Below are 476,807 nucleotides of genomic sequence, written 5' to 3'. Positions count from 1 at the left end.
TTCTGAGTCCACAGGCTACAGCTGTAGCTGCTGTGCAAATGGTGCTGCACATGATGCATGTCACAGGTAAACTGCGTCAATATAGATGCTGCGAGTTCACAGATGGAGCTGGCTCAACAGCACTCAAAAAACAAATTTTGCTGCCCTTAGGATGAGAGGCCTGGCTGCTCCTGCCAAGGAGAAGGAGGCATAGAAAGAAGGTGGTGGAGCTGTGACAAGGTGCTGGAAGGAATCAGGAAGAGCCCAGGAGAGTTGGACCTGCTGCTCTGGCAGCCCCAGTGCTGTGAGACAGGGCCACATCTGCTGCTGCAAGGGACAGTCCACACCCCTCAGACCTTCCTTGAATGGCAGAAACAGGTCTTTCCTCCTAGACGGAGGGAAGCTCAGGCAAAGTAGGCAACAAACTATGGTAATTTTCCTTCCTGAGGTACCCTGTGAAATGCCAGGAAAATACCTATTTACAAAGCTGTCTCTGGAAGCACAATGCAAAAAGCTGCACTGGAGAAAGAGAGCTAAACAACATGGGGAGCAGTGTACTAATTCATTTATAGATTACTGGTTTGAATTCAAGCCAAGTAAAAGAAATAACCATTGGTCAGCTGCTCTCTGACCAGCAGCAGTGACAGCTGTATGGACAGACTGGTCATCTCAGCCCATTCTTTACCATCATCTGTCTGAGGGGCATGTTTATTAGGGGTGAGTGCTCAGGAGGCAATAATGTGTGCTGCAGGTAGGCAGAGGAGCTCCATGGAACACAGACCCCTATTACTGCTGTTCATTACAGTTCTGCACTCACCTACCACTGAAAATAGCTTCTCAGCATAAAACTCAGACCACAAGAGTTCATGGGGAGAGAAGCCATGTCTGATCATCACTAGACTTATGAAAGGAGTTGCTGGATTGGAGAAATTTGGGTAGGCTAGGAGAAGGTGTTATCCATAGCAGAGCTGTGGGAAAATGCTATTTCCAGACCTGTTACATCAATACTTCTAGTAAAGACCCTCTGTTCAGGTGCTGATCTAAGAACTTTGTAACGGGAACCTGGGGCAGCTGTGTGGTCAGAGGCAGGGGAAGCTGCACAAGACAGCCTTCAATGGAGAATCCCTGCCCTTCCACAACCAGTAGGATGGTCTGTACTGGCTGGTAGTGGGGGAGAGAAGACACTAGTAAGAGATGGGGCTAGCCTGGGGAAGGGTTTTGGCTGTCTTCCCAGTCTTGCACTGAAGTTATGCCTACAGCTGCCAGATGTCAGGATGGGGTGTGGGAGAAGAACACAGTTCCCTGCCATAGGACTCCTCCTTGCAGAGCTTTTGTTGAAACCAATGTGCAGGCTGTCCTCCATAAGAGTGAAGGAGGGGTTAGCTGGAGAGGTTTTTGGCTCTGTTCCTGGTCTCACATGAGACCCAGGCACACAGTTCCCAGGCATTTGTGATCTTTGCTCTGGGATCTTTCAGACTTGTCAAGACATTGTGTAAAGGGAGGAATTATTTCACTTCCATATGGAGGGTGGAAATGTTGAGAGCTCCTGCAGAGATCCCTCTGCCTTCTTTCAGGAGGGGTCATCCCCAGGTGAGCAGCGTTGGAGAGATCTCCATCTCTACACAGATGAGATCCCCAGACAACACACTCTTAGAACAGTGGTTGTTGAGCTTCCCTGGCATGATTGTTTCTGGCAGTTTCCACAGTGATCCACAAAACCAGCACAGAACTCTTTGGGAAGGCAAATAGAAGATGAACATGATAGTGCATATACCTGGGGAAGAGGTAAGAACCCCACTTTTATACTGTCAACTGAGTTCTAGGGTCAGTCCTGGGGCTTGCCCCTCTCCCTTCCTGAGCTGGTAAAGAAAGCATATTGGTACACTTCCCCAGAGGGCTCAAAGGAGTAGCTCCCACTTATAGGTGTTACAAACTGCCATAAGCACATTCAAATGGTATTGTAAATTGGTCTTTGTGGACAACACTGGCAAGTGATGTCAGCAGGCAGCCCAAACAAGCAGTGTCTGATAGTACTTTGACCGCTTGGGAATAGTGGGAAGAGCTGATGAGGAGCCCAGGATGTATCACAGTATGGTCCAGCATGCAAGCACATACACAGGTATCACATACCTGAAAACTTCAGGAGAAAATCTGCAATCTGCCCTTTCTCCTGCTATGTCTGAAAGCACATGCACAAAATCTCAACCTTTTATCCTTGGGCATAGATGAAAACTATTCATGGGAAAGGAACAAATTCAATCTTACTATCACAGTACCTTGCCACCAAGACTTCACCCTCTGCTCTCAAAATCTGACCCTGCCCTCTTCTTCATTACAGAAGCAGCAAGTGTTACTGAGCACACTCTTCCCCAAGCATTGGAGGTGCCTGCCTGATACCCACCTATTCCTTTGCATGCAGCAACAATTGCCAAACAGCACAGCTGCCAGGATGAAACAACATAGAGGGAATGGGTTGAAGGGTATTTTTCTGATCTGCATAATTTTTGTGATTCAGCTTAAGATTCCAGAAAATTCTGGAGGCGAGGGGTAAAAATTGTAAAGGATAATATGGCTTTCACACACAGCCAACATGCATCTTAAAAAGGAAACATAATTTTGTGTGCCTCCACCTCTGGGCAAAATGTTCTTGGCTTGGTTTCAAAGGTGCTGGGAAATTCATGGGTTGGGTTTCTCTGAAAAGCAGCCCCAGGGTTGCTTGCACTACCCTGCAACAGGGTGACCTGGAAAAGGTGCCAATTTTGAAAATGTTATCTTACTTTATTTTTTTTTAATTTTGTAATTTCCTATCAATGCGCTCTCCCTGGGAGGCTCAAAGATTGATTTAGAACTTGCCTTTCACTCTATGCACTGCCTGAAGCAGGAATCCTTGTAAAGAGAAATGGCACCTTAGCTGTAGATTTAAATGGTGCTTGGCTTTCCTTGTGCTGACTACTGCAATGTAAGAGACTCCCACCCATTTCCTCATGCTGTGCTCCCTTGCCCAGAGTCCTGTGGGTCAACAGGGCAGCTTCTGAAGCCAAGGTCACTGCCCAGCCTCTCCCTCTGTCCGTGATTGCCTCCCCTGCTCTGGGGCAGCCCTGTAACCTCAGTCTCAGTGTAGAGGTGTAACTTCAGCGCTGGTGTAGAGGTGTTCTGTGTCTGTTTGCACCCTCCGAAGCCCATGCCAGGATTAAGCACTAGACACACAGCTAATTAAAACAGCTCCAGCAGCTACAACACAAAACTGAGTTAGGGCCTTCTGCAAAGGATGTCATGAGTAATTTTTACTTATTTGTTTAATTAGTGTTAATTGCACACAGTAGGAGGTCAGAACTCTGTCTGCAAATGCTCAGTTGGCTGTGAAGTGTTAGTTCTCCAGCCATTCTAGAAACTCCAGTCAAGGGGCAGGAGAAAGAGGGGGGGTTGCATTTGTGTCACAGCGTCAGTTTCATTCATAGCAGATGAATGAAATTCTGGGATTATTTTTCTGGACCAGGAGGAGGAAGAGGACAAGAAGTATAGGAAGTTAATCCAGAGAGCCACCATGAGTGTTAACAGGCACTGTGGGCCCCCTATGCACCAGAGACCTTGGCACATCTTCTTGGCTGCACAGGAGGTACCTCCCGAGGCAGGTATGGGCACTCCACCGCTGCCCCGCATACAAAGGCTTGCTGTGGGTATCGAAACTGGGTGAGCTGGGGGTGTCCAGCTTCTCCCTTTTGGGGTTTTCTTTTTGTCAGGAGTGTCTTTCCGTGTGCAGCAGTTATGGAATATACTGCCGCTGTGCCGTCTGTGTTTGCGCTCCCAGGCCCGCCGCTGCCGCTGTGCTCCGGCGCCGCCTGCTGGCGGGAGGCGGCGCGGCGCTCCGCACGGCGGGTGGGGCTGCAGGATTCGGGCTCGCGAGGGGACCCCCGAAACAGCGTCCTGAGAGTGGGCGGCGCTTTCGGCTGGTTTCTGCCTTACCAGGGACACAAACCTCCCAGCGGGAAAGTCTTGCATCGCCCTCTCATAGACATAAACGCAACTCCTGCTAATTAAAACTGATAGAGGTCTTTCTTCACCTGGAGTAAGTAGAAACCTTGGATCAGGCAAGCACCCAGGCCGTTTCTAGGGACCATTATGGGGGTACAGGTCTGTGGAGAAAGGGAGTATGAACTGCCATAATTTCTTAAGGGCACCTGTTGGAGGGGTTCTAAGACTTAACCTAAACCATGTCTCCGAGACATTAGATGCACATGCTAATATACAACATATGTTGGTATATAATCCTGACTCAGCGGGCACTTGGGTGATTATTCGTAAAAAGCACGTAAGCCCTGGATTTTTTTGCCAGATAAACATAGGGGACTATATAAGGGAGAAGGGAAAAGTGTTCCTAAGTCATTGATTACATTGTTTAGTTCAGCCATTAATTCAATGAACTATTTTCTCTTTTCTCTATTTTCCCAAATCCACAAAGCCCTTAAGACTTTTTTTCCCTAACACTCATTAAGGTTGGACCCACTTCCACTCTTAAAACAGGTCAAACTACAGAAACCTGATGTTTCTGTAGAAACCACTTGTCTCCTCTCAGCCTTGATTTTTTCCTCATAAGAGCAAATTGACATGAGTCATTACCATTTATATTTGCCCAAAGATTATTTTGTTTCTTTGAAGACATCACAGAAATATAATATCATATATTAAACCTTTCATAAATTAAGAATTTAAACAAAATATTTTTGTGCTGGATCAAAATTACAGTGTCATTCTTCTAATGAGCCAAAGTAATGCCACCATTACCACAGGGAGGGGTTGCTTTTGCTTTTAAATCTAGGAGAGCTTCAGAGCCTGAACTGCTAGCTTTTCATTCCCTCTGCAAAGCAGTGTGTGGCCATACAGAAATGCAGGATACTGACTCCAGATTTGTACAATTTTGTCTGAAATCAGTGTCCACAGTGCTCTGTCTGGGCTTAGATTTATGTTTAAGGTAAGCCTGCTGCTATAAAACGTATTTTGTGAACTGCAGCCATGTAGGCATAAAAGAAGAGAGGATTCAGGACATCTACCAGCAATTTTCCTGCACAGGTTCAGGCAACATATCCCTGCTTGCAAGAGGTGATGCTCACATGGCCTTGTGACTGGGTCACATCTCTCTGCAGAACAGACAGCACGTTTTGGATAGCAGCAGTTGTGTCACTCCTGAAAACTCATATTTGGTTCTCACAAGGACCAAAATCTCTGGCATGTGTCCTGAATTTCCAGTAGCTGATTGCACCATTATGACAAAGTCGATCACAGATGATGCTTTTGGTGCTGGCAGGTTGGGGAAAAAATCTCTTGTCTTATTTCCTGAGCACATTTGGTCTGGACTGACTGTATGGAATAATGACAGCTGATGGATCATCTTGTCATTAGAACAGAAACACTTTCATGACTGCAACAAACATTTGGGCAAGGATGAACAGTTTCCTTTAAATAGCAAACTTCAGCCTTAAATAGTTACACTTTGCCCTTGCTGTTTGGCTCTGCATACCAAAGACTTAGCTCTTAGCAACACGAAATCCCATCCTAATTAGCTACTGTTTAACAATACCAAGCTCCTTCTGTTCTGGAGCTACAGAGGAGGGGAACATTTCATATCAAGCCCAATGCAGTTCAAGAGTCTTTCTGTGGATTTTTTTTTTTTTTTCCCAGTAGAAAGTAGCTCTTTATGTTAAACCTGAGCCACTTTGTATGAGTAAAAGTGACACTCAAGAAATTAAACCAAACACAGCCTGGAGAATCACTTGCACAAAGCATCAAGACTCATGTACCTCACTAGAATAAAAAAAATACCAGATGACACATGCAGCTCTGCCCACCATAAATGCCATTAACTAATGATGATCATTCAAACATGTGAGTTTGCACTTGGTCCCTTTTTATACTATTACAAATACTTTCCTCATTTTACAGCATAGTCCCTGGATTCAAGTTTCTTTCCTGGAGCAGTCTCAGGATACATAGAATGACAAGGTGTTCCTACAACAAGGCAATGTTTTTTTTTTCCCAGCCTTTCAAGAAAGCTTGTTACAATCTGTTTCACTTACTATCCTTGAAACTTTGACCTAATTTCCATCTCAAAAATCTACTCCCAATGACAATATTTTTCACAATAATGAAGACTGTATGATGACCCAAAAATAGGTCTATTTGCTTTGAATTCTGATTTTTTGTAGTTATACAGAATTCTATAATTTTCTGTACATTGAGAAGTTGCACAACCCATGTGTTGACATTTAAAGGAGGTCTTTTTGTCTTTTGAATTTAACAAAAGGACCCCTACCTGAAATGGTTTTTGTGTCTACTTTATAGAAAAAACTCCACTGTCATATGACACACTCCAAGAACTGCAGGTGAGTATAAAGCAACCTGGGAAAAAAACCTTTCCTCCAAAAGTTCTGTTGAGATAAACCTAAGGCAGCAAGTCTGAGTCACTGTAAATTGGACTGGGCTTGATTCTGTAACATAATATCCAGCAAAGCTTCATTTTTCAGATCCCAGTGCCCCTAAAGCCCTGGTGTCAGGGATTGAAATTTGATGAGGTAATTCCAACATGTTTTGGATTTTCAAAATCAGTGGGTGCCCCTATGAAATATACATCTTGACCTCCCACTCCATGGAGATGCAGACAGCTCTGCAGAACTATTCTGTTTGCCTCAGATGACAGAGCTAAAATCCCACATGCTTAGCCAGCTATGGAGTCTGAATAAGGGCTAGATGGTAGAGGTTGCTTCCAGATAAGATTGTTGGAAATTATTATGTGTCATGGAGAAATCTGTATTAGTTCCTGTCAGTGACAGAGTTTGTATTTGTTACTCTGGCTGGTAACACATACTTTTTAAAATTATTACCTTTAGATAGCCAGGTATAAGCATGGACAATAACCACAGAAAACTGCTCAGACACAAAAAAAAAATTCTGCATATAATTTTCTCTCCTGTCATCCAGCAGGTGGGAGAAGAGCAACACAAACAGTGAACTTTAGGGTTAATGTAGTGTTCCCTGGGAATGCCTAATTTGCTTGTGCACAGCACAGGGTGTATCTAGTTGCTCTAATTTTCATATGACTGTCTGCCAGCATCGGCAGCCCCATTTTTAACTCTCTCGGAAAGGAAAGAAAGGAGTTGGATATCACAGTGTTAGATATTCATGGGTCACTACAAAGGGACACAGGAAACCCAGCAGTGCCTGCTGCACCTTGGGGTTGCCAGCTGGGGTTACAGGCCTGCTGTCAGCAGGTGGGGGCAGCTTGGACACTGACTTGTTTACCTGCATGTTTTCACTCGTGTGCACATCAGATTTAGATGCTTCTAAGGTTAAGTCTAAATACAGTTTCTTGGGAATTCCTGAAAATAATGTTCTGCTATGCCAAAAATACCCTAAAAAAGACAATCAGCACAAGTCTAGTGAGGTTGCTCTGCCAGAAAGTGTTAATTTAACTGCTGAGATGCCCACCTGGTAATGAGCTTTGGTCTTTTTTCCTTATCCTGATCATGGAGCACAGGCAGTGAGAATACAGGAACTGCAAAAAATGGGGTAAAGTTGTAGAGACCTGTTGAAGTGTAAGGGAAAGGCAAGGAACATCACAGTCTGACTATGGAAGTGGGGTTTGGGATTTCCTAGTTTATCCAATTTTTACTCACGGTATAATGATGTTTGCAAATAAATAACAGCTAATTTTTCACATAATTATGAGTATATATATGTTTTGTAGTCAGTGCAATACACTTAGTAGTGTTGGATCATGCATGGGATTATGCTAGAGAAATAATACATCATCTCTTATTTGGAGATGATGTACTATTTCTTTGTCCTCTGGTCTCATTCGGGGAGTTGAGAAGAACATCAATTGTTGGTGAAGTCTGTACTTCGGAGATGGGCTAATAAAGAACCCTTAATTGCTTGTATTAGGCTAGACATCCCTTAAGAAAAAAGCCTACTGAAAATGTAGCTGACTCCAAATGGATTTTATAAACTGATATCATTTTTGGCTGTGTTAAAGTATAATAGAATATTTCTCCTTAATAGCATGCCCAATGTTACAACAAATTTTAAAATGGCTTTGAACCAAAAAGCAACTATGGATTTTTTTTCTGAAGAAGTGCAATTCAGTCCTGGCACTTTTATTCTCAAATTCCTCTTCTATGAGCTTGTAGTTTTCATTTGAAAGGCTATAAAAGAGGTAATTTAGTTCCCATTTGCAAAGACAACTACAAAAAAAAAACCAAAAAACTTTTGAAAGCATTTGGTGGCACAGGTGTGATACAGGTCAAACTATGAAAGAGAGATTTACTTACGAATCAGAGACTAATCTGGGCTTCCTTCTGACTCTCATTTGACCAGTTTAGGATCTGTCTCATGTAGTTTGTCAGGATGTTATGAAACAGAATGTATCTAGTTTGACTGTCAGTCTGGGATTATTTTGCCTGACTTCAGCTACCCAGGAGTCAGGAAATGAGCCTGAACTATTCATCTGGCTCCATCATCAGTGAGAATAGGGAAACTTGATTAGTCTCCTTAGGATGGAGTGCATCATCATGCAGAAGTGTCCAGTTCTCACGACTGAAAAAGCAGCGAATTGCAGCTGCGCTGTTAAGACCTGGATCAGTCCATAGATAAAAGAGTCACAACTAATCGTGCAGATGACTTTTGCAGCTAACCTTAAAGGTGTAGCAGGACCCTTGCTCACGTTCAGCTCACTTGATCTGGTTCTGTGCTTGTATTTCTGAGGTTGATTTCTAATGACTAGCATCAGTTTTACTAATTATAACTGAGAGCCTTGCAGGAATGACTGGAATTATTTGGTATCTGGAACATAATTTCTGGTCTCTTCTGGAACAGAAAATTCTACAGATCTCTGGACTGAATATTGTTAAGCAGGCATTCACAGTCAGTGTAAAATATTCAATAATTGTAAGTTTACAATATAACAGAAAATCTAATTTTTTTTGACATATCATGAACTAAACATTCACCAGGATTATGCATTTACTTAATCTCATTAAATTCTTTATGAAAAAAATATTTTAAATAACTTTCCAAAATGAAGACTTACTCTTTAGACAATATTATGGCAATCCCTACACTGGGGCAATACCTATTGATGGGGAACTTTGCTGTGTAAGATATAGATTAATATTTAATGAAGTAGTTATTTATTTAGCATATCTATAGAGAGACAGCCTTTTTCATCTGACTCTTCTTAGTCATCAGAAAGATTTGGGATCATTTGGGTCCCACCCTACCTGACCACTGACATTTGATGGGCTCGTGTTTACTGTGGGACTCCTACCAGGACAGTGACAAGATCTGAAAACAGAGGAAGGAAAGAGTTACTTTTTGAAATAGTGCACTAACCACCCTGTGCATCACTTTAATGTGTTCTTCATTATATGCTTGTTTATGGCAGGTGAAATACGCAATGAGATTAGGTGGCTGCTTGTTCAGGCTTCTGGATATTCTTCAGTCCTCTATGATTAACTTCACACTTCTTTAGGCCTGAGGCTATCTGGTTAAATGGGAAAAATATTCCTATGTAATTCATTATGAAAGTGACATAACAAAAATAAGGTAACAGTGAAATATCAGCTACCATATTCAGTGGAGACTGCAACAGAACTCTTTTGCTAGTGAAACTGTTGTATAACTCATATATCAATTGTTAAGAATAATATTAATTGATGTTAATTCTAAAGAAAGTCATTCCTGTATTCATTGCTATGAAGAAAATTAATTGAACCAGTGTTCTGAAAATGGCTGCAATAATTTATACAGTAAAATTACTTGGTTTAGCTTGTCTCTAATGAAAGAGTAAAGAAGTAGTATGAGAAGGAGAGGGTATGCTCTCAGGTACAACCTCCCAGAATTTTAGAACAAAAATAAAAGATACCATTGTAGAAGAGTCTCTCAGAGACCACTGAATCACACCAGAGAACAGGACAAAACACATTAAAGCTGATGAACAGAAACTCAGACAGAAAAATATGGCAGATAACTGAAAGCTGTGTAAGAGTCACAGGGTTTTTAAAAAGTCCCAATTTTGTAAGCATAATAGAGAACAATATTTTTTAAAATGCCATCCTGGATCAATGTATAAAGTGAAGGCATAGTTAGAAAATAAAAAGGCTACAAAGCAAATAGATAAAATGGGAAATATTTGGGAATCAATATAAATTGGAAGTTATATAATATAAAAATAGATTAAAAAGACAATAAAGAAAAATCATTGGCTGGCTGGCCTTAAGAAAATAAAATTATTTTAGAGTATATTAAGAACTATAGAAGTCTTAACAAGGGTACATGCTGTTGCTCAATGCAATGAGGAAATGATAAAGCTGCAGAAAAGGCAAATATTCAAGACATATTTCTGTTCTGCATTTGGAAAGAAAAAAGATGATGCACTTGTATCACATGGGCTGATGAAAAATTTTCCACTCTGTTAGTGACCAGAAGGAATGTAAAGTATGTACTGGAGGTAAATATTTTAAAATCAGCAGGTGTGGATGGCTTACATGGGCATACTAATAGAGCTTATTTAACTGATTTCTAGCCTGCTGATACTGATATTTCATAAATCTTCTAACAGCAAGGAAGTAGCAGAATACTAAAGGAGTGTCTGTTCTATGGCAATTAAAATAAAATGGCAAAGTCAATAATCACAGTAGATGTGCACTAGCAAGGCTAACAGCAGTTCACGGAAAAAATATTACCTGATAGAGAATTCTTTGACAAAGAATAAGAAAATAAAGAGATGCGTTTTCCAGCATGACAATAATCTTGATTAAAAAGTAACTTTAAACAAAAGGCAAGAATAATTTAAGTACCCCTGCCATGAGCAAGAAGATGACTAGAGATGCTCTCAAAGTTCTTTCTAGCCCTACCTTCTGCGGTTCTATGAAGACATAACATGGTAACCAACTGAAACTCCTGACAAGAATGAATACATGTACGGGTTTTGAATCCTGCTTGTTTTTATTTCTTAAATTGTTTTGTCACTGAATCAGGATCTGGAACAACACTCGATCACTCTCATTCTCTGAGAAGTACATGGGACACAGGATGGTTGAAGCACAAGGAAAATAGTCCAGCCAAGTTTGTGTGCCGGACATAGTAAAAAATTTTGTGCTTTGCAAAAGCCATGGAGGTAGTATTAGGATGAGTTTTAAATTCTGTGCTATTCAGTATTTCCATCATTGCCCTAGAATTAAATAGAAACTCACTGCTGATAAAATGTGCACATATTGGGAAGCCTGGTGGAATGGCAATGATGAGGGGAAAGCAAAGAAGGGCAAGAAGGATCATCTTCATGTTCAAGCAAAAAGCCTTTTACTACAGCCAAATGCAAAATTATGCATGTGGGAACCAGATAGGAGATTAGGAGATGTGTAATCAGAAACTTTACTCTGGAAAAACCAGCACTCTGAAAAGGATCAGGATCATCAGAGTATGGAGCACTTTCACTCCAATGAGATACTGTGGCAAAAAGTGTGAAATCAATCCTCGAATGCATAAACATGGGAATAGTGAGTACCAGTACCAGGTTGCTGTTTTTCCCTTTGTGGCACTCATTAGACTAACCATATGCAGGATATTTATTTTCAAAGGTTGCTGAAAAGGTGGGGAAAGTGCAAGGGGAGCTTGGTAATTATTCAGGATATAAAGAAAATGCCTTATAGTAGAAACTTTTCACTGCTCAGCCTGTGTGACTTACTGAAAAGGAGATTACTTGATTTATAGCTTGATTAATGAGTTGATAGCGTTGGAGGCATAAAATACTAGCAGGAAAGGGCTCTGAGCAGACTAAGTTGTACTGAGGACTGAGTGGAGAAGCTATTAAGCCAGACAAATTCAAGTGACGAATGAGACACAGAAAATGATTAAGCAGTAGAACAAGCTAATGTGGTGCATTCTTCATCTCCTTACGTCTTCATCAAAATTACACATTTTTTATTGGCCTAAAGCCAACTGCAAATTGTCAAGAATGAGTTGTAGCTTTTAATACTGGAATATATCCATGAAAATTAATGGTCTTTGATAGTTAAGAGGTTATTCTAGGTGATGTAATCCCTGAGATCCATTACAGTGTAGAAGAAATATATATTTATTTATTATTATGTTTATGTCAAGAAGCAGTAGATAAAAATGCAACTTCCTCTCTGTTTGGACCTTTAAGTGCTACAATTTAATGATAACAAGATGAATTTAGGTTGCCAAGATAACTGATGATAGAAACTGGAGGACTGTAAAAGTCCATTACTGATTTTCTCTCTTTAGATACTCCAGTATAGTGTCCCTTCATCAGGTGGATTAGCATAATACAAAGGAAATACAATTTGCTGGGTGACTTCCTTTCTCTTTCTTTGTTCCTCTGTTTAGAAGTGTCCTTGGCTGTGACATGCATCTATAATAACTAAGTAACCTGACCTTATTTCAGAAGTTTTTGTTATTCTGGCCTGTGAAATGTTCTTGGGCAGATCATTGTGGATATTTGAAACATGAAAGTAGAGAGTCAAACCATGATTTTTATGTCTGAATCATTTTATACATTCATTTGACACATCCACTCTCCACATAATTTCAAAACTCAGAGGAACATTTTTTCAATTTCATTCCTATTATGTAATTTCTCTCAACCATCTTCATTTATCTTTGTTTTTAAACTGTAACCCTTGTCTTTCCCATCACTTCAATTTATCCATTCCCCTCTAACCCCTTGTTTATTATCACTACTTGACTGATGTTTGAGAAATGTATTGTAAGTGACTTGGAGCAGACACTTGTCATTTTACTGTTGATCAGAGCACTTTGCACATGTCATGTCGTATAAATAAAAATTGTTGTTCCAAAAATATTTAGTGTCTTGGTTATATTTTGCAGTATAATATGTAACAGAGACACTTTATAAAAAATAATTATTTATTATAATTATCCCATCTCTGGCACTGACATTCAAAAGCATTTTCAGTAAATCATGTGCAATGTCTCTTCTCTGTCTCCGTTCCTTAGCTAGCTCAGACTTACAAGATGTGTCAATGAAGTGCTAGCATAAGTTGTTTGTCATTCTAGAAACTTTTCAAATGTAACATCTCTTCGCTTACCCTGTTTTCCATTGGCTTGTTTCAAAGCCTTCTAGCAAAGGAAATGTGTTCCTCTTTTACAGCTGGGGAAAAACAGAGAGGTGAATCTGAGGGCATTGCAAAGGCCTGAAGCACATCTGTGAGTAAAACCCAAACCTCCAAGCCTCCAATCTCCTGCCATTTTTAATGGAAGACACATCTCCCCAAACAGATTATTGAATTAAGTTGGACTGGACATGTGCAAGTTTATAAAGTCGTTTGCCTTTCCCTAAACCTATGTCTGCATTTTGCTGAACCTGGCAAAATAAGAGAAAACAGGGTTGCTGCTGAACCCTCAGGTTCTGTAATTTCCATGTATATAATATTTGTTTTTCTTCTGCCCTTGAATCTAGAATAGAAACCACGAAGGATTCTTTTTACTTATTGTCATTAAAAATTCAAGCAAACACAGACCAACTTAGACATCAGTCACACCTCTGGTAAATCTTATCTGCTGTTTGTTCTAGAGATCTCAGGTTGCTCTGTTCCAAAGGACCTGTCTGGCATCTTAACCCTCATGAAGGCAAAGGTGGCAGAAAGTGGTGGCGGACACTAGTTGTCTGCTGAGAAATTTTTCTGTCAGTCCAAAGAGATGATCCGTGAACATCCCAGAGGAAACTCACAAGCTTTGACAGGCTCTATGAAATAATGTCTTACTAACATCTTTTCCCATGGATACCTTGAATAGGAACACCCATGAAGAGAGCTTTCCTAAACAGGGAAATGCTTTGCTGCATGGCACTTTGGTTACATCTCTTAGAAGTAAAAATTTCCTATTTGCAGTGTTTCATTTCAGAGCCAAGCTCTTACCAGGTGAAAAGGCATGGCAGGTATCTGTTAGAGAAAAATGCTTTGAAGGAAAGAAAAGCTAAATAATAATGTAAGCTTTACTATTATGATCTACATGTAAAGGAAAGGAAAATGTTCTGAATAAGGAAATTATTTCAGAAGTCACACAGAGAAAGCCTAGAGTTTTCAAAACCAGTTCTGGCTTCCTTGGGGATTGCTGTCTAGCCTTCAACATTTTGAAGCTGACCCCAAGGACTGCACCATAATACAGAGACTGGCAGAGGCACCATTAGAGGAACAAAAGTTTAAGTGGCTTCAATTTTGTGCAGAGATAAGTTAAGAACCTTCATGGACTCAACTTCTGCCTCTATCCCTTTATGAATCAACTACTTTCTCAGGAGTGATGACTATGGGGCTAGTGTCAGAACCATAGAAAAAAAACAAGCAGAAGAAACAGAGGAGCCATCATTCCAGGGAGTCTCCTCCAGCATGGAAGAACCAGGTTTGAAAATTCCCTTAATGTTTTCTTCAAAGAACTCAGCAAATCCATGGCTTGTATTTTTCCTACCTGCACCATAAGGAAAAAGAGACAAAGAAAGCAATCTCTATGGTATTGCATGAAGACCTATGAAAACTGATCTGAGGCAGTACATGACTTGTAGTATTCTTCAAAATCCATTTCCTATTTCAAGTATTTGAATAACATTTGTCACCACAGTGGCTGGGGCCCTTCAGGCAAAAAAAAAAAAAAAAAATCCTTATTTAATATCCTTGCAAGTGTAAATGTTACTCTTTGTTCCTCAGTTTCCTGTCAGAGAAGCCCATGTTTTGGATGTACATCCATTGGGGGGTTATTAAATAAACACAGAGCATCTACTTTTTATTCTATACACACAGGGAGATGAAATTCCTGATTTCCAATTGTGGGACCTCCTCAGGAAAACAGGACAGAAAAAGCCAAACTTCCCCAGGGAGGCAAAAACCCTGACTGCACCTTGACAGGTTTTAAACAATTGTGATGAAGTTTTTCATGACAGATGTTTCCTTCAAAGCACTGGCTGGACTGTGTAGAGAATGGGGAGTGTTATAAGGTGAGATTCTCATTTCATTTGCTGCAGAACCCGTTAGCATGTTTAAAGTGAATCAAGAAATTAGGCCAAGCATGACTTAATAATCCTGGCCTTAAACCCTGCTCTGGAAATATGGATCCCATTCTTCAGTAGCTCCTAAGCAATATCAGACAACCCACTTTGACTAAACCAGTAAGACTAATTTCCAGGTGGTTCTTTTTCAAGACCAGGACTGGATACACAGAAGGGATGAGCATCCACTCGATTAAACTGTAATTTAAATATAAGGAGACATATAAAACCAAATTCTCTGGGGAAAGAGAGATGCTAGGAATCTCAAATTTAGGATTCTTTTAAACTGAAACATGTCTGAACTTCAAAGCCCAGTCTGCAGAGTAAGATCTTACCTCAGTGGGAATGACTACAGTGACAGTAATAATTGTGATGTACTCAGATACCAGTGTAATGACCACAATAAAATGTTCCTGAAGACATAAATAAATTTTTTGTCTTCAGTGTAACAATGTGCCACAAATAAAACACACAAAATTTAAGTGAGGGATTAAGTTCTGCCTGTCACAGAGTGAGGAACACAAATGAGTAGGAACCAGCTTGGATATTGCTGCACTGCACTCCTTATCATGTCCAGATACAGGAGTATAGCAGCCAACAAATATGATTATGCCACTTTCCAAGATGTTTCCATATAGTCACATGTTATGCTAGACCCAAATAAAGAAACCCTTCCTGAACCAGACACACTGGTGCAGAAACATCTGAACTGGTTTTGGCCAAGATCAGGTATTATATATGATATATGCTATTTCAGAAAAAGGCAACACACACATGAAGATCAGCAGCATTCCCTGTGCCTGTTTACAAGTGGCTGCAGAGAGACTAGAGAACTGTTATGCCACCACAAACTCTTTTCATCTTGGACCCAGCTTCCTGTGCACCCAGAGCATTCCAGCCTGGATGCTCTGCAGAGAATGGTGTGCCCACCACGAGGCCTTGGGCACACTTGGAGCTCAAGCTTCCTTGTGAATGCCTGACAAAAGGGCAGTTAGAGAAATTCTTGCCTTTTTCCCCAGTCTTCACCCCACTTTCACTGTATTATAATCTCAACTTCATTCTTTTTCTCTCCTCCTTTACTAGCTCAAGTAAAGAAACAAGGCTGAATAGAATAATAACAGCTCTTCTGGACCAGCTAATACAGCTAGGGAGAGCTGAACAAGCTCTCAGGTGTACAGCACCACCATCAGGTGCTCACTCTGACATTTCTCCCTCCTGTCTATCCCCTCAACACAGTACAGTGTCTTCATTCTCCTCATCCTGCTTCACTGCCTCCTCCTTCCTTTCTCCTCATTCTGGGAGCCTTCTCCTTCATCCTTACCTCCTCTTTCCTCTCTCTGCATGATGTGACTAGACAGGAAAATAGAGATTTATGTATTCCCTACACGTGCTTCTCATTTTTTCCGATCCATCCTTGGCTGTTGATTTCTCCTTCTTGTAGGTGAGTGTCTCTCAGCTCTCTTCTTCCACTCTCTTTGACCTTTCCTCTGCTTTTTGTAAGGCATTCTCTCCTCTCATGCTGTGAAACATTCATGCTGTCTCATACTGTGAAATTATCTCTCTCATGCTCTCTTGACTATATTTCTAGCATGGTCCTCAGTGCTTTCTAAACGATGTTATTTCACAATAAATACATAAGCACTGTTTCAGGCTGCTGTCTTCTCCAACTGCCTAATTGGATATTGTATTTTAAGGTGCTCTTTAGTATATCAAAAATGTCTTAGCTATTTTACCATTTTCCTTCTCAGCTCTGCTGAAATTTATACAAAGCAATTGTGGGGGTTTTTTTATCCAGCTTGAGGTCACCAGCACAAGCAGTGCTGCTGTTCTAGCTTGCACAGCTCGGTTGCTGAGGCAGGGCTAGCTGTGCCTTATTCTCCATTTCCCCTTTAAAACGCTCCATCTTTCTGCATCTCCGGCTCTCATAGTGAGATTGTGCAATCAGGTGACTCGGTGACAGGCTGGTTTGCTGCATTGTGGCATCCTCGGAGCAGCTACAGAGGTTTGTACACACACAGCTCCCCGGGCGAGCGCAGAGGGAGCGCCGGGCAGCAGCCCGGGCTCTCCCCGGTTACGCAGAGCTATCTCTGCACGGCCTTTGGTGTGTGCAGCGGCTGCTGGCCCCGCAGCTCCGGGGCTGAAGGAGCAGCCTCTCCAGAGAGTACCTGCCTTTAACAGAGCCACTGCTGCCAGACATCTTGAGAAACGATGATTATAACTGCTTCGGGGCCTCCACAGAGCTGATGTTGCCTCTTTATTGGGACTATTTATTACTGAAAGCAGAAATGCTGAGTCATTAAACAGAGGTCATAAAAACATCCTTATTCTGCTAAAAGCATTAGCTCATCATTTCTGGTACTACAGAAGATAGGAAAGACCAGGAATCCTTTTGCTTGTGAGAAAGAAAATGTGGACTGCATTAGAGGCCTGGGAAGATCAGACAAGAGCCACAAGTCAGTAACCCATTAGGAAAACCAGGATGCTGCTCACAGACAGATATCTAGGCTCAAGATCAATTGCCATTTCTGCATTTGTGTCACTTCAGGTTATCATTTTATCCCAGAATATGTTAATGTCTCTCTCTGGAAATGGACAGAACTAAAAACCTTGCTCACTTTTGTCTGAAGAGACCATAAGGCACTTCAGAGGCACTAGCCAGCTCACCTAACCACAGAGAGCTGCTGTTACCTCCACCCACATTATTTCAGACGGAAGCCAGAAGTACGGAGGGGGCATTTGTTTGCTTGCAAGCCCTGGTTGCAAGCAGAACTGCACTCTCCTGATTTCTCATGCCATAGAAAAGCATTTTTTTTCCTGTGTTCTTGTGCTGCCGAAGAGTTAATGTAGTCAGAGAAAGGATTTTAATTAATTTTTGCTACCTATGCTTGAAATTTATTTTCTTACTATTCTTCCTCGGGCAGTTTTCTGAATCTGAAGAGATCCTTCTGGGTGGAAAACTACAATTTTCAGAGATTATGTTTCCCTATTTTAATACTGAAGCTGCAGACAAATACTTCCTTTGATAGCTGTGTTTGATTTCCTGCACCGCAGGGATGTCCTGTCAGCGTCCAGATCCAACAACAGGCGCATGGGGGTTACATCCCTCTGCTGATGGGGTGTGTGTGTGTGTTTATTTGTTTTTGTTATGGATTTCTTTGGAGGAGTAAATATGAAGGACTCGTACTGCAGGTTCACTAGCCAAGGCGAACTGTGCCACATCGTGCTCCCGGCCGGAGCCAACACTCCAGCGTTCGGGTAGGGCAGGCTGCTCCCGACGTTCACCTGCGCGCCCACCGGCCCGCGCCGGCAGGGTCCGGTCCTCCGGGGACGCAGGTCCCTCCCTTGGGGCTCCCTGCGGCGCTCAGGCTCTGTGCCCCGCCGTGGCCCCGGGAGGGCCGGCCGCCCGCCCGCGGGCCGAGAGAAGCGGCTGCAGGCGGCGGGAGGACGCGGGGCCGGCGCCGCGGGGCGGGGGAGGCAGTGCGAGGGAGGGCGGAAAGAGTTAAGAGCGGCGGGGCAGGCTGGCTGTCGGGAGCGAGCATGTGCAGATTGAAACCGCATCCATACTACGGGCGAGTGTCACTGGCACACTTCACCTCCCGCCGGCCGCGGGGCACCCATGGACACCGGTGAGGACACGAGCCGCGGCCGGGCGGGGGGGCCGAGCGGCGGCCCCGGGAGCTGCCCGCGGCCGCTGCCCTCACGGCCGCCCCGCCGGGGCTGCGCGCGGCCCGCGGCGGCCTCCCCGCAGCCCAGCGGCGCGGGGGATGCGCTGCCCGGGGCGGAGGGCGGGGATGGCGCCCGCAGCCGCTGGTTTCGCTTTCTGGCGGCGGGAGGCCCGCGCCGCCCCCGCCGGGCGTGTGCCGGCCGCGGCGAGACAAAGGCGGGCGGCCGAGCGGCGGCTTCCCCGCCTGCGGCGGGCCCCGCGGGCGCACCGGGCACCGTGTGTCGCCCCCTCCCGGGGAGCGGCGCAGCCCCCGCAGGCCGGGCCCCGCCGCCATCCGCAGCTCCTCGGGGCGGCAGCGCGGTGCGTGTCGAGGGGGTTTTGCTCGGCAGCTCCCGACCCCGGCTGCGAAGTTTTCGGGGCTCAGGGAAAGCAGGGTGGAAGGGTTGCTGAAATCGGAGCTGCTTTTCACTGAACAGTGCCTTTTTAATTTTTTTTTCTTCCCCCCAAAAAGAGAGAAATGTCTCGAATCATCTTTTTGTATTGATTTCTGTAAAACTTTATTCCAGTCAAGGGGAAATAGCTCTGAATGAGCCCGGCGTTTGCAGACCTGAACTGGGAGGTGGGAACTGGCTCTGGTCCGTTCAGTGACTTTTCTGCAACCTTGTGAATTACTCCTGTGTGTAAAGCCAGAGGTCAGGGATACAGATACTATAGTCAGCTGAAAATTAGAGTTTTTTCTTTTCTGTGTTTTTTTTTTTTTTTTTTTAATATTTAAATTAGTCTCAAGATGTTTGCTCTTGTTCCATCTTTGGTATGGAAAAATATTCAGAATAGCTGAATTTTTGCAAAATGGAAAATCTGTTTCCTTCTGTTCCCCATTCACTTATTTACTCTAGGGTTTTGCAAATTGCTTCTAGGACGCTTAGGAGCAGGGATGCTGGGGAGGCTGCTCTGTCCTGTTCATCTTAAGTTGGATTGTTACACTGGGACTTCTTAGAGATCGTTTCTACTGGGGATGTACATACTTTTTAAGCCTTATAACTGCACAGCAGATGCAGAAAAACTCTGTAACATGAAATACCTTGTATTGTTTTCTGGCATTGTTTATTTGGCATGTTTTTCCTGTTTTCTCTTATTTCTGAGAAAAAAAAGCAGTCCCTGCGGGAGCTGGTTTTTTTCACAGGCAGAGTGGTAACATCTCTGTGACTGTCAGAGCTGTGTGCATTGGGGAGTTGCAAGAAGAACAGATTGCCCAAAGAGCTCCATTCTGTGTTTTCCAGGAGCACGAATGCATTAATATATGTACAACATCAGTTAGAGATGGGCTAGCTACTGTTTGGTGGTAAGTAGGAAGTAGTGAAAACAAAAATTACCATAAGTTACTGGAAAACAGAAAAGAAATACTTACTGACATGGAGTCCATAATACCTGTAGGCACTTTCAGCCAGTGCTGGGGAAGACTGTGTAGGAAATCTGTAAGATGTTCTTGTGCCCATGACACATCCTGAAGGTCCTTCTTGAATCCCAGCAACTTGTCCCACTGAGAAGGTTCTGTACAGAAATGTCAATTTTCCTGTGTTAGGTGACAGCAGCTTGCTACTATGGATAAGTTAAGATTTTTCACTAAATGTGCAAGTAGATATTTTCTCCTTGAGGAATATATGCTCTCAGTGTGTATGTCTGAGAATTTCATACTTTTCTGTTGAGGTTGCCACTGAAGAATATGGGTGTCTCCGTTTGTAGAAAGGGAAGCTGAGGTGCAGGAAAATGACATTTCAGAGGTCGTTGTCAGATTGAAACAAGATTGAACTCCTAATCTTTTGGTTTAACTAGTAGCTATAGTAGCTTTCTAAACAAAGCTCAGCAAAAGTGCTAGAAGCAGCTGATTCAAACTGAAACATTCTGATATCCTCTGATCACAAGAATATTGAAAAAACATGTAGTATAGTCTGGTGGAAAGGAAATGGAGGGACAAGCAGAAGTTGAGGCAGTATTGCTTGTTACTGCATAATTTCTTGCTGAGGCTCTGGCAGCACATTTGTAGCCTTGGTCAGTATTGCTGTGCCCACTCTACTGAAAGCTGATGTGGAGGCAGAAAACAAGCTGCTTCCTTGGAGAGTTCAAACCTTGGAATTCTTATGGCAAGATCCCATGGCAGTTTACAGAAGTTGTAAAGGGGTGTAAAACAAGAGGTATGGATAGCACAGGTGTGTAGTTGAGGGTAACCTAGATCTCTGCATCCGTATAGAAATGGTACCTGGTAGTGGGGACTGCAGTTTTGCTGACAGTGTGATAATATTATGTGGTGCCAAACAGTGAAAGCCAAATTTAACCTTGAAGGGAGATACAGGTTTCTGGATTAGAGTGTAAGGCAGGAAGAGGTTTTTGGATAAGGTGATAAACTCGATGTGGAGTCTTTTAAGATATCTTTTTACAATATATACTTTATTCAGCATCTGGGAGATGTTCTAGGGAGTGAAGATGTGCATAGGGATCCCTTTGGTCTTGTAATTTGTGGATCTACTTACTCCTGCACGTCAAGAAATGGGGAGAGGAGTTGTTTTCCAGCATTGTAAATGTGCTTTTAATACCTGTCCACTTGGTTAAGATAGTAACTGTCCTCAGATCCGATATTTCAGGGGTGCTGACAGGCACTGCATTGTGTCCAGGAAGGGTGTTTCTTCTCATGGCATAATTAGTCAGATTAATTTAAGCATAACCTTCCTTCAAAGCATTAGAAATAAATTGCAGCTGGGGACTGATCATGCCAGGAAGAAGGTGTGGAGGGGGAATGAGGGGAAGGAGAGGAGACTGTGCACCCTTCCTATGGAGGGTGGGGAGGGAGGAGGTGGGGAATCCCCAACTTTTTTCTATCAGCACATGCTTTGATGGCAAGTCTTGTTTTTATCCTCAGAATCGTACTTATCACAGAGTCTGGGGTCAGGCTTTGTAGGTTTCTTTTTTTTCTGCAGCATGGGATTGGTCACTAAGTGTCAACTCTCTGAGACTTGTTTGAAGAGTCCTTTGCAAGTTTTGGAGTTGTCTCACTGGCTGTGGTGTGCTTTCTTGTGCTCCTTGCTCATCATATGCACATCTAGTCTCAGACTGAAGAACTTCTGTCCTTATCCAACTTACTCTTGTGTTGCAAGAAACTCCATGAAATTTTAATAAAATTATCTGCAGGAGATTTGACTAGGTTTTAGGCAAAATAGTCCTTTCTGTTAAGCTGTCTGACAACAGAAAGAAGTTTTTTCTCATGGAAGATGATTGGAAAGCATCATGAAAAAGCTTTTAAAAAGGAGAAAATATATTGAGGAGGCTTTTAATGAGTGGTGGTGTGGAGGAGACCTTGTTCTGGTGGTGAAATCATAGAAGTAATGGAAAATTTTATGTTGCAAATTGTACCTTAGGATTCTTTGTTTCTGGATTGCCTTCAACAAATACCATGTTTAAGAAAATGAAATTAAGTTGTTGTGTGTTTTGTTTCTTTTTTCAGTCTCAGACAGCCTGCAATTATATGGTAAGAGGAGAGGTAACAACATGGCTAATTAAAGGGCAGCAGTGCTTCATTCCCTAGGGCTAATTATTCTCTAGAAAATGGGTCAATTGCTTAAAGAAATTGTTTGCCAGCAGGAGCTAGGAAAAGCCTTCATTCTCATTCCTCACCATCCTTTTGTAGGAAGCACTTCCTACCTCCACAGCAGTTGCAGTATCTTGTTAAACTTTCAGGTGCCAGAGCCATGCCCTGCAGATGGGGAAGTGGCACCTGAGCACACTTACATGTGGTCACTTCTGTCCTACATGTTCCTGTGTAGCTGCAGATAAGGCAGTGTCCAGTGGTGTTCCTGGGTTGTTTCTGGAGTGAAAGAAATGAAATTGAACAATACAAATGGGACTTCTGTTTCAAAACAAAATTTGCTGTATCTGAAAGGTAAAGTATGGTATATATACTTAGTTCTTTTGAAAGTTTGATCATCTAGTTAGCTAATGTCTTCCACTTGGAAGTGGCTTGCTTGGTACAGGTTTATAAATTATCCCTTTTCAGATCTGTTTCCTGTATGTATTTCAGTATTCTCTGGTGGCTTTCTCACCTGACCATGCTGCTTGCTTTAGCTCTGCAGGCTGAGTAGACTGGGTGAGGGAGCAGAGGGCTGGTTAGCCATGTACGTTAGAATGAACTGGTCTGCTTTTCACATTTCTGTTACGATATGTGAGGCAGGAGTATCCAGATGGTTCCTGGGCTCCTCGGTAAGGTGGCTGTGCAGGCAACTACAAGAAGTCTTGAAAGAAAGCCAGACTGGGCAAAGGCTTTGGCTCTGCAGGAGCAGATACCAACATCTGTGCCAATTCAGAACAACGCTCTCTTTTTGGTTAGTCAGAGCACTACATTCCTGGGTGTAAATGATACACCCAATAATGTCTGCTGTGAGCCAGAGTTTATGCACCTTACAGTCCAACTGAAATGAGTGTAAAAGGCTTTGCAGGTGCATGCTGCTCGTTAACACGTCCTCAGAGGTGAAATAAAAGCTAGACTGCTTTAGAGATTTGTTCGTAGGCATATCTGAATGAGAGTACCTATCAGTTACTAGGTCAGAGATGTCTAATCATTGCATAGAAGAGGGAAGTGTTTTATGTTACCCTTTCTTTTGTTCTGGATTTTTGTTGGTGTCTGCACCAGAGCTCACTACAACCTTATTTTGAAACTCCCCCGCCCTCACATGCTTCTGTCAAAGCTGGATTAAATGACTTCCCTGCCACAAATGCAGTCTTGCTTTCATTGCATAGGATCCAAGCATTAGTAGTCACTAGGTGAGTGTTGATAGCATAGTGTGGTGAAGCTGCTGTTTGACTTTTTCCTTGCTGGATCTTTTCTCTCAGGTGTGCCATTTATAGGATGCAGCCTATATGAAGAACTTCTGTGGAGCACCTCTCTGTCCTGCTTTCATGATTCTACTGGGAGCATGATGAAGTACTTCTGAAGGGGGGAGCTGGGTCTTTAGTACGGGTAGCTCTAGCATAGTCTTTAGTATGGGTAGCTCTAGCATAGTGCTGTGTGTACTGCCAAGTGCCTTCTGGGGATGGGGAGTCTGTTTTGTTTTTATTTATTTCATCCAGAATGCATGCACAGATCATGATCCAGTTCATTTGGTTCCACCAGCCTAATCTGGACTGAGAAATCTTGGCTAGGGCTGTGTCTGTGCAGAGCTCTAGGTAGTCATTCCTCTCTGCTTGCAGCAGAGTGTTCCTGATGCTAGTGGTGTATTTGGCTGTTTCCTCTCCTGATAACTAACCTAGCAAAGCTGGACTTGCTTAACCCATGGGACACTCTGAGCCCTGTGTTTTCTTTGTATTTTGTGTCAGCAGAGGCTTATGGTAAGAATGCTTCTAGTAAGTTCTAGAAGAGTTATTTATTTTTGTAATTTCTATTGTTTTCATTATAGTTTTCCCTAGTGGTATGATAGATACCATGTGATTTAATTTATTTTGATCCAGCAATTCTTTCCAAGGCATACCTCACAATTAAGCTTTTAATTGGAAGTGAGCTTGTACAGGAGCTTCAGGATGTAGGACACAGTTTATAAAAATGCTTGAATGTCTTGCTAGGGAGAGAAAAGCTGCTGTGAAGGTAATGTAATGATTCCTTAGTTGTATTGAGCTTGGCTGCTGTTGCTTTTAGTTTTCCTTTGCTGCTTAATACTTTACCATGGAGATGAGATACTTTCCAAACCATCAGCCTCAGCCATTTGAGCTGACAGAGGGTAGCATGTTATTAGGAGTGCCCTGGGCAGCTAAGCCATTTCCTGTGGAGTGGAGTACTAAGGTGCATGTAGAAAGAAGGCAATTCATTATGTTCTATTATGTTGCCTTATAAATTGTGGATGTACGAAAGGTCAACTATTAGAATCCATGTTCTTCTCTTAGATAGTTACTCCAAGTTGGGGTTTGCTGCCTTGTGTGTGGGGCAATGGGAATAGGTTTTTTGTTCTATTTTTTCTTTTCCCCAGCTACATATCAGGCATAGAAAGTGGGAAAGTGACCCATTGTGATGCAAGAAATATAGTTTCCTTGGTTTGAGAAACAAAGACCGGACAATGTCATGACAGTGATGAACATTTGCTATGCTTAAGGACCATGGCTTAGCAACGTTTGGAGTACTAAAAAGCTGTAAGTGCAAACACCAGCACTTCCACTGCATCTTTCATTTGAGAATCTCTCAGTTCTTAATGAATTTTCAGTGTGTCTCTGTGAGGCTGGTATTATTAGTGTCATTTTGCAGACAAGTAGATAAAGTAAAATGCTTGTATAAGCACTTCAGCAAGCCAGAAAAAGCAGGAATAAAATTCAGGAATACTAATGTTTCAACCTGGTTTTGAGCTTCTATCTTGTACTTTTTTTTCCGGAAAAGAAAGACATTAATTTTTGTAGCTTTCCTGCCCTCATCCTCTTCTTTTTTTCCCCATTGGGTTAGGCTGCATAAAAGCGAGACATTATTATGCAACATATCTAAGTGTGCATGTGATGCTTGAAAAAATGGTAATCAGATAAGTTGCCAGGCAACAGTACCCTGCCTTCAATTACCAAAACGCCAGTGAGTGTGCTTTCATGATATAACACGGGTGCTGTACTTCTTCATAAAGAAAGTGTAGGTGGAGTTTTGTAAGAGTTGCTCCTTTTTAACTCATCTCTTACTTAATCTGCCATATTGTGAGGTTAGATTTGACCCCAGTTTTAGAGAAAAGTATTCACCAAATCTGAAATAAACAACAACAAAGTTAGATGAGCTCTCGGAGAGAATGAATGGTATGTAAGCATATATGAGTAAATAACCATTTCCTGTGATGGGTCTGTAAGTGTTTGATGGTTCAACAGCTTACAACAAGTAGGTCAGAGCTCATCCTTGGGACTGTAAAAATTAAGAAAATGGGTGAGAGATTTATGTTAAAAGGTAGATGACAGGAATATATGGCAAGCTGTGAGAAGTATCAAAACATCCACAGTGGCCCCTTGGACCAAAAATATTGAGAGCCATGGTAATTAATCAAAATATGAATGTAAATCCAGTTGGTTCATTTTCATTGCCTTAATAGAAGCAGAATGGAAGGAATATAAGAAGGGACGAGTGTACACAGAGGAAAAAGTGATAGTCTAATAATGGAAGACAGCACAAGGGAGTTTGTTTGTATATGTGTTCAAAACCTGAGTTTAATTTATTTTTCAAAGATATTGCAGGATAGCAACAGCAAAAAATAAAAGCTTGTGGAAGTTATTTAAATGCATTTTTGGTTTTGGCAGTAAATAGCCACAGAAGCATTTGCAGAGATTGCAGTTTTGTGGGGATGCAGGCATCTGGCCAAGCCTCTTCAGCTGTTGGGTGGTGGCATGGCTTTTAGAAGAAATCTGAAACTCCAGAAGTCTAATGTGCTTCTCAGGGCTTTGACAGAAGTTTTCAGTTGAGACAGGGGACTCACCTAGATATATCTGGGAAAAAATGCCCATAACCTTGAATTCACTTGTTTTCTTCGGGTAAATGCAAGTTGTTGCTTTACAGAGTTGGTTTTCCAATTATTTTTTTGTTGTTCCAAAAGGAGCAAAAGGCATTTGAATTTTAGGAGATGGGGGACTGTGTCCTACATGTCCCTCTGCAGGGTTTCAGTCCAGTGTAGGAAGAGGTTCAGAAGTCCTCATCAAGAGACATGGTGGGACTTCAGTTAAAAGGGAAATCTGCATCATCCTCTGTGTAAGTCTTGCCAAAACAGGGGGAGTTTCTGAGAAGACATAGACTCACTTTCTGTTTCCAAATTTGGCACTTTCTTCCCAGGAGAATCCCAGATAAGTCACGGAACAATGTTATGACTTGATTTTTCTGTTGCACAATTTATCACCCGTTAGTTGCATGGACCTGAGCTCTCTTTGTGGAGAACTGTAGAAATAATGAAGGGATTTAAATACTGAAAGAGACACTTCAAGGAATGCTCAACTAACATACTTCCAGTTAGGAATTTACTTTCTTTTTTGTTTGCTTTTCTTTGTATTCTCATTTGATGAGCAGTACTGCTACATTATGCTCATTTGTAGTCCCCAACCTGCTGACACCATGAATGTTTGTGTCAGAGGAACAGTCAGAGCAGGAAGTACTGTTTTGGGAAGTCTGCAATTTTAGTTTTTAACTATTTTTGTATATGCAAGTGAATGTTCACACTACTCTAACTGGTTTTTGTTTGATTTTCCCTTATTACAAACACTACACATTTTGAATCATAAGTATTTTGACACAGAAAGTCCATTTATATACCGAACAAAAAACAAATCCCCTTTTCTGAACAGTTTAAGCTTTGTATTAATCATGTGAGCCTTAAGGTCAAATCTTTCTCTTCAGCTCTACTGCTCTGCTCACGTGTATTATGACATAGTCTTTACTAATGAAGATTTTCTTCAATGAGTATTTTCTTTCAAGTATAGATACATTTGTAACCAAAGGTATGGTTTCTTCAGTACTCTGAGTTCAAAGTGATGCAGTATTTTGTGAAAAGGGAACTTCTTCCTGCTGGGCAGTATGCTGTGAGTCAAATCTGAGAGATGATGATACAGCTGAAAACTAGCAGGATTTATGGTAGCATGGGGTAGCATTCAGAGGGCTGATGAGTTCCTTGGTCTGGCTCCAGGTGAAGCCCCATGGGTGGCCTGGGTACTGTTTCTGGGGAAAGGGATGGACTGAGCATGACTGTATTGTCCTTACATTGGCTTGAAGCCTTTTGTAATGCTCATGTTTCTGCATTTAAGGAGTTGGGAGTGTTGCTGTTGCTTATTTTGTATGATTTTGTTCCTCAGTCTTTTACGTATCAAATTATAGACAAGTGCATCTGACTATGTAAAAAGCATTCTCAGTGGTTTTATGATTCTAAGGAATTACTTTTGAAATTTTGTTTGCATATGTTTGATAAATAGTTCAGTAGGAATCTGTGGCAAATAACATATAAGGAAGATGGATTATGTGCAAATAATTTTTAGGAATATTGATGTGACAACAATTTATACCAAAGCTAGACAACAAATAAGTTCTTTCCCAGTCTGATGTACAAATATGTAGCTAGTAAAATAGCAACTATTTCTCATGATAAGAGAGACTCCAAAGTAGATGCAAGCTTCAGTGCATAGGCAGAAGGTGCTAGCTCTGTCTCAATAATACCCATATTACATTGATTTAATTAGTGGGTTTATGCTATTAATTGCTCCATTAATCTCATTGGGAAGATTTTTGGGGGGAGGATTAGTTATTTAATCTGCATTTTTAATTGGAGTGGTTTTGTAGTTCAGTGTCATCTAAATAAAAACAGTGTAGGTTTGTTTTGCTTTGTTTATTAAGGAAAACGTATCTCAAATTCCTCTTGGATTTTGGTGCTCAAAAATGCTGAGATTCATTAGGATAATGTGAAGAACTCATTTGTTACACAGTCTGACACATAAATGTCCCTGCTTTAACTTCTTCATATGCAATTAATTCAGAAAAATGCTATATGTAGACAAGCCCTTGGGTTGTGAGATCTGTGAGGCTGATGTAAATAAGGTGTTGGATACTTGTGTATTGAAGCTGTCATCTCAAGGCATGATTTCTGTGAAAATCAGGAAAGTGGCATCCCAAATGTCAGCATTTGAAGCGAAGAAGAGCCCCAGCTCATGGATTCCACTTGCTTGGATCATGCAGCCCTGCTGCCTGAGCCCAATATGGAGGTGAAAGGCAGTCAGATCACTGGAGCAGAGAGGACAGTGATAGTGCCCCCAAGAACAGCTTGGACTGCTGGGTGGGTAGCACTGGGAAAGGCCTGCTTACATGAAGTCCACACTCTGTCCTGGAATGGGGAAGAGAGAAGTGTGATGATTGGAGAAGTAAGGATGAGAGGAGATCGGAGGAGATAAGGAAGCAATGTTAGGAGATATAGGATGGGAGTGGGAAAGTGTCATCAGTGAAGCCTACTTTAAAAATTGAGATACTGATGGGGAAAATAGAAGTAACGCAATTTCTGGCAGACCCTCCAAGGGTTAACTGAGACCTTGGCTGAGATGGTAGCAGTGAACCTTTGGTCACTGCCTCCAGTGAAGTTGCTCTGTGTGGTTCCTGGGGCTGAGATCCAGAAGGACAGTGGAGAGCAGAAAGGCTCAGCCTCACCCAAGGAGAAGCAGTGGTCAGGGTGCCGCTCTGGCAAGGGGCAGGTACAGGTGCTCTGAGAGGGCTCTGAAGAAGTCAGGTCTTCCAGGGCCCAATGTACTGGAGCTAAGCTATCTATACACATAGCTTGTTCTGTGTTTAAAACCTCTCTTGCATTGTGCTATATTAAGATTAAAATGTACTTCTTTGGTTTAGGAAGTCTGTCTGGTTGCTGTATTAACTGTTGGTCACACACACCTGGGCGGAAAACGACTGGCATCTGAAACCCCTTGGACTTGCTGGAGGCAGCCTAGTCTACCTGCGGATGTTGTGAATTAAGAGCTGGCCAAAGAGTGGGAGAGCTCCAGGATCCCTCCCTGGAAAAGGTAAGGTCTGAAGGCTAAAACTGGTGGGGCTGCACTTGTAGACCGGAAAAACAGAGCAGTTGTCTGAGTGCAGAGCTGACTGGATCATAGATGGGACCTTGGAAATTTAAATATGTAGAGTGCAAAGTTATTTCTATTGGTTTAAACATCAAGTTGTTTTCTGGAGGCGTAAGATTGCCATTTGCACACATCACCCTTGATTTCTGTCTGCTGTGAGTCACATCATTCTGATTGCTTGTAACTTATACAGACAAACTTTTCAGTGTTATTTTCTCTTTAAAACCTCACACTCTGATAGCCTGAGGCAGTTAAAACAATCAGCACAGTGGAGCAGTATCTCTGAGCTAAACCAGAGCAGTAGGTAAAAAGCAGAGGGTTGCTCTCTTCTGTGAAAACACAGGTGTGAGTTGGATGATGAGGAATCTATTTCTGGCCCTTACAAGCAGTGCAGTCTCTGCACCTGATTCACCAGTGTGTTACTCTACTAATCTTCTTAGCCTCATCTTGCCACTCTCCTGTATGCTGTGGCAATCACACTGCACAGAGTGCATGTAGAATGCTATCAATTTGGAAGGGTGATTTATATCCCAGAGCAAAAGTTTATATTGATTCTGGTTAGTGGGGTGGACATTGTGGGACCAGAACAATTTCCAAACCCTACAGCATTTGTGACAGGCTCGTTGTGTCTGCAGTGTGTGGCATGGTTCAGGCTACAATATTGTTTTGCCTATTGTGGATCAGGTTTCCTGGGCAGGCTGTGTGCACTACTTTACTGCTAGCTGGGAACTCACTTTGAATATGTACATGCTACATGTATAAACTTCAGATACATGTAGCACAGTCACCCTTCGTCTGTCCTGTCTCAGATGTTTCATTACCCTCTTCTAGTTGTAGTGCCCAGGAGATCTTCTGTTGGGCTATTCTGTTGTCCCACTCCTCTGGTGTTCTTGCTGATAGACCCCTGATCCTCTCTGAGGCTGGGGTACAGACCCAGTCAGCTACTGAAGGAAAGTAGTAGACTTAATTGTGGCAGTGTTAACAGTGTGGATAAGCAGGGTCAGCTCCTGCCTAGAGCTCCAGCTGTGATTGTGCTGCCCATTGTGTAGCTGATTACAGGGCTTCAGTTGGTCACCAAGTGTCGTCTTTTGAGTGGCTGCAATGTTTCAACAAAGCAAGTGTCAGCAGCTTCCTGAGAAGGCAGCTGGTGATGGACTGAGCTTTGTGTGAGTCCAGCTGTTATGTCAGTGATGCAGCCATGAGTATTTCTGAAGAAAGCTGTGTCTGGCAAGTGCTTTGGTGTGTGATACTGTTGCTGCGAGTAGAGCAAATGCGGCTTCTTGCCTGTCCTCAAGAACCATCAAATGTAGCGCAGAAGTCTCCTATTACTGTTAAAAACTGAGCACTGTATGGGTACAAAAAAAACAAAGATCCATTGGCAGCAGAACAAGACTATGAATTATTCATTCCTCCTATGCCTCCTGTAGGTTCCATCCACTCAGGCTGGTCAGGATGCTGTCTGTTGGACATAAAGACAGATCTGCTTTCAAAGCTGTGGGGACAAGACCCTGCAGACTGTCATCACCTGTCTTGAGCTTGTCCTTCATTAAAATGGCTCGGGCATTGTTGTGACATCCTTGAGGACATAGAAGTAACCTCTTAGCATCCCATGGGCAGGAAGGAACCCAAGGGTTGGAAGGAATATTTGTAACATCAATGAACTTGGGACACATCTGGTAAGGCCAGCCTGGAATTGTCTGTGAGGTGAGGACAGTGAGGTAGGAGCAAGATGGAAGCCCTGGCTGCTCTGGCCCATTTTACAAAAGAGAGGTGGGAGAGCTGCATCTTTTGTGTAGCACTGCCTTGGTTTTTTTAAGAGAACTTAGACTATGTCAGTTTGTTCCTAGATCCGTCATGCTGAGAAGCCAAAGTGTCCTCTGTTAAAGCATCCTCTGCTTGAGCACAGGCAGGATTTCTGTTCATGCAGAGTGGAGATGACTGTATTTAAATGGCTGTTTGGGAACATCTGTAACACATAGTTTTCTCAACTCATTTAGTAGTAGGCATTTGTCTTTGCAATGGCTGTCAGCTGGCAGTTGAATTCGAGAGTCACTGAAGATTTACAGATCTGTAGAGGCTCAATTCTCCTTCAACTCTTCCTTTAACTGTTGTGGGCACAGGTAAGAGGTGCCCACTGTTAGAGAAGGTGTTGCTGAAGCTTTGTTCAGAGGCTGTTTATCAGCATAAAATGCATATACTTAGATGAAGAGGGGTTTTAACTATTTTTTTTTCCTTTTTCTTCTTACTGGTTGGTATGAATATTCCTTCAGCCATTTCATGTACCTAGGCTGCACTGTCCATGCCATATTACAGATTCTTGAGCATTTTCCCCCATTTTCCTTCTGTATCTCTCAGAGTTGCTCTTTGCTATTAGGCTTTTGCTGAGATATATTCTGATTTTTAGTGTGAGAAAAGCTACCTGGAACTAGCAACATCTGTAGAAATCATGGTCTTTAAAAGCAGAAGTTCAATCTTTGTATTTACAGCTGTCTTGTAATGTGCCCTACTGTGTTTTGAGAGCACTTCACATGTTCCTAGAGAGCTTCTCAGAAAGGAAGGAAATGTTAATTTTGTCAAAACAAGACACTGTAGCTTGTATTCAGAACAGTTTTCATCTTCTAGTTATGTCAGCCAGCTGGAAATGGCCTAGAGTGAGTCACCTTTGGAGTTGTTCTAGTCCAGATGCTGAGGGGAACTGTGGAAGCTAAGATAAAATCCCAGACTGTGTTTGAAGAGTCCTCACTAAAAAAATGTGGTGGAAGCATGCTGAGGGGAATAACTGCTCTGCTGGGTTGAGAAGTTGAGTAGGTTTCACAAAGAGAGCTGTCAGAGAAGAAAGGGTTCCTTCTGAAGAAGGTAAAATGTGTTTGTCATCCTATGGTCTTGACCAAAGTAAAAAGGCAATAAACTGGAAGCATACCTTTCCTTTGTTTGTTTTTCATCAGTGAAAGAAATAGACAAACAGAGCTCCAAATGGATTTGTGGTTTCCATAGTGATGTAGCTATGGAAGCTTTTGTGTGGCTGAGCTTTGCCCTTGCTGCAGTCACACTTGAAAGCTATGAGTGTTCATTCAGCTTTCCTGACAGGGAAATGTAAGTATGTAGAAAACATGGAACTGGTTGAAAATGAAGCTGCATTTTCATGAATTGTTATGTTTGCTGTGCTACCTGAATCTGTGGATGTTTAGAAGCTCAGCTCATTTCTCCTTTATCTGTTGTTCTGCACTGAAACAGTGCATCCTTCTAAATTGATATCACAGTTCTTGCTGCACCAGGAAGGGATATATTGACCTCTGTCCTTTGCTTTCTGTCGTCTGTATATATACACACATCCCACAACACTGGTGCGTGTGATTCTCCAGCCACACTGATGCACTGGTCAGAAAATATATGCATAACTCTTTTGGGGCATGCTAACTGGTCAAACATCACCCTGTGAAACTTTAGAGGTGAATTGCATGCTGTTCATAGACATCAACTCACTTTTCCCTGTATCTGACATTGCATCATGCTTTATTTTAATAGGCATTTTTAGAGTGTTTTAATAGTGAAAATATATGATCCTTGGGGAATTTTTGCATGTGGAGAGAACTGTTTCTGACTGTGAATGGTTGATTAATTCTGGCTTTCAAAACAAGTTGGAGGTGGAATTTTTCAGCATCTCAGTGATGAGATTACCAGTAGGTCCTAGAGGCAGGGGAAGGAAAATGCTCTGTGTGAATGTTGCATGCACACATCAGGCAGTTATGCACATACTAGTGCTGCACACACACTTGCATTATCCAGTCTTCGTGGTTCACAGGCATTTGTGTCTCATCTTTTTCTTTTTTACTTGTATTGCTGCTGGATGCTTTCTTGCTGTCTCCCTGAACAAATCTTCCTTACCTTCAGCATTTGTTTTGCTTGTCTAATAGATGTAATGGGTCATCTGTTCCCTTTATAGAAAGGAATGTTAATTATTTTCAGAAGGCTAATTAGGTTGCTAATGAGAATGTCTACTGCAGAAATATTTCCTTTAATTACTCACTCTAAAGTGCTGTACAGAGAAGCTTATTGATTATGCTGTTAAATACCAATGCTTGTATCTGGCTTAAAGATTCACCTTCAGGCTCCCTGAAAGAAATATTTTGGTAAACTTGGGAATCGATGTGACACAGATGACTTAGCAAATGAGACTGGTTCTAAGAGCTGCCTAGTTGTGCCGCTTTTTTGACTGCACTTTAATTTGGTGCTTCTGCAAGTGACTGGATGCAGTTGCTCTTTGTATTTCAGTTTTCCTGATGACTTTTGTCAGTATAGGTAACTATTTGTGCTACCTGTCAGCCCAATTAGATGCAACCCTCACACCAAATAGTTTAGCCTAATCAGCCAGATGGCAGTCAGAGGCACTGAGAGGTGGAGTGACATGTCACATTGCAGATCATGGCAAGCCTAATAATAAAGCAGAGGTTTAATCAGTCTTGTGTTAGTTCACTGTACTATTTGCCCCTTGCGCCTCTCTTAGGGCCAGCATAACTCATTGCAAGACTTGCATCAGTTTGCGTATTTCTTCATGAGGCAGCTCAGCTCCTCAACAACCCCATTTATGCAGCCACCTTGGCACTGACTTAGGAAAGTCCTTTTGCTTTTCCATCTGAGTCCTGTCTTCTACTTGCTTCACTTCCTTGTTGTAGTGATACCAAAATCAGACAGAAAATAAGCTTTCTAACACAATTTGAAATATTAGAAAGCAGGTATTCTTTACTGCAGTGCTGGACACTTTCAGGGGATATCTCCTCTAATTGAATGTGTGTTGTGAAACTTTACAGGGTATTTATTCCATCATGATTATACACACTCATTACAATATACTTCCTAACTAATACATAAACATCACCTTCCCTACAAGTAATTTGCATTCATCTGCCTCCTACTAGAAGGCCTTTTATGATCCTGGAGGGTCATGTAAAGGGATCTCTGGTTGTAGTTACTGAGTGCCCCCATATGACCATTGCTTGAACTTTTCTTTCAGCATACATGTTGCTTCTTGTTACATAACTTGCCAAAACCCCAAGTATATTCCTAATTTTCTGTTAATCCACTGGTTCCACTTACACTTGTTATCCTATGTGCATAGTTTTGCATTCTTTTATCTTTTCTTGTTAGTTAGTCTTTAAGTTCCATCTAGCAACTTTAGGGGAACTGAAAATTTTTATTCTTTGTATTATCTATCAGTCTCAATGCCTTTTAGAATTGCTTTGGGAGAGCTACTGTACTCTAGTCGATATTTTAGTTTTAGTACTCCCAAGATGAAATTTGGAGTGGATCTCTAACATTCCCTGCTTTTTGACTGCTGAGCCTTCATGCAGCTCTGTAGAAGAGCTTCACTTTTTTTCAGCATTCTCATTGTCCAGTCTGCTCTTAGCCAGACTCTTGGAACTTTTTACATGCCATGGCTGTACTAGGGAAAATGTGAGAGAAGGCTGCTGAATGGGGGCTTCTTCCATGCATAAGAAGACGGTCCTTATTCTTTTATCTACTGGTCATTGTAAACTCAGCAGGAGAAGGAAGTATGATATGTCAATGTTGTGGATGCAGTGCAAAACTTTTCACCTTGTACTCTGCTCCCAGAGTATCCAAGTGCAAGTGACTCAGGAGAGTGACTTAAACCTAGGAAATACCCAAAAAAACTACTATCAGCATGGGATGTCAAAAGACACCCTCCATTTCTTTTTAGGCACATATATACACTGCTAAAACTTTCATCTGTGTGCCACACATGCAGCACTGCCTTGGCTGAGGCACATTTATTTTAAAATTCACTTTGAATATGTAATATTTAAGTTAACTTTGCATATCTTTACAGATGTGGGAATTCTCAGAGACAGTGAAGATACAGTGAGGCAAGTTGCTTAGCTGAAGTGTAATCTGGTTTCTAAGTTAGTATAAGCCTATGCAAAACAAGCATACTTGAAAATGTTAACACATTTGAACACCTTGGCATTGCTATGAACTGTTGTGCAGATAGTGATGTTTGGTCTGTGTGTAATGTGATGGGTTTGTTGTTGCATGTATCAAGACTACTTATATTATGGAATGATATGTAGATTGTTTTAGCAGGAGACAAAAACTTACATTCTTTCTCATTCTACCAATAGTGTATTATTTAATATCACTACCTATATTATATTGACCTCTGCCCTTTACTTTCTGTCATCTCTATATATACACACATCCCAAACACTGGTGCTTGTGATTGTCATAGAAGTTCTGGTATGCTGTAGGTTTCTGTACATCTAAAAAAGAACGGATAGCTGACTAGAGTGTGTGTCTCCAGGACTGCTAATCGTAGATGCACAATACAGGCATGAAAATGACAACTCCTAAGCATCTTACATAAGCATGGACAAGAAAACATATGGTGCCGCTCTGGTTCTATTTGCTATAGGTCACCTGATGCTCTGTTTGTTGAGCAGATTTTAAAGATGGTTTAAAGAGAATTTCAGATTTGATGCTTTTGAAGAGGGTTATTTTTGATGCCCAGTGTGAGCAGTATCAAACCATTTTACTTAAAATTGAGGAATTCTTTTCTGGTCTTAATACAAGTCAGCTCCTAACACACACATGCAAACTGGCATCTTTGTTAAACTGGCATTTTGCCCAGAGGCATGGCATACCTATTGTTGTCCAGAAAAAAAAACAAAATAAAGAAAAAAAAATCTTTTTTGATAAGACCTGAAATTACCCTATGTAACCTGGAGTATTTCACAGAGGTGAATAAATCAGTGTTGTATATGCTTTAAGCACCTCTAAGTAGGTACTGGAAAGATTCAGGAAATATAGCATCAGAAATTATCAAATTCCACTTTTGTCTTCAGAATGTGCTTATTTTTAGCTGCCTTCACAGGCTCTAGTAACTACAAATGGAAACCTGTGGGGAAACAATGCTTGTAACGTCCCTTTGTTATTGTTATTGAATTGTCCCTGAAATTCATTCATTAATTTGGACCTCTATAGGCATGTGTGTATGAAATGTTTATGCAAAATCCAAAATTTAGTAAAACTATGTCATGCAAATAATTAATTAGTTAGAATGGTATCATGGTGCAGTAATGGTGTAAATTAACACAGATTACTGGAGGTGAACAAACAAGGAGGGATTAGTTCCTCACTGCTTAAATGACAACTGCTAAATAACAGTGCCTCCTAAAATAACAACCAGTTGTTTAGGGTGTATCTTTAAACTTTTCTTGAGATAGTAGAATGAAAGCTGAAAACATAAGGGCACCACAAATTAAGATCTGGGCAGAAAATAGTGTGACCCTGGGAAAGCCTTGCCAGGGCTTTTGGGAACTCTGTGGCCAGTCATTAATGGGGCAAGACACACTCATGTGATTCAAGGCAGCCAGCTGAGCTTCACCAAGGGCAAGTTCTGACCAGTGGCCTTCTGTGATGGAGTGACTCCATCAGTGGAAAGGTGCAAGCTTCATTTATCTGGACTTCTGTAAAGCCTTTGAAATGGTCTCCCCACAACATCCTTCTCTCTAAATTGGCAAGACATGCATTTGTTCAGTGGATAAGGAATTGTTTGGACTGTTGCATCCAAGGGTGGTGGTCAAATAGCTCAGGATCCCAATGGATGTCAGGGAACAAATGGTGTTCCTCAGGGGTCTGTGCTGGGACCCTCTGCCCTCATAAGACTCTGCTTGGAGTGCTGCATCCAGCTCTGGGGTCCCCAGCACAGGAAGGACATCAACCTGTTGGAATGAGTCCAGGGAAGATGACCAAGTTGATAAGAGGGATGGAGCACCTATCCTCTGAAGACAAAGACAGCTGGGGTGTTCAGCTTGGGCAACAGAAGGTTCTGAGAGGGAAGCCTTACAGCACCTTCTAGCACCTAAAGAGGGCTACAAGAGAGTGCCCTTACAAGGGCATTTAGTGGTAGGTCAAGGAGTGATAGCTTTAAACTGAAAGAGAGTAAGTTTAGACTGGATATTAGGAAAAACCTTTTTACTTTGAGGGCTGGTGAGGGACTGGAACAGGGTTCCCAGAGAATTTGTGGATGCTCCATCCCTGGAAGTGTTCAATGCCAGGTTGGATGGGGCCCTGACCAACCTGGTCCAGAGGAAGGGGTCCCTGCCCATGGCAGGCTGGTTGGAACTGGATTGATCTTTGGGGTCCCTCCCAACCCAAACTATTCTGAGACTCTCTTATTCTTGTCTTGCCTGTCTAAATACTAAAGCACAATTACATGGTAGCTAGGTAAAGTCTTAGGTTACAGTGCAGTGGAAGAAAGACAGTTGAATTATCCATCCATTGAAAAGCCTCTGCTGCCTATGGATGAGACTCCAGGATGGCAGGTTTGCCTCCATGCTGCAGAGAATGACACAGCCATAGTTGTTTTCTTGTTGTTCTTGCCAGGCCCCATGGGGAAAGTGAGTCTTTCCAACCAGATGCAGAGTGAAATAAATGTCCTCTGACAAGCTGACAGAAATTGTTGGAAGCTCGGTACTTGGCAAAAAGAGAAACTATAAGTATAGGAGGTGTTAAGAACTAACTGAACCTCATGGCTGGGAAGTTGTGGTCTTACCATTTCCTCTTACATGCTCCTGTCTGGTGTAAATGTCTCTCTCAGTATTCAGCTGAGGGTGTCCTGTGTTTCAGAGCATTCAGATACTAGGCTGCAGTGAGACTTCAAAAATAAGTCTCTTCTGGAAACCAAGTGAAGTCTGTTCAACTCAATCTTCCCTTTTCTAAGGAGAGGTGATAGGTTTTACTGAGTCAGCTGATATTGAGAGGGAGGTGGAAGTGGGCCAGTAAATTACAGATACTCAGGCCATTTTTGGGCTTGAAGCTGTTTGGAGTTGAGTATCATGTTTCTGTTTCTGATCTGACCAAAGCAGTAAGATCAAAGTTACTGAAAACATAGTCTGGATCTTCAGTAGCTAATCCTTCCTGGCATGAGCATTTTCTTGTGGAGTCTGCAATAGGGAAAGACTGTGCATCACAGCCCCAGCTATCCAGCTGGGGAGACACTGGGCCACCAACTCCTTCTTCATGCTTGTGTCTTCACATGTTCCTAAGTCACCTGCATGACCATCACAAATACTTTTGTAAAGGAAATTCATGTTCAGTGAAAGGAACTGTCTGGATTGTCCAGAGAAACATCAGCGCTTTTGTAAAGGAAAGAGAAGCTCTGATAGTGAGAACATAAACTTTCTGCATTATGCATCAATATGAGTTATCTATTCTGGAAAGAGCATCTTCCAGAGGCAAGTAAAAGAATACATTGTTATCTTGTCTCTCTTTTGGGATGGCAAAGAATCTTGGCCAATTAGTGCATGTGTTTCAATTATGACAATGTTTTGTCAGTCACTGGGAATTAAACTAATATGTGCAAGAAAAAAGCTGTGTGTGTTTTGGAAAATTTTCTTTTCTGAAGCATGTAAAATAGAATAAATGCAAATACTCAAGCAAGAAAATTGCTCTGTCTTCTACTGCAGTAGTTGTATGTATGGACTCAAAGTCAAGTCCCCTGTTATCATTGTGCTTTGACATTTTGCACCTGTACCATCTTTCTGCAGCTGAGAGTGGAAAATGTCTTCTGTGCAGACTGACAGTTGAGTGAAGAGGTGAGTATTATTTTTACATCCTTGCTGAGTTTAGGATTAGAGTTAGCAGTTCACAAGATTTTCTTTTCTAAGGTGGACACTTAATTCCTTTTTCAGGTGTTAAGAAGTAGGTGGTAGTAACACAATGCAGTTACATTCCATGAGTCCTGAAGGAGATGCATGTTAGCTGCTATTCACAAGAAATGGCTTAGAATTTTTCAGAACACTGGATCTCAAAAAGGGAGATGTGAGTTGGGTCTTAACCATAAACAGATACATCTGTAAAGCAGTCCGAAGCTGTGGTGTTGCTTTATTCCATGATCTGGGCTTGCTGTACTATGAAAGGTAGATTCCTAGACTTCAGGCATTTAGACTTTTCTGAAGCAGCCCTGTGCACATACATACAGACTTTTCTGTCTTAAGGAACCCAAAGTGTTACACTTAGGTTGACTAATAAATATAGATTGAAAATTCTTTCCAGTATGGGAGCAATGAATCTGTTGGTTTTATTAGAGGGACTATTCAGTAGGACGTGGTCATGTGGACACACTGCAGTCACAAAAGGAAATGTGGAAGAAGGGTATAAACATATTATTAAATGGATCTATTTTCAGAGGGGCTCTGTGATGCTGTGATAAATGATTGGCAGGTTGAAGGTATGATAAATCCAATAGTAGTGTTTGTATTGTTTGTAAAAACTCAGCACAAAAGTGCACACAGTCAGAAGAGGCAGTTATAAGGAAAAAGATCCGTTCCCTTCAAGTAGAGGGGAAAAGAGGACTAATCAGCAAATGAAATATATGCTGGTGTCTCTATATCTTTATATATCTATACAGCTGTAGATAGAATTAAAATTTATGTAGATATAGCAGGTTGATTTGTCTTTTTTAAAAGGGCTATCTATGGTCCAGTTCAAACTAGAGAACAGTCCAGCGTTCTGTGATTTGGGAGAGAGGCAATAAGAAACTCAGAAACAGTAGGAAAAGGACAAGGTGGCATCAGGTCCAGTCTGAGGATTCACAAGACATCCTTCTGACCCAGCTCCCTGGCACTGTACTTGAATGCATGGTTTGGTATGAAGGGGTCCAGCTTGCAGGAGCTTATGAGTGAGGCAGTTGCCCAACAGGGAACTCCAAGTGCTCAGACTTAGGCCTGAAGTCATGGTGTGTGAACCTGTGTCACTTTTTGAAAACTGGGTTCTAGGAACTCAGGTCTGCTCTCGCTGCAAAGAAAGAAGTCAACTGTTCAGGTTAAGATAATGGTGAATCCACCAACTAAGCACCCAAAAGTGGAATATCGGTGATACAGATTTTCAGAGCAGATTGTGCCCCTGGACATGCCATCTCTTTGTTATGTTCAGGGGGCCAGACCTTCCATAATGCTGACTCTGTCCTTCTCAGTGTTAATGGGAAGCTCTGCCTGCTCCTATAGGAGAGTCCTGGCATCCAAGCCTCTGCTTTGTATTAGGGCCACATCAGGGTCACTTAGGTTCTTGCTGGACATTTGCTTTGTTGAGAACTGTAGTATCAGCAAATGTTGGGAACTCAGGGCAGCTTTTCCAAACAGGGAAGGGCAGCAGGTAAGGCACAAGAGCCTTGCAGCAACAGATTTGGAGAAGAATGTGACCTTACCTGAAGGTGATGCTGGGGAGATTTGGGCTCAATGCTTGTAGAAGTCAGATTTGGATTCAGTAATTTTTCATAGTGTCTTTCAAGTCTGCTACTTGCATGACTCTTGAGGGTCTTAAGTTCTGTCAGGTACAAAGGAAGCATTCTGTTGGTCTCTGTAAGTAAAGAGCTATTGCCTTAATCTGTTCTCAAGTTGGAGTGATCGCTGTGGGCTTAGGTGTGTTCACGTAATGTAACATTTCCTGCTATGTGTGCAGCAGGATATGGAAAGTCTCCACTTTCTACACTTCTGCACAAATTCACAAGATCACCTTAGTCAGAAAGCTATTCTTTAAACAATAGCTTCATATTGTCTGTTTGTCCTCTGAGAAGACAACCTCCCTCTACACTCCTTCCCAAGAAATCCCTACCTTTCTACTTTCCATTGTGAAATGGTACCTTCTGGGCAGCCCACACACGCGCATTACTGCTAAGAACTACAGTTCCCCATCCCTCTGGGTTAGGCTGGTAATTGGATTCATTTAATCTCCCTTTGGCGTCATGCTTTTTTACTGTATCCCAATTCTCTTTGGACCAGATTTGAAAGATAGACAGGGATCAGAGGCTGCCAGCAGGTACAGAGTGAACTGGGCAAGGGAACAAGAAAACAAGGAGTGGCAGGGAAATGATGTACCTTCTATGGGAAAGGAGCTAGAGACAAAAATGAGAGGAAAACGCAGATAAGAAATAGACTGCTTTCTTACCCCACCGTGTGTGGAAGGGCGACAGTATGCATCCTGATGGAAAAAAACAGCAAAAGCAGATGACTCAGAACTGACCAAAATCCAAAGGCTCCTGATATTTTCTGAAAACACTGAGAGTCTGTATTTGGAGACATCTGTGGCATGCTTTTAGCTTCATTGCAGGGCTTGATTAATTGATCTGCTGGAGCTCTTCCACACTTCAGTGCAGTTGAAATTCTATTTTCTGAGCCACAGTTAATTGAGGCTCTCAGTTACCTGAAGGATGAATATCTCCTCAGAGTTATGACTTCAGCACATAAGTACCACTAAGACTTAACTGTATAAATCTTTAAACACTGATGAACTAATGTCTTGGGGCCAAATTTAGTACATAGTGTTCTGTGCACATCTAGTGTTCTGTAAATCTACTTCTAATGATGTGTGATACCTCTGTGAAAATGTTGAAGCCAGATTTGCAGCATATTCATTCAGTGTTGTCCATGGTTGCAAAGCTATGCTTGTTAGGTGTTTACTCACAGGGAAAATGCAAAATAAGAATTACACTTAAACAGGTATTGTCCAAAAATGCATGTCAATTTTCACCAGCACATTCTCATATCTACTGTAATCCTTGCTAAAGCAGAAAAGCAGATATACATCTGATTCTCCCAGTCTGAAGAAAGAAAAGAGTAGCTACAATGATGTGCCAATGAAAGTAATTTAAAATTAACAGTTATTTTTACATAAGTGCTGTTTGGGTAATAAGGATCTGAGGAAGGAGTACAACTCATGGGTAGGGAGAGGTAAGTACCCTTTACTTCAGCTTGATCCGCTACTCATGGTCCTGTCCTTTGGAGAGACTAAAGTATCCTCCTGTGTATATGTCTCCTTTGCACTTTTCAAATTTAATAGTAATTCTGATATATAACACAGGGTTATAGATCCCTAAGGCATTTCTTAGAAATATGAACATGCATGTTATAGAACTAAATATTAGTAAATAGGAATTTGTAAAATAATACTGTGCCGTAAGTTTTTAACTTGCAGAAATAACTGGGCACTATGAGTATGAAACATGCTGCCATAGTTCAAGTTCACCTGCAGTGGATCAATTAGCTGACAGAATTCATAGACTCAGAATTCATTAGGGGAATTGTTTCTTGGGGGTTTTTGTTTGTGTTTTTCTTTAGCACTTCTGAGTTAATTCAGAGTTTTTTGAGGAGGTCTCATTACACTCATCCAGAGCATCTTTAAATAATTCTGCTAGATTAAAGGGAATAAAGACAATCTGTAAGAGACATTTTTTAATGTTGTACAGTTTGGCCTGGTAGCAGGGAGATGGGCAGAAAGCCACTGCAAAGGAGATATTTGAAAAAAAATGAGCCAGGAAGTGCTCAAGAACTTAATCAGGCATGAATATGACATCCACTGAGGTCTCTCCCCTGCAGTTCTTGTGTGAGACAAATATACCATTATTTCTTGGTCTGCCATCAGTCCATCTTCTGATCACTTCCCTCTTGCCTGCCAAGGCTGCCTCACTTGCAAAACTGAATGTGAGTATGGGAGTGCTCCTCTTGCACAGAGGGGTCTCATGTGAAGTGGGGCAGTCTATAAGTCCTTTCTCCTTACTTGGCCTGGTGCATCAGTTTTATTTGTATCTTAACCTAGGGGATTATTGATATCCATTTCAGAGCTGAAATTATAAAATATTAAAGTGTGATCTTGATGCTTTCTTGCAGCCATAAGTCAAAGTCCTGCCCTGATCACAGAATGGGACAGGTTGGTAGGGACCATAGTGGGTTATCTGGTCCAGCCTCCCTGCACAAGCAGGGTCATCCTAAAGCACATGGCACAGCATTACATCCAGACAGTTCTTAAGTGTCACCCTGTTCTTTTAAAAGTCTAAGTTCTTTTAAAATTTTTCTATGTCTTCTGATGTTTACATATTTCTACTGGAGTTCTCATGCACTGTTCATGTAAATAATGAGTGTTTTGCATTCTTCTTTGTGGGAAGAAAAATTGGTAGACTGTTAGTTTGACCAGTGTGGTTGGAGAGGTGGCAATTTCTTCCTCCAATCCACTGTCACTTTTAGAATTCTATATATTGCAAGGTCAGAAATAAAACTTCCTTCATTTTGCTCTTTTGATCTTAGTGTGAGTGCATGAGTTATCTCGTGTCATAGTGCAGCACTTGGGTATCTCCAGTGAGGGAGATTCCACAACCTCTCTAGGAAATTTGTCTAATGCTTGACCACCCACAGAGTAAAGAAATTCTTCCTTATATTCAGGTGAAACTTTGTGCCTCAGTTTCTGCCCATTGCCTCTTGTTCTTGCATGGAGTTACTCTTCCCCAGGTGCAGGACCCTGCATTTGTCTTGAATTTCAGGCAGTTCTTCTCTGCTCATCTCACCAACCTGTTGAGATCCTTCTGAAGGGCTGCGCAACACTAGGGGGTATCGGCCTCTCCTCTAGGCTTTGTGTCCTCAGTGAACTTGTTGCTGCAACCAGATTTCTGTAGAGAAACTCAGTCCTTCAGATACTTAACCCTTTTAGGTCTGTGCTTGTTTCCAGTAGGTGGAGTGTGTTCATGGACCCTTCGTTGCCAGGAGAGTTATGCACACAGGCAGGGCAGTCAGGGAAAGGACTGAGTGTTCCTTGGAGGTCCATGATGTGTGGTTTCCACACAGACTTGCTTTTTTTTTTTTTTTTTTTTTTTCCCTCAGCAAGCTGGAAAAGAATGTCCTACTAGAGAAAGAAGGAAAAATTTTGTGCTGGCCTAGCTCAGGCTTCCTAATAACTTTGTAATAGTAGAACTATTTCTGTTTTAACTATTTGAAATATAACTTGCTGATGATGGAAAGCATTTTCAAAACTTTGAATGTAGAAGCTCCATATTTTCCCCAAAACAATGCAGTGCGAGCAGTCTCAGTGCAAGCATGGTCATCTATGAGCAGTCTCCATGCATTGTTTGCTCTCTGCTGAGACAATTGCATAGCTGGCAGCTGTGTTTCTGATTTTCAGGAAGCTGCTGCCTATCCCATTTAGTAGTGGCTCAGTGATGAATGTCATTTGTTTTCCTGAGGAGACTGAATAGCTCCCATATGTTCAGAGCCTTTTGGTCAGTCACTGCATCGAAAGTTTTGCATCACCAAGTTCAATTATCTACTTAGGGCTTTTCACAAATCTGCATTTCGTACTGAATCCAGTCTTGGATGCTTCTCCCACTGATCTCATGCTCTTCAGCTTGATTCTTTGATCATGAATCGCTGCAGAATAAAACAACACTTTTCTCTTTTATGTCCCTCTTGAGACCTCTCTGTGCAGTATTGCTTACCAGACACCAAATAATTTGGTGTGGCTGGGAAATACAATTCTTAGGAAAAGCTGCAGTTTTAATTGTTCTGTAAATGCTCAAGCGACTTGCAACCATTAAATTGTATAGTCCCCAGCTTGTGCAGTGGTGTGCTGTGGTTTGTGATAACCCCTCTAAATGGATCCTCCATTCCCTTTATGTCTCACTATATACTTTTTGTTTTATTTTGGATGAAATATTTTACAGGAGGAGCTGTGATTTGTGGATTTGCTTAGTGCCTAGGACAAACAGTATAAAAGAAACAGAAAGTAAGTAGGTTTCATTTCTTGGTGTAGAACCAGGAAACAGAAATCACCATTGCACAGAGGATATAGTGTGGGGCAGAACAGGACATGGCTATGAGTCTTTGGATTTTGCAGGGAGGTATAAGGCAATGGAAATAACTGGTGAGGGGATCCTTGGTATGAAAATGGAGAGGGAAGGACCCTCTGTACATTTGATCCATCTTTGTGAATAGATTTGCAAAATTAGAAGGGTGCTCCCAGCTAACAGTTCAAATACATTTCATGTAAAGCTACAGAGAGAAGTGTGAGGACTAAGGATCACAAGTAAAAAAATTAGGCTCAGAAAAGAGAGGAAAACCATACAATCCATTGGCAACTTAGTAAAAATCTTTACAATAATTTTCTTCTCTGGATAATGACATTAAATATTACAGAAACATCACAGAATATTCTGAGGTGGAAGAGTGAAGTCCAACTCTCAAGTGAATGGCCGACACAGGGATCAAACCCACAACCTTGGCGTTATTAGCATCATACTCTAATCAATGAAGCTAATTATATTATTATTACATTTTTCTTTGTTTCAATTATTAAACTCATCTTAACTCATGAGTTGTACTTTTTCCCACCCCTCTCCCCCCACCCTCAATTCTTATTGCCATCCCACTGGAGAGCAGTGAGCAAGTGGCTGTATGACACTTAGTTGCTAGCTGGGTTTAAATCATGATGCCTTCTTACTGCTTTCCCTGACTTCTGTACATCTGATTTTTGATTTCTTCTTGAAATTATGTCAGAATGGAATAATGATAGGAGGATTCAGAGTCCTAAGCTTATCAACTGTGATGGCAAACTAACCAAGTGACATTGCATTGACAAACTCTCCTTGGTTTGCAGTGCCCTTCTGCATCAGCTTCTTATGGACTGTGTGGATATACACCTCCTGCATATTTCTCATGTGCCACCTCCTCTGCTGTCTTGCAGGGTTTCTTGGGATTGAATTTAAGAGACATGTGGCAATCTCTACTGATTCTTTATTCTCTCACCTACAAGCTCACTATGTGCTGTTGAGCTTTCTCTGTAGCATGTAAAGTGGATTCTGCCATTAGAAAATGGGTCTTTGTTCAAGCACCCAAATCATATGAACTGTCAAGGATTTGGTTATTTGTGTGTCTGGTTAAGAGAAATGTGAACGGATCATGGATACAGCTCTGTCCTTTTCACTTTCAATATTCCCCTGTGCATATCTTCTTCATGTTTACTATTATATTTCTATTTTTCCTTATAGAAGTTTCCCTTACCTCCTATCAGAATGTCAGTTGCATGCTAGTACTTTGTTCAGAGAGGCACTGTGTTTACAGGACAGGGCAGGAACAGCCTCTTTCCAGCATGGAATGATTGTACATAAAGTTAGTGTGGTCCTTTCCCTAGCACATTGTGCCATGGAACTGACAAGTGCAGAACAAGTTAAATAGTGCTTGGTAAAGAGTCCAGAGAAACTCAACTTGAAAGAGTAAGTTTCCAAGAATGAAAGAGGTCAAATTCATCCTGTGGTGTAAATCTGCAAGGCTTCAGTAAAATTATGCTTATAATCATCTCGTGTAATTGACTGTAGCATGGCAGACTTGTGAATCTCTACAGAATGTGTAAAAGCTAATTGTGATGAAACAGCTCAGTGATAAGCAAATTGTGCCTTTTCAAAAACTCTTCACCAATTTCTTCCTGTATAGACAATAAGAGTTTGTTCTCATTTTCTATTGATCATGAGTAACTACCTCTCTCTAGGCTCAGCTGTTCCTTTTTATTCTCCTCCTTTGTGCTTTGCTGTCCTGAAGCCAAATCTGAATGGATTTCAGTGGCTCTCTTGTGCTTTTTGACTTGGTATCAGGAAGTCTGGCACCATAAGAAAATTATTTTATAAATGCTAGCCATACAACGCATGAGTTCTTGAACAGGCAAAATAAAAGTTCAGCTGAATAATGAGTGCAAGGTATGGTGTCTGCAAGTGTAAAACCTCTGAATTTTCTCCTCCAGTTCCCTTGCTGTAACTCCCATCAAAGCTCAGTTTTGGACTACAGAAAACATTTTGGGTATAGAGACTGTAGGCAAGAGTTGGAAAGGCTCAATTTTACAATGCTGTGTTCAATTAATTTATTCCACAGTAGAATCAGAAAAGTAAGTTTTTTGGAAAGAGTAAATAGGTGATGTGTACTCCTGGTGGGATGACTATATTTTTCTGCTGACTTGCAACCAGTAAATTCTTTGGCAACATTGCTCCTGGCAAAGCCCTTGTACTTATCAATTCCCTCCTTATTGCCAGTGTAATACCAGCAGCGTCCCATTTTTCAGGCAGATCAGTATATGTTGTTCAGGCCCATCCTGAGTCATGGAGCCCTGTAAGGTGCCACCTTTCTCTAAGACTTAAAATCTGCTGTGGTGAAAACGAGAGTAACTTCTTTCTCAGATTTATCCATTGTTACAAGTTTGTGTGTTGCCATCTGGGGGACAAGGACTTGTGACATCCTCGTTGACTCCTTTCTCCTTCTCTCTCCTTCTTCCTTTCAGAGTGCTGCTGGGGTGAGTGCAGAAGAATGGCTGCGGCAGAACCTCTGACCGCTTTCTCACGATGGTACCTCTATGCCATCCACGGCTATTTCTGTGAGGTGATGTTCACAGCTGCCTGGGAGTTTGTGGTCAACTTCAACTGGAAGTTTCCCGGTGTTACCAGTGTGTGGGCACTCTTCATCTATGGCACCTCCATCCTTATTGTGGAGAAGATGTATCTGTATCTCAAAGACAAGTGTAACATTTTAGTGCGCTGCTTCATTTACACACTGTGGACATACCTCTGGGAGTTCACCACTGGCCTCATCCTACGCCAGTTCAATGCCTGCCCGTGGGACTATTCCCAGTTTGATTTTGACTTCATGGGCCTCATCACCCTGGAGTATGCCATCCCATGGTTTTGTGCTTCTTTCATCATGGAGCAGCTGGTGATTAGAAACACCCTGCGCTTACGATTTGATGAGACTGCTGAGCCTGGGGCCCCCACTGCACCCGTTGCCTTGGCCAATGGCCACGTGAAGACGAATTGAGCAGAGACTTAGAGCTGTACTTAGCAATCTGAGAGAGCCCAGATCTCTACCACTGACCGTCGGCTCTGGCTCTGAGGTACTGCTCCTTGCTGTATAAGATTCATAACCCCATTTTTCTAATGGGGATGTGCATGGGATATACCAGAAAAAATGGAACCAATAGATTTTCTATGGATTTTATTGTTTGGGCTCCAAGGACCAATATCAGTTACTTGTTAGTTAGGTTGTTTCTGATTTTAACTTATTACTGATGAAAGCAGTCCTTTTGCTTACACTTTAAAGTGGAGAAAGAAGAAAAAAGAAATGCTACGGTGGAAATGCATCCTAAAAAACCCCACCTAATCAGTGGATGGGCATGGACACGCCAGCTGAGTTAGTGATTGGCTTACTCCATTAGGCAATATTCAGGTGCTTGCTTGCAACCAATACCTCCCGTGGGACCTGAGATGCTGCAGGAACAAGCAAAATCCATCTGCTGTTGAGAAGACTGGCAGTCTGCTGGGGACGTAGATGGTGTTCCCCTCACCAGGTCCCACTGGCCTCTCCCCAGGTTCTTTGTTGCACCATGAAATAATGTGGTGCTGGACATCTTGCTGAACTTATACAGATATTATACTTTTTGAAATCTCAGTCCTGATACTTCTGATACTCAATAGAAATATTTTCTTTTTTTCCTTGTTTTTTTTTTTTCCATTCCTTTTTTTTCTAAAAAGGCCTTTTTTGCCAAGTGATTTTTACCATAATCTGTGCTATCTGAATCTTGGCAAAAGGCACAAGAAATAGTGCAAGTCTTCCCATCTCCTTTGTCCCCCCAAAGCAGATCTTGCTGCAGATTCCAACTCCCATCTCAGCCGTGCAAACCTTGTAGAGACTATATAGCCCACAAGACTTTTCTGCTTTCCTTTCCAGGGATTCCTCTGTTTCTGGTGATGTCGATGACTTTGTCTGGTTGCAACCCATTGTATTTGAAGGTCAGAACCTTCATGTGGCTAACTCAGAATTTGGTCCTCTGGCACTGACTCCCATGTTCCTTCAGCACTGGCAAACAACAACAAAAACAACAAAAAACTAAATACCTGTGTCTGAAAATCATGCACTTCTTCATGCTCTGCCTGAATGAGGCTTTGCGTTATGGTGTGAGAGCAGCAGGAGAGAGGTGGAGCAGGAGGGACTGCTGTGGCTTCACTGTAGACCTACCTGCACCAGGGACAGTTTGAAATTTAACCTGTTGGGACACTTATGGAGAATAAGGACAGCTGTGGTGCAGGGAAAGTGTTTGATAGTGGCAGCCACAAGTTTGTAATTCACTCTGTCAAGTCATGGCCTTTGAAGTTAGCAAGAAACAGAGAGCTTCCAGTTGTCAGATGTCTCACTCCTGAACTGATTTATGGGGAAAGTTTGCGAGAGTTGTCCCAAAAGGCCAGATTATTTTTTGTTGTTTTTCCACCACAGTCAACAGAGCTGTACCAGGGATACAGCAGAGCTGTACCAGGCCAGATTATTTTTTCTTATTCTTCCACCACAGTCAGCAGAGCTGTACCAGGGATAATTTGGCTTGAAATGCAAATCTGTTGTAGGATTCCACTCTTATTTTGAAAATAGTTGGGCCATTTCTTTGTATGTCACTTGTCTCTGGCAGGGGGTGCTCAGCTATGAACCTGCTCTTGCTCTGGTACAGCCATTCCTGAGAGGAAAAGCACTGCTGGTCCTGTGAGTAGAATTGTTTCTTGGTTCTGCTCTTACAGGGCAGTGTTAATAATTTTTTTGTATTACACAGGGAGCAATTATTTTATTCCTTCCCTTACCCGTTTCACATGGCATCCATTGCTGGCAATGGACACATGAAAACAGTGGTGGCAAGGATCTAATCAAATCTGCCCTGGGTATGCAATGTATCCCAAATCACTGAGAATACTTAGGTGGGTATTTAGAGTTCCCGTTTTGCAGTTCATTAAATCAAAAGAGAACAAACACTGAACAGGTAGTTCTTTTGATGCTGTGATGCCAGTGTTATGAAATCAGAGGAACAGTATGTAGATTATCAGCCTTGTTGGTCTCAGGAGTATAGATCCAGGCAAAACAGTCACCTGAAACTGTACATGGAGGGGAAAAAAAGAGCTTTGTGTGTGGGATAATGTAGATGAGCTCTACTGGAGCAGAACAAGAATTGCAAGGTGCAGATGAGAGCTGGGATCCCACTATTTTGGCCCTGGTTATGTCATGATCATCAAATGCAGTGTCTAAATCTGGGTTGTCCTCTCACAGCATAGCTTAAATGTGGTGTTGTGCTGCCTCCTACACCACCCCCACATTGTGTAAAACCCTAAGCTTTAGAAAGAACCTTAGGATCCGTGCTTTCTCCTTGGCTGTTACAAAATTCTTTGTAAAGGTTAAAAGGAGTTAGCAGTGTGGTGTGGAAGACTGGCTGTCTGCAGAGCTAACGTGGTGTGCAATAGCAGTTTTGTCTGTTATTGTCTGTACTTAAGAAGGTCCCATATAAACGACACTTTGTGTTTTGCTGAGTGATGTAATATTTAACTGCTCAAAATATAGAAGGGTTTCCCAGCAGCGTCTAGTATCCTAGGGCATTGTTCTTATTGCCTGTGTCATTGAAACAGCTGTTGTAGTCTGCTTTCCACTGGTGTCTGACGTGTACCACCCAGCTATTGCATCTTCATAGAGTGGTAATTTATACCCAGAAGTGCACTTTACTTGCAGCTTGCACACCAGAAACAGAAAAGAACCTGGCAAATTCTTAAGTAATGTAATTGTGTATAATACCACATACTTAATGCAGCAGGATTAGCCAGACTTCTCCTTACTCAGCAACATGGCTGCTGTCAAAGCTTTGTCTTTTCTGCAAAATCTCCCTTTTTAATACATGTGATGCTTCTTATAACATCTTGCAGAACTGCCCAGAGCACGTTGCCAGGATCTCAGTGAGAGCTCGGGAGCTGAAGTTGAAGAGACATTTACATTAAGAAGAAAACAAACGCACAAGGCCTAACATTTGTTTGTATGTGTATCTTCCTCAGTAGATTAAAGTTGCCTGTTTTGAGTTCACCAGCAATAAAAAAACCTTGTGATTTATCTACTTTGTCCTAACTGCAGCAAAGAGAAAGTGATCCTGATCTCTGCCTTTCTTTTCCAGGGGGGTTGTGGGATATGGGCTCCCCAGTGTTCCAGTTTTGCATCTATTCTCTCACTTGTTTCATGTGTACAAGTGTACAGTCCACCCTAAAGGATCTCAAAGTGTGTGATAAATAAATACGGAGTCTGGTGTCTGTCACACAAGAGGCAGTTCAAGCATTAGTGTGGTATCTGTTCATACTCCAAAGATCTTGCTAGAGAGTAATGTTTGATCTACAGCAGGACCAGATGACATTTTGGTCTTTTGTGTTATAATTGAGAGAAATGTGTACATACGTACCACGTATTATTGCGCCTTTGGTCTGAGTGCATTTTGTAATTAAAGCAGAGTAATACAATCAAGATTTTGCTTGACTAGTCCTGTGACTATAAAAGGTAAAAAAAGACTGCAGGGCTTTAGCTGCTTTGAGAATTAGGAAGCAGGTAACTGAAGTCCTGAGTTTAGCATAGTTCTGCTACAGACTGGTTCTCTAAAACCTGCAGAAAAAGAAAGGGGATTTCTTCACTCATGGGAACTTCTGCCTTTTCTGTAAATAAAACATGAGCCACAACCAAGATGTGAACTGAAAACAAATGTTTTTCTATTTTAATTTATCCTAAGCCCTGAATAGATGCAATATGCCCTTTATTCAAGGGGGAGGCTTGCAGACCTAAACTCTTTTCCTCCACTTCTGCCTGCAAAATGCAGCTGAACCACCTGAGGGGGAGAATACTCTCTTCCCCTTCCTTCCTGCACACTGGCAGCTACCAAATCCCTCTGTGGTCCATCCCCTGTTGTAAAAAGAAATTTTTCTTCTTACATGGCCTCTTACCAAACCAGAAGCTGTTAGTAATGTGTGTCACCTTACCCAGCTGCTTTGGCACCTAAAAACCACTTTGGGTCACAGAGCTGGTGAGAACAGATGAGCATGTTCCTTGTTTGGCAAATGGCCTCCCTTTGAACCTTTCTTCTCTTACACCTCCTGGAGTGTCCTGAGCTAACTGCTGGGGAAGGGACATTCCCTTCCTTCCACCTGCTGTCCCAGAGAATGGAGCAAGCTCTGCAGCTGCTCAGGGGCCTTGGCAGCACTCAAGGTTTTATGCTAACACAGGTCTGTTTCTGCTTGGGCACGGCAACTTTGATTTTAAGAGCTGTAAGGCTCTGAACTTCAGCCTCATCACAAGCAAGGCTTCCACATACCTCATAGTGAATTTGTATAATGTGGAGTAGCTTATATCTTCTAGGATGGCAAGCTTTTGCTCCATCAAGGGTTTGACCACTACTCAAACTGCTTTGTGAATGAGAGGGGAAGTTACAGACGCAGATGGTGCCCCCAGCACCTGTTCTGCTTTTGGCCCCTGGGCAGCTAGCACAGATGTGGAAGGAAAAGGTGCTGTTTTGACAGAAGTCCTAGGCAGGGGCTGGGGATACACTGGTTAGTTTGTGTCCAAAGGCACCACATCTTCAAATATAAATTTGTGCTTTCCCACTGAAATCTTTGCTACCTGTGGAAACACAAATTTTGCTTGCCCCAAAATGTATGTTTGCTTGAACTTACTCTGAACTAGAAGGAGTGTTCAAAATCTCCAGTCCTCTTTCTAGGCGATTCCCAGCTTACAACTTTGTGGAAAGTATGTCACCTTGGGATGTACAAGCTAAAGCTCATTAAGCCAGTATAGGTCCTAAAAGCCATATAGCGCTGTTCTCCATCCTGCTGAGTTAATCATGCTGAGAAGCAGAATAGACACACCTCAGAGTGTGCTGCCATTTGGCTATACCACTTCAGGATCTGAAATAGTAGCAACTCCTACTCAGGAATTCATTTTGCCTTATAAAATGTACTCTTAACTCCAGGCTTAAGAGGAAGAAATATATCCTACATAAGCTTCATCACTGCTTCTTATCTTATTTGTGCTCCTACTTGTTTAAGATTTCAGCTCTTAAATTGAGACCCTGAAGACCAAATGTGGAAGGTGACTTTTGACAGCTCTGGAGCAGGTCAGTATCATCACACAGTTGCACTCTGCATTGCATGGAGTGTGCTGTGCAGCTCCAGTCCACAGCTAGGATGGGCTTCTACCGTACAAGGATGAGTAGAGGGGGTGATAAAAACACTGCTGGTAAGGGTGGGAGAGCATGGACTGGTGGTGACACTCTCAAATCTTCAAGAGTTAGATTGAAAGAATCTCTTCATAGTCTCTGTATCTGGCACTTCTCATAGGTCTAAAGCAAATTGGCAGTTTTTATTCTAAGAGATGCAGACCATTTCTTTGACTCCTTACTCTGGAGTTTGAGTAGCTCACTCCTATTGTAGGCACTAAATTTTCTGATATGAATGGCCTTCATTAGTGTCTCAGAAAATAGCAGTTTTTAAATGGTAATTCCAAATGTTTGACGTCAGTTTGTATTTATGCTTTAGTCAATTTAGGAGCTAAAGACCCTTAAGTATCTGGTGATGCTATTTGTGTATACTGTTGTTTGGCATGTGATCCTACTTTAATACTGTAATGCAGAAGAAAGAGGAGCAAGTACAAGCAATTTTCTCTTTATTAAAAATACATAAATGTGAAGTTGAGACAGTATTTTTTAAATGGGTGAGATATGCATATGCTTAGAGATGTCTGGCCTTTCAAATAGGGGACACTTTCCAGTGAAGAATGTTGCTTTCCACTGTAGTTAATCACCTTTGCAACATTTCTATATTGATATATCAGTGTGGTTCTTTACCTTAGTATTTTGAGAATGAGAATAAAAGTATTTTCACATTACACTGAAGGATCTTTGAAGTGCTTTTCACAAACTAATGAAATAATTTTTGCTTCTGAAGAATTACTGAAATGGGTTAGAATTAACCCCAAATAGCACTGATCGAGAGGTGATGAAAGTTCCCAAAAAGTCATTTCAGAAAGAGAAAAGGGTATTTAACACTTTGCCTCTTAAACAAGTTTCCAGATTTGTGGAGTGAGTTAATGATGTTCTGATGATGGGAAACTGAGGAAGTGCTGCCTGGTTTCCACCATGTGAAGCTGTCCCAGAAATGGTTGTGCATATCATGGCATTGCTCTGTCTGCCCAAGTCAAAGCCATCACATGAAGGGACTGTCCGAGCCAATAGGCAGCCCAGTATCTTGTATAAAATAGGACTGATTCCCTCTGCTACGTAATCCCATCTCCATCAATAGAGTACTTTTGGGTAAATATTGCTAGGGGCAACAAGCTATGTTAAAGGCTGAACTGAGGTGACCATCTGCTCTATCAGCTCGTGTTGCAGTTACTGCAGAGCTTATCTGTGATGCTGTTTCTGTTGTCAGACCACTCATCTGATATCACAGCTCTTCCTACTGCTTCTTTTTCTCCAGCATCTTCTTTGGAGTATCCTGTCCTTTTCTATGCTTTATCTCCACTGTAATCCCATGCTGCAGTGACAGGTACCCAAGCTCCCCTACCCCAAGTCTGAGCCTCACCTTTGGCAATTGAATAAAAATGCTATGTTAAATATTTGCTGATGAGCTGTACCTTGTATTGAAGCCCCCAACAGCTGCAGTTGTCAGTACTTTGAAAAGCAGAAAATATTTTACACACTTGCCTTCAGGCACAAGTACAGCAGGAAGTATGAAATTACCGTTCAGTGTGTTTGTTCTACCTTCCACACAATGGTACACAATAGGTTTTCATGGCTAAATTCAGCAAAAAGCTTCTCTGGTCAATCTCTATGAGTTTTGGTGAATGTAGACTAATACATAATTTCACCTTATCCTTCACATAAATGTGTATACATATAGTGAGTGTGTTTAGAAGCACAAACATAGCTGATGGCATACATGCATTGTAACTTCTACCAGCAAAGAAGAGCCATCCCCTGTTTAGCTCCCTACTCACTGCCTCTTTCTTGAGCAGATGAAATCCAGAGAATATCAGAAATAAAGCCCACATACATATTAAGAAGGTTAAGATCTAAGTTTGATGTTCTTGACATTGCAAGCTGCATGTCTGTGTGCTCTGGTATGGCCTCAGTTGGATGTATAAGGGGATGAAGGACTCTTAATTGATGAGCAGTCAGCTCAGAGAGGGAAATTAGGCCTAGGTTTTTCAAACATGTTTTACATATGGTGTTTAAATCAGATTAAGGCAAACATACCATAATATCCTACTTCATCTTTATAAAAGGGGAGTTATCACTTGGGGACCTTCTGGTTCCTTTGATAGGGTTTGGCTTCCAGTCTGTAGGCACTCTATAATTGCTCAGGAGAGCAGTGTGTACCCTGCTGAGCCAAACCCATCCCGTCCACTCCTGTTTCTCAGCTAAGGCAATCAACCAAAAGTACTCGCAGCCAGGCTGCAATGTTGATCCTAGACATCCTGTTCTTCTGCTGTTCCATCTTTTGGCCACTGGATTTGTCTCCAATCTCAGTCACTTTGCAAATTGTCCAGTCCAGGCCTTGTGTTTCTATTGTCACATTGATGTAAGCCTGTCCCTAGCCGGATCTGTAAGTGCTAAGTTATCAGAGAGAGTAAGCATTAAAAAAAGTTTCTTGAAGTTTTCAAGGATAAGAATAAACATCCCAGCTCTGTTCCACCAATGAAAGAGCTTGACCAAAATGTCCAAGAGGTACTTCTGTTCCTCTGTTGACTCTTTCCATCCAGGAAAGGGGATTTCCATCCAGGAAGGCAAATCCCTGACAATGATTTGAGCAAGCCAGCAACACCAGGGTGGAGCATGGCTTGTGGCACACACAAGAAGCCTCCTCTGTGCAACTCTTCTTCAGGTGACACACAGGTGTCCACCTTAGTCAGGTGCTGGCATTCTGTAGGAAAGCAGCTTTTTAATGTCACTAGATGGTGAACTGGCTCTTCAGCAGGGCCTGATTGGATCAGCATGGCAATGATAATGATACTTTGGTTCACAAGTGTGATGACAAAGCACAGGTGTCCTTTGATCTTCCAGTAAGGGCAGCATGGCTCCCAGCAGTTTGCTTATAGAAGGGCTTTGTGCTGCATGACTGCTGAAAGTAGCACAAACATCTCCAAACAACACCACAGGCTCCAGTTGTCCTGGCCACTGACCTCTGGGCATGCACCCAGCATGAAGCTTGTGGTGTTACACTGTCCCAGCAAGGCTGTCTGCAACCTTATGGCTGCTGGCAAAGACAGCAGTAAGCCTGGCTTTGACTGCTGTCATGTATGGTTCATTAAACCTTATTTCTCTGCTTTATCTTCCATTGCCCATCCTGTCCTTCCTCTCTGCCTCACTAGCTGCCTCCTGGCAAGGTCTTATTGCCTGTTAGGGCTAGAGTGTTCATCTCTATTTCCTGTTTTCTATCTGGTGACTTAATCCTTGCCACTTGACAATTTTTTCTTGGCTGGGGCCACTCTCCCCCTCCTCAGGAATCCCTGTTCAGATCAGCTGTGTCCCCAGTCTGGGCACCCCCACCCATCCAGTTACACAGTTTTTACTGCCAACTCCTCCCCGTGTCCCAGACCTCTGCCTCCCTCCTAGCTTGCCACCATCTCACTAGACCAGCATTATTCTTGGCTTCTCTGGCATCTCTTCCTGAATGAGTTACCAACAACTCAAACCACTGCAGTCAGGATGGATTTCTGGTCTCATTTTTCTTCTCATGTATCCCATTTTTCTCATTTCTCCCTGGAAGATACATAACAAATGGGAGAAGCAGAGACATCTTTGACTTTGTCTTCTGCTCTTCCATATTTGCCAAGCCTTTATGTTTTACTACCTTCTCTCTGCCCCCTGAGGTCTCCCTCCTGGACTGGTGCTGGTGTTTCACATCACTCGTCCTGCTCCCAGGATGTTTTCTTCAGCTGACCTTCTAGAAAATACCCTTCTCCGCATGCCAATCTGTCTCACTAGCCCTACAAAACCCAGCAAATTAAATCAGCTATGTATCTATTTCACATATTTATGAGTGAGATACTAATCCCTGCATAGTGAAAGGGTCATATGTACAAAAGGGGAAATGAGGACACCAGCATTAAAGGGAGAAGTGGGGGAAGGGAAGACCAAGACTGAGAGCAAGGGCAGGGCAGATGTCAAGGAGATGAGTTTACAGTGTTGAAAAAAAATACAGAAAACTGAAACAAGAGCAGATATGACTATTATTGGCAAGCCATATTGATTATTCTTTCCTTGCTAGTTCTATATATAAAGCACCCTACAACTATGTCTTCAGGGCAGAGATCAACTCCTCAACTGGCTCAGAAAAATACATAAAGAAATCTAAAAAACAGGAGACACCCCTTTTCTCTGTGTCTTCTATGAAAAGAAACATCTCTCCTTCCCTTTCAGGCCCAGCGGGAAAGCTGATCTGTCAGACTGATCCATTTGCCAAGACTGTCCTCCCAGGCCTCCTTGCCAATTGTCACTGTGCAAGCAGGAAAGCTCTTCCCCAGCACAGCTTCCCAGCACAGCTCATGCTCCACGAGGTCCCAGTGGGCAAAGGATTTGCACGTGATGCCCACCACCGTGACCTCGCGAAACGGCTCCGTTTCCCATCTGCTGTGTGCCATTTCCTTCCCAGGACACAAATGCATGTGAAATGTCTGCTGGATACAGAAACCTCTCAGGTTGCAGCCACGATAAAATACCCCTCCTTAAAGCAATAGAGAGAGATTGCATTTTTTATTGCCCTGTAAAGGATTCTGCAATGAGTGAGCTGGAGACTTGACAGTTGCATCCCAGTCATATTTTAACACAATACAGACAGCAGATGCTTCAAGAAAATTATGTTTCTTCATGTGCATTGAGTCTCCAGGGAGATTATACACTCAGGGTCAAAGGCTTTAGGGGCCTGGTTCTACAGCCCTGCAGGAGGATTTTTTTGTTACCAGAAAAAAATATCTGAAAAGCACAGGGCATTCTGCCAAGCCTTCTGTATGGAGTCAGCAGGAAATGCTGCTCCCAAGAGATATTTTACCTACAGCTCTATCAGGGATAGTTTTTAGTATAACAATAGCACTGATCAAATATCCCTATTGCTGTTCCACCTTGCAGCCCAAGTATTTGGGCTGAGCCTGAGCAGAGGAGCAGCAGTTACTCATTCAACTGTCAAAAGTTTATTTCTGTGTGGGAAAACTGTCTGCTTCCATAATGGCAGGCAGAAATGGGTATTTTGTCACAGTATGGTGTTTTTGAAATGCAGATATCTTGGCCAAGGAAATCATTAGCTGGCCAGCTCAGAAGACCATGCAAGGGAGACAATTATGTCCAAAGATGCAATGAAAGCTCTCATGGGGTTCTCACTGTACAGACTGAGACAGAGATGTTTTAATGAGGTTTTACAAAGAAGCTCCCTCCTCCTACTCCCAATCCTGCACAACTGTTACTTTATCTGATTTGTATATTGAAGGATTAAGACTGAGCAAACCCTATGAGAATAAGTGACATGCGATTTAGCAATCCAAACCTTGACACAGCCCCTCTAAAACCCAGTCCTGAAATACCTGTAACTTGTATCTACAACTGAGCTGTAGATACAAGCAGTCCAGGGTGCAAGCTCATAGCCAGAGTTCTCAGTAGTCTCTGGGACCAGCCTGGCCCAGCACAGACAGGTGGTACTTACCCAGGTTCTGGCAGGTGCTGGAGCTGGACACTCCCAACAGGGAATGCCTGTGCAGCCCAGCCGCTTGCAAGACAAAAGCATGCACCAGCACAGACATGGGCCTTACTACAACTGGTTTCTGAGAAAAAGGAAAAGGTAGTATCCTTAGTTTGGACTAATTTCTTTGTTATTCTGTGTCTCATGCTTGCAGGTGTGTAAAATGCTACTAAATCACAGAGGGAATGTTTTATGCTCACTGAATGGTGAAATCATTAACATTAGATAAGAACCAAAGGGAACATGGATCTCACTTATTACTAAATCCTGCCTCAGACAAAGCTGCTTCAAATTTCCATGTTTTAGTAAGGAAAGGCTACTAACCAAGGAAACCAGGATTTACCTCAAGTGCTAAAATCTGCACAAGAGAAAGGAACTAGTTTTAGCAATTGCCCTCCAAAACCTGCAGAGCCATGTAAGGCATCAGTTTGGCTTTGCAGTGCTACTGGCCTAAAAGCATTAATTGCCCCACTATGTTCCCCCCAACCTCATGCACAGAGGTTAATAGTGCTAGAAATAGTAAATGTCAGGAAGTGTTTCTGAGGTGGAATGTAAATAATAAATTTCATTTTACCAAGTCATGGGTCTTCCCACCTTGGTGTATAAGAAGAAAGCCTTTCTCTTCTTGCATTGACTCAATTTCCACACTTTTCATGGCTGAATTGGTGTCAGCAATTTTCTTTTTTTCTTCAAGTTTTAAACAGGCAGAAGGAGGAATGGAGGCACTTGTAAGCAGAAGAAATTAGCAGTGGGGAGGAAAAACTGTGAGAATTCCTGCCCATGCCAACCTATTTTTTTTTTTCATTTCATTTAAAATACATAGTTTTTATATTATGTGTTTATTTCAATTGTTGACATACTGCACAAAAAAAGCCAGTGTGTTACTCAAGGCATTTCTGGCAGATAGAAAGGCAAACTATCCAGTAAGGATCAGCAGCTAACCCACAGCAAAGCTTAATCTCCAGCCAAAAGCTTAATCTAACAGAAACCAAACATCTGCCCTTCTCGGGTATGCTGGGATGAAGTCTTGGTTTCTGGATGGTTCCAGAATTATTCTTCATCTTCTGACTCTTCCCAAAGCAGGGCCTGGGCACTCACTCTGGGGTTTAGGTAAAAGATTGTGGTGTATGATGGCAGAATTACAGCTACAAAGCCTCAGAGTGAACCATACATAGGTCTAGTACAATTAAAAGTATCCCTCTCTTGCCCTGTAAAACATTCTGCTTTTTCTGGATTTTCTCTCCCAGTATCTCTTTTCATACACAGCATATTGAAACCATTATCCCTGGAATAAGAGGGTGAATGCTGCTTTATTTCCCCCACTCTATCTCATTTCTGACCTCTGCTGCTTTTTACTATTCTAGTCCTGGTTTATAATTGGAAATTGAAAGCTCAAAGATTTTCTTCACATCTGACATTCATTCATCCTCCCAGCTTCTTTGGTCCCAGTGAGATTAATAGCAGAGAAATAAACAATCAAAACTGTGTGTTTATGGTCCGTGTTTTTAATACCCAAACTTCTGTTTTTAGCCTGATTTACTGTAACTTTATTCACTTCACTGACCTCATTCTGAATCCTCACAAATGTAAGAAGGAAGTCGGGTAATATATTTCAATGCGGACATATTTTAAGCATAACACTGAGAGTTAAGACAAACAAGTCATCTTGCTCATCTTACCATTCCCCAGCTGTGATGACTTGTCTATATTCCTGATCTTATCATTCAAGCCTAGATATTTGAAAAGTGACCATAGATTTAGAGTGACTCAAGTTTTGCCAGTCTGGGACATTTCTCCCCCAATTCTCTTCAGCTGGCTCCAGTTAGAAGTATGTCAGCTGTACACCCCTGGGGAGGAAAGTATTTCAAGCTGGAAGCCCTAAAATGAAGCCAGCTCAAATCAGAGGGTTTAAAAGTAATTTGGCCTTTGTATGTGACTTGGTGAGTTCCCACTGTGAGGTCAGGGAAACACGCAGCTCCCAGTGGGACCTGAATGAGAGCCAGTTCAATCAAATGTTTGGTACCATACGGCTGTTGAGTCACACAGCCCAGGATACACCTGTCCCTACTGATGCCATGACAGCACAGCTGATGAAAGTCAGTGATGAATGCAGGATATCTCCCATCTTCTGTAAGCTCAGTGGCACCTTTCCTTATGGTGTATTTTATTTTGCAAGGCTGGGAGTGTTCTCATTTCATACCCTTTCCCTCTTTGGTGTGAAAACTGGGGTCCAGGAAAATATTCCTTCAATGGCTGAACTGGATTGGACTCTGATGCTTCATGCAGATTTATAAGCCTCTATCCTAAAGACCACTGAAATAAAAGTTCAGTTATTAGACAACTAATAGGACCCTGGCTCAGCAAAACAGTTTCAGCTGTTCAGCTGAAAAAGATGCATTCAGCTTCTTGCTGTACAAATGTCCTATTTTACTTCAATTAAGTATAGGCTTAATTTGCTGCATAGTTAATTTAATACAATTTGCTGCAGTGATTTATTTAAAAAATAGCTATGGCTCTATAAAATCAATTTGTCATGGGCAGTCATTGTAGGGTGAGGATGATGTGATCATAGCTATAGCATTATACCCAAACACTGAGTGACAAACATGCTTGCCTGGATAGTCTCTATAGTAATTGAGTTTGCACTGCTGGAGTACTGGGGTGATATTTGCATATATTATTGCTCTGTGCTCATCCCAGTAAAATGGATAAGAAGTGCCATGCTTCAAGGTAAAAAAATAATCACCACAGAATTAACCTGATCTCTTCTTTCCTCTGTGGTTAAATCTTCTGTAATTATCCACTATGAGATGGTTAAATCTTCTGTAATTATCCACTATGAGATGTCTTCCATCTGTTCTCCAACAGTGCTAAGACACAGGACACTGGGTCTTTGTTTTGATCTTCTTTGAGACTGCTGAGTTCCTTGTAGGTGTGTGTGAGCATGAGTAACATCCAATTACAGGGCATGAAGATGTCTCATTTTTTCACAGGCAAGCAGAAAACTAAAGCACAAATACTGCAGCAGTGGAGACATTCTTCTGCTTTCTCTGCTCAGGTTCTATCTTCCAGGCCACTCAGCCACCTTTGGAAACACTTAAAAAACATCTTCTAGAGGAGAATGATGAGAATGTCTGAAGTAGTTTCCTTTGTAGTTCCAGCCATAGGGATCTCATTCAGAATGGCTTTAAAAATAAGTAAAATGAAATCCATGCAAAAGCCAAACATCCCAGACCAAAACAATTAAAGGAATGATATGTTCCAGGCTTTGTTTGCTTTCTGGTTTCTGTGTTTGTTGTTTGAAATAAGAACTACTGGGTTGACATCAGCTGATGGGTTATCAGAGCAATCAATCTGTAACATCACAAGTGAAGACTCCTTTTCCCCCATTTCTGGCAACTGCACAGAGATGAGTGTCTGAGATCTGTTCTTCTCTCCTGGTGTTGTCCAAGCAGAAAAGCTCATCTCTCAGTCGAGTCCACTGGTTTCTGTTGTCTCTTTTCTCCACTAAAGAACTCTACAGATGGAGTGAGGGCTGCACCTGAAAGCAACAGATATCCTACCCTAATTGCTAAAACCAGGCACCATCGGTGCTAATTTCATGGTGTCTGAGTATGATGACAAGGGGTACACAGTGCACTTTCACTACTGGTCACTGTGAAAAATCACTACTTTGATTTTTCTAGTCTAATTGCAGCTTCTCAATAGAGGCTGGATGCTGTGAAGGGCTAAAGGCCCCCTGCTGTGATATTTGTCACTTTTTTTTCTATCTCAGCATCTCGAGGAAAGCTGCAGGAAAATCTGTGTTGAGAGTGGCAAGGCCTGGTTATTGCAGACATCACTACTGGGACAACCACGGCAGCTACGTAAACAGACGGTAAAGACAAAGCAGTAAAAAAGGAGTGCTGGTAAGGGACAGGTGAAAGGCAGGAGCATGTCAGGTTTGTTTTATGTAGGGTAAATTTAGTTTAGCATGTACAGGCAAAGATCTGCTCTGTAACATCAACTTCACATGGATTATTATGCTGTTGCTGTATCAGTTCATGGCCTTCTCATCTAACAGAAACTTAACAGGGAAATAGGAAAGCTCCAAAGACTTGAATGGCTCTTCCTGTCCCTTTAACCAGGAAAAACTAAATGAAGTAGGAAGCTGATCTTGGTGGGTAATCTTCTTAGATGTGTCCAGGCTAAAAGTGGAATAATCCCTGAAGTCTCTGAATTTGTTTGTTGTAGTTTGGGCAGAAAGCAAATGCAAATGAGTTTTTCAAAGCTGTAATATGTGGGGCTGCCCTTCTGCCTGCAGTGGCCAGTCTGCTTTGTTGTAAAAAGGGTAGGAGGTACAGACACTCCCTTTCAAAAAAACTCCACACTTGTATTTAATATTTCTGAAATAGTTCTGGAGGTTGTGGATAATTCTGGATTCACAGCAGCATGCATGAATAGGCAGAAAACAGAGAGATACCTTCTGCCTGTTCTGAGAAAAAAATCTTACTTTTCCTGGGTGTAAAGGTGTGTGGTCAGACAGGTCTTCACAAATATCTGAGGAGGATTCATTATTAATTTGGTTTAATCCTTCCTGAGGAGGAGGAAAAAAAGTTAATTGCTTGGGGAGAAGCACTTATCCAATCCACAGATGGTTCAGATGACTCAGGTGTAGTGGGAAGAGTAAGTCAAAATTAAAAGATGGGTTACTTTTTCACAGGTTTGTTGTTCTTAAATTTTTATAGCCAATGGCAACAGAGCTGAGCAGCTTCTAGAAAAAATAGAATAGTGTTTTCCTTTTCCCCACCCCATCCCTGGAGCAGATGCATCTGGCAAAATATCAAATTGAAGTAGCTTTCCTAAAGCTGTGCTAGTGTGGACAGCATGAAAAATAAAGTGTTTTCAACCAAAGTGCAGGCCTCCTAAGAGATATTTTGAATTTCTTTTTTTTTTGTGATGGGGAAACCTCAAAGGATTGGAAGTAAATCTCCAACTCCTTTGGGGAGACAGACACAGGCAGAATAATTCATTGGAGGTTCCTCTGTGTACTGTTATTAGCAACCTCTTGGGACCTTAATCCCAGGAAAGCATGCAAACCAGCACAACTGGTTTCAGTCTCCAGAGCTCACAGGTAATTTCTTTCTATTAAAGAATGTGGTAAGCATCAAGTAGGTAACCCCAAGGAATAGGAATATATTAGACTAATTAGACACTAGTCAGCAAGCATAAGGTGGGGAATTGCTCTGAATATCTGGATTACCCTTGTGAGTCTGAATTGTTGCTGTATTCTGCTGGAATAGAATCTTTTGGGGAGATATTTTCACAGGAATAGGGGAACACTGCTAATTTTAAAGCAAGAATTGATAGTTGGAAAATAGTAATAAACCTGAGGATTGTAGTCAGTATCAGTGAGCTGTCACTGTGTTAGCAATTATGTGAATCATCTGAAATGTTCCAGAATGCAAACTATTATCTGAAAATTCTCACAAAAGACTGTATTGAGCTTGAGAAAGAAACTTTTCTGTGGAATCTGTTCCAGAAAGGAAACATTTTACCATTATCTTTTCAATTCTAAGGACTTGCAGAATTATTAACTACTGAGTATTTATTTGGGTAAGAACTGACAAGTCTTTCATAACATGCCCTTCAAATCAGACTTTATCCCTTTCTGCTTGCCCCTTAGACAGCTAATCACCATTCCCTTTTTAATTTTAATTGGTGTGCTTGATGTTACATCCTTTTGATTCTATGAGAATTTGTTTGTCATTTGTCATTGCTGTTATACTTCTGCCTTTCTGTGACTTTTCCTCCAGTGTTGCCAGTTTAAATGACCTTCTTATGTTAATGCGGTGAAACTCAGTTCTTATAAAGTAATAATCTCTTATCTTTATTTATCCTTTCTTATTTTAAGTTTCAGAAGCAGCGAAAGGCTTAGCCTAGCACAGTTCTCTGCTGTATCATGCCTGACACGAGTCTATTGGACTGGCACTACTTCCTCTGTTTGCAGACTAATGGGGAAAAACAAAACCAAGATGGAAAACAGACACCGTGTTGTCAAGGGGCTTGACCAAGGTCACAGAGCAGAGCAGTTTGCAGAGTGTCCTCATTCCCTAGTGACTACTGCCCTAGTCAAACATATGGAAGCTGTGATGCTGCCTGTTGTGTTGCTGCTTGAGAATGTTGACAGTGACTAAGCTGGTTATCCTCTGAATGTTCTCTCCATTGAGTTACATGAAGAAGATGATGCACAATTATTTGACAGCAGGTTTAAAGGTGTATCTGCATATTTGAGAAGCAGACTGGGGAACAGTCATGGCACTTCTGAGAAACAGGATTCAAAGAACTTGCAGGAGAGGAACCTGGCTATATTGATTTTACTCACCAATTTTCTAAAGTACTTGACTGGTAAGATTTTCTTCCCTTGCTCAATGTTCCAAAAGAGTTCTCTGGTTTAATACAGGTATTTTGTTTGTATAGAAAGTGGAAAGGAAGCCTGTTGGCCTGCAGGTGAAGGGAAAGCCCTGATACGTTTGTGGGAGGGAAAAAAAGTCATCGAGGCAATGCTCCCCTTTCCTCTGCTGCGAAGGCAGGGTTTCTGCTACCCCTGTGCTGAGGAGGAAACTGTAGTTCATGACAAGTTATAGTATGGTCATGTCCTTCTTTTTGCGTTGAAACTAAGCTGCAGCCACATATTTTCGCTTTCCTTAGACAACTCTTCTCAGATGTGACTCACATTTTTCAAGTCAACTTTTAAAGGCCGACTACACTAGGAGGAGCTCTTCCTCCGTGCCATCTGTCCCTGTTCAGCTACCTTTTCACTAAGCTCTCAGTTGCTTTTGTATGGGCTGCTTACTCCTTGCCCAGCTTCTTAAATCCTCTGGACTTCTCTGAGCATGTAAACTCCCTTCAAGGTATGAAAGAAACATTAATTCCCTGACCCGTTTTGACATTATGGTTGTTGGGCATTTTATCATATCTTCTTGCTATTTCTTTTGTTTCCAAATGTTCTGTTCATTTGGAAGAGTGGCTGAAGTGTTCTGTAGTTTGCAGCTTCAATATGGCATTTGTTTTTCAGAACAGACAAAAGCCCAGCCATGCAGCAGCTCCCTGTGCTCAGTTTCTCAGTTAGATGTCCAAGGTAGTTTGGCCCATTTTTTTCTTCAGTTTGGTTATTTTTTAGTACTGTAAGGATTATGCAGATAACTTATATATAGTAAAAAGTTCAACACTTTGTAGTATAACCTAGAGTGAGTTGGAAAACTCACCTCATAGACTTAATGTCAGTCATGTTTGATGACTGCTTCTCCCTGTTATATTCAGAAATTCCCTATATCAGGAACAGTGTGGTCAACAGGACTAGGGAAACTATTCTTCTCCACTGTTTGGCGTTGGTGAAACCACATCTCAAGTACTAGGTCCGGTTCTGAACCCCTCAATTCAGGAAGTACTGGTGAGTGTCCAGAGAAGGGCAACAAAGCTGGTGAAGGTTTTTGGGTTCAGTGAGGAGCAGCTGAGGGAGCTGGGGTTGTTTAGCCTGGCAAAAAGGATGGTGGGGCCTTATCACTCTCCACAACTACCTGAAAAGAGGCTGTAGCCAGTTGGGGTGTGGCACCCCCTCCCAGGTAACCAACAGGCCAAGAGGATATAGAGAAGAGGTTTAGGTTGGATGTTAGGAGGAAATTCTTCACAGCAAGAGTGATTGGCTATTGTCATGGGCTGCCCAGGGAGGTGGTGCAGTCACTGCCCCTGCAGCTGTTTAAGGTAAGACTGGATGTGGCACTCAGAGCCAGGGTGTGACAAGGTCATGTTCCTTCATAGATTGTACTCAATAACCACAGAGCTCTTTTCCAACCTGATTCCGTGATTCACATTATGGGGCATTTCTCTCACAGCTGGCAGCAGACCAGATGTCTGTGACCCCTAAATATGAAGCCAAGGACGTCATTCCAGTATTCTTTACTGACACTCTCCACGCTAAAGACGTTCGGGTTTTGTAGACGCTGTTGTGCAGAAGACAGAAAGAATTCCTACATTACAACACAAAAGCGCCGTACGAGGCTCCCGCCTCCGGAGGGACGCTCACGTTCAGGGACGGAAAGAACACTGAGCAACCCCTGGGCCCTCAGTTTCCGCAAAGGAGAGCAGTATCCTGCCTGAGCCAGTGCCCGGCCAGCGCCGCCGCCATCATCACCGCCGCACATCCCCGGAACTACCGCTCCCGGCATGCCTCGCGCCGCCGGCCGCCGGCGCTGCGCGATGATTTGCGGCAGCGCGGGCAGCCTTTGAAAAGTGGCCGGGTGCGCGTTCCGCTGCCGCGGCCGGCCCGGCTGGCGCCCCGCTCCGGGGCGGCTTTGCGGCGCGACGGGGACGCCCCGCCGCGGGTGAGGGACACCCCGCCGCGGGTGAGGGACGCCCCGCCGCGGGTGAGGGACGCCCCGCCGCGGGTGAGGGACGCCCCGCCGCGGGTGAGGGACGCCCCGCCGCGGGTGAGGGACGCCCCGCCGCGGGTGAGGCTGGCTCGCGGCCGGGGCGGGTTTCGTGGCGCCCGCGGCTCTCGCTGCCAGGGGCCGGAGGGGCCGGGCTGCGTCTCCGGCTGCGGGCGCATCCACCGCTCCCAGGCTGGTGCGGCGGGGAGAGCCTGGGACTTTGGGGTTCCTTCCTGTTTAAGGAGAATTTTGTAGATGGGGCAATAAAGTTTCCATCTTGTAAAGATGTGGAGGGTTGTGCGTCTGCAAAGTTGTAGCGGTTTTCTGTTATGGCAAACATTTGCGATATTTGCGCTTACTACGTTATAAAAACCTTTGTTCTGCCCGAATATCTGTATGAATTAATACCGGGAATGTTGCCTAAATAATACGTGTGAAGCAGCGACATGGTCAAGCGTCTGTATGTGTGTGGTTTGGATTGTACTGGGCTGGACAGCGTTTTGTGCAGTAGAATTCAATGTCATTGGTCACCAAAACTGAGTGTTGTATTCCAGCAGTGTATATTCTAGGGTTGAATGCTTACTGTGATTGCTCTACAGTTCATATTCAGGCATCCAAAGATAATTGCTTGCTGCTGCAGTATAGCATGAGGAGTTCTTGTTCAGCTCATCACTGTGTAATTTCTAGATTTCTTATGTCCCAGAAACCTCTGCCCTATAGACATTGCTGACACTTCCGGTCTTACTGGTATGTTCTTGTACACGGTCAAATATGAGATGTAATTTAACAAAACTGCATTCAGACTGGTAATATAGTTTAATGTGACACAGACTTACATGGGAAATCTATATCACATTACATCTTGTGTTCATTAGCAGGGGGTTAGTGGAACTGTCCACACGGTCACATTCAAATCATCTTTGTGATGTTTTTTTGTCTGCCCTGTAGATTGGGAAGCATGGCTGCTAAGAAACTAAGAAGAGCACACTTGTCTCAGGAAATGTGTGAAAGGCTGAGTCGCTATCAGATCACCACTTGTCAGGTGAGAGTTATTTTGTTTGTGGATTGATGGGGTTTTTTTTTTGGGTGTGGGTTTGGGTTTTTTTTTTGTGGGTTGGTTTTTCCTTTTTTTTTTTTTTTATGTAACTGTTATTTTAATGTATGTTGAGTTCACTTTTTGTTAGTTTAATTAAACTGGGATCTTCACTTTCTATAAAGTAGGGAGCATTTCAGACTCTATCTGGTCTGCTGCCTTGTAAAAATAGAGCTTTAAAATGATGGATGCCTAACTAAAGCATTTAAACTTTTATGTACTTACTGTCCCTGTGGAGGTAGGGAAGTTGCTGAAGTAGCTCTGTGGAGAAGGGCCTGGGGGTGCTGGTGGACACCAAACTGTCCCTGAGCCAGCAGTGTGTCCTTGTGCCAGGAGGGCCCATGGGATCCTGAGCTGCATTGGGAAGAGCATGGCCAGCAGGGCAGGGGAGGGGATCCTGCCCCTCTGCTCAGCCCTGGTGAGCCTCACCTGCAGTGCTGTGTCCAGTTCTGGGCTGCTCAGGACAAGAGAGACAGGGAGCTCCTGGAGCAGGTCCGGTGAAGGGGCAGCAAGACAACATCTCCTACGAGAAAAGGCTGAGGGAGTTGGACGTGTTCAGCTTCAAGAAGAGATGACTGAGAGGGGACCACAGTAATGTGTAAAAGTATCTGAAGGGAGAGTTGCTTAATCTGTGGAATATGTATTAATTTTGGACAGGTTGCATCAGTTTAGTTCCCAGCCTGGATTTCTAGGTTGAGCTCTCTGAATTGCTCTGAATCTTTCAGGACTTCTTATGTCTTTCCCTCTTGGAGCTAATGAAAGTCACGGGACAGAGCTACTATGAGGTACAGAAGCTTCTCTGTAAAGTCAGCCGAGCTTGTGCTCCCAAAATGCAGACAGTAAGTGTGCTTGTGTTGATACTGATTTTGATACAATATCTGGAAAAAAGCTGAACATTGTTGCTCATCTTTTTAGCTGGGAGGCTTGTGGCATCTTAGTTTTACTGCACAATGGCATAATGTTTTTATCTTTAAATGTAGGTATTTGATGCACTTTAGGTTGATACAGGTACATTTATTAGGTATTATAGCCCCATGAGATTGTTCAGAATTGCAGTTCTGAGTGCAGATTCTCTTTTGAGTTAATGTGAAAAGATGTCTTTTAGAACAGGGAGGATACAGACAGTTCTGACTTCAGTCAATGCAGCTCCCTTTTTATTCTTTACAAAAATAATCCATGTCCAAATGTGTAGTAGGCTTAGTAATTATGGGAGTAATTCTGTGAAACTTTAAATTCACTAATATGCTGCAATAAAGTTAGTAATAGAAAAATTAGTATGACTTTTACTGCATGTATTTGAAGCTAGCAAATTGGTAATGAACATTGATAATGGAATTTTCCAGGCTGAAAACAAACCTTGTTGAATAGGAACAGAGACAACTTTTGTCACGTCATGATTAGGGCTTATTATTTAATTCTGTGGTAAGAGAGAGAAAAATAAGACTTAAATTTACTCTGTGAGCTATAAATGGAATATAAATACAAGGAAAGGTGATGAGCTAAGGGCAGACTATAGCTGAATATAACAGTACTTTTCTCATTGTCAAGTGTTAAGTCAGACCAGGCTGTTGAAAGCAAATACCGTTTTCCTATTTCCATTTTAGAAAGAGCCTTTTCTGCTTTGCTCGTTTTCTTTTGATATTTTCCCTCCTTTTGTAGGCTTATGAAATGAAACTAAAGAAGTCTGTCAATCCTTCTTCAGCATTTTTATCCACCACGCTTCATGGTTTGGATAGAGTCCTGCATGGTGGAGTGCCTTGTGGATCCCTCACAGAGGTAACTTGTTCAATATATTTTACTTTAGTTCAGCATTCTGCATAGAAATCAAAAGTCACAGATAGGTTGGGCTGTCTTGTGTCCGGTGCTTGAAACACAAAATACACAAAAATGTTTGGATGAGAACGGGCCTTGCCGAGTGCTTTTCTTTGTCTGCTGTGGCAGATTGTCACAGTAGAGGAATAAAAATGAGAAGTTAAGAAAATCTTACTGTGAAGAAAATACCTTTTTTTTGCATTCTGTAATCAAGGTAGATTGAATTTGATCTCTGATAGAAGCGACTTATGAAATCTAACAGTGATTTAAAACATACTAGAGTTTAAGCAAGATTCAGCTGAGACTAGTTACTGCTCTAGGAACTCTTATATAATGAGGGACTATTAGCTTTTAAAGATTCTGAGTATTTCTTTTTGTAGACAATGGAATATGCACCATGTAGGTTACCATAAAAATGTTTAAGAATGCATCCATGAACATAAATTGATCTGTCAGAATTAATATTTTCTTCATTTCTAGCCGCAGCTTTGTTACCAGTTTACTATAAGAAACTTATGTCAGAAGAACTTAAGGTAAATACTGCAAGTGTTTAAATTCTGGGAGGAACAACTTGCTGAGTTCTGTTTTTTTGAAGAAGAGCTGCTCCTATATAGCAGGAAGTCTGTGTAGTCATGATACATGTAATACTGAGATTGTAACTGTGCTGCTGTTGAGCATAGTGCCTTCAGCAGGAGATGAGCTTTTGGTTCCTAAAAATATTTTTTTCATCAGCAGATCAGTGGCTTGTCTTTTCTTATGCATTATGATTCATGTGGTCACCTGATGAAATAGCACAGTCCATGTTTGAAAAGAAATGGTGCTTGCTTGCAGCTGCAATGTAGCTTTCCAGGAGTTCTGTGTGGTCCATTAACCATTCCTCTCTGGGGTCAGGGAATGGCTTGTTCATATGCTTACATTGCTTAAACTTCTGAATTGTGCTTCTTTAGTTGAAATGCAGAGCCACTGCTGCAGAGACAGAAGCAAGAAATAGGACAGAAATGTGTCTTTTCAGTGATATGATGATTTGTCCTTGAGCTTGTGACTGGCTCAGGAGTGATGCCCAAATATTTGGAATATGAACTTTTTTTTCTGTTAAAAAGCATAAGTGGATGTGGGTCCTAAGAGCCACATGGTTAATTTACAAGGCTGCTGATAAATGTCTTTGTTCTGAATCCTAAATGGAGCTGTCATTCAGCAATCAGTGCATTCTGGCTGATGTGTTCTCACCCTAAGACCATGTAGAATGGCTCTAGGGCAGTAATAGAATTCAGGCTTGCTGATTGCCATGTTCTTGGCATTGCTCTACAGGGAGATCTGGGGAAAACAGTGGTTAACATGGTGGGAATTTTAGGGGAGTTTAGCTGACCTTTAAGTTTTATGTTGGTTTTGTTTTAAATTTAATTAAAAAGTAAGCTCTGCAAGCAATTGATCTCAAAGTATGGATGTCAAATACAATTTTCCTGAGATTATATAAAATAATGCTCTTCAGGAAGTTAATGCAAGTGCCTAATTGTCCAGAGCTATATATTTTGTACACTTCTTAGCCTGGTTAATTGTCACAATACTTGATTTTAATATCCCCCCCTGCCAGTGTTTTCTTAGAATATTTAGCCTTTAAATATAAGAAAACTTGAGCAACTGTTGATAAACTCTATTTTAAGAGTAGTCATAGTTCCTATGTATTATTGTATTTAAAGTTAGTTGAGGGGAAATGAATATATTCAAAGATTTTATCTGAATGTAAATGAAAAACATAGCACCAGGAAAGGCAATATTGCACTTTTAAGTTTTCTTCTGGAAAAAAGCTTCTGAATGTGAATTTTTTATTCTAATATATTTTGGTTAAAAGTGAAAGGACTTGCCTGGTGCAGTTCTCTACAGTGGGAGATCTCACCAAGGGAGGGAGATGTTGACATCTGTACAAGACATGTAGTGGATGAAACCAGAATTGCAAGCCCTTCCACCTGTGCCTTGGTCTTGGTTGATGACTGATACATAACTATTTAGTCAAAAATAATATAGGGATAACTAGGTAGGATCCAGAAATGTGATGAATAACTCAAAAGATTAGATGGGTCCAAAAAAAAAAAAATAGAGCAGTGTATTGCTTTTTATTTGCCTTTTATGTACTAAGTGTGGAAAGCAAGTAAGGCATTTATTAGGTGTTTCTCAGCAAATGAAAAGGCAGATAACCATTAACTATACAGAAACTGATCTTATTTTCTTTTAAAGTCCAGTTCTAGAGATTTTAAAAAGGTTTTTTTGCAAGAGTCTTGAGATCTAAAGTAGTTTAAAAGGTTGGCAGCACTCTGAGTGTTCATCAGGATTGCTAGATGAAATTTTAGTAGAAAGCTATCAATTTGTTGCTGCTGGTTTAATGCTCTTTCAGATATTTTTATTTTTTTTTATTTTTGGATTGGAATGATTTTTGGGTTTAACAATTTTAAATTGCTTTTTTTACAATTCACTGGAGCATAACTGGCAAGTAGGTTGTCTTTTGGCATTTTTGAATTAGCCAGATATTTCAAGTCTGAGAGAAGTTTTCTTCAAAAATATGCTGGATTCAGCATTTACTTCCTGACTGCTAGGGCTAAATTACCGTCTTTTTGTTACTTTACCCAGCAGTGAGGGTGGCTGGAAACTTGGAATTTGAGTGCCTGATCAGAAGGATTAAGACTTGTGGTGGTATCTTCTGTAGCCAAATCTCCTTCCTTTTGGAGTGCCAGAGGGATTTGATTTGCATTACACTGTCTCGGACCATTTTTTTTTTTCCAAGCCACTATTAGGTTTTAAAGTGGAGACTAAATCATAGCTGAAATTCTGTGGTCAGAGCTTTTAGCCAAGTTTTATGAGGAAAAAATTAAAATAGTTCCTTTTTTGAATATTGAAGAGTTTAATATTCTGGTAGGTGAAGAATTAGCTCCTTGTGATTTCATTCAAACGCTACAGATATGCCAGAGAAAATAGTATGTAACTTATTGAAAAATAATTTATCTCTGCCTAATAAAATATATTTTTTAAAACTATTGTGGTCTTCATATTTCTGAGTGATTTTTTTTTCAGAGCAAATTTAGAGTAAAATAAACCAAACAATTTTTTGCAGATGTTCAATTTAAATTTATTAGAGGAATTTCCAGTAGGTTTCTGTTGTTCTAAACACTTGCTGAACCAGCGGTAACTGCAATAAAATGTTGTAGTTTTGTGAAATTTTTCACTGTGATTATTTAAAAGCCTGTTTTCAGGCCCTTTAAGGGAATGCAGATTAAACATTAAGTATTGTTTTTGGGAATACAAATGCTTTCTTGCTCCATTGGCTTGCATCCTTGTACTGCGAAGTTTCTCTGATACGATGCTCATATCCTCAGATGTTTTTATAGCATCTCTGCTGAATTGGCTTCTGTGGCAGCCACTGAAATGGATATTGGTTCCAATGCACCTCTCGGGCAAGGCTGAAACTACAAATGTTTTTATGAAGTATCCTCACAATTGTCTAAACAATTTAACAAATTGGATTGATGCCCTCCTCTCATTAATTTCAAGTTCTCTTTTTAACAAGAAACAACTGGTGAGATTCATTGACAATCACAATCTAAGGAATGTGTATTGCCTCTGTACTTTTTATATATGCTTTGGATTCACATTGAATTGTAGCAGATATTGCTGATATGATTGTTTGTAATTTAAGTACACTGGCTGGGGAACAGATAATTGCATAAATATGACTGATTCCCAATCTGTAATACACCAAATGCAGTGTGTACTTCTAAACAAAAATTATTTGATGCTTCTCTTGCATTAAAGCTTCAAGTAGATTGAGTGATATAGCTTGACTTTCAGGCCTTGTTTAAAAACAAAGGTGATTAAAGGGATTTTAACCAACTGCTAACTGTAGTTACTGTGATCCTTCAGTGTTTCCCAGTAAATTTTCTGTGCTTCAAGTCTTGCTGCTACTGCGTAAAACCATAGCAATACTGTAATATCTTGTGGTGAAAGTATTTGTGCTTGCAAGCAAACTATTGTGCATGTGGTCTCAAAAATCAGTTTGATTTTTGAGTGTCTGCTTATTGTAGAGTTTGGATTTTAAATTTAAAACAACAGCTCTGTATTTAGGTCTTTTTTCTGGCAGAACTAGGTGTTTTGAGACAGCGTGCTCTGTTTTACAGTTCAACTTACCTGAGAGACTTGCTTTTACATCTTGTATTAATGGTTTGTTGGTATTAGCATAAGAATGAATCTATCACTGTTTTCACTGCCTAAAGTCACTTTGTTTTTGCTGTTTTTTGGCCCTCCTAGTATTTACTATTTCATCATCTCCCTTCCCAGAAGCAGTGACAACCAGATATTGTATTTAAAAACCCCCTGGAGTAGTAATGAACTTGGAATTATCTGAACACAGAGCCCAGCATTCAGACACAATCTCTGTAAGATCCACAGTGGATAAAGAGCATCAGACTGGCATCTCTAGTAGAAAAATACTGCTCTCAGGAACTGATGATCTCATCAAACAATGTGTTCTTTGGATTCTTTTTCTCCTTAAAATCATACTGGAACCTTTTAATACAAGCTCTCTTTGAGTGCTGCTTCGCCACAGGGGCTTTCAGTGAGCACAGGTGGAAGCTAAGAAGCAGGGAACTGGTCTGGATCATTGAATGGTGTTGACAGTGTTGAAATATGGTAATAGAGAGCTAACAGTTTTTCATTTAAAAAAATACACACTGCATAGTGCAGAGTGTAGTCTCTGGGGCAGATAAAATCTGTCGTATGTATATATGTGGTTCATATTGAACATTCAGCCTTTATAAGATTTAAGCAATTATCCTTGTGATTTCTAGGAGAGAAATTGTTTAACCAAGGTAATGATGGTTTATAAGGAGATGTTTATGTCTGTGAGCTCAATAGCTTTGGACTTAGTTTTCAGCTCTAAAAGCCATTGATGACATGTGAATGATTCAACTGTGAATCTTTTAATTCTGCTCTGTTTTAGAAGGTAACACAGGGATGGATGGAAGAGAGCTAGGTGTCTCTAGGGAAGATCTTGTAAGGTGAGGGGAAGAGTAGGTGACCTCAAATTTTAAAGATAGTAATGATGTTAATATAATGCTCTGTCTGAAAAGCTTTTTTTATTCTTCAGGGGATGAATTTGTCTGCAAGGTACAGATCCAAGACTAACTGCAAACTGATCTTTATGGGCTATGTTCTGTCTCTTCATGGCTGTTGTCTCCTTTGGTAACTGAAAGAGCAGAACTGGCGGAACACTGACTGATGTGACTTAGATAAAAGTAGAACAATGGTGAAATTAATGTTATGTTGCTAATCTTTTTCCTTCCAGATAACTGGCCCACCAGGTTGTGGCAAAACTCAATTTTGTATTATGTTGAGCGTTCTGGCTACGCTGCCTGTAAGCATGGGAGGACTAGATGGGGCTGTTATATACATTGACACAGAGTCTGCATTCAGTGCTGAAAGGTAAGATGTAAAATTCTACAATACACACAACTTCTTAACATCTCTTCTTGGAACCTTCAAATGTTTTCTGAGCAATAATTGTGCATTTTTAAATACTGATGGTAATTATTAAACATTTCTCTAGTATATGCAGTTATTCTGCAGACAATGAAATTAATTTATTAAAATGGTTTGCTTACGTTCCTAATTTTTATGAGGTTGCAGATTCCAGTTCTGGTATGATAAGGTGGATGGCATGATCTTTAATATTTAAATGGTCTTATGAGTCCTGTACCTGAAGTCTTACTTTGCAGTTTGGTTTGTGGAGTTTTCAGGATGTTAACTGGAGGATGTAATGGCAGAGCATTCTGGTTACAAAGTCAGTGGAGGTTTTCCCCAGTGAACAGTGGGACTGACACTGCCAGTTTTCCTTCAGATTTCTGTCCTATTTCTGTTGAACAGGGCCTTGTGTCCTTCTGCATTTGATTCCCTTCTGCAGTAACCTTGCATCTTCTGTATTCTTAAGCAGCTATGCAGTACTGTACTATACCACCTTATTTCTGTAACATCTCTGGTTCTTCTAACATCTGCTTGGCCCATGCAACCCAAATGGCTCGGCTGTGCACTTCAGTGTGCTCGAGTGCTGAATGGACATGCTGTGCTGGATTGCTTCAGAGTTACACATCTTGGTCACCACTCTTCCCATATTAACTGTTGCAATAATCCTGTGCTGTTTCGTTAAATGTAGCTCTAATTTATTTTACTTAGTTACCAGCTTTGCTAAACTCTGAGGCTTTGATGTTTTTGAGATTTCAATTCCTTTGTCCCTGTTGTTTGGAATGAGCAAGTTCAAAAGTTATTAAAGGGCTGGGGAAGGACAAGAAATACAGTAGTCTCATCCTTGTTTGTGAAGAAAAATAGGCAGGAACAGGTTCAGTGAAATTTATATGTTTCAGATGATTTAGTAGCTATAGTCATGGAATGATTTTGGAGTATCAAGGTAAATGTATTTCCATTGATTATTCATTGCAAGTTATTGTGGATGAGGTGGTATTTCTAACCCTGCTTTTTGTCAAGTTAATATCACAAAAGTTTGAAGTATAGTATATCAAAGAAAAAAGCTTCAAGAAATGGTTCTGTAAAGTATCATGCTTTCTCCTTACACACAATTTAAATTTTGTTTCAGGTCCCTGAAATGTAAATAGTAAAAAAAAGGTAGGACCTAAAGAATGAGTTAAGACTTGTCACTTAGAAATGAGTGCTAAAGAAAGGGAAAGCAGATGCAGATGAAACTGAAACTACTGAAAATAGAATAGGATATAGAAAAGAAACATGGCAAAAATAATATTATTAAGGATGAGAATATTTATGTATTAAATCATATATAGTATTGCTCAGTTGCAAATGATAAGTACAATTTCAGCAGACTGACTATATCTTATACCTTCTGTACTTTCTTATACTTTCTCCTCTAAGGAGCTGAACTATCAGGGCCATGGAGGTGCATATCCCCTTTTCCCAAGGTGGTTGGGAGCTGGAGCTTTTGCCATTTGTGGAGAGACCAAGGATTTACTCAGTGGAGTGTAGAGAAGGCATTAAGGCAATCTAGCAGTAGCCTTCCCTGGTCAGTGAGGAGGCCTGAAGGAGATGGCACAGGGGTGTGTGCTGGGACACAGCAGGCATACATTTAGCTTCATTTCTGGGCTGATATATGGAGGAGCTTTACAGTTCCTAACTGCCTTTGTGGTGAAAAAGCTTTGCCCAGAGAGGTTGTGCTGCCTCCATCCTTCTGAAATAAAGACTCAAGTAACTTGTTCTGACTTCATAGCTGGCACTATGTCGAACAGGATGCTGCCTCAAAATCTCCTGAGCTCTCTTTCTAAACTGATTTTTAATTTGTTTTCCCTAAAATCTCTTTAACTTTGTGTTTTTATGAAAGGAGCCTAAGTTTAAAGAGAGATAACAAGTAAGTTGTGCCCACAAGTATAATCCACTAGATGCCACTCTTCTCAAGCTATAGGTGGTGGGATATGTCTCCTTAAAATATAAACAATTAAATATTTTTTGTTAATAAAAATTAAAATCTTTATTGTGGAAAAAATTTTCTGTCTAATGGATCTTCTGTTTCTTACCAGCTTGTTAGATTTCTGTGGTGACACAAAGCCCACTCCATGATTTCACTGCAAAGTAAAGGTGAAAAGGAAGATGGTTAGAATTGGAGAGTAGTTTTATTTAAATGAAATTAATATTTATATTAAATAATTAGAATAGGAAAATGCTTAGTCATTGAGTGGAATCTCTGTTACAAAACTTGAAGAACTTACTAAGTAAGTAAACTTTCCTTCTAGAGGAGATATGCCCTTTCTTTGCATACAGGCACATGATGTCTTTCTCTAGTGTACCACTGACAGAATCACTGGAAACAGAACCTAACTGTTCTGACTTCTGCTGTTTCACTCTGGCTGATACAGTATGCTTTTCCTTTTAAAAAGATTTCCAGTCTTAGTTGGCATCTGCTTATCAGAGCTTTGCTATGTTTGCTTTCTGAATACTTGATGCCTTATTATCTTTTATTATTCTTTTTGCAGTATTATGCCTTCTGTTTTTTTGTTGTGTTTTTTTTTTAATAGGTTGATTGAGATAGCAGCAAACAGATTCCCTGCTTATTTTGACTCAGATGAAAAGCTGCTCTGCATGACTCGTAGCATACACCTGTACCGAGAGCTGACCTGTTGCAGTGTTCTGAAGAGGTATTCTCTTCCAGAGCTTAAGAAAAGACAAGACAATTCTGACTGGATTGTCTATAACAGTATTTTTTTTTAATCAAAGTTTTATGAAGAATAATTAATTTGAGACCTTTTCATGTGGAAACCAGCATGGTCTTCAACAAAGTAATGCTGTTCCAGAAAAATTGACATTGCTCTTTTCATTTCATAGCATATGACTAATCCACTTGATGCTTTTTAATTTGTGAGAGACAATTTCTATGTGATCTGATTCTTGTAAGCCTTTTGAGGGGAATGTTCATGAAACAGGTGTTCTCTTGGATTGTGGAGAGATCATAGTATAAGAGTTACATTTTCCATGAAATTGAAGTTTGCTCCTCCAAAAAAGTTTACTTCCAGAAAGATGGGGTTTCCTCCAGCAGTGGGAGAGAGAAGTTGTTTAGCAGTCACCAGCATGAGTGGAGTGTTGTATTTTCATACTGTTAACCTTATATTAATTTTTGAGCATAGTTTGCAATGAAAATTAAGTAAGTTATATTTTAGCATCATGTTATATGTTTTATGTTAGTGGGAGAATTATTTTCAGAATGTTTTTTTTCTTCTGATACAGTTTTATCAGAGAACAGCTAGTAGCATATTGAAGAAAAATGGAATGGCTTGAGTTGGAAGAGAGCTTAAAGGTCATCTAGTTCCAAACCTCCTATCATAGGCAGGGATAGCACCCACTTAGTCAGGCTGTTCAGGGCCCCATCCAACTTGGCATTGAACATTTTCAGGAATGGGACATACACAGCTTCTCTGGGCATCTGTGCCAGTGCCTCACTACCCACTGAGAATTCAGGAAGAAATACTTTACTAATCTAAATCTATCTTCTTTTATTTTCAAGCCATTTCCCCATGTCCTATCACTATTTGCCCGTGTAAAAAATCACTCTCCCTCTTACCTATGAATCCCCTTGAAGTGCTGGAAGACTACAGTGAGGCACAGTTTCAGTGCCCACTTTACTTGCTGTCTGCCATTCAGGGGTTGTACAGCATATTGTTGCTAGCTAGAGGTCTTCCGAAACTCTCTTGTGGAGAGGTCCTGCCTTGGGCCGGCTGAGCCTTAGATTCCTTTCCAAATCTCCTTAATATGTGGATGTGGTGTGTAAGGAGGGAAAAAGAGGGTCTGACTTCAAGTTTATTAAAGTAATCTTGATTTTAAAAATTTCAGTGTTATAAGATGGTTCTTTTGTGTAAATGATGCTATCAGTGGCTTTTTTTTTTTTTTTTAGGATTACGTCTTTGGAAGAAGAAGTTATTTTGAAGAAGGTTAAACTTATAATAATTGACTCTGTTGCTTCAGTTGTCAGAAAGGAGTTTGACACAAAACTCCAGGGCAATCTGGCAGAGAGAAGTAACTTTTTGACTAGAGGAGCATCAGTGTTGAAGTATTTGGCAGAGGAGTTCTCAATACCAGTAAGTTCTTCCTCCTTTCTGAGTTTTTGCCTTACAGTATCAAGTAATAGAGAAGAAGGAGAATGACAGCAAGACAGAGACCAGCCAATGATTCTAGCAGGAATCTTTAAGCAGGTACCAGTTGGAATATAGTTGGGAAATAGAAGAACAGTAATGGTTCTTCTGTGGGTTTTTGTTTGTTTTCTGAGATTTCTTAAAAATTATTTTTATTTTTTGTTAATTTGGGACTTCAACTAAGAAAATATTGATAGTCTCCAGCTGTCTGTTCTTTTGGTTTATTTTGGGGGGCTTTTTTTTTTTTTTTCTTCTTAAATCCTACATTTTCTTGTCATGAAATATTGTTTATCCTGATGGTTCCTTTGTAGTGTGTTGTCATTCTGCCTAATGCATGCTCTAGGTAGGTGAAGATTTTTTCTGCCTCTTTCTCTTACTTAAGTTAATAGAATCTCAGAAAGGCTTGTGCTCTGGAACAGTGTGAATTCCTTTTGTAGTTCATAAGGTATGCTAATTCCTGCAGAAGGGAAGGCAGCAGCTCAGCAAATCCTTGTCTGTAGACTTGCCCATAAAATACAAAGGAAGACATGGACACTCAGTGCAAAGACTGGGTAGACCTGATTGAAAAGTGCTTTAAAAGATGTGAACTGTGTATATGTGTTTGTGTGGTGTTTATTTTGTTGAACCACAAAGAGTTATTTCAAAAGATATCATTGAAACTCAACTCTTTCAAGTATTTCCTGGTATGTGTAACCTACTCATCACTCTGGTGTAAGAGAGAAACTGAGGTAAGAATGTGGGTAAGACTGGTCACTCGGATGCTCCTGAGGTCACAGAAACTATAGCATCAGAAATAGGAAATGTGGAACTGGCTGATGTAACCTTGGAGGAATGGATTTCCTTCTGCCATATGACTTCTGAAGACTTCTGATGGAGAAGATTAAACGCTGCCTAAGTGCCTTTAAAGTTCATGTACAAAAGATAGCATCCCATTCAGTGCACTCAGTAAAGTTTATAGTGACTGTTTATAAAGCCAGGAAAGAATTGTGTGTAATAATGTACACTCTGATATTTTGAGAAAATAGTATGCAGTTGTTTGAGAAAGGGGAGAAGTTTTATGAGATGATACTGTTATTCTCTATTTCTTAATTTTCTTCCCCTTTAGGTAGCCCCTGCCCTGCTTTACACCTTCACTGAAATGGTGAAGTTGAGCTGAATTTGTATCTCTGATATTTCAGGCTAGAGTGTGTTGTGCATCTGCAAGTGTTGGTGCATACTGCAAAATCAGTCTGCTGTTCCATGTGCTGCGATAACTTCCCTTACAGAGTTTCTGAGGTTCTCACTGTAAATAACTGTAACATTATTTCAAATGTTTTTACTTACTTAGAAAATAATAAATATAAATTTTGAACTAAGGACCTTAGTAAGGTTGCAAAGTGATTTAGAGCACTAATAAATTGGACACATGAATGTAACTCTTCATGGCACAATTGATGCCACTAAATAATAAATTGGGCAACACTTGGGGAGATTGAATCTGAGGCTGATAGGATTTGATTTTAAAGTCAATCCTTTTGGCTGTAGCTAAAGGTTTGGTGAAAAACTGTGAGTTGTTGAACAAGGGAATTGAAAAGTAGGGGATATCAGCTAGAACTCTGATTGGAGCTGTATATCTGATGTTGACAGTCCAGAGAGGGTGGTGAAAAAGCAGCTTCCAGAGAACAGCCTTGAAAATAAATGGGGGAGAGCAGTCTTAGTGAAGAAGACATAAGGTGCTTACTTTGTTTAGCTTAGCTAAGGAAATGTTAAGGGCTTCTTCATTAGTCAATATGCACGTACTCAGTGAAGAGGTATTTGATAAAAGCTCTTTTTGGCTGACACAGATGTACCACAGTTCTGTGGTTGGAAGCTGAATTAAGCAAGGTCAGACTTCAAAAAGGGGGTGTGTTCTTACTGGACTAATTAATCATTGCAGTGCATTACTAAACATAAACAGCTGCTTATCAAGAGTATGCTTAAGTGGGCATTCCTCCCCCATTTCCTAATGGGTTCAAATAGGGTTAAGTTTGTAGAAACCCTGTGCTACCATGTTATACTAGAGGTTAAAGGATTTTAATGCAGTTACTTTTGTTGGCATTATAAACTCTCTAACTGTTTATAATTATGTGTTTGTAGTGTTTGGTTATTGAGTTTGATGTGCAAAAGTGGCTAGTGGTCAGTTTTTACCAAACTCAAGGGGAGCTTTTTCAAACCCAGGTAGCTCTATATGTTATGAAGTATTTGGAAAAAAAGTTGGCCTTGATTATACCAAAACTGATGGTGGTTGTTCAGTAGCCTCTCTACACCTCTATTTTCAGGTTGTAAAATGGGGCAGAACTTCAGTGAGAGAATGTTGTAAGGCTAGGGTCGTTACTAATAACGAGGAGCTTGTACTGAGTCCAGGACAATATATAGATGCTCCTTGGAAAGTAGCAGTTGCCATCCTTAGTGTAAAATTTAAAACAGTTGTAGTAAATGAAAACTTAATCCCTGTCCTGAGATGAGAAAATAATAATAAGCATATTAATTGCATGATATCATCTTAGCCACTGAATGAAGGTAGTGAATGTGGTTTGTGATTGTCATTTTTTGCTTGACCTAATTTTTTGTTGTCGAGGTTTTTTGTGTTTTTTTGTTTTTTTTTTGTAAAGTACAAAGAAGAGCAAAGTTATTTTTTTTTTTAATTTATGGACATTAGTAAAGCTTAAATTGTTTCTCAAAAAGTGAAGTATGATGCCTGATTGCCTTTTTAGATATTTTCTTCCTTGTAACTTAGCAGTAAGCCCAGGTTCATTCTAGGCATTTGCAGTGATGTTGGAGCAAGAGGCAGCAAAAGGTTTAGATCACTTTTGGCCGACTGACAGGTGACCTGGCAGCCATACTGATGCCTGAACAGTCTCTGAAGCTTCTGCTTCCATGGGGCACTACATAGCAGTGCCCCTTTTTCCCTTTCCTGCACTGAGTTATAACCAAAACGTATTTTTTATTCCCTCAGGTTTGGTTTTGATCTGACTGGTTGACTACCCAGTCAGATCAAAAGCAATTCCTGGAAGCTGAGAAGGACAGCTTGATTATCAATGAAACAAAATCCCCTTTATTTTTGAAATCCAGTGAATATGCAAATCTGTATGAAAAATTGGTCACCTTCATATGTTAATAGAGCACCTTGTAGTTGAGAGCATTTTGATCTGAATGTCTTCTTTTACAATGTGGGTTGATGCTCTCTACCAGACTTCATATTTAAGCAACAGTAATCAGTCCTATATGCTTCCTCTGTAGCTTCCTCTATTCCTTAGCCTTCTGAAAAAGAAAGAAACTAAAACATTTGGACTTTCTTTCTTCCATATCCACCAGAAACTGTATATTATTAGTAGATGGTACTTGGTGGAAGTTATTCAGTGTTTGTGCTAGTTGAGAGATGTCTCCTTTTCAGTAAAGAGCTAAAAGTAAAACCCAATATGACAAGAATTATTGTTGAGATTTAAATATTTATAAAATTTGTTGTTCACAGACTTGGATTAATATTCAGAAAATAAGTGAAGCTGGCTCGACATCTCTGTGAAAAAGTACTCCAGAAGTGGCAGTTGTGAAACAAAACTGCTTTAAGCATTCTTTTAAATGTCAAATTGAGGCTGCTGATGAAATTTGCTTTGTAAAACCCCAAGGCTAATCAAATTACAACATTTGCTGTCCTTTAGGCTTTTGTCTGGATTATGTTCTTAGATCACTGAAGTGAACCTTTGTTATTTATGATGAATATGTTGATTATTGTTACCATACTATATAATAGTATGGTCTGTTCTTTTTTTATTTGTTCTGTCTGAAAATATGAAGTAACTTAGGATGAGAGACTTTAATCTCTCATGTGTGCTTTTTTAGAGCAAATGAAAGACAAACCTTATGTAATTATTCTCCAATGCTTTTATTTTCTATGCTAAGTAAATTAACAGTAGTTTAAGAAGCCCACAAGTTCCACAGGTAATATTTTTCCCCATTTAGAATCAACATGCTCCATTTAAAAACTAAAACTACAATTGGTATTTATGAAAACAGATCTGTCACAGTCAATTTTCTTTTCACACTGATCTCATAGATGTTGGTTTCAGTGCTTTGCAATCACTATGCTCCTTAAACTTATACCAAACATTTTCATTTACTTTAGAAAGCCAAATGTTTACCTAAATGTATATTTGCTTTTAGGGTGAGCAAGTTTTTTTTGTCTCAAAATCACTTCATATAGAGAAATTACTTGACAGCTTCTGTGTCTTTTCTGCTGTCTTTTGTTAAATGTGTTTACTTGTATTGTCTCATCTTCCTGCAGTAAAGTGCCTCAAAACTCAAATGCTTCTGTTGGCATAGAGGGAATATTCAAGCTGTTAGTTTTCTTTTTGTTTATAATCAAGTATTCCCATTTGGCTTCATTCTTGCTTCTTTTTATTCTCTTTCTATGTAGGTGGTTGCTTGTCACCTCTCTGTACTTTAGCTATTGCTGTTCTGATATTTGAAAATATTAATTTATGGAACGCAAAACAAATTCCAAAATAAAAGATTCCTGAAGAAAAGGTGTTTAGATGGCAGTTCCCTTTGAATTAAATATGTATAGAGTTTGGTTAAAATACATAGTTGATTTGTTATTACATTGTGTAGCAACACTGTATGATGACTTTTCCAAAGTTATCTGGATTCGTTAGACTTTCAGGTTATTTTGTCTATATTGGGACTGTAAAACTGCTGAAATGCAAGCTTTGTTTTTATTCTTAGCTATTAGAAATTGTTTAATACCAGTGTTACAGAAACCGTAATTGAATTATCTTTACAGGTTGTTTAAAACTAGAATAAAAGAAACTTTACTTGCAAAACTTAGAGAATTGGTTCTACTTTGAAGTTTTCTAGAAAGAGAAATCTCTTACAAGTTACACCACATTGAATCATGTGTTTCTTTAATAAAGAGTTAATGTTATCAGAAGGAAACATTTTGGAACTGAGTTTCCAGAATTTAACGAGCCATATTTAGGCCAGATGTGGTTCAGACTGTTTCTAGTGGTGAGAATTTCAGTGTAAAGTATGGGTCCTTTTCTGTTAAACTGCTGGTATTTATGTATAGTGTTGTCTCACTCAAGTTTTAAGCATATTTTGGGTTTATGTATATAGGTGAACTTTAATACCCTTTCCAGCTCCTAATAGAAGCATCTTCCTATTTTTACATAATCACACTGAACTCCTGGCTATCTGCTTGCTCAGGTTTTAACTAATAATGTGGTTCTGCTTTCAGTCTAGGGCTGCTACTTGTTGTTCCTCTCCCTTCATATGATTATCTTTCATACATTTTTCCAGAAGTTGGTGTATTTCTCTAGGTAGCAGCATGAAAGCTAAAACAATGTGACTGATTAGAAGACACAGTAGAGCCTTTGAACTTGCGCAATTTTATTAAGATAATTCATCAGGTTCTTGGAGAAACAGAGTAGTCCTCTGATCAAATCAATAGGATGAAGCGATCCCAGTGTTTTATGCTAATCGTACTGTGAACATTATCCACAGAAGCATAAATATTTAGAATAATGTAGATGTCTTGCAATTTGCTGACTTTATTCTTCTGTATGAAAGAAAGAATCTTTAAGTGGACTGGCCTTTGTTTTGAGCTATGGAAAACAGTAATGAATTTTTTTCTTAAGTCAGGAAGATTACTTTCAAAACTAACTTTCTTCTAAAAAAACCAATTCTTGTTCTCTTCAAGATGATTCAGTTCCCATGTACCAAAATTCACGTTGCTTTTCTTATCTGCTATCAGAACTTGTGGTTTCAAACATACTATTTTTTGCTATAAAGAGGAGCCCCTAACCTTGTTCAGTGCACTTCATCTGTTTAAGTAACAAATAGTTTATGAAATTAGTGTGGTGAGGCACTGGAACAGGTTGCTTAGAGAAGTTGCAATGTACCATCCCTGGAAGTTTTCAAGGCCAGGTTAGATGAGCAGAACATTATGTAGCAGAAGGTTCCCTGCCCATGGCAGAGGAGTTGGAATGAGGTGATCTTTAAGGTCCCTTCTAACCCAAACCATTGTATGATGTTAAAATTTCCTACCATGTTATACTTAGCAATACTTAGCATGCCCACAACTGAGTCCAAAACTTTGGATTTTTAAATTAAATATTTCAATGTTAGCCTTTAACTTTTTGAGCAGGTATTTGTAAAAAAATAATGTCAGAATTTCACATTTATATGAACAGTGCTATTTGTAAAGTGTGAATTGGCATGAATTTTAATTTTTGTTGTTGTTTACTTGGGAAAACAAGATTGTTAAAGGGGACTTAGGAACCAGCATTCTTTCTTTGCCCTTGCTGAAACTTCATAAACTCAGTTTTTATTGGCAACTGTTTATGTTTCAATTATTCCTCTACTCGACAGTATTGAACAAAAACCGATTTTGATAAAAAGGGGATAAATTCAGCTGTTAAGTGCTGTTGAAGTAGTGAAGGTAGATGCTTTGTCTTCTTGTGTGGTTGTTAAAAATTATCCTCAGAAAGTGCACAGCTTTGTTTTAGTTTAAAATGGCTGGTTAAAATATAATTATGACTATCTTCAGTACTGCTTTTTTAAATGTGTCTGGAGAATATATGTTTATGAAGTTTATGGCCTGACCCTGTTCCTTTTGGACCATCTATACCATAAAATGTTTATTACTGCTGAGGAAAAGGAATGAGCAATGCTAGAGCAATATTTCCTGTTTTCATGTGGTGGTGAAGTTTAGCAAAGGAGGTAGTTTAAAGTTATATGATACTTGAATTCAGTTTGGTTTTTCTTTTAAAGTATTCCCTTCATTGCTTTTTCCATTTTACAGTGCAAGTGACTTTGCCAAAGGCTATCATTCTGCACATATGAAATAATGTAGAAGGAACACACCAGGATTAACATATAGGAGAGGGAGTTGAAAGGAATCAGATTTTATTGCCGGGTTTATTTTTGATCTGCTATATGATTATGCACAATATTTGCTATACAGTATGGTGGGCACTTTCTCTGATATCTGCCTTGACTTGAATTTCTGAAAGACTTTTTCCAAAGTAAAGAAACAGTTTTTTGTATTTTCTAACCCTCACGGTTGTTTCACTCCTGGGTTGCCTTCAGCTGATTGACATAATTTTGAAAGTGAGGTGCACAAAAATGGACAATATTCCAGATGAAAAGTTTAGGTACAGAGAAGGATTTCTTCTCATGCCTTGCAGGACATCCTTGTGTTTATGCATCATAACACAGTTTGCTTTCTTTGCAACAGCCTGATGCTGTTTACTTACCAATTATTAAATTCTTGGATCTGCATCTGCTGACTTTGTTGCTTAGCTAGTTGCTCCTTGTAATATTATTTTTCCTGACTTGCCAAGATGATTTTGAATTCTAATCTCATGGTTTACTTGCAGTCTCCTCCCTGCTTACCTGTTTTTGCAAGAAAAGTGATCATTCATTCTGTTAACAGATCTTTTGTGTAACTATTGGATAGAACCAGACTTCATGTAGACTGTACAATTTTATTCAATGAGAGACCTTTAAACACTGACAACTACTATGTGTCATTTTACAATAAACTTTGAATTTTAGTAATATACCTATATGTGATGTTCTACTGCTAAAATAAAAATACAGTATTTCTGCATTTGCATAATTTATATCTGAAATGGATTCTTGTCTTTAGACAGGCTAGCAATGCAAAGAAGAATTGACCAGATTGCAAGCTGTTAGGAAAATCTTGATGGGTCTTGAACTCCTTGTTGAATCTTGAGCTCTTGTATGAGCTCAGTATACACAAATTAGTGATTTGATTTCCAGATTCTCTAGTGTTAGTTTGCTTTTTGGTTACTCAGCCCCAGGACTCTGGGAATAATGAGGACCAGCTCTGCAATTGTTCTTCTAAGTAATATTGTACCAGCCCCCCTGAGGCATAAAGAGATGAGGGTAAAACAAAATTAAGATTGGGCAATGCATATGTCTCTTATAATACAAATGTGCCCAGAGATCAAAAGTAAAATTTTACTGTCTTGGATAGTAATAGAAATGATGGTACCACTTCCCTCTTTGTGTCTACAGGACTGCTTTGTGAGAACATTGCAGTCATGTGGAACCAGGTGTGCTGCTGGGGCTGCTTTTTGATCAAGTTTGGTCTGCAAGCTCCATGATGCAGTCTGCTTGCTGCTGTTAACTGCAGAACCTGCCTTTTGCAGTCTGCAAAATTTCCTGCTTTCCACCTGTAATGACAGACAACTAGACTAAACTATTGCAGCCAGATGGTTGATGATCCTGTGCTGCCTTGAAAATAGAAGTATCTAGATTTGCAGGGCAAGCTTTTCAGTCTGCACTTTTTCTTCTGCTGTTGAAGCTCTTGTGCATTAGAAGAGTTCTTTGTATTGTTCTGGTTTCCTTACTCGGTTTTCTTTGGAATTGGAATCTATAAGCTATAATGTAAGATCTCCTGAGAAAATTAATTCTGACTTTTATACAAGAAGACTCCATCTTCTTTATTGAGAACAAGTCTGTTTTATATATTTTTTCTCTGAAATTTCAGCTATATGTGTTGATCTTTTTCACCTCGGTTTTCTATTTAAAGTAGACAACCCATAATTTTAATGGCCTTTTAATAATTTGGCAGAAATTCAGTATAAAACAGAGGGAGAGCTACTTCTAATACAGATTCCTTTGAGAGACTACATGATCTCAGCACCCTCATCAAAACTGTCATGTTACCTCTCTCTAAAATGCATAGCTATATTTCATTTGAGAATATAGTATTTCTGCTGTAATATAGTAAGTAAACAAAATGAGATTTCAGAGTTTTTATTAAATAGGGCTGAACAGTTTTCTGCAAAACTTTGATTAGACAGGAATGAATGAGCTGCTGATTTTTCTTGAGACTACATCTGAATTTTAATAATGACAGTATGTCTTTCCAACTCAATCGTCCTAACATATGATACTCTAATTTGGATAAGCTGTATTGCCCACCCCAACATTAAAGTAACTTTCTTTGTCTCCAGATTCCAGTATTTTCCATATGTTACTTTTGTATTTATCGTATTTCCTACTTTTGACCTAGGCAAAGAGTGCTTTTCTCTTCAACAGTATCAGAGGTCGTGACTGGATTCTTGGAAGTCCATGGTATTACATTTTTCATTATATCCTGATCAGCAAGATTAGTTCTAATACATGAACTGGTTTTCCTTTGTGCAACTGAAACTTAGTTCATGAGAGAAAAATTGCTTTAGAAGTGTTTACTGCTTAGATGCTTTTTGTAACTTCATAAAGAGGAGGAAGGGGGCTTGCTTAAGGCTGCTGGTGCTCTAGGTATTTACTTCTCAAGAACATTCATTTATGCAAAATGGCTTCAGATATTGCCAGTCTTTGAAATACCAAACTGAGGGTATTTTCCTGTAAAGCTTATGAACAATACTAGCGGGCTACAGCTGAGTAACTGGAAGTTCAGTATAGGGTGATCCGTCTTTCTCTGCAAGTCTTAAATTTTTGTGTCATCTAAGGTTGGCATGTTTTGGGCTTGTATAATTTCCTGTGGTTGCATGGAAGACCTCTGTGTCACAGCCCTTTCTGGAACTGTAATGGAAACAGTCATACCTGGGCAGTGAGTACTAAGTTTCTGAGGAGGCCTTGGGTACACAACATATGCATAGAACTAGAGTACTGTGTGTTAGAGCAGATGTGTTCTATGCTGCTTCAGTGATATCCCTGACATGGAGCTGCTAGAAACTAAGAGAGGCTGCTGAAACATTTGTGAAGCTTGCTCCTGCTTGTCATATTTTCAAGGAGCAGATTGACAACAGGAAAGGAAACAGCTACTGTAGAGATCCTGTTTGGGGGTCAACAGAAGAGCCACCACTAGCAATGTGGAAATCCACTGATTTGCAGCTGCCATTCTGAAGTTGTCCTTAGGAAAGAAGACCCCAGATACAAGCTGCAAGCAGAAAAAATTACCTGTGTAAATCACAAGTGACACATGGGTAGTAGGTTAATTGCCTGCTTACAGAAAGTATGAATAATCCAAAATCAAGTGGTGGTCAACAAGTGGCAGAGATTCTTTTTTTCATACCTGCCTTGTAATTCATTTCACTGTCACATATGCAGCTGGTTTGTGCTTGCTTATGAGCCTGGACAAGGATGTAAACCAGCTGAAAAAGCAAACCGGGGAAAAAATGTAGTGGGCAATTGTGCAGCTGAACAGGCACTAATGTAGGCAGAAAGGAGGGGCAGGAGTGTGTGGTTTCTGGCAGCAGCACAGGTTTTGAATGAAAAACTGCATCTTCAGTAAAAAGGATACCACGAGAAGAAATACTAGAGGGATTTTTGCTCAGAATGAGCAATGAAAAAGCTTGAAACTTCTTTAAACTTGGAACTGTTCTAGGAAGGCCTGTATAACTTACCAGTATTACGATGATTTGTACTTTGACTAAAGGTGAACCAATGCCTGGTTGTATATAACCTATCCTTACACTGCTTAAGGCTTTTGTGCACTATTAGGTCAGTGTCCTTGTTTTAATCTGTGCATTCTGATTTTAAAATGCATCATAATATGCTCTATTTGGACTTGTAATATATCCATGCATAATGAATTATAGCTGAGGTCAGAAATTATGCTGAATAGTAGATTCTCAAACTGCAGTATTTCTTCCTGTACTAAAATTCAGAGTGATATGTATAACAATCCATAAAATAGCTGGTACGGTTCATAACATGCTTGTGTTCCTTCATTATTAATAGTTACATATCCATCTGTCAGTGTGCTATGGCTGAACTATTACCCAAGTTTTTGCAGCTGCTGCTTTAAGAGTCTGTATAATGTAGCTATCTCCAGCTCCTGTTCTTTGTCTGCTAGTAAGAGGAAATTTTACTGAGAACTTATTAAATTGTCCAAGACTGTAAGTTCAAGTTCAGGTGAAAGTCTGTGATCTTGATTTAACTTACTTGGTGTGTGGTACTTTTCTTGTTCTTTTGTTTGGTTGCAGCAGTTATTTCAAGTAATAGTGGTTTGTTTCATCTCATTAGAGGTTCTGTACATAGTTGTTGTAGTCCTGTATCTTATCATTCTATTTTTAGAATATTTTGTGCAAATTTTAGCTGCTGAAGATAGACCCTGTAGTGAGGTCTGATTTGAAAATAATGGCGCTATGGGTAGTATGTGTGGGGCTTTTTGACAGCTTCTCTTAAAAGGTGGATGAAGATGAATTTGTTTGCAGCAAAGATAGCTATTGATGTAGAAAGTAGTGTGTATGTAGATTGCCAAAGTATTTTGTGTTTGACACTGAACAGTTACTGGAGAATAACAATTCAAATTATTGCTAAAGCAAAATAGTTTCATACTAGTTACTTGGAGATGCAAACTTCCAGAAGTACTTGTGTGGTCCTCTCTGTGCATGTGCTTTTTAAAAATTTCAGTGCAGTTGAATTCAAGTACCACAATTTGAAATCATAATAGATATACACTTTTTTCATTTTTTAGTGCCAGGTAAAAATCTGTCAGCATAAATATTTCTCAATTTTAATGTAATAATACTTTTGTATATTTAAAAGTATTTTATTTTTGTCTCCTAGAATAACATAATTTTTGCTGAGAGGATATAATGAAATATTTGTCATCTTTTCAAAAACAGTGTTAAGGAAAAAATTGTGTTGTACATATGTGACTGCGCCACCTGCATTCGGTCCAGTCATTGACCTGTGACTGGATCTCTTGCCAGTCTAAGATGCTGGCTGTTAAAATACAACCCAACAATGTTGTATTGGGTGTGCATTAATTCCCAAAGCCTTAAAGTTACTTTCCTGTCAAAGGCCACTTATTACCAGTCATTAAGTGCTAGTAGGCTGGTCTGTTATTAGAATTGTATTTCAGTGCTTCTTTTCTGGTTTTGGAGTGTTCATCAATAGGATTACTTTGAAAGACTGTCTTCTTTTCAGTTATTTTAAAACTCATTTTTATTTTGAGCTCTATTTGCTCTAAAGCACTGCTGTTTTGCTGTTGGCTTTGCAATCATTCTTTCTGAAGGAATAATTACCTAAGATTAATAGTTATGTGTTCTTCCTCTCAAGACCAAATAATCTATGCAGAAGCCTGCACTCTTTCTTCTGAGTCACTGCAGCTGGATCTTTGGATGGTAGAGGTAAAGTCTGCATACTGGTGATTGCGTCATGGATTATTGGTACAATGACTTGGCTGCTGCCTTTTTTTCATTGAACCCTCCAAGTATAAGGAGCTACTAAGCACAGGACATCTGTGAATAGCCAGGAAATGAGAGCCTGTGTAGCAATCACACAATTTAATTTGCTGGTACTGCAGTGCAGTAAACTACTGGAACTCTGTACATTTCACCAACTTGTTTGGAATCAACAAGGCAGCCTGGGTGGTTGATGCTGCTTAAAATTGTGAACCTAGCCCTGGTATGCTTGTAGAGCCTTCTGGAGTTTGGAGCAGAAAACCTAAGAACTTGTAGCCAGGACAAAGCCCCTATCCATGTCATCCAAACACTGCAACTGATTCTATTAAACATAACTGAATTATTTATATAAGTTTGGATTTTTGTAACTGATGTTCCTCAAATATTGATCATGTCCAAAGAAATTCTGATAATTGTGAATGATCAGTCGCTTTACCCCAGTTCATCTGAAGGATAGACAACATTGACTCTTGTGGCATAGCCAGCTGCCTTCTTTCTAGCAGCTCAATAACTCTGTTGTTTAAAGAATCAAATAAGTAATTGGCTTTTTTTTTTTTTGAAGCAAAACATAATTTAGATTTGGTCCCTACATTTTACTAAATGTGGAGAGAAACTCAAGGAAAATGAAGTTTCTGTGGTACCAGACAAAGAAGCCTGGTTCATGATACTGTGGTATCACTGATAAATCATATAGGTTGTGTTCTTGAAATCTAAATACACACAAACTTAATTATTGTCATGTGCTTCTGTTAGAAACTATAGATGGAGTTATAGCATTAAAATATTTTTATCAATGCTAGAAGTTTTTCAATAGTCCATGTACTAACACAATTTTTGACCTCAGAGTATTCCTACGGATCCAGTTTTTTTCTCAGGTTCAATAAATCTCCTTCCCAATTCAGTGTTTTAACTGATGAGTAAAGCAAAGATAGGTATGAAAGTTTGGAGTTTTTTTTAATTAGCTCAATTGATGCAGTCAGGAAAAGGGAGAGCTCCCTAGAAGAGGAGTTTGGGGAAACCTGCCTGTCAGCTGGTCTGGTAAAGAAGAGTATTTCTGCCTGTAGACATTGCTTTGTCTAGTTTAGACTCTGTGGAGTTACTGATGAGCAGAGACATTAAGCTTTCCTACTTTTGCTGTGACATTTGATCTGGAGATTGCATTTATGTTTAAATTGCAGGTTTTTACACTGTAAGACCAAATGCTTATAGTCATTTATATCCCTTTGAATGTGAGTGATCTAATAAAATTCACACTACTGATATGCTTAATTGTTTGGTATTAATAAACTCCTTTTTGGTTCCACTCTCCCAGTTGTAGGCATGTGGGAGTTTTACCAGAAGAATGAAGATAGCAGAGTTTTTGTTAAATATGAGTACTTTTAAGTTATTTTGTAGAGCAAGCAGCTTAAAGTTTTTGATCAGACTGAAATGGAAGCAGAAAGCCGACTCTCCTCCACTTTGCTGCAACAAATTTTAAAGCAATTGGAAGTGAAAGCTGACATTGAGACTTCTCTTGAATTTTTTGCTGTCATCACCATAGCTTCATCTATTGTATATAGCAGCTGAGAGCATCTGTCCTTCTCCGAAAGGTTTTCTTTTTCCTTTCCTTCAGTATGTACCTCTCCTGTTTTGCAGATGAATGTCTTTTACTGTTTATCCTTCGTCTTATCCCCTCTAGGTGTCTAAAGACACGTTTAAATCTACCACCTTGTTACACAAGTCTCACAATTCAATCTAATTTCAATCAAGAGTAAGTTTTTCTTGGAAATGAAGAAGAAAGTGGCAGCCTAAATTCAAGTTAAACCCCTTTTGTGTGATTTTCTTGTTAGTCTTCTGTTTTCCACTCCCTTCTTTACATTCTTCATTTTATTTGTGCAAGGCTGAAGGGATGTTTCCCACATGCTTTGTAACAGCTGTTGGTTTACAGTGCCTGTTTAGTCATGGTTGAAAATCTTGGATTTTTTAGTTTTCTGAGCACAACCACATTGTCCTGGCTAGTTAGGATGAAAATGTATGTGGCTGAAAAATTCAGGCTATACTCATCAGATTTAGACTCGCTAATATTTTATATATGTGGTTGAAGGTGAAATAACACTCACAATTTTCTGATAATGCTGTGGACTTTTGTATATGCATCAATATCTAATCATAACCAAATAAATATATACCTTATCTTAGGAGGTATTTAATTTTTTTCCTGAATAACTTTTTCATCATGATCACAGGATACAATATCCTTTCTTTTTGACTTGTTCACTTGTATTCTGCTATAGTTCCTAAATGCTTTTGAAAGGAACAGCTGTGTGCTAAGTTGTCTTTTTTTTTTTTTTTTTTGTCTTAGTTATCCATGTATCAACTTCTGCTTTCTTGAATCCATCTTTCTCCTGCCCTTTTTCTATTTTTGCAAGTGTTTCTCCAATCTTTTGGGACTTTATTCAATGCTAAACCTGACCTATTTAGTTTCCTTCCATTTGTGGTGCTGATGCACAAGCATTTTGCAGGAACAGTACAGGGGATTTTTGGTCCTATTACATGTTGCACTGTGGTTTATTTGTTTCTCTCGCTTCAGTTAGGGCACTAATTAGGCAACGAATGTGTTTTTCAGCTGTGTGGGTTAAGACTAAACTTAAATGTGCGTGCTATTTTCAGGTGGGTGTTCTCTATTGATAAAATATAGGTATGGCAGATAATTTATAAGAAATAATTTCAGCAAGGTTATTTAATTATACTGAAATAGAGATAGAAGTTCAGATACTGAGGCTTTTGAGTTACTAAAACTTAGAAATAATTCCCTGTTCTAGAAGTCATTGCAATCAGTTTTTTCTTCAAATTTTTGGCCATTGATATATTAGCATTGACATTAAATACTAATCATAGAAGCATTTTCAAGAACTGCAAGCAGATTTTTAATTTTTTAAATATTTTGGTTGCTCATTCTGTGTAAATCGTATAAATGCTCTAGCAATGTTTGTAGGATAGAGATAATGTAGAAAGGAGCCAACAACCTTTTAAAAGATGAATCACAGGCATTTTTTGTTTTCTGCTTTTTCAGAATACCAAATATAGAGGTATTCTGAATTGTATTCTGATAGTAATTTTGTATTCCACCAGCCCATTATCTTTAGTTTTGTGTAGTATCGATCGCTTTTCAGATGTTTATGGCCTTTTGATAGGAAACCATATATTCTAGTAACTAAAAGTTGTTTGCATTATATTCTTAGCTGTGTCTGGTATCTCCCCTGGCTCAAGTTTGATATGAACAGGAAAAAGAACCTTTAATGAATAGGCCTGTGGATGAAGAATTCTTTGTGGCAAATCTTGTTTGCTCAGTGACTAAAATAAGTACGACATTCCTACTAGGATGTCCAATGTACTTTTGGGTGGTTTATTTCAGACTGAGGGATTGAATGTGAAGTTTGCACAGGGTCTGATTAAAATTTGCTTTTGACTGTGACTCCTGTTTGTCTATTGCTTATGGAAAACTGGTACTATTTCTACAATCAAATAAATTGTTAATTTGGGTTCTTGCAATAAGTGTCTAATAAGTGTTTGCTGGAGAATAATAAATACAGGTGGGCTGGTAGAGAAACTTATTTTTATACATTGCAAGTAAATTCCTTCTCTTGTTAAGATTTTACATAGTTGATTTAGCTGAAGACCTTCAGTACTTACTTCAAGATTGAACACAACTATGCTTTAATTACCAACTTGAGTTAGGCAGAGTGTTTTGTTAACTGAAACACGCTCTGGTATTTGTTATTCAGCAGCGATTTTTTCCATTATACATATCTTTGATGGTCCCATTGATAGAATTGGGGATTGGCTATACTGGCAGAATCTTTTCTGCCAGTTGGTGAAGCCTTTCACACAGAGGAACATCCACAAGGTGGTGCCTTTTCATCACCCAAAAGGGAGAGGGACTTCTCTTTACAAAGTTGTTTTGGCTTTCTGCCTGTTGCTTGGCAGAAATGAAAAGTTCAGATACTGATACTGTATCCTTTTCTCCCTGAGTATAGGGTGAACTCTACCATTCTCTGTTCTTTCCAGCCTTTGTAGTCACAAACTGACTGTGATGCTCAGAAGTTTAGAGAAGAGAAAGGTAATGGCTTGGAAATCAAAGTTGAGCCATGTTGGCTGAATCATGAAAAAATTCTCCCTGAAATACAGATCAGGGAGGATATATGCTGTCAGGTTAAAATCACACCTAGAACTGCAACAATTTTATCATCAGGCTCAGGTCACCTTGTTGGAGCTATGCAGGAACCTGAAAATGGAAGAATATGCAGTGCTTTAGGCAAGTGCTCTGCAGCTTGGGGAGTGGGCCAAGGGGAACCAACGTAAACTCTGTACAAGAGAACAGCCAAAGCTATCTTTGTAAGGTGAATCCAGTTGAAGATGAGGCAGCTGGATTATGTTCTCAGATATTGTCCTCTACTGGAGGATAAGACTTGAGAACAGAACTGTTTTAAAGAAAGAGTTTTTCACATGACCTGTATGTAATTCCCAGCTGTGAACCCTCTGGCAATGAGCATGAAATCCAAAACACAGCTGATAGGGAAAAGGGCTGTTGTCAGCTCAGACTGAACACTTGAGTATTCATAGCATGGTGCTTTGACAAACAGACATTGGAGTGCATCAGAATAATTTGGTTTTGAGATCTGTACAGGGCCCTCCTTCTAGCTGTGTGTGCTTCCAGTTACAGTGGTAATCAGGGCTGAAGGAGAACCAGGTGTGCACCATATTGTACTTCTTTTCTTGCAGAACATCAAGCCTTCAACCCCCTCCCCCCAACCACTCCCTTTGTACCTCTTTGCCAAATTTCCTGCTGCAAAATGGTCTTATATTTGCCTTTCTGTACCTTGTGACCCCTTCAGAATATTTGTGGTATTTTAAACCCTGAATTGTGTGCATGACACAGTATTTAGTTTGGAAGCAAAGTTTAATCACACATGCTGATTGTTGTGTTTATTTTGGAACCAATAAGTAGGAGGCAGCCTTTCATATTTTATTAGTCTGGATGAATTTTCCCTGTTACTTGATAACCATGTATATGTTTGAACTTAAAAAGTCGATATTTAAATGAATGCTGAAACATGGATGACATTTGAATGCAGCCTCTGATCCATTCTGAGGTTGGATTCCATTGGACACCTAAACTTGGGTGTTTGTGGTTCACTGTGGTGACAGTGATAGAGTGGCTATTTTGTTTTTAAAGGATTGTGTATCATTTCTCTCTATGTGCCAGTGAAGCTGGAGTGGGAGCTCTTCTGGAAAGAGCAACATTAGAGGAAAGTCTTTTTATATTTTTCTTCCATCTACTACAAATGAAGGGAGCTGTGTTTGCAGAAGGAGGTTATAGCTCTGAAGCCCTGACCTTATTTTGTTTGCTTCCCACACGTCTGCAATTACAGCAGAATAAGCAAGTATAAGATCAGGATTTGCTACTCCTCCCAACCTGCCATCTACCCCTAACATCCCAGCAGAGCTACTCCCATGGTCTGCAGTTGATAATACACATGGGTGTAATTCTAGCCCCAAATCTTAACTTTTTTTACATGCTGAGGGACTTGGGGAGAAAAAGAGGGCTGTGTTTCCACGAGCCCTCTTTTAATAGAATGTGATGAAAAAGGATGCACCTGAAAGCTGAGAGGAATCCACTAGCAAATTTTATTGCAGCGTTGCAAGGACACCTGCCTTGAGTATTGCTTTTGCTGAAACAAAGCAATTTTGATGCACAGTTCTGTACATCGTGAAATAGAGGACATTGTATGAGATTGTTAAAGCTGTGTGCTGTGTGAATAACTCCAAGCTGTATTTTTTCCTGTAATATTTTATTTGTATTTTCCTTCTATAGAGTAAGCTTTTTGTCAAGAGAAGTGTTGGAATTCTCCCCTAATAAAGCAGTACACTTAAAATAAAAGATTTAATAATCCAGGGATTTTTGAGATACCATGTGTTTTCTGTTCAAAGCCCTTGTGTAGCAAAATGCAGTGTTGTTTTCATGACAGTTATCTGGGGAATCTGGACAAATGCTGTTTTTCTGGTGTTTTTTCTCCCCCATATCTGAGTTCCTCGATCTTATGAAAGAAAACAAAGTTTTAAGAGCATAATCAAGATGAGAGGAAAACCAGGCTAATTCTTTGTGGTTTTTTTTCTTTGTTCTTTTTTAAATTTAATTAAAAATATGAAGATCTGCTTTAGACCATTATATTATCTTGAATTTCATACTACAAAAGAGACTGTCTAGTCTTCTGAGCATAGTGTAAATTTTAATCTGCATGGAAGACAATGCTTGAAGATATGAAATTTGGCATAAAATTGATGAGTTATTTCTGTATGATGTTTTTGGCATTGTTACATTTCACTTGAGTGCAGACACAGTAGATGGCACTTGAGTCACTAATTATGATGTAGGAAAGAAAGCCAAACTCAGTTACAGAGTTAGCTGTTTGTAGTAATAGGCACATTTAATGAAAGAACAGTTTCAAAGATTTTTCTGTCAGTTAAATACTCATTGGAAAAAAAGGAAACCATGCACAAATTCTTTTTCAGTACAAGCAGGCCATCTCCAAGTCCTTGAGTTTGTTGAAGTTTTATAAAAAAAAACTGGACAGGAATCAAAATCAATCTGAATCATAAATATCTAGTGCCAGGTTCCCTTCAAACATGTTGCCAGTGTTTGGTTTCATAATCTGTTGTTTACAGCTTATTCTCTAATAGAAGTTCTTTCTTTATTTCTAGTCTTGCTTACTCCCACAGAACATTTGTGATGTGACCTCTGACAGCAAGTGAGAGATAAAAATCTGCTAACAAAGTGGATGTCTAACAATATTGTCTTATTATTGGGACAGTTTTAATACCATGGTCCTTACTGTGGCTAAGTTTGATAACCAAATCCAAGAATATGCTGGTAGTTCTGCTCATCAAAATGTAAACATTTGATTTAGGGTATTCCAAAGTAGTTACCTTATGCTATGTTTTGTGATGTACTCTGAGACAGTACTGTTTGGTCATTTGTTGATTCTCAACATTTTCAGTAGTAGCTTTAGGTAATGGACTGATAGTCTTCAGAATTGGAGTGTCAGTTATTCTCCAATAATATCCTGTCACTATGATTCAGCACTAAGGCTTATTGCTGAGTTAAGAAGGTTTAGTCAGACTTAGTCCCTTATTTGTTCTTTGGCCCTTCTGCTGATGCTCTTATAATACTTATTTTAATGAAAATGCTGTCAGACTTGACCTAGAAATGAGCTTCATTTGTGTTGTATTTCTGTGTTGTTTTATCACTCTGCCAATCCCAGGTTTTAGGGTTCATAAAACTGTTTGAAAGCCAAAAATGGTGTTTATTTACTAGAGGTCAGAGTTGTAACTTTGTTTTATTTTATTTAACTGATGTTTTTAAAATACGTAGAGATCCCAGTGGTGCTTCCAAGGCTTCCAGAAGCTGCACCATGCCATGTCTCTGTCAACCCAGTGCCAAATCCCTGTCCTGTGGTGGGGCATGGGACATGTGGTGTGCAGAATCACCCCTCCCTGGTGATGCTCTCCTGGGACCCAGGTCCTTGTGATCAAGGTTGCAGCCCATGGCTGGTGTGTGGCTTGTAGCAGCCCCTGGTGCTCCAGCCCTGTGGCTTCTTGGAGTTGGGTTGCTTGGGAATGTAGGCCAAGTGGGTGAAGCCTCTCTGGTTTTACAATGGCTGAAATGTAAGTATGGGGATGTCTGGAAGATTGATTTTACCACACTCTCCCAAACCTGTCATGACAAGTGCCATGTGCTGACAATGGTGGAAGCAACCACAGGATGGCTAGGAGGATATAATGTGTCCCATGTCACCACATGGGACACTATCCTGAGCCTTGAAAAGCAAGTGTTAGGTCAACGTGGTACTCCAGAAAGAATAGAATCAGACAGTGAGCTTCAAAACCACTTCACAGACACTTGGGTCGAAGAACATAGCTGTGAGTGGGTATAACACACTCCCTGTCATGCACCATGCTCTGAAAGATGCAATGATGTAATGGACTGTAAAAGACTACACTAAGAGCAGCGGGTGGCGTGACCTTCAAATGCTGGGATACACATTTAGCCAAGGCTGGCCCTGCCCAGTCAAAATTTTTATGTACTGTATAAGCAGAGAAAGCTCCTGAAATGAATGTTAAAAACATGCTGGGGAAAACAGTCTGGGTTATTCCTGCCTCTGTGGAATTGCTTTAGGGCAGGGACCTGAATGCACTTGATATAGATATTTATATATGCTCTACCAATGTTTGTGCTTGTTACTACATTTGGAAAAAAACTGCTGTGTGTTAAGCAGATGTTACCTGGCACTGAGTTTGAACAGAGACTTTGCAAGGAGCTTACATCTTGGTTTATTTTGCCTGGAGTATTTGCCAGTGGGTTTCATCTCTACTGCTCTTTCTGACAGGTTTTGTAGATGTGTGCTGGACAGAAATATAAAAAAAAATAGAAAAGCATTGGGAATTTTGAGGGTCTAAATTATTATAGCTGTCTACTAGCATGATATCTTTGTTTCATGACTAGGACAAGTCCTCTAATGTAGCTGCATCTGTCCCTAATGCAGGATGCTCCATTAAGGTTAGAAAGTAAAATCCTTTTAGCAGCTAGTCATGGTTTTTTTCCTTCCAAGAACCCAGCTTTTTCCTTTTTGATTGAGTCTTTCCCAGCAGGAGGTGTCTTTTTGCTTTGCCAGCTGGAGAAAACCCACATCCATTTACCAAGACTATACTGGAACTTAGAGGCATTTCATTTTAATTCCAGGCAACCATCCCTTTGCTGCCTTTGGAACAGCTCATCTGTGGAAGAAGTGAGCTAATGTGAAGTACTTAGTGAAGCCCTGAGGTTTATGGTTGGAGTAATTAAGGAGAGGAATTGCACACCCCGTACTTGATTTTTCTTTTAATTAGTCTTCCTTTGATCTAGTAACTCGATTTAAATTTTAATATTTGAATCAACCTGCCACAATATATTGCTTAATTCCTCCTCCTCAGCCTGTAGACCAATGTGGAATATGGTTTATGCTTTCTGTTATTTATTTTGTTGGAAAATGTTTTGTCTGTCACTCCTACTTCCGATTTTCTACTGGGAGTCTTTCCATCTCTCTCATCCTCGCTTTTCCTCCACGCTTCCCTCTTCTTTCCCAATCACTTTCTTTGTCCTCAAGTATCTTTGCTAACTTCATGTTCGTTTTAGGATGTAGTTGAGAATTGTTTTAGAAATCTGCCTCGGGTATCTTCATAGATTATCTCCTTCACTGTGAATTAGTCCCACTCTTTCCATGTGACTTCTGATTTATTGGAAGAGCTGTCTTTGTTGCTGTTGCCAGCAGCTTCCTGCACTTCTCTGCCTTGCTGGATGAGCTAGCCAATTTTAGTACTTACTTGAAACATATTTTTTTTTACTCCTACCTTGGCATATGAATTCCCCTTTCCTATATGAATATGTTCTATGCCTCAGTTTATCATCATGTTTTTGTGATTAAGCACAAGAGAATTTGCATGTACATTTTTCATATATTCACAGTTGTATCTGCAACTTGGATGTTGAAGCATGCTGGAAATATACTTTGTATTACTGATGAATAATCTTTATTTTTCTAGAAGGTTTTGATTAGTATAGTCTATGGTTGTTGTGCAGGTCTTCTTTGGAAAGAAACTACAAGCTTTAGAAAGAGAATGGCAATTTAAGTCAGAGGCATCAGGCATCATTTCTTGAAGAAAAGTCATGAAAACATTAATATTAACATAAACCAAATAAGACACTAAGTTTTTGAAGTCTTATCCAAAAACTTTCCTGCCAAAAAGCTGATGGGCAAATATGGAAAATGGTATAAGAACCTGGTCTATCTGCTTTAGAAAAATAAAACTTTATATTGACATTACCAAGACTTGAACTTTGCTTCTAGAAGTGGGATATTTTAGAATCCATCTAAGCTATGCTGCTATTAAGCTTTTCTTGTCTCTGAGTGGATATGTGCTCTTTTATATTTTATAAACAAGCAACAAACTTCTGGAGCTTCTGATACAGTTCAGTGCACAAAAATGCTAATGCATACATGCTGTACTTGTGATCTCTACTTGGCAACCAATCATTATTTTCTTTTTTTTTCTTCAAGTGAAGGAGACTGTTCTTCTGATTTTTCCATTATAATTTGCTTAATCAATGATACAGCTGCCTATTTTTAAAATTCCTACCATGATATGTATTCCTGCTAGCTTTTCATTTTGCCTGTTTTGTGTTTCCTGTTTTGTTCCCATCCTTGAAAATCCCCAATGCGGCTGCCTTGTGACCACTGGAATTGGTAGTAGGTGAATGGAAGGAGACCTCTTTTAGTGCTTTGCCTTAATGCTGAATTTTAGCTGGCTGCTGTTTATTTTACTAGCAGCATTACAAAAATACCTTTTGTGAGTTTTTCTTTAGTTTGGTTATCTAGTTGCATCTGTTGCATTTTGCATTAATGAACTAGATAGGAATTGTGTAGGATTTCTTCTCATATGTGGTGGAATCTAGCTTTTATAATCCTGTATTTACTCTGTGATCTGAGCTTTGATAATGACAATGAAAAGCCAAACCAATTCAAGTCGTAGGTGATTCCAGCATAATATGTTGAAATATATCAGGTAAATTTTTCTCATTTAAACAATGAAACTGCAAGTCTTTATAGCCTTTAAGCAATCAAACAGAACCTAAGGAACAAGTGGAGACAACCAGATACTCAGTATTTTTAAAATCTGAGTGTGCACCTTAAATATTACAACCTTTATATCCTCCTTGTCTTTCATTTAGGTGGTGGGAACTTCCTCTGAGAGATATACTTTGTTGTAGTTAGGACAATTCCCTGTAAAACTGATATTTCTTGAAATTTTGAAGAGCAGCAATGAAATAGGTGATAACTAGCAAGAATACTGTCTTGGCTTTCTTTAGATTGCATAGCCTATTGTATTTTTCACAAATGCTAGGCCGCATTGGATATGCCACTAAACTGTTGTGATGTAACAAATACATTTATTACAACAGTTCTGATTACTCCTAACTCCTTGAAGTGGGGTTTGTCATTCATGTTGAAGCTATTCTTATGTGCTAGTGGCTCCCAACAGCTGACAGCGAGGTGGAATTCTTGAATGTGGTTCCAAATAAAATAAAATCATATTTGAAAAGCTCCAAGAAAAGTGTAAAATTGTATCTTTATCCATCCTGCGTATGGAAATAACTGTTTATCATAGACTATTTTAGACTGCTTGCTAAAGGAATCTCATAATCCCTACACAGCACTACAAGTGATGCTTTGCTGTTGCTTTTAAAGAATTTCAGTCCTGTAGGTTGTAGGATGGCTTGGAAGGAAGTCAATCTTATTTGGCTCAGGCTTTTTCAGTGTCTCTGGTGATTTGAAATACAAATGATAGTGTGGGTGTTGAGTATATGGTCATATGTGAATGCCCAGGAATTGAAAGGGATATGGTTTAATACATTATGAAGACTGGGAGTCCTCCCAGTTTGTCATGGTGCAAGAAGTTTCTACTATGCCTTGCCTTATATCTTATCATTCAAATAAAAGCTGTTTATAGGAGTGCCAGCCTTTCTCAGAGAACTGCATAAAAATGCATCCCCTTAGGCCAGAGATCTTTGAAAACAGCACTAAAGAAGAGGATAAAGTATGCTTGGCTTTTATTCACTCTATTATGACTTGAAATCAAAAGTAAAAATCATAGTCTTATGACCAGGTTCAGCCTTGATAAAGGAGTAAATGTTTTGTACTATTGTCTATTCCATCACAGTGGGAGCTTTAAAAAAAGCCTCCATCCAGAAGGCTGTTCCAGATATTCACCAATCTATTGATTCTGTTCTTGCTTACTGCAGGGATGGGTGAGTGTAATAGTGTGAATTTTTTTGGCATATAACCACAAAACTTTGCAATCTATAAGATTTCTATTCACTGTTTCTCTTTCGATCTTGCAGTTGACCACAGGTTTGACCTCAGGTACTTGAGGGACCTACAGTTTCTCTGAGTATGGTTTTGACTGTCTCACAAGCTTTCTAGAAGAAAGCACTGAGAGAAGATGCTTGCAAGCAGAATACTGGGACTTATACAAGAGCTTTACCAAAGGCTTTCATTTCTGGGAGAAATAAGAATGGTTAAACAATTATTTCACAAAGATAGAAATGCAAAATTGCTTTTGACTGCTTGGCTTTTGTGAAGTCTTTATTACATGTACAGTTCTATATGCTAAGCATTAAAAGTGAAACAAAAAAGCACACAACCTTGTAAATGAAATTAATTCTGTTGCCACATTGAAAATAAGAAAAGCAAGAAAACACTGCCACTGTTTTACATCTGAGGAGGTTGATGAAGCACTGCATTATAATTTACACATCATTATCTTGATTACTGTATTTTTTTCATTTTTACCTGCAGAACAATATTTTTATGTTAATCTTTAAGTTAAAAGTTTATTGTATTGCAACTGAGTGATTCTATTTCATTCTGGGTTTTGAAAAAAGCAAGACTAAGAAATGGTTGCATTGTTTTTTTCCTATGCCTTGACCAGAAATTGCTTTAATGTAACCCAAAGTCTGGATTGAATTCAGACTGATTATGGAGACTCAAAAAATGGATGATTTTTCCAAATACATGGGAAATTTAGATTGTTTGGATAACGTGATTGATCTCTCTCTTGCATGGCATATATAAAGTTCTGTTGCCTCTGTTGGGTCTATTGTGGAAAAAATTGTAAATACAAAAGAAAATGTAAACTAATTTAAGGAATGACCTGTTTCCCCAGTAATTTGTCTATTTTTGCCCAGTCTTGAAAACCTATTAACTTGTTTCATTAATATGGTACAGTGTAGAATTCCATGGGCAAGAACACCTCAAAAAAAGGGAGTTTTTTAATAATGTGACACAGAATTTTGAAAATTGTGTCAGCAAAACATGGTTTAAAATAATTTGAAGACATTTCATATGAGATCAACAACTTTTAAAACATTCTGTTTTGGAACCAATGCTCAGCTTAATTTAGCTTACATAGCTTCTCTTAGCACCATGCAAATTAAGTACAAAGCTTGTTTAATGTAGGTAACTGCAGTGGGTTTGGGGGAATGGGGGAGGACATATTCCGAATTAAGATGAACAAAATCTTAAACAGCTTTAAACCCATATGGATGGTATAATTTTAAGATTGGGTAGATGGAAAAGAGAACCTCTTTTGCAGGAATGTTGTGAGAATTGATGTGAAGAACCAGGAATTACTCAGTGTTTCCCTTTTCATGGCATAAAGATGTGGTGGTGTTGTGGGTTTTGGTGTGTTTTTATGGAAGGACTGTTTTTTGCCTTGACCTTGTGCTCTTTCCCAGCTGAGGTTCTGTTGGATAGCCATGCTGTTAACATGTTTTCCCTTTCCTTGCTTTTGCTTGGTCTGGTCACTGGAATGAATCCTGTGTCATTCAACAAAATGTGTTAGCTTAGGTCCTGCAATACATTTTCGCTTTGTAAGGTGGTATTTATCACTAGTGATGTTATTTTGGTGGGGAGCTAATTGTCTGTGTGATTTTTTTTTTTAATTAATGGAAAAAGAGTCCTGTTTTTTTACTTTAAGAAGTGTGTAGTGTCCTTGGATACATTTGCACTGAGCTGCAACTACTCTCTAGTAGCTACACTGAGCTCTAACTACTGTCTGTGTCAAACAGGTGATGCTTGTTCCTGTTGTGCTGCTTTGTCAGGCCTGGTGTGTGTGCCTCAGTGTCACTAAAGGAGCATCTTTTCTGCTAATGAAAGATGCAGTTGAATAGGTGCTTGTCTTCAGTACGAGTACTGAAGTGCTACTTGTACGGTACTATTTGTACAGTACTACTTGTCTCCAGTAGGTTATGAATTCTAGCAACTTGTGTTGAACCTAAGTGGTAAAAGTAAGTGGATTTTCTGCACCCATTTGATCTTAGCTGCACATGTATGGGCCAGCTTATGCACATACTGCCCAGTTACAGTAGTGCAGTCAGATGTCTAAAGTGAGAAGGCAGTCAAATAGTGCACACAAAAATACAACCGATGATTTGGGCACATCTGCTGATTTCATTAGAAATGCTTAGAGAAGTTTTTCAAGCCCCATCTGAAAGATCTTCATATGGTAAACTCTACTGGTTTCATTTGCATCCTGACCCAGATTGAAACTGTGGCTCCACAGAGTCTAAGTATTTGAAACTTGAGGCAGAGAGATGCAGGTCATTCCTCTGTAGCATTTAATGGAATAACATTTTGCTTGTAGATCTAGTTAGATGTCAGCTGGTAAATGGAGAAGAGTGAAAGACAATGGGAATGCTTTTAAAAATTTTTAGTATCATATATTCTTGTTTTGAAATGCAAACACTAATGGGATATTTAAGAACAATAACAAAATAGCATTACATATTCCCCCTCACCCTGCACTTTTTTCATTGCAGAGCAGATCTTTTAGTATTTTGTCAAGTGCCCTTAGTCTTTCATATTCAAGACGGACTGGCTGAGTTGAAGGTTTGAGAAGAATAAATAAAGGAGTGGGAAACAAAAGGGGTGTGTGTATTTACTTGTCAAAGATGTGGAATTTGCAGATATCAAAGCAGAATCAGCCTAGGTTCAAAGCCTAAAGGAATGGCTAAAATGTTGTGCTGTTTAAGGTAGATGCTCTTTTTCCTGTAGGCATTTGAATCTGAGTGAGGTTTTTTTTTGTACAGCCAAACATGATTTATCATTTCAACATGCCCAGTGGGCTAAACCTGAAAATGTTTCATAACAAAGATAAACAGTAGAAATGGTATATGGATTCTTTATTCATTTGAAGGTGAACCTCAAAGTAAACATCACTGGTTTCCTGAATGCTTAAGTGGTACTTTGCTATGTTTGACTAATGGGTGTTGTGAGTTTGGGAATTTCAAGCAGCAGGATGTATTTCACAGAGAATAATACTGGAGTGAAACAGCGGCCTGTCCTGCAAGATTTCCTTCAACATAGCTTTCTTGGCTGTGTAAATTGCAAAAAGGTTGTAAGTGCAAGGAGACCGAGTCTCTTTAAAATGTATTTGGATGCTTACCATTAACGTTTAATCTCTTAAAAATATTGTTCTGTTTGAGAGATGGCCCTAATAAACAACTGTTGTTTCTTTTATTAAATACAAAATAATCAGAAGATTGTAGGAATTGGGGAGGAAAAGTGTGTACAAGACAAATGTATGATTATTACTTTATTTAAAGATAGGTTATTCAGAAATAAAATTGCTGCTGTGCTGTTGTTTAAGTATAGTGACCTGCCCTGGAGTTACAGGGCAATGTAATTTCATTTTAGCAACAAAGCAAAAGGGCAAGATTAAGGTTTTACTGTAGATTATACGAGAGCCTTTAGCTATTCATCTAACTGTTGAAAATTATTCATCTTCCTTTGCTAAAATGGCACCACCTGATAACTTGGCCCTAAAGCACAGTTTGTAGTGATTGTTCTTTTAATTTCAATACTTGCTTGGTCATTATCTGATTGTTGCAATGAATATAAAGCCTCAAACATATGTTTAGCTGTCATTGCTATATTTTATAAATGCTCAAGTAATGGAAGGCTATTTATAAACTCTAAAATCTATTGTGGTTAGTCTGGTTACAAGGTGCATATCAGTCTTGAGACTGTAAAAATAACAAGTGTATTGTTGACCTCTCAGCATCTTAGGTTCAAGTCTGACATTACTTACTGTGAGTAAGTTCCAAGTGTTACTTCTTCTCCATCTGTTCTAAATATGGGTGTGAATATTTTTTTCAAAGTGTTTCTCTTTCCTTTAAAAAAACCAAAGCCTGTCAGCTAGAACAGCAGTATCACAGAGAACCCTTAAGGGATTGTGCTGAGTTTTGCCACTTCAAACCTCTCTTTGTTTTAAACTCCACTGGTGATGAATGGCTGTTTCTTTTCATCCTTCTGTACATTCTGCATATATTCTATGAAAGATGTTAAGGTAATGCTTTCCTGTCAGTGCCTAAGTAAAACTAGAATAAGGTACCTAGTGGAGAATTAGAAATGTAAATTTGTTTTAGTTTTTTTGGTAATGTGGAAATATTAAAGTAGACCAGGAAACTGATAAAGTAGGATGGGAAGACTAGAAGAATTGTGTCAGTAGTTTACCACATACTTAGTTTGCTAGAATTTACTTTTAAAGCAAGTTTTGCCTGTCCAGATGCACACACACACTTCTCCTGCAATGGAGAATTTACCAACTGCACAGAACCTGTTGGGCTTGTTTAGGACTTGAAGCAACAAAATTGTGTGGTGCTGTGCAGCACTGTTGGCTCTTGGGCATTTATTGTCTACACCATGCATGTAAGGTGTGATGTGCAATATGTAACAGAAGTTATATGTACCTCTAGTGAAGGAAGGGTGTTTCCTTGACTCTGAATTTTGTCTTATTTTTACTTGGAGATACCATTGGCCTGCTGTGTTAATGAAACAGGTATATAAGTGTTAATAGGAACTGTACCTTAGTATTTGATGACTAGGGATAACAAATCTCTACAATATACACTGCCTCACTGTGGTGATAAGGTTTTCCTCATGACTCTTGCATGCAAAATACTGCAGACAATTACAGACAGAATCTGAGCTATCTTGACAAACTATGAATTTTGCTTCAAGTTCCCACCTCAGCAGACTGTTTTCATCTTGTTTCATACAGATGAAAACTGCATATAGTGTTAAATATATTTCAGAGGATTTATAGAGATGTTGGTTAAGCAGGAAATCTGTCTGATTTTGATTTATCTGTGCTCAGTATGCATAGACGTGTGAACTAAAGTAAATTGGTGAATGACTTGGATTAAATTAGAGGGATGAAAATGAATGCAGAGTAAATGCATCTATAAACATAGTTAGATAGATGGAGGATCCTGGCAGGTATCCCAGTTATAATTAAGAAGCTGAGCATAGTTCTCCAGTTTGTAATCTATTTGCAGCCTGTAGAGCAAAAAAACAGAAGTAAAGAGTTATGTCATTGTCAAGTAGTGCTAGGGAAAAATGAACATGTAGCATCAAGTCCATCTGGCAGGGAAAGACTGACTTCTCTTTCTTACCAGAATCCTGTCCTCTGAGTTCCCATCAAATGAGGGAAGTCTTTCTATGTCTGGTATGTTATTTGCTGTCCTTATTTCTTTATTGTGCATTAAGGTAGTCTAAGATATTACTGGACTACTTTGTTATGTTGAACATGTGTATTCCTATAAAAGAGCCTGAAATAGTACTCCAAATAAATACCAGTAGTTTTATTTCTCAGAATAATGTCATTAGAATAGCTGGAAAGTAATATAATTTGAGAAAGTACTTAATTTTCAAATGTTAATAGCAGCTCACTTACTTAGCTATACTTCTGTGTAAGGTATTTATATTAAAGATATAATGAAGGAGCAAAATACACACTTGCTGAAAGGTGTATAGGGCAGAATCTCACTTCTTAAATGCAACAATGTTAAAGAAGCTTGTAAGTCCATCTCTTATACCAAGTTATTATCTTTTAAGTGAAATTTTGAATACTTAGATCTCCTGTGTGGAATTTTGTTGTTCCAAATGTCTCTTTAAATTCTACTTAACTATTATGTCTCTAACTTATTATTCAGTATTAAGAAGTTAGGAACTACTATAAGATTTGTATTTGTTTCTTCAAGTATACTTTTATCTTAACTGTCTTGCTTTCACTCACAATTCTTAAATTTTGTTTTTCCAAATTGTTTTCTCCTATAAAACCTTTTCACTTTTGTCTTGAGGCTTTCAGCATCATGTTTGCAACTAGCTTTTCTTTTCTTTAATTTGTTTTCACAGAAGGAAAATTAAAGTTCTGGTAGCAAATGTATTCAAGGGACCTGAGATGCTTATGTTCTTTCATCCTGCAAGATGAAAGAACACTAAAAGAAATCTTTTACTGTTACTTTTCCCCACCTCTCGCTCTACTCCATTCTGCCCCCCATCCCCCAGTTCAGTTGTAACATACTTCTGGATAGTTATCTTTTGTCTGTAAGACGGGCTTAAGCCTTTCACTGAGAAGAATGAGGGAGAATGTATGTAGTGTGGACGGAGTTGAAATGGTCATGATGCCATATCAACAGTCATGATATACAAAAATAAATATCTGAAATGAAGTCTGTCTGCAGTTCTTAAGGATAACTCCTAAACTTTAAAAAAAAACTTCTCATAAGGAATCAATTTATAACCAACTTAATGTTATGTATGGAAGATGAGTACTTGATTTTGTCAAGTATTCTGTTGAAAAAAGAGCTGCATCTTGCTTGGGCTGTTACTGCACTGTGGTTTAGCGTGTTCTGATTGTGGTGTACATGAACTAGTTTGGCTGCTATTTTTTCCCTAAGTTACCAGCTTCATGTCCATCAAGAGGGAGCTATTTCTTAACACTCTTTGTTTTGACAGAAAAGTTGCCTACCTTAATTTTGTGTTTTCTGGAAAACTTGCTTTGTTTTGTTTTGGTAGATCACAGGCATGTCGAATGTTATGTTTTTATTAAACGAATACCTATAACTGGGTATTTGTAAAGAAGCAGGTTTCCAGTTTCTTTGGTAAGAAATGTAATATGTTTCTATTTGTTACATTCTATTTGTTTGGTGTAGGAGTGTAAATACTTTCGTTTTTTGGCCTTACTAACCCATAGTACATCAAATTAATGGTTCTGAAGTTGCTGTTGTTCTTTTTCATTGCTATAAAACTTCACCCATGCTAGAACTGTATTTTTTGTAGTTAATCAACAATATTTATAGATAACTAGATGATAGTGACCTGGTAAAAGAAAAATATTAAAGTCCAGTACATGAAGCACTTAAAAGCATCTCTGTTAAAAAATCTTCATGTAAATGAAGTGCATGTAATATTAAACCCTTACAGATGTGCACTTTTTCCATGATCACAAAGAAGTCCCCAGAGAAAATCTGGGAGCTGTATTTTATTGTCTCAGGGAATAATATTGTCATATGAAATGATTTAGTCCAGAAATTTCCCCTCTAGTGGGTTTGCAGGACTGTCTCTAAGCCTGTAGCTTAGAAAGCAGAAAGTGTCAAGAGTCTCAGAGCAATACAGGTATTTAATAATGAGCAGTTCATTTGGTGTGATCCCTACAGTACTGCAGATTTAAACTTGTAGCCAGTTTGGCACAACCAGAAGGACATGGGAGGTATGTCTCTATTTTCTATAGACAAAGAGTTTAGCAGACTTCCTATCGTCGCAGGCTTCAACATCTCAGTATATGTAAAGGAACAAGTACTTTAATTAACTGCTGTTTTGGAAATTAACACAGGAAATACATTTGTTTATTGAGTTCTCACAGCTCACAGTTTTGATTAACTTTTAATAGTTATGTAATTTTATATTTTTGAGCTGCATATCATACTAAGCTGGGATTTTCCCCTGGAAAATCACACATGCATGCAAAATATATGGCCAGAGTATTATTTCTGTTGTTCTAATCATAGAATCATGAGGCTGGAAATGACCCTTCCTGTCACTGAGACCAACCATTAACACAGCACTGCCAAGTCCGCCACTAAACCAAGTCCTTGAGCACAACATCTACATCTTTCCAATTCCTTCAGGGATGGTGACTCAAGAGGTTCCCTAAGCAGCCTGTTCCAGTGCTCGATAGCTGCAAGCTTTTGGTTGTGATGTAGTCTTTAGTCCCCTCCTTTAGGCAATAAGTAGTAGTGCTTCTGAATATTCTCTACTAATAATGTTATTATTTCATTAGTGAATATGAGGTTCCTTTCAGTTGTTTAGAATAGATATATAAAAATTCATGGTATTTTCTTACATAAGCTCTTCTGAGAAAAATAAGGACAACTGTCAAAATCTTTACCAAAGAGAAAGAGCTCCAGGAAAGGAATGCTTGTATTATTTGATACACTTAAAACTAAACTGTTGAATGGACAAATGTCTGGGTTTTGTGGCCCATATGGGCCTCTCAGGTGTTACTTTCCAAAAATTACACTGCAATTGTAATAAATACAAATGTAAAATATATTCTGTTGTTCTTTCCATCAGAAACTGTTTCTCTGAGGTAAATGCATTTTGGTCACCTCTTCACCTCTTGTTAAAAAGGTGCAGTCAAAATGATTACAGCTGTTGATCTCTAGTCTAGCTGAATTTTGGAACTGCTCAGGTAGATGCACCTCACTGGTGAGGCATGATACAGAATTTGTACACATTGCAAAAAATGCATAAGATCACAGAACATGGCAATGGACATTTATATGAGATGCAATTGTAAGTAATGACTTTTCATGTTTATTTTACTTTTAAAGTTGGAGAAAAACTGAGTCAATGCAAACATTTTATATTAAAAATCCATATTAGTTTTTTTATCTGAAATATAGCATTTTACATACCACAAAAGAATCATTCACTTTCAACTGAAATAGAAACTAAAAGGTGAGCAAATATTTGGAAATAATGAGATGTGAGTACAAAAAATATATGTCAGTTTTTAAGTGACCCCAACACCTTTGTCAGACCATGTCAGCGTCATCTGACCATGTTTTGTCATTATGGTGCTATTTTTTATGCTTAAGTGTGCTGACAATTTACTGGAGATTTTTGTTGATTTGAAAATTCTGGTCATGTTCTGCAAGAGAATCTACTAATCTAAGTGCAATGCCAAACAAGTAAGAAACACAGTTTTTTTTAATCAAAAGATATTCAAACATTTCAGACTTCCTGGTTAGTATAAATGTTGATAAATCTGGTAGGTTTTGGAACTTGGGTAGCCTTGGTTGTCATATTTTCTTTTATTACTGAGAATCTCAGAAATTATAGATTATTTTCAAGAATGATTTTGATCTTGAGTATTTAAATGTAAGTCAGAAAGGTTAACAAAAATGTAGAATGTGGTGTCTGCCTACATTTTCTGAAAAATGCTTGACATTTACATTTACAATTTAGCCCTGAGATAGAAGTTTCCTGTTCTAGAAGTTACTAAAACAAAAAGATATCTTAGATAGTTGTTTACTTTTTTTAGAGGCTATAGAAGCAACTCTGAAAGAATTTCTAGAGATCAATGAGGGTCTAATGAGAGAAAAATAATGGGTAAATTTAACAAACAGGTTAATAAAAATTTTATTTTATAGGTGTTCCTTTACCCAGCCTACTATGTTGAGCAAAATATGGTTATTTTTAGCTTAGTCCAAAGTTAAAACACTCTATTGGTCTTACTTATTTAAACTTAAATAAAAAAAGTTAAATATATTCAATATATTTGAATAGACTTATTGCATTTCCTTGGGGAAAAAAATTGGTTATTTGGCAAAAATGCAGCACAGTTAGGCCTGTAAGAAAATAACATTTGGTACTTCTAGTGCTTTGGGTGCTCTCCTAGCTGCTTTCCTTGCTAGGAAGCAATTTTGATGCATTTGTCTTTCAAGTAACTTAGGAGCATTTGTTAGCTTGGATGTGGTGCTGTGTTGTGATCAGCTTACGGTGGCTGGCAGAACAAGGCTCTGTTAAGGGCACATCCTTGTCATCTGCCTGCAAGAGGTTATATGGACATAAGCTGACTTAGTCCAATACTCTGTTTCATGCTAGCAGCCTGCCTGAAAGATATTCTTTGTCCTAAAACTATGTTTCAAGTTCATTGGGATTCAAGTATTACCTCACAAGTATAAGGCTGTTTCAGGAAATGATGAGACTCTTGGATCCCTTAACATGTTGGATAACTTAACATCCAAGGAAGAAGTCTGCAAGTTCTTAATCCATGAAATGGCCCTGCTTAATAAATTTCCTAATTTCCCAAGAAGAAAGTGAGTGCCTTCTCTCAGATGTTTAGTGCCAACAAAATCATGGAATAAAATACTATTCACAGTAAAAGCCAGGAGTAAATTTAGGGCCAGGGCTTCCCGTTAAAGTCCTCTGCAATATCCACTGTGTCTTACCCTGCTGATCTTTATGGCTTTGAGGAATAAATCCAGTGATAATATATTTATGTAGATGGGATAGCTGCCTAGGGTCTTACTGCCTGGTAGCTCATGGTTATCTTCCTGAGTAAATGTTACTGTATGTTGTTTTCTGCAGGCATCAGTGAGTATGCTCTTCACTACTGTCACCACAGGTAAGGTGGATGGGAAAGATCCCAGCTCTGATAGCAGACTTCCCTTCAGGCATTTTCCTCCTTGAATATATCCTTAATGATATGCTCCAGGTGTCTCAGATACAGAAATGGAATTTCTGTGAAGCAAATCTCGTCTTAAGCAAGACTTCACTCACCTGGAGCTTTATGTCTTTGCTGAAGGCATGTTCTGTTTTTCTTGTAAATGGCTGAATAATTAACATCCCAATCTTGGCTTGTAACAGGTACAGTGAGTGAAGAGAAGAAGGCTCTGGTAATCACTCAGCAAAGGCATTTTGAACCAGGCTGCAGTGGCATGGGTGTGAATTAAGACAGCCACATTTTACTGTGTTGTGTATACCTGTTCCTTTCAAGGTGCCTTCCCCAGTACCCCCTCCCCTGCCCACACATGAAGTTCAAACACTGACAATATCCCAAACTTCTGAAACACGGCTGCCTGGAACTCCTTGCATCCTCCCAAGGTTACATTATGCAATTTTGAGGGCTTCCAGAAAATTATTTCAGTTCATTTAAAAAAAAAATCTTTAATGTCTAATTTCAAATTAGGGGGTGTCTATCTTAGAGCTTCTCATATAGGTGTGTGTGACATGGACAATAATTTGGAGTAGAAAAAAACATAGAACCTATTGGGTTGTGGTGCCAAATATCCAGATCTGAGCGTAGTCTCTCTCTTTTCTGCCTGATTGTGTGCAGAGGGTGGTGGCTGAGCAGAATGATAGAAATATGACTTTAAAAGGTCATCTTGTTCCAACCACCCTGCCATGAGCAGGAACACTTTCCACTAGATCAGGTTGCTCAAAGCCCCATCCAACCTGGCCTTGATCACTTCAGAGATGAGGCATCCACAACCTATGCGGACAACCTGTTCAAGTATCTTACCAACCTCACAGTAAAGAATTTCTTCCTAATACCTAACTAGGAAACCTACTTCTTTTCCCTTGTAATGCATATTATTTGGATATATTGGTCTGAAACCAATATAGCACTCCAGTGAATAAATTGCTTGTTTGTGAATGACATTGTGATAGCTTTCTTACACTTCAAAACAACACTTCAGAAACCTTTTTGATCAACAGAAAGTTTACCTAATATTACCTAATGTTACAAATGCATCACATGGCCAGGGGGAGCATTAAGTATGTATTGAAATACCTGTAGCTGGTTAAGTTAAAACCACCTTACAGCTAAGTTCTGGTCTTCCTCCTTTGAAGAATACAGTGCAGTGTGGTGTATTATTCCCCTCTGTCTTCTTGGCCACTTCTTGTTTTTAGTGGACAGTTTAGAGTTGTGTACTTAAGTGTGTTTATTTCTTTTTTTTTTTTAATGATGCAAATGAAGAGGGAAATGGAACCACTGGCACAACTTATTCCTGTGTCTTGAAAGGAAAATTAGGTTCCAAAAATAGTGACTTGGGGTGAAACTGCATCATTATGACTGTATTTCCTGGACCATTGTCAGCTTGTTTCACAGCCTTATTGTAAATTAAATGGTGCTTGTTTGATACATACTATATTTTTAACAGAGGGGGAGTTAAAATACTTTAAAATACTACTTCGTACTCAGGAACTATTTTGGCTTCTTAATTAAATGCAATGTTTGGTTATTTATCTAATAAAAAGATGGCACCTGCAAAGTTGACTTCCTATGGGCATCTGAGTTATGGTCGTGGGCCACCTGAAGTATGTTTTTTGTTCTTGTAAAACATAATTTAGGAATGTCAATAGTTAATGCCACTGATCAAATTAAGAGACTGAGTGCATGACTTGAACATGTTTGATCTCTGCTTAAAAATCAAGATTTATATATCTTGACCTTTACATTTATGTATCTTGTATCTTTACATTTCTGTATCTACTCCCATAGGGTTTTTTTGGTAATCTGACTTTTAAGATGGATATTTGAAAATACTTGCCAGTTTTCAGAGGCTTTGAGAGAGTAGGGTACTCTATTTTTATTAAACTGTTCTTTTGCTGTGTAAAATAATTTGCAAAGTAAATTAACGCACAGTAATTTCCGCTTTGCTAAAATATTTTATCTTGGGATCTCAAAATGCTTTATAAATGCTGATGAGTAAATCCTCCTTTCACTACTGCAAAGCACATGGTGTTATTCACATTTAATGTATGGAATGGAACCCAGATGTATTAACCTACAGTCCTGTGTCATAAGCAGCAAATTATCTCCTCCCCTCTGTTTTTATGTAAATTGTCTCTGCTTTCCAGCTCTTCACTTTGAAACTTTTAAGTGCACAGTGTAGTGATTTACTGTTGATCTCTTTTCTAACACTTTATTCTAAATGGAACAGCCCTGCGGGCTATGAGTTGTGAAATGACAGAAAACAGGAGCTTCCCAAGTTCAAGCTGTTTTAAAGTTAAGAGAATTGCAATAAAGGAAATAATTAAATCTATGGTGTCAGAGAGGCCTGGTTTTACTGTTAAGCTGTCACTGGCTCAACTCTTAACATCTTTGTATTGACAAATTTGTGGTTGCTCCTTTAAAAATTAAAACAAAAGTTAAACACAACTGTACTGCAACTTGCAGCTGGTGAACTTGCAGCTAACATGAAGATCTGTCCTTTCTGGTGTTCTGTAATGTCTCTTTTTTCAGTTGTGACACCTAATAGTGTGGTCATTGTGTGTCTAGTACCATTGTAGCTTTGTTTTAAAACTGCTGGCTCCATAGGTTTGAATGAGCTCAGCACATCTGTGATGTCCTTTAAAGGAAAAGGCAAATATCTATTACTACAATTGTTATTCTTACTGTGTGCTAAAGACATTTACAAAAAAATGTAGCAGAGATTAGTGTTATTTCTGTACTCCAGGAGATCATCTTGTCGGAAGGTCTTTTATTGTTGATGCTGTGCTGAGTGTCTATTTGTCTAAAGTTGGGAGCAGTGCAGATATTTTGGGAGATTGATCCTTGATCTGTAGAAAAAAAACAAGTGTATACACAGCTGTAATTTAATTATTTGATCTCTGTGTAGTGCCTCACTTCTTTAATGAAATCGTTTAGCATAGGTTTTTAAATGGTAGCTTGGAAGCCCTCAGCACTGGGGTTTTGGTAGAAGTGCATCAAGCCCCAATCTTGTAACATCTTGCTAGTGTACTCTAGAGATACTCAGCTAGCTTAAACTGACACCAAAAGGGAAATAAGGGCTTTCTGTCTCAGATACTCAGACCTGTTTCTTCTTCCAAGGAATGGAATTTAAAAGTAATTGTTTTGTTAAATGAGCATATGCAAACCTGGAGGGAAGAATTACCTCTGCAAAGCATTAGTTAAATGTAATAGTACTGTAACAATTTAGTTGTTCCATCACTACGAAGCAACCGTGCTTGATTCAGAATAAAATATTAGGTAGAATGAGGAAAACACATGCCTTTTTTTTGTTGTTGGTTTTTTTTTCCATCTTTACCTAATCTCCACACAACTGAATGACTGCAAGTTCTGGTCTGGAAGTTTTTGTGCAGTAAGGGTGAGAAAAGGGCCAAAGGGCAAGGAAGGAGCTGAAAACCAAAACTTTTCTGTAAGGACAGCACTGGATAAGAGAGAGGGCACTTATTAATGAATTTGTTCTAGAAATCAGTCTGTAAGCCAAGATTATCTTCAAGGTTTTCAAACTTCATTGCTCTAAGAACAGCAGCTCCATGGTACTAAAATTGACATGTTTCAGGAGTTTCGTGCATCCCCAAGTCTCGCTGGTGTGAATAGAAGCCTGGAAGGTTAGGACTCTTACCTGAATACTCATGTGAGAATGGTGTGGTATCAATATGACTGCTATAGAACATTGCTCTGTGTGTGCCAGTATAAGAGGATAATTTTGAAATAAGGGGGAGGGAGTGAGTGTTTGTTTACTAACTTTTAGTTTCTAACAGAAAAACGTCTATAATTTTTATTTCTCAAGAAGAGAAATGATGTATCAGAGATACTGGTAGTTTTCTGATGGAAACTATTTTAGCTTTATCTGCACAAGCTCAGTTGATGGATCATTCTGTCTGAAGTTTCCTCACAGTTTATTGACATATTTAAAGATAAACTATGCTGCTCATGTTGCATAAACAATCCTCTTGATTTTTGCTGATGTCTTTTTTGAAAAAAAAAAAGCACCAAAATTACTTGGTGATGGAAATACTTTAAAAATGTTAGTTGTATTTAAAGGAAGACCTTGCATTTTAGTGGACTCTAACTACTTCTTTCCTTTCATTGATAATACAGTGTGATGGTGACAGCACTGACACTCTTCTGTAAATTATGAATTATGTAGCTGATTTTGTGTGTATATTGTCTGGTTCCAGTAAACCTGTCCATCAACAATTTAAGCATGGAGATTTTTCTCATCCAGACAGTGTTCATGGTCCTTATCTTTTATTTGCATAAGTGACCTAAGGGCAGCCAGTACTTCACACTCCCTAGCTTATCTTAACCTTCTTAATTAAAGATTCAAATGCTAATTCATTACTTTCTGCAGTGTGTTCTAATTTGCTTGGTTGACAATCACTAACAATCTAAAACCTGTTCTATTTCTCCCCTTTGTTTTTAAGATCTCTAGTTGTTTCTTATACAAATCTCCTTATCTTCTTGAGGATTCATTTTGGTTGTGTCATAAGAAGATTTTAGATTTCTTTGTCTTGGGCCATGTGACTGTTCAAAGCCAACAGAGGCTTCATTTTCACTGCAGGTCATTTTGGTACAGGCTTTTTTTGATATCAAGGTTTGTCCCTCCTGTTATGAACTATGTCAATCAAGCATGGGAAAAGCATGAGGCTACTTCTCCTGGGGATCTTAAGTTGCTGGGATATGTTGTGTTAGTAAATTGCTGAGTTTGTGATGAGGAAAGGCTATTATAAACTAATAGTCTACAGCCTTTCACTTCTTTTATCCTAATGGGCATAAGGCACTAGAAAATCTGAAGTAAAGAGGATTAGATTGGAACAGTTCTGATGCTTACAGCCAAGCTATGAATGCAGGTTTGGACTTAGCTCCAAGGATATTGTGTCCTTACAGAAATAAAAATGTACCAAATTGTCAGTAAGCTTAAGTAAGATAGAGCACAGCCAAGGAAGAATGGCCAATGTGCAAAATTCTCAGTGGTGGGGCATTTGAAATCTGAGTATGTCTGACGAACAACTTAATTTTGCTTTAAAATAAGCAATGGACAGTAAATTTAATAATGAATGCAACGTAGAAAGCAAACAGTAACCCAAAGTACTCCCAGGCACACACCCTCTAATTAGTCTGAAACAACGAGATGGAGCTAATTGGACGAGTGATTCAGGCCTCAAACAAATGTACCTTCCTAAGAAGTTAAGAAATTCTTAAAGGCAAATTTGTTTTGCAAGCAATGAGAAATTCAAATAACAAATTTTAACCTCTAAAATAATCAGTAGCAACTTGCTGAAATAACAGCCTTTATGAAGATATTTTATATACTATGACTATGCAGTGTACTCCAGTAATATTACAGTAATGACCTCAAGTTATGAAAGTATCATAACTGTGCTCCATCCACAATAGGCACAATTGGTTGGTACTAAATGAGGGTAACTATTTCCCCTGAGATCAGGAAGTCTAAACTGCAGTTGTTGTCTATGTTGTGTATGTGAGCAAAGGTAAATAGCCTGCACTGCCCTTGTGCTTACACATTCGTAAGTCAGAGGAAAGCAGTTTTCCTGTAACCTACTCTTGATTGTACTTTTTTTGATGGTTAGCTTTATTATTTACACTTTTTTTTTTTTTTTTTTTGGTACCAAGTCCAGTTAAAACAGTTGGATTCTAAACAGGTTTCTGTCTTAAGAAATGTACTTATAATGGGCAGCATATGGAAACACAAGCTGTTAACAGCTGCAAATTTTGTTGATTAAACTAGGTGCAGAAAAATTTACAAGAGCAATTGGAAAAATTCCAGTTCACTTACATACAAAGGTATCTTGACTATTTGCTTACCAGTTTCCACAGCTTCTTGCCAAGAATAATATGAAGTTTCTTGCAATGTGTTGACACGGAAGGTTCTGAAAGCTAAACGTTTTAGCAATTGTTTTGAGTAGTCTTGATTCTCTGTAAACAAACATGTCTGTCTATGCAGACACCTGGGGATACTCTTAGCTGTTGCACACCAGGTTCTTTTCAAGTGAGCTTTCAGTTCCTTGTGTGGCCACAGCAAAGTTTGTTTGCAACATCTGCTGAGATAGCACTAAAAGGTAATGCAAATTACAGAGCTCTGGTACCTAACTTCTGTTCCTCACAGAGTTTAGTGAAGTTTAGGGATTATATTTGTAACTCATTTTGACAGGAATACCATGCAAGTCCTTACCAAGCAATACTTAAATTTTGAAAGTTGAAGGTGTTCTTACAGTCTCTAAGCACATGGCAAATGAATGTTCTTTTAAAAATCTGTTTGACGTATTTGAAAATTATTATACAGCTAAGTAAGTAAAGCATGGAAAGCATAAAGTACTGATTCAAAGTTTACTTAAGTGAGTCAGTGGCAGAACCAGTACTGATGAAATAGTTGGGAATGTCAGAAGATTTTGATCTCAGGTTCTCAGCGAGACCAAATGCAATATGAAGTGATGGTGTCATATGCAATGTTTAAAATAAGACCAACTTTTTCACTCCTGCATAAGTGTCTGTAATCATCTGTTATTTTTTGGTTTTTGGTAAAATACAAATACATAATACTTGCTTGAATTGCTGTAGGAGCTTTAATCTGCTTCAATGTCCTGAAGTGTGTTTGCAATGCTCATAAGTGAGTACATTCAACTATAGTAATTGCTGCTTTGAACTTGTAAATCAGCCTGCAGGAAGAATTTCTGCTGAAGTACAGTGGTACAAATGGAAACAGGAATTTATATTGATTGCAGTTTCTAACTCTTGGGTTGGGATTATATACATAGAAGCTGAAAAAATTTCATACTTTCAAGAATTTACTGAAGTATGTTGTACTAATTAACTATGTCCATACATATAAGGAACAAGCCTATGGTGGAGCCAAGGTAATAAAATTCAGAGTTAAATGTCAAACAAACATAGTTCTTACATAAATATTCTTTCTTGTGAATTATAGATAGAATTTTTGTTATTTGGTGTCTATTACATGAAGTGTGCTTTGCAAAGAACACATTTCTTCTTCTACTTGTGTTTTTATCTAATATATTTCAGTAGAGATCTATACACACACGTACACATATTTTCCTTTTTTCCAAGATAGTTACTTCAGATAGCAAAAAGGCTGATTTTGTTTTTTGCTTGCTTGTTTAAGTGGAGAATAATCTAGCTGTTGCAAATTGTGTGTGTTGCATAACAAATTTTTAACAGACAAAAAATGAATATTAGCACTGTGGATAAACCATGAAAAGAGCTTCCAGACTTAAAGGTATTCTGTCTGCTGGTTAATAAATACTGAGTTTTTCACCTGAAAGTCAGCTATTTGTATCTAGACCATGAGCTCAAATGAATCAGAATAACACATGAATATTAGTCATCTCTATTATAACCCATGCAAAAACAAATATAGAACTGTGTTTTAAAATATCAAGACAATATGGAGGACTGAAAGTCAAGAATTAGAAAATTGAGGATTAAATTTTTCTATACAATCTTTTCTCTTTTGGTATTATGAGAAAATCTGATCTCAGTTTGTATTTTATACAATATCTCTTCCTCAGCCTGTTCAGGGAATGTCTGTTTGCAGCAAAGGAAACTGTTTTCAGATTATTGCATCACTGGCATTGCAAAGGTTGATTTTCCCCAAGTGAAGAAGACCTAATCAAGACAGCTGAACTCTTCCTTGAGGAATCAGATATGCCTTTGGTATTATGAAAATATATAAGTATACTTAGGGATGACTAAACCATTATAAGCAGGCCTTTAATGGCTGAACATTAATTGCAAATCTCATTTTGTGGGTACATGGTTTGTGATATAAAAAGTGAAATACTTACTTCAACTACATTCAGCAGAGGATGCTCTTTTAATAAGTGTTGCAGCATGCTATATTTGATGCACGTAGTCAAAACTCTTCACGTCAGTCTGTTGTGGCTCCATTCCCTATGTGTAAATCAATGAATCTGTCTCTCAGGATGGAAGTATTGTGAAGGCAAAGCAGCTGTGAAGTGCTCAATGTAGGTTGTTGCTAAAGAAAATAGTAATTTGGTGTTCAGAACTGAATTTTATTGGTGTGCAGTAAGTGAGGGCTTGGATGGCAGGCTTCAGAATGGGGAGAAAGAAAAATGAATATGTGTTTGTTGAGAGCCATCCTCCACACTCATAGTTGTCTTTTTGTAGCATAGTTTTAGGTCTCATGCTGGAAAGTTAAAACAAAATATGTAAAGTGCAATAAAGTTCCATGAGACTCAAAGTGAATTAGAATGGAAAGTGCTAGTTAGCAAAGGGGGCTGATAGCTACCTCTGCAATATTGTCATATTGTCACTGAGATGGAATTTTCCTAAGCAGAAATGTTGTGGCATAAAGTGGTCTTGCAATTCTGGCATATTGCTTGAGTGTCAAAAAAAAAGGAAAGCAAGCTTTCCCCTTTCTAAAAATTTTATACATTTAGTGAACTTTGTGACTGAAATTGGCTAGAACTCCTTTTTTAGCAGCCTCCCATTGCATCAAGTGTTATGCAGTGGTAATGGTTAGTAATTCTAGTAATGGTTACTGCTAGGATGAGATTGTAGGTAGAGTTATCAACTTGTATTAAGCCATCTAAGATGGATAAACACTGTAATGTTAGAGACAGGAGAACTTGATTTAGATTGAAATGCAGCTTGAATTACTGTGTCTCTGCCTTCTGCAGCACATAGGGCAAACTGGATTTAGGACTGCAGAAGAAATTAATATGCTACTTAACATCTTTTCTGATTAGTCTTGTATTTTTCAGTTCTGTGCTGTGGTGCTTGTGAAAGCTGGTGTCAAGACAAATTTGATTCTCTTGTTCTTGAATCCTTAAAAGATTTTTAAAAATGCTCATGATTTCCCAAAGCTTGTGATTCTCTTTTATTTAGGAGGTAGAGGGAGATGTCATAAGGTGAATGGAAATTGGGAACAAGAAAGATGGAACAATTGTTCTTGCCTCTAGAAAGTATGACTTGGAATTTTGCATGATCCTAGGCAAGAATTTTTCCTTTTGCAGGTTTAAAAACACTGTTTTGGGGAGAATGCCTCAAGTTTTTAGCTCTGATTTTTTTTTGCAGTCTAAAAGGGGACACATGTACACATTTTAGATAATTCTGAGCCTTATCTAGAACTTCATCAATCTGCCAAGTTTGAAAATAAAAATATATTGAGTCGGGTGTATGCTGACATCTGCCTGTGCTTGCTCTTCTGGTTAGCACTGCAGATCTTACATACTATGGCATGTACACATAAACTTCAGAGCAATTACTTACATTCTCTCTTCTTTCCTTTTTCTCTGAAAAGCTGAGGATCTAGGATAGGAGACATGATAGAGTATTTTGTAGTGGTTTGTTGTCTTGAGATGCCAGTGGCATGCAGACTGTATATACATGTTTTAGTGTAGTGACAGATTTGACTTTCAATAGTGATGATAGTCCTGTAGGGATGGATACACATACTGGATGACTGGAAATGTGCTCTATTTGGAAATGTCATCTATCACAGTGTTGCCTGAACAGCTTGCTCTGATGTTTTTTCTTTCCATAGTAGGTTGGTACAAATAAGACAAGGACCATACAAAAGCAGCTTTCTAGGACCATCTGGAATCTAGCTACTCCCAGCTGCTGCAGGTCAGAGACTAACTGGTCTGGTGTTGGCAGGTTTAGTGTAATGTAGTGGTCTAAGAGGAAATCATTGCTTTTGTTTGATCTTCCTGTACTTGTTTCACAAGCTTTCATATACCACTTGTCAATCAAGAATGCAGCTAAGTGCTAAGAGAAAGGAAGTAGTCCAGCTGCTATTGCATTAATCAAAGCACACTAGGAATTTATAATCAGCTGTATAAATAGACTTCACAATAAAACCAATCAGTGCAGTGTCACAGGAAGTGGAATTGTGTACCATCTGTATTCTTCTTTACCTCTGAGTGCATAGTGTAGCACTATGTTGTTAGATCTGTTTGATCATCCTTGCACTGCAGAAGTGTGAGCTGCATAGAGAGAAATCCACCCAAGACTGCAGATGCTGGGATGTGCTGCCTTTTGTCCATCAATCTTAAGTACTTGCTGGAGTAGTTAATTTTGATCTTGCTGATCTAATAGTCTGTTTCTGCAGAACACCCAGCAATTAATCTACTCCTCCAGTCTGCTTTATCACATCAGGAGGTCACTTGTACATAGTCTTTTTCTGTGCCCTTTAATAAGTAGCATGTCTTGGCCCTTCCCTATCTCATTGGTCCAGAGAAGAAATGCCAAGCAATGGAAGATCGTTTTTTGCTCAGATTGAGGAGAAACTTTATGTTCTGTATTACAGCAAAAGGGAAATCTGCATATTTTTCCTCTTTATGCACCTGTGTTCTGTTTCTATAGTGTCTGTCCTGACCAAGTCTGAAATTAGCAGGCCGCCAAAGGGAGTTTTAATTACTTTGTTTATGACATTCTAATTATTATGTTTGTTATCATTTTAGATCCTTGGGGTGTAATAGGGTTAGGTAGAACAATATATGTGGCTCTTTTAATTTGGTGATCTTGTTGTATTAGGCAGTCAGGGAATTGAAAGATTTTAACTTTACAAACTGGAAGAGGTTGAAATGTGTGTTAGTCCTGTGACAGAAGGCACTTCTGTTTGTCACTGACTTGTTAATAAAACTAAGGTTTGGAATTTTGCTAGCTGGGAAAATGTCATTAATTTGATGACAATACTTAAGCTTGGGTTTAGGTTTTCATTTTTTGGTTTGGTTTTTTGTTTGTTTACTTTTGGGGGGTGTTTGGTTTCACTGATATTGGTTTTTTGCTTCTAGCTGTCTCTTATACTTTAAGATTCTACAGCTTATTGCTAAACTGGGTCTATTCCTTAATATCTCCTTTTTATAATTTGGAATATGAGTGAGGTGATACTACTTATGATCATGAGCATTTTACCCTGTAGTAGAGGCTTTATCAAAGTTCACAGCTTTTAGTTTTTCTACTTGAAAATAACTATGGTCTTAATACCAGTTAATAATTTCAGATACCATTCATGACTTCTTTTACTGTTAATTTTCATCTCGCTCTTAATTCTTCTTGTGCTCATGGAGCTATTGTATTTGATAATTTATAACATAATTTTTTTTTATTTTGAACAGTTGCAGTTTTAAAACCAACCAATCTCATTTTTAGGAAGGTTAATTATACAACTGTACTCTGTGTCATCCATCAATCTGTAGGGTTTTGAATTCACTAGATGTGCTTCTTGATACAGCTACTTGTTTCCTTGGGGACAGTGTTCAAGACTCTGCTCAGGTCCTTGATGGTGTTTTTGGTCTGTTTGTGCTTTGAAGTTAGCTTAGAGAAAATTAAGAAAAAAACATTTGTGTATTTTGAGCCTCATTTACAATGTTGTATTGTTTACTTAGGTGTGTTTTTTTCCAGCCAGTCTAATTGCTCTTCTAAGAAACATTTCAGATTGTAACTCAGTCTTGTAACCTTGTGTCAAAACAGCTTTTGGTTCTTCCTTTGAAGCCTGTAGAGAAAACCTTGTGTTTCTGGGTGAATGTTAATACTCTGCACGTTAGTAAAAGCTTCAAATCTTTCAACTTTTATTCTCCATGCCCTTCATCAGTCTTCATAAGTTTGCTACGTGGTAGAGTTTTTCACTTGAAGAATTGTCATTTGGGTTGTTGAGACTTCTAAGAGAAGGTAAAGCAGAGATTTTATACTGCTTCAGAGCCTCCATATGTATTTGCATTTACTCAATTCTTGCAAGTGATCTAGCTTAATTTTGGTAGGTTTTGAAGGGACTATCCTGTTGCAGTCACCTTGCCTATGTCCTCAAGAAAAAACTCTTTCATAACTGTATCTGAAAAAAAGGCAGTGAATCAGTTGGTGCCCATTTGTGTATCCCTGCTTGAGACGAGTATTATATGTGTAAAGTGAAGGCTAAAGTTTTCGGATTTTTTATGGCAAAAGCTTTTCTTTGGTACTTTCTATAGCTCAGTCTCAAAATCAATTATCTAGAGGTTTTTTGATCTCATCTGTGTCCTTCCATGCTCTGTATTTTCCTGCTTCATTTTCTTTCAGTTCTATTTTTCACTTAAATATGTGCTTATTTTTCATTTGCATATAGGCCATTCATAAATATTTGATACTCTTAATTGTGAAGTGTATGCATGAAAAGGGTTTCTTTTTTTCTCATTTTTAAATGAAATATGTATATAATGACGTATAATTCTGCTTTTTATAATGTAAATGTGAAATATGTTGTTTTTTATGGTGTCCTGTATTTTTGCTCGATTTGTAGATGCTTTCTGTATTTATATTGGGTATGCCTTAGTGAGGTTTTTTTGTCCTTGCTTTTTAAATTTACCTCTTTATTCCTTCTGTCTTTATTCTTTCCATGTTTATTAACTCTTCTAGTATTCAATGTTTGCTCTCTTCTTGGAGCTTTTTGTGTTTGCGTTTACCTGTGCCCTGCTGGTGCATTGCTGAATATTTGTTCACATATCTTTTTCTTAGTATTCAAGTTAATAGTATAATCAGATTCACTGGCATCTGATTTGTAACTAGAATGTACTTCTAGGAATTTAATATAACCAGGTTCTTCTTTTTGAAATCAAAGTTCTCCTCTCAGCCCAGTAAGATGAAATACACTGTACTTGCATTGGATTTATGCAGCACCTGGCACTAACTGCAGGGCAAATTTTCTATTTACCCTGGTTTTAGTTGTATCTGTGCCACCTACTTAAAGTTTAAATTGTCTTTGTTACAATGATTACTTAAGCTGCCCTAAAATTATCAGTAATTGTGGAAAATTATGCAAAATGCAGTGCTAATTTTTTTATAATCTGTAAACCAGACTAGGCTATAATCTTGTTTTTTCTTCTCCTAGCAAGTTCTTGTTGTTTTCAACTTTTCTACTATAAACCATGCCTTCGATACAAAACTTTGTGCCAATATCATTAGTTAATAATTGGCATAACTGCATTAATGCTGAAGATAAAATGTTTTTTTCTTATAACAGTTAAAAATTTAATCCCAATAGGCAGAGTAAGAAAGAAATTTGTACTCCTAGGAGAACAAGGTTGAATGGTAGTGTTTGGCGTATCTTGAGAAGATGGCTTAAGTAGACTTTGGCTGGTTTCTTACACCACTGCCACTTATCTAAGGATATAATTTAGAGTGCAAATATAAGTTATTGTATTACAAATTTTTTTACTCTCACAATCTTGGCTATAATGACTGGCAGATATCTAGGTTCTAGGCTGATGTGCAGAGTGTTTTTTCTTAATTTGTAAATGAGACAACACACACAGCTGTGCAAATTCAATTTCTTAAAAATTTATTTTTCAGACATTCACCAGAGAAGTGATTTGATTGTACATAATCGTTTAACATTACCTTGTCTGATGGAAACAGTTTTCCATTTTGAAGTGCTTGTGAATGTGCCATATACCTTTTAAAAGCACTTAATTTATAAGTGTCAAAAAATGTTTTGGTTTTCAAATAGAACAGCTGAAAGCTAGGCTGACACAATCAACCATCTTGACACCTCCCTTGGAAAACAGCATAATGAGCACAACTTGAAATAATCTATGGCTGACTGCTTTTGTTTCTCTTTTCAAAATAATTAGTAGTCAGTAGTGTGTAGGTATTAGAATCTTCTCCCCCATTCCTTTTGTATTATGCTCTTTTATTCCTGTGGCTGAAACAAGCTATTGTACTGAGAATAAAATAAATTGGTGTGGCAAGGTAAAAGGTATTGTAGAACTCACGCATGCTTTTATATTCTTAAATCTGATAAACATATCCATGTCTAAGTTACTTGGACATGTTTTTGTTGTTTGAACCCATGGCTAGTGAATTATACACTAGGGTAAAAATGATAGCTGTGAGTTAAATTTTATTCAGTCTTGTTACTCTCTTTCATTAGTATGCATAAGCAGGTGATATTCTTTAGAGGTCAGTGTTCCATAAAACCTTAAAGGCATTATAGTCTAATCTGTTTTTAAAGAATGAGAGTCATTCAAATTCCAGTTTAATTTTTTATCATCTATGATTGCATACATGGGCCTGTAGAGGTTTACTTTGACATACCTATTTTCACGAGAGCACTGCTCTACTTTTATGAATTCAGTAAGCATTTTAATAAGCATGACTTCGTTCTGCGCTTGGGGAAACTCAGACTTATCAGTGTCGGTCTATTGAGGAAGGTGAGCAAAAGTCCTCTGGGTGTGCCAACTCAGCAGTCTGTGCATGTTGGGGCCAAGAAATGCTTTAGAGGGACTGCAAGTTTAGCAAGTCAGAACATTTTCACTATTTCTATATTTATCAAACATGTCAAGGAATGTGATCACAAAGCCTTCCAGGGATTAACTGCTCTACTATTTTTTTTTTAACTGTGATAATAGCCAAGTTGGAGATACGCAGCAGTGCTTTAGTATCTATGAATGTGACGAATGCCTGACTGAGCTTTGAGATCTGTTCTGAATGGCAGGCAGAGGTCTCTGGATGTGTGTTCATATGGGGACTTAGGCTTTTGGAAGTGTGTAGTCTTTTGGCACATTTCCCATGACCAAAAGCCTAGAATTAATTTTCTGTAGTCTGCAAATCAATACCTGCAAACACACGTGGGCTTTGAGCAGTGAAGTCAATCTCTTCAGGCTTGCAAATGTTTTCAAACCATTTTGAATATACTGACTTAGTGATGAACACAAAATTTTGAAAATTGGAATGGACATGCTCTCTTCCTATCAGTACTGAGCTAACTGAGCAGAAAAAGAGAATGAGACATGAAGGAACTCAAACACGTAAGAGAGACACCTGTAGAGAGAGGTCTGTCTGCAAAATGGGTTTGATTTCATGACTAGCTTGCTGACTCTAGGAATTATTCAGCAGACTGATCTATCCCATTTAGTGGTGCTGTGTACTTTTTTTGTATGAACAGAATGATGGTAAGTGAATTGAAAATTGTATGCTGATTGTCTGAGGGAAAAAAATATAGGAAAGCATTGTAATGAGTAGAAAAGCTTTTGGTATTTTTGATAATTTTTTCATTTCCAAAAGTTACATTTGCCAAACTTCACAGTTTATTCCTATAGCCAAAGATACCAGATCATATGTATGTGTGTGCCTGTGCTCCTGAATAGACATGCAAAATTACCTTTGAACTTTTGGCCAGTTTAAGCCAGATTTGTCAGAAGATTTGAAAAAAAAGTTCCTACAAATATGGTGAAACTAGATGACCAGTGTAAGAAGGTGAAGAAAAACTGTATGTGTCTGTAACCATGAGAGAACATTCAACAGTCCTCAAAAATCTTAAGCTATTGCAAATGAATGAGAAAAAATAGTCTGAGTGTAGTAATAGCATGTTCTAGCTCTAGAACCTTGGGGAAAAATGAGTTCTGTTCAAAGACCTGATTTTTATGCTTTAGGAAAAAAAACTGTGGAATAACTGGAGCCTTTGTAATTAGTGTAGGAACACTGATCAAATGTAGAAAGACTCCTTTTGATGTTAGTGAGTATAGAATATGATTACATCCTGTTTTTATTCACAGTGGTTAAATACTCAGTCATGTTTTTTACCATAGGCTTATTATTATGAAATATTTAACTTTTTTCCCTATGATCTTTTTCTTGTTATTTTGGCATTTTGAAGGGCATGTTTTTTTTCTTCAAACATTTGCATTAATACATTTATTTGTTCCAGCTGGTAGTTCATGGGCTAAATTCATGAGAAACTTTGTATCCTGTCTTTTTCTTGAGGAGGAAAGTACCACACATGAAGGCTGTACTTGCAGCCCATGCTAATTCCTGCATGTGGGCAGCAGTTGCAGCCTGAGTCACTTGAATGTCAGAGTGCAAGAATAAGGTGGAGATGGACCTTCTGGTAGTGCATTTGGCTTTGCTCTTTCAGCTGCTTGCTTTGCAGCAAGGTTGGGCAAACATAACTTGAGAAAGAAGTATTTTGTGCTTAAATCTTTGTCTAGAAAACTGAATCAAATGTATGAATGTTGAGTGTTAAAATACTGCTTGGATGCTTGGTAAAAAACAGTTGTATGGGGTTTTTTGTTTTTAGCAATTTTAAAATAAAACAAATTTGGTCAACATTGGCCATCATTCAGACTATTAATGAAATCATCAAATATTATTTGATATTTCATAATGTCAAGAAGGTGCTAATATAACTTTCCAAATTAAGGTATGGAAGAGAATTTACTCATGTTATAGATTGTTCTAGCTTAGCACATCTGCCAATAACATTGATTTTTAAAAGATAAAAACAGCTCTTATGCAGTGAAATCTGTCTGTACTGGCTAAATATTTTAGCATCTCCAGAGCCCAACGTGTAGCTATATATGGTCCTTGCTGAGACATCTCTAGTATATACAGGGCATGAGGATGAAAGAAATATTTGCTACTAATGTCTGCTAGAGAAATGAAAACAGCAATAATGCTATTTCTCTCTTATGTAGCATCCTTTGAATCTGAAGAATTCAAAACACCCTACAACTTAATTAAGTGCCATTAAAGCATACCTCTATTACAGATTGATTGTATTCCCTTGTTTACAGATGGGAGAAGTAAAACTCAGTCCAGTATGAACATTGCAAGGTGAGCTCTTGAGAATAGCCAAAAATAAAACCCCACTTTTCTCTTTTAGACTTAGATCCAGCAAATGCTTCTGCAGGCATTTAAATTTCTGCACTGCTGTCATGTGTAATCCTAAATACATGAATGAATACTGGTACATGTGTGAACAACGGTTAGGAGTCTTGCATGTTTCAGTCTGGGAAATGTAAAATCCCAAACATATTTGAGACTGGTCTTGGGCTTTGCATTCTTAAATATATTAATAACTCTATTTGTCCAGAGTAGTGATTTTTACATGTCCTTTGATTAGCCAGAGGAAAGTACTGTATTTTGTTGCAGCTCTGAGACTTAGATATTAGACATGATGTCTTGGTAAGTGTTCTTGTGCATTAATTTTATAAGTATGATACAGATGTTTCATAAATACTGAAGGATATTTGGAAACTGTGGAGTACTATGAGGCAAATTTCTCTAACTGCATTGCTGCTTATTTTAATACAGCCCCTCCAGTAATTTCTGCCATTTACCTTGCCTCAGTAGCCTTTACATGCATTTTCAGGCAGCTGAGCAGCACGAGCAGTGGGACTATGTGAGTCTTTCAGCCCTTCCTAGGTTACTGCTGAGCTGCTGCCTGGTGTGTTTGGGAGCCATAGGAAGGCTGTTGTCACACGCTTGCATTTGCTCTGTGAGTTTGTTTTAACATCTGACTTTGCCATTCTGTGTTGCAGTGTAGAAATGCCATTGTGAAGAAACAGACAAGGGACTGCTGATATTCCAAAATGTTTTGCTAAGACAGGGTACCCTGCTAGAGACAGGGCAGCTTGAAATCACAACAGAGGAACAAGCTGTTGAAAAAATATTTTTAAAAATGAGAAAACCTTATTGGTCATCTTCCATTCAGTCCACTTGTCACAACAATGCCACCTGTTTTGAATGCAGTGAGCTGTTAATATTTTAACTGTAGCTGATGTTAAATTAGTGAAGTAATAACTAAAGTGTAGTTTATATGCCAGGGAAGTGCTCTGCAGGGAATTACCTTTTAAATGCCTGAATATAAATGCAGAAACACATACATAATGATATTTTCCCTTCTTTTTTTTTTTTTTTCAGCTGCAGAGAAATATACTCTTAAAAACCAGCTACATTGTAGTATGAGAAAGGGAGGAAAAACTTTTTTGAAAACTATTTTAAAGTTTGCAAAATTATATGGTGTAATTAGTTAACCATTATCTATTTGGTAATTGTAATATATGTAATTTATTCCCAGTTGAGCTAGTAATTAAAAATGCAGCAATGCAGAATACTTTTGGTATTGCAGCAGAGAAGAATGATATGTTCTCATGCATTTGGTATGTTCTCATGTATTTGACCCAGGCAAAAGGGTGCTATAATCACAAAGGAAATAATGCAGAATGACCAGCAACTTTCACGATTGTTCACGTACTGTCTTACTCATGTGTCATGCACATCATGTAAAAGTACTGTATTCTATTTTTGCCCTTTGGCTAGGATCTCAAGTGCCTGATAGGATGGCAAGACAGAAATTTTTCCTTGAAAATACTCTTTGATAGTAGATATTGTTAAGGGAGCAGATACAAAAGCATCCAGATATCTTTGTATGTCTCTATTAGTTTGTAACCTTGAGGCGTATGCTACAGCATGAAAGAAGTAAAAAGTGCACCTACTCCTAGTAGGGTTGTTTAGCAATAAGGGGTATGAAATAATCTGATGGCCTCATTATTTCCCATGACCACTTGGGTAGCTGAGCATCGTGTTAGTTTGACAGTAGAGCTGGTAGCACCTAATGGCCAGTGAGATGTAAGAATGAGCTGTATACTCTGTGTTATGTACTGTGCTCCTGGCTCCTGAAGATAAGAGGCACCAAGTGTCCTCTTGTCTCCTCTGCCCAGGGACTCACACACCATTTATTCATAACTTTATTACATAACTTGAAAGACTTAAGTATAGTCACTATTGAAATGTCAGATATATTTTCAACTCCTTATTTCTTCTATTTGTGGTCAGTTCAAAAGTGGGAGTATATTGAATTTACATCACTTCGGTAAGTTTGGGATATGCTGCTCATATTTGGAGGTTGTGATGAGTTGGGGGCAGAAGCTGAATCTTGTGGACAGGACAGAAGGAGAATGCAGCTAGCTCATAGTGTGCAGACACAGCAAGTAGGGTCCTAGAAGTGCACCAAAGTTTGCAATTCACTTTAGCACCCCTGTCCACATTCTGCATCCCTTCTGTACAGAACATTTCATGCAGATAACTGTATTTAATTTTAATTTTCTTTGTTCACTGATTTCTATCATATCTTATGAGAAAGTCAGAGAACAAAGTCTACCTAATACCTGTGTTTCAAATAAATACTGATCACCCATCACTGGTGAGCAATACATCAAGAAGAGCTATTCTGTAGTGGTCAGGTGTGTGTGCTGTGTTCTTTAGATAAGCTGTTCGTAGGATTTTTTTGTTGTTGCTGCTTTGTTGAAACGGAGCAATAATACTCATCTTGCCATACATTTTCTGAGCCAAAATTGACTTTATTATGCTCTAAGAGGCCAAGCAATTTAAATAGCAGCAGCATTTTCCCTACCCTGTGACTTGGTGAGAAAACAGGGATGTAGCTGAAATGAGGGAATGAGAAACATGGAGTCCAGGGGGGGAGGAGAAAATTATGTAGTTTCCACTTGGGTTGTAGCCAACAACAAAAAATTATCTAATTTCCTTTTTCATCTCTGTGTAATGTGGTGGGAATCCTAAGTAACAGAAGTATGGACAAGTACAGGGAGGAAAGATCCAAAGAGCTGGTTTGACTGTGTGTGTGGTCACTTGTGCAATCAAGTCAGTCACAGGTTCCCCTGCCTCACCTGCTTCACGTGCTGATAGAGCCAAATTTCTCTGTTACTTTGGAGTCCTGTTAGCAGCAGCCACCTCCCTGATTCTATGGGAGATCATTTGCCAGGAAGCTGACAGCAGATATGTTTACCACCAGCAACAAGGGACTTAGAGTAAATTCAAGGAAGATTTTTTTTTTCATTTGCCTGAAGGAGTGAATGAAGTACTGAAATAGGACCTCCTATAGAGGAAACTGTAAACTGTGATTTTGTCTTGGTTATGATATATTAAAAGTTGCACCATTTTCTTACTTAAAATAGTGTGGTTTGTGTTGTTTAAAATGATGTATGTGTTTGAAAATAATTTGGCTTTAAATAAAAAAGTCCTGCCAAGTACACTGACCCTACATAGCTTTGTATTTAAATTTCTTTACTCCAGTGTTATGTAGAATGGTAGAATAAGGCTGATTTTTAATTAACATTAAGTTAATGTGTATATACATGCACAAGATGAGGTGCCTGGGCTACAGAATGCTTACATTCAAAATGAACATTGAAATTTGGGCTTGTTTGGAAATCCCAGATCATACAGAGAATGAAAAATTTTTGATTAAAAATAGTCAGGATTAGAATGCAAAAAACCTTAACAGATGGGTATATGTGTTTTAGGACACGTGTTCTTTGATTTCTTTAACCAGAGATTCACATGCTGAATTGATAACTCCATAACTGTTTCCAATGTAATTTCTTAGTGTTTTGGCTGAAACATCCCATGCCAGCTATTGTAGAGACAGGACATTAGACTTGGTTGGAAAGAGCAGTAGAATTTAGTGAGCCTCGCTCCTGTTTGTGGGCTGTTGGGATCCCTCCTTGGGCCTGGAGCATGGGAGGTGTAACTCCCAAAGTGCTTCAGACTGCCTACTCTGCCCCCATTTTACTTCAGCCCATCTCACCCTGCCCCAAGGTTAAGCTTTTTGTCTGTTCTGAGGGTCCTATTAATGCTTCAAAATAAATTTTCCAAAAGTGAATGTAGGGCTTCTACATGAAACAATAAGACACATTTACTAAAGTTTTCTAGAACATTTTAATCAATCTTAAGATTAGATTTAGTTTCCTAGGCTGGTCTGGTTTTTTTAAGACAGACACTGGCCTGTGCTGGAAGTACTTATGCGATACAGATGAGAGTTTAAAAATAAATCTCTTGGTTTTCATTTGAGGGAAACCCAGCTGGGAAGAGAGTTTTGTTGCATGCCGAGTGATTGCAAAAAGGCCCTTAGACTATTAACCTTATCTATAGAAGTTTCACATACACTTTGTTAGCATTGCATCCCAATGAGTCTTTCTATTTGTGACTTCCAGAGCTGGAATTTCTAGGGATGAGGCAGTAGCTATCAAAAATACAGTTAGAGCAAATTATTGTGAAATAAGTATTTTTTTGGCACAGATGACAAGGGTTGAGAAATACTCACTATCTTTCATCTGTGTATTTCAAATTACTTTTCAGATGAGCTAATTAGGCTTCCTAGATAATTAGAAGTAACTTATAAATAAAAAATAGGAAGTGTGTTGCCTAGTACCACATAGTACATCAAAAGGTACCTAAAATGAAACCTGAGACCTAGTTCCACATTTCCTGCCATCAGCATGCAGTTGGGCTGTACTGGTGTTGCATCTAATTTGCAGAAGACCATGAAAAGTTGAGGACTTGAATTTTCAGATCTTGTTGCAGCTTGTACTTCATTGTACAGTATTTCACAGGGTTGCTGCAGAAGAGGAGCTGAGCTCTTTTGCTGAATCAAGTAATGCTTATTTAAGAAGACAGGCTGTAGTGGAAGTTTATGGAAACTAAGAGAAGGTTTTGACATTGTTGATTTGAGTCTTGCTTTGAGAACAGTTTCTAGATTAAATAAACAGTAGTTTGATATTCCCCTCACTCAAAGGATTGCTTTACTTGAGGCACTGCATGTGCGTGAATGTTTTTTGTTGGTTCTTTGTTTGGGTGTTTTTGTGTGGTGGTGATGTTTTCTTTGTTTATAATAACTGAAGATCCCGTTGATCCTGAAATTTTAGTATTTGTTTTTCCTGATAATTTCTTTATCTTTGTGGAAGAATGGACTGGCATTTTGTCTGTAGATTACCTCATCTTAGTTGCTTTGAATTGTCTTAAGAACTCAAATCTGTTTTTCTTGGAGTACTGATGTTACTGATAATGCTGTCTCTACTGAAGAATGGCATACTCTTTTCAAACTATATGCATGTAATTTATGAACTATGGAGGGCTCAAGTGCTTTATATGTAATGAATTACTGTGCTCTTACCTCTGAACTTCCAGTGTGAAAAGTGTGCTTCTGACTGTGCAAAGCTCACTGTGGCACTGGAGTGTGTAATGACACTCAAAAGCAGTAGGTGTTACTTTGAATGTCTTTGCTTGTGTTTGAAATGAACCTTTTAGAGGCTTAAACCAAAAGTTGTTTTCATGACTGCTTAGTAATTTGCTTTGATGCATGTGCTTGCAAAACTCTCTGGTGGCACCTTGTACAGTGAGCAGGGCTAAGATGCTGTGTTGAACCCCCAGGTGGGAGGAGCAATATGTGGACTTCAGAAAGACACTCCTAGCTTGTAAAATTCAATACACTTTCTTTGAAGTTTTGGGGAGACCATTTGTACACTTCTGTTCATTAATCTGCCTTAAGGAAAGGCAGAATTAATGTTTCTAAGTTATGTGGATCACAAAAAAAAAAAAAATTCTAGGTGGCATTTTTTATATAAGGAAACTAAGAAAAGATAATTATATTAGTGAGGTAAATATTTTTGCATAGTCCAAGTTCATTATGGTGGGAATAATTATACAAATTCTCTCTCTAAATAACAGCACACCTTTTTTTAAGTTCCCCTGATATTAAATAAGAACATGCAAAAGACTCAAATCTTACTACATCATTGATAACTTTTTTTTTTAATTAATGGGAGTTATGTGTTTGCATACATAAGCATAAGCATTACTTGGCAAGAATTACTTCTTACCACATTGTGTAGAGAGGCAAATAAATTTCTCATGGGAAAAGTAGTGTTGGTGAACGTATGCAGCAAATCAGGGAATTAATTTAAATAATATGTGTTGTTAACCAAACTGAGTGGTAAGGCAACATGAGCCATGATGAACAATGATTAATTTATCTTGAAGACAAATTCATCACAATTGAATTATATACACTGCAAGAAAAATGGCACTCAACAGATAGACTTTTGCCAATAGATTACCAAGCAGCTCTTTTGTGTCCTATGCATTCTCTATATGACAGCATTATGACTTTACAGTTCTGTCTTATGTAGAAAAGACTAAATAGCAGTTGTATTGGCAAGAGATCATTATTGAATTGACATTTTGTAATGTGACCAGTTCTAATACATTTCTGTAAAATTATACCATGTTCTGAAAAGTTCTACCATCTTCACTGGTGCTACTTGTAGGAAAAGAAATGACTGCTTAACATGTGCAAGAATAGCAGCTTGTTAATATGTGGGATTCTTCTAACACTGATGAACTAAATAGCTGCAAGACTCTAGCTGAGTTCCAGTTTAGGATGGGACCCTTATAGGCAGCAAAATACATTGATAACTCATTATGAAAGTTCCATTTTGCTCTCTGGTATTCATGAGAGATTAAAGATCAAGTTTGAGGACAGCCAAGCCAACTTAGCATTTTGTTGCTGCTGGGAACACTCCATCTTTTTCCTCCCTTGCTTGTTCTGATGTTCATCTGATGCTTTGGTAAGTTGATTGAGGTTACCAACTTGCAGAAGGCTTGTTCTGGATAAGTTAGCTTCTGCCAGTGAATTGGCTTACTGAAGGGATTACATGAATCATAGCTCGTACAAAGAAGCATCAGGAATGTGTGGCTGGAACGGGGAATGCTAGGAGGAGTAGGGAGTATGGGACCTTTTTCCTGCAGCAGTTGATCTCTCACATCAACTCAGCTGGGTTTCTCTTACTGCACCATATCATCTCACTGCATTAAATTGGTCAGCTTTCAGAATGACAGCCTCTAAAATAATCAGTATTTTCAGAGAGGTGGGGCTACCTGAGAAAAATGATGACTAGAGAATATGTCGGTCTTACTAACAATTAATTACTTTTTACACTGGGAATACAAACTTTCTGCTGGTATGGTGAATGACTTTGACTTTTTGGAAGTTGTGATGGTAAACAGGAAAAACCTTTTAATTTCAAAGTATATGCTTTATGTATTTACATACATATATATATAAATTTTATATTTCTCATTTAGTAGTAATCATTTTATGTGATTTATTCAGTTGTTTCAGCTAGAGATACTGTGGGTGTTGTGTTGCAACAGAAACACAATGTATGTGTAGGGGCACTGACCCTAGCAGAGTCATTAGTGCCCCAGTTCTTCCTGGACTGGGATCAATAGCAGAGTTATGTCTGACTTCCAGCAAAAGCTTTTTTTAAAGACCTCACAGAAGGAGCGGGTTTGTTCAAGTGCCATAGAACATGATCAAAAATGAGCACTGCAGTGTTAATTGTGTGTGTCAGCAGTGCAATGTTACCTCTTCCTGCAGTGGCTATCTTGTTGATACCCAGTTAGGCATGATTCTTCCTTGCTTTTTATTGGAGTAGCTGTGGATTGTAGCTTGCTAATGCTTCTATTTAGGACTGTTCATGTTTTCTGCCTCTACATGTCCCACAAGCAAACACCCTGTGAAATCTGTCTCAGTTTCTAGAATCTTTGATAAGAGGCAGGTTCAGATATTGTCTCAGAACAAAAGTTTTGTGAGAATTTCACAGGTAATAGCAGTATTGACAAAAAGTAGAGGTAGCTTTGTGGTGACAGTCTAAGAGTAGAAATCACAAGGTCAGAAATCTATTCCTGCCTTTGTCCTAGACTTAGTACAGACAAATCACAGCACGTCCTTGCTGTGAAATAGAGATTATACCTGTCTACTTAAAAACTGTAAGTTTGCTACCCTCTCTAAAGAAAGAAGGTTGTAAAAGAACTGCAAAGTGTCATTTCAACTCTGCGTTTCATTTGAACTCTGGGTTTTCACTGTGAAAGAAAATGAGTATTTGTTTTATTGTCTCAGACCCCTTTGGATCCAAAGTACTACAGCTGGGAAAAGACTTTTCCATACCCAAAGTTTCCAATTTTCTTTTTTCTTTCTCATATCTTTTGAGAGTGTTCGGATGTTGCTGCATCTGTGTCTATCAGTTATTTCTTATTAAAATATGAAAATGGGAGAGAGAGATGTTAGTGTCACTTTTGCCTTTGTATTTATCTTCAGTGATGACCTTTGAACTTTACAGATTGGAATATATTAGTTGCTTTATATAATTTTTACTGTTGGTATAAAAATTTTGAAGCCACTGGGTATTTTTTCCTTTTTATTGTTATATTCCTTGGTTTGGCTTTTCTAAACTTGCCAACCCAACCTCTGTTTTAATTTGCTTCAGTGCTGCTTTGCTTCTCTCTCTGTAGCAGGAAAGTCTGAAAGTGAGGATAAGTCCTCAAGTGTTCACTGTATGGAAGTGTTGCTTGTACCTTTGAAGTCTCTCAAAACATGCTCTTCACATCATGCTCATCTTTTATAACTCATTAGCACCTTTCTGGAAAAGGTTGCTCTCCCTAGGTTAGGGGGAGGGTGAGGGAGGAGGAGGACCCCTGTTTAGTCTTTTCATGTGTTTTGTTTTAGCCTTCTGTGTTTATAATGGCTGGCTTGAATGTGAGCACCTTCCTGTGGGTGCCACTACCTATTTTTACCAGACGTCCTTCCTTGCATTGAAGACTTAAAACGTCATACTTGGAGATTAACAGATAAAGCAATTAACAAGGCTTCAAACAGCCTCTTGGTGGAACAAATATGTTTAAGCACCTTTACACTGTGTTAGTAAATTGCTGGAAGTTTGCTCCTTATGCTTTATTTTTTCTTCTTTATTTGGACTCTCTTGGTAAGTTACCTGTTTCTGGAGTAACAGAAAGATTAGCAAATTACATAAATATAAAAAATACCAATTGTTCCTTTTTTGTTGCATGGGGTGTCTGGTAGGAGTTTAAAATAACAAACATCCATCCAGGATAGTTTTTCTGGTTCAAATGGCAACTGTTTGAAACATCTGCTGACTAGTAATGTGTGTGTAACACGCTGTATTAGAAGCCACATTTGTGTGGCTGAGTTGTATCTGAGCCAATGTGTTTTAGTGACTGTTTTTTTTACAACAGGCCATGCTGCTAGTATTGTCTCAAAAACTACACTTCTGACTGATGCTTCGCAACCTGAAAGTTTGTCATTTGGCTAAAGGAGATAATATTTTCTTCAAAATATGTGTAGCATATTTTGTAGTAGGTATGGGAAAGGCAATGAACTGTTCTGTAAGTTCTGTTATGTATTCAGTTTTGAGCTAAGCATGTTGCTGTTGATCTTGCTAAGCATTCCTAGATCTTGGCTGTGTCTAGGTTTAGAAATGAGGGTCAGCATGAGTTTAAAAACAGGTTTTAAACATGCTTCTAACAGTCTTGTTTATCCTTGTTGTTTCCTACCTCCTTTGTTGGTATATTAGTATAAATCTCTCTAACTTGCTTGAAGGAAATGGAGCAATGCTGAGTAACAACTGCTAAGGAGTGACAAATCTAATGAAATTTCAGAAATCTTTTCGATGTGAAGAGACAAATATAAATACTGGCAGTTGTACACATCAGAAAGGTAAAATGAAATAATACAGAATAATGAAACAATACTTTTGTTTCCCTCTTTCAGTGGTTTTGAAGAATTCATCATAACTTGATAAAAGACAATATCTGTTTTCCATCTATCTTACAGCCAAACTGGGTTGAATTCAGAGGAAGGATTCCTGGGGAGGGTGGTTTCAGTTGCCCTTATGTTGACAAGGCCTGTTTTAGGTTGTGGTTTTTTTTTTTTTTTTTTTTTTTTTTTTTTTTCTTTGTTCATTTCCTCAGTGTGTGATACTGCTGCAGCTTTCTTAGGCCTTTAGCCAGAAGATGATTGTGATGCTCAGAAATCATCTTTCCATGTCACTGACACTATGCTTCTCCTCCCTTCACCTTCCTCTTGGGCATCAGAAGACAAGAACACCATGCAGTGGTTGATGTGTTCCAGGTCCCTAGAACAGTCTATGCAGTGGCAAGGGTCTGAAAACTGAGATTCTCAAGTTGTGCCTTCCTTGTAGTTTAGTCATTATTCAAATGTCACTGAAGTTTATTGCCTTTTAGTTTTTGTATCCTCAACTATGAAATGGTACTGTTGATAACACTCAATATTTATGTGTGTAGTGGTAGAAAGATAGTAATTCTAAAGGTAGGAGTGTTTGTAATAGTCCTTTATTTCTTAGGAGTAACAAAAATTGTACCCCCCTTGTTATTATTCTTGGAATAATTTTTTTTTTTCTGAATGGGAAAACATTTTTGGGAGATCTTCATGAATTTGCATGTTTGTCTTCATCTTGAGACATTTGACAGCAATGCCAAATAACACTGGAGCTATTGTTAGAAGGTAACCTGATACTGTTATTGTTCCACTTAAGTGGAGTTGTGTGAGTCGATGCCAGCTCTCCTATTGAGGGAACTCAATCAACTGGAAGAGTTTTTGGTTTCCTGCATTATTAGCTGCCAAGTGAATGAGAAGAACTCTTTTAATCCAAGTATGACAGCTTACTCAACAAGCACCTGAAGGAATGAAATATAAATGAATTGCCCTTTGCAGGGGAGATACCTGGACTGTAAGTCACAAGTGAGAAACACAGTTTTTGAGCTTGTAGATTTCATATACATAGAGTAAATATACGTTTCTTTTAAAAGATTATTAAATTAATGTAGAGTGAGGCACAACAACATTTCACTTAGAATATTAATAGAGAGGAAGAGCAGTTAGTTTGGATCAACTGCATTTCATGGAGTTCAAAAGAAATTTTATTCTGTTTCAGAAACTTTTCACTGGTTGTTTTACCAGATCTTTTACACATGTGCATGCCAGATGGATACCAAATGACTTAATTCACTCACAAAATCAGGAGAATAATCTGCTTCAATTGACTTGAGTGACAAAATACCTTGACATTGAACTGCTTTTCAAAGTCTGGATTTCTTAGAACAAATTGGAACTGTTAGCTGGACTTGTGTCATTCAGTTACTTTAATTGAGTTTAATTTTTGAACCAGAGGCTTAAAGCAAAATGAAAAAGGAAGTGGTGTTAAGTAAAACTTGGAGATGAGAGGATCACTATTTTACATTTATATTGTAGAAATTGACACAGAGAGACCAGTTTGTAGCTTTTGAAGATTCATTGCCACTGTGTAGCATTAAGTAGTTCTCTCTAAGTCATACAAGCACAATTTTTAGGCATGTTTCTGTTTACTTCTATGGCACGTGAGACATATCATATTTACCATTTAAGAGGAAATGAAGGAATAATAATAAAGGAAATACTGGCAATATCTATGTAGAATCAAGTATTTAAAACCTTGGTGCTTTGTACAGGATTTTCTTTTCAGCCTAATTACATGTAATATTAAACTTTTTATCTTGAAGTATAGGGCAGAGCTCCTTGTAAACAAACAGCTTTGTAAATTAACAAAGAACTTTGTATATATTGGCATGAAAAATACTATGGAATTGAAGGTAGTGTTGTTTGGTTTAAACTGCTGAAAAACAAGTGCTTGGCTGATGTTGACTACAGCTATAAGTAAATTTCACTATTTTTCATGAATGCTAACTAGATACAGTGTAGAAAATGCAACAAAGCATATGAATTTTACAGTCTAAGTTTATTCTTAATTTTGTAACAGCATTCACTTGACTAGGAAATTTCCTGAGGATTAAGGACCAGATAAAGTTACTTGACTGCTCTCAGTCACTAATCTTCAGGGACTTGTTTTTGGTGCTTAGGCCTAATTTCACAGGATGCAGTGAATTTGTATTCACTGTATTTATTGTAGGTATTTTATTTATTAGATATATTACAGAATCACAAAATAAGCTGAGTTGGAAGGGACCCACAAGGATCGAGTCCAACTCCTGGCCTGGCACAGGACACCCCACAAGTCACACCCTGTGCCTGAGAGCAATGCCCAAACACTGCTTTCACTCTGTCACATTGAGTGCAGTGACCTCTTCCCTAGGGAGCCTCTTCAGTGCCCAACCACCCCCTGGGTGAAAAGCCTATTTCTAATATCCAACCTAACCCTCCCCTGACTCGGCTTCATGCCACTCCCTGGGGTCCTGTTGCTGGTCACCACAACGAAGAGGTCGCTGTTTTTATAGGCACTGTAGAGGAGGAGGATGAACGCAATCTTGGCAAAGTTGCAGTGAATGGTTGTCTCTAAACATCTGTGCTTCAATATCAGCAACTAATTAAACAAAATCTTTGTGTACCTGGCCCCCATAATAATTGGGAATTGTGTGTTGTGGTTGGCTGTATTTCTCTGCAGATGCAGCGTGGCTTACATAGGGAAAATGTTTTCTGCTCGTGGCTATTGTAATTGATCATATAAAATAGTAAAAATTTATCACGTATTTCTGAAAATGTTATATGCAGATTTTACTGGGTGCTGTTTCATGCTGTTGGCACTTACCCAACCTGTGTCAATCAGAATGAGCTGGGCAAAGCTTTCAGACTATCTGGTCCACCATATGCTCATTGGACAACCTGTTCATTAAAACTGGGATATGTATTCCCTTAAAATTGAGACAAGTCTCAGAAATACAAGCCAATGATGTCAGCTGAATGAGTTCACTCAATTTTTAGTTGGTATTTTTAAGATCAGAAAGTGTAGAAATTCCAGTATTTCTTGCCAGGTCCTATTTTAAGGGCAGCTTCTATTTCTGTATGAATGGAAGTTCTGGTAGATCAGCCATCTTTATTAGTAGACAGTGGGAGCTTTGAACCATATTCCTTTGATAAACTGGTTGGAAGGAAGGATTTCACTCAAGGGAAACTTAGTTTTATGGTGTCTTTATAATCCTGACTACAGTCATCCTTAAAACCCATAATTACATCATGGTGTTCTCAAGTGTGCTAGGTGTTTTGAAGCCTGTACTGTGAAAAATAACTCAGACATGTGAAAGGAAGAGGAAATATGTAGCAAGTGTGGTTATAGTAGTTAAGTAGGTAATGGCATGAGGTGAAGTGACTTTATGGTTTCCTTAGGTTTGGTTTTGGTTTTTTTTTTTTTTTTTTTTTTTTATAAGAGAATAGCCAGATTTGGGAGAAACTTCAGGCTTGCTAGAGAAAAAGGGTTTTTTAATGAGGCTAAGAGTGATAAAGGCGAAGAAGGGAGTTTGAGGGAAGAGGTGTGTGAATGGCTGAATCTGTAAGGAGGTCTGGCAGAGGAAATGTGCTTGGCTGGCTTTTCATTGCTTTCCATCCCTTTTCCTCTTCCTTTTCTAGTCAGCAGTTATTATCCTTCTGTCTTGCTGAACCCTCACAGCACCTGAAAAGATGCTGCTAAATAGGTAGAGAGCTGTCTACTTTTTCTCTGGCAGTTGTCTTCAGCAATGAGTTTTTCTGGGCTCCCAATAAAGCTGCTGTGGTTTTCTGAGTAAGAACCATGGCATGTCAGCTCCAGAGCTGTCATGGAAGATTCCTAGCAGAGGGGGGAGTGCAGGGGAGGGTGTGAATCTCTTCAAGATTTCCTGCTCCAGAAACTCAATATTTTATGGAATTAGGACTTCCAAATTTTTTCCTCTTTCCTTTATGGGCAGTATTTGCAAGTGACTTGACATGTTTGGAAGTATTTAATTCTTCAGACAAAACAGGAACTGTTTTACCTCTAGATACTATCTCTGTTGTCATCAGAGATAAGCTTCATTGCTGGTCTGAGCAGGTGCAACTGTATTGACTTGAGAGAAGTTGCACACATATTTGCCAGAGGTGAATGTCTCCTGTTTCCACCCACATAACAGTTGGGTAAATAATGATGCACACAGTTCTCATAAGGGGATTATAGCAAAGCCACAATGGAGTTTATTCAGTTTTGATAGAATCAAGTGACTTCACTTTATAGGCTGATAATATGATTTACTACCATACTAAGGATTCAGGTCTGAACCAGATACAACTCATTTCACTTGTGCACACAAAATATTTGACTGCCTTTGAGATACTTGTTTTCTGTTGGCTCATTTTTGAGTTATTTGGTGCAGGCATGTTTAGGATCAACCATCCAAGTTCCTCGTATGTCTAAAAGGGCCTAAATTAAGAGCTTGTGATGCAGCAGTTGTTATTGGCATGGGATATATACAGAGGTGAAAATAAAATAATAAACTTTTCTGCAAGCATGTCTTAAGTTGTATTGGTGTGTTTATTTGGGACTCAGTATGAGGGGGTAGGCAGGGGGGCTTGTCTTTCCCAGACTCTCTATACACTTCATTAAGGTTACTTTATTTATATTACAAGGTCAAATGTGATCTTGGTGCATAGGCCCCTGACTTAAACAGAAATTCCCTTGATTGTTAGTGAGGCTTTTTCCTGCACCGCCCCCCCCACCCCCCTCAAGTTACTCTCTGACGTCTGGCCTGATTGAAAACAGGCAGAAACTGGCACAGACCAATATTATGTCATCCTATGCTTATATTTCCTACCCACTCATTCTTTATTTTAATGTTATATGAGGTCTTCAGCAGAGTGTGACATATTGTTATAATTACATCATTTGGAAATGTGTTTATCCCCAAGAGTTGTAATTTGATTTAGGAACTGTTTTTCCTGCTTTCAGTCTGTTATTCATAGCATAGCATGACCATCAGGCTTCTGCAGCAGGACTTGACACACCACTTTAAATATTTGCAAACCGTAACACAAGAGTCCATTGATGCATGTGGGGAGGAAAGAAGGAAGGGAACATGATTTAAGATTTGATAAAATTCTTGCAGGTTGAATAAACTCTAATAATATTATGGTAGTTTCTGTGACAAGCATTCTTTCTTTCATATCTCTTTGCCATATAAACAAATGCATTTTTGAGAGTGTTTTTATATGTTTCTGTAGGGTGCTTGTAATGGAGCTACATGTCTGGCCCCTAGCCTTGTGTAATGGGAAGCAATAGCTCTTGGACTATATTTGTTAAGAAAATTGCTGCAACTTTTAACCATGTGTTCTGATGCCTGTAGAAAAACTTATTTAGTTAGAACATAGAAGTCAGGAAAACTTCAGAATAGTGTTCAAAACAGTGTCAGATCTGCTCTAGGAGTTAAACAGCTGTGTAAATGTGGGAAACCGCCATTTTTATGATGGTAAGAAGTGGAGTTCTGTGATGCTCATCTGGCATGGAAGAGCTGCCCTCAGAGATGTGAATTTTAAACTTGGTCCATGTTTGTGAATCCTGCCATTGCACAAAACGTATGTGTCATAACAATATATCATAAGGCCCTGAAAAAAGTGTGAGTTCTGCATTTAGAATGAGTAAACTAGAGCTCTTCCTGCAGCATTGTTTTACTATCTCTGGTGATCCTGTTTGTTTTTCAGCTCCCTGCTTAATGAATATTGTTGGGTTTTATATTGATTCATATTAATTGAGAGAGAGAACATCAAAACAAATGCATTAAGGCCCACTAATTTCATCTTTTGTAACTATTATGGGATTACTCATGTGAAAGGAACTTGGTAGGGCTGTACCTGGGACTGTGTGGTTTTGTACTGTATTATTCAGGCATCGCATATGTATTTCACTTATGTTTTCCTTCAAGGAAGAAACATTTACCACATATTGATTAAGACTTAAAGTTCAGTCATGGAAAAAGAGTAGGGCTTAACTTTTCCCACACTTGATTCTAAACTGAATCAGAATACATTTGTCTCAGTACTGAGCCCAGACAGATCAGATGGTGACTCCTGATTTTCAGATATACATAGCCTGATGTAAAGGTGTGCTCTGCAGAGTGTTCATAAAGAACATACATCTCCTAGGGGAACTTCTGGCTTCTCTGCTGGCCTGACTCTGCTATCAGCCTGTGCAACTATCGGTGACAGTTTGTGTCTTATACAAAAATGTCTTCCTCTTTAAGTGTAAGAAGAAAAGTTCTTGCTTTATGCAAAATGTAATATTATGACCGTTTGCTGCTTTTGTCAGGTAATCCTCAAAGAACAATAGTGTTTATTTGGGTCCAAAAATGGGCCTCTCAGAGCAAAGTGAAGGTCTCATTCAGGATTAGATCTGTGTTTCCTTTGCTGAGTGCTAATTTTAGTTGTGGACTTGGGGTGCTGAAGGGAATGCAGCTGGTTTGGCATACTGACACCATCCTTTCTAGCTCCCTTGCTGCCTTGTGTTCAGGGTTGGGAAGATTCAGCAGATGTTGCTCTTGTAGTCTAGCTGAATCTCATGAGCATGAAAGCATACACCTTGCAGAGCTTCAGGTCAATAATCTTAGTTTCTGACATCTTCCTGTCTTTTAAGCTATTAAAAACTGTATAAAGCTATGGGGTTTTTTTGTTATTCTGCTTAGCAGACACTTAAATTTGCCTGGTCATCTGAGTTGCCAAGTTCTTAATCAATTCAGGCAGACATTTAAATTCCTCTTACACTCTATCAAACTCCTTTTAACTGGGTATGGTTTTGCCACTTGGGTTTGTGTTTTTTTCTAAGCATAGGAAACAAATTCAGGGACTCTTCCTATTCAATTTTTTGGTTTTACTCTTGCTTGCACTGCTTTTGGTGGACTTCAGACTTTTGCTGGAGTTGCTTGTTAATGTGATTTCCAAGTCATAAACCTGTTCATTGAAGAACTTCATGCCATATATGCATAGAGATACCTCACACAAAATCCTCTTTTAGTTCTGCCAGAGCCTTGGAGTCCAGGTCCATGTTTATGAATGGGCTTTGCTTTTGTATTTCTTGGCAAGTGTATGAAAGGTTTAGGGTAATAATTTTCTCATTGTTGTGCTGTTTGCTTCTAGATGCTTCTTGCTTTCTGCAAAAAATTCTTTTTGCCCTATACTCTTAAGTTTCTCCTCTGGCCTTTGTTCTTCATTGTCAGTTTAAATTGCTGCTGTAAATTACCTCTCTTTTTTAAACTTGCTTTTTTAGTTTTCACTTGGAAGATTGGTGTGAAAAAGGTGTCTGGTTTCAGACATACTCTTGCATTAAATCTTCACTCTAAAACCAGAGAAAATTAGTTCTTCACAATCATTATCACAGGGAAAACTTGGAATTATTTTCAGTGATTCATAACAGTGAAGTGCAGCACAGCTGTTGGAGAAGAGCTGGCTGGAGGCTGGCTTTAAGTCTGGTATTATGTTGGGCAGGAACAAGTGTGATGCTTAATCAAGAAATCTGTTTTGACACTGTAGAGTAACATCAGTGGATATGAATGTTAAAGAAAAACCGTTGAAGTTAGATGTAGATATTTGAAATAATTTATTTTTACAATGGCAAATAATTACATTGAAAACAGCAGTGTCATTGAAATGAACAGAACCGGAATATATTTGATTTTTTATGTTAAAAAAACCTTTTTGTAATGCATCCTTTAAACTCCTAAACAATTTTTTTTCCTCTCTTTGTAACCTCATGTGTTTTAAAAGAAGGCATATTCAGGATTAGTGTAATGATCTTTTAAGTATTTTGATGTTTAAAAAATTTATTGGTTATTTGAATAAGGGCTGACTGCCACATGAAAACTATAGTAGCTCATGGTTTTGAGCTTACACTTTGCCCCAAAAGTTTTGTTTACATTCTAAGGGACCATGTGCAAAATGTTTTATTTGAGTTTGTTTTTAATCTTGGGAAAAATGAGACACTGGTGTCCTCTTAAAAAAACCTACTATATTAAATAGCTATTATATAAATAGCTGAGTATAGTTTGTAATACAATAATGCATTTGCTATGAAGTCATCAAACTTCTATTTCTTTTTTGCATATGAATGGGAAATTAATTCTGATGAAATCTTATATCTGCCAAAAATGTGGTTTATTTTAATCTATTATTTCAAAAATATTTTTGTAAATTATTTATGAAGTGATGATTTATATTAATGTGTAGAACTTGTTATTGTTACCTCATTTCTGCTGTGCTTCATTATATTTAAAATTAAAAATTACTTGCTGAGGATGTTTAGTGGATGTCATGGTTAGAGTGTGTCAGCAAACAGTGTATTTTTTGGCGTGTTTTTTTTTTCTTGCCACTGATTTCTGGAGTTAGTAATGTTTATGTGTTGTAAAGTAGTGGCAAGTAATGCTGGATGACATGGTTACAGGAAAAGATTACAAAGAATGGGAAGAAATGTTTAAGTCAGAGTGAGTTGCAGATCTTGCTTCCTCCTTTTGTGGAAAGTGCAGGTACACTTTTGCAATAGTCAGCTTGTATGTATTGACCAAATTAATCTTCTGTGAAACAGTCCACTTAAATAAATTTTTTGATCTCCTGAGTCTAGTTGATAAATCCCTATCTCTGAGTAGAAAGACCACATAAAATTAATAATAATAATCTGTGTTATTTCTTGAAGTATTTCAAAGTAAGTCTTTATATTTGTCTGGCTCAAACATATTTATTATGTTTTGCATCAAGGCAGTTTATTAGGTAGAAAAATGGAGGGCAGTTAGCTGCTTTCTGTTCATAAATTACTTGAAAAAAACTAGTTTCTAAAGATGAAACAACCAGCCACTAGAAACTGAATTTCACTGCCTTTCAATATGAACCCTAAGATTCCCTTCAGCTTCAGATGATCACTTTTATGTATATACCTGCTTCACATTGAAGTGTTCTGGTATTTGTAGAGGAGTTTTTTTGAGGACAGTATTTAAAAAACACTGAGGAAGAGCAAAGCATTACTGTTGTTCCTCAGATGTTTACCTAATAGAAGAATGCACTGAACTAACAAATATTGAAGAGGAGTATGTCCAAAACCCCAAGCTTTTCAGCCCTTGTGTTTATTGTCATCCTCAGGCTCTTGGCTAATTTCTAGTTGTGTGTAATGTCTCAAACCCAGGGCACTAATTCAGAGGTAATTATCATATGATCAAGCTGTAGTTGTTATTTTAGTGCAGATTTGGGAAATTAAAGCTGACAGCTATTTTCCAGCTGCATTTCAGCTGCACTCCATTAAAAGGAAACAGAACAGAGAAGCAGCAGCAGCTTTACAGTTTTTTCCATCATTGCTGAGCTTGATGTGGTTGCCATATCTGGTTGCCCTGTGAAATATTTACCATGTGTCTTTGGAGCCTAAGTAAATAAAACAGGAAAAGAAGGTTCAGTAAATAGATGAAAAGATTGAAAGTAGTAGACTGAACACAGAAACATATGTATGTGCACTTGGCTCTGCTGAATATTTAAGAGCTCAGCTATTAATTCCTGCCAGACTTTTGTGTAGGATAGATTAGAAGTTTCTAGAGAGGTCAGTTCCCCGAAGTAAACGAAGTTCAGGATACATTCAGTAACTTCCCTGTCACTACTTATTAAAAGCTCTCATATATCTGATAAATAGAAAACAATTAAAAGAATTTTAATAGGCTGTGATTTTTGTAAAAGAGCTGTATAGCCTAGGTTGTTAATTGCTAAAGCCAGAAACCTTGGGTCAAAACAAAATTAGAACTATCAGTGATTGCTCTGTAGAAATGCAAAATGTACAATCTCTACAGATGAAAGCTGAGGTACACTGACAATCTGGGCTTCCATTCTAAAACTAAACTTTACCTTCCATTTAGAAGTAGTTGATATCATAGGGGTGATATCTTTCAAAAGCTGCCAACCAGTTCAAGAGCTACTGATGCTAAGGCAATATCCTGTAGTATGTTATTATTTTGATGCAAAGTTTTCTAATATTCTGATTTGTTTCGCTGAATTGTTATTTAGACTCTCAGCATTTGGGTTTAACTGAAAAGAACACCCAGTGTTTGTGTTCTCTCAGTCTGCCACTCTAGTCTGAATTCATGCACTTGGTAGAGTTGAAATCTGTTTCTTTGATACCTGGATGAAAACTTTGTTGTTTGGATATTTGAGAGGAAAGTATCAGATATTTGTTTTCAGTGTTACAAGTTGAAGTACTTGTGAGATGATGCTAAAGACTGCTGCTACTCAATTTTCTCTCCAACCTCTCCAGTGCAAAAAGAATCTGTTTTCTAGAAAAAATAAAGATGCCATTCCTTTGGGCAGCAAGCAGTTCAGAAAAGGAAAAAGCACTGTGGATCAGCTTTGAAAAAAAATGGCTGATGAATAATTGTGTGTCTCTTTTTCTTCTTGGTCTCCTGTAATTTATCTTCATAATTGCAGAATATTGATGAATGAATCAATTAAAGAGATAATAAATCTTCTAGTCATCTTCTAGTGCCATCTTTAAGTGCTGTGTTGCTGCATGGTGTGAATGCAGAACTTTAAAGAAAGTCAGGAGTAATGGCATGAGGATAGGAAACACATGGACCACATTGATAGGAAGCATGTAATTGATACTTGAGCAGCTTTGAGTGAGGTTGATGAATAATGACCATAAGTGGGATGTACATTAATAATATGACTGGGGCTCTTGGCAACTGAATGGCTGCCTCTGTGTCTTTCTTTGCTGGAGCTTGCAAGATGCATATACAGTGATAGTAATGAGTGGGGAAAAACAGGGGTATAGCTTGAGTTAGCCCTTTCATTACCTTGTTAAGCAATCCTAACTTATGCCTGTTAACATGAAAAAATGTGGCTTGTTTGAATGTTTAAATGAAAAAAATTAATAAAGCAAAACCACTTTTCACAGAATTTAAGCTGACTGGTTCCACAGTACACAAAGCCCTCTTTTTTAGGAATTGCTGCATTTTTTTCATATTTTGTAGATGGAATTGCTGAAATGACTCTTAAAGGACTCACAATTGTCTTTACTTAAGTCCTAGAATTCTTCTGTAATGTGTTTCATATTAAATCTATTGTAACTATTTCTCTGATCGATATCTCCAGTTAAGTAAGAAGTAGCCGCATCTTCTGAGTTAGACAAATCAATTGCAAATCTTTCTCATGCTTATCCTTTCCTGCTTAAAAGTCTAATTATCTATTGCAGACATAATAATTCTGAAATCTAGTTTATTTCAACAAGAACAGTTTTAATTCTGTGTTGACAAATATTTCACTTGGGGGTTTATTTATTTATATGTTGTAGTAACAGCTGTTGTACTGCAAGAGAACAGCAGCGGTTTGTGTCTGGAAGCAATGCCATGCCTGTTCTTCTTTACAAACTGTCTTTTGAACATTATTCAGGGAAGGGATGGAGAGTTAATGATTAGAAAAATGATAGAGGGGGTTGTGCCCATCAAATTGAGGAACTGAAGAGCATGCACATGGCTTCCTATGCTGAGTGTACATATACCAACAGAATAAAGTTTGCACTTCCATAAAAACATCTGAACTTTGGTGGTGGGAAAAGGCTATAAGACTTCAATAATTTGAAAAGGCTATAAGACTTCAATCACACTTCTACATTTTACCTTTCCAATCCTAGTCAGATCAAGACAACTCCCAATGTACTGCAAATCAAAATATGAAGATTATAATGGGCTCTAATGTAACTTTGTAGCCATTTTTGGAAGATTTCAGCAAAGGACATTGCAGAAGTGAGACAAAATGGTTGTAGTTGAAAGGTTAGAGCCAGGGCAATTGGGTGGAAGCAGAATGCATATTTGGTTGGAAGACTCTCTACATGCTATAGAAAAATATCAAAAGGGATAGCTGCAGATTTCATGAAGTAATTGGATGTTTGTGGCCTAGATACAATTTTCAAAAATTATTCAGGTCAAAACCCCCAAATCTTTTAAGTCAGTGACATGTTGCTAATTAAATACTTCGGCCACTTCTTAAGAAAGTTGAATTCTTCAGCCATTTATGGCCTGGTGTGGCTCAGCAGAGCAACGTCAATTTGTAACCTCCATGAAGTCTGTACAGAAAAACCTGGTAATTTAGGCTCAGTCTTTCAAGTACAGAACCCAGTCTTATGGCCGTCCATTAGTGGCAAGCTAATACTGGAGTTTTCAACCTTCTGACTGAAGTTTATAGTCAATGGATGTTTGTTTGAACCTTTCGTCATCTACACCGGTTTCTCCTTTTGAAGGCTTATGCATATTTCATGGTAGGTTAGCTGAAAAGCAGGAGCAGCCTGTCTGACCTGAAAGAACACTAGTTGTGTTGGGATTTTAATGAATGCATTGCAGAACATTCTGCAGCTGTTGCCCTGAAGAGGAAAATTACCAGGGGCTGTTGAGCAGGCAGAATTATTTTTTAAAACCACTAAACTGTGTGCTCTAATACCAAGTAGATAAGCTTCACAGATAAAACTTAATAGAAAGAATTGCTTTATGACAAAGGTGGAAAATTGATTAAGTTTGTTTAGATGAGATGTGACAGGACAGCTCCTGTGGAGGAGGATAGAGTTTCTTGTGACTTAATGCAGTTCATCAGGATTTTGCTGCTGGGAGAAGTATGTGATGATCAAGTCAGTCAATAAAAATGCTGACAATATTTTTGTCAGCTCATTGGCTACTATGGCACCTCTGTGAGTAAAATCTCTGATGCACAATTGAAGGAAATATACATGTAATCTTGTTAACATACTTTATCCTATGTTTTTGTCTTGCTGCATAGTCTGTTATGCTCATTTTTTATGCTTTATTTCTGATTAGACTGTAAACTCAGTGTAGATGACTCCTTGTTTGTATAAATTTTTGTATAACAGAATAAAGCAGTCTTGCTCCTTGTCAAATCCTTTTACTCAGGTGCAGTGAGAATACTGTATTCTGCTTTTCAGATCAACTAAGTTCCAATAGAGTTTTCAATTTTATCTGAACATAGACCAAGGCCTCCAAAACTGTTCTTTGGTATCAGCATATGTAACAAATGGAGTGTGAGATTTTACCTTTAAATATCAAAACGTCAGCCAGGAGAACAGTTCTTTAAAGGATTGGTCCTTCTTTTCACATGACAAGATAGTTCTTATATTTGTGCCATGAAATAGAAGCCTGAAGATTGGGATAGTTTTACATTTTCAATGAATGAGCCCTCACCGCAAACAAAAATACAGTGGAAGTGGTCAGGATAGACAATGTGTAAAAATGGGAGGACCATGTGTACTATTGTAGCTGCCTAATAGAGCTAAAGTGGCTGATTTTGCTCATAAAAGGCTTTGTCACACTGGAGATTTTACTAGCATATGGCTGATGTTGCTGCTGTTGTTTGAGACTTGAGATGATGTCTCAGCTCTCTGTATAGATTAATTCTTCAGTGTAGATTCAATTTAAAAGATAATTAAAATACTTCTTTGTGGGTGAGTGGACACTGGTTGCTAATGAAGATTATTTATGGTTGGCAGTGTTAGGCAATTTTAAAGTTGATACTGCCTAACTTCCCAAAGTTGTCAAAGAAGTTGGTGGTGGGCTGGAGTGATTACAGTACAGTGCTGTGAGGACTGAGTCTAGAGCTTAGGAATATTTCAGCCTTGTGTTCAGAGCTGGCATATTCTATAGAAAATATTTATATGAACACAGGGCTTAATAGCATGAGATGATCCATGACTGGACTTAAAAGCAGACATGGGCTTAATAAACTTTCGAAGCCAGAAAACAAGAAAGCAAGCTGGGGTATGGATGGGCACTGGAATATTTTTTCAGGCCATGAATTCAGAAAAAGGGATTCTTGATTCCAGTTTAACAGGGGATAAAAAGGTTCAGAAGACAGAAATAGGCATAGATACTCGTCTGTCTGCTGTAGTCTTTTTCAGACCTTCAATATTAAATTATATTATTATATATATTGAATTTATATATTCAATTTTTTCTGCTGCTGTTTAAAAAAGAAGTTCCTAGATAACTATTTGTGAATGTTTTAGGCAGTAGATGAGACAAAATGAGTTGCTTTTTAAATTTGTTATGAAACTTTGAAAAATCATGGGACAAACAACTAAAGAAGAGCATTTTAAGCTCTGAATCTTCCTTACCTTAATCTGAAGTAATAGTACATTTGTGGGAGATATACACTACCACCCCCTAGGGTGAGGAAAAAGATAGTTTTGTCATATAACATTCAGGTTTGTTCAAGTTGCAGATTGCACAATGTCAACTCAACTTTTTGTCCTGCTGAGAAGGGAAATTGGATTGGTTTCACTAGAGGTCTTTAGTCATCTTTTTACTTTAAAGCACTCAGGACACTGTACAAGAATGGATACTGAAATTTGATTAACTGAATTCCAGAAACACTTCATAGAAGCAGATTGGATTTCTACATGGTTGGAGCAGTTGTGCATCAGTGCTTTGAGGTGATTCAGAGCAACAGATTCCCTTGGCTGCTGCTCCTTGACATAGTCCATAAAGAGCTCTCCATTTTCTTGCTTTTCTGAGGCATTGAATTGGAAAGGACTCTAGATCTCCTACTTTTATGCTTTTTGAAAGTGTTATTGCAAAGGTTTGTAAGTAAGCTGCTGTTACTCAGATCACATCCAGTGAAGAATTTTACCTTTCCTCAGTCACTGTGTTTCCCTTATTGTCCATTTATTTGTGTGAGATCTTTATGCCATGGACAGGCTTGCTGCATGTTTAGTTGTACCAATGCAAGAAATTACCCCACTGTTGCTTGTTATTATCACCAAGTTGGCAAAAAGATTGCATATTCTTTGGACCATTAATCAGAAAGTCATCTGGGCTGGCTTACATGGGGGCTGCCCTGAAGCAAATGGAGCACTTGTGTCACCTGATCTGTTAAATCAGCACTGAGGTGTAACAGCCCCTGACAGGGGTTAAACTACTTCCCTCTTTCCAAAAGACAGCATTTGTCTTTGTTCTAATCCAACACTGACCTATGCTTCCTCAGCTATATCTGACTTATGAACAGTGTAGAGCACCACTATGAAAGCTAATTCTGCTCATTCATTGCTCTGTACCCTGCTGGAGTGGGCCCATCCTATAAAGGAGATATTTTCCCAATTGTGGACAACTCATTTTATTATCAAATAGCTTAGAAATAATTGCCATCTTAAGAGTTTAGCCTGAGTACTGAAAACCACATTATATTTCTAATTACTGACAGTACTTTTATGGATCACTAATACTTAAAAGGCACAGTTTATTTGTTTTTAGGTTATTTGGAAGAAGGACTATTGTTTATGCAGCTGAAGTTAAGCTGTGATGTTCCCTGGGGAGAATTTGGGTACAAACCAAAGATTTCATGGGATTTTGTAAAAAGATATAGGAGTGACCTCAGTTTGTTTCTCAGAACAAGCAATACTGTGCTGAGTTAATGTTAGTGATTTCTGCTCTGTTTGTTGGGAGACAATGTCTTCTAACCCATTTAATAGAAAGATTTGACAACCTGTAAGGAAATAGGGTTTTTTTTTTAATTGGCATTTGCTTGTTCTTTGATTGTGTAGTGTAGTGTCCTTTCTAAAGCTAATAAAGACTCTGTATGTTACTTTATAATTTAGTAATAAGCGTTTTTCCTTTGACTATTTCTCCTGAAGTGTAAAATGAAAATAAAATTGCATTTAAAGAATCCAAATTATTTCCTACTCGTCTGTGTTTAGCACTTGCTTGGCAATAATAGCAGTCTATTACTGTCTTGCCTCTTTTAATCTAATTTTATTTTTCTCCTCCTTACCATGCTGAAAGGATAGCCAACTGTGATATGAGCTTGCAAAATTTGTTTCAGTTGGAAGGAAGGATGCAATGGAAAATAGTTGTCATTTCTTAGCTGGTAAAAAGAAAGTATTTTAGAGCTTATAATACAAGGAAGTTACAATTTGAGGAATTTTAAGTATTCAGTCTTTGTGTTAACTTAAAAATAGATTTCCTTCAATAGATATAAATGACACATGGATTAAATGTTACTGTTACGGACCATCTGCATGAGGTTTTGGGTTTTTTTCCTTTTTTTATTTTTTTATGGGGCTTGTTCTAGCTTCTTTTATTATATACTTATATCCTTCAAGGCTCTAGTCTTTCCACTGTCCTTTTGTACTCCTTTGGAATATTCTGTTTTGAATTTAACTGCTCTCTCCTGGTTGAAAGCTTTTATGTCTGTCTATCCTGTTCTGTTTCATCTCAAATCTGAAACACTTCCTGGACCTTGTAGCACAGCTCAGACTCAGTTCAGTCTTGAAATCCTTGACCTGGCTCATCCCTGGCATTACAGATGTGCTGATGTGACGTCTCCAAAAGATCTGAATGACTCTGGGGAATCAAACAGCTAGAAAAGAGTTGATCTCTGTAATTCTTGATCTGAAGTGCAGGGCTGCAGAGCTGATCTGATGTCAGGAGAATCCTCTGCTCCTCAATGTGGTGTAGCTCTTGTTTGCCTTCAGATGCTTCTTCCCATATGAGATCCTATAATATCTTTTATTCCTAAAGGAAGCATGTGTTTCTGGAAGATTTAAGACACACTACCACAAAATATAGTTCAGATCAATACTCAGACTTATGTATAACTCCTGAAAGGACCCATGTTGTTGTCCAGTTTGACTGCAACAGTGAAATGACTTATGTTTCAGAAAGTGATTTGCAAGTATTTTGTCTGCCAGGGAACCTTCAAAAAGTGTTTTCTTTGTATCTTTTCTTTCAGCTGTCAGGGAAAAATGGATATAATAAGTAATTACCTGGTGGCTATGTCTAGGCTTCATGTGCTCTTTTCTGTAAGCTTGCCCTTGAGAGTATTGTAGTTTTGGCTTTTAATAGCAGAACAGGATAACAGTTTTTCCTTGTCAACTGTTAGAGTTGTTTATGCTACACAATATATGACAGGTTTTGGTGTGATTTTTAGGCCCTTCTTGTAGCTGGGTGTGTGATCTTCCAGTAATTTTATATCTGGAATTCAGCTACTATTTGGTCTGTTCTTTTCCTACTTCCATGCATGTTCACTTCAAAAATTATACTCAGTACATCAGTAATGTGTGTTTTGCTATAACTCTTCTGAATTCACTCTTTTCTTGCCTGATTTTCCTTAATTCTTTGTTTTATTTATTCTTGTGACCCATTTCTGCTTTGTTTAGTATTGTTCTAAACCACTGCAAAGCTTGTATTGCTCCAGCACTGAGATTTATGACTTCTGGCAGGATTTAAGAATGGGATTTTCCTAACATCTAGGTCAGAAGTAAGTCAGAAGCAAAGCAATGAATGGGGAAAAACAGCCAGAGGCTGAACCTTGAATTACCATAACTATAGGATGGAGTAAGAAGTTGCATACAGCTATATTAATATACTTTTTACCCAGTCTGTTGTATGCTGTTACTGTGAGCTGCAGAAGAGCTGCTGTGTTCAATTCCAGATACTTGTGTGTTTTCAGATCATTGGATGTGAAAGGCATGGCAGAAACAAAAATTGCTCTTCTTACTTTTACCCTCTGTATAATTAATTTCTCTTTAGGGAAGTAAAATAAGATAAGAGCACAGTTTCAGTTCAGCAGGATTTGAGGCACTGGAACATATATCCCACTGGTCAATGTTACCCCAAACACAAATATTTGAAGGTGGAGGGAGCAGAGCAAAAGCAAATGAACTGTGTGCCATTCTATCCTTCTGTGCTTGAGAGCAAGCTGTGTGTTTGTTGAAGGAAATGGTTCTGCTGAACTGGTCTTGGTGCTGTTTCAAGCCAATTGGTGATTACTTTTTCCATGGGGATTGAAATGAATGTGCTATACTTCAAAATAAGCTGCTGCTGCTGCTATTCAGAATTTCTGTCTGTTAGTTGTTTGTTCAGCTGGGCTTGACAGCTTCTGTCGTAACTGCATGGAGAGGCACTAGCTCAGCTTTAGTTTGGCTTAGGTCCCCTCTACTTTTCCCTCTCACATTAGTGTGCTTATTTTCTTTCTGATTTTGAGACCAGTAATGTACAATGAAGGATGTCTATAAATATTAAATTCAAAGTGAATTGACATTTATTCTGTATGGCTGCAAAAGAAATAATGCCTGGATTTATTGTGGTCTGGGAAGTTCTTCTGAATCTGAGTACTTAGCCCAATCCTCAAAAAATGTTGTTGGTTTGGAGCCAGTTAGTGTGCAACCTGGAATGGAGAGGAAGGGAGGAAAAGGGAGAAGATCAAAAAGGTGAAGTCACATTTTTTGAGTGTTAGTTCATCTACAAGGCTGAATTTGTCCAAATTGGATCTGGAATCTGATTCAAATCGGAGTTTCCTCAGACTAAGAGGAAAGGATGATCTAAGATTGCCTTTTAAGTGAACAGGCTTGGACATTTGGAGAGTTGAAATCTGAAATCAGAAATACTCATATATTCATAAACCAATTTCTAAGTTTTGGTTCATGTGTGTCTTATTTCATTATCAATTAGTGCAACAAGACAGTGGTAACCAATACTAAGATCTACTCTGTAATCCAGATTGTTGGAGTTGTGCTGAGAGTGGGCTGTGAGTACAGGTAATTTTATCAAAGAACTGCATGTAAAGTATATGGCTTTTGCTTCTGCTCCATGGAGGAAAAATTGCTGTCCATAATGATGAATAAACTGCTGTCAGTGGTCTAATTGAACTGGTCTCTGTGAACCCAAGATTATTTTCTTTGCTTTCCCTGCATGGTTATTTATAATTATTTCTAAAAGAATGGACAACCTTTGTGGAAATTTTTGGTTAGATGATAGATCTTTTCATTTATCTGATGTCAGCAATTCATCCTTGTTGAAGCTTAAACATAAGTGTTGTTTCTCATTATCTAGGCAACAGAATGGAGCTCTGTCTGTGTGTGTACAGTAATGCTTAAAAGGTAATGCAGTGGTTAATGTTATTTTGTCAGGTTAAGTATTTTTGGTTTCAGCATTCTGGTAGCTGAGACACCAAACCCAGTAATGAATAATGCAGTAGGTAGGGATTTAGGTATTCAGACAGTATTTTTCTTTTAGCTTCCTGTCACTCTCCTCTGTTTCAGACAAAGGATAGAATTCTTTAGTGAGTATATATGGTGAATAAATAATCTGGTGGAAGGTCTGAAGTACATGCAAAATAGTTCCAGTTTAAAACAAATTTGTAACTCTCTAAATACATACAGTAAGCAAAATAAAGTAGATACAGTCTGAACTGTTGGTTTCTGAACATACAGCAGAGGAGATGACCAGCTAGTCAAAATTCTCATTGAAGAAATACTACAGTATAAGTGTAGTTATTAATATAGTCTTAGATACTGTGTGGAGGATATGTTTCTGGAAGAAATCATGAATAAGAATCTCATTGCTGCTAGACTCTCAGCAGATGATCATGGTCATGTTTGTTTTCCAGACCTAAAGATCTGTGCTTTCAAGAAATGTACATATTTTATCCCTCTACATAAATTGGTAGTATGAGGAACAATGGAAGAGTAAGAGATGCTTCATTTTACAAGGTTTACATTAGATTCCTTAAATAATTACTTTCTCAGGTACAGTTGCATTTCAGAGGTGAAGCAGAGTTGATGGAGCTTACATACTGAAGTGTGAAAAAACATAGGGAAGTAACTAATTATATACCTTATGGCTCCTACAGTAGTTTCTTTGTGTACTGTGATAGGGTCTGAGAGTCCTAAGCACTAAGATCTGAATATTGCTAGGTTGTTATAGCCCAGAATTTTTCCCTGTTTAATTAAAAAATGACAACATTGTCTGTGCAAACTCATATTGGCTTCTTTAAACTTAGTAATAGACATACAGACCTTCATGTATATTATCTGTCATTTTTCTGCCAGAAAATTTTTGCTTACCTGACATATAAAATAGTGACTGAATTAACATCACAGTTCACTGTATAAGTATACTTTCTAAATGTATGACTTACCATAGGATATTATCCATCAATGCTCAGGAGTTCCTCTGAGTTTTAAATTGTATCCTATCCTAATTATAGAATGACTTGTTCAAAAAGCCTTAGGTCTTATTTTCTCTCTCAGTAGTCCATGTCTGCCTCATCTTGTGACTGACGTGTTACTCTGCACCCCTGCTTTATGTATATATAAACTGATTCTTCTCTGCCTTTTCCTGTGTATCAGACCTGAGCCCTGTGAGTGCAGGAAGAGGCCAGCCTGGGATCTGCCTTGGGTCTTGCAGGACATTTTAGGTCATTGGCCTTTGGATTTGTGGCAAAAGTAATTTTTTAAAATGTGCTATGCAGCCAGTTGCTGCAGGCAGTAAAGCTGCCATTTGAGCGAGGAGAGCAGCATTGCATAAGCCTGTGGGATGTCTTAACATCAAATATCCCCTGCACAGTTAAATCTTCACAATACTTTGAGATAAGCTGAGGTCAAATATCCCTGGCATTTAACACTAATGGTGACTGCATTTTTGTTTCTGCCAGATGTTTGTGAAGCCTTTATACACAATGATACTGGTTTTTCATTTGTGTCCCACACGCAGTCTTGCAAAAGGCTGTGTGTTTAATCATTGGCGCTATTTCCTTCAGCAGCGCAAATCTAAATTTGCTGGCAACTCATGGCCACAAATAGCTTTTGTCATCCCTGATGGCTGGGGTGCAGAGATGTGTAGAGTGGTCTGGGATCTTGGAGCACACCTTTGTAGGGGGTGGTTTGTGATTTTTAGTTCCCTCAGAGGCACCTGCCCTGCAGAGATTGGGTAAATTTTGGGCAGAGGAAGGGTGGAACTGGCCAAAAGGCAATGGATTGCTGACACCTCCAAGCCTCCTGTTTATGCAGTTAAAGCAGCTTTTATCCTTATATGTTAAAGTAGTTAAGGTGAAGACAAAGTCAGTCCCTTTAAGATTTGTCACAAATTCTTTCTGAACTACTAGAGTACAATTTGCTTTCTATTAACATGGGCCTGGCAGACCTTAAGTACAAGGGCAAAATGATAGCTCTTAAATGTAATTGTTCTTCTCTCTGATGTGTTAACTGGCAAAATTGGAACCATTTAGTTTCCACATTCATAGTATTTTGGTTGGAGTGAGCATACTTCCTTCAGGAAATAAGTACAGCTCCACCTAAGGTTTTGCAAACACAACTATATGCAATAGTATAAAATTAGGATGATGGGAATTTTCAGTAGTAAAGACTGGACTTCTTCAAAAAAACACTTAAGGAAACCAGGATGGAAAGAACAATCTTTGTTTAAAGCATATGCTGACTGAAAACCAAAATCAGAGAAACATAACAGGTGAATGTGTTGTCAGTGACAGAATAATTTCTGATTGGAGAACACTGGCTTATATTAAATACATAGCAATTTTTGGCACAATTCTTTAGCCTACAAGTGTCTGTTATAAATAATTTTGTCAATTGGGTGTTTTCCCCCTCAAAATTAACATTAAGGTCTGCAGAGAATATAGTATGGGCCTTTGAGATTCTCGTACTGTGTTTTGTGTGTCATTAATTTTAGTAGGCTTCTATCAGCAAAGAAAATTCAGTAAAGGAAACCAGTCTAAAATATGAACAGAGCTGAACTGATTGATTTCAAATTCTTTCCCTATTGATAACAAAATCATGAATTTTTAAGTTACCTTGTAAAACAGTTTTCTCTTTTGTGGTGGTGCTTAATAAGAACTTGAAATGGCTCTGTGTGAAGTGATGTCAGGAACTGGTACATGTTATAATGCTAACACTCCCACACCTTTTATTCTGATACTAGCTCTTCCTTGCACTAGGAATTGCCTGCCCTATTAATGTGATAACATGATATTAATGAAAATGTGAGTCTGAATCCTTAGTTCTGTTTTGTTGTCTTCAATCTTCTATCATTATGATGTTTTTTATTTTGGGCCTCAGGTTCAATAAACCCACTTGGATAGTGCTGGTTGTATAACAGTTGTGTGCCTGTATTGGGTTTTCACACCAAGGTTTTGGTATCTGGGTGAGCTGCAGGGGCAGGCTCTCTTGAGTAGGTACTGGGGACTGCCCACTTGTCAGACAGCTAATTGTTAGCTCTGTAGCATACACAGGACTTGAAAGAGTTCAAAACTACTTTGCTGTTGGTCGACACACTTTGCTCAATGTAGCTATGGTTGTCATTTACATGTTCAATGCTGCCCATAGAGAGGATGATCTCTACCACTGCTGTGGTGTTCTGCCTTGTCCTCAGTGTTCAGAGTGTAGCTCTGTACTTGTTTTCATTCAGTGTGTTGCCTGCTCTTGAGGTCTTCCTGTCTTCATGGGATTTTACCCAAGACTAGAGGATCTGTATGTTTCATGAATAGTTGGCTTTTCATGGTATTGCAATGGCATATCAGCAGCATTTTAGAAAAAGAAGCAGATGAAAAAGAAGGCAGATAAGACATAGTAATTCTGAAAAATTTGAGCACCCTGATTTGTATTCCCTTTGTCCTGTTAGATTTGGCATGGATATGTTACACTTCTGACAGACTGAGTTGAGGCCTCAAGCCAAGAAATTAATTGAACCAGCAACAACAACTAGCAGGTACTCAAAATTTGGTCCAAACATCTTTCAAAAACAGATTTGAGGAACAAAAATAATAATTTCTCTTTACTAGGAGCTAAGTCAGAAAAATTCCAGTTAAATTCTTTGTGTGGTTTTTTTTTTAAATTATTTTTTTATATGTTTTTTAATTTTTTTTATTTTATTTTACTCAGCTGGTGTGCAGGTGTAGAGGATTTTGGCCAAGGTTTCAGCTGTTGGAGACTAGAGGCATTACTAAAACTCCTGGGCACACATTTCTGTTGGAATGCAGCTGATGTCATGGAAAACCAGGACCTTTTTGGTAACCCCTAACAACCAGAAGTACAGTAAACAGTAAATATTACCTCCACTGAGATACTTGCTTTTAAAGAGACTTGTTAGGTCAGTGCCTGTGTGCCAAGAAATATAAACTTTTAGTGATTTAACAACGTTTTTCCTAAAAGCGCAAGCCTACTGCTGAGGTTTAGCCATGATTTTGATATGCCTAATAAAACCAGAAATAGTTCTGTTTAAATCCTAAAAAACCCAGAATTTACTGTTCTTTCCACCATCTAACAGTTTTACAGTCTTTCACATCAGAAATCAGTGATGGTATGTTAGTTGCAAGGGAAATAACACTGTAATTTTCATGATTTGCAAAATATAGGGTTTTTCCGAGGTATATTTTCCATCTAATTAAATGAGTGAACTGATTTTTTTTCTTGTAGAGTTTTACAGAAATGTAGAACTGTTCAAATATTTTTTCAATCTAGTTTGTTTTTTAAAAGTTCATTCTCAGCTTCAAGCTGTGATTTCATGGGGTTACTTGTGACTTCCACAATAATTTGGATGTTTGTTGTCCAAGGGTAATTCATTCCTTTACATGATTTGTATGTTTTCTTTTTTCCCCCCCTCTGTTAATAGAAATACTGACACCACACCTGTGAAAGCCCCACCACTGCCACCTTGCTATATAAATCTTCAACTTCCTATATAAGCAGGCAGTAAAATGGGGAAAAGTCTGAGCAGCCTAACATACAGTGATAGATTGTTTTTAGAGAACACCAGAATAGCTTCTAGTACACTTTTTGTGACCAAGCTGACCACTAGATACTGGATACATTTCATTCTTCAGCTTAGGTGTTAAGGTTGCTGTCAGTTTCTTTCTTCTAATAGGGGAGATAGCTATCCATAAATTACAGTTGCCCACTAAATTGCTCCTAGGAAGGATGATACAGATGGTAAAGCGCCATCTGCGACTGCCATTTCCTTTGCCCTGTATTAAATAAGCCAAGTAATGAACTTAATGGTTGTAGGATTTTTCTTGGCAATACATTTACATTCCCCTTTACTGTAAATCATCTCAGATCTTTGCTGTACTTTTAAACAGCAAGAGATTGCAAGTCTTAAGCATGTAAAAATTGAGGGAGGGGCCTTAAAAATAGTAGTTGCTTAAAAACTATTGAAAAAAACTATTCTCAGTTTTTTATATTGCCACCTTTTTGTAGGTTTCTAGACATTTGTATTTTCCACATTTTACTTGTGCATTTAAGGTAAAAAAAACTATATTATGAGTGTTAGGATTCAAACAGGATCCACATAGCAAGAAAAGTGCCAAGCATTAAATGTTCAACATTAAATGAGAAGAACTATCATGATGATATATAAGTTAATTATTTATTTACTTAATGAAACCATGTTTCAGTTTCTTACATGTGTTTATATATGACCATACTTTGTTAATATTTTCTAATAAATGTTTAGCATTTTTATTCTCTCTAGTTCTTTCATAGTTTTTACCACTCCTTTCAGAAATATTTACTTCCCCCCCACCCTGACTTAGTGTTTGACATTCTTACTAAACAAAAAAATTTCTATTTTAATGCTGCTGGTTATTACTTTCTTGCTCTGTGGTCTTGCTGCCTAGATACTAGCAAGTTGTATTGACCTTATCTTTTCCAGTTGCACTTTCTAAAAAAAGAAGTAATAGATTCTGTAAATCATGGGAGAATAGTGATTAAAACATGGAACTCTTTGATTTGATGTTTTCAGTTACTTTCCAGCCAGAGAATGTGGTGCTGCTGTGTCTGTTTTGCCCCAGCATCCCTGAGTGTGAGTGCGTGTGTGTGGGTGGTGTTGGGGGCCTGCTGTAAAGCACACTGCAAATAGAGTACTTCACCCTGGTCTGAGTTTTTCTGGCTCTTGAAGGTGCCATCCACATACTCCTTTAAAGTCTTTGGTGTTTATCACTAGAAGGCTTCTCTAAAATTTGTGTTAGGTCAGACAGAGGTCAATGTGCCCAGTCTGAAGCCTAGGTTTACACCCCTTTGGCAGTTTTAATAAAAAACTCCCATCTTTTGCCATATGTTGGTTTGGTCTTGCAAACTAGGTAAGACTGAAATACACACTTGTTTTGTCACTTGAATTATCTTCTCTGCACAATAGCTCTGAGTAGTTGTGTCATCTTCCCCTGTTCCAGGGGCAATTTCTGTTTTGCTTACTAGCAGTCCATGTACTGCTAATGACAGTTGTGAACGTGACTACAGGCAGAAGTGCTGCTTCAGTGCCTCATAAACCTGAGTAACTGATAGGAGATTGCTTTGGACTTCCAACCCTGTACATTGTCCAAATAATGTTTTCTGAGTTTAGAATGCATGAGCGAGTGTTCCCTTATCTGGCTTAAATATCTAGTGGGATTTTATCTGAAGACTATTGGGTGGTTCTGGAAACGCACAAAGATATATCACTGATTGCTCCTGGTGAGAGGGAATTATGTCTCAAATCTCAAGCAGGGAAGACAGTGATCAAGATATGTACCAGTGTCTTCTGAAAAGTTTTTACCAGAACAGTGTGAAATCTCCTAAATAAAGAATTATTGTAGGAAACTGCTGCTTAAAATGCCTGATTTACATTGGCTAACTGTAGCAGACTGGTTTAAATGAGGATATTGTGTTGTGCTAGTTGGGCAAGATGTGGGAAAAGAGGAAGTGGCCTCCTTCTTCATTTGAGTTTGAGTCCTAAGAAAGGAAAGAAGGTAACTGTGTGACAACTCTCACATCACCCATTAGGTTGCAAAGTACTGAGCGTGAGACTTCCAAACTCAATGTCTGTGCATACAGAGCTACATAAGAGGTCATAGGTTACTGTGAACTTTCTGTCCTACCAGTGAAAGTTCAGGTGCTGGTCATTGCTAGAAGCAAGATCACAGATTAGGTGGTCAGTGGCCTGGGTTATCCTGTTTCTGTGGCGCCAGGGGTCATGAAGAAATATCAGTCAAGAAAACCAAGAGTTGTCACTACTTTACAGGTCAGATTTTGGTATGCAGCTGTATTTGTTTGTCTTCTTGAGCGTCAGTCCCGCCTTCTGTATGCCATTTGAAATCTGGAATTTAGATGATGCAAGGTAGCAGGTTTTAATTTCTCAAGGGTTTTGCTTCCTTTTAAAACCCAGAGCAAGTATGTTTCAAGCTTAGTTTCCTTTTCCTTGTTGTTTGCTGGGGTCGGAATGGAACATTGCTACCTGGCAGTAGAGGAATTCACATTAAACAGCATTCATTTTTACGCAATTATTTAGGCTGGAAAGGACTTCTTGAGATCATCTAGTCCAATGCCAAACTTCCTGCATCATCCAAACATTAAGCAGTTACTAGACTGATGTGGGCCAAATTTATTATCAGTCAGTGTTTCATGCTTTTTAAAGTCAGTCTTTATGCCAGGCTTTCCAACAAGCACACAGTAAAAGAAGCTATAATAGTAATAATTGCAAAAAATTTTTAGAAATTAATTTTGAACTGTCACACCCACTTGAGCAGTCTTTGATATACTTGCTCAAATGTACTTAGATTGATGAAACAAAAGCAAGATATGCAGTGTATCAGTGACAACTGGCCAGTACAATGTATTTTTTATAGGAATTTGATGTTAACAAGGAAAAATTTTCTGGCTGAATTATGACAGCATATCAGAGTTTATATGTGCAAAACCTCTCCATGTGTCATTCCTGGATTCTTTGCTCTGTTGGTGAGCCTCAGTTTATTTCTGCTTTGTTAAATACCTTCCTCTCGCAATATTGGTCCAATATATGCTTTAGGAGATCAATGTAGTAACTTGGATAGAAATTTGATATGAGTATTGACATTTCCAGCTCCCATTTATCCTTGCTTGTGGATTTGAAATTTTCAGTACTGGTCTTAGGATAGTCTAGTCTTCCCAGTCAAGTATATACATCATGAATGCTTTTTCTGCAGTGTGATTTTGGATTAGAGGCATCACTTCTGGCTTGTGTGCTGTCTTTGGTTATCAGGTGAAGTAGAGATCTTACTAGTTTTTGGATTTGAAGTCTCTTACTGGAGAGGATTTTTCAGTCTGCCGTTTGTTGCAAATCTCTTTTCTTATTTGTCATCCTCATCAGTGGTCAGCTACTGACACAGAGGAGGACATGGTAATGCAAATGGCAGAGGCAGTAAGGAGCTGCTCCTTTTGGCCCTTGTGAGGCCTAATCAGTTGAAGCCAACCTAAAGAGCACAGGCAAACTGAAACTCTTGATGTCAAACACAGAGCAGCTTCTACAAAAATACTAGTAAAAGTCATGGATGTCACTTAAGCACTAGTCTCATTCCCATTCTCTTTTTAGATAATTTGTTACTGCTGAAGGATACAGCCTTTTAGTTTGAGCTATACACTTATTTCTTCAGTACCTTTCAGTAGGTAGACACAAGTCTATACAATGTACGATTGCGTATTTCACCCTTTACACTCACTGGAAGAATCTGCTGGAGGTTTGCTGCATTGTTGCAGATAGCACCTAAGACTACAGACATGATTCCAGATCAGCTGGGAAAAGAGTAAGTTAGAGAATATTTGGTCTACATGTGAGGACTGACACCTCTAGCTGCAGTGTTGTTGGGAGTCAGTATAGGCAATGTCATTGCAATAGAGCATGTAAAAGAAGTCTGCTTTGTAGTTAGATATCTTTTAAGACAGCCTTACAGCTAATGTACAAAGACTAACCACAAATATTGTGGTTAGTCTGGAAGTTGCTCACTTCCTGTGATAGTTTGTTTTAATGTGTATTAAACAATAGCAGAAGCAGTGGTTTCTACCACAAGAACTCTGTGAGCTTTCAGACTTTCTTACAGGCTGTCCAAAAGAAACAAATTTGGTATTTGCTCTTCATGCTGGTTCCTGATGCTGTTTGCCAAATGCTGCCCGATTCTAGACCATGGTTTGGGAATCAGTGCAACAGAGAGTCATTGAGAAAATGTTAGGAAGATAGTGAGCCTAAGTCTGTAGGATGCATTTGACCTAGAGTGGGATTTTGTGTCATCAAAGACCATGGGAGTTCCTGGAGGGCCAGATGCATCAGCCCCAGCTTCTCTGCTGATTTGGATTCAGCCTGTTTTGCAAATTTGACAGCTATAAGACTATGCTATATATTTAGTAACTTTCCTATACACAGGTGAGCTGATCTGCTTCTTGGAGCCCAAGGATGGCTCTGAAACACGATTCCTTTTGTTCTCTTTTGGAACAAAGTTGAATCCTTTGGTAGAGACCGAATGGGAGTGTCCAAGATGGTCACTTCCTGCACTGCCATTGGTTAATGCTGCTAGGGATTTATTTCCTGGAAGTCATTATTTCAGAATCAGAGATAAGAAACTTTTTCTTTCTTCCTGCCTTGCCTGCTTCTCTCTCAGCCTCTTCTAAAAAATGCCTGGCACATTGCAAGTTGGGCTGGCTTTGTACATTAAACCTTCCAATTTGTAGCTATCTGCTCTCAAAAAGGTGGGTGAGAAGGAGGGATGGTGAGCATAATTAAAATACACCTACCCTTTCGTAGAGGTGGCCTCAGGCTAAGACAAAAGGCTTGTGAGATTTGAGATCTGGATGCCTCCTGGATTCTTTTCCTATTGTATCATTTCCTTTTCAGCAGTGTTTGAACCTTTTAGCTCACCTGGGTGTGTTCACGGGCAGCCAGACGAGTATTGTGAAAGAGAAATTAGGCACTTAGCCTTGGCAAAAATTAACTCCCATGGCTTGTTTGTACCTTTTTGTCTTGTATTTATTGTCCCTTGTTTGCTCACTCTTCAGGAAATTATTTTTGGCTTTCTCCTCTCTCTTTCTCCTCTCTCTTTTCTTTCTCCTCTCTCTTTTCTCCTCTTTAGCTGGTGGCTTAGAAACATAATAAACAGATTTTGTGTAGTGTTTCTTGCTAAAAGCCTGCTTGAGGAACCCCTAATCCTGTTTTCCAGACTGATAACCTTCTTACCCTCAGTGGGGTGAGGAGGACTGGGTGAATTGCTCTGCTCTTTGTTTAATGTGTGCTGAGCCCCACAGAAAGGTAACTGGTATCTCCCCTTGCCAATACCGACATGTCAGGGCAAATAACCCCAAGAACAACAAGCCTGGCTATTTAAGTGTTGTACTCCCTGACAGAAAATGGTGAAAGTCATCATATTGAATGCACAAATTCTCTCAATTATTTTAAACCTGATTAAAAACAGAGTCTTTTCCAAAGTGATTTAAAACTAGGGCCTGCTTAACAAACAAACATACACGGATGCCTGCTTAACAAAGCAATGCTTGGGAACTAATAAAAAGAAGCAACTCACAGCTGTTGAGGGATACTTAATCATATGGGAGTGAGGCTTAATCTTTATGATTTAAAAATATTTTGAAGAGGAATATTATATATATGTATGTATTTTTGGTGCCTGTTTTGCCTTGGAGATTATATTGGAAGCAGGATTTAGGTCTGTGTTGAAGCAGTCTACATTGACTTGACTTTACAGTCAAGTTCTTATTATCTACTGCTGCATGTGCAGTGAAATTCTTCTCTTAAGTTTCCCATAAAAATGTTTCAAGAGAACTCAGTTGTACCTAGGCTGCAATTCCAAGGAGCAAAGGGGGATAATGTACTAGTCCTTTCACCCAGTGCTCTGCTCCTCTGACATACCTTTGTGTAGTTTCTGTGTTTACTGTACTTAGGAAATAAAAAAATTCTGGACAGTTTTGTCAACATCTCCCTTTTGCACTGCCTTCAGTACTTATCTGGTCTTCTGCTGAGCCATTGTATGCACTAGCACAAGAAGAAAGTACATGTAGAAAAACAAGTGGTTAATTTTCTGTAGGTTTAGCATGCTGAAATTACTTAGTGCTGTGCTTCACAGTCCCTTCAATGCCAGCCTAAGGGTTTGTGGTGTCATGCAGTAAAATAGTGAAGTGCTGAAGTAATCAAGGCTAAAAATAACCTGAAAGAACTTGGCATGAGACAATAAAAGAGTAGCTGAAGGTAAGTAAGGCTGGCAATTTTTTAAAGCCTGTTTTGCTGCTGAAACAGAAGCATTATGTAACTTCCCTGACAGTGATCATTCCCATCCAAAAATGCCAAAAGGACTGTGGCAATCTTTGTTGTGTCTTCACCCCGTGCTTATTGGTGTAATCTAAAAGGCCACTTCTGTGATGCACTTCTCCCTTGTACATTCAGTTTGGTTGGTGCAGCTCTCTCAGGGCCCATCTGTGAGCTGGGTCAAGAAACACAAATAAATCTTAAAAGGCTGTGTAGAAAGGAGAAGAAATGGGGTTAGTTTAAATTCTTACCACTGTCCCAGCTCAACATGTGGTGCTGCAGAAGCAGTACTGATGTAAGCTGCTCAGACTCAGTGCTGTCCAGGGAAGCATCTGTGGAAGCATTGCCTGAGCCTCTGGGGGTCTTTGATGAAAGAGAAGGTCCTAAATTGCTGGAAGCATATGTTAAAACTTGGAAGTATTAAAAACATACATGTAAAACTGGTATGTTTGACTGTATTTTTGCCACATACTGCCTATAATATATATAAAAAAATTATGGCAGAAAAAATGCTGTACACCCCGTTTTACTTAGATCTACTATAAGCTTTCTGTTAAAGAATGTTTTAGCATGATGATGTGGACACAGAGGGGAACTGCAAAGTGTTGAACAAGCCACATCTTAATCTGTAATGTACAGCTCTCGTGTTCTCTGTCCCTACTTGATAAGGACAATCATTTGACATCAGACTTTGGCCGTACTGGACATGGGAAAAGGAGCAGTGAACTTTGCAGATGTGGGTTGCAAGGGACCTTAAAGATTATCTTGTTCCAGCACCCCTGCCATGGGCAGGGACACCTTCTACCTGGCTTTGAATGTTTTCAGGGATGGGGCTTGCACAGCTTCTCTGGGCAACCTGTTCCAGTGCCTCACCACCCTCATAGTAAGAGTTTCTTCGTTACATCCAGTCTAAACCTACCTTCTCCCAGTTTACAACTATTCCCCTTTGTCCTGTCACTAGATGCTCTCATAAAAAGTCTCTTTCCAGCTCTCTTGTAGTCCCCCTTTAGGTACTGGAAGGTGCTACAAAGTTTCCCTGGAGTCTTCTCTAGGCTGAACAACTCCCAACTCTCTCAGCCTGTCTTGAGAGGTGATCCAGCTCTCTTATCCTTGTGGCCTACCCCTGTTTTGCTCCAGCAGATCAGAAATTAAAAGACAGCTAACAGAAATCCAGTATTTCAGTTGTTAGGGTGGAAAAACAGACTTTCACTAAAACTCTTCTTTCACATCTGAAAAGTAATTTCTTTAATTACTTTTTAAATTAAAAACTTGTGGTTTTTTAAGTGCTGTAATTATTGTGTCCAAATTCTGCACTTGGCAAAAGTAGCATTTCCCATGAGTGTAGGTGTTAATTGTGTTTTATCCACATCTCAGTGACATTGCTGCTACATTTTCTCAGAATTTCATGTGATTTCTGCCCCAAACTGTGCTGTGATGTTTGTGGCTGTAAATATGTGCATTGGTTTCAGCTTTGTTTCATGACCGTTTCTATGGATTTGTGTTTGTTTAAAATAGCAAAGATTGACTTAACATATTACTCTGAAAATTATTAACAGTCTATAGGCCATTACATCATGAGGAAACCAAAGCACACTTGGAGAGCACTTTTTCTCTCTTATGATTGCTGAAATACAAAATACAGCTGTTCAGCAGTGCACATAATATTTGCTAGCAGTACTAGAAGGAAAAAAAATACAGGGGAAATGCAATGCTGAGAAAATATTAATTTTTTTTTACTAGAAAATATTGTATCTCTGAATATAGATTTTGATAAAAATGAGTAGTGTTAAAATGGGATAAAGCTGTGCATCAGAATTTTGTGAACTGTTCATAACCTTTCAGTACTGCTGTTTTATTTTCTGTGTAAGAATTATTAATATTTTGTGTCTATCTGATTCTGGAGTCAGTGTGTGTCACTGGATGCCTGTACTTAATATTTCATTTGTATAGGTTAATGTGCAGTGCTCATCTGATATTAATAGAATACATGAAATGGAAACATTGATTTAATAATAATTGCAAATTATATTGCTTTTCCTATTTCTCTCCACTCCCATATCTAACTTAGATAAGCACGTGTTGGGATGGTCAATGTAGGACCATCTCTTAAAGTTAAGTGTCTTGCATGTCTCTTAGAACCCAAAATTGCTTTTATGCAGATCAATTTTTAGAGACATCTGTGAATAAATAAATGGTAAATGATGTCCTTTAATTGAAATAGTAAGTAAAAATACCTCAAGTGTACAGAAGTTGAGCTTTTTTGATAGTATTGCCTTTATTACTTTTCCAGGTTCAATTGAATCAGCTGTGATATGCATTTGTTCTGAGTAATCTCTTGAAGGAAAAGGTCTGTTAAGGTTAGAAATCAAATTATTTTCTATTACGCTAAATGAATTGCTGCATTCTGCTTGCCAGAGGCACTGCTTCAAAACAAAAGCAACCCAGCCCACAGGGAGTTAAAATATTTTAGTCCTAAGTCATCATGTCTGGCTGTGGAGTGACCTCAGGCTTCTCCTGCTCTGAATCATTGTTGAGAACTCATGTGGTCTAAATAGACTGAGGTAGGTTTCAGGTCCCAGAAACTGTCTTTTCATGTGTTGTGGCTAAATCAGTACAACATCACCTTGACATCATTAGAAAGGGCACAGCTACACCCAGTTGCTGTGGATGTAGTAGCAGATTAACCACTCTAACTACTTTCATGTGTGTAATCTGTCTAATCTTGATCAGGTGAACATGTTGCTTTTCTCCTGTGGCACGTAGACAGAGCTTGATTATGGCTTTAATCCTTAAACTGTTTTTATGATGGTAGACAGATGAAAAAAAAGGAAAAAGATATTGCATATAATGTTGAGAAGGTTAGGCTGCAGAAATGGGAAAAAACACAAATAATGTATTTGAATTAAAGGAAGTTATTAAAGTGATCGTTCAAGAAATGTCCGAGAGCAGTACTTTTCATACTTACTCAAATTAATGTGAGCATGATGCAGTCTGTCTGAGAAAACCAGCACAGTTTCTGGCAGTAATATGTCCGAGATTTTGGAAGCAAAGAAGTTTTCCTGACTGATGTTTCTTGCATTTAGAACCAAAACCATAAGTTGTGCAATTACAAAGCTTACTGTGAAAAAGTTGTTAACACCTTCCCTTACTGTTACCCATTAGAGTATGAAGAGGCACTTGTTTCCTTTTAAAAGCAGAAAGGAGAGAGAGTTGGTTTCTCCTGGTACTTGTGAGTTGCAGTAATCCTAGTAAGGCTTTCAAATTTGCAAAGTGTGTGTATTTTGATTTTATTAGTTTTGCTTTCTGTTTTTCCAGCAAAGAAGAGCTTAATAATAGTATCTCCTTAGTTGCTTCCATCTCTTTGTTTTCTTCTATGGGTTTTGTTGTCTCTGAAAGGGAGTAACAGTTTCTTGAACAGGTTGTTTTTTGTTGGGTTTTTTTTATTTTAGGTAGCTTTCCTGAGCTTATGTTTTCTTGTAATGGGGGTGTCCTCTGTTCTTCCTTACTTACACTGTTGCTCACTCTGTGACCTCAATACAAAACATATTCAAGATGTCTAAGATATAGTCTAACAAGCAGCATTAAGGTCTAGTGAAAGAGTACGTTATAGTGTATCATGAATATATTAGCTGAGTAGCTCTGTATTGTATTAAGTATGGCAATAAAACTATGGTTTTATCATGCTTGTAGTTTAGAAGAATGAAGCCTTGAGTTAAAGTTGAAAAGTAGAAGCCTTTACTTGAATGAAGCCTTCAAGTTAGAAAATAACGGAGATCAAATACAGTAGCAGTTGCCATTGGAGCTGCCACAAGTTGCTTGTCATGTAGAGCAGCTACCTTATTGTGCTCTCCTGCTCTATACTTACACTTTTTTATCTTGTGATATCTGAACATTAAATGAAGTTAATGTCAGTAAGCTACTGAATGCTGTTACCCATGCCTGTTTCATGTGACTTACTCTGTTCTGTATGTAAGATGAGGGTTTTTTTTAGACATAATCTATTTGGAAACAATACTATTTGTATTAGCAGATGTCTAGGAGATACTCTTTATACATACTTCTGTGTAAGACAGTGTCATGGTTTAACCCCAGCCAGCAGCTAAGGCCCAAGCAGCCTCTTGCTCACTCCCCCCCAGTGGGATCAGGGAGAGAATCAGAAGAGTAAAAGCCAGAAAACCCCTGGATTGATACAAAGTTTAATAGGGAAAACAAAAGTTGTGCACACCAGCAAAGCAAAACAAGGAATGAATTCAGTGCTGCCCATGGGCAGGAAGGTGTTCAGCCATCCCCAGGAGAGCAGGGCCCCATCACCTGTAATGGTGAATGGGAAGACAAACACCATCACTCCAAATGTCCCCCCTTCTTCTTCCTTGCCCCAACTTTATATACTGACAATGACATCATATGTTCTAGAATGTCCCTGTGATCAGCCGGGGTCACCTGCCCTGGCTGTGTCACCTCACAGCCTCCAATGCACCCCCAACTTCCCCATCAGTGTGGCTGTACCAAAAGCAGAAAAGGCTTTGGCTCTGTGTAAGCCCTGCTTGGCAATAACAAAAACATGTCTGTGTTATTAACTCTCTGTTCAGCACAAATCCACAACATAGTTGTGTACTAGCCACTGTGAAGAAAATAAACTCTAATCCAACTGAAATCAGCACAAGCATTCCTAAGCCTGCAATTGTAAAACAAATTGCCGCAAGAGCTGTAACCATACCGTGGCTCTCATGGCCCTGCCACTTCCACAATAAATGGACAGTAAAGAGCAATAGAGAGAAGTGGAAACACATCAGGATAGAAGTTATCACTGTATAAACATACTTTTTCACTCAGCAGGGCCCAAAGAGACCACAGTGTCAGCCAGGCAAGAGACTGTTGTACAGTGCTGGTGCAGAATTGCCTAGTGCCCTCTGTCCCAGTCCATTAGCATAATATATTTGCAGTGTTGAGTGGGTATTTCTGGGAAGGAAATCTGCATTGAAGTGCAGTAACACAGATTATAAGTTTTCACTGAGCTTTCCATAACCAAATCAAACACAGTCTTCAGTGTTGGAGAGAGTAAAGATAAAAGCTTTATGTTTATAAATGAAAGATCTGTCTTGTGCTTTTTGGAAGGTATTCATTGTCATTAACATTTAAGGACATTGTCCTGTATGTTTAGTCTGTTAAATAAGAGAGCACTGGGTGCAGTGAGGTGGAGCAGGCCAACAAGTGAAATTCTGTCTGCTTGGCTTCTCAAATAGCAGATCTCTTTAATACAGTCCATATGTTCAGTTTTTCTTGCCTTTAAGGGGTAGAGTTTTCATACTGGGGGAAGTAATGATTTGCAAATAACTATTATTTTGCAATTCAGTACTAAGATGTATGTGTAGAGTTAGCTAGAAAGAGCTCATTGCCTTTGCACAGGGAACAGAAACTGTAATATTGGGGATTTTTAGTTTTGGTTTGATTTCAGAGCTTATTTACTCAATGACACAATAACCCTCTTTGTACATACACTTCATGCATGAATGGAAGTGTGAACAGAACCAAAAGCAGGTGTTGTATTACAGAGGGGAAAGTTAAAAACAATATTTATAGGCTATTTATTTATTATTTGAGTTATTTGAAGTTTTTCTATAAGATAGAAGTTGAAGTAGAAAACAACAAAGTCCCGCCTCTATCTAGAGGATTGGTCTCAGTATTGCTTCAAACTGCACAATTAAACAGATGTTCACAGGAGATTAATTGTTTCTTCTATTAATTTTTAGCTTATTTAGAGTCTGATTCTGCCCCTATTGTAGTGCCTTATTCAAGCATTAAAACTAACTGGCTATTCTCCATAAGCTTCTTTGTCTTGTAACTATTTGGCATGCAAAGTACTCCTCAGGACTGTGAAATTGGGTCCATTGGTGTTGGAGAAGAATGACAGCTCACAGACTTGGGCCTGTAAATGTTAGTCATGGATAAGCATGACAAGCCAGTAAATGGATTTGATGTCTTTGCTTGTCCACTACTAACTGTTCTGTATGGAAATACATGAGGTGGGTGGTGCTTCAGTTTGTTTTTTCTTGTTTGTCTCAGCCTTTCAACTTGTTCAGTGAATGTATGTGCCAGAGTGAGCCTCTTCAGCCAATGACAATGTGGGAAATAGACAAGTAAAATTTAACCTGATACATATGACTGCAACATGGATATGAACTTCATTAGAACAAATTAACTCAACTAACAACATCAATTCCTTTTTTCTTCCTCCCCTCCCCCTTTTCTTTTTATGGAAGGGTATGTGTATAAAGTGTTGGTTTGACCAGAAGTTCAACTAAAAATTATATAAGTTTACATACCATTTTGGAAATCAGATATGCAGAATTAAGATTTTCTGTAAGTTAGTTCAGGAGGACAAGGACACCTTTAAGAAAACAATAAGTTCCGACTATTTCTCTTTAATGAATTAGTGTTTCATTTTCAAGTGAAAAATTGTTTCATTACTGGTATGATGTCAGAGATGTGACTCCATGTAAAATTTACAGCCTGATAGTGGTAAAAAGGCTGCCTGACACATGGATTTGTAAATTGTGTATGTTAGGCAGTAATCATAAAGGAAAAAAAACAATGGAACCTTCTCTTGTCAGTTACCCCTTTGGCTTTCTGGTAGAAACAGTTGTTTTAAGACGCAGCAAGGCTCAAGAGGGGACAAGCCATCTTTTCCAAGAAGTAGCTTTTAGATTCTGAGTACACCTACTTTACTTAACGATGTGAAGAGAGGAATAATTCTCTACATTTTATAGGACTTCCCAGTATAACATTACATTTAAGGGATTGTTTGGAAAGCTGGTTAGGACTGTAGAACATTATTTTTTTAAATCCTGTTTCTATGTGCTCTGATTTCCATGACACTATTCTTTAGGGACAGCACATTTGTTATAGGAGGCTAAATTGTTTCCTTTTGCAAAGCCTTACAGGCTCTGAAACTCCCACTGGCTGCTGTCCAGAAAGAAAGATTTGTGGGTTCTGCCCAGTGTCTGCAAATGTGTGATGATATTTATATCCATTGAGTTGTTTTCACTGTAGCTAGATCTGGTAAAATGCTTGTGGCTTTACTGCAACTGGGAGACTTGTGGTAAAGACTGAGAACTTTGAAATTAAGTTTTGTGCTTGAAGAGATGTTCTGACTTCCACTGCATCCATGATTTCTGGGTGGGAAGGAGGATCAGCCTAGGTACACATCAGTCTTTGCAGAGAGGGGCAAAATCAGCAAACCTTTAAAGAAAGAAGTAAAACTTATTTTTCTTTTTTTTAAAACACTAAGATTGTTTAAGTGTGGACAAAAGCAGAATATTGCCTCAACTGTGACTTCAAAAGTGATTCACAGTTTTTTTATTGGTAGAGTCCTTAAAATCCAGTTCATTCTGCACAGCTGTAAGTTGTGTTGATTCAAAAGTCTTCCACATTAGGACTTATGAGAGAAAAAGATGCCTTTTTTTCTTGTATTTTTCTAAACTGGTGAGAACAAAAAGAAGGGCAGATGTTTCACTTCTGTGTGTACTTTCATGTCTTCTTTCTCTTTTCCTCTTCAAGAAGCTTCCACTAAGAAGGGAAAAAAGACCAGTGACAAAATCTCTTTGTTCTGGGAAGCATTTCCAAGCATAAAAACAATACCAATGTAATGCTTTTATTGAAAAGGTTTTGCTTAAATTGTTGATGATTCACTTGATCTTTTTCATGCTATTTACCACTTCCTCCAGATACAGCTTAATTGAAGGTTCTTTCAGACTTTTCCATATGGTGTTCCCTTTCCCTTTCCTTCCTTTCCCACTTGATAAATCATAAAGAAAGGGATAGTCATGGCCCCTTGAAACTTTGCTACCTTTGAGTTTGAAGATCCCCAGTATAATTCGTAGATAAGGGTACTGTGCAGGCTCGACCTTGTTCCTGGCTTTGGCCTATGTTTTCTGTGTAGTCTTAAATAGTAGCAGTGGGCAGTCCATCTGCAGGTTTCCTACTTTCTGAAACAAGACATATGGCTACCTTAATATCTTCTGATTTCCATTTTTATTTGAAGTTAATGGAGACTGACACTGAGATCCTTAGAAAGATGTTTGTATATGGAAATAATTTTCTTCTAATATTTTCTTCTAGCTTAGCACTTTTCAAATGGATTTATGGCATTAGGTCTAGAAATAAGTTGTACTGGATGAAGCATATTTAGCATAAGTCTTTACTGGCTTGGTTCAATATGTGTGACTGTAACTGGCTGAAGATCCAAGTACTAGTGAAAGGATGTGGTAAATTTTCCTTGGAGCTGGCAAAAGTTCCTGTATTTGGAACTTCTAAAAACATCTAGGTTGGTATACTGGAAAACATACTGCAGAGAAGACCATGCTTTATTGGTAGAAAAATAGGCTGGTTTTTCCTGTAGGCCTCTCTGTGTACAGCTGGTGAAGTTATTTTTATTTGCCTTCATTTTGTCTGTTTTGTTGGATGTAGCCTACAGTATGACTGAAGCCTTCAATCTCACACCGGTGAGAATGGTGACTGACATTTCCTTGTTTAGTTTATCTTGTTAGATGCAGACTGAGACTTCCAAGGGTGTAGCTAAGAAAATACTGACTTTTTTTTTTCTTTTCCCCAGATGAAAAGTTGCAAGCATCTGATAGTAGGGTGGAATAGAAAAGTTATCTTGATTGTGTAACTCCAGCCTTTGGCTGTGCAACCCTGAGAACACTGGAGCAACGATGAATGCTGTGTGCTGTTGACTAGATAATATTGATTTTAGGCTGTGGACTGTAGACTGATTTTCACACAAGGCAATGGTATGGGGTTTCCCACACTATCACTGGTTTTCCAGCCATGCAGCTGTGTTGTGTGCAGAAGGTAAATTCCAGTGGGAATGGCCCCTGCTGAGGGTGGCCATGGCCTCTGCTGAGGGTGGCCGTCAGCTGGGCAGAGGCACAACTGCCCCGGCAGCGGTGACTGTCACCACGAGCACACACAGAGCCGCGACTGCCCCGGCAGCGGTGACTGTCACCACAAGCACACACAGAGCCACGACTGCCCCGGCAGTGGTGACTGTCACCATGAGCACACACAGAGCCACGACTGCCCCGGCAGTGGTGACTTCACCACGAGCACACACAGAGCCGCGACTGCCCCGGCAGTGGTGACTGTCACCACGAGCACACACAGAGCCACGACTGCCCCGGCAGTGGTGACTGTCACCACGAGCACACACAGAGCCACAACTGCCCTGGCAGCGGTGACTTCACCACGAGCACACACAGAGCCACGCAGCCACTTTGAAACATGCACCAAAGGCTTACAGCTGGGACTTTCTTTTAGCTGCAGATTTGTACCCTGCTCCTCTCCAGCCTGAGCTGCCTGCAGCAAGTGTGGCTGAGAGGGCATCTAGAGGAACTGGGAGCCTGACCTCATCTCACAAGGGGTTTCAGGTGGGCTTGGGTCAGATGTGTGGGTGTATATGGCGTGATTAACTCAGAGTGGTACTGCAACACCTGGGTATTTGTGCTGTAGGGCCTCAGGCTGAGAGCTTGCTGAGGGGCTTGCTCCAGAGCTCTGTGTGAGGCCTTTGGAACTGCTGGTTTTGTTCAACTCTGGAGGTAGAAGGGTTCTTTCTTCATTTACATTTTTCTTCATTCAGCCTTAGAAATAACAGATACAAGTTGTGAAACTTTGATGTAAAAATTGATTTAATTGAATTAAATCTACTAGGAAGTTTGTCCTGCAGTTAAAGCTACTTTCTTTTGCTTGATAGCATTGAATTAAGTGTTCTGGAAGGAAAGGAATTAAAGGTCAGACTGTTGACCACTGGAGTTCTCTATTGTGCTGGCCTAGGAAAACATTTCCAAGACAATAGCTGAGATTTCAAGTCTTGGTATAGTATTGTGTTTTTGGGGGGTTTAATGTCAGAATAAATGCTCAAAAAAGTGTTTCTACTTTTGTCCATCTTGTGTAAGCCAGGACCAGTTCATATTAATGATTAAGACATGTTATCAGTTTTGACCAGAGAGGAAGTAAAATGAGTAGCAGAACAGTTCACAACTATTTTTGTGGCAGAACTTGCTGGTATTTGTTTTTAGGAAACTGCAAGTCTCAATGCAGTCTATACTATACCAAAAATAAGGGTGAAGCATCGTTATTGTTAGAAGTAGCATGGATTAATACTGACTTGAGTGAATCTATGATACATGTGCCTGTGTAGGTAGGGTTTCAAAGGGCTAGAAAATAAGGAAAAAATATTATGAGGTGATGTTTTCACCACTGTAGCAGGAGCAGAGCTGTACTCCCATGAAAGGTGGTGTGAATGTGTGGTACTTCTCTCCTGCTGTTGTTGTTGTGCTGTGTCACTGAGCCCCAGCTTCCCAAAACTCATCACGTCTATGTAATACCTTTTAGGAAGCTAGTGCATGACATTGTTTTGTATCCTCATCCTGCCAAAGGATCACAAAGTTCACTGGTCATTTTTTACCTGGCGCTTTGGAAAATACCCTGGTGTCACACAATGCAATAATGCCACTCCTTGGTGTTTATACTTTATGCTTTTCCTTTTTAATATTGAGAGCCGGAGGAAATGTATTAAATCAGTTGCATGGCAGAAAGAATTCATTAAAGCGAATAAATTGAATTCTGCTCAAATTTCAGGCTTCTGGGTTGGAGTCACAATGCAGTACTCATCTTCTATCTGTTTTAAATTATTTATTTTGTGGCAGTTTCCTTGTCCATGAAACTGGTATTTACTGTGGGCTAGCCTAAGAAAATGAGCAATGCTGTTGCAGCTTTGAGCAGTGTAAACATCAAGAAGTACCTTTTTGTTGTAGGCTTTGGTGTGTTTGTCAAGTCCAAAGGGGGAGAGAGTGAATGAATCAGGATGCTATATTGGGTCTGTGTGGCACTTTTTTTTTTTTTTTTGGCTTCACATGGCTATGCAGTAGCCCCAGATATCTCTGTTTCCTCCAAGAAATAATGTTCACTTGCATCTCTTTCCCTGTAACTCTAAAAGAATACTGGGAAGAGACAGATCCCAAGCCCATGCAGTTTACTGAGCTACTTAGCTGAGGTGAATTTGAGCTTTACCTTCCATATATTTTGGTCCTTATCTACAAGGAAGTGGTCTTTTTTTTTTTTTTTTAACTTAAGATGGGTTGCATTTATGTAGTTTTTGTTTAACATAATATGTGTACCTAAGGCTGATGAGTAAAACGTGTGGCTTAAAAAAGCAGATGTAAGGCTTGTGTTACTGATGACTGAAAAGTGTGTTTATACTGATTACAGAAGCAAGTGTCAGAAAAACTTTTAAAATAAGATTTTTCTGTTCATTATTGAAAATGAAAAAAAAAAAACTAAAGAAAATGCTATCCAGAAATCAGTTGGTGCCAGTGAGATCAGGCATATTCAGAAACACATGCCATTAACAGATTCTAAAGGGAATAGCTAGAGATGCCCTCCAACATCCCTAGGTTCATGACTGTAGCTGGCAAGGAAGTTTAAGAGGAATAGCTCAGCCATCTTCTAAAGGATCACATGCTCTCCTACTGCCACTATCAGGGACAGGGTGCTGGATTAGATAAACCATTGCTCTGACCAACTGTGATGAGAAACAACTTGCTTGTGCACAGCATGCAGTAGGCAGAATTGCATTGGAGCTCTCTGCATGAGTGTTCATGAAGGCCTTTTGAAGCAGGACAGGCGTGTTGTCCATCTGTTCCTTTGGGTTGTATAGTGTAGGATGTGCAGCACAGTCTTGATTTGTGAATAGAATTTATGGGCATGAACATAACACAAATTATATTGATAGTGTATAGATCTGGGTAATGGGCTGCTGTAAAGGGTCAGTGCAGTGGGAACAAGACCTACTGCAGACATAAGTGGACTTGAGAGGGAAGAATGAAGAGTCTGGTTTTAATCATTAGAGTAATGTTTTGAAATAAGAGTCCTAGATCCTACTCAGACTGGAATTTTGTGCAAATGGACATTTTTGTAATTAACATCTATATATAAACTGGTGTGTGTTCAAGAGGAGAAGAGGCCAGAGATGGGTAGAAGGGCATAGAGAGTCTGGATTATATCTCTAAGTCATATTTTGACTTTGAAGCAGGAAATGTAGGTTTGAATCCACCTAATGTAGGCACATTGTTGTGATCAGCTTCTGGGATAGACATCTGATTTCTGGGCTGTGCACAGGGATCAGTACCTGCTGCTGGAATGGGATTACTTGGTTGACATCTACAGGGGATTAGCAGCCATTTGAACAATCTGCAAACCACATTGTCTCAGTCTGGTTTTGTGTTAGATTTGAACACAGTGTTTGATTTAGCATAGTGTTCTTGCTACATTTATATATTACACAAGCAGATATTTAAAAATTGTATCTAATACAAGGTGATATTTTCAAAATTTTTCCAGGTTGTTTCAGTGATTTTTTTGGATTTGGCAGTTCTGATAGTTGGTTTTGAGAGTTTCTGTAGCTGTACCAGGAAAATGCAGACACTTCCTAGGAAATAGGCCCACCTGAGGGTTGGTGTTGAGCTACAGTCTTAATACGTTAAGTAGATATGATGTCATCATTTATGTGAAGTAGATGCCTAGAAAATTTTCCTCTTCAAAATAGGAAGATCTGAAATCTAGAAGTGAACATAATTTTTTTTTTTTCGTGCCTCACTGAAAGTGTGATTAAATAGTGACAAGGAAAACATTTCAATTGCTACTAAGTATTTCTTCTCCTTATTGGTCTCCAAAATTCCAATCAAACATTTTTATAATGTGATATGATTAGCTTTGAGAAGCTGTTGAGAAGAGTATGTCAGTATGCCCAGTATAGCTCTATATGCATAACATTTTAAATCCTGTTTCTCTAGAAGCACTCGCATTGCTCAAAACCACTTTCTAGACTCAAATTCTGGCAGAGTTAACTTAATCCTCTGTCCTTCCACAGTAGATAAGCATTGTCCAGTGTCCTAATTATCTGCTGGTCTCTCCACTGTTTATTTTTTGTCAATGCTTTTCTTCAACTTGATGCTCTGTTACCGTGAGGCATTTGTTGTTTTGTTGTTTATCTTTTTTCATAAAAACCATCTGGTAAGCTTTACTCAGTTGCTTTTGGGCAGTTTTTTCTGAGGTAAATATAAATCAAAGTACAGTTTTTGTAGAAGAATAAATATTTTCTCTGTTGATAATTTTGGTTTTTTCATTCTTTTACTGCCTATTATCCCTCCTTCTCAGCTTTGTTATTTAAAGAAGCTCTGTAATTACTTATTTAAATCTTTAATCAATCTCTCCGGTCATTAAAACTTTTTTCTTTCTTTTAGAACTTTTTCCTGATGAGTTGTCACTATCCTTTTTGGAATATCCAGGGGCTGGGTGTGCTCTCTGTTTGAAGGCAGCTCCCTTTGTGCTACAGCCATTCTGAAGTGCCAGCATTTCTGGGTATCAGGTTATGAATTTGCCAAATAATCCGGGAGAGAGTGAATGAGGCTGGGATACTGTTTGGAAGAGCAGTCAAGCAGTCTCTGAACTACTCTTCCTCCTAGTTGGTAGGAAATTATGTTGGGACAATAGATCTTGGAATAGAGTTTTAAAGAGTACTACATGGTTTAAAGTTGGTTTTTATGAAGAAGGGTGAAGCCAAGGCCCAGACTAGTTGTTATGGTTAGTTTTTATTTTAGGCTTTTTTTTACACAGATTATTGTTAAAGTTGCTGAATTTTCTTTATTTATATTGTCCTTGCTGTAAAAGATATGGCTTTTGGAGTTTTGTGATAAGCAGTTGGGAAATAGGCATGCTCTTGAAAAGCAGCTTTCTTCTTACATCATGTGTTGCTATATTTCAGTGACATTATAGAACTTATGTTTATTCTCAAGAGTAAAGATCTTTTAACATCCAGGTGTTAAAAAATACAAAATGTCTATTTATTTTAGATTGTAATTCCATAATTTTTTTGCACAATTTTACTGGAAAAATCAGTGCCATTCTCTCTCTTCACAGGGTGCTCATATTTTCTTTGCCTTCAAGAGAATAGTGCTGTTGATCTTCTATTTGACATCAGCATCACATTACACTCATGTAAAATATTAGTGGAACTCCAACCTACAGGAAGCCTATAGAACTAGTTTGTATAATTTTCTTTTTCTTTTTTTTTTTTTTAATGAGAGACTTTTAGAAATTAAGATACCAGTATAACAGGTCTTGGCATGCTCTGTGTTTTAATCCAAAGAAGTTTCCTTAACTACTACTTGAGCAATTTCAGATACTAAAATAGTTTTTGAAAGTTTTTTCTTTCCATCTGGTGACAATGATTACCCTGGACTTACCCTGTTTATAAGAACTACAGATAACATGTGTGGTTTGTTAAAATTGAGAAATACCCATCCTTAATTCATGCACATATGCTTTAAGGGATATATACAAGCCCCACAGAATGGGGCAGACAGCAGAGAACAGTTCAGTGACCTGCCTCTACCTTTCTTTGATAGAGCACTGCTGGATGTGTGTATTGGCAGGGATTCAACAGCTTGGTCTTGCTGAGGTTGTGTTTTTAGTGAGGTTTTCTGGGTTGTTTTGGTGGGTTTTTTCTCCCCTGTTCTTCAGAACCCTGCCAAGTTTTATGATATTGATGTTGCTTTGTCCACTGGTTTAAAATTGTATAACAGCTAAGTCTGATGACTTCAGAAAAGCTGCACGTGTCATAACAAACTAAGGTGTGTAGCATTCCTGTATAAGTTGCTTTTTAAAATGTTTAGGCTCATGGCTGACTGATCAGTCATTAAATCTTCTAATCTTGCCCAGTGAGATTTGGAGAAACTAGAAGCTATTTTTGCAAGCAGAAAAAGAAAAAACAAAACAAAGCCCCTGCAGATGTGAATGCTATTTTATCTCTCAGGACATTAGCAATATATTTTTCACCTGTCCTTTGGAATTAATAGCTTCAAAAGAAAAGCTACTGCTTTTGAAGCACGTGACCTTAACAGACTGATTCTCTGATAGATTTATTAAGGTTAGTATTCTTTTCTGGACACTTAGTATTCCAGTGGTTTTGATTTGTGAAAGGAAAGCTATGCAGAATTCACAAAATTATTTGTCTAAATTCTTTTTTGCAAAATTTTAAGATACTGAGCAAGTTCTTAAAACTAAGTAAATAAATGTTATTTTAATATACATTCCCTGAAATGGGAAACAGAGTATTATCCAGCTTGCATTTGTGTAATTGCTTTGATGCTATTTTGCAAACAAGAGTTAGGTTTGCTTTTGTTGTTCAGATACAACTGAAATATTATTTAAAATTGCTCGGTAAGTTGGTATATTGAATTAAAAATATCAAGTGGTGTCATTTCACAATATGACTCTATGCTAAATGTGTAATCCTTGAAATAAAAGGAATATAGAGTGGTACCATGAAAATGTACCTGGGGGTCCTGCTTGGTGACAAAATGAGTCAGCAGTGCCCTGGCAGCCAGGAGGGCCACCTGTGTCCTGAGGGGCATCAGGCACAGCAACACAGCCGGGCAAGGGAGGGGACTGTCCCCTCTGCTCTGAGCTGGGGCAGCCTCACCTCTAGTCCTGTGTGCAGTTTTGGGCACCACAATGTAAAAAAGGCATTAAGCAATTACAGAGTGTCCAAAGAGGGGCCACGAGGATCCTGAAGGGTCTGGAGGGGAGCCACATGAAGAGCAACTGAGGTCACTTGGTCTGTTCAGTCTGGAGGAGACTGAGAGGAGACCTCATTGTCTCACTGTGGTCATCAGCATCCTCATGAGGGGAAGCATCAGAACAGGTGCTGATCTCTCCTTTCTGCTGACCAGTGACAGTACCTGAGGAAATGACCCGAAGCTGTGTCAGGAGAGGCTTAGGAAAAGGTTCTTCACCCAGAGGGTGTTTGGGCACTGGAACAGGCTCCCCAGGGAAGTGGTCACAGCACCATGCCTGACAGAGTTCAGGAAGTGTTTGGAAAATGCTCTCAGGCACAGGGTGTGATTGTTGGGGTGTCCTGTGTAGTTCCAAGAATTGGACTTTGATGATCCTTATGGGTTCCTTACAGCTCAGGATATTCTATGACTCTGATATCTAGTTCTGAACCCCTTTTTAACTTTGAGTTCAGAATGAAAACATTCTGGGTTGTTAGAGAAAAGCAAGTCTGCCTTCATCTTATGTCTTCCTTTGAAGGTATTTCTGCTAGAAAATCTGCATGTATTAAATGTGAAACAATTGTATGCTGTAGCATTTGGCTCTTTTTCAGTAGGGTAACCTTCGAAACATTCCTCAATGCAGCAAGCCTGCTGTTAAGCATTGTTGTTCATCTGTTAATAAAGTTTTATTATAAAAAATCTTTCACTTTTCACAGCTCTTATTAGAACTAATTTAAGGCTTGAAGCAGTGTCCTTGTTTGCATCCTGCATGTAGTTGTTCACTCACCCCTCTGTTGAGCCTGTTATGCTAAGATGATTTTTTTTTTCTGCTGATAACTATATATAATGTCAGATTAAGATTTTAGTATCAGATCTACTGAGAAAAAGAAATCAATGCTATAAATTTCATGTGCCCTTTGAGGCTTTAGAGCTGATATTCACAGGAGGGTGAATTATCAGAATGGGGATGGTAAAGTCACTGGTTGTCCCAAGGGCTGAAATCTCTGCTTTCTTTACGTATGACAGAATGACAGACCCAGAGGCATTGCAAACTTTCCCTCTCCCTTTTACAAACTTGCTTTTATCAACTTTTGAAATTGTGACCAGTTCTGAAGGAGGGTGAGGTTTAGTCTTCAGTTTTGTTTGGTTCTTCGCCTGCTGAAAGCCGCTAACAAGAGCAGTGGCTGATGCCAATTGCAGTGTTTTGTTTTCTTTTTCTGTGGTCCCAAGAAATGTCTAGTACAAACCAGACCATGACCACCCACTCATTTCACATGAGCTATGGATCACTTGCCAGATGGCAAAGGCTAAGGAAACTAAGATTTAATACAGCAGATCTGTCTGTCTTATTTATTCTGTTTAGCTCAGAATAAGGCACCACCTCCTCTTTGCCTTACTCACCCTGTCCTTGCAGTCAAGGGGCGAGTAGACAAATACTCCCATGACAACTTGACAACTGTTTATATTCTGAGGTATGAGATTTTGTTGTCCTTATCTGAGTTTGCATAAATATGGTGTTAGTTCTGGTTAATCATCTCTTTCCTAAAGGAACACTGTATTATAATGTTACATTATAATGTTGTCTCAGGCTGAGTTATAGCAAATAAAAATCCCCCCACAAAGCTTTTCAGACCTCCAGTAAGGCGCATATTTCTGTTGCTGTATTAAAAAATCAATTGAAAAAGGACAGTTTGAGTAATGCATTTTGAAAGTTTGCTCACTTTGTGTCACTTTGTTAGTGATAATATATGAATGCAAATTGTATACAAATACATACAAATTCATTGAAGTACAACTTCTATCCAAGGTGAACAGAATGCCTAAGGTAGGGCTGAAATCTTGCTGGATAAAATCATTTCAGTAGATAACAGTGATTCAGGAAGACTCACATTTTGAATTCAGTTACTCTTAACATATGGTTACAGTCCATACTTTGTCTCTTTATATGATGCTCTCTGGCAAGACCTTTGTATTTTTGCTTTGCATCTAGAAAAAATAGAGAAGCAGAGTTAACACAAGCCTGGTGCATTATGAACCTTACACATTTCTGTCACCCTGATTCTTGCAGTTCACATTTCTTAGGAGAGGGTTGAGTATGTCTTTCTAATCTCCTGATGCTTGCAAAAATACATGAAAAGAAGGGAAATTCTGAAATTATTTTAAATAATCATTTCTTCTACAATTATGGTTGTCTTAACTCCTGCAAATGAAGGATTTTAATTTGTTGGAAGAAAGGAAGGATAATGTAGGGTGTTATGAACTTGGAAGGAAAGCTCTGACATGCTCCCCAAAGGAGGAGGTGGAGTGTGTGGTACATTCACATGGGAGTTTTCGCTGGTCTGACTTGCCTTACAAAAAAGTAGTTTGATAATTATAGTTGCTGTGCTAGTCTCATCATCACTTCTACACAGAACGAACTTGAGTGATGTTCTCTGCAACTGTTTAAAATACAGATAAAATTTGAAATATCTTTGCCTGGTAGGAATAGTTACAATAGAAGTTACCTTTAATTAGTTGAGAGCACTGTTGCAGTTAATAAACCCGCAATTGCTGTTGAATCCAGCCAAGCTTGGAAGCAATCCCCTACTTTGCTTTGGGGGAAGGAACCCCCCCAGTAAAAGGTGATGTCAGACTGTTGGTGAGCTGCTGCTTCTTTAAGTGTTGCCTTTGCTAAAATCATTTAACATGATCTAAAGCTGGATTCCATTTGTGTCAGGAAAGATGGCATGAAACTCAACAGAGGTTGCCAGATACACAGGATACCTTGCAACTTCTCCTATATGTCTTGTGTGTGTTTGTAGAGAAAAATTTGAAAGGGACTACAGGGACTCATATCACCCTGCTCTCTCAAATACAGAATATAAGTCATGTATGTGTGTACTTGGATCCAAGCATTAATGAGGAGAGGAGAGGAGATGGGATTGTGCACTGCTGAATTTAAGATCACCTTGGAAGAAGGGAATTTTTTCACTGTTGATTCTATGTCAGGAGCTTGTGAGGGAAATCAGAGTCAATAAAACAGGGCAGAATTCATCCTTCTAAGTCATCTGCACTGCTTGAAATCACTGCATAATTTGAGGTGATGAAAAGTGCCAGAAGGTCCTACATTATAAATTCAGCCTTTCTTGAAGTCTCTAAGCAGACTCTTTCATCAAGATCAACTGTTAAAGAGAAAGATTTAAGGCCTGGTTTAAGTAAAATGATCACCACTGATTTTTTTCTGTTTGTAGGTGACCTCATAAAGTCACCAAGCATCTCTTTCTTTAGGTGTGATCACAGTGTCCAGTGTTATGGGTGGTAGGTTCCATACTTCAGAACATACACTGATATTCCCAATCTGCTTTTGAGTCTGGGTTTCTCCACCTTTTATGAGGCTGTGAAGGGTGATCTTTAATGTCTTTAGGAGGTACTATTTTGGATTTCGTTAAGCTGATGATCCCTGGCCATTTCAAATGTAATTGTAAGGAGATTTGCTAAGTAAACAGGACTACTGTAACTCTCGCTTAATTGGAAGGATGCAAGGAGAAAACAAAGAGTGTGCAAGAAAAACATTTCGTTTTCCCAAGCTTAAATTAAGAGTCTTATCAGTGACTGTTCACTCAGCCAAAGCATAGTAAACTATACTCCTCTGGTTATTGCCAAGTGACAGGTGCCCAGAAATTGTAGTCATGTAGTTGTTCTTTCATGTGTGTGAAATTTGTTGCACATAGAACTTACAAACACCATCATTTATTCAACAACTGAGGATTTAATCTTTACAGAGGAAGAATTTGGCCAGAGGTAGTTTAGCAGCCCTGTGATAAAGTAGCACAGAAAAAAAAAAATTTGGGCCTGTCCCTGCTGTAAATAATCTCTGTGAAGCTCTTGTTGTCTAAGACTATAATGGCAGCATTTGGAAACAATACATTTTGTCTAAAAGTGGAAGAAATTCCCTGTATAAATTATAGATGTGCTTATACATATAAAAATGGTTAAATTTAAAAATAGATAAATATGCAAAAGATAGAATGAGGGGAATTTTAATTAAGCGTTCTGAGCACTGCAAGCTTATTATTGTAGCAAAGAGAATGTTTTTTTGAGGGAAACAAATTATTTTGAGTTTTATTTACTTGTGCCTAAGTGTGCTTTTTTGTTTCACACATGTTTTCACAGACGAGCAGCTGAGTGCCAGCCCTCAAAACTGTTGACTTTGTCTCTTTCTCTTCCCTTTAAATAATGCAATGCTTCCTAGCACCTTTGCAGTTTAAGACACAGAAACTAAATGTAAAATCTGTCATCATTTGAGTGCCACATCTCTCTTAGAGCATTCATACTTTGAATACTGGCATGTAATTTGCATGGATGAGCACTAGAATGATGACTAGCATCTTTTTTTTTTCTGATACTCGCTGTGTCTGTGCTTTAATTACCTTGAGGCTCCAGCAGGCACAGGAGTCAAGTACCAGCACCTTCCCCAGCTGCTTATATTGTCTTTATAGCTGGGCAGTATAGTCTGGTGCCTCTATAGGTGTAAATGTAAACGTGTCTCATTTATAGCATTTTCCTCCACACCATGTCAGTAACTCGGGCTGCAGGTAGATGTGGATTCGCTTTGAAGCCTGATGAGATGTGCTGGGTGTTAGCTTGGTCTTGGCATTGCACTAATATGTTTTCTATTCAGCTTGGACTGGAGGCACCAGCAGGGATTGTGTTCACCTACAAAAGGTCATAGAGCTTTGCTTTACAGAGGCTTTACTTATAGCAATTGTCTTGCAACTTTTAAACCTCTTCATTTTGGTTAATCATTTTCATGTCTTGACTTATTCAATCTCAAGGAAATAGCTTGAGGTCCTGTCTGCATTGCACTATGTATCAGGTAAGCTGGAGAAGCTGGCTTGCTGTTGATGTGTAGAGGAATGGAAGCATTGTCAGAAGTACCTAAGCATGCTGGGCTGAGATGTGGGCAAACTGTTATCAGGGGCTACTGTGGATCAGCCACTATTCAAAACAGAATGTTAATTGGAAAGCCTTTTTATATGTATTATGAAATGTTTGTTTTCACATTTTTCAGGCCCTGCAACATATATTTATTAATAAGTTACTGCATTTACACTTTCTTTAATGAAAGGTGCATAATGTAGAGGTTATGTAGCTACACCACCTCAAGCTGTGATTTTTGTCACAATTTGCAAATGAAACAAGGTTGAATCTGGACAGTATTTGGATGGGCAACTGCTGCCCTGTGAAGGGTGGGTGTGTGGGTAACAAACCTATACTCGGGGGCTGTTGCTCGCAGTTTTTGGTCAGAGGTGTTCTTCCCACTGAGCCAGGTCTGAGCCCGTGTCCTGGTAAGAAATTGCTGCTGGAAAGGGCACGTGATGGATGACGTGCAAACCCGTGGTTTCAACATGTTGTGCTCACCAAGGTACCCAGTGTTCTTTGCATAGAGACCTAGGTGTTCCAAATAAATCCTGAAAGAGCATCCCTGTTTTCTTCCCTAGAATAATCTTCAGTTTATACATGACAGAAGAAGGTCTTTTGCTTTTCCTTTCAAATGTGTTATACTGTATTGTAGTTTAATGATTCAGTCACAGCAATGCATGAAATTCAGCAGCAGTAGAAATAATTTCTTGACAGTATATGATAGTTGATACAGCATAATGCAATTTTTCCGTGTATGAGAAATTATTCAGTAACTTCTATATGGTCTTTGGATAGTTTTTAATGCACTGGATGATAGCACTTCTGCTTCAATCTTCATTAGGATCTCTTGGTATATATATGAAAGAATTAATGAACTAATGGGCAAGAGATCTTGAGAGAAGCATTTCTTCTGGAGTTTGAAGCTAAATCAAAGGGAAGGTGTGAGAATCATGATATTGTTCCTGCTGCGTCTGTGTTATGGATTATTTTATTTAACTCAGTAATGGACAGTTGGATTGGATTTTGTCTTTCTTCTGGTGGTCATTTATTAACATGCAGTTGAATGAGGTGAGGGCTGCGTCAAAAATGCCTTTGCTCTGATAAGAGTCTGTCATGTAATGTGACAATTTTATTATTCTGCAATATTAAATGCAAGAAAATAAACATTTTAAGTTACTGTAGGGAGGATGCATAGTCCAGCCACAATTTGAGATGTCATCTGCTTGCCTTCTCTTTTTATGTATTTCCAGGTGTGTTTCCTTACAAAACTGAAGTCCCAAGTGTGATTAAGAAGAGGTTGGAGAACAAACTAATTTCAAATCATAGGGTGTGGCCTTGGTAGTACATCTTGTTTCATCAATAGATAATCTTGCTTCAGTGGAAAAGTACTTAATTATCTACCTTGTTGAAAGGGACAAGAATTATATGAACAGAGCACTGCAAGGAATAACATTCCTTATGGAAATTCCTATGGGAAAACACCTTATGGGAGGAAAAATTGAATTCATCATGTTAGAATGTAATAGCTGGAAGAAAAGCTAGTTGGTTTCCATCTGTGGCACAAACAAGGGAATTAGCTTACTGTAAAAAGTAAAACATCTGCATAAATCCTTAATGCAACAACTGCATATACACAAAGGATAACAAAATTCAGGAGCAGAAAAAAATACTGAGTTGAGTTTATACAGGATGACCTTCCATTTTAGTACAGAAAACAACTCTGAAACCAGAGCTAGTAAAAACACTTCTTAAAAAACCTTGATTTTTATGCATGAATGTGCTATTTTGCAGGTTTATTTAGTGTTCATTACAAGGGAAGGACAGAGTAAAATCTCTATTAGGAACTAGATCTGCTACAGGCTTTTGTTGCTTATGTCTAAGTCTTCTTTTCGATTCTGCTTCAAAAAATAGAGTTAATAATGCTTAGCATATGTAATTTATTTTACACATGGAGAGGTGAAAGTGGATGGGTTTATATAAATGCATGAAGGTCTGGTTTAATTCTCCTTCCCATGATATGCAAATTAGAAATAGAATTTCACTTGGAAATGAAAAGCAGTAATTAATGTTGCAACTCTGCTCACTAGGATGAGCAATGAGACAAATCTACTTGAAATCAGGTAAGCAAGAGACAAAGCCACTGCTGAGCTTGATGCCTCAGGTTTTAGCTTTTACATTTTTCAGGTTCTGTGCTACTTTAGCATGTAGTTCTGAGCTTCATTACCTACTCTCTTCTCAGAGTAGCTAGGCAAAACAATTCCTTCTCTAGCTGGGGACCAAGGACAAATGGTCCAAATCTCAGACCCAAGAGCACAAACAATGACAGAATGAAGAGAGAAAAACAAGAAGGATGTGACTTCATAACCTAAAGCTGTAATTGGACAATTAGCTCAAATATGCTAATGGCCCAAAACTTATAAAAGGGAGAGACCTCGTGACTGGTTGTCCATTTTGGTTCATCTTGGGCATAGCCTTGGCTGGACTCTTGTGCTGCCCAAGGTGTATCCATTGAGGCCTTCTAATAAATACCTACTTTATGCTTTAATTCTGTCTAGCCTCTGGTCTAGGTCAGCCTTCACAAGCATCAGGCTCATCTAATTTGTTCAACAAGCCCTTACCTCCTTTCCCACCCCAGTGGAATGAGCACAGCTGTGTGGGACTCCCTGCAGCAGGTGAGATGCTCTTTTGTTCAGGGGCTGCTGGAGCACTTCCCTGAGAAGAACCAGTGGAGGAATGCAGAGCTGTTTTCTCGAGAACTAATTCCTGTGCTTGACCAGGGGCCAAAACAAAAATTGCTGGGAGGCTTCATTTGAAAGAGTTTGAGGCTGCCATACAGGTACTGCTTGTAGACAGGGGTTGTACTCCTGGTTGTACTCCTGTCTAATGTATAACAGGCAATAGGATATCAAGGGGATGAAGAGCCTAAAGGAACAGCTGAATATTCATTGTAAATGGCAGTAGCATCTGCCAAAGCAGAGCAAGCTTTTAGTAGTGCTCCAAATGAAGAACAGACCAAGTAGATACATTTCACACAAAGAGTGGTTAACCCTGCTGTCTTGTGATCCCCCTCTGGTCACATGAGCTAAGCAAGTTTAGTCCAATCAGTTTGGGTGAGAGGTAACTCTCTTGTCCTGTTACTATGAGGAACCCTTTGTAGGACAGAGTAGGGATGTGTTGCATGGATATTTGTTTTATATTTCATAAATTACAATAATTAAAAATCCAAAGGCATTTTTGAAGTAAGTGGTTCATCTTTCAGCAAGTAACTTTGCTTTTCCTGACTTCCCTCTGCAGTTCTTTTGGGTGTCCCATCTTTTTTCCATCCTTTCCCCAAACTCTTCCTATACTACTGCTACCTGCCTGCACTGTGAACAAGTACTAAAGTGTTTGCAAAGCAGTGGGCAACATAAAGACAACACATGATATAGCCCCTCTAGTTCTGTGGAAAGGTGTTGTGCATGGCAAGATATGAGGGGATGGCACTTGTTGATATGCCAAAAGTAAGTGGTGGGTGCTGCTGGCTGGGATGGCCACCTTCTTGTCATTTGCTTTTTGGAACAGGACTTTGTCAAGTTTGCTAAACATCTGCTGTACTACTGATAGAACTGAAGGTGTAAGAGGAGTTAGCTTTTCAATACCACTTCCTCTAGTTTCTCCCCCACTCAGAGAGTGAGTGTAAACTGGAAAATTTCAGTATTAAATTTAACTTGTTCTTTGATTTGATACAGTAATCCAGCAGTGTTTAGAATTGCAGTTTTCAGACTAGAAGACTTTTAGACAATTATTCTTGTGTGAATTTTATGACACTCATGAAAATACTTTGCTTTATGAGGTTTTAAAATTCTTTCCTTCCATATGTTTATTTATCTTTTTTTGTTTGTTTGTTTTTAAACAATGGGCTTTTCCCTTGTTCAAGGCTTTCCTCCTAACCCCTGACCCCTCTGTCTTGGTGATAAGCGTATTTTGAATCACATTCTTGAGAAATCACAAAGAGGAAAAGAGTCTAATATATTAATGGTTCATAATTAATAAGCAGTTTTTCTCCAGTGAGGAAATATCTCCCTTTTTTACTATTTTTTTTTTAATTGAAAATATTCAGATTTGAGTATCTAGTATGTCCATAAACGCAACAGCAGGTGGCAGAATAACTTCACTAGAAGTTGATTTCTTGGCATTCTCAACTTTCTTTCAATGAACTTAGAGAGTAAAAAAGATGCCTCCATGTGAGATGTGACCAATTGCTATTCTAAATAGCTTAACAGAATGTAACAGGCAATTCCCAAACACATGTAATTGTGTGCTACAAGGTTTTCCTTAGTTTTTAATCTGATTGTTTGCTTTTTATTTCTATAGAATAGTTAAATGATTATTAAACAGAAGGTTTCTGAAGAGATTGTAAATGGTGCTTGGCTGTTGCAGAATGGGCAGTGTGTTAGTCACCAGCTGATGTCTAGTAAATGCTACCTCCAGCAAAAATGGATCTGTGTAAATATTACATAGATATAATCCTTTCCTTTTAGAAAAGAGCATCTATGTAAACGTATTGCCATGAAGTGCATTGTTCTGATGAGCAGTTTTGCTTTTCCCAGCAAAAACTTTCTTATTTGAAGAAATAAGCTCCCTGGGAAATTACTAGTAAATCTTGACCAGCACTGTTCAACAATCAAAGCCTAAAGACTGTGTGAAAGATGTATCTTGTGGGTTGGAGAATGGGGAGGGTGCAGCTGTGAATTGCATTCAGTATCTCATGGTCTGTTTAGCAACTCCTTGGCTTTCTCATCTGCATCTCCCTGGGAAAAAGTTACAGCATTCAAAATTCTGAACACCTCCAGACAATACAATTTAAAATAAATAGGACAAATAGGCAGCCTATTAGGTAACGGCTTCCTTCACCTTTCTCAAGCAGGATGATAGTTTGAGGTATTGGGCTGTAGCCAGTTCTTCAGTCATAGCTGGCTGGTCTAAACTTCTGAGAACTACCAGGACCAGAAACAAGGACATAGTGAAATGGTATTTTCCCACATTTAGGAATGGAAAAGAGCCTAACATAAGGGCAGTTAGGATTTTTGTTCTCCTTTGAAGATCTGAAATCATAGTGGTGGTGGGATGTTACTCTCTCTTTTTTGGCCCTGATGTGACCTCTGCATTAGGGTAGACTCCTATCCTATAATTCTACAAACATTCTGGGCACACAGTAGCACAGCATGGCAGCTGAAAGGAGCCATCCCATTCTCCATCCAGGCTGGGCAACTGCATCAGTTTAGGCCTGCCCAGTGTAAGTCCACGGAAACATCTTCCTGCATGGAATGGCAGCAGTTCAGGGATGGAAACGATATACTGGAAAGGGCAGAATAGCTTCTCATTTCAGTCTCATCTTACTTCATTTAAAACATATGTAAGCCTATGTGAAAATACAGTCCCATATAGTGGTTGTTCTGTTTAGAAAAGATACTAGAAGACATAGAGATTAGAGTTGTGGGGGTTTTTCCCATAATGGTTATCAATAAAGATGTCCCCAGGGGAGAACAGAAGCAGTAGTTGTGCCAATACTATGATTTCTTATTTTAAAAATGTGTCTAAAATAGTTTTTTGAAAAAACAAAATTCAGATTGCATTTGGTATTATCTTCAATGGCTGAAAATGGCCTACACACAGATGGTAAAACCTCAAAATAGAGATATCACGAACTTACATAAATGTTCTTTATTACACAGTGCATGTATTGAAATGCAATATGATCTCCTGTAATAATACATTATACCAGTCAACATTCTGAAGAAGGAAAACAACTCCCAGGTATCTTGGCCCAAATGATGCAGCCACGTTTGGTGCATTGAATGGTGAGTTTGTGGAGATCCAGGAAGGCCTGAGAACAAGGGAGATGTAGGTGGAGGCTTTATGCCAATGCTTATGAGAGAACTTTATTTTGTATTGTGAAAAAAGTAATGGTGTGGAGCATAAGTGTACAAATGGGCAAAAATATGGTGCCTATATGGAGTGAGAAGCTTGTGTGTGTTGTGATGCTGCTGTTTTGCAGTGGAATTTGAAGGAGTTCATCTACTTGAATGTGAACTTTGCCACTATTTTTTTTCCTCAGGCTACACTGTTGATGATTTTTTCTTTAACTTAAGTATCTTTTTTGATCCCTGGATTCCTGGAAATGTCTCTTCTCAGTTACTTGAAAATAGCTGTGGAATCAGGATAAGTATTTGTGTACAATTTTTCGATGAGAACTTCTTTAATACAATCATATTGCTTCTGTAAGTGAGCCTTATCCCTTTTCTCTTTTTTCTTGCCAGGATATTCTTTGTTTACTTGCTTTAGACATACTTCAGGAGTTTGTTTGATTTTATGTCTTCATTGATTTGCTTTTTCAGTTCATCATGGCTCTCTAGATTTTATTCTTATGTATTGGCTGTTATAGTTTATTTTCCTCTCAATCAGCTGTATTAGTCTGAATGTTCATTTTCTAAGGTCTAGTTGTTTATCAAAAATGATGTTTAAATCTTTCCCTCTATCTATTATTAGGGCTGTCTGTGTTTTCTGAGATATAGTCCTTCTGTAAAAATGTCAGGTTTTTAAAATAACTTTTTGAGCTGAAATGCATTTAACTTCATCTCTCTTTTCTGAATTTATCATTGCTAGACTAGCATCTGAAGTTTTCAGTTTTGGGGGTACTGGTGTCAGGTCATTTGTGATATTTCCTGGTAATTCCAGGTATCTCTGAAATGCTCAGTGCTGACCATTGATTAAAGTTTGTAAATGAAGCAATTTAAAGCAATAATCTTAACAGACTTCCTTGTCTTAATTGTTAGTAGGAGTATTGGTGTTAGTAGTCTCAACTTTCATGCTCGTTACCCTTCTCCTGAAGTATGGAGGAGAAATACAACTCTCTGTGTAAACTCATTATATTTTCATGGCTTGGGTTTGTCTTAAGGAAGATTCAGCAATATAATACATTATCTGTTCTTTGTTCAGTGTAGTATTACTGTGATCTACTCAAAACCTACTTCCTCCTCTGTAGCTAGATACTGATTTTTGTTCCATAGACTTTTTTTTAAGCATAAAATCTTGCCTAAATCTTTTTATGTTGCTACATCCTCTAATTTGACACCATTTCCAATAAGCTCTTAATAGTGGTATGGTAAATGTATATGTATTTTTAAAAATGCATATTTCAAAATTTACTTGGTAAAACTTTCTTGAAAACACCTTGTTTCTGTGATCTCTGTCCATCTTCCAGTCCTGCTAGAATACTTTTCTTCTTTGAAGTACTAATTCTTATGACTGCAATTCCAGAGTGTAGTAGCCAGCCTGGCTGCAACTTAGACTTGCAATAACAGACAGCCTCTATCTCATACGGCAATTTGTCTTTAAATAATTTTTTGCATTCCAGTATTAAATAAAATGCTATAAATACTGCCAAATTTTTGCATCAATGTCTCATTGAATTCTTTGATATCAGCTCAGGAAAGTACTTAAACATATTTTAATTAGCGTTTTAAGTATATACCTTAAATTGAGTACATGCTTAAGTGTTGTCTTGAGTAGGAATTTTTGTTCAGATTGTTCTTTGGTTCTTTTCTCTCTTTATTTTGATGTTTTGTTTTCTAGAAATATGTGTGAATTCTGCACTATTATTATTCAATCTGAAGGTGGTTTCTGCATCAATTTATACTTTTCTATCTTCTGCACAGCCAGTTTTAGATGCAGGCAAAGAAAGCAGCTGTGCAGGAGGGCAGAGTGGCAGGTTTAGCAAAATACTTTCATTACTGGGCAAGCATAGCTCTGCTGCATTCTTCTGCTTATGTTTCAATGCTGTGTCCCTGGTTTGAGAGGGGAGATGGAAGGAATTATGCTAGCACAGAGCTGAATAGTATTGCCCTTCTCCAGCCTACAGTGTTGCACTGCAAGGCAGGGAATTTTTTGAGCTCTGGTTTGACTTGGGACAGAGGAATTGGGAAGGGAGTGATTATGCCTGGACAAGCCTCTGACATGATCCAGATCTGGGACAAAGAAATGCACATGCTATGTATACATGTGTATGTTATAAAATTATGGTCGTAGGCTTCAGAATTGAACTGTGTCATGGCTAGACTTCTTGGTAAACTAGATTTGTAGTGCAAACAGAGCTATTAGTTAGCTGTTTTCTACTTTGTGTTACAAGTTCTCAAGATTTCACTATGATTCCCACAGTCATGGTCATCTGAAGTGTTTCATGTACTCCTCTTACAGTAGTTGTTTCAATGTTACAGGAGCTTATGAAAAAATTTAATCTCCAAGAATGGAGAGAATCTGTTTATGACACAAACCAGAATGCGAAGAAGAATACAGTCCTATACAATGCATTATTAATTCTTCCTTTTTATACTCAAAGTACTACAAGTTTTAAGGAAAATGAAGAATGAATATTGTTTGACCTTGTTCATTTGCATAAAATGTCTTCCTTTTTTTTTTGGTCCCCCCAAAATAATGCTGCACATTGGCAAGGTGGAGTTGGCAACTATCTGTATCTAGATTATCTTGTAGTCATCTAAATCTGATCCTATCTGTACAGAATTTCAGAAATAAGTTTTACAAAACTTGTAGTTTAGTACTGTCTGTGGAATTTGGGCTACTGTGACCCATTTAGGCAGTGGTCATTTTTATCAAATTGAGAAGCATTTAGATGTGTTGGTTTGCAGTGGGTCTGCATTTATTCTTGAGGCTGGCTCTTGCTATTTGTAATCAGGATAGAAACTGTGGCAAAATGAATGGCAAGTCTTTCTTGTGATGGTCATTGCAAGAACAGTTCTCAGTCTGTACTGCTGAGTGGATGGCTTCTTGCTTGGTGAGAATGGCTTTTCTATTTATCGCGTCATTCTTTCAAGTGTTCTGAAACTTGAAGCAGGCACTTTGTCTCCAAAGCAGCAGTTTTCAAGCCTCTTTGCCATGCCATATTCTAGATGTGCCAATTCTGTTCCTCCCATTTATATTTGCTGCTGTTATTCCAGGCAGTGTTCATTCCTGGAGGAAGTTTGTATTTGTTTTCTGTAAATTATGCCTTCTATTTAATTATTTGTGCCTCTTCCCCTTTCTCTTGGAAACTTCCATGCGGACACAGCTCTTGGTGAGCTGTTGCAGGCTGCAGTTTCCTCAGCAATGGTTCTTTCTTGGCTGTTGAGATGGAGTTTGGACTGAAATCTATGTCATCACTGATGTTTTTTCCAGCCTGTTAAAAAGTCAGCTTTTACATCTGAGATGGAGTATTTTATTTAAGCACTGACCTGATCTTTCTGTGTGTGTGTTTTATCCTGTGCTTTTGTGGAGAGGAACAGAATATTTTTTTTTTGTGCTGCTTATTCTGATATATACAGCTCCTTATTGAGCCTTGTGTTTTAAAAGTAGTCCAAAGTCTGTACTTGTTGATCTTGTAACACCTTAAAGAATAACTGTTTATTTGCCTTTTACTGTCACACAAATTATCTGAGTTATCCAGTTCAGAAAATAAACTAGTACGGGGCTGATTTGAAGCTGTTCTGCATTGCTGTTATTTTGTTGTCTTTGCTGTTCTGGAACTACTCCCTGCTCTATTAAACAGCTCTTTAAACCCTCAGTAAGCTCAAGAGAGACCAAACTTTTATCCAAGAACACAGTTCATAGCCAATATCTAAATAATAATCTGGCATCTGTAACTTTCCCTCTGTTTTAAATACAGTGCTAATACTTTACAGAATGTCGTACAACATACCAGAAGTTGAGCCATGAGGAATTTTTCCGATTTACCCTTCCCAAACTTGTAGTGAAAACCGGTGATGCTTTCACTCCCAACTCAAGCAAAGGTGAAGGATTTAAAAAAATACATCAACCCCCTGCCCCAGCCAAAAATGCCAAAAGGAAAAAAAAAAAAAGCCAGTGGGTTTTCTGGAGGGAAGTTTTAAGAGTTAAGTCAAGGTCAACAAGCCCATGTATAGAACCTACAGAGGTCAACTATTACTGCTAAATTGTATTTAGATGTTGCCCAGCTATTCATTGGAAGACTCTGGGAACACAGGGTGGTTTGTGGTGGTGTGCCATGATTTTAATCACACTTCATGCACTGAGTTCAAAGCATTAGGAAAGCAAAATACCAAATCCCACAATACTCTTATGGGGTAGGCATTAAGCCTACTTTGAAAATAGGGCACAAAGAATTTATTGTATCTGTAAGCAGTTGAAGCTACTTACTACTTAACCTTAGAACCAGGATTAGAAAACATGCAGTTGGACTTCTGCTTTCTCCTGTTCTCGCTTGAATATTAATTGAGGTGAAGAGTTAATAAGAAGAGAAAAAAGTCTGAACTGATTGTTTCTCTGTGAATGTATTTATGCACAAAAGGATGAAGCTGAGCAGAGACAAATCTCTGATCATTTCACTTTGGTGTAACTCCTTTAGGATCAATAAAACTAGACTTGCAATAAATCTTACATAGTCTGGAAAAAAACCTGAGTAATATGAATAAAATTCAAAATAAGAACTTACCTTGTCAGGCTACTTTCTACAGTGAAGTGGGTATCTAATGTTCTGGAAGAGGAGATAAGTCTAAGAGGCAGCTGGAGTATAGTCTATCCATTACATGATGTTCCTTTCATGCATGGAATTTTAAGGCTTGGTAACAGCAGATAGGGATTGTTTTAAATAGAAAAACATAAGTAACTTTTTGAGGAGAAATTTATTGTAAAACAAGCTATAGTTAGCTTTAACTAGATCCAAGGAATAGCCAATTTAAAAATATCTTTATTGAATTGATAGTACTACTACTGAAAACAATTTCAGTTTTCAGCATTTCAGTGCCGCTGAAATTCCAGAATGTTTTAGGCCACAGAATTTTATTTTTTCCCCCAAATATTGGCAAGAAGAAACTTGGATGATATATGCCCCCTCTCATTTTCTCTGGGTGATATCAGATCTGACATGTTTGGAAAATAATTATACACATACATATTTGGGCATACTTTTTTTCCTGTCTCATTATAAACTAGTTTTCTATAACTAGTTGCCTTTTTATTTTAATGTGCTTTTGTGGTAGGATAATCTTACTACTGTGTAACAAGTCTTGCTAAAATGCTATAGCAGTCTTCAAAGAGTGGTAATAAAACTTTGTAACACAGTCCACTACTGTGTCTTTTTTATAGGTTACATTTATTTTTTTATTTTTATTTTCTTCAGAATATCTTAGTTTATAAAATGTATTGAATATTAAAGAGGAAAAATGTCAAAGTTAATACTCTTAACTGTCTAAGTCTGCAGGTTTAGGGGACTGATAAAATATACCCAAGTAATCTTCTTTTGCAAAAAAATATTCTACTGCATTTTAGAGGTATGTTGATATATTAGAAAGCTCAAAAAGCTAGGTGGCAAAACTTCGACTTTCAGTCCAATTGGCCTAAAATATGTTGATTGTGAAAACAGTCACTGGTACAGAAGAGAAGTACTACCCAGTGTTCAGACTGGTGTGTTTTGTATTGTTGCATTTTAAGGGAGGCCGAAGCTACTGATGGTTTTGTAATACTACAAATATTTCTGGCAGAGAAAGATTATTGCCTAAACTGTAGGTTAGGCTCTAAAGGTGTAAATGCAATTCGGTGTATGAAAATGTATAAAATGAAATGTTAATAGAGATCTGCAGCTTGTAGATATCTAATTAATCTAATTCATTCTCACCTGTTCTTTCATACCTTTCTGGGCACTGACTCAGAAAGAAGGGAAGCTGATAGCAACTTGAGAGGCTGTTTGTTTCAGCATCTGGGTATTTTGTTTTCTGTATGACTTCTACTTTTTACAGCCATTACAGCTATAGAGGTTTGATAACTGAACTTTAAAATCAGCAGGAACACAGCATTAACTAAAGCAGCCATAGTTGTAGGCACAGAGTTTGTGGTCATGGGAGTGGTGCAGTGGCCGAGCCCCATCCCCAGTGGGCACAGCTGTGAGCAGCAGGTGAGCAGCACTGGCAGCAATGAGCCATGGAGGGCTCGGGCACTGCCCAACCTCCACAGGGAGCAGAGGGCACACAGGGGCACTGCATGGACATGAGGGGATAAAAGCCTGGCCTAAAGAACGAGAAGGGCAGACACCTGAAGCCTTCTGAAGTGACACGATGTTACTCTCTATGGGCAGCCACCTGAAGCCTTCTGATGAGGTATGGTGTTACTCTGTTTGGGTTGAAGCTTTCTGAAAATGTGTGATGATACTTTGTGTAGTGTGGCCGACACAGCTGCAGTATGTGCTGCGACAGTCAGTGTCTAGTTTGTTTTGTAAAAGTTATTGGTTGTCAGGCTTCTGTGCAGTATCCCTTACTATCTTAATACTCTATAGACCTGTCAAATAGCTTGGGCAAATGGGAGGGTGGAGTTATATATCCAAATTCCCTGTTACTCTATACTTCAAACCTACTGACCGTTACATACACTGGAATAAAACCTACATTATTATCTAAGCATAGCCATTAGACAAGTATAAAAATCCTGTGTCTTGAAATGTGTTCAGTGAAAGGTCATAACACAGTAAGAAAACTTTTCTAACAGGTTTGGTTAAAACATTCTGTGTTCTAACATAACCATAGGCTAGAAAATATTTGCTCTGTTTCTGTGGTGCTGATGTTGTGCATAAAAAAGTAAACCATGTGATTGGTGGTTGCAGTTACCTGCATGTAAAGTTTAATGAATGGACAAGGGGAACAAATATTCTAGCACATCCTAGAAGTGCTTTCTGCTACTTCCACAAGATACCAAGCAGCAGTCTACACTAACACTGTTCTCCTTTTAAGAATGTTGGCATAGGGTCATGATGTGGGATAAGGTGGAGCTAGGGAAAGTGTTTTTAAAACTGTTCAGCAAAACTGTAAATTACAGTAGGCCATTGAGCTGTTTCAGTTTGTATCCAAGATTCTGTGAGTCTCCTGTGACCCACTGCCTTGAAGACTTGAAGGAACTACTTGGAAAGGATGTGATGGAATTAATGACATGAAGTTGTGCTTTATATGCTATATCGCTCTAGACCTGCATTTATATAGTAGTATAAATGGTCTTTCTGATGGGCTTGTCAAGACATCAAAATGAAATAAAAATGCTGGTATACTAATTATCAACTTGAAATAGGCCATGAGCCCTAAGTAGACCTTGTTAGGAGTATTTAATTAGTTTAGTAATGAATAATAGACACTTCTCCAATTACATCATATTCTTATTGAGTTGTTAGGAAAAATCTAAGTATAGACAGATATAAAAAAACTCAAGTATGATAAGAATTGTAAATATATATTTTGCTGGGTACACACTAGATAGTCCTGAGTTGTTCTATAGTGGCTGGGGAGAGAATGACCCTTTCCAACTTTTAACTCTGTTTTTAAAATCAGGGTTTAGAAATGGTAGTAAACATTTTTGGTAGTCAGTTTGCTTAGGGTCTGTGCATCTGTCTGTACAATAGGGGTAACAATACATTTATTCCACTAGAAGGTAGTGAGATTTAATGTCAAAGTATTTGTGTAAATCTAGGGAAATTTGAAGTGCTGGATAAAGCAGGATAGATGCATGGCAGAAGGTCTGAACACACAGGAAGTGATAGTAAAGAGCCTTCAGTCTGTTTTCATCTGCCAATGACAACTAACTAGTGCCAATAAACTTAACTAGATTTTCACTGGGAAAAAAGTGAGCATAAATTTTTACTTCCTTGCAGTCTTATGAAAGTGTAGGAGATGTCTCTCCTCTCAATCTGGAACATGCCAGTGCAGAGCTGAAATTCTGTACTACTTTGCTGGTGTTCCAGGCAACTGTTAGAGTGAAGCAGGTTTTGGCTGTAAAAGTTGCCTGTGGATTCCAGTGATTTCCTGTGAGGTATTTTGTATTTCCTCAGCCAGAGTCAGAGCAGTCTCTTACTGTGGCCCATCTCTAGCTACAAACAGGAGATTTGTAGCTAGAGATGGGCCACAGTAAAAGCTCAATTCTGAAAGGCATCGTTAAGCAGGGGCTGGAGGGGGGGTGGAGAGGAAGATCTGCTGGAACTGAACAGGGAGCTGGGGGCCCCTGGCAGGACATGCAGGCAGGTGGCCATTCCTGCTGGGGGATGCACATCCCTGCAAACAGGTCTGTCAGGCTGCTGGATGGGAAGGCCTTGCAGGCACACAAACCCTTCTCCTGGGCTGCACGGCACAGGGCTGCTGTGGTGGGGATTTTGAACGTTGTGTTTGTGTTGGCTGCGTTCCTCATTCACAGAGTAGGAAAGGCTAAAGACCTCAGGCTGTTGCTGGGTGGTAGCTATTTCAATTTGAAGGCCTGTAGCTGCCTGAGAACAGCATGCTTTTGTTTTGCTTTGTTACTTTTTTGTCTTCTGGTGGAAGTTTTAATTCATTGTGATGCTTTTTAAGCAGCTGGCAGAGATGTGAACAGACACTTCTTCAAAGGCTTATGGAATAGAATTGCATAACTTTGTACTTTTCCTCTGCAAAGCAGAGTAAGTTTGATGTAAATATAGTGGCTAGTGTCTGAAAGATACCTTGGTTTCTTCCAAGTCCTGTTTATGCCTCATGAAATCCAACAACTATAAAATCACCTCTGCTGCTATGAATTGTCTCATTGAAGGATGAAAGAGGAGAAGTTTGGGTAGAGATACCATGGCAAAACAAGAGCTGCAAGTTCTCTCTCTCCTAAGAGCTCTAATAGGATTGCAGCTAGCCAAGAATGTGTCCTGATCAACAGATCTCTAATATTTTAAAAGGTGTTAGTGAGCCTTCCAGAGAAATGTGCTTTCTTGTTTCTGTGCTGTTTAATTGCTTTTACTTTTTTCCCCTGGATTCTGATGAAAATAGGTGCAGTTGAAATTCCTCTGAGGCAGGGCCAGCACTTGTAGGAGTATACATTGCATATGGGATTAGGAAGTGGTTCTCAATAGGCTTCCAGTGGTTTATGTGTATATATCTGTTATTTAGGGAATTACGCCAACTTCTGGTAACATTGGTTGAGATGTGAATTCTAACAGCTCTTGACTTTGCCTTCAGTCAGGGTAGCTGCTATGTGTGTCTGAAAACATCCCCCTGCTTCCCTCCAGCCTGTGTATCACTGTTACCAGCCTGTTCTGTCATGTTATAGGCAAGATGGCTGTAATGGGTACTTTGTCTTTCAGCTGATTTGGGTTAGCAACAATTGTCAAATGTGGGCATTTGTGTATTGGTCATGCCTGCAGTGAAGCAGCTTTGTGCTAAAACCATTTTAGTAAAACATGCAAAGGTACTTTTGAGTATCTTAGGCCTTGATTAAACACCAGAAGTGGTGTTTGACTTTGAATATGGGAATTTCATGTATTAGAAGTTTTTTTTTTCCTTGTGATATCTGGGCTTTATAGAGTATTTGACATTATTTACATTCTTCCCCACAGAAACCTGAGCTGCTGAGGCTGGTGGCTGCTCAGTTTAGGAATACAAGACACCAAGTGGGATAAGTATTGGGTGGGTGTGGTGATTTGCTTGGATATAAGATGATAAACGGTTGCGGGTTTTTTTTTTTTTCTTTGTATTTGGTTTGTGTGAGCCAAAATAGTTTGCATTTTCTAAGAATGAAAATATGTATATATATTTAATCTCTTGTCATTATAATAGTTGTGATGTAAATATGTTTAATTTGGTCCTGGAGCCCAGAGCTGTCTGACTGTGCAGAGCCTTTTTTCACTAAAAGCCAGTCTCCTGTGAGGTGAGGCCCAGTGGAGCAGTAACTGGCTTCAAGTGCTGCTGTAGCTGTAGGCACTTGACGTTCTCTCTTGAAAACTTGTGTTTTGGTTAGGAGCTCTTGGTAATTCATTCAGGCCTTTCTTTTTTCTGTTTGTAACTCCATGATTTCACCAAAAATGCTCCATTTTAAGCATGTTTTATTCCTTGTGAATATTAAGAAAAAGTTCTGCTGAGGTCTTGCACAACTTTTGACAGATTTTGTGTCAAATGACCGCTGATGCTGAAGAAAATCTCCTCAAAGAAACAGAAGTTGAAGAAAAAGCAATTTCAGTGTGTAGTTTAGATGAAGGTCACGAATACTGTTAGTGTCACAGATAGTGGTAATTTAAGATTCTTCCTTGAGCAGACTGATGCCAGTCTTGGGGATCTTTAACAGGTTTTCAAGGAGAAGGCTGTGGTTCTCACAACTATTTGAAGCATGATTTTTCATCCCATTTTTCTCACTGTTCTCTTTTTCTGTTTTCAGTCTTGCTGCCAGCTCCATCCAGCTTTGTGGTATTGCTTGGTGCACTGTCCTTTATTGTTTTGAGCTATTACATGAATACCTCATTAAAAGCTCAGTTCTTCAGGGAAAGGGAGAGAGGTACCATGTCAGGGATCAGAAGGAAGATTGGCTGGGGATCAGTAAAACTTCCTTTTCTTCTCCTCCAGCATGAGGGTCATCATCCCAGCCCCACTGACTTGTCACTTGTACTTGGTGCTCGCTAGTGATGTTTCCTGGGCACAGTGAAAACCACAAAATTCATGGGCTAATATGGGTGGAGTAATGTGGGATTATTGCAAGTGTTCTTGTGCTTACTCTCCCAGCTCAATAGGAAGCCTTTAATAAGAATTTTCCTAAATAGTGTTGCATACAAAATGGGGATTTCTGCTTCATTCTTTGTTAACAAACAGCCACTTCATGAAATAGTGTGGTTTTTTGCCTTCTGGTACATTCCAGAAGACTTTCTACCTTTGCTGGTTACTGATTGATAGTTCTGCTCTGAGCTCCCTTTAATTTTGCAATAAGCTAACAAGGAGGCTGAGACCACAAGTTTACAGAAAATGGCTTATTTACTCAACTGGATTTACACGGATGACAAAGTCAGGTTTTGTAATTTCAGTGTGGTCTAGGATGGGCAGGAGGAGTACTTGAAAAATTGTACTGTATAAATAACCAAACAAAAAATAGTTTGCTTATTCTTCTGTGTGAAGTTCTTAGGCCAAGTCTCTCCCAGGACCTGCAGAGATTTTCTGCATATGCAGGAACTTTGCTGTTCCAAATAAATGGGGGCATTGTGAGTTTTAAGGGTTTTTTTTACTATTCTAATATCTGCTGAAATCACATCAGTGGAAGGTGGCTCTGTTTTCACAACAGCATATAAAGATTTTAATAGGATATTAACATTGTTGTTGACTTCTAGATTAAATCTTAGAAGTAACAATGATCTGACTGGAACCTGAGTGCTGTTTGCCTTGAGAAATCCTTGTGTCCATTTATTTTTCCAGATATTGGCACCTATAAAAAGTGAGAAAGAAATCAGAGGAGGAAGTTCTGGGTTTTTTAACATGTCTACAATTAGGAAGTTGAAAAAGTGTTCCCACTGTCTTGTTGTGTTTATCTCTGGGTTTTCTAATTCTTCTTGCTGTCATAACACTTCTAATGGTTAGATAGGGTTATTTTGCAATCTGAGGTAGCTATGCCGCAGTCAATTAAAAGTAAAATATTTGTAAATTGTGTAGTCCATCATTTGTGTGGTATTTTAAGTAGTAGACTTCTTCCCAGAAAGGATTTTGAAATCTGAATCTGAGTGAATTTCCAAAAGAGTTGGTAATTCTGTCAGAGTTGGAAGGCTGAAGACTGTAAATTTTCATTTGTTAAATGGCTTTCTTAACCAATGGCAAAGGAATAGGCTGAAAGTTAAAGGCAGTGGTTCATTGAACTCCATGGGAAACTGCATTAAAGCAAGTTTCTAGTGTTACTGAGCTGTCTAGCTGACTCTTCTTTCCCCTCTTTTAGCAGTGGAGAGTGTTTTCCATTCAGACACAGTTGCTGACTGAAGAATCCCTACACCCTTTGTTCATCATGAAGTAGGAACAGAAAAGCAATAGCAAAACTTCTTTACTTGTTGCACATGTCGGGACATATTTGTGTATGAAGAGGTATGATGGCTTTTTGTGAGTCTTAGAGGCAGTGAAAATATTTTGTTCCATTAGTTGATGTTGGAAATAGGAGAACCTTGTAAAATACTGGGTGTCTTTTAAATACAATATATATTAAAATACTGTGTATTTTGGTATGATAGCATCAAAATACTGTGTTGCAATATTCTCACTGTTGAGTGTTCTGCTGGAAGTTAATAAACATATGACTGGATTTGAACCTCTTGAGAGGAGGCTGTGCTTGGCTGGTAAGATGTGCGGTACTTGTCCAAAAGAACCCCAAGAGAGGCAAATTTTCCTTACCTGCTTAGCCTGAGGACCTGGCAGGTCTCCTGTGCTAAACAGGTTAAATTAACGGCAGATCTACAATGAAGAGTTGAAGAAGTGCCATTGCTAGTTCAGTGCAAAGCACTCTCTAGTAAGTCTGCTTGGACTGACAGCCCAGCTTGTTTCCAAGCACTGTTTAGCAGGTAGTTTCTCTCAAGTGTGGCACCTATCAGACTAACATAGACCATCGTTTTGGTGGTTTGTGAGAAACAGCATAATTAACATCAAAAACAGCATTTTATGTTGTGCACACATGTATGAAGCAATGTGTGAGACTCAGCTGATGCTGTCCATGCACAAATGTGATTCCTCACCAGGAAGTCACAGAGCTGTTTGGCACCAGATCTCCTTTGTTTGCCTGGGTGTTCTCTCCATATCAGACACAAGTTTAACCATTCCCTCAAGCACCTATTTGCAACTCTCTGAATATGTTTAACTGTTTCAAAAGATAGCAGAATGTAATGTAAGCATGTTTTTCAGATTCATGAAGGAGACTTTGGGTAAAAATTAAAATTTCTTTAAATGTGCCACTGGAGTCATGTGATGCCAGTATTTGGGGCTTCAGGTTGAATGCCTGTAAGGACTGGTGACTGCTGAAAATGTATGGTCTCATTTAAATGGCACTTTTCACTGCCAAAGTATTCGTGACCAAAGTTTTACTCATGGAAAAATAAAACTTGGTACTTTCCAGTAAGGGCATATGGTTGAAGTTTTGAAAATGTATCTATTCAGAGGAGTTTGCTGAATCTGAATGCCTGTTTTTTCATAATTGTAGCAGAGAACAAGCTCTTTCCTTTTGTTAGTGACCCACAGCATGTTTGAGTTAGTGGGAGTTTGGAGTACTAAGTGAGGTTCAAACTGTATTATAGGAGTTGCACAAAGATACATGAAAATACATATATGTGTGTGTGTGTGTGTATAAATATGATAATAGGGATACCTGTACCTGATTAAATAATTTTGCAGTAGGTGAGGCTGCAGGAGTTTGACAGGGAATGGGATGCCGAGGCTTAGCTAACAGCCTCGTCTTGCGGCTGAATTCGTCTTATGGGAGAGCTGCATCTATGTTGGTTCTGCAGGGTTGGAAAAGTAGGGAATAATTTTCAATTAATTCCAAAATAAACATTCTGTATATATATGGCTTCATATGAGGAAGTGCACTTATTCAAGATAGTACTTAGATATATATTTAAGCAAATGTGTAGCTGTCAGTGAAGTCACAGAACTCAGAATATGCTTAATTTCCATCCTCAGAACAAGTCAGAGAGGGGCATTTACTTGGGTAGGACTTTGCTTTTTTAAACTGATTTTTTTTTTAAGCAGTATAGCAGGGAATCTAAGATATTAGTATTAAATAGTTACTGAAGAATATATCTGAAATGGAAATCTAAGTTCAGAGGCATAGCTTGAGTTAAGCGTAAAAGATGAAGAAGACTTTCAGTCTCACAGCTAACAGTGCTGTGGAGTTCCTGGTTAAGGAGGAATCTGGAAGAGTTAAAAAAAAAGCAGTTGCATTCTTGTTCATTTTTCTTTTGATTTTTTTTTTTTTTGAAGCCTTCAAAGTTAGTTTCCTTTGAAGGAAAGCAATATGAAATATAGTGTGCTTAGGTATTTTTTTTCTATTAAAAACATTCCTTAATCATGGTAACATTTCTTTAAAATGTGGTGCATAAATAATAAAATATGTGATGGCACAGCACAAAGATTATCTTGGCACGAGTCTGGGGTGACTGAATCACTTAGAGAGCTTGATATTTGTTAATAATGTGATCATTGCAAAGTGTGCCAATGAAAACTTCATACTTCACCAGTACATGTGAGTATAAGTTTGTTAGTGTGCTCTATTTCAGCACATTTTCTAGTGCTGGATACTATGGATATGTGTGTCTGTGGCTTTTGTGACACAGTGGAAACAAAGTGAGAATGGTTTCAAGAAGGAAAGGTCTCACATCCTTCCTTATCCCTACTGACTCTTGGCTACCTACTCCTTTCATTTGCCTTAAACTGGTTTTGATGCCCATTCAATCACAAGGATGAACTAGCTCACTAAAATGGAAGAGAAGTATCTCCTAGCAAGAAAAAAAGGAAAAATTACTTTTCTTTTCCTTTGTTAATAAATTGAATTATCCCACCTTGTAATCTTATGAGCAAGTCAGCCATCAGCGTCAGCAAGGAGTTCTGTTTACCAGACCCTTTGCTATCTGCTTTTGGGTGCTTATAGTTGCACACAGAACTCTAGGGGAAACAGCAGAGTGCTGTAATGTGTTTCTTGTGTGTTTGCTGTTAGCAGTATTGCAAGTTGTACCTTAGCTGAGGTGTGTGACCAAGCAAGGCTGTTATCTACCATGTCCATGTTCACTGCAGTGATCATAAATGCCCAGTCCCAAAAGGTGCATCCTGTGGTTAAGCTGTGCAGAATGATCACAGCTAGCTCAAGTTTGTTCAGAGCTTGTAGTCAATAGCAGATGAATATCAGGGGCATCCCTATGGAGTTCTGAAGGTCTTGAACTCCTGTTGAGTAAGTGAAGATTTGACTTGCACACTTCTCAATTTAATGCTGTTGATACAGTCCATAAAGCTCTCAGGCAGCATCATGCCTGTTTGCAAGCACAGAGCTGGGTGGGCAAGCATGAGCAGTGAGGTGGAGTCTTGTAAAGGTCACATACTCCATCATACTGCTGGCACCTCGTGTCATGCTGCCTGAAGAAGACACAATACCCTGCAGCACCACCACAGTTACAATTCATTGGTCCGACACAGCTTGTGTGGGGTCTCACAATGGGAAAAGAAAGGGGAAAGTGTGTCACATCTTACTGCTGAAAGTGCTGGAAAGGAGGAAGAAGCCATGATCAGAGGGAGGAACAAGCAGTGGAGGGAAGGCAGAGAAATTCCTCTTCCTTTTAGCAATGGTAATCTGCTAATTTATTCCAGTAAATTCCAGCGAAACTGCATTCAACAAAGTATAGAATTCTTTCTCCCTTTCTCCTGTGTCAAATACAGCTGAAGACAGGCCATTAATTTGAAAGAGTTTGTTTGGAGTTTGTCTGCTCTCAGTAGAAGAATAATTTTGGTTCTTTAAAAAAAAAATTGAGGTTTATGTCAGTCAGCAAAGTGGAGAACCAACTGTTATTGCAAAAAGTGTAGCTGCTTAGAGATCCAAAGCATTGCAAGATAACTGTGGCTATAGCTATGTTCTTCTCTGTATATTTGCACTGTTTCCTTAATATTCTCTGTTACTAAAGACCAGTATGTGGTCAAAGGTGCAAGAAATTGTTCATGTCTTGTATGCATGACTATTGCTCATGCTGTCACAGGAGAGCACTGTGGGTACTATAGTTTTGTCATCAGAATCTTGTGATCCTGTAAAACACTAAAAACTCCCCTTTTGTAAAGATAGCCCTGTAACATTTAGTACTTTTGTGCTTCAGATCAATGGGGGTGTACCCCTACCCCACTTTCCTCCATGGCACTATTTCAGCCAAAAAAAAAGTCAATTGTGTGGAAATTACTTGGAAAATACATTTCCTATTTGTCTATGAAGAAAATGATGGGTTTTTGTAAGGAGCATCAAAATGTTCTTGGAATATGTGCAAAAGATTAAGCTCTTCAGAGCAGTAGTTTCATTTAAGGCACCTGTATGTATCAACATACTGTTATTCAATATTTCATCTTTTTAACAATATCCCTTTTCCTCCACTTCCTGCAATTGGCTCATTCAGTTTCTGCAGGTAGTTCAGAATGTTCTGAGGACTGACTTTGCTGAAGATCAGAATAGAGGCTCATCTCGATGCTGTGCCTGGAGGATTCCAGCCCTGGGCTTCTCTCTGCCTTCCAGTAGCTACAAAAATTAATTTCCCATCCCCCTCTTCTTGTCTGTTTGCAGGTTATCTTGACGAATCAGATTACCACATCACTGAGCAGTGGCCCTGGGGTCTGGGCAGACCTGGTGTCTCCAGCTGATGATTTGTCCCTGTCTGAAGGTAAGAAATCCCTTCTATCAGAACTGAAACTCTACACAGACACAAATCCACGCTGTAACTTGAAGTCTTCTGTTGAAATTCAGAGGGCTGAGAGAGAGTCAGTTTGTCACATCTAACCTAACACAGTCTTGAATCAAAATTATTTTCCAATTTCTCTGAAAATCCATTTATAATTAAAAAGAAAGTATGTGGAGTTGCTAAAAGGATCAGACACTTCCTAAAGGTTGAGAATGTATTTTTGAGCCATGTCAGTTTCTCAGCATTGTACTATCACTCACATGCATTTAAAGCATTATTTTGTCAGTCTTCTAAAGCTGCTACAAGAGGAAATACACAGGCTAGGGTCTGCAAATTTCATCTTATCTAATGATTATTGTAGATTCCAAGGAGAAATGACTGCTCACAAAGGAAGGAAAGCAGATCCTCAGTCCTGTTCCTTGAATTGCACTTGTTTGGTTTTCAAGTACAGTGCCTCAGACTGCATCTCTCTGTTGTCTGAATGAGGATTTTTTGTGATGCCATATATTGCTTCACATCTTTGTGCTTCTGTTTTCTGCGCATGATTAGAGAAAATCACTTTTTTGAGTAATACTGAGGACTTGGTGTTCTAAGAAGAAAATATAATTCTGAATCAAGGTTTACAAAGTAATATATAATTTCAGTTTTCCCCACTTGCAAAGAATAGTCAGAGTACCCTTGTGAGGGACAGATGCAGAAAATTTATTTAGTGTTCAGTTAATGCACAGACCCACATGTCATGCAAAGCAATGCTCATCTTTCTTGCAAAGGCATGATAATTGCATGTAGACTTTCCACTTCATGTAAGATGGGTATTTCCCCTTTTTATCTCCTTGCTTCACTTTCTGGTGTTTTCTGATTAGCTTCTCTGTGTTCTGGTTGATCACACATGGTTGTCTCAAGCTTGTCTGACTTTACACAAGTACAGCTCAATGGCAAAAATAAAACTAAGCAGTGGTTAAAACTGACATTATTTCTCATTTCAGTGGACAAGGGAAATAGGTTGAAGTTAGATTTAAACAGAATGTCAGGGAGTAACTGCAGTGCAATGCCTTAACACTGATTGATGTGTTTACTTCATAATTTTGTCAACAGGAGTCTGGCAAACTATGGCCCATTAAATAATTTTGGAATTGTGCTTGTGGCTTTTATTGGTTCCACCTATTGCCAAAGTATCTCTGAAGTACATGGCTCAAATACTGCTCCCTACCTCTGACAGAAAGATTTGAAATATGGTAGCTAGATTTGGAAGATAAAGGCATAACTTTTTACCTTTATAATTTGCTTCTTGGCACAAAGTTTTTGTGCCTTGTCTTATTAAATTGTCTTGATCACAGTGCTTGTGCTTCTCCTTGTCCATTAGAATTGCTATGGATGAGCTTTCTCTGGAAAGAAAGGCACAGCTGACTCTGATGTGGGAGTAATGACAAAATATGTTTTAAGTAAAACATGTTTGTCCTGTGGCTAAAATATTTGAAGATACTTAGGAAAAACACATGGAATAGTTGAAATGTTTCTGAATTTCCCAGCACATATGAAAAATTCTCAGTGCTGTATATGAGCTGTAGTTCCAGAATATTCTAGAATCAGGGCTATGCAAGAGACAGCATTAATGATTTTTCTAGCAGTTACAGGTTTTTAATGAATCTGTCATGTTGTGCCTAAACTACCACCACTGCTTTTCACCTTTTAGCTTAAGAATGAGTTAAAATATATTGGTGCTCTGTGTTTTATTCCTTTATTGCTCTCATTCCTTTTTTTAATTAAGGATCTGAAGTAGCAAAATGACTCAGCTTCACACTTGTCAAAAATGGAAACATTTGTTTTGCCACAGATCAAGAACAGTACAGGCATCAGCAGTGCAGGCTCCTTTGGCAATTCAAGTTTTATCAAGGGATGTAGGGCTGATAAACTCCTTCCCTTTTCTCCCTTCCCTCCTTTCTTGACTAACATTGATATGGCAATTACTTACCATGTTGTCTAATGGAAGAATACAGTGGATCTCCACGCTACAGGCTTTTCTCCCTAGGTCTGTCTTGTTTGTAAAATGGCTGCTTCTGGATTTAGTTTTTCATAATTTTTAACCTCTGCTGTCTATCTGTGAGTAAATTTTGGAGTCATTCAACATCTGATTTCCATGTTTATCTTCCTAGCAAAAGACACAGGTGTGGCCAGTGTGTTTCGGTGGGTTCTTTTAACATCATGGTGTTGACCTGTCCTGAGAAAGCTCCCCCTTAATGTATTTGGATGTTAGTGCTTGAACAGCCTGAAAGCATCAATAAACTTCTGATAATTACTTTCAGAATGCTAAATTAATTAGTCTTCTACAGTTGGTATGATAGTAATAATACTTACTACTCATTTACAGGAAAGAGTAGTTAGGTGAGTAGCCCAAGTGCACAGGGTATATGTTGCAGAGTCAGGGATAAGAGGCCAGATTTGTGACTGGGTTCTTACCTCATTGCTCCATGTCACTCATCACCTACTAAAGCTGAATTTGAACCAGTGACCTAGATGTGAAAGGACCCATAACACATTATTAGTCCTGTTAGCAACTCAGACTGCTTGGTTTGTATATGTCTAATATGTTGTTTTAATCCTATCTGAAATCAGAGTCCCTTCACTATAAATGGTTTGCTAAAAGGGTAATCTTTCTTAGATAGAGGCAGAAATGAAAATTTCAAACTAAATGTGCTATTAGAAAGAAGTGGAATGTTATAATGTCCTTTGTTTTTGCTTCTGATTGTGCTCGAGAATTGCTTGGGTTATGTGTTAGATTAGGCAAGAAACCAAGGAAGCTGTTCATCTGATGTGTGACAGAAAGTTAATCTGATGAACAAGCTGAAAGGACATTGTCAAGCTGCTTCAGGCTCAGAGTTTGTCTTCTGTAAAGTTGTAATCTAGTGCATGAAAACTTGTGTCCTAAAAATATGTTAGATTTTTATGAGAACATTAATGGATTTATAAAAGCAATGCTGGCTGTAAAATCCCATCACTTATGTAGCAATGTAAGAATTCATGAACTGTTTGTTGGTATTTCTTGTAGGAAATGGTTATTTAATAATGGTCTAGCTAAATTCCCAGATCTGTGCATACTTCTGCTTCCAGATAGACAAAAAAATTGCATAGTTTACCACAAATAAAGTGATAAAATACTGAAGTTTCTCTACTTACTCCTTGCATTCATTTGGCCTTTACATACTTGTCAGATTATCAATTTAAGAATTTAGGATTTATAATATTTTTCTCTAGCTCCAAAGTCCTCAGACATCTGATGCTGTCACTTCTTCCGTAGGAACCAAGCTCAGTTTTTACTTGTAACTTCACCATTTTTACATAGCCATCTCTCAAACCGTATCATCAAAGGGGATAGTCTGGCAGATGATGGTGGACGTTGTTCTTTCCCTTCCATTCTGGCTTTGTGAATAGCCTCTGTTTAGTTCTTCCAGTCAAAGACAACTTGGAGAAGCCTAAAGTTATTTTACATTGCTAGGGTGGTCAGACAAGCCCAGGAGTACCCTAAGAACTAATGCTTTATCATTTAAGTACAAAACAAAGCTATTACCCAATTAAAATATCTTACTTTAAAAAAAAGTTCCAGCTGCATTAGGCTTCATGAACAGTAGAAATATTTTCTATGACTGTTAGTGGGTTTTCTTAAACACATTACCTGTGTCTATGACTATTTGTGCTTTTTTGTGAAGTTCACATGACTAAATTTTACCCAATATAAAAAGTCTTTAGAAACTAATTCTAAACCTGTGTATTTTGGCGCTAAGTGGACAGGGAAATTTGTGTTTCATTTGTGTGCTGCAAAGAGATAGGACAAGATAAACTACTTGAGGTACCTTCTAGTCCACCAGTGCCTATGCTATTATTGTGTTTGCCAGCTGCAAGCTCTAACTTCCTCTAAGACACATCAAAGCCAAACTCCATCTTTCATGGAAAAAACATGGAAAAAATTCAGGGGCGTGTTGGTATGACCAAGAACAGTATCCTCCTCCCACCCTGCACAGTGTCAAGCAAAAAAAAAAAAAAAAAAAAAAACCAACAAACCAGAATGCTGTCTTGGGCTTCTTCAGTCTCAGCTAGTACTTTCAAATATTTGTGTATTTGTTTGAAAAAGTCAGAATTATTTTGTGTTTAAAATTGTCTCTAAACTTGCACTCTGGGGAGGCCAGTGTTCAGTCTTCTGCCATTTGTGTTCATCAAGTGGTTTGTCATAGCATTGTATATTTTTAGTGCACAGTGTGAGTAATGAGTTTAGTCTGACCTTTTCATCTTTGTTGCTCTGATGTTGAGTTCTTTTAAGCTGTTGAGCAGAAGTAGGCTTTTGTGTTGTGAAGACTGGAGAATACTAAGCTACCATATCTCCCACCCACAGGATTTTCCTACTCTCATTTAGAAATGGGAGGTTTGAAGCTGGAATTGTCAGCTTCTTTTCCTTGCTTTGCCCTTGATCTCTTGACAAATTGTGGTTAAATTGTTTTATTCTTCCAGCCTCAGTTTACCTTTTTTTAAATTTGGGGCTTTATTTTTATTCAGCAATTTTTTTTTTCCTTAATCACATTATCACTAGGTTGGAAGAGACTCAAGATTGAGTCCAACCCAGCCCTAACACCTTAATAAACCATGGCACTGAGTATGCCACATCCAGTCTTTTTTTAGACACTTGCAGGGATGGTGACTCCACTATCTCCCTGGGCAGACCATTCCAGTACTTTATCACTCTTTCTGTGAAAAACTTCTCCTTGATATCCAACCTACATTTCCCCTGATGCAGCTTGAGATGCTGACCTCTGGTTCTGTCAGTGCTGCCTGGAGAAAGAGACCAACCTCCACCTGACTGCCACTTTTCAGGCAATTGTAGAGAGTGATAAGGTCACCTCTGAGTCTCCTTTTCTCCAGGCTAAACACCCCCAGCTCCCTCAGTTGTTCTTCACAGGGCTTGTGTTCCAAGCCCCTCACTGGCCTCATTGCCTCCTCTGGATGCAGTTAATTGTCTCAACATCCTTCCTAAACTGAGGGGCTCAGAACTGGATACTTCAAGTATTATTATTTTCCTTAATATTTCAATATTTCTATGGGAAAATAACGAATTGACCTTCTCTTTATCTCAGTAAGATCAGTTCTGTCATTTATTACTTCTCTCCCTTCAAATCTTTTTTTTTCAGTCCTGATGCCAAATGGAGTAAAAACACTGAAGGAATTATTAAATGAACTGAGGAGCCCCCAGTGATCAAGGCTTTTGGTTGGTTCATATTTGTTTATTTATTGATTTATGTATATACTTAATGCTTAGAGTTGGACCCACGGGTGACTTAATTAAAATAAAAAAGTATCTCCTGTAAAGCATAAACATACCTGTTTTGCAGGAACTGTGAGTTTATGAATCAAGTTGCTGTTAAATAAGTTTCTAAAACACTTCCTCCATGTAGTTTTAAAGCTTATGCAGAATACTTCATGTCCTTGTGAAATTCTCCAGAATGATAGGAATTTAAATGCATTGGAAAATATAACAGTTTGCCATGTTTTAGGTCTTTAATATTTGAGCTGAATGCTCTGTAAATTAGGCCATGTCTATGCATACTGAAGAGTAAATTTCCCAACTGAGACTAGTATGTGGGTGTGAACCTGAAAAATAAAAGCACATTCCTGTAAAGAAGGGCCCACATCAATGTATATAAATACCTGAAGGGAGAATACCAAGAGGATGCAGTCAGGCTCTTCTTGGTGATGTCAAGCAGTAGGACAAGAGACAATGGGCAAAAACTGATTCACAGAAAGTTCCATGTGAACATGAGGAAGAACTACTGTGTGAGTGAGCATGCACTGGAACAAACTGCCCAGAGATATTATGGAGTCTCCCTCACTGGAAATATTTAAGAAGCATCTGGATGCAGTCCTGTGCAATGTGCTCTAGTATGACCCTGAGCAGGGAGGTTGGAGAAGATGACCCACTGTGGTGCCCTCCAGCCTTACCCTTTCTGTGATTCTCTAATGCAGTTCTCTTACTGGTTTATGGCTTATGGAGATAGGGAGGTGCTGCAGTATAGCTTTTGCTGCATGATTTCACTAGAGTCTTGATGATACAGGGAAACATAGTGAGATTTGCCTCTGTGTTTGCTTTGATATGAATTACTTTTCTCACCTGAAGGTTTAATCGGCATTTAGGGCCAACATCAGGAACCCTTCCATGATGGCACACAAGAACTCAGTGAGCTCTCAGGATTTTGCCTCCAGGTCTGACCCTTGGGCATCTCTGACGTCAGACTTGATAGATTTGCTTAAATCATTGGTTCTAGTGCATGTAAGCTCAGCAATGAAACAGCTGGAGTTGTTTCTTTTTAATTCTTTATTCTGCTGCTGCTCTTCATGTCTCAGCTACATTTTAAAAATCTGCTCCAGCAGAGACCCTGTAATCCTTTTAACCAGCTAACAATTCTGTGGGAAGCTTTTTATTCCTTCATTTTGTCTTTGAGCTATTTCATCAATTTTCATAAAAAACATGGTTAGCTGTACATACTCTCAAAGGTGAGAAGGAGCTCATGTTCCTTTACCTGCTGAAGACAACACAGTACATCCACTTCAGGATAGGTAAACAGAGGGCACCAAAAAGAAGAGCAACCTTGATTAAGCTCATTAATATATGTTGTAGGGAAAAACAAATCTTCTCAAAATAGGATTCAAGTCTTGTGTTTGCTCTATATTCACATTTCTTGTAACTGTGTTCTTAGTAGAATCTGCACTCTTGTGCTTCAGTGGAAGGAAAAAAGACCTTCTCTTCTGGTTGAAGAGAACAGCACAAGGAAGAGCACCATCCTTACAGGGCCTGGAACAAATGATATTAACCATTAGGGGAAATTATACCCTGATTTTTTTCTGCAGGAGGCAGGGTTGTGGTGGTGTGGAGCAGTTAGATTTCACGATAACAGTTGCCATGTTTGCCTGTACTAATTTTGATGCTATATTTCACCAAGTGGGAAGTAGTGACATAATAACATCCAGCCAAATTTTAACGGCTTTTTCATCAAAAGATAAATCTCTCAGTAAAACAGTGTCACTGACTGTGTCTGTGGAAGTTCCAACTTGAATGACATATGCATAATCACTTGATCTAGACTACAGAAAGTTTGAAAACTGTCAGCAGAAGCATTCAAAGACCTCTATATATCAATTTAAGAGAATCTCCATTCCTCATACCTGGATTGCCATGATGAGAGTGCACAAAGTTTTACTGCTTTATTGTGGTTTCTTTCTGAAGATGTGATGTAACTTAGAATCATTAATCAACAATTTGTAATCCAAAAACCCTTCAGGTACATTTGCTGGGGATCATTCATCAGTATAATAAGAAGCACAATAACAGAAGTGATTACAGTCATAGTTGAGTGGTTAGAAGTTGCTGCCTCCCAGCTGTTATATATCTTACTTCCACTGAGAAAAAGTGCAAATGAGTACGTGCTGCACCTTCCAGTGCAAAATAGGATGGGTTTCCATGAATCTGCTGCACACATCAGCTTACTCCTGTGTTCCTGTAACTGCATTAAGCTTGAGAACATGCATGGGTCAGTCATTGAGTTTCAGTTGATGGTGTGTAGGTGTAAAGTACTGTAAGAATTTGCAGTTGGTCATTTCCTTATGCCCTAAAAATGTTTAAAAGTAAGGTTAACTCATATTTCAGTGTGGGTGAGTACAGAACTTTTTACTGTGGTCCTGTAAATCAGTGGTTTGAATCAGAAACATGAGGCCTGGCTTGGATTGAATTCCTTCTGTGGCCCTACAAATTGCACCTCAGTGTTGGTTGACCTTATCTTTCAAATTACATTGTAAAAAACTGCATTCAGGGGTAAGAAAGAGCTAAACACCACTTTCCCCTGTGCACAATGACCAATTAAATTCTGTCTTTACTCACTGTGAGTTATCCTTAAATCTGTACAGAGGCCGGGGACAAAATATTCAGCAATTTGTAGCTGAGTTTTTAAAACTGAGTTTTGTAGTACCATGTTTGGATCTTTCTGCTGAGGGAGCTGGAAGGGACCAGAAGGATTTTGATACGTGGGAAAACATCACTGTGGGAATTACATTTGGCTTGTGGCATTACATGAAACATATGGCTCACCTGCAGAACTTGAAGCAGTTAAGATTGACCTGAGGTGCAAATGCTATACCAAAAGGGAAGGTGAGGGTGAGGGGACTGAGGATAGTTTTAGAGTCTCATGCCTATATTCTAGTTGCAGTTCCAGCTGGGTTTCCTCTGGGTTTACTGCAGGATGTCTGAAAAAAGTGACTCCTTGTTAATCTCAGGCAGTTTCTAAGATTGATGATTCCCCTTAATCGTAAAAAGAGCACATTGGTGTTTCTGCTTAATTTGTGTCTATTTCCTGCTTTATTATTGCAATAATAATTTATTGTCTTACATGATGGAAGTTTATAACCTGTTAGCCTTTTTTGGAGGTTGAAGCTGGGTGCTCTGTCATGTGAATGAACTTCTTCCCAGTGACAGTCTGCTCCTAAAACATTACATTGAAACCCAAACATAACACAACAATAAAAGACAGTATACAGTGGTGCATTTCTTAATTTAATTAAAATAGAGAGCATGAGCAGATTTTGCATGCTTCACCTGAACAAGAGTAATCTAGTCTGGACTCTACTAGTCTTTTCATAGTATCATTTACACTAAAAAAATAAAAGAAGAAGCATTCAGAGGAGAGAAACCCAAGTGGTCGCAGTGCAGTACAGGAAGATGGGTCAAAAAATGGTAGAGAAAATTCCCAGAGCTTAACTAAAGGAAGGATATATTTTTACTAATTTCTGCACTCCTAAAATGTCCTGCCGTTGCTCCAGTCCCTCAGGCAACCTACAGAATATTCCTGCATGAGCTGATGCCTAACTAGCACCAGGAAGGGTAGAAAAAACAATGGCTCAAATATGAATAGCTGTGCTGTTAACAATGGAAAATTTGTCACAAAGAAAGCAAACCAGATGTTACTACTGAGTGTGTAGCCATGATTCTTTAGGTGTAATTTGAGCCAGTCTGATATCTGGCAGGGGAGTCCTTGTTTCAGGCTGGCACATGGATATGCAAGGCAGTAGTTTGGGCATGTTTTAGCTAATATCTGGAAGTTGATTTTGAGTGCAATTTCTGTTAGGCCAGCTGTTCCCAAATGGTTCAGGTTTGTGCCTCTGTTTTTGGTGGTGAGCTCACCCCAGCCAAGCTTGCAACCCTAAAGACTAACACAAACAATCACATCTCTGTCAGGCTTGTGACCCCACTCTGTGCGGCTGTGACCCTGCTGGAGGTTACAACCCCTGGGTTGGGAATTGTTGGGGTAGACTGTCAGATAGTCCTGCTGAGGGAGCACTGATATGCCCCATCCAGGCCAGGATCATCACAACAAATGCCTTCAGATCTCACAGTAATTTGTAGGCCCCTGCCTCCAGTCTGAGTGTGCAGCTTATTAGAGCTGACATGTCACTTTGGTACATCAGGAACATCTCGGGATCAAAAGGTCATAGTCCTCCCACGCTGCTGCAGTCTTTCTCCATGAACTCCCCTCTCCATCTTGCTTCCCTGTCAGTTGGCTGGCAGTGAGCCCTGGCGCCCTTGTGGCGCGGCCGACACGGCCACGGCTGCTGGATGGGTACCAGCTGCCACTTCTGCCACAAGCCACCCTTTCCAAAACCATTCTCCCTGAGTACTCCTTGTGTTAACGAAAGGATTGATCTCTGTCTCTCTCTGCTGACATAATTAAACATTTTGTTAAAAGTAATTTAATAGGGTAGTGTTCGTGGAGATGGGCTAAGCCTTCCCCTCTATTTTGTAAAACTAATTCTGTTCTTCACACACCTGTGCATATGAGCACAGTCTTATGGATATGGGATGCTGATGGAGAAATAAACAGAAGAGAGCCTTGTGTGATGGCTGGTGTATCCTGCAAGGCTAAGGGCTTGATAAGCCATGCAAACAGCCTTTTTAGCATAAAATGACATGTAACAGATGTCCTAATTAGACATCTGATTTTTAAGCCTTCTTTTGATGCAATTTTAAGTGGAGTTTATAAACAAAATCAAAAATAGATTTCAAATTTGTTCTTTTGAAAGCATTCATTACCATAATGGAAAATAGTCATGATTTAATAGCTAAGTGATGTCCAAGGCTAGTGTCTTGTTAATTTACTGGCATGAAAGTTTGACAGTGGCATTGTTCTATGAATCCAACACGGGGAAGAGCCTGCAACAGGTGATTTATTTTTACTTACAGTTTTGTCAACATATCCTGAAAGTTGCCAATGATAGCAAGAAGGGAAGAGGAAGTTATGGTGCAGAAAAGTATTAAAATTGCCTATCATTTGGATTAAAACCTGCATTGCATAAAATTAGCCGAGAATTCAGTCTGCACAAGTCTAGTTTCAGAGCTCTATGTGAAGTGCTTTGTTTCAGGATGTTGCTGGATGGATTTTCTGTCAGGAGGGTGCAGAGAAAGCATGACACTGAAAATGAGAACAGTGAAGTCAAGTTGTGGACTGTGTAAGCCTCTCAAGTAAATGATCAGAAAATCTGTTGTTACTGGTCACTGCACATATACAGTAAAAAAGAAAAAATTGTTTGAAACTTTGTCTCTATAACTTGATTGTCCCTTAAACACTAATTACACATCAGAAAATAGAGCATAAAGTCTCCTCCATCTGTCCAGGTTGGATTTGGTGCACAAAGGAGCATATCCAATTCATAGTACCTCTTAGGTAATCAGATTAATATCTCCCAAACTGAATTTACCCTTTTGATAGAGTCTTTCATATGCTATATTTCACATACGACACATACATTGAAGTTCTGTGGCTTTTCAGTCATTTCCTTGAAATCTATATATGGATGTCTACCCTCTTTTGAGCTGTTCTTGGGACACGCATCAATTAGATGTATTTCTGGCACTCTCTTAATGGCATAGTTCGCCTGGAGTCAAAAACTGCTCCAAAAACTGAGATCATTTGTTTAATTTGAAAGCAAAAGGGTATGGAACTACAATTTCAGGCTTCAACAGCTATGCTTCTGTAGCTTTGAAGGAATGGGGAAAAATTTTTGATGTCTTGCACGCAAAATAAATAAATTATAGAGTTGTTAAAATATCTGAATCCATCCAGTTTTTTTCTTCCCTTGCTTATCTTTCAAATTTCTTTTTTTTTTAATAGTAGATTTTTGACTTGTCAAATTTCATTGTTTATTGGTTTTGCTTAGCGAAACAGAAGGCTGGATTTTGTAATTTGGGTCTAAGGAAGAACTGTAAATTATGCAGCATGGTGCATAATTAAAATTTATTATAAGTAATCCGAATACAGAATTCTATTTCAAGTGTTTGAAGCTTTTGGCTCAAAGATGTTCTGGGAATGTATACTGTGTAGGAGGCCTGTATTTTTTCAAGTAAACTAAAAGCATGAAAACCCCCATTTTCAACCATCTCCTCCAATAAGATTAGTTTTGTACCTCAAATTTCTTCCAGCCTGCATCTGCAGTGGGCTTTTCACTGAGATTTTGAAACAAGTCCTCAATGATCTTTGCTTACTGCATGTTTTTTCATTATTTTATTGTTCGAAGTGCATCAACTAGAGAACTTTTATAAGAAATTAAACGAGAGATTTTGGTGCTAGCTAGCTCCATGCTGTCCAGTAGCGCTCAAAGCCATCCTGAAGGCAGAACAATCTAAGCTAATTGCTGGTCATCAAGCCACAGCCAGAGCAGGGACATTCTCCCAGGGAACCAGAGCAGGTGCCAATGATGCATTCACAGGGCAGTTAGAGGGGGATCAACACCTACTCTTATGGTTGTCTGACACTGCTGTGCCGAAGTATTCACTAATGGGGACTTGCTTCTTAAACAAAAATATGAAATGTTTTCTCTTGTGTGTTTTTGTGTGAGTCAGGCAATACAGACCACTTCCAAAGATCAGTAGGAGGGTTTAATAACAAGCTGTTAATGCCTGTAGCCTGACTTGTGGTTACTGAGCTCAGGTAGTACTTGATCACAAGAAACAACAGTAGGCATTTCAGCAGGGTAACTGTTCAAATCCTAGCCGATGGGATTTGACAAGCTCATTTGTACTGAAGTCTGGGCTGCCATGTCTTTCAACTACTGTTGTTTATGCTATGAAATATGACGTTTTATCTCCCTTTGGCCTACAGTCACATCTCAGTGGCAGTAAGCAATTGCCTCAAATACCAGATTCCTGGGTTCGGGCATCATCAACATCTGCTGCTGAATGATCTTTCATAAATACCATCCAACTCACTTTTCCTTTGCTGCTCCCTCTGTTTTAACTTCAAACTGATAATGTTGTTTTTATTTTTCTTTTGAAATAAGGCCTGTCATGTTTGAGAATGTTTGAGAGTTATGCCACCCGCTGAAAACTGGTACCCACTGAAGGACGAGTGACTGAGAAGATTGGCCTGCAGGGGGTTTTTGAGCTTTAGAAGTCTGTAGATCTTTTCTCGTTAATGTTTGGTAGGAATGAAGTTTAGGACAAACTTGAGTGCCTTCAAGCTAATAGAGTGCCTGTCAGTGACAGAATCTGAATCTCAAGAGGAAAAGTTTGCAGTGGGTTCAGCTAAAAATGCCAAAAACCTCATGGAACCCTTTAGTTTGTTCTTTCAACTGTGCACCAGAATCATGCAAATGAGCAAAGACTGGTGTCATTATTTTCCTCCAGGTTAGTACAAGGTAACCTTGAACAGCACGGGATCAACAGGCCAAGTCCTTGTCTTGTCTTGCCATCCAAAACTGCCCAGTTCTGCTTTTCCTGAGGGTGCATCTGCTTGTTAGTCAGAGCTGTGATGGTCATGTGAGCTAGTGTGAAATGAGCTGTTGGGATCCAGAGGGTTCCAGCAGCAGATGAGTCACAGAGGCAGAGAGGTCAGCACACCATAATCTTTCTAGCATTTGCCGCACACAGTGTAGATATATCCTGAGATGAACCTGCCTTCTGTTAAAATTAAGTGCCTGGATGAGAAGACCCTATGGGTGAGAGGAGGTTATATCAACCTTAGTGCCATAATGACAGTGCAAAGGACTTGGAAAACTTCTTTTAATGAGCTGTGGGTTTTCCTTAGGGATACTTTGTTTTCCATCCTTTGTTCTAACAAGGTATTTGTGTCCTGTAGGCTGAATAGTAATTGAAAGCAAGTTCATTAGTATGTAATATGTGCCCATGCAATATAGGGCAACTTTGACTTTATTATTGCTTGAGCCTGGGATTTGGTGGGGCTTTCTAAAGTGGTAGAAGGTCACATGCATCTTGGTATAATGCAATTTTGAGTCAAAAGCATTTTGAACAAATAAGTAATGATTGCAACTTTCTGTGTCTGTAAAACAGTGGATTTTCAGCAGATCTCAACATGATAAAGTATTTGATTGTGCTGAAAATTTTTTTGACAAGTGTGATATGAATGAAAACAAAAATGTGTTTTATCAGAAGTAGCATGTTCTGTGGAAATGTGTTTTTGCTGGTAAAATAAAAATCTTGAACCCAAAAAGGAGACAAGGCAGAGGTTCTTGATCATAGCTAGAGACATGTTACACAAAGCAACATCTAGGTTATTGTCTGGATGTTTCCTTGTTTTCTCTTTCACCATTCTTGCATCCTTCAAACTAAAAATATGTTGTTTTGCAAGGTTTTACTTTTGCTAAACCAATAGAAGAATAAAACAAAAATAAAACTGTTTCCTGGTTGTCCCTGCTTCTTAGTTCCATATGAAATTATGCGGTGTTTGCCTTGCATTTTGCACAGGTACCTGTGGTAGTGGTGTGCCATATTCAAATCGCTCTGATAAACAATACCTTGCCAGTGGTTGCCTTGCATATAGTCATGAACAGTTCCCATACTCAATGGTACCATTGAAAATGTTTGAGAAATTGCTGTCCAGTTCCAGCAGTTTAATTGCTAATATGTGTTATTACTTCAGAATTTAATAGCTGTTTCTGGTTATGATAGAGTTGGTTTAAGCCTGCAAGCTGTTTAAAACTGCTTTTGTTGCTTCCTCTTTGCAGTGTGGTTTCCTCCTTTGCTACTTTCAAAATATTGTGGTCTGGGGCGTTGGGTGAGGTGACATGTCCTATTTACACTCAATTGGAAAAGACTGCGTCATGGGCACTTGAAGCTCTGTGGGGTTTTCTTAGTTCAGATGCTCAGATGTGGCTTCCTGTCATCACCTGATTACTTACTTTGAATGCTAAAATAATCTTGCTACCTCTGGTATTATTGTCTGAACGTTAAGAAGAGAGCAGGCATAGATTTTAATGTTATCTTCAGTGTGCTGTCTGTTGTGGAGCGAGCGTGACGATCATCAAAACATTGCATGTCATACGCTCCCTCATAGTTAACCTCAGACAAAGGCCTCTTATTTGTCTCATTGGCTGCCTCTGCTGCCTTTCCAGTCTCCTCTCCATCTCCAGGGACACAATTCCATATTGATTTGATTATTGAGGCAGTTACACTCTTGTTGACAATGCACAGGTCTTTCAAACATTAAATCAAAACATCAAGACCTGATGACAGCAAGTCACATTAGTAAATAAAGGTAGGAGGGTCTGCATGGAAAACATATTTTACCACTTAATCTCATAGAATCCTGTGATGCCCAGAATGATTGTGATCAGTATAAACTTCCAGCCAGGGCCTTGTGCATTCAGTGTCTGAGCTGTAATAGTCCTGTGTGTCTCATTACTATCAGTTAATAAACCAAGTGGTGATAATTTTGTTCTTCCACTTTTGTCTTCATCTGGCCTGACCGTGTAGTGGCAGCAGAGTTGATGGCATGCATTATTCCTCTTCCCCATTTCCAACAACATTAAATCTGTCCTGGGCTTGAAGGGTTCTGCAATCAGAATTGTGATAACAGAACAAATAGGCCAGGAAACAAAATTTAAAATGTTTATCTAAATCTCTCAATTCACCAGCCCTAAAAATGGCCCTGCCATGCTTTCCCGCAGTTTCCCAGTTCCTTGAAATGGGAAATCTTAAAAGAGCCATATAGTAGATGTGTTTAGCTGGAGGGCTTACAATCAGCTTTGTATCTCATGAACTACAAAGTTCAACATACATAATAGTGTCATTCATTGTTTATCCTCAAAGTTTTGGCAGAGATGTGTCAAATACAGCTCAGCAGGATTGCTGCAACCTACCTGTTTGAAAGCAGCTGGTGATTTGAGGTATCTCAGATACTGGAGTCTATGCTGAGATGCTGAGATGGCTTAAAGGGCATAAAGATTTTCTGTTTGGTTTTGGATTGTTGCTTTATTTTGCAAAATCAAAGATTAAAGACTCAGACCCTTCACATTAGGCTTCTGGATAAATTGTAGTACTAAAAAATGTTTATCTGTACTTGTTTTCTTATTTTTAAAAGAACTGTATTTTCTTCCCTTACTGTTTTGTTTTTTTTTTCCTTTCTGTGGCAGTCATAGTATCACATTGAGGTTCTTGTGTGTTTCCTTTTGCATTTTCTGGACTGCCTTTGTCTTTCTTTCCCCTTGCACTCTGAATACTACAGACTGCACAGAGCAGTTGTACTGTCTGTATCATCAGCGGCTTTCAAAATCTGGATGGGTAAAGGCCTGAGTAAGCTGGTCTGAAATACCTGTCCCAGAGGCAGGATGAGAGACCTGAGGTCCCTTCCAGCTGGAATATTCTTGGAGCTTATGATGCTACATTTTAGTCTGTTTTGTATTTTTCTTCATTAGTGTCATTTTCTCTATGTGCTCTTCTTTGTTGTGCTATGTTTGTTATACCTATTTATCAATTTATACAGAAGGTTATACATGTTGATGAACCTCTAATGTGTACTGGATCTATTAACTGGAGCTCCTTCAAAAGACGAGGATCTTAATTCTCCTAATAGCTAATTCCCTACTTATAAATCTGCTTACTTTGACGCTGTTAAATGTGCTGATAGTTTGAAGATTATCTTTTCTGTCAACTCAGGTTAGTAAATACTTAATAAATTTTGAGATGGAATAGTGCTGCTTGAAGGCAGGAGTAGAAAACTATTTTCTCTTCTGAAGCCTTCTGTCTAATTTTAGAATGTATTTAGGAGAACTTGAAGAAATTCTGGGGGTTTTTCGCCCCCAAATATGAACTCTGCAGATAGGATTTCCTCTTGAAATGAGCAATGAATTCTTTAATGGAAAAACATTTGTTGGTAAGCCCCAGGTAGTGATCAACAGCACACATACAAACCTAGGACATCCCTAATTTTGACTTAATGAGAACTCTGGCCTGCTAAATCTCTTGCAGTACACATCCTCTTGTAACTCACAGCCCACTTCTCTCATATTAATCCCAGGATAACACTAAACTGCCAGTAAGTTACAGCCCTCAAATGTTGACATTCCCTGAAAAAGTAACTGGGTGTAACATCGGTGATGAACTTACTGTAACTAACCAGATGTAACCAAGGTGTGTTTAAAGAGACTCTTTTAAATCACACCTCATGGTCAACATTAACGTTTTCCTAGTACCTAATATAGGCTAGATGAAAAGAATTTTGGTGCTTTCAGGGTATTGACAGAAACAGCTGTGCCTTCTACTTAAACCTGTAGTTAGGAAAATATTTGCTAAAAGCAGACTGTACTTTTTAATAGATTTTAGTATTACTGTAAGGCACTAAGCTGAGCACTCTGCAAACCGTAGTCTCTTTCCTCTTGTCCTTGGACTGTTGAACACAAGCAGTGGTGACACAAGCTTCTTCTACTGGCTTATCAGTGTATTTCAGCATTGTTTTGGAGACTCCACATCCCATCACTCAGCATGGAAGCTCAGGCTCTCATTTAGTCCTTTGCTGAATGTCTAAGTTCTTGTGAAGGTCATTTTGATGATGTAGATCTTGCAGTATGCAGTAAAACTGATAAGTTGGCAAATTCATTTTGCATCAGACTGTAAACAACTGTCTGATGGTTATGACATTCAGCTGCTACTGACCTGTACTGGATGCAAACCAGTGACCTAAAGGTGAAACATTTCTTCTACAGCCAGTCAGTTTCTTGACTTAGGCCAAACTAATAACCCAACAGTAATACCTGTATTTCACTCTATGGCCAAAGACTGAGTCAGCAATTCATAGTAACTACAGTCTACAGTCAATAGACCACAGTTTCTTGAACTTTAAGCACTTGGGCACTAAAAGCTTGGAGAAGTTGCAGCCATAAGTTGACAGATAAACCTGATTTTCTGACCATCTCTTACTAACAGTTTCCAGCAGTAGGTTCCCTGTGGTTCTAGGCTTAAGGCCCTGTGTATGATACGTGGGTGTGGGTATGTATATATATATATATATATATATATATGCATGGGTGTGTTTATAGCAAGCAATCTTGCTACTTATTTTAGTTTGAGTTATTTCCTTGTTAGTGAAGAAGGAATGTATATTGTAAGCAAAGGCTTTTGCTCCCTGTCCAGACTTCCAGAAGGCTTACTGATAGGATAATCCAGGGTCAGTCAGTGATGATGCTGGGGAACCTGCTTCTGGCCACTGGATAAATCTTGGAGGAGACTGGTCACTGATAAGGAGGCATCATTCTGTTTATACTTTCATGCTTGTGCAATAAATGTTGCAAAATGAAACAAAAAAATAATGTAACAGAGTTCTTAAAGTTTGGCCTTTGGCCCTTGGGCTTTGCAGATAAATACCTGATGGTCCATAGGGGAACAGAGTAGGTCCCTGTGTTACACTCCTCTTGACTGTTTTCATTTCAAGATACAATCTGTTGCCCTAAAATGAAAGTTTCAATCCTTAATGAAGACAATTGTAAATGCATGTGACTGAAACTGATTAATAAAATGAGCATCCATGCTCCCCAGAATGCCCAAATCATTTGAAGTAATAGTGCATAGAAGAATCCTGAGATGCTAGAATGAAGGGACACTTTCATTCTAAATACCACCAGCAGGTAGTAACTATTTTGAAGGTTAATTTTCAGATGTGAATTTAATTCTGTGGAATGGTGCCAGATCCATTGCATCAATGTGATGGTTTCCCAGGAAATTTCCAAGATGGACAATGGGACAGAAGGCTTTCCCCTTTTTGACTCACAGCATACTTGCACACAACTTTTATAGGACATGTTCATGATTTAATGGGTTATTCAGTTTCTCTCCTTGTCTGGTTTTTAGCTCCTTTTTCAAGATTAGCCATCATTCTGTGTAGTTCTACTGTAGCCAAGTAAAGGCAATGTAAATCAGGGGAAGAATGCAAGTTTGTGCATAAAGCATAAGAAACAGCCTTAAGCCATGATCTAGAGATTATCCCAGGGTGGGAAAGTAGTTGAAACTTCCTCAGCAGAAGCTGTCTTTCTAATCAGCTCTGTCCAAGAGCCCCTTGGTGTGATCCTGATATGCTTTAACAGGATTTCCAAATAGAAAGGAGGAATGCTGTTTGCTTCTGTACCCAGGATTGGTAGAATTCTGTTGGAATTTGTGTTCAGCTTTCATTCTCAGAATTTAGGCAGGATATGGAGATACTGTGGGAGACCACAAAAACCAGTCCATGTTGTAGAAGTCTTTTCTATAAAAGGCTTTAGCTGTCTGGTGAAAATGAGACGCTACAGTGGTACTTATGCTTGGAATTGGTATTTCGCAGTTCAGTCTTCTTGCTTGTGTGGGCAAATGTGTATGAGTGTTCAGTGCCTGGAAGAAGTGGTAAAACTTCAGCCTTAGAAAAATACAGCTTCCTAGCAGCATGGGTGACAACTTTGGAGCAGCTCACCTGTGAAGCTGATATGCAAGCGTTTGATATATTTAGGACCACATCTGTATAGAAACATCTGTATAGAAAGAGTCCTCAACCCATCTTCTTGATGTTTAGAGTAAGGGTAGATGCTCACAGGAAACTCTTCTGGTTATATATGCAGCCATGAAAGGAGAAGGGAAAATGAGACTGGAAAATGAAAAACCAGCTGAAAGCAGTCTGTTTGGTTTATAGATGTTTTATAGATGAAGGCATAATGCATAACTTTTTTTTTTTTTTTGCAGTGTAATCATTCAGTTTCTGAACAGTTTTGTCATAACTTGGCAAATAAATGCATCAGTGGAAGAAATGAAGATCTGAAATCATCCTAAGGCATGTAGTAAAGTGTATACTTATATCTCTGCACTTCACTAGCACTCTAGAAGTTTTTATAAAATATTTTCATGGAAAACTCTTCTTTCAATTTTCTAGGTGTTATGCCTAAGGAGCAACTTGTTCCTTCTCACTGATAGCATGTGTGTATACTGTTAGTTTCTACATTGTACATGTGGGCTTGGTGAGGTGCACAAACCACATGTTCTTTTGAAACATGCCCTCATGAAACTTCTGCGTTTCTGAGAAGGGATGGATGGGTGGAAATTACAGTTTCTGAACATATAAAGTAGAACTTTTGTATAAACAGTTATTGTGGAAGAGCTTACCTTCCTTTTTTACTGCCTCTCCAGGCAGAAGTTTTCACAGCCTCTTGATGGATGCAGCTTTTCCTGACCACATGCTGGTCAGTCCTTTGCATTTGTAGTGGAGATCAAAAGCATAGAAAAGCTCCTTTAAGCTGTGGCCAGTAATATTTGCAAAACAAACAATCATTCATTGAGACACTGGATAGCTCAGGAAGCTCTGTATGTTTGCCAGTGTGCTGGATGCAGAGGGCCCAGATAAAAACCACAGGTCAGATTTGCAAGATGTATGGTAAGGTGTGACTGCTGTCCTGTTTTAAGGGGAATATTCAAATAGTTGATTGCTGTCACTGTCATTATAAAAGTTGTTCATTTGTGGTCTATATGCATTAAAAATATGTCCAAAATAATACCTGCCTCTAACCAAGTGGGATTTATAACTTGTACTGAGGCCATCAATGACTTTCACAGAGAAAAATTAGTTTACCTTTGCTGTCTGGTTCTGTATAGTTTTTTCTATAGACTGATGTAGATTATTGCTGTGAAAAGTGATGATCCAGTGCAGAAAAGGGTCCTGATGAGATTAGCTACATATATAAAGTGATATTTCATTCTTTTCTATCACATTACATATCACAGAACTCTGTTAAAATATGTCAGGAGATATTTTATGAATAGCAAGCATGGCCTAGTATCCCTCATCAGTCTCAAGAACCTGATCAGTTACAGGAGGACAAAGAATGCATAGTCTGGGTTTCCCTATAGAAGACTCAAGATTTTTTTTTCTTTGCAGAAATTGTTGTCACTGTAAATATCTTGACAATAAAAGCAGTGATGATGAAAACAGCTGTTGTAGCCTTGGCTCTTGAAATATTTACCGATGTGTGAGTCTCCAGTGCCCTACTATGGTCAGCTGACAGCCTAGAAACACCAGGACTGGGCTGGCAGCCTGGAAGTTGATATTCAGGGAAAAAAAAAAAAAAAAAAAAAAAGATTAGTTTTTAACATAGTAAAGTAATATCCATTACTTTACTATGTTATGGGCAGAGGATAGTTTAGAAATATGTTGATGCCAGGAATGGTGGTTTACAAAAATGCCTATGTAGGCCAAGTTCTCTCAGTGGGTTACAGAGTAACTACACTGTAAACTGGTAAAGAAGTGGAAGCAACTTGAGCAGTATGTACTCAAAGAACAGTAGGTTCCCAGCTTAAGGCTGAGAGCATTAGGTCTAGGTGAAGGCCTTCTAGTGAAAGAACACATTGGCCTATTCTTTGAAGTCTCTACTTAGGACTTGGTTCTGGTTGTATGGAAGTAGAATGTTAGGCTGGTTTCTGCATGAAGACATTTGATGGAATTTGGAGGTATCTAACAGAAATCTGTGTGTTCTCCCATATTATGTCAAGTTAGGATGAGGACACTCAACATACCCAAGCCCTGCTATGTTTGGAAATGGGATTTAGATTAAAAGTGACCTTGCTTTGTGATTTTGTGCATTCAGAAAGACGTTATCTGTCTTGCAAATGTCATGTTCTTGCTACATCTGGCAAGAAAGCAGGAGAATCAGCAAACAGAGGCTGTTGCTTGTGTCTTACTGTGAATTAACATCTCATTTTTCAATTGGCTTTCTGTTATCTGTCAGAACTTTTGTGTAACTTCACTTCCTCAGAAAAAACTCTTTCCTGAGTATCTCATGGTGAAGTCATGGTTTCAACTTTGAAACCAAGTCCTTTTGACTTCCAACTTAAAGGATAATGATTCTTTCTGTTCTATTTGGTTGCTGCACTCCACACTCATCTTCACAATTGTTACTGAAATTGCTGAATTATTTCCCAGTGCATGCAGTGGTCTCCTCCATGTCTGTAAGGGTAGTTTAAAATGTTTGATTACTAGCTTGACTGGGTTACAGACTGTAATGCAAGTGCTGTCCAATTCTATTATTATTATTATTTCACCTTTGTTTATGCTTGATCCTGCTGTAAACAATTCCATATAGAAGTTAATAATCATCGTTGTCCTGAGGGATCTTTTCAGGAAGTCAAGGAGGTGAAGTTGCAGAGGATAAAGCTGTGCAACACCGAATGATATATTAATATACTTTCAGAGAAAATGCTTAGTAAAGATAGTTATTCCAAATATGATTATTTTTTGTTGTTCTGGGGCTGTTGAAGAGTGAAAGAAAAAATAGGGAAATTATTCTGTAAAATTAAAGGAAACTCTGAGCTTACATTTGTAAAGCCCTTTTATTTTGCTGCTTCGGCTGATCTAAAAATATTTTAAATCTCATTTCCATACTTGCTTAAGCTAGGCTTCTTCAAAAGACAGGAGTATCAAATTCTAATGTGTAGTTTCCTTTCAGAATGCATATTCTTCAGGAGATGAGTGTCTGAACCAGCTGTGACTTTCACATTCCACCAACCTCTCCTAAACACACACAAAGCTGGTTTAGTATATAGTAGAACAGAGAGAAGTCTATGTGCCTGTGCATGTGTATATACATTTAGATAGATTAATTGATAACCACACAGAAGTCTGCAAAAGAAGTCTTTTCTAATTGATCTTTTGGGGCAATTAGGATTAATTCCTTTTATGGTTTTTTTTTGTTTGGTTTTTTGTTGTTTTGTTTTTTTTTTTTTAGTTGTTATGATTATCAAATCTTTTCCCATCTAATCGTGAAATACTTTACTTTGGGATATTGCAGACCAGTCTGTGGTCAACCACTCAGTGATTTAAAACAACAACAACAAAACACCCAACTAAACCACAAAAAACCCCAAAATGGTCTTTAGAGCCAAAAGCTAAGCACAAGTAGATTCAGGTGCATTTGTCCAAGATAGAATTTGAAGATTGTGACACTAGTCATAATTCTGAGAGAATATGTGTAAAAAAATTTGCATATGTAGGTGTTGTCAATTAGGAAATTTCAGACATTATCAATTCTTTAGCTGAATACATCATACACTTCACATCTTGCCTCTTGTGATACTTGCGATTCTGGCATTAAAAACATATAACTTTCTATTGATATCATAAAAAAACTTCCTAGGCCCTGGTTCTCAAAAAACATTATAACTTTGAAATTTGATTTTATGGATTAAATGTCAGGAACAGTGTCCTCCTAGAAGACAACACAGTAAAAGATCAAGGTTGTGGCTGGTGGTAAATTATATGTGGTAAATGTTGCTGGAGGAGTGACTTGTGTGCCCTAAGGAATACAAGGAGAGCGGATCATTTCCCTTATTGCATGAAGCCTTTTCTTTAAAAAAGAAATAATATTAAATGATAGGCCAGTCAAAATAAACCATCTAAAGGAACATTCTGCTATGATTAGGTCTGGTTTTACTACACTGTGCAGTATCGGGACTAATGACAAAGCTAGAATTACATCAGCACAAAACTGTTCAAGTAAGAGATGAAAAAAGCTGCATCTCATACAAACCTTTGTCACTAACGAAATTAGTCCATTGTACATGCAGGGGGCTCTTTTGCTCTCTTGGATTGTAAACATTGATAATAAAAACCCTGCTGCCACTTTGCACTGTGTAAAGCTTGCATACAAATGCTGGCTTGTATAAACACCCCTTTGTTCTGCCCAGATTTACCATTTTCATCCTTTATTCCCTCCCTGCTTTTTGTTTAATTTCATATCCTTAGATTTGTTTCTTGCAGGGACTATTTAAATATGGATTTTTTCTATTTAAACACAATTGTCTGAAACCATAGATCTCACATGATGTTAAGGAATTGTGTTCTCTGTGGTTGTAACAGATTCAGTGTGTCCAATACAAAAACCACCTTATGAGTGCATTCTTTTAGGGTGCTGTTTCAGCACTGAATGTTAGCAATGTTTAAAAACAGTATCTTTGAAGAAAAGGCAAATCAACAAAAGTGACTAACCTTTAGGGATCTAAACTTCAGTTTTGAAATAAGTCAATACCAGTTCAAAATGACTGGAAGTTTCCTGTTGCATGTAAATCTGGTTTTGTGTTTTTATGAGAGGTGATGCAGTCAAATCTTCAAACAGTAATGGTTAGCATATAATGTCTTCATAGGTATTTTTGTCAGAGGACTAAGAAGTCAGAGAGAAAAAAATATTATGTTCATAAATACAGTTTTTTCTAGCATTAGCATTGGATTTCTCTCTGCACTTTTCTTTCTGACTCTGCTTGGCATTTTATCAAATACAAAATCAGACCTTATATTATGTTAATCCTGAGAAAGAAAAAAAAACCAGAAGAATCTTTGATACTGGAGTTATTACACATCTCTTCTTTTTTTTCCTCACTGTTTAAGAACTTAAATCTACCTAATAAGTTTGTTAAAATTCTAGAGTCCATCTTCTGAAAACATAACGGATAATTTAAAGTAGTCACAGACAAATGCTGGTAATGATTGTGGTTTTGCTTAGGATTTATTTATTATAACAACTCTAGATTATCTATTCCAGCCAGAGTTGTCATGTGAGGGGGGAAATGAGACAAAGCTCAGTAAGGTCTCAAAAAGTTAAAAGGTGATTTCTCTAATGGACATGATCTTCTGAGCACAAAGGACAGAAAAATCAGCAGAAAAGAATATATATATTGTGAACTGGAAAGAAATGGGTGTCTTTGAAATTTAATCCCTTGCTTTGCCCTAAATCTAACTGAAGCTTTTAGCTTCCACCACATGTTTACATTGGAAATCTCTCTTTGTGCATATAGAGTTTGTTCTCTTACGAAATTACATCTCAAGGGAAGGATAATTTAAAGCCATTTCCATTTGTTATGTCTATGCTGAGCTAGGCTATTAGGGGCTGTTAATGCTGGATAAAATCAAAACCTACAACTGCCTTCATCTGTGGATTACAGAATCTGTCCAACAAATTGCATGCTGATATTACCAGAATAAGGAACTACAGGCAGTTCCATGTTGGAGCCAGCACTGGCACAATTTTATAATGTAGCCAATATCAATGCTGTGCTGATGATCAATTGTGTGCAGATGTGCCTCTGACGTCACTTAATGGAGGCTGTTTTTAAAGTTCAAGTGTGATGATAGCCAATGTAGGTTTAGGTTTCTAGGTTAGGAGCTCTTGCTGGACAGCCTTGGAGAAAACATGGGTTGTGGGTTTTGTAATTCTAGACCTAGCATCAAGTTATTTTGCATAATTACAGCTTCAAGAACAGCCCTAAACAGAGGACAAGTTGTACAGTGTTCTTGAGAAGTAGCCACAGATAGCACTGAAAGCTGGAGGCACATCACTAAGCTGGAGTTTTTCTTTTTTCTATGCTTGGGCAAGATAACGATCATGTAACAGCATAACATTGGCTTATTTTAACTATGAATTACCATTTTTTCATCACTTCAGACCATAGCTTAATGAATTTTATGTCTGGGAGCCAAAAATCAGTGCATTCATTGTTGATCTTTACCTGTTTCTCCTTCTCTCTCTGACTAACAGTTTTAGCTTATTATGAATAATCAGTACTTGAATAATTATGGAAGTTTGATGAGTTTGCATTGGTTTTAAGGTGCTTCAATTTCAACTTATCCAAATAGAGGTCAGAAGTTTCTTGACTCATTCTTGACTAATCAGGCAAGATTACCTGTGAGTAGAGCATATAAAATCTGGTCCTGTATTCTGCAGATGAAGTACAGTATGGAAGAAGGAGAGGATTATACACATGAAGGGTTTCATGTGCATGACAAGCTTTTTTGTCAGAATGATGAGGAAAAAGAAATCTACCGATTTCCAATCAGTGCTAAGTCAGTGATAACCACTGATAATGGGGAACTGATTTCTAACTGACAGATACGGCTGTTGGTTCTTTACTAAATGCTCTTTTTTACTACACATTTGGGTTTGCTGTGGGATTCTCTTTCACTTTGGAGAGTTCTGACCTAACCTTCACCTGAATGCCTGAATGTCCACAAGAGAAAGAGGGAGCTGCTCACAAAGTTAGCATGGCTCCAGTGGGGCAGCTGCAGGGTTTCACAGGCAGCATGTGTATGAAGAGGACCAGGAACCATCAAGTCAGGTGCACCTCTAGCTGTCAGCTCAGCCACAAGCATTTGATGAGATAAAGAACTGGATGGAGTCACATATGTCTCCATCAGAACAAGGAGAATTCTAGTTGGGAACTGTGTTCACAAGTCTCTTTCCTCAACTGCTCAGTGGGAAAAAACATTTGCACAGTGCAGGTATTATCTAGGCCTTTGTGTCATGAGGCAGAAACTATCCATTAAAATATTTGCAAATCCTCCAAAGACCTGTGCTTCATATTAATTCTGTGGTTTAATCCTTCTGATTTTGAGCATATCCTTTCACTAACATTCAGAGGAGGGTTAACTTTATGATTATCTCAGCTATGTTATGTTTGTGTTTCTTGTTTGTAGATGTTGGTTAATGGCACTGAACAAAATGCTTGAATTTGCATCTTCATAATTTTGAAAGGATAACTGACATTCAAGGGGAAACTGTTTCTGTGGGTTTTATTAATCAATTTTATTTTGGTAAATTTCTTTTACTTTCATAATTACAATGTGATTAAATTTACTTCTTGTTGCTTGGATTTCTTCATTTTTTTTGAAGGTGAAGGCAATTTGGACTGTAAAGTTGAGAGTTGAATTTACTGTGACCTGATCAGGAAGCATTGCTGTGCATTCCTCATTCTACATCAATAACAATTGCAGTATTCACTTCAGCAGAAGTGAGGTTATTTTAATTATGTAAGTTGTATATTGCACCTTTATGAGTTAGGTTATACAAAATATAGACATCAGATGTGATGTTTGCCTGAAAGAGCAATTTGAAAAAATCATGCAAGGCAGGTATTTAAAATTAAATATAAGTTGCACATAAAGTTCAGCTGGAATGTTTTATCCAATCGTCTTACTCATTGCTGCTCATTTGTAAGTTTTGAAAATAATTACATATTCAACTCCTGAAAGTGTGTCTATTTAGAAAACAAAATTACAAATATATAAAGAATGTGCTGTTCTTAGATTCTTTATTGTTTTAATTTGCTGGGTTTTTAATCAATCCAATACAAATAGTGTGGTATGTCTGTATAAACGTACACACTTAACTTTTGGCCTTCCTCCACGTAATAAACTGCATTTGCCTGGGAAGGATAACGAAGATTATGAAATCCAGGCACTGCTTGTTGTATAAGGGTGCTGTGTGCAATTTTGAACTTGGGTTCAAGGCAAAAGACCCAAGAAGTTAATGAAGAGGGAATTAATCTTCCCTCATGCTTACTCAATAGGGATCATGGACTTGAGGTTTTGAGGAGATAGAATAAAAAAGATCTTTTGCTGATAGTGGCCATCAGGTTGAAATGCTTTTATTCTCTAGAGAGCCAGAACTCATTTGCAACTTCCCTTCATTTAAACTCAAGACACTTCAGTTTCCTGTTTAGCTTGCATCTAAGTGGATTTTCTTTTATATTGTAGATAGTTGTTTGTGTACTTTTTGCTAAGGGTTATTATTTTTTCTTTTAGCTGCTGTCTTGGGAATTGCCTGAACAGTGTTGCTTTATTGAAAAGGATTATGCAGTACCTTGGCTAGGGAATCCCAGAGGAAGCAGATACCATATCAAATGAAAACACAATGTCACCAGGTTTCCACTTGCTGAGTCTTTTAGCAGTGATCTACTTCAAGTAATCTTGTGGTAGAACAAAGTTTTAGTGGTTCTTAATATCTGCAGTACCACTTGCAGTGACAGAATATGGAGAACCTCTATTCCTGTTAGTGCAACAATCATAGGGAATCTTTGAGACTGGCACCCAGCTGCTCATGGTCATACAATTTTAAAAATTTTGTTCTGTTTGTTGCATTGATGTCCTCCATCAGTCTGTAGACCAGCGCAAGTTTGTTCACGTTCCCTTTCTGGCCTTCACTAGTGTTTTGTTTAGTGAAGCGCCTGTGAGACTATCTAAAATTTTTCTGAAGACACAAGCCTTCAAATTTTACCTGGAATTCCTGGTGGAATGAGGAAAACTTCATTAACTAAACTGCTTCATGTTACGTGGCTTCAAGAGAAAAGGCTGTGCTCCTTTCAAGTTAACTAAAAGCCTCCAGTGCCTGCTGCTGTATCACTTCTAGTGGGTTTTCTAGTGTATTAGTTCTTTGAAGGTCTGTTTTTTTCTAGAAAAGAAAAAACTTGGTGGCAGAATTCCACCATTCCGATTCTCATAGCCATTTCTTAGGGAAGCTTTGTGGACAGGAATGGCAAAGACTGCACAGTGTACCTGAAGTGTTTCTTTCTGTGAAGGAAAGAAGCTGAACTGGCTCAGAGGTTTCTGTTACAAAATACAACAGGTGAGCATCCTGCTAGATGATGATCAGGAGGAAGAACTGCTTGGTAGCTGCTTCTCACTAAGGTACACTTTTTTGCCTTTCCAAGTCTAGAGCTGCAGCATTTAAACTCACCTTCTTCTCCTTCAAAGGCTGATGTACACAGCAGTGCAAGAAACAGAAATCTTGGCCAGTATACATTTCGACTCCTTATGAGGCACACCATTGATGTATTGGTGTTTAACTCACTTCTTGAGAAATGAGGAACTGGTCCTGTTTTGTGACAAACTAACAATTGCATGTATTTCATATGTACATGCCTTGTAGTTTGTGAGGAATAGCTCCAAGCAGGCCAACAGTAGGGAAAGGTTGCTACAAAGCTGAAGTGAAATATGGAGAGGAGCTCACATGTTCTCTTCAACCTCTAAGCAAGTGCCATCATATGAGTGTTCATACAGGAGAAATGGTTCTATATGTTCATACTGGAAAAATGTAGTCCATTGCTAGAAAAACAACATCTTCCTCTCTGGATTGCCCAGCTTTGTTTTATAGTAGAGTTGAACTAATATTTTTTATGTTTCTGCATATGCAGTGGGGAAAGAAGCTAGAGGATGTAGGCACATGAGACAGAATATAATTTGGAGAGACAAGAATAAAGAAAACTGGCTGCTGGGCCATTTTGAGTTTGAAGTTTGTTACTGAGCTCAGTATATTGACCCAGGATGGAGAATGCTGCAAACTATAAATCTGGTTTCCTCAAAAAGCATGCCTCTCAAATCCCCTGCATCCGCTGAGGGCCTCTTCGTAATGTTGTAAAAGATCTGTTTTCCAGAGTGAATTGATTCCCATAGCCATGGGCAAAGGCACCCAAGCAGCTCTTGTTTGATTAAAAAGCTGAATTGTTTGCTGGTAACTGTAAACACAAACAGCTGTTTCCTGGAACACAAAAATGAGAGCCAGATTGGTACTTCTGCTGTAGGACAGAATTTTAAACAACCTACTAACTATCTGGGAATATTTTCTTTGGGAAATTAATTGCGATGCATGTTAATAAATGCTGAATATAATGTGTATGTATTTAGCTCACCTTCACTCTACCCTGATTATTTTTGATGCATGCTGATCCATCACTCTTACAGCAGACCAGAAGTGTCTTAGTTTATTTTTAGGGGACTTGAAAATACAATTGAAAAGAAAAACCTTACAGAATCAGTCAATGCTGCCTATTTTCCATTTTATAGTGACTTTGTTTGCTTTGGGCTGGGGAAAGAAGAAGATGTTATTGGGGACCTTATGCTGGCTTCACTTCACTTAAATGATTCTCCTTAGACTGGTTTTGTTGATTTTTATGATCATGTTTTTCTACCTGCAGAGTACATAAGTAGTGTATAACTGTACTCAGGGATGTGGTCTCCTGGGTTTCAATGTTTATATTTAATCTGTTTTAGTGTTCTTTGGCACTAGTTAATCTGAAGGTTATGCACTGTCTTTCCCTTGTTATTGTGTAGCTACTGTGCTTAGCATATATTATTCCATAGATTGTGCAATCCTTTTAATTAACTTTGTTTGGTGTAGGTGCTTATTGAAATGGCCATCAACAAGATAAATAGAAAGCATTAGACAATGCCCTATCTGAGCCTACTATAAATTGTGTTTAATCCTGTTTACTAGTTCACTACTTTCTGATTCTTTGATTTTTTTTTTCCTTTAATTCTGAATGGATAGTGAAAACCACTTGTCTAATTGTTGTTTGCCAAGAATAGGGAACATAAAAAGCAGTATGTAAAACCCAGTTTTATTACAGAGGTTTAACTACCCATTTCTCAGGTGCTAACTCATACCTCTGTACTGTGGTTAGGTTCCTAACTCTCAGACATAGTCCATGTATGTAGTGACACTTATGCATTTATTATATATTGATATTGCTTTCAAATGCACACAAGTCTTTTCAGAAGTATTCTGAAATTACAGGACTAGGCATCTGGAGACCTGGCCTCTGTATGGCTTTACCATCACCTTCCTGAAGGAATTAAGCAAAGTTTGAAAGTGGGTTTTTTTCAATACAATTACATTGTACAGTGCATAATCCTGTTCTGGGGAATAACAAATGTCAGTAAAAATCTGTGCTGCTTTGAGGATTTTGCTTTCCCCTGATGGATTGTGAGCTAGGGCTGTTGAGGGCTCTTCCAGCTTTTCACTTTCCTTGCTACATGATTCTTTGTCCTGGGTATATTTCCCTGTTTTTAATTCAAGGTTTTTTTGTTTGAATGTCTTTAGCTGTTGACCTGCTATAAGGGCAGCTCTTCTCTCCCATCTCTATTTTTCCCTCTGTAGTGTAACCTGTGGGTTATAACTACCCCAAAGTTGTCTTTATGCTGATTATCCTTTTATGTGCACTGTGGATAATGCAGCTTTTCTAAAGAGACCACAAGACTTGATTCATTGATGTTGTAAGAATTGTCAAAATCTTGTGACAGAAGCGGAAAATTTTGTTGACATTGGAAAGAGAGGTGACTAGAGTTGTAATCCAGGTTCCAGCTGTAGGGCTATTTGTATTAACTAAAAAGGGATTCAGAACCTTATACAGAGCTATTTTTATGAATTTAAAATAATTAAGAACAGTTTTGTTTAGCCCTGGGTATTTCCTGAATGCCTTTGCAAGTCAGACAGTGTAGTGCTGGGTTTAAAAGCCTGTTTTCAGCTTGAGTTGTGTGAAACAAGATAGCCAAAGAGAATTTTTAATGGAAAAGTACATCAACATTTTTTTAAAGTATGTTACAGTTAGTGTTGCTGTTAGTAAAGCAACTGTATACTTTTTAATTACAAATCTCATGTATTTTAGAGTTGTCTGTGACAGAAACCCCTTGTATATGCAGTTTTCTCCATGCACTACCCAAGTGTCTGAGCATCTTGTAAATCTTTAAATACAGAAATAAGGTTAGTAATAATACTCTTTTCTTCTTCAGCCTGTAAAGAAGATGGTTATTTCAAAGGTGATTTACTGCATGAACTTTTTGGAGTTGTGGTTGGAGGTTTTGAAGAAATTCAGTGAAAGCTAAGTTGAATGTTGTTTATAGTGCTGAAAAGAGTTATATCCATGCTATTCTCTCTTCAAGAGATGGTTTCCTCTGTGGTGCAGCCAGGAGCATTCTCTGGCTCTGGCAGCCTGGTCTGACTTTTGACTCTGCAGAGCAATGATTACTCCCGTAATGCCTTGATATCCAAATATCAAGGCAGAAAGCTTGAATCAGATGGTGAGTGGAAAACTGAGTTAGGACAAATTTAGATTCCTGGACCAATGGACTACCCAAAGGTGCTGGATTTCACATCTGGGTAAAATTTAGTCTTGTTCTTTAGAACAGTGTTGAATATGAGAGAGGATGGTGTTCTGTTTAGGTGTAAAAGACTAAAGATTGATCAAATGACTGGAAGGAAGGTTATGAGGAGCAAGCAAAAAAAGAAGAGACCAGAAAGAATAAATGAGTGTGTTTTGTATTCAGAGCAGTATGGGGAGTGCATGTACTTGAGTACTGTATAACTCACTTTTGCATCTCCCAGGATCTCTCATAACCAAAATCTCAGTAAAGGACATGGGATAAGCATTGGCTATAGATGCTTGTCTTCTACACAAATATTTTCTGTCCCTTTTCCCCAGTGCTCCATTTACTTGTTTGTTTCTCTTTTGTTTGTTCCTGCCTACCCTTTTACCAAGTGGAGCAGGATTTTTTCATTCCTTATTAATGGTATGAAAAAGAGCAAATGCAAAGCAGAAGGTCTCAAGCATGCCTTCAACCATTAAGCTTGAGTAACCAGCCAGGCAGCCAGATGGAAAACCCCTTGTGCTGATGGGGAAGGGTGTCTTGCTCTCTCTGCTGAGATTTCATCTTATTGCTGACTGGGCTGCAGCAGGAGCTGTGTGGAGGCATGTGAAACACCTCCATGCTGTGCACTGGGATGGCATGGTGAGGATGTTGCTGGAAGACTGGAGAGTGAGGATGCTGGCCCTCCCATGGAACCCCCTCCTGGTCCCCCTTCCTTTTCTTTTGCAGTTGCACACAGCGCTGTGGCTCGGAGGTCATTTGTTTCCCACAGCTTCACAGACCACTGTAGCAGAAAGGGAGACAATGGTCCCTTACAAGGGATGATGTGAGGCCTTCTTTCATCTCTAATAAGCCCCTTGGTTTGCACTGTGAGGCCTGTTGTGTGTTTGTGTGTGCGCACAGTTCCAGTGTGAACTACGCTGCAGCTTCCACTGATATAAAACAACCAGTTTTGTTTTGTTTTTCAAATGGACAACTCTTGGCATGTTACATCCTGAGGTGGATTTTCTGTTCAGTGCAAACACATCAGGAGACATCCCTTCTTCTTTTCACACAGCTTTTAAAATCGCGGGCCCATCTGGTCAACATCAGTTGTCAGAAAGACCAAACTCAGAAAGCAAGGAAAGGAGGGGGCAGCTGTCTTTAGCTCCCCTATGCTGAACACAAGCTCTGCCTGTTGCTGTGCTTGGGCATGGCTGCTGAGTGAGCATGTCACAAGAGTTCTGTGATAACAACCACCCTGGCAAAGCAATGGACTGTCCCATCACAGAATCTGCAAGCAGAGGGAAAATTTGAGACTTTTTTCTTCTGTATTATCCTGCTATAACGAGTAGAAAAGAAAAGGGAACAAACAATATGATGAAATGTTAAGGTTGCAGGAGTTTGGAGCAGTGGTCCTTCTAGTCTGAGATACCATTTTTATCATGTCGTTTGCCTGATCCTTTAAAATCACACTTCTCAGTCTGGAGAAATTTCCTGCTACATTAAATAGGAATTTTTTAGCTGTCTTTTGTGCAGCAAAAAGGTTGTGCCCTAGTGGTTCTCCCTTGTGTAAGCCTTGTATTCTTGGACTAGGAAGGTAGGTTCATGCTGGTCATGAAATTTTTCCTCCTCTCTATCCCCTTGCTTGACCTGGACAGCTTCTTGCTACAGTTGATTCAAAGGACTCTCTGTGAGGCCCTGTTCAAATTCAGCACAGGCTTATTTTAGGAAATTGCTTCAGTAGTCCAGGTCTGATAAGTTTTTTTTTGTTTCATGTACAGTGTTACTTCAGCCAGGGGAAAAAAGTCCATCTTTTCACTTGTCTGTTTGGTTGTTGCAGTTCTTGACTACTTAACATCATTCAGCCTCATGTTTCCCCCCAGCATTCCTGGATGTTGTAAAGGTCCTAGTGTGAACCTTCTGCTTAACCTTGAGACCTGGTCTCTCTTTCCTTAGCTTACTCAGGTTACCTGTTTAACATAGCACAGCCTGGGAAAGACATCAAAGTGCACCAAGAAAGAGTTATGCAAAACTGACAGACTCAGATTTCAGCTATACACTGCATGCTTTTCTCCACAGATCAAGTATCTTATACTACATTTTATACTTTCACTGAGTCTGACTCCGAACAATTTTGAGCAAAGTTTGAGATCAATTTCCCAAAAATGTGAGACAAAGAAACACTGAATCAGATTATTCCAGGCAAGGCAACTGGACTTTTAGAGATTACCTGGCAATTATAAGCTGGACAGCTGAAGGGTTAGTATGCAAACCCATTTTCTATCACTATCCAGATGAAAATGAACCACTTTTTTTGAACTTTCAAATACATGAGATAAAGGACGTGTTAAATTACCTTCAGAACACTGTTTAGTTGATTTTAGTGGCCAATACATTGCTTTGGCAACTGGCAGACACATCATAGTAATACACAGTTTGGTGTCTGAGGTACTGGGAATTCTAGGGAAAAGTACAGGTTAAACTTCATTGTAAGAGAAGAAATGGACAGTCTTTGGAAAAAGTGTGTCTTCCTGCTGTCTCATAAAAATGAGCGTCCATCATTAGTTACTCTCAGACAGGTACAGAACACTGATGGATACATGAAATTAGCATGCAGCATTAAGCATAAATGTGTTTTTATTTCTTCACTTTTGGTAGATGATGTGCTGTGGAGTTGCGTTATTTGTATGTTTTATTATCCCTGTATTATGTATTGGTTTATTCCTTTGTACCCCCGTGTGCAACTTGGTTTATCCCCAGTTTTCCCGCCTTGTCCTCCCTTCCCGCCTTCCCAATATCTATCCATCACCCTGAAAGAGGCATTTTACCCCCCCCGGGTGCCTTGTCTATCACTCGGTGCCCCTTCCCATCCATCCAGAAGCTTCTACTCAGGGCACCGGGTGATTGGGCGAGGACCTGGGGCTCCCCCCATATCTTTCCCCCATTGGACCCCACCATATCCCCCCATCCCGGAGCCACCCCCTATCCCTATCCCCATTAGTCGTTGGATACCCCTCCCTTACAGTTTATAAGCCAGTGCAAGCACCTTGTGCTTGTTCCTGTTGGCTGGCATCGTTCTAGGACATTTGGCCCCGTTGGGCTACAATAAACTCGGACTTAGCCCCCAGCAGGATCCGCTCTTCATTTACCACCGCGAGGCTTGCTAGCGCTGCCCGGAACCCACAAAGGCACTCTCCAAACCCCAGCTGGGAGCGGCGGAGGGTGCCTCCATCGCCCGCCCTCGCCCCACAAGAGCTAGCCGGGGCTGAGAGAAAAGGGATTTGGGGCGGGAGCGCGGGAGCGTGGCAATGTGCAACAGTTGAATGTTTGATCTGGAGGAAAGGTGGTGGTATCTCTAAGGCAAATAATATTTTTCTGAGTTCTTCAAACATTCATATTTTCATCTTCCCTAGAGTCACAAGGAAAATGCTACAGTAATCGAGTTGTAACTTAGGTAATTTCACCATGATATCTGCAAATATGTCCCTTTCTTCTGCTTAAATGCTGTTGCATAACTTCTTGCAACAGGTATTGTCTTTTGGAATATATCACTTAACCTTTTTGCTTGCCTGAGCAGAAGAAGACCAAATGCACTTTATTTCATATGATGGAAATACAGTAGCTTCATTAATTGATGCTGCCATGGCAAGGATCTAGTTATTTCACTACTTTTGAAATTAATTAAACTGTGAATTAATTAAACTCCTTGTGAACATGAAGCACATATCTCTTCATATAAAGAGGTAAAGAGAAGTAAAGAGTAAAGAGAAGTGGAAAAAAAGGTCAAGAAACCACAATTATTTTAAATTCATTACTAGCTGGACTTAGAGAGCTCAGCTAATAGGCATTTCAAATTGCTGTGGCTATACTATCTATTTTTCAATGCAAAACCCCAGAACGTCTTGTGCATTTTGTATGAGAAGATAGGTTATTGTTTGCTTTTAAGGTGAAGTGGGGAAAAGTCTTGACATTTGAGAATCTCCTGTGAATGTGAAGAGGTATTTCTGAGAATATGAAGAGGTATTTAGTGACAATGTTTCCAGTCTATCTCTGCAGCCCTGTTAAAGTATGAAAATATCCTCCTAAAGAATTCAGAGCTGATAAAGGAAGACTACAAAAACCTCCACAGTTTTTTTTTTTAATTTTACAGAATATGATCAACACAGTGTAATAAAAAACTATCAGAAACCTTTTAAAAATTCATGTGTTTTGTGGAGTACAGGCGCAGTACATAAACATGCCTTTGCTCTATGAAGGTTCAAGGAGCCTTGAAAGAGAGTCTTGTGGAGTCTTTACCTATTGTGCTTTTCAGTTGACTTGCTAGCATAAGGAAACCATTAGACTTGCTTAGAGCTGTCTATAAGTTATGCAGTCTCACCTGAGAGACCTCTGGACCTTGAGCAGATGAGAGGTAAGAGCTGTGATGCCTTGTAGATCATTACTTGGTTCATTTTTTGTAATATTGTTATTCAATCTGAGTCTAATTGTCACATATTTAAAATTCACTGTTTTAATAGCACTAGAAAGTCTTTCTCCATGACCTGGAGCGCAGTATGCTCATTGCTTTATGCTGCCCTGTCTTCTTCTCATGATGCTTTCCCAGCTCCAGACAGTTAACCATTCCCTGCTGTCACAGGCTCAGCCATCCCCACCCTGCTCCATTTCCTGCCACTGACTCTGTTTCAGTCTTGGCTCTCCACTCTAATTTTTGTTCTCCCTCCTCCCTTCCCTTTCCACTGGCAGATCTTCTTCCTTAAGTCATCCAAAAGTGAAGTAGGAGAATTATAGTGCAAAATACTAATTTCTAGGTAGTAACTGGCTATTAGCTATACCTTGGAGAGCAGTGAGATGCTCACAGTGCAAAGTTAAATGGTAATCTGAATACTTTCAAAACTGGATTACAAAGGGGGGAAAATGAACCTGCTTTTAGTGAGATGGCCTAAGATATATTGGGACAGCAACTGAATTTCTCTTTTCTCTTTATGCGCTGGAGTGGCATCTACAGACAAACAAAATCCTCCCATTAGGGTGTTTTCCATGTAATCCATCCAGCAGTCCCCTTCGATGAGGACGTGTTTGTTCTGAGCAGGGTGTGTGATTCATCGCCCTCGGGAGATGAGGCAAGGTTTGGTGCTTACCTCAGGCAGTTTATCTCCCCTTGCACCCCACCCTCCCCCTCTTGCCCCCCAGATGTTTGAAGCAGTTTTGTACTAGGAAACTGCATCACTGATAAAATCATTTAAGGGCAACATCCACCACATTATTACTTTCCGTGTCATAGAGAACTTCTGCTGTTGCATAATAGTGAAGACATTAGTGAAGTTTATTAGAAGTTTATTTGGACAAAGCAGAGAGCACAAAGTAGATGCTGAGAAGTGTTACTTTGTTGTGGAATCTCAAGAAGCTAAGAAAAAGTAGACTTGTCCTGGGTGGGAGTGGGAGAAATGCAGAAGGGGGGGCAAAAAAGAAAGAAAGATACTACTACTACAAATGTCAGGAAATTCAGAGTCATGCTTCAGAACCCTTGAGACTGCAGTTTCTTTACCTTGAGGAATCAGCTACGTAAGAAGAATCTAAATCATAATTTTTGAAAGAAATATAGATCTTTATTTTGCAGAGAGAGTGGGATGTACTGTTCTGCTGGGAAGGTTAACACATGCAACAGATTTTCTTACTGTACTGGAGCAGGTATACTTGATGTGATTTTAATCAATTAAATTAGGCATATAAAAAGAATGAAAAGTCATTAACATTCTGTCTGTAGTCCAGCACAGTCCAGTAGGAAAGGGAAATAGTTATAGCTGAGTTGATAAATATTTCTTTCAGTGTTACTTATTTTGGTGGTTGCTGAAATGGAGAACTTGTATATCCCAAGCAATTCATTCTTCTGAGCCAACGCTGAAATCGTGCTTGTCCTCCACAGTGAGCCATTGCTGCTGGTGTATCTACAGCAGTTTTAACATGGAAAGCAGAACTGAGATACAAGAACCTTTAACATAATTTTAAAACTCATGCTAGCAAAATAAAAGCAGCACGTTAATTCCATTAATGTGGCAGAACTCCCTTATGGGTAATAGGCAAGACTTTGCGATGTGGTTGCCAGAAAATCCAGAAGTTACACAGAATTTATTTGTGTTTAAAATTCATTGCAAACTCAGTTAATCTAAGGGCTCATTGCAGTGTACTTAGAGCAGTCTCTGATTTTATGGCTTTATTTGGTATGATTCTATTTGGATGAAACTACTTTTCAAAAGAACTTTGATGTTTCGAAAGAACTTTAGGTTTTCCAGGATAGTTTTGTATCTGTAACTTTAAAAGAGAAATCCAGAAACAGCAGCAATGTAGGGCAAGTGCCTGCATTACAGTTACACACTTAATTTAAAAACAAACAAACAAACAAAAAACCACCAAAACAACAACAACAAAAAACCCTCAAAAAAAAAACCAAAACAGAAAGAACAAACCAAACCTAACTCTCCCCCCAGACCCTTCAAGCTTCTGACTGGTATAGCAGATCTCTAATAGTCACTCTGTATTATTATAAATGTCTTGCTGTAACAAAGTTTTTGCTGACTTTTAGGATAGATACTCAATGTAATGATTCACTCTTGGGACAGAGTTCATTGCATTGTTCTGCATATATATATATATAGTCTGGGTTTTTTCTGACTTGTAGGTATGAGTTGTTGAATACAGTTTGATTCACTTCTAGCCCAAGCTGCTAAACAGTACAGCTGTGGAGCTGCTAAGCAGGTATTGAATTACAGCCTCAAGTATAGCAAATAAAAGCAGTGACTTGTGTGCTATAGAGAGTGTAAAGGAACTATATGGTCAGATTTGCTTTATGTTCATCATTCTTTTTCCTAAATAAAGTTTGAGTCAGGGTACATAAAATCTGAAATATTTATCTGCTTATAGATGAGATTAAAGATGGAGCTGTGAGACACTGATTTGAAAGAAACCTTAATGTTTAAAGCAGTAAAACATGAGCACATTTATTGAGAAACATAGTTTTTTGCTGATTGCTTTTAGAAAATAATTACTAAGATTCAAGAACACCAATGGAAATACCAGTGCTGTGTTGTGGGAGCAAACAGAGCTTGGTATTTTCCCTTGCTGTACCTAATTTATGTATATGGTTTTGAAGCCAACACCAAATTCAGGATGGAAAGGCGCTGAATTCTTCCATTCTGAAGTCATTATCAACACTGATATAAATATTAGCACTGTTTGATGTGTTCTGAGTTTGATATGTTGCTGTGTTTGGCTTGGAAAGCACTCAGTTTTACAAGAGAATGGGTAAGTTTCTGCATATATATTTCACTGCAGAGTTCTGCTCAGTAAGTGAACATTAGTTCATTTCTCCTTGCCCGTTCTTGAAGTTGGTGAGTTTGAAGTTGTAGGCAATGAAACGATGGCTCGAGAGCATGAGGATGCTGCTTCAAACACTCTGCCTCTTTGTTTTCTTTCTTTTTTCCATTGGATGTTTTTCTCTAGAGAAAAAAGCTCAGACACTATAATGGCTAGAATGAGAATAATTTAGCTGTTTTGCAGTCAATACATATGTTAGTTTTTAATATTATAGTCCAAATTGATTCATATACTGCACTCATTTTGCTTTGGCTATGGCAAGACACTTATGTTGCCTTATTTACTCTTCCATCTCTGTTTGAACTGACACGATACCCCTTACTGTGTTAGCCAAACTCAGCACTACTGCTCTATGTTGGTTTTTATGGGGAAAACTAAAGCTGGGGTGTGTTGCCCTGACAGCAGCCTCCTGCCACTGACCATAGCTTTCAAATCCAATCTCCATTCTGTGAAGAGACTAATAAACTCAAAGCAAAAAAATTGTATCATTGTAGGTTTAACCCCACAGTAACACCTTTGGAGAGCATACTATACTAATACAATTAAATGTTACGGGTGTTTGAAAACTGTTTCTGTACCCTCTGTAATTTCATTAGAGTTGCAATGGTTATTGCTGAAATAAGTCGCAGCATCTGAAGGGAAAGGCTAGAGAAACCAATGGAGAATGACTAATTTCAATTTTTCATGAATGAGTTCTTGCTATAGTCAGCTGTGAGTGTTAACTGACAAATGACTGTGCTGCCTCTAGCTCTTATCTTGCTGTGTCTTGTAAATAAAGTAGGACAGGGCTGAAACAATCATGATAAGCTTTGGTTGGGCATAGAATAATAATAATGTTGGTTGTTCAGTAAGCATCCGATTTTCTGCTAGATTAGCACTGAGACAGTCACCTGGAGTGACATAAGGAGGCACTCTTTTTGCTGAAAGACTATATTTCACATGAATAAAAAGTTGTTATTTTCACCATTTGAACTTAATGAAATTCCTGTGACACTTCTTACAAGAGATAGGATATAACATGTCTTGGCTAAATTGAAAAACCTGATCATGCAAGTCTAGCCAAATTTGTTTTTCTTTGGCAGTGCTTGCCTTTAAAAGAAGGATTATATTAACATTGGCTAGGAATACACCAGGAAAAGTGGTAAAGTTTATTAGTTTCTGTGAATTTGGGCACCTCTTTCCAAGCTTTATGCTGTTTCTTCCACTGTAACCTTTGAATAACAACAAATGTGTTTGAGCCATAGCTGCCCCCATATATCATGTACAAGATAAGTTCACATTTAGGGTTAAGTATCATGGAAGTAGGTACCAGTTGATGAGTAGTAATTACCAGTTCTTTCTAATATATTCTAGGAGTACATTATGTCTGAGTATAAGCAAAGGTAAGGGTTGATAATTTATCAGAGATGAACCCCTATTCCCCAATTTCTGTCAGACCTTTGATAATGTAAATTGGTCTTGCAAATTGCCTTTTCCTTCTTGAAAGCCATTTGTTTATAGTCTGATCAGTGTTTGAGCACTATCCCAGCCAACAATGACCAGATGTTGCAGTAGGAGTAGACTAGGAGAGTAGCAGTAGTAGTCTTAGAGTAGGAGACTGGCTAGATGACCTAGTTTACAGTACAACTCCAGGTAAGACTGAAAATTTAATAGTGGAGTGAAGGGAAGGTAGAGGGAAGGGCAATTGAAAGGCAGGTGATGTGGTTTTAAGTTAAAAATACTTTTAATTGGAAAGACAAGTATTTAAGTGTCTTCTCAGAGTTGCAACATATTTTTTGAAAAATATGTGAATGTGGATGCCTTCCCCTATTCTTACACTGGCTAAGCTGTTTCCTTGGAAGCCCTAGGTCCTTGGTCCAAAGCTGTTGTTTGGGCAGGCTGCCAGAGAGTGGGCTGGAGGAAATCTGCTTGGCAGGTATCAGCATGGCTTGTATCTATCAGATGATTTACTGGCATATACAGGTTTTCAGAAAGCATTTATTCTTTAGCAGATTAATTGATTTTAAAAACTGGGGTTGGGGGGGGATTGGGTTTGATGGGGTTTTTTAGTTTTTGTTTTTATTTTTGGGGTGGTTTTTTTTTGTTTGGTTTGGTTTTTGGTGTGGGTTTTTTTTGGTTTTTTTTTTGGGGGGGGGGGGGGTTTGTGGTTTGTTTTTGGTTTTTTGTTTTTGGGGGTTTTTTTACTAGCTCTGGTTAGGAAATATTTCCAGCATAGTTGGCGTTGGAGTGTAGCATATACAAGCTGTTCATTTGATTCAGTGGGCATGAATAGGCTAACCATGGCTGCAAGCTATTGATATGCTTCTGTTCACCAGCAAAGGCTGGAAACTATAGGTATAAAACTAGGCCCCAGTTTGCCACCAAAGGTGTTCCTGCAAATCCTGCTGCCTGCAGAAGCAGCTTAGTGCAGGTACCTATCCAGAGGGGGAAATTAGGAAGTTGTAATGCAAGTCTGCCATTAGTAACAAGGCTTTGAATCCAAGTATCCATTTTTAAAGTAAGTACAAGAGAGCACTTCTATTTTCTGACTTTGGTGCATGAGCTGTCATTTTAACAACAAGCCTTGCTTCACTAAGTTGGAAAGGTGGATATCAATAAATGTGAACCTCTTATCAAATCCTATGTTTCCAAAGTAGCTTGATATTATTGAGTGACTTCATGGTCATCTACATGGTGATATAGTTACATGGCCTCAGTTTTTAACTGATCACATAGTATAAATTTTATTTTACCTAAGTTGATACTAGCAAGAGCAACATTTATACCTGCATATTGTTCCAAAATAAATTATGGAAATCCTATTACTCTTTTACAGAACCAGTTATTTGATTTCATATGATTCATTTTCATGCAAATTTTTTACAAATTGTTTTGAGGATTAGTTTTCCTTACTGAAAAAAATGTTCTAGTTAGGTAAAGAACAGTCTAGTCTGACTATCTAGTTTGAGCAATCGTAAACCTCTTCCAGTAATTTGCTGGAAGAACAAGGCACATTTGTTAGATCCAACATAAAAGACCTTCAAGAATGACTGGTCTCCAGTAGGTACCAAATATCTAGACCTTACTTATTTCTGGCTGAAAGCTTTGCCTAAGTAGATAGTAACATGCAACATGCCTGACATCATGTGCCCCCTCACTGACAGTAGAGGAAGGTATAGTGTTGTGGTGATCAACAGTAACTACAACGCACTTTGCTAACTACTACTTTCTAAACAGTTTTCTTTTTATCATGATTATAGCATGGTAATTAAATGAAGAATCTTGTTGTGTTTAGAATTATTAAAGATGTAATGTATATGGAAAATGAATATGTAGAGCACACTTGTGTCATATCTGAATGATAACAAACTAGGCTTCCTAAACTGTCATTAACTTGCATCCATCCAGCATCTATAAAATGATTGTGGGCACTGCTCTTCAGAAAAGAATGCCTGCTTTCTTTTAAGAAAATCCAGTGTCGCAGTTCACTATGTACTTTCCAAGTCTCCTGTGCCTTGATGACAAGCTAGTTGTATTTTCTCATGCAGCATCCTCAAAGAGCAATCCTACATATGCTTTTCTCCCATCTTGAAAAAATGCAGATAATAAATAGAATTTTCCGCTTCCCCAAACCCTGTTGATGCCTTGTGACAGCTGACCTAGAACAGAGGCTAGACAGAGTTAAAGAATAAAGTAGGTATTTATTTGAAGGCCTCAATGGATACACCTTGGGCAGGACAAGAGCGCAGCCAGGGCTATACCCAAGATGAACCAAAATGGTCACAAAATGGATGACTAGTCACGAGGTCTCTCACTTTCATAAGCTCTGGTCCGTTAGCATATTGGAATTAATTGTCCAGTTACAGCTATAGGTTATGGAGTCCCATCCTTCTTGTTTTTCTCTCTTCAGTCCACATTGTTTATGCTCATGGACCTGAAATTTAGGTGGCTGTCCTTGGTCCCAAGCCAGGAAATTAATTGTTTTGTCTACCTACTCTGTGAAGAGAGCTTACCATCCTTTGATATGAAGCTCAGAACTACACACTATAAAGCAGTAGAGAATTTTAAAAATATAAAAGCTAAAACCTAAAGCATCATGTTTTATGGAGGAAATCAGTCCTTCCACATTATTTGGGCCTCCAGCTTGTTGTTGACATTTTACTTCATGCATGAGTTTGGACGTAAAGCTCTGTGAGATGACTCTGTGCTATCGTGGGTTAGCTCTGAATCTCACATTTCATTCAACTCGTCCACCTGTAGCCTTCTGTCAGTTACAGAAACTTTCTACCAGTGCAGAGCTTTTATGGGAGCTTATGTAAGGGCAAAATTCAAAGCTGGCTTCACAAGAAGTTCAAGATCTTTTAACAACATTCACTAACACACTACTTAGTGCATATTTAGTCCTTTCTTATGTATAACAAGTATATTATCTTTAATCGTATTGTTACTTGGTTAACAAAGTTAATCTCATAATTATTCTACTTTTTAATTACTGTTCTTTTTCATTTGCATTTTAATTACTGTTCTTGATCATTTGCTTTTCAAAGTCCAAGGGCTCCATGGTACAAGTTCTGCTTGAGAAACACGTGTGGCATTCCCAAGGGATTGTATTTCATCACAGCACTCAAGTTATTTGTTTTACCTACTCCTAGCCTAAGTGTGAAGAATTTTGAATTGTTTCAAAGTGTAATGTAATCAAATAATGGCGTTTATGCCTAAGGTAGGATAGGCAGCTCCAGAACAGAGAGAAAAATAGCAGTTACTTGGTTTTGCTATGTGGAATAGATGGTCTTCCCATTGTATGTCTCTTTTGTCACATCAGGCTGAATGAGCTTACCCATGGTGTTGCTTTCTAGAAGCAGAAGTCAGTTGGCTTCATTGATTCCAAGACATATAGTGAAATCACAGTGCTGCTTTTTGGAGAGGACGGATTAAGGGTATGAAGGGGAAATGGCTGGAATTACCTAAGAAGTTGCTTTACTTTCTGGCAGTTGGGTTATGCTGGAAAACAGACACATGTTTCATATCACTGGATGTGCAGCTTAGCAAGTCACCCTAATTCTCTTGGTGAATATTCAGAAGTTCAGAGCAACAGTAGTATAGAAAGGATAGAAATGTGTCACAACTTAGGGAACAGTCCTTGCAGGGTGCTACTGGCATAGTGATCAGCCAAGTAGCCATTCCTTGGTGAAAGTAAAAAAAACAGGGTATTGTTCTTCTCACGTGGCATATGGTACTGTTTTTATGTGTCTATTAGGACTGATTATTTTGAGGCTAGGATGGTGTGACATAGTACTTCCTGCAAATCTTTGTTACCATCTTTCATTTACGTGAACACAGCAGCTTTTGAATGCAAATTTACTGTAATTTCTCAGTAGTCTTTCAGCCATTGGCAGCCTCTTGTTTTGCAGAGTTAAGCCTGCTGGCATCTCTGCTTCAGAAATGTTTTCCAAAAGGCAAGATTTAAAAGTTAAGTGGAACTCCCACAGTTCTTATCTCTTTGGCTTCTGCTGTGGTACCCAGTGATGATCCTCAGCATGGTTGTCCCTCTTTCTTTTATCTTGTCTTTCCACTTCTTCCTGTGGTAAGAGCATGTCAGAGCCTGTGTGGAGTTTATGATGAGTGAATTTGAGATTTTTGCTTTTACAAAAAAACTTAAAATCCTCTTCTTCATGGATCTGTTCCAGTTACTATATATCCAGTTGTGGTTTTGGTGAAGCTGTCTATATCCTCATTCATATCCAGCATAAATTTGCCTCTATGCACTGATGAGAATCTGTGCCTTGCAGTCAGTATATCTTTAGGGCTGGACAAAGGCAGTCTCTCTTCAAAAACTAATTGGGGCAAATTTGGTTAAATTCCTAAGTATCAGTCCTGGCTCCATGGGAAGATCTTACATATCTACTCTGTGTTCTAGTATTTGAACATAGTCTCTTGTTGGCATCCTTTGCCATGAGTCATGGTCTGGGCGTCTGTCACACAGGGATCCCCTATAACATTTCAGTGTAGCTCAGACTAGGAAGTTTCTTTTTAAGTGAAAAAATAAAACAAAACAGCAGCAACAAAAGACTGTGTGCTTGTTTCTGTTGCATGGTTGTGGAGATCATGTTTGCACTGCTAGTATCTCATATGATGAGACATTAGCTTTCCTAACTGATGGGTGTGGTTGTGCTGGCAAAGTACTTGAAGGAATGTCCTTACCTTGTAGGAAATTATATTGGGCATGCAGCAGGGGCCAGTCTCCTGTTAGAGTCTGTAAGAAGCCAGTGCCCAGTGGAGCTGCAGTGTTGGTTCAGCCAGATGTGCCAGCTTCAGCCAGATGTGCCAGCTTCTGCCCAAGATGCAAACCAGAATCCCAGCTGCTGGTAGTTGCTGCCATCTCACAGCACTTTGAGCGAGAGCAGAAATTCCAGCCCTTGCTACCTCTTGTAAGCTCAGCCCAGGCTGATATTTTCAAATCCTGACCAGTGGCTCTGTTTAGTGAGAAGAAATACTTGCAGCCATGTGTTTTTAAAGTATATTGACTAGATCAATTCTTGTAGGGGAAAAAAAAAAGAGCATCTAGTGTTTCCATACCTGCTGTAGGCCAACACTAAACTCCTATAAAATTTCCACCAAGATTGCTTATAAATACATGGGAGATACTTTGATGATTTTTTTTTTTTTTTAAGCAGATAGAGGGGTTTGTATGGTGATAAAATGAATTACCTTAACTCTTTAATTTTAAAAAAATTCCCTGTAGATCAGCAGATTCTTGTGGGGAGAAAAAAGCTCATCTCTAGATTCAGTTTTATTTTCTGGGTTATTACAGCTGTCATAAATTAATTCTCAAGTTATCTTCTCTGCAAGATAGCTGTATAGTATAACGAATTAAGATTGAGCTCTTTTTTGAAATTTATAATCTTGTTGAAATGACAGAGAGCTCATGTGGCATACAAGGTCAGTTGCTATGTTATATATAACTTCTTGTTTTCATCTCCTACTGTTCTTGCAGGGAACTAAAAATGTTTTAGACAACAGATGTGGAACACTTAAAATATTTGGAATGTGTGGGAATATACGGAGGGACCACCTGTCCTGCAATGTGAAAGACGGAATTGGTTTGTTAGCATTATTGGTTACTCCTGCAGTGAACAGGACTCATATTAAAAGTAAAGCAGAATGAAAATTATGGGGGTACTAGGTTGGCTTTACTCAAGGAAACATGGGGAAGAAAGTTGAATCCACAAATTAAATACTTCTTAATACTTAGCCAATAATCCACATTTGAGTTTCCCTTAATAAGTGTAGCCTGGAGCAGTTAGTCTTAGGAAGCCCATGGTTAAAAAGAAAAGAAACAAAATTTATCTGATTTAACTTAAAATAAGGTATTTTATTTATTGTGTGACTACTTCCACTAGTCAGATCCTATCTATTTAGTTACTAATTAACAATTGCAACTAGTAATGACTGCATTGGCTGTCCTTTGTGAAACCAATGAAACCCCGCAAATTATTTATTTATAATGTAGAAAATTATAGCTTTAATAATAATTGGATTGCTGAGGATGTTGAGGTGGTTTGTTCCTGGTGTCTATTTTTCTATGCTTTTAGTACCTATTGACTAAAGTAAACAAATGCTATTTCACAGATGAGGGAACAAAAGCACAGATAGGATCAGTATGTAGCATTTGCATTTCTTCATTTGGAGTTCTGGCATGTGCGCACCCACAGTTCTTTATTATCTTTTTCCTTCAATGATTTTTAAAAAGGAGGATATTAAAATTGAGATGATAGCCACTTCCCTGCCTCAGGGGAAGGATTGTGAAGATGTTTATACCATATACCCCCTCTTTCCCTCCCTGCAACTGTAGGTGAAACTGCCATTGCTCTGGTCCCCACTACAGTGAAACGGGAAGGTATCACTCAGTGCTTCTGCCTATAGGCAAGCTCTGGCTGGGAAACGGCAATTCCTCAAGCTCTGCCTTAAGCATAAAAATGATACAGGAAATTGGAGAGAAATTCGCAAACGGAAATTCATCCCTTCTTCTATGGACTTTGGAAACAGTGATGTCTGGTTACAGTTAATAGCTCAGGCTCCTCTTTAAATTTTGGGTGTAGGTGTGAAGGTGTCCTTCAAAAGTGAAATTTCTGTGTGATAGCACATATCCAGAGTTATGGAATAGCTGTTGATGCACTGTCTTGGTAAGATTAATAGTAATGTCAGGACACACATTAGCAGTTTCCCACAGCAGGTACAATTTTCTCTGCCCTCACATATATTGGTTTTCTTCTGAATTCTATGCAATCAAACTGCAGATACTGTGAGAGCCACAACTTTAAATTTCTCAGTCTTTTCGCATGCAAAAATCCAGCATTAATTATGCATTTTTATATTTAGAGTTCTTAATCATTTGCTGGAGGGAGGTCTTTGTGATTAAAGGAAGCAGGTTTCACTGAGCCAGACTGAGCTCTGGTCTGTCCTCTTTTTCACCTCCCCTTAGGGCAAAGACCAACAGCTTGAGGGTGACCCCTTCAAGAAGTTTTTACCGAAAAGGAAGATGAGAAAGGCTGGACAGGCTCTTTCTAATGCTCTGCACTGGAGCCAGGAAAAGGCAGCTGTTTCTAGCCTTTCTGATGTTTGGGGTTTTGTTGTTGTTTTTTTTTTTTCGTTGCTGTTTTTGGGTTTTCTTTCCCTTTCCTGGTGGCTGGGATCTGGGCTTGCTGCCATATCTGTTTGTCTGTCTGTCTCATGTTGTTTTTCTCAGGGAGCTTCAGAGGCCAGTTGCCCATAGTCAGTTGCTGGGAACAGAGGTTGTTCCTTGTATCGTCTTAACTCTCCATGCCACAATGTTCATGCTTGAATAGGAAACAGCGAGATCTGTCAAAATAGCCCTTTTCTTTTGGGCTTTGAGGCTGCATTCTCCATGGCCATCTGTTCCCTTTCACCCTTTTGGACAATGTTGCTATTTGAAATGAACCACTCTTTGCTCTCTTCTTTTCCCTTTGCCCTCCCCCTGCCCCCCCAAATCTGGGGGAAAAAAATGTTTCTGGCTCTGACTGGCCTCTGGAGGATTCAACCATTTTTTAGTCCAAGGATTAAAAGTGATATTTTGCAAATTTTTTTTATTTTTCACTGACTTTAAAAAATTTAATACATCTCAGGAGAGAAGCGTCTCTGCAGTCAAAAGATCATTTTGGATTTATGCATTAGTCTCCATGGAGCACTTTGGTGTCTTGTCGCTGCCTGATGCAGACTACCATGAAATTCTGGCACATCTTGGAATATTTTGCATTATAGCAAGAGCGGAAGGAACCTCCTATAGTTAAGGGTGTATAACTGTTTCCCTTCTAACCCTCTGTCATCAGTCAGAAAAGCTTATCGGGATGAAATTTTCCAGTCTTGGTTGTTGTCCAAAATTGAATTTATTTGCTTAATTCAGATAAAGCAAGTCATTCCTTTTTGAGAATGAGTTGAAGAAAAAAAAGCATATATCTCCTCTGCTTTAGGATGGGCAGCTGTGCCATGAAGAGAGGGACTGACTAGCTGGGAAACTCCTGGAAAGTCTGTGTCAGAGAGTGAAGCCAGACCCCTGTAATCGTCAGTCATTTTAACATCCTGCATATTTTATACTGCCTCTCTGTGTGTGTGCCTAAGTACATAAATATATATGTATTTTCAGCTGTGGAGATGAGTCAGTTCTGAACAGTGAACCCTATGATGCCTGCATGTACTAAAATGTTTTGTCATGCATTTTATTGTGAGAGGGAACACATTTTCTATATGTGGATATATTGGCTGTGCAATTAAAAAAAAAAGTGAAAGTGCCCAATTTACGTTCAGAAGCTACTCTAAGCTGTGTTTTGAAGGTGCTCTGAGTACTCAGATGCATCTGCTAGGTGTATAGGTATGGTTTGATGGGCCAGCCTGAAAGTTACTTTGCCAGAGAAGAGGTTGCATCCTCCATCTTATGTCATGGACCACTCTGAGCTGAGAAATAGATACAACCTATATTGGCAAGTGCAAACTTGTGGTTAAATACCAGTTAAGAAAGGCCACAGTCAACCATGATGATACCCATTGTGAGAAATAATTGAATCTGTTGTTGGGTTTGAAAGGCAGAGTTGAAAATGCACATAGCGGTTTTCTACATTTAATGTTTCCTAACTTTTATGTTCTTAGTTATACAACCAAAACATTCTTCCAGTTCAGCTTTGTGATTGATAGTATTAAGCATTTGGCCAAATCTGAACTCCAGATGTGAACAGCTGTAATTTGCAAACAGTCATCTTTAGCCCCCAAATGTTTGGCTGACCTCTGTTTCCGTGTTGCAGGCTGAAGGAAGATTGCTTCCTTCTGGAATTTCAGTTTTGATAACTCTGGCTCATGATCCAAGCTTTACAGCTCTAAGATTATTGTTTTTATTTACACCTAGAGGGAATTCTTGCAACTGTAATGTATGGGACCAGTGTTAAGAATGCCAAAGGCTAAATTTTCCAAGAAATTATGATTTTAATCATGCAAAGTAAAGCAGTTTGCTCAGTTTGAATTGCACTCTCAACCTGAAGTACTATTTAACACTGCTTTTTAAACATATTCCTTGTGGTTATCAATCCCACTGTGGAGTTTTAATTATTGCATGTTTCAACTCTCTGTATAAAGAAGTTGTCACTAAATTTGAAAATTGTTTTGAAAGATAATACTAAATTAAAAGATACTGCTAAAATACTCCTGTGCTCAAGAGTAGAAAGGACATATAACTTTACTCACAAGTTCAAAGCTGTGTTACTAGGCTGTGATCAGAAATTGTTATTCATTTAGACTTATACTGAGTATATGGAGAAAATCCACTCCAGTGTAGGCTGTCAGCACTAGTGTTAATTGAGCAAACTCAGGTGCTGGCAGTGACCTGACTTAGTAGTAAAATGCTCCCTGTGGCTTCTTAGCAGAATATATTTACCAGGGAAGAGGTCGGTGATATTGAAAACTAGCTTGCATACACCGACTGCCCTTTTCTGTCTTCCATGTGGGCACACACCATCAGCCCCCTCCCTGGGAGATGGGCAGCTGTGTCAGAAACACCCTGGGTAAGTCAGTGCTAATTGGTGCTTTTTTTGGCCACTTTGCTGCAACAGAAACTGGACTCTCTTTCCCTCCTACCCCATGGCCCTTCCACACCGTGACTCTGAATTTAAGGTTCACTTGCAGACTGGCATGCTGCTGCTTTTGCCTGCACTGTGGCAGTTTTGTGGGTATGAGAGCTAAGTTGCCATTACACTGTTTCTTTACCAAGACATATTTAATGGAAAAAAAATATAGGCTATGGGAGTAATCTGCCTCTCAGACCACAGCATCCTAACACGGCCATAATGCTGTGAACTGCATTCTGAAACTCGCTGCAGTTTCAGAGCTGTACCTCACTCTCCTCCCCGAGCAGTATTAGCTTTTGTTCTGCCTTTGTGGGAGTCAGCCATTTAGGCTTCCAGGCTTCAGGCTGTTTTGTTGGAGGGATGAGTGTGACAGCGGGTTTATTCATTTCTAGTCTGGAAAGTTAGGAAGTGGCAAATCCAGATGATGGGTAAATGCTAGCAGAGAGTGATGAAGTTTAGCAGCTGAGATGAACGATCCTGGGAAAATCAGATATGATAATGCCATGGCTGTGTAGGTCAGAGGGCTGAGGCTTGCAGCATGCAAGGCTTCAGTTGCTCTGACAGTGGAATTCCAAATCTCATTTCTTGATTCAAGCCTTAAGAAACCTACATATATGTAATTCTAGTGTTCTGCTCCCTCCCTCCTACATACCTTCTGATTAATATCATGATCTCTTTAATTCCCTGAGGGAACTTAAGCAAAAAAATTACAACAGTAACTTGTAACATGATTGGTGAGGTGATAATTAAAAGCATTTTCTGGATCACAGGGCCCTAGCATTGCCAGATGCCATGATTAGGCAAGCTTTGTTTTTCAAACTATACATCCTTTATATGTACAGGCAGACAAAATGCCAGATCTGGGTTGTTTGGGGGTTTTTTTCCCCTCCCTTATCTCAATGGTTTGTGATTTTACTGTCTAGTCTTGGAGAGACAGGAAGAAATGATTGCATAGGAGAGGTTCAAAATAAGAAGCTACTTTAAGTTTTAATGACAAGCAATGTGGGAAAGAACTCTGGATACTGAGAGAGTCGTGTAAATTAGTATAATTTTAGATTTTAGAAAAGGAAGGAATTTCACAAAGACCGCTGTTAGGGCAAGGAGGTTTAGCTGAGGGTAAAAAATTTATCCTCGGTTACAGAAAGGAATTGACTTAACTGCTTTCTCCTACTTGTTCTTCACCATCCCTCCCACCAAATCACTACTTGTTCTGTGATTTGCAGTAGCACTGCAGCAATGATAGAAAGCTGGAAACTCACCACTTTGTGATGTGGTGTCAGGCAACATAGGCAGAACATTTTCACCAGTAAAAAGAAATATCTGTTCCTGAGGCTCTCAACTCCACAATTCCCTGATTTGGGCCCTGTTTCAGGTGCTACAAACCACCAGCTGCCTTTCCACCTCCACAGATCTGCTGAGACCTGATTGTTTTGGTCATGGCTGGTAGATTGACTGGCAAGAAATCAGACCAGCTGGATTTTTTTATTTCTTAATGTCAATTCCTTTTTTAGGTCATCAGGCAGGAGTCTCAGTGCTAGCATACATGTGTCTTTCTTTCTCAACTCAGAAAAGACTTGACATGAGCTCAGCAATGAGTTCAATGAGTGAATGAATGAGATCTTCTGGTGTAAACCACACTGGTAACAGTAGGCATGCTGGTGTGGGATTAAAAGTAAGACAGCATCTCTCCAGTTCTCTGGTGGACCCTTCCTAAACTTTGAGCTGTATAAAGATCCCTGCTGATTTTTTTGGGGTAGAATAAAGGTTAACATTACTTATTTGGAAAAGCTCCTAATGTTTCATGAAGAATACTCAAAGTCCTTATTTATGCACAATTTTTTCTGGCCTATCACTTATTTTGGTGTATTTTCCCTCATCCCTTAGGGAAGATTCTTTCTAAGTGGGGAATAATCATCAGCAGCTAAGACTTGTAATCTGCAATTCTCATGAAAAGAAGATCTTTAGGTCAGGAATTATATTTTTGTTCTCTATTTGTCTAATTTTTTGCATCTTGAAGATGAAAGCTCTATGAGTTGTTGCAATGGAAATAATGAATGACTGGGAAAAAAAAAACAGCAAAAAGGACCTCAATCTTGATCTAATATCAGATTAACCATGTAAAAATCACCCAGAGTGTATACACATAAAGACATAAATATGGTAAACAAAAAAGTGTGAAAACTCACCGGGTTGAGACATATGAGATAAACTCTGTTGTCCAAAATGAGAAGTGAGCTCATTCCCTTTCTCTTGCATTCACTGCTGACTCCATCAGATGTTTGCACCTGGAGTTTTTGGTCTCGTGATGATGACGGCTGAATCGAACAGCCTGTTTATTCTCAAGTCAGCACATAACACGTTTGGGTTTTTTTTGACTGGGGATTAGTAGGGGTTTACACTTAATTGCTTTGTTTGCTAAGTATATTTTGATGGCTGTGCTATGAAAAAAAGGAAAACTAAATTACATGTCATTGATTACTGAACAACTCCAACTTCCAGACAAAATATTTCTACTTAATTGAAATTTGAAGTAATATGGAATAATCTGGGTGATGGGGGGAGGGTGTAGTTTGTAAAGATTTAGAACTAGGAGATTTTAGAAGTACAACTGCCAGATTCACTCTCATAATAAAAGGGAGAGCATAAGCATTTTAAAAGTTAGCATTTTCCCATGGCTAGTCTCATGGCCAAGCTTGATTTCTTACAGCAGCAACTGTTTTTCCTGCCATATATCCTAAATAATAAAAGACTGCGTGAAGTCAGCAGTATGCTTTGAGACATACCTTAGCTGAGCAGTGCAGAGAGTGAGACAGTCATCATTGTAGGGTAAGAGAATCAGAATCACCTTTTGACTTAAGAAAAAGCTGTGGAGAAGGGCTGAAAAGGGCAGAAGCCAGCAGTGGGAGTTTGAAGAGCACTGTGGTTAGTTACTTCACAGATGAGTTTGTCCTGTGGGTTGTTTTTTATTGTGTGATGGGTTTTTCCACCATTGCATATTTTTATACTTGTACTTTCTGAATAGGTGATGATGGAAAAATAGATTAGTGGTTGAAGGGGATTTTTTTCTTCTTCTGGTCTCATTGTTACAGATCTGCACCAAAAATAAAGACTAAATGCAGTGCAGGTGAAAAGTAGTGGTCTTTGAGCTCTGCCAGTGAACCGGAAAGCTGCACAGCCTGAGTGAGAGGCAAAGTACTTTCATTCTTATTGCATGGTGTGCTGTTTTTGTTGAGCTCAGTAGCTTAATTCTTTATAAATATTTTCTTTGTACTTTCAGAGAGATTTTTTCCTTCTTTTTGATAGGCCAGGCTTTTATCAAGCTGGTTTGATGTTAAGATTTGAAAGACTTTGAGGACTTGTTGCTTCACTGTTTTATTATTTCACTGTCAGTTCATCAATCCATTTTTAACATTCGATGAGAAAATATTTTCAAATTACCAATTGATAAAATTGCAAAGGGCCCAGTGTTGGGGATGAACCTGCCAGGCAATGATATATCCATCTGGGAAGAAAAAAAATCAATATATGAGAATGTGGACGAGGTGGAACTAATTGTTCTGTGCCGTTATACCAACAAGGAACATGTTGGGTTTTTTTAAGCAAGACTATAGTCACATTCTGCCTGCACAGATTTCTTGCATTAAAAAAGATTGTTTTAAGATGTTTGTTTCATTTGATTCAAGATACTGGTCCAGTTATCCAAATTTTCCTAGGAAAAGAAACTAATGGAACTGAAGTGTCTTTATGACTAAATCATTTTCCAAAATGCTTGCAACAACTGAGACTTGGTTACATGGGGATTTAGTCTCTAAAATGTACCACCTTATATGCAGAAGACAAGAAGATCTTTGAGACCAGGTCTGTATTTGCAATGCTCTGGTTGGACATAATAGAGTAATCCCAGAAGCACTGTTGAGCTGAATAGATTTAATCCTGCTGTTCCCTCCAGTGAAAAATGGAAGGTGAAATAAAACCACTTTCCCCATCCTTCCTATATGTATCATTTCTCTCAGTAACAGGGAAGTTACTTACAGAAAGTTTGTTTTGATTGCATTGATAGGCAGAAACAAAATGAATCTAGCTCTCATGTATAAGTAGGGCCAAGTGTTGTGGCCCAGTTCTAGTGACAGACAGTTCCTTCCTGGGCACTGGAGCCCAGAGCAAGCCTCTTCTTCTTGGAAGCAGCACTGCAGGCCACAGTTGAAGAATCACCCTTTCTTCTTTGTTTTTACCCTGATTGTGGAGAGGCATTTACTTCGCATTTGACTCAGACCACAAGCAGCTTTATTTTCACTTGTGACAGCTGTTCAGTGAAAGTGAAGGAGTCAGTTCCTCTGTGTCTGCAGACCAGAACAGATACAGTGTCTGCTCCTGTCTCTGCCAGTGCTCTGAAAAGTTCATTTTCACAGCAGACAGTGGAACAGGCATCTCATACAGTCCTTGCCTGTCTTCTTTGAAGATTAGTTTCTTGCTATTTTTTTTGTGTGTGTGAGGAAGGAAGGAGTGTTTACAGGAATTGAAATCACACATTTTACTAGAGCTGGACCTGATACAGAAAGGAGGAACAGGGGACCTGATTCAGAAAGCAGTTGTTCAGACCTCTTCTTCCAGCCTTCTAACATTCACCTTCACCTCCCCATGCTAGGATCCCATCTCTGTGCTTCTGGACACCCACTTCCTTACTGCATACATATATTGAGATGTCACCTTTCTCTCATATGTATGTCAGCTCTGTTTTCTTACTTTCCCTACTCCCTGCACTCCCTGCATCACCCAGTGTCCCGAACAGAAACCATGATACCAGCAGTGACTGGTGGAAGAACTGGCTTTAAGCACACTGGAGACACTGGAACTGCTGCCCATCAGCTGACTGCACATTGCAGGTGCTCTGGAAGCATCTACCCCACAGCGTGGGTTAGCACTCCGTACCACTCTGCAGTGCTTCAGGTTGGAGAGTCTGGGGAACTCTGAGCAGAGGCCACAGTCTTATAAGCCTGTTTTCTTCCTGGACCAATGTTGGTGTGATACTCCATCTCTAAGCATGAGAACATCAGAGTTTGGAAGCACAAGGCAATGCATGCTGGAAAAAAAATCACTCTCTCTGAACAGTGTTATTTATTCATTTCCTTTGTCCAGTTCATTAATGTCTAAGTAGTGGTTGAAATAACAGAAAAGATAAGTCCAAGGTTTTTTTAAGGCCATGTTTCAACATAAATCTGTTTTCTTAACATATCCTCTTTCCTTCCTCTGAGACATTTACTATCTTTTTGTGTTTAGAGCAAGAAGAAGGAATGCAGCACATGTTGTCACTGCCCTTGAACTTCTCTGCAAAGCTGGCACAGCTTCCTCCTGTTTGCTTCACTTCTTGTTGAACCTCTGAATCTGCCTAATGCATCAGTTTGCAGGAGGATCCCATATAAAATGGGAACCTTTCCAGTGAGGCATTCCCTTTCACCTTGCAAAAAGTCTTTGCTGTAAATTTGCTCTAGGTTTACTAACTGCTTTGCACCAAAGCCATAAATTTTAATAACTTCACAGAAGAGGATTTGCCCTCTTCAGATAGGGGCTGACACAGTATGGTACAGTGTGCTTTCTCCTGTATAAGAAAATAAAATAAATTGCAGCAATTAGCGTGTCCTGCCACAAACCTTACACATTTCTGTTCACTGTGGGATAGGTTTTAGGTCTGAAGGAATGGAGAATTAGGAATTGCTGAGGAGTGATAGCTCCATAGCACAATAGCAGCAGATTCCAGACATTTAACCACTTAAATGCCTGGCTCAGGATTGCAAAAGCAATATGTTACTTCTTCTGTTACGTAATAGCAGATACATGATTTGAGGGAAGTTTGGCTGTGAATTTTGTGGCTGTTTTATGCCAACATTAGCTACTTCTGGAACATCTGGGCCCTTTATAGTGAGGAGCACACAAGGAGGGGTGCGTGAATTGCTTCTTGGTGGAGTGGAATGGTGGGGTATAGTTACATCAGAAACATCTCCTTAATTCTTGGCATTTATTGTTGATATCAGAGGGTGAGATGGAGAACTCACACTACAGTTGTATAAAAACGTCAGAAAGGTAGGAAATTAATGCAACAATGCACTCTTAAGTGCTATTTGTAATTACCTATCTTAGGGAATAATCTGAGATGTCTGATGAAGTTTCAATGCTGAACTCTTTTCTGTGCCACAGTCCTGATGCAGTTTTTATCATATTTATCTTCAGATTGTTCTGTGAGTGAGAAGAGAGATTCTAGTTATGTGACAGCAGCCCTTGGCAACACATGGAGTCACAGCGTCAACACCAGGCTCATACTACAATACCATGACTTGCCAACAAGACAGGTGAGAACTTAACAGCAAAGAGAATTTAAATAAAGCTACACCAGCAGTGCTTGGTCAGATGGGCTGTGTCCTTCATCCTCTCTGGTTATGCTACATGTGTTGACAATTTGGCAGTCGAGAGCCCAATCACTTATTTGGGGTGGGGGTCGGTCAGTGTCCTTTGTTTTTAAGGGATGACCAGCACTCCAGTGCCTCCGTGTGTTAGGATGGGCCTTTCTGAGTCACAGCTGATACAGATGTACAAGTTTCTTGAGCCTTTAGTGCATTCTACACTGTGGAGATGAAAGGTAATACTTAAAGTGCTTTCTTGTACAGGAATTTAGGAGAGGAGAAACCTGGTCTTTTCACTGCCATGATTGTTTTTGCTGTCTTGCTGTCCACTCTTTGTGCCAAATTTCATCTGACTGTTAGGGCACGGAGCACACTGTTTTCTGTGACTGCTGTTTGTGAGTAGAAGGTTGCTGCCTGCACCAGCAGGTTTAACTTTGAGCAGTAAGTATGGTACCAATTTCCCAGAAGTATGCCTGCAAGCAGGAGAATAGTCACCCTTTTCACTAAGAGACTATGCTTTTAAGTGACATATAGGAGCATTTTTTACTGCAATCTTAACTTAAAAATTGCACCTCTTAATTTAAAAAACTGAAAACTGGGAGACAAGGCATTTGGGGTATGATTGAGGGGATTACTTGTTTTGATTTTTAAAACATAATGCATGATTTCATCTGTCCCTTGGGATATCTGTGGTTATAATCTTTTTTGGCTTTGTCTGTTCTGTTTTTGCATTGATGTTACTCTTTCCAAAGGCTGTGACCCTCAGTCCTAATGTTATTGATTTCCTGCCAGTTAAAGCAGAGAGCTGTCAGAAAAATTGCTACGTGATATTTGTACTATCTTACTCCTATACCATTACTACCCATGTGTGTTCAGATTGGTGCTCCTGGGTTTGCTGTCACAACACAACATTTCTCGCTCTTAAATTGCAGTTGTTAGAGCCAGAGGAGAGGAAGCCATCCAGTTTTATTAGAAAATTATTTATTAGAAGTCAAATTATAATGATAGCACTCCTGTTTCTTCAAGTAGTGGGCACTTCAACTACTTTGGAGCAGTAGTCCCCTGGACTTTGAGGAAGAAAGTTTAGTGTGTCAAATGTAGGTAGAAAAGGCATCTTCTATACTCACTTCTAATGGCTATGCATAGAAATATATTCTTACTAATGCTGGTCTTAGAAATTTTCTTATGTACTCCTTCTTATTCTGGTCTGTAACGAGTTCTCTTTTTCTACAGAAATACTAAGTTCTGAAAAATACAAAGCTGTTCATGAATTTCCTGGATCACTTCGGAGTTACATGAGAGTGGAGTTGGCAGAGGGTAAAGGGCAAAAACTGGGCTTTGTGCTACTTCATGATGCACAAAGTCAGCTAAAACAGATTAAGAACATTCCTCTGGTAGTGGAAAAAGGGAGACAGCTTTCCTAAAGAACATTCAGATATTTCATGTTGTTTTTTCCTGATTCCTTTTTGAGAAGGAATAGATCATAAATGTATGAAAAGTTGTGTTCAAGCCTTTGAAATTTTGGTCTGCTTAGCAGAGTTTTCCTCTCTTCCTAACTGGATTTATGAGGTGAACCACCTTGCTTACAAGTGAAGATACGTGCTCATTCTGTTTTAATTAAGCAAAGGAACTAAAGCTACAAAAAAAAAAAAAACAACCCTAAAGTAAATGTATATTATTAAAACCAAAGTAATTTTAAACAGAAGTGTGATATAAATAGTGATGTGCCTGTGAAGTCTATGGCTGAAATGGGATATGTCCATATTGTCCTGTAGGTATTTTCCTGGTGCTGGTATCTGTGTCTTTTTTCCAGATAAATTCTCGTTTCTTAAACTCATAGAAATATTTCAGCTAGACATGCAGTTTCCACTTAGAGGAGGGCATCTGGAGTTACCCTACCTATCACAGCACTGTATTGATCAAATTACTATCATTTTACACACATATGCTCCTTGATAATTGCTTTAGACCCACTTTCAGAAATGAACTGTGAATAAAGGTGCCTCAGGTCTTGAGATGCCATTTCAGTCATCGTAAAGTGGTTCTGCCAGGAGGTATTAGATATCAATGGTTTGAAAGGCAGCACTTTTTAAGGAAGCTTAACAGGAAGATTCAAAAATTACCAAGTCAGTAATCACATTTATAAATTCTCATACTACATAAAAAAAAAAAAAAAAAAAAAAAAAAACCACAACCAAATAATAATAATAATATTAATTTTTTTAAAATAAACAAAAAAACCCAAAAAACTTTTGATTACCTTGTAGTCTTGGTTTTAAAGTGAAATTTTGCCCCAGGGAATTACTGAAAGCACACAGTTGGTTCAGAGATTTGGGTGAAAAGTAGTTTCAAAACCAAGTTTTTCCTGCTCTTCCACATTTGCAACCTTACAGAATCAATACTGTATAAGGAATGAGCTGTTTTTCCATAGAATCATAGAAACTTCGTATAGTTGGTGATCTTTCTAATTTCTGGAGGTCTCTCTGCAGGGCCTCTGAGGGAGCCAGCAGCTCCTCACAATTTAGTGCCATTGGCAAACATACTAAGTGTCCCTTTGAATCCTGCATCCCTGTCGTTAATGAAGATGTTGAAGAACGCCGGCCGAGGATGAAGCCCTGCAGAACCCCTCTAGTGACAGGTGCCCACTGTGATGTCACTCCATTCACTACAGCTCTGTGTGCCTGACCTGTGAGCCAGTTGCTCACCCAGCACATGATGTGTTTATCCATCTGTAGCCTGGACAATTTGTCCAAAAGGATACTGAAAGCTTCACAGAAGTCTAAGAGGATTGCATCTTCTGGCTTTCCTAGATCTTTGAGGTGGGCTACCCTGTTGTAGAAGGATATCAGGTTCAACAAGCAGGACTTTCCCCCTATGGTGCCGTGCTGGCTGTGATCAACAACTGCATTGTCTTCTAGGTATTTTTCAGTACTTCCCAGAATAATATTTTCCATGATTTTACCAGGCACTGAATTGAGACTGCCAGGCCTGTAGTTTCTGAGGTCCTCTTTCTTGGCTTTCTTGAAAATCAGGATAATGTTTGCCAGCTTCCTGTCAGGTGGGACCTCTCAGGATTTCCAACACTGCTGAAAATCATTGAGAAAGGCTTTGTTAGTGACATCAGCCAGCTCCTCAGATGAGTCCCATCAGACCCCATAGATTTGTAGGGATTCAACTGAAGCAGCAGATCCCACACAATTTCAGGGTCAGCTGAGAATTGATCATTCTTGCAGTCATGGTCCTCTAGATCAGGGCTAGAGGCCGCTGTGGCCCATCATCTGTGTTGAAGACGGAAGCAAGGAATGCATTTAAACATTTCTGCCTTGTCCACGTCCTTGTTTGTGAGGTTGACAATCCTCATCTTGTAATGGAATGATGTTATTTCTATGCTGCCTTTTTCCATTAATGTATTTGAAAAAAACCTTTTTATTGTCCGCCACAGTTCTGGTCTGCTTTATCTCCAATTGATCTTTGACCACATAAATTTTCCCCCTACCATGGCCAATAGCATTTCTGTATTCTTCCCATGTCACCTGACCCGGCTTCCACCAGATGTACACGTCTCTTTTCCTTACACAAGGGATGCAATTTGTTTTTTCAAAAGGTAAAATTCATTCTTTAGTCAGTCACTGGATCTCCAGAACATTCTCTTTCTGGATACACTTTCTCTCTTTCTTTCCCTGGAGGAGCTGGAGTGGTGGTGACAGTCTGAAAGACTTTCCCTCATTACATCTGACTTCCAAGGTAGTAGAGCCAGTGTGCCAATCCTTGCTGCAGAATGCCACCTATCAAGAGAAAAACCACTTCTTGAGAAGCACTGGATCAAGGGTGATATCCTTCAAAACACAGAGTGATACTGTGATTGTTCAGGAGGATTCAAGCAAGCTGTTTTCCAGAGCTGTGGTATCTCCTGGACAGCCCACTGGGTTGCTAGATGTTTGTTCTTAGTCATGCAGTATTTGTTACTGGGAAAACTCACATAGTCCCTGTTCCTGAAACCTTGGGGAATGCCAGGGCAGCAGGTGGCAGAGCAAGTATGTAACAAACCTTAGGAAACTGAGCATAGAATTCCTACATGTTTGGGATTTTTTTATATATTAAGTAAAAAAAAAATATTTTGTTTATCCAGTAGATATTTTCCAGCCAACCATCCCTTTTTCCACCCCACCCTTCCTATGTCTGGTGAACATTAATAAGACAGCAGCCAGTTCAGCAAAGTAATGAAATTTCTGGGATGTCCTGCCTGCCTGAAAATCAGTTAGGTTTGCTTTATTGCTAGGAGAGGAACAGCTTTTGAACAAACAGATGAACTTTGCTCTTTTGCTTCCTTCTAGAAGCCAGGGTTCTGGTTTTTGTTTCCTCCGTGACAGAAGCAGCACGAATGGGGGAGGGACCAAAAGAGATTTCCAGTCTGCATTTAAATTCATTATGTCACCAAAACCCACAAGCATGGACAACAGCAGGAGTCTTTTAACTACTGAGGTGGGGCTGAGCTGTACAGTTTCAACAGCAGCACAGTGGCAGAAGAACATGTGAGAACATGGGAAAAGTTAATTGTTTCCCACAAATACCTTCATGAAGGGAATTATCTTTATGGATACTAATACTTCGTTCTCCCTAAGTGCTCTTTTAAGTAGTTAACCATGACATGTATTTTCCTGAAATGCGTACATAAACATGCAGAGTCTTTGAGCTTGGGCCAAAACAAACGGGGCTGCACTAGAAACTATCAGACTCCTCAGTTATCCTATGCATATAATTATCCTTCTTTCCTGAACTGGAGCAGCAGGCTTTAAGGTTACTCTTTCTCATGTGTTCTCAGCTGTCTTTGGTAGGGTTAAATACATTGCCATGCTAGAGTCAACATTTTGTTCTTGTCCATTGGAGGTAGGATTGTTAGATTAAATGAGATTAAATGAGACAGTGCCCAGATCTGGTATGGCAACTTCTATGGGCCTGGTTTATTTTATCATTTTCAAGGGATTTGTGAGACTTGTAGTATTGTGTTAATCTCTGTAACATGTTTTGAAATTCTCAGAGGAAAAATGCATATAGAAGTGTTATAAAAAGTCAGTGCTTTCTGTTTTTTTCAAGAAAGAGCATTTGGAATCACAGACTCATACAGGTTGGAACTTTTAAGATCATTGAGATCAACCATTAACCCAGAACTGCCAAGTCCACCACTAAACCATATCCCCAAGTGCCACACTTACATGTCTTTTAAATACCTCCAGGGATGGAAACTCCATCACTTCACTGAGCAGCTTGTTCCAATGCTTGACAACCCTTTCTGTGAAGACATTTTCCTAATACCCAGTCTAAACTTCCCTTGGCACAGCTTGAGGCTATTTCCTCTTGTTCTGTTACATGTTACCTGGGAGAAGAGACCAACTTCTACCCACCTACAACCTCCTTTCAGGGAGCTATAGAGAGCAATGAGGTCTGCTCTGAATCTTCCTTTCTCCAGGCTGAACAAGTCCAGCTCCCTCAGACACTCCTCATTCAGACTTGTGCTCCAGACCCTTCACCAGCTTTGTTGCCCTTCTCTGGACCTCCTCCAACACCTCAATGTCCTTCTCGTATGGAGGAGCCCAGAACAGGACACAGGATTTGTGGTGTGGCCTCACCAGTGCCGAGTACAGGGGGACAATCACTGCCCTGGTCTTGCTGACCACATTGTTCCTGATACAAGCCAGGATGCCATTGGCCTTCTTGGCCACCTGGACTGCTGGATCAGCTAGTTGTCAACCAGCACCCTCAGCCACTCTTCCCCCAGCCTGTAGCATTGCCTGAGGTTGTTGTGATGCAAGTGCAGAACCCAGCACTTCACCTTACTGAATGCCATAGAACCGGCCCATCAATCTGGCCTGCCCAGATCCCTCTGCAGAGCATTCCTACCCTCCAGTAGATCAACACTCCTGCCCAACTTGCTGTGGCCTGCAAATTGACTGGTGATGCACTTTATCCTCTTGTCCAGACAATAGATTAAGACATTAAATAGGTTTGGCCCTAATACTGAGCCTTGGGGAGCAGCACTGGTGGATGGTCACCAACTGGCCATAGCACCATGCACCACCACTCTCTTGGCCTGGCCAGCCACACAGTGTTTCACCTAACAACCAGTACACCCATCTGCACCAAGGGAAGCCAATTTCTCCATGAGAATGCTGTGGGAAACAGTGTCAAAAACCCTAGTAAAGTCTAGGTAGTGACATCCACAGGTGTTCCTTCATCCACTGTGTGGGTTAGTTTGTTGTAGAAGGAGATAAGGATGGTTAAGGAGGGCCTGCCTTTCACAGACCCATGCTGTGTGAGCCAGGTCCCCTGGCTGTCCTGCATGTGTTGTGTGATGGTGCTCAGGATAGTCTGCTCCATGAGCTTCCCCAGCACCAAGGTCAGGGTGACAGGCCTGTAGTTCCTCCTCTGGCCCTTGTAGATGGTGCCACGTTTGCCAGGTTCTGTCACCTGGGACCTCCCCGGGCTGCAGGTAACTGATGGGCAGTGGCTCATTGAGCTCTTCTGACAGCTCCCTCAGGACCCTTGGGTGGATCCCACCTGGCCCTGCAGACCTGTGTGTGTCTAGGTGGCAAAGCAGGTCACTGGGCATTTCGCCTTGGCTTATGGGGGCTTCATTCTGCTCCCCATCCATGTCTTCCAGATCAGGGGGCTGAATATCTGGAGAACAACTGGTTTTAGGATTGAGAAATGGGCTGAAGCTTTCGAGCTGTGCTACGTGAGCTGTTGGGCAGGAGTTTTCCTGCTAAAATGGTAAAGTGTGCAGGTAAAGTGTTTCAAATGCATAAGTGTGTGGTGAATCATTCTCAATAAAACAGAATAAAACCCCCTTATCTTGTTCAGACTAATGCCAGACATAACTTCTGTTGTGTCCTTGGTTACAGACCAGCTGTTTCATCTTGCTCTGCTTACTATCATATGAATTAGCCCTGAATAAGTACTTCAGAATTGCTATGGTGAAGTAACTGTGGTACTTGCTGGGTGGGGGAAGGGCTGGAAGAGAGCAAAGGGGAGTGAAGATTGTTTTACATTTATGAGATTTGCAATTATTTACCTTACATTTTTTATCATATTAGTAAAGCAGTTCTTTCAAAATGTTCAGATATTTTGCTATAACTTCACCAGGAGATAGCTACATAAAGTGTGTATCTGTTCTAAACCATCTTCTTATATAATATGCTTATCATATGGAAAGTCAATTCTGTAAAAACACAAGGAGATATTTTTATAATTCTTTTTAGAATAAAAGTGATGGTGTGGAGTCAAGGAAAAAAATAATAGGAAATTTTACAGGAAAATAGATTTTTTTTCAGGTGAGATTAATTTTTTACAGTTCTCCATTATGTTTCTTTCAAAAAATAGCTGTGAAAAGACTGCAGAAGCACATATTCAAATTCTGCAAATCCTTCCATGTAAATAAATGTTTTTTTCCTAGGATGCACAGTTTACTGAAGAGACTTTTGCCTCGCCTCAACTATCAATTGAATATTTTTAATCAGGACTCAATATTGTTATGGCTTTAAATTTCCATGCAAGTTTACAAACCACATCCTTAAAACTACATAAATAAGCTTATGGGTTTTTTCCTGATTTAAGTGCTGACAACTGATAACCCTTATGACAGAAGTATTTTGCTTATCCATAGATCACATACAAGCATAAGCAGCAATATAATCTTGAATAGCATGGGAACAGTATGAAACTGGACACAAGGCACAACTGTAGCATAAACAGATGGTTATCAACAGAGCATGATACTGACTTAATCCAGCAAAGTGCCAAATGAAAGGATGCCAGAAAAATAGTGACGGTTCATTAACAAGTGTTTGGAGCTCAGACATCACCAGGTGACTTACTTGGCTGACCTGAGTATTTGTTCATGTCTGTCTTTGCAGCAAGCCTCCTTCTTAAGGAACTTTTGGGGAGTGGTCATAAAATATACAGAGCCCTGTCTACATTAAATGGGTCTGGATTCTGGATATATGGCCCTTTCCTGTTAACTTTTATAGAGAAATGTTTCCATCATTCTTTAACAAGAATTCATTTACTTAGGTGTTTATAGAACACTAATCAATTTGTTGTCTAGGAATCTTAATAAAAATGAAAAGGCTCTGGGTGAAATAGAAAAGACCAGAAGAAACCTTGAAATACTTCATCTTGTTCTCATCTCTGTTATTTCTTTAATAATTACTGCAAGTTTTCTTAATGAGGATTATTTTACTGTCAGACAAAATGTGGGAGCAGCTGTACAAGCTTCAAGCTCACTCACCTGTAGTTCAAAGCATCCTAGACAGAGAAGCAGGGACATCTTTGAGGCAGAGAGGCAAACTCAGTCATTAAGTTAAACTGAGGTTTTCCTGCAGAGGCTGGTGGCAGAGGTGAGTTCTTTCTGGTAGGTGTCTTTGACTGACAGACCAGCCCACTCTCAGAGGAGCCTGCTCCTTAGCTGCTGCTAACTTACACAGTTACAAGTTAACCATCTCCTATTATGTTATATTTTCAAATGACTATGGAAAAGCATTTTGCAGACTTATCTCTGCAGTGCCCTTGCCAGGTGCTCATAACTGAGGAAAGTGAATCATAACTGACTGAGCTTTTGCAGCTGGGAGCAGGGCTGGAATCTCTGCACTACCATTGAGTGCCAATAAGTTTGATCTTGCTTAACATTTATTGCCCTTGTTTCAGGCACTTACAAGTCTTTGTATCTCTTGGTACTATATAGTGAAGATACTCCTGCTCCAACTTGCTCAGTAGATTAACTCACGGAGTTCAGTCTTGAATCTCTCTCCTCAGCACGCCATAAACTTTTCTTCATAAGCAAAGGTTAATGAAACTGGGACTGTGACTGGAGCTTTATGACAGAACTTTTTCTGTAATTCCTTGTTTCCAGTTTCTGTTGATACCAGAGGTGATTTTTCTAAGCCTAAGCTCTATAAGTCACCATGCATTCCTGTCTCTCTCCTTTGCAGACATCAAAACTGGTCTAAACTGCAAGTACCCAATGAGGACATTAGCTAGCACTTAAATGTTTAGATTACTAAAATGCTTATCAGGCCTCTTATCTTCAGTAGTGGTTAATGCAGCATTTCTAGTATTATCAATACCTTTTTTCCCCCTCTTTCAAACACATCACAGAAAATAAAATTGATACCTTGATGAGACCTACTTAGTCACAGAGATGCTGTTGTTTTAATTTTTACATATTTTCTCAGTTCTGTAACTGAGGAAATGGCCTTTTGCCATGGTAATGGTAATTGTGCACCTTTGTGTTGCTCAGAAATGTTCAGAAATTTGGGCTATACCTTCTGTTCTTTATTGGGAGCCACTTAAAGGTCAGGATGGGAGGAGTGAGATTGCTGTAACAAAATCTGTTTTGAATACAAAAGAGAACTTCTGTCTGTGATGCTATTATCCAACACCCTTTACAAACATTGAACTTACAGTTAAGTAAAACAGCATAAAAATGGGAGAGAGAAAGAACCAGAGGGGACTTCTAGGCTTCTGTCTGAATTATATGAAGAATGTTTTGTTTGTAATCTTAAGTATCTTTGCACAGAGGGAATGAATGCAAATTCCCATCCTGTTTGTGCAGAATCACTTTCCTAATTTTGATTTGACTTCTGTGTGAGTTTTTCCCTCAAAACACAGAGGAATTAACCTAGGGCACATTCTCTCATCAATAACTGAAATATCATCACTCCTAAAGAGTGACAATGACCATAGTTGTTTATCCTTTGAATGATGTGGCAAATCCTCTTGCCTCCTGTCTTCTACCAGATTCTCCTTTTTCCTTTTTTTAATTTCTTTTTTTCTTTTTTATTTTTTAATTTGAAAACAGAGAGAAGCAATACCTAATTCAACTTTAAGTGTTAATAACTCAGAAAAGTTCTGCTGAGTCTATCTTGGAATATAACATAATTAAAGACATTCTTAATAGTGAAAAATATCAGAAAATCATTGAGTTAACTGGACAATCTCAAGTAATGAAAATATAGTGGAATATAAGATTCCTAATAGAAATAATTTGCAAAATAATATTGGGCATTACAGAAGAGTTTCTGTTTTACTTAAGAACAGACAAGTTCAAAGTGAAGCTAATATACTGGAGTGATTTAGTTTATCACAGAAAGACTAATTCAACACTGTAATGTAACCATGAAAAGGATGTAGGCTGTCCTAGAATATATCAGGCAAGGTGGTCTCAAATGAAAAGTGTTTGTATCCTTGTGGAAAGGCACTGGGGACATCTCTGGAATACTGTATATGATCTGGAAATGTTTGTTCAAGCTTCTTTCTGCTTTCCTCTCTACTTTCTTCCCAGCCAAGGTCTGTGCTAGATAGAATATATTTGTTGACATAGTAACAAGTTTGAGCTGTCACTGGTTAAAAAACTAGAACTTAGGTAAAGCTTTAAAACCAGATAAACTTTGACATATTGGCTTCAGTGGGCAAAATGAATGGCATCTTGTGTGAAAGGGTAGGGATCAGACATAATTTCATCTTCAGGCATTACAACTTTTATGATTCTCTAAACATATTAAGGGAGAATCATGTCAGGAGTTTGTATGTCTAGGATATTGTACTCTGAACTTGAATTTTTGCTTGTTTTATGAATCTAAAGTCATTGAACTGTTCTAGATTGAGAATACAGGAGAATGACAGCCAGTGAAAATCTGCTGCAGAGAGAACAATGTAGGACTCAGTTTTGTCAGTATATCTACCCTGGGTAGGTTCAATCTAGAGGAGTTTGCTCTATGTAGACTTTTAAATCTTCGATCTCTGTAATTCCTGTGCCTTTAGCTGTGATGTAAAAACAGGCTGAAAAAGAACAAAACCTTCTTAACTGCTTAGGAACTGAATGCAGGCTACTGACCCACTTTAAGGAATAAAATCATTTTGACATACCACTGCTTGAGATTGACTGCACTTTAAAACACAGGGGGTTTTGATTATCTTCAGACTTAATGAGAGCTGCCTGGCCAACTTTATCATATCTACCCATCATAATGCATCAAGAAGGTAATAAAATAGATAATTTTCAAAATATTACCTTCCCTTGGACTGATTGTTGTAACTGTTGGAAAAATACCATGGGACTTTGGGACTCAATCAGGAATGGAAAGGATGTGTGTAGGAGGTGGTAGTATATTCTACCCATATGGTGGAAACACTGGAAGATAACTTGGGACTTATAAATAGCTACCTGAGCCATCCTGCTTCCAATTCTCACAGGCACTTTGTTTAGGGAGAGATATGTCCTTTGGCTGCATATTAACAGAAAGCCCATAAATTCCTCAATCAATGTTGAAGTTCAGTGTTTCTGACAGACTGTGATTGATGGGTAGCTTCAACTTTTCCAACACTGGTAAGAAGTACTATAAAGTACAGCTCAGTTAATAAATTACTTCTTCCTTGAGTATTCATACTGGAGCAATGAGGTCATTTATCAACAAATCCCCCTGTCTCATCAAAGAGAGTGATAAACTGAGGTTGCAGTGTGGTGTGTGAGTCACTACTGAAGTTCTCCACTAGAAAGAGCTCATTAGATTTATCTTGGGTTTGCAAGGCCCTTTCACATTTATGTAACAGTGATGGTTCATGGTCTCTCTTATCAGTCATTTCCTACCAGTGAGTCTGGAATCTCTGGTAGAAGTTCTTACACTAATTCTGAGTGAACAATTAGTATAATTTTTTTTCTACCATTTGATTTAATTTGTCTGTGCAGATATCTTCTGCAGTTCAGGCTGTTTACATACTGCACTGTATTGAAGTGGAAGTTAGGGACTTCAGGACACTTGAACTGGCCTTGTGCAGAGCTGACAGTGGTTGAGAAGGTTTGGTTTGGAGCCTGAGCCAGTAAAACCTTATCATGTCTGATCCAGCACTGACATTTATTTCAGCACATTGGTGGGTCTGGTCCAAGTGATATGTTTGTTCTTCAGTGTACGTCACTGAACTTGTTTCTTTTAGCATCAGTCTTTATTTATCTATCTAACAGTAATATAAAACTCTGTACCCACAGTCATCTCAAGCTACAGATAAAAAATCACCTAATCCTCTGTTAAATTGTGTTAGTATTTACAACTGGATGTGATACATTTCATATCAAAAAAAAGAGGAAACTACTTTTTTCTCCTTTTCTCCTACATTTTTGTCTTGCTTCTCACTTGTGGTCTTATAGTGGTCATCTCATTTGCAATAACTGAGCAAGCTGAAAAGAGAAATGTGTAAATAAGCACAAAAAAAATCAAAGAGTTTCTTAATAATCTTACTAAGAGAATACCACATATACTTAATTGGTATTAAATATATAAAAGAAAGGTAAACAACTTACCGTAAGACATGTACTAAAAGTTGCCATATAGGTGCCACTGCAGGAAAGAAAAGGTTGAGGGTTTTTTTCCCCTACAGTTTTGCATTTTCTTAGTAATGGCTGCATTTCTGTCCTTTCAACATAACTAAACTTTTTTAAAGTTCATGTAGTTAGGATCCCTAAAGTCTGAACTTCTTAAGCATAATCCTCATACAAGAGAATATCTAAGAGCTATAAATGCTGCTCCCAGTAATTTTGTGAAAAGAATGATCATTGCACATGATGGTTGCTTCTGTTCCTTCTCCAAACATAAAAAGATTATTAACCTACTGATCATTGTTTGTGGCATGTTGTCATCAAAAATTTCAGACCAGGTGGGCTATAAAGCAATATTTGAGGTCTTAAAGGGCTGACTAGTCTTTAGTGCATCTGTGCCATGCACTGGAACAAGAATGTTTGCCTTCAGCTGATGGGGCTTCTAGGATATCTACTGCCCTGTAGAAATGTAAATGAAGCCTTCTGGAACAGTTCATGTTTGTTAGAGAAATGTTTTTCTAGAATTTTGTTATTCAGCAGCTGTACAATACAGATAATGTTCAGCAATACAGATAATGTTTATAAGGCAAATGGTTTCTAATTCATTAGTAAATTCTCTCACAATAATGTTCTTGCTAGAGAAAATCTGACTCCCGTAGAAAGCTTGAAATTAAGTTTTTAATTAACTCTGTCACTTTTCTTTTTAATATCAGTAGAGTGTGTTAGTACTCCAAAAGCACACATATTGCATCTATATATATTAGCTCTCAGGTCTGTTAACATGATTTTTTTCCTTGTCATTGTTGTGTGATGACCAATAGACTCTAAAATACACACTGCTGAGGCTTTGCATAAGATCATATTGCTGTGTTTCACTTGTGAAATTAGCAGTGTTATGTTAGCTTGTCTCCAGGGACTTTGCTTTTAGGAATGGAACAAAGTGAACACACAAAAAGAGTAGGAAAGGGGTTTTGTTTGTTTCATGTCAAAGGCATTTTGCAACCACTAGTGCGGTTAAAAAATATTTATGCTATGATCTAGGACTTTAACTTGGTTGAATCCCAAGCTTTTTGGCCCAGGTTTGGGACTTTATGATTAGGCCTTTACCTCAAGGAAGGACACTTGAGTCACTTGACACTTTACTGATGTTCAAAACCTGTGAGTGGAGAATAGGAAGACCCCACTTCTGATGCTGTTTTATAATGGATTATTTTTCTTTCCATTTATAAGTAATAATGTTGGTGTTTTTCATCATTTAGAAAACCAAAAGGAAGTTAAAGAAGGAATGAATATTGTTTAAATAAAGATTGGAGACATATTAGAAACAGGCATTGAAGTTGAATTTACAGCAGATACTTTTTTATCTGTGGAAGATAACTGTGTTGCTAAAATTATTATAGACATTCAAAGAATAGTGAAAATGATAAATCATGATGGAAATGCAGGTGGTAATTGCATACTTAATGTACATTCCTCATGTTGTGCTGCTGAGTTAGACTGAGCTGATTTGCTCTGTGCAGTGGCATGGGCAGAGGAGCCAGTGGCATCTCTGTCTGAACATGCAGTTCCTGGCTTCTGAGCTGTGCTCCCCACTGCTCCCATTGCTTCCAGCCATGTCTGGCAGGCTGGGTGGAAGCAGCCAGAAGAGCTGCTCTGATGCTATTGTACTGGTACTCCCTTAGGAGTCCTCCACTATTTGGGACACAGGATCTCTGGGATAAAGCAGTGTTCCAGTATGGGTTGTAAATAAGTATTGTATCCTTCAGCTTTTTTCTTATTTGCAGAACTGGAGTGAAATGGAACAGTATGAAAGGTTCTGAAAAGCTATGTAAACTATTTTCTGTTCTTCTCAGTAGTGGTATACTATGAATCTCATGAGTGACCACAAGTTACCACGTAAGAGAATTCCCATAGGAGTCTGTGTTTATGTTGCCCAACTACTTTATCCAGCCACAGCACCATCCTCAGATCCCTTTTCTTGGCACTGTTTTATTATGGTAAGCAGGACACTCTTGCTGGCTGGCTGCTTTCCTGCTTAGTAAAAGCTACAAGCATTTTCTTCTGAATTAGCCTTCACATTGGACAATTATCAGGGCTTTGAGCTTCAAAAGTATTATTGCATAGGCTATTATCATGGCCAAGTTCTTGTGAAGTTTTCTGGCCTATAGAGGAGTCTCCACTGGAAAAATTAGGACACTTGGAAACAGAAAAATTGACAAAATCCATTTTACAAACTAGGGAACAGGGCATGTAGCAGGGAGACAGAAAATGCTTCTGGGGAAAGGAATTTTGTAGGATCTGGTGTTTCATGAGCTGAAGGGAGCTGACTACCCTGCATACCCTCCCTGTATTTCACCCAGGAGAAGTTTCACCAGATGTCTGACTTCAGCAAAGTAAACTGGAGGCAGCCTGGTTTTCTCCAGTTCCCTGGCTATGCTGCTGCAGTTCAGACACCATTTGAATACACATGTGGGATTTCATTTTCTTTTCCAATTAAAACTTGCTGTTTGCCTGGGTAATGCAGTTCCCTGCCACTGAAGTTATTGTTAAGTTCTGTACATCAGGCAAGAAAAGACTCTCTGAGTATAAGGGCTCAGGAATGTGCTGGCAGTCTGGGAAAGAATAGGTAAGGAAAAGCAGCATTTTGTTAGATTTGGCCTGTTGCATTCAGAGCACATCAGGACAGTTCACCTTGGATAGTTTTGGTTTTGTTGTCTATGTTTATCTTTGATACTCATTTGAGGTTTTGATTATTTTCTTCCACTGAAGTTATGTTTACTCTGTCCAAGGATACTCAGAGCTCCTCATTATAGTGCCTGATGCTAAAACCATGCCTTAATGGCACAACATATTTCATGCTGACCTCTCTCACTAGAAATCCAATGTTTGGCACACCACAAAAGCTGAAACAATTTGCAGACTGGTCATGTGTTGCTAGTAACTGCCTGGACAGGCTCAGCCAAAACACATGCCTTTGTTCTGGTTTTATGAGAGGGGGAGGAATGCACCCCACTGAAAAGAGATAGCAGAACTGTTGCTTATTGATCCTTCTAGATTGCTGCCTTTGGGTACAGGAAAGTAGGGTACCTCTGGAGCTGTGCCTACCTGGCAGAAAATTAATACTGTAAAGTTTTTACAGATGTCTTATGTCCAGGTACTGTTTTCACATAGTTGCTCAAAAAGCAGTGGCAAAGTTAGTAAGAATACTCATGAATCCTGATTCCCAGTTCCTGACATTATATTGCTTTTTATAAGGAACACCTGAAGCCAGCCACATGTAGCAGGCTTGAGATTTGCAGTGTCCTATTTCCTGACTTGTCCTCTCTGTTTCTCCTCTATTCTTAAAAGATTCTTGGTTTTTATTTCTATCTCCTTCTTTTGTTTGTTTTCCTTCCATTTCTTTCCTTTGCAAGTATTGAATGTCTCCTGTGGGAGTAAGCCCAGCCACATGTGCATGCAATGATGGTTTATTTTTATTGGAGTCATTGCCTGTGACTGTTATTCATTACTATAGGAAGAACTGCGCTAACAAACTGCTCTGAGAGCTTTTTTTTTTCTGTTGTAAAAAGTCCTGTTTTGTCCACAGCCATTGAGAGTGTCTAGTGCCATCATTAAGACATTGAGGGTTTGGAGCTCAGACACTAGTACTACCTCCTGAATGTCCTGTTGTGTCTGGTGTCTAAAAGCAGAATCTCAGCATCTCAGCTTCTTTGCATGGTGTCTCTTTACATCAGCTTTTCAACCATCTGTCTACCTCTCGCCACCTAAGCAACTCAATTGACCTCTGCTTGGGGAAGAATTTGTGGTTGCACAAAGTGCAAGCATGGTCACTGGCTACTATTGGGTGCTCTGAGAATAACAAAGTTTATGGCCAGAACATCATCAAGACAGGTCTGCCTGAGATTCTGCTGATTCAGAAAAGACAAGTAAAAAGTACCACAAAATGCATCTATCTCACTTGGGCTTCTAGTCTTCACACTGGACAAGTAATCCTAATTTTTGTTTGAAATTATCACATATTTGTTGTTACCATGGGCAAGACCATGATGTCCCAGAATTTCTGGTACTTTAAGATGAATATCTAGCATAAATAATAAAATTATTGGTAGTTGAGTTAGGAACACATGCTTAACATAAATGTAAGCTAGAACTAAGTATGTAAGCAGCCTAAATAGTTTCACATAAGAAATACAGAGGTATAGAATTAATTTTTATTCATTAACCTCTTCTGAGAGTGGAGCACAGAGAAGAAGTTGAAGTGGTCTGCCTAAGCTTACACAAAAGATAATATAATCATATCCTAGAAGTTATTGCTAGGATGAAACCAAAAGACAAGAAGTGATTTATCTGAAATTTGGCTATTTTTACATAGCTTCATGATTTCTAGAGATTGTTTTAAATACTTCAAAACCTCTGCTACGCACTAGCACTGACTCTTATAATTGAAGGTAATCTGTTGGAATTTGGCTGAGAAAGTTTGATCTCTTTGATAGTAATTTACATTTGTTAATGTGTCATGCTGATATTTCAGGATAGAGATATTTTTGAATTCTTTCTCACATGCTGAATCCATTGCATGTTTTCCCTTGAGCTTCTGAAGACTTTATCTTCATTAATTTTCTTATTCAAATCAGCATCCACAGTTGCTGTTTTCCCTGTAAAAATGTCATAAGTGCATCTACATTTCTCCCTCCCTCATTTTTTCTCAAGACGATAAACAGGGAATTCTTGGCTTTGCACTCTTAGCAATGTTTTTAATATATGAAATCTGTATGTATCACACTAAAAGAAAATAAACAGATGTGCTGCTGAATTTTGAGGGAATGAGATGACAGCAGGATGGTCAGTTGCCTTTTGAGTTCATTCACTCTGCTGTTTTTTCCAGATGTGTGCTAATGGCCATTTTTAGGATGTACACAAATTCTGCTTGCCTACTTTTCTGCACTAATTGCTTTGGCCTTATGGAATGGCTCTCATAAACCATCTCTAGCTGCCATTGTTGCTTTTCCATAAAGTACTAGAAAGGAAACTTATTCCTAAACAGTTTCCTCTAGGTGGGATTTTCTTGTGGGGAAAGAGGAGATACAATCCATTTAAAGTGCTCTATAAAGAATTTTATTGAGTTTTGGCCCTTTACCCTGGCCTTGATGACAACTTTTTCAGACAGCTGGACTTCAGAGAACCACATCTCTCAAGTGCTCTATATGGCACAAATTAAATTATGGTTTCCTAAGAAATATTTTTAATCCAAATGAAGATTGGTGGGCTTTTTTGGGTTGTTTTTTGGAGGTTTATTTTTAGTGGTGTTTTGGGTTTGTTTGTTTTGGTTTTTTTTTTGGGGGGGGGGGGTGGGGGTTGGTTTGTGGGGTTTTTTTGCATCTATAGAAGCAGTAGGGATTCCACATCTACTCCCAGTACTGGGGCATATTTGTAGCCCCGCTTCTCACAGTTCCCTCTCTAGTGCTTAGGACATCTTAAGCATGCCCTGTTTCAATCCACCCTTTTCTTTTCTTTTCTTTTCTTTTCTTTTCTTTTCTTTTCTTTTCTTTTCTTTTCTTTTCTTTTCTTTTCTTTTCTTTTCTTTTCTTTTCTTTTCTTTTCTTTTCTTTTCTTTTCTTTTCTTTTCTTTTCTTTTCTTTTCTTTTCTTTTCTTTTCTTTTCTTTTCTTTTCTTTTCTTTTCTTTTCTTTTCTTTTCTTTTCTTTTCTTTTCTTTTCTTTTTTTCTCCTATGTTATAAAAAGCCATCCCACTGCCCTAAAGAGTGCTTCATAAAGAGGGAGTGTTGGAACATCTGTGAAGCCTAAATTGGTGCCCTTTAGGGAACTCTTGCTTCTCTGCTTGGGTACCTTTCTGGTGGGTTGAAGGCAGTGTGAGCTCTGGGACTGGGAACTGGGTTGCAACTCCTGCTCAAAAGTAAATGATCTGCAGAATAAGGACTGCTGCTTTCATTTCTAGAATATATCAAATTCCGGCATGCTGGGCCTAAGAAGTAGCAGAAAGGAGGGCAGAAAAAACAGTTATGAAGTCTACTGGGATATCTGATGCAAAATCAACTTTGTTGTTTTCCTTCCTGGCTTTTTCCTGGGCTCTGTTGCAGCTGAAAAAACAACTCTTCTGGTCTACAATAAGAGGGGAAATTCTGGCGTGCAGATTGTCCACCCAGTCAATTTGGCACAATTATGGGAAAGATTTGTTTCGCTTAGCACTGATTTTATTAGTACATGAGTCTAATCAAGCCTTGAGAGAGAATATTTTTGCTGTTGAGTGACCCTGTCAATGGTGTAGGCTTCCTTCTCAATTCTCATGCTCTTTCAAGGGAACATGGTGTTACTGAAGAGTTCTGCTGAAATGCACCAACTATTAGCAAAGCTTGTTCACTGCAATAGGACAGCAACAAGAATTAGCAAAATGTTGCAGCAAGCCAGCATTGTTTTAGCAAGAGCCACAAGAGTAATGAGAGCCAGACTCCTTTCACATGTCTCTGGTATTCAGTCAGTAGACCTGAATTCTAAATTATTTATTGACTGTAAATGTGGATTTGCTTTTCATTCAGTCCCTAGTGCATGTTATATGCATTTTGTCAGTACAACAGACAAGAATAATAAGAGTCAAGGAGAAAAGGTAGTGTAAGAAAAAGCTTGACATAGAATAAAATAAAAAGAGAAGAATCTGTTCATTGATAAGAAACTGACATACTTTAAGGGAAGGTTCAAATAGTTTTATTTATGTTCCTTAGTCATGGCTAAAAATCAATTTCTTGTAATAGCTTCCATAAAAAAATAGGAACACAAGTGGTTCTTTTCAGTCTAAATGGAAATTATGTATTAAATGTTAATACAGATGATTTTTTCAAATATTTCATTGAAATATCTTAGTCCATTAGTTTTGTTAAAATCATTCACTTTCCAATATAAAATAATAATTTTTCAGTCATGTGAGAGCTGATAGCTTAGTCAAAATCATCTTGTTATTTCACTGTTTGGTAGTTTGTCATCCTGGCATTTTGATAAGTAATTTGATATAAGGTTCTGCCCTCTTCATCATCTTTACTTTTTTATTTTTGGCAGAACATTGGCTTGATTTCTGGTTGTCAGAAGCCTTCTGAAAGTTCATGCAATACCTTTTCCAATTCATCGCTTTCCTTGCTATTGACAGGAGGTGTTGTCCCAATAATTACTATTTTCTGCTGGGCTTCTGCAATCAATTCTGTGATTCATCTCTTCCTTAAAGCTTATAAACAATAAAATGTATTATTAAAAATGTTTTCCCTAACTAAAACAAATGTTAATGTACAATATTTCTGCTGTCATCATCAATTCTTTCTCAGCTGCTCTGCTTGTCTTACATTTATCTTCCTTTATCTAATCTAATGGCATCTATCCAATTTCTATTCACTTTTCATCAAGGTGATATATTTCCTCTTACACAGTACCTTTGTGTTCTTAGCATGCTTTATGACAGAAATTATTTTTCAGTCATTTAACATTTATTCTACATTGTTGTCAAATAATAAATATTTATTACAAAACTCTTGACAGAGAAATGTGATGCTAGAAAGAAAAGAAAGGAAACTAAGATTTGACCATTTTATAGAGGTTGGACTTGGCAAAACTTGAAATTGCTTTCTAGGGACAGCAGCATTATAACTGCAGATGGATTTTACACTCTGTTCCAGAAGCTCATGGGTAGATCATGGAGAGCATTTTGGAAGTATCATAGGATAAATTAGAAAGGCTCAGTACTGTTTCATCATTTTTTTATGTCTGTTTTCTATTAATTTTACTATTTTGAAATATTTTTTGTAATCAAAATGCCTGTTAATTTCTTTAGCCTATTATTTACCATTACTGTTTACTCATCTCAAAATGTGTACTACTTTTGGTTCAACTTTAACTTGCACTGAAGTGTTAATAGAAAAAAAAAATGGTGGGGCCTGGATTAATTTTTGATTCCATGATTAAATAGTACTTATCACTAAAGGTGTGTATTTCACTTATCTGGCTAGGAAACAGTGCAATAAATTCCTTTACATCAAGAATGATAGTAGAGTTCTATTTTCCTTTCTTTTCCTGAAGTGAAAAAGGAACTGAGGAAATCTTCTATGTTGGACTGAAAATTTTGGTTCATGATCTCAAGTTTTATAAAGTAAGATTATGAAAAGAGATCTGTGTTTCAGCTTGTTATTAAATAATTCTGAATTCAGATCCAGGTTCACATAACACATCTCTCTGTACACTCCCCAGTTTTCAGCCAGGAGTGATTTGAAATAGAAACAAGACATATACTTGAATATATGTGAGTTTTATAAATTCCTAGTCTGCCTGTGCTACCTATTTCCGAATTATTCTGGAAGATCCCATTTATTCTCCACATCCTCAGGTGGCTGTTAGGAATTTCATGGATGCTCACCAGAAGATACAGATGAGAATACTTTAAATGACAAATTTTGTATTTGAAAACCAGCAATTTTTTCTTGGTTTATTCATCACAAAGATCCTTAGTTGCATGTCAGCCATCAAAGGACATTGTTAGTATGCATTGTTCCAACTCTGTTAGTTCTATCAGCATAAAAGATTGGTTGGCAGGGCTTTGTTGCTGTCAGGAAGCCCATAGGACTTGAAGAGACTTAACAGGTCATGAAGTGCTCCTGAGGCACTGCTTCATATCCCTTTCCTAAATATTTTCATCTGAATCCTAAAAACAAAGATTAACTTTTTAGCTTTGCCTGTTTTGAGTTGAAGGCTCTTTCACAGTCTCACTTTACTGATAGTTATGAACTTTAAAATTTCCACCCAAAATGTCTTCATTGCTGCAAATCTGTTCTTCTGCAGTGTTGTCAGTTTGAGAAGTTCTTCTCTTTCTTCCTGCTTCATTCTCTCATTTCCTCTCTCCCCATTCACTTACACACAAAGACACTGTCAGCCTTCATTTTTGCCAGATTCACTGAGCTGATGTTTTTCTAGTGCCATCTCAGATGACCACTACAGTCTCCTCACCAGCATACAGCCCCTCTCTTGCAGTTTGGGTTCATAAGTGACCTGTACAGTACATGGTCTCACAGATGAAACCTTGCTGGTGTCTTGTGCAGAAACACCCAGGTGTCCCTGGTTTTACCAGGTGTATGTGGTGGTGCACCGTACAACTGGGTCTGTCACTGTCTTGACTACCTCACCTTGTGGGTCAATCTAGGTGAGATACTAATATCTCAGGTGCACCCAGGAAGTGTCTTTTTCCAATAACTGTTTCTCCTTTTGTCTTACAGCTTCTGTGCTTATCCTTATTTTCTTCATAATTAGTAACCATTTAGCATTGTTGAAGGTTTTCAGAGATCTGAAGAGATGAGTTCAAATTTATATCAGACTTCTAAAAAAAAATCAAAGAAGGATGTCATGTATGTCTGGCATGACATCCATGTTTTCTTTTACCCCATTTTCCAAGACTTTAGTTCATAGAATAATAGAATATATTGAGTTGGGAGGAACTCCTAAGGATCACAGAGTCCAGCTCCTGGCCCTGCACAGGACAGCCCGAGGATCACACCCTGTGCCTGATTTTGCTTGAAAAACAAATGTAAATACATATTTACTTATTTTTTAATGTTATGTTAAATACTGTAGTTTGATGTTATAAAAAGAATTCTCTGTACTCTATCTGGTTGTGAAATGGGCAGTTGTACTTTAGAGGTTCTTTTCTCAGTGGGCAAACATTCAAAATAAAGCAATATCTTTGAATATTCTGAGCTGTTTCCATTCCACTGAAGAGGAAGCTAATTTGGCATCTCAGATGCCTTTCAAAGGGGCCTGTGATGTGCTGCTGAAAGGAAGTGTTTTATTATAGTTTTTCATTGCTATGCATAGCTGTGCACATACTGTAACTGAATAAAAATGCAGTAATAGAATGTACATAGAGTTATTTGAATGTCTATCCATGTGCATGCATGCGTAATGCACATGCATGTATAGGTTCGTATTTACGTGCATAGTAGTGCATGGAATGTCAAAATTTGACCTTAGATGTCAGAATTGTAATTGTTTCACTTCAGGCCTTTCCAATTGAACAGCCAGCTGTTGTGGGAAACTACCTGAGTGTTTGCACCGTTTTTCCACTCCATCCTCTCTCTTATATTTTTGGAGCTGAGGGAGTGTGTGAAGCACCTGGAGGCAACTCCTCTTCACTCTGCTTTCTTCCTGGCAGTCTTCCTCCTGCTGTCTCTGTGGTAACCAGAGACAGGACCTGAGGAAATGGCCTGAAGTTTTGTCAGGGGAGGTTTAGGTTAGCTATTGGAATAATGCTCTTCGTGCAGAGGGTGTTTGGGCACTGGAACAGGCTCCCCAGGGCTGTGGTCAAAGCATCAAGCTCCTTCAAGAAGTGTTTAGGAAAATGCCCTCAGGTACATGGTGTGACTCCTGAGGATGGTCCTGTGCAGAGCTGGGAGTTGGATTAGATGAACCTTGTGCATCTCTTCCAGTTCAGCTTATTCTGTGATTCTGTGATAATCACAGGCAAGGGAATTCAGGTTTTGTTAGAGTGCATCAGGCATGTGGGATGTGACTTGTCCCTCTTTTCTCCAGGAGATAATCCCACAGAGAATGGTAATTAACATGGAAGAGGGGAAAGTGCTACTACAGCTACTACAGTTTTCCTACTTGGAGAATTCACAAAGTATTCATAGTATCATATCCTGAGGTGGCTTTGCCAGCTTCATAAAACAGAAGGGAAAACATTAACATTTGGACTGGTCTGATGTTCCCTAACTGTATTTGTGGTCTTTATGTGCCTGCCTTTATTTTTCACTTTCAAAGAAGAAGGGAGATTATGTTTGGTTTAAATGCTGAAGCCCATAAAAATATTAGCTGTCTGTAGGTAATAATGGTTGTATTTGAAGAACCAGATATGGGGACATTCTTAATTTGGCCCACATCAGAATCAGATGAGAAAGAGTTGCAAGACTAAGCATCTAAGCATGGTCCTGTCTGCAAATTACATACAATTGCAAATGAAACTACCTACTCTACAGACAACCTTAGCATTTAAAGTGCTACAGGAAGATCATGTGAGCCTTGATGCTGCAGCAGAATTTGCTGTCAAATCTTTTGGATACTCAGACACTGCAGAGCTCAAACTTCTGCTGCTTGATATTGCTATTCTTACACTTAGGAATAAACGTCCCAGTTCTGTATGTTTACATGTTATTCAATACTGTCTGGCTTTGCAGGGAAATGTGAGCAGTTTTGGAGAATGTGAACTTCCTTGTTTCCCTCGTAGTCTCTCTTGGAGTTTGTAAAACCTGCTCACTACTTCCCCACTGACTGATAGGCACCACCAACCAGAATTCATATGCCATAACCCTTACAAATGCTGAAATATTTGGCAGAATTAGGGCATGCCCTTTGGAAAAAATGGGATTTTTATCTGTATTTGGATGTATCTGACAGAAGGCTGCCTATCATGGGCTGTAAGGGTGCAGTATTTGATAGGGCTTTGGGAATTTAGGCACTGAGGTGTGTGAGGTTCCACAGCACATTGCGTGACAGGCCTCACAGGGAGCTTGGATGAAAGGAAGCTGGCAGGTGGGCTCTGTGTCCTCAGCCCTCACAAGTCAGGCTCTGCCAGACTGGTCTGCTGGGAGCACATCCCTGCTGAAGCTCAGGCAGAGCTGAAGGGAAACCATCCACCCCAAACCATGTCCCCAGGGAACGGGAAGGCAGGGAGGCTCTCCCAGAGTAGATGGCCACCACTGGGAGGGCTGGTTTCCAGATCACAGCCTTTTCTAGCTGTGGAAGAGGTGAGCAAGAACCCTATTTCTGGTTTGTTCAGCAGCTCTGTGCTGGAGGCAGAGCAGCAGCCTTCTCTCTGCTTCAGCCACTACTGTCAGTGACACCTGCAGGGCCACGTGGGCACCGTCAGATCAGTGTTTGTGCTGATTACATTTTGGGCAGAGTGTATTAAATTTGTCATTAAAATGTCACTTTAATGCAGGTGACAGCATGAGGGTTATTTTAGGCAAGCTGTGGAGGAACAGTGCTTGGCAATGAGCAAAAATTAAACAGGCAAGCAATAAAGCTGGGCACATTTATGTGAGTTTGCCACCTACAGGTCCCACATTCCCTATTCTGCCCATTTCTGTCTCTGCAGTTCTGCTGCATCTCATTTCCCCTAGAGGATGGTTCTACCATAGTGGAGCCAGCTATGCATATGAATGAAAAACTATAATAAAACACTTCCTTTCAGCAGCACATCACAGGTTTATTTCAGGTGTCACCCTAACACCAAGCTAAATTCAATTGGACTGTACATTCACCCTGAGGGAATTCCAGTTCCTATTTTGATATTTCAAGGACAAGATGCTTGAATAAAGCTTGACATGGTCGTTACCCCTTTTGCAGAAGAGGACATCCAGGTACTTGCAATGGTGTGTTACCATCCCCAGTGCGATGACACATGAGTGGACATGCTGCTTCCAGGAGCTGGGTGAAGATAGTGGGTGGAGTTCTTGGAGAAGCCAAGGGGGCATATCTGTGGAATGGCTAATGGCAATTAAAAATTCCCTCTATATGGCAGTAGCAGTTTTATTCAAAAAACAAAATCGTCTTAGAGTGCAAAAGCCTGAACCAGCAGGAATGGTTAAGCTTAACAGGATGCCAATAAGACAAGCAAAACGTACTGCTTTCATGATAGTGTTTTTTTAGGACCTGTAAATCCTTTTAAAATTGCAGCATGATCTATATATGTGTATGAGAATATCTTAACTACTTAGAAGTGACAGGGCTAGATCAATAACTTCATGTTATTTCTGAAGTATGCTTTATGACTTCTGAAAGTTAAATCTGGTGAGAAGTTTTTGCAGATTTGAGCTTTGATCAGTATGTTATAAAGATGCATACTTACATCATGTATTTGCTTTGCAGCTCCTGGTTGCTAAATCCCCTGTTGCTCCATTCTCCACTTTTTTCTACACCATTGAGAAATCAGGCTTGGTTCTTCAAGGTAGGACCAGACCATTGGTTATTTTGCCTTTTCAATTAGTATTTTAAGCAGACTGAATGTAGGTAACAACAACTATTGTTGAAAATGGTGCTGTTCATACTGAATTAAAACCCCACACATTTAAACATTCTGGTTAACAAGGGGATTATTCTACTGAATTCACTGTTTTTTCTTGGATTACACTAAATTAGTTCTTGCCTGTTGCCATGGATCTAGAAATGGGCCTTGAAATTATTAACCAGGGTTCCCTGTTTTTCTCCAAGGTAAAGTGGAATGGTTTGGGTCCTATGGGATAGGTTTCTTCAGGATAAACATACCCATCTGTCATTAAAACATGCTGTAAAAAATGGTTCTTCTTTAGCAAATGGCTTGGCATCCTTAAAAATGCAGGGAATTAATATCTGTTTTCTATTTTTGTGATAATTTTAATGCTAATGCCCTATGGTCTTAAATTATCCTCAAATTCTCTAGGATATGAAGTGGTATACTGAAAAGCTGGATATTACTGCCATGCTGACAGGGAACTAGAATTCCTCCTGGCTGTGTCCTGAATCATGTACTTTTAGACACAGCAAAGAGGGAAGTTCAACTCTTCCCTTCTTTTCCCATTTATCCCAACAAACATCTTACTTTTTGACAAAGATTCATAGATCAATTTTGTTGAGTTTTCCCATTTCAGAAACAGAGAATTTGTTCAGAGACAATCTTAATTTTTCAGCTCTTTTCTGTGTGCCATGAATATAGCTTTCCCAAGACTGAACCATACCTTTAAAGAACAAATAGGCCTGGTTGCACATAATGATGGAGCAGCATTCTGATAGAAGGATATCACTGGATTAAAAGTGTGGCAACTGCTCTTTTCCCTATACCCGTATGTTTCTGGGGTATACATTTAAAACATCATTTGCCATTTTTCTACAAACAGATAAAATAGCAGTTTGGATTTCTTTAAGTAATTGATGTCTTGATATCAGGCATTTTTTGTGCATTTTGAAAGGCAACAAGACCGTCTTCTCTGTGTGAGCCCTCGATTAGTTTCTGGCTACATCAATATGTTTCTATTTTTGATATTTTTCTCCAAGATGGGTAGCAAGGAAGGGTATGGTTCCCCAGACTCTTTTACAGAGACTTGTAAACACACATGAACCGTCTCACTGATTTGTCAAAGTAAATATTGCATGGTCTCATCCCGCATTTCAGTGATCATTATTTCTGTGGAAACAGGAAGTGAGCAAATCACCAGGAAATGTCTGGTTTGGATAAGATGCAGACGGTGGCACCAGGCTTCCTTGTTCTAGAGAGGCTAGAGTTTTTCTGGAAGCTGTACTTGGTGCTTCTTTCCAAAGGGAAGCTGGATGCAAGGGAAGATGACAGTCAGGCAAGCAGCCACGGGCCAGCCGGTGCGTGTCTGAGGGCACCATGAAGCGCTGACCAGTGGGCTCTGTCCCCAGCCTGGCCGCAAAGGCACCTCTCCCGTTCCGCCTTTGTAGTTTAATTCCCTTGGTGTCAGGAGGGGAGCACACTGAGGGTGGCTGATGGGAACAAGTGGGTGGATGTGGGAACTGGTGAGAAGCAGCAGCTGGCTGAAGTGCCCAGGATTCTTTCATTTTACTCAGGGGGTCCCATCCCAGGACCATTAACCAATAGGCCATAAACAAATTGATATCGGAAAATGTGGCTGGAAGCTCCCTGATTAGCGAGGGTGAATGGGGAACGAAAGACAAAGTGAAAGTGTGATTTAACAGTTCCACAAGCAATTTCCATTGCCACCTCTGAGGGATTAGGATGTGTGGAATAGGCTAAAAAAAAAAAAAAAAAAAAAAAAAGAGGAGGAGCTCTCCCCCGCTTTGTTCTGTGGGCTGGAGGATAATAAAACGGCAGGAGAGGCAGCGGCTAGTTAGGGATTTCACAGACTGCTATTTGATGCAGTTTAAGGAGCCCTTCTGCTATTGTTGCAGTTAAAATGGGAAGCGGAACTGTTCTCCATTTGCAAAAATCTCCAGCGTCCTCAGAAAGAGGGCTGAGAGCAAAAGGCTATTAAGATGGTAATGCTGCCCCATTTGGAGGAGTGTATCAAAATCCTCTTTGTCAATGTAAATTGCTGCTCTGTTTCCCTGGTATCTTTGCATCTCATGGCCTCAGTGCAAGCACAGAATTTTTTGGGGGAGACAGAACTGCTTCACTTTTATTATCAGAGGAGATCTCCAGGCTGCCCAAGGGTCCCTTGGCGAAAACTTCTTTGCTTTTATAAATCTGAAGTGTTCAGGGATTAAGAGAATCCATTTATGCACTCATTCTCTTATTTCCACTTTCAGACTAGAGAAATGAAATGTGATGATTGAAAAGCAAGATTGGAGAATCATAAATTTAGCAAAGACAAGTCTGCAGCCTCCTCCTTTCATTGTTTCAAATTGCTCTGTGCTATAGGGGGGGTGGACTGCAACCCTAAAAATATCCTCAGTTTCCTTAACATTGCAATGCAGTGTCATGTTATGTTCTGCCAGTGTCATTCTTTGATGAACCTGAATTGTGAGTGTAGAATCCAGTCTGACAGCCAATCTCTATTTCATAGAGATCTTAGACAAAAAGGCAGAAATCTGGATCAAGCACTGCAAAATATTGGAAGTTTTACTGTCAGCTTGTGTTTGCTGTTCTAAGAACTTGCTGTCGCTTCCCTAGTTCAATATACCAGTGGCAGTGAGTGGAGTCATACCGTTAAAAAGAAGAATACAATTAAAAGAGCTTCAGATCTACTTGATTAAGAGTAAAAGTTGTAACATTATTTTTCTCCTTGGCTATGAAATAACTTCTGTTTTAATTGGAAGTTGCTAACTGGTAATTCTGTTCTGGTACAACAGAAGAAATTTTGAGCTGCTCTTGCCGAATTGTAGTTTCATTGAAATTGAATGTAGCACTGCTGGGTTAGGCCAGCTGAACTAGAAGATGCTACTTAGCTTTGTGCATACATATGCGAAAAAGATAGGCTGAATGAAACTGATTTGAACCTGTATGCTATGGGTGATCATCCAAGTCTAGCTTTCAAAGCAGCAGTGTTCTGGAGTATAAATACAAGTAGGCAAGAAGCCTAGCTGTTACCTACCAACAACTCAGCTATTTGAGGAAGTCTCATTCCATCTTACTTAAGCAAATGCCTTCTGTTACCAAGAGGATGGTGCTGCAAAAGGAGACAGGGACACGGTGGCTGTTTGCCAGCTGAAGAGTCTTTTGGGACTGAATGTTTTAACTAAGTGATTAACATTGCTCTTCATGGAAAAACTCAGAAGCACTGAAAACATAAGGCAAATTATATTAGCGAGCTAGGATGTGCTTTTGAATAATGATATATTTTCAGTTTCATAGGGTTTAAAGATGGATAGAATTATCAGTTCATCCAAACTGACCTCCCATATATCATACATGTTCCTTCAGGTGCCTGGTTTGCCTCGCGGTGTTTTCAAGTTTTAGCTACCTTGCTGCAAAACCCTTGTTCTGTATTTCAGATTAAAATTTGTCTGCCTTCAGCTTTCGTCCTCAGGTCTTGTAATGACCTTCAGTGCTAAAAATAAGCAGTAATACTGTTAAATGGTTGCCATTTTTCATGAGTGTACTTGGCATAATGATTTATCTTGCTATGTTTTACTCTTCCTTTTTGAAAGTATAACTGGCTATAAATTTAACCTCAAAATGTTATGTCTCCTGCTGACTGGCTCCCCTTACTTCTCAAAGAAAGAATAGAATACCTTGTATTGCTAAAGGGAAGAGTTTAGGGGTGTGCTACAGGACTGGATAGTTAGTTTATTAATCCACCCCTTCTGCTGCCCTCTTTTTCACTGCACACAACCTGTCTGAACACAAATGTACTCACCTTGCATGTAGTGTCCTATTGAGGCAGGTAACTTATTATATGTAGAAACAAAAGAATGTGACACTTGGAAGAGAGTGTCTTTTAAGTTTCACAGTAGTAAGGGAAAAGATCTAGTAACAGCTAAATCTAGGGAAACCTTAGTACATTATGTTTCATTTGTCACTAAGGTAATGAAAGAGGCTCATTTTGATCTCAAAATAGCATAGGGTCTGGGTTTGTAGTGCAGCATGGCAAACTGTCTCCAAAGTGCAATAACTAATTTCTATGGCTGAAGCGAGTGAAAAGTGCCTCATTTTATTTTGTAAAGAAACAAATAGTGAGGTAGAAAAGGAATTCTGAAAGAAAGGGCAGCGTTATTTGTATTGTATTGTGTTGGTTTGAACAGTGAAAGACAATGATTTACTGCATCAAAAGGTTTTATTCAATTGAAGAACTGTAACTATAAAGTGACCTTTGTCTGGAGCAACATGGATATAATCTGTAAAATGAAGCAGGGTTGTACTTCATGTGTGAATGGGTGGGAGACAGATTAATGGGAATAGAGTTGTGCATTGCTATTGAGATGGTAAAAGATTTGCAGTGCCACTGGTGATTTCCAGCCCTATTGGAGGGATAAAGATGAACTGATCATTGTTAGAATCTCTGTGGGGTAGAACCATTTTTGCTGTATTCCCCACAGGACACTGAAAGTCTCTTGCCATTTTTAACAGGTTTGTAATAATGAGAGCAAAGAAGCACTATCAATTTATAGGTTAAGTCTGTCCTGGGAGTAAGGCATGAGAAAAAATAAGACTGCCAGCAACATCACCCACACAGATAGAGCTGACATGAATGAATATGTTCTTTTGTTCAGGCAATTCATGGCATTTTGAGGAGTGGGTTACTAAACCTGGCCCAGGAATGGTATTTGCTTGGGAGAGGGTGTCCTCACTAGATAGGTTTGTGGGAATTGCTCTACTGCTCTGCAACAGCACTGCCAAAGCCTTGGTGGAGGAGCCAAACTCCATGGCTGTCAAAAGAAGGAGGACAGAGAAACAGGGCACAGATGCAAAACCAAATAAAATGTTTATTATGAGAAATGGAAGGAAAACATTTTAATGGTGAAGGAAGACTAGAGGCCTCTTGGGTTTAGATCCAGTAGAAACCAAACAAACTGGAATTTCAATAAAATGAAATGCTTCTCTCTGCAAACATGACCTTTCACATAGTGGCATAGTAGATAGGCAGTGGATTGATAAAGTTTCTGGCCATGCTTGTTCCTGTGAGCTTAACTTGTGCAGGGATATTATGCTGGATAAATCTAGTTTAGCACAATGCTTTGAATTACTGCTTAATTTTAAAGATGCATGTAAAGATACAGTACTGCTGTCTTGCACTTAAAGCCAAACATGTTCCTAAATGCTTTACTAGATTGTAACTGAAGTGCCAGCATTTAACTTGTCTGAAGTTCTACTAAATGTAATACAAAGAAAAGTTTTAGTGTAAGCAGTGTGCCAAATCTGTTCTCATTTATACAAGTGCAAATCAAAACTAATTTGTTTTAATCCAGTGTTAAAACAATGATCTGAGGAGTGTAAGTCTGTTCCCCTCTTTTCAAGGCTGGCATAGGCTTCCTGGGACAAAATTATCTCACTTCAGAGAAATTTTCTCCTTACCAGGCTCTGTGTAATGGATTCCTGATCAAAGTAGGCTGCTCCCCTGGGTTTTCAGCATACTACTAAAGCAAATGGCCTTTTTTCCAAAAGGCTTTTAACATAAGGAGTGTAATTGTCTGTTGATTAGAGGTAGTGTCTGTGATTTTTGACAATATATTGTTCTGGGAACTGAACATTGTCATGGAAGACTAAGACTTTACTAGTAATTGCCTGGATTTAATGTAGATGTCATATCTTTCAAGCTACAGATTTGTACAGATTTGTACAGATTTTGTAGGTCAAATGTATCTAAAATGGACTTAATGTTCTTAAGTGAACACATTCATGAGTAGGAAGCTGTTCAAAAACATGTTTTTCAGCCAGAATAAAGTATCATGCTTTTGTGTGCAGCTTATGAAGGTAAAAGACAGTTAAGTCTCAGTGATTTTTTTCTTTTCTCACATAGGTACAACTAGGTTTCTTTTGCTATCCTCAAAGTTTATGTCTGTACCGGTTTCACCTCTAACATGTTTGGTGAAACCATCATGATGTAATTTGATCTTGTGAAAATGTAGTTAGCAATAGAGGACTATGACCCAAATTAGTTACCCTTGGTAATACATGCAACTTTTCTTCAGCTATAGGAATTTATGTATTACTAAAATCTTGTAAAATCCCTAAGTGTACAGCCTGTTTTCCAGAGAGAAATTCTGGGTACTTTATTGTTCCCTCTGCTGAGGAGATCCAAGAGTTACGTACAGTCTAAACTCTGGAAGTCTCCAGAGTGCAATTCTGTGTAGGGAAGCACACTTGGATAGCACTTCATCGAAACTGGAAAACTTTGCCTGAGGAGACGCTTACTAGCACAGGGATAACACTTTACAAACAGGGCTTCCACTGCTTTGACCCCAGTGCTGTTTTTCTGTGAAACTTTCTCTGTGTTTCAAGAATTAACATACCCTGAACAACCTCATGTATCTCTGCATCTGATGTGTTGACTTGCTCCATCACAGATTTAAATTATCTTCTCATATATTCTTAAATCTATCTTGATAAGATGGAATAGGAATATATAGCACTTTCTTAGAAACAGGCGCATGTGATAAACCCTCTCAGCAAACAGTGGTTTACTTCAAATGCTTTTTCTCATTACAGTCATTCCCTAAAATTCATAATGTTGGGCTGTTACTATAAAGTATCTTCTGCAATGTTCCTTTCAACTTTAGCACTGCTCCTCAGTGTTGTAATGAAACCAAACCTGGTCCTTTGTCATTCAGTTCTGTGAAGACCCCTGAAAAACTTTTGAGATTAAATTTCAGGGCTAGATTGAGTTAAAGAAGCATTATAGAGATAAGAGCAGCAAGGAGGCTAGTCAGCAGTTTGCTAGAGTGTTGGGTAGCAGCCTAGGCTGTCCTTTGGTTTGCCATCTGAATAACCCTAGGGGTCTGCCTTAGGGCTCAGCACATAGGCAAGGCAGCACAAGCCTACAGGGGTGAAGAGGAAGCAAAGGCAAATGATGCTATAATTAACAATTCAACAAAAGATGTTGTTGAAAATATTTTGCTGTATTGTTCACTGAATCTTGTTTTCATTTAAACTTCCTAGTTCTTCAACTACAGAAGCATTCTCCCATACCATCCAAAGCTCTGTGAAGGTGCACTTCCTAGAAGCAGCAGCTGAGATGTGGGGAGTGACACTTCTAGAAAATGCTGGGGAATATTAGAGTCTGAATAGTCTGAACTGAGTGCTGTGTGCTGTTGTGGAGACCTCAGCTGAGATATGCCTTACTATTGGGTGAATAGGCTTAGAATAAGCAGGCTGAAATCCAAAGTTGTGAACACCAAGTGTTGCACTGGTGAAGATGTTGTGAGTGAATTTAGGGATGGGATGAGATTCTTTCTTAGTAGCATATATAAATATCAAATTCCTCCTTCAGGCTGCATATGCTTGATGAAGGACTGCAGTCTTGAGACATGACAGGTGGGAACTGCACACCACATCTTTTACTTTTCTACATGGTATATTTGTGCTGTGAGTGAATTACCCAAAACAAGGTATTGGGCAGCCAGGCACATACATTGCAGCTGTGAGTCCTAGCTGTGAGCTAGACCATATCCTGTCTGCTGTGGCATTTGCTGAAGTCCACAGAGGAGCAGAACATCCTGTTTGCTTAGTTTTCTTTTGTCTGCCCCATAGCAGCACAGGGAGAATATTACTCTATATCTTTCCTCTTCTGCTCTGAAATTGGATCACAGCACTCATGATTGTGTTCAATAGCTGGAAATGCTGAGGATATCCGATTGCTGAGGTCTCTTATTTTAAACACCACATGCCAGGAAAAGTATGTGGGATCCCACCAGCTTAGCACTGGAGGGTGCAGGATGCATCAACAGGAAAACCAAACAAAACATGAAGTGAAATTCATTTGAAAAGGGAAGGGACTCATAGACCACCAATCAGCAGTGTTTAAACTCCTCATATCTACACAGTAGGACTTTTATATTCCTTCAGTTCTTCTCGATATGCAAACTATCTTAAACTGATTTTTAGAGCTGCAGCTGTCACCAAAGGCATTAGAACCTGTAGGTGCTCATTACCTTTGAAAATCAAGCCAATGTATTTGAATGTGGTAGTAAAAGCCAAAAGCACTAAATCAGGATGGTGAAAGCATAACGTTGATAGTTCTGTTATGTGATCCTAGCCACCTTCATGTTGGATACAGAGGCAGGGCCTCACACAGCACACCAGAACTCAAAGGTATGTTATTTCTTCTTTGCCTTTCAGCTAGCCTTCTCCTACACTTCTGTTGCCTTGCTTCATCATGGCAGTCCTTCCAGCTGAGTAACACTGGAAAGGACTTTTTTAGAGTTTAGCAGAGATAACTTTTATTCACCCAGAATACTTTCTTTTCCTTGAGAAACAGGTTTTCTCCCCCTTTTTCTTCCAAATGTGTGTTAGGCTGATGTAGGGAATGAGTGGTCACACAACTGACCCGTAGCCAAGTGGGCCAATTTGGCTAGCAGTACAAGATAGCAGCAGCAAGGATGGGCAGCCACCCGAGTCACAGTTTAATTTTCATTTGTAAGACTTGTTGTGCCCTAGGAACAGTTTTTAAATAATGGATAAAAGTCAGAGCAAGCCCTGATTACTCTGGTGTAGAATGAACAAAATTCCACTGTCACATCTGAGTGCAAAGGGAGTAAGGTGTCCCTAAGCTGGTCCCAGCTGCCTGGGCTCAGGAAGGACACCATTTACTGCTCTGTTACTTAAGGGCACAGGAAAACTTAATACACAAACTGAATTTGCAAATTCAGGGCCTCTTCTGGCAGGAGAGGTAAGAGAGCTGACCCACCGAGGGCTGCAGCCAAGCGTGGCATTAATTTACAGGGAAAACTTGTTTAACTGGCCCTCTGTTACTGCTTGCCTCAGACTGGAACCTTTCTCAGTTCATTTGGTGTCTTTTTTTTAATTTTATTTTTCAAAGTGCCACATATTGTTGGTAAAATAAGGAAACTTGAAAACAGAGGAAGTAGAGGTAATGTTGGTCTTGAAACACCAGCAATTGAAAAGATCATTCACAGTTTCCTTTAAAACAAAACCAAGGGGTAAGATAATGCTAACCAGGGCTGGGTGCCGAAGAGAGCATCATAAAGAAGTATCCACTGTTATTGTTCAACTCAGTGTTTGTTCTTCATGTGAACAAAAGGAAGGAAGAGCTCTGCTATCAGGCTGGAGAGGAAGGAGTCTTTGTTGCCCTTGGCTACCCTAACTTTAAATGTGAGGAAGCACAGGGCACTGCAACATAACCTTTCTGCAGTATAAGATGAGGAAAATTGATAGTTCAGGAGGTTAAGGGCGGACACTATTTCTTTAGGCTTCCCTTTCATGACAGCCCCAAATCAGGTATGGCAGTGCTAGTATTTACATAGGTCAGATGAGGTTTTAAAAATCTGGTTTTAAACCCTGGTACTTCTGTTTTGCTGCTTCTCTGCCATTTGATACTTTCTCTGCATTGTTGCTCACCCTAGGAGCAGTAAGAGATGCCATTTCCTTCATTTCCTTATTGAATGTGACAGGCACCCAGTGTCCTGAGTGTAAAGTTCAGTCATGTTGCTGAATGTATCTGCTAGAGACTGAGTCAGGTTTACTGTACTTTTCTGTTCCTGCTCCGCCCATAGATTTGTCTGCTGAAGTGGCAGAATTCCTGCTGTCCCTCTCCCCATCTTTCAAGTCATGAGGATGACACACTGTCAGTGATAAAATTTACCATGCTCAGAGCCATTGTTTCAGATTTTCAGATGACTCAAGCAATGACTGTGTCATCAGGTAACCTCAGGTTACAATTTAAAGATACTCCTACAATCATTAAATTCTAATTAGCTTGCTCTGTGTGTGTCTAGTCCATGTACTACCTCTGCATTCCAAGAGACACTGGAGAAACAGATTTGCATGCCATTAGAGGCAATGCTGTGGTGTTGGGTTGTTTGAAAACTGTAGGTGCATATTTTGATTTTGATATACAGAATTAATTCCTCTAGCTTTGAAATTTCTGGACAGACAATAAAAGCAGCCCACAAATACATATCAGCTTTGTCTCCCATTCAAGGTGCATCCCTGCATTGATTTCCTGTTAATTCAAGGTTACCCTGGTACATGATGTACAAAATGACATTTCCAACACATTTATGTTAGAGTCTGTTTCCATAATCCTGAAATCTGATTCTTCTCACAACAGTATATTTTGTGAAAGTTCTACCAACATTACTGTAGACAGAAAAAGAACATTACTTAGATAAAATCACCTTGTTTTATTTAATGCAAGTGATCTGAGGGCTTGGTGATTTGTCATCGTGAAAGCATTTGGTAAGAATGCGAAGAGAATAGGGAGAATCCCGTGAAACTACTGAGAGGGTCAAGTGTAAGAAGGGTTCTTTAAGGTGTCATAGTAAGTCAACTATATACCATTAATGGCAGGAGAATTAGGGCCAGGCTCAAATTAGATACTTGAAGTATGATCGGTTTGTGTGTAAAACCATGCTAGATACAGGAAGAAATAAATACCATATTATATTGTTGGCACTGTGGCTCTGAAAACCCACTAAGTTCAACACAGAAAACAAAAAAAAAACTCTGAATGACCTGAAAAATTAAATTAAGAAATAAAATTATTTCAGACCACTCACCAAAGTAGCCTTCTGAAAACAGGTTGGTTTTTATTTCACATAATAGATACAAAAGCTCAGTAAAATGCTGAAAATCCAGATGGGCTAATGGGGGAATGACTCTGCCTGTACTTAATTTTTTTTTATGTTACTAGCATCTTGCAGTGTGGAGGTTCTTTGAAGAAAAAAAATCCAAGATTAGATTTAGCACATTTTAGTCAAGCCACAGCAACTATACTTAATTTACAAATACAAATGTTTTGTGTTTGTTTTCCTAATTACTATCCCTATAAATTATTTGTTTCTTAAAAGCTAAAAGGGCTTCTTTCCTTCTCACATATCATCATGAGTGGTTTTAATAGAATAAATTGTGTCTTTGCCAGTTTAAACAGTTGTCTTCAGTTAGGCCAGTCATGGTGGCTTATGTATACAGTTACAGTTTTTGTACTTGGGTGTTAAATCTGAAGAGGCATGGAAGAAATAAAATTTACTTAGGTTTTTGGTGACTCCTTTTCTGAACAGAACTAGCAAGGCTGAGTGAGAAACATTCATTAGTGTGGTTGAAGACAATAGATGAGCTTCTGAGTACTGTCAGGGCACAATTATCTTCAAGAAAAGTAGGTGCTGGTTTGATGCATCCATAATTAGAACTGCCTAGCACTGTTGAAAGAGTTTCCTCTCCCTCTTAGGGCTAGAGGGCCTGGCAAAATCTCCTTCGGGATAAAACTAGAGCATTTATCTGAAAGATTTCTTGGGTAAAGGACAACCCTATGACTTTCTCTATCTAAACTGTTGTTATGATCATCCATAATATGTTTTGACCTATCTATAATAATTTAAACTTGCAGAGGATGTAAAAAACCAGGTAGCAACTACGAGAGGATTGGAAGTCTCCTAGCAAAGCTATGCCTGATGGAATTGCTTTTTGTTGGAGCAGTATCTTTGACAGACTCAAGCAGTGGTTTTAATTAAGGATAAGGGTTCCATTATAATAGATATGAAGAGTGGCAGTGGATAAGGCCATGATCTAACTGGAAAGAAGAGGAGAATCATGGCCAGCAGAGTTCTGTGTTGCACTGCAGCAGCACACATCTTGTAGGTCATTAGTGGAAGGGGGTAGGCTAAGCTTTTGCAGCATTCCCCTTCCACTGCCTCACCCTTATACCTGTTTGGAAGGGGAAGGCTAATACAATACCATTTTACCACACAAATCAAAAGACAACACTTTGATACAATGAAATTTGGTGTGATTTCTTCCTTTTCCTTGGATAGAGACTTACTGTACCCTGGACATGAGGAGAGAGGAGCAGTCCTTACGTTCTTCTGCTAATGAATTTTCTCATCAACGGACTAGACTTGATAACATAACAGTTTGCTGTAGGAGAAAGCTGAATCCTGCCTGTGCACAGGTAGAAGCCTTTTATAAAAGAATCCTGTTAAAAAGAGTAAACCTGTTACCAGAAAGAAATCAAGTGAACAGTTCTGACAAAAGAAACAAGAATAGATAACACAGTGTTAGTGAAAAACTGTTTTTTAAAGAAGCAAAATGGTTTTGTTTCCACAAGCTGGCAAGACGAATATTGGTTGCTACAGCAGGAATCTAAAGGCACCAGATTCACTAGCCTGGTTGTTTATTTGTAGGGATATGTTCAGTGAACATTTCAAGCACTCCAGGAAGAAAAGAGAGACTGAAAACTTAGCTATATTTTGTTAACATTTTCTTTCCAATAGAAATCAAACTGAAGAAGACAACAGAAAAATCCTGATTTCATTTTATTATTAGCTGTTGAGATATGCATTTATCAGAAGAAATGAGAAACAGATTACACCAGCAAACACATCTGACCTTAGACTGGCCTTCAAGTCATCCAAAAAGAAACACAAAATATGGAGTTGTTTACAGCCAGGCACTTAAAATCCCACACAGCTGCAAGGGTGAGAGGGAGCAGAATAAACTCTCAAGACAAGCTGACAACAGCTCCACTGCCGGGGTGCCCCTTTTGCAGACCAGACAACAACAGATGAAGAAATCTTGAGAATGACCCAGAGCAGTGCTCATTAGTGAATGAAGCACAGGCAGGAAATAGGACAAGATTCCTTTTGTCATAGTTTTTCACCCAGCTGTCTGCCTGTCCCACAGCCACCCACATGCAATCAAATATAGTCATAGTCAACCTCCAGAAAAGTTATACAAATAAAACCTCCAGTGATTGCATACAGAGTCCTTCCAAGTTACATTTGCCCCATTAGCAAGGAATGAAAAATTACTAGTTTTAATCCAGGCACGTTTATCATTGCAATTGAAACTTATTAGGAGGGGTTGTATTCAGGTAAATCTGATAGAACCATGTGATTTCTCTTACTGATGTCATATGGACATCTGTTTCTCTGCATATCTACTATTTACTACTGATTTACTAGCACTTTTACTACTTCTATTTCGTTTCCTTCTTATGGCAAAGTTGTAATTTTTACTTTATACAGGTATAAACTCTCTTTGTATTAAACAGATGTGTGCAATGCCCAAAATGAGAGCATTAACAAGCAGAGAAAAACATTTCTGGACTTCTGAAATGTAATCTGTGGAGTCAAATGCTATTTTGAGATTTTTAAGTTATCATAATAACATTGAGACTCCAGCTTCTTTGGAACCTTTCTTTTGTGAGTACATCTCACTTAACATCTTGCTCATAGGCTACAAAAAAGTTTTCTTTTTCTTATGGATTGAATGCAGTTTTTTTTATCTATATTTTTCAGCTGGAGTTAAATAACAGAAGTCTGTTATAGGGAATTCTGTAACTTGTTTTTCCAAATGGCAGCCATCCTGTTGCTCTCCACCAGGAGCCACCTGTCTGTAGGGTACTGTGAGTAGTTACACTCTGCTCCAGTGCTGTTCATTGTGCCTTCACGTTTGGCTTTGCTGCTCAGCTGCAGTGGCCATTTTTAAATGGAGCAGTTGTCTATGAGCTGTTCATGAGTCTTCTAAATAGAGACTTTGAACACATTAGCACTGAGACTGAGCATCAATAAAAATTAATGTCATATTTGTAGCCTATGGCAATTATTTTTAAAAATCATGGATTCATGCAGTCTTGAATCCAGTGTGTAGATTTCAGTGTGGCTTTAGTGCAAAAATATAAATCAATGTGTAGAGTTCCAAAGTGACATTAGGCAGACAGAGAATTCAAGCTGGCATAAAAAAAAAAGCCTAGCCTCTTCCCACCCAAAATTATGTCAGCATCAATATGAGACAGCTCTCTCTAGTGTCAGCATCTCTATTTAGAAATCCCACTTGAATCAGTCCATGTGAGTACAATGACATTCTTTCACAGTCTGAAGTACCTACAAGGAGCTGGTCTGAGACCTACTTATTCCACCCTAGCTAGCAGAGAGACCTGAGAGACAAAGAGGTCATAATTGCTAATCAAAGTGATTTTATGTTTAACGGGGAGGGGTTGCTGCAAACTATCAGAACAGTCTTTGAGGCATCTGGTTTGTTGCTTTTGGAGTCCCATTAATATCTCTTCTGTGCTGTTACAATGGTAATGGTAGCTATCAGACATTACTGCATCTCCTCTTATCACTGTGTCTGGGTGCAGTATCACTAGAGCTTTTAGTTGTGTATTTTTCTCCCCACATCTCTCATTTCTCATCTTTATTTGAATCACAGTCTTGTTCAGCAGGTCAGCTAATGGAGAGCAGATTTTTTTACTTATTCTGGTTCTTTTTTCCCTTTTCCCTCTATTTATATAACACACAATTTGTAATCTTTTTAAAACCAAAGAGAGAAGTCTTGAGTTCATCTAGATTAAAATCAGCTGCAGCCTATTAATGGACTCAGCCCAAGACTGAGACTTTAGGAAACAAAAACACTGGACTAAATTATACTGAACTGGCCTCTGTCTCCTGGTGAGGGGATTCATATAGCGAGAGGAAAGGGGAAGGGGGGGGGGGGGGGAGTAAAGGGAGAGGATCTCCATGTGGTTTTAATTCATTTTGATTCTCTTCCTGAAGCTAATTTACCCAACACAAAGGCTCTGTAGTGGGCAGCCAGCTTTTTAGAAGTTTGGCTTTCACTGATAAACAACTCAGTTCCTGTTCTGAAGGTCCGAGATAGCTCAGACCTGTGTGTAATCAGCCAAGGTTTAATGTGAGTATTTTGGTACAGGGTATTTCAATTACATATTAGAGTCCTTTCATCATCTGTCAGAGTGTATCCTGAAGACTCTCAGATAATTGATCTAACTCCTCCATTCATTCTGTCCCCAGAAACAGACAGTGAATTGTCTCATTGAAAATCAGAATAGCAGACACATGGGCCAAAACATGTCAAGCCAAAAGTGCTTCCACTAGCATGGAACACTCACAGAAGCCAGTTCTGAGCTTCTTCTGGTCACAGGAGCCTTTACCACTGAAGTAGCAATGTACTGTTCTCTACTAAAGGGGAAAAAACTCATTGATTATATTCATCCCCTTTAACATGAAATCTTTTTTATTGCATTCTTAGTCCCATTACTGTGTGCAGTCGTCTAGCAATAAGTTATGTCTTTGCCCTAAAGAAGCCAGACAGTGGGTGGGGAAGTGAAGCAAACAGTAAATCATTAGCTGGAAATTACTTGATTAATTATGTTAGGCCCAGACTGTCTTTGGTTACAGTTTTCATGTATTTAGTGACAATAACTTGTAATCTAAACAAAACTAGAAGGCAAATGGGGAGATTAATGAAGGGACTGAGATGGAGGAAGGAGTGGAACTGCGCCTTGGAAGGAAGGGTCGAGACAATAGCTATGCATGTATGGCTTCCCAGTGCTTCAGTCCCATGTGCAAATATTTGTTATGAGAAATGAGTAAAAGCATGGCCCAAATCGATCACTGCCTAATAAGCCACAACAACCAGCACCAGTTGTTCACTGCTCTATTAATATGTCCTACAAATGAGTAACATCAAAGCAAATACAGCTTTAAGATTGAGATCTGGGGATATCTGGCTTCAACTGCTAATTCTTGCTGGTTTTGTATAATAATGGACAAAAGAATTTCACCATGTCCTGTTTTCAATCTTCTAATTTACAGAGATGCTGAAATTTTCAGCATTATGTGAAGGACACTCAATTTCTGCAGTGTTTCATGCTGTATACATATGATCCAGTTACTGTGTTGTTGTCCAGCAAGCCTTATATACCCTTATCTGGGCATGGTTTTCCAAAGTATATTTTGCATTTTCATGGCTTTCCTGCTTTATGAGTCAGTTTCAGCAAAGGTTTAAACACAGAGACAATCCCTTCTATTTTGCTTGACAAATAATTTCTCATATTTATAACAGGTGATCTGGAGACTAGGTTGAGCAGGACGTGGTCTTTCCATGCTGTACCTCTCCCATCAGCACCCAGTTCATCTCCTGTGTGCCATAGTGCTCTGAAAACAGGCCAGAGCTGCTGCAAATCTTTCAGGAATTAGACTGGGTTTTCTCAGGGTAAATCAAGTTTGAGTTGATGTACTGGAAATCTTAGCATTGTATTTCTTCTTTCCAAAACTTAAGGCATGGTGTAGCTGAAATAAAGCGACCCAAAGGCTTTTGGATACTGTAAGGTGTTTTGTTTTTTCCCTTGGCCTTCCTCAAATGCTGCTCAATTTGCTGTCGTTTTTGGTCACTTTGTTCTTCTGTGTTTATTCTGTCAGTAAGTCTGTAATTTTTCTAATGCTCAGATAGATTACTTTCTCCCCTCACCCCAACCTGTTAGATACAGATGACTCCAACAGAAGTGGTAGAAGTGGTTAAAACTTTATTCAGAAATAACTGAAAGTAAATAGTCATCTAGGACTTGGCCAGAGATTTATTTTAAGATTCAAAGTAACCTAATAGTATTCTGAGAGAGTAAACTTCATTTTAGATGGCTTTGGACTAATTTTCTAAGAAGAAACCTTGTTTTGGTATTCTTTATACACACACACACACACACACACACACACCCCAACAAAAACGAAAAGTAAAATAAAGAGTTTTATACTTCTACTATAACACAGCTAGCAAATTACCAAAGAAATAATTACAGTAGTTGGATATAATAAAAATTGTGTGTGTTATATTGGATTACAGTAAGCTTCAATGTGAGGATATGCTACCTCTGTCAACAAAAATACCATATTCATACCCAACACATTTAGAAGCAGAGCTGCATTTCTTATTGCCCTAATCTCCACATTTGTTCCCATGGGCATCTGTTCCCATGATTCCCTTTGTCTTGTGAGGTCCAGACCCTGCACAGCCTGTGTCTTTTTGTAGTCTTTTGTTTTTAGCAATTACTAAACAGAGCAGTATTTAACTGTAGCTTTATTTAGCTTGAAAGGAAATGCAGTGCTAGAGTGACCAGTTTCAATAGTTTTTAACCTAAGACATAACAAAAAGCCATAGACTTTTTCTTTCATTGATTCCAACCTGAAGGAACCAGATAGTTCAAACAAAAAACTTATGAGAAGGATGGGGTTCAGTCATTTCAAGACATCATGCTATGACATAATTTTGAGAAACCTATTTTAGTGTCTCTGCAGGCTTGAGCTATTTATATTATTTACTCTTGGTTCCTAACATAAAAGTTATCATCACAACCATAAAGCTAGAAATGCACTTTTGAAAAAGAAAGAAAAAAATTGAGAGCAGAATATTCAGTTACCATGAAATAAGTTTTATCTTGATATTCTACTCTGACTCTGTCCAATTTGATCCTTTGCTGTCATACAAAATGGTGTAGTTGGTAAGGTGTTGATCCTGGAGGTTCCCAGGGATCTGGCACAGCAGAAGTGATGTGTTATTACCAGGCTGAGCTCTAGTCACCTGTGCACTGTTAAGGAACTGCATTTGCTCACATTTTACCTGTAGAGGAAAAGTCTCAAAATATTTTCTGTTTTCAACTGTGTAAAGTTCTCTGCATAGAGGAAGAAAATGGAGAGGGAGTGAGACATCCTGCTTTCATGTTCTTCTCATGGTCCTGTAGCTGGCTGCACAAGCGTGTGGGCAGCCCCACGTGCCAAGGCACCCAGAGCTCAGAGCTCTGTGCAGACCAGCACGCGTGCACTTCCGTGACTCAGACTGTTTCAGTCCTCTGCTCTGGTGGCTGCTAGAGGACAGGAAGAAGGGCCCGCTGGGAAGGTTTATTTTAAGAAGTGGCTATATGATTTTGGTTCCTTTTGGCCACAGTGTTCATTGTAAGCACAGAGCAAGCAAGCAAGAGCTTTCTTGGGGATGCTCTGTGTGAGCTGTGTGGCTGTTGTTTCTCATTTGCCCTGCTGTGCTCCAAACTTAGTGTGGTTTTAGAGAACTCTGCTGATGTGTCAGGTCAAGCTCCTTGCATTCCACTTCTCAGATAACCAGGCGTAGTTCACGCTGGCTGTGTCAAACTGTTCAGCTTTCCTTAAAACTATTCCTACTAGTGTAAAAGTCTACCAATATTTTACCATGAAACAGATATTCGCTGGGGAGCTTCTGCATCTGTGGTAATCTGAGGAAGCTATGGACAGAAGCTGCTATACAAGGTGTACATGTGCTCACAGTCTGAAACTAGACTTAATAATAAAATGCAGAATAATATATATATACAGCTTGTAATATGATAGGGGTTTTACAGAAAATCCATTTGAGGATATTCATAGTCATTGCCATACTTTGCCTGGGATGCTTTTTAATAGTGTCTGAAATGAGATGGCTTTATTGTTTAGAGAGCTCCAAGAAATCCAATTGTTCTTAGCTTGGGAATTTTGCTACTGGTTTCTCTAGCAGCTGTTGAAGAACAGGCTACGAGTTCTTCCTTATCACTTCTGCCTGGTGGTTGAACAATGCATTTGGAGCTCTTTCATTTGCTTTTAGAGTGTTGGGGAGCATTTAGGCATATAAGCTAAAGCAAAATTGTGGAAGAAGAATGTTATTTACTTTGGTCATCATCAGTTTTTAACAAAACTACGACGGCTCAATCTGGTGCATTTTCTGATGATTGGGTGCATTGTATATTGCTTTCAAGATTTTCATACTGAGCATACTTGCTTTGTAGATCTTTGGTACAATCAGTTTTCCAAGCAATATAGACTTCCTAGTGTAGGTCAAATTCTCTTATGCTTTCTGTCTTCATTCATGCAGCACTTTCCACAAAAGCATTCCAATAGTATCAGATTATTTGTTTATTTTCCTGAATTCCTAGTTCTAAAACATCTTTCTCATACTGTTCAGAGAGAAACAGTCTAGTCAATAAAAGCAGAAACTGGAGAACAGTTGACTGTTTTAAGTAGAGCTTTGAGAATCCAGTCATGCTGGTTTTCTGGGTCTAGTTAGCATTTTACTTTGATGCTGTATGTCCTGTACCTTCACCCTGTGAAGGGGGAATATAAAAGTAGAAGGTTGGTGGTAGTCCAAAACTTTGAAACTTTGTTTATCATTCATTACCTGAATTTCACATAACTGTAAAACTGTGCTTGAGATTCCATAAAAGGCATTTTCTTTTGAGGTTTTTGCTTTGATTTTGGGTTGGATCTATCCAGAAAATGTCTTGTGGCATAGTATTTGAGTTTTTGCAGGTTTTTTTTATATATCAGGAAATAAATTTCCTGAAGTTCTGAGCCAGCAGAAGAAGGTGAAATAAGATAGAAGATGGTCATGTAGACAACTTCATGTTTGTTCAGAGGATTAGTCTTCAGATTTTTGCCAAGTTTCATATAAAAGTTTGGTCTGGCTCTGATGTAATCCCCAGTGATTCATCTGCTTTCCACTGTCTCCCAAAAGGGTGAATCACACTGTATGTCTCCAAGATAAACTATCAACATACACTGACAGAGGTGTCATTCAGGTAAAGAATGATAAACAAAGTACACTAGAAAACATACTGTTCTGAGGTCAAACCTTTCCCTATAAGTGACAACTAGCAATACATGGAAATGTCCTTTTACTGGTTCTAGATTGTCTGTTTTGTATTTCCTCTGCCTAGAAAAAGATGAGACTGATAAACAGACAAGAATAAGTTTCTTTCCTGATATGGAGCAGCATACTCAGGAAGGTTATTTTCATTTTCCTGCTGAGTCCCCTGGCATGTGTTTTTTTGGGCAGACATTGCTTGGTAGTATCAACTGGAAGAGATGGTTCTGTTTGGGATTAAACCTTATTTATATCCCCCACACACTCCCATTTCTTCTCTTTTTTTTCTTTTTTAATACTAGACTAGAAAACTATGTCATTTGAAGAATAAAAATTAATTTTCTATTTCTGTATCAGATTTTCTCCCCAACCTTTTATCTACCAATTTGACTGATTTTCAGCCCTTTTTCCCCTCTCTCCTTGCTGATAACTAATGGATTTTGGTATTAAGCCAGCCTTTCAGTGCACACACCACCATGCCAACGAGAGTGTGTGCAGCTATTCTGTCTGCTTTGGAAGCCTACAGATGCAGCCAGAGCTAGAACAATTCCCGTATTGATCCTGCACTTGTCAGCTAATCCGTCATAAGGCATGGGAATCCTAGCCCTATCCACATCTGCCTGCATAACTGCAGGGGGAAAACCAATTCTCTGAAGCTCTCACCAGGAAACACGAAAGCAAGGAGAAATGGGAGCTTGCTGGGCCAGAGGGCTGTGAGATTGCCTACCTGCTCCACCCTTCCCCCCCGATTCCTTTTCATCCTCCTGCAGGTCAGCAGGATCAGGTTTATGTTAGTGAACCATGAAGCTTATCAAATAAATGTTGCAGCAGCAGGTGTTTGGCTCTCTCCACAGGCCAAGTCTAACAAGGTTGATATTGTGTCTGTGGCCAAAGTAATGCAGTAATTACTTTTCTGGGCTTGGAACGCCCAAGAGATTTCTGGGAACCAGTTAGAAAAACAAACCTTATTAAGAGTAGGGGATGTTTTATAAGGAACAGTGGTGCTCTCTGTGCCAGAAGGAGAGAACAGGCATTTTGAGTGCAGCATCCAGTGTGGTGCCCCATCCCCTCACAGACTGCTCATGTTACACGGGCCTGGAACAAAGGTAAAGTGCCTGAGTTTGGTTGCTCATGTTGGGATGGGCAGCTTATTTTGGCCCATGGTGGCATGTGGAAAGGCAGCTGCTTCCTTTGAAGTCATTAATGTGTACTGTAAGAGTTGTATAGCATAGCATTCCCACTGCTGTTTCTTGCTTTGTGCATTTCCCTTGTAAGCTCTGAACACAGGTACTGAGTTACAGAACATGATGCAGCCTAATTACCCTAGAGGAAGAATGAGAACTCACAGCACAGCTCTGCTGTGCCCTGCCCCTTTATCTCATGTAGTGCCTCTCAGGCCAGGGAGGGGAAAGTTATAATAGGTCTGTACAGTGATGACATTTAAAAGCAGCAATCTCCATTACTCTTTTTATAAGAGTATTGATAGTTTAGGCCAAAGCTTTTTCCCTGCAGCTGATTATTATATGTGATAATGTTACCATAATGTCATTTAAACCAACTTAAGTAATTGCAGAAATGGCCTGAACTACTGGATATTTCTTCTGTTGCTGTGTGGTTGTCCAGGAGACCAGAATTTGAAAGTGAGAAGAGGAAGAAAGCAAAACTGATTAGACATTCGTAGGGTTGTACATTAGACTTGAACCTGGTATGTTTAAAAAATAACTTTTTTTATATGAAGAAGCTACAAAATTCTTACTACCTATAAATAATTCTACGGGCATCTTTCTGTGCTGTTGAACCATGCTACAAAGCAATGCCTTTGTAGTGATAAATGAATTTTCCTAAGCTAGGAAAGTTGCCATTTTTAATATATCTGGCAATGCTTTTCCATCCCTACTGTTTATGTTAAGCTCTGTTTTTGCATATCACTTTGTATTCTAAAGACCTGATGCTTTGGTGGTGGCACAAAGATACCACACCATTGTCTCAGTGTTCTCAGGAGCTCAGCAGTTTCTTGCTGAGCTGCTTTGTTCTGGGTGCGTTGTGCCGGGCACATGGTGACTGAGTTTGCTGTGGCCCCTGCTGGGAATGCCATGGCCTGCCATTCCCAGTGCTGGATTCTGTGCCAGGAGGTTCTGTGCACGCTTGGAGCTGAGTGCTGTGGGCAGGTGTGACACCTGCTTCCTCAAGGTACTCACTCACTTTCCATAAACACTGAGTGTAGCAAGTAGTGAACAACTGCTGTACTAAGACTGCTGGAAGGGAAAGTCATGGAATTTGCCTCAGCATTATTGCTGAACATTTAGGGCAAACCTTGTCTGCTCTTGAAAAATGGCACCAGGGTTCCTTCCACAGCAATTTCCTGATTACAAATACAATACAGAGCAGCCAAAAATCAGACAGTTTAGGTATGACTTAAGATGGCCTAGATGGTCCTTATAGAGCTCTCTACTAGAATCTGAGATGCATTTCCATGATATAAACAGTTTTTTTAACATGGTCCTTTAATTTGATTTTTTATATACATTGTTGGAACCCTCGTTAAGCATTTGGAAGGACACATGAATCAGCTTAACTAGGACAGATTTTTTCATCATGTACTCTGCAAACATTCAGGAATGATGTCTGAAAATTGTCATTTGGAGAAAGCTTTGCTGCAGAATTTGGCCTATCAGCCTATCTGAAGTATCAGATTCTGAGGGAAGATGAAGCCCATATATTTATTTTTCTATAAAAAGCAAAGACCAACTATGGCCAACTCTAATCAATCTCCACTGGAGAGAAGTGTGTCAGCAAGAAGCCACTTAGGACTGAGCTGTATGGCAATGTTCAAGAGAGCCAGGAGGCATATTAGGATTGGTGGTGCAGTGCCAGAGCTACGTATGAGAACCTCACACATGACTTATCAGTGTTCACCTGAGTGTAACCAGACATGAACCAGAATATATTTGCTATTAATATTGCAGCTGGGATTTTTTTCTTTATTTTTGTGATTAGGTGCCAGCTGTGTGCATGTGTGTCTTTTGGCAGTGGAGGAATGACAGTGCTTACATTTCCATATGAAAGCAAGAACATGTCTTCTCTAGGCCCAAAACATTTACAAAAGTACTTCATAAAGCTTGAGAAATAATGACAAAGAGGAAAATAAGTGGCAGTGGATTAGACCAAGGTATTTTATGTACTGTAATGTTTTGTATAGTCATCTGGAAAGAAATGGAAAAGATCTTTTGAAGATCATTGATTGGAAACAATCTTTATTACCGATCAACTTCACCTTTGTGAAAAAAGATCGTTATTTAAATATTAGGCATCTTTTACTCCCATGGCACAAAACTGATTCAAAGACTTGCTCTGATAGATAAACTGTTAAATGGCTTGTTAGATTAGATAAGGGAATTGGAATGTATTTGATGTTAAAATTACATCCCTACATATGAAATCTCTCCTCATCTAGCGACTACAAAAAGAAATTACCAGAGTATAGGAGGTCATCTGCATATTGTGTAGTTTTCTGAAGGCTGGGAATTGATTTGGACATTACTTTTGTATTTACTACTTTTTATACCCAGTGGGGAAAAAAAAAAGTATTTGCTATATGGAGATGAAAATATGTTGAAGTTTGCAGGTATTGGTAATGGACACCAAAGTTCTCACTGAGAGTCAGTTTACATTAAGATCTGGGCTACATAAGAAAGAGGGAAAAAGGACTGCTAACCAACCTGAGAGAGTTATATCATTCCATTCTTTAATGGGCCAGATTACTGGCCTATTAATGTAGAAGTTGTCAACACAAATGGAATTACACAGGCCCCTGCAAAGAGTCTCCTCTAATCTAAAATATCTGAAACAAGGTAATGATGTGACTTACTTGACAAGGATGCTCAAAACACGTCTATCACTGAAATTAATTAATTATTTTTTCCTTTATTAAAAAGTTCTATTATTCCATGGCCCAGAATCATAAAACTTAATTTTTTTCTATTTCCATTTCCGTTCATGGCTTATGGTCAAAACAGGAGTTTAAATCTCTATAATTAATCTTAAGCCCTTAATACACCATGTGATTTCTGACCCAGTGAGGACTTGGATCTCACAATAACATATGCAGCAACAAAGTGATATCAGTCTTCCTGTTTCTTGTCTGAACCTGCCAAGAGCCACTATGGATGCATGTCCAACACAATACCATTGCAGTTGCTGAAGATGCTATCAGTGATTCCAGTGGGACTCCTAAAAATCAGAATGAAAACAAAGTCTTCTTCCTTGAACTGTTGATCAATTGATCATGAAATGAAATGTTTTTAGTTGTAATTTGGCTTTTCATTGCGTTTTCTAAGCCTGTGGTGAGTAATCATAAACACTGACAGATTACTTGCATGGCATGTGCACATACTTTGTATTTGGGAGCCAGTCCTGACATGTCTGAGAAGTATGCTTAAAGGCTGCCTCAGAGTTTCTCTTCTTCTGGGCAGCATTGTAGTTTGAGCTTTTAAGCATCATTGAACACTCAGTGTTGCTTAAAAGGCTTGTCATATCCATCCCAAGTCTTTTGCATTCTTAGGATGGCAATTATTTTTTTAGTGAGATGCCTTCAATTAAAAAGTGATAAAGTCAGCCCTTGAAAAGTTTAGCATGAACTAATTTCAAGTGCTCATATATTCCAAAAAGTGAGTTTGAAGCACTCACTCACTGGTTGGAGGCTCTTACTGAAACATGAAGATAAGAACTCTCAGAAGAATCCACTGGGGAGGCTCTCTTGAACAACTGCCCATGCAGAATTGCTTCTTGTCATCCCCAAGATAACTGGCTACCACTGCCATTTCAAGTCTCTGGAGACAGTGAGACAATTTTTAGGAAATATATCCAGTAGAAAATACTCAGGCCTTTATAGGTTCGTCTGAGTAGCCTTGAGAATGCACACAAAACTATGCAATGCTTACTGTGAACAGTGGGAGACTCAGTCTGACTTTCAATTAAAAAAAAATTCAAATAAAATTTAAGACAGTTCTAACTGGAATGCTGAGAATTTTCCTGTTGATTTTTGGGACTGTGAACCATCTTATAAATGGTTCAAGCAGTTAATGCTAAAAATAATAGGAGTTTTGAGGTTCATTCTATAGGAAATATATCATGTTTGTAGTTTCAGAAGGAAGACTGGTGTGCCTGGAAATCATAGACTCCATTTTTCCATGTTAAGCCATTGAGTTTGTCCAATTTTCCTTCTTTCTGAAGTTAACTTGCTCAAAAGGCTTCCTTTAATCCATTTTTCCTTACATGTATCTTTGTTCTAATTTCTGAGGAACTAGCAAGAGTATTAAAATGTATGTATCTGTATATAAATACCTGCATTATTTGCGCATGTGAACAAAAAATTTATTCTCTTTTTTGGAATAGTGGTCTTAGGCAACTGTTAATATTCCTATTTCCCAATCATTTAATACATTGGAATTTTAATTAAGGGATATCAAAGAATATATCTTTGGCCAGGGAAAAATAGTTTGGCAAAGAAAAGGTAGGAATGTTAGAGATAGGAGGTTTTTTTAATGTTTCCATGAGAAAGGACAGAAAGAAAACAAATGCAAAAGAAGACTAAAGGAAAGAAAATAACCATAAGGCTGAAAAAATTAAAGGACAGTGCCCAAACTGAAAAGCCATTGAGGAGAAAGTATCATCTAAGAAACCCTGGAGGGTGGGGAATGGAAAACTGAAATTAGGAAGGGACCTTAAAAAAAGCCTAAAGCTTTGTCCATGCTGCCAGCAAATCTATTTTGCTCAATTTTGGCTAAGCTGGATAAACATTTTTTCTGGCATGTATAGGTGGTTGCCCAAATTTGTTTGTTAGAAGTAGGTTGGAACAAACCTCCCAGAAATGTACCAAGGCAGCTCAGACAGTTGAATTTCACAGCTGTTTTTACATTCTGTGGTTTAAGCTGTGGGGATGTGGCTTAACTGCAACATCCCGCCAGATCTCCGAGAGAAGGAGCACCCCAAGGTTGCATTCTCCAGCTCTGCCAAACAGCAGGATCAGCAAACGCATGGGAGCCTTCAATGCTCTTGATGTCTGTAGTATAAAATTACAAAAAAAGACTGTAACACAAAGGAACCAAAGATGCACACAGTCACTGTGTAGAGCACAGTCACGGTGCTTTGTACAACTGCAGTGGGGCTGGGGCTCAAGGTGGGTCAGAATCCTGCTTGAAGCGAGAAGAAAAATGGCTGAATGTTGCTTTTGCCTTCAGTTTCACAAAGGTTTGTTTCTCACTCAGAGTGGCACTGTGTGTTGTGTCATCCTAAGGGAACCATTCTGAGTGAGGGCCACCAGATACAGACTGTGACCACCAACCTAAGACCATAGCCAGGCTTCAGACTGTAGTAATGCTGATCTCCCATCTCCTGGTCATCAACAGGTGTCCAAAGCAAGGCCAGCTGCTTTATCACTTCTGGTACTCATCAAATCCCTCAGTGAGTTGTCTATAGGAGCCAAGTAATCTGTTTTCTTTGTACTTGTGGGTTAGCCTTTTGCCACCTTTGCTGCCTGAACTGATTTCTTGTGGACTAAGATGAGCACCAGTGCGAGGGAATCAGGTAGGCCTGGGTGAAAGAGAGATGGAGGTCACAGAAAGAGAGATGAGACCATGTCTTCTGGTAACCATTCACAGTTAGAGCAATTTGACCCAGTATCAAACCATGTGGGACAATGAAATAAAGCTATTTGTTTCAAGACAGCATACCCTCAGCTGCAGGTGCTGCATTGCAGTGATCAAAAAGACTAATAGCAGAATCCCAACAAAGCTGTATGTTTCCACTTTTTCCTATGAAATAGGCAACTTTGGGTTTTCGTGTAAACTGTGGCAAATGTGTGAGCATAGGAAAAACTAATAAAATGTGGCTTGGTACAGATCTGTACCTTGTGGTCAGTTGACTGTATCTACAAGTCTTTCCTGTTGTTGGTACTCAGAAGTCCACTTTGTGGATTTCATGGAATCCAATAATCAGTAACTTAATAAGCCAGCCAGGGATATTTACAGTCACTCTCTCCTCTAATTGTGAATCACTTTTCACTGAATTTCTGTAATCTCACTTATGTTTGAGAACCCCTATCCTTTGTCATACTTGGTTGAAAAAGTTATAGGGATAAAAGCTAGTGGTGTGACTGCAAAAGTGTTGTCTGTATAGAAAACCAGACTAAAAAAGAACCTGATAAACAGTATTAGAAGGAAAATTACACAACTGTATTGTTTGACATTAGTGATTGCAAACATTATTTTCTCATTTCTTCCTTCAAGCAATGTCTAATGTCCTACTGCTTCAATTTATCTGAAGGTTGCAATTTGAATCTGTTTGTTTTTAGTTGAGCTAAGAAAAGACTGGGCTTGTAGGTGCCAATCCAGCTCTTCTTATGTCTGTTCCAGCACATGCAGAAGGATTAATAGGGATCTGTTAAACTGACTTTGGCCGTTAGAAATGTGGTCTACATCCATGGTCCTTCAGCAGCTTTTAAGGTTCCCAGTACTCCGTGGGATGTAGGGCGTTAGTTTGGGGCAGCTAGTTAAGGCATCTTCATCCTGTTCAGCACCCTTTTCTCTGACATGCCTCAATTGAGAGGTAATTGAGGAACAATGGTGGACTGAACTGCTCAGCCTGATTTTTCTGACAGTCCGAGTACCTACAGGTCCTTATGCTGTTACTGGTTGTTTTGTGATAGCATCTGTGACCCCCATTCAGCATTCAAAGCTCCACGATGTAAGGCAGAGTGTACTCACAAAGAATAAAACTGTGGCCCTTGCCCTTGCTGACTTCAAATATGGTTTATGGTTCATCCAGCAACTCACTGTGTCAAACTGAGCGCCAAAACTAATGGTCAACAAATTCACAAACCACTTGAAAACAAACAGCAACTTAAAAAGTCCACAATGGATCACCATGTAAATGTTGTCCTGTTTTACACTGAAAATATTTCTGACTTCTGTTAGCATGTTGCTAAATTCCTGCAGCCAACATCATGTGAGAGAAGGGATAACCTAACATCCAGAATTCCTAAGTGCTCATAAATACGATCACACTTCTTTACAAACTCTCAGAATTGAAAATATTTTTTTTAATTGCCATATTGGCAAATAGGAAGGAAAAATAGGGAAAATTAAGAGCAACATATTTAGTTGGAGTAAGTACCCAAAACAAATTACATTCCTTTATGACTGCTGCAAACAATTTAAGCAGTCCATTTTTCTTACAGAGTTATCTAGTCATAAGCTATTCCCAGTAGATGAATAGTGCCCACCAGTGTTTGCCAACCAAAGAAAAAGAGGGAAAAAACTTCACACTTAGGTTGCTGTGGTCCATTTTTGATTTGCAATAGTTTTGCAAAGCAGTGTTCACAGTCATTTGTTCTGTTTTCAGCAGTGTCCTTGACCATACCCCCTGCCAGTTACAGGACCTTTAAGACCAAGAGAAAGAAACAACGTGTTTTTTTTTTACCCAACTAGCAGAGGATGTGCTGAGCCAAAATAGAAATAGCAAGGTCAGGTCAGGGCAAGGCCCTGCATTTCATTAGCTAGGCCTGGCTAGGAGTGATTAAATATGTACAAGAGGCTTTGAATAGATTCAGGGAGGAGGGATGACATTGTGGAATACAGAAAAATCATTCTTTGGTGCTCTCAAATGACTAAATACAGGATGGTACTTAATTAGAGATATTAAAAGAATATATTTTAATTATTTTAATTCTGTACAAAAGAGGGGATTTTTTTTATTTTCTGTTGAGTGTTCTGAAGAGGAGGTCTGGACAAAACGCATCAGCCTGGCTTAACAGAATCTAGATAACCTCCAGATACATGTTGACCAAGCCTGCAGTTTTCATGAATTTAACTTGATGAAGACTCAGTAAAAATACAAAATTCTATTGGCAGTGAAATCAAGGCTCTGACAAATTTTGAAGGTGCTCTGGTTTGAAACTGAGGACTTTCAGAGCACAGTGCTGCTTCATCAGACATGTAAGAGAATTGGAAAGAATGGAGCTTTGATGCAGGAAAAATTACTGTATCAAGCAGTTCTCTGGCTGCCTAACTTGAATTTGCTTTTGGGGCTGCCTGACTTTACTGATCTTTTATAACTGTATTGTAATTCTTGTATGACAATTCATAGGCACCTAGGCACTGAATGCACACAGTTTGTAGTCCTTCTTCATAGAAGATGCCAGCCCAGCTGGTTGAAGTATATTTACATTTGTCCAGAGCACCAAGAATAATGTCTTTGCAAAATTTCAAGGGGTTAGTTTTTTAGACCAGGCCAATGGAATATTTCCACTTCATGCCTCTTCTGAAAAATTATTCCTGCAGCAGCATAATACTCCTTGGTGTCATGTTGGAAGGTCAATTCAGAATCAGCTGGGGATTTCTGCATAGTCATTTTTACATTAATGTAACTTAAAACATTGTGAAACCTGCATTTAGTTGCAGTAGTGCAATCTCTGTGTCTAGACATCAGTATATTTACAGTAGTATAAAGATACTAGTATCATTCATACTGGTTCTTGTTACCTAAATAGTACATTTTTCCTTCTGGTTCAGTATATATTAACTGCCTAAAAAGTGTTTTCTTGGGCACTGTTGTATCTTCTCTATCACAGAAAATAAAAAGCTTATGAAAAAATCTTTTGCTTTTCTGAAAGTTATTTGATAGTGAAGCTGACGTTAATGGTCACTGGCAGAGGTATATGGTTTGATTTATATGTTTTCTTGCTAAGATGTCAGATTGACAGCCCTGGGAACAGAAATCCTCAGCTAATTGCCCAAACATGCAGCATATTGCAAACTTTGCCAGCCTTTCACAATGATAGTATCTTGATCCTTGAGTGTGAGAGCATATCTAAGCCTTCAGAGGGCATTCAGTACTGAACCCAATAGGGCATAAGAAGTACTTTTTGTTAGCTCTCTTCATGATTCACGAAGGTAAACAATGACCCTGAGTTTCCTTTGTAAAGCTATTGAACAGCCAGCCTGGCAATAACAGCTCCGAGTCAGAATTAACAAGAGCTATGTTTCAAGCTGTGGTAACTTTATTATGAAAGATTGCAGATCCCATTTTCCATCTCGTGAATGAGCACTTGCCCCTGCTCATTGTAGCTCTCCTTGTTGTTCCAGTACCAGGAATGACCAGTTGTGGGCCTGGAAAGTTTAGATCACACATTCTTGAAGATTTCTAAACTAGTACTAGTGTAAATTTAGTTTCTGAGGCTTGGTCAGAAGCAGTATTTGTCAATAAATGATCTCTGCATCCACATGGATGTTCTCAAGTACCCATCACAGCAAGTCCTAACTGCTGACTGATTGTGAAACTTATCATTCTTTCCCTGACCCTTCCTGCATCTGCTCTTCTCCTCCTTTTCAGGTTTTCCCCCTGCTGCTTCTCTCACCCATGACCTTTGCCATTTCCCTTCACCTCCCCTCCATCCACTCCTTTTCCATTTTTCTCTCCTGCTCTTGTCAGTTCCAGTTCTCTTGCATGCATCTATTCCTACTACTCTTACTTTCCTGATTTATATTTTTACTTCAAACATCCCCACATATTTTTAATTTAGTCATCTTCCTACTGCTTCCTATCTTCCTCCCTTCATTGTCACATAAGAAGTGGTGTTATGACAATGGGGGGGTGCTATTAGCAGCACTGCAATTAAACTATTCTGCATCGTTCCTCTGTCTTATCCTCATTATTTCTTACCAGTTGCCTTGATGTATTTAACATATCAAATTTTATTCTGTTTTCTTCCTTTTCATTAGGAATCTGGAGGAAGGAGAACAAGCAATACCAGTGTGCTTATTTGTCCTTTTCTGTGCATAAGAAGGGGTAGAGACCCTGTCTTAAAAACTTGGCTTTTTCTTTCCTTGAGGTTTTCTTCCAAGCCCTTTCCTAAGTGAATGGAGAGGAGTGATTTTCTTGTATCACCGGCATTCTTTTCTTTCCCTCCTCCTCTCTGCCCAGTCACGTCCCTAATTAATTGAATTCCCTACTAGATCTTTTGTGAGTCATTTCAATTACCCATTAGTGAAGCAGCCTGGGATTTCTGCTGTGTTTTCACTCATCTTCCTGGAATTTCTCTTCTCCTCCCTCCCCCTCCTTCCCCTTTTAGTCACTCTGCTCTGTGAAAAGCATTAGATGGACTTCAGTGCCGAGTGCCTATATTGTTTGCAGGCCCAGCTGCATACTTCCACACTCTGCCTTGTGCGTCACAGCTATTCATCTTGTTTTGTACTTGGCTCTGCTGCAGATGCTGTAAATATGGTAATTTTAGATTCCCTGATTGGAAATGGTTGCAGGGCGGGTCTAAGTGGTACGAGCACTGTTTGATTTACACTAGTTCATTCTGGTTTCTCAGGGTTTGGGGTTTTATGGATACAACTGAAATGAAACATGGTTGTAAAAACAGTCTCTTTTTTAGGGTTAGGAGAAGGATAAAGGTGAGGGTATCTTTGTGTACAGCCATGCAAAAACGCTGCCTCAGAAATTCTAGGGAGACTGGAAAGAAGTAAAGCAAAAGCAGGAGGGAACTCCTCAGATTATTATGTAGGATGTCTTCACACTCAGATGGGTGCAAAATATGGATGGATCTGAAAATTGCAAAAATGGAAAAGATCCAAGACAGAGAACTGTGAAAGGCAAATCTGGAAACTGACAGAAATGCCATCAGTACTCAAGTACTGTAGACTTATGGCAATCCCTGAATAACAAAATCAATGAGCATCTTATTTGTAAAAAAAAATGTTTAAATGATAGATAGAAGAGTAGCAGGTAATATGCATTATATTTCTGAGGAGAATAAGGCAGTGATAAAGCTGGCTTGCTAAAATTATGATGGATGCAGTGACCACCTGAAATCTGATATACAGAGAATTGCATTTCTATTCTGAAACTGAATTTTTACAGCACATGAATCTTTCATGCTTGGGGTAATTCTCCAGTGATACAGAGAGGCAAACAGCATCACTGGGAACAACCTGCCGGAAATGTGCCCCACACGTCCCAAGTTACAAAAGTAATTTACACTGCTCAAGCTATTATGATACTTCCATATTATTACGATACTTGTCCCTGTGAGGTTAGAGTATTTCATGAGAGAACAGACTTTTGATAATCAGGCTGTTGTGAGAAGGCTCCCTCTCATGACTTCCCAGGGGGAGCTCATTTGTTGGACTGATGGGAAGTGAATTTACGAGGGCTCCCTGCACATCGGTATTCATAGGTATTTTTTTTTCTCTTCTGAGCTCTTTATCCAATCAAAGGAGAGAGGAAGGGAGCAGTGTGAAAATAGCACTCAGTACAGACACATTAAGATGTTCTTAGGAGACCTACTGGGAATTATTTTACCTTTAATGTCTTGAAATCTTGGCCCCCTGTTAAGCAGTGGTGAATTTCAGAGGTTCATTAGATGGCTCTGGAGTTCTGTCACTTCACAGGGTGACGTTACTGAGTCAAAACTGTAAAAGTGAGAAAGGGGCTGGGGAAGAGTTGCGTGTGTGAACCCCCTCTTTCTTTACAGGGCACCCAGCAGCAGAGCCTGTAAAATTTTATCTGAAGTTACCAGGTCATGACAACATATTTTTTTAATCTGTCTGTGTTGCTGCTCTATTTTCTTGCACATACCATTGCTAGTATCACATTACGAGGTTTAGTGATTTGGCAGTTCTTACACTTTTTAATTTCTTACATATCCTTTAGATTAAGTTTTCCACTGCAGAGTTAACCTGGTGAGGACTGCTACCCAGCTTCTGGGCTGAGCAGCAGCAGCAGCTGAAATGGAGCTTGGGCCTGCTGTCATGTCACTTGAGAAGCTGTCCAGTGTATGCCAGAGGCTGCCAGCTGTGCCAGATGTACTGATTGAATTGCCCACACTCTGGGCAGCTTTCTACACCTTTCCATAGTAACTCCTTTCTTTTCCCAAGAGTACGCAGTGGGACAGAAGACTTCTGCTTCATTAGACTGAGAAAAGCCATTTGTCACAGCATAGAGTTGGCTTCTGGATCACTGGCAAGATGGGACATACACTGCAGGTGAAAACCCCATTAGCCCTTCCATGCCAAAGAGCATTTAATGCTCCTTTACCTCATGTGTTCCTTTACCTTTACCTAAATTCTCCTCATGTAATGTTATTGGATTTCTTCATATGTTTTTTGCCACTGTATAACACTGCTTGGCTCCTACAAAGTACTGCTGTGTTTTGCTCCACAGTTGTTTGCATTTTAGCAGATGAAAACCTGACACAAACTTAAATTATGCAGATAGTTCAGTTGGTTAGTAAAGGAGCTAAAGAAATTTTAAGTTTATTTTAATTTTAAGACTAACTCTCTTGGATTTTTCACAGATAGGTTGGGTATATATAAAAAAATCCACAACCTCTGGAAAATATTGTTCATTGTGAAGCTATTTTGGACTTCCAGGGTTCTGGGTTGTGAAATGCTCTAGACCCTAACAGATTTCTCGGTTACAGGATATTTTCATTGCTGTATTTTTTTGACAGAGCAGCAAGAAAAACAATGATTTCTCAAATGACTGAAGAGTGACTGGGTTTTCTATTTTTACTTCTGTTTTGATACACAAAAACTAGATTTAAAATATATCCACTAAATCACTCTACACTGTAAAAAGCCAGTTATAAAGATGATTTTAATTCCTCTCATCTCAGAACTATTCAAGAGACTAGCTCAATCTCTGTACACGTATCTCATGCTAGTGATTGCTCCAGTGTATGACCATTTATAGCGTTTCTCTTACAACACCTTCTCACTTGACTATCTGTCACTGCTTGTACTCTAGACAAGATGCACTGTTTGGAAAAGGTTGTGTGACATGAGAATTACCACGTGCCAACATAGTTTTCAAGGATCTTAAATGATTATCAAAGTTACAGATATCTAATACCAAGGCTATGGAAGCACACCCATAAGATGTAAATACAAAATAAAATATCGTCTGCCCAATCTTTTCATTTGCATGCTGGCATATTACTTGCTGATTTAGAGAGAGAAATGGTTCTTTGAATGGGACTTGCCAGGAGAAAGGGAAAGGTACCCGTGTGTGCAGCCATAAGGTTTCTGATTTATCTGTGGTCTGTACGACTGGTTATTCCGCAGAGCTGTAGAGCTGAAGACACGATAACCCCATGGTGAGTAAGTAGGGAGGGAAATGATGTGTTGGTTTAGTGAAGTATGTAAAGGACATCAAGGAGAAAAGAATTCCTTAAAAAGGAAAGTTCTGGGAAAAGAGTTATAATGTAATGATAAGAAAGTAAGACCTTACTAGATGTATTGTTTTTGGAAGATGAAGAAGGAATCAGATTAGGATAATCAGAGAGATCAGTGAGGAAGCAATGATTTGTACTAAACATTTAAGCACAATTCTTCAGGTGACCTGTTGCCAGGTTTGTGATCATATTAGGTTGGGTATATTATCAAATTAAATGAGTACATGCCTGTAAAATACATATTCAGGAATACTTTGCAGAGCTGGACTCAATACTGTGTAGTGTAGAGAATTCTTAACTCTTTCTGACCTTCCTAGCACCTTCTAGAAACTACTCAATACTTTGCTTTTTCCCAAATTAGCTTTGCTTCAGCACTACCCTCATCCCTACTGGCAGCTCTTCCCATCTCCAAGTTGCTTATTTCAGGTCTTCAGGCTTCATTCACATGCCATTTGGAAGTAACCTGGCATGACTTCCATATGCAGCAGGGTGAGCCCATTCCCAGCACTTGTCCTTGCCTTGCCTGTTGTCATTTGATGCATGACACTGGTGGTGAAAAGTGTGTCTTGCCCAGTGTCCTTAACTGGGTTAGTATTATAGTGTAGGGTAGTCTTTGAGTCGGTTTAATCCAGAATTTTCTAGGTCCCAACACTGTATCTAATTCTTCTCCAGAACAGATGTCTAATCTAGTTCAGTCCATCTGTTTGGTTCCAAATGGCACATTAAATCACATACATGAACCACAGTCATTTAATCGGGCATATAGTTTACAGGGTGAAAATGGGGAGAAATCTCATTTTAGTTGATTCTCTTAGATAGAACTTGTACACAGATATTTCTTTTTTTAAATAAATCATTAATCACACTACTCTTTTTTTATCTAAGCAGCTGGATGGCAAAGGTCTGGCCTAGTATTTGATTTTGCAAAGAATTGGCACTTGGAGAGGGTCAGTTTGCATTTCTCTCTTTCTGCATTATGTTGTGTACTTAGAGGGGTTTGTGTGGGCTATTACACTTGGTTCCCATGAGATCCCACATCTGGTAAAGGATAGAGTGTATGACCCCACTCTCAGCCTCTTCCTTACCTCCAGCCTCCCCCATCATCTGAGAAGGTTAAACTAAAAGCAACATGTATGATGGCAAAGGTCCAAGTTTGAAATGTGTCCATTGTATGTGTTCAGTTTAAAAACAACATATCAAGGCGAGTGCAGTCCTTACAAGTGGCACCCCTGGGCCTTTTTTTATTCCAAAGCAGAAATATTTACCCAAGGAAAAGATGGAAGTGATGGGGTAACAGAGTACACATGTTGGGAAAATATGTAGGCAGAGGCTGAAGAAAAAATAACATTCTGCCACAAGTAGCTCCCTTGTTCCTCAACTTTTTTTTCCCTTCAGATTAGAACCAGCCATTTCTTGTGCTCTTCCAAGCACCTTCTGTGGTTTCCTGACAGCTGGCTAGAGAGGATTGAAATCTGGCTTGAAAAATAGGCCATGGGTCATGTTATTTTCAAGAGGAGAGAAGCAAAAATTCCCATAATGGTCAAAATTCACAGGCTTGAGTTGTGTTGGGTTGTTGTTTTGTAGAACATCCGTGTTGAATATTTTAATAATAACTTCAGTTAAAAAATTCATTAAAAAGAACAACTACAAATTAAGCTATTCATTTATCTTCCCTCTGATTTATAATGGCATGCAGTATTTTGTGTGGAGTTGCAGCATGTCCTTTTTCTCTGGAGTGTGACAGGGAAATGTTCAGTTTCATAAAAGAGTATGCTGGGATTTTCTGAAAGTGTTTTTTGTTTGGTTTTTTAAAGAATATGGTAACACTTGTCTTGCAAATGCTGTTTCATTAACAGAAAGATAAGTCTGAGTAACAGCCTACAGACCAGTGTTCTTTTTCCCAGCTCTCCTGAGCCTCAATTGAAAATACCAGTACATTCTCAGCTTTATGTGCAAGCAGATGGTTTCTGTTAGGAGTTATAAACCTTTCTAGTGTTTTGTTCTTTTGTTCTTTTAAAATATTTTAAAAAGAGAATACTTGTTTCACAGAAGAACTAATTTGACCTGCATTTTAGGGCTTGAGGCTGCTTCTTAGGAATGCAGTTCACTACTCCTACAGTCAAAGGGTACAGCCTAAAAAGGCAGTCAACTGGGTTTAAGGAAAGAAAGAAAAGAAAGAAGAAGCAGATCAAGAAGTACAAGAGAAAATGTCAATAGGAGGCAGAATGTAGAAAAAGTTAACTATCATGCCCTGCTATATGGGGAAAGTCAGGAATTCCAGACAAAGTTGTATTATAGTAGAGCGTGAGAAAGGTGAAAGTGTTGATCAGCTCCTGATTTTTGAACAGATGGACAAACTAAACACCCCCAGGCAGTGGCAGAGCATGACTGAGTCATGTACAGCATCACAGGGAGTGCAGGAACTGAATGAGTGGAGAGCTGGGACCATGCCACCTGACCAGGGCATACCCTGCATCAGCAACTCTGCATCCTCCAGAAATGTCATTCAGAGCATCTTTATTCTCTTAGCTTTAATCATGTGTTACAGTCCCTTCCACTGAAGAACTAGAATGGGGTCAAAGAAGAGTATTGTCAGCATTAGCCAGTCCATCCATAACACTTCTAGAGACTCTTTAAGGGCAATTTTAACAAGGGTGTTTTTTGTGTTATGAACAGACATTCTCTAAGAACTGCAATAGAAGTCCATGCCATATAGCCCATTCACTGAATAAAAGGGTTTTTGATGGGTAACTGAGATAAAAATAGTCATCAATTCTTACTCCCAGCCAACTCCTTCAGCATGTGAGTAACCAGCACAGTCTAGTGGGTAGAAGGTGTTGGAAACCAGGAGCTTGGTTCTAATGTTTGCTCAGGTCTGGGTTTGTTGAGGGAAAATGGCTAACACTGGTGAACACTTCCAACTGATAGTTAGCAATATTGAACTGCTTTGTGAAAATGCATGGAATAATTAGTTAGCATTTGCAAAATGTTTGAAGGTAACCAGTTTCCATATTTCCAGATTCCCATGCACTGTAATGGTGCAGTGCATCATAGTGCATAGTGTAAAACAGATCTGATAATTAACTAAACAAATGAATGTGTTTCATCAGTTTCCCTCATGTCCATGGTACAAGTGATAAAAACCCGCTGAAAACATACTAAACAGATTGAATTAATTTTTTTTGACTCACTGAGTTTACACTGACATGAAGCTATGTCCATCTGTAATGATTTTGCTTAGTAGGTCCAGTGTCTTTATAAATAAAATTTATAAATACCAAATTTATCAAGTGGGAGGATCTGGTGTCATAACCTATGTCTATTTTCCTTAGGGATTTCTGCACCAGAGGTACAAAAATCATCGTGCAAGTATGTTTTCTAGTCTTCAGTTCTAGACTGAGCCCTTTCAGAGGTATTAATGGTCCCGCAGTAATACCAGAAAGTTGACTTGGCTTCTGGAAGTAGTATTGAGTGCCAAACCAGATTACTACTGTGTAACCAGTTTTCACCTGTTTTTGTGTACTAAGGCGTTAAAGAAAGAATACTTCTTGGAGCAGTTTAATGGTTAGAGGAAGGTAGTAGTACTATTCATCGTTTTGCTAGGCAGTAGCCTAGGTATGCTCAGGGATTGTTTGCAAACCACAACAAACCACTTTAACTATCTGTAAAGAGTCTTCCCTGTCAGAAAAATGGGTGTAAGAATATTCCCACTTTTGAGCCTTGTTACTCCTAAGCTGAAATGCTTAATGATCCAAATCACTAGCTATTCTTACTGTAGTACCACTTTTTTTTTTTTTTTTAAGTCTATTTTTCTGTTTCTGGTATAATTGACTATCATAGCAATAGCCCTGTTTTTCATATGACATACTGTACTCACTATTGTTTGAAATGGCCATTAGAACAGTTGACAATAATGTTTTCTTTCCAAACTGACTTGTATTTTTTCCAGCACTGATTTTTTTTTCTTTTCCTTTCCTGTTTATCTAAAATAGCTGAAGGAAAAGGACACATTGCGTCAAGGCTGATAGGACAAGAATTAGACCTACTGTATGTGGTAGTTGCATTCAGGCCTATGAGCACTTCCTTTCTCCTCCCCCATAACCAAACCCAGCTCTGCTCCATTCTTTGGAGCAGGCAGGATATTAAGATTTACAAGGCCTCTCGTCTTTGATGTACTGGGAGACCATGGCTCTTTCTCATTTCTTTACAAAGCCTGAGGAACACAGGTACAGGCATCATGAGGATGGAAATCTTCATATTCCGAGGATTTCCAGTTAATGTGTTGGCCCTGAGAGTGATAGTAAAGGAATACAAGGTTTGTTGTGATTTTGTGCTTGGGATTGGTTACAATGTAAAGCTTGGTCTGGACTTAGTGCAGAGCCAAATTCTAAAGCGATTTAGTCCTACTTGCTTATATATTTACTCCTGCATGGATATAGACATAATAGGAGAATTTACCCTAATGGAGTTGCAAAAGATTTGTTAATACATAGAATTCACACTGGTTTAATTTAAATAAGTTTAATAGATTTACTGGAACTTGTGCTACACCCATGTTCCTCCTCTGTTTAAGCTGCATTTCACTAAGTGCTTACACAAGGGTTTGCAATAGTTTAGGTAAATTGGATATAAACTGTGCATTTACTTTAAGCAGTGTAATTTCCCTATGTAAACAAGAGTGAAGTCAAAACGCATGGACAACCCCCTTCCTCCGGACGCAGCTGGAAGGCGTTGCTGAGATCAGTTACTTACCACAGTCCTCTGTTGGCCACTGGCAACTGCTCAGCCACGGACAGGGTTTGTGTGTACACTCCCCAGTGTGTTTTGGGGTGTAGGGTAAAGGTGCCTTAGCTCAAACCACTCATTGATGTGACAAATCCTGCCTGGAAGCAGTCACACCAGTGGCTCTGCTGTGGAGACAGCAGCCCTGAGTGGGGCAGCAGATAGAGGCAGCTGGAGGGCAGCAGTCTCTCAAACTACCGACAGCTGGGCGCAGAGTGAGCATCTCTCCATCAGCTAATTTCCATACAAGATAGGGTCCCTTCTACCAGCTTATGCACACTTTATCCTTTACTAAAAACTTCCCAGCTGATTTAATTTACAAGTCAAGGAGCATCAACTTCTGTCCATTATTGTGCCACTGCTACCCGCTGGATTCAAGCTGTCAGACATCAGGAGATTTGTCTACTGTAAATCGTTCCCATATACCAGTTAGTGCAGAATAGTCAAGAGAGCAGGTTTCAGTTCAAAATCCAAAGGCGCCTCACTTGCCATGTCTCTTCAGGGTTTTTTTACTGTCTGTAATTCTAATTGTATAATATCTTTGCACAGCTGCTTTTCAGTTTCACTCCTCACTTGTTTTGCCATTGTTGACTGAAAGCAGTCTGTTTTCTTTCCACTGCCTTCAGTGAAAGTTCTGCAGGGTCCAGTTACCTCTGTGATAATCAGGGAAGGTCTTTTATAAATATCTGAAAAGTGCTTTAGCAGAAGGAGAACATGTAGGAGCTCATGTGCTACATTCAGCAGCGACTGAAAATCGGATGAGAGTTCCATGGTTTAGTTCTGTATCAGTTTAAACTACTCACTCTGCTATGTTCCTACTCATTCAGCTCCCTCTCTTTCTGGCACTTTCCTGACCTGAATAGTTGCATGAACTGGCTTAAACTGGCTGAAAAACAATCTGAGGGATTTTTTTAGGCCACTCAGCTGAGACTGGTTGAAGGTGCCATGGAACGGCAACTTTAGATAATCATTCATCTGTTCCTCTAAGCTTTCCTATTACATAGGACAACACTGGCTGGTGCTGATTCCAAGACAGTTTCTGAATTTGGTGGACTGTGTTTCACAGCTGACTTACAAATGCAATTCTTCATGCAGCCAGGACCTTCTATAAAAATGTACTAATATGTATTCTTAAAAGCACTGAAAAGAGAATCCTAAGTTAATTGCTGAATAGGCTCTTTAACATCATGAAAAGTTTTGTTTCAGTAGGACAGTAAGTCTCCAGACTCGTGTCAGATATTTTGCTCTATAAGATTTGGCCTACTTTGTCACTAACAGTCACTAACAGTAAACTAACAGTTTGAATGCATTGGCCTTTCAGAAGAAGTCTCTAGCAAGAGCAGGAGATAGAATTCTCATTGCTGTAGTCTGTTTCTTTACCCTCTCAGCAACAGCAATTGATCACCATGTTGGCATACAGGACTGCAGAGCAGCATACATGTCCCATATGGGACCTAGACCAATACTCCTTCTTCTCATCTTTTGTCTTTCTGATTAAGGGTCAGTGGTCCAACGTGAGGTTAACCAGGGGAAACCACCTGAGACCTTTGTCACTGATATCAGCAGAGATAAATGGTCAGAAGCAATACATCGTTCCTGCCCTTGGTCTTCCTCTGTCTCAGTGACCATGCAGCATCAGACAGTGGAGAAGCTTGTGGTGCTGCTCATCCCTCACGTGTGTTTTGTAGTTAGATCCCAACATTCTTTGGCCTTTTTATTTTTGAGCAACACTAATTTGCAGGAAGAACAGAATAAAAAACTTTGATCATGCAATCCTGGTTTCTTTTCACTATGTTTTCTATTTCACTATATATCTATTGAGTAATCTTCTGGCAAGGGTGGGTGATAAGGAGTTAATGGATGCTCTGTTTGTGAGCACAGAAGCATGCACCACTATACCTGCAATACCAGAAAGCATCTGCAACGAAGGTGCAAACACATGAAAGCCCAGGCAGTGACCTCCAAAGGAAGTACACAGATTAAGTACAAAACTACTGCAGAGATAGGCATGGAATTGCCCCTGTTATCTGGGGAGCAGGAAGCATCTGGGTGTATCAATGTGTCCTAAGTTATCTGTTAAGGAATTTAAGGTCATTTTTGAATGTGTTTGGTCATGTAGACATTTGGAATTGCTGTCACCTTATTGCTGATGGACAGGCAGAGCCAGTCACCCCGTGATTGTTGCAGTTGTCTTAGACCTTCCATTATAAAATCCTGGTTTTATCTAATTATAATTTACCATAACATTTGAGCCAAAAAGGCTAATATAAGGGACTTGTTTCTGAATGGTTTTGATAGAAAGCTTTTTCTAAAAGTTTGTATTGAGTTATGAAGAAAGTGGTTGTTTTACAAGTTATTGAAAGCTATTCTTTTTTTCTGGGAAGCTCTATGGCCTCCATTTTTGGCCATGAATTGCATATTATTGATGGATGAATGGGATATTAGGAGGAAAAAATGAAAAGGGTTTTATTTTCACATGAAAAGCTACCCCAAATAGTCATATTCTAGGTATGATCCAGCACAAGGTTGAATCAATTTTCTTTTTAAATTCCTATTTCTAACCTTTAAGAACTGGTGAGTCACTGTAAGGCAGTATTAGGGCACAGGAAATTAGGATGTGTCCCCAGTGTCACAGTACACATCTGGGCATCTTGAAGCAACCAGAATGGAAAGCAGTGAGCAGTAGAATCACAGCAGTGATGAGCTGGGAACCTGCTGAAGCAGAAGTCTGTGGAAGTAACAGCCACAATGAGGTTTAAAATTGGTGTGGCATAAGAGGAGATCCATGTAGGAAGGTATAGCTGAAAGGAACTCTCCAGACCTTAGATGCTGAGGTTTTTGAATCTTGCTGTATTTCACTGTTGCACAGCAATTGGCTAACAAGATACTTGCTTCATTTCCCTCTTACCTTTAGAAAGAAGAGTGTGCTTCCTATTTGTGCATGCAGTTAATAGTATACACCTTAGATCACCCAGTATACACCCTATAGATCTAAAGCTACCCAAACCCTAGAAATACTAACATTTTTCTTGACTGGAATGCAATTTGACATTTTTAATTATTTAGTGTTTAACAACACTAAATGAAAACCTGGTATTTTCACCTTAGGATTTGATGTCTAATACAACTGAAACTCAATCAATTTTGGGGCAAAATTCCATGTATAGCAAAAAGTCCAAACACTGGTGTATATTCTATGAAAACATTAAGGGCATCTCATTTATGAATCCTCTGAAGAAAGCAGTTCAGTAGTTCTGTTCAAGAGCAAGGGGGACTTTTGCTGAACTACAAGGCAAGAATTCTATCTAAATATCAACTTAACTTTTAACGATCTCTTTGGTAAAATTTTATCTATTTCTTCAGCACAAATGAGTTCATGGTAAGGACATCTTTTTTACTTTCTTTCCCCAAGTTTCTTTAAACTTTTGGAGTGCTTGTGAATATAATTTGAGTTTGACCTATTTCTAGCAATCACAGAACTTGCTTCAAAACTCTGGCTGTTCTGAAAATGCTCTGTTTTGATACTGACAGCATTTAAGCCCTACTCATTTCCTCCCCAAAACTGAAAACTCTCTCTTGATTTTTGAGGGGTAAGGAGTGGCCTAAATGTTAAAATTCTCTTAAGAGACTATAACATTTATCCTGAGATGGAGTTGTATTAGCATGTAAAATTGTCTTTGGCTTGATTTGAGATACATCTTGAAGTATAACAGAACATCCTCAATTTCTAGTTCTAAGAAGTGTGTAGACATCAGTTTTGCATATGGCCATCTCTTCAAACCACAAGTCACTAAAGAATGTCAGTGTGATGTTTGGCAAGTTAAAGGAGGGCAGCGCTCCTAAAGCAGACTTGTGGTTTTAACCCTGCAGTACGAAGACCCAAATGTTAGAGAGATTATTTTCTTTCACATGCTTTATAATTTATTTTTTTCCACAGTCTGAAGTAGCAGCACCTGTGTAACCTTATTTAACTGCCTTCACACATTTTTCTTTCCCTCAGCTAATATTCTGCCAAAGTGACAAACTTTCCTCACTTTGAACTGCAGAACACCATGAAAGCCAGCATGTCTCAGCCTTGTGCAATACTGTAAGTCTTCTATGCACTGTTCATTGGGAGCTGTCATTTTATGAATGCTGTAAGAACATGACTGCTCTAAAACAAGAGTATATCTTAGAAAGAAGCTGTTACAACTTGCTAGAATTAAAAAAATAAATAAATTAAATAAAATGGTTGATGCTTATCTACTGTTTGCTTAGCCCTGAGTCTTCCAGATAACTTGCTGCTGCTGTTTGATTAAGGATTTTTTTTCTCCAGCAGTGAGATCTGTGAGGACCATAGATCCATAGACTTGAATTCAGTGTTAGCAAGTTGAGGAGCTTGAAATTATGTTTCCTTACCTTTAGGTTGATCAAAAAACCTAACCTTTAAGTCCCTCATCATCATCTGGGGACCTGAAGGATGTTCATTCAATTTTTGGCTTCTCAGCTCATTCTGATAATGAGAATGCTAGTTAGGCTGGGGTATTTGAAATGTGTATATAAGTTCACCAAGGACAAGAGAGGCCTAAGACTTGTCTCTGGGACACTACAGAGAAATTATTATAATCACCCTTTGCACCCAAACCAAGGAATCTTCTTTCCAGTTCATTTTCCACTCACAAGAATCTATCCTTTTCCATCACAACAGTGGTGGTAGTTCACAGCAAATGATCTGCCATGTGGGTAAGTGGCATTCAGTTCCTCACTTGCTTCCTTTTGCCTTCTGGTGCTATTGCTTTGCTATCTGTTACTTCTTATCCAGCCTAACAGAGCTCACTGTCCCTGGAATGGCCTAGAATTGATTTCAATGAAATGCAGATCTGCGAAAAGATAGGTATAAATCCCAAAGAGGAGGCAATTCGTAGCTTCTTTTAGTAGTCTTCTTTTGAGTCCAAAGTACCTGCCTTTCAGTGACCAAAAAGTCTTATTTTTGTGGTGAAAAGCCTTTTTGTTAAAGGTCTTGCTAACACAGGGAATGGAATTTGTTAAAATGCTAATTTTATTTCCATACTATCACTTTAAACATGAGCCAACTCTATATTTTCCTGAGAACCAATGAGGCTTGAGATTTTTTTTAATTAAAAGCCAGCAAAGGTGGGGGTTTTATTTCCTTTCCTGTCGAATGCATTTGAAGCACCTCTGTCTCCAGCTGGCTGTGGGATCAGAGCCAGCCCATAATGGTTTCAAGCCCAGTGTGTGCATAGGGGAAAGGGTTTTAACCTGATTGATGACTTTGGAAGTGCTTGCAGCACAGACTGCTGAAGCTGGTAGCACTGGAGTTGTTTATAAGATAGGAGAGAGGAGGTGGATGTGTTTTTCAAAAGCTGGCAATTCTTCCCAGTCAAATGCAGTAAATGGCTCATGAGTGGTCTCATTTCATCGGCTTGTGGGCACTCTGCTTCATGAAACCCTTTGAAATCGTTGCCAGAGGTTGAGGCTGAGATTGGTTGAACTTTTTGGTGTCTGATCACTGGCCTTACAGCCACTCTCTCAGAGAGAGAGTTTTGTTCCTGGGCCTATCTATCCTTTAGGACTTTGCAAGAGCAGGCCTGAAAATTATTGTTCACCATGTATTGCTTAAAAATGCAAAGCAGTGTGATTTTGAAATATCTTCCACAATCGTGGTATCCTTTTCAACTTTACATAAGATTTACTGCTTTCCAGGCCTCATATTGCTATAGTTTTAGCATGGATTTCCTAGGAAATTTATAGTATCTTATCTCTACCTGATCCATTGCACAGTGGTCATTTCCTTAGGTATGATAACATTATTGGCCACAGTGACTTAACTTGCTTTTGCAGTCATCTCTATAGCACCTCTCTAGTGGGAATGCTTCCAGCAGTATGCTGTAGAGGAGAAGAGGAAACATCTTTGTAAAGGATTCTGCTCTCAATCATCACATGTGGGTAGAAATGAGGTGTATTATGTTCAAGGTTCACAGGTTAGAGGACCAGGAAAGAGGACAGATTGTTAAGCAGAATGGGAAATGTCCCCAGGCCATGGCACTCTGGAGGAGCTGACTATTCTTTGAGTGGGGAGGACAAGACTTCATCAGGAGCACTTAAAAGTACAAATAAGGTAGAGGAAATAGAAAGACTAGAAAGAGGGGAAGGAGACTGAGGAAAGAGCAAAGAGAAATGTGGCACACATCTTGCTTATGTGTCTGTAAAAATGGGGCTCGATATTTGAGAATGTGCTTGTCTGTAGATTTTCAGGTTCCTGCTTCTCACCAGCTCAGAAGCTGCATGCATGACCTGTTTCATGATAGATTAGTGTTTCTGTGTGGAACCATAAAGCGCAGACATGCTTGAAGACGGGCAGGTGGCAAGAGAAATTATCTGAGCTTTGTGAAAAGCCAAAAATTTAGGGAGACAGATGTTTGGTTTCACTTCTGGGCAGATGCTCAGGTCAAGTCTTATTTTGTCCTAACCACTTCCCCTACCCTTAGGCGCAATATTTTCAGAGTGAAAGGACAGGCAAAGCCCAGGGAGATTCCAGAGCACGGCTTGTTTGCAGCTGGCTGGACATGGAATTCATCAGCAACGAAGCAAGACTCGCTCTTCTCCTGCGGATATGGGGAGAACTTGGGTTTGGGCACGCACACACTAGAGCAAACCAGTTCTTCCCTGTCTGCTGGGGAGGCTTCAGTTACAGTATCTGAAGCCAGAGATTTCATTTAAGTCATTTGGACCCATTTGGACTCTGAGTGCTGTAGCCTTGCCTGCCTCCTTCCTCTCTCAGATCCCAGCCAGAAACATCCTCCCCCTCACTGCTCTCCCTTTCCAGCACACACAACACAGAAAGCAAAAACTGACCCAAGCTTGCCTTTGCAGCTGGGACTTATCAGCCAGAACACACACATGTAGGTCATCCATGGGAACTCAGCAAAGTGTTGGATCAACAAGAGTCGGGGGATTGGGGGGGCAGTGTGCAGGGCAGCAGGAGGAGCAGGGACAGATTTTTTTTTTTATCATTATTGTTATTATTTTTATTATTTTCTGCATTTTAGAAAGGAAAAGGAAGAAAGATTACAGCAGCTTTTCTATTAAATGAAAAGATTAGCATGCCGTGGATGCTTTGCAGGGGCGTGATGAGATTTGCAGTAGATGAGTTGGTTGCTAGGCAATGCTAATGAAAAGCAGGCTTTCAAAACTTCTGTGCCATGTGGGCCCAAAAGTTATCTAGCTTCCCTCCTGCAGCCTCCACTCCCCACAGCTATCCCCCCACCCTGCCCCATGCAACCTCCCAAATATTTATAAAATCCTCACCAGGGGCAAGAAAGATAGAGGCTTTTGACAACTTGCTCTTCCTGAGCTACCCAGTACACACACAGACACACAGAGGTTTGCTCATTTTTCTTTCCTCCTTAGAAAGGTAAAAAAACAAAACCCCACCCCCAAACCAAACCCAAAAATGAAGCAAGCAAAAAAAAAAGGGAGAGAAGAAAAGTTAGCAGTGGCTTCCAAAGCAGCTCGGTCTCCAATTTCAGAGTTCAGGCAGAGTTTAGGGCTTGCATGTGCATCCGTGTGCATGTTGGGGGTAGGTACATGTTTGTTTTCGATTTCTCTCCATGCGTTTTCAAGCTGTGCTCTGGCTCTTCCCCTCCTCCCATCCTGCTGTAAGCCTCCTTTCCCTTTCAAGGCCTTCTGACACAATGAGCTTATTTTCCCATGCTCCCTGTGAAAGCCGGGGTATGTGTGTGAAAGCTGCAGCCTCAGAGGACTCTTTTAAATACAGAAATTGAACATTGCTGAAGTTACAGACAGGGTTTCTGCTATTTTTACAAATGAGCCATGTCTTGCTCCCCTTCTCAGAAGTATCAGCATTCTTAGATATCTTAGCATCTGTCTCTCCCAAATGTTTTTTTAAGTGAGTTTAATGTTGGTCTGACAGCATTGAAGACTAAGGTTTACTACTTGCTCCACGTTCTCCTTACTGCTGTGGCTTGTGTGTATCATTCCTAAGGCAGAGTCCCTTCATATAAGCAAAAAAGGATATTTCTATACTCAGTTCTAGGGTAAAACTGCCAAAGAGATGTCATTTAACAAGATTTAATTCTAAATTATCCAATGGAATAATATAGTTCTGTCATGAAAAAGCAACATTTCAAAGTTACTGAGCTATCTTGGGCCTGTAGATTGGGCAGGGGAACCTGCAGAAGCAGAGCCTCACTGCACTGCCCATTTTGAGATTTCATCCATTCCCTGCTGCAGTACATCATGTTGGATGTGAAGTCTTCCTTCAAAGCCAGTGTTTATTTGCTAGAGCAGCTTTGTTTTGCCTGGACTCTTTCTCACTGATGCCATTATGAAGTGTTAATCAATAAGAAATTCCTTGGGCAGACAGATTTTATGGATCTGCTGCAGTGACCTCTTTATACTACATTTCAGATGGCAGCAGCCTATAGGTTCTTTCCTTTTAATTTTCTTTTTTTCTACCACCAACCATGTTTTAGTCAGTACAATGTGGATAGCTGATAAATTAAGCCACTGTCCTAATCATATGTGGTCTCTAAAAATCTCAAGGCATTCCCTCCAGAAGTTAGTCTTTCAGTTATCAGTTAGGGGAATTAATTTTGGCTTCCTTAAATTCTCTCACTGTTTCAATTAAATAAAGATGGCAAATTTCTAAATGCTTGGGAATACAGCAGCTGCTGTGTGCATACTATGGGATGACTATTCAGGTAACACCCCATTATTTGAAGTAAGAATTTTGGCCCAGCAGGATATATAGAACATGTTAGGAAGTATAGTAAGGGCAAAACTACCATGTGCTCTCCTTCCTTTCCTTTGTCAGGCCAAGCAAAATGCCTAGACACTACCACATTTTTGAAACCTGCCTCCAGGCATTCCAGGTCTGTACAGACATGCCTGCAAGGTATAGGCAAATTTATTTGTAATGTTTTTCCTAAGCTATTGTATAGTGCTGTCCATGTGGTTAGCTGCTGCCCCCAGCTCCATTTCAGTTGTGGATATAGGCATTCCTTGTGTAGCTTGGTCCTCTCTACTTTGATATTTTCTAGATTAAAAAGTGATGTGCAGATTGAAAATAGGGGCATCTCTGAAAAAAAAAAATATCATATGTTCTATTCTCTGAAATCAAAATGACAGGGCTTTGCTCCCACTGGAGTGGTGTCCCAAAGCCTTGTATGCACACATTATCTGGAGTCACTCCATAAACTGCATGTCTTAGCAAGTTGAATAAAGTGCTACAAAAATACTTTGCTTTGTAATGTTAACAGAATTGAATAATAAATGTAAAAGATGGCCACCTTTCATTCACACGTGACTGCAATTTTTGCTTTTACACTAGCAGCTGTGAATTTTGACCAGTCAGGTCTTACCAGCACGCTGGTCATTAGGGAACACATTTGATGGTCACCTCTCTGACCAATGTGCATGCTATATCTTGTATTCACATATGCAAGAATTCATAAAGAAAGTGCTAACCCCTTCAAGAAAAAGGATGATTTATCTGCATTACTTGTGGGAGATCAAGCTGGGATAAATCAGGTCAAACATTTTATCCTTTAGGCTTCAAGGTGTTTTGATGTGTTTAAAGAATAGCTGACACATTTCAAATGTGTGGCTGAAAGCACTCCTGATAGCAAACTTTCCCTCACAGAAAACTTGCCTGTGTGCCTTGGAGTCAGTGGACTTTCTAGGGAGTAAGACAGTATGCATAATAGATTTGGGGGTGAGTACTAGCAGACTTACACAAGCAGAGCAGTATTTGCTGATCGAGAGACAGCAAAACATAATATTTCACTAAAGAAATGCTATGTCACTGAAATTTGCTTTAGATTTCTGGTTCTGTGACTGCCACTACCATCCCTACTGATTGTTTGGAGAAGGTCCTCTGCAGATTCACATACAGTCAATTGATCATGAATGAAACTAAGAGCAGTTATTAATCTTACTGCCTGGTTGCACTCTAAACCACCTTCTAATCCTGCCTCTGTTCTCTTAGACAAAGAATGCAGTGAGATGAAGGCAGGATCAATGCCAGCATGGAGCTGCCCTTTTTAGTAGTTGTTGTGTCAGGGTTTTATACATGAGCAACAGTGAGTAGTTCCCAGTGTACTGAGGGAGAAGGGAGGAAAGATGAATTAAAAGGGTCAGATGTTGTGCTCCTGAAGGGATGGCAGAGTCCCATCCTGACTCTTGGTCTCTGGTGAATTTTTCAGTTCCTTGTATTTAATGACTGACCTAGCGAGACATTACAGCCCTACTGCCCTTTGGAGATCCATGAAGAGCTCAACACAAGCTAAGAAAGGGTGCATTGTGTCTTTGATCCAATGGGCAGTATTTCACAGGCTGGCAGATTTAATAAAATCTCAGAGGAACCTCAGCTCATTTTTTAAGAGGCTTAACATTGAGTTAAAAGTTCCCTTTACTCCTTCATTGTTGGACATCATTCCCTTCTTGTGTGCTGCCAGAGGACCTGCAGGGAACTGGGGCTTCATGAGACCAGACTGGATGTAGACAGCTGGTTGAGACTGGTTAGAAATCTGCAGGAGCAATAGCGGGATGCAAGACACTTTCTAAGCCTTTTTATTTCTCAGTCTTTGAAGTCATCCAGTGCCTCACATGCAGTGTGACAACTTTGCTCCACACCTGAAAGGAAAGCTGAGCTACTGATAAGGCCTTTTGATCAGTAATTTTGAGCTGCATGACATGAAAAACTGTTATACCACTGCTTCGAGTAATGTTATTTGTCCCACCATAAACACTAAGTTATCCATCTGACTTCACAACTAGAAACATGAACAAGTTCACTATCACAAAGTCCTCCCCTGATACAATGTCTATGGGCATAATTAGAAAGGAAGTATGAAGGTGGAGAATATCTTACTGACTGGTAAATCGATCCTTGGAGCTTTAGATAGTGCCATAGTTTCTTGTTCAGAGCTGTTCCAGGTTAGCTGGAAGAGATTTCTTGAGCAGCAAGTTTTCTTTGATGTTCAGTGGTGAGAACTTGGGAACTTTTGCACCAGGAAGCAAATCACACTGTGGCATTTTGGAGTGCATGTCTAGAGCAGGTCAAAATATTAAAACTGATGAATACTGAGAATGCAGAGTTTGTTTTTGACAATCTGAACACTTAAACCACTACTCTGCTTACTTCTGTTATTGTTATGGAGGTGCTGGTTGAGGACTGCATGAGTAATTTCACAGCAAGAGTTCCAGTATAAGCCATATTTGATCCATCAGTCTAAATTTATATAGAACTACTATTGCGAGGAAAATGTTAGTGATCAGTTTAATGGGGAAAAATAATTTTGCTTAGATTTTCAAAAGTGCAGGGTAAATACTTCCAAAGTACCAAGCACTCAAACACTAACCTTTTTTGAGAAACAAAGTATAGGTTGCATGGTATTTGAGCCACCACTAACTCTAAAGCAGAATCCTTGCAAACTCAGAAATTCCCTGCTGGGTTACTGCCCACTCCATGGATATGGCAGGCTGCTGGAATTTTGCATTTGCAGCAAAAATGGAACCTCCACCTAAGAACCAGTAGTTAAAACCTTTATTGTCATTGACTGAAGTTTGGCCTTCTTGGTCAATAAATGTTCACATTCTCTAAGAAGCTTTAACTTGAGCAATTAGTCAAAATGCCACCTGAAATGATTAGAGATGGGAAGAGAATGCTCCAAACCCTACTTTATAAGAACTTTTGCCAATGTATACATCTCCTGTAATATAGCTGTTGAGGCCCCCAATGATTGATCCTTGTAAGATCCAGCAGAACCATGTTCGCTTTCTGTTGGCACACGTAGATCCTGCAGAGATTAACAAAATAGAGTCTCCAGAGATATTTTAAAGATAACTTCTTTCTTGAGAGAAGACAGCGAAAGGGGACAAATACTTTCAGGAAGAAGAAATTGCTGTTTGGAACTGGTATGTCTAGGGGCACTGTTGAATATCAAGAGAAAACAAAGTTAAATGAACTATCGCAAAGGAAGAGGCAGTCATGTAAAAGGCAAAGATGATTTGTGAGATTTTGCAATAGCCTCCCAGGGGAAACAAGGCCTTTTGCTTGACACATTTAAAATTAGACTGGACAGAGCAATGGAAATTCAGTGTATGAGCACCCCATGGGACAGGGTGGATAAGCCACTGGGTCTCCCTTTGCATGTTCCCTTACTTTTTTGTAATTCTTCCTGAATGCCTCCATTTCAAATAATAATTTGTTTTCCCCAGATGCCCATCCTGGTTCTCTGTTCCTCCCCTTTTCCCCTTTAAGAAAGGAGCTGTGTTTGATTCATGGTGTCAGCCATCTTCCAAGCTCTGATCCAGTCCCAGGGGTGGGAGCTCATGGGAATGATGAGGGTAGGAGTGATCAACTGCAGACTTTCCTGTTGCTGAGCTTGCTGCAGGCCTGACCGTTTTTAAGACCTCGACAGATGTTTCTGCTTAGAAACTATTGGCATCTTTATGGACTGTTTTTCCATTCTTCCCTCCCGGCCCAAGTCCAAGCAGCAATGAATTATGTAAGATTACATTCTAGCCTCTTCTTTATTATTATTTCTGTAGATCCATCTCTAAGTAGTACATCTACAGTTCCCTCTACCTAGTTTTAGATGCGTCAGCTTTCTCTTTGACCAAAACACCCAGCTACTCTTAAAAACACTTCTGTGCCTTTTCCTCATCTTTCAGACACAGATACCAAAAATACAAACACTACAATCCTAACTTGTGGCTTTGGGTTTAAGATGTCTCTCACAGTTCATACTGTGGTTTTAATCAATATGCCTTTTACTTAAAAGTTAACCCTTTGCTATGGAGCTGCCTGTATTTGTCTCTTACTGCTGCTACTTAGCAAACAGTAATTAATAATAAGTAATGGAAGGAAATATAGAAACTGCTGCTGGAGCACAAAATGGCTCCAACAAGCATCATCCCTACCTGGTTTAGTGGTTTAGCTGCCAGTTATTAGAAATGAACATATTTCAGACAGTCTTGAGTAGAATAAAAGAACTGAGCTGGTTTATTTGCACTGTTGATAAGCACTTGTAATCCTACAAGTGTAATGTGTGCAGGGTACCTGATGCCGTTTGGGTAGTCTTAACCCTTTACCATTGTACTGCAAAACTTCAAAGCTCAAGACTGGATAGATTAAGTTTCTTTAAAAGATGATGTAAGTAATGTGTGCAAGACCACATGGAGATTACTTTAACTCAGAAGACAGAGAAATTTTCTGCGTTGGAAAATTTGGCAGACTACTACTTAATTTCAGATGTACTGTAGTAGCAGAAATGAACTGTTTCCTTCTTTGGGAACACACAGCTAGAAGGAGACAGAGTAGTTTAGCCAGTGTGCCACAGCCAAATGTGGGATTTTCATGCAGGCCTATGTTTAGTTATTACAGCAAAGAGTTGCTATAAATCCTCTTGATGTACTTAACAACTGAATTCCCACTGGAAGAAAAGCACATCTTTTCCAGTGTCATACTCTCATTGTTCACCACCTCAAACTCTTTCTGTGACTGTGCTGCTCTGACGAGGCACAATGCCATTGCAAGTCCTCCTCTTGGCGTTTTACCCTTTCAGCAATCTAGTGGTGCTGATACAAAGTCACTGAGTAGAGGACTTCCTGTTATTTGCAGCATATGTATACAGTAACAGCCAGGCAGTTACATGTTGTCCTACCCAGGTGCCTCTGCACTGGTTTTGCAGGACTGTGAGGGCTAAAAAAAACTCAGTCCTGTCTTGGTACCTTGTCTGAGACTGCCCAGCAAGAGAGTCAGTGGTACTGGTGGATGTGATGTGGCTTTGGATCACGGAGACAAGCAGGAGCAGTTGTCCAGCCACTGGAGTCCCACTCTGAAGAGAGCAGAGAGCAGTACTCTCAGTGCACGCACTGGATGTGTCCCAGCTGGCCCATGTGGCCTGGGCTCACAAAAGCCCTCACTGAAGTACCCTGCATTGTTCCTCCTGAAAGTAGAGCGCTGAAAACTGAAACACATACAGAAGGAGAATAAGAGTTAAATTGCCCCATCTTTTTCTGACTTCCGGTAGAAAATCATACAGTAAGGATGGTGAGATCAACCAGTTTGGCATCGTTTTTCAGTGACTGCATCTGTGTGAGAATTGCATACAGCAGGCATTATGGTAAACAAGGATTTTTTTAAAGCATGAACATTTTTTTTTAATGGAAGATAAAACATTACTAATAGGAGCAAGTATTTCCCTGGATTTGAACAGGGAGTGCCATTGCAATTGTACACATTTTGTTGACTAATGTAAAGAAGACACAAGCTCTGTTCCCTAATGTTGCCTAATGTTCAGAGAGCTTGACGTTGCACAAACATCTTTTTATACATCCTTACTGTTACTGTATTGTTTTGCTGTTACTGTTAAGATCTAGTGCTGTACTGGTGAAGAATCACCATAAACTTAAGAGACAAAATCTAAACTCAAGAATTGCTGTGCCTGCTCCTTTAGACCATGCTGTTTTCCTTAGGAGTGTTTAATTCACTTCAGGATCCAGGATCATTTGAGCCAAGCTTTGAGCTAACACTATCCACTACCAAAAATCTGCAATAATAGCAAATGGAGCATGTAAGCTGCTTTGCCAATGAAGTTGATGTTCTCTTTTCTCAGAGGTCTCTGTGCTGAAGGTCTCCCCAGATCTCTTCCTGTTAAATACGAAATCTCTTAGCTCCCCAGAGCCTATGGCTGACCGCCTGGCTAATGTCTTTTTGCCAGTCCTGTTTTGTATGTTTTATAGTTGGCTGACACTGCATGTTTGCAGTTTTGTTTCTCATGCTCTTAGAAGTGGCCATTTTAATTTCAAGAAATATATCTCTTTGCCCAGTACACAGTATTCTCCTGGCAGCTTAGTGCTCACAGACTATAGGGAGCTGTAAACAACACTGTTTATACTTTCTGCTGATACCAGAGCATTAACATATAAATAGGGGAGAGATTTAAACAGGCTAAAACAACTTCAGCCTAGCCTATTGGGAAGGGGGACAGTCTGCTTTTCACTCTCCTTGCCAAGGATGTCAACTTTTCTGTGGGACTATTGCAAGAATGAAGGGCTTAAAGAGATGGGAAGCTTTTATCTGACAAAAGAAAGGTCGATGAGCCTTAGAAATGCAGAAATACACTGAATAATAGTCTGCCTGTTGGGATTTCCTTGTAAACCCTGGTGGTGTTAGTGTGGGCATGTGGAGGGAGGGGAATTACTTAAAAATCACCACAGCACTGCTGGGTAAAATCTTCCTTTAAATGGAACTTGCAGCAAAGTGTTAAAAATACTATAATTACATCTGCAATGACCATATTGCTTTAGAAGTTGTTTCATTTACCCTAAAAAGCATATCATGTGATCTTTACTTTTTTTAGCTGCAGAGTATTTTAGAAACATAGTACAACCAAATACTAAATCAAATAATCTCACATATCTATCTATTGAATTACTAAAATTCCAATCACCTTTGGCACCAGTGACAGATAGGCACAAATGCTGCAGTTACCATCAAATTGCTTGAGACTTTTTTTCATATAGTTGAAGTTTGATTTTACTTTTGTCATAGAATTTGTAAAGCAGGGTTAACAGGAACATAGATACAAGGGAGAAAAGAGTTCCCAGTTAACAGTCCATTGGAAACAAGAGACCCAGACAAGGAAAAAAACAGCTAAAGATGGTACTTCCAGGTGAGAAAGAGGTACTGTGGGATTGTAAAGAAAGCTGACACATGAAGACTGGGAGTGAAACTCTGAAACAGAACTTAACTGTGTTGGAATTTGTTGTGGGCTTTACAGGTGTGCCCCAGCAGCCTGTAGACTTTTGGACAGACTTTTCAGGGCTGGACGGCTTTGTGTGGAGCAGCCACTTGTCCCAGTTTCCTTTTCTCTGCTGGAAGGGGGAATGTTTGTGATGTTAATTTTCCTCTTCAGAAGCAATGAAGTTTTGTGTCAAAACAAGCAAATCCCATGGCTGTTTTTGTACTATCACCTTTCTCTCTAGAAAAAAGAGCAGTTTCAAAGTTACATTCCCAAATCTGGTAGAAACACTGTGATTTGCACAGTGTTTATGATATGACAGTTACTGTTAGGAATGTCCTGCATAGCCACCATAAATGTGGCAGTGAGTGGGGTACATGAAAAAGAGGAGATGAAAACTGAACTGGCTTTCACTCTAGGCCTTTTCTAGAGCTCTTCGTCTGCTGCATCTGCATTTGGTCTTCCCAGTGGTTTGATTCAAGTCCTGGAATAACTGGCAGTGGTTGTAAAACACAAGCCAAAAGGCACATCTCAAATCAAGCTGCAGTGCACACACAAGCTTGTGCCTATGCAGTCAGGAGCTAATGCAAGCAGGACACAAACCTGTTGCTTGCTTGGGGTGCAAGTTGCCAGTAAAGCACTGCCATTGTGGGTAGACATGACAACTGCACACTGTTGGGGTGGCTCCATGAGAAAAGGAGACGTTTCTGTGCTGGGGACGGTGACTGTCCCAGAATGGGAGAGGCATTAGGATTGAGGACTGCAGAAGACTCTTGTTTTTCAGAAAAGGCCTTGATCATAAAGCCACCATACTCTTCCACAGGATTAGTTGCCCTTAGATTAACCTCATTAACAGTAATTATAAAGTCTGACACATTTCTCTGTCATTATCTCTCTTGTATCATGTCATAGGATTTCTTTCCCCTGATAAAGACAGAAGTCTTTTTATCGGTCTGTTGGATTAGAGACCAGAGTTTTTCACCATGTTATCTCTCAAGCTTTTTTCCTCCAATGTAAACTGGCCAGTTTTAGCCCAGGATACATTGCAGTGATCAAAGTTGAGTATCTCACTTTTGTCAGGCAAATGTGAGATGAAAGGGACAGCTAGTTGTTGTTCTGATAGTAGCCTTAATACCACTGGAGGTAAAACTGTGCTTTGTCTTGAGACTGGAATTCCAGTCCCATGGTTTTTATCAATCTGCATTGAGTGTGGGCCTGGAAAAATGTTTTCCATCTTATGGAATTTCTGTGTCTTTTTTTGCGAAGGAGATTGCTAGAGCACAACTGTCCTGGTGATTTGAGGCAAAGATTAAGTACCCAGTCTTGTGTTCAAAGCAGGGTGGTCAACCAAAGACTTAACAGAGGAGAGGAGCTAGAAAATGCATATACACTAATTTAATTTGTTTAAAGGATGTTGTGTCCAAATGGCAGAGGAAGGATTCTGTTCAAACCTGGCAAATGTGAAAACTGTGCTGAGATGCTCTTAGCTACTGTGGATCTCCAGCACTGAAATCAGAGTGAAACAGGAATTATAGCATTGGGACTAAGTGAGTTTCTTGATTATGCAGTCCCCATGCTGGATTTAAAGTATGACAGTGGATATTAATTTTTCTTGTGGTCAAAGATCAGGAAGCAGAGGGAAACCAGAGCAATGCTGTAATCATTAAAGCCCAAGACAGAGAAATGATACTTGGAGCTGAGCTATATTAATTGTTCCCTCCTGCTCCATAAACTCAGTTTATGTTATACATGACAAGACAACAGGAATTTTTCCCTTCCTCAGTTTGATTGCCACTTGTAACCAAGGCAGGCCCCATTTGTTCTCAAAAAAAAAAAAAAAAAAAAAAAAAAAAAAAAAAAAAAATAGATCCCTGTTGTATATACTCCTCTCACCAGAGGGCAATGAAGTCAAATCTGTTAGTATAGGCCTGTCTGGGTCTGGCATTATGTAAGCGATGTCCCCTGTGTGCTGAAACCCAAGAACACCACCTGACTAGGCAATAGTATTTGAATAGAAAGGTGGCACTGGGTCAGGGTGACTCCAGCACAACAGGTGGCACACAGATAAGCAGGCTGCCCCAATTGTCCGCAAAACAGCATGGGATACCAGTAAGAGGACTTGGCAACATCACTTCAGGAGTAACTGGCATTCACACCTACTTTGTGGCAGATAAACTTATCGGCAGTCTCAGTAAATCTGCTTCCAAAGTGGCTATAATAGCCTGCATTAATAAGCCAGGTACATTACAAAAACAATGGGATTTGGTGGCGAGACATTTCCATTCCAAGCAATTGGATTCAACCTGAAGCACAGTTCAAGAGCAGAAAAGCTGTGACAGACAGAAGGCCTGCAGGAAGCCAAATGGGAAGAGAGTAGAGCATCAGCTGCTGCCTGTCCTTGGTGGATTTTAAAGAGGGTTGATGTGAACTGATCGAATCAAAAGTGAATGGGAAAGGTTAACGAATGCAAAGAACTGCATTTGTAATGTCTTCATTTTTCCATCACCTTTTTTCATTCTCTCTAGAGCGCTGCTATTCCATCTCAGAGCAGTAAGCAGCTCAGCCAAGGACTGTCATTTTGTATTCTAGTCTGACCCAGTATTTTGCAGGGTGCCAAACAACCAGTGTGGATGCCTCAACCCTCCCCCCAGCCCCAACACACAGAGGAGCATCTATGCAATGCCTTATAAAGCCTTTCAAATGTCCTGCAAGTGGGACAAAGATAGGAGGAAATGAGATCTCTTCTCAGTTTTCAAGAGTCCATTTAAATTTTATACTTATGTGGGTGAACTGGGGTTCTCACCAGCAGGCTTTGGGAAATGAGATTTTTGCTTTTGTGTACCAGCTTGACTTTAATTCAGGAGCCCCATCACAGCTAATATTTAACATTTGACTTGGAGACTTTTGGAGATGAATGCATTTGGAGAGTGTTTTGAAGGATAGTGACTTTCTGTGAAGCCTTGTGGCCAGGTTACAGCTGAATCTGAGCCTGTTCAAACAGGTGATCCTATTTCTGATCGGAGTGGGCTAAGGGCAGGACAGGCTATGGAGGACCAGCTCCCAGTACCAGTTACACTCCTAGTGTAACTAAATGTTGCTTTACAGCTCTTGCTCATACTTGTGCTGTGGTGAAGGATTTTAGCCTCTGGAGCTATTGATCCATCAACATGCATGAACACAAATGGTGTATTTGCTACAAAAGCACTGACCTGGGAAGATGGCGGCTTGGCCAGGCCAAGATGGGGTGCACCCGCTGTGCCTTCCCTACTTGCCACTTGATAAATACCCCACTCCTTCCCCCACCCTCCTGCCCATTTTCCACAGCAGAGAGCAGACACAAGGGGACCCTTTCATCTTGGCACATCCCCTTGCTGATTAATGTGATGCAATGTTCCCACAACACCACCACTATGCCGGCCATGTAATTAGGCAGGAGATAATGAATGCTTCAGAGACTATTCAGGCAGCAGTGCCCGCCTCCCTGCCGAACAAGCTCCTTTCTCAGCAGTGAAGCCAAGTGGAAGGAGCAGCAGCAGAAATGCCATTGGTGCCGCGCTTAATTGTGCAGGAATCGGGGGCTCTCGCAGCAGAAAATAGAGTAAGGGCCAGTGTGGGAGAGATGGGCAAGGGGATCTACTCTGATATCTTGGGGCCAAACTCTTTTTTGTGTCTGTTCATGTGTTTGACCTTATGGCAGGAGAAGCCTTAAATGTGCACATCTCTGGTTTTCTATGTGTGTGCCTTTTTTGTTTCAAATCATTAGGGAAAGACATCATTTAATAAGCATAGGAGTCTGTCTTCTCAGTAACCCAGAGGCAAAGATGCTGGTGCTACTTAGTGGCCTTTGAAATGTGGGAAACACACTGGGGACACAATAGGCTTATTCTCTTTTAGGGGGCTTTACAGTTAAGCTGCCATTGTCTGGCTAACATTAGCAAGAAAGATACTCTCCCTTCTCCGCCGACCTCTGTGTGGACTCTGAGAAAACAACCAATTGGTTTAAAATGCACTGTCCAAATGCCTTCAGATCAGTGAGAATAAAGCCAGCAAGGAGCTCAAAGTCTGTCTCATCAGCTGGAAACCAAAGAATCTACTGTCAAAGGTCTCAGCAGAAATTCAGTCTTCTGCTCAAATTGCTTTCTGCACTTTTTTATTATTTTGTTTGTTGATGCAAAATCTTTTTAGACCTCATACCTGACCATACTACCTACTAAATGTAAGCAGTGCAACCTGCTGTAAGCAACTGGTAAAGCTCGTCATAAACTGACTTCAGTAGTTATAGCTGAAGTTTTGTGCTCAGGACAAATAGGTAGAAAACAGCTGTTGTGATAGTGCTGAATCAGGGAAGCTCAGTTTCTGTGAGGATTAGGTTAATTTCTGAGCAAAAGGTCACTGGAGGGTGGAGTACATCAGAAAGCGGAATTTACAAGTTATAAAATAGAACAATTCATATGCACACTCACATTTAAGCCTACTTCACGCCAACAAACTCTAAAGCCATAATGTGTCCTTTTGTAAATAAGTAGGTTCCCAGGCAGACCCACTGATCACCCTACTGAATTAAGTGACAGACTCTTTTGTGCATCCCTCTTAAATGACAGATGGATGCAAGTTATATTATTCTATTGCCTAAACACATTTTCTGATCAATTTATATATATTGTGTTGCATGTCACTGCTGTGCATTTTGTCTCTGCATCAGAAAATTCTTAGGCTTTCCTAGTATCTATAGTGTCAAGAAAAGATATTTCACTGAGAATCTTATCATGTTGCAAAAGTAATAGTAGAGTTGTGACCAAAAAATAAAAATGTGGCAGGGAGAACAGCTCTTACAAAGGAAAATCAGTTCCACTGGTATCTTCACAGAGTTGCCTGGTGGTATGCATAGTCGTGTGTCTCCATGTCGTACAAACACACTGCACTTGTTTGTGCCACGCCACTGTGTCCCGAAGCAGATGCAGTTTCACTGTAACCCCTGGATCATGTGTCATTTATTTTTCCTCCCTCTGACACATGCACAAACATGGCCTACAGACTCTATGTGTGACACAGAGAAGGGAAACAGATGACACATGATGAGAGCATTACAGTGCTTCTAACATTGATGGTCAGCATTTTATTGGTGTCAGGGACTCCAAGTTTAAGAGGCAAAAGAACCACTGAAGAGCCCCATTGTTCCTGCCCAGAACTGGGGAAGAGCTGTGTACTGAAAAGAGATTCAACTGTTTTCCATCTGGCTATGCTATTTGCCTGTGTGGAATAATGCTTTAACACCTAGGTCAGTAGTTCTCTCAGCATGATGTCCTCCAGAGGAACATAGTGTGAGCATTTACTCTGATTTCTGTCCTGGACCTATATTCAAGAGTGCCATTCCTGTGAACAAACCAGGCTAAGGTAAAGATATTTGATTATCATGCTGACAGCTTGAGGCAACATCCTATAGCAGTGAGCATGTCCAACAGGTTTCAATAGGAATGAAAGCAAGCACAAGTCATGCAGGATCTATGAGGCCAGCTTACTCTCATAAAGTAGGGTATCTCCCTGTGAATCTTGCTTCCCTCTGCCTAAGTTAACAAAGCAAATTGCATCAAACTCCAGCATGCACTGCACATCTGGGAGTGAATTTTCCAGGACAAAAGCCATTCAGTCACCGAGAGTTCAGTGACATGACCTTTCTCAGAGCAACCCACAAAGAGATTGGCACTTCTAGAATTATGTGATTTTGACAACATCTGGAGTTCAGTTGTCTCCAATAAAACAGATGTTTCACTTCTGCTGATCACAAATTTCTCCCTATGTTTGCCATTCTAAGTTCTGTTTCAAGTAGTATTCAGCCAAGAAATGAACATAAATTTGCTTGGAAACTGTTCCAAAGAATCTGCTATGTGAACTGAACTTCAGAATGTTTTGCTACTTTGCTTGCTCTTGATAAGCTCTGAAACCCATCCAGATCTCTAGTTGGGATGGAATCTCTTTTGCATTTTTTCTTTCGGCCCAAGAGATGAGAGGACCATCCCAGTGAAACGCTGATAGTGTAGGAGGAAGAAAAAAAGTAAAGGAGGAGTCTGTCTATTTTTCCCTTGCTGTTACTCTTAACAAGAAAAGAGTAATGCAGCAACCTATACTCCCAAATTGTGCTAAACCTGGACCATATTCTTGTCTCTTATGGCTGTTGCAAAATACATCAAAAGATGAGTTAAGTAAGAATAATGATAGTAAGTAACACCACAGTCATGGAGCCTTTGCTGGGCTCTTGCTGTGGCTTGTATAGACTTTTAAGTTCCTGCAGACAGAATGTAGTGTGTTAAGAAGTCAATAGCATAACAGTTCATAATTCAATTTTCATTTGTTTTCCATTTTACCTTTTTAATAAGAGTGAAAAGCTAAAAGAAGTTCTCTTCTGGCACAGCACAAGAGGTTCACCAACCATTTCTGGAGTGTTTCAGAGTTGAGGAACATCAAAACCGGCACAATAAATTAAAACAGAAGAAGGGAGACATGACCAAAGTACATCTCCAGCAAAACTCAGCACCTAGGGCAGTATTTCCACAAAGGTCTGAGCAGGTATGGGAAGGAGTGCCATTTGTGCCAGGTAGAGTGCTGTGACTGTAAGATGACAGTTTTACTGGGAAATAAAAGAGAGAAAAGGGAGCAGCAGGAGGCCTGTCACAGTACTGAGCTTAGTCCTGACTCTGCACCCCAGCTCTGGCATCAGTAGAGTCCTCTGGCCCTCTGCTCCCTGTCCTCCCATGCCCAGTACAATACCAGCCACATGTGAAACTACTGACTCACACCCATGGCCCAGACAGTCTTGATTTTACCTGTATTTGGTTCTCCATGCAGCACTGCATGATCATGTTCTTGTACAAAATCCTCTCTTAAGTGCTGCAGTTTCTCTCTGTCCTAGCCTTACATGACAACCCACTGCCCATCTGAAAAATATATTTCTACTGCTACTAAGTACTTCCTATTAGTACTTCTTCCTCCTACTAACTTCTCGCCAGTATAAAACTTCCCTGCCTTAAAAACAAACTGGAGCAGGAAGAAGGCTGTTGGAAAAAAACAGTGATTTTAGATAAGCAACTGCATAACCAGCTATAGCAAGGGCACAAAAGAGGGGCAAAAGCAAGCTTATAGGCAGCTTCTGCACTTGCCAGCCACAACAAGCAGGTGTTTTGCCAGAGCTGAGAGTTCATAAATAAGGGGACACTAAAGAGTTAAAAAGATTTCAGGGAAAGCTGGGCTGATGAGAGAAGGGGAAAAGAGGAGGAGCAATCCTCTTGTGCAAAGATTTTTCCAGAGCCTCCAGAGATCAGTAAGCCCTAGGATGCTTTTCTTTTAGATGTTTTAATTTAGGTGGTTGGAATCTAAATAGATGATTTACCCTAAAATTGATGTATGGGGACAGGATATAACTTGTCATAGCAATCAGAGCTGTAACAAATGACTGAAATTCAACCCTCAGATTCAGCCTAAAACCCAGGCTGAGAGTGAGTGCATCTTGCAGTCATATTCAGTTATTTGCTGTGAGTCACTAAAAATTTGAGATCTGACAAGGTGCCAAAATAGCTCAGATCTGTACCTATATGTGTCACACTTACTCATATCTTGCCAGTTCCTAGTAGCCAGCCTTTCTCTTGCTTAATTTCATCTCACTACCCAAAGATATGCCCCTTGTGCATTTATTTTGTTAATGAAATGCTAGCTTTATTGGAATATCAGCTCTGTAGGGGTTGCCAGGACATATAAAAAAGAACAGCCATAAACAATGTTCATTATTATTGCAGTGCAGTGCCAGGTCTGGTACTGCTTCCAAAAAGTAGGAAAGGGAGAACAGAATTTAACATGTCCCTGACCTGTCCAGAGGGACAAAACAGAGAGCTTTTATTTTATTTGTTTCTACAGTGACTCAGTCTGTAGTAACTGGGTTAAAGTCCACTTAGAAACGAATAGAACAAAAGGCCTCCTGTTAGTGCTGGACATTTTCCCTCTTCAGATATCACCAGAAGGTTTTTTTGAAAAGGAAAAAGAAAAAGAAAAAAAGCCCTCTAACAGAATGCAGGAAACCACAAGCTTATGGGAATGTAGCAGCACTTTGGAAAGGAAAACACTGCCTCAGACTTTCATCTGCAGGGCTTGCACTTTTTTCCCCATTTTTTCCTTACCTTCTTTTCATCTCCGTACAGCTAGAAGCATTTGCCAGGTCAACACACAGCCTGGAGAAAAGGCTGGTGGGGAAAGCAGTTAAGTTGCAGGGGGCCATTGCCAGATCCCAGAGAGAGAGGAAAAAAATTGGCTTGTGCAGGTCACTGTAGTCTGCAAAGGGATTCCAGCATAGAGGAGAGAGCTTTGGTGCAGCTGGAACTTGCAATAGTTACTTGCCAGACTGAGGGTCTTAGCAGGGTCAGAGCCCTGGATCCTACAAGGGGGGAAAGGAGCTTTTTAATATTTTTTACTTGTTATGTCTAGTCTCTTTTTTTCTTCTTTTTTTAGCTTACTGGCATCTAAGTAACAAATTACATAATGTTCTCTAAGACTATAAAAATAGCTGAAATGCTTTCTGTATTCTATTCTAAGTATTGTTATGACATGCCTATATTTTCATTATAAAGAAAACATTTTACAGCAAACATTCACTGAATTTCATTAATTTTCACTTCAACTTCTTCCTAAGGAATGTGAACTGTCAGTAACAGAGAAAGCATGTTGAAATTTTATTTTGCATATAAGAACGATCACTTTATTGAATCTTCCAAAACTTTACAATTCCCGCAGCTCCCAAATCTGAGGAGAATTGCAGCTGTCTAAAATGAAGTGGGAAATTGAAATTAAATATTATTTCTTGCCTATAGCTTTAGCTATTATTATGATCCTGTTTAGTACCAAAGACCATGTTAATTTTTGTTAGGTGAGCTTTATGTTGACCTAGATCAGGGAAACAGCTTGGTAAAAGACGTAGTGTTGGGTGTAAGGGAAGAATGGAATGCATAGCCAGAGCTGTACCACACAAGCCAACTGTTATTTTAATTTCAGCTGCTGCAGAACCATAATACCCAGTGGTAAGCTTTGGAGTGACTTGACCAAGACCGCATTGCACATAAGCAGTTACTTTATTTAGGTAGCCAACTGATTCCATGCTGAGTTAGAGGAGTTTGTCTTTTGTGTTCATAGTTAATAGGTAATAAGAATCGACCTTGCCATGCCTATTTCACTGAGAACTGATGACACCAAACAGAAAATTCAGTCTTTAAAACAAATTTCCATTGATAATACTATATGAATCAGTTCCCTTGTAGTACTTGGTAATGTGTTATATACAGCGTCTCCTCTCCAGGTCATTTGGGCTGGTTTCCATATAAGAAAAAAGAATCAAAAATCAAATGACTGGTTTTCATTCAGTGTGAAGTGAGTTATTCCAGATCCTAGTGGACAAATTATCTTCTGAAAAGCATCTAAATTTTGCTTCTTAAACAGCATTTTCATTTAAATAATAATGTTCAAATATTTTGTTTTCTTATACAAACTCTTCTGCCTTAGCCCTCTCTAGGCTGAAGAATTTGAGCTCTCCCAGCCTTTCTTATATGCCAGCCCCTAACCATTTTCGGGTCCCCCCCACTGGACTTCACTTCAGCTTGCAAATGTCTTTCTTGCAGTGTATGCAGTGAGCTGGACACAATATCCCAGTCTTTGTTGACTAACACATGGTTAAAGGCTATTTTGCCATTAGTGTGATCACAGCCAGTCACGGTTGGAAGCATATTTTAAAACCCCGTCCAGAGGTAGAAAATTAAGCCTGACTAGCCAGGGTGTTTTAAAACACAGTTGGGACTACTTACACTGAAAAATTCCAACATCTTACAACATGTGCTAACTAACACACTGTTTAGCACTTAGATAAGAAGTGTGATACTTCCTACCTGGATAGTTTTAAGTCCAAATCTGCGGAGTTACTTATAATGTAAATATAACAGTTAAATTTAGCATCATCCCAGTAAACAGATGTTCTAATACGAAACCATATTCTAGTGTATCTGTGCTCACTTGGTACATGATGCACTTCAATTTCATCTCTATGCATCAGCCATCCAGTTGGAAATGGAAACATGCTGCTGGTTCATAAGGGAGAAGGCTTGCACAGCTCTGGGGGGTAACTGGAGCACATCATTCTCTGCTGTGTCACTGTAAAGGCATTTCATTGCCATGTGCAGAAAGGCATTCATTGCTTTTTAATGTCCAAATCATTCTTGATAACCAGCACTACCAAAACCAGTGTTCACAGGGAAGAGGGAATGGAGAAATTCCCTGAAATTTGTTTAAGGTTCAGAACTTTTTACTCCACCTTCCTAAGCCGAAAGAGAAGCGTTATTTCTCTGCTCCATCTGGTACAGCTCTCTGGAAAACTTCAGCTTGGCCCACTCTCTCCTCAGCTCCTGAACTTTGTAATTTTTTAGCTGCCAGAATCACTAACTGCCCAGTTTTATGTAACTCCAAGTATCTGCAGTGGAGCTGGAGAATACACACATGGAGGAGGTTTTGTGGCTTTTAAGCTATGCCCAGAAGTTTGCCTTTTTTTTTTTTTTCTTTTTTTTTCTTTTTTTTTCTTTTTTTTTTTTTTTGTGGGAGGGGGAAGAAGAGGAATGCAGTAGGTATACACAGGACTTTTCAAAATAGAATGGAAATTCTGTCTACTATGAGCTTTGCTTTTGAAATCCCTCTTTTTTTTTTTTTTTTTGCAAGGGGCCTGAAGCACGTTTCAGCAAGAGGGGCTTGCTCTTATATTTGATAAGTGTAAACACATCCATAATAATTTTTAGAGGTTTTTGGTTGTTTGTGTTGCCTGTTGCTCAGAAAGCCAAATTCCAACTTTGTTTGGCCAAAAGGGACCAGCAATTTCCCCCGGCCCCAGCTAGCAGCTTCCCAGATGAATATGCTGCGCCTGAGTTTCTGCAGCCAAGCAAAGCAAACAGTCGTGCAGCTTTTGTGGCACTTGAAGCTTTTTATTCCAGCACCACAGAAAAAAATGGCAAACACTCAGAGAAGTCAGGCGGGGCAGGGAGGCTGCATTTCCAGGATCTGTAACCCCCTTTTCCCTCATTCACTTTCAAATTGTTTGCAAACCCCGAGTCAATTTTTGTGTTGGCCATTTCAAACTAAATACTTTGTGGTGGTGTGTGTGTTTGTATGTGAAAGGCAGCAAACTGCAAGAATGAGGCTTCAGCACTATAATAACAAAAGAGCAAACAGCCTAAGAAGCCAGGGACAGCCCTGCAATAAATTAGTGTATCCAGAGCTTTAATCACTAGTGACCTAGCAATAACAAATCAGTGTATGCCTGTGGGTGTGGGAGAGAGATGAGCAGAAGTGAAAGAGATACATTCCCAGAAGGGCAGAGAAAGAGAACAGAAATATTGAGGTGTGGAGGAGGTAAACAGGAGGAGCATGTACTTTGATTTTGTTGTTTGTGCATGTACATTCTAAACAGTTGAAGCTTTCTTCCTGTTTCCTACAACATGCAGAATTTCATGCATTTGCCAAATGTTGAAACAGGAGCAAAAATCAGCATCTGTTCCTCTTGAAACACAATTAAAGCTGCATGAAAACAGCAAACTGCTAATAAACACAACGTCCAAGTCACAGTTGATATCTGCAGGCTAGTTATGGTAGTAGCAAGGAGCCAGAGGTAAGATGTCATAGGGGGATTAAACTAAATCATAAACAAAATGGAAGTTTACAGAAATAAATTGTCAATAAGGTTAGTTTTAAAGGGATATGGTTAAAGAGAAATACCAAACTGTGCATAGCAGAGATATGTTAATGAATTGCAGTCTTTCCAATGATAGAATCAAGTAAAATTGTAGATGTGGAGGTATGATTCTTTTGCCATATAACTGAAAGGTCGTCTCACAGCTTGCAAGACAGCTTTCTTGGTTAGGACTACTGTGTGTCTCCCAGGGACAAAGAGTGGCTGAAATAGCAGAAGAGTGGGCATACGTACAAATAGAGTGATTCATGACTGTGTATCCTCTGTCCAGGGGAGAGACAAATGTGTCAATGCAAACAAACTGCTTCACAATCCTTAGTGAAGTTTTTTCCTGTGACCCCTTTGGGGCCATGTTGATGCACAGCCTGTGTGCTGGAAGCTAAATTGGTTCCTGGGCACAGTTAGTATTTAAAGACATTAATAATTTAAGCCTGTCTGCCACAGCTTCATTTGATGTGATTGGGGCTCCTCCCCAGGCTCTAATTCCCAAAAAGCAAGAGACTGAAGAGCACAAGGACAAGGCACAGAGAGTGCTCAGCTGTGGAACACCCTACTTGTCTGCGTATAACTATGGGAGAGCCTTCCAAAGGGACTGAGATTAGTGTTTGGCAAGAACAAGAGTTACTTTACTGAAGTCCACTTTTTTATCAGATGTCTTCACCATGTTGCTGTTGTGGAGCCAGAGTGGTTAGGGGTCAGAACAAACATTGTTCTGCTTGCTTACCATATCTTCTAATGGCTTTTAAGGAGGTTGATGAGTTGTTTGGTCTCTGCCATGTAAACAGAGCCTGCATGTAAACAGGGTGCTGTCTGGTGTGTCCTTAGCCAGTGCCAGGCTCATAGGGCAATAGACACGACTCAGAAGGCTGTAATGGAGGTAAGGACAATGCTGGAGTTTACAGCAAACGTCAGGGACAAGAGAGCAGCCCATCTTTGGTGAAGGCTATAAATTTTTGCAAATCCAAACTGGAGAAAGGAGCAAATGGCTGTATTTGTTTGCTCCTTTTCTTCCAGGGCTGACTTGGGTGGCTGAGTGACTAAAGTCACTATATACTGAACCTTACACATTCCAGACAGTGTACTGATCAAAGCTGTCCATGGACATTGGTTGTGTAGAACTGGGAAGTGGTGCCCTGTGTGTGTTATCACATTAAAGGCTTTTTTCTCCTGAATCAAATTTGGGCAGTGTACTGGCATAGGACTCCTTCCCTCTCCACCCTGCCCAGTCCAGCTGGCTCATGGTTCTAGAGTTTGGCAGATATGTTTTGGGCTGGGTGCATATCAACGGTGTCCACCCTCTCTTGAAATTCTTAGTTTTACTTGAACTGATGTTGAAAGAGTAGAGAGAGTTATTTGTGCACATGATGAGGAGAACTGGAAAGATAGAGAAGGTCCATAAGTGCAGCTTTAAGCACACATGCAAAACTCCTTCATGGAGGGTGGCAGGAATGACAGAAATGACAAGAGCAGAGGGTTTGTCATGTGGTGCTAATAAGAGGCAGAGGGCCAGAGCCTCTCCCTGAAATTGCACAGGAGAGACAAGCCAGGCTCCCTCTTACTCCCCAGTAAGTGCGATGGATTCTGAGAGCTCGGTCCTGGCAAGACACATCATTACCTTATACTTCAAGGCCAGAGTTGCCCAATGTCCCCTGTGACCTGGGAGAGGTGCATGCACAGTGGAGGGTAGTCTGTGCACCCAAAGGCTCCCAGCTTCCACTACTGCCAAGTGGAGGAAGCCAAACTGGCTTTGCTTTGTGCTGCCAGGATGCAGCTCAGAGGATGTGCATGTATTTTTCTAAGCTACACAAATTGACACAGCAAACAGTCCCAGCATGGGAGGAAAAGGTAAAACGTAGTGACCTCATTTCAACAAAAAAACTTGTCATGCAGAGAAGTTAGTAAAAAGCACAGTGATTAAATATGTGCCAGAAATAGCTTCAAATTCTAAGTCACCCATTCCCAAAAAAAGCAGTGTCTGTGCCCATTTGGGGGAAAAGATAGTGCTTCATGTTTTTTCTTTTCAGTCTGTGCAGCCTCTGAAACCTCAACAGCTAACTTGCTTCTTTGGCCTTCCTTACCAGAGGTAAAGAGTTAATTTCAGGAAGAAGGATAATTTCTCTCTCTTTGGATGATAAAAATTATAAGGAAAAATCCCAGTGTGCTTGGGAGTATTTGGAATAAAGTTATTAAGTCCCAGCTTTGCACCCTGAAAATTAACACTCTGATAAACAGGACCTGTAGTATCTCAAGTGAAAAGGTGATATTCCAAATCTGCAGGTAGCATATTTTTGTGAAATTTAGTAGTAGTTGCCCTCAGAAAAGTGTTTTGTCAATTTTCTTTTTAATTTCCATATCTTTATTTTTATTTTGTTTCTGTTTTTCTTTCTGCTAAAGATGAAGCAACAGATTCAGAGCTTTAACTTTTGGGAGTGTCAGACGCATTCAGATTTCTAATTGGATTAATGCAGCAAAATAATAGGCTAAATCAAAACACACACAAACCAAAATATTTCTGTTTTCTAAGAAAGTTTGGTTCCAGATTCAAACATATTAAAATTAAATTCTTATTTCTGCTACTAACCAGAAACCATGGTGACATAAATGAAATCATATGGGGGGTAAAAGGAGGCAGAAAAATTCTCAACGTAACAATGTTTCTTTAGCTGCCCTGTCAGGGAAGGAAAGAGAGGAATATTTCTGCCCACTCTGCTATTTAATTGGCTAGGTACACTGACTTACTTTGTTTTCTTCTGAATCAATTGACTTTTGCAGGAAACAGACTGCTGGCATGATCTGGTACAAGAAGCTTGGGTTATTGTCTGCCTGGCTTCTCTTACTGGACAGATTCCACATGGCTTTCAGCAAAAATGCTGCCTGCCTGCACTGTCTTGTGCTCAGTTACTAGCAATGATGGGCTTGTGTAGAATCTGTTAGGAAGGTCTCAAGTCTCACTGTGACCAAAGTTTCCCAAGATTGTGAAAAGCAGATTGTATGACCAGGTGATGACAAGGCCAAAGAATGGGCCTGATGGAAGGAATTGGTGGCAGGGGAGAGGGAGAATGGATCTACTACATGCTTATCCTGCACAACCTCATGTAATCACAAAATTCCATGAGGGAAAATTAAATTCCAGTTATTTGTGTTTCAGTGAAAAGGAAAGTGAAAATCTGGTGACAGAGAGGAGAAAGTTCCACATGTTGGACTGGAGCTGAAAGCATTATATAGATGATTCCTGTCTGAGGCTTTGGCTTGTGTATGGGGTGGTACAAACCACTTGGACCCTACTAGTTTCCCCAGCACCTTCTCAGGGTTACAATAATCTCAAGGCGTGGCAGAAGTGCCCCTTCAGCCTGAGTGGACAAGCATGGTGATCTTTATCCCTGTACAGGAACAACAAGACTTGAGACCTGGAGTCACACAGTGGGTCTGGTTACTATTGTACAGGACTGTGACACCATCAACCACAAAAGATTCACTCTGACTTGTGACTGTGTGAAACAGGTGTTAACCCAAGGAAGTCCATAGCAGAGCACTGTAGGTCTCAGATTCAGTCAGAGAAAACTGAAAGTTTCTAACCAGGCAGAAGCCTGAGAAACTGTTGAGAAGATTGTAAATAAGGTTCTTTATCTCTTGTTGTTCACATTGTTTATAGTAAGGTTTTGCTACTGTGCATCATTCACTGCACACCAATAGTTTGAGGTGTTTTCACTTCAGGACCAATAGAGTTGGTCTGCATGAAGCTCTGTATAAAAGAGCAATCTATTTTGAAATAAATCTGAGTTCTATTCTCTCGCCTTCTGAAGTGGAGTCATTTCGTTCCCGTCCTGCCTCAACAGCATCAGAACACATAGCTGAGGACTTCCAATGGCCTGGTGCAAATTTGTGTTGTGGCATATTGGTTCTTTCATCTGTATTGGAAAAGATGCACCCACACTTAGCTGTGAGTAAAACCTTGACAGTGTTCTCACCTCCCTTGCACTGCATCAGCTGTCACCTCCTCTCTCTCTCTCTCTGGGCACACATTCTCATTTCACAAGAAACCATGAGCACATTGAGGCTGCTCTGTTGCAAACAGAACAACACACAGTCACCCCCAGTGGGGACGAAGTGTGGAGCTCTTTCCTCCCCCTGCTCGGGCTCCCGCTCCCAGGACAGACACCATCAGCTGTCTGTTACTGCAGGTTACCACAGGCCTTGTCCCTGGGTCTCCCAAAGTGCATTTTAAGTTTCTGGCAGCCAGGCTTGGCCCCAGAAACAGACCTTCTGCCTGCTTTGGCAGCTCTGCATCGTGCCTGCCCTGCCCTCCGGAGTGTGCCCTTGCCTCTCGACCTGTGGGATTACTCCTGCTGTGCCTTCTTCAGGAGAAGGCCCCTCAGCTGTTGCTGTAGTGTTGAAGGTGACTGTGAGAGAGGAAAGAAGAAAATCCCCCTCCAATGACTTGCTTTTGTGATGGACAGAAATCAACACCCTGGGCACACAGCTGAAGTGCCTTTGGAGAAGCACAGTTATCCCTCTGTGCAATGACCTCCCCCAGGCCACTGTTTCCCACAGCATGCTCAGCTGCCCTCGTTTCTAGCCATGAGGGCCTTTACGATACCAAATTCTGCCCACCCTGTCCTATTTTCTAGTTTTGGTGTGAAGAACAAGACTGGGATTTTAGCTGGAGTTTATCCTTGCCCAGTCCTCGTCTCTTGAAAGGCTGGCTGCCAGTGCTGGGACGAGCCGCTTCCTTGGTTACTGCACCACAGGCCACGGGTGCTGGAAGGGGGAAGCAGGGGGGATTTTTTGTTTGTTTGTTTGCTTTGCCCTGAACCGTGAAGCTCTGGGCAGTGCTGAAGGCAGGATACAAGACCTGACAGACAGGATCTGGTTTTAGCCCATTCTCTCTCCCCTCTCCCGGAGGAGTGGGCTTGTGGCCCCAGCAGTCTTTCAGACCCTGCCAGCGGGGGAGTGAGAACTAGGCCCACAGATTGCATCAGGAGCCTTTTTTCTGGTCATGCTGGTTGGTTATAATGAGAAAATACTCCAAATTCCTAGTGAAAAATCCTTTCTTCCTTTCATTATTACTGGGCCAGACAAGCTAAGCTAGAGCGGGTGCCCTGAATGGTGGCTGGCTAGTGGTGCACACGGTGGTGCCAGGGTGGGAGGCAGGGCTCCTGAAGCCTCATCCCAGCATAGATCTGTGGTTTTTTATACAAACCCCAAAAAATCAGCTAACTCATTGTACATTCTGTCTGAACATATCTGGGCATGAAATAGGATCAGTGATACTATCCGAAGTGTTGTTTAAAAGCTCAGTTAGCTAAGTAAGTAAAAAAGACCTCGCAGTGAAAGATACTTAAATGCAAAGTGGTGAGACTGTCTCAAATTCCATTTCTGAGCAAAGCTGCTTTCAGATGAAGAATGAAATACATTAAAAATGTCCTGGGTTTGTTTTTGCTTTTTTTTTTAATTCCTCTTCCTCATGTTTTACAGAAATTTAACTTATGTTCTAGACAGTAGGTGAGTAGGTGGGATCCAAAACAGATGAAGAACTTCAATTCCAGGTGTCTTGCCTCACCACTGAGGCATTTGTAGTGAGGTGTGACTGGAGGTAGTCAGGAATGAAATTTTTCTGGAGAATATACTGGTTAAATCTTATTGGTGGACTGTGAAATGTAAATGAATTAATGTTTAGGAAAGATTATATGATTTTTCAGCTGCAAACCTGAGTATATGCTCACTGGTTAATAGACTTGTCATTGAGGCATGAAGACAACCTGTCTAGTCCTCACAGGCACTGAAATGAGGGGATTTATCTTCATTTATGTCTGGCTTGATTATCTTTGCTTCTTTCTCAGGGTTTTTTTAAATACCTTTTTTTTTTTTTTTTTTTTTTTTTTTTTTTGGTGATTTAGATTGTCATGTTAACTCCTGGGAAGTCTAAGAAATAGGTTTGATCATAATGAAATCAACATGATACTAAAGTACTCATTCTCACTATAGACTTCACCTGTGGGGGTTTTACTTCAAAGCATAATGAAGAATAGGATCCAGGATTTGTGTCTATACTATGTTGCTAGTTTCTGCCCTGTTATGTAGAGATAACCTTCAATTCCTTCCCTGTATGTTTCTCATTGTCCTTTTTAATTTTTTTTCAAATCACAATTTTTTCATGCTTTTCTTTAGCCTTCTCTATAAATATTTTTTAAATAGTCATTAGCTTCTTAATCATCCTCTTAGATAAATAAGTGTCTTTTAATAGTAGAATCTTCTCAATGTGGGAAAAATGAGGTACAGAAGATTAAAAAATGTAATTACTTAATGAACTCAAACATGCTTCAAAATTTCTAAGTAACTTTTCTTGTCGGCCTTTGAGCATTCTTTAAATGAAAAACATCAACTGTGTGATGGTGGGCAAGGAGCAGATACTAAACGTCATCATTTTGGAGGAAAACCCTGGAAATTCCAAATACCCATCATAGCTCCAGACAGCCTGAAGGTCATGTTTTATATTGCAGTATTTCCACTGATTTTTGAAATGGTTTTGAGACATTTCCAGATGTCTTGATTGGAAAAGGTGCTGCTAAAGGTTGAAGTTTGGATCAACACTACGAAGATATAAGAACATCATGGAAAAAAAATCCTATCCTTCTTTCTTTTGGTGCTTATGTAGCCCCTATCAAAATAGTATCTGAGCATCTCATATGTATTTAAAAATAGAAATAACAACAACAAACCTTCTGTCTCTCTTTTCTTCCCAGTCTGTGAGTGAAATAGCTTGATTTTTTCAAAGGACTTTTTCCTTGTGGGCTCTAAATATTTAGCTGTGGTTTTCCACAGTTTATCTACTGTTCCATTACTCCACTGAGAGGAGGAAAGAAAGATGCCATTTTCATTATTTCGTAGAACTGAAAAAGCCACAGTGTTATTTGTTCCCTCTACTGATTCTCATGTAGAACATAACCAACACCATTCCCAGAGCTGTGCATTCATGACTTTATTGATGCATAACCAGGGATGTCTTGGCAGGATTCCCTGTTGTGTAAGCCACATGTGATGTTAGAGCAAGGCTGTTCTGTAGGAGGGCTGTATATGTTAATTTCAGCCATGCACAGGATGGGTCTGGAGGTTTAATATTTAACTATAGAATATGTTTGAGAAATTATTATATGCCCTTATTAATACTCTGTGAACTTTAGATGAAGTAACATTATGTACACAAGGGTCATTTTTCTCTGTTCTGTCTCTCTTTTTGGACTCAATATAAAGCATACTGTTTTAATAATCAGCTTGATCTTTCATTCAAATTTATGGTTTCTCCTTTGAGATAACGGTACAGTTCCATGTTTTCCACATTATTATTGTTTAAAAAGAAGCATAGAGGGTTGCAAAGGAGTTTCTTGAAGCTACTGAAATTTTTGGCCACTGTTAGCTCTTCTCCTGGGGAAGTTTTGAAGATTCATCACTTTTACATGTCAAATTTCTTATAATTATCTCCTGAAAAAATGTGAAGGCCTTAAACTGAACAGGTCACTTGTGCCAAGAGAGGTGGCTTGTTATTAGGTAACCAAGATGCTGCATAGCAAGTGAAATCAAAACTCTTCAAATCATCCCAAATGCAGTACCTACTGAAAGTAAAGCTTGAGGCTATAAAAGTGCACATCACACTGTGATTCCAGTCCTCAGCATTGTACATGTCTAGCCTAGACTAGAACGGGGCCACATTCCTTAAGTCACTGTGTAGACCAGCTTTTTTGACCATCATAGTTGTTTCCATATCCTACATCAGGAGATCTTGATGCCACTGTGACAAAGGTGTGTTCTTGGAACACAGTATGATAATAGCTGGTGTGGCTAAATTTCACCTCTTCTGGCAGCATCACCTCTGTTTTTCTGTGGTTGACTAAGCATCAGGGTTTTTCTTTGGCTCTTTTTTTCCTGAGCTGAGGAATTCAGATGTCTGGGATATGGTGCTCTGTGTTGTAAAGTGAAGGCAGTATGTAGCTAGGTGTCAAAAATGCACTCCTGAAAAGATAACTGAGCTATGTGGGCCTCTGTGGTTGCAGAAATGTGTTAGTGTATTTTGACCCTTTGGGAGGAGAAGGAATGTGAGATGAGTCTTGGTCTTTTGCATTCACATGCAGCCGAGTGTTAGAGAGAGGTGGCAGCATTTTGTCATCATTAAAGCTAAAGATTACTGAGAAATGCTGTTATCTGAGTGCTTTCCACCCCTTTCTTCATAGTAAAAAATAAATTTCCATATTAAAAAATATTTCTTTCAGAAGTGTCACATTATTTCCAAGTTGCACAATCGAACAGTAGGAAAAAGTAATTATGAATAACACAGAAATAGTCCTGTTTCAGAAATAGGATGCAGCTATTTGTCTGAATGTATCATCTGCAGTACACTTTATGAAACATTGACTTTCCCATAAGAAAGCATCCCTCTGTGATGCTTCCAGTTCCCTTTTACCCCTAAAATTGTCACATTTTCTACTGCTGTCCAAAGAAGGATCTCACAGCTAATAATAGTTTTAAAGACTTATCAGTGTTTAAGTGGAAACTTCAAAAAGTGCTTTTCTTTTGTTAGTTAGTTAGTTCTGCCAATATGACAATTTTACTGTCATTCTTTACTGAAAATACCTATAGTTTGGAAACAGGATATCTTGCCTGTCTATGTGCTTGTGGTATATAATAATGCAATTCTTGATTAGGGAAATTATTCTCCCTTTTCTTTGCAAATTCAAGCACATACAAATATTCCAGCAAGAATCTGCCTGCTCACATGTACAAAATGTGGTACTCCCATCACTGCTCTCCTAAGTCCTTTATTTACACCCATCTGTTTTGGGATCTATTTTGGAAACATTCCCATTATGGTAAGAATCTTTAAATGACTTAAGGAGATTTAGGTCAGTGGCTTAGTTTGCCTTTATTCTGGCCTAATTCTCCCTCATTTTGCCCCAGCCTTATCTGCCATTGTGTACACTTTCCCCACCATTGCAATAACCTTCACCTTCTTTTACCTTCCTTTCTCTCTGCCCATCTAATTCCAGACACCAAGCACCTTCTCTCTACCTACAAGGCAAATTCTGCTCTTTTAAGTAGTTAGAGTATGGGAGTAGAAATTTAATGAGTAATAAACCTGACACCCAAATGTTGGTCAAGGTGCTTTAACTTTCATTTCTTGATTTTTTCCCTGGGTGACTAAGCAGAAAAAATAATTTCCAGTTAAATGTGGGCTTAATTAGATGTTGGTTTATGAGCTACTAACATTAAACTACAGGCAACAGTATGGGTGCTGGAGAGTTTAACCACAAATATCTCTTTCAGTGCCTCTCTTTTAATTAACAGATGTTAACCTTCTAACTTTATAACTTAATAGTAGAACTATTCATAAACTATATATAAGTTTATAGAAGACACCACAGCAGATCTTCTGAAAATACAATTGTGTATTATTAAAATTATGTCTAAAAAATTCACTTTGTGCATTAGCAGAACAGAAAAGTAAGAATACTTTGCCCTTCTCAACCTCTTGGCACTAAGCATCCAAGCCCTGCAGTTTAGGCCTTGGTTCTTTATCTGTATTCCTCACATCACACAAATGAGAGATTCTTTGCCTGAATGCACAGAACATTGCTTAGTTGCAGGCAACAGATTTTAGCCATAGCTCTCCAAGAACTTCACCAAGAAGAGCACATACAGAGATCCTCGTTTTATGCTAGACATTCTGTAATACAGTATATGGTAGGATGTGGCGTTGGCCAGCCAGAGGTTCCTGGCTTCCTTCTCCCTGGTCCAACAAGGGGGAGCTTTAATAGCAGTCTCTGTATCCTCCATTTTACAATGTGGTGCTTTAAACAAGCCTCTTTATATTCACTGCTTAAAACAAGGGAGATGCAGAAGACTATAGGATGAGTAAGGCAAGAATGAGTTTTCTAATTCTTTCATGCTTAATAATTTCTGCTGTTTATAGCAGCAGAAATAATTGTACTTACACACTGACAAGCAGTTGCCCACAGCACATATTCAGCCTTTCATGACTGAAGTTGCATGCATGTACAAGACAGCAGAAGTGAAACCACTGTGAGTCCCTTTAAGATTTATAAATGAGGGAGGACTTAAAGAGTTAAGAAAAACCCTCTGCATATACCTGGCATATAAAACTGTCATGTAATCAAATGCGAGGAATGCACTCCACTGTGTACATTAGCAAACACTCCATGCAAGCCTGGCTGGCAGAGGTTCAGGGCTTTCAGTGCTGCCTTGCATTACAAAAGCCTTCTTTGTTCTCTCAGTTCTGTTTTAAATATCTGATGACTATTCCACACCATGTTAGTGCCAAATCCCTAGCTTCACTGCAAACTCTTTACAACAGCATATTGTGGACAGATTGGATGGGGATGGGCTGGTAGAATGTGGGTATCTCCCCTTTCTTTGCTTCTCAGGCAAGTACTCTCACCAACTCTGCCATCTCCCTGTAATTTCTGTAGCCCCTTGTGCAGCTACCTGGATAGTGTTCAAAGCCAGAAGAAATCACTAGGGTATGCAGAAATTGAACTTGGATCCTCTGACATGGCAACGGCACTCCACAAAAGTGCATCAGGATGGGTGTAGTCGAGATTCAGCCAAGGAAGAGCAAATGAATCAAAGAGTGTTCTTGCAACAAATATTTTTGTTGAAACTTGTTGTGCCTATACTGTTTTTGGCTGGATCTAGCCTAAGCTTGCTAGCCAAGTGGGATTTGGCTTTGAAAAAAATTAGATTAAAGATTTCCTATGAACATGCACACAGAAAGACAGGATGTGATGTTGATGACTCAAGAGATGGTAATGTTCCTTCTTGATCTGGAATTAAAGCACTTCCCTGGAAGGATGTTAACAGAGCAGCACACATCTCAGTCTCTTACATTAGATGATGTGTTAAGCCAGGGCCTCATCTCTTCATGCTTGTTAAGGATGCTTTTTCCTAAGACTTTTACTTGTGTTTTAGTTAGAAAGGTGATGTTCTAGCTTGGCATCCAGTACAGATGTGCTGGAAACTCAGCTGTGCAGTAGATGGCTCTAGTGTGTTCTAAAATAAACAAAGCTGTTTTAATTAAAATTTCTTAATTCACATGCAAATATTCCACTGTAGACTCAGTAAGAAACCCTTTCTAAAACAAAATCTGTTTATTAAGGGCCACTTGAAAGTACATTGTAACACTTTTGCTTAATCAATTAAAATCTACAAAAGCTAAGATCATTGAAAGTAAGGTTTGCAACACTGCAGAAGCCTTGCAAGGCTGTATTTGCCACTAGATCAATGATATAATTGTGTAATGGATTGCATATCAGAATTCTTCAGGGAACTGATGATGTTTGCTTAGGCTGTGCAGGTGCAGACATTCTTGTCTTTGCTATGTTTGCTTCCCAAGTACAGGATTGAGTACAAATAGGAATTAATATCTCTATGGTAAAGTATTAATATATGGTGAGAGGCTGTTATTGTCATCTTACTCAGAAGGGATATAATGAAAGTGCTGAAGGAGTCACTTGGTGAAGTCTTCTCCTATAGAAGTCTGTACCAGAGTCAGAAATTGAATCCACATGTTGCATGGTCTTATTCAATAACTGTTGGTTTATTCAGAACTGTTGGCTGTCATGTTGTATACTATCTCCTGTCACATACAGTGCCCCAGGAAAGTTCACAAAAAAGACCCTGTTCCATTGGGCAGAGAGTAACCAGACAGTGAGTGTCTCACTTTTAGCAGGGACTATGAACAGTGTACTGGTCCCTTTTAAAGAAGAAGAAAATACCATGGGGCTTTTTAAATGTTCTCCCAGAGTCTGGTGGAAACTCTGTATATGAAAGGGAATCAGTTAGGCTTTTATGATACTTCTAGGAGGTTCCTGCTTCCTTTCCTTGCCATGGCCTCTTTGCTGTCACACTGCAGAGATAGTCCTTGGACAGTGTGCAGCCATCCACTAGGTCTTGGTCAGTTCACCACTGCTGAATGAGCCAGAGTCCAAGAGGGATTGGCACTAGAGAAATCTTTTCCTTTGTGCACTAGATTCTTATTTTTCAGGATTTTTCAGACCTTTTCCTCCCTCTTTCCACATCTCTACATGTCACTAACTGCTTCTCCTCACCCCCTGCTTCAAAGCCCTTTGCTTGTACATAGTGCCCACTGAGCTGTTTCCATAGTGGTGCTCTAGCACATCTGACAGGGAGGTACAAATTCTGTCATTTACTGTCGTTTCTAAGTCCATTTTACTTGTGCTTGTATGGAAAGTTCCACCATTTTAGCACAGCGAAAGAGTTATTTGTCTCTTCCAACTTTAACATTCATGGGAAAAGATCACAGAAAGTTAAAGTTTTGAGAGACAATGCTAAGACCAGTATCTTGCCTTCAGGTGGTGCCTGTGCAGGCTGTTAGGAGAAAAGGTAATGTCAGAAGTGGAAGGACTTAGGAAGTGCTCCAGCTGTAAAATTATCCAAATGTAAATGTATTTGTTTCTACAAGAAGCAGGTTGCTGTCTGGAGGAGGAATTCAGCTGGCATTAACCATGAAAATCTACAAAGAACTGCACCAAAAAAGCAGCAGCCCAACTAAAAAGAAGGCTGTGTGTTAAGAACTTAACTGTATTTTGTTAGGAATGGCTGAATTAAGCTGTTTTCCTGGCAAGTTATTGTTTGGTGGAGCTGAAAGAATGAGCCAGGTATTATGCCATTACTTTGAGATGGAACATTTGGGAGAGATTAAATATATGTGCTCACTCACAAAATACATTTGGGCTTTAACTCAAGAGTAAGGAGTTCAGCAATGAATGCAGAGCCAGAGCAACCAGGAAGGTCAAGAGGGATTCTTGACTCAAGGTGATTTTAGCTGAGCAAGGGGTTATCACTACATGTAGAAGTTCTCTTTTTACTCCTAGTGAGGACTCTGCTTTCCCACAGCAAGAGTACAGGTCTCATTTCCTCTCAGTCACATTGAATATCATATGGGTTTTGCTTCCCTCTCTGATTTGGTTGTGTCTGTAAACAGCTTCTTATTGCCATTCATAGGAAGATGCAATCCTGATGAAATCCAGCTGTATCTGTCTAGTTCTGTACTGATAATGCATTGTCATCTTTCCAAACTAGAACCTCCCTTTTTGCTTTTATACTTTACCTGCTGCAGTGGCAGATGCTTTAGTAACTAGACATCTTATATGCCAAATCTTCTGGCACCTAACATCTTGGACTTTCCTGTAAGCTACTGCATATTTGAGCCAAATCCTTCAGTCCCATGAGTTCCCACTTAAGTCAATCATTGCATAATGTGAGCACAGCTCACAGGCTCTCTTTTGTATTTTCTCCAAATACCAAGAGCAGATCTTTTAAAAACTGGTTGAAAATGAGCTGTGGATTGGAAGAAGAGCAAATTAATTAAAAATTTCTAATATGTACATGTAATTAAAAAGCACCTCGGTGCTCCAACAAAATACATCCCAACAAAAAGCCTGCAAAAGATAAATTTCACTTCATTATTCAAGGTGAAAAGATCCTTAGCTTCTTTCCAGTGTAAAATATATTCTTGGGAGATGTACTGTGGGAAGACTGTTTTCTTTGACAGTTTGACTGTACTGCACTGAGGAAGAAAAAGGTTTCAAGTGGCTTTTCTCCACTTTGTTGGCAAGTCAGCTCCTGTATCTCCAAGGATAACAGGAGTGACTGATACACTGAGCAGATGAGCCTTGAAGGATGTGAGGAAAGCTACTATACTGGGATCAATAGCATACCTTTTCCTTCTGTAGCATGCAAACATTTTACCTGACATAGACTAGAAATTCCTCATCTGCTTCTTCCTATTTATTTCTCTTTAGAGAACTTCTAAGTATATTTTCATGCTTGTGGGGAAGTCCATATATATATATTCCATTGGGAAGTCCCTTCTCTGTTTGTTTGGGAAATCAGAGAGAAATTTAGATGTAAGTTTTACATTGATTCTGTTTACATTTACCTGAAATATATACTGCAGTCAGAAAAAATAAGAGTTCTACCAATGACTTGTGAATTACATACAGTGTGCTCCAGACCCTGCTAAGGGGACTTCAGCTGATTAATACAGTATTTTTATGTGTTTTTAATGTTTGTGTGCCCCTTACAGAAAAATGCTTCCAACAAAAATCTGTCTTAAAATGTTTATTGCTCCAAGGTATATATTTTAATGAAGAGAATGAGTTAGGGAATGTATTCAATTGTTTCTTATTTTAACCAGGAGTAATTTCCATTTGATCAAAACTGGAAGGAAACATCATCTGAAAAATGAAACTATAAGACTGATCTTTTTCAGAAGAGGTGATGTTTTGTTCCTGAGACATACTTTGCATATGTACTGCTAATGCAGTGCTGAATCAAACATCAATCCTGTGTAGGGGCAACAGAGCTGATGGTCAAGGAACAGAATCTGCAGGTCTTTCCCCAGGGAATTTTTCATACCTCTTTGGTGCAACCTAACCTATTACATAAGTGAGAATTTGCTCTTCTGAGTATTTTTAATGATCTTCAAGGATTGTATTGTGTTGGCAGGGGTGATTTAGAAGGATTCAGAGGGAATATGGGAGGCCAAAACCAGCCTTCATCTACTGCCATATGTTGGATGGTGCTGTTTGACCATGAAGGTATGTGATCCTTCAAAACATCAGTGATACAACTGCTTTCCAGTACTCATAGATAAATCAACAAAGAATATATATTTTCTTTTCCCTTTTGTATCTATTTTTAAGTAGATTTGAACCTGATGAAAAATAGTGGAATGATTTCACTCTTCTATTCCAAAACCAAGATGAGTAGAAACCAGGGAAACACTGACAGGAAGGGAAGAGCATGCCTTTTCAGATAGCTGACACCTACTGAGACACAGTCTGGAGCAGACCTGGTTTACGATTTGCTCTTCTGTCACTGGAAACAAGAAGAGGGAAGGAAAGATTGTGCTATTTTAGTTGGCACACCAGCATTTGAAGAACTGACTGCAGTTACAAAAGAGAACTACTTAAGATGGTTGCATGGTATCTCTTTTCATCTTCTCAAAAAATCAAAACACACAGTAAGTGAAGTACATTATTAGCTTGGAATGACTTAGATGAGGGCTCCTGGTAGTGAAAGAAAAACTGCATTCGTCGTAGGGACACATTCATTTTAGGGGAGCTGCCTAAAATCCATGTAGTTTCAGCCAAGCCTCATTTGGCCCTTGCCTCTGAATCAGCTCATAGAGGCACACAGTCTGTCATATATTTAGAAAACTTTTTGCTCTACCAGAGAATCCCTCAGGATGTGTCAGTGAATAGTTCTAATGTCTGCTCTACCTGTTCCTGCTAGGAACAAAACACTATACTACTGACAACTCAGTGCATTCCAGATGCAGTATTATTTTCATCTTGGGCTGGTTTGTTGGGGTTTTTAGCTGTTGCTGGTATAGTATCATAGCAAACCTATATTTCTGGAGTATAGAGGCAGCAGTGCTGACCTTCTGGCTCAGAAACCTGTCTTAAAATACAGTCTATAAAAGGGTGCTGTAGATGTCCCAAGAGGGAACACAAGGCAGTGATTCCGTGGAGGAGTTGTGTTGACATCCTCGATGGTGAAAGCACAGCTGGGGCAGTTTAAGAGCAGCAGTCACGTTCCAACAGGGAAGCCAGACTTTTATAATTCACACTATAGTCACCTATTGTTCTGTTTCTTGTTTTCTCAAGATATTTAGACATGTCTCATGGGCAGAAAAGTGAAACATTGGGAGTGCCAGCTCCATGCAGCCATAACACTCCCAGGTACACTGTAAACTTCCTCCTCACAGTTCTGCTCCTGCTATTTCACAACAAAGGTGTAGCTCCTGCCTGTGCTTTTGGTCCTTTCGGGCTGGTAGTGATCAACAGTGTCAAATAACAGTAAAAAAAATACGTTATCTGTGCAAGATAAAATTACTGTCCTTTTTTTAATCCTTTTTTAATGCATCTACGTCTTCTGCATAGTAGGAATCCCTCTGGCTGCTGCTGGTGAAAATTAGCAATGGGTGGAGATGCACCACTGGTGAAAAGGTCTTCCATTCAAGGGCAGACTGGGACAAGCAGTGTTTGGCACTGCTCAGAAACCAGAAGCAGAAATCTGCAAGGCTGCAGCAAAATCCCATCTGGTGCCAGCACAAGCTACTGGCATCCCCTAACAATAGCGGGTTTGCTTCCTGGCCTGCAGACGGTGTCAGCTATGCCAGAGTAAGGGCACTCCACTCCTGCTTTCTGCCACTCACTGTCAATACCATGAGTGCATGCTTTGGGAGTTGGTTTCAGGGAATGTTCTGCAGTTAGAAGGCACTTATGCCAGGATAAGCAGGGATAAAGTTTGTGGCCACAGGCTGAGGGCAGGATTTCAGGTTACATTTCCAGCATGCTTTACCCTTACAGTTACTGCTGCCTGCCTGCTCCTCTGCCTGTGGACTTTGCTTTGTAAGCTGTGATCATACCTCTGTGTGATCAGGATGTGAGCCACATCTGGGAACATTAGGGGTTTAAATGGTTTTTGTCTAATCAAACTACCCCTAAATCAGTTTGTTTCTTTTATTCACTGCCACAGCCATGAATAAAAGCTGTGGAGGGACTTGTGCTGCACCAAGGCTGGAGAGGTACCCCATGTGTGAATGTGTCAATTATGATTTTTAAAAAAGGAATATAAGAGAATAAATGTAAAAATATTGACTCCATGAGCTGCTCATGTTTCATCCCTTCTATCATGATGCTAGGGTAGATTTCTGTTCTGAAAAACTAACAATAGGCCAGTGATAATACACAGGAGATTCAGTGTGTTGAATTCCTAGGACTGCTGGTCCTGGCTTTTAGCAAAACCAGCGGGAGTTTTTACGTATAGTGAGTGTACCTAATATTATGTGAATACTTATTAGTAATTGCATTTATGGTTCAATTTTTTTGAGAATCATGAACAAAGAAACAGCCAAATGCACTTTAACAAAGTGTTATATAATAATTTAAATATTTATAATTAGTAATTTTAAAATAAGTGAGAGCTAACTTTGTACTCGTTTCTACAGTTTTTGCATCATTGCTGATTTTATAAAACTCATGGATGATTGATGGTTTTAGCTCCAGGAGTGCTAGTATCTCTGTCATGAATGTAGGTGACATGCTGACAGACCACATTACATTTTCATTCCTAGCCAAATAATACCAAATTGAGAAGTGAATACCTCATATATGTGTATTAATCTTACTAATAAAGAGCCTGATGGAGTTAGAAGAGTTGAACTGGAATTGTTTTACCATTACTTTTATCCACGTACAGGTCATGGGCAGTGTGTGGATAAGCTAATCCTGGATTGTTTTGTCCAGTTCAGACTTACATATGTAAAACAGGAGGGTTCTTTGCCTTTTCCTCTGTAAAGAGTTTATGCTTTTTGAGTTTTTGCTGTGCAAACTGTCTGTGGGAAGTGTCTGCTCACACCTGTGGGAAATACACAAAGCAAAGTGCCTTTAATTGCTTCTGGAACAGTACAGAGAATTGTTTAGACTAGATTTACTTTTTTGATTTGTGCTTAGAGACAGAGCTGACCTCTGCCAGAACTACAAAGAGCACCCAGCTGAGGCTGTTAACATCTCTTAGGAAACTGTTCAGGAATGAACCTAGCTCACTGCCCAGTGCTGTAGTGATTACAGTAAATCCTCATCTTCTGCTGACTTCAGCAGGGTGTTTGCAGACAGCAGTTCTGATTCAAATGGGATCTCAGACCCCAAAGAATGTAAAACATGTATCAAAATCTACTCATAATAGCAGTTTTCTTTAGCAGCTTTCATTTATAAAATTTCAAACATGTGTTTTTCATTGAAAACAGGACATGTATGAGTGGTCTGCTTGAGGGCAGTGTGAGAAAAAGAAAGCTCCATGTCATATCTGAAAGAGCAGCAGTGCTTTCTTGTCTTTTTCCTCAGGCACTGTGATCTCACCTAGTAGAAGTCAGGTCCCATCACAGAGCTGTGCTCCAGTGTCTGCATCGTCCAGTTAAGTGTCCTTATTTCCCTGGTTCCTATATCAACTGAAGGACTGATACAATCATTTACATTACTGTTTCTGACATTGCTCTTGCAGACAGTATTATGGGCATTGCTACAGTTTCTCTGTAGTTATCTCAATCCTTACCTCCTTTTATTTGGCATCCTTGTCTCCTTGTTTTGTGAATCTCTTATATTGCCCTGTTTCCACACTGCTTCCAAGGTAGTAAAGGTACCTACTGCCCATCCTTTCTGTTGCTGGATATCTGTGGATCTAAAAAGAGATACAATGCTGATGTCATCACTTGTACTGTATTGAAAAATTTTTCGTTGTTTTAAATTATGCATGTATATGGTATGACTGGTGAATGACTGGTGAAGTGCACGTGAGACGGTGCAGAATAGGTATCTCAGTTACAGCTCTGCAGTGGGTAGGTTTGGTCTAGCTCCAGTTCATATGCACATGTATCACAAATGCTGGTACATTAATTAGCAGAGTCTAGTCTAGAAACTACGTATTTAGTACAACGAAGAACAAGGTCTCTCCTTTTGTCCTTAAGGACATAAAAGTAATACAGCTGTCTAATACATGGAGAACCAGCAAGATTACATCTCAAAAACAGACTTTAACCTGTACAGAGGCACATGAGAGCGCTAATTTAGAGAGTGACACAACTTGAAATTTACAAATAAGAGGCTATACAGGTCCCTACAAATATTAACTGATCTCGAAGCCAGATGGAAAATGGCTTCTGGTTTTTGACTTTCTCCCAAACTGCTTATTACAGAAAGAAGTAATTTTTTTCTTTTTTTGGCTGTTATTTGTAAATACAAGTGAAGTATAGTGTGATGGCTAAAGCAACCAAATCACAGAAGCACTCCTTGCTTCTTCTCAAAATGTCTGGTCTGCTTCAAAGGCAATATTCTGCTCATTGCTGCTCTGGTCTGTGCTTCAAAGGCAATATTCTGCTCACTGCCTGGCACTACAGGCAAGACCCAGCTTCTCCTCCCAGCTCACAGGCCCCAGATCTCTGGTGTCTTTCACCAAGCTTAGGGAGTTGCTACCTGTGCAGAGGTAGCACTTTCTGCTCTCTCTTCTGCTCAACACTTCAGGTGTCTTTCTTGGCCACACATCATCTTTTGACAGCATATTGCTTCCTAGAAGCTGTAAACTAGATTAGTTTGAACACCAGAAAATACTTTGACATTTATGAATATAATCATATTTTTACTGTTTTGTCAGTAATACTGTTTACTTTCATCTTAGTTGTCCTTTAAACAGCATCAGTGTGCCTGAGATGTGTGCCTCAGTTTTAACAGGTTATGTTTGTTATTTGAGATTTCCTTTAAAGTGCTGAAGGTGGAGGCTCTGGAATCCTGGCATCTCAGGTCTGAGAAAGTGCCAGGAAATGAGTGACACTGAAGTGTTCGTGTATGGAATGTTTAAGTCAAGCGAGGGATAAAACAAAAACTATGTAAGTGATAGAAGGTGAATGTGACTGTTCAGTACCTTGTTTTTATTATAGCAATAAGGAACTTAGGAAGAGTTACACCATTTTTGTTTTAAATGTACAGCAGTAGTGAAAGTCAGCCTTTTGCTTGGTGCTTGTTCTGTTCACAGGTAGGTGTAGGGGAACACACAGTAACCTCTACATGCTTTGCAAAGAGTTCATAACACATTCATAACCGAGTGCAGTTATATTGCAGAGTACTCTTGCAGATGCAGTTACCATATGGAAAAAGTTTCCCATGCCTAACTAAGGAATATATTTAGGACATTTCAGCCACATAAAGGAAATGAATGTACAGCAGAGGTCAGTGCCCTAGTTGTTCTGTGCCAGAAATTCTTAGAGGTGGTATTTATACTGAAGTATGCATTATCTATAGCATGTTTATAAATATGTCTGCTAACTCTATACAACATTTCTGCTTGTAGAAACTCTTATAATAACATATACCCCAGGGTTTCATTTATCCTTCTTCCAGCCTCATTGTTCTTTTTTCTTTATAATTAATTGTCCAAAACTGCCATCTTAAGTTTTGTTCTTTTCTCTTGTTCTTTTTTGTTCCTCTCTGCTCCCTCCCCAGATTATTGCAAGTCATTGTGCACTAAATATAGTTCTGCTTTCTGCTTTCCAGATGCTGGGAGCTTGGCTGACATCCTTATAGCATTCCAGACTAATTCTCTCTCTGTCACACTCACAGACATCTATTCAAAACAAATTTATTGAGCTCAATGTATCAAGAAAATTCTTATAGTTTTCTTTGTAGAATACAGATTAATATTTAGTAAAAGTTACTCATGTTAAATTTTTGCTGGCTTTATATTCAGTTGCTGTACCCCATATTCATTGTTGTGATGGCTCAATATATGGTTCTTGCTGACTTACATATTTCATAAAAGATTTAATCTCTGTACACATGTTACTGTGTATTTCAATTATTTAAGTCTGATATAGACAGACAAATTTCATTTCTGGTTTAGCTGTAGTACAGTGGAATATCAGGACCAGATTCAGGGGTGTTTTGGCCCAAAATGCAGAAGTTCCACACCAAAAGTCAGGAGAGTGGGAAAGTATATACAATTTGAAAAACAGCTGTAGAAACAGTTTGGATGTGATTATAAACTTATTACAGCTATCCAAGTCAACACTTATTTTCAGGAAAATTAAGTTTCTGCTCTATTTCTTTTGTGAGCTGGTTCTGGTATGCTCATAAGAGCTTCCCACCAGGCAAATGACTGTTTTGGTAATGGTAAGTAGCTCCCATATAGGGTATGTAGTACTCCTAGCTTATAAAGCAGTTTGGACTAGGAAAAGACACAGAACAAATCTGTAGTTTTCATTTATCAACAATTAGTAATGTCTTGCACCAGTGCAGTATTTTTTAATTGGAAGGATCCCAATTTCAGGTCCATATTTACACTGAAATTCACTAGAACCAGTGTATTTGGATCCTTTGTGCACTATTGAAATGCAGCTGTGGTACAACATGGCAAGTGTTTAGGGCAGGAAGCAAGGAAATTATGTCTTATAAAATTGCAGTGGGAATTGATTGGCAAAGCATATTTACCCTGAAGATGGGGCTGTACCACCAAACATTGGGCAATCCTGGTTGGTGCTTTGGCACAGTAATTCAATACAAATGCAAAGAACTATTAGATGTGAGACTTGGGTTAAATATCTCTGCAATGTTTTGTAGACTGCCTCAAATCTGTGTAGGCCACGGCTTATTCTCCCTCCAGACAGCACTCTGTTCCCCCTCAGAATATTGCCTTGGAGAAGACTGAGCCCTCTTCCACCACTAACCCTCTTCCTGCAGCATCTGCTCCTGAGAATTGCAACGGCCTAGCTGTGAGAAGGGCTGAGAAAAACAGAGTGCTCTGGCTCTGTGCCATTGCTTCATTTCCATAGTGCTTACTTAATGTCATAAACATACAAAGTCTACAAAACATCGGCAAAGTTGTGAGGCCAGATAAAATCTGGTTCCTGGGATCTGTATGAGGCTGATGAGAAGCAGCTTCCCTGGTGGTTTCCTGCCCTTGGGATTCCAGAGGAACCATGGTCCCAGGTGCTGCTGCCAGGGCTGCCCCGTGGCATCTCACACATAAATATTAGTATCAGCCTGTCACTTGCTGTGCACCCACTTCCAAAGAGACTGCAACAGTCCCCACCCAGAGTCTCTCACAACACAAGGAGCGTGTCATTCAAACCAGAAAGTAGCTGCAGTTCAACACAGGGCTGGTGGGAAAGGATCATGCAGAACATGTTACAAAAGCTGTCCTGGCATCCCGCTCTGCTGAAGACTGGCTGGGAGAGGCTGAAGGCGATGGTTGTTCTCGGAGCCTAACAAGGGGCCACATTGTTCCTGGGCCTATCAGTTGGTTTCTGATTCACCCGCAGCCAATGTGCCGTGATCAGATCACAGCTGGCCCAAGGATACCCTTTCCAGTGCATTTAGTGCTTGGAACAGCCCCAGGTTTCAGGAACACATGGTGAGGAGGAGGGGACAGCTGTGAGACAGAGAAGGGAGCTGATTTTTTGCCTTCTCTCAAGATGAGTTTTTCTTTCATAATTTGATTGTGTTAATATCATTCCAGGTAGTAAAATTAATTTGGAGCCTATGTAGATCTGGATGAAGGGCAGACAGAGGGAGAGGTGGGTGGAGGAGGCAGCAGTTGCCTGCTGACTTGCACCAGCAGTGCCCTCTCTCACTGGTCAGCTGTGCAACTGCTCGTGACAGATCATAGATTGATCCCACTGGATCAGCCTGTCTTTTCTTTCTGCTCCAAGCTCTGAGATAGCTTTATTTGTCTCTCTCCTGGAAGTTATATAGCTGCTACGTCCCAGTGGGTGTATCTGGCAGTAGCTGAGCTTCCTTGTATATGAGTAGTGACTGACTTCATGGTGAGAGAGGGGAATGTCCTGAGTGTGACAGGGCACAGAGCGAGACTAAGTTCCAGAGGCAAACCTTTTCATTCATCATTGCAGCACAGTGCTTCTGAGTGATTCCTGACTTTTTGTTCCAATTCCCTCTTAAGCAATAACACACCATTCCTCACCTCCTATCTTAAGTGTCTCTGGGTTTTGTAATCAGTTTTGCTGTTTCACCTAGAAGTGGCTGCAATTCAGGGAGGAATGAACTGATGCCTGCCGGTTTACAGATCCTTAAATCTGTAATCTCCTTGTCATCCTGCAAGTCCTTCAATTCCCAGCAAGAATTTTCATCTCTCCTTCCCGATCTTCCAAAGCCAGCATGAGAAAGGCAAATAAATAGAAGTGGCATGTGCTGTCATCTCTGCTCCACTGCAGAATGTCAGTAATAAACTACACCTTGTCAGGGAAATCTGTAATTCTCTACCTACAGTAGAGAATTTCTAGGCCTATAAAGTACTTAAATGCTTGAGAAAATTGATCTGTTAATCAACAAAGGTAATAAGCCAGCATTTTTTCTCCTTCCCTTTACAGGGCCCCAATCCTATAAAGAGTCATAGAAGCCAAACATTGAAAAAGACCTGCAGTGTAATTGAGTCCATCTCCTAGTAGTGTGGGGGTGTTCTGTACTACAGATTTTTATTGTTGTGTCAGCCTGGTTTTAAATGACCTTTGCAAAATGATTTATGCATTTTCTGGAAATATTATGCTTAGCCTAACACATCCCAACATTTTGAAGGTTTTCCTGATACACTTATCTAATTGGTTACCATAAAAGTTAATCCAGTTTATTTCAGTTAAACCTTTCCTCTTCTGCATCATAGTTCATTCTACTGAAAAAACAATTCCCTTTTCCTTTAAAGGGGCTAGTGGGACAGCAAGTCTGCTGTTTGGCCCGGCTGCAGTCAGATCTCATTTTTCAACCCCACCCTTCCTCTTCTCTGAGAAGGAGGGGCAGTCTTCATATTTTCCCTTTAAGCTGAACTATGAAAAATAACTGTTTGCCAAGATCTTTCACCTTGGCCGTATACCCTCACAGATGTTTTCTGCAGCATAAACAAAGCAGCAAAGAATGTTGAGGCACGAGGGAGTCACAATAGTTGGGATGGGAGAGATCAGGCTGGAGAATTATGACTCCAGCCACTTGGCTGTAGTTTGCCTTTCAGAAATGCACAAGAGCTGCTCCCACTTCTCAAGGAGCAGAGCCTGCTGTAAAATCATCCACAGCTTGATATAACATGAGCTTTCAGCCATGCAGTCTAAGCATATGTAATGCACACATCACCACTACAGTGCAAATTAAGAATAGTGATAAATCTGACTGGCAAGACCAAGTTCTCAGTTGTTCTTCAGCCATCTCCCTGCTTAGAGAGAGATGGTGGCAGCCATTGCAATTGGGAGAATACGAAAAATTGTGGGAAGAATTGTGTTGTGCGTTATACCAAATGAATGGCAAAATCTGACTTCACACCCCAGGGCTTAAATTATAGTAATTGGTAATAAATGGTAATAGCATCCAGAACTTCACAGTTTTATCATGGCCTTTGCCAGCTCCAAGTGTCTTTTGACTACAGCTGTGTCAGTGAAACAGAGGATAGGTCTTGAGTATCACAGCTTTATCATGTAAGAGAATTTGCTGAAGCAAGTGAAACATTCTGAATTTTGTTGGGGCACAATGTCACTTTGTCTATTCTGCCATGTTTTTGACCAATTGAAATGTTCAGATGACTGTTTAGTAAGTTCCTGCTACAGATTTTGAAGGGAATCCATTTGGACAAAATAAAGGCAAGATTTGTTAGGACTGGCAACTTATATGAAAACAAGGAGATACTCTTCCTGAAACAAGTATTTCTAACTGATTGAACACAATGCACAGCTATGAGTTCTGTAAGACCCTGATGAGATTCTAACTGGTGACAGTAATGTGGCTGTTCACCTAAGCTTCACTGTTGACTCAAAATACTACTTTGAGCCATTGGAAAAGTTTCTTACTGTAAACAAGTTTAGTTCTTAGCAGCCTTGAAAGGAAATTCATAATTACCACTGCAAACCACCTGGCGCAGATGAAAAGCATCAGGAGTCTGGGCAATACTTAAGCAATTGAAGGTTTGGGAGGGAACTTCAAAACCTCCTGTTGTTATATATGAATCACAAAGAACATACTGGTTGTGTTTGAGTATATCCCAGAGGATCAGTTCATGAGCCCTTCTGTATATTCTGGTGGGTTGAGAGGCACCAAAACAAAGGAGACCATGGTTGGAAAGATTTACATATTAAGGAAAAGAGTGTGGAATGTATGTATTATGTGTAGTAAGATTGTGGAACTAATGGTTTATGACAGGGATACAACTATGGAATTAATGTGATTTGGCAGGCAGGCATTAATATGGAATGGACAATTTTGGAGGAAGCAGAACAGGGATGCAAAAGACTAACTGAAGCTAGGCTCTTGCATATGGAGAGAAGGCTTCTTACATATATATGCAAGAGTGAACAGAGTTTATCCCTATGTATTAATAGGAAGTAGATAAAGATTTTTATTTGTATTTGTAGGGTGGAAGAAGCTTTTACTCTCTATTGACTTGGCATGAAGAGGCCTTTTGAGCATACATCCTTCTGTTTTGTGTGGCTATGATTTAACTGTTGTCATACTTTCATTGTTTAGACCTCCTAAACATATTTAAGTTTTTCTATGGAGAAAACTGAGATTAATATGTTTATGACTATCAAAAGTATTGAAGATAAATCTAATTATTGTGTATACCAGATCCCAAGATCTACTGCTCTAAGTACTCTCAAGCATCCTGCCTGCTTAAAGGGTGATGAAGTTGGTTCATGTCTCATGGAGGTCCCAGAACTCACTGGCAGTTCTAGTGTTAGGGTTGTATCAGCCAAAGTTCCTGAGAAACAGACCCTGTTAAAAACATCACTACATTTTTCAAAATTATCTCATTCTTTAAGTATTTTTCTGTGCCTGTGTAAGGTCTCATGTTAAGATTCAGACTCTTTCTCAGCTTCTCAGTATTTGTTTAAGCTAATATACAAGAGAAAATAATCTCTGAAATGTTATTTGTAGTCATTTGGAAGTCCACATCAGTACATGTCACACTGATGTAAACTGGTTAGGGCTTTTTCAAGGAAAAGAATTTCTTCAGCACATTGGTAGCTCCAGGTGATACACTGTGATTCTTAGATCAAGCTCCATTTGTTCACTGTGAGTTCAGCTGTTCTCCTGGCAGTTTTTAGAGAACATAATTTGTTCAGAGACATCTCATGTTTGCTGATGGAGAAGTTCTCACCTGGGACCAGCATACTCCTGGCTCTCCCTATGTCCAACTAATACATACACTTCTGTGCTAAAAGCACGGAATGTACAGAGATTATGAGAGGGATTAAAGGGATGGCAGAGATACGGTTGTAGCAGTGGGCGAGCTGGTTCTGAACTGGGAGGAAGAAATGTGTGTGCCAAGAACAAACCAGCAAAGAGCTATGGATGAATGAAGTGTGGCAGAACTGTGCAAATGGTGTTCTTGTGGAAAGGATTTTGTCTGTCCTGTTTATATTTCTACTATGTGTGCCAGCCTATATAGAAATGTCCCCCCTGAATTATCAGCTTTTCCATGACTCCAGCATGTTCCTGCAGCCAGTCCAGTCTGGGATCTGTTTTCCTGGGTAGTGGAAGAGTACAGACTCTTCTGGTCTCTTTAGTGTTGGAAGCAGCTAAATATAATTGTCTTGAAAGCAGGAAACAAAATGTGGAGGTATATGCCAGCCTGTAACTCAGCCACAAACCTACCCTCTTTGAGCAATACCTCGCTCTCTCACCACTGCTATAAAAGAGTGGCACAAGAATACTGCAGGAGACTAACACCTTTTCTTGGCTGGAGCCTTGGTTGCATAAGGAAATTGAGCAGAATCACCATTCTGTAATTACTACCACCTCATAAGCAGTTTTTCACAATACCTCTGCCATTCAGTCTCTTCAAAAGAAGGCTTTACATGTAGGTGTGGAAGGCCTCCACTCAGACACTTAGTTTGCTCCACATAAACCATTCCAACCATTCCAGCTTGGTACATGTTACCAGCCATGACGTCTCACCCTACAAGGTCCTTTCAAAACATGGTTTGTCAGCTCAGCTCTGGGATCCAAGAGACATAGCATCATAGAAATGTAGGTTAAGGAGGGACCTCTGGAGGTCTCTATTCCAACATCCTGATAAAAGCAGAACTGTTGCCAGCACTTAACAGGTCAGCTGTGATTTTGTCTAGCCAAGTCATGAAACTATGCAAGGATGGGGATTGCACAACTTCTCTGAGTAACCCATTCCAACACTGTACTGCTCACTCTGTGAAAAGGTTTTTTCCAGTGCTCAATGCAAACACAGTAGGAGATCCTCCACGCTTATACTGACAGATCTGAAAGATCCACAGGTGGGTTAAGACATACCTGATCCTCTGAAGTTCACATCCATCTCTCACCACCCTAACTCTGCCATCTTCTTTTGCTGCTTTCACCAGCAAAAAATTACAGCTACGTGTCACATAGCAAACAGGCACAGGCAACTAAAAACTGGACCTGAAAGCTGATGAGCACTATCCAGATAAAAGGTTGTTCACATGGACATTTTTTGCACTTACTGATGGTAAAATTACATTATTGAAAAGACCCTCAATAAAACCAAGGATGACCTGTATAACACTAGCCACAGACTCTTCTCTAGTCACTGTGCCCTAAACACAATGGCTTATATCTGACTTAGGGAATTCCCATAAAGCTGCAATTTGAGGATGTTAAGAAATAGAGAATATGAGAGTACTTTGGCATTGCACTATAATTTGGCAGCAGCCTTTTTGAGGAGCCACATACCGGGTTTGATGGAACAATACTCATATTGCTTGTAGCTGCTGTGAACCTTAGTAATTTTATGTCTTTGGGAGAAAGGTGTTAAATGTCAGCCACTCCTCACAGTGTAGAATAGCACAAAGCAGTCCTGCATAGCCCTAGGTTATGTCTATTACTAATGATTTGCAGAATCCAATACAAAACACAGCAGTGAGTCTTCTTCATTTTTCTGATTGCATGTGCAGACATTGGAGTTGCTCCTGTGCTGTCTTTATGTGTGCAAAAAGCTTTGCTGGAATTTCAAAATTATTTCCCTTGCAGCTCTAGTTTCTTACTAGAAAGAAATAATCTTGAGAGCTGATAATAGCAACTGAAAGTGGTTTTGCCTTCTTGTCACCTGTCCCACTCCACTGTTAGACACCATAAACTGTCACCACAAAATTTTTGACTAATTAATCTATTGCTTCTTTACGTACTAAAAAGAGTCTTCATTTTTGTACCAGTAAGTTTTCCTTTTCTATACCCTTAAAAATAAAATCACTTTCCTTTCATGTCCAAAACATATTTCTGAAGAAGCAACTTTAAAATTGTTCTCAAGATGATCCCTGGTTGAATCATCAGCACTGCTTTCTGCTTCACCCTGTGCTCTCCCTGGAGTTCTCTCAGTCACATACCTGACCTGAGCCTAATTAGTTTGTGAGAGCTAGAAAGTTTGCCGCCCGCGATGTGGCTGTGGGCCAGACAGGCAGAGTTCTCTGTGCCTGGTACTGTAATTGTTGTGAAACCTTGCTTGATGGACAGAAAGTTATTCTGTTGTTTGGATTTTTTTTTCCCCCACAAATGTCCTGGAAATATGCAGGAGCGCAGTTAGAAGCTCAGAGATTCGACTCTTTACAGGCCATGGTACCAGAAAGATCTTATGTCCTTAACATTGCTGGGAACCAAAGTGGATTAAGAGGACTTTCATGTTGAAGAATATTTTTTTAAAACTTTACACATTTTGTCCTGCTTTTACAAAAGTCCATATTATTTTGTAATTTCTGTTTGTGACTCTTGTCTCACAGCAGAACCTTTATTAGGTCCTGAAGAACAGTGTTTATGTTGCTAGAACAACAGGACTTATTACTGTGCTTCTCTTTACCAAAATAAGGGGCTCATTTTGCAACATGACCTCTTATAATCAGTCATCACAAATAGTCCTGTTGACTTCTTCAAGGCTGCTTGTGTCTGTAAGGATTAGTACTGCTCTTTGTGGAGCCCTAGAACTCAAGTGTGGTAGGGAAGAACCCTTCTGCCATGACAGGAGGCATGGAATGGGCCACCAGTCTTTCCCATGCCACTGCACAGCAGAGGAACAAAGTGCAGCCTGGTGGTGTGGGCCACTTCATTAGTATCTTGCTTAACCATGTCTATTTCCTTCCCTCTACTAAGGACATGTGGATTTTTCCAAAGTATGTGCAGTAAATGTGTTCTTGTTCACGTGGTTATTGTGGCACTGTAATCTTCTCTCCCTCCTGAATTATCAGTTTCAATATCATTTTTCATTTTTGCTGGGGCAATGCAGCACTTGGAAAATGAGGGCCTAGAAGGCATGTAAGAGCCAGGCATTGCATGCACAGGCTCTGTGCAGCATCCACAATGTAGTTCTACCAGTTTGTCTCACACTTAGCTAGTCTTGCTCTTACAGTCTGGAGTTCTCAGCTTTGCTACTCATGTACCCTGGTCCTGGGTTGCAGTGTACTTGTTTGTCTAGTCCTTGTGTTCTATCAGGCAGGTACCCATTCAACACACTCCTGAATCTACTGATGCCTAGTCCTCGCTTTCTAGGCCTAAATATCTGCCAGAATCGCCATGCAATTTACCCAGTCAGACTGTCAAGTCTTTCATCAGTCAGACCCTTAAATGATGCTCTAAAAATATCCCATGAATTTCACAATGACTTGTACTGACTAATGGTCTGGAAGTTCTGCTTTGGAAATCAAATCTTCAGTGAACTGCTGCAAGCAGCTTTTTGTTAAGTCACCCCATATGTTTTTAACAACACTGCCCACAGAGTAGTTAAAGTACAATTCCACATCCATTCCAGCTAAACTAAACCAGGGCTGCTATTGCCCAGCTATGCTCCAGTGTCTTCTCAATACAATGAATGGTTTGTATCTGACCCTGGAATAACATAGTTCAGGGAGCTAAAGTGGATGAAAGTTAACACTGCAAAAAAGTAAGTTTTCACATCCCCTGGACCAATTTTTTGCAAGTTTGGATGAGCACCAGTGGAGTACAAGAAAGGAGATGAAGGACTGTAATCAGGAGCTATCAGAGACAGAGTTGATGCAGCCACAGTTCAGGTCAGATTATACTGTTGCAGAATCACAGACTTTCTCATTAGTTTTTACACTTGTGTGTTCAGAATGTAAGAAGCACTAAAAGTCACTAAAATTTGATTGTAGGGAAGTAATCAGATTATTTGGATAAGAAAGCTCAAACACAACCAGAATTAGAGATTATAATTATTAGGTGCATGTATGGCATGATTGAATTTTCAAGATTAAGCGTTCAGTGCTGATCTGAGTCTTTAATTCAGTCTGGTAGTAAAATTAAAATCAAGAATAAATTAACATAATTCCTAGAAAGACAGTGGGAATTATTTCCACTACTGAGTTGAATGTAGTCCTAAGTGTTTTCTGGACTTTAGGAAACCTAACAAATAATTTTGGTTGTATTTGGTTGAATCCTTGTTTTGTTGTCAGCACACAAGAGTATGAATAACTAATGTTAAAACCACTATATCAGTGATTTTAATCCCATTGTCCATGGTTCCACCAAGGTCCACTGACTTCTAATCAGTCTGCAAAGTATAAACAAAACCACAAAAAACACTGCCAGGAGACTTAAATTCACAACATGGTGATCAGGCACTTCTTTGGAAAATGGCCCCTGTTCCAGGTAATTTCTGCAAATGAGAAACCTAAACAGCAGGGAAGAAATTATCAGTTGCAGATCACTATCATGTGTCCAACCTCAGGCTGTTAGGGATGTATGGGAATCAATCCCATCTGATAGCAGTTTAGGCACCATTATAAATGAGTTGTTTCTGTAAAGGTCCTTGAGAATGGATGACTGCATCACAAAAAACAGCTTTACATTTTGGATTAAATGAATTGATGATGGTAATCCCAACAGAAAAAGAATAAGAGGAAAACTGTAATTGGAGCTGAGCAAGCCTCTCAGCTCTGGAATTGATCCATTGGTTGTGAGATTGGTGGGAGAGGTTTGAACCAGTCTTTAGCTTTCTGTAAAAAGAGTATTCAACTTAACTCTTCATCAGCATTAAGCTTTGTTTAAAAATTAAGGCTGCAAAAGTTAAGTTGTTTTAAAAGGTCTCCATTCTAAAAATGTGCTCCTACCTTTTCTGTTATCTTTGGAATTGCTAGTTTATCCAACATTAAAAAATTCACAGACAAATTTGGTCTTCAATTTCTATGAGTGTGATCAGTACTTTAAAAGCCCTGGAAGCAATGGCTGTGTTTATTTCCAGAAGTCCAAGAATAAGCTGATATTGCTATTTTTAATCTATCCGGAAATATGCAAAGAAGAGAGTTTAATTGCAAACAGACCAAACCTTATATAGGAAATGGGTACATCCCTTGGGGCCACCTAAAACATGAATGTCTGAAATTAAATTCATATACTCTTCTCCCTTGCTCCCTGAAGCACGTACTCTTGGAATGAAAGGGAAGGCTTTGGGCTACCATCATATCCCAGTAGTTTCTATCCATTATAATACTCTGGCTATCTTAATATTCAATTAACAGATGTTTCCCAGCATGAATGAGCTCAAGGTGACTAGCTGTATGTCTTTGTAATGAAACCATTAAAGGGAACAGGGAAAAATTAGAAAAATAATTGCCCTCTTTCTAGGATCATAATGTGGTTGTCAGAGAAAAATGAAGCAGGAGTATTGTGATTTCAAAATTTTACCTACACTTTTCTCAACAAAGGGCCACCACACCCAGCCAACAAAAACCAGTAGTCTCACAGTTCCCATCACCTGCCCAGTGATTCTGAAATCAGGGTTATCCTTTTCTTGGCTTCCAAACATTACACTCTGTAATGGGTAATGCATAGGGTCCTCAGGTAGACCAAGTTCAAGTGGCTTCACTAAAAATTTCACCCACACATGGAAAAAGAGGGGATTACATATTCTTTGTATATGTTAGCTCTTCCCCTAGCTGTTGCATTGGGCACATCTCGTGCTCTGTATGTGCCCTACACTGCATCATGGAGCTTGACTAAAGCAGTGCCCCAATCTGTGTGTTCTATCAAGTCTGGAAGCAAGTCCAACCCAAAGCTCCTCAGATGGCCCTGCGTGGTGCCTACTTCCTTCGGTGCAGGAAATTTTGTGTCTCTGCTGTGCACTCTGGGCCAAAGTATCTTTTGAATCTGAATTGTAGCCTCCATGTTCTGTGGTCTTATAACTGAAATTGTCTGGGTAAAATCCTAAATGCTGAGTGGCCTGCCGAAAAGAGTGCACACAGGGGACCCAAGAGCTCTAGATTTATTGCTTGTAAACCAAAAATCGTATTGAAGAAAGCAGAGATAAAAATAGATGGGGAGCTTGGGGACCAGAAAGGCAGCCAGTGGAGATTAGATGCACTGCTGGTTGACTCATCCAGCTTGTTTTATTGTAGCACAGTTCCAATAACAACTGTGTTATTTCAGCTTTTGTGCAGTGAGCAGACATTTGTTTTGCATCAAAGGTTTTTCACATAAATGTGCTCCATTTTTTCATTTCTTCTTGTATTTCCCAGTGTTTCTACTGGCAATTACCAATGGGAGAGTTGATGGCTTCAAAAGCATACTGGCCAGCTTCTCAGCTGGTATAAATCAGCAACACCCCTTGGTATTTAATAGAGCTGTACAGCTTTATACAAGTTGAATCTGCACCAACTGTTCTTTTAAAACATGTCCCACCTTATAAAGCGTTTTCTTCAGTAGTGAATTCTGAAATTAATGAGAAGCATTGAGCAAACTGCCCCGCAGAATGTGCACAGTGCACAACTTGGCAGCATCTGCTTTCTAATCTGTGGCTCTGCTCAGGCTAGGGGAGTTCTTTGTGAGGGATGCCTGTTGTGTCCTCTCTGCTGGCCCTGTCCTGTGATCCACTGCCTTGCAGAAGATGGACACACGGCTCATCCACTGCCTGCTAGCTCGGTGTCTCACAGTGCTTTTAGCCTCTTCTTCACTGCAATTCATTTAAAAACCCTTATGTGCTCGTGTGGAAGCGGCTGTGAGGAACAGTTACAGTGAAAATATGGGGAGTGTGCATCAGGCTTTGTTAGCTGTTTGCAGCTTGCATTGTGACTTGGAAAGTACTGTCCTGCCAACTTGGGCTCCATTCAGAGGCAGAGGAGTTCTGTAGAAATGGGTTTGAAAATGACCACAGGAAAGGAGGAGAATTATTTGCCTCAATTGATATGAGATCAGCTGGATCTACATGTGTGGTGGAGGCTGTGCATTTGTTACAACATGGTGCTCTTTTGCAGATCCTAGTGTGTGCAGACTGAAGGAGCACATTGGGTTCTATGCAGCTCTTCAGAAAAGACCATTTAAAGATGCTTTCATTAGGTAGAACTTAGTGATCAGGTGAGCCACTCATTAATGTTTTTACATCTCTCATCAGCTGTTGAGGAAGCTAGCCTCTGCCATGTTGACAATTGAGAACTAGATGGCTGTATATTTTTACTGGGATTTTGCTATGGTTTTACTTGAGATGTTTATTTGCACTGATGTCACCTTCATCAGTTTCTCTACACAAATGACACAACCTATTCTGGACTGTGTTGTTGTGCTAAACAGAAAAAATGCCTTTGTCTCTTTCATTCTTTTCATAGTACTATGGAAGTGGGAGGGAGAATCTGCCAAAATGTGACTTTGTTTCATCAGAATCTGCTCCCTTATCGTGTAAACTCTATGATAAGAGGCTTTTTCATGGCCAGTGTGTGAGTAGTGTGTGTAAATTTCAGCCCACCCCTACAACAGACATACACAGATACTTTAAAAATCCCAATTTTAAGACTCAGGCAGCTGTATAAACGAAAAGATGGTCTAAATTGATCCACAATCCATTTCTATCAATGCATACAAATAAAATTACTTTATAAGTAATAACACAGAAAATGGCTTTGTTTTTTTTTTTCATAAACTTTTCAGGCTTATGAATTTCAGGTGACAGTCATTTGCAGGAATAAATGCTGAGGTAACATCAGCTTGATGTAGGATTGAGATAAATTTGGATCCAAACGAAATGAAGACCTCACTAGAGGTAGAGTTAGGAAATAAGTGTGTGGGAAAATTGGACTGAGTGAGAAAGCAGCAGGGAAAAGGAAGCCACAGTACAAATTATAGATTGCAAGTAACAGGGCTGGATGCCAAGAGCCTCAGAAAAGAAAAGAAAAAAATTTCTTGATTAGCTCAACTGTTTGCTTTAGTATATAAAAAACTGACCCCCCTGAGGAGCCCTGAGCCTCCTGGGAGTCAGAGTACGTGTGAGTAAGCTGCTGCCTCGCTGAGGGCAGCACAAGTGCTCCAGCCCAGTCTTCTGCTACATGTATTTCCAGGTGCAAATGCTTCATCTGGCAGAAGTCCACATCAAGCTGACAGCGTCTAAATGTTTTATCCAGCCTGGCATTATATATTTTCCCTTTCCCAAAGAGCTGCAATAATTCCAGTTCCATTGGCTATGTGTGAGCATGTGTGTTGAAGGGAACCGCTGTCTCTCCGAGTGGCTGTGATGTGTGGGACAGGGGACAGATGAAGGACTGAGCTGGCAGGACAAGCCCATGTCTCCAGGCAGGCGCAGACCCCAGTTCTTGTACAACAGCCAGTGGGGCTCCCCAGCTGCCCTCAGCTCCTGGACACTGCCTGGCATACATTGCCCTCATCGTGAGTCCCCATTCCATAAGGAATACCCCCAACCTCCAGCCCCAGGTTCTGTGCCCTGTGTAGGAGTGCTCCAGCACAAAGATCCTTATGCAAAATCACTGCCAGACCTGAAACATTCCACCTTAATGCAAATTCTCATTAATGCCATCATTAATGAGCTGCTGTTACAAATACTATATTACTGTCATTCTCCTGAGCCATTCACATTGCCATCACCAAGCTGAATCATTGCTGCAAAGTGGGAAATTCAACAGTGACATGGATTATGCTTGAGGACCTGACACTTGTGTAGGTGTACTTTTCACACCTGCTGATACTTTTTGATTGTGAGTTGTTCTGTGCTAGCCACACTGTCAAAAAGGAGCTATCACAGACAGAGCTGCTCCTAAAGCACAGAGGGGAAAGTTATTTATGGAAACCTTTTTTCAGCATGTCCCTCGCCTTTACCCACAAAACAGTTACTTGCTGTCTAAATGCCCATCTTCCTCCATTCTGTAATAACAAGAAGGAGTTATATAAAAGAGGTTGGCTCATACAACTGGCCTGTACAATTCAATTAAATGATTTAAAGGCTGCAAGAGAAGACAATCTTTTTAACAGAAGAGGATGGAAGAGTTGCAGGGCTTCTCTGTAATTTGATCCTAGATAAAACAACTGATATTTAACATTTGTTAAAACTTCTAGAAATGAACATTTCTAAACCCCTCTATTATGGGAGAATATCATAATCCTAGTTTTAGAGATAGGGAAACAAAGATGATGTTGCACTTACAAGGCTTCTTGAAGGCATGTAGACATAGAACTCAGTTCTTGAAGCAAAATGTGTATTCTGGCTTGGGACTATACCTCACTATCAAGAGGTCAGAAATTCTTCTTTTTATTGTAAATCTACAAACACATGAGCATATAGTAACGGGTTTTTTCTATAAAGCAAAGCTTCTCATTGATACAAAATCATTTGCTACCACAGAGAATGCTCTGTCTGACCTTCAAAATGCACAGGGCTGTACGGTGTGCAAAACATGCATGAATTAAATTGTTCTAACTATCCTTGGCTGAGTATATTAAAAAAGGTGGGGAAGGTCAGGTGGAAGTGGTTAGCAGGGGCCTTGAGAGTGAAGTTTCTGGGCATGTGGGATATGCTGTGCTTTACCATGTATTCTGGCATCCTCTCTGAGGAATGAAACAAGCCAGAGTAAAATCAAATCCCTCAAGCAAGCTTAACTCGGGAATGTGAGAGCACAATACCAACAGCACAGAGGTGTCACCAAGAGAAAGATACAGTATCACCTGGTTTCTGTTCATACTTCACTGTTTATCTAAGAATCTCTAGTCTTCAGGAATGCCAATGAACTCTAAATACTCCTTGCTGCACAGCTGAGTGTTTATGCCTGCATGTTACAGGTGAAGAAACAAAGGCACAGGAGACCATGTGGCTGGTGTGTAACAACAGTTACATTTTGGGTGAAGTTACATCATGTAGTTAGCAGATGCCTAATTTAGACCTCATCTGATATTCAGATCAAAGGTCAAAGACAGTGCAGTCCTTTTGATTGCTGAGGTAAGATACTCCTTTTAGTTGTTTTTGCAGGATTCAACAAAAGGTGAGAGAAAATCTCCAAACTGTCTCATAATTTGAAACTGTTGAGATATAGTTTGGTTGTTTCTGATGACTAGGTGAGATTTTCGAGAGTCAAGAGAGCATCAGAGCAGAAAATGAAGGCAGCCAGGAGCCTGAATGCAAGGCAACTGTTATACTCCAGAGCACAGTGCCTAGGACAGGCTACTAGTGGGTAAAGTATGCCCAGAATTCAAAACCATACGCATGCCTCTTGTTAACTAGACAAAGAGAAATGGAATGTGAACACTTTCTGAGTATGAGCAGGCTGCACACAGGAAAGCAATTTCCAACACAAGATTTTTTATTCTGCAAGTTTTTTTGAATGTGTCAGACACTGTTCTGGCACAGGGTGATGACATTTGGAATTGCAGTATGATTGGCATAGCATAACCAGGAAAACAATAACATGAATAACGTGAGTATGTCACATAAGTAGAGTGAATTAAATTGATTCTGTGTAGTGTTTTCATCTCAAAGTGCTTGAGAGGTTTGTTTATAAATTGATTATTTCCCTATGGCTCAAATGCAGCCACCTCTGGGCTGAAATGCAGTTGTCACCATCGCACACCCAGTGCTTAGGCTGGCTATAAACAATTGGCTTTATTATGCATCTGGTTTCATCCAGCTGTTCATAATAAAATGATAACTTTGTAGCACCTCAGTCAGATTCTCAGACTGGACAGAGCAGTCGTTAGTGTCAGAAGTCTTAAAGTCATCGAATTTTCCAAGACAAAATTCAGACAAGTTGTGCTGATATGCAAGTAGTTTCAACCAACATCACATAAACTGTGCTCGGTGAATCCTGAGGACTGGGCAGTTGTTCCTGCATCTCTGAGACTGGAATATCATAGCTACGGTTGTCAGGAAGGCAAGTTATATTATTCTAAGTTTTTCATGCCTTGGCTGTTTCTTTACTCTTGTTCAAGGCCCCCATGATTTTGATGACACCCTTGAAGATGTCAGAGTTGAAAGGGAATTGAAAGATCACAAGAATGAAAATAGTCTGCATTTTTGTTTTGGGGTTTTTCGTCAAGGAAAATGTCAGTGGTTGACTGACTTCATATGTTCCACCTTGATACATTGATGTAATAGACTTAAAATCAAATCACCGCCTAATTCCACATACTTTTTAGCAGTAATGAATTTTTTTGGTACTACTTCTACTTCTCATTGATTAAGAGTAATAGAACTAGAGTGGTAGAGCTGTATCTTATTTTAGTGAAGACATTTTACACTTATTCCTGCTATATTGTCAGATACCTTAGCAGGTACAGGATGTGTAGTAGTGATTAGCTTGATACACTGTGCTGCCTGTTTAGTTGTACTACCTTGTAGTAAGATTACCTCAGGGAAGTACAAATAAGCATCAAGAGAGGTTATATAATTTTTCCTAGCCAGGATAACAGTAGTCATACTTCACCCAGAGTCAGCAACAAGGCTGAGAATATTCCCAGTGACAGGCTCATATACTTTCCACTGGGTCTTATCACCATTACAAGCAAAAATTTTTAAGCAAATCATCACATACAAAGTCTAGCTTTGGACTTTGCATCATTGCTTTTCCATCAAATGCTCAAGGGATTAGTTTTGAACATACCAAATCCCTCCCAATCTGCAAATCATAAATTTATAACTGAAGCAAATAAATCCATGTATGCATGAGGAGAGAGTGCTTTTCCAGGCCATTTTGGCAATTGCAGTAAGTGGGTTATGGTCAGTTTTCTAAAACAGTCTTCTCATAAACAACAAGAAGAGAGGACAGGAAACTTTTTGCATTCACAGACTAGTGCCAAATCCTTCTTTTTTATCAGAATGAACTAACACTCAGCTTTTGTTAGCATTAATTGCACAGAAATTAGTGATCTCCAGTTTTGACCATATAGCTGCAAGTTCTTTTTTGGGGATGGCTCTGTCTCATGTAGTTTTAAGATACCTCAGGGCTGCATCCCCTTTGTCCTTCAGTCTCTGGAATTGTTAAACTTTGTAGTCAAAGTCTACTGCCCAGTATTTATGCAGCAGTACCTCAGTGTTCTCAGGTCATGCAGCCAGGTTACACACACATCTCCCATTCCAACAAATTCTGGTGACCACCACTTCTGCACCCAGTCTAGCTCCTCTGTAACTTTGCTGTATAGCTTGGCCAGGATTTTAGAGCTGTTGTGAGAAATTAACTTTTTTTCTGTCTAACGCAGGATAAGTTTTTTTCAGGACAGATCTGAAGACTTTTACTGTGTTATTATGTTAGGTTTTTTCTGCTGATCTTAACATTATCTGATCTGTGTAAATGCCAAAAACTTGGTACATCATCAAACATCTGCTGTACTTTTGGAGAAATGTCTCTAGTTTGGTGAAGCAATCTAAATTACTAGAATTGTGATTCTCAATTTGCACAAAATGCATGCTCTGTTTTTTAAGGGATTCTGCCAGACCCTGCTGACACATGAAGCATAAAAAATATTTGGCATCAGCTACTTCCCCAGAGATTTTTCCTCTTCTAGGTAGTGGAAAATAATCTCTCTGTACACATGTATTCAATTCTTTTAGGTCTGTTCATAAGCAAGGGTTCCATCTCTTTTTTTAGCATACCCATATTCTGATGGTTCATCTGTCCATTTAATGGAAATGAATATATTCACGTCCTTTTTTAGCCTCTGCTACAGGCACAGGAAACCATGCCAGCATTGCAGATTACAGAGTAGCCCTCAAACTCTCCTTTAATGACTTGATATCCAAAGGAAAGGGTCTTCAGAGAAGGCTAAAGAATGGTTCCCACTTCTTGTAGATCATGTTCTTTGAGGCCATTTTTTACCTGTGTTGTTGAGTTTTAACCTTCTTGCAGGAATAAACCCACCACTACTAGTCTGAAGTTTTACCTGTTGCCTCTGTGGCAGGGCTGGTGCTGGCACTGCAGCTGCCAGCACACAGGCTCCCACACCAGTGCCCACCCTCAGGCCACTAAATGCCATATTTGCTTTATGGAGACTGTGGGAGCACTTCAGAGCTCAGACAGCTCAGCCAGCCCTGTTCCCCCACACAGGGCTCAGCACCACTGTTCTTCAGGTGGGCACTTCCAAAGGCTGACAGGACCCTGCTCCCATAGGTACTCTCTCCAACCATATGCCCAACACCATCCAGTACTGAGAGGGAGCTCAGGGTTTCTTGCACTGAGTTATAGGGTTAAGGACCTGCCATGGAGCTTGGATGCAAAGTTCCTCTTCCAGTTCAGTGGAGGTTCAGGTCCTGGCCTATCTGCTGTTACCCAGAAAGCTCAACAAAGCAGACTTACAAAGCAGGCCAAATGCAAACAACATTTAAAACTCCATGGCCCCTTACTAATGGGACTGCGCTGTGTCAAGTCTCAATAGCCACACTTAACAGCCATGTCATTATGGGGTATGGGCACAGAACTCTTAAGGAGAGAGCGAGTAAAAATAATAATAAAAAAGACAACATGCAAAAGGCTAAGGAGGCCCCTGGTTTATTTAATGGAATTAGTCCTTCCTTTATGAATTCCAGGGTTAAATGCTATAAATGCGATTCGCATACTCCCTCCCCTCACCAAAGCAGAAAGATCTGCTAGACACATGTTTGGAGCAGAATGGGGGAAGATATGACGTGACTCAAGAGCCTGGAAGGCTAAAAGGAGTAGATGAGGGAGAGCTCTGCAGCCCTTGATCTTTTTAAGATTTACTGCCTTTGCCCCTTGCAAGGATTTTTTTTTTTTTTTCCTGGAAAATTCTAGCTTCTAGCAATTTTAAAAAAAAAAAATTGGCTAGGGCAATAAACAAGATCTTTGAAGGGGGAAGGAAGCCAAGAGAAAGTCAGGCCCATTAGTCACGCAGCTGCATTTCCTGTCACAAAGGACCCCAGTTGAGTAATCACTCAAAATATGCTTGTTATTTTTTCCTATTTTATTTCAACTTTCAGCCTTCCAATATCTACTGCAAGAAAAAAATAAACCAAGAAAAAGTCTTCATTTCAGAGGGGGAAACAATGTACTGTCAGACACTGATTTACATTCTTTTTCCTTTTCTTTAATTTTCGTAGCCTAAAAAAGGCTTCAGTGGTACGAGAGAAATGTTGGTAGGTCAAAATGGCTGTGAGACACTCCTGGTGTTTTCAGGGCATAGTTTTAGCAGAAGTGTGGGTGTCAAAGTTCCTGGGCTACATTTCCAACTGCTATAATTGATTCACGGTACGACCTTGAGTCATGTAGTCATTTATCTATAATTTATTATGAAACATAGAGATGATAACAGCTTTTGCATAATTGTTTTGTTGGGCTTCATTATTGGTGCTTAAAAGTAATGTTAGGTCTTCTGATGAAAGTTCTGTACAAGTATTTGTCTAAAGAAAAATGTAGTCAAGACTGAAAAGAAATCAACTTGTAATTTAAAGCAGAACATTGCTATTACTAGATTTTAAAAGTACTTACATAAAAAGAGGTGAAAATAGGAGCAATTCTATGAAATAGAAGGAGGAAAGTCTTGCTGACGCTGCCTTTTGAGACACTCGGAGGAAGAAAAATACAGCGCAGGGGACAGCCCCTTTCACAGTGTTGAAAGAGATTGATTATACCAGCTCCCCACCCCTGCCTCTAGATCCTGGATTAGAAACTGCTGGCTGTGGTCAGTCTGGTACTGGCTTCTAAAAGAAGTCACTGATACATGACGGAAGTAAAGCTGGAAAACCTCTGTTTTCCCACATTGCTGATTCCTTTATCAACAAACACAACTACAAAATATGAAACCCTGCCCTTAATTTACTCAAAAGGAATGAGTATGGTGACCAGGCCACCTATAAAGAAGGGCCATAAGCATGCTTCAGGGTACATAACAGTTTGTAACTTACATTCCTGACAGGGTACCTGAGTATATGGCTCTGTAAAAATGATTGCAAAGGGATTGCAAATCTCTGTTTAGATTGCTGTCTAAGTAGAGAGTAGATGATTGTAGTTTACACTACATAATAGCATGACTTTAAATACTACACAAAAAATGAAGCTTACATTGCTTACATTTGCATGCAAGTGACTGGTAATGTCATATAATTCTCTAATTTGTACACATTTGATACTCCAGATGTGCAATGTTTTCAAACCACAGCTTATGAGCAGATGTGATTTACACAGCAATATAAATCGCAGCTTCCTAATGCTAGTTAAAGGGTGTAAACTCAAACAAATGTGAGATTTACACCAATTTGGTTTAAGAGAGACTTTGAAAGGCTGTTTAGCTCTACATTTAGAAGCAATTGAAAATGATTATTTATGCATGCTTACACTGAATGGAAAAGTAAAAGTCTTATGAGTCATAACTCAAATGTGAACAATTCCATGCTAGATTATCTTTATAAATTATGTTCAGCCTTTGTGTTCCCTAATAGCAGGTAAGGCAAGGTGTGCTCCTCAATATGAACACAAGTGTACACTCCTGGTCTGTGGTCAGAGCTAGCATGAGGCTATAGGGGCTGTTTGCCATTCTCATACTACATGATTTTCACTGCTGCATGTGCCAGTCTACTCGATCCCACATCATATGATATTATATTCAATAGCAATAGGCTTATGTCCTAAAACTATCTCTGCCATGAAGATAAAGGCCATTGCCAATGATTAATGATTCCTACACAGATTTGAAATCATATACTGGTATGTATGGATGAATGGAAATTATTTGTTTACAAGGTCAGTACTTTTCTCTCTATGACTGCCAGGGTATGTGATAATATTTCCTATATCAGTATTGCAGAGATGTATTGGTATCAATCAGAACAGTATCTAATACATCAGACAGTGTAAATAATAACCACCAATTAAGTGAATTATACTGGTAAATATATAGGGTAGCAACTAATACTTTTCTCTTTACTTACCTGGTTATCCTAAGAATTTGTATGGCTCTATAGCCATGGTATTTTAGTATCTCCAAACGTTTGAATCTATGATCGCCATGCAGGTCTGATGTATAGTATTCCAATTAGCCCTGTATAGGTGTGCCACTAAAGTCCTAAGATGAATGACTGACTCAGAATCATCTCAGAAGTCTATGACCTCTTGATTCACCTGGCTGTGAAGGATTACTCTCTCTCTTGCATAGATGGGAAGCTGAGTCATAAAGAACTAAAGTTACATGCCCATAAATACGTAAATAGCAACAGAAGTGGAATGAGAACTCATGATGTACAAATCCTCAGTCCCTGTCTAGTTGCATTAAGTTACTCTCTCTCCTGTCTTCAGTGAACTGATCATGTTTAGTAAAATAGCCAGCAGTTGTTGCTTTTTGCAGTGCAGTGCTTCTGTGATGTGTGTGGACTTAGAAATAACTGCTTATCAGGAAGTTAAATTGATTGGGTAACAACACAGCTGCTTAGTACATTGACAGTTGAATTTATCAGCCCTTTTGCTAAACTGCTGCATTAATTTGGGCAATTACTTCACATGCTGCCATTTTTCTAATTCAATACAGGAATAATAACATTATTGGACATACAGGCACAAAAATCACTGTAATAGTGCTGTTCTGTTTCTCATTTAAGACATTGGAATGAGAAAAGGGAAGGGACACAGAGAATAATAAGTTTTCCCATTTAGTTGAATGAAGTTTCTATGACACAACTCAAAAATCTCTTGAAAGAAAAATGGCTGGTAAGAACATTTTAGTTTTAAGTTTTACCAGCAGACATGTTATTCCAGGGCTGTTGTGCTTTTATGGAGAGGATAGCCTCTGCAGCTGTGGTTCTGCAGCACCCTTTGCCTGTCAGCACAGGATGGAGCTCTCTGGGTGTGTCTCAGGGCTGTTTTTCTTTTCCTCCAAATACAGTATAGAAGCGTGGAATTTGGCTATATGTAGGAGACATGTAACTTCAAAACTGGCTATGAAAGGGTTAACCCGATTAATGGCAGCCTTTCAGTAAAATTGAGGGACGTGGAACTTAAGTCTCAAGTCTTAATAAAATGCAGGTGTTTTACTGTTAGGTTTAAAATGTCTTAAGACTCCAGCAAGCAATTGAAAACTAGGGAAAAAACGTGCTATTCAATAAGAAACTTGGAAACACAACAACAGGTAGTGCAAAGCATCTACAGAGAATTCAGTTTTCACTGGTTAAGGTCTGCCTTAAAGTTCACAGAGTGAAAACAAAACATAAATATTAACTGAAAAACACCTCTCACAGCATGCATCTGACTTCTGAGGTATTACAAGTAGGATTAACTTTTGACATTCTCCTTTCCACCATTGTGACTTTGCTGTCTTACTGGCTCCATGCAGAGTATTTATACTCATTTTGCAACCTTTCTTCTTCTTTCCCAGTCTGTTTGGAGTGTTGATGGGGTGACAGGTAGTGTGAGCACTGCATTCACAGTGTACAGAAAGCTCTGCTAAATCATTTGCAACCGCTTTAATGTCAAGAATAGGAATTTTTTTGTGTGATGGGGGAACCAAACTACTTTTAGAACAAACTAATAAAAAGAAGTTGTAAAGAAAGCACCAATCACTATTTTCTTCTCTTTCAATTCCCTCATCTTATCACAAATAATTTGGGGGAGCATTTGTTAGTAAACAGCACTGCTTAGGTCACAGAGTAGAGAGATTGCACTGAACTTTGATCTTCAGGTTCTTAACGTATTTGGGGAATTAACATAGATACAACTTTCTAAAGGGAAATGGAACCTGAAGAACCAGAGAAGACTAAATGTATTTACAATTGCCCAAGATTACTGCGCCAACATCCCTATAGGCCTTTTCTGAAGATGCAATGGAAACAGACTACAGCTTAAAAGAGGGGCAAAGAGTAGGAATCTTCACTAATAGTATCTCAAAAATTCTGGTAGGAATCTTCAAGTTGGCCTGAATGTACTCAGGATCATGCTCTTGAGGAAAGAAGTATTTGTCAGCATTTGTTAGCTGCTCACCATTTTAGGTCTTCCCTGGCCTTCTCATTTCCTCCTTTGCTTTGTAAGACTGCTTTCATTCCACTCCTACTCAACTTTGCAGATGCCAGTTCCTGTTTCTAATGTCAGCAGTTCTCAATTTTCTCAGATAACCCTGTTGTTGTTTGTGCCTTGCTACGTGAGGGAAACAACCCATGCTTTCTGTTCCCTCCTAAAAAGTCACTGCTGCTTTAGCTCCAGCAAACCTAATTCAGCCCCTGTTCTGCTTAACTTCTGCCCAAATCCAGCATGTCAGACTGCAAAAACTAGAAATTCCTGTGGGCTCAGTGTGGGGAAATAACCAAAATCAGTGTTAGGAGCACGGGTTCTTTATTCTCCATCAAACTGGCTTTTATTTTTTTCTTTCTAGCCTTGCAATTATTCTTGAATTTTCTGATATGTGTTGTTTCTGGGAGCCACTAAAAAGTAATGGATGGATTTGCAATAAAATATGTACAGCTCTGCTAAAGTGGTTTTAAATTACTTTGTGTCTACTCTGAACTAGTAGTGACATCAGTCATTGAAAAACTCAAGACAAGTTCTTTACACTAGTACTAGTGTTAGGCCTCTTAGTTATCTTTGCAGATACTGCTAACTATTCCATATCATATAAGAGAAATAAAGATTCTTCCTCTAAACACTTTATATGCTGTAAAATTGTTTTGTATTTGACTCCAAGAGCTAACCAATAACCTTTGTATCCAATAACCTCTTGCAACCAATAACCTCTTAGTTCTCTTATTCCTCCATCTTTGTGTGATGAATGTTCCCCTTCCAAATTTCATTTGCCTCATGTATATTTACTTTAAATGCCTGAAATGGAAACAAATTTCTTCACAACTTTATTCTGTACATAAGAAAAATATAGTTAACTGCCTGTAAAAGAAGCGAAGATTCTGATATAAAATAATAACAATAATAATAATTTGATTCTGGACGGTGGCATCAAGAGTGAGATTGTGCTAATGGCACAGAGAACAGAAAATATTAATATCAGAATATAAAAGACCAAAACTGATGCTTTCATGCTATCTACTAAGATAGCATCTTAGTGTATTTTAAGGAATGGTTAAGGATATTTTTAATCTTAGTCTTCAATTTTTGTAAGTGGAGCAAAGAAGAGTCTCCCTTAGTTTATTTTTTATTTCCTCTAGCCTAGTCTAAAACATCTTAGTATTGTACCTTTCACAGATGACCTGTAGCTTTTTTATTAGTAAAATGTCTGAAGTGCTTGCATGCAGAGCAGCAGGACCTGATGCCCTTAATTTTACAATAGCTTAGAAATAGGCTTAAATGGCAATGGTGATGATGTCTCCACCCAAGCCAGGGCTCAGAAGAGATAGGTACAAGTAAGTACAGAACTGTTTGCTTTCCCTTTCCCTTGCTTTACTGTGGGATACCCACAAACATTTAATTAAAGCTATTGTATGCGTGCTTAACTTGGAGATATCTGTGGTTCCTTGAAACCGTTATACAAGAGCACCAAAGGAAATACAAGGGAGTCACTGAAGGAAAATACAAATGAATTAGAAAAGCATAGCAACCAGAGAATACATTTCCCATAATACAACAGTCAAAGGTCATGAGATCACAGATGCTCAGTTGCTCATGCATATCATCTATTCTCTCCACTTGCATGCTTGCTCCGGAGAGGGCAAAGACTTAATGAGGATGGGGCTAGCATTAGCAGTTCTCACCCTTCCTCACACCCTACATCTCAAAGAGCACTGAAAGCCTCTTTGAAGTTGGAATAGACATACATTGAACTGTCCCAATGCACACATACAATCTGGAGTTTTCTCATCAGGTACAAAAATACAAGGTGACTGTTCTCTTCCGGCTGCCCTGGATGTGAACAAAGCTCTTGAATCAAAGACTTACTGAATTGAGGAGTTGAAAGAAGTTTCTCCATTGCATCTGTCTTTTCAACCTGCAGTAGCAGCCCTTCTTGGTCTCACAGTTTCTATTAGTCAGTTCATTTTTCCCAGCCCCTCAAGAAGAAATCCTGTTCAGACAAAACAGCAGTCTATTTACAGGAAGCTTGGCAGGGTCAAAAAGTGACTGTAAAACGGAGCTCTTGTTAAAACACATACAGCATTTGTTCTGATGTAGATACAGCTAGGACTCAGCAATCTCTGATTTGCTATCAAAGCCTTGAAGGTGATCTCAGAGTCAGATTTGTTAAACTTGGTGACATTGTGCTGTTATCACTTAGCAGAGCTAACTCAGTTGCTCCAAGTCCCGCTTAATCTGTGCAGCTCACTACTCACAGCCTCTGACCTACTTAGTCACTTCCGGTCTTTGATTTTAGTCTTAAAGCCTCTTTTCTGTTGTTGGCATGTGACTGCCATTTAATCTTAATCAAACTTCCTTGAACCTCCATTACTGTCAAATACAGCTTCTCTCACCATAATACCCACCCTTCTGAGTGCAAGAAAACTGATTTACAGCCAACAGTCTGCCACTCTGCTCTAAGTTCATCTTTGCTTTGTTTTTCTTTCTGCGTGAGTCACTTCTTTCCCCTCTCTGACACACCATGCTACATTTGGTTTCCCTTGATCTGTCAGTGGCTGAGATGCTGCCCTGCACACCTTTACTGCAGAGATCTGGTGATTATTATAACAGTGTGTGCCCAGCTACTGTGTGCAGATTCAGAAAAAGCTAAACACAAAGAAATTGAGTTGGCCACAAGCTGTTTCAGAAAGTCAGTTCGTTTAATACCCTTTTGCCTCTGACCAGAAATGATGACCAACTCAGTTCCCTTATACCTTGCTTAAGAGCTCAGTGTGCAAAACACATCTATGCCTCCCCACCTACCATCTCTCTCCCCTGTTACTTCAGGGCACTTGTTAACTTTACAGAGGCTGAAAGCCCTTACTAGCTTTAGAATTTCCCAGTTCTCACTTGTTCTGTATGCTGCAGTAATGTGCCTTTGAAATAGACTCCTTCAGCCAGTTTCTTTCCATTACCAGAATCCATTCTAAAGATGTTAATCCAGTACCATGGTGACTTTTGCCTGCACTGGGGCACTTCTGAACTGGTGGGGTCTGTTGATTTTCGAGATTCTTTCACCAGGACAGAGAAGTTCAAAGATATGGCCTGGTGCTCTTAGTGGCCCAATGCTCTTTGAATGTCAGATACAAAATATTTAGTGGCAATGTATTACATCTGTGTGTAACATGAAGGAGAGATTTGTTCAATCCCCTCCTGCATGTAAGTTCTTTCCTGACTTTTTCCAATATGCCCAGTTCTGCTTTGCTCTCTTCCTCCTATTTCTGTGCTCATCAGCACTCATCCACCTTTGGGTCTTGTTAGCATCTGGAGGTTATGTGACCCATCACGTTGTCCTCTTAGGAGGCAGAAAATACCATACATTTTGGAAGGACAAATTAGCTACATCCCATTCTTACTAAGCCTCTCCTTCAACTTATCTCAAATTGTATTTTTGAACTGCAGTCACTACACACTGTAAGTTGAAAACAACCACTTGAGCCCTTTCCAGCAAGGCTTTGATACTAGGCCTGGAGGAGAGATAAGCAGCACATTGAAGTTGTGGTATCACTGTAACTGAGGGCAAGGAGTGAATGGAAACATACCCTCCTTCTGGCACTGCCTGGCTCTGGATGAGGGGAGAGGAATCAGCTGAGCAGCTTGGGTTCACACGCATGGCAAGAGCCAGCAGCCTCTCAGCTGATGACAGATTAGACTCAGGGCCTGGTTAGTGGGAAGCCTGTGATTAGACTTCAGCAACATCTGTCTCTAGCACTAAAGAAATCACTACTGTGGGCTGTGATTTTCTCAGTAAACTGTAATTATAGCAGGAACCTCATTCCTGCTATTTTTCTCAACAACTTAAGTACAAAAAAATACGTGAGTAAGGGTGTAGGAAAGCTGAAACTCTGAAAGGAGCAGGAAAGAGGCACCTGTTTCTTTTTGTTCCGCTCATTCCAATTATTTTCTCTCAGTTTCTTAGATTTGTATGAATCATAGACTGTTTTTTTCCTGGAAGTCAGTGCCAAGGTTTAACTACCTGAAGCTGGCCTGCCATCCAGCTGAAGCTGATAGCACACATTCTCTCTGTCCACTTATGTCCCGTGGCATCTTAGACAAGTGTGGTGGCACTTGCAGAAGGTGTCATACCAACCTTTCCTTGCTAGTGCCACCTCTTTCCTCCCATGGGGGTAGCAGTACGGAGTGCTGGTCTCTGATCACAACTGTTCTCAGGACATTCCCAGGAATGTATGGCCTGGGCAGAAGTGTGGAATATGGGAGATTGCTCAGGGTAAGTTTAAAGCTTACTCTCAAAGGTGCTGTCCCAATTATGATTTAAGGATTTGAACTTTAAAAGTGTTAGGGTGTATACAGTAACTCTCTGTTTTAAAAGATACAGAAAAGGCAGTAAAAGTTTGAACTCCCAGTAACACCTGGTAAATTTTGCCAAAATAACAATGTCAAAAAAGAGCAGGATTTCCTTGCAAGATTTCTCTGCCAGAAAAATCTTTTTGTTTGTGCAGTTGTAACTCCATAGTTACTCATTTGCCATTCTTTGCTCAGAATATAAGATGAAACAGATTTTTTTTAATGTATGTGTAGGAGAGGAGGAGAAATATCTAAGAGAATGTTTACCATCCAATAATTAAGATGTAGACAAGGTCAAAATGATTCAAACTAATCCATATACTTCTTAACTTTTCTCACAGCATTAATGTGACTTTTAGTATACTTTGAAGGCAAGAGTGTCTTGTCTATGTTAAGCAATTTTATATCAGCACCATACTCATCTAGAAGAAAGCAGAATTGTTCCTTACCAGCATGTCTGCCCTTCATCCTGCAGCACATCTGGCAGCACAGCCAGGGATGAGACTGTGGCAGCAGGAACTTGACACTTGGGTCTGAAAGCACTGGGAAGGCTGCACATTGGCAAGCAGATCCCTATCTCCAGAGCCAAGCCTCTGCAGACTGGTGACACATCTGGAGTAGTCTGGAATTGGCACAAATGCCTGTGGATGAGGAAGAGAGAGGAAAGGTTAGAAGGAAAGTGGAAAAAATGTCTCTTGCACATTTCACTTTCTTTTCCATCTGCTTGTGTGCTGTTGCTGTGAGCTATTAAACAGCTGCAGTGCTCTCACCCAGAAGGGACTGAGTCAGTGGAGATGGAGAATGATCCCTACAGCTTAGGGCTTTGGAAGCCCCCTTGAATGGAAGGGGACATAGGAGTAATGTTCCTCTGATTGACTGTTCTACTAAACACACTTGGGAATTTGACACTTGGGGCAGTAGCCAGAGATGCTGTTCTGGCTTCTCACACCTGAGACTCCTGGCAGGCAGTGGGTACTGCTGGGTACTTCTGACTCAATCTTGTCCAACTAGGTGAGTCCTCTTGTTTCTTGCTGTCCAAGCAGAACCTCCCAGCTCTCCTGAACTGGTTCCAAATTTCAAGGAGAGATGATCACTTCAGCAAAAGGTGTTTGCAGACTTTGAGACTGTAGCTTAGGAAGATAAAGGTAGAGAGGAAGGACCAGGAGAAGGTGGAGCGGGCCTACAGTGACTGCCAAGGTCTGAGCAAAAGAGCAATTTTTTTGCATCCATTCAGACACTCAGCAATTTCCTGCATTGTTCCTGCAATCAGCATCTCCACCTGCTTTTACTTAACCATTTCCTGTTTACAGCTTCCAAAAACTTTCTGGTGAAATCACTAATCTGCCACAAGATCACTCTTTATGGTTCCTTTTGAGCAGGCTTCACTGACTTTTTTTTTCCTCTTTCTTCAGTACACAGATCTTTCAGACTGAGACACTGTGCTGTGTGTGCATGTCTGCATGCATGTGTGCTTGCACTCAGTAGTCATGTCAGGAAACCACGTGCTTGCTCATTAGTTCTTTGTCTTAACATATGCCCCTTTTTTTCCTTCTAATGCTTTCTGGTTTTTGCAAATTTGAGCAAAGAAACAAAGAGTAGCACTGAGGGCTGGTGCCTCTGTCTGTACAATAGAGGGCTCCAGATATTTAGAGAAAGACTCTTCCCATTACTTTCAAGATCTAAGTGCTCTCCCACTGATGAGGAATTTGTTCTCTGCATAGCTTGCCCATGCTTCAAATTATTTTCTATATTTGAAAACAGTGAGGCAATTTCTTCTAGTCTATTGTTCAGTTTCTCAGACATGAAAGGCAAGATGGAGGAGAAGGAAGAAGAACCAAAGAAAAAGAAATCTTCTTCTTACAGTGTAGATAGCTCCCACAAGTGCCCATCACACACTTAGTCATGTCTTGCAGAAATCACTAGAAATGCCTGCACGCTTCAAGTCTACTCTCCTTAGCTATATTGCAGATAACACTGCAGCCACCACTAAAACAAAATTTATTTTTCACTGCTTTTCCTGTTTGCTTACTGTTTTTATTTCTCTTCTGAAGCAGTGAAAATAGATTCTTAAGTTTCCTCTCTGATTCTCATGCTCTTGCACAGTGCTGCAATGTTTGGGTTGTGGTGAGCACTGCAGGGGAATGTTCTCTTCTTAAAATAAATCATGGAAACATTTCTGTTGGAATCAGGGCTTGTAGAAGTTTACTTTTTTTAAAAAAATAAGAATGTCAGGCCAGCTTTGGCTTGGCACTCTATGCCTTTAGAGGGACAGTCTTCTGATGCATGTTAGTGTATGTGTACTGACGTGTGTCTGTGTGTGTATATGTACATACATATACATACACACACATACCCCAATACATGTGCCAGTTACACAGATATAACTGAGCACTGAAATCATCCTGTAAGACAGATTTGCAAATTCCTTAACTATCTCTGCTGCAAGTTAGTGTAAGTCAGGATGCTTTCTCTGTCATCTTAGGTGTAGAAGGAGTTGATCTCTAAGTGCACACCAGCACTGCTGCTGAGCTGTTTCACACTTTGGAAATGAATTTGATGCTGTCACACTCTCACAGGTTTCTGGATATTTCAAGAATAACACTAAACCCCCACTCCCTGCTTTAACCGTAGCATAAGCATGCAGCAGTGTCACTTCTGTATGGGTTCTAAGGGATGGTCTGGGTATCACTGATGTCCAGGTAGCTGTCTACTGTAGGCATAGCACAACCCCACTTAGATCAGAGTTTGCTGAAGTATCCTTCAAGCTGTTTGTGAGCAGCTTTTGAACTTCCATCAGGGAAAGGAAGCAGGAAAGGACTTCTGCACAGAAATCTCTTTCAGATTGGCCCAAGTATGTATAATAGTTACTTTGGTTCTCATCCAGCACAATTCATTCAATATTTTGTGTCGGGATGCTTGTCATCAGTGGCATTTGCCCAGGGTGAGTCATACCTACCCAAGCAATAATCTGAGAGAGCCCTGAAATCTTCCTCATTTTCATTTTACAGGGTACAGCCCTGGTAAATTCATTATCATATTGGACCACACAGCACTTTTTAGAGCAGCTCCTTTTCTTCTAACCAGATTTCAGCCCAAGAGGCAACTACTTCCAGATTTCAGCCCAATAGGCGACTACAAGAGATTCTTTGGTTCAGTGTTCATCTTTGTTTTCCAGATGTTTCTTTCACCACACTGCTTTCTGGTTATACTGTAAATTTGGGTACACTCAAGATATTTTTGCCTTCTTCCTCCACCCCAAAATTAAAGGAAAGCTGAATTATATGAAAATGAAGTGAGAACTGAGACTCTCAAGGAAAATGGCAGGAGGTGTAGAGGACCATGCAAGACTCTTTCCAGGAAATGGGCAGAAGGTTCATCACATGAGTCACTGTAACTTTAGATGACTAAATTCTTGAAGAATAAACTGTCAGGAATATGATACTGCTCAGGACAGTTCCGGAGGGAGACGAAACCTTCTTAAATAGCTGTTGTTTGGTTTTTTGTTTGTGATTCATTCCTGAGGAAATTGCTGAGTCTCTGGCCAAGAACAGGGCGGGGTGACGTGCAGGCAGTGCCAGCCCTCCTCGGTGGAGGAAGCAGGCAAGGAAGGCATGCTGGGTTGCACATCCCACTGCTCCTGGCACCAGCTCTCCTGCCCAAGGAGCTGAGAAGGGATCAGGAGCACTCCATGGCTGTCCTGCCCAAGTGAATAGAGTAAAACAGGATCACTACTGCTCATCTGCCAACTGAATCAATTCACAGCATGTTTATGTGTACCAGCAGGCATGAGACCAAGAGGAAATGAAGGTATTAAAACTCTAATTCCAGCTACTCCAGCTCCTTTTAAGAAGTTTTCTTGCTCTTTCTGCTCCAACCAGACTAAGTTCTATCAATAAAACTGGCCCAAAGCTCTGAATTTGGATTTCAGAGATGGTCTTAAGATTTGAAGCCAGTAACAACAGAAGCAGTCAGATGCCCTCCAGAGCCACCTCCAGAGGAGCTGAACTAGCATTAACAGCACTGGAGAATGTTTGCAGTAGTATCTTGAGTGTGGAGAAACCCCAATGTTCCAGCATGCTGCTGCCAGTTCCCATCTTGATCCCAAGCATTTAACATTCCAACATTAGTTCCGTATCTCATAATGCCATTTATGTAAGGATTGCTCATTTGGTTCCCATTAAAATAATGGTATTTCTTCTGTAAACCACTGCCTGTAAAAATCAAGCCATGCAGTTTCTCTTTAGATTGTAATAAAGGAAATAAATAGTAGGATATACACACTATAATTCCCAGAAATGGGAGGGCCTTCTTTCCCCTCATTGACATAAAAAGTTCAGACATCAGAATTAGGAATGTGAAAGATCTGTTAAGAGTTGATGAATCCATTCCCTGCAAAAATACATGTAGTTACTCCCCAGCAGATGTTCCTCAGGTACTATATTGATAAATGAGTCTACAGCTTCTCCATAGTCAGAGAGAGTCATTTCTCTCTTAAAATTTAAGAAATGGAAGGTACAGTTCTCTTAGGTCATCACAGTGCTGCTATACTTTGAGACAGTGTAGAATGATTCCTTGTATTGTACATACCAGCACTTTGAGGAATTCAGTTTCACATGTCTCAAACAATGGGGGTTTCATCGCTTCCTGTGGGAAGCCTGCTCTGCAGCCTAACTTGTTTCACCATCTGGAGCATTTTCCTGAGTGCCTGCCCACTTTAAACTTTCTTTTAATTATGTGCCCACTATTTCTTCTTAAAGGTAATTTGCCAAAAGTTTCTGTTGTGTGAAATTCACATTCTGTTGTGCTTTTTTATTTTTCATGAGGATTGAAGAAACCCTGAAAGATTCATGATTTCTTCTCTTTGCTTTTTCTTCCTCAGAAATAATAATAATTAATAATATATTACTGTTTTTTTGGCCATTCATCTCAGCGATTTTCAAGGAAGATCAACATTGTTGTACTCTTTTTACAGATAGGAAAAACTGAAGCACAGGGCAGGAAACAACTTGTCTGAGATCATTCAATGAGCCCGTAGCAAAACTTGGATTTTTAAGCAGGTCTCCACAGTACTGCCCTACTTTTTTCTTACTTTTTTATTTTTTTGGCCCAGTCTAGTTCCCTTTGGCTTTGTTGGAGAACCTAGGAAGGACAAACTTTCCATGAACTTTATTCAGAATTGCAATATTGTAACTGAAAGGTCAGCTTCTTGAATATTTAACAGTTACTATCTTTCCAGTGTGTTGGTCAAGCATCCTAATTAAGCAGTAATAAATAAAACCAACAAAGTATTTTAACAGACTAATTCAGTCCCTAGGGCCCCCTTGCTGAATTTCCTTCAGCTAGCCTGTGTTTTCCCAGTTGCAGATTGTGCAGATTGAACACTGTGTATATCAAGCACACTGTTATCAGCACACTGCAGGGAGATTTCCTTCCTCCTCAGTGCCACCATGCTTACTTTACCTGTCGTATTTCCCTTAGTGGTTTTCAGTAAGTGTGTTTCTCAGAATCTGAATAGTTGCTGAATTATAAATCTTCCAGTTTGGAATCATAACACTACAATGTGTACAGCATGATACACAGGGGAGGGAGCGATACTCAGGCAAGCCCTGAGCAGGCTCACCTGGATGTCAGAAGCAGTGTGGCCTGAACAGCACAGAGCTCTCTGTGGGCTGCTAAGAGATAGAGGGTTTCTCTTAACTTGCCTTAAAGCTTCTACCTGTCCAGCCTGTCATTTCATTGAATATTTTTGGTGGGACTGGAGACACCTGAGCAGATGGTAAGATGAGTGTTGTTCCTCACCTCCACATGGGGAGGTGAGGGCAGCCAATTCTGTGTGCTTGCATCTGGTGTGCAGGAGCCTCATAAGTGCCCCACACTCTGGAGAGTGAATTGACAGCACTCACCACATATGAGGTGCATCACTCTGTGTGGATTGAGAATTGAGAAATCAGGGCTCTGGTTAGGCCAGAGTTAGAGCTGAGGGACAGCACACAGATCCTCCTGGCTGCTGACCATTGTCAAAGTGTGCCAGCAAATGAAGTCTGTAATGTTATTCCCCTACTGCTCCTTCAGGCCTCCTTCATTCCAGATGTCATTGCACCAGCATCTGTGGATTTACTGAAAGTCACAGGACTGTTGTAGGTCACTGAGCACATTAGTTTGCTTTCAAATTGAGTTTGAGAAACTACCAAGTAGTGCCAAGCCTATGTCTCCTGGCTATGTGAATAGAGGAAACTAAGAAGCAATAATGATTACATAAAGCAGGGAAATCCCCCCAGACTTCTCCCAAACTACCTCATACTGAAGCTGATTTGCATACATTCAGTACAAATAACTTTGCAATGGCTTCTTGCCCCGTGAAAGAGTTACATGTATTTGCTTATAATGATATAATCAGGCCAGTTCTCCAAGTTGAATCACTTGGAGAAGATAACAAAAGATCAAATCAGAGCCTGTGTAGAAATCTAAGCAGTTTTATGTAGCACATTGACCTGCTTCAGGTGCAGATACAACTGGGTATTGCTATTCCACACAAAATCAATGGGAATTGTTCAGTACCTGTTAGTAACCAGCAGTTATTCTAGAAAAACTATATGGAAAAACTCCTGTGTTATGTTTTATAATTTGTGATTTTGGATGCGTGGTATAATACATAGCTTCCTATACAAACCCTGTTTGGTAGAAAATGGACCTTACTGAAAACTAGAAAAAAACTATGGTATTCTTGTAGTTAAAAATTATGGTCATCCACTTTACAAAACCTGAGACTCATCTGACCTGGAATTCCTGAGTGATGCTGTTAAAAAAGCAATGGTGTTGAACAGACTTCAAGATTCCTGTGATTTGTTTTAAACATCATGGTTTAAGAGAAACAAACAAGTTAGCAAAGAGAGACAGCATATTGAAAATGCACATTTACTGGGCTATCTAAAACTCAAAAATGTAGTTGGCTAATCTGACACTATAAAACTATTTTTCATTGTATTTTATGCACTAAGAATGACAATGTTCATAAGCCTAGTATATCATGACTATGGAAACGCCTGGATTCTTCTTGAAGACAGATGGTATTTTCTATTCCCTTTCTTAGAGAGTGGGGCTTGGGGATTTGGTTGTTTGTTTGTTTGATTGTTTTAATAGGGTAAGAATATAGACTTCGCAGAGGCTCACTACAAGCTGTTTCTTTGGAAAGAATTACTTGCCTACTCTTTCCTATCTTTTTATTGAAATAAGTTCTCAGATACATTTCCTGACAGTCCTCTCCCAAAGCTAGATGGAGTATAGACAACTTCACTTATTCTCTCCCAGTAAATTCACAGAAGGACATCCTGTACATTTTTTGGGTTGTCAAGCGAGCTCTATAGTAACATGAAGTACAGTTGGGTAATGCTGTAGATGCCTTGTAGTAAATACCAAAGCTGTTTTAAACAGTCTTAGAGGTGCTTTTGTCAGTGTAGCATATTTCCCTTGTGGAATATGGGAAATGAGAGTTATCATCATTGTCAATATGGTTATACCAGGACAGCTATATGACCAGCTCTTTTCTAGTGTCGTTGTTTTTTCATATAGTTAACAAACAGGGCTAAAGAGGAAGAGGAAAACTGAGACACAGCTTACTGTGACAACCTGCGTTGTCAGAGCCTTGCGTTTCTTCTACAACATCACCTCTGTTAATCATGGCTTGTTACTGTGAAATATCCTGCCTTTTACTTTCCTCCTTTAGGTTTATGGACTTTCTTTAAAGCTTTGGTGCAGCACAGTAGGAATCAGCAGGAATCAGCCCAGGTATGAGCTGGCTATTCTGTAGAGTCCTTCAGACACCTGAGGGCTCTCTGTGCAATGATGGAGTTTGTCTCAGTGGGTCAGCTGCAGAGACTGGAAAAAAAATATGTATTTGTATAGGCGTGAGATGCCTTGCAACACAGTTAATAGCAGCAAACCTGAGGACATGATGTGATCTGACTGATGCTTAGTACCTTGGATAGTTTGGCCCTGGTAACTGTGTGTGTTTCTTCAGTTTGCAGGCTGCTCAGGAAGGCTTTCATTTTCATTTTAAATATCTCCTCTCACAAACAACAGTCTGTTTTCTACATAAAGTTATATAATATCCTTTATTTACATAGAGAGCTTCATCCCAAAGTACTTTACCGCCTGGCATTGACAGAGGTCTAAGACTAGAAGAGGAGCAGCTTATACTGGTTGGGAGCAGGTTCTGATCTCAGCCTAGGTATTAAAAAGCATATAAAGTGGATCCATAATATTCTCTCAGAATCCAAGGCAATTTGCTATTAGTTAGAAAATAGATTGCTATAAGCTGTGCTCTGTTTAACTCTAGAAAATGTATTTGTACTGTCAAACATGAGCTCTATTAGACAATGTCCATCTTCTTGCACATTCCATTCTCTGTTCATAGGTGCTGGCTACCAAAATCAGTTCTATTGGAAAATTAGGGTGGTGCAAAGTACCCTAGCAAGTACACTATTCTCATCAAATACATGCTGGCCTTTGGAGAGCTCTGGCAAAGAATGGTAAAGGGGCCTCAACTAGTCTAAAGTTTGGCTTTAGAGCCCATCAGAAAGTTTGCCGGCCAGAATGAGAAGGAGAGTTTGGACATTGGTAACTAGAAGGACAACCAGACAGGCTGAATGAAGAGGATCATTATATGCATGTCAATCCATTTTCAGCAAATCTGTAACATTGGTTCATAGTGAACTTATTACCTTGATTTATTTTGTATACTAAATGGATGTCCAAGTGACTGTTTGCTGGAGGAAATGGCAACTTTGCAATCTCATTCAGAAATATTGTGACTGAGGTGTCTTGTCTTTATTGTGTGTTTCAGACCGAAAGGATCAAACTAATTTAGTTTGGGAAGGAACCAATCCTGCCCTGCAGCCCATACGAGTGAGGAACACTGCCCTGAAAGATACTTTACATGATGCTACTTTACCCAGCACTACTGGTGAGACTTCAAGAAGTACATCAAATCTATAGAAAGGACAAATGAAACCTCCCCAAAGACTTGAACAAATGATGACATTGGTTTTCAAAAATCTGGTGAAGCAGAGAGTGAGCATTCTTCTTCTTTCGTATCTTCAAAGATTAACTTTAAAACCAAGTGCTGTTCTTTGTATATGTGGAGCAATACTTAACTCTGAACTTATGAAAAACCAGTCTTTTGCTTAGGTTAATTTAAGTGACTTGATAATAAAAGCCTCTGAACAACATACATGGTACTGAAGAAGTGTAGGCCACACGTGCCTTCCTAATTATACCTCACTACCTCATCAATTTGGAGGAACCAGTGGCCAAGCACAGCAATGTCCACAGCCCAAAACACAGTGAAATGTTCACTTCTTTTTTTCAAGAGAATGATAAACCCAGTCAGTGGCTTGATTACGAAGCAATAGTGCAGTAAGTACTTAGTCCTGTAACTCACTTGGAAATCATCAGAGATTATGTAAGAGTTAAAATAGCTGGGCTCTGACTGTTCAGCATGTTAGGAGAACAAGTAGCAATCTAAAAGGTGGGAAGATCGATGTGTATTACAGCTGCTCAGCTTTCTCTGTCTTCAAAGCACTTTTGAAGTATTCACAACATGACTACAAACCACAGAACTGTTTACTCACCTTACAGACTTAGAGAATGTATGACTTGCTCAAGGCTACTAAAAGCATCACTGGCTGTGCTGTGATCAGGATCTGTTCCTTACTCTCAAACCTACAGGAAAGCCGTGGGTTCAGTTAGTGCCAGCTGCTGCTGCAGTCACCATTGGCCTGAGAGGCTGGGTCTGTCCTCCTGGGTCTGTCCTCCTGGGTCTGTCACAGGGAAAGCCTCCCTGAGCACCCTCTTGAGAAGCAGAGTAGCCTGTACAGACATATGAGAGGTCTGAAGTACTGCCAAAGTGGCTGTAGGTGACCCAGCAAGGAAATGAGCTGCAGTGAGGCCACCTCAGGCAGCCAGGCAGGCAGGTTGCCATCTGCTGTTTGCTGGCCAGTCTGGGGGTGATAAGAGTGTTCCTGGGAGCACGTGGCCCCTACTAAAAAGTACTGCACACTGTTAAGGCTCGCAGTGCCAGAGATGTGGAAGCCGATGTTGCATCACTCCCAGCCACCAGACAGGATGGCATGGAGAGAACGTCTCTGCAGCTATCTGCTTGCACGCCTGCTCACGCAGCTTTGGGCTCTCCTTTAACAAGGAAGTTTCCATCATTTCAATAAGTTACTTCTAAAAGTTATACATTTCACCCTGGGGAAGAACAATTTTCCATCTTCAGTGCTACCAGTTTTGTGCTTTGAGGAGACCTTTGTAACATGTAATTTTAATTTTGTTTTAGCTAAGATTTAGATTTTCTTCTTGAAAGTGCTGCACTACATGCCACTCAAACCCTGCTGAACTTGCTTGTATCCATTTTATCTGAGTATCTTGTAAATATTTGGTAGAGCACTCAGACAGAGAAGTGTTTTTTGCTCTTACAGTCACATGCCTGGTTCCAGGACCTTTAAGAAGTACAATAGACTGAAGGCAGGGAAAATTCCACTGAGATGCATTCAAGTCTCCAGGGAGCAACTGCACTCTGTTTAGATTAACATTTCTCATTGCTGTCTCTCCCTATTTAAAAAAAAAAAAAAAAACCAAAACAAAAAACTGGAAGGATTGAGAGGGGAAGTTGGAGGGTTTCATTATTATAAACACCAGAATGCAAGCAGTTTTCACTCATTTCTGTTATATTGCAGAGCCATTTGCAGTTGGAGAGGGAGATAAGATTTTCAATGCTCTCTGCACTACCTGGGAAATCTCCATCAAGTTTTAAAATGTTTTACAAACATTAGTGAATTAATCCCCATCTTCTCATCCCCATGAAGCAAGTACAGTTTAAAGACAGGGCTGATGAGACTAAAATAGTTGTGCTTTGCTGAGGTCACAGGGGCAGCATGGTAACAGAACTTGGGTCTTTGAGTCTCAGCTTTCTGTTTTACACCAAAAACAACACACATTCCTTCTCTTTCCAAGACTTGCTGTATTTCCCTTCATAGGATATGGTGAAAACATGCTGGCATCACACCTTGAAACAACCTTGGGTTTTCCCCCTTGCTCACAACCGCTGTCCCATGGAATTAAGATGTTGAAAAGCTTAAAGAGGGATGTGAGGTGGGGAAAAAAAATCAAGTCACTGCTCTATCTGCCTTGGGCATCCATTGCTAACAGTGGAGTTGGTATTCTGTTGCGAGCAACCTCAAACATGTTTGTATGTACTTCCATATAATATTCAGGCAGAACAGTGGTAAAAATGCCATCATCAACAAGAGAGCTTGGCTGACAAGAAAATTGGACAGATGAGCCAATAAGTCACCTCTGTATTGAATGGATGTGATTTCATTATCCTTCTGTATGTGACCTGCATTTCTTACTGCTTCTTATTATTAGCATCCTGTAACTACAGCTGCAGCCATCTCTTTTACCTGTTCAGAAGAGAGGGATAATCCATCAGCCAGTTTTTTTTTATTATATCAGTGAGATTTTTACCAGAGGGATTAATGGTTAGTTGAAGAAGGTTGTTCCCAACAGGGCCAAGCAAAAAGCGATGTGCACAAAATGAAGTAGGAGACAAGGAAACACATCTATAGATTAAAAGCTCTTAAATTATTTTCCCCTTAGCTTCCCTCGTTCACACTGATAGATAATCAAACATGCAAAGCTGAATGTATATTGACAGTGACCACTGTAAGCAGGACTCGGAGCTTCTCACACTGTGCAAACAAACCTGAAGTCATTCAGCTACCAAAACCAGATCTGTATGTACCAGCTGTTCCAGCCTTTGTAGGTGAGAGACCTTGAGACCTGTCTCTCCTGTGACCTTCCGATGTATCCCAGCACTGGAACTTTCGGCCTCTTAACACTGTTACCTTTTGTGACAAGGCTCCAGCACTGGCCCTTGGGTAGGCTGCTTCTTCAGCACTCTTCCCTGAGAGGATCCAGACTCAGTGCAAATGCTGTGTACAGTGCTCATTTCATTCCCTGCTGAAAGGCAGCCAGACCTGAGGTAGAACATGGCAAGCGCTTCGCCGCACCTGGCAACTGCACACAGCTGCTGAAAACAAGCAAGGAAGAAAGCAGTGTACAAATGCAGGGGAATTTTCACATAGGCAGGATGTAATTAGCAGAGCTGGAATTTGGCCAGCTCTGCTAATTTGGCCAATTGGGGGTTAAAACACTGGCTTGCAGGTAACACACTGGGATCTTTCATAATTCAAATGCTCAGGATCTCCCATTTCCATTTTACCTGGAAGATGTCAAAAGACTGTTCCTTATTTAATGGTCACAGGCAGCTCTCAAACATCTGACACAAAGGAAGAAGTGTCTAAATGGTGCTGCACCTGCAGAGCTTCTCTGCCAGCAACTGCCCACCATGAACAACAGCTGAAAAGATCACATCCTGATAGGACCATGGCTGCACCACTGTGAAACACACCTCCATGCCTTGGGGTTCACTTCACCCCTAACTCTCATTATTCAGTTTTCAGACCAAATCCCTTCCAAACAGAAAGAGAAGATGATAAAATTAGGGCAGCACCTTACACACAAAACACAAGAGAGAGAATATTACCATTAGGTGCTGCTTCAAACTTATTCTCTGCCATTAGATATAATATCAACTAGCCATTGGACAACAGAGAATTTACATGAAACACTTTTCCCCAGTGTTGATGAGTGAGCTTTTCCAACTGGCCTTGCTGGTAATACACAGAGTGTGAAGAGCTTTTGCCGCCTTCTTCCTTCCAGCAGGGAAATTGTGTTCAAAGCAGCAAAACATTCTTTTCCACTTCATGATCTGATTTTCAGTATAAACAATTTTTCTGTTTACTACAAGGATGTTGAATGTCCACAAAAGATCAGGGAAGTCATTCATGAACCTCACGTGTATAAATTCTGCATGATGTTTCTACCATTATGAGGCCCACAGTATGAAATATAAATTGAAAATCTCTAACCCCTTGTCAGTCAGACCTGCAGACGTGCCCAGTCAAAGAGGTGTCTTCCCCTGTGTGGTGCAGTGTGTGCAAGCAAAACAAGAAGTGTTCTGCCATCTGAAAAAACATAATCTCTGCATCAGTAAGTCATAAAAAAGGGACCCCCTCCTCTGCCTCTGAGAGCTTACCATACCAGCCTTTGGTTTATTTGAGGGGGTATGGTTTGTATGCCCAGGCTGCCATGGAAGCCCCCTCTTTGTTAAGTGTTGTTTAATACAACCACCAACAAAATTTGATGAGAGTATCTCAGTCAGTGGTACAGCAAACCTACAGACAGCCTCTCATGGCAAAATGCACTTGGGAGAGTAAAGAACGGGCAGCTGCAGGCAACAGGAAATCCAGCACTAATAAATAAAATGTCTTATAGCCAGAAAGAGGAAATAAACAGCAGCAGCCCAAACTGAGAGGACAGAAGAGAGCATAACTGTGGCATGGGAATCGCTGAGTTTACAGTGAGCTTATTTTTACAGAACGTTGTTCCAGTTTGTTATGTGTTCAGACTGCAAAAAGAGTGGGGGAGTGGGGGGACTGCTCAAAGAGAGGGTCTCTATCAGAAGTTGTCAACAACCACTGTAATTAAGGAAGCAGCCAGAGCACACACAACCAAAGCTGCTGCCAAAGTGAAATGAAAGCATTTTTTGTTTTCAGCTGTAGCCCCAAAGGATAATAAAAGATGGTTCTACTATGCCAAGTGAGGAGCTGCAGGGACACCGTTTCTAGATGGCTCTCCTCCCATCTTTCCAAAATTATACACTGTGGGGAAGCAGCAAGTTACTGTTCCTAAGTGTGCTTTCAAAGCCCATGCCTGCACACCCCACTGACTGCAGCCACCTGGGAAGGCCAACCGCAAGACAGGTGGGCCCCCAACCACCATGGTGACAATGGAGGTGGCACCAGCTGAGCTCTGCCCCCAGCCAGTGGGCTGTTCTGGCACTGCTTGGTTCAGACTGATGAAGCAGCGACACTGAATTTTTCTCCCCTTGCCCTCAGCTATGGGTTTCACCACAGCCCCACAGCATAGCCACCACCAGTGGGAGCTGCCACGTTCAGAAGAGCCACACCCCACTTTCCTCCTGAGGGCAGCTGCATTTAGGGGCTCACTGGTGTCTTGGCAAAGACCTTCATTCATGGCACACCAGCACTGTGCTCTTCTCGCTGCTGACAGCAATGGTGGCGGGTGCCCATGCCGCAGCAGGTGCTGGCAGAGCCAGGGAGGCTGGTACGGATCTTCTCAGCCGTGAGACACGAGGCTTTCACTGCAGAAACTGGTGTGCAGGTTCAGCGAAGGGAAAGAAGTCGTTCAGAAATTGCTTGCATATTTCTGAATTCATTCATCTCGTGGTGTTTGCCTTTCATCCTCCCCCCGGGCTCTGTGTGCATTGCTGGCATTCTCTCCCAATCCTATATAATAATTCCCAGGTCTCCACAAGCCACTGCCTGCCAATGGAGACCACAGTCACCGGCCCGCCAGCGCGGTCACATGAACAGTTACACGCAAAGGTTTAATGCTTTCTCCTGACCCCAGACCCTGTTCCTGTGAATCCCCTGCAGTGTTTTCCTAATCAGGTGCCAGGGAAGCTTTGCACTGAGCAGGGTGCTAAGAAGGTGGCTATTTAGCTGCAGCATTTCCAGAGTCTTTGAGCTCTCTCTGAGCTATAAATACAAGCAGTGGAACCAGGTGAATGTCTAAGGCTGCCATTCAGACCTGAAGCTGCTTTCCAACAGAAGGCAGATTGCAGTTGCCTCACTTGCTCTATCCCAGCTGCTGCACTAATGGTTAATTGCTTCAGCTGGTATGGAAATCACTTCTCAAAGCCTGCATACAAGGTACACAGCTATGGTCCAGTAGAATTTTAGCCTTTACTGGACATTGACAATATGTCTATTACTAGGGAGTCAAAAAGAAAATACAGCCCTTCCATTACCAACTCCTAGACGATACAGGTATTTAGTTCATCACCCAACTTGTGAAAGTGATAGCATATTTACTTTTGTGTCACCCTTATGTATGACATATCAGAAAAAACACATGCTTTTGGAGACACTCAAATGGAAGTGATCTTTTAATAAATCTGGATGACAGGCAGAAATCTTAAAGGGCTGATCTATCAGCAGCTACAGTCATATCCTGCTATCAGTGTTACATGAGGGAGGGCACGTATCTCCTGCAGGAAGAGTTTTTGTCCTCCACCTGATGTTTTCATGTAGCATTTCACACATGGTGGTGTATGATTAATGCTCAGCTTTTGGAAGCATGGGAGCTGCATCTAGCAGTCAGGGCCTGATGTTCTTCTGGTTTTCATTCAGACCACAGAAAGACAAGCTAGTTACAACTTTGAGCCAAACAGTTGTATAATCAAACTGAGCACTGTTGTGTTTTTTTTTGTTGTTTTTTTTTTTTTTTGAAGGGGAAGGGTCCAGCTTATTATGAACTCTGGCCTATACTTACATTTTTTTAATGAAAAAAACCAGGTCAACTTTTAAGTTACAGGATGTTCATATTGTTCTGATTTAATCTCTATCATTATCAACATAACTTTTTAAAACAAACAAAAAAAAAGCCCCCAGACTGACAGTGTTTTTCAAATTCTCTGCTTTTTTCATAATTTTCAAAAGTGCCTGCCATGTATTCAAAAGTCTAAGCCTGTCCTGCTTGGCTGACTGGCTTTTTGATTATTTCTTTATATTATATTACATTGTTTCATTCTTAACTGTAAGCCATCAAAATCATAAAATCTGAGTTCAAGTCTCAGTTACACTCAAACATAGCTGCTGAAAATGTTGGTCTAACTTCTTAGTATATATGGCATTTAACAAACTTTGCTTAAATTGTGTATTCCCAACTCAATCCAAACAGGAGATGAGAAATCTTGCTTCTCCCAGATGAGAGCACACCCAAATAATATAGGAATTACTTTTCTCACTCAAAAGCATTAACAAAATACATGCATAAGTACTGGGGTTTAATCAGCTGGTGCGGTCTCTTTATTTAAAGGAAAAACTTATTTAACCCTTGGGGAGAGATTCAAGCTACCAGTGACAATGGAGACAGGTCTGAGCACCCAAATGGTAACGTATGTAGAAAAAAGTTTAAGTCAGTGATGTGTGTGGCTGCAGTCAGCTGGCATTGTCCACCCTATCACACAACAGCCAGGAGACCAGCAAGGAGGATTTTCCATTTCTGGAAAGGGCAGTGAAATGGGGGAACACAGCAATCTCCAAACTGTCTTTCCTTCTATGAAGTATTGTCTTCAGGATGCTGCTTGACATTCATTCAGTCAAATATTTTGACAATTTGAACAAATAAGCAGGAAATGGTTTTGATTTTTGGCTCCAGTGGGCCATTTGTGAAGAAGAATAAGGAGCGCAGCATGTGCCATGTCTCCTAAATACCCTTGTTTGCCAGAAACATATGCAGAGTGTTTCCCAGGCTGTGGAAACAGTTGTCATTTTCCAGTCCACCAAGTCACCCTTCTTTCTCCACACACCATCCCCAGCCCTGCATCAGGCTGGGGTGAAAGGAAGCATCACTCTGAATTACTCTGCTGTTGCCTGTTCGTGAGGAGAGGGTGCCTGTGAGCATAACACATTATTCTGTGCACATTTCTGAGAAGGATTGTGATTGCAGTCACTTCACAGTGGCACAAAGGAGGAGTAACAAGCCGAGGTGGGGCGTGCACAGACACCTGAGGTGTCCCTCTCTCCACACTGCTGTGCAAAGCCAGGCGGGTCTGTGAGCCTGCTGCAGGATACCTTCACAGGAGCCCTGGGCCAGGGCACTGCGCTTGGGGAGGTGCCAGAGGAGCTTTTGTCTGCGCTTTCACTATGGGTTTAAGAAGTTCGATTAGCATTTGGGTCAGAGCACATGGAGCAGCCCCGGCTGGGGTGGGAGAAGTCACACTGTGAGGCCACACTTGAACGTGGCCACTTTACTGCACCGCCCCGGGTACAAAGCCTGCTTGTGTGGGGCGCGTCCCGTCGTGCGTCACACTTTGGTTGTCAGTGGCAGCCATGGGTTGCTGGGGGTGACACAATAACCTCTTTATGCTTAAAAGAATAGCGAGGGGAATTGCAGGAGACCATTGGAAACATTAGAGCAAAGAAGTAGTTTGGCTTTTGTCTGTCCCTCAAGGTGAGGTGCCCAGGCAGTTGCTGAGCTGCCTCTGTTGTGCTGGAAGGAGCACAAGCAAAGCAGCATCAAGGGCAAATGCAGGGCTTTGGGTGGCTGGGTGGGAGAGGACTTGAAGAAACAGCCAAAGAAGACCCCATGGTATCTCTGTTGTCAAAACATGATAAAACTGTGTATCTAGGATAGAGTTTTACAGCAGCTCACTCTAAAGTCTGGGCTGCTGCAGCCTTGTCTCCCCCACTGCCTTCAACACAAGAGCAGCCACACAGGGAATCGGCTCAAAGAGCTGATCTGTCTGGAAATTAAACTGTGTTTTTAATTACCAAATAAAAGTTTGCTTTACTAAAATGTCTCAAAGTTTCATTCAAAGAGAACTGGAAAAGTAAAAAAATAGGAACTGAAAAGGGTTAAAACAGACAGAAATTTGAAAAAATACTGATACAAACTATAAAAGTTAGTTAAATCGCTTACTGTATCTATCACTGTCTCCTTTGCCAGCCTCTCAGACATACACTCCACAAAGGAGTAAGCCCAAATAATTCAGATATGCTAAGCAAAGCTACTCTGTATATGGCTTCTTGCCTAATAAGTCAGAGCCTTATCCAGTTCCCATGAAAAACATCAGGAAAGTTTCCTTCAACACTAATAGACATAAGATTGGATTGCAGAACAATCATATAACTTTTGACCAAAAAGTGAAGTTTTTCTAAAGCACTGATAAACTATTCATACAGGAGAATGTGGAAAATCTGACTGAAGCAGTCCCATTGCTAAATATGTCTCAAGCGAGCATAATAATTTTTGAAACCATGCTCATTCTCACTAATGATGTGTGCTCTAAGGGGAAAATACAAAACAAACTTTTTTTTAAGGGGAAAAAGCATTTATAATTTCTTTATTGTGGATGTGCAGAAAGATTCCCCCTCTGCTGCTGGGAAAACCAGTTTCTGCTCAATAAGCAGTAAAGAACATCCTAATTTTTAAAAAGCATTTGTTAGGCAAAACAGGGCTTTTTTACAATGCTTTCTTTTTTTTTTTTTTTTTGCACTTGGAGTCTTTCTGTTGGTGCCAGCTTCTTTAGTTGTAGGTATTTTCTGGGAGGTAGTGTCTGTCAGTCCCACGTGGGGTGTCCCCTTGGCTATCTCTCATAGCCGCCCTTCTATAAATCACAGCATATTAAAAAAAAGGGGATAATGCTGACATGTGAACTAATCCCCACATCAAAGAGAGCAATTCTCCCTCCTCTTTTGCTGGGAAACACCCACCCCCCTCTTTTGCTGGGAAAAGTCTAACGCCTAGAAGGTGATTTACACAAAACTTCATCCCAGTTGTTAGGAAACTCACAGTGCCGCTTACTTGCCAACTGCAGGAGAAACCTGGGAATCAGGGTAACCACAATAGCTAGCCTGCGGCTTCCAGCATTTGGCAATTCAGGAGAGGAAAAAAATTGGCTTGTTTCAACAGACTTGTGTATATGTTGATTGCATGGCAGAATAGGCATGCATATAGACAGATGTAAATGTGACTGGTAATGTGGGTCTGTCTGGGCACATCTGGGTCTGTATGGGCACATCTATATCTGCGTGTGCTTACAAGCACTTGTACAGGCACAGGGCTGCCTGGCCTGGCACACACAGAAATACCTCTGTCCTTCTGCTAGGAGAAAAGAGGGACAACGGGGGATATACATTAAAAACATAAGCCATATGGGCATCCAGTGGCCTAGACATGGAGAGGGCTATCTTAAGCTATTCATTCCAGCTGTAGGCCTGCCTTTGAGCTAACAGCTCAAATGCAGGTAAGGGGAATGCTGTGTCTGAAACACTGCTGCCCTTGCCTTTACAAATGCTTCCTGTGCATTGATTAAGCACACAAGATACTTCCAAATAATTGTCTGTCTTTGGAATGCAGCTTAAAGGAGGCAAAAATGCCTCTGTCTGGCTAGGTAATTCTCTTTTCCCAACTTAATGCTTAGCCTGAGCCTGTGTTGGGCACACATCCTTCAGACACACCAACAAAGCATATGTAGCATGAAAAAACCACACTGGTGGTTCTGGATTCATAATCAATAAGCAAAAATAACTGCCTTATGTGAAATTGGCTGTAGTAAAGTGCATTTCTGTAAGTATATGTATGTATGTGAGCTAGATACTTCCACCAGTATCAAACCTTCTGGCTGATTAATACAGTTTACTTACTGCTTTCTTCTGCCACCCACACGGGCAGGCAGGAATGCCCTGGGGCCAGCAGGGTCCTCCCCACCTAGGTCATCCCTTGCCCCAGGCCAGAGGGCCATGAATGTCTCTCCCAGTGCAAGAGAGTGAACTGGAGTGGGGAACCACTGGATTTAAAAAAATGCATCCTTTTTGTAGTCCTTGGTTGGTTGTGGCCCAGCTGCACTCACCGGTGCACTTCACTATGATTGCACAAGAGCTGAGGGGAGGAAGCAAGTAGCCAGGGGCAGTGAGACACTCAGGTAATTCCCCTGTCAGTGACAAGTGCTGGTTTCTGGTTTAAAACACTAATGAAAATACTGCCAGAGGGAGAGCATCAGGCATGCCGAGAGACCCACATCTCCCACTCCACTGACAGGAAGGGCACTGAACATGTCGGGGGAAGACAGAGACCAAAAGTTTTGTTGTTGCAGTGCTCCCTCCATGTAGATGTGCAGCTCTTCTTGTGTCTGTGCCTGTCCCCTGCCCTGTGTCAAGTGGAGAGGATGTGAAAGAAACCCCAGCATGGTTGAGCCCTCACCTCCAGTGCATGGAAAAACAAACACAGCCATTCTCTTGTTTGTTGATTTAATTCAGAGTGCTCCTTCCATTACAAAACCATTTCCCTGCAGGCGACAGGCTAAAACCTATTTGCTTATTACTCTGCAAAATAAAATGATGGGTGCAATTTTCAAGCACCTCTTCTGTTGATAGACACAGAGATTGAAAGGACAGAGCTCTCCCAGCTACCTCTCAGCGGTATTTTCTTGTTGAGCATAATTTTCATGTTTTCTAGCTCAAAAACAAATGCCACATGTATTTTTTTCTCCTCTTCTTGAAATATACATGTCTCTATGGGACAGCTTTGTGCTTGGAAAGTGAACCATGTGCTTCACAGGGGTTTACATAGTGATGGTGGTGACCACTAAAGCTGTCCAGAGCTGCAATTCGCAGCACACCACGTACCCCACACATCCCACTGCACCATCTGTAATGGGTCAAAACCCCAGAAGTGAGCATTTGTGAACAAGGGAGAGGTTTCCTCCTGCTGCTCAGGCTGATGGCTGCCCCAGCTCCCATACAGGGTGGTGTAAATACCAAGCCAGCTCTTGGAAGTGGCACAGCTAAGTGGGGGTCTGGGTGCAAGATGCATCCTGATTCATGGCAAGCACACAGGAAACATATCACAAGTCTCTTCTAGCCTGTTTTTATTGATGAGATGCGCCCGTTGGCAGTTCCTGGTGCTGACTGGGACAAGTCTGGATGAAAACCGCAAGAGAAGCAGCAGAGTTTATCTAGAGCTGGCACCAGTTTTGATGCTTGGCTAAATGAGCTGTTTCTACTGGGTCCAGAGCTCTTTCTTTGTGCCAACACTACCACCTGCCCTCACATTCCACCCCCAAAATAATCAAACTAGTCTCAACACCTTTTTTTTGTCAGGTTAAATCATTTCTCTGCCAGCTGGTCTTTTAGATGGCAATTCTAACTGGCCCTTTTGGTGGCTGGCACTTTACACTCCTCACAAATCCGACCCAACTACATTAAACAGTGAATTTACATTGCCGGGCTGTGGGGGGAGGGTGCCCTAGGCAATGTCAAAGAAAAAGCGGATCAAAAAGAGCTGCTAGTATTGGATACGTGGGCTGTCTTTTCAGCTGCTTTGGGCAACGTCCTTTCAGCACAAGAAAAGCTCAAAAGAATTCAGTTAATCTGTTGTTAAACAGAGTCTGTGATGGGAGACTGGTCTGTCATCATCCAGGCAGGGAACTGAGCCTGCCTGAAATGGCTGGGAGCTCCTTTGCCCTTTCCCAGCATTTCATATCCGTAGTGGCAGTGAGTTCATGGACTGGCACCTTGCTGGTCTTGCCCCTTCGTTCTGCCTGCACTCAGGAGAAGCAGCAGCTCACAGCACGTGCACTACATAACACAGCACACCCAAAGGCCGGGACAGCCAAAAATCCTTCTCCATTACTCTCCTGCTTCACACAAGCACAGAAGTGCCTTGCAGGGCACTAGTGGTGGCTAACCTGCTGCTGCTGGTGATTTCAAAGCTCAGCTGAAGTCCTGAGGCAAGAGCTTTGGCATGGTTTTCAGTTCTAAGTCTGAATACAGAGATGCAAGAGCAGCATGACCCGCACTAAGGAGTGGCCCCATGATGTCCCACAGCCCCAGTTCTCAGTGCCACAGCACAGCTCTGAATGTTAAATAGAGATGGTGAGCAGCCCATAGACTTGCCAACCTACACTTAATTTACCACATGAAGAATATCACATGCATATTGCTTCAACCTAGAATGAATCCCTCTTTCCAGCTGGGAAAAAGAAAATCTTTTTTCTTCCTCAGAATGGAGGATCCCATAGATCCCTATTGAGTAAAACAGCTATACTTTTTTAAGATTTAAAGATATTAGTTCTTTTTTCGTTCATGTATCACATTTCAGTGTCTTCTAAACAAGAGGGAGCTTAATGTTTTTGTGTAACCTTGAACTGGCTAGTACACAACTTTTATTGCTTCATCCTTGAGCTTCCATGAGCTACATTATGTTCTACTATGAACAGAACGTCCTACTTCTGGATTGTGTGGCACATGTTTTGGTTGCAACAGCTTCCTGGTGCTTTTTTTGGCCTGCATGTATATGTAATTGTATGCATATATACATATATGTGTGCGTATATGTATTTGTTCATTTCTAATTATGAGATGATGCAATTAAAATTTCCAATTCTGAAAATTTTTATTTCATTTCCTTCCTTTTCCACTGCTGTTCAGCTAAGCACACTGGCAGTGTGTTCTAAGGAACAGGATAATTCCCCTCCATGACTCATTTCTAAGGTCTCCCAGGCAGGATTCAGTGTGATGGTGTCAGTGGTTGCTGCAAGAGCTGTTTAAATGTCTCTGCACATAGTGAAGTGCTGATCTCAGGCAGCAGTGCTAGGAATGTCAGGGTCTGTTTAATATTCACTGGGGATCTTCCTAAAAAGTCAATCAACCTCTCTGTAGGTTTGTGAACTAGCTGAGCATTACCATGCAGTTGTATCAGCTTTTATATTAGTGCATGAAGAGCATTGTCCCGTGAAATGGAACTTTCTGGGTTTGGTTTAACATCAGACTGTAATTTGATTTTAAATTATCCACTTTCACAAGTGAATTGAACACACATGCATTTTCTCCATAACACATTTGACTGTCAGGAGAAACAAAGGCTGGTAATTAAGCTCACAGCAGTTGATAAGGACAGGGCCTAGGCAAGGCCTAAAACCTCAACAGGTTTGAGCCTTAATTTCTGGATCTTTACCAAAACAAACCCTTGACTTGGCACAGCTTGCCCATTCTGGATAATCTGGCTCTTTGATTCCCTGGGGAGGCTGCTGGGCTGTCCTGTGGGAAGGCAGCACCTTATGACAGGGAGGGATGCCAAAAAAGCAGACACCACTCCAGGGTAACCAGCTATGCCAAGTCAAATTCAGCAAGCTCATGGTTAAATATGGGAGATCTATTTCTCTCCTGCCAATGCATGAATTCCCAGCACCTTTTGTACTTTGAAATACCATTAATTAATATTTATCAGATGTAAAATGTAAAATTACACTAGCTACTTGGTACAATATGCCTTTAAGCATTGTATTACTATTCCTTTTTAAACATATCTACAATCAGTCAGGCTGAGGCAGGCGATCGCAAGTGTCACCAACAGCAAACACCCCTCAGCTGGAGGCAGCTTTTAAAATCTATCCAGGCCTTAAACCAGACTGTCCTCAGTGCAGGACAAAGCCCATTAGCAGGAGACTGGGACATGGCCACATGGTTTGAGAAACACAAATAACTGCGTACTGATTTTTTTTATGGTGTCTTTGCTCCAAACTCACATGGATGTTTGGGAAGTGCCTCTGCTCATCCCTCTCTGCTATGACCTTCTTCCATAGCAGGGCTCAGGTGCCCAGGGGAGCTGTGCTGGGGCAGACAGCCATGCTGTGCCTCGCTGTGCCGTGCCCGGGCAGCGTGAGCTCGCCGAGCCCCGGCTGTCCTTGCTGTGCCACTGGGAAGCAAATCTGGCCCTTTGCGGGCGCACAGTCCCTGTGCCTCCATGTGTTTGATAGTGCTGGTACCTTGACAGCACTGTGGCAGGGGCTTCCCAGCAGTTCGGCTCCCGAGGCCACAGCCTCTGGATAACTTCCACCCCAAATGTATGTCACATTTCCTTCCAGTGAAAGCAAAATATTTACACTAAGCCAGGGTCACCTGGCGGCCACAGCGCTATCGCAGGCTGGAAGCGCTGCGATACTGTAAACAGAGGGGCGTGAGGGCGGAGGGAATTGCTGTGGGCACCGGGAGGTGGGCGCATGGCGGGCGCTCTCAGGGCAGGATGGGGTGGGCTGGCAGCAGGGCCTGCACTTCAGGGACAGCAAGCCAGGATGGAGTGGCAGAGCAGAGCTGGTACCAGGGGCCAGGGAAAGAAAATTCACAAGAGTCTGGACAGATGTGTCCAGGATCCCCGCCAGCCACACTTCCCACCCATCCCCATGCACCCCCAGCATGTTCGGTACCTGAGGCTGTGGCCACACCAACCTTGCTGCTTTACCTGCCTTCAAGGAGCTGATGGAAATACTCCTCCTGTTCTTCATGAGGCTTTGGACCCGGTGAAACCATCCTGGAAGTTGATGGGCAAGACTTGCCCTATGAAAATGCATTGAATTCAGTGTTTTAAACTTGTAAACTTGAACTACAGGACCCACAGCCCCTGTATTCCCAGACACACAAGAGAAAGGGTAGTGGTTTCCCATTGTAGTAGCTTGTATTCAAGACATCTTCCTGAGACAGGTCTTCCCACCTCCTCACAGCCTAAATCTCTCCCAGAGAGAGATTTGCTGCCAGATTTGCTCCCAGAGAGAATATGCTGCCAGAATTTCCTTCTTTATCCCATATTGCACTGCTGATCAGCACCTGAAACTTGCGTTGTGTACTGCAACACGTGTATGGACAAAGTGGCTGGCATCTCCTGGCTGCCCACCAATCTGATACCACTAACTTCTCCTCAGTTCCACTTCATGTTCCCTGCCAGGCATTTGCCCAAAGTGATGGCCCATGGCAGGGTTCCACATGTGACCAATGGCATGTGGACTGTGGAAAGCCTCCACCAGGCAGTAAACAAAATGGTGCTCATTTTGCCTTGGACTCCAGGGACATGAGGACTCTGAGCATCCCAGCACCTGGGCTCCTTCAGAAAGCCTTCACTCACCTGCAAAGGTAGATGTGAATGTCAGGCTTGAGCCACAGTGGAGCTGTGCTGAGCCCTTCTGATCAAACAAGCTCATAAGGAGCAGCAGGGGGATTTGAATAATCCCACAAACACTTCTGCTTTTGTTATGCTGCTGCCATTCTCCCAGCAAGGTTCACAAGTAAGCATGTGGAGTAACCAAAATATTAAAGGACATTCCAGTTATTCTTGGATATCTAAGGGAGGGGTAATTGCCCTTTTTGCATCCAGTCATTTTCCACTGGCACTTCTTACGATAATCACAGTGTCAATATCTGAGATGTCAGTATTAGACCAAAGCTGAGGAGGGTGGCATTTGGCCACTTGGAAGATACAGTTTTCCCCAGCTTTGCAGAGAAGTTACTAAGCTATTAGGTATGCAAGGCATAACTATAGCAGAAGGGGATTTCTGTGTGGGAGGAACAGTATGATTCATATTGTCTCACCAGCCTTGCAAAACAAAATGTCCAGTCATGCGCTTTTGTGATGCAGCCACTCATTTCTCCGCCTTTATTTTGTACACAGCCGTAACCCCAGTCTCTGGGACCTGAGAATCAGCACAGCAAGCTACAGGAGAATCAGCCAAGGAAACAGGAAGCACTGGGATGACCTAATACTCCAATAGCATTTTCCTCCCTGGGAGCAATGTCCAGAGCATGGTAAAGGGAAGGACATGAGAATCCTGTTCTCAAGCACCTGGTTAGCACCTTTTATAACAACTCCTTGAGACAGCTGGCATGGAAAGTGGCAACAGGAAAACCATCCCAGCTTTGGAAACTTGCCTGCTTCATGACCAACCTGGTATCTGGAGCACAGACCATGGCTGAATAGCATTCTCATAAGCACCTACTGCATTGCACTGGTGGTTTAAAGGGGTTCATTAATGCAGCTGAGGCAGAAGTTGGTAATTGCTGGATGTGTATTTTGGAGCAGTCTTCAGGAATGTACCAGACTTCATTTTCTGGGGTTACAAAGGACGAAAGGACAGGTAAGGGCAGAGGACAAGCACTGATTTCAAGAAAATATATTCTAAGCTGAATAACTCTGTATTTGAGGGTTAATCTCACAGGAAAAAATACTTGAAACATTGCACTTACACATTAAAAATAAAATTATATCAGGACCTTTTATTCTTCCCCCCTCCCTCCCCCCAGAAAATTCAAATTGAAGGTAAATAGAAAGCATTCCCAATGTTATATTGTACAGGGAAGTTCACATGTAGGTATCAGCTGGCTCTTCCCAATTATGTCCCTGAGAAAAATCCAAAGCATCCACAACAGACTTCCACATTATCAGGGACCACAAAAAGCAGAATGCCTTCATCTTACTCCTGCGGAGACTGGGCCTACTCCAGTCGTCACTACCAGTATATAGGAATTTGGTTTTAGCACATTCCTGACAACACAAATGGCACAGAGGAGGCAAATGCTTTCCAGCCTTCTTCTTAAAGGCTGGCTCAGAGAGCCAGAACTTTGCACACCTCAGTGTGATATGGCAGCCTCATATCTCACTATCATTAAACACAGAAGTAGCATGAATCTTTACATACTTTCATGGACTTCATACATTCTTTTCACATGTGTTACTGACATAAAAATTACACTATTGTAGATTGGTTTTTGTGAAGTCAGCTAAAATGCAGTATACATGTGTTGTATTTGCAATACTTTAGCCACCCTGAAGAAAGGATGGGGAAGAGGGCAGGCTGCATCTTGCTTTCTTAATAACATGCAAAACCTTTAAATCTCAGGTTACAGTAAGTATTTTGGCTCCAAACTCCAGCTATGAAGCAAATAGCCCAAGGACTCTCCCTAGAACTGTAATGGCAAATGTTAATAACATGTAAAGTGCAACGATGAGGCTCCTCAGTGCCAAAAGAACCTGCTGGCTATAAAATATCAAAAATGACACTTTTCAAATAAGTAATTTTAAGACCTCCTGTATCAAAAGCAATGCCACCAGCAGGCATCACCTCACCTCCTTCTGGAAATGCCTTGAGCCTGAGACTTGCCCCATTTCCCTTTGTTACAGCACATGGGTCCTACCTGATGGCAGCTTTTGTGCTGTCCTCTCATGCACACTGGCTCTGTGCGATCCACTGAGTCTATTATGATCCCTGACATGTCTGCTGCCAGCCCCTGCAGCACAGGAGAGTGCTTCATGGAAGACCAGACTGACCACTTCTGGAATCTGATCCCATAGGTAGGAGAAAGCTTTGCTAATATTTTACCAAAGGGACTGAACTCTGCAAAAGACCTTGAGAGGTCCCAAGGTAACATACAATACCTGATAAGCCTGAAAAAAAAAAGTCTAAAGGTGTGAAGGGTTTTTCAACCAAGTGTCATAACGGAGTGCAAATAGGCCTTATATATAGCCTAACCTTGGCCATGCTGCAAGTGGTTTAATGGGCAATATCCAGTAAGTAGATAAATTAAATTGTGCCAGCAAGAAAAGGTCATTCTCTTCTCAGCACCTAAATTCTCCTCCAAATGGGAGCACTTCCTTTTTACAGATTCATATACAACATGATTGTTCAGTGCCTTCCTAGAAATGGAAAGGCCCATTCTTCCTCACTTTACTCTCTCAGTGAAAGCACACATGATGAGAAACCACACACACACACATATGGGTTGGTGAGAGCCCCAGTGTGGGCACAGATGGTGTGTCTGAATGAATGTTTACTGTGTGTAGTGCTGGGAATCACATGCAGGATTCCAAGTAAAGCCACAAGACTGGCTGTAAGATGTTGTAAAGATCCTCTCTTGTATGTCAGACCCCTAAAGCTTTGACCTTTAAAGCCATTGGGATGATGTCAGCTGGAGTTCAAAGATGAAACAGGCTGCAGATAGGAAACAATTTTAAAATAATTTTGTGCAGGTGACTTCTGTGAAAAGTATTAAGGTATCTTCATCAGACCAAGCCATTGGATCTGAGTCTTTATTTATCTGATTTTTTCTAATTAATGACTGTTTGAAAGAGTGGTAGACAAATCACTAGATTGCCCTAGTTGGGTATGAGCCCCTATCCCTGTTTTGCCCAAGGCAAAAATGTCCTCATTGCAATTTTAGTTAGACAAATTCAACCCTTGAAGTATTTGACACTTTGAACCAAACTACACACTAGGCACGGGGTTCGACTGATTTTTGTCTAAAATCAGCTGCAGCAGGGCTCTGGTGCTGTCTCACTGCTGTCTGTTGCTCAGTACTTCAGAAATCACACAAAGGGTCATGTGGGTCACTTCCCGCATGTTGAGAAAGAAACTCAGGCCAGGTTAGATGAGCTGCATATAGAAAGGAAAGTGAGGGCATACGGGGCAAAGGGATAACATATTTTTGAACTGACTTCATCTTTGATATTCTGCAGTTGTTTAAAGGAATAGGCAACAGGAGCTTTGTCACAGCAATGAGTAAAATTTTATTTTAGAACCTCTGTTTAAGAAAAATGTGGTTTTGAAGATATTATTCAAAGAAATAAATTCATTTAACATCAGCAGAATTCTACAATATTTTCCTTCCTGTATGGTTCTTTCTCATATATTATTCTCACTCAGACAATATATTGTTGATGGGAAAGTAGTCGTTCTTCTACTTTTCCATTCTCAGCTGGCCTCCTTAAAATCTCCCATTGTAGATTTGCATCAGATTACTATCGTAGTCATTTCTAGCACAAGTAAAATCAACAAACTTCCTCTCTCATCTTTCCTTCTTATCTTTAAGGCATTCTAGAAAGTCCAAGTGGCCAGCTCCCTGCTCAGTCTCCCAAAAGGCCTTCCTTCATTTTTTGATGTTAGCTCTGTGCAAGGATTTTTGCCTTCACTCTTCTTTGGCTAAATCAGTAATTCTTGGTTCTTTCTAATAATTTAATCCCCTCTGCTCCTATGATTTACACCAAGCTGGAAGGTGGAGGTGAGTTTCCTCCCCAACTTTTTTTTTTGTCAGGTTTTGCTGCCTTTAAGAATGCTGCTGGTCTTTGGTGTGAAGATGGGCACTTGGAGTGAGGCTGATAGGGATGTTCTCCAAACTTAACCTGGACAAGGAAATACAATTCCTTCAGAGAGGTTTCTTTTGACAGGCCTAGTTATTGTCCATATGTCCTATAGCTGGATGGTTCAGGCACAGTTATAAATTGTTATGTTTATATACATGTTAAACTGATTATATGTGAACCCCTACTTTTGCTGAAGCTCAGGTGACATTTACTGTTTTACTCCCCTCCTGAACTGCTTAGTGTGAAGGGAAAAAAACAAACCAAACGACAAATCCATGCCAGTTTCAGCACCTTTGCCCTTATGATTGACAGCTTTCCTCCACTGCTGGGTTAAGACCACTGCAAGTGGGAATTCCTTCTCCTGAATTAATTAAATCGGTATTGTTATTGCCTTTGATCTACTGCCATAGGAACCAGAACGAGCACTGGAAAACCTCCATTTTTGTCCATTTCTTTCACAAATAGGTCTGGACAGATTATTAAAAGGATCATTTAGAAGATGGTGAGCAGAATAGTCCCCTCCCAAAGCTGCCCTTGAGACTGACAGTTTCTGTGGAAACTGCCTGGGAATAGTTACAGACCTCTAGTGGCTCTAGTTTATATAGCTCATCTATTTCCTAATTGCTCACCAGCACAGTATTTTGGAAAGCCATATAGAAGTTTCTCATAAGGATTACAAAACAGTGTCATTTCATCTTCTCTGCGTTTCCCATCCCGTTGTCTGTTTTATTTTCCTCACCATAACATCTGTCCCACATCACGGAGAGATTTCACAATTGGAAACCTGCTATAAATTATGACACAGAGTTAAAAGACTTCAGTGTTTGCTCTCTGCTATTTTTTCAAGGGACTTTGGGTTAACCACCTCTTTAAAATAAGCTGCTTTTTTTTTTTTTTTTTTTTTTTTTGCTATTTATATACTTGTGTTTGTAAAACTGTCTTTGGAAACTGGAAAAAGAAATAATATTTCTGTCCTTCCTGCTTGTATCCTTTTCCATTTATCTTCCATGGAGTTCCTAGAGAAACACAAACTTCTATAAGTGCTTGATAAAATAATCTTTATCAAGCTCTGTCCCTAATGGCCCACAGGGACTACAGGTAAAAAACCAGTTTCTCACACTTCTGTTCCCCAGCATCTGACATTGTGGAAGCTTTAGGGCTCCAAGTGCCAGACTGTGTCACTGCTGCCAGGGCTGCAGGCTGAACTGGCCTCTGGTTCCAACCAAAATGGAAACAAAAGTCCTGAATTATATAAAGGACAGGCTACTCTGCTTGGCTCTATAGGAGGCTGCAGTAGCATGCAATCCTAGGAACAGAGTGACAAAGTTTCAGCTTTACTTTGGCTTTACACACGGTTTTGTACCGATCAATCAAGGTTAGTTTCACATATCATCACCATGTGGGAACCAGAGACATTTAAATGAGAGGACTACAGGACTATATTTTCACAATCCAAGGACATCTGAGTCTTTGGTGACTTCACCTGTCACTTCAGCCTTTTTTCTCTGAACCAGAAAGTAGCACATGTATCTCCTGCTCTTTGTTCTCACTCACAAATGAGATCACTGCAAACCACAAACATGGAGTACTTGCAATGCTCTACAGCATCAGCCTTGCTTCCTCCAGCAGCCAGGAGAGAATCAGAGATTCATACGGCTGGGAGGAATCTCAGAAAATCACTCAATCCAGACTCATGTCCCAAGGCAGGATCGTTATATTTATGTCACACTTGGCAAGTGCTTGTCTAACCTCTTCCTAAAAGCAGGATGGTGATTCCACACCCTCCTCAGATACTTCTGTATGTAATTACCCTTACTGCTTTCCATCTTCTAACATCCAACTCCAATCTCCTTTTCTGTAGTTTAAGCTCATTACTTGTCCTATCCATCATCTATATGGTGAACAATTTATTCCCCTTTTCTTTCCAGCCACTTTTCATGTATCTGGCAGCAGTAACCCTATCTTGCCCCAGTCTTCTCTAGACTTAAGAAAGTCAACTTGTTCATCCTTCCCTCCTCGCTGTGTTTTTCAAGGCCTAGTAAAGCACTTGTCCTTTTTACATTAGCAATTAACTCAGATTTGGATTGTGACCTGGAATATCTCTCAGATCTTTTTATGCAGTGCTGCTACTTACTCAAAAATTCACTGTCCTATATAAATTGAATTAATTTTTCTTGGTAATGCTCAAGCATAGAAACTGAGAACTGTCCTTACTGAAATGAATCCTATTTTTAAGGCTATTTGTCTAAATATTTTTTTTATGTAGCCTTATATTTCAGATTACCCATAGTACCCTTCCAGATTTGTGGTAGCCAAGAATGTAATATTTTCTATTCCATTGTCCAAGCTGTTCATAATCCCCTTAAATCAGACTAAACCAGTATAGATTCCCACCAATTCTTCTTGATCCATCATTCCCTTTTAAAAGTATAGCTAATAAGTCTCTTCTTCAAGCAGTTTTCCAATCAGCATTCCATCATCCCAGACCAGCTCCGTCTATCATAGACTCCCTTAATTAAATTTGCTTTGGAGTATCATGTTACACTGTGACAAAAGCCTTACCGAACCAGCAAAATATAGCAATACTATTGCTTGTCCCTTATCAATGAGGGTTCTTTATTCTGTCATGAAAGGAAATTTGACCTGTTTTACACAATTTGTTTTTGACAAATCTGTGCTGGCCATTATTCATCTCTTTGTTTTGTTTTAGGTGCTTACCAAAGTTTGATTGTTTGTTCCAGTATTTTTCCGGGAATTGAAGTCAAACTGAACAATCTGTAATCCCTGGCTCCTCCTTTTTTCCCTTTTAAAGACCGGAACTACGTCTGCACTTTTCCAGGCTTCCAAGTATGATCTCTGGGCTCCGTAAAGCATCCCAGGAGCTGGGCGAGGTTACACTTAGAGCTTTTGTGGTTAAATAACTAACTGGCTGTAGCAATTACCCAAGGATGAAATTCATCTGGCCCAACCAACTTTAGCACTATCTGAAGGAATTTTTGATCTAGCCTTCATTATAATTTTGTGATCTCACCGCCCTCTGTCATTGACATTGATTGCAATATTTGTCTGAAGTGATAACAAATGCAAAAAGGGCATGAAGCATGCTGGCACACCAGCCAGGAACTGTCTGGAGCCTTTCTTCCCCAATGGGCAGCATGCTTTTGGTCACCTACATCTTCCTCTTGCTGCTGAAGTAGTAATGGGAAAATTGTCATTTAAAGTCTCTTGCTAATTGACTCCAATTTTGCTGCGTGACCTTTGTGATTTTGTTGCCATATATCTAGCCCAGCTTCTGTATGCTCATTTCCTCAAGGCTGAGATCAAAGCAGAGTTGATGATTTCTCAAAGTGGATCTGTTGTTATATCTCCTATGGATAGCTGATGCTTGTTACTGTTCTCTGCAAGCTGCTTTTTACATAACCAGAGCTTCTCCCTTGTCCAGGGTCCAAAATTACATGCCTTTAGTTACTGAGAAAATGGTTTTAATGGAATCACTACTGGTTTTCTTGGTCTAGGAAAGACCAGAAGTCTGATCTTTGTTTCCATCTCGTACCAATTGTTAAGCTCTACCTGGGAACATTCAGTCTCTGCTAGTCAAATATTATTTAACTTCCTGACCTTACCATAACTGTTAAGTGTAAATAAAAATAATTTTTAATCCAGGTCAGAATTTTACATAGTCCCAAATGCTGGAAGTGTTTAAAGCCAGAAGTATTCTTTAGTTTCATCTCAGCTGCTCATAAGAAAATAATATTTTCTCATTTGGGTACTTTTTTTTGCTGGCTTCTCTCAGCTGGCCTGTCAAGCTTGAGGGCAGAACAGACTAAGCTGATGGAGAGGGGAATATGTTTTTATTTTCATACGTATGAAAAACTAAGAATTCACTGGTAATGTAATGGCTCTGAAGTCATGCCTGCACAGAAGCTCTAACTTACCTTCCACTGTCACATATTCTTCTCACCAGTAAAGACACTCAAAAGGTCCCCGCTCAAGGAAGCTGAAGCAGTACCACCAATTCTGTACATAAAGTAGCGTTGCACTGATATATCGGTGCTCTGACAAAAGAGCAGCCTGAGCAGCCAAAAGGGGAAGGAGTTCAGCTGGTCCTTCTGTTGCCCAAGAGGAAGCGAATTTCAGATAGTGCTTCAGTTCCCTTCGGTTATGATTCACCACAAATGAACAGCTAAAACATCAGTTGATAGCAAGGCCATGCAAACAGGGACTTCCACAAGTGGAGACTCAGAGGAAAAAGCAGAGAAAGCTGGCCCCTTGCCTAACTGTGAGTCGCCTTCCTTCCCATTATGCTGCTTTTGTTTTTAGGGTTCCTGGTGTTTTGCAGTGTCAGCCAGTTGCCAGAGAGGAGAAGACAGCCTTGCATGGGTTGTAGTTCTGCCTCAGACCACAGGCACCAACCAGACCCTACTGCAGGACATGTTCTCTACTACCAATTGCTGTTAAACCAAAGCAACCTTGATCATAAATCAAGTAACAGAACAGCCTGCTGATAAACTGCAGTATAAAGAAACTTGCACAATATTTGTGGTTTGTTACAGGTTAACACTAGAAGGAGAGAACCATAAGGGCTGTGTTGCCGTCTTCTAAAAGAGTTCTTATCCAATCTTATAATGACAACTTTCCATGAGAGAAAATTGCCTCTTCTTCTCAGCCTGGACAACTTGCACCATTAGCACAATATCCCATGTGCTTACTGGTGTGGATTTGTTGTTCTTTGTTGGATCTTGTTGGATTTGTTGCATCTTGTTTTGACTTGTCTTACTTCTTCTTCATGTCAATATCTAAATATCATTTGTGACTCTTGTGTAAAGACCCTGATACACAGAGGCACTTAATGTATCACATCTAAAATGCAAGAGAGCATGACAGCAACAATTCCAGTTCTTATAAAGAATTGCTGGAGACTACTTTTCAAGAAACAAGTAAAAAAACACCATGCTTGGAAAGAAGGGACAGAAGACAACAGTCAAGCTGACAAAGGTAAGCATTAAGTAACTCAAACAACAGACAAGTTTTCCACTGTCCTGTACATGTTACCACTGTTAACACCAGGTACAAAGTTAGTACAACGTGAATTAAACCAGACAGTGCTATAGGGCAATGGATGAGACCCACAGAAGACTACAATGGCCTGTCTTTCCATTTCTATTTTACAAATCTAGTGAGCAAACAAAGCCTCTTTGCACTTGCATTTGCCTGCTCTGCATGAGACCCCAAATGAGTGGAGATGTGTGGGGTGAATGAAGGACCAGCATGGAAATTTGTGTGGCCATACTCACATATGACACCAGGGTTAATGAAAGGTCCTTAAAAAGTTTTTCCTTACCAGTATGTCCCATTAGGTAAACCTGTGTTTATGTGAGGAATACATTTACTAATTCAGACCATATTAGCAAAATCAGCCTGTCTGCTAACATGGGCCAGCCTGGCAAAGTAAGGCATAACACTGACATCCCACTCCACCATGTCTCATCATACTTTTGGGTACAGTTCTGCTGAAAAAATTGAGATAAAAAGACTGAAAAATGGGGAAAAGAAAGTGGGGGATGTGCTAGATGTGGAACACCAGATTCCCCTTAAGAAGAAATCCCTCGGGGGGGAAACAAAAGGATTGTCTTAAAACAGTCTGCAGAAGAAGGATGGGCTGATACCTGAAGGAGATTAAGCCAGGAAAGCTTTATTAAGGCTGAACTGCCATGTGTAAAATCCATCACTTTCCAATGCAGCAAGGCTCTCTATGTGCTCCTATAGCTGGAGGGGAGGGGAAACTCTTGAAAGTAGGAGGAGAGATTAATAGAAACATATTTGCACGTTTAAAGGCTGTTCTTGTCTTTGGAAATAGCTAACTTTCCAGTACAAGTCAGCAGTCCATGTCATCACCTGCATAGCAGGAGTGGAATTCTTGGCCAGAGGGAAGTACAAAGGTAGGGAGAAAGACCTCTAGGTGAGGGAGGCTAAATTATTTCTTTACAATAAGGGATTGCTTTTTAATAAGAACTGTGAGGTGGTTTTTCAAAGCCTCCTTTAGGGTCCATGAAAGAAAGGATGAAGTAAAGCCATCAAAAATCCCTAAAAATTTTTGCTAGGTCTGGTGGAGTTTTGCAGAGACAACATGCCGTTTGCCACTGCTGTCCCACCCCAGTGCCCAGAGCTTCTCTGGCTGGCACAGCTGCAGTCACACCACCCCTTTCTGTCCCCACAAGAAAGTGAGTGCTCATCTCATTATTCTGTGAGTAAAAAGCTGCATGGAGCAGGTGCTCACTTCAGTTTTGTGGTCCATCATTTATTCAGACTTTCAAAATGGAGCTCTGGTTAGCAATCTGACTAATTTTCAGATGAAAAGAAAGAATGCACTGTCCATCACTTCACTCTCCCACTATTGCCAGCCCTACCCTGGTTTGCTCTGCTGAGCACAGACCTAGGAAGGTTCCCTATGAGCCTGCAGCCTCCTGCATTCTGGAGCTCTTCAATTTATCTGCACTGACTGAGACATGCTGTGGTGGGATTCTTTGCTCCTGGGGCAGCCAGCACAGGCCACAGCCAGAGGAAAGACACTTCCCAGAGATCCCAAGGAAATAACCGTGTAAGGTTTAGCTAGGCAGCACTTTGTTTCTACACATGAATCTTCTCAAATCACGTGCTTGCTCTGGTTTTGTAAAGGCAGATCAAATTAAGTAAGCAAAACTACTTCCAAGGCAAACATTTCACATTTACATTCATACTTGATGTCTGATATCCCTGAGGTCCATGTGTATTACTTAACTTCTATCTTGTTATTTCTCAGAAGGCTGGATGAGCTGAGAGAAGGAAACAATAATGGGCTGTGGGACCTCTTTCACTTGGAGCCTACACTTCTCTCAAGCAGTGCCCTTTGTTGAGGCTCCAGTTTGCTTTACAGATGTTTAAAGCATTAATTAAAAAAAAAAAAATTCTAGGAAAACAATTATACATTGATTTCTATCAAACATTTTGCAAGGAAATGATCGTTCCTGCCCCCACTTCAATAAAAGAATTCCCCATCGTGGGGGTGTCAGGAGAAAGAGAGTGAAGTAAGATAACTCTGCTCAGCTTGCCTCAATTTAATGAGCTCCTTTAGGCCTTATCATTCACCGTGTGCTCTCCCTCGTTGTAAACTTCTCAGCCTCATCAAAAAGAGCTCCTTTTTTTCCAATTCTTTTTTTTTTTAATCAGATTTTGTTTGATCAGCCCTTTTCCCTTTCTTTCCACAATCCCCCACATCACGCTGGAACTGGTACCAGTGGTGCATGTCAGCATGCCCTAGCAACAGAGAGATTAAAGGCACTACCAGCTCCAGAGGACAGGCCAGCTCAGACTTACTAATTAACTGCAGTGAAAGAAGTGAATGAGAACAGCCTTTTCTTTTGGGCAGAGGAGGCACTAGAGGTGGATGAAGGAGTTCAGCTAAATGAAGGTTTCCCTCCCCCAAAACATGTGTCAATATTCAGACCAATCCTTTCTTAATAAGACTTTGTGTATGTACAGGGTTTGTATGGATGGGAAAAGGCTGACAGCAGTCAACCCTGATGCAGAAATACACAGATGAGAGTGAAGTCAAACCATGGCTGACCCCTGCCTCAAGCACCCAGCTTCCTATCATTGCTGGGACTCGCATCAGATGTTGGTCACTCTTGAGAGGCAGATCCAAGTGTGGCACCATGGGATGTGCATGCCCCAGGCTATGCCCATCCCTCAGGCACCAGCTGCTGTGCCACAATGCTGTCTGCTGTGCCACACTGCTGCCTGTTATGCCACACTGCTGCCTGCTGTGCCACACTGCTGCCTGGTATGCCACACTGCTGCCTGCTGTGCCACAATGCTGTCTGCTGTGCCACACTGCTGCCTGCTATGCCACACTGCTGTCTGCTGTGCCACAATGCTGTCTGCTGTGCCACACTGCTCCCCACTGTGCCACACTGCTGTCTGCTGTGCCACAATGCTGTCTGCTGTGCCACACTGGTGCCTGCTGTGCCACGCTGCTGCCTGCTGTGCCACACTGCTCCCCACTGTGCCACACTGCTGTCTGCTGTGCCACACTGCTGTCTGCTGTGCCACACTGCTGCCCGCTGTGCCACACTGCTCCCCACTGTGCCACACTGCTGTCTGCTGTGCCACGCTGCTGTCTGCTGTGCCACGCTGCTGCCCACTGTGCCACAATGCTGTCTGCTGTGCCACGCTGCTGCCTGCTGTGCCACGCTGCTGTCTGCTGTGCCACACTGCTGTCTGCTGTGCCACGCTGCTGTCTGCTGTGCCACGCTGCTGCCCACTGTGCCACACTGCTGTCTGCTGTGCCACGCTGCTGTCTGCTGTGCCACGCTGCTGCCCACTGTGCCACACTGCTGTCTGCTGTGCCACGCTGCTGCCCGCTGTGCCACGCTGCTGTCTGCTGTGCCACACTGCTGTCTGCTGTGCCACACTGCTCCCCACTGTGCCACACTGCTCCCCACTGTGCCACACTGCTGCCCAATGTGCCACACTGCTGTCTCCAGGCTCCACGGGGCTTGTGGGAGGGGGGCAGCAGGAGGCTCAAAGCTGTGAACCCCAGGAGTGTGCAGGACAGGGCTGTGGCTCAGCAAGGGAGGTCAGGCAGGTCTGAAAATCTGCCAGAGGTCAGGCTGGACCCTCCAGGGGTTTGTAAGGAAACATGAGCAGTCCTCCTGTCCCCTCCAAACCTTGGCATGTTCCTGGTCTACACCATTACCAACCATACCCAGGTATATCAGGCTACAGGTTCCTTTCACACTGAATGCCCATCAGGGCCTGTTCATTTTCTGTCACCCGTAGCCTCTGCTGGTAAATCTTTTCTGAATTATGAAACACTTATGTCTCTTTTTTTTTTTTTTTTTCTTCTTTTTTTTCTTTTTTTAAACTGTTACTGTTTGTTGCTGCTTACTGGTGTTTTGCCGTGGGTGTGGAAGTGAAACTGCTGATATTCCTGTGAGCAGGGCAGGGCAGCTGGTGTTCCTGACCCCAGCAGGAAGCACCAGACACGATGACGGGCAGCAACTTCTGGTAATTCTCCAGCCCGTTTTGCTAATCTACAAAGGCTTAGCCAAACTGGGTAAGTTTTTAAAATCTTTGCAGCTTGGTGGTTTACCCAAACCGAGCAGGTATGTCCTCGCTGCATTCCAGCAGGGCGGCTGGGATGGGGCCCCGTGCCCCTGCCAGGTGGGCAGGAAAGGGGGAGCCTGGCCATCGGGAATGCCCTGCTGTGCCATGGCTGCTGAGCTGCCTTCTCCTGTAAAGAGCACCTCCCAGAAGCCAACAAAACCTCCCAGCTGGGGTGAATCTGAAGCCCAGGAGCTTTATTCCCTGATCAAACACAAGGAATGCCAGTCCACCATTCAGGATCCCCATCCCACCACAGTGCCTGCCAACCCCTGGGGCTGGAGGCACCCACATGTTTTCCCTGGCATGCAGTGCCTGACCCAGGCAGCGTGGCCATGGCAGCTGACAGCCTGTGGGAGGACAGGACAGGCATGTGGGTTCCTAGGCCCCAGCGCTCCCCTGGGACATGCCACATCCGTGGCAGGCACAGTGCTGGGTACAGCGTGTTCATGGCCTGGGGAAGGGTTACATGACTAGCTATCTTTCTCCCACTTCTGCTTAGCAATACACCGATCTCCCCAAATATTCTGAAAAGGGAACTGTTTTCAGTAACAGTTCTGCACCTCATTCTGAGTGTGTTATCTTCTCTGAGAAAAGCCATGGGAAAATGGTACAATCTTTCAAAACAGAGTTGTGCCTTTGCATATTTAGCATTGGATCTGCTGGTATTAGAGACAAAGTCGGATTTTATTACTTTTTATTTCTTCTAGCCCTGCAGCACCAACACAGACAAGCCATGTAATAAACTGCAGAATCTTTTCTTTATTGACAACCAGAAGTTATTACTTCTTTTTTTTTTTTTTACTGTATATTGGTTCAACCCTAGCTTTGCTAACACACCGTAAGTCATATATACTATTTTGTACCTTCATAAAACTTGTAATATTTTTTTTTTATTCAGGTGTACTGCTTTCTAGAGTTAATCTCTGTGACCTTCAATTAAATTTGCCTGGCCTGCTGTTGATTTCATATTCTTAAATTTTGCAGGACCTTGCCATATTTATTTATACATAATCATTTTTCAGCTCAGTCCTGCACTTGAAGTCTGCTACTGCCTGCAATGTTCTGGGGCTTGAGAAGGGAAGAAGCGCTCCAGAGCTGCAGGTCACTGATGGAAACACAGAAGGGTTAACTGGCTGCTTCCTGCAGGGACTATTTCATGGGATTCTTTGGATCTCAAATGCTGAAAAGGGACATGAAACAATAATCCCTTAGAGACCATGCTAAATAATTCAAGGTCAGTTAAAAACAAAACAAAAATAAAACAAAAAAAAAAAACCCAACAAAATAAAAACAACACACCTTTAAAGCATTTTGTTGCAAGAGTTTGGCCTTTCTTAATAATATAGCTGGGAGGAACAGGCTATCTGGCTGCCTTCCGAAAGGCCTTGTTATGGTATTTAATAAACCCCAGGGATCATTACACTATAAGTGTGCATCGTGTTTATGTGGATGCATTGGGCAACCTATTACAATGCTAGGGGTTAAAAGTCATTTCCGTGGATTCCCAACCAAGATAAACTCATCCACACCCCGAGGTGAATAGTACTTAAAGCCGCATTTGTAAAAAGAAGGCAGTCAGGTTTTCCAGCACCTGGAAAATGGCAGGCTTATCTGTTAGTTATCTCTCACGTTCGGCTTTTATATGTAAATTTGTCTGCAGGAGCAGTAATCGATAGCCAGTGTTCTCTCTGGGGCTGGGCCAGCATCTGCCCCAGCTGCAGGCGGCAGCAGCCCTGCAGCTGAAGGGGCACCAGGCTGGGAGCAGCACCCTCCCACTGCGGCTCTCATCAGGGAACTCCTTCGGCTGGCTCCCCTTAGACCACCAGAGCTGCATGAAAGAGATAAAATTCCTTCCGACAGAATACAAAGAGAAGGTTTACACCATTTTACACTGCTTAAACTGCTGCTTGCCTCAACTAGATTATTGCCAGATAATGGAATATTCTAATAGTACCTGAATTAAGCAGGATATTTTTAACACATATATGTGTGTGTGTGTATAAACACAAACGCCCACCCATGGAAATATAGCTGGGGTGACTCTCTTAAGTTTTCTCAGAAGAGGACTGTGGGTTGAGACCAAATGCGGAAAACATTACCCAGAAGGTGTTGGAGAAAGAAGGAACAAAAAGCCCCAATGCCTCACGTGCAGTAAAAGTGGCTGTTACGTCCGTCACAGACACACAAACAGGAAACAGTTTCCCTCGTCATGCATGCACAGACCGCTGGAACAAAAGCACAGCGCCTTGCAAGACAAAAAACGACAGCGGGATCTCAGACCAGAACCGCCGGATCCAAACCACCTCCTATCAGCCTGCTGCAACGAGTGGGGCAAAAGCCAGCTGCTGGTGGGCAGCACAGCAGGGCAAGAGCAGCCCTGCGGAAAGAAAGTTGGGCTTTAACCATTGCAGGCACTCCGGCCACATCGTTTAAAAGCTGCAGTGTGCAGTGTAAATAGCTGCAGACTGCTTTTCCTCCCTGACAGAACAAGTTGCTTCTTGCTTCCACCTTCTCAAATTTCCGCATAGCCCACAGGCAAAACCGAGCGCCTTTGGTTCGGAAAGCAGAGCATTTTTTCCCGGCATCAAAGGGCACGGGGAGCGTGTGGTGGCCACTTCACACACACACCAAGGTGCATTTCTTGCTAGCGGCTTCCAGAGCTGTCTGTGCAGTTACTTGCCTCAGCCTGCTCTGTTCATTAGCACACAGAGGCGTGTACGCCCTTAAACCAACATTACATCACCTGGGATGCTGGAAGTCAGCTGCCCAGTTCCTCGCATGGGGCACGCAGGGCTCTGCCAAGTTCCTTGGATGAACGTCACTTTTCTTTCTTCCTTATTTCATGGTTCGTGAGTTGGGGATTTTTCTCAATATTTGCTTCCAATGAAAGATTAGGTGTGATGGGTGTGGGGTGGATTGCACTGGTACTGTTGTGTGAAGTGAAGGGGTCCATCCATAGGAAAGACATGTGTTGTTTATTAGCAGCTTACATGACCCCAGAAATCCCAAAGCAATATGCTCGACACCAGCAGCACAGATTCTGACTACACAGAATTACGCTCTGTGTAATGGCAGAGTAGGCCCAGCTTGGGCATTAATATGGCTCCAAGGATAACACTTCATTTCGCATCTCTTGATGGAAAGCTTTTGTAAGAAGTCAAGTACCCACATGGGATTAGAATAATAATAATCTCTTGCACTTCAGTACAAAAAATAGGGTGTGAAATCAAGCAGCTGATCAGTGGTCACAACTTCTACCTTAGCTGCTTTATTCCATTCAACAAACTAAAAAAAAATTATGCAGTCCTTACAGCACCAGGAGCATAGTTCTTTATCTTGCTTTTACCCATAGGAAATGTGAAACCTCAACAAAACTGGTATTTTTCTGCCAAAGACATGTAGAAAATGCTTGTTTGGATGGAAAGGGGTGCTAGAGGAAACCAGGCCAGCCCCCGGCCCCAAGCCATGCCTGGAGACGAGTGTGGCTTGGCTGCAGAAGCTCCTTTTTATCAGTGAACTCAGCAGCTGTGCCTCCTAGTACCCAGCTCTGACCTATTTCACCAGGCACACACGCCACTTTTACACTGGCATCAGCCCAGTGACATCAGGAGGATTACTCCATCCTGCATTAGGTAAAACTCAGGCGTAAAGAAGATTCACTGAAGAGGAAGATGCTCTTGTAACATTTTGTAGCCCAGACACGCTTTCAGGAGACAAAATTTGGGGGTTTTACATTTGTTTCTTTTATATCTCAAAGTATTAGTCTTTCAGGGGGTCTCAGCACCAAGCCAGCATGTTGCCCCTCAGTGTGTGTGTTTACAGTGTCTCCTACAGAGAGACCCCAGTCAACAGGTGACTGAGTTGCAATGCCTGATGATATGAACAGCAGTGAAAGTGCACTGAATTAAGGGCTGCTGGGGTGAGAAGGGAATGCCAGAAAGGCCAGGGAGCCCCACCAGGAGCAGGGACAGTGGCTTGTCTGTAGCACCAGGTGGCCATCACACTTTGCCCCTTCTTGATCAGTCCCTGCAGGACAATGCCAGGGTCCCACAAGGGTGAGCCTCTGGGGTCTAGACATGAAGCAGGGTAGGGGAAACTCATCCACAGGCTTGCTTGCTAGCGCTGTATTGTATGGTCTTCCTGTTTTTGCCTCCAGATTGAGCTATTTTCTTTGTTTTCTCTGTTTTGTTTACTTTCATCTGTTTTCTCTCCTTGTTTATTCTGATGCCCTGACCTTTCTTTCTGCTCTGGATGTTCTTTTTCCTTATGACCCTTTAGATTCTTTGCAGCTCCTTTCTCCCCTGCATCTCTCCTTGTGCTTCCTGACATTACCAAGGTCACACGTGTCTTTTTCCTTCTAAGATCACTCACTAAGTTCTTGTCTTCCATTTTCACTGCTTCAGGATTTCCTTCCATATCCTTTCTCCATTTATTCCATTCACTCTCATTTGTCAGTGGGCACAAGGATCTTCAGCCAACCCTTTAGCTATCAGTTATGGGGATGCTGGAAGCCAGGCCAGCAGAGCCTCTGGAACATATTAAAAGAAGTAGATGGTGAGATTGGAAAGATGTTCAGAAGCAGAGTGAGCTTGTGGTGTCAGATCAGGGAGATAAAACCTTTGGTTTTAAGTGGTACAGATGCCAACAGCAATGCTGTCTACTCTTGCCAGAAGGTAGGTGTGCCTCCATGCCTCAGCCAAGGGATTTTCAAACCTCCTGCAGAATCTGGACAGGCTGTATAGACAGTTTAGACCTAAAGCCACTATTGCTGTTAATTACCCATAGCATAAAGCTACGCTCAGAGCTCAATAAGAATGAAAATCCAAGTTCCTCTATTTAGAAAAAGTCAGGCTTATGACACCGGCAAAACCATAACTCAGTCCCTGCCACATTCATGTTACAGCCTTTTCTTGCCCAAGACCCTGCAGGAAGCCTGTTGTAGAGCAGTGCTGTAGGATATGGGACAATGTCACAGGGGCTGGAGAGAACCTTTCTGCCCTTACCTCCCGCCCTGCACCTCAAATGGGCGGGCGTCTCACAGAACAAGTAGTATGTGATCAAGTAATTACAGACTGTGCTGTGATACATGCTCACAATGTCAGAGCAGAATTAAGGCTGAGCAGGCAGTTACAAGCACCATTACATCATTAGGTTAATCTCTCCTTGGCTGGCTATGAGGGACCTCATCTGTTCCCACTGAAGCCAAAAGACTGTACCTCTATCAACTTGAGCGAAAGTTGGCTTGGCTTGCCCCAAGGCTCATTTATAGCTCTTAGCTGCTAGTTGAGGCTGTACCCTTGAATTCATTAAACTTTTCAAGCATAACTCGTGTACCACACCTAACACACTCTGATTCAAGTAGAGACTTCAGCTGCAGTACTGTGGGTAGTGGAGTGTGAGGGGAACTTGCTCTGCCACCATGCTCGCCCTACCTGTTCAGCCTGTCGAGTTGTTAATTGCCCTCAGCGGTTGTTTGGTTGTTTGCAGCTGATCAGGAGGTGAAGAAGGGCTGCTCCTGCCCTGCACAGCCCACAGCCAAAGCACTCCCAGCCAGCCAGCTTATTAAGGCTGTTTCTCCACCATGGTGCATGCACAAGAACAGGATTGCTGGGCAGTTGGGGTCGGGATGTGGTGGAGTGCCCGCCCTTCCCTTGCCCCCAGGACAGCCAGCAGCCGTGGGACAGCAGTGGCAGGGGGTGAGCGGATCCATGGATCCCTGCTCCGTGCCAGGGTCGTGTCGCAAGGCAGGTGCCTGTGCTCCTCCAGGCCAAACAGCTGCTGGGCTGTGGGGTTGCTCCTCAGAGCAAGTCTCCTGACCTTTACCACTTTCCCAGCCTCTTTGGATTTCCTTGCAGGACATGTGCCTAAGCATGTATGTTAGGGTTTTTTGTTTTTTTTCCCACTTCCATAGCCTTCATCTTAAGTGCAATTTTTGAAAAGGGTCCAAAAGTCTCACATCTACGGAGACTCCTCCAGTGGGGGATAACCTAAAGGCAAGCAATCTTCACATGTGAATGCATCTTAACATCAAGCTTCTTTGTTTATTTCTTCCAAATATTGTACACAGGCATTGGAATTTTCCTTCACAACCACCTCCCAGGTGGCCTTTTTATCACCTCAGGAAACCTCTTACCATTTCTGACATCTCTGCCCCCGTGGTTTCCCATGTTGCTGATTTCAGAGTTGCACACATCAAAGTGATGAAGACACACCTCACTCTAGGGACAGAGAAGAATTGTCACTCCCAAAAAAATCATGTCCAGTTCAGTCACTGCCCTTGAGAAACAAATTATTCTTCAATCTGACAGATTGAGGATGCTTTTCCTGTTATTTCATCTAATGTTTTCCTTTGTTTAATTTAAACTGATTTGTTTTAACTCTCTTTTCTTGTATCATATGAAAGAACTCCATCATCTTTTTCTGTTTATCCATGAAGGAATGGATGAGGTAATTTTATATTTCTCTCTGTACTATCTCATGGAATGAAGAAGGCAAGTGTTTGTGGCTCTGCAATCTACACACGTAGAACAGAGGTGGAAAGGCATAATTTAAAAAAAAAGAAAAATCAAAACCAAATGCAACGAATAAAAGAAACTGAAAGGAAAAGAAGTGGAAAGGGCAAAAGAGAAACTCAAAATTATATAAAGTATACACTTGTGTGCAAAGTCATATATGCTGGCATACTGAGGCGTGCTCTTCCCATCACCTGAGAAGCCTGATGTCAGGGCAGATGTTCAGCTGTTTCTAATTCATAGTGTAGAAAAACTCCAGCTGAAGAAATATCTTGTTTTAACAATGAGTCATCCATGAGAAAAATGTGGGTGTAGCTTTCAGGGAATGGGCTGGGGGAGGTTTATGAAGTCTAATTTTGCAAACCCCCATATAGAAAGATGTACGCCATTGATCAAGACACAAAGTTCGTCCCTCCCTCCCTCCCTCCCAGACATGGCTGAGGGTAATCGGCTCCCATTGAGAGCTTGATTGCAACACTTGTCCTGTGCTGTACGTGTCCTACCCTCGAGAGACCCCCCCCCCCCGGAGAGGGACAGTGGGAAAGTTCAAGGCTGGCCTCACCACGGTAGCCCCAGGCACAAGATACTACTGATACCAGCTTTGGGCAATGCCTGATGCAAGGACCAGCCTGTACTGGCCTCACCTCACCTCACTGCTGACCACCTGGAATTTTTTCCAACTCTTCTCTGACCGAATTTTTATATAGTTCTGACACATCTGCACTTATGCTCGTGTTTTACCTAAGCATCAGTTGGTCTCGAGGGCCAGGCTTCTGCTGCTGGATAAATGTTTTTAAATCTGGAATAGGTCAGGTTTCCTTGGGTGTCAGTAAAACCTGCTCAATGAGACCAGGCTTCCAGGACTGAGGGTTTCCTTCCAGCCCCTTCATCAGCACAAGTACCAAACACATACCAGGAGCCATTATCCCAGCACATCTGTAAGCAGAGGCTGGGAACTGTAAACACCTCCTCAGGTTGTGAAATGCCCATTTACTCTCCATAAGTGTAAACACCATGGGAAGAAAGGTGGCTATTGCTTTGGAATGACAGCCTGAAGATCCGGGTTTCTCCCTTGGCTATCCTGTAGCAGTTCTATGAGAGCATAAATTCAGATGTCCCAGTTTTCTCACCAATTAACTGAAGTGACTAAAACAGACCAGATTTCCCTGGAAGGGCTATACACTATTAATGGGTGCTGCACTGAGCACTCTGATGGTCAACATTTTTCTGATGGGGAAATCCACTGAGAACCAGAGTTGTGTTATTGTTAATTATTCCTTGATGTGATTCAAGAAGGCACAGCCAAGAACGGCAGTAAAATGAACAGCAGACCACTTAGCAGGACCAAATCTAGAAGAGTGTGAAGTTAACTTCCAGGGAAAAGGTAAGAACATCCATGGGCAAATTAAAAAATTACTGACTAATAGGTATACCACCACAAGTATTTTGTAGGCAACAATGTTTTTTGGCTTCTTTAAAATGAACTATCTGGCTTAGCCATGGGGTGGATGAATCTTCTAACTCTGTTATATGTGAACGTAGATAAATACTTTCTTACTCTAAATACATTATTCCTTATAAACACAAGGATGAGGAGAGAGGATTTGTCTCTGGGTCTTTTTTGTCTGTTAAGCTCCATGGTTTGTGATTCACTTTAGAAAAACAAGGGTGGTTAAAAAAAAAAGAGTTGTTTTCAGCTGTGTGGTGATGAAATACAGTAACTGAAAATGCTGTGGGTTTTGAGGTTGGATTTTGAGATTAAAATATTGTTGGGTTCAGGATAGGATTGGCTGGCAAAATGAGTTACAGTAAGACATTGTGCTTTCACCTCTAGAAAGCTGAGTTCAAGCCCTGTTTAAGATCACAAAACCAGTAAGTAGTTCAGGATGATTAACAGTTTCTGAAGGAGCATGAGGCAGGACAGGAACACACAGGGACCGGGAAAGTCTGGTTTGAATCCCACCACCAGCACTGCCTCTTTGGGTCCCAGCTGCAAGCAGAGAAGGGCACTGCAGGGAAAGGAGATCTCTCCTGGTGTGGAGACAAGTGGAGCAAAGATCTGACTTGCAGGAGATACTGTGGGTCTGGGTGAGGTCTGTGCAGCCACGTGGTCATGGCAGGTGCCACATGCTCCACATAGGTCACCCACACCAACAACTTGATCTTGTTTTGTGCCAATCAGTCTATGACAAGCAGGCGTGACCCTGCTGCTTCTGAAAAATGGTGCAACATCAGAGGCTTTTGGGCATTTCTTCCTATCTTAGGTATCCAGTTCAATCAAGGATATTTCATTTAGCAATTTATTTACGTTCAGCATCACAAGCTGCTGTTTCAAACAGCCAAGTTGCAGAAACATGACTGGGAACCTTCTTGAGCTCATTTTCTCCACACACTTTCAGTTTAAGCCTATCTTAACAAGACATATACTCTCATCAAAAACACAGCCTGTGTGCAGCTTACACACATGCAGACCAGGCAGCTGTAATCACTTTTGGTGCCTTCCAAACTGCTAAATGCAAAGCAGTGCACCCAAGCAGATTTGCACCTCTGATGTGGAGCTGCCAAGGCCAAACCCCAGCCAAGCATCACTTGCACTTGAAATAAAGTATAGATAGGGTGTTAGGGGTACCTCAGCTCTGGTCTGGAGCTCTGCAGTTACTCTAAGTGCAGTTAATGTGGTTACCATTCACAGAAGGTTACAGATCTACCCACCAGCTACTAGCTGTGTTCAGATCTTCTTGTAGTTATCTGAAAATAAAACTGCTTTTTACACAACATATTAGCAGGTATTTTCTGTTACTTCTGGGATTTTGCAAAGTACTGTCACAGTGGGTTTTTGTTGTTTTTTTTTTTTTCCTTCCCTAATTACAATGATTCCTAGAACGAAACAAGAGTTTGATCCAATTTGAACTTGAGTACCCTTTTGTTTTAAGATGTTTTCTTTTAACACTTGGCAGATCTTTCTAAAGTTTCTCTGTAAGTTTGGCTTACATGAAGAGTTACAAACCAAATCAAAACCACAACATGATTCCAAAGTGCTTTGTGGAGTTGGGTATTATTTGATCCTTTTTTCAGACTGGTCCCCTCTACTTTGTAGAGCAAAGCCTGACTCTAGCCCTGTCTCCCTTAGGGCAACCACCAGTTCACAAGAGCATCTCTCAGCTTAGCTAGTCAGTGCTGTAGAGGAATTGTATGGATTTTTTTTTTTTTTTTTAAGTAAAGGAAAACCTGTCCAAGGCTCTGGATAACCCAAAAAGTAATTAACAAATCAATTCAATGTTGCAATAAGAAAACATTGGGCTCACCAGTCAAGTGAACAGTAAGGTGGTACAGCCAGAAATCCTTTTCAGTGTTTCCCTTATCCTGGGGACCAGATTTTTCCTCCCACAAAACTTGAATATCTCCAAAACTTGGCTTTAGAAGTGGCACGGGAAAAACAGAAAATTAAGATCAGTCCTGGCAGGGGTTTCCAGTATCTGTGTGTCCCAGTGCCCCTGGACAGAGACATTCCCTTTTCCAGCAAGGGTGTTCCAGCATACATTCCTGCTGCCACTTGCTGTGACAGTGCAGCAGGGAGAGTCAGACGCTCATTACAGCCAATGTGGGCCATTCAGTTTTTTATGGGAACCAACCAACACCCAAACTACACCCAGAAACCCATGAGCCATAGGACTATTTCCTGGAGGGACATGGGCATCGTGTGCCCCCAAGGAGATTACCCCTTGACCAAATGCACTGGGCATCTGCAGTGGTTGCAGTCTCTGAGAGGGTTTAAGATGTGACCTCAGGAAGGACCAGTGCAGCAATCTAAATCTGCCAGGCTGGGAAATGTGGGTAACGCCCCGTCAAAGAGCAGCGTTGCAAAACTGTGGCCCTTTCCACCAGTGCATCATTACTTCTGTATTGCCCTTCCTTGAACTCCTCCAGGTTAAGTCACTGTTTTCCCAGCACTCTCCATGGGATAACATAGCACAGCTCCAGGGAGGCTTAAGGTCTCTTTGAGAAGCACCCAGCTTGGCTGAATGAAGGTTCACAGATTAGATGGCCTGTTGGTCTAAACCAGTACATCCTTGTCCGTGTCTGTGGCAGAAGCTCCACTTTCCTCCCAGATATGATTGTTTGGGAAAGCAAATGCAAGGCAGATTGTGTATGGCTGCTGAGGCAGATCAGAGTGCTCACCCTGATGAAAGCCAGGGTATCCCCACAGCTGTGCCATGCCACCTCCCTGTCCCAGCAGCCGTAGCCTCTGCAGCAGCACAGAATCACAAGAGGTAAGAGGCAGCGTGGTTACCAACACCCAGGACATCCCATTCCCGACCTCTTTCTGCCCCAGTGCATGGAGTGGCACAGCTCCCAAAACCCCAGTTCAGGAAGAAGTGGGGCAATGGCTGAGCTGTCACCAGACCCTCCCATTACAGTTGATGGGCATAAGCATGGCACCACTGCACTGACACTTCTCCCAGTGTAAAGTTATCTCCAGTGTGCAAGTAAGGATACATTTCCCACAAGGGAAAACTGGCAGGGGCCATGACACTCCCACCCCCCCATTTGAAAAGCAGGAGTGATGAGGTGGGGTTGTCTGCACTGGGGGCTCTCTGGTAAGCTCTGTTTATGGCTTTGATGCTGGACACAAGGTACAATTCATATTACAGCTCTCATTTCCATACCATGTTGTTTAATCCAAGTGCATCAATGCATCACAGGCTTGTGAGCTGAAAACGTCCAGTTGGTATTGAGTCACAGACAGCATCTCAGTGGTGCTTTGGGTCCCAGCACCACTCGATCCTGACACACCACAAGAGCCAGGACAAACTCCAGCACTGAAGGGATTACACAGTCACCCATTGCACTGTTACTCCCTGAGACATGGAAATTTTGCAGGAAACATCCTGGCAAGCACCTTGGAGGAGAGGACAGGACGTTTCCTGGTGTGCATGGATGACATGGGCAGGGAAGGACAGGAAAAGACAGGGATGGGGAGAGAAGGAAGAAGGAGGAAGGTGCTGGCCTGACCCACCTGCACAGATCCCACAGTCACCAGCCCTGCCCCAGGATGCACGCAGGCCGTGTGCGGCGGGCTGACAACACCTGAAAAGCTCCTTTCAAGGCAAAGGGCTTGCATTAAGGCAGGACTTGCACTTCTTTCTCCCACCATACATATGGTGTCAAGACAAAACTCCCTTTACACATTTTTATATGGTTTATTTTTTCCCCATTTGAGCATACCTCGAGGGAAATTCTGAATACCTCACTGTATGGATTCATTGGTATTTATATCTGAGTTCCAGTAGCAGAGTTGTGTGAATATTGAGTAATGTTCCAGGCAGAACTCAAATAAAAATAATTTAGTTACCTCGTGGAACAGAACCTCCTTCCCCACCTAAATAGTAATTATCTATTCAGGGAAGCACCCAGAGCTTAATCTGTTAATTTCCTTCTCTTTTATTGTATTTTTTTTTTCCGCAAGAGGGTTGTTCCATTTAGAGATTATGAAAATGCAACCAAACCCTATGTCAGAAAATAAATCGAAAATGAAAACCAATATCTAAATACTGCTGTATTAGATTGCATGGCAATCGTTTTCAGCATCTTCTGATAAAGCTTCTAGCACACATGGTATACATTTTTTTCTGGCCTGAAGTAGCACAGAATCAATTTTCTACACAAAATAATGTGCCCAGCACTATTTGGGATTGTTTTCTTAGTATGTAATGAAAACCGTTGCCTTGATATCAAGTCCATGGGAGCAAAAGAGTTTTGTTTGATCAGTGATTCACAGTGTCAAAAAAAGCAGTGCTGACTTTCCTTCTCTGTTGTCAATGCAGTCCCCCAGAGGGCCTGGGAGGCAGCCAGGGTGAAGGGGAATTCTGTTTCCATGACTCATCCATTCCTGGCCTGCAGCGGAGACAGCCAGCAAGTGGTCAATCAGTGGCAATTGTCATGGGGAGTTGATGATGTGGATGCTCAGACCATCAGCATATTTCACAAGAGCCTTTCAAAAGTGCTTCCTTCTCAGGAGTGGGACCAGAAGATGTCTGTAAATCTGAAAAATCTCACCTATATTTCTTACTAATCCCCGACCTCAACAATCTTCCACTGTGTCATTTATTTAAAAGCGGGTTTTTACAATATTTTTAGCAATGACGAGAATAAGTTAACTAAAGCACTAACTGAGTAATGTAGCAGAGCCGGGTAAGAGCCCAGGTGTACCTATCAAGCAGAAAAAAGCAAGTGTTCTTCAGAATATGAATATTTTAGAAAGTATTGTAGGAGAAGAAATTTTAAAAGAATTCCATTCTCCAATCAAGTCTTTCTGTAAATCTTCCCCCTGGGGCACATTGTGTTCTCGGTGCTCCTTAAAGTTAATCAAGACAAAGAAATATGTTCAACAAAATAGACAATAGCACTATGCCTCAAAAAACCACTACAAGTTCCCCACACTTGTTCGGGGAGGCTTCCAGCAGTCCCACAACACAGTTGGATTTATCTAATGATCTCTCTTAAAAGGCAAGTCTTATTTCCACCAGACGTCTTTGCAGCCCATCCCTTGAGCCAAGCCTTCACTGAGACAATAAAATGAAAGTCATCTGTATTTTCCTTCTGCTGGGTGGTTTTCAGTCCTTCGCACATCGCCGAAGGAGCTGACGCTCCTATCCCGAGTGCTTACTCACCCTGCGCTGCCGGGGCGGGCAGGTGCCACGGCAGGGAAGGAACCAGCAGTCCAGGGCAGCAGCGAGCACCGGGAGCATGTCCTGGAAGACAAGGTCTCTTTTGCAAAGCAGCTCCCCAGATCCATGTGACAGGTGCGGGGACACCTCAGAACCCCCAGGGTCACAGCGGGCAGTAAGGCCACCCAGCCGTGCATGGCCCGGGGTGCTGGCGGCTGGGCTCCGCGGGGGCTGTAAATGGCACTTAGCATCCGTGCGCTGGATGGCCCTACTTTGGTTGCTATGCATGCATTCAGCATTGAAATCTGGCTTGATTTCCCTCTGAAAGCTTGCATTGCAACTAAAAGCAAACCCACCAAAACCCAAACATTAAACGCAGGGGGTGTTTTTAAAAACTGATTTTGTAGCGCTGGGAGCTTAAAGAAGGAGTAGGCTCACTAGTGCCAGGTTCTGTACAAATACAAAGGCAGTTCTTGAACGAATATGGTCCCATATGATCTTCTTTTGTCCAAGGCGTAAGGAATCAGCTCCAGACAACTGGTAATCTTTTTCCATGCTGCTATCCAGGTCTGAAATAACTGGGGTGTGGTAAATCTATGCTGACGTAAATGAGAGAAGGTGTTTTGAAGAACCCAGGACAGGGAGAACAAATTAAAACCAGACAAGTTTGCTGAATATTACACAAGAAAAGCCTGCTCTATTTTCTATTTCTTATTTTTGTGACTGTAGAAATTCTCATTTTAAATTATAGAAAGGAGGACAGAAAGCCAGGGCCAGTATGCTTTGCCTCGGTGAACCAGCATTACCAAACAAGAAGACTGGCAATGAACCAGCCATGATGAAGTTTTGTATCTGGAGATTCAGAGCTCTGCCTGGATCAACAGCTGGCCCCTGTTTGTAGTACAGGATGAACCTAAACCTCACAGCCACATACAACTGAATTTGGGACTGGGGCTCCATACCATCCTCAAGGCAGTGACAATGTCTTGGTTTGACCTTTTTTCCTCCCCTCTCTCAAAGCTACAGAAAGCTGTGGAGCAGACTTGTGGTATTTGCTGAGCGAAAAAACCTCCTTTGCTTGCTGCATTCATTTGCTAAATAGCATGACAACCTGTCAGGAACGGTCAGAAACATTGTTTGGGCTTGATTTTTATATTCCTTTTTCTCTAGCAAAGTACCTGCAAGTTTAGTACAAACAGATCAACACAGTCAAGCACAGCTTGCAGCCTAGCCTCATTCTTCAGTCTTGAACTACTGAGGTTTTGGATGATGTCAGTCTGGTCTCCCGAGGGCTGCTGTTGTCATCAGATAGTGGGGCTGATAAGGCACGTTATGATGAGGCGTGCTGTTGGGTTTAATCACAGCATCGTGCATGAAGTAGGAAAGAAAGCGGTGTATTTCCTGGTACAGTACCTTGATAAGGCTCTCACTGCTTCATAGGTATTTCCACCACACTGTCCTCTGCTCAGCACGCTACAGATTGCTGACAATCTGAAAGTACAAACAGTGCTAGGGTGCAAAAACCCAGTTCCTCCATCAAAAACATGTTTATTTGGGACTCTTTGTTTCTTTTCCCAATCTCAATTTCACTCACTCTTTTCTTTTTCTTTTTCCTTTTTTTTTACTTCTTATTTTTTTTAATTTTATTGAATCTTTTAAAAATCAGGATCCAAAACAGCTGTTGAGTGCTGGACAAAATACAGTCAGTTCCTAGAGGAGGTTTTTCCCTGTTCCTCATTCCCCACTGCATTTGGGAGTCACCTGAAATCTAGCACAGCCTGTGAGCTAGGGGCCTTTTGCTGTATTTGCAGGATCTAGCCCCACCAGCACTTGTTTCCACACTGCTCAGATACTTACTGCTGAATTGCAGTTTCTTCCTCTCTTCCTAGTTTACTTCATATTGAACATTATGATTTGTTTTATTAGCAGACCAAATGACAGCAGTTCAAGGACCAATTCTGTGTATCAGAGAGCACTGAAAAAGATTTGGTACAGTGCCTTTACCTGGAGCTGGACTGGATTTTACTTTTTTAGCATTCATGGTTTTTTTCCACTTTTTGTGTTTTACTTAAATGAAGCAGAGGAACAGGCTGGACCCTGATCAATTTTTATTGCCACCTGTGGGAAAGAGTCATGGCAGTCCTAGTCCTACCAGCAGGAACACAAAGAAAGATGTGCAAAAATTGAAGAAATCCACATTTCTGACAGCTGTGGTCTTTTCACATTTAATCTCTATGTACAGAAAATGGGGTATAATATATTATTTTGAAATTCTAATTATATAAATTGTCATCTTGAACCTCGCTATCTACCAGTTTTTAAATTAAGAAAGAGACACATCACTACCTAAACTTGCTGACAGAAATAAAGCACAGATACCATCACTAGAACAATGTCTGTCTGATATTGCTGGTTGTCCAGCTCATCTATTCCTTATGGGTATTAAGATTTATAGTTTCTGTTTCAGAAGCTAAAATAAGACTTCGTTGGTTTGGGTTTTTTATTTGGATACACTAGGCATCTGGTCTATCCTCCTTCCTTATGATACCACAATTGGAAACCAGATACTTGTTGCTGAAATCCTAACACAGGTCAAGAGTGATTCCTAAAACCAGCCAGCCTGCCAATCAGCTTCCAGATGAGGCAGATATTAAGAGAAAATATTTTACTTGCAGTATAACCAGAGGTGATCCAAAATCCCTCAGTGAGGATCATCACTGCTTTGTCAAGGACCCTCCTCTCCAGTGCAGAACTTGATTCTAAAATGCTGGTGATGTGGTGGCCTCTGGTGAGGGATGGTGGATGATTTGGTTGATTTAAATGACTTGTCAGATTTATTCAGAAGGGTGAAGCAGCGCATGGTGAAAGGCTTGCTGTACTTTTCTACAGTGACCAGCTTTAGTCAAGGTGGCTGCTGATACAATGGGGAGATGACAATTTTATGATGAACAAGGAGACACTGTTTCTTTTCCCAGTGCATGTTTGTCCCTTGGAAATGAGCTGATCAGGGAGGCCACAGGACCAAACTCTACAGCTGAATTTTTTTGAAGCCAGATAATTTTATGACCACTGTTAACCACTGTTATTTACTTAAACCAAGATAATGGTAAATGGAAACAAATCAACTCCGTGTTTCAAAGCTGATGTTCCCTGGGGATAGGGAATAATGTCTCTCCTTCAGGGAGGAAAAGCAAAGGGCAGGAGTATGGCTTCCTTTGAGTGCACTGGTAGGGGCCCTGACAGTGGGGTGACAGCCCAGGGACCCTGGGTGCTGTGAAGCACAGTGCTAATATCAGAGCTAGTTATTAGGTATTAGGTATACACACTTATTCATACATGCAACCCACTTGGGATAAACTCTGCATAATCAGGCAGCCTCCACTCCCAGGCTGTGTGAGGGGAGCCCCACGGAAATGGGGCAGGGCCCTGGTTTGGCAGCACAATGCTGTGACAGGAGGTGGAACTGATTCCCACTGTATTCCTAGCAGAACCGGTATAATTTGACAGGGTGCTTTTCTCCTAATATGACCTCACCCCACATTAGGCCGGGAAGGTTAAATTTACCACCTCAAGAACCAAGAGCAGGACAGCATCACCAAGTGCAGAGCCAGACTGAAAATGAAAGTCCAGGGTGGGTCTAGGACATCCTATATTTCCAGCAGACATGCAAAGAGAAGCATGAAAATGTTCTGAAAATCACATGCCCTGGGAAGAAGCTGGAGAAGAGAAACAGCTGGCAGGAAAGCTGAAAGGTAAAACCACATGTGCCGTTTTGCGGGACTCTGTCTGGAAGCTGGCCTCCTGTCTTGTTAATCAAAGGCAAAGGGACAAAAAGTTAGTGGCCACAAACCTCTGTAGAAGACATTCAGGTTCAGTATAGGTTACATATAGAGAGGTTAAAATTGCCTGAGCCTTGAAACTCCCTGACAAGGGAATGCTGTGCACCTCAGTGCTGGAGACATTCAAGGCTATCAGTAGTCAACTCCCTCTGCCTGAGAGGTGGTTTGAGAATTGGGAGTTCATTTCTGTCACAGTTAAAAGAGCAGGACTGAATGATTCACTAGAAGTCCCTGCCAATCTGGATGACACACTGACAACCCCACAGGCCAGGCCGTGGACCACTGGCCTCCCCCAGCTCTCTGCCCTCAATTTCTTACCAACAGCTCACTTGAAACAAACTTTTGCATGCTTTCCAAACATTTCCAGTTCTGTTTTCATCCACACTGGAAGTGTTTTTCTGGTCAGAAAAGAGGAAAAGAGGGAAAATATCTTGGTCAGCAAGTTCAGCCAATGAATCCAAAGCCCACAATACCTAAACCTAAGAGGAAAATTATTTTTTTCAGCTCTTCTAGCTCTTTTGGCTGGGCACCCTGAAGACAGGGTGAATTAGGTTTGTTCTCAGCTTTTCTCATGATAATCTCATGATAAGTTTGTAAGTATTATAATGAAGGAAAATGGGGTTATTTTTGAACACAGCACAGAACATCTCAGTCACAGAGAAAATAAACAGGGAGCTCTTTGCACATTTTCACTGCCATCCTTTTTCCAGCAGAACTGCACCTTTTATGCTCTGCTGTGGGCCTTTAACAAAAGCTTTTTTATCAACAGCTCTCCCCATATCTTGTGACTGTAACTTCTCAGTAAACCAGAACTTTGCTAGTGCTCAAAAGCCTTAGCAGCATCTCCAGAGCTGTGAAACACAGTATATTCCCTCCACATAGCTGTAATCAAGGTAAATCACAACGGTTCCCACCTAACACTGCTCAAGAAATCTCTTTATAGCAAACATAGCAAGAGCTTTAATAGCTTCATTGGCGTTTGTTCCATATTGCTTAATGTCTCCTTAGGGGCTGTGGCTACCATCCCAAACAACATTTCTATGGCTTGCGTGGCTACATCCTTTTCCTGTGAATCAACGTTGGCATCTGCTCATCCAGAGTATTCAGGAGAAATATTTGCTGTTGCCTGGAGACTATGACAGGAGAAAAAGTATCAGGAGTCCTGAATTATTTCCGCAGTTCTTTCTGCGATACTGTGCCACTGCCAAACAATCCCCTTTACCAGGCAGTAGTATCTCTAACAGGGTTTTAAAACCTGTGGAATAGGTACAGATATATTTGCCAAGTGCCCAAAATACCTGTAAAGTCTTCCCAGGCCCACATGTGAAAGGCATCACGTAGAAATTACAAAATACATCTGATAGGCCAAGCAGACCCCATCCGTCTTTGTCAATATCATCATTGCTTGTACCCTCTGTCCTCCCTGGGAGGGAGATAAACCCTGTGGGGAGAGCAGGGCTCCATGGAGAGCCCCCGTTTGCTGAGCAGTGGGCTGGTAGCACCGGGGGTGCTGCAAACGAGCCATACCTATGGCTGTGCCTCCACCCGGCTGCTGCGCTGGGACTTTAAATACACGCACAAGTGCTGCTGAACCCTGCAATGTTTCCACAAACTCCAGTTGTCAAAACCTTTCACATCCCACCGGCGACCACTCGCATATGTGGGGGATGAGAAAACTTCCTTCCATCCAGAGGTGCAAGAAAACTCTGGAGCTGGCAGTCACGTGCTCCACAACAGCCTTACAACCCGCAGGATCCTGGATGGAAAAATTTCACTTCCATGTGTTGACTGAGTTAATGTGGTGGGGATAGTGGGCGGACATAAAGCGAAACTATGAAAAGAGATTAATTTGCAGCTGGAGCCCAGGCAGGGAGAATTCCAGTCTTCTGTTTGCTCAGAAAACGGCAACTATTACCAAAACCCAGTCAAAAAGAAGAGGTTAGGGGACTGGTAATTAAAAAAAAAAAAAAAAAAAAATTAAAACCAGGGCAGGGGAAAAGGCAGCAAACGTGAAACAAAGCCTCTCTGGAAATTACCATGTGGAATTCAAACCATTTGCAGTATAATAAACCCAGGCGAGCCCATAAAGCTGCACCAGCCAAAAGGAGCTCTGTTCTGCCCACGAGGAAAGCCGGCCCGGCGTCACGGCCGGCAGCAGCCGCCCCGCGGCCCCGCTTCCTCCCGCCCCGCCGCGCAGCTCACGCTCCTGCCCGAGGCTATGGGTAACGCCGCGCCTGTTTCCACTCCAACCCCTTCGCTTTGGAGGAGGAGGATATAAATCAGCTGCGGAGCTGCCCACAGGGCTTAGTCACAGCAGGTATTGGTTTAGGGTGTCTTAGAGGAACTTTTTTTTTTTTTTTTCTGTAAGTATTCTAGGGAATAAGCGTCGGCTTTGTGAGGAAAAGGCGTTGCTGAATGGGCCAAAGAGTCTCTAAACAAAGGACATTTTACATCACCAGGCAGAATCATCTAACATTTTGGACTGAACTCAGCCTCGAGGGGAAGAACTGTTCTGCGAGTTCCCAGCAGACTCTTGAAGTGTCCCCACCAAGCCAGTCTCACCATCTGTCCCAATGTTCCCAGCCCAAGAGACCCTCTACAACTCCTTCACCCCTTCCTCCCACCTAACTCCTTCCTAACACTGGCTTTGCTGCTTTCCTCCTGTTTGTGGCTGGTTCATGCACCTCAAACTGCTTCTGCTATGAGCTCCTCCTGACCCCTCTTCTGTAGGGCCCAAGTAAGAAAGGCACCATTCTTCACTCTTAAATTTTTTTCTATTTTCACTTCACTCACCACACTTTTGCTGGTTGCTGAAGCATCTGGTCACTCTGCACACCACCCCTCTGCAGCAGAACTGCCTCACCAGCCCCACTGCTGGTACCAGACCTCTCACCTTCATGTCTGCCTGTTGTATGAGGAGCCTCCCTGAAGCACAAGTCTCTCTCCCTCGCAGGCAGTGTTTTTGTGTCAGCGCTGCCCTGGACATGTCTTCAGCCCCCAGCCCCCACAACACCCCCAGCACTGAAGTGAGGAGCCTCTTTGTTCACACACTGACCACAGCACCTTCTCCCAAAGCCTCTTTCTCCAGACTCAAGCACATGCTAGCTTTCCCCAACACAGACCACACAAATTGCGGCAATTAGCAAGTGTAAAGGGCATGCTGTGGTTTTTGCCTGTATTACTGCATCTTAATAGTCATTCATATCCTTGGGCATGGTCATCAGATAGTGTCCAGCAGGCTGCATTATCCAGACCTTCCCCTCATTTTGATGCTCTTGAGCCCCAATGGATATTTGCCTTCATGAACTTGAACGTGAGTAATCTTCAGACTCTAGGCAGCACGGCTTCTTTCTCACCCATGCTATCCCCACGCTGTGTGTGCTCAGTCTCTGGCTCTTGATGTCCAGTGGTGACCCCATCCTTTCCTGCCCCACTGCCATGTTCCCTCTGCTGTGCAAAGGCCTGGCAGAGCCCATTCTTCCTGAGATTATTTGCATGAGCAGCCCAAAGTCCCATCCACAGACCACTGCACTGAAAATTGGAGCCAGCTTGTAACAGTCCTCCAAGCGTATTTCTTCTCCAAATTCTTTCCCTCTCTGCCTCCCAGTTTCACGACTAAACTGATAAGACAAACTCTCTCAGGACCAGGAACTTGGAAAATTTCAGGGCTCCTTTTAAATGGTATTCTTCATCTCTTGCAATCTGGCACACCATTTCTATGTACAAGTGATACTAAACAAAGGTTGGCCAAAATCAAACATTAAGTTCCCAACTGCCTTTAAAAACAAAATAATCAGTAACAAGAAAGAACCCCTATTTGATTTTTCATCTCTCTCCTATGATGTTCAGGAAATGAGATGATCTCTGCTTCTACAGGTCCTAATTGCAGAACTGAAGGTGTTCTGGCACAAAAGCCACAGCTAGTCCATAGCAAAACAGTGAATAGTCAATAGTGTCTCTGGGACACATACAGCTGTTGCAGGAATTAGGAAGGGGGGAGGCAGGTACTAGGGTGGGATCTGAGCCACCTGGAGCTCTGCAGATCAAAGACATCATATTATTCCATACCAAGAGGCAACTGGCACAGCCAGCCATACATAATGGCTTTAATTTCCAAGACATATTGAGGGTGGATAGCACCAGACACACCTGACTCAAAGCCAAAAAACAGCAAATGCTTGTAGCCTGGAGGCATAGGCTACTCCTTAGGAGCCCACAGCAAGCACCCATGACTACAACAAAACGTATGCAAAGAGAAGCTCGAGCCACCACAGACATCCCCCTGCCCCAAAGTAAGAACTGTAAGCACAACCTGTGCAGTGTACAGAGGCACACTTTGCCATGGCACCTTACAGGCATCTTGTTCTTGTTGGTGCTTCTCTCTGCCCTGCCACAGCAGGCACACCAGGACCAACTGCCCCGATGCACAGGCCCAGCCCTACTTTATGGCCACTCTGAAAGTCCATGCACTAAATCAATCAGCCAGAGTGGAGAATGTGAGACACACATTCAAAGCCGGAGGAATGTGTGTCTCAAAACTATCCTGTCAGCATAGGCTATTTATACTTTTCTGAGCCTTCCCTAGCCTTACCAGCCATGGTAGGTTCACCTAAACAACCACTAGGTAAACTTGCTAACTGTGAGAAAGAGCATGGACAGCTCATGCGTGGTAAATACAAGGAAGGAGAGACACTCTAAAGAGTGTCTGCTGCCACAGACCAAAGCTGCAATGAATCCTAATGATATCACATCTGGTAAATCCTTCCACTGCTGAAGGCTCTTGTATCCTGTTCTGCTCTTCTCTATCCCCTGCGTGAACCAGCTCAAGGTTAATTTCAAAAAGCTGAGCAGAGTGACCGAGCATATATCATTAATAAACTCCCAGAAGAAAACAGTTCTGGCTTCCTGCAATCAGTGCACTTGGAGGGCAAGGGAAGCACCCAAGTATCATGGGCAAAGACCTCCTTTTAGCACAGCTTCCTGGTTGTTTGTCATACCAATAGCATTGTGCAACTGATACAGCTATTTTCTTCATCAATTATTAACTGGTCAAAGACTATTTGTTTGAAGAGCTGCACTGAAACTCCAGAAAGGAAGCAAGCAGTTTCAAGCTCCATGTGTGTGCCCTGCAATAGGCTTGGGATCCCCTCCAGATCAGATACTCTCACTCTTCAGGAGCTGACAGCTTGATTCCCGGCAGCAGAGGAAGTAGGCCTGGGCACTTGCTGCAACTGGGCACAAGTTTCCCAGGCAGAACCCATCCTCATATGGGGCTCATTGTCTTTATGCCCAGGAGCAAGGCTTTAGTTAAAGGTACTGCCGAAGGCCAGCAATGCTGAAGCTCTTCTCTCAGGGATCAGCATGCAGACCACACCGTGCACTAATTTACATCAGTATCTGCCAAAGAAACTCCCCACATAGCTTTTGCAGTGTTCAAGGGAAGCAGCTTCCATCAGCAACACTCTTCTTCCTCCACCTTTCCTCCACCTAGCTCACCTTTAGTGCCAGACCACACAAGTGCATAGAGCTAACAGCAGAGAGGGTTGGCTCACCAGTGTAAGCCTTGAGGTATCCTACAGCTTTTGTTTGGCAGGAACTTTTCCAACATGAATTAGGAAAGCTGAACATTGAGACATCTTAAGACAGCTGAAGGACTGGTGGTTCAACAGCAACATTTCAGCCCCAGTTTGGAAGCAAAAGCTTGCTCCAGCAAAGAGCTCAAAGGTGAAAACACAAGACTTAACACCATAACCAGTGCTGGCAAGGATGTGTTTCTAAACAAAACCAATGACCTAGAAAGTTTCTGGCATTCCTGATACTTCAAGATGTACAAGGACTTAAATATGATAGCAGGGTGATGTGTGCATACACTTGAGCCTTCACTGGGGGTTCATGTTCCTCTCCCCCACAAAGCACCAAAGAGCCCCTCTGTGCAAGTAAACCTGTACCACCAAGAAGCCAGGACTGATATTTGGAGTATTTCCCTAACACTTCGACATCCCACTTTAACCTCACTCAAAACACACATAAGCTCTCCTTGAAGTGGAAGGAGCTATGCAGGAACACACAAAACACACAGGCAACAAAAGCCAATCCCAGGTTTAAGCCATGCTAATCAGAAAGAACTTGTCAGGAACAGACTGAGTGACTCAAGCACTCCCTAGGAGACAGAGGTTAGAGGCCACCAGGGTAGGTCACACCAGGTATTTGCTGCCACTGATCTGCTCCCAAACCCTTGCATGGCTGACCCACTGACTCAAGTGAGGATCGATGGAGGGATGCCTGGGCACACTGTGGGCATTTCAAGGGTCAAGAGAAGGGAAGCACCTGCATTTGTGGGGTTGCCTAAAACCAGCCCCTCAATTTTTTTAAGTAAAACCAGCTCCACTGTCAGTTTCTTGAAAAAACTTGGGGTTTATTGATTTAAACTGCAAACAGTCATTACAAAAGAGATTCTCTTTTAAATAAACTCACACAAAGAGGAAGAAAAAGCAGTGTAGCGAACAGTAACAGGGGGAAAAAAAATTACATTCATTATTCTCTTTGTGCCAGTCCCATTCACCTTGGCAAGGAAAACTCCAAACTTGGAATACAGAAATGCAAAGACAAACTGTATTTGGAATGTCTTCAGATAGGCACTTTGAGCCCAAGGCTTTTCTCCTTGAAGAATCTATACAATAAGAGGAAGAAAACGATCTTCCTTCCACGTTGTCTCGCAACAGAGCTCAGGTATGTACATTCTAAAGCCCAGGTAGGCAAGACCCGGGAGAGGAGAAGAGAAAGAGAAGAGAAAAGGCAAAGATGCACAACAACTCCATTTGCAGTCCAACACAAAAAAAGGGGGAGGGAGTTCTAAAATAAATAATCCAAACACAGTTTTTGCATTTTTTTAAATTAATTTTTCATTTTTTAAAATAAAATAACCAAAAAAAGTGTAAAGTTACAAAAAATGTCATTGTAGTATAATATATTAAACTGTGGGGAAAAAAGGAAAAAAGACACTTCACAATCTTAAGATTAATATGGAAGATCATAATTTAAACATAAAAGAATATATTCTATGGATTCATCATCCCGATAAATATGAACAAAATTAAAAAGCAAAGGTTTTGGCAATAAATACGTTTTGATAAGTTAAATAAGCTTTTTATATTGTTGTGCAGTGACAAGCAAAATTTGCTCTCCAATTTCTGAAAAGTTATACAAAATTAAAAACCCAGAAAAAATAATAAAAAGCTTGGCGTGAGTGCTCTAAGATAGGTCTAAAGTACTCTAGAGCAAAACCATTAAAGCTATGTCTACTGGAACTTTGTTTACACGAACTTGTGTGTGTGGAATGACTTCTGTTAGCCCCACCCCTCTATTTCTTTATTTGTTTTAAGATGTCACATGTATACATGGGGAACTTTTAGCACCAAAGTCAAGTCTCTCATAGTCCATCTGTTTTTTTGCTTTTCTTTTGTTTTCTTCCTCCCAGTCGAAGTCCCACTCATGTTACAATCTTTGTCCGTTCTCAGCTTTTCTTCCCACAGACCTGAGCGGATCCAGGCAAGATTTAGTCTTTTAAGGGGAGGGGAGAAAGATGACTGGATGTTAACACTTGCCCACGTGCCTGCAGCCTAGCAGAAACTGGCCGGCTGGGAAGGGACTGGGAGAGGGCGATGCAGTACATGGCCAGTGGAGGGAGCCGGATTCGGACATTTCCTGCACATCTGGAAGCGCACAGAGCTGCTGGTGCCCTCTGCAGCTGGAGAGGTAATACAGTCACAGTGAAAAGTGTTAAAAGGCACTAATTTTGTAAACGTTATTGCTTCTCATCGTAATTTTGGCACTTAAGGTTTAAGCCAGTGGGTAGCAGGCAGGCATGTGGACATGTTAACATCCAGCTTGGACTACTGGGGACAAGGTGGGGGGCGTTCAGCTTAACGTTTTAATAGAGGTGGGGAGGGGCAAGAGTAAACCCCAGATTAGTCGTCGGAGATGGAGAGTCTGCTGAAGATGGGAAGACGTCTTGAGGTGTCCAGGATAGGGGAATCTGAGCCGCTGTGGCTGCTGCTGGAGCTGCTCAGATAGCCCTCCTGGTCAGAGAGGGAGTCCTGAGGACTGGGTGGCGAGTCAAACATGTTGGGGGACTCGGACATGGGCCTGAACAAAAAGGTGGTGGGGGAGTTCCCGCTGGGCACCTGCACCCCCATGCTGGGGGCAAAGAGACTGACCAGCTCCTGGCTGGAGAAGGTGAAAGGGTTGCTGGCGCAGTCAGGCAAGGTGGGGGAGCCCAGCAGGTCGTCGGCGCTCAGCATGGGCGGCGGTGTGATAGAAGTGGGGCTGTCCAGCAGCCCGCTGGCAGCAGTGCTGGGGAAGCCGGCGAAGCTGAAGCTGTGCTGCAGGCGGGGTCTGTCGGTGACGGCAGGCTCCCGGCTCCCCGCCACGGCGCGGCGCTCCTCCGCGTTGTGGATGAAGTGGCAGCGCGGCCCATAGGGACAGAAGCCGATGGTGTGGAAAGTGCGGCACAGCTCGGTCTTGTACTTGGGGTGACGGGTTAGGCTCCGCAGCTCGTGGATGCCGTGGGCGAACTGGCACTTGTCACCGTACTTGCAGGCGCCGTTCTCCTCGAAGGGGCGGCACAGCTCCGTCTTGTAGCGGCTGGAGTTGACCTGTCCCCCGGGCTGCTTCTGCTGCAGTAGGCGCTCACCACCCTCGGAGAAGGAGCGGTCCCGGAAGCGGCTTTCGCGGGGGCCCAGCATGGGGGCCGGCTCCCCTTTCAGGCTGCTGAGGAGCTGGTTCTGGTGAAACTTGGAGTTGGGCAGGGTGACAGAGTGCCTCCTAGGGAAACCCCCGCCCGCCGGGGTGCCCACCGCCTTCCTGTCCAGCAGGCACCCGCTGACACCCGAGGGGCTGTAATTCAGCATCTTGTTGCTCTGCGGGGACAAAGCAAGAGCCGGTCACGTCAATGCTATTGCCACCACCTCCTCCGACATCGCCACGCAGCCCCGAGAGCGCGGTGCGGCACCCCACCGCCTGCCACTGCCGCGGCCCGGGAAGCGGCGGCGGCCGCCGTGCCCCGACAGCCCTGCCCGGTCATCTCCCCCGCAGCCACATCTGCTGCAGCCCCCTCCGCCGCCCCACGAGCGGGGCCCCGGCCGCGCCCCTCCCCGTCCGCGGCGCGGTCCCGGCCGAGCGCCCGGCGCGGGGGGGCTCCCGAAAACCCCGCGCGACGGGAGCGCTTCCCCGGGAGCGCCCCCGGGGCCGGCGGCGCGCGGGAAGGGCAGCGCGCGGCGCGGCGCCCGCCCAACCGCTCCCGGAGCGCGGCCGGCGAGGGGCGGCCGAGCCCCGCGGGGAGAGACCCCGCCCGGCCCCCGCCCGGCCCCGCGGCAGCGCCGCCGCCCTCCGCGCCGCGCCCGGGCGTGTTGTAGCGCGGCGGCCCCGGGGGCACGGGAAGGATCCGGCCCCCCCGCTCGGCGCCGCGGCTGAGCCCGCCGGGGGAGCGGGCGGCTCCCCCACCCTTCCTCCTCCGGAGCGGCCGAGGCGGGAAACGCGGGCGGGAGAGACCCCGGAGTCCCAAAATGGGGTGGCCGCGCTTGTATCCCGCCGCGCGCCCTCCGGTCCCGCCGCTGAACTCGCCCACGATCAGAAAACGAAGTGGGGGGAGGGGAAGGGGGAAAGCCCGAACACGAGCCCCAAGGAAGCTGAGAAGCCCCGAAGCTGGCGGCGGAACCCCCGCCGGCGCCCTTACCTTGCATAAAACTTCGCTCAAGTCGAAGATGGTGGGCGACACCAGGGCTGTGGACATCTTCGGCGAGCGAGGGGGGAAGCGAGTGGGGCAGCGGCACTCGGACACGAGGAGTCACGGCGTGGGTAAGGCACAGCCTCCAGCGCCCCTGCTCGCAGCCTCCCCCCGCCGCCGACACAGCCACCAGCCCGCCCGGCCGCCGCGCCCGCTCGCCGCTTCCAGGGGGCTCGGGGAAAGCTCAACTTATAAAGTTTGTGACTTACCCCCCGGGAGGAGGAGCCGGCGACGGGAAAGGAGAGGAGGAGGAGGGCAGGATGATTGACACCGCAACTGAATCACCCGGGCGGGCAGGCCCAAAAAAACTTTCGGGAGGAAGGAGAGGGGGCGGGACAAGGGGGAGGGGGGACAGAAGGCGCAGCGGCCGGCGGGCGGGCGGGTGGCTGTGCCGGGCCCGCCCTGCCCCGCGCCGCGCCGGAGGGGGCGGTTGTGCGGCCGCACCGAGCGGCTCCGCGCGCCTGTGCGCGCGTGTCCGTTTCTGCTCGCGTCTCCGCGCGCGCGCGCGCCCGTCCGCGCGCTCGTCCGCGTCCGCCCACGTTGTGCGCGCGTGTCCAACTCGGCGCGCGCCCGCGCGCTCGCTCCCCTCCGCCGGCGCGCGCGGCCGTCCCGTTCCGCTCCGCGCGCCCAACGGCCGCGCCGGGCGGCGGCTCCGCGGCTCGCGCACGTTTCCCGGGAAACCCGCTCGGAGCGAACCGAGCCGAGCCGAGCCGAGCCGCGCCCGGCCGTGCGCCCTGCAGGGCTTTGTGCTGGGCACCCCCGCCGCCCTCCTCCCCTCCCTCGGAGCCTCGCTCCTTTTGCACATTTTTACTGAAACCTGGCAGGCTCTGCAAGGGGAAATAGCTCACATCCCCAGCAATTTAAGTTGTTAAAATGCGTGTCTGCTCTTTAAAAGGGTGTTTGATAAATCCTGCCTTTTCTCACAGTCCCCAGGACTCAACACTCTAAAACTGAAAAAAAAAAAAAATAGTTAAAGAAATTGTTTCTAAGCAAGTAACCTGTTCTAGGTTTTAGTAAACAAAGTCTGCTTCAATGATTCATACTGATATCGGCATGGCAGAGGCGAGTGGGGCAATGGTGGCTGTTTCTGTTTAAAAAGAAAATTAGCCCAGCTGTTGAAAGCTTGTCAATAGCAGGGCGCCTCCGCGCTCAGGCTCTGCCCAGTTATCCCCCTTAGCCCCAGCTGGGCCGAGGCTTGCCCCAGCTATAACTTCAGTGGGTGTTTATCCAAGGCTGAGCAATGGCATCTGGGCCCTCTTCCCCGCCCAGGCACTGCAGGCTCTTCCTCCTTCCCTGCACTCCAGCTTGGTTGGGAGAACAGAAACCCCTGCCTTGGGCTGCAGAGTGCTGACCCGAGCGGCCATCGCACCGAAAACTTCAAACAAATGATCTACTTCCTCCTCTGTTTGCTTTGGAGTCGCGGCATCTGGACTTTGCGCTGGCGGCTGATTTTTTTCCCCTCCTCTGGTCTTCAAGAACAACTAAAATAACCAGCCGAGAGAAATGCCCACAGGGCTATTCTAGATTTTTTTTTTTTAATGATCATTATTATTATTATTTCCTTAAGGAGAGCAATCATGTTCTTCGAATTTCCTTCTCTTTAGAGTGTTTTTTTTCCCCTCGCCTTGGCCAGAAGTGAGGAGTAGACAGGGGAGTGAACAGCCTATTATTTTCTGCAGTTGTTTACTCGTTCTGTAGATGGTGCTTGTTCCCAGGGCTCTAAGCCTCTCTATAATTAAACCCAGTTTAATTGTTAGTTGGAAACGTCATTTCGGGGACTTTCCAAGAGTTACAGAGAAAGCCAGCCGAGATAACCATTTCACTACCGAGTCGCTCCCAGCCTGGTTTTTGCCCCGTTCTTCCTGTCGTCCAACCACGGCACGGGGCTGATCTTGGAGTGGGATTGCAGCCAGCCCAGGGCCAGCAGCCCCTCCACCAGGAGAACCCCTCTGCCCCTGCTGCTCTTGTGGTATTCGCTTCTCCCGTGTGCATTTGTTTTGGAAACTTGAGGTTTAAGGCTGCACATTTCCGCAGATCAAGTGGCAAAGGCTGAAGCCGAGAAGGAATTTTTTCCAGTGATTTAGCTTGGCAAACCCCGACTCCATGGTGGTCTGCCTTGCATTGCCTGCGCACATGCTCAGCTCAGGAATTTAGCTGCTCACCCCACCTCGTGGCTAAAAGTCAGAGCCCTCTGGGCCAGAGTGGGAATTTGTGTGGGCATGAATTCACACTGAGGAGAGGAATGAAAAAATTGGAGCCTTACACCGCCCGCCAGAGCCATGCCAGAACTTTGATAGATGCAAATGAATGAAGATAGGTAAATGAATAAACGAAAGTGAATTATTAAAGAAGATTACTGAAAAAGTGAATGAATGCAATGCCATGTTCAGTAGCCTTCTTGTGTGAGTCACTCCATCCAGGCCAGCGCATTCCAGCTGGGATACTACAGCTGGGCCTGGGAAGCAGGAATAAATGCCCAGAATCTCCCAAACCCTTCTCAAACTTGCCCTCAGCACAAGAGCTGTTTTTGGAGTCCTCCCCTTCTCTGGGTCAAATGCAAGCAGATGCCAAACTTGTCACAAAATACAGAGGGATAAGATTCTCCATTAGACCTGTGCACACATTTAGCAGAGGAATTAGAACCACTTTCCTGCACAAGAGCTGAAACAGGCCAGTGTGGCCAGAAGGTGGGGAAGAAGGGGGCAGCGAATGAAATTATAAAAGCAGGAGATTTAAAGGATTACTTTTTCCAATTGCATCTGTGTATAAAACTGTGGGCTCGTTGGCACGTGATGCTGGAGAGGTCAAAAGTATAAACCAGGTCAAAAAAGCAATTTGACAAATTTATCGAGTAAAAGTCCCTGGAGGTTTACTAAAGGCCAAGGCAGACCTCTGCAACATGTTGCTGGACAATGCACAGTAAAAGTATCACTCTCTCATCCCTATTTTTCCCCATAAGCATTGACTGCTCTTGGAGGTAAGAGGAAAGCCATAACAGACCTTTGGTCTGATCCAGTTTGGCACTGGGATGTTCAAATCAGCACTATCTTGTCCCAGAGCCGCTGAGCACGGGTTCACACGCTGGCCTCTGCTAAAGGGGAGAACAGTCTCATGGGGTGGCTGCACTCTTTGCCCAGTTTAACTCCCCACCAGGGTAATAAGAGGTTACTTTGAGCCCTGAGTGTAAACTGGATCCAAGTGCCAGCTTTGCCACAAATATATTTGATGATGGTGCAGCTCCTGTGGCAAATGAACAAGGTTGCTATCTTAAGACACCTGCACTTCCCCTCACCTGGAGCCATTTGGCACTTGGAAGCCTGCAGATCTGCTTGCGTCAGAGTTACTGAGCAAGAACTAGAGTACAAAAAAACCTGAATTGTTGAAAACAAGGTGGGGGTGGGGTGTTTTGGTTTATTCCCCCTCCTACCACTCAGTTCCCGAAGTTTCAAGGTAGGAAAGGGAAGTGCTTTCGTCACAAGTAACGTTTTCCCCTGTGAGTTTCAGATGAGGGGGGCATTTCACTCCCTTGCTCCCATGGGAATCCTCAGGTAAACAGGCATGTCTTGTCTGCAGTGGTGCTCCAACATACAGAGGCTGGGAACAGAGGAAGGACAAACCTCCTGACTTTATTTTTGCTGGGGGTGTCAAATGAACCAAGGCTTTCTGCAGTCACTATTCTATACATATCTTTTGGGTCTGATGCTATTTTTGTTGGCTGTGACCCTGGAGGTGTAGGTGTGGAAGTGCCTTTCTGCTGCTCTCTGCAAGCGGGTGTAGATGTTTCCTCTGTTCCAGGCGCCTCCTCAGACTCTGTGGCCTTTCAGGGGGAGTAGGCGGATGTCAGCGTGGCCTTTCCCCACCTGTCTGTAACTTTTTAATACTTCTTTTTATTTTGGCCTTGCGCTTCTTCCATGGAACATCTCTGGGTAGCCACTGGGA

At 40.2% G+C, this 476,807-nt stretch overlaps 3 protein-coding genes and 2 long non-coding RNA genes across 29 annotated transcripts; 2 read left to right on the top strand and 3 right to left on the bottom strand.

Moving 5' to 3' along the window:
- The first annotated feature begins 18,609 nt into the window (after positions 1 to 18,609).
- TMEM229B (transmembrane protein 229B) lies at positions 18,610 to 51,019 on the top strand. Of its 2 annotated transcripts, XM_021537047.4 has the most exons (4): positions 18,610 to 18,675; positions 29,074 to 29,243; positions 38,864 to 38,911; positions 47,400 to 51,019. In XM_021537047.4, the coding sequence occupies exon 4, from the start codon at positions 47,426 to 47,428 to the stop codon at positions 47,927 to 47,929; it is 504 nt and encodes a 167-aa protein (XP_021392722.3). In that variant the 5' UTR covers positions 18,610 to 18,675; positions 29,074 to 29,243; positions 38,864 to 38,911; positions 47,400 to 47,425; the 3' UTR covers positions 47,930 to 51,019. The 2 variants fall into 2 exon arrangements, with proteins under 2 accessions (XP_021392722.3, XP_021392721.3); XM_021537046.4 differs by lacking the exon at positions 38,864 to 38,911.
- On the top strand, positions 18,610 to 470,873 carry RAD51B (RAD51 paralog B). Of its 19 annotated transcripts, XR_014956031.1 has the most exons (16): positions 18,610 to 18,675; positions 29,074 to 29,243; positions 47,400 to 65,058; positions 68,028 to 68,121; positions 68,898 to 69,011; positions 69,832 to 69,948; positions 75,314 to 75,450; positions 78,060 to 78,179; positions 79,430 to 79,613; positions 212,740 to 212,836; positions 268,548 to 268,666; positions 293,990 to 294,068; positions 417,150 to 417,269; positions 433,460 to 441,916; positions 445,873 to 446,015; positions 447,088 to 470,873. XR_014956031.1 is itself a non-coding variant. In XM_085582077.1 (14 exons), the coding sequence occupies exons 4-14, from the start codon at positions 68,038 to 68,040 to the stop codon at positions 433,483 to 433,485; spliced, it is 1,197 nt and encodes a 398-aa protein (XP_085438203.1). In that variant the 5' UTR covers positions 18,610 to 18,675; positions 29,074 to 29,243; positions 47,400 to 65,058; positions 68,028 to 68,037; the 3' UTR covers positions 433,486 to 470,873. The 19 variants fall into 19 exon arrangements, 12 of the variants coding, with proteins under 12 accessions (XP_085438203.1, XP_085438197.1, XP_085438198.1 ...); XR_014956026.1 differs by having other exon boundaries at positions 433,460 to 433,922; positions 434,966 to 470,873; XR_014956032.1 differs by having other exon boundaries at positions 433,460 to 435,136; positions 441,475 to 470,873.
- Positions 253,355 to 268,289, bottom strand: LOC146767337 (uncharacterized). Its single transcript, XR_014956033.1, has 2 exons — positions 264,509 to 268,289; positions 253,355 to 257,666 (listed from the first exon to the last, which is right to left on the bottom strand). It is a non-coding gene; the product is annotated as an uncharacterized LOC146767337 (long non-coding RNA).
- Positions 310,493 to 440,989, bottom strand: LOC146767336 (uncharacterized). Of its 5 annotated transcripts, none has more exons than XR_014956037.1 (3): positions 400,454 to 417,160; positions 356,582 to 378,453; positions 310,493 to 313,086 (listed from the first exon to the last, which is right to left on the bottom strand). It is a non-coding gene; the product is annotated as an uncharacterized LOC146767336 (long non-coding RNA). The 5 variants fall into 5 exon arrangements; XR_014956038.1 differs by having other exon boundaries at positions 378,328 to 378,453; XR_014956034.1 differs by lacking the exon at positions 310,493 to 313,086 and adding an exon at positions 440,857 to 440,989 and having other exon boundaries at positions 368,518 to 378,453; positions 400,454 to 408,948.
- ZFP36L1 (ZFP36 like 1 zinc finger CCCH-type) lies at positions 469,479 to 473,214 on the bottom strand. Of its 2 annotated transcripts, none has more exons than XM_021537050.3 (2): positions 473,078 to 473,214; positions 469,479 to 472,002 (listed from the first exon to the last, which is right to left on the bottom strand). In XM_021537050.3, the coding sequence occupies exon 2, from the start codon at positions 471,991 to 471,993 to the stop codon at positions 471,052 to 471,054; it is 942 nt and encodes a 313-aa protein (XP_021392725.1). In that variant the 5' UTR covers positions 471,994 to 472,002; positions 473,078 to 473,214; the 3' UTR covers positions 469,479 to 471,051. The 2 variants fall into 2 exon arrangements, with proteins under 2 accessions (XP_021392725.1, XP_021392724.1); XM_021537049.4 differs by lacking the exon at positions 473,078 to 473,214 and adding an exon at positions 472,818 to 473,034.
- Positions 473,215 to 476,807: the final 3,593 nt, after the last annotated feature.

The sequence above is a fragment of the Lonchura striata genome, chromosome 5 (assembly GCF_050655825.1).
Source record: "Lonchura striata isolate lonStrDom1 chromosome 5, ASM5065582v1, whole genome shotgun sequence".
Lineage (NCBI taxonomy): Eukaryota > Metazoa > Chordata > Aves > Passeriformes > Estrildidae > Lonchura > Lonchura striata.
Note: the sequence above shows the minus strand (reverse complement) of the source record. Positions and strands in the feature narration are given on the sequence as shown.

Excerpts from the sequence above, each read along its gene's own strand:
- TMEM229B (XM_021537046.4), top strand. The coding sequence starts at position 47,426 with ATGGCTGCGGCAGAACCTCTGACCGCTTTCTCACGATGGTACCTCTAT.
- RAD51B (XM_085582075.1), top strand. The coding sequence starts at position 68,038 with ATGGCTGCTAAGAAACTAAGAAGAGCACACTTGTCTCAGGAAATGTGT. Across the intron at positions 79,614-212,739 it reads CAGAGGAGTTCTCAATACCA|GTTATCTTGACGAATCAGAT; the intron begins GTAAGTTCTTCC and ends GTCTGTTTGCAG. Across the intron at positions 268,667-293,989 it reads ATGACTTGCCAACAAGACAG|CTCCTGGTTGCTAAATCCCC; the intron begins GTGAGAACTTAA and ends TTTGCTTTGCAG.
- ZFP36L1 (XM_021537049.4), bottom strand. The coding sequence starts at position 472,874 with ATGTCCACAGCCCTGGTGTCGCCCACCATCTTCGACTTGAGCGAAGTT. Across the intron at positions 472,003-472,817 it reads TGAGCGAAGTTTTATGCAAG|AGCAACAAGATGCTGAATTA; the intron begins GTAAGGGCGCCG and ends TTGTCCCCGCAG.